The sequence below is a fragment of the Hyperolius riggenbachi genome, chromosome 12 (assembly GCF_040937935.1).
Source record: "Hyperolius riggenbachi isolate aHypRig1 chromosome 12, aHypRig1.pri, whole genome shotgun sequence".
Classification (NCBI taxonomy): Eukaryota; Metazoa; Chordata; class Amphibia; order Anura; family Hyperoliidae; genus Hyperolius; species Hyperolius riggenbachi.
This window is the reverse complement of record NC_090657.1, coordinates 195,313,438-195,890,153: the sequence shown is the minus strand read 5'-3', so window position 1 is coordinate 195,890,153 and position 576,716 is coordinate 195,313,438. Positions and strand designations below refer to the sequence as shown.

Below are 576,716 nucleotides of genomic sequence, written 5' to 3'. Positions count from 1 at the left end.
AAACGAATCGCAGTAGTGGAAATAACCTACCGTGATTCCTATGTTATTTAGCAAACCGTAGCGATTTAAAAAAATCACTAGCGGTTTGTGATTTTGCGATTCAGCATCGCAAATGCCGCTAGTGGAAAAGGGCCCTTAGTATTACTCATTCAAGCTAATCATTTGCTTCTCCAAGGGTTCTGGATGGAGATGGATTAAGATCTAAGAGGGCTCTAGGCAAGGTAGTAGAAGAGCCCCCTTAAAGTATTTTTGGTAAGCTGAAACGGAAAGAGGTCAGAGAAGGTGGTGGGTGGGCCCCTTGACACCAACTAAGTCCCTAAGTCCCAGGCAGCTGCCTAGGTTGCCTGGTGGATGATCCTGCCCTGTGGTACACACAAGCAAGAATCCCGGTGGCAGCGCAAGGGAGATGCATAGGAACCTGTCTCTTACAGTCTCTACCATAAAACCACCATGTTTATTTGCAGCTAAACATAAATATTTTCACGTCAATTTCATTGAAAGCTAAGGTACAGAAATAAAGCCGCTCCTGGCTACCTTGGGAGACGAAAGCGTTAATGGAAACGCTCCAACATTGCATTAGCAGCGAGGGAAGGAAATAAAACCTGCCTTGCTCTTTGTTTAAATCTAATTTTATGTTTCCAAAAATAAGAAGTGCTTGCATATGAAGACGCAGTATTACGCCGTGCCAAGGAAGCTCCTTCAATTTGCGATGCTGTGATAATTACAGGCACACAGACTCCTGATGAGAATCCATGAGACACAGCAACCTTCCACAAAGAACTAATAAAAACACAATTAGTGGCTGCCGCATTTCTCGCATTGTGATGTGGGGCGCAGGAAGTGCGTTGGTGGCGGTGTATCTCCGTACGCAGGAGAACATCACAGGCCGGAGCATGTCTACTAAACAGCAGCACAACAAAGAAGCCGTGTGCCGGGGGAAGTCATGTGCGCGAGGGCAAGAAACACTACATAGCGCTGGAAGGCAATACACCCGAATCCTGCAAGACGCTGATGCTGGGGCGGGCCGAGTGGCCTCTGTTATTTCTAGCTATACGATGGAATAGAGACAAACTAGGATCTTACAATAGTGTGTCCAGTTCTGTTGCATGATAATTGTCCCGGCAGATCCTGGGCGATAGGAGTCACAAGGATAATTCATACAATGCTCTATTCATCTCTGTGGAGAACAGACGGAACTGGCAGCTTTGCGGCACTGCTCAGTGGTTAGGCTTGTTGAATGAAATAAAGCTTGCTTAAAGCGGACCTGAACTAAGAAATTCCTCTCTGCTCTAAAAGATAAAGCAACAGCATAACAACCTTTACAGAAAAACATTTCTTTGTTAAAGCTGATTCAAATCCTGCAATAAATCTGCAGTGTATCTACTTCCTGCTTTCATGGAAGCAGACATATTGTCAACATCCTGTGCTTTCCAATTAACCGCTCTGCCGTGGTAGTAAGCTGACACAGCTGGGGGATCAAATTACAACTTGTGATTAGACACAGATGATGGGGAATTTAACAGGCTAAACTCTCTAAATACACTCGCCTAAAGGATTATTAGGAACACCATACCAATACAGTGTTTGACCCCCTTTCACCTTCAGAACTGCCTTAATTCTACGTGGCATTGATTCAACATGGTGCTGAAAGCATTCTGTAGAAATGTTGGCCCTTATTGATAGGATAGCATCTTGCAGTTGATGGAGATTTGTGGGATGCACCTCCAGGGCACGAAGCTCCCGTTCCATCACATCCCAAAGATGCTCTATTGGGTTGAGATCTGGTGACTGTGGGGGTCATTTTAGTACAGTGAACTCATTGTCATGTTCAAGAAACCAATTTGAAATGATTCGAGCTTTGTGACATGGTGTATTATCCTGCTGGAAGTAGCCATCAGAGGATGGGTACATGGTGAAACAATGCTTGCGTAGCCCGTGGCATTTAAACGATGCCCAATTGGCACTAAGAGGCCTAAAGTGTGCTAAGAAATCATCCCCCACAACAAGGCATGATGGATCCATGTTTTCATTCTGTTTATGACAAATTCTGACTCTGTCGAAACATATCAGACCAGGCAACATTTTTCCAGTCTTCAACTGTCCAATTTTGGTGAGCTTGTGCAAATTGTAGCCTCTTTTCCTATTTGTAATGGAGATGAGTGGTACCTGGTGGGGTCTTCTGTTGTTGCAGCCCATCCACCTCAAGGTTGTGCATGTTGCGGCTTCACAAATGCTTTGCTGCATACCTCGGTTGTAACGAGGTAAAAAAAACGTGGTTATTTCAGTCAACGTTGCTCTTCTATCAGCTTGAATCAGTCGGCCCATTCTCCTCTAACCTCTAGCATCAACAAGGCATTTTCACCCACAGGACTGCCGCATACTGGAAGTTTTTCTCTTTTCACATCATTCATTGTAAACCCTAGAAATGGTTGTGCATGAAAATCCCAGTAACTTAGCAGATTGTGAAATACTCAGACCGGCCCGTCTGGTACCAACAACCATGCCACGCTCAAAATTGCTTAACCTGCCTGGCGTTCTATTAAGATCGCCAGGCAGGCTGCGGGAGGGTTTTTTTTTAATAAAAAAAAAACTATTTCATGCAGCCAACTGAAAGTTGGCTGCATGAAAGCCCACTAGAGGGCGCTCCGGAGGCGTTCTTCCGATCGCCTCCGGCGCCCAGAATAAACAAGGAAGGCCGCAATGAGCGGCCTTCCTTGTTTTGCTTACATCGTCGCCATAGCGACGAGCGGAGTGACGTCATCGACGTCAGCCGACGTCCTGACGTCAGCCGCCTCCGATCCAGCCCTTAGCGCTGGCCGGAACTTTTTGTTCCGGCTACGCTGGGCTCAGGCGGCTGGGGGGACCCTCTTTCGCCGCTGCTCGCGGCGGATCGCCGCAGAGCGGCGGCGATCAGGCAGCACACGCGGCTGGCAAAGTGCCGGCTGCGTGTGCTGCTTTTTATTTCAGCCAAATCGGCCCAGCAGGGCCTGAGCGGCAGGCTCCGGCGGTACTGGACGAGCTGAGCTCGTCCAGACCGCCCAGCAGGTTAAAACACCTTTCTTTCCCATTCTGACATTTAGTTTGGAGTTCAGGTTAAGCATTGTTAAGCATTGATAGGGGAGAGTTCTTGTTAGGGATCTATTGGGGGGGGGGGGGTTCTTGTTATGCTGGGCATACATCAATCGAGCCGCTGATGGCTCGATTGATAATATCTGACGTGTCCGATCGCTGCGGGGATCGATTCCGCGCTCGATCCCCGCAGGCGGACAATAGCGGCGAATCAAGCGGGAGATAAGAAGCGCCGGCGGGGACGAGCGGGAATCGATTCGGGTGCACGCGCGGACGAGCAGGGACGCGGCAGGAGTTGATAAGGCGGCTAATCGGCCGCAGGATCGACCCGTGTATGCCCAGCATTAGGCATCTATAGGGGAGGGATCTCGTTAGGCATTGATAGGGAAGGGTTCTTGTTAGGCATCAACTGAGGAAGGTTCATGTGTTAGGGCACAGAGGGGCATAGTAGATTGGTAAAATTACTAATATTCTACTATAGTAATAGAATAGAACTATACTAACGAAATATCAGTAAAATTACCTTTATTTAATTACCACTATGTTGCCTACATTTTTCCTTGGGCCAATTTTTGCATGGACACACATGGGAAGGAATGAGGATCAGTCCCCTGACAGGGAGGGGCTGGTGTTTATCGACAAGCATAGCCCCGTAAAGTGGAATGGACTTTGAGAGCAAAATAAGTGAAGAAATTCATTGGAAATCGCTTCATCGCTGATTTATAAATAGGCAAATTGTGCATTAAATATGTGAAATTACATTTTGCATCCTTATTATTCCTTTAATAAAAAGGCCCTTTAAAGCCAAACTGAAGTGAACAAAAAAAAAACGTATGATATAATGAATTGTATGTGTAGAACAGATAATTAATAGAACATTAGTAGGATTTCTATTTTTAGTTATATGGCTTTTTTACAACACTGCATCATTCTGTCATATTTGCAATTTACTAACCACACTATTTTTATAACATTGCATTTTAAAATATAAAACAAAGCAGAGCTAATGACCCGTTGAACTTTCCTGCAGTAAAACCTTATCTCAAGCTGTCTCTCACTAGTTTCTTAGCTGCTTAACTGCTTCGGAAAATAGGACTGTAAGTTGGGTCAAAAAGCTCAGAGAAGGTCTTTTGCATAGGTAAAAACTGAAGTTTCTTAACTTTTCCCGTACTGGAAACAATATGATGCAGGAGAACAGAGGCGCCAAAAGGATAAAAGGAAGCTAAATGAGCTTACAAAACAAATTCTTGGTAAATAGAGAAGGTAGTGGCGGACAAGTAGACACACAACGACTGTAGTAAAGACAGTCAATATATTTTATTTATGAACTCCAAATATGCAACGCGGAGCAATACCATATGTGGTCAGTAGAAGAGCAGAGGTGCCTGGCTCTTCTAATAACCACATATGCTATTGCTCCGTTGTTATTGCCTGATGAAGCGGGATCAAACCTGCGAAACGCGTTGCATATTTGGAGTTCATAAATAAAATATATTGACTGTCTTTCCTACAGTCGTTGTGTGTCTACTTGGAGGAGGTAAGTCCACCACTACCTCCTCTATTTACCAAGAATTTGGTTTTTAAGCTCATTTAGCGTCCTTTTATCCTTTTGGCGCCTCTGTTCTCCTGCATAATATTGAGTCCTCCCCGGGTGGAGGGTTGAACCCCCTTTTTCTCATCTACAGAGAGCGACTTCTTATTCCTCAGTAGGGTCAGGAAAATCTCCCCACCTGCTTTTACAGTGGTTGCCTAATGGTAACCCTGGTTTGTGAGTATTAATATTTACTCTATCTAGTAACCATTTACCAGTACATATTACACTATTGGGGCTCTTGGTGTTCCTTGTTTTTATCTCGTTGGAAACAATAGGAGACTCTTTTCTTTGCTACTAATGTCCTATTTCTTTAATCTCATAAGATTATTTTCACTTCAGGTTTGCTTTACGTGTCCCTTTTCTAGAATCTACATTTCTTTTGGGCAAAATATTAGTGTCGTCCCCCCCCCCCCCCCCCAATCTTTTATTAACTAAAACTTTTCCGCTTTCTTCAGACAGAAGACAGACACTTGGGTAAAATTCTCTCTAATTAGGAGTTTGGTTGGAGTGCGATAAGTATGCAGATTCCTTCATTATATCTCTTCATTATTTACAGAAATATTTCATAAAACAAAATCAGTGAAATCACTGACAATAGTAATTATGTCAGCCACGCTGACAGGTGAATCGGCAACGCGCGGCTTTAGATCTGTAGAAACATTCAGCTGCTTTTTAAAGAAAATAAAGTCATTTGTGAAAAGAATTGTGCGTAGTGAATGGAGGTATCTCCCTTCCTCCGGCATGCTGGGATTTAAATGAGGAGCGCAGCCAAAATAACTCTGCTGTTAGATGAGGTTTAATCTCGCTTTGTGTCTCCAGAAATCTGCAGTAAAAGCTGCGGATATAAGTCATCTCGTACAGAGATCTGTGCTTAACTGTAGATTTTCTCTTGGAAATAAACCCGAAAATGAATCACTAAATTGAAATCCTCATGTAAAGGAAATTTATGACATTTCTTCCAGAGAAGTGCGATGACTGAGAATCTTATAAGGATAGAGATATGTCACTTAGAACGGGGGAGGAGAGGGGGAGGGGGACGTTTTGGCAAGTTCTTCCAACTATTTTCCCCGGATGGATAATGCTAATTTTCTAACACAGGAGAAGTGGGAGGTGGCAAGCTGGGTGTGGCTTAAAGTGTTAATGTAAGTATACTTAAAGGGAACTTGTATCCAAATACGATTTACAAAGTAAAGCGTATCTGTGAAGGCATAACATGCTTTGCTGCTTTATGATGGCTCTAGGTCTGCCTTCAGTGTTATTTTTCCTTGTTAAGAAATTGCCCTTTTTTTATATTTGTACAGAGTGAGATTTAGGCTGCTTTTACACTTGTGCGGTGCAGTGATCCCATGGCAAGGCAGGCTGCCATAGGATCACCACTCCGCTTCGTAGTTCATACCAGGGCCGGGCCGAGGCATAGGCTGGAGAGGCTCCAGCCTCAGGGCGCAGTGTAGGAGGGGGCGCAGAATTCATTCAACTGTCATTCCTAATTGTGTTTGAAGCAGAAATAAATAAGAAAAGGGGATACATGGCAGTGACTGCAAGCCAGATAACTAGATATTAAGGTGTTGGGGAGGTTGTGGGCCCTGTGGCCCTCTTAGTCTAATAGCAATCAGTGTGTGATGTCTGGGGTGGCAGGGATGGAAAGGCGCCCTTTGGTGTCTCAGCCTTGGGTGCAGGAGGACTTTGTCCCGGCTCTGGTTCATACGACCCTGCAGCAGTGTGTGCTGACAGGGTCATATGCATAGGCCAGCCCCCGTTTAGTGATGTACTTCCTGCTTAACAGGAAGTATGGCACTGGGCTTGCTGTCAGTCCGCACATGCATGCCACATCGCATCGTCGTTTACTCTTACCGCGTTGCTATAGATTAGCATTACTGCATCATCCGTGTGGGGGACATGGATCATGCGTTAACACATGGATGGCATTGAGGCAGGTATGCAACAAATTAACTATTCCGACGCAGCGCGACACATCGCATAAGTATGAAAGTCTCCACAAACTTTCATTGCCCTTGCGACAAGTTGTGGCGGGGGAGAGTACTGCATGGTGATGTAACACGGTATGTGTAAAAGGGGGCTCAGACTCAAGAACTGGGCCCGCCCATCCTCCCTTATTAAGCTGATCTGGTGTGTCACCACCTCTACTCATGTGATGATGGAAATAGGATCAGCAGCCACCAGTTTTCACTAAACCTAGAACTGCTTCGTGAGAGAGAGAGAGAAACATAACGGTATCCCAGTATTTGTGCTTACTGCCCCACTGCAACCAATCATATCTCTTGTTTCATGTGCTTAACCTCTTGCCGACACGGCTTGTGACACGGCTGTCCCCCTGGGACACAGGGAAGCGATCCGCTGTGATAGGCTTAAAAAATAAAAACGTGCATTTTTCCCCCTCCATCAGCCTATCACAGCGATCGGTTGTGATAGGCCGACAGGGGGGGTGCACAATGTTATTGTTTAAAAAAGACGAAAAGTAGAGCCCTGTTGGTGGGTAGAAAAGGGAGGTGGGGGGGGGGATTCACTTGTGTGCCAAGTTGCGCGGCCCTGCAGCAAGGCCTTAAAGCTGCAGTGGTCCATTTAGTAAAAAATGGCCTGGTCACTAGGGGGTTTAACACCGCGGTCCTTAAGTGGTTAATACACCCAGAGGCTTAGCTGAGCCCTTGTTGAAGAGGTCCAGGGAGCCCGGGAGCCAGGGAGCAAGGGGGATGGGGGAAGCCTCTGGATTATCCAGACACTTTCCTCTACTGAGGTGAATATCCGTTTGGGACACTTTTTTCCCTTCAGGTTCACTTTGAGGTATATCTGACCAAAGGCAAAGTTACGCATGCTAAACGCGGAGGTATGTGAATGCTGGAGCCACATTTCCTCATGCTCATCCATTCCTCTCCTTGTTCCCGCTGGTCCAAGGCCATAATCACTCCTTGAAAAATCTGACTTTGGCTAAATTCACATTTTCACACAGCAAGAGAGGTTTGCTGTGATGTTCTCTTCAATCACCCTGTTAAGGGGAGTGAATGGGTCAGAGAAAAGGGAGAAATAGGTGGGTGATAGGAGGTAACATCGCTAAAGTTACCCAGAATCCCACACTACTTTTGTCTCATTGGTTCAGAAATCCACACAAAGGGTCACCATGGTATATCAGCAGCTTTGCCTCCCACAGTACAGTTAAGAAGGGTATGTATTAATCACCCTTCCCTCTGTTGCCTGCTGAGGAAAGAGGGAACGTGGAGAGGAGGCTAAAACTGTTCTGATTCCCTTTCCTGACGTTTCAATGGTGGGTGTGGAACCACACAGGGACGGATCTAGACCAAGTTGCCCCAAGTTGCGCCTGGGGCAAGGTCAGGTTTTGGCGCCTAAACTGCCATTCTCCATCCACATTTTGCCGCCTTTTTAAGAATTCAGCAAACTGCGCCTGGGGCAAGAGACCCGCTTGCTCCCCCCTAGATCCGTCCCTGGAACCACATGGCAAGGAAGCCCCACCACAGTTGAATGTTGCCCAGCATTTTCTATGATGCAGTTTTAGTGTCGGAAGGCGATGCGGCCAGCTTGACACTCATTCTTCTTTCCAATGCTTATTATGGGAGGGAGATGAGGAACAGGGATGATGGAAGAGTGAGGCCCAGTGCACACCAAAACCGCTAGCAGATCCTCTAAACGCTAGCGGTTTTTGAAGCAGATTTCAGAGTGATTCTAGGCATGTTTAGAGACAATTTCTAAACATGCCTAGCGTTTTTGGGAGCGTTCTTGTGTAGCAGATTACAAATATTTATATATACAGCTTTTGTAACAAAAACACCTGAAAACCTCTCTGATCTAGCGTTTTCCAGAGCAGTTTGCTTTTCTCCTATACTTTACATTGAGGCAGAAACGCTTCTGCAAACCGCAAACATGCAGCAGGAGGCACGTTTGCGGTTTGCTAAAAACCTCAAACCGCTGGTATGCACCAGCCCATTGAAATACATTAGCCAAGCGTTTTCACAGGCGGATGCGGTTGGCGGATCGCTGCTAAAACCAATCGGTGTGCACTGGGCCTTAGACAACAAGCAGGCGTGTCATTGGTGAAAAGGCGCTATGCAATCCATTTGGATGAGGAATCAATGTGAACCTCCAATTTGAGAACTTCTTTGAGGATAATAGTTTTTTGGGGAGGAAAGGGGCCTTAAGTGGCTGGATAATGTAATGGTTAAGGGCTTTACCTCTGACTCTGGAGACCTGGGTCCAAATCTCTGCCCTTCCTGTTCAGTAAGCTGCACCTTTTCAGTAAGGAGCTCTTGGGCAAGACTCCCTAGCACTGCTACTGACTTCTGAGTGCGCTCTAGTGGAGATGAGAAAAGCGCTACACAAATATTGGACTAGGTATGAAGGACAAGAGACGTATTGAAAGAAAAACATTCCTGAAATTAAGTTTTAGGTTTACAAATTCAGCCATTGTTTTATTGGATCATTTTGTTGTGCAGTTGCAGTCCTGATATGTGTGGTCAGCATTATAGAATGAACTTGTAACTCTGATCAGCTTCCTGGAAAGACTGTGACACTGTTTGTTCCGTACCACATTCCAAAGTCTTTCTGCTACTCTGTTGCCCTAGATGCTTTATGTTCACATTTTCCACACTAAAAAAAAGGTTCTGTATCAGTGAAGCGCTGTATGAAAGTGTAGTTCAACTGGCTTCAGACCCTGCTAAAAGACGGATCCATCATTTTTTTGTAACCTTATAAAAAAAAAATCAGGAAAATAAACTGAACTGAAAACACAGGATGCAGCAAATCAGCTCTGGATTTCATCCCAGGAAAAACAATTTATTAATTGCCCGGGAGGGGAAATTTACGCAGCAATTCTTGTAAAAGGATTACTTTAACAATTTTTGGCGAACCTGCTCTCTAGTTAGTAACAGGGGGAAAATAAGTTCAGTGAAACTCATCCAGAACTCACAAAAACTGGTTCAAGTTTCATAGTTCTGAATGTTCAACTGGACCTGTCATCTCTAAACTGGTGGCTCACGCTCATGATGATGCAGCCTTTAACTGTGAGATAAGGTCATCGTCACCGGAGCAGGTGGTTTTGGTGCACAGCGCTTACCGCTGAGTGCCGAAAAAAGACGCCCCATGGGAGCAGTGTAATGCTGCGAGGCCGGGGCGCATAAGGGTGATTTGGGGCTCCATCGGTTGTCGTGCCCTGAATTACACCCCCTCCGAGTTGCGACAACTTGGAGGGGGAATAATATTTAACGCTGCTGGAGAGTTTTGCAGCAGCAGGGAGAGCAGTCATTCGGCTCACCCGGCGTTCAACTCACCAGCGACGCGTACGTACGCATTGTCACTGGTCAGCTAGGTAATGAACATTACATGATACCAGAGTACTATGCCAGGGAGATCTAGCACGTGACAACTAAAACTACATACACACGCTGGATTAAAGTCCACCGGGGCATGGTAACAGGAGATTGAGAGGCGCCCAATTATGTATAAAAGAGTTAAAAACAATGGTTAGCGCAGCTTACCTAATAGAAGGGTCTAAGCTTATATGCTTGCAAAGTAAATCTATGCCTAGAGGTCCCTCCTAGCTCCGTTCATTGTTGATCAGGCATGTCATTGACCTGAGGAAGTGGGATAATAGGCCACAAAACGCGTTGTCTTTTTGTGCAATAAATTCTTTCTTCAAGCATATAGGCTTAGTCCCTTCTATTAGGGAAGCTGCTGTTACCATTGTTTTTTTTATCTTTTTTATACATCATTGGGCGCCTTTCAATCTCTTGTACCACATGTCACCCTCCCGAGGAGGGCAGAGACAGCAGTCTCTATTTTTATAGAGGGAACAACCACATCTCAGAGTGACCAGTCTTTAACCTGAGTGAGGGACAGGCATTCCCCACACATGCTGAAGGTGGTTGTTGCACAGCAACCCTGTATTGTGTGTACTCTTTTTGGATTCGTTTTACCTTATTATTTTTCACATACTACAACTATATTGGGCTCCTTCTTTTCTTTTATATATTCAATTTTTATCACGGTGATCCACTTCCTGCATGTGCATGGGAACCTCCTGACGTCACCTAAAGGTCTGGCATGCTGGATCTTTAGCCACACCCCATCTACCCCTCCCCCAGTGCACCTACACATTCCACCTGACAGAGGACGCACTGTCATGCGCCATGAATCGGCCCTCCGCTCTGCTCTATAGTAACAAACACCACCAGGCTAGCGATGCACTTATATAAAATTAAGTCTCAAAATGTTGCCAAAGGGGTCTATCCCTGATCCATGCGGACAACAGTCTGCATACGTTGGGTAGGAGGCTTTAGTGACAAGCCAGTACAAACTCAGGATATCAGAATTCAAAAGGCCAGGCAGGATCAGGAGTCTATGAGACTGATAGACAAATCTTATCTCACTCAGGGGTAGGGTGTCACCCAGTGTGGACACTCCTGGTGTTACACCTCTCTTAGCCCATGAACCTCCAACCTCAGCAGGCTAAACATAGCCAATAATACTCTATGTGTAGTAATAAAGGTACATTACTTACTCCACTGGAGCTTGGTGTCACCCCCTCTGCTGGTGACATCTGGTACAGTCTGCACCTATCGCACCCCACTAGTGACGCCACTGAGTATAGCGTGTGTAAAGTCTTACCACAGAGTGGGTAGAGCGTAATGCAATGGATTATGCCATGCTCATCATGCATAAAACTTGATTCTGCTTACCGGATTTTAATGAACATACCCATAACTATTTTACCTTATCTTCATTTTATTTATTTTTTTGCCTTATGTATACAAATTCTCGGCAGCCGAGTTTCATCTGGGGTGTGTATGGGACTTAAAGTGCACCTGAGGCAACGTGTGACATGCTGAGATAACCATGTATATTAACAGTGCAAAACATTAATAACCAGGCTGTTTTTTTTGTTTCATTTTGCTGCCTGAAAGAATTAATTTTTAGGCATGCAAGTGACAGTTTCTGTCTTGTTGGTTACCTTTTAGGGAATATAGTAAATCCACTGATAAGCAAACTACAACCATAAATGTTTTCCTAGCAGAATACAACCTCTGAGGGCAGGGGAGAGATAGCAAAAAGGTCAATAGTTCATGTATTCTCTGGGACACTTAATAGACTGCCATTGAGCACAGACAATAAAAACAGTCAATCTACTTTGTAAATATTTAAATATAAAATAAATCCATGGGATGTCTACAAAAAATTCTTTTTAGGAGTAGGAGGATAAATACAATTTCACCTTTCAGTTTATTTTCACCTTGGGGTTCACCGAGTTCGGTAAGTATCTCCAATATATGTAGTGGTGTAGCTGTAGCGATGGGCATACATTGGAAGCAATCTGTGACCGTCATTTAACATATGAGAAACATTACATCCATCCATTATTTCATTTATTTAAAAACAGCCCCATCCTCACATCTTTTAACTGCAGGTTTGTGATTTCTATTGTCTGTGGCTCTATGAAATAGGAATATTTTCTGTTAGGAGTGCTCTCTGTACTTCTGGGAGCAGTTCACTTATTGTGATCCTGTTCTAGTATCTCAAGCCTTGGCTAGATGGGGGGACAAATATCTTGTGCGTTGGCAATTTTGCCCCAGGCATGTGAGCACTGGAGGCAGTCAGGGGCTGCCAGAGGAAATCAGATGAATGGGAACAGTCTGACATCCATCACAAAAAGTGTAGATTCTCAGACTGTGAGGCTCGCTGTATGATAGAAAGAACCTGATATCAAAAAGGGTAAAAATGGTGTTAAAGTGAACGTTTTCCCAAATTACTACTACAAAAGAATCATCAGTGATACACATTTACAATGTGGGCAGCTGTGTGTGTCAGTTGCATTAAAGGCTCTGCATCACAGCTATGCCTTAAAGTGCACCTGAACTCCTTCACAGGCCAGAAGGTAAACAGAGAAATGCACTATGTATGTATTTAGAGAGTTTAGCCGGTCTAATCCCCCCTCATCTGTATATTCACAATTGTAATTTGATCTCTCAGCTGTGTCAGCTCCGTTACTTAAGCAGCCTCGGCAGAGCAGCTAATTAGCCAACATGGGATGTTAACCCTATGTCTGCTTCCATGAAAGCAGGAAGTAGACAATGCAGATTTTTTTGTGTGTGAAAGAATACAGTGCTGCCCATAATTATTTATACCCCTGGTAAATTTTGACTTAAAGTTACTTTTATTCAACCAGCAAGTAATTTTTTGATGGGAAATGATATGTGTCTCCCAATAGATAATAAGATTATATACAAGAGGCATTATTGTGCAAACAAAATTTATCAGCTTTTATTTACATTTGAGCAAAAAGTGTCCAGTCCACAATTATTCATACCCTTCTCAATAATTGATAGAAAAGCCTTTATTGGCTATTACAGCTATCAAACGCTTCCTATAATTGCAGACCAGCTTTTTTGCATGTCTCCACAGGTAGTTTTGCCCATTTATCTTTAGCAATGAGCTCTAAATCTTTCAGGTTGTAGGGTCTTTTTGCCATCACCCTGATCTTTAGCTCCCTCCACAGATTTTCAATTGGATTCTTCAAGTCAGGACTCTGGCTGGAGACTCCAAAACGTTAATGTTGTCTGCCAACCATTTGGTCACCACTTTTACTGTGTGTTTGGGGTCATTGTCATACTGAAATGTCCACTGGTGCCCAAGGCCAAGTTTCTCTGCAGACTGCCTGGTGTTGTCATTGAGAATCCTCATGTATTGCTCTTTTTTTCATGGTGCTGCTTACTGTGATTAGGTTCCCTGGTCCACTGGGTGCAAAACACCCCAAAGCATTAGGTTCCCACCACCATATTGGACAATGGGAATGGTGTTGTTTGGGTTGAATGCTTTTTTACGCCAAATGAAGGAAACATCATTGTGACCAAATAATACATTTTTTTGTTTCATCTGACCATAACACAGAAGACCAGAAGTCTTCTTCATTGTGCAGATGAGCATTTGCAAAGGCCAAGCAAGCGTTCGTGCGCCTTATCTGGAGAAGTAGCGCCCTCCTTGTTCTGCATGCGTGGAACCCAGCAGTGTGCAGTTTGCAGTTGCGTTGTATTGTCTGCCTTGAGACATTGACACCAGCAGAGCTCAGATTCACCAGGATGGCCTTGGTGGTGATCCTTGGATTATTTTTCACCTCTCACTATCCTCCTGGCCAGCACAGGTGTCACTTTTGGCTTCCGACCACGTCCTATGACATTTTCCACAATGTGGAACATCTTGTATTTTTTTAATAATACTTTGCACTGTAGCCACTGGAACTTGAAAACATTTAGAAATGGCCTTTTAGCCCTTTCCTGACTTGTGATCAGCCACAATGTACAGCCGCAGGTCCTCACTGAGCTTCTTTGTCTTAGCCATGACTTTCCAAAAATCAACTGCAGAGAGCTGCTGTTTTTTACCTGATGAATTGATTAAAACAGCTCTTCCCAATTAATCAGGGTAATTAGGATGCTTTAGAACAGCTTAGACTATTTGGAATGGTATAGAACTTTGCATTTTCCCACAGACTGTGACAGTTTGTGAAGGGTATGAATAATTTTAGACTGGACACTTTTTGTACAAATGTAAATAAAAGCTGAGATTTGCCTCTTGTACGTCGTCTTATTATCGGTTAGAAGACACCTGTGTCATTTCCTGTCAAAAAATGAGTTGCTGGTTGAATAAAAATAACTTTTAAGTCAAAATTTGCCAGGGGTATGAATAATTATGGGCAAAACTGTATGTTGTGGTTTCTGGGGGTTAATTTTCAATTGCGCTTATATAATATAACAAACCCAAGAAGGGAATGTTCAAAAAAAATTTAAAAAGATTTGTGGTAAATGAGATACACGTTTGGAAGAATCTCTGAAAATGTTGGAAGGCGTGACGTTTGCTCCTTCTGCGTCCCATGTGTAGCTGCCATTCCATTTACCTGCTGGTGCTGTCCGTAACCCAACAGATGTAATTGCCGGCTGGGGTCCAATTTTCACTCTTTTTCTATTTATAACTCCTCTTCTCTCTTTTTGTCTTCAGAATCTTCCCCCTCTCACCCTTTTTCCCCTCTCTCTCTACTAAGGGCCCATAGTGCTGGAGGTTCCTTCAGTAAGTGCTTCATATTACTTCCTGTGTAAACAGGGAGTAGCATGAAGCTCTTAGAGATCGGAAACCTCCGGCGCGATGGAGCTATGTGCTCAGCCTGCCACCACCCGCCCACTGCCACTAATGATTGCAGGAGGGGAGCGCAGAGAGGAGAGCCCGAGGTGAGGAGGGGGGGGGGAAATGTCCCCCTCCCCACCAATGTGCGGCCCCGCTCTCCTCTTATGTTGCCACCCCTCCTGCATTTTTTTTTGCAGGGGGGCCCGGAGATTTCTAGTTATGCCCCTGCTAGAAGCTACATATCACTGGAGGATTGCATAGTCATTTCTCTTGGGCATATTTGCAGGTATAGTAGGAGCTTTAGAACTGTTTATGTTCCCGTATGGTTTGAGTTATAGCTCTTTCCATTATTGTACCTCATCTGTGTTGTAATATTGCATAGTGTTACTCTGTTTTCTAGCAATGTTTGTAGAAGTATAAAAGGTAGAAAACCGAGAGCCCAATATAGAGTAGCTTGTATTGGAGGAGTGTGAATGATAATGATGAAATGTAAGTATTGTACTCACAAACCAGGGTTACCTCCAAGGCAACCACTGAAAAGGCAGGTGGGGAGACCAAGCCTGTCCCCACTCAGGATTAAGACGTCGCTCTCTGTGGATAGAGGAAAAAAGGGAGGGTGTACCACCCTTCCACCAAGGGTGGATTCTTGATGTGTAGAGCTGTACAGAGGCGCCAGTAGGATAAAAGTCACTAAAACGTTTAAAACGTTCGGGATGCGGTGGTGGACCAGCCAACCCAAAAAACTTAAATCGACAGTACCTGTGTCTGTTTTGGGTTGGCTGGTCCACCACCGCATCCCGAACGTTTTAAACGTTTTAGTGACTTTTATCCTACTGGCGCCTCTGTACAGCTCTACACTGTTTTCTAGCAAGACCTTTCCTTAACCACTTGAGAACCACAGGCTTACACCCCCCTAGTGACCAGGCCATTTTTAACAATTCAGAACACTGCAGCTTTAACGCCTTATTGCACGGCCATATAACTTAGCAGCCATATGAATGTTACCTTCTTTTCTGCCCACCAACAGAGCTTTTTGTTAGTGTGATCTTATTGCTGCTGTGATTTGTATTTTTTTTTGTTATTATTAATTTTTTTTTTTATTTATTAAAAACGTCTATTTTGTTTTTAATTTATTTCGCCCCCCCCCCTTCCCTCCCTAGCCCGAGATCGAATCCCTGTGATCACATCTCGTAGGCATCAGCCTACGAGAGGGATCGCTTTGTGAGCCACTCTAGAGGACAGCCAAGTGACAGAGCTGTCCCCTGTACAGCACTGCAGTAGATTGCAGTGCTGTTCAAGTATTTGTGGCCATTTTCTGTTTTTATTTACAGCCTGCCAGCTCCGATCACGGCTGGCAGGCTGTTTATGGAGTGGAGCTCCATAACTCAGTGGGGATGCGTGTGCGGTCCCCGCTAATCTCCGCCTACATGACCTGATGCCAATCGGCGTTAGGCTGTCCTGTAGGTGCCTCCCTCCCACCGCCAATGGCTGTTTGGCAGTCGGGAGGGAATTAACCAAGCCTTTCTAGATGTTTGTTCTTGATTCATTGTATATGCAAAAGTTGCATTTCTTTTTTGTAAATTCCCCCCAAAAATCTGTTAATAAAACAACGTTGTGTATGAGGCCTTAGGCCCCTTTCACACTGGAGCATTTTCTTTTCATTGCCAGTTTTTACCACAGGGTAACACTAAAGCAATGAATGTCTATGGGACATTTCATACCTGATGCGGTGTGAGGCGAGGCGCCGGAAGTATCGCATTTGACGCTAATGCATCAGCACGTTATGAGCCAACATCCATGGCGCCATTTGTTGACCAGGAATCATGTAAGTCAATGGCGCCTCAGATATTTTAACATTTTTTGTGTTTCGGTGCATATATGTAGTTGCAAGTTTTGTCAATACATATGTGTGTAATGTGTATTTGGGCCATAGGAAGTGAGCGCTAGACTTAAAGTGGACCCACATTAAAAATACAAGATTTCAGAAATAAAATCTATTTTCTAAATTATAATAATAAATAGCAGCCTTTATTCCGCTGCATGATGACAAATATAAAATATTTTACATTTATTGGAAGAACCCCTCCCTTCCTTTCATATTGCCAGGACAGAATCCGGCACACTGGCGAAGTAGATGGTGTCCGGCAAAGGAGGAATTGCAAATGGCTGCCACCTGTATAACCCTAGTTATGAAAAGAGAAGGGTGAAAAGTATGCACTGAAATGCTCATAGGCTTGAAGGAGTGTTTATTTATCGTTGTATGAGTCAGAGTGGTGCAACTAAATATTTTGAATTAAAAAAAATGTTCGGTTTGGGTCCGCTTTAAGATTTGATTCGCTGCCAAGAATTACATAAAGGCTAATTAGTGCAGGTATCTACAACGCCTGTTTTTAGCGTTGCGGTGCAATGAGAACATCATCCGATCGCACCGCAATCAAACCACTGGTTACTAGTGCGAAACCGGCCTCAGGCTTTATTTGCTCATTTGCACTGTACGCGTATATATACATATATATAGTGTGTATATTGTCTTGTAGCTCACCGGTAATTGTCCCTCAGAGGGGCACACAATCTAATCCCTATTATAGTCATATGTCCATTGTAATCTAGGGCCAATTTAGGGGGAAGCTAATTAACTTATCTGTATATTTTTAGAATGTGGAAGGAAAGCAGAGTGCCAGAGGAAACACACAAACAGACACATGGAGAACATAGAAACTCTGTGCAGATCGTACCCTGGCTGGGATTCAAACCGGGGACCCAACACTGCATGCCAGATTGATAGCAACTACACAACACTAATCCTAAATGCTTATTTTGGCACCCCCAACATTTGCTAAGGACCCCTATTTCCCTTCCCCCAAAATAAATAAAACTGCACACATGTGGGTTCTGCTCACCCAGGGCTCCCATCTAACAACAGGCTAAGTAGCAGCTCTTACTGCCAAACAGCAGTGCTAGATCTTGAAACAGATATATAAAAAGGCATGCAAGGTTTTCTAGTATTACCTTTGCATAGGGCCACATCTCAAATATGTTCCAGTTCCTGGCTTTCTGCTATAAGAAGAGAACAGGGGAGATTTATGGAGAGCAAAGCAAAGGCAGGCAAATGACTTAATAAAAGGAACGGGAGGTCTCAGTTGTGATGAAAGGTTAGGAAAGCTGGCCTATTTAGTTTAGCAAAGTCAACCTAGACTTGATTTAATTAAGTATGTGTAAATACTGTATACCCAAAGTCAAAATAAAGAGATCAGAAATTACTTTTTTCCCAAGAGCTTTTCAGAGAACAAGGGGACTATTTGTGTGCAGAAGAAAGACGTTTTTGTCATTGGTGAAGGAAGGGTTTCTTTACAAAAAATGTACTTAAAAAGTGGAGATTCACAACTGCAATTTTTAGCTAGCGCCGCCTCTGTTTTTCTGCCAACATCTGGTTGCGGTTTTCTAATCTGAGCCGACATTCAAGTGAATGGAGAGTAGAATCACCATCTACAATAGATGACCTAGGCCCTGGTTGCTGTCATCCTTTTATTAAAGTGGACCCAAATTAAAAATACAAGATTTCAGAAATAAAATCTATTTTCTAAATTATAATAATAAATAGCAGCCTTTTTTTTTCAGCTGCATGACAAATATAAAATATTGGAGGAACCCCTCAATCTTTCATATTGCCGGAACAGAAACCGGCAAACTGGTGGAGTAGAAGGTGTCCGGCAAAGGAGGAATTGCTAATGGCTGCCACCTGTAAAATCCTAGTTATTAAAAGAGAAGGGTTAAAAGCATGCACTGAAATGCTCATAGGCTTGAAGGAATGTTTATTTAACTTTGTATGAGTCAGAGTGGTGCAACTAAATATTTTGAATTAAAAAAAAGTTTGGTTTCGGTCCGCTTTGAAGATTTTCATTGGAGACAAGATACGGTCCCCTACTTACAATGTTTGTAAGTTGAATTTGTTTGCAAGTCGAGTCATGGCCAGGGCTGTGGGGTCGGAGTCGAGGAGTATGAGTCAGTGGAATCATAAAGTGAGGAGTTGAAGTCAGAGGATATTTGTACCGACTCCACAGCCCTGGTCATGGGTTGTACAAAGGGAAATGCAGATAAATGATTTGCTTTTGGACAACTCTCAATTTAGGTCTCTTTTCCACAAGCAGCTGAAGGTGGTGAATTCACTGCCTGTCAGCTGCTCCCATTTATAAGCCAGGTGCTTGCTAGCGCTTAGCATAGGGAGTGGACTCCATGGAATTGTATCTGAGCTTGGCCATCCTCAGACGCGATACGAGATAGTTTTTCAACGCCGGCTAATGGTACTGCATGTTAAATATGGCGCACGCTGTTACCATTGCCATTAAATTACATTTAATTGCAGCCAAAAGGCGCTTGTGGCTGGCAGCTGGGAGGCTGTACTGCTCAACATATGAGGCGTTCAGCTAGTGTTGGGCGAACAGTGTTCGCCACTGTTCGGGTTCTGCAGAACATCACCCTGTTCGAGTTCGGCCGAACACCTGACGGTGCTCGGCCAAACCGTTCGGCCACATGGCCGAACTAAGAGCGCATGGCCGAACGTTCCCCGAACGTTCGGCTAGCGCTGTGATTGGCCGAACGGGTCACGTGGTTCGGGCCCGAACGCGCTCTGATTGGCCGAACGGTCACGTGGTTCGGGTAAATAAATACCCGAACCACGTCATATCTCCGCCATTTGTCTGTGGGTTTAGCTTTGGGTAGGCAGGCAGGGTAGTTCGCTCTCCAGCCACGCTAGCCAGGGTCCCCCCCAGTCATTGTGTGTCGCTGCTGGGAACAGTAGTACACCGCTCGCTCAGCCACACTATATATAGCATTGTTTACTGCCACTGTGTACCTCGCTCAGCCACGCTATATATATAGCATTGTGTTTTCTGACACTCTGTGTACACGGCTTAGCCTGACTAATATAGCATTGTGTGTACTGCCACTGTGCACCTCGCTCAGCCACGCTATATATAGCATTGTGTGTACTGCCACTGTGCACCTCGCTCAGCCACGCTATATATAGCATTGTGTGTACTGCCACTGTGCACCTCGCTCAGCCACGCTATATATATAGCATTGTGTTTTCTGACACTCTGTGTACACGGCTTAGCCTGACTAATATAGCATTGTGTGTACTGCCACTGTGCACCTCGCTCAGCCACGCTATATATAGCATTGTGTGTACTGCCACTGTGCACCTCGCTCAGCCACGCTATATATAGCATTGTGTGTACTGCCACTGTGCACCTCGCTCAGCCACGCTATATATAGCATTGTGTGTACTGCCACTGTGCACCTCGCTCAGCCACGCTATATATATAGCATTGTGTTTTCTGACACTCTGTGTACACGGCTTAGCCTGACTAATATAGCATTGTGTGTACTGCCACTGTAAACCTCGCTCAGCCACGCTATATATAGCATTGTGTGTACTGCCACTGTGCACCTCGCTCAGCCACGCTATATATAGCATTGTGTGTACTGCCACTGTGCACCTCGCTCAGCCATGCTATATATATATAGCATTGTGTTTTCTGACACTCTGTGTACACGGCTTAGCCTGACTAATATAGCATTGTGTGTACTGCCACTGTGCACCTCGCTCAGCCACGCTATATATAGCATTGTGTGTACTGCCACTGTGCACCTCGCTCAGCCACGCTATATATAGCATTGTGTGTACTGCCACTGTGCACCTCGCTCAGCCACGCTATATATAGCATTGTGTGTACTGCCACTGTGCACCTCGCTCAGCCACGCTATATATAGCATTGTGTTTTCTGACACTCTGTGTACACGGCTTAGCCTGACTAATATAGCATTGTGTGTACTGCCACTGTGCACCTCGCTCAGCCACGCTATATATAGCATTGTGTTTTCTGACACTCTGTGTACACGGCTTAGCCTGGCTCTATAGCATTGTGTGTACTGCCACTGTGCACCTCGCTCAGCCACGCTATATATAGCATTGTGTTTACTGCCACTCTGTGTACACCGCTCAGCCAGACTATATACCGTTGTTTACTGACACTCTGTGTACACCGCTCAGCCAGACTATATACCATTGTTTACTGACACTCTGTGTACACGGCTCAGCCTGACTATAAAGCATTGTGTGTACTGCCACTGTGCACCTCGCTCAGCCACGCTATATATAGCATTGTGTTTTCTGACACTCTGTGTACACGGCTTAGCCTGGCTATATAGCATTGTGTGTACTGCCACTGTGCACCTCGCTCAGCCACGCTATATATAGCATTGTGTTTACTGCCACTCTGTGTACACCGCTCAGCCAGACTATATACCGTTGTTTACTGACACTCTGTGTACACCGCTCAGCCAGACTATATACCATTGTTTACTGACACTCTGTGTACACGGCTCAGCCTGACTATAAAGCATTGTGTGTACTGCCACTGTGCACCTCGCTCAGCCACGCTATATATAGCATTGTGTTTTCTGACACTCTGTGTACACGGCTTAGCCTGACTATATAGCATTGTGTGTACTGCCACTGTGCACCTCGCTCAGCCACGCTATATATAGCATTGTGCTTTCTGACACTCTGTGTACACGGCTTAGCCTGACTAATATAGCATTGTGTGTACTGCCACTGTGCACCTCGCTCAGCCACGCTATATATAGCAATGTGTTTTCTGACACTCTGTGTACACGGCTTAGCCAGACTATATAGCATTGTGTGTACTGCCACTCTGTGTACACCGCTCAGCCAGACTATATAGCATTGTGTTTACTTCCACTCTGTGTCTGCTGGGCCTGGGAACAGTAGTACACCGCTCACCCGCCACTGTATAGCATTGTGCTCTGTGTCGCTGCTGGGAATAGTGGTACTGTATAGCATTTCTGTACTGCCACTGTACTGCTGCCAGTCAGCGTGTACTGTAAGGATAAGTGAAATGAGGAAGAAATCCGGTGAAAGAGGAAGGGGCAAGGGAAGAGGTGTTTCCCCTGACGGTTCACGTACAGGCCACAGGGGAGCACCCAAGAAAACCCACTCAATACCGCCCATGTTGTCCAGGACAACAACCCTCACAAATCCAAAAGAACAGGACCAGATAATTACTTGGATGACCTCTCAAGCGTCCAGCAGTGGGTTAAGCAGCACCAGCACATCACGCACGAGGTCCGAGTCCTCAGCCAGTTACAAGGAGCCAGTGGGCACAAAGCTGACACAACCGGCAGCGACACCACGCACACAACTGCCAGATAACCAGTCCTATGAATTACCTCAGGACACAATGGGGTATTCGCAGGAGCTATTCCCAGCCCAACAAACTTCCACCTATGAAAGGTCAATGGAGGAACAGCCAGAAATGTTGTGCCCGGATTCACAACCATTAACTGTGGGAAATGCACCGCGCACTGAAATACAAGGCGAGTCCGAGGAGGACTCGGAAACCCAAATCCCAGAGCAAGTTGGGCAGGAGGGGTTGCAATTGCAGGAGGTCGGCCGACAAGATCTGGAAGACGACGTTGGAGTGAGCTGCGCAGAGGTTGTTCTGGGGAGCTCTACTCCACGGCGGCGGCCCCCCACAATGACATATGACGAGTTTGAGGAGATGGAAGAGGAGGGTATGGACAATGTGGACAGAGACACAGATTTTATTTGTGAACGAGAACATCGCCGTCGTAGCAGCAGCACAGATGAGTCTGTTGAAGAACCCACTGCTGCACGAGTTCGCCTTGTGCCACAAGGTAGGCGGCGCGCAATTTCAGGCACCACAAGCGTGGAAGTTAGAGTGAGAGGCAAAAGAGGAGGAAACAGAAATCGCCAGCAAGGAGGCAGGTGCTCCAAAGTCTGGGCTTTCTTTGAAGACTGCACTGAGGATGTTACCATGGCGATTTGCAAGGTGTGCAAGACTCGCCTGAGCAGGGGGAAAAGTATTAACAACCTCTCCACCACCAGCATGAGCCGCCACATGCTATCCAAACATCCCACTCTGTGGGCAAACGCGGCAGGACAGGGTACCAGCAACACTGCCTCCCTTGGGTTCACCAGACTCACCACCAGACCCGCCTCAGCAGCAGCAGTAGCCCAGCCATTGCGTGGTTCACAACATTCACAAACATCAGACGACGCTGACACTGTCACTTTCCGGAGTAGTGCTCTTGAGGTCTCCCAGTGTTCATCAAACACAACAACCAACAGCCCTTCCGTGTGCAGCGCTACGGTTCAGTTGTCTGTGTCGGAGATGTTTGAGCGCAAGAGGAAATTGCCAGCAAATGACCCCCGGGCCGTGGCAGTAACAGCCAGCATAGCCAAGCTTCTGGCCTGCGAAATGCTGCCATATCGAGTGGTGGAGACAAACAGCTTCAAGGGCATGATGTCAGTGGCCATCCCACGTTACGTGGTTCCCAGCCGCTACCACTTTGCGCGCTCTGCAGTGCCTGAGTTGCATGAGCACATGGTCAGCAAAATAACCCGAAGCTTAAAGAATGCCGTTGCCTGCAAGGTTCACCTCACCACTGACACTTGGACGAGTGCGTTCGGCCAGGGTCGATACATCTCCCTTACCGCGCACTGGGTGAACCTTGTGGAGCCTGGCAGCGATTCCTCACCTGCTACGGCGCGGGTGTTGCCCACGCCGCAAACAGCTGCACCGCCGTCCCTCCCACTGGATAACAACAGCAGCACCTACCTCTCTGACTCCTTCTCCTCCAACGCATCTCAAAGCTGTACCTCATCCGGAAACGCTAACCCAGCAGCAGTAGGATCGTGGAAGCAGTGCAGCACAGCTGTTGGCATGCGTCAGCAAGCGTTGCTGAAGCTGATCTGCCTTGGGGATAAGCAGCACACAGGGGAGGAAATTTGGAAGGGAATAAAGGAACAGACGGATTTGTGGCTGGCACCGCTGGACTTGAAACCGGGCATGGTTGTGTGTGATAATGGGAGTAATCTCATTCGCGCTTTGAGGTTGGCTAAGCTGACACACATCCCTTGCCTGGCGCACGTGATGAACCTAGTAGTTCAGCGGTTCCTGAGGACATACCCAGGCGTGGCCGATCTTCTGTTGAAGGTGCGTCGAGTGGCCAAACATTGTAGAAATTCCAGTACTGCTTCGGGGGCACTCGCCAAGATGCAGGAGCGCTTCAATCTCCCCCACCATCGCTTGCTGTGTGATGTCCCTACGCGCTGGAATTCTACGCTGCACATGCTAGCACGCTTTTGTGAGCAGAAGAGTGCAGTGGTCCAGTACATGACGGCGCAGTACCGAGGCGCATCCGGACAGCTGCCAAGCTTCTGTGGATCCGATTGGGCCAACATGTTGGACCTCTGCCAAGTCCTCCAAAATTTTGAGCAATCCACGTTGCTTGTGAGCAGTGACAACTCTTCAGTCAGCATTACCATACCACTGCTGTGTTTACTGAAGAGGTCAATGTTGAAAATCAAGGAAACAGCTGTCATGATGCAACTGGGGGAATCTGAAGGAGAAAACGATCAGCGTGATGGTACCAACATCAGGCCATCCGCCTCAGGGAACGCTGGCCCCAGCAGCTATGACGAAGAAGAGGAGGAGGAACAGCTGGAGTTGGAGCAGGAATTTCATGCCACCACTGACGAGGGCCAGAGCGGTGCACGTTGGACTTCCACAATTCAGCGCGAATGGTCAGCAGAAGCAGACCAGGAGGAAGGTGACGACTATGATGCATCACAACAACTATCACAACGCTCACAAGAGGATGATGAGGATTCTGGTAGGACTCTTGCACACATGGCTCAATTCATGCTAGACTGCATTGAACGCGACTCATGCATTGTGCGCATTCTGGACAACACCAATTACTGGGTTTATACCCTTCTGGATCCACGGTACAAACACAATGTTCCAAAACTGCTTGAAGAAAGAGTCAGACAGGTCAAAATGGAAAAATACCAGCAGGCCCTTGTGGAGACTTTAGAGAGGAGATTGACATCCTCCCCCTCCTCTAGCCAGTTGTACGCCGACAGACTGACTTCCGCAAACCCAGGACGACCAGGAGGGCAGCAAACAACGCAAGCCGCAGCTAGTGCCCAAAAGGGAATGGTATCGGCAGTGTCCTTGGAGTGGGAAAATTTTCTGACACCCATGCAGCAGCAGCCCACTGAACAGGAAGCGTGCAGATCCACCTCCAACACCGATCGCCTGGAGAAGATGGTCAAGGACTACATGTCAGATGACGTAGCTGTGTCGAACAATCCATCTGCACCCTTCAACTATTGGGTATCGAAGCTAGACACCTGGCACGAACTGGCAATGTACGCAATAGAGGTGCTGGCTTGCCCGGCAGCCAGCGTTATGTCGGAACGCTGTTTCAGTGCTGCCGGAGGCATCGTCACAGATCGGCGTATCCGCCTCTCCACAGAAAATGCAGACCGTCTGACTCAAATTAAAATGAATCAATCCTGGATTGGAAACGACTACGCAACACTCCAGGACCCCAACCAAGTAACATGACCAATGAACATCTGGGATGGTGTAGCGTTACCGGTCCCTGTTTATTGAACCTCTTATCTGTATTACATTTATGACTGCATGGCGGCAAAAAGCATTGCTGCTATATCCGCACGCTTTTTGTCCTCATGCAAGGCCTGGGTTGTTGTGTCTCAAAAAGCATGGCCTTCTCCTCCTGCGCCTGCTCCTGTTCCATCACGTGTGCTGCTGCTGGGTTAGCGTTGCCGGTCCCTGTTTATTGAACCACTTATCTTTATTACATTTATGACTGCATGGCGGTACAAAGCATGCTATCCGCACGCTTCTTGTCCTCATGCAAGGCCTGGGTTGTTGTGTCTCACAAAGCGTGGCCTTCTCCTCCTGCGCCTCCTCCTGTTCCATCACGTCTGCTGCTGCTGGGTTAGCGTTGCCGCGTGGTCCCTGTTTATTGAACCACTTATCTTTATTACATTTATGACTGCATGGCGGTACAAAGCATGCTATCCGCACGCTTCTTGTCCTCATGCAAGGCCTGGGTTGTTGTGTCTCACAAAGCGTGGCCTTCTCCTCCTGCGCCTCCTCCTGTTCCATCACGTCTGCTGCTGCTGGGTTAGCGTTGCCGCGTGGTCCCTGTTTATTGAACCACTTATCTTTATTACATTTATGACTGCATGGCGGTACAAAGCATGCTATCCGCACCCTTCTTGTCCTCATGCAAGGCCTGGGTTGTTGTGTCTCACAAAGCGTGGCCTTCTCCTCCTGCGCCTCCTCCTGTTCCATCACGTCTGCTGCTGCTGGGTTAGCGTTGCCGCGTGGTCCCTGTTTATTGAACCACTTATCTTTATTACATTTATGACTGCATGGCGGTACCTCATGCAAGGCCTGGGTTGTTGTGTCTCACAAAGCGTGGCCTTCTCCTCCTGCGCCTCCTCCTGTTCCATCACGTCTGCTGCTGCTGGGTTAGCGTTGCCGCGTGGTCCCTGTTTATTGAACCACTTATCTTTATTACATTTATGACTGCATGGCGGTACCTCATGCAAGGCCTGGGTTGTTGTGTCTCACAAAGCGTGGCCTTCTCCTCCTGCGCCTGCTCCTGTTCCATCACGTGTGCTGCTGCTGCTGCTGGGTTAGCGTTGCCGGTCCCTGTTTATGGAACCTCTTATCTTTATTACATTTATGACTGCATGGCGGTACAAAGCATGCTATCCGCACGCTTCTTGTCCTCATGCAAGGCCTGGGTTGTTGTGTCTCACAAAGCGTGGCCTTCTCCTCCTGCGCCTCCTCCTGTTCCATCACGTCTGCTGCTGCTGGGTTAGCGTTGCCGCGTGGTCCCTGTTTATTGAACCACTTATCTTTATTACATTTATGACTGCATGGCGGTACAAAGCATGCTATCCGCACGCTTCTTGTCCTCATGCAAGGCCTGGGTTGTTGTGTCTCACAAAGCGTGGCCTTCTCCTCCTGCGCCACCCTCCTCCTGTTCCATCACGTGTGCTGCTGCTGGGTTAGCGTTACCGGTCCTTTTTCCTGGAACCTCTTATATGTATTACATTTATGACTGCATGCCGACAAAAAGCATGTTACCTGTGCAAAGAAAACAGACATTTCCCGCATTTAAAAGACAGTTTTCCCTTTGAAACTTTAAAATCGATTTTCTTCAAAAACTATAACCTCTTTTTGCTAAAAATTTTTTTCCTCTTGTACCCACTCCCAAGGTGCACATACCCTGTAAATTTGGGGTATGTAGCATGTAAGGAGGCTTTACAAAGCACAAAAGTTCGGGTCCCCATTGACTTCCATTATGTTCGGAGTTCGGGTCGAACACCCGAACATCGCGGCCATGTTTGGCCTGTTCGGCCCGAACCCGAACATCTAGATGTTCGCCCAACACTACGTTCAGCCACCCATGGAATGAAGGCCTTAGACATAGTATAGATGTGTTTTTTGGTGGGGTTTTCAATGTACTTTTGATTTGTTTTAAACTACTTACAACAGTTTATAAAATACTGTAACATGTAACAAATAATAACAAGCAGTACACTGCAATGTGTACATGAAGACAATTTTGTTTGAGGCTAGGTTTACAGTGGTCAGTTATATTACTCACGTGTTATAATGACTGTGAACTGCAGTGGAGACTGGACATAGGCTTTAATAGAAAGCCTGCATGCAGCAAGTTAGAATAACACAATCTGTTACTGTGAACAGCCCCATAGAACTGTATGGGCAGTTAGTTGACATGTAGAATTTTTCTGCAACGCAACTGACCACTGTGAACAGGGCCTGAAGCCCAGTAAACATACTAGTCTGACATTCAAACAAGTGAATAAAAGACTGAAGCTTTACATGAAACATACCAGGGGCGTAACTAGAAATCATTGGGCCCCCCCCTGCGAAACTTTGGAAGGGGTCCCCTCCCCCCCCCCCCCCCCCGCTTTCTGCACAGGTAAACTGATAACCAATGTTATTCATTTAGCTAATGCAGACTTGAATGTGTTCCCCCATGCAGATAAAAACAACAGTGAAGCACTGCATGCATTTCCTCTGTCAATTACAGATCCATGCCAGTGTTTAGGATGGACTGAGAAAGAGAGTAATGTGTTGTACCTGATGGACCACACCTTTCCTGATTCAGACTCGTCAATTATTTTGAGCTGTGTCAAAAATGTGTGAGGATCTCGGCCCTCGAAGGACCAGTTTGTCATCCCTGAAACGAACTAGGATCTTCACGCCTATACAACAACATTTTTGTACAGTTTTGTCAGTTTCTATCAAGTGTTACTTCAACATCGTCCCTTCACAAATATGGCAATGTTAAAGGGGTGACCTGACTGTTAACAGATAAGAGATCTGAAGTTAAGGCTCTTTTCCACTAGTAATTGCAAACGCATATTGCAAACGCAAATGATTGCGATTTTTCATACATTTTGTTATGCGTTTGCAATTTTTCATTCGCATTGCATTTTTTGCTTTCGCTCCAGAAAGCGATTGTGATTTGCAATTTGCAATTTACAATTTACATCGATATAGTGGAAAATACTTTTCATGATTCCTATGTTAAAGTAGCAACACTAGCGATTTAAAAATCGCTGGCGATTTGCAATTGTGAAAAGGGCCCTTAGATAGACACTTTTACAAATGGCCCCCTTTGTGCTAAAATTGCCTCCTGGGGTTAAAATGATGCTTTAGAATTTGGCCAGATCACCTAGATCAGTCTGGCTTTATCTATAAAAGTAATTCTTATCTGCAATTGTGTACCATGAAGAATGAGCAGCAGTCAGTGTATGGGGCTACGGCCAGTGAAGAGGAGACAGGCCTGCCGCCCAGTGAGAAGTGACAGGCCATTACCGTACAGCATCGTTGATGTAAAGGGTTACTGAGCCTCCTTTTTGTCCAGAAAGGAATTTTTCTATTGTTTACAGCTGGGGAAATTCTGATGATGTGTGAAGAAGTCAGGATAAATCTTGCTTTGCCATAAGCGCACTCCAGGGTGGAAAGAGAAAACCGAGTCAGGTTTGGCAGCGGGGAATGGCGCAGGGCGATGTGGATGATGTTATGTGATGACTTTAGCAGATGGACGTTTTGTGTGTTTGGAGCTGGGAATATCCATCAGTTATTGCCGTTCACTGACCCAAGGGTCCGAAATCTGAATACTCCTATTACACCTTTCTTCCAAATTATATACTCTGTGGCAGTGACAGGCCAGATTAACTGCCTTTTGCTGTTATGGAGACAGTCGTGTAGCAATATTTAGTGGATGCAGCTGCCAGGGCAGGCGAGAAAAAGTTCTGTAATGCGACAGATGATAGGAGATGCAGAGGGCAGGAGTTTATCCTCCGCAACAGAAAGTTATCGTAAACTTTTATTCTTTCAGTATTATGTTGCCTGTCTTCTGAAATCATCCTCCATCTAAATAACATCTTGCCTTCAGTTATTGCTGCTATATATTCACATCAGCCTATTCCATGCTCCCTGCCTTATTCTGTGTATAGCCTGGTGTGATGGACCACGGTCAATGACTCACATGCGACGTTCACACTTAAAGGAACTTTAAAATTAAATCAATACATTGCAAAGTGAGAAGTTAAAAATAGAAGAGAGATCAAGAAAATATTGATATGTGCCATGTAATTTATTCATTTTGTTTGATCCACAATCAGCCTGCATAAGTCATCTTTACTACTGGCAGACATGGAAAAACAGACAGCACCAACTGCCATGATCTATAACCACATCCCCTAACAATGCGATAGGAAAGGTTGGGTTTTGGGGTTTTTTGTATTTTTTTTTAATAGATATACGTATACACAGAGGGAGATACTGGTTGCTTGGCAGTTGGAAACAGACATTATTTCCCACAATGCAACAAGGCCCCTACACTGTGATGTCAGGACCTATAGGAGGATATCACCTCCTCCGCGTCACTTACTAGCCACCGGTGACCTTGGGTAATTCGCTGCAGCTAATGTGTCACTGTTTATATTAGATTATAGAAGCGCTGATCTTGCTGTATTACGTTTTAACCACTTAAGGACCATAGGCTTACACCCCCCTAGTGACCAGGCACATTTTTTTACAATTCAGTGCTCTGCAGCTTTAATAGCTTGCTGCAGAGACATACAACTAAGCACACAAATTAATCTCCACCCCCTTTTATTTCCACCAACAGAGCTTTCTGTTGGTGGCATCGGATTGCTGCTGCAACCTTTTTTTTTAAATACATTTTATTCTTATTATTTTTTATTAAAATGTGCTTATTTTCTTTTCATTTTCCTTCCCACACTTCCTCCCTCCCCCTGAGAGCCAATCGGCATGCCCGGCTCTCTTAGGCATTAGCCAATGAGAGGTGGTCATCATCAGAGCCACTCGAGGGAACAGCTCAGTGACAGAGTGCAGGAGATCGCAGCGCTGTACATGTAAATAACAGCTGTTCTCAACTGTTAGGCCCGGTTCACATTAGCGGTCTGTGCCAAAAGGATCCGGTGAGCGGATCCGGATGGCTCAGTCCGTGGCCCGGTTCACATAGTGAAAACGGATCTGATCAATAATTGATCGGATCCATTTTCACTCAGCAAATACATACTGAATTTTCAGTAGTAGCTGGCGGTAGAGGCTTCCTCTTCTTTCACTGTGACTACACAGCGCGTCATGTGAATAGTCACATGACGCGTCCTGTAGTCCCTTGACGCGGAAGACTACTGAAGCCTCTACCGCCGGCTACTACTGAAAATTAGGGATGTATAAAACCTCCCTCGGCCACCCCCCCCCCCGGCTGCTGCCCCCTCCCCTCACCCTCCCGTCGCTAGATTTGCGTCGGCACATGTCCCCATCCCCCGTGGAACGGTCCATTTCTTCACTAGTGTGAAGAAACGTTCCGTTTCCCATTGCCCCAATGCTGCAGTATTTTTTGACCGGATCTGTTCCACTGGGCAGAACGGTCCGGAAAATTAGGGCCTGCAGCATTGTTTACATCCGTGGACCGGAACATACGGAACGTATCCGTACCAACGGTCGCATGTAAATGGATCCATAGGTTAACATTGGACACATTCACATCCGTTTCGTTTGTACAGTATACGTTCCAGTACCAATCCGCAAAAAAACGCTAATGTGAACCGGGCCTTACACAGCCTGTCGATTGCGGCTAGCAGGCTGAACACGGAGCTCCCCTCCATGTCCCGGCAGAGAACGATCGCATTCCCTGCAAATCCCCGCCCACCACTCTTGATGCCTTTCAGCGTTAGGCGGTCCTGGGGCTGCCTCCTTCCTGACTTAGGCAGTCGGGAAGGGGTTAAATTGACTTTGGACTGAACACCATTAGATTTGTTCTGGCAGCTTCCATTTTACTCCTGTTTTTTTTGTTTTGCATAATTTATCTCAGTACATTTCTGTTGAGCACATCATTGTTTGTATTTTATGGCGAATATTTAATTACGTTGGCTTCCTATAATTTGGCTGTCCCTATCCTCCATCCTAACACCTATTGCTCAGCCTAAGTGCTCCCGCTCCATTCCTCCAGGCAGCGCCGGCTCCGAACGCTCATCCTTGGCACCAAACTGTTAAAACTCATACACAATAATTAGTGAATCATTCAAGAACCTGTTGCCTGTGTAGGCCCGGCATATGCGCTGACCTTTCCAGCGTGAAAGAGTTGTTACAGTGAAGAGGATCATAATAAGTATGTTTGTTACTCATGCGGAGGAACGGAACACAGCGCTAACACAATCCGTCCTCCTAAAAACAGTCTGTGTTCCTTTGTTGGGTTCCTGTGTAGCCCAATAATTAGTGCCAGATAGAAAGTGGTTTCCAAGCTGAAGACGAAAATAAAACAGAGTCACTGAACCCTGCTTGAGGACTGCTGGAAAACCATCTGCACTCGCTTCGTACTTCTGCAATTATATAAGTTGCTAAATGATTTAATATAAAAAAAAAAGATACTGCTGTCTGTGAACCCTATATTTAGCCTGGAAGAGTAAAACTGTTCTCAGTGCCACTTCCAAATATTCTGAAGATTAATTAAACTAACCCGCGGTAATAAGTTTACTTTTACGAGATTCTCTCTTTGTTAGCCAGTTACTTGGGGTGCAGAGAGGAAGAGTTTCTTAATTAATTACACTAAAGTGGTGTAAACCTGTACAAAGACCGTCTGTTCCAGTATCACAGTCAGTCTGGCTTTTACATTTTGTGGATACGATCCCAAATTAGGTTGTTTTTTTTTTCAAAGCAAAATCATGGAGGGTCTCACTCAGCTTCTGCCTTAAAGTGAACCCGGGGTGAGAGAGATATGGAGGCTGCCATATCTATTTGTTTTTAAACAATACCAGTTGCCTGGCAGCTCTGCTGGTCTATTTGGCTGCAGTAATATCTGAATCACACCAGAAACAAGCATGCAGCTAATTTTGTCAGATCTGACAATGTCAGAAACACCTGAGCTGCTGCATGCTTGTTCAGGGTCTATGGCTGAAAGTATTAGGGTACGTTTCCACTAACGCGAATTCGCATGCGTTCGTCGCATGCAAATTCGCATAACCAATAAAAGTGAAGGAGCCTGTGTCCACTTGTCAGGAAAACGTTGCGTTTTCTTGTGCAGGAAAAATCTGCACAACAGAGTTATCCGAATTCGCACGCCGCACACCCGCACGCGAATCGTCGGTAATGTAACTAAATAGGAAAACCGCAAGCTCTTTAGTCTTGCGGTTTTCCCGGCGTTTCCGCGTGCGATTTCGTCTAAAAACCCATATCAATGCTTGCTGGCATTGACATGGTTAAAATCGCGTCGTTAAAACCGCGGGCGATTCCGCGTGAAAATCCGCATTGAAACGTCAACGAATCCGCAACTGCATGCAGATTTGTTGACGCTGTTTCCGAGAGCAAATCGCGCCGCTCAAGTGGAAACGTACCCTCAGAGGCAGAGGATCAGTAGGTCAGCCAGGCAACTGGTATTGCTTAAAAGGAAATTAATATGGCAGCCTCCATATCAATCTCACCTTGGGTTCACTTTAAAGCAACTCCTGAAAGTGTAGACCCATAATTTGTGACTTCTCATATTAGCTGTTCTTTCTCTGTCATTAAACAAGATGAAAGCATTGATGGAGTGCATTTTATTTATCCCATTAGCCCTTCATTTTGCACACAAAGAAACAGATGGCTGTAGAGCCGTCACCACAAATGATGGACACGAGTTTCAGGATACCCTAAACTTTCAAGCCCCTCAGCTACCCCTGTGAGGTCAAGTCCTGACTCTAGCACTAAACCCAGGATAGCTCCAGTCTACAATAACCCCAACTGCAATACTCATCTCTACACTACAATGACCCTGATGAGAATATAAACCCTTTCAATAAATCATTCTGAACGCTTTACCAGCTCCAGGTTCCACTCATATCTCCTTAGGGGGCTCTTTCACACTAGAGCCCTTTTCCTGCATTTTAATGCAAAGTCCAAACTTTGCATTAACCAAAATTAAAGTCCATAGACTTTAATTTTACCTTTCACATCCGACGCTGCGTTTCAGTGCAATGCAGTTCAACGCACCTGGGAGCGTTGAACCGCCGGGAGCTGGCGTTTTCCCATCGAGTTCAATTAATAGCTACCGCCGCTAATTGCGTCGCACCGCAGCATCAACAACAACAACAACAAATAACATTTGTAAAGCGCCTTTCTCCCGTGGGACTCAAAGCGCATAAGCATGGCTCCGACCATCGTGGTACAGAGGAAGAATTTTATAAATCTGGAAATGCCAGGCTAAACAGGTGGCTTTTCAGTCTGGATTTGAATAGCTCCAGGGATGGTGCTGTCTTTACTGGGTGTGGTAGGGAGTTCCAAAGAGTAGGGGCAGCATGACAGAAGGCTCTGTCTCCAGATTTTTTGAGGTGCACTCTGGGAGTGACCAAGTTTATAGAACTTGCTGATCTGAGGTTGTGAGAGGTGTGGTGCAGCTTCAGCAAGTCCTTCATGTATCCAGGGCCCAGATTGTGCAGGGATTTGAATGTCAGCAGTCCAATCTTGAAGAGTATTCTCCATTCTACTGGTAGCCAGTGCAGTGAGCGAAGGATCGGTGTAATGTGACAGTGGCGAGGCTGGTTTGTTAGCAATCTGGCAGCAGCATTCTGCACTAATTGCAGGCGACGCAGGTCCTTTTTGGGGAGGCCAGCATAAAGGGCATTGCAGTAGTCCAGCCGTGATGTGATGAAGGCGTGGACTAGGGTTTGAAGATCCTCTGGGGGAATCAGATGTTTAATCTTTGCAATGTTCTTCAGATGAAAGAAGGAAGATTTAACTACAGATGAAATTTGGTTTCTGAAACTCAATTCCCCATCGATTAGTACGCCAAGGCTGCGCACAAGGTTGGAGCTGTTTATGTCTGAATTCCCAATCCTGATTGGTGTTGCTTTAGGATAGAGCTGTTTTGATGGCGGGCACTGGCTTTGGACAAACAGGACCTCAGTTTTGTCAGCATTCAGTTTCAACCAGTTATTCATCCATGCCTGAAGCTCAGCTAAGCAAGAGTTTATTTTTGGGGTAGGGTCTGTTCCACCAGGTTTGAAGGACAGGTATAGCTGTGTGTCATCGGCGTAGCAGTGGTACGTCAGGCCATGTCGTTGGATAAGTGTACCGATTGGCAACATGTAGATTGCAAACAGCAGAGGGGATAGGATTGATCCTTGTGGCACTCCGAATTGTAGAGGTGCAGGTTTGGACATTATAGGTCCTAGGGATACTCTCTGTGTTCTGTCAGTCAGGAATGATCTGAACCACTGGAGGACTGATCCACTGATGCCACAGTACTCCTGCGGTCTGTTAAGCAGGATTTTATGGTGAACTGTATCAAAAGCAGCTGAGAGATCCAACAGGATTAGGATGGAGCATTCCCCTCTGTCCCTTGCCATGAGCAGATCGTTGCAGACTTGGATGAGGGCTGTTTCACAGCTGTGGTGTTTCTTAAAGCCATATTGTAGAGGGTCCAGGATGTTGTTTACTGACAGCCTGGTTTCAAGTTGCAGATAGACAGCCTTTTCAATAACTTTACCTAAGAAGGGGAGGTTGGAGACAGGTCTGTAGCTGCTCATAGCATCTGGATCCATGGAAGGTTTTTTAAGAAGGGGCTTGATGATTCCTTCTTTTAGAGAGGTAGGAAACCTCCCTGCTTGCAGAGAGCAATTTACTATTTTGTGAAATGATGGACCAAGCAGGTCAGGGCATTTCAGCATATGTTTAGTTGGTCCAGGGTCCAGGTCGCAGGTTGTCTGGCGGAGACGACAGAGGATGTCTGAGATCTCTTCCTCACTAATACTTTTGAAGTCAGTCCAGGGTGTTAGGTTGTTTTGCAGCTATTTCCATTAGTTGCATGAGTCTTGGGTGCTGTGGACTGAATGAGAGACCGAATAGAAGATACTTTGTCAGCAAAGTAGCAAGCAAATTTCTCACATAGCTCCTTTGAGGGAGTTATAGTGGGTTTTAGACAGGATGGATTACATAGTCTATCAACTGTGCGGAATAGTTGGGCTGGTCTGTTGGCGGCCTTTGCGATCTCCTGTGATAGGTAGGAGGATTTTTTCTTGGTGATCGCATTTTGGTAGCTTTCCAGGTGAGAGACAAGGGTGTGTTTATCTTTTGAATTCTGAGATTTCCGCTACTTCCTTTCTAGTCTGCGCACTTCTTTCTTTATGTCCTTTAGTGAGCTGTCAAACCACCGTGCATGGTGAAGTGGTGTAGATCGTTTGATGCGAACTGGAGCGAGGGCGTCATAGGCAGATGACAGCATCAATCAACCAATCAACGCGTGCAGGAGAACGGCTCCTGCACGCGTTGTCTAATGTGAAAGAGCCCTAAGCACCCTGGGATGCACTCACACTATACATCTCCTTATTACTTCTGGTAACAATCCAGGCCATATTCATACTTTATACAGCATCTAATATGCACTCCAGCCAGCCCTCCACTGCATGCCCTATGCTCACCTCTCAACCTCAAGCCCACTCATACTATACATTGTTATTATTATTATTATTTAGCACTTCTATAATACTGACAACTTCAGCAGCACTGTAGAGTGTATATGGTCTTGTCACTAAACCTAAATACTCACCTGAGGATGCAGAAAGATGGATCTCAGTGGCGTCCCCCAATGATAAGTGTTCCCCAATCCATCTACTTACCGGGAGGTACACGCGACTGCACACAACGGGCTCAAACAGGAAGTCACGTGATCATGGTGCTTTGTGTGGAGTCATTGGGGATCTTAAAGGTCTAATCCGCAATGACAGTCATTATCACGAATCTCCATAAATCAGACCAAAAATCTTGATTTTTGATCAAATCAAATTTCTTCATTAACACAAGGCAAAGTACGTCACATTAAAGAGGAACTGTAGTGGAAATAACATAATGAATAAAATTGCGTCAGTATTTGCCCAACCAAGATTAACATTCTAAAATTCATCACAGGTGTGAACTTTTCTGGTCCTGGCAGGTGCAGCGCTATGAAATGTTTGTGTACTGAGAGTTCTAGTAGAAAATATACCCGGTCTTCCAGAATGCACTGGGAGGAGAAAGAAACATAGATAAAATGCCTAGGGTAAACATCACAGGGAGGGCAGGGTTACAAACCAATATATTGCTATAGGAAGTGTTTCTGATGCTAAAACCAGGAAAATCACTGAGAAAGTGGGCATCTGGAAGAACTTACAGCATTCTGCTGCATGTCACTACAGTGCCTCTTTAAGCACAGCATAGTATGGATACAGAGGAGCCAGAAGGATAAAAGTATTAAAAAGTTTAAAACATGAGGAGGCAGTGGTGGTCTGTCAGAGGTGCCTGACCACATATACTATTACTCCGTTGTTATTACCTGATGAAGCAGGATCAAACCTGAAAAACGCGTTGCATTGTCCCCTGGAGTATGTAAATAAACTTGTTCTATTTGACAAACATATTGGCAATTTTTAAGTCTGCTTGGAGGAGGCGAGTCCACCACTGCCTCCTCATGTATTAAACTTTTTGTAAACATTTATCCTTTTGGCACCTCTGTATTACCGCCTTTTTTCCTCATCTATGGAGAGCGACTTCTTAATTCTGAGTGGGGTCAGGTCTAATCTCCCCACCTGCCCATACAGTGGTTGCCTTTGAGGTAACGCTGTTTTGTGAGTACAGATAATTACTCTATCATACTATCAGTTCACACTACACTATATTTGGCTCTTGGTGTACCTACTCTGTGTTCTTTAACCTGTCGCCAACCACGTTACGCCAAAGGGCTTGCACGTGGCGGCAGCTCCAGGGCAGCCTAACGCCGATCGGCGTAAGGTCCTTGGGGCGAGGATTGCAGGAGATTGCGCATGCTGATGAGCATGCATCTCCGCATGAATGACGGAGCTCTGCTCCGCCATCAGTCTCCCAGCGGCGATCACCGCTCAGAGACTGTTAAACGCCGTCTAATAACCCTGTACAGCGCTGCGATCTGAGGCAGCGCTGTACTGGGGACAGCCGTGTGACAGAGGCTCAGGGGTCATCCGCTGTCATAGGCTGAAGCCTATGACAGCTGATCACAGTGATAGGCTGGCGGGGAGAGGGAGGGAGGGGCCACTGCAAAAAAAATACACAATTTTATTTAAAAGTAAAACAAATAAATATTAAAAAAACAAACCACAAAAAAAAAACGTTGGGGGAGCGATCAGATCCCTTCAACAGAGAGCTCCGTTGGTGGGGAAAAAATAGGAAGGAAATCACTTGTGAGGCCTTAAAGCTGCAGTGGCCCTTTTTGTGAAAAATGGCCTGGTCTTTAGGAGGGTTTAACACTGTGGTCCTCAAGTGGTTAAGCACAGCAGCCATAAGCAAACGCTCAGCAACCATTTATATTTGCTCCGGCTGCTCTCGGCATTGTACAGTTGGAGATATTGGTTGCTATGGGTTACTCCATTAGCGAACCACAGATCTCATCCCATTCCATTAATGGATGCATTCAACCAGAACTAATTTCTCTGTGACATCTTTATTAGAACGTTGTCATCAACTGATCTATTATTATTAAAGAAAAATGTAATGGATTGTGTCCCAAAGCCTACTCCCTACCAGACCTCAGATAAACCTAATAAAATCAGAATATGGTCTAATTGAGAGATGCTAGCTCTAGTGCTGAGGACTAAAAAACATTGAATATTTGCAGTGGGCAGCTGCTCAGCAGAGCCGCATGTTATAATAAAGCAGAGGGCAAGACCTTGTGACGGGTTCATGTCTCCTCCATCACTTAGGCAGCTTCATTAGCAGAGGGAATGGTGGATGTGTCCTGCGTTTACCCCTGATTTGCTGTACATGACTCCATGCTGAGCATAGACAGAGTATAACACAGAGTGCTCTGCACGCAAAGGAAGGCATACACTAAACATGCCCATTAATGATGCGTTTTTTAGTGAACAATTGTATTTCCGAGACGTTCATTTAGTTCATATTGAAAGAAAATTCCTTTTCATGAATAAATCATCAGGGATATCTGTATGGCTGATATTGTGGTACAACCCCTCCCACAGTGTAATGTCATGACCATGGCCCTGACAGTTTTCTGTCTGTAAACCTTATTGCATTGTGGGAAATAACATTTTTCCAACTGCCAAGTAACTTGTATCTCCCTCTGTGCATAGAACTCTCAGTAACGAACATTCCATACAGATCACCTGGCAGAACTAAAGACAGAGCCGGGACAAGGTCCTCCAGTCCCCCAAGGCTGTGACACCAAAGTGTGCCCCCCCATCCCAATCCAGCCGTCACACAATGATTGCTATTAGACTAAGAGGCGCCGCAGGGCCCCCGACACCTTAATCTCTAGTTATCTGGCTTGCAGTCTCTGCCATGTATCCCCTTTTCTTATTTCTCTGCTTCAAACACAATAGTGGAATGAAAGCTGAGTGAATTGTGCACCCCCTCCTACATTGCGCCCTGAGGCTGGAGCCTCTCTCGCCTCTACCTCGGCCCGGCCCTGTAAATGGGGGAGTATTAAGTATACATGGGGGAGTATTTAGTATAAATGGGGGAATATTAAGTATAAACGGGGAATATTTAGTACAAGGGGGAGTATTTAGTATAAATGGGTTAGTATTTAGTATAAATGGGGGAGTATTTAGTATAAGAGGAGTATTTAGTATAAGAGGAGTATTTAGTATAAATGGGGGAGTATTTAGTATAAATGGGGGAGTATTTAATATAAATGGGGGAGTATTTAGTATAAATGGGGGAGTATTTAGTATAAATGGGGGGGTATTTAGTATAAATGAGGGAGTATTTAGTATAAATGGGGGTGTATTAAGTATAAATGGGGGTGTATTTAGTATAAGAGGAGTATTTAGTATAAATGGGGGAGGATTTAGTATAAATGGGGGAGTATTATGTATAAATGGGGGAGGATTAAGTATACATGGGGAGGATTAAGCATAAATGGGGAGTATTTAGTATAAATGGGGGAGTATTTAGTATAAATGGGGAAGTATTTAGTATAAATGGGGGAATATTAAGTATAAATGGGGGTGTATTTAGTATAAGAGGAGTATTTAGTATAAATGGGGAGTATTTAATATAAATGGCAGAGTATTTAGTATAAATGGGCAGAGTATTTAGTATAGATGGGGGAGCATTAAGTATACATGGGGGAGTATTAAGTATAAATGGGTGTGTATTTAGTATAAGAGGAGTATTTAGTATAAATGGGGGAGGATTTAGTATACATGGGGGAGGATTAAGTATACATGGGGGAGGATTAAGTATACATGGGGGAGGATTAAGTATACATGGGGGAGTATTAAGTATAAATGGGTGAGTAAAGTATAAATGGGGGAGTATTAAGTATAAATGGCAGAGTATTTAGTATAAATGGGCAGAGTATTTAGTATAAATGGGGGAATATTTAGTATAAATGGGGGAATATTTAGTATAAATGGGGGAGTATTTAGTATAAATGGGGGAGTATTTAGTATAGATGGGGGAGTATTTAGTATAGATGGGGGAGTATTTAGTATAGATGGGGGAGTATTTAGTATGAATGGGGGAGAATTTAGTATAAATGGGGGAGAATTTAGTATAAATGAGGGAGTATTTAGTATAAATGGGGGTGTATTAAGTATAAATGGGGGTGTATTTAGTATAAGAGGAGTATTTAGTATAAATGGGGGAATATTTAGTATAAATGGGGGAGTATTAAGTATAAATGGGGGAGTATTTAGTATAGATGGGGGAGTATTTAGTTTAAATGGGGGAGGATTAAGTATACATGGGGGAGGATTAAGTATACATGGGGGAGGATTAAGTATAAATGGGGGAGGATTAAGTATAAATGGGGGAGTATTAAGTGTAAATGGCGGAGTATTTAGTATAAATGGGGGAGTATTTAGTATAAATGGGGGAGTATTTAGTATAAATGGGGGAGGATTAAGTATACATGGGGGAGGATTAAGTATAAATGGGGGAGGATTAAGTATAAATGGGGGAGTAAAGTATAAATGGGGGAGTATTAAGTATAAATGGCAGAGTATTTAGTATAAATGGGCAGAGTATTTAGTATAAATGGGGGAATATTTTGTATAGATGGGGGAGTATTAAGTATAAATGGGGGAGTATTAAGTATAAATGGGGGGAGTATTTAGTATGAATGGGTAGAACCGGGACAAAGTGCGCCCCCCCCCCATCCCTCCCACTCCAGCCGTCACACACTGATTGCTTTTAGGCTAAGAGGCGCCACAGAGCCCCCAACACCTTAATCTCTAGTTATCTGGCTTTCAGTCTCTGCCATGTATCTCTTTTTCTTATTTCTCTGCTTCAAACACAATAGTGGAATGAAAGCTGAGTGAATTGTGCGCCCCCTCCTACACTGCGCCCTGAGGCTGGAGCCTCTCTCGCCTCTACCTCGGCCCGGCCCTGACTAAAGATGTCACCATCAGTGATAAATGTCAGAATGTAGATCAGGGAGAGGAAATAATTACAATGGGCAACTGACTAAATAATCTATAAATAAATATTGTAAAAAAAATAAGCAATTTTATTCATTATGTTATTTTCACAACAGTCCCTCTTAAGGTATCCAACTTAAAGGAATACCAAGCTGAATTGAAAAAGTATGTTTTTACTTACCTGGGTCTCATTCCAGCCCCCTTTAGTCTTGAAGGTCTTTGTCCTCCTGAGCCCCTCCGTTAATCTCCTGTTGGCACTGGCAAAGTCCACTGTTTGGCTGGGTTACACACTACTGCGCATGCACTGACCAGGCAGTGTGCCTCCTGAAACGCGCTCCTGTTACCGGGAGTGTTCTACACATGCATAGTGGTAAGCCTTGGTGAACTGAGCAAGAGTAGAGTGCTCCTGCCCGCAAGAATGCATTTAAGGAGGCATCAGCACATGACCCAGCCAGCTAAAAAGTAGAGGTGGCTTGAACCTCCGATTTTCGGTTCGCAAACCTCGAATGCGAACTTCCGTAAAAAGTTCAGTTAGCGCAAACTTTTCGTACTGCAATAGACTTCAATGGGTAGGCGAACGTTAAAAACTACAAACATTTATGCTGATGTTTCAAAGGGTCTAACACCTGAGTTTTTTTGCATGGCGGAGTGGGATAGACGTCAAAAATCCCAAGGAAAAAATCTGGATTTGACGCACAGCAGCGTTTTAAGGGCAGAAATCACATTGCATGCTAAATTGGAGGCCTAAAGTGCTTTAAAACATCTTGCATGTGTATACATCAATCAGGGAGTGTAATTGGTGTACTGCTTCACACTGACAGACCAAACTCACTGTGTAATGCACCGCAAACAGCTGTTTGTGTAGCGACGGCCGTGCTGGACTGGTGCGCATCATGGCCAGAGTGCAGGCAATGGCAGGTTTCAAGCCCATATGGTCGTCGGGCTGAGGTAGCTCAATGACAGAACAACAGTGACTGTCCAGCTGATCGAATTTGGTCTGTCCACAATGAAGCAACAACCTTATTATCTTTGGTGTGCCACCCCCCGAGACACTCATATAGCCGGCGGTCATTGCTTCATTGTGATACGCAAGCCCCATCACCGCGGCAAGGTAATGATCACGAAGGGAAATTGACACATGTACATGCCTTTTGTTTTGTTGTTGCAGCTGCAGTGCAGTGCAGCTGGAAAATTAGGCAGGCATGTACACGCACTAGAAAAATTAGTCTAGCGGCGGCCTTAAAAATTCATTTATCCGTCTGGAGTCCTGGACCCTGTTGGTGATGGCGGAGAAGGCAGTCAAGCGGCCTGCAAGCAGAGATGTTGTGTGGGGCCCGACTTAGTCTTGGGGCAGGCAGAGATGCTGTGTGTCCATACCTCATTCATTTTGCTAAAGGGGAGGTACTGAACACTTTTGTGACCTAGGCGACTTCTCTTCTCAGTGACAATGCCTCCAGCTGCTCTGAAGGTCCTTTCTGACAGGACGTTTGAGGCAGGGCAACACAGAAGTTGGATGGCAAATTGTGACAGCTCTGGCCACAGGTCAAGCCTGCGCACCCAGTAGTCTAGGGGTTCACAGTATCTACATCCACACTTAAGGCCAGGTAGTGGGCTACCTGCTGGTCGAGGCGTTGGTGGAGGGTGGATCCTGAAGGGCTAAGGCAAGGCGTTGGACTAAAGAACGTCCGCATGTCCGACATCACCATGAGATCGCTAGAGCATCCTGTCCTTGTCTGCGTGAACATGGGAGAAGGATTACTGGCAGTGGTACCTTTATTCCATTGTGCTGTGACATCACCCTTAAACGCACTGTAAAGCATAGTTGCCAGCGTGTTCTGCAAGTGCTGCATCCTTTCTGCCTTCTGGTGATTTGGGAACATCTCCGCCACTTTGTGCTTATACTGAGGTCTAGTAGTGTTGCCACCCAGTACAGCTCATTTCCCTTGAGTTTTTTTATACGGGGTCTCTCAACAGGCTGGACAGCATGAAAGACACCATCTGCACAAATTTTGATGCAGACATACTATCCATCTCCTCTTGCTCTTCCTCAGTGATGCCAGGTAAGTTCTCCTCCTCCCCCCAACCGCGAACAATACCACGGAAAAGGTGAGCAGCACAAGCCCCCTGTGACGCCTGCTGCGGTTGTTCTTCCGCCTCCTCCTCCAATAAAACACCTTCCTCATCATCTGACTCCTCTTCCCCACACATCTCTCCCTTCTCCTGATCCTCCCCCCTCCTCTGTGCTGCTGCAGGTGTTGAGGAAACATCTGGTTCTGAGAATTGATCCCACAACTCTTCCTCCTGTTCCTGTAACTGTTCCTGTGCACGCTCCTTCACAGCTTGATCCACCACTCTACGCACGGTACACTCCAGGAAGAAAGCATATGGGATCAAGTCACTGATGGTGCCTTCACTGTGACTCACCTGGTTTGTCACCTCCTCAAACGGCCACATGAGCCTGCAGGCATTTTGCATAAGTGTCCAGTACTTCAGCCAGAACATCCCCATCTCCCCAGAGTGTGTCCTTCTACTGTAGTTGTAGAGATACTGGTTGATGGCTTTCGCCGGTTAAACATAAGGAGGGTTGAATTCCAGCGAGTCGAGCTATCGCAAATCAAGCGTCTCACCGGCAAGTTCTTTCTCCACTGAGTATCAGCCAAGCGTGCCATGGTCGTGTAAGACCGCATGAAATGCCCACACAACTTCCTGGACTGCTTCAGGACGTCCTGTAAGCCTGGGTACTTACACACAAATCTCTGAATTATTAGATTCAGCACATGTGCCATGCAAGGTACATGTGTCGACTTTCCCAAATTCAAAGCCGAAATGAGATTGCTGTCGTTGTCACACACCACGTTGCCGATCTCCAGTTGGTGCAGGGTCAGCCACTGATCCACCAGTTTGTTAAGAGCAGCCAGGAGAGCTGCTCCAGTGTGACTCTCCGCTTTGAGGCAAGACATGTCTAAGATGGAGTGACACCGGCATACGTGGCATGCAGCATAGGCCCTGGGGAGCTGGGGCTGTGTAGCTGAAGAGGAGATCGCAGCACCAGTAGAGTTGTACTGCCACTCAGCCAAGGAGGAGGAGGACGACAGCGAAGAGGATGTAGCAGGAGGAGAAGGAGAGGAGGTGGCAGGAGGCCTGCCTGCAAGCCGTGGAGGTGTCACAACTAGGTCCGCTGCACAGCCACGTACTCCCTGCTTGCCAGCGGTCACCAGGTTGACCCAATGGGCTGTGTAAGTAATGTACCTGCCCTGACCGTGCTTGGCAGACCAGGCATCCGTGGTCAGATGGACCTCTGACCCAACGCTGTGTGCCAGAGATGACACCACATGCCTTTCAACTTCACGGTACAGTTTGGGTATCAACTTTGAGAAATAATTGCGGCCTGGTATCTTCCACTGCGGTTTCCCAATGGCTACAACTTTTCGGAAGGCCTCAGAGTCCACCAGCTGGTATGGTAACAGTTCTACTAAGTCAGCTGTCAGACGCCGGGCAAGGGGGTGACAGGCAGACATTGGCTTCTTCCGCTCAAAGATTTACCTCACGGACACCTGGCTGCTGCTGTGGGCAGAGGAGCAGGAACCGCTCAAGGTGAGAGGCGGAGTGGAGGAGGGTGGCTGTGATTGTGAAGGTGCAAGGGAGACAGTGGTTGGAGATGATGGACCTGAAGGAGGAAGAGGAGAAGGCAGGTGGCTTTGCTTTTGTGTGCTGTTTGTCCTCAGGTGGTCTTGCCATTGCATTTTTTGCCTTTTCTCTATGTGCCTTCACAAGGCAGTTGTCCCTACGTGGGTGTTGGCCTTTCCACGGCTCAATGTTTGGCAGCAGAGAGAACAGATGGCATTGCTCTGATCTAAGGCAGACACACAAAAAAATGTCCACACTGCTGAGCCCAGGGGTAATGGCACTATAGTGGAGTCAGCAGTTGATATTGAAGGGTATGTTGCCTGGCTGTCCATAGGTGGCGATACATGGCGCCGGACACTGCCACCAGCGGTTTCTGACGAAAAGCTCCCCCTGCTTCTTTCAGGAACTCGTCTCCTCCTACTCCTCTCTGACTCCACCTCTGAACGGTCCCCCCGTTCGTCTCCTCTATTGGGAACCCACGTGAGATCCGTATCATCACAATCATCCTCTTCAGTTTCGCTTGCATCAGACACCTCCAAAACTGCACCAACAGCAGGTACTTCATTATCCTCCTCCTCACACCTTACGTCCATAGTGTCGCCTAACTCAGACATATGAGGTGGTGTAACTTGCTTAGTGCCTTAATCTTGTTGTAACAATAGTGGCTGTGAATCAGTTAATTTCCCACCAAATAACTCCTGCGAAGTGTCAAATGCAGTGGATGTGGTACCTTGTAGAAGCACTGGTGGCTGCGGAAGATGAGGTGTTCTGTGTTAAATAGTCAACCACGTACTGACAATCTTGGGAGTTGATGGGACGTGCCTTCTTCTGAGCACTATACTTTGGTCCAGGGCCACACGAAATCACATCAGCACGACCTCGAACAGACCTGCCGGGTGGCCTGCCTCTGGGTCTGCGTCTGCCTGTTTTGTCCATATTGGGGGGATGAAGTGAAAAGTATGCACTGACTTGACTAATACAATGTGCAGTCACACAGGTGCAGTGAAAGGTATGCAGTGACTAGTACTACAATACAATGTGCAGCTGTCACACAGGTGCAGTTAACAGGTATGCACGGACTGGTATATTGAACAGCGTGCGGTCACACAGGTACTGTGAACAATTATGCAATGACTAGTATTACAAATGTGCAGCTGTCACACACACAGGTCCCGTGAACAGGTGCAGTGAGTGGTATATAATATAACACTGCGTGCGGTCACGTAGGTAGGTGCACTGAGCAGGTATGCAGTGATTGGTATTACAAATGTGCAGCTGTCACACAAACTGGTACCATGAACAGGTGTGTAAGAATCTATACGTTAGTTGCTATTGGCAACAGCACAACACACCTTTTACTCCGGCACCAGCAACTCATTAGAGCTGCAATCCACAGTGACAGCATACAGGAGATAGAGCGGAGGCAGCCACCTTCACCTTTAAGGGGTTTATTCAGCAATCAGGCATCTTTTGTTACATGTTGATTTCTTCAGAGTATAAACAGTCTTTCCTATGTTCTATGTGCATCGCATATATTTACAGCATACAGACATGAAGCTAATATTCTAACTAGGAAGCATAGAGAGCAGGATAGCATGCAGAAGACGAAGTAAAATCTCTGCCATCCCGTCTATACTTTTATATTAACATCAAAGAGTTAAATTCTGACATCACCCGAGCCATACCCCCAAGCCTACAATTGGCGGGCATGGCCATGTGACCCACATCATCATCTAATAGACCAGTGCTTTATGACCTAGATGCAAAGAATGCAATGTTTTCCAAATATCGACTTTGTTTACCGTTTCGTCTCCTAACAGTCGGTACTAGGGATGCTCGCTGGATTCCGCGGAATTCTTAATTCTGCGATTCCGGGCGGAATTAGGTCAATTCCGATTCCGGCGGTCGGAACGGAATTGCTAAACCTGTAAAACGGAATTCCGCTAAAAAAGTTTGGTTTCCCTGGAATTTTCCGGAATTGAAAAAAATCTCCTCCTCCTCCTTCTCCTGAGGCTGCCTGCCTTTTATAAAAGGGAGGGGGGCTCCAGGAGGGAGCGTAGCCCGATTGGCTACCATGTGTCTGCTGACTGTGATGTAGAGGGTCAAAGTTGACCCTAATAATGTAGTATAGGGGGCGGGTCGAACTCGCATATAGTTTGCGGTTCACCGCGAACCAGCGATGTTCGCGTGAATCGGTTCGCCGGTGAACCATTCGGGCCATCTCTACTAAAAAGACCTTACTGGGGCTGGATCAACAGAGGGACCTTCAAGGCTACAGTGGACTTGGAGAAGAACCGGGTAAGTAAAAGCATAATTTTCCCACTCACCTCTGTATTCCTTTAAAGCAGTAAGATTAGCCATACTATGCCAGGGAAAAAAACACATATATAAGTAGATAAATACTTGATCTACTTACATAACATGTATTGTACTGTCCATATTTTGATTTCAGTGAATTTTATATAGTAAATAAAGAGAATTCTGTTCCGTCCTGGTGGGAACCATGTCTTTTGCCCACAGTTTGAGGCTAAATCTTGATGTAATTTCTGCCCTTAAAGAAAACCTGAACTGAAAATTAAAAGTCAAAATAACCATACACAGGTCATACTTACCTCCCGTGTAGTCTACTCCTCAATCTCTTTCTCCTCTCCTGCGTCCTGTTTGTCCACTGTGATCAAGGGAATTCTCCGTCCTCCATTTAGAAAATGGCCCTTACCCCATAACAACTTTCTGGTCAGCACACTTTTAACCATTTGCTGGCAAACTAACGTATTAAAACGTCATGCTTTTGCCTGTTAATGGCAACATGACGTTTTAATACGTCGCGCATTCCCGCCGCCGCGCCGCACGTGTTCGCGCCGCTACCGCCGCCATTTCCGTCGGGTTCCCGTGCTGGGTGATTGGGGAAGAGGACCGAGCTACCCAATCACACTGCCTGGAGTGAATGGACGCGACCGCGAACAGCGGCCGCATCCATTCACAAAAACAGGAAACTAGCAATTTAATAAAGTGTAAAAAAAAAAAAAGTGATCACTTCCTATACGGGAGAGTGTTCACTAGCGCCATCTTGTGGCCAAAAAGTATATCACAGGTACAAAGTACATACATACACAATTACATACACACTATTAATAAAATTGATGAAATTACACTTCCAACCTCCCCCCCCCCCACACACACACACAAAAAATCAGCTTCAAATAAATAAATAGTTGCCTTTTTTTAATCTATGTTTTATGGGGGGAATTTCATTTTAATTTATTATATAGGGGCTTGTAATTATGGCAAGAAGAAAAAAAAAAACAGAACAGAAAAATAACACCCATATTTCAAAATAATATATTGTCGCCATACATTGTGATAGGGACATAATTTAAACGGCTTAATAATCGGGACAACTGGGCAAATAACATATTTGTTTTATCCACAGGAGAATGTTTAATTGTAAAAGTATAATGGCTGAAAACTGAGAAATAATGATTTTTTTCTCTTTTTTTTGTTTTTTCCCATTAAAACGCATTTATAATAAAAAAAATTCTCAGCAAAATGTACTACCCACAGAAAGCCTAATTGGTGGTGAAAAAAACAAGGTATAAATCATTTTCTTGTGATAAGTAGTAATAAAGTTATTAGGGAATAAACGGGAGGAGCACTGACAAGTGAAAATTGCTCTGGTCCGTTAGAGTTAAAACTCTTGGGGGTGAACTGGTTAAACTGTAACATCGCCCACTTGAGCCATAGGGAAACATGGAAATTACCTGGCACATGAGTTGTCCTCTTTGCTATAACTGACAGCAACTGATATATAACTGACAGGAACTGATATATTTCAGTTCTGACAAAACGTTGTCAGAACTGAAAAGGATAATTGTCAGAAGAAAATGGTGAGTTTCTGAGAGAAACTGATGGCAAGGTAACTATGTAATGTTCATTTGAAGTTACCTCATGCGTTTGTATTTAAAATAATTTTACTCAGTTCAGGTTCCGTTTAAGTTTTTTCCTTTTATCCTCCAATCGCTGATTCAACTCAGCCTTGCTTGTAATCACAAGTGAGCAGAGGATCGTGTTTCAGATAGGCAGCTAGGCAGGGAAATAAGTGGAAGAGGAGGAATATATTATAGATGAAAAGAACCCCCAGCATGCAGCTGTTTGGCACTAACTATTAAAGGGCCAGTGCTCTGAAGGTATGTGATAACTCCAAACCATAACAGCAGGAAAAGTTTTGAAAGTTTTAAATGCAGGGTTAGCATCCTTATCACTTAATACACTCAGACCAGTTGCTGTTGAAATTTGATTTTTATGGTGACAATCCCGCTTTATGCTGCCCATTAACAGTACTATCTCCTGTACTATCTACTGCACAATCGATTGGATCAGGTTCCATTAAGGTAGCCATTAATGATACAATCCTGCAGCCAAACCATTGTTTTCAATCGCTGTAATCAATCGGAAATGATCGGTCATGCCCATTAACGGCCAAAGTCCTGCTAACCAGCTCAATCAGATTGATGGGAATGAACCGGATCAGTGTCATTAATCTTAACGAACTGACTAGTGGGAATTCTGTCATTAATAGGCACAACCAATCATTTCAAATCGATAACCATGGCGATCGGCCGTGGGATTGTACTGTTAATGACCACCTTTAATGGTGCCAATCAATAAACAACAATCATTCTGCCAATCAAAATTTTGGATTGATTCTGTTAGTCTGATCACATTGCTTATTTTCCCCTCCGTTGTTGGTCCCGAACAATCTTTAATGATCGTTCATAATGTTCAGATGGTTGATAGTTCTGGAAAATTGGATCGTCAATGGGCACCTTTACAATCAAACTATGTTCCCATTCATTGATCTTCCAGCTAACAGGTGGTGGCACAGGAGCGCGCGGGCGCATGCAGCTGCAACCTTTTGGATTTAATAGCAACATTCAAAAGGCTAAAGTAGTTAAGCAGACTATGCAGAGAGGTGTGATGTATTACCCTTCTCAGCCTCCTGTCACACTGAACTGCCCGCAGCCAATTAGTCAGGAGCAGGCATGTGGGTGGGGAGATAACAAAATTCCCTCTCCCTGGCAATGTACCTAAAAAGAGCCAGGCTGACAGAGATAAGATTAATTACCGTAGAAACAGTTATGATTATACTAGAATGCTTGCAATACAGACTTCATGTACACTTGGCTGTAATCTCAAGCTAGGGTCGGGGTGGAAAACCTCAGCTAAGAACGCTGATCCCGACCTCTGCTCAGGGTGGCCGCCGGAGGCTGTATGCAGAGCAATGCACGCAGCGGGAGCGTTTCTACATACCTCCCGAGGATCCCGACGTCAGCTGGCATTCTTCCTCTCCTCCGGGGCTCTGCTTCCTGCTGGTGAGATCGCCGGCTGTCGTCACGACGACAGCCTTCAATTTCACTTTAGAGTTGCAGTGCCACCCGGAGGATGGAGGCATAACTGCAGCGCTGGAGCCAGGGAGGTGAGTGGTTGTTAAACTGCTGCAGATCTCCACAGCAGCATGATTTTTTCCAGGTTTTAGGGTCTGAAAGGGTGCAAAAAAATTGCACCAGTTTTAGACCCTAAAATCCAGAAAGAATCAGAACGCCAAGAGGGTTAATAAACACAGAGCAGTGGGTAAATAGAATGTAATTTTGTACTCGACAATTCCACTTTAACCTAATTTGGTTCCTGGACGTAGAAACTACGCCCAGGAACCATGCGCGCTCCCGCAGCCGACCGTGGATTCGGTAGCCAGGGAATCAATGTATCGGGCTATGGTGCCCGATCACTGATTCCTCTCCCCCGCTGAAAAAGCGACAGCTTCTCTCGGAAGCTGCGCCTTTTCTGGCCGTTCCCTCCCCTCTGCGTCACTCTAAGCGTGTGTTACGCTTAGAGTGACTTCATGTAAACACACTCATGGCCGCCATCTTGTGGCCAAAAAGTAATACTACAACTGAAAGTAAAAATAAATTAAAATGAACACACATTTACATTATAAATCTATTGTTTACCTCCCACCCTCCCAAAACTACCCAAAAAAAAATGTTTACTATAAAAAAAAAAACATTACAATAAAAAAACAAACAAACATGTAAATATTTACCTAAGGGTCTAAACTTTTTAAATATCAATGTAAAGATGAAATATTTCTATATTTTTTTTATTTTAAAGTTGTTAATAGTGATAGATGCAAAATGGAAAAAATGCACCTTTATTTCCAAATAAAATATTGTCGCCATACATTGTGATAGGGACAAAATTTTAACGGTGTAATAACCGGGACATATGGGCAAATACAATACGTGAGTTTTAATTATGGAGGCATGTATTATTTTAAAACTATAATGGCTGAAAACTGAGAATTAATGAATTTTTCAATTTTTTTCTTATTCTTCCTGTTAAAATGCGTTTACAGTAAAGTGGCTCTTAGCAAAATGTACCCCCCAAAGAAAGCCTAATTGGTGGCGGAAAAAACAAGATATAGATGTAAGGCTTGGTGGTGTATTCTCCACAGTCAGCATGCAACGCATGAGCTGACGTGGAGGAGGTACACACACTAGCACAAGGAAACAGGCTATCCCCAGTATAGTGGAGGGGAGGACTGACTCCAAAAGGAGATTGTGGCGCACAGAGCCGGTGCAGATCCGACAGCCACAAACAATGCTTTCGCTATAACGTCTCAGCGCAAAGTAGCGCTGAGCGCATAAACCAGAACTGAGGAGATCAGGACAGGTAGACAGAATGAACGCTTGCTAGCTAGCCGCTACTTAGTGACAGCAAGCGTCCACAACAAGACAGACTGGAATGAGGCAGCCAATGCGTTGCAGCGATGGCGTGCCTCACAAAGACAGGACAGGATAGTCAGGAAATAGCAGGATCAAGATAGATGAACGTAACACAGACAAATATACAATAAGTATGTTTTCCTAGCGTATTACAATTACAGCTATCAATGAAACTATTTGTAACGTCTGACTAACATATGTATATATCGGCACTGAACCGATATATAACATAAGCAGGAACGCTGACTAGGACTGGAGTAATACAGGGAACAGGACTCAGAAGGATTCGCTATCTCTTCGCAGAGATGAACGCAATCCACAAACGGTAACAGGACAGGATTCAGAAGGATTCGTTATCTCTCCGCAGAGATGAACGCAATCCACAAACGGTAACAGGACAGGATTCAGAAGGATTCGTTATCTCCTAGCAGAGATGAACACAATCCACATACAGGACCAGGAACAGGATAACTAGCTCAGCACGGGTGATCAACGTGCTAGAACTGACTAACTAAACACAGGATATAAACAGTTCGTGTACGTATATATCAGCGTCACTGATGTATCAACGTAACACGAATACAAGGAAAATAATAAACGTGCTGGTATGCATATATATGGGCAATGAACCAATATATGATGCAAAACCAGCAAAGTATCTTTAGAACAAGAAACACGATCGGGGGCTGAAGCGACAGCAAGACAGGCTTAAACTGAAGCTATGAAAACCCGAGGAGTCCTGCAGGAAGCAGATCTTTATACTGAGGTCATCCAATGGGAGCAGACATGCAGATTCCCACACAGGTGAATGATAATCAGTCACAAGCTGACAGCAGGGAAAGGCAGACAAAGCTATGTATGCATGGAAAGAGATCAGAACTACCTGAGCTGCAGCACCACTACTTCCAGCAATGCCTGCTGCAGCAGCGATCATGACAATAGATCAGTTCATTGTGATAAGTAGTGATAAAGTTATAGGCTAATGAATGGAAGGTGAACATTTCTCACGTGAAAACCACGGAACCTGAATGAGTTAAGGATTGATATGTGATGATGACCAGAGTCCATTCTCCCTTCTTGCATCAAATTGACTCTAATAGCATATAGACACTCTTTCAGTCTTTTTCTCCATTCCTCGCCTCCTTACAAGGCCCAAAGCATATTTTAGATTCAAAAAAATAAAATCATATGTTCTGTCTGTAAAGCCCCTTTAGGATTGATCTGGGCAAAGTTCAGCGTCTGGGAATGTCCAATCCTCCACGTTCCCCTCCTTCCCGTCCCCACTGATTATTTGTTTACAAATTCTATTCACAGTTTAATTATAAGTGAGCAGACTCTGAGGATCTGTCGCTCTCAGGTGATGAGGAGTAAAGAGAATTGTGCAGACAAGAGACAAAACACAGAGGCGCATTAGCAGTTGAAGTCAGAAGTTTACACAAACTTAGGGGGAATTCTGTAAAATCCTCATTGTAACCCTTGCACAGATTTTATACCATCAAAATCTACAGTAAGTTTGGCATGTTGTTTAACCTCCCTGGCGTTCTATTAAAATCGCCAGGGAGGCTGCGGGAGGGTTTTTTTTAAATTAAAAAAAAACTATTTCATGCAGCCAACTGAAAGTTGGCTGCATGAAAGCCCACTAGAGGGCGCTCCGGAAGCGTACTTTCGATCGCCTCCGGCAATCGAAAGTAACAAGATAGGCCGCAATGAGCGGCCTATCTTGTTTCGCTTTCCTCGTCGCCATGGCGACGAGCGGAGTGACGTCATGGACGTCAGTCGACGTCCTGACGTCAGAGCCGCCCGATCCAGCCCCTAGCGCCGGCCGGAACTGTTTGTTCCGGCTGCACTGGGCTCGGGCGGCTGGGGGGACCCTCTTTCGCCGCTGCACGCGATCGGGCAGCACACGCGGCTGGCAAAGTGCCGGCTGCGTGTGCTGCTTTTTTCAGATTGAAAATCGGCCCAGCAGGGCCTGAGCGGCGACCTCCGGCGGCATACCCCGAGCTCAGCTCGGGATTACCGCCAAGGGGGTTAAGACACCTACGGTACTTTGTGCTGAAGGTATTTAGTTCCAACAAGGCTTCAATGTTTCACAAGTTTAAATACATTTTGTTAATGTTAACTTTAGCCAAATTATTTGGGTAGCCTTTCACAAGCTTTTTGGCTCCCACACACAGTTTTTGCCCCGCCCACAACTTTTCAGTCAGATTGCGGTTAGGGATTTGGAGGTACGCTTGGGGTCAATGTTCATTTGGAAGACCCATTTGTGATTAAGTTTCAGCTTCCTTGCTGAGCTTTTGAAATGCTGTTCCTTCCTTATGATGCCTCATGCTGTTCCTTCCTTATGATGCCTCATGCAATCTGTTTTGCTTAGTGCACCAGTCCTTCAAGGCACCTACACACAATAATGCTTGCACCCCGTGCAAGGCCGGCTTTATGCTTTTTGTGCCCCTAGCCAGGTATGCTGTGGCTCCCCTTTCTTGTGCAGCAGCGCCCCTCCCGCTCCACGTGCAGCCCCCTCTTCCATGTGTATCATCCATGTACAGCAGCCCCTTTCTTTTTATGAACAGCTCCCTTAGGCATCAGTTTCCCATTTTCCTGCATTGCTGCCCATTTTCTGCCTCCTCTTTCATATGTAGCATCCAGTCTTTCATGTCCAGGTGCCTGCTTGGACTGCAGGCGCCGAAGGCTTGGGCCTTTGTGGCCTTTCCAGAAATCCGTCCCTGCCCCCATGCTTGATGGCTGGGACTGTTTTCGCTTTTTTGGGCTTGCGAGCCTCAACCCGTTTCTTTAGACAGAACTATGAGCATTAAACCCAAACATGTTCATACTGCATTCATCACACCAGAGGACATTTCTCCAGAGAGCTGGGATGAGCAGAAACTACGCCAATGCGAATTTACGCATCGTAGTTTGCATCTATGCATCGTAGTTCGTAGGTGAAGTTTCAAAACTACGCTTACAAATTTACGCGTAGCGGACTACCACTACGCGTAGCTTACACCCACTATGCGTAGTTAACATGTGTATTGCGTAGTGAACTACAAATGCATTACTCGCATCTAATTTTCCATGTGCGATTGAATGCTTACAAATTTACACACTGGAAAGGGGAATGTACGCATAGAGTTCCCGGTACAAGCATTTACAGAGGAATTAATGCGTAAAATTTTCTGCATGCAGGCATAAGCATCCGCATACACTATGCCTCGCTCTATGCGTAATTGCGTATTTTTATGTGTAGTCTATGAAATGCATACAAAGCAAATATTTGATTTTGAAGCCGTGGTTTGGCAAAGCGTATTTCCAGCGTAGCAAAGTTGGCTGACTACGACCATTCCTGCCAGAGAGTTTCCATTTGTTTCCAATGGCCCTTGCAACCTGGCTTTTTATGGCAGATCTGAAGCAGAGGCATCGTCCTCTGTATATGGCCTTTCAGGTTATGGTGATATAGGAGTCATTTTACTGTGGACCTAAAAAATGGGCTACCTGTTTCCTCCAGCCTCTTTAGAAGTTCCTTTGTTGTTACTCTAGGATTGATTCACAATTTTTATGTCAAAATAGGTTCTTTGCTTGGAGACAGACTATGTCTCCGTCCCAAATGGTTCAATGGCTGTGTGCTCCCATGAGGCTTTTTCTTGCATATTATTGTTGATTCGGATGAACATGGAAGTTTGAGACATTTGGAATTGTTCCCATGGATGAACCATATTTTTGGAGATCCACAATTTCTTTCCAATGTCTTTGCTGATGGTGGGGCATGGTTCTGGTAGATGCAAATGTTATGGGGTACGGTATATGCTTGTGATGGCTGCACTAGTAATACAAGATGTGTATTAGTTGCACACATTGGGCCTGATTCAATATGCTTTTTCTCCTAGGAGATAATTTTTTCATATTCTGCTTAAAATAACCTTTGCGCTTGGAAATTACATCAGCAGATCCTTCAGGCAGGGAACACGCTTATCTTTCAGTTTTCTGCGTACGTTTTCTGCACGTTTTCTGAGTTTCTAAGCAGAAAAACGTGTGCGTTTTTTCACAGCACTGAGTATAATTGATAGAGATAACTGACAAAATGTGCAGAATCAAGATGCAGAATGTCAGTTCTTTTTCTGCGCACGAAAAAAGCATTAAAGAGGAACTGTAACATAAAAAGATCCCCTGGGGGGTACTCACCTCGGGTGGGGGAAGCCTCCGGATCCTAATGAGGCTTCCCACGCCGTCCTCCATCCGTCAGGGGTCTCGCTGCAGCCCTCCGTGGAGTCCGGGCAGCGGTGACGTCATTATTTACCTTCCTGGCTCCTGCGCAGGCGCTCTGACGGCTGTCGGCTCCGAACTACACGGAAATACCCGATCGCCGTCGGGTCCGCTCTACTGCGCAGGCGCAAGTTTCCTGCGCCTGTGCAGTAGAGCGGACCCGAATGAGATCGGGTATTTCCGTGTAGTTCGGAATGGAAAGCCGCCACAGCGCCCCCGCTGGAGCCAGCAAAGGTAAATATTGAAATGACAGTCGGCACAGTCGCCGGCTGTTCGGAGGGCTGCGGAGAGACCCCCGTGGGACAGAGGACGGCGTGGGAAGCCTCATTAGGATCCGGAGGCTTCCCCCACCCGAGGTGAGTACCCCCCAGGGGATCTTTTGAATGTTACAGAGTCTCTTTAAGTGTGAACTTGCCCAGTGATTAACATCAGTTCTCAATTTTTCTGTGCAGAAAACGCATATGAAAACAGTCAAGTGTGTCCCCTGCCTCAATGAAAGTGAATGAACGCTTTGCTTACTTCGGTGCAAACCTACTGTGGCTAAGACAGGAAGTGGGGTACCACTGGTTCATGGGTATTTTTTTTTTCTTTTTAAATAAAATGTTTTAACTTATTCGATCAGCCTTTCCCATTGTCCCTCATCTCATTGTATAAAGTGGATGAGGTGCTATTCATTAATTGTGCCATTTTCCAAGCCATTTTTTTTTCCTGCTACCAGCAGTCTAGCTAAATCAATTTCTTGTAACTATACGGCTGCTTACAACAGCATGTTAAGTACACCTAGTGAAAAATCTCATTTAGTTCATATTAGAGAAAAAAAATATTATTGTAACTCAGCTATGTCCATTAAATTATATTGATCTGCCAAGCATGTAGATATTGCAGGTTTTTTTTTCTATTTTATACTGTACATTACCCTTGTTGCTGGCAATATAGCGATTCAACAATTTATAGTTAAGAGAAAACAACAAATCAATGCAGTAAAATCAGCAGTCGGTCTCAGATGTCCTTCCCGGGAGTGCGGAGTGTTACTGTACAGACTTGTAGAATACAATGACTGCTCACCACGTCGTGCTCGGGCTGTAAAGTCATTCTTTTCCCCACTCAGGCAGTGCAGATAAAACTGGAGTATATTTTATTGTAGTCTTTTTACCCTTTATAAACTAGCACTACATCTCTCGCTCTTCCTAAAAGTTTCTCTGCAGCTGCAGTGGAAAAGGCTCAGTAAAGATCGGTACCCACGACATGTTTTTTTTTCAGTTATTTTTCCTGCGATGAACGACTTTTTCGGCGTCAAGCAATCATTTCCACAATTTTTGCAGCATGGTTACGTTGATGATGAACTTGTGAGGCGGGGCAACCACGACCGCCACGGCAGATTAAATCTTTAAGAACCCCCGATGACTCCCAAAGTACCACGATCAATTAAACTATTGTTTGTGCCCATCGCCGCTTGCTGTAGCGTGTTCCTGCGATAGAGGATGGATGGGGAATGCTGGTTCCTCTGGTTATGTTGCCATCTACAAGCCATTTGCTGGTGGGTATTCACCTTAAGTTACAGAGAGAGTCTACATTATTATGTATGGAGATATTATCAAGGATTCTGGCTAATAAGTGAAATACAACCTGTCCATTCTGATATATAAATCCTCATCTGATGCCCAAATATCCTACCATCCAACCTATGACACCCTAGCACATTTTAAAGTGTACCTGTAAGGAAAAAAAATGCCCTAAATTGGTACTTGCCTCAATAGGATAATCCAGAGGCCCCCTCCTCTCCCCCTCGCTGTTCTTGCACTGGGACCCCTCAAACAACTTCAACAAGGGCTTGTTGTAGAGGTGCGCAATGCCGCTCGCCTGTACATGTAAGAGCATGGCTGCACTGCGCAGGATGGCTCATACCTGTGCAACAGCACAAAGCTACTCTGGCTTGGCTCTTTCTGCTGAACACAGCACAGCAGCGCTACGCTCGTTCACATCAGGGCACAGTGTAGGAGGGGACACACAACTCACTCAGCTATCATTCCCCTATGGTGTTTGAAGCAGAGAGAAATAAGAAAAAGGTATACATGGCAGTGACTGTAAGCCAGAGGAGAGATGAAGGTGTTGGGGGGGGGGGGGGGGGGGTTAGGGGGCGCCAGGGTGCTTCTTAGTCTGATAGCAATCAGTGTGTGATAGCTGGGGTGGGAGGGATGGAGGGGAGGGGCACACTTTAGTGCGTCAGCCTTGGGTGCTGGAGGATCTTGTTGCTTTGGGGTAAAAGCTGCTCTTCAAGCCTAGCAGGGCAGGCAAGCAGGGATCTAAGACGCCTGTGAGAGGGAAGAGGAGTGAAAAGGTTGTGGCCAAGTTGGATCACCACAGATAATTTTTTCCCAGTTGCTACAATGGGCCATAAAGATGTCAACTAAGTACCAGTGATTCTTCAGCCGTTCTGCTGATACTCTCGAGGGTCTTCTTGTTCTCAGAACAGCCAGGGTACCACGCTGTAATGCAGTATATGATAACAGATTCTATGGTACACCTGTAAAAGTTGACCAGAAGTTATTTTGGAAGTTGTGCTTTCTTCAGACTCCTCAGAAAATGCAGCCTCTGAAGGCCTTTTTTGGCCACTAAAAGGTCTCCAGAGGCTTCCCTCTACAGAGGTGTTTATCTGATTGTTCTCGGTTTTATAATCTTTGCTCAAGATCAGTCTATTAAGTGTCCCCGAGTTAAACTATATTAACTTCTGACCATTTTCTATCTCTCCCCTGCCCTCAAAAGCTGTAATCTGGCAGGCAAACTTTTATGGCTGTAATTTGCTAATCAGTGAGGTCTACTATATTCCAGACAAGATACCAACAAGACAGAAGATGTCACTTCCATGCCTGAAAATTAAATCTTTCAGGCAGCAAAATAAAAAAAAGAGAAACAGCCTGGTTATTAATATGTTTTGCACTGTACATGCACATGTTCATCTCATCATGTCACATGTCACTTTGGGTACACTTTAAGGCCTCTTTCACACCAAGACGTTGCGTTTTAGGGGACGTTAAGGACGCATAACGTGCCCCAACGCAATGAACTTGGACGTCAGATTGAGCTGCGTTATGAGGCTCTTGGTGCTATCCTGGGAAATCAGGATCTTTTCAGTGATTCGGATGATTCGAATCGGATCATTGAAAAGATCCGGATCTTTGAACCAAATCTTTGAATAATTTTACTAGGGAAGCAGGAGTGCCGCAGAGTGAGAGGTGCAGGAGAATGAGGGCACATTGAGGGTGCTAATGGGGAAGGGAGAGATGCAGCAGGAAGATTGTGTTTGTGCACAGAAGCTGCAGTTCCTGTTTCTTCCAGACATCCACTGTGAACCGAATCTTTCATTGTGATGATCCGGATGATTCGACTCACAAAAAATATCCGGATCAAAGATCCGAATTGTTCTTGATCTGGACAACACTACAGTGCAGTGAATATTAATTAGCCATGTGGCTAGGAACAATAGCGGATTCTCCCCTTACTGAGCATGTGCAAACAGTCTAACGCAGCTAAAACCACCTATAACTCACAGCATGCTGCACTTTCTTTGAACGTCCAGCGTTACACTATAACGCAACGTGGGCATTGATTTTTCATTACTGTGAGGTGGGCTGTGTTACAGGCTGCTCTAATATGCGCCTGTAACGTCCCACTGTGAAAGCAGCCTAAGGCCTCATTTCCACTTCTGGTTTGCATTTTACATGTGAGAATTTGCATGCAAAATTTCACATGGAAGAAAATAAATATAAACAAATTTTATGCACAAATTTATAGGTGGCTAACATCTATGACTATTACCTCCTAATTTGTTCCCTTTGTAAAACCTATGCGTATTTTCACATTTCACTTGTGGAGCCATTGAGAATCATTATGTGTGATTTGGATGCAAACTAGTGCATCATGTGAAAAATGCAGTAGACTGTCTTTTTTTTCTGTAGCAAAACACTATTGAAAATTTGCAGTTAACGTTTCACTTACCTGGGGCTTCTGCCCTGTACCCATGCTGTTACCATACGAACCTTCCCCCCCCCCGCGGCACACTTTCACTTCATGCAGTGGAAGCAGACTTCTAAGTTGACGTTCACTGCGCCTGCGCAGCCCTAGGCATGAGTATCTTCATATTCCTCTCCCATTTTTTAAAAGCCAACACAAAACCATTTGGTAAGATTAATTTGTATGCAATCAATCTGGTCATATCGTGCGAGTGCATGTATGATTGTGGTAGACACTTTAGCAGCTATAGATGTGAAGTGTTCTAAGTACGGTAATCTGTAACCCACAATATCTATTTGATTCCTTGCTCTCATGTAAACCACACATTCACTCACTAACCACTCCCTGTCATCTTGCATCTATACTTTCCTCATGTATGACATCACTTACATTCTAGCACATGGTCTTATTGTTTCCTGCTTCAAGTGTTGTAATGCCCTCTTATGTGTACTACTGGCAACGCTCCAATTCATCCTAAACTCTGCTGCTCAACTCTTCCCCATCCTCAACTCTCCTTCCTGTCTGCCACGCCCTCCACTGGCTGCTAATTAACTAGAGGGAACAATAAAAATAGTAGATGGAGGCCAGGGGACCAACCTTTGTTGATTTTGTTAATTCTTGGTAAGGCCACAGCAAAAGCAGGAGTGCATTACAGGATGCCCAGGGAAGCGGCTGCTGGGGATAACTCCAAACAGCTTAGGGGATGCCCACCAGAGACTAATCCCCCCTAACTCCTGCCTAGACACAGAGGCATAACTAGAGGCGGCCTGGGGGGGGGGGGGGGAGTGGGGCCCCATACCTGAATAGGGGCCCCGCAGTCATGCCCACTGTGCTTGCACTGAGAGCCCAGTTCTTCCTGGTCGGCTCATGCTCAGGTGCTGACCCTGTAGCGCACACGTCCTTGATTGCATGCCCACGGATGAGAGCGCGCTGCGCATTGACATCATGATTTACATCATGTGCATAGCACTCCCGGCCATGGGCACGCAAATTACCACTGACCCAGCGCTGACCACTGTGAGTCTGTGACAATCAACCTCTCACAGGACTCAGTAGCATCATATTTTGGATCTTGCTAAAGACTCTACAATACCACCAACATAATCAGAGTCAGCCAGAAAAGTCAGGCCAGCAGACACAACACTTATCACCCTGTCCCCTGGTGGTGGTGCAGAAAAGGCATGAGGAGCTCCCCAGCTCTCCATTCAGCCTAGCACCCATACCCAGCCAGTCTGGTACACACCCCTAGCTCCGCAGCCAGCCTGTATCTATCCCAAGCTCCCCAGACAGCCTTTACCTATCCTTAGCTCCCCAGCCAGCCTAGTACACATCCCTAGCTCCCCAGCCAGCCTTTACCCATCCTTAGCTCCCCAGCCAGCTTAGTACCCATCTCCAGTTTATTGGTTAACTTAGTGGACTTTATCAAACTTAATTGTTTCTAAACAATAACAAGGCGTATTGCATTAGAAGTGGACAAGCCTGTGAGCATGGTGGTATGGTAGATGGCCTACACTGCCCCGCATACGACACTCGCCCCAGGCCTCATGTACTCTAAGGCCGCCTCTGAGCTTAACTATAAAGGAGCAGCTGTGGAGGGCCTGAACTAATAACCTTCCCTTCCTTCGATTATTTTCCCATGGCTGTGATGAATGGAGTGGTAGTGGAGCTAAGGCAGAGCCAAGAGAGTCATCAGCTTTGGGTGTAATTGTGCGCAGAGGTTAAGAGGTGTATTTGAATCACTGCAGCCACCGTAGAGACAAGTGCCACCTGCACTGTCTCTCAGCTCCTGCCAGGACTGACAGGCAACATAAAAAGGGCTGGTGGTGAGTGTGCTGACATGTAATCCTGTGTATAGATAATTGAGGTGTGTGTGTGTTTTGGGGTGTTAAATGGGGACAGTTATTAACCACTTTATCCACCACTGCAGTATATCTACGTCCTCTGTGACTTCATCCAAGCCACGAGTCAGTAGATATAAGTCTTGTTGCAAAAGCAGTGCTGTGCAGGATTGGGCTTGCTCCTGTGCACATTTCTGGCACTATCTGATGCAGCATAATTGGTGAACGGGAATATATGTTTCCTGAGCTAATGAGATTTTTACCATTAAAAATACTTTTATTTTCTTAGCTCATAGTGAAAAATACACTCTGTAGCGTTATTTCAGAATCAAATATCTTCACCATAAATCAGTGGTTCCCAACCCATGTGCCGCGACACATACATGTGTCGCGGCAGCTTCGGGTATGTGTCGCGGCTCTCTGAGGGGAGCAGCGCAGCGGAGGTAAAGCTGTGGGCAGCGGCGGAGAAGGGGGCCATCTCTCCCCCTTCTCTCACCTTAGGGTGCTTTGCCTTCCTCGCTCTTCCCTCCGATCTGTGTGTGCGGCGGCGTTTGGCAGCGGGCGGGACTTACCTTCCGTGTCGCTCCATGCGCCGGCCGGAAGTTCTGGTGTCGCAGCCGCTGCTCTGGTCTGGATCAGGCCAGAGTAGTGGCAAATCATCCCGCGCCGGCGACGAGACCAGACGGAGGACATGGAAGGTAAGTTCCGCCCCTCTGCCAGCCACCGCACTTCATTCCGGAGGAGAGAGCGAGGGAGGGAGAGCACCCTGAGGTGCCGCTCTCCTTCCCTCGCTCTCTCCTCCTGGGGGGGGGGGGGGGGGGCCCTGGCTACAATATACTGGGCACATATACCTCTGGCTACATATACCGGGGACATATACCCCTGACTACATATACCGGGGACATATACACCTGCCTACATATACTGGGGACATATACCCCTGACTACATATACTGGGGACATATACCCCCTGGCTACATACACCGGGGACATATACACCTGCCTACATATACTGGGGACATATACCCCTGCCTACATATACTGGGGACATATACCCCTGCCTACATATACTGGGGACATATACCCCTGCCTACATATACTGGGGACATATACACCTGCCTACATATACTGGGGACATATACCCCTGGCTACATATACTGGGCACATATACCCCTGCCTACATATACTGGGGACATATACCCCTGCCTACATATACTGGGGACATATACCCCTGGCTACATATACTGGGCACATATATCCGTGGCTACATATACTGGGGACATATACCCCCTGACTACATATACCGGGGACTTATACACCTGCCTACATATACTGGGGACATATTTATACACCTGCCTACATATACTGGGGACATATACCCCTGACTACATATACTGGGGACATATACTCCTGACTACATATACTGGGGACATATACCCCCTGGCTACATATACCGGGGACATATACACCTGCCTACATATACCGGGGACATATACCCCTGCCTACATATACTGGGGACATATACCCCTGCCTACATATACTGGGGACATATACCCCTGCCTACATATACTGGGGACATATACACCCTGGCTACATATACGGGGGACATATACCCCTGGCTACATATACTGGGCACATATATCCGTGGCTACATATACTGGGCACATATACCTCTGGCTACATATACTGGGCACATATACCTCTGGCTACATATACTGGGCACATATACCTCTGGCTACATATACTGGGCACATATACCTCTGGCTACATATACTGGGGACATATACCCCTGGCTACATATACTGGGCATATATACCTCTGGCTACATATACTGGGCACATATACACCTGCCTACATAAACTGGGCACATATACCCCTGGCTACATATACTGGGCACATATACCCCTGGCTACATATACTGGGCACATATACCCCTGGCTACATATACTGGGCACATATATCCCTGGCTACATATACTGGGGACAACTGGCTTTTTGTCATTATGTGCATTTACTGGTGAAAAGCTGTCTCTTATTATGTGCATTTACTGGTGAAAAGCTGTCTCTTATTATGTGCATTTACTGGTGAAAAGCTGTCTCTTATTATGTGCATTTACTGGGGAAACGCTGTCTCTCATTACGTGCATTTACTGGTGAAAGGCTGTCTGTCATTACCTGCATTTACTGGTGAAACGCTGTCTCTTATGTGCATTTAGTGGGGAAACGCTGTCTCTCATTACATGCATTTAGTCTACGTGTCACGGAGATCTGAACGTTTGGATTGATGTGTCACGACTCCAAAAAGGTTGGGAACCACTGACCTAACACTAACCTCCTACTCCAAGGTCCCGCTCAGGGGGTAGGGGCAGGGGGACCAATTAATTTGTTTCCCCTACTTTTCTCCAGCAATCCCTGTTTATTGGTTGAAAGGGTGTTCAACACCTTTATTTCCAAATTAATTATTGTCACCATACATTGTACTAGGAAAATATTTTAAACGTTGTATTAACTGGGACAAATAAAATGTGTGGGTTTTATCCACAGTAGAATATTTTATTTTGAGACTATAATGGCCGAAAACGGAGAAATATCAAATTTTTCCATTTTCTTCGTATTATTCCCATTCAAATGCCGTTAGAATAAAATAATTCTTAGCAAAATGTACCAACCAAGGAAAGCCTAATTGGTGGCAAAAAAACCCCAAACCAAACAAAAAAAACAAGATATAGATAATTTTGATGCGATGTGTAGTGATAAAGTTATTGGCAAATGAATGAAAGGAGCATTGAAAGTTGAAAATTTCTCTGGTCCATAAGGGGAAAAACCCCTCAGTGGTGAACTGGTTAATATGCCCCTGGGCACATAAATCTAGAAGCCTTGGCCACCTAGATATTAGGATTAAGTAGCCATGTGCCTCAAAATTAAATAGTCACATGCTTAGAGCTAAAAGAATAAAAGTCACATGATTCCAGATTTTAAAATCTAATATTTCCATGCCTTGATGTGTCACGACTCCAAAAAGGTTGGGAACCACTGCCATAAATTGTGACAGGAACATAATCTAAGTTTTGTGATAAGCTGTAAGAATAGCCAAAAAGAATTTGTGTTTTTATCTACAGTAGCACTTTTTTATTTTTAAACTGGAATTGGTAAAACAGAGAAATAATGTGTTTTTTCTATTTTTTTCCTTGTTTTCCCATTACAGTTCATCGAAAACAAGATTGTTAGGGGGAAAAAACGGCATACAATGAAAGCCTAGTTTGTCTTGAAAAAAAACGATATATATTTCATTTCTGTGTCATAAGTAGGGATAACGTTATTTCTGATTAAATAAAGGACATAGCTAAACTGTCAAAACTGCTCTGGTCCATAAGTGGGAAACAAGGTCTGGATGCAAAGTGGTTTTTAAGGGCGGGAATAGCAGCCTCGACGAGCAATCAATGCCTGATGAGTGGGGGCACCTAAGCATCTCGGCCTTGAGCCCTAAGCGCCTGAGCCCACTGACACAGTTGTGTCCGCTTTTTAGTTACACCTCAATGTTAGAGATGCTGAAAAGTGGACAGAAGCGGATATAACTGTGTTATTACGCTCAGGCCCTACAGACCAGGCCCTGGCCATGCATGCCAGTGTCACCTGGTCAAATCATCAGAGCTGAGAACTAGTTGAGAACTTTCACTATGAGAAACTGCTAATATTTCAAATGGAATGTCAGACTTCTGCAATTTATGATTGATATAATTTGATGATGATATGTATTTTAAGGTTCGCCATTGTAGGTCTAGGTTTTCATATCAATAAACCTGTGAATTATTTTGCCATATGCATTATGTCATTCCTACATTTTTCTTAGCATTCATTGATTTTTTTGGGTTGTACAGCATGCTGTCAGTTGTTTATTTATATTTCAGCAGATCTTCTTAGTTTATTGCCTTTTTGGGAGAGTGACTGTATCAGCAGGTAATGGTAAATTTGTTTATTTATTTTTAGTATTTATATAGCGCCGACAAATTATGCAGCGCTGTACAGAGTATATTGCTTTGTCACTAACTGTCCCTCAGAGGGGCACACATTCTAGTCCCTACCATAGCCATATTTCTATGTATGTATCGTGTAGCGCATGTACCGTAGTCTAGGGCCAATTTAGGGGGAAGCCAATTAACTTATCTGTATGTTTTTAGGGATATGGGAGGAAACCAGAGTGCATGGAGGAAACCCACGCAGACACAGGGAGAACATACAAACTCCTTTGCAGATGTTGACCTAGCTGGGATTCGAATGGTAAATGTAATATTCCCTCTCAGCGATCAATTCATGCAGGGAAGGAAAAAATAAAATCATATTCAGTAACAGTGTATTCTTAGTTCTGCTTTTAGACACAGGATATGAATGCTGTGCTCCTGTCCGGTGTCTCCTGTGTCACTTGACATGAGTGGATGCTGGTGATGTCCCAATAAGCCGAAGGATGCTTGCGGGCGGACTGGACATGCCAGGCAGGCTCGGTAATAATAAGCAGATTTGTGTTGAGGAATGTTTATCTGCAGTGTGGGCCGCTGCTGGCACTTCTTCTCTCCCTGGCATTCAGTGGAGCCCAGGCACTTGCCCATTTTCCCGTTTTTGTGAGCTGTGTAGGGGTAGAGAAGGCTGTTTTGTTGCCTTCTTCCTTCCACGTGGGAGCCGAGTACATTGCATGGAACAGTGGAATACATTTCCAGCATTTGTTTCCCTTGTTTTAGCAGCGCTACCTCTGACGTCAGCTCCATGCTGCCAATCTTGTTAAAGGACAACTATTTCGAAAAATTTTAAAACAAAAAATACATTTTTCGGACTATAAGACGCTCCGGACTTTAAGACACACCTAGGTTTAGAGGGCAAAAATCAGGGAAAAAACACCTAAACCTAGGTGTCTATGGTGCAGGGGCATCTTATGGAGCTTCCCCCCCCCCTCCCAATTATTATGCTCCCCTTATGCATTCCTTATACTTCTTATGCCCCTCTGTGTTCCTTCTATGTCCCTCTGTCCACCTTGTGTCCTCTGCCTCCCTGTGTCCTCTGGTGTCTCCATGTCCTCTTTCCCCCTTCCTCTGTCTCCATGTCCTCTGTCCACCTGAGTCCTCTGTCCTAGTGGCCGATGTCCTGTGCTCTGTACCCCTTCCTCAGTCCCTTGTTTCCTCCATGTCCAGGGACTTATCCCCATTGTCCCAGTGCCTATAATCCCTGTGTCCCAAGGTCTGCGTGTCTGCCAATCCCCTATGTCCCAGTGTCTGTGTGTCCCCTGTGTCTGCCTGTCTCCAGGCACTCTGTGACCCAGGTCTACATGTCCCAGTGTCTTAATCACATACATGCAGCTCCCGGTGTCTGCCTGTCCTTGGTGTCCGTGTGCCCAGTGTCATAATCACCTACATGCAGCTCCCGGTGTCTGCCTGTCCCCGGTGTCCATGTGCACAGTGTCATAATCACCTACATGCAGCTGCCACTTATTAATCAGGCGTCCCCCATGTCTCAAATACATACGGCTCTTGCAGCTTTGATCATCGCGCTGCCCGACACTGGGCACACGGACACCGGGGACAGGCAGACCGGGAGCTGCATGTATGCGATTATGTCACTGGGCACATAAACACCAGGGACAGGCAGACCGGGAGCTGCATGTAGGTGATTATGACACTGGGCACACGGACACCGGGGACAGGCAGACACCGGGAGCTGCATGTAGGCGATTATGACACTGTGCACATGGACACCGGGGACAGGCAGACACCGGGAGCTGCATGTAGGCGATTATGACACTGGGCACACGGACACCGGGGACAGGCAGACACCGGGAGCTGCATGTAGGTGAATATGACACTGTGCACATGGACACCGGGGACAGGCAGACCGGGAGCTGCATCAGAATCAGAATCAGAATCAGCTTTATTCGCCAAGTGCGACAGGTGCCGCACCCGGAATTATTTGTGGACACATGGCAGACATGGATGGTAGTGCGTGTTAACAGCATCAGTAGTAGCTACATAGGAATGCAACAGTATTGCAAAAACAGTATAGGAATACAACATAGTAATACAACAGTTAACAGCGACAATATAACAACAACATTGATAGTAACAGTAACAAAGCATAGTGTGGCTGAACAGCCCCATTGTGCCAGAGTAGCGTGATACGATTGTAACACGTGGAACAGTGGGACAGTGTGGACTACAAGCATGCACGCATGCTCTCATTCGTTGAGTATGAGAACTGCCTGGGGGAAGAAGGTGTTCCTGTGCCTCGTGGTTTTGGTGGGGATGGTCCTGTAGCGGCGGCCTGAGGGCAGGGGGTCGAAGAAGTCACTGCCAGGGTGGGATTGGTCGTCGGTAATCCTGTTGGCCCTGGACCTCATTCTGGATGTGTGGAGGAGGTCCAGGGGAGGCAGAGGTGACCCGATGATCTTCTCAGCGGTGCTGATTACCCTCTGAAGTTTGTGCTTGTCCTTTGTATTTGCCCCCGAGTACCAGACAATGATGGAGGAGCAGAGGACAGACTCAATGGTGGCCGTGTAGAAACTAGTCATTAGCTCCCGCGACATTCCAAACTTCCTCAGCTGCCTTAAGAAGAACAGTCTCTGCTGGGCTTTTTTTTGAGTTACGGAGGTGTTCACATCCCACCTTAAGTTCTCAGTGATGGTGGTGCCAAGGAACCGTGCGCTGCGTACTCTGGAGACCTCAGTGCCATCAATGTAGACTGGATGGGGAGATGGGGCATTCCTTCTGAAGTCCACAATCAGTTCCACTGTTTTTGCTGCGTTTAGTACCAGTCTGTTGTCCGTGCACCACCTGAGGATCCGCTCAATCTCGCTACGATATACAAACTCCCCTTCTTCTCCAATGAGACCTAGGATGGTGGTATCATCCGCAAACTTGATGACCTTGACAGAGTCAGTGGATGATGTGCAGCTGTTTGTGTACAGGGAAAAAAGAATTGGGGACAGCACACACCCTTGCGGGGCCCCCGTGTTGGTAGATCTGACTCCAGAGGAGCAGCCGCCGATTCTCACTAGTTGTGTCCTGTTGGTGAGGAAGTCCTTGATCCAGGTGCAGAGAGAGAGGTCCACACCAAGTCGTGCCAGGTTGTCATGCAGAATGTTTGGACAGATGGTGTTAAAAGCGGAACTGAAGTCCAGGAGCAGGATTCTGGCATAGGTGTTGGATTTGTCCAGATGAGCCATGATGTGTGCTAGACTGATATTAATGGCATCCTCCACGGACCGGTTGGCCCTGTAAGCGAATTGCAGGGGATCCATTAAGGTGGCTGTGTGTCCCTTCAGATAGGTGAGAACCAGTCTTTCAAAGGTCTTCATGATGATTGAAGTTAGAGCAACAGGTCTGTAGTTATTTAGATCAGTGGCTCCTGGTTTCTTGGGGACTGGGATGATGTCTGATTTTTTGAAGCAGGAGGGGACCTTGCCTAGCGTCAGGGATTTGCTGAAGATGGAGGTGAGGATCGGGGCTAGCTGGCTTGCACATGTCTTCAGGCAAGTTGGAGATATGCCGTCCGGGCCTGAAGCTTTCCTGGTGTTGAGCTTCTGGAGGTGTCGTAAGACATCCGCCTCCTGGACTATCCTCAGTGCCAGGGGGGCACTAGCAGCGTGGGGAGATGAAGTGGGAGGAGACTCCCTTGGAGAAGAGGTGAGTGCTAGGTCCACCGGATGGGTGGGTTGTTTCTCAAACCTGCAATAGAATTTGTTGAGCTCTTCAGCTAGCGCAAAGCTAGGAAGTATGTGTTGAGGAGGGGGCTTGAAGTTAGTGGCTGCTCTGAGGCCTTTCCAGACGTCCCGTGGGTTGTTGGACTGAAGGTTCAGACTCAGCTTATTAGAGTAGTCTCTCTTTGCCACCTTCAGCTCACGGTTTAAGGTGTTCCTGGCCACCCTGAACTCCTCTGGGGATCCGGATTTGTGTGCTTCCTCCTTGATTCTCCGGAGTCTCCGCAGCCTGCCGTTGAACCAGGGTTTATCGTTTGGGAAGATTTTGACGGTCTTCGTTGGGATGCATGTCTCCTCACAGAAGCTGATATAAGCGGTGATGTTCTCTGTCCATTCGTCTAGGCAGGGAGCCTCCAGGGCTGACCAGTCCGTGCTGTCGAAGCAGGCTTGAAGTTGTTCCTTGGCCTCCTCTGTCCACTTCTTAACAGACCTGACGATTGGCTTTGAGGTTTCAAGGTGCCTCCTGTAAGTGGGGATCAGGTGGATTAGGCAGTGGTCAGAGTTACCAAGTGCAGCTCGGCGATTAGCCTTGTACGCGTCTTTGAGGACTGTGTAACAGTGGTCCAGGGTGTTTTGGTTCCTGGTGGGGCAGGTGATGTGTTGTTTGTATCGAGGAAGTTCCTGGCGAAGGTTTGCTCTGTTGAAATCACCTAGGATGATGAAGAGGGAGTCCGGGAGAGTTGTCTCCCACAGCGAGATGGTGTCACTGAGTGTGCGCAGGGCGTTTCTGACGTCCGCATCTGGGGGGATGTAGACACCTGCGAGGACATATGAGGTGAACTCCCTGGGTGAGTACTGAGGCCTGCAGTTGATAAGTAGAAGCTCGACATCTGGGGAGCAGCATTTGTGCAGGATGGTTGTGTTGGAGCACCACGTGGCGTTAATGTAAAAACAGTATGTGATTATGACACTGAGCACACGGACACCGGGGACAGGCAGACCGGGAGCTGCATGTAGGCGATTATGACACTGGGGACACGGACACCGGGGACAGGCAGACCGGGAGCTGCATGTAGGTGATTATGACACTGGGCACACGGACACCGGGGACAGGCAGACCGAGAGTTGCATGTAGGTGATTATGACACTGGGGACACGGACACTGGGGACAGGCAGACCGGGAGCTGCATGTATGTGATTATGACACTGTGCACACAGACACCGGGGACAGGCAGACACCGGGAGCTGCATGTAGGTGAATATGACACTGTGCACATGGACACCGGGGACAGGCAGACCGGGAGCTGCATGTATGTGATTATGACACTGGGCACACGGACACTGGGGACAGGCAGACCGGGAACTGCATGTAGGCGATTATGACACTGGGGACACGGACACCGGGGACAGGCAGACCGGGAGCTGCATGTAGGTGATTATGACACTGGGCACACGGACACCGGGGACAGGCAGACCGAGAGCTGCATGTAGGTGATTATGACACTGGGGACACGGACACTGGGGACAGGCAGACACAGGGGACAGGCAGAACGGGAGCTGCATGTAGGTGATTATGACACTGGGCACACGGACACCGGGGACAGGCAGACCGAGAGCTGCATGTAGGTGATTATGACACTGGGGACACGGACATTGGGGACAGGCAGACACAGGGGACAGGCAGAACGGGAGCTGCATGTAGGTGATTATGACACTGGGGACACGGACACTGGGGACAGGCAGACACCGGGGACAGGCAGAACGGGAGCTGCATGTAGGTGATTATGACACTGGGCACACGGACACCAGGGACAGGCAGACCGGGAGCTGCATGTAGGTGATTATGACACTGGGCACACGGACACCAGGGACAGGCAGACCGGGAGCTGCATGTAGGTGATTATGACACTGGGCACACGGACACCAGGGACAGGCAGACCGGGAGCTGCATGTAGGTGATTATGACACTGGGCACACGGACACCAGGGACAGGCAGACCGGGAGCTGCATGTATGTGATTATGACACTGGGCACACGGACACTGGGGACAGGAAGACCGGAAGCTGCATGTATGTGATTATGACACTGGGCACACAGACACCGGGGACAGGCAGACACCGGGTGCTGCATGTAGGCGATTATGACACTGGGCACACGGTCACTGGGGACAGGCAGGCACCGGGAGCTGCATGTAGGTGATTAAGACACTGGGACATGCAGAGCCGGGTCACAGAGTGCCTGGAGACAGGCAGTGCAGATACTGTGAAATAGAGGGACACGGGAGCATGCAGACATAGACACGGGGAGGAAGGCGCAGGTCCAAATATGTAGTATTCGGAGTATAAGACGCACTGACTTTTTTCCACCTTTTTTTTGGTGAGAAAAGGTGCGTCTTATAGTACAAAAAATATGTACACATAAAATGTACATTTTTTTCAAAGCAAAATGTGCTATAAATTTTTTCTTTCCTATCATGTCACTGACACTTACCTTAACCTCCCTGGCGGTATGATTATTTCCGGATTTTAGGGTCGACGGAATAGCCATGGTTTGAACAACAATGAATTGGGCGGCTTCCACAAAACTCGCATAACTTTAGGGACATTTTTGTGTACTGCATCTTGGAGTTCTATTTTTACACCAATCCACAGAGGGTGGAAGAAGGGAAATTACTCAGGCTCATTTCAGTTCAGAGGCCCAGCGTACATTTAAGTGGGATTATACTCCCAAAACTACAATTTTAGTAACTACTCTTAGGTACATAAAAGAACATTTGAAAACATTCACAAGCATTCCTTGTGAGTAAAAACATGTATTTTCTCTACAGAGATCAGCACAGGCATTGTTATCTCTGGTTAATCGTCAAATATAATCATTGCCAGACAGGAGACATTATCTGCCTGTGTCTTGATTCTGCTCCCTCCTCCTGCTGAACAGTCACACTGCAGAAAAGGAGGAGTCACTTTAGCAGAAAAGGAGGAGGGCAGAGTGAAGACACAGGCAGAGAGTGCCTCCTGGCTGGCAATGATAACATTTGCTAATTAGCCAGAGATAAGCAAGTTCTCTGTGGTGTAAGGTTCTCTGCAGTAAAAATAAATGTTTTTTACACACAGGGAATGCTTGTGAATGCTTTCAAATGCTCTTCTATGCACCTAAAGGTGCCCATACACTCGTCAGATTGGCAGCAGATAGATAAGAAATGCATCTGATGATCTATCTGATGCGTTTTTAGAACATTTTTTACCAGGATAGAATTCCAATAGATTTCAGTTTGAAATCTATTGAAATTCGATCTGATGGCATTTTTTTGTCATCAGATTTCCATTAAGGCCAATGCAAACTGATAAGCAATCTCATCAGATCGACCTAAATTTTCCACCCTGCCAGTTCGATGGAAATCCATCGAAATAGTTCGAAATCGGCCATCGATCGGTCGATTGGCCAACCGATTTGCAATCGATCGCTCAAATCGGCTGAGTGTATAAAAATCGGCTGAGTGTATGGGCCCCTTAAGAGTAGTTACTAAAATTTTAATTTTAGAGTATAATCCACATCATGCCTGGCTAGCCGGAAACCTCATACTGCACTCCAGATATTCTTCAATGCCTTCAGTGCTATTAACGGTCTCTATAGAGGGACAAGAAAATGGTGTCATCAGATGATGACTGAATGTCTGTTATCCTCATAAGACTCCCAGTGTGCCACGGTGCAGCAGCAACAAAAGAAGGGGGATGATGTGATGTATAGAGAATAATCTCAGTAACAGGTGCCCATTCCTCATAATCCTACGCTGCATTATGCGCTCCCTCCGGCAAAGAAGCACCTTCATCCATATTACTCTATAAACCGCATAATAAAGCTCAAAAAGACAATATTGTGCCCGAAATGTCAGGACGACATATCAGGAACTTCAAATGCGGAAAAAGGGAAACTACGGAAGCCTTAAAATCCAGCGGACGGAGCAGAGAGGAGAGGTCGTATATAACTTCCCCCCGCCATGCACAGAGAAGCTCTCATAAATGATATTTTGTCATGATGTATGGATGGCGGAGTATACATTCATTTCGGAATGATGAAGTGCCAACATGTCTTAGCTTGTGAGAAAGCAGAAGAGTCTGGCTAATGTACGATTTCTGATTTGCTAAGCACTTTCTATACACATTGGAAAAACATGTCATTTCTCATTAGCTTCAGTGACTGCATTACATCTGCTTTAACATACATCAAGCCAGATGATATTTCAGACGGGAAGCTAATGTGATGTGTTCAGGAGGGGCTTCGGCCTACTGTCACCTTATGAGCTCCATCATTTCCACCGCAGATACTGCGACCGGACTTGCAATTAAATCCCTATTACATGCAAATCGTCGTGCCACACACAGATGTCTAAACAGAAGTGACATGTACACATTACATGTAACAAGCCCCTGCCCTGCCAACTGTTCAGAACTGTTTGCATTCTTCTCTTTGTAAGCGGCAGGTGCCTTTGCTTTGCATGGATGTAGACCAGTGCTTTCTTCTTCCCACTATGGGTACTTACCTACCTGAATGCAGCCTAGTGGAGACAAGGATGTCCCTTGCCTGCTTCTGATGTCACTCTGGCACCAGTTTTTATAAGACTTCCCTGCACACCTCATCAGTTCCTGAGCAAAGTGGTACCCAACACATTCTCCTGGTAAGTCTATTTTCTGCTTGGTCTCCTGTTTCCACATTCATTGTTTCAGATGTCTGCTGATAAATTTCCAGATATCATGTTCCAAAGGCAGCATTTTAGATACATTGCCCCAGATGTTGTCCCTGCTGTCAGTTGTTCCCACCTTATGTACTGGTGCATACCAGTCAAGATCTTGGTCAGAGGGATAACTATAGGGGAGGAGCCCATGTGATCGCAGAGGCTCCCAGGGCTGTTTTGAAGCCCCAACTTCTAACCTTCCCTTCCTTCGATAAAGGGGACTATACTTTAGATCAGGTGTTTTTGTGGCTACACTTGTTATGGGTGTGAAGATTATGATGGCCACACTTGTTTTATGACCCTTGTGAGATAGTTCCCAAGGCCATAAAGGGTTCCAACTACTGCACCATATTCCATATTCATCTGTAGGAGCGTAAAAACCACCCCACCCTAGGGCCCCCAAGAAAAATGATCATGAGTTCCCATTTCACCCAATCTGTCCCCGGGCAGTCCCCAGTCACATGCACAGCTTGCCCCCATACAGAGTAAGCGCAGGGAACCGTGTATATTTACCTGCTCTTTCTCGTTCTGGCAGCGAGTCTCTCTATGCTGCATAGTGCATGTCACACGATCAGGAGTCGGTGATATGTAACCTTGCGGAGACCGACACAGTGCTGAAGCTCCATTGTAGAAATTAACTAGAAGAACCGTGTACTTTTAAGTCTCTGATTGACTGGAACTGAATTGTGATCCCCAATGCCAGATTTAAATGTTTTACGCCCCTAGGCCAAGTGTGTTGTGACTCCCTTTCCATGCAGCATCCACCCTCCTATTCCATGTGCAACATCTATATACTGCAGTACATCGCTTTAATGAGGATCTTGAAGGCCAAATTCTGGGGTTCCAGGACATCTGTGCCTATAGGCTCCTGTGATGCAAATCTGGGCCTGCACCAGACACTTACAAGCTAATCACATGATCAAACTGAGCACTTATTTCTACAAAAGAAAGGGATAACCCCTAGTGGTAAACGTCTAGGCAATCAAACTCTGAATGCCTAGCACTTACAGTTAGCCACTTGCCATAACAAGTGCTCATTATTACTATTATTAACTGACTCCAAGGCTTTTTCAAGGATTGTGAGCAGTATAGCCTAAAAAATATCTCAAATCATACTTCAGGTATTCTCCACTCCTTAACAACTTAGGCTAGTTTCACATTTTGTGCATTGCAATTATCCTGCAGCGGGACAATTACACAGCACCATTCCCCCCCTGCATATTACCCTGCGGCAGAGTGTGTCTACAGGGTAATATGCTTAGCTCCCCACCTCCAACCAGTGACGTGCTCCCGGCTGGACAGGAATTACGTCACTGACGTTTCGTCGCTCGGCGCCCCACAACCACGATCGCGCATTTTACACTTACCGAGATGCCATAGACTTGCATTGCTGTATAACCCATGCAGTAGGCACGGATCCTGCAGCAACGCACTGCAGAGTTTACCATGGCCAGGGCCGGCTCTTTCATGAGGCAATGTGAAACATTTGCATCAGGAGCAGATATTACAGGGAGGGCATGTTTGTACTGTGTGTTTACACTAACAGCATGCAGTCAGTCGGAGGAGAAGCGAGACCCACAGCCAGCCAGTGTGCTATTGTGTGGAGCTGCAGCATGTCATACACATTAAATAAAGCAGAGTAAATTGTCGGGTGCTGTGCAATCATTCTAAATCAGGGGGGGTGGGGGGGGGGTGCATCCTTACAAGATTGCGTCAGGCAGCAAAAAGTCTAGAACCGGCCCCGACGATGACTTTCGTTGATTTCGCTACTTCTGTTGCATATAGTGTGTAAGTCCCCATAGACTTACTGTATTTTTTGGACTATAAGACTCACTTTTTCTCCCCCAAAAGTGGGGAATAAAAGTGCAGGGAATGCCTGACTTGTGAACTTCTGCCAATACGAACCTCCAACACACTGCAATGTCAGGAACTCCCTGTACTGTGCCTATCCAGAGGAAGACACGGGGAGACAAACAGAGGACATAAAGGGGTATAGAGGAGGACACAAGGGGAACACAAAGGGTCATACAGGACGACACAAGGAGGACAGGCGGACACATGGGGACACGAGGACTGAAGGGGGTCAGAGTAGGACACAGGAAATTTCGCGTTACTATAATTACACATGCAAAATTTGCTATTACGATGCGAAATTATGGTAGCGTAATTGCCATTAAAATCGTAATTGAAAATACCGTAAGCGTAATTTTCAACGCGTAATTTCGTGTTTCGTTCATAACGTAATTTCACGTTAAACCATAACGTAATTTCGCGTTAAACCATAACGTAATTTCGCATTTCTTCATAATTTCGCGAATTTCGTAATTACTTGTTAGCAGGGTTGCTCGCGAATTTTCGCCAAAGGCATTTTCGTCTGCATGGCGAATTTTGATGCGAAATATCACTACATGGTGAATTTGATATGCGAAATAGCATTCCGTAATGCGAAAAACGACGCGAAAATTAACGCTTACAGTAATATGAACTATCGCGAAATTATGTTATGTAACTACGCTTACAAACGGTTGCATGCAAGGCAAACGTAATTTCGCGATACCCACTGTAATGCGAAAATTACGCTTACGCGGAATTTCGCGAAATCCTTCTTCATTACGATTATGTACTTACGGCCATAATCGTAATTACACTAATTACGCGAAATTTCGCGAAATCGTAATTAAGTCATTACGCTCATCTCTAGAGGGGGCATAATCCACAAGATGCCCCTTCACCATGGATGCACCAGGCTTAGTATATATTTCTTCCCCTGGTTTTTGTCCTCTAAACCTGGGTGTGTCTTATGATCAGGAGCATCTTATAGTCTGAAGAATACGGTACATTGCCCTAGCGACGAGCTACAGCGGAGGAGAATACTGTAAAGCAATGTGACTCAATAAGTGTGAAAGTAGCCTTAATATTGCTTTCTGAGGATTAACGGGCAGTGTGTTATAGAGAAGTCTGCATGTGTTTGTGTTTTAGTCTAATCCTTCATTTTATTAATAGCATCCACAAGCATGATGTAAATGAGTAAAAGCACAGGGCCTCACAATGTCTAATTCATTATTGGCACTCGGGGGTTAACCTCTGTGTGCCCTGTACAATTCCCGTTGATGATGCGCAGGACGCCCTGGCGGGTGAGATCAGTCTTCGGCTGCCGCTGATAGATAGGGAGATTGGCCACTGTGCCCTAGACATCAGAATTACCTTGTAAAATCAATACACCAGGATATTGTTGCACATTAGTGTTCCAGACCATGTAAATCACGCCAGGAAAAACTGTCCTATCAGTATTTTACGTTCTGCGGATGGCAGTATATTACAGCTTCTGGTTGGTGTGCTGGATGTGAAAAACACTGGAGATGCATCTGGATCCATCAGCATGCCTGACAGGGAGATGGTGCTGTAGTGCTGGTACAATTATTGGTTTCACCAAGGCATCATAGTCAGGAGCCGCAATGTACACAGGCTGTCTTAGCATTTCTGAGTTTAACAGTCTAAGGCCCAATACTTGTAAGCATTTCAGGCAATCGATCCAAGTACAATGCATACAGGTTGCAGCACACCGGATGGTCAGAGACCACACTGTGGATGTCAGGTGCAGAGACGCATTAAGGTGAAATGGGACTCTAGGTAAGCAACAACTTTGGGCCCACCTTTGATGGTTTTGTTTTTTTGGGGGTAAGATTTGGTGGGGACTAGAATCTACCTGGCCACTAGTCTCTCTCTAGGCCCTAAGCAACTGCCTAAGTTGCCTTGTGGGTGATCTGTCTCTGGTCAGGTGCCTAAAATGACTATGCCAATTTTCAGGCAATGGAAGTTGGCAAGTTTTGGTAATTCATATCAACTCTTTTTCTTTAGAGTACTTAAAGGGGGAGCCATATAAAATAAGCACTGGGCCGCATAGCTCCTTTACTACACCACTGCTAGCAGTTTAGCAATAGCCCCTTTGACCCCCAGCATTGCAAAGGGGCAGTGGCTGGGGGGCGCAGCCCCATTGGAGCATTATACATGACCTCCTTCCTTGGGCGGTACAAGCGCCATACAGCCAACCACCATGCGGCTTCCATCGCATGTGATTGGCTGTACCTTGCCTAATAGAGTATATTTGCCACCCAAAACAATCTTTCCATGATCTCACCAAAGATCAATGCTTCTCAGCTAATCTGGGAGTGCCCTGAGCTTTATCCAGTTCATCTTCCCTTTCCCAATACTAAACATGCCCATATATTAGCAGATGAGGCAGTTGACTTGATGATGAGAAATATTCATCTCTGATCAAATCTAATCAGAGAGATAATGTTGTCACACATCTGCACAGAGATTTTCAATAGATTTCAGCTTGGTTCGCCTTTTCCACCTGTTCTTGTCCCTCACACACACACCCCATTGGAATAGTCGCTCCCCCCCCCCCCCTCTATAGTTCTCCCCATCTTGCCCTGTATACACACATTCTCCTATATATATTCCCCCATCCACTCACATTTATTATTTTTATCTTTTATTTTTATGTTTATTATTATTATTTTTATTTTTAGTATACACATCAGTATATCCCCATTCTACTCTGGGCTTTTCCTGCCCTCTCACTTGTATAAACACCCACTTCCCCATTACAGCATAATAGCTAACATTGAGTGTTACAAGCATTATTGCAATTTTTGTATAGTTTGTGTATATGTGTGTCTATCACTTCCTACTTGTTTAATTTACATATGCATATGTCCGAGATCATATACCAATTGTGCCTCTTGTCCCCAGTTGTATGTACTCCGTTTATTATTGCCTGAGGAAGCGGGTTTTACCTGCGAAACGCGTTGCGAATACCCCCCGGAGTGTACCAATAAATATATTTATTTCTGAATACACAGCTTGTTGTGTCTGCTTGTGGGAGGTAAGTCCACCACTGCCTCCTAAGCAATTCTTTTAAAACTTTTAATTACTGTTTTTACTCTTTTGGTGCCTCTGTTCTTGTTACTCTATACTTAATATCCACCCTTGGTGGAGGGGGATACCCCTATTTTTTTCCTGTCTACAGAGAGCGACTTCTTATTCCTGAGTGAGGACAGGCTAAATTCCTCACCTGCCCATACAGTGGTTGCCTGGAGGTAACCCTGGTTTGTGAGTATATCACTGTACTCTTCTACATTTACCCATTGTCTTAACCTACTACACTATATTTGGCTCTCGGTTCTTATTTTTACATACAACTTCAACTTTGATTGGCCAATCGCTGACCAATTTTACCACCTCCATGTAGTATGAGAGTATACCTAACCAATCTGCTCATAGTATTCAATATCTGTTAACCCTTATACTAAATGGAAGTGGAAAAATTATGTCAGTGATTGGCCAATCATGAACGAAAGTGTGTACCAGGCTTTACAGGCGAACAAATATTGGTGATAAACAGAAGCAGGTTATAAAGAGAATTGTTTAGACGGGAGAACACTCAGAAGAGAGTCTACATAGCCAATTATGTGACTCCATCACAGAATAGGAGGTTATAGAAGCATGAGCAGGATGAGGAGTATGTACAGTACTTAGGTTTACAGTACAGATACAAACATTTGTGTTTCATGATAACATTATAAATAATAAAAACTCTTTGTGCCCAGCACTTCTTGTACAGCAAATTCTTATCATCATGAGACTCTGCTGAGCTGCAGTGCAGACTAAAAAAATTGATATTCAGCAGAGTGAAGAAGTGGGCTGGGTCAGGTGATCTGCGCCAACAGGAAAAGACTGGCCAATGCCCCCACCCAGCTTCTCCTTGACTACCTCATGTGTGTGGCGGCAGAACAGGGAAAGAATCTGGGCAGCTTTATGCCCAGTAAAATTCCACTGTCATCTCAAAGGGACGACAGGACAAAGCCAGCCAGGTAATTTCAGTATATTTATGGCACAAACTACAGACATGCAAAGCACAAAACATTGTGCACTGCTAATTAATGCAAATTGACTATCATATGAAATGTAAAAAATGTGGGCTGAACTAGGGCTTTAACAATAGGTTTGATTGACTACCCTGACTCTCCGTACCCACTTAGATTGTGTTGACCGTGTTTTGTGCGCGGTTTGCATGGGATTACGACCGCAGTGTTTTATTGGCTACAGGAGCGGGGAAGAAAGAGCTATCTCGCCTCTCTTTGTAAGCTTTTCTCTGATACAATATACTTATTCATGAGGGTGTGTTGCGAATGGAGCCTTATGATTACTATCCGAACCGTCTTTTATCCCCGCACAGGCGGCCGACACCGGCTTCTTCCTGAACATCGCGTTCAGCTATTTTCCGCCTCTTTGTTGTAAATATCTCAGGTTTTTTTTTTCTCATCCCAGTCAGTTGTGACTGCATCAGTCTCACGTCTGTGCTTTTTATTGCTGTCAATACATTTAAAGAGCGCACTGTTAATTCTGCTAATTAACAAGCTGATGGTTCTACCTCGCCTGCGCCCCCCATTTGTCTGGTTCGCTTGGTGAAATATTATTGCAGTAAATCTATATGAAGAACGCAGTAATTGAGTTCCCCTTTATAGAAAACAATATTTTTACTTCGGTTGTTTAAATTAAATGTCTGCAGGGGTAGAAAATAAAAATAAAAGTAGTGATTGTGGAGGAAATTAAAAGTGTAAAATTTAATTGGTATTCCTAAAACAACCTTGAAATGAGCTTTATAGGAAAGCACATTCATTTTATGGCATTTAGATTTAAAGGTACAGCACACTTTGTACCGTGGCTGATGGTTTAGGTATACCAGGGACCTGATTACATTGCGACGATTGCAAGGATTAAAGGGAACCTGAACTGAGTAAAATTATTTCAAATAAACACATGAGGTAACTTCAAATGAACATTACATAGTTACCTTGCCATCAGTTCCTCTCAGAAGCTCACCATTTTCTTCTGACAATGATCCCTTCCAGTTCTGACAACATTTTGTCAGAACTGAAATACATCAGTTGCTCTCAGTTATATATCAGTTGCTCTCAGTTATATTTCAGTTGCTGTCAGTTATAGCTGAGTGGACAACTGATGTGCCCGGTAATGTCCATGTTTCCCTATGGCTCAAGTGGGTAATGTTACAGTTTAACTGTGTGCTGACCAGAAAGCTGTTATGGGGTAATGGCCATTTTCAAAATGGATGATGGAGAATTCCCTTGATCACAGTGGACATACAGGATGTAGGAGAGGAGAAAGAGACCGATGAGTAGACTACACGGGAGGGAAGTATGACGTGTGTATGTTTATTTTGACTTTTAATTTTCAGTTCAGGTTTTCTTTAAGGGCCAGTAATAGACTAACACCTAGGTTCTCAACGTGTGGTACGCGTACCCCAGGGGGTACTTCTAATGGTTCCAGGGGGTACTCGGGCTTGATATACTTAGCCAAGAACAACAAATTTAGAGTTTTAGAAAATGATCAATCTTATTTTAAACAACCCCAAATTAGTATTTTAGCTAATTAAAAGCAATAGTAAATGCTTGGAAATGGTTTAGAACCAATTATCATGTACTATGATTAAATATATATTTGTCACGGGATACTTGTGATAATGTTTACTATGCCAGGGGGTACTTGGTGAGTACAGGGTTTTAAAAGGGGTACACACCGATAAAATGTTGAGAAACACTGGACTAACACATATGAATAGATAGTCACATGACTCGCTTAATAATAAATGCCATACAAAAGTTACCTGGCGACAACAAACTTGCTTCTGAGAAATGGACGTCTTTTTTACTTACTCACCCATCAATGTGTTTAAAAATTGCACAAGCTAAATTTGCGAGCCGCATTTGTGAGTGAGCCGCATGTGTTTGTGCTGCCACAACAAGCATTACATTTTCTGAATCAGGTGGGAAAGGTGTGTGTGATGCAGGCTCATAGCTTTACTCGAGTTTCTTCTTTTGGGACTGAACTCTAAGGCATATTTCTACTGCATGCATTTCTGCACGTATTTTGTGCATGTGAGTTCACATTAGAATCAGTGGTGTAACAGTAGCCTCCACCGGGGGGGTTAGGGTTTGCCAGCTGGGGGGGCACAGGTGGTCTTGGAACTATTATTATAATGCAGAAAGTGCAGCAGAAATCAGAAGTCTTATACATTACCTGTAAAACAAAAGTTTGCTTTCTTAAAACAGAAAGTATTTGCGATAATTCAGGTTGGAGTGAGCTCCGAGATGTCTCCCAGTGCATCACTGCTGAATATATGCAAACTCGCATCTCCTCCACTTCCTGGTTAGTTATCAAGTGTATTGCAGCCAGCCAATCAGCATGTGGCTCCAGTCCCCACATGGTGTTTGGCTGGCTGCATTGCCAACTAACCAGGAAGTGAAGGAGATGTAATTGCCGGAGCAGAGGTATGTATAAGCCTTCTGGCTTCCGTTGCACTTTCTGCATTATTACATAGGGCACAAATGGGGGATAAATACCTCGTTCTGCTGCGGCAAATCAGCTTGGATTTTTATGCTTAACATAACTTGGCAATAAAAAGAGGTCATTTATATGGCTTCAGACTGTCTTTAAGGAGGGTCCCGAAGAGTGGCAACAGTAATGAGGATCTAGAGGCCATCCTCTTTTTGGGTAAATCTGTTTCTTCTCACCCCCTTTTCGCCTGGGCTTCTCATGAAGCACCAGAGTTTATGATGCTCCTCCTCCTCCTCCTCCTCCTCATTTTTAGAAATACTGCAACCTATTTCCGCCTCCAAAGCACCCTTGTTTCGGGTTTTAAGAGACAAAAATACTTCACAGTAACCAAGCAGCTCGGGGTAAAGAGAATTAGCATATTCAGTAGCGGTGCATTGTGGGTAACCACAGATGCTCACTTTAAGCTGAAGTATCGCAAATTCCTTCTGTTTTAAGAAGGCAAACATCACAAAAAATTCTTCCTCGCCTCTGCAGCTCCTAAAAAAGAGGTGGGTAAAAAAGGGCTATTTTACCGTCAGTATGGTCTCGAAGTATAAACAATTATTTATTGCCATTCCCTCTTATAACAGAATCCCAGACTTGTACTCCCATCCTAGCACACTGCTGTCACATGACCTATACCCCCTGCAGAGATGGATTAAGATGTATCGGGGACCCAGACAAGATAGTAGATTTGTGTCCTTTTGTTGTCCTTTGGTAAGCTGAAGTGGAGAGAGGTCAGAGAAGGTGGCTGGTGGACCCCTTGACACCCACTGGGCCTCAAGCACCTGCCTAGGTTGCCTGGTGGATGATCCTGCTCTACCCTTGTGATACCCCGTAACTTACTCTACAGAAGCTAAACCCGTTTACCTTTTCCAGACCAAATGCAGCCGTGTGCCTTTAGCCGTTGTAGTCATCACTCATCTCCCTCCCTGCTAGAGAATAAGCCCCATAAAATGATTCTGCGCATTTTTCAAGATCTACATTGCCATGAGGCTGAACACGACATTGTTATTATCCTGTTTATGTGTTTAGATTGACTTGTATTGCGCTATTCCAGCTAATTCAGGAGCCGCTCTCACTTTATAAATAGTAAAATAAGAAGAACACAGGGGAAATTGTGAACTGCATTGCTCGTAATAAAAGAAAAAAAAATATTCCTCAAAATAATAGTCCGCATTTCACATATGATGAGTGAGTTGCCGAGGAAAATGAAATTCAAATAATCAGTTGATTTTATTGGCTAAGTGTGCCTTACTGGGAGAAATACAGTCGCTGAATCTAATTCTTATAATGTAAGAGCTCCGTGGGGAAATTTACTCCCTACCTGTCTCCGGAGGACGGGGGAATCCGGTGCGCGCTGCACACTCCAACGTCTCTCTCTCCGACCGCTATCGCAGCAATCATTTTATAATGAAATGAATAAAATTCACCAGCATTAAGTGTCGGTAAGTGATGGGCTCCCGGGGAAACAATACTTCAATCAATAAATCAATAGACTTTTTGTTTTCTTTAGCAGAAGTAAAATGGCTCATATAAAATCATTTAAACTCTTGCACTGCTGGAGACCTACTGATCTGACATAATGTCACACATTACCATGTATATATATATATATATATATATATATATATATATATATATATATATATATTGTATATATATATATATATATATATATATATATATATATATATATATATACACACACACACACACACACAGGTAGTCCTCGGTTAAAAGAGAAAGGGATTGTAGCTTCGTTCTTAACCTGAATCTGTCTATGGGTGGAAGCACCATGTGATCTCTGTACCCTGTATTTCCTCTATGCCTCCCTGTGCCTCCAGTGTCTCCCCTTGTATCACCTCTGTCCCCCTGTGCCTTTCAGTGCCCTCCTCTGTGCCACCTCTGCCACCCCCCTCTCCCGTGTCACCTCTGTCCCCCTGTTCCCTTCTGTGCCACCTCTGCCTCCCCACTGTGTCACTTCCAGGGCTGAATATACCATAAGGCACTGTAGGCACGTGCCTACAGGCGCTTGATGATGGAAAGGCGGCTCGCTCCCTTCCCCTAGTGCCTCCCTCCCTCCCTATGCAAAGTCCTGAGCAGAGTGTAAATGAGAGGTTACTCACCCAGCTCTCAGCAATCCACTGACAAGATCTCTCTTCAGTCAGGGCACCACTAGCTACTTAACAACACTAAGGGTACTTCTGGCTGCCTAATGCTAAGGGACACCTGTATCTATGACGGCCAAGGGAAGTAAGGGAGAAGTAACAGCTGGGGCAGCCAACACACTAGCGGTGCAGTTTAGAGGGGGTTTGTAGGTTCATGGAGGGTGAAGTCTAGGGTGCCAGGACATCTGTGCCTATAGGCTCCTGTGATGTAAATTCAGGCCTGGTCACCTCTGTCTCCCTGTTCCCCCTTTGCCCCCATCTGTGTCACCTCTGCCACCGTTCCCTCAGTGTGCCCTTCTGTGCCACCTTTCTCCACTGTTCCCTCAGTGTCCCCTTCTGTGCCACCTCTGCTTCCCCACTGTGTCACCTCTGTCTCCGTTCCCCCTTTGCCCCCCACTATGTGACCGCTGTCTCCCTGTTCCCTCAGTGTCCCCTTCTGTGCCTCCTCTGCCTCCCCTCTGTGTCAGCTCTGTCCCTCTGTTCCCTCAGTGTCCCCTTTTGTGCCACCTCTGCTTCCCCACTGTGTCACCTCTGTCTCCGTTCCCCCTTTGCCCCCCACTATGTGACCGCTGTCTCCCTGTTCCCTCAGTGTCCCCTTCTGTGCCTCCTCTGCCTCCCCACTGTGTCAACTCTGTCCCTCTGTTCCCTCAGTGTACCGCAGCAAAATGTAATTGTCAGGCTTGCCTGGTAACCTGCTATGAGTCAGACTGTATGCCCATATGACTGACATATAACCCAGCCCTAACACCTATGAAAGCTCCTGCCTAATACAATCTACAACACCCTGCAGGCAGATGTAGCATCGGGCTGGCAGACCACCAAACACAGTAATGCAATGTATCCAATATACTGAATAGTCACCTGAGACCTGAAGGTTGGAGCAATCCAGATGAAGACAAGGTAACAGGGAATGGCTGAAGTAATCACTAGACAGATGCAAGGTCAATCAGGCCAGGGTCAATGCAGGCAGCGTTCATGCGAATCCTTTAACAAGCTGGGTCGGTAACGAGATATCCAGTACAGAAGCGTGGTCAGGAATAAGCCGGGTCAGTAACGGGTATCCAATCTAGAAGAAGCTTAGTCAAGAGACAAGACAAGCACTTGGTGTGAGCGCAATCTCAGCAACAAGCCCAATATTGGCTATCATGGGCACAGACTAGAGCGCTCACCAGATTCAAATACCAGCCCTGACCAATAGGAGCTCGGCGTGTCAGCTAGTCAGCTGATACGCAGGGAGACACGTGGATACTGTTACGTAGGCGGAGCGCGCACGGCGACATGTCCTCCGTCCGCCGCCCTGCACGCATATGAGTCAGCGGCAGGGTCGGCAACAGAGTCAGCGGCGGCCTGCGGACTCCTTACATTCCTTTTTAACTTTTTTAACCACTTCAGCCTTAAGTGTTGTTTCACCTTATGTGTCCAAGCAACTTCTTTCACCTCCCATTCATTTTCCAATAACTTGATCACTGCTTATCACAACAAAATGATCTAGATCAATCAGGCTTTCTTTGGGTGGTACATTATACTGAGAATTATTTTATTCTAAATTCATTTTAACAGTAAAATTAAGAAAATAAATTGAAAAAACTCATTTATTCTCAGATTTCAGTCACTTTAGTTTTAAAATGATACATGCTAACATAATTAAAACCCACTTATTGTATTTGCCCAATTGGCCCGGTATATTACATCTTTTAAATAATGTTCCTATCACAATATATGGCGCCAATGTTTTATTTGGAAATAAAGGTGCATTTTTGCATCCGTCACGATTTACAAGCCCATAATTTAAAAAGTAACAGTAATATACCTTCTTGATATACATATTAAAAAGTTCAGTCCCCAAGGTAACTATTTATGTATTTTTTTATTGTGTATGTTTTATTTTTTTTACAAAAATGTTTTGGGGGTTACTATTGGGGAGTGTAGGGGGTATGGGGTTCATTTGAAATGTAAAAAAAAATAAAATTTTAAAATGTTTTTACATGTAATTTTACTATTTGGCCACAATATGTCACATATCAGATATCTTCTGTATGCGTAGTATTACTAAGCAAAACTGAAAAAAATGTGTGGAATCGCTAGTATGGACACAGCCGTCTCGTAGACGGCGTTGGTCTTTCATATGGGGACATAGACTAATGAATGGGAACTGTGTTCCCATTCATTACTCTCCAAGCTAATGGGCGGTGGCGGGAGCGCGCGCGATTGGCCGCAGGGATGAGGGGCAGCATTTTGGACGTAGCAGCAACGTCCAAAATGCAAAAATAATTAAAAACTATTTTTCTTTGAACTTTTTAAAATCCATTTTCTCAAAAACTACAGGATTTTAAAAATGTTTTCACCACAGAATCGAGTTTTTCATTTTCCGCCGTTCATATCGGCAGGTCGTTTGTAAGTCAGGTGTTTGTAACTCTACCTGTATACATTACATAAAATATATATACACATTATCTCACATAAGTGAGAAAGCAATAAAGATATGACACTGGGTGTATGTAATAAGCTGTAGTAGTAAGCAGAATTACATGCGTAAAGTTTTTCATACGATGAGTAGAGCGTAATGCATGGCATGTCATGTATTGCGTTCTGCTCTACTGACCGTGCGGTAAGACCTTATGCAAGTAATTCTGCTCAGGGCAGTTTACTGCTTACACCCACTTGATACAATGTAAAGTAGCCAGTATACAGCTTGTATACCAGTGTAAATGTGCTGTCCCATCAAAATAACAACACACAGCCATTAATGTCTAAACTGCTGTCAACAAAAGTGAGTACACCCCATAAGTGAAGAATGTCAAAAATGTGTCAATTATGATTTGTTAGGGAAAAAAAAGTGTCAATTATTTTCCAGCACTGCCTTAACTCTGTTGGGGATGGAGCTCACTAGAGCTTCACAGGTTGCCAGTGGAATTTCTTCCACTCTGGTGAACGTTAGAGACCTCGCGCTCCTCCCCCCTCTGTTTGAGGATGCCCCACAGATGCTCAATAGGGTTTAGGTCTAGAGACATGCTAGGCCAGTGTCAGCATCAGACACTTATTGCAGCAGGCCCCATCCACGCACACCTGCACAGGTCAACAACAACAACAACAAATAATATTTGTAGAGCGCTTTTCTCCCATAGGACTCAAAGCGCATAAGCATGGCTCAGACCATCGTGGTACAGAGGAAGAATTTTATAAGTCCGGAAATGCCAGGCTAAACAGGTGGCTTTTCAGTCTGGATTTGAATAGCTCCAGGGATGGTGCTGTCTTTACAGGGTGTCACAGGGAGTTCCAAAGAGTAGGGGCAGCATGACAGAAGGCTCTATCTCCAGATTTTTTGAGGTGCACTCTGGGAGTGACCAAGTTTATAGAACTTGCTGATCTGAGGTTGTGAGAGGTGTGGTGCAGCTTCAGCAAGTCCTTCATGTATCCAGGGCCCAGATTGTGCAGGGATTTGATTGTCAGCAGTCCAATCTTGAAGAGTATTCTCCATTCTACTGGTAGCCAGTGCAGTGAGCGAAGGATTGGTGTAATGTGACAGTGGCGAGGCTGGTTTGTTAGCAATCTGGCAGCAGCATTCTGCACTAATTGCAGGCGACGCAGGTCCTTTTTGGGGAGGCCAGCATAAAGGGCATTGCAGTAGTCCAGCCGTGATGTGATGAAGGCGTGAACTAGGGTTGGAAGATACTCTGGGGGAATCAGATGTTTAATCTTCAGATGAAAGTAGGAAGATTTAACTACATATGAAATTTGGTTTCTGAAACTCAAATCCCCATCGATTAGTACGCCAAGGCTGCGCACAAGGTTGGAGCTGTTTATGTCTGGTGTTGCTTTAGGATAGAGCTGTTTTGATGGCGAGCACTGGCTTTGGACAAAGAGGACCTCAGTTTTGTCAGAGGCCCTCTGTCACCGGATCCTCGCACCCAGACTGCCGGGAGCAAGGACGCAGTGGCAGAGGGCTTCCGACCTGCACAGGCGCACGTGCGGCCATGCGAACTGCACAGGCAAGGCAGGAAATGTGGACTTCTGCTTCAAGGTTAAGGTTGCTGATCATGGATAGGGTCTGGGCCTGGTCTGGACACTTTTGCAAGCTCTTAGAGATAAACAGGAAAAAAAGGAGGACCCAGACCGCATCCCAGGAGGTTTACGCATCCAGACAGTTACCGGAATTACTTTTTTTTTTCAAAAATCTTTTTTTTTTCAAGGAGAGCATACATACAAAGGAAATGCATTAAGTTCCTGCATGTGATACAGAGCAAATCAGCAACAAACAAGGCAAGAGATCGAATGTACAGTAGGTCTACAAATGTATCATGCTCTTCGAAAGCAGGGAACATTTCACAACCATAACGCTGGGGAGAGGGGTGGGGTGCGAAGGAGGGTAAGTTACTGGCTAATGGGGTAAAAGAAAACAGGGGAAGGGGGGAAAAGGCCTCGCCAGAGAACATGCGTAGAAGGGGAGGGACGCCTATGATCAAACTACACAATTACTTTTTTTTCTAAAGGCAGTTTAAAACACGGTACAATTCTTGTTTCAATACAGCAGAGCCACAACAATGATAAAAAATTAGGTGTTTTGCTTTTTGTAAGGATATTTTATTTAAGCCAAAGAAATAAATTCTACTTTCTATTGATCTACCTGTAGTAAATGTGTCCCATCATGTACACGGACAAAGAAAAAGCAATACAACTGTAAACTGGAATAAAAAAATAAATAAAACACAAAATGCATGTTTAATATCTCTGTCATTAGGGGAAAAATCAATGGAACTTTAATTAGAGGCTGGAAGTGTGTAATGAAAACCATCTCTGTAAATGATGTGTTGCTTGTGTTATGGTGTTGCTGTTGCATGTTCAGTGTCTGGGGAAATATGCTTGAGGGCGGTTCTTTTGCCAAAAAGTGGCATTTATAACGGCCAAGGGATTCCTCTGTTTTATAAACAATAATTTCTATCACTGGCAGCAGAAGTGGCCTAAAGGTGCCCATTTAATAGCACAACTTTTTCATCAGACGCAACGCACTTTTTACGATCGGAAGTAATCTGAGGGTAATTATCGATTGTTTCAATAAATGGTTCAATTAGGGCATTTTCTGTCTTCAGATACGATTGTAAAATCCAACTTACGGATCAATTACATTTCCTGTTCCAATCAACCAAAGAAACCTTTTACATCGATTTTCAGCCCAAACTGTTTTATTCTTTTATTTTGCTGGGCAGGAAGTATGTCACTGGGATTCCCGCTGGTCTGCGCATGTGCACCGCGTTGCACAGCGCTCCCACCGTGCACACTTGCTGCTTGACCCATTGTCTTGCATTGCTGCATAATCCATGCGATAGGCATGGATCATGAGGTAATGCACTGCAGACTTTGTGTCAGGAATGCAGTGACTTTCATACATGCGGCACATCACATTGCGTAAACTGTGCAAGTCTCCAGAGACTTGCATGGCGCTTGCAGCGGGGAAGTATAACGCGTGGCAACGCAGCAGGCAAGTGCAAGGCCTATTTCACACTGGAAACCAGCATCGTAGCAGCATTGCAATGCGAGGATCGTATCTCACCTCAAAAAAACAGCCATCGGGGATTACCGCGGTAATGCATGGTAATCTCCCTTCTGGCTGCAGGAAGTGAGGCGCCCTAGCGCTCACTTCCTGTGGCTGAAATTTGAAGAGCAGGAAGTGTATTGAAAAAATACACAGCGTATTAAAAAAAGCAAAAGGTTTTGAGTATAATACCAATTTAAGTAATTGAGGAAAGTAGCAGTTACAAAGAACAGTTTCATTTGTTTTGTCTTCCACTTTGTTGAATCTGTCACACCTAAGTATGTCTTGTGAGGTTTATTTTGGTGTGAACCTATTCTCTGCAATTGGCGACCAGTTTTAGGTCTCTTGCACACTGCAAGCAATTCCGATTCAGATTCCGCTTTTTAATCAGTTTTTACATTCGATTCAGATTCCGATTTGCAGTGTGCAGGGAGCACACTGCAAATCGGAATCGGCTGTAAAAACTGATTAAAAAGCGGAATCTGAATCGGAATCACTTGCAGTGTGCAAGAGGCCTTAAGCCGGCGATAAAGTTTGCTTCATGTCCTGCATGCCACCCTCTCCATTTTTGTTTTCTGCACACCGCCACTTCCTTGTCACCACAGAAGTAGCCTGTGTTTGTCCAGTGTGTCTATTAATTATGATGTCACTTTTAACTCAAACAGAGAAACATAATTAACTGATATGCATGAACTGCGCTGCAGAAAAATGATGTAGTTCATTTAAGAGCGATTAGGGGAGGCTAATTAATGTGATGAGTTAATATCACTTGTGACCAGCTGTGTGCAGGAAGGTTGGGGACAGGGCCTGGTTTCTATGAGAAGGATGCATTGTGGGATAAAAGTACCTGTCAAGGGATATCCACAGGATTGGATGTCTGGTATTACCAACATGGGACCAACATTAAATGCCAGGCCCCCAATGCTCCTTTCTCCAGCAGGCAGTAGTACAAACACCACAGCAGTTTATTCCTTCACACAAGTCCACAGGTTTCCTCGTAGGAAAAGGTATCAACATTCTATTGCAGCACGATAAGGGCTATGAGCCACTAAAGCGATTTGGGGTCGCGGATGAACACTGGCGATCCCAAAAAGCATTAGGCTGATGAAAGTCAACACAGGCGAATTCACAGGAGCGATTTTGATGACGCCAAATCGCAATTGTGGATGCTGCAGAATTTGTGCTTGAATACAAAGGATAGAAACGCTACAAAATCGCTTTTCAATTGCTGCACAAAAGCGATTTCCCAGTGATTTTAGTACCCGAACCAAAAAAGAAAAAGAAATCACAATTTCTAATCACAATCACTCTACAAATAACTAGCACTAAAATAAAATTGCTTTTAAAAAAAATGTGAATCTCTCCGGAAATGGCCATACAAAATGCTAACAAAATCGCTAAGTGGTTTTGATACCGATTACCAATCTGTAGTAAGCACCTGGCCTAACTTATCCAGTTTGAAGCAAGTCGGAAATGGATTAAGATGAAATAGGGCCCTAGACAAGATAGCATTTTTTTCCTACTGCTAATGGTTACCTGGCAATTTTTCTAGTAACATTTGGTAGGGGCTAGCATCCACCAGGCCCCTAGACTATCTCCAGGCCCTAGGCAAGTGCCTAGGATTGCCTTGTGGATGATCCGGCTCTGGTCAGTGTACATTGTGCGCTGTGTTTTATTTCCTTGTATCTATGGCTTACCCAGAATTCCCAGACTCTAGTGAAAAAATAACGTTACCAGCTTTTAGAGGGGGCCGTATAAAACCGTTATGTCCATTCAGCAGCCTGGGAAATGCTCTGTGTGCCTTGTGGTTTTTGATATAAAACTAATTTTTCTATCATTAAATCATTTTCAGTGCCAGCCATCACTCACCAGTTACTGCCCAGGTGAATGCAAGGGTGCTAATAACCACCAGTGCGCTGCCGCCGACACAGTAACATCCATAACTTATTACCCTACATTAATGCTGCATTAGTAAACAGTGCCACCATTCCAGCTGCTATAAAGGACTTTCTTTTTTCCCTTTTACGATCCCAAAACAAGACTAAACTAATTCCAGGCTGTCAGACTATAATGACTAAGAAATCCTAATCAGGTGGATATTAAATATTACATATTAATGATTCATATCCACCTAGTGAAGTCTGCAGATTACCCTATTCAAGCAAGAGCTAGAAGATTATTTTCTGTAATTACTAGATATTGTTTTAAAGGGAAGGTTCAGGGAGGGTGGGGAAAAAATAAAAATCAATTTCCACTTACCTGGGGCTTCCTCCAGCCCGTGGCAGGCAGGAGGTGCCCTCGCCGCCGCTCCGCAGGCTCCCGGTGGTCTCCGGTGGCCGACCCGACCTGGCCAGGCCGGCTGCCAGGTCGGGCTCTTCTGCGCTCTAAGTCCTTGTACTTCTGCGTCCCACGCCGGCGCTCTGACGTCATCGGACGTCCGCCGGGCTGTACTGCGCATGCGCAGTAGTTCTGCGCATGCGCAGTACAGCCCGGCGGACGTCCGATGACGTCAGAGCGCCGGCGTGGGACGCAGAAGTACAAGGACTTGGAGCGCAGAAGAGCCCGACCTGGCAGCCGGCCTGGCCAGGTCGGGTCGGCCACCGGAGACCACCGGGAGCCTGCGGAGCGGCGGCGAGGGCACCTCCTGCCTGCCACGGGCTGGAGGAAGCCCCAGGTAAGTGGAAATTGATTTTTATTTTTTCCCCACCCTCCCTGAACCTTCCCTTTAAAAGGAACCCGAGGTGTGAGTCCTATGGAAGCTGCAATTTAAACAATACCAATTGCCTGGCAGTTCTGCTGATCTTTCTGGTCAGTGGGGTGTAAATCACACGCCTGAAACAAGCATGCAGCTAATCTTGTCAGATTTGTCATAGACCTCTGATTGGCATGCTTGTTGAGGGAATATGGCTTAAAGTATTGGAGGCAGAGGATCAGCAGGATAAGGGGAAAAAAAAGGGAGGAGCCCTGCGTAGAACACTGGCCAGCAACAGTGGGGTCCAGATGGATAGGTGACCCAGGTAACAAATGCCGAAATGCGTTGTGATGTCACCGGCATGCAATAGTTCCATGAAGGGCACCTTGGGTCACCTATCCATCTGGACCCCACTGCTGCTGGTCACTTCAGTTTTGAGGTTGCTCCCCGGGTGAACAATGTCTCCATGGCTTTATGCTGCTTTCATGCTTGGATTTTATCATCTTTCTAGTAAGTGCATTTTGTATTGAACACTCTTCATTTGATTTAAAGTGATCCTACTACAGAGCGCTCCTCCCTTTTTTGTCTTTTCCTCTTCCAGTGCACCCTGTCAGCTGAGCGCTGAAAAGCCGCCAGAGTGCGATTTCCAATTGTCTCATTGCTTGCTCCCCTGTCCTGAGCGACACAAGATTTCCCATCTTTTTTCCTATCTGCAGGATAGCTAGGAAATGAGCATTATTTATAAGGAAATAAGCATGTCAGCCTCCATATCCCTCTCACCTCAGGTTCCCTTTAAAGGACACCTAAAGAGATAGAGATGTGGATGCTGCCATATTTGTTTCCTTTTAAACCCGTGCATGAAAAAAGGGCACCGTGAAAAAAGGGCCCGGCTGGATAACAAAATGGCGCCGGTGGATAACGTAGTCTGAAAACAATAAACATCAGCCCTCAGCGTCAATTGCCAGTAATGACAGATATATGAGGATCAGGCAGTGAGGGATCCAGGCAAATCCACATGCAATGTTATTCAACAGGCAGTGAATGTTTCAGGCAAGGAGAGAGTTCATGCGAGGATCACATGCAAGGTTATTCAATATGCAAGGATTAGTTCAAGCTTACTTATAGTGTCCAGTAACTTAGCAATGGTCAGTCCAGGCAGCAGGCAAGGGTTATCCAGGAAACAAGGCAGAGGTCGGTCCAGGCAGCAGGCAAGGGTTATCCAAGAAACAAGGCAGAGGTCAGTCCAGGCAGCAGGCAAGGGTTATTCCAAGAAACAAGGCAGAGGTCGGTCCAGGCAGCAGGCAAGAGTTATCCAAGAAACAAGGCAGAGGTCGGTCCAGGCAGCAGGCAAGGGTTATCCAAGGAATAATGAATAGGTCTTTCCAGGCAGCAGGCAAGGGTTATCCAAGAAACAAGGCAGAGGTCGGTCCAGGCAGCAGGCAAGGGTTATCCAAATAACAAGGCAGAGGTCAGTCCAGGCAGCAGGCAAGGGTTATCCAAGAAACAAGGCAGCGGTCGGTCCAGGCAGCAGGCAAGGGTTATCCAAATAAGGCAGAGGTCGGTCCAGGCAGCAGGCAAGGGTTATCCAAATAAGGCAGAGGTCGGTCCAGGCAGCAGGCAAGGGTTATCCAGGAAACAAGGCAAGGGTTATTCACAGCAGATAGGAATCATCAATACAAGCCAAAGGTCAAGATCCAGTAATATCAACAAGTGAGCACCCAGCAACTAGCCAAAGCTATGCTTATCACGGGCGATGACTGGGAGCACTCTGCAGGTTTAAATACAACTTTCAACCAATCAGTGGCCAGCCACACTCCGCACATCCAATCACACAGTGTTCAGCCTACCTAGGTGTCAGTTGTAACGTCAGCTGACACCGTGCTGTCAGCTGACCGGAGTCAGCTGACTATTGCTTACATTTGCAGAGGGCGTATTGCAAACGCATCCTCCGCCTATCAGCATGTGCCGTTTGTGTCTCAGCAGTGACCTCATCAGCGGGGAACAAGCGACGAGACCAGGAAGCGACGGACTCCGCCCGGGTCTCGGAGGAAACTTCACCAAGAACAAAAAAATATTAATGTTATAAATCGTTACAGAATTCAACAATACAGCTTAAACCAACCCTACTTTCACACAGAACCCTCCCCTGATGGTGCCTAAAACGAAACACTCCCATAGTGGCACCTAACCCTAACCAAACCCGGGGGGTGTCTAACCCTAACCCCCCCAATGGTGCCTAACCCTAACCCCCCTTGGAGTTGCCTAACCCTAAACACCCTCCAGTGGTGCTGAACCCTAACCACCTCTGCTGGTGTTGCCTAAAACTAACTGTAGCCCGGGTGGTGCCTAATCCTAACGACTCCCCCTAGTGGTGCCTAACCCTAACCACTCCCTCTGCAGAAACACCCTTTTATGCCAGCGGCTCGATGCCGGCGCATCCCCGCGGATCGATTGCCACTCGTCCCCGCTGGCGCTTCCTTATCACCGCTCGATTCCCTGCCATTGTCCGCCGGCGGGGATCGAGCGGGCGAGGGTCGAGCGGCATGATCGGGCCAGCTGAATATTATGGCATAGCTGGCCGGATCCGCTGGTCGATACACGGTACAGAAACGTACCGTGTATCCCCAGCATTACACATAAAAATGATAATACCTTTGATAACATAAAATCTGTACAGACACACAAAATAATATGATAAAACTATAAAGTTGCAAGCTTCTAAAACGATAACATACTTTAAAAACTTTAATGTTCTAATGTTGTTAAGGATATTTATCGCGGCATACTTTTTTCTGCTTTTTTTGCCGTATTAACGATATTTGCATTAGAGTCTATGGCGGCACCCTTTTGGTCCACCCTCAGCCATCACCCCTTTTTCCTGCTACCTTTTAAATAATACCAGTTGCCTTTCCTTCAGGTATCAGCAGTGTCTGAATCACAAAACAAGCATGTGGCAAATCTGACCAGATTTCAGACAAAAACATCTGATCTACATGCTTGTTGAGGGGCTATGGCTATACGGATTAGAGGCAGGTGATCAGCAGGAGAGCCAAGCAATGTGCATTGTTTAGAAGGAAATAAATATACCAGCCTCCTTTTGCCTTTCACTTCAGGTGTCCTTTAAGACCAAATCATTGAGACACTGCAGACTGACTCACATAAAGAGGATCCCATCCAGTTTACTGGGTAGTACCCTGTAGTGTGCTTCTAGGCATAGCGGGATTGCTGGGCTTTCTTATTAGGAACCCTGGCTTGCTTTGCAAATTAAGGGCATGTTCATACAAGGGGCGTGCTTTGCATTTTCCAGTAATAAACAGCCACTGTTCTCTGATAAAATCTCAAATAAAACTATACTTTGGGAACTTTTAATTTCTAAATGAATAATAATACTTATGCACAAAAGCAAATATGATAACTGTATGGGATATAAAAAGTAGGAAAACACATTTTATTGAATATTATGTCAGAGTTTAATACCATTTTAAGTATATAGAGAGGATTATATCAGGGTTGATTTTTCTAAGGGAAAGTGGGGTTATATTTTAACTGCTTTCTGATTAGACTTTCCCAGCATTTAGCAAAAATACTAATTTTACCTTTGGGCAAACATCTCACTTCACTGGAAATAAATACAAAGTATGATCTATTCCAAATGTGTATGTTTATGTCTGAGAATAATTGACAAAGTAAAAATCAGGAGATTACAGCAAAACTATCCTTACTTTGTGTTGTAATTTCACTGCTATAGTGCCTTAAAGAGAAACTCCAACCAAGAATTGAACTTTATCCCAATCAGTAGCTGATACCCCCTTTTACATGAGAAATAGAATGATTTTCACAAACAGACCATCAAGGGGCGCTGTGTGACTAATTTTGTGCTGAAACCCCTCCCACAAGAGGCTCTGAATACCGCAGTACTCTGGGCAAACTGCCACAATGTAACAATGTTCACAGACAGGAAATGGCTGTTTACAGCTGTCTGTAACAGTCAGAACAGCTAGGAGCAGCTACATAACCTGCCCACAGTAACAATGTCACCATGTAATAAATGGCAGAATGTGAATCTGGGAGAGGAAAGATTTTACAATGAGCAAACACTGACTAAATCATTTATACATAATTATTGTAAAAATGAAGCTGTTTTTTTTATTAAATTATTTTCACTGGAGTTCCTCTTTAAACCCAGAGCTTAACTGATGTTATACGGATGTCAAACTGTAGTCAAAGGTCTATGACATAGACTCTATGTGCACTAGCCCAAAGGCAGTTGCAGTCACTTGAATCAAATGAATGCTTTTTGATTCTTTACTAAATCCTGGACGGGGGAGGCTGTGTACACAAATACTGCGCAAATATCACTAAAATTGCACTGCCTGTTGACAGTGCTAATGGCAGTTTCATGATGCAAGGTGAGACAGTTTCACTCAAGCTAACATCTATAGTATGTACTGTAGCTCTACTCAGAACTTAGCTCAAGGGAGACTATGGCCTGAATTCACTAAGCTTATCTCCTGTCTTTAATAACATTTCTATAGTTATCAACATGGTGATAAGGCATGTAGTATTCAGGAAACATTTTACCTCAGGCAAACCTAAAGTTAAATCTTCTGTCCAGGGGTGCAGCTAAGGTTTTTGTGGCCCCAAGCGGACTGTAGGAAGTGGCGAAAAATGGGTGTGGCTATCCAGCATAAGTGGGCATGACCATGGCATGTGAGTGGAGCTGGAGGGCGGATTGGGGCGGGGCTGTTTGCGGGGAAAATGGATGTGGGGGTGATTGAGGCACGCGCAGCGCCGAAAGATGGATTTGGCCATGACATTGTATGGGCGGAGCTTAACCGTAGCACAGCAAATATAGCCAACTATGACCATTAAATAATAATTACCCCAGACACCAGAAAATAAAAACGCAATTTGTGCAACATTTCAGCAGAAAACAAACGCAATTTGTGCAACATTTCAACAGAAAAGAAACAGAATTTGGGCCACATTTCAGCAGAAATCAAACGCAATTTGGGCCACATTTCAGCAGAAATCAAACGCAATTTGGGCCACATTTCAGCAGAAATCAAACGCAATTTGGGCACATTTTCAGCAGAAATCAAACGCAATTAGGGCCACATTTCATCAGAAATCAAACGCAATTTGGGCACATTTTCAGCAGAAATCAAACACAATTAGGGCACATTTTCAGCAGAAATCAAACGCAATTAGGGCCACATTTCATCAGAAATCAAACGCAATTTGGGCACATTTTCAGCAGAAATCAAACGCAATTTGGGCACATTTTCAGCAGAAATCAAACGCAATTAGGGCACATTTTCAGCAGAAATCAAACGCAATTAGGGCACATTTTCAGCAGAAATCAAACACAATTAGGGCACATTTTCAGCAGATATCAAACGCAATTAGGGCACATTTTCAGCAGAAATCAAACACAATTAGGGAACAGTTCAGCAGAAATCAAATGCAATTAGGGCACAGTTCAGCAGAAATCAAACACAATTAGGGCACAGTTCAGCAGAAATCAAACACAATTAGGGCACAGTTCAGCAGAAATCAAACACAATTAGGGCACAGTTCAGCAGATATCAAACGCAATTAGGGCACATTTTCAGAGCTGCAAAAAGAAAAGAATTTACTCACCTGGCACTGGAGTCTTCTCTCCCCGTCTCCCGGCCGGCTCCTCAGGCACGCAGTTCCCACGGAGCTCCCTCCCTCCTCCAATCTCCCGCGCTGATTGAATCAGGGCTACGGGAAGAGGGCCACCCGAAGCCCTGTACTGGAGGCATAAATAGTCTCCAGAGCAGGGCTTCGGCGGCGGCCATCTTCCCGTAGCCCTGCCCTGCTCTACTCTGCCAGCCCCGCGGGGCTGCGGAAAACAGTGACGTCACGCCAACGTCACTGAGCCGCCGAGGCCCCTACGATCTTGAGGCTCCAAGCGGCCGCTTGGTTCGCTTTATGCCTCGCGGCGCCCCTGCTTCTGTCTGTAAGTTAACTCTTTAATCCGTAAAATAACTCCAGAGTTAAAGACAGGTTGTTAATTAACTGCATGTGAAAATAACTACAGAGGAGGTAACTTAACTACAGAGGAGGTAAATTAACTACAGAGGAGGTAACTTAACCACTTAAGGACCGGCTGATTATTTTGGGATCTGTGCTGCGTGGGCTCTTCAGCCCGCAGCACAGATCAGGTTTTAGGCAGGATGATCAGACTTCCCCCCCTTTTTTTCCCAATAGGGGATGTCCTGCTGGGGGGGTCTGATCGCCGCCGCTGCCTTGTGCCTAGTGGGGGGGGTCCTCCTCAAAGCCCCCTCCGCAGCGCTATTCCGCCCTCCCTCTCCTTCCCTCCCCTTCCCTCCTCACTATGGGCGGTACAGGACAGCGATCCATCCTGTACCGCCTCAGATAGGCTTCAGCCTATCAGACGTTGGCGATTGGACGGGGATCACGATCTCCTTTACGGCGCTGCTGTGACAGCAGCGCTGTAGGATGTAAACACCGGGGATTTCTTCCCCAGGTGTTTACATTTAGCCTGCGAGCCGCGATCGGAGGCTTGCAGGCTGTTCATGGAGCCCCCCGATGTGAACTGACAGGAAATGGTTTCCATGGAAATCCACATGCGACCAGCCGCCGCCTATCGGCGTTGGCTGGTCGTTAAGTGGTTAAGGAATGAAGAGATAAGATAACTCTCTCACTGTGTGGAGGTAAGTTTTCTCTTGCCTTATTATCTCCAGCATGATCTTAGTGAATTGAGGCCATTGTATCCACGCCTCCCTGCTTCATTAAAAAGGAACTTCACTGAATGATACAATTGCTTATTTATTACCATATTACTTTACTGAAAAAATCCTTCTTCTCCCTTAAATTTAGCATAGGTGGAGATATCTTTATTGCCGACAAGGTGCATTGCTGCGGAATGTTTGTTGTGTGTTCAGAAGAGAGCTGAAACAACACCTGGTCCAGAGCGCAATGGGAGAAGAAGGCTTCGTGACATCATAGCCTAAGCTAAATATCACTGGGAGGTCGGGATACCTACCAATATGCAGCAATATATACATTTAGGAAGTGTTTTTGATGCTGAAAATAGAAAAGTTAATGTAAAATTGGGTATTCAGAATAAAGTAGTACATCCTTTATGTCATTGCGTCCCCAAGTAGTTCTGAGGACAAGTGTATCGCTATTGGGCATGCACATGTCCAGCGATATTATTGTTTAGTATTTATATAACGCCGTCATCTTCAGCAGCACTGTACACAGTATATTGTCATATCACTTAAAGAGAAACCATGACCAAGAATTGAACTTTATCCCAATCAGTAACTGATAACCCCCTTTTCCGCAAGAAATCTTTTCCTTTTCTCAAACAAATCATCAGGGGGATCTGTATGGATGATATTGTGGTGAAACCCCTCCCACAGTATGATGTCAGGACCATGACCCTGACAGTTTCCTGTCTGTGAACCTCATTGCATTGTGGGAAATAACAGCTGTTTACAGCTGTTTCCAACTGCCAAAAAAAGCAAGCAGCATCTCCTTCCACTGACATCACTTGCCAGCAGTAAAAATGTCACCATGTGATAAATGTCAGAATGTAAATCAGGGAGAGGAAAGATTTTTCATTGTGCAAACACTAACTAAATCATTTATACATAATTAACGTAAAAATGAAGCACTTTTTTTAATTACATTATTTTCACTGTAGTTCCTCTTCAACGGTTCCTCAGAGGGGCTTACAATCTAATGCCTACCATAGTCATATGTCTATATCGTAGTCTAGGGCCAATGTATATATTGTGTAGTGTATGTATCATTGCCTAGGGCCAATTTAGGGGGGAAGACAATTAAGCATGGTGGCGTAGTGGTTAGCGCTTTCACCTTGCAGCGCTGGGTCCTGGGTTCAAATCCCAGCCAGGTCAACATCTGCTGTGAGCTCTTTTGAGGGACAGTTAGTGACAAGACTATTATATATATATATATATATATATATATACATATATATATACATATATACTCTGTACAGCGCTGCAGAAGATGTCAGCGCTATATAAACATTAATAATAATAACTTACCTGTATGTTTTTGCGATGTGGAGGAAACTGGAGTGCCTGGAGGAAACCCACACAGACACTGGGAGAACATACAAACTCTTTGCTGGTATTGCCCTGGCTGGGACTCGAACCAAAGACGCAGCACTGCAAGGCAAGAATACGATCCACTACACCACCATGCTGCCTAAAGGTGCTCAGCACAGAAATGAACTGTTTAGAGTTAGAGGAAAAGGGCCAGCTAATGCCAGATATTGCAGAAAGGATGTTGGTAGCCCCCAGGATACAAAAACAATACATCCTGAAGCTCTGGTCAGCAAGGTGAAATGCCAATGTGCACTAGAGAAACAATGTTATATAAAGCACCAGACACAGATGTAAGAAGAGCGTCTAATATAACTCTGTTATGGTGAAACTGACTCTAATGAATGCTTATGGGCCTGTTTCCATTAAACACGATTTTTTTCTGATGCAAAAAAATTATGGGTGGCATGTTGCACTTTTCTGCATCCGATTCTGTCTCCTATGAATGCCTTATAACCACATCAGGAAATCTGGATCCTGGAAAACTGATGCAGAACTAGTGGAAATAGGCCCGAAGCTCAGCTGTTACATCTGGCCCGAAGCTCAGCTGTTACATCTGGCCCGAAGCTCAGCCGTTACATCTTTATATAAAATGAGTTTCTAAAAGCCAAAAATCCTGTCTTGAAATTTTTCTTGCTTAACTGGAGTTCAACAATTTTCAGGTTTTGAGGGTTGTACCTGCTATTGGTGCCTTGACTAAACATATCCACTGCAGGCTGCAAGGGGGACGGCACAGGCTGTATTTCACTGAGAAGACTGTGGCCTATAGCACAATGGTCTATTGTGAAGTAGTTGACCAGTGCATGGGCTCCAAGCCAGATACTTTACATCAACTTAACAAGGAGCTTAACCACTTGAGGACCCACCCTTTACCCCCCCTTAAGGACCAGCGCTGTTTTAGGTGATCTGTGCTGGGTGGGCTCTGCAGCCCCCAGCACAGATCAAAGGGCACTCAGAGCGATCAGATCGCCCCCCTTTTTTCCCCACTAGGGGGATGATGTGCAGGGGGGGTCTGATCGCTCCTCCTGGCTGGCATTTTGCGGGGGGGGGGGCACCTCAAAGCCCCCCTCCGCGGCGAAATCCTCCCCCTCCCTCTCCTACCTACCACCCCCGGGAGATCTGGGCTGCACAGGACGCTATCCGTCCTGTGCAGCCAGTGACAGGACGTCCCCTGTCACATGGAGGCGATTCCCGGCCGCTGATTGGCCGGGGATCGCCGATCTGCCTTACGGCGCTGCTGCGCAGCAGCGCCGTACAAATGTAAACAAAGCGGATTATTTCCGCTTGTGTTTACATTTAGCCTGCGAGCCGCCATCGGCGGCCCGCAGGCTATTCACGGAGCCCCCCGCCGTGAATTGACAGGAAGCAGCCGCTCGTACGAGCGGCTGCTTCCTGATTAATTAGGCTGCAGCTGGCGACGCAGATGTGCATCGCTGGTCCTGCAGCTGCCACTTTGCCGACGCACGTTATGAGTGTGTGGTCGGCAAGTGGTTAAAGGGACTCCGAGCTCTGAAAAAAAAGGAAAGTTGTACTCACCAGGGGCTTTTTCTAGCCCAGTGCTGGTCGGGAGGTCCCACGCCGGCGTCCTGGCTCCTCTCCTTCTCCCCACTCCGGAATGGCTGGCAGGCCGCAGCCCGGGCGACACTCTCCCGAGTGTCGGGCTGCTTCTTCCGCATATGACGCGGATTACGTCACACGCCGGCCGCCTCGCGTCATCACGGCGGCCGGCGTGAAAGTACTGCGCATGCGCGAACAAAGCGCGCATGCGCAGTACTTTCACGCCGGCCACCGTGATGACGCGAGGCGGCCAGCGTGTGACGTAATCCGCGTCATATGCGGAAGAAGCAGCCCGACACTCGGGAGAGTGTCGCCCGGGCTGCGGCCTGCCAGCCATTCCGGAGCGGGGAGAAGGAGAGGAGCCAGGACGCCGGCGTGGGACCTCCCGAACAGCACTGGGCTGGAAAAAGCCCCTGGTGAGTACAACTTTCCTTTTTTTTCAGAGCTCGGAGTCCCTTTAAGGCTCATACACACATCAGACTATAGTCTTTGGAAAATGAAAGATCACAGACCAATCTTACCACCCTTCATGTAGTATGAGAGCCATACTCTACACAGTCTTTTCTATGGAGCTGAACTCTCCATCAGAAAAAAATCTTTGCAAGATGCTGCACACACAGATGCTGTACAGACACAAAAGATCTGTTCCTGCCAAAGATCCGTTCCTGCAAATTGCAATGATAGTCTATGAGATCTGCAGATCATCATACACACATGATTTAACTGACATTCATCTGCAGATCAAGCAATCATCCGCAGATCTGAAAATCCATCCTGGTGGATCTGATCTGCAGATGAATGTCAGTTAAATCATGTGTGTATGATGATCTGCAGATCTCATAGACTATCATTGCAATTTGCAGGAATGGATTTTTGGCAGGAACAGATCTTTTGCAGATACTGATCTTTTGTGTCTGTACAGCATCTTTGTGTGCAGCATCTTGCAAAGATTTTTTTCTGATGGGGAGTTCAGCTCCATAGAATAGACTGTGTAGAGTATGGCTCTCATACTACATGAAGGGTGGTAAGATTGGTCTGTGATCTTTCATTTTCCAAAGACTATAGTCTGATGTGTGTATGTGGCCTTAGACAGATAAAAACGAACTCTGCAAGAGAGTGGCACAGATCTAGGAACACCTTTGTTCCCAAAATGGGGGTTTAGAACAAGACAAAAATGAAATCAAGTGAAAAAGTTTTTCTCAAGTCCAAGATGAGTCGCAGAATTTTTTATACATTTGTTAGAAACATTTTTAAATTGATTATGCACTAAAAAAATGCTGTAGTTTTTGCAAAATAAAAAATAAAATACCATTTCTAGACTGACCGCAGCCTGCTCACTCCCTGAAACAGCAGGAATTGGAAATCAGAGATTTCCCACAAAGGTTCTTTCCCGTTTTATTTTACAAAAACTGCAATGTTTTCCCCAGACTGTTTGTGTACAGTTTACATAAAGCAATCTTCTATGAAATGGATAGAAAAACCTGCGAGTGAATTGGGGTTAAGCACTTCCTAATGCAGGCTTGGGTAAGTGAAGAGACAAAACGCGGCCATGTGTTTTTAAGTGATCTGAATGATAGAGGAACTCAGAATAATTCTCCATGTAATGTTCTTCTAGAGCGGCTCACTGCTGCCCTCTATGTTACTCTTCACTATACACTGCAGTATCTAATGCTGCTTTCCCTTTGCTGGCAGCCAGATTCATATGATGTAAGCCTTTGGTATACATGGTGGAACAACCTATGAAAAACAAGCACTAATAAATAAAACCTGCATCACTGGCACCATTATAAACGCCTTGGCCAATTTCCCCCAAGGAGTTTTTATATTGTTCCTATACTTCAAATTTAACCTTCCTGGCGGTAAGCCCGAGCTGAACTCGGGCTATGCCGCCGGAAGGCACCGCTCAGGCCCCGCTGGGCCGATTTGCATAATTTTTTTTTCCTACACGCAGCTAGCACTTTGATACCCGCTGGGCCGATTTGCATAATTTGTTTTTGCTACATGCAGCTAGCACTTTGCTAACTGCGTGTGCAATCCGATCGCCGCCGCTACCCGCCGATCCGCCGCTATCCGTCACGCCGCAGCCGCCACCCCCCCAGACCCCGTGCGCTGCCTAGCCAATCAGTGCCAGGCAGCGCTGAGGGGTGGATCGGAGACCCCTTTGACGTCATGGCGACGGGGGTAGCCCTCCAGGAGATCCCGTTCTTTGAACGGGATCTCCTGATCTCCGATCGCCGGGGCGGCTATCATGTAGTGAGACCTTGTCTCGCTACATGAAAAATAAAAAAAAAATAAAAAAACGGCTGTCCTGCCCCCTGGCGGATTTTAATAAACCGCCAGGAGGGTTAAAGGATACCTGAAGTGACATGTGACATGATGAGATAGACATGTGTATGTACATTGCCTAAAGGTAGCCATACACTAGTCGATTTGCCATCAGATTCGACCAACAGATAGATCCCTCTCTGATCGAATCTAATCAGAGAGGGATCGTATGGCTGCCTTTCCTGCAAACAGATTGTAAATCGATTTCAGCATGAAACCGTTCACAATCTGTGGTGATGGTGGTGGTGCTGCCGTCGCTCCCCCCCCCCCCGCATATATTACCTGCCCCCGCCAGCGCGACTCCCCAGGTCTCCGCTGTCTTCTTCTCCGCTCTGGTCTGGTCTCCGGGTCCGGCATGCTTCACTTCTTCCTGTCTGGGGGAAGTTTAAACAGTAGAACGCCCTCTACTGTTTAAACTTCCTGCCGGGACAGGAAGAAGTGAAGCATGCCGGACCCGGAGACCAGCCTAGAGTGGAGAAGAGAGCGGAGACCTGGGGAGTCGCGCCGGCGGAGCAGGTAATGTATTGCAGCTGAATTGCGTCGGTCGTCGGGCACTCGAACGCCGCTAGCGACGCGCTCCCTACCCGCGGGCGATCGACGGTAATTTCCCGCACGGAGCGATCGACGGGATCTATCTATTTCGGGACGAAATAGATCGAAATTTAGCATGTAGCGTGAACGATGTGACAGCAGATTCGATCACCGGGATCGATCCGCGGGAATCGGCCTAGTGTATGGCCAGCTTAACACACAAATAACTATGCTGTGTTCCTTTTTTTTCTTTCTCTGCCTGAAAGGATTAAAAATCAGGTATGTAAGTGGCTGACTCAGCCATGACTCAGACAGGAAGTGACTACAGTGTGACCCTCACTGATAAGAAATCCCAACTATGAAACACTATTCTAGACAATGGCTTCTGACAGCAAGAAAGAGGTAAAAAAAATGGAATTTCTTATCAGTGAGGGTCACACTGTAGTCACTTCCTGTCTGAGTCAGGACTGAGTCAGCCCCTTACATACCTGATATTTAATTCTTTCAGGCAGAGAAACACAGCATAGTTATTAGTGTGCTAGGCACTGTACATACACATGTCTATCTCATCATGTCACATGCCACTTTGGGTATCCTTTAAAGTACACCTGACTTGAGAGGGCTGTGGAGGCTGACATATGTATTACCTTTTAATCAATGCAGATTGCCTGCCTGTCCTGCTGCATCTCTGGTTCTAACACCCATAGCCATAGACCCTGAACTAGCATGCAGATCAGGTGTTTCTGACTGAAGTCTGACTGGATTAGCCGCATGCTTGTTTCAGGTATGGGATTCGGAGACTACTGTAGCTAAAGAGATCAGCAGATCTGCCAGGCAACTGGTATTGTTTAAAAATAATAAATATGGCAGCCTGCCTATCACTGATATTGTATTTGGGAGATCCAAAAAACACAATTGTTGCCTGTTGGTGAACCACACGCACCATTTAGACCACTATTAGATAGTCAGGGATATATCAAGTGAAAAACAAGAAAAAAAAACAGGAAACCCAAAAAAATTGAAAAATGAACTTTTTCTTTTAATATTCCAAAAAGTGCAGAGAATAGTATACAAACTCTTTAATCCATATAACTATCCATCAGAAAGAACAAGTGGTACAGTGTGTATTTTTAATTTATGGTAGAAAGGTAACAACATCGATTTTTTTCGGGTCGAAAACCCTTCTTCAGGGATTTATATACACAATGAATATCTGCACAGGACAAGTAGACAAGAATTCCTTATCCGGACATATATTAAAGGAATACTGTAGGGGGGGTCAAGGGGAAATGAGTTGAACTTACCCGGGGCTTCTAATGGTCCCCCGCAGACATCCTGTACCCGCGCAGCCACTCACCGATGCTCCGGCCCCGCCTCTGGTTCACTTCTGGAATTTCAGACTTGAAAGTCTAAAAACCACTGCGCCTGCATTGCTGTGTCCTCGCTCCCGCTGATGTCACCAGGAGCGTACTGCTCAGGTACAGACCATACTGTTCCTGCGCAGTACGCTCCTGGTGACAACAGCGGGAGCGAGGACACGGCAATGAAGGCGCAGTGGTTTTCAGACTTTAAAGTCTGAAATTCCAGAAGTGAACTGGAGGCGGTGCCGGAGGCCGGAGCATCAGTGAGGAGCACAGGATGTCTGTGGGGGACCGTTAGAAGCCCCGGGATTTCCACTTACCTGGGGCTTCCTCCAGCCCGTGGCAGGCAGGAGGTGCCCTCGCCGCCGCTCCGCAGGCTCCCGGTGGTCTCCGGTGGCCGACCCGACCTGGCCAGGCCGGCTGCCAGGTCGGGCTCTTCTGCGCTCCAAGTCCTGGTACTTCTGCGTCCCACGCCGGCGCTCTGACGTCATCGGACGTCCGCCGGGCTGTACTGCGCATGCGCAGAACTACTGCGCATGCGCAGTACAGCCCGGCGGACGTCCGAATTCTTATCCACTTATCCTATGCAGATATTCATGACTTTTTTTTATCGGTTTCCTTCAATTAGAATTGTCTCTCTGCCATGCAAGAGTTTTATAGCCTGTAATTAGTTATTGAGATAATGGAGAGAAACTGTAATTCAGGGCCCTGTTATTTTAACCCTTAGGGCTGGAACCCACAAGCAGCGCTGCGATACGCTAGCGTTTTGCCAAAACGCTCAGCTGATGTTAATGGATGGGGCAACTTCCACAGGAGCGTTTGCGTTTCCCAGAAACGCAAACGCAGGACCTGCAGCATTTTGGGAGCGTTAGCGCTTCAATGTAAAGTATTGAAACGCTAGCAGAAACGCTCAGCAAAACTTAAACTGAGCGGTTTTGCTAGCGTTTTGCGGTTCAGCACACTGTAACAAAATTAAAAATAATTCACAGGACCAATCAGGATAAAAACGCGAAACGCAAAACGCTACACAACCGCTGAGCAAAAAAATACACTGTTGCAAAACGCGACCGAAAACTCGCATGAATCCGCTTGCAAACCGCTCAGGCAAAACGCTAGCGGTTGCGTTTTGCGTTTGCGGATTTCAGTGGGTTCCAGGCCTTAAAGAGGGGTAAAGATAAAAAGGAGACTACCAACACCTCGTTAAGTGTTTGCAAATGTTCTGATACCTATGTATGACCTCTTTTTCTCCCCATTTTTTCGCTTTGGTATTCCTCTAAAGAGGAACTGAACTCTTTCACTCGACAGAAGAAAAATGTAGAGAAATGCGACCTGTATGTATTTAGAGAGTTTGTCTAATTCCCCCTCATTTGTGTCTAATCAAAAGTTGTAATTTGATCTCTTCCCTGTGTCACCTGACTGCCACAGCAGAGATGGCAGATAAGCTCATGTGAAAGCACAGGCAGTTAACAATATGTCTGCTTCCATGAATCAGGAAGTAGACACACTGCAGATGTATTGCTGGATTTGTATGAGCTGTAACAAAGAAATGTTTTGTCTGAAGGTTATTATGCTGTTGTGTATCTTTTAGAGCAGAGAGGACGTTCTGAGTTCAGGTCCGCTTTAACCTGGCGTTCTGATTCCCACGGCTCTGTGGCCGCGGGAACGTTTGTTGCACATTTTTTTTATTTTTTTATTTTACCATGTAGCTAGCCTAGCGCTAGCTACATGATTCGCCCCTCCCTGCGGCGTCCCTCCCTGCCCCCCGATCGCCGCCAGCGCAAAGACCTGTCCGGAAATCCCGTTCTGAACGGCATTTTCTGGAGGGCTTCCCCCATCGCCATGGCGACGAACGTCGTGACGTCACAGGGAGTCCCGATCCACCCCTCAGCGCTGCCTGCCACTGATTGGCCAGGCAGCGCGCACAGGGTCTCGGAGGGGCCTGTATCGCGGCGGGTAGCGGTGGATCGGCGGTGATCAGGTAGGACTTTGCTTGCTGAGTGTTTAAAAAAAAAATTATTCAAATCGGCTCAGCGGGGCCTGAGCAGTGACCTCCGGCGTCTCTGGACGAGCCGTCCAGAACGCCAGGAAGGTTAAGGAGTCCGGTATGTAGAGCCTATTGGCCCTTGGGATCTGAATCTGGACCTGATCCTCTTAAAAGCTGGAAATGTGCAGACAAGGGGTATGCATGGAATTGTGTTGGTCGGGGTAAAATAGCTTTAATTTACAAGTGGTTCTTAGTGGCTATAGAATTTTCTGGTGGCTGTACTTCCAACCACCAAGGTTCTGTAATGAGAGAGCAGGAGCCCAATGGTGCAGTATTGTTAGGTAATTTGGTAAGAGTAGAGCAGGGATGCCCAACTCCAGTCCTCGAGGGCCATATCCATGCCAGTGTTCAGGATGGACAGAGAAATAGCATGTGTTTTACTTAAGGATCCACACCTTTCCTGATTCAGTCCCATCCATAAAACTGAGCTGTGCCAAAAATGTGTGAGGATCTCCGGCCCTTGAGGACTGGAGTCCAGCATCCCTGGAGTAGAGTAATAGAATATACTCACAAGGGTGGGTTGCACTCCTGCAACCACCGACAAAGCCTATGGGAAATTACCCATTCCCGTTAAAAGAGGCGCCCACATTTGCTACAGCTACTGACTTTTTATGGACCAGAGGAAGCGGGCCAGTACCCGTGAAACACGTTGTCTTTTTTGTGCATCATTAAAATTATTTCTACCCATGTGGTTTGTTCATTGATAGAGATAAGATGTAATCACTCATATACCTCATGACTTAAGTGCCACAGAACTACTGCGCCTGCGCAGTAGAGTTGGGCCGAACGGTTCGCCTGCGAACGGTTCCATGCGAACTTCCGTGGTTCGCGTTCGCGTCCCGCAGGCGAACCTTTGCGGAAGTTCGGTTCGCCCCATAATGCACATGGAGGGTCAACTTTGACCCTCTACATCACAGTCAGCAGGCCCAGTGTAGCCAATTAGGCTACACTAGCCCCTGGAGCCCCACCCCCCCTTATATAAGGCAGGCAGCGGCGGCCATTACGGTCACTCGTGTGCTGCCTGCGTTAGTGAGAGTAGGGCGAGCTGCTGCAGACTGTCTCTCAGGGAAAGATTAGTTAGGCTTAACTTGTTCCTGTCTGGCTGCATACCTGTGCTGTGAACCCACCACTGCATACCTGTGCTGTGAACCCACCACTGCATACCTGTGCTGTGAACCCACCACTGCATACCTGTGCTGTGAACCCACCACTGCATACCTGTGCTGTGAACCCACCACTGCATACCTGTTCTGTTCAGTGGACCCGCCACTGTATACCTGTTCATTGAACCCACCACTGCATACCTGTGCTGTGAACCCACCACTGCATACCTGTTCTGTGAACCCACCACTGCATACCTGTTCAGTGAACCCGCCACTGCATACCTGTTCTGTTCAGTGAACCCGCCACTGCATACCTGTTCTGTTCAGTGGACCCGCCACTGTATACCTGTGCTGTGAACCCACCACTGCATACCTGTTCTGTTCAGTGGACCCGCCACTGTATACCTGTTCATTGAACCCACCACTGCATACCTGTGCTGTGAACCCACCACTGCATACCTGTTCTGTGAACCCACCACTGCATACTTGTTCTGTTTAGTGAACCCGCCACTGCATACCTGTTGTGTTCAGTGGACCCGCCACTGCATACCTGTTCTGTGAACCCGCCACTGTATACCTGTTCTGTTTAGTGAACCCGCCACTGCATACCTGTTCTGTTCAGTGGACCCGCCACTGTATACCTGTTCAGTGAACCCGCCACTGCATACCTGTTGTGTTCAGTGAACCTGCCACTGCATACCTGTTCTGTTCAGTGGACCCGCCACTGCATACCTGTTCTGTGAACCCGCCACTGTATACCTGTTCTGTTTAGTGAACCCGCCACTGCATACCTGTTCTGTTCAGTGGACCCGCCACTGCATACCTGTTCTGTGAACCCGCCACTGTATACCTGTTCTGTTTAGTGAACCCACCACTGCATACCTGTGCTGTGAACCCACCACTGCATACCTGTTCTGTTCAGTGGACCCGCCACTGTATACCTGTTCAGTGAACCCGCCACTGCATACCTGTTGTGTTCAGTGAACCTGCCACTGCATACCTGTTCTGTTCAGTGGACCCGCCACTGTATACCTGTGCTGTGAACCCACCACTGCATACCTGTTCTGTTCAGTGGACCCGCCACTGTATACCTGTTCAGTGAACCCGCCACTGCATACCTGTTGTGTTCAGTGAACCTGCCACTGCATACCTGTTCTGTTCAGTGGACCCGCCACTGTATACCTGTGCTGTGAACCCGCCACTGTATACCTGTTCTGTTTAGTGAACCCGCCACTGCATACCTGTTCTGTTCAGTGGACCTGCCACTGCATACCTGTTCTGTGAACCCGCCACTGTATACCTGTTCTGTTTAGTGAACCCACCACTGCATACCTGTGCTGTGAACCCACCACTGCATACCTGTTCTGTTCAGTGGACCCGCCACTGTATACCTGTTCAGTGAACCCGCCACTGCATACCTGTTGTGTTCAGTGAACCTGCCACTGCATACCTGTTCTGTTCAGTGGACCCGCCACTGCATACCTGTTCTGTGAACCCGCCACTGTATACCTGTTCTGTTTAGTGAACCCGCCACTGCATACCTGTTCTGTTCAGTGGACCCGCCACTGTATACCTGTTCAGTGAACCCGCCACTGCATACCTGTTGTGTTCAGTGAACCTGCCACTGCATACCTGTTCTGTTCAGTGGACCCGCCACTGCATACCTGTTCAGTGAACCCACCGCATCAGTGCGCATACCTGTGCAGTTAAGTGAACCCACCTACCTACGTGAGTGCACACAGTGTGATATACCACTCCGTGCATACCCGATATGGACAAAACAGGTAGAGGAAGAGGTAGTGCCAGAGCCAGAGGAAGGCCACCCGGCAGGTCTGCGCGAGGTCGTGTAAATGTAATTTCGTGTGGACCTGACCCACAGTACAGTGCTCGGAAGAAGGCACGTCCCATCACCTCCCAAGATTGTCAGGACGTGGTTGAGTATTTAGCGACACAGAACACCTCATCTTGCTCAGCCACCAGCGCTACTACTAGCACCACTTCCGCTGCATTTGACACTTCGCAAGAATTATTTAGTGGTGAAATCACTGATGCACAGCCATTGTTGTTACAGCCAGATGAATTTTCACCAGCTCATTTGTCTGAGTTACGCGGCAACATTATAGATGTAACGTGTAAGGAGGATGAAGGACCTACTGATGGTGCATGTTTGGATTTGTCTGAGGCAAGCGAAGCTGGGCAGGATGATTACGATGATGACGATAATAAGGATCCTCTGTATGTTCCCAGAGGAGATGAAGAGGGGGACAGTTCAGAGGTGGAGTCAGAGAGTAGTAGCAGGAGAGAAGTTGCTGAAAGAAGCTGGGGCAGCTCTTCGTCAGAAACAGCTGGTGGCAGTGTCCGGCACCATGTATCGCCACCTATGTACAGCCAGCCGACTTGCCCTTCAGCATCAGCTGCTGAGGTCCCCATAGTGCCCACATCCCAGGGTGGCTCAGCGGTGTGGAAATGTTTTAATGTGTGTGCCTCAGATCGGACCAAAGCCATCTGTTCGCTCTGCCAACAAAAATTGAGCCGTGGAAAGGCCAACACTCACGTAGGGACAAGTGCCTTACGAAGGCACCTGGAGAAAAGGCACAAACAGCAATGGGATGGCCACCTGAGCAAAAGCAGCAGCAGCACACAAAAGCAAAGCCACCCTCCTTCTCCTCTTCCTCCTCCATCAGGTGCATTATCTGCTTCTGCCGCTTTCTCCCTTGCACCTTCACAGGCACCCTCCTCCACTCCGCCTCTGCCCTTGAGCGGTTCCTGCTCCTCTGCCCACAGCAGCAGTCAGGTGTCCGTGAAGGAAATGTTTGAGTGGAAGAAGCCAATTTCGGCTAGTCACCCCCTTGCCCGGCGTCTGACAGCTGGCGTGGCGGAACTGTTAGCTCGGCAGCTGTTACCATACCGGCTGGTGGACTCTGAGGCCTTCCGTAAATTTGTGGCCATCGGAACACCGCAGTGGAAGATGCCAGGCCGCACTTATTTTTCGAGAAAGGCCATACCCCAACTGCACCGTGAAGTTGAAAGGCAAGTGGTGTCATCTCTTGCGAAGAGCGTTGGGTCAAGGGTACACCTGACCACGGATGCCTGGTCTGCCAAGCACGGGCAGGGCCGCTACATTACCTACACAGCCCATTGGGTGAACCTGGTGGTGAACGATGGCAAGCAGGGCGCAGCGGACCAAATTGTGACACCTCCACGGCTTGCAGGCAGGCCTCCTGCCACCTCCTCTCCTCCTGCTACATGCTCTTCGCTGTCCTCCTCCTCCTTGGCTGAGTGGCAGTTCTCCTCTCCAGCTACACAGCCCCAGCTCCGCAGGGCCTATGCTGCATGCCAGGTACGACGCTGTCACGCCATCTTAGACATGTCTTGTCTCAAAGCGGAGAGTCACACTGGAGCAGCTCTCCTGGCTGCTCTTAAGAAACAGGTGGATGAGTGGCTGACCCCGCACCACCTGGAGATAGGCAACGTGGTGTGCGACAACGGCAGCAATCTGCTTGCCGCTTTGCATATGGGGAAGCTGACACACATACCCTGCATGGCACATGTCATGAATCTAGTGGTTCAAAGATTTGTGGCAAAGTACCCTGGCTTAGCGAATGTCCTGAAGCAGGCCAGGAAGTTCTGTGGGCATTTGAGGCGGTCTTACACAGCCATGGCACGCTTTGCGGAAATTCAGCGCAAAAACAACATGCCGGTGAGACGCCTCATTTGCGATAGCCCGACTCGCTGGAACTCGACCCTGCTCATGTTCTCCCGCCTGCTAGAACAGAAGAAAGCCGTGACCCACTACCTCTACAACTACAGTAGAATGAAACAGTCTGGGAAGATGGGGATGTTCTGGCCCGACAACTGGACACTGATGGAAAATGCATGCAGGCTCATGCGGCCGTTTGAGGAGGTGACCAACCTGGTGAGCCGCAGTGAGGGCACCATCAGCGACTTAATTCCCTAAGCTTACTTCTTGGAGCGTGCTGTGCGTAGAGTGGCGGATGAAGCTGTGAATGAGCGTGACCAGGAACCGTTACGGCAGGAACAGGCATGGGACCAATTTTCATCAGACCCAGCTGTTTCCTCAACACCTGCGGCAGCACAGAGGGGGGAGGAGGAGGAAGAAGAGAAGTCGTGTGCAGAAGATGAGTCAGACTCAGAGGATGATGAGCAAGGTGTTTCTTTGGGGGAGGAGGAGGAGGAGGAGGAGGGGACAGCGGCAGGAGAACAACCTCAGCAGGTATCGCAAGGGGCTTGTGCTGCTCAACCTTCCCGTGGTATTCTTCGCGGCTGGGGGGAGGAGGTTGACTTACCTGACGTCACTGAGGAAGAGCAAGAGGAGATGGAGGGTACTGGATCCGACTTTGTGCAGATGTCGTCTTTTATGCTGTCCTGCCTGTTGAGGGACCCCCGTATAAAAAACCTCAAGGGGAATGAGCTGTACTGGGTGGCCACACTACTAGACCCTCGGTACAGGCACAAAGTGGCGGACCTGTTACCAACTCACCGGAAGGTGGAAAGGATGCAGCACATGCAGAACCAGCTGTCAACTATGCTTTACAATGCCTTAAAGGGTGATGTGACGGCACAACGCCAGCAAGGTACCACTGCCACTAATCCTCCTCCCGTGTCCACGCAGTCAAAGACAGGACGCTCCAGCGATCTCATGGTGATGTCGGACATGCGGACGTTCTTTAGTCCAACGCCTCGCCGTAGCCCTTCCGGATCCACCCTCCACCAACGCCTGGAACGGCAGGTAGCCGACTACCTGGCCTTAAGTGTGGATGTAGACACTGCTGTGAACAGCGATGAGGAACCCTTGAACTACTGGGTGCGCAGGCTTGACCTGTGGCCAGAGCTGTCCCAATTTGCCATCCAACTTCTCTCCTGCCCTGCCGCAAGCGTCCTGTCAGAAAGGACCTTCAGCGCAGCTGGAGGCATTGTCACAGAGAAGAGAAGTCGCCTAAGTCACAAAAGTGTTAAGTACCTCACCTTTATCAAAATGAATGAGGCATGGATCCCGGAGGGCTGCTGCCCGCCCCAAGACTAAGTCAGTCCCCGCACACACAGCATCTCTGCCTGCACACCGTGTGACTGGCTGCCTGGCCTGCCCCAAGAAGACTAAGTCGCTCCCAGTCCCTCCACACAGCATGTCTGCCTGCAGGCCGCTTGACTACCTTCTCCGCCACCACCAACAGGGTCCGGGACTCCAGGCGGATTGCTGAATTTTTTAGGCCGCTGCTAGCAGCGGCCGCTGTAATAATTTTTCTGGTGCGTGTACATGACTGCCTAATTTTTCTGGCTGCACTGCGGGCAGCTCCAACAACAAAAGAAAAGGCATGTACATGCGCCCATTCCCCTTCGTGATCATTACCTTGCCGTGGTGAAGGGGCTTGCGTATCACAATGAAGTGTGCCTAGATGAGTGTCTCGGGGGGCACACCCACGATAATAAGGTCGTTGCCTCATTGTGGTCAGACCAAATTTGATCAGCTGGACAGTTACTGTTCTGTCATTCAGCTACATCAGCCAGGCGACCATATGGGCTGTAAAGCCACCAAAACCTGCACTCTCGCCATGGTGCGCACCAGTCCAGCACGGCCGTCACTACACAAACAGCTGTTTGCGGTGCGTTACACGGTAAGTTTGGTGTGTCAGTGTGAAGCAGTACCTTAATTACACTACCTGATTGATGTATACACATGCAAGATGTTTGAAAGCACTTTAGGCCTGTCATTTAGCATTCAATGTGATTTCTGCCCTTAAAACGCTGCTTTGCGTCAAATCCAGATTTTTCCCGGGGACTTTTGGCATGTATCCCACTCCGCCATGCCCCCCTCCAGGTGTTAGACCCCTTGAAACATCTTTTCCATCACTTTTGTGGCCAGCATAATTATTTTTTTTTTTTCAAAGTTCGCATCCCCATTGAAGTCTATTGCGGTTCGCGAACTTTAACGCGAACCGAACCTTCCGCGGAAGTTCGCGAACCAGGTTCGCGAACCTAAAATCGGAGGTTCGGTCCAACTCTACTGCGCAGTACAGTCTGGAGAACATCAGTGTGACTCCATGAGCTGCATACTGGAGCGCAGCAGGCATTTTGTACCGGAGGGGACCCAAGGCCACTGGCGGGGAGCGGAGCTGCAGCGAGGGCACAAGACGGCTGCAAGGGGCTGGAGGTAGCCCGAGGTAATTAGATTTTTGATTTTTATTCACCTCTGACCTTCACTTTAACATATACTTTGGGTGCCTCTTACAAGTTGTCTTAGTGGCGAGATACACTGCTATATATTTACAAGGATTTATTTACAAAAGAGTACATTTTTTTTGTCTATGACATACATGTCGAACTCTGGCTTGGAGAGCCATCAAATTTGGCCACGCTAAACCACCATGGAGATAATACTGGAGGTGAAGTCCTAGATCTCTAGGGAAGCCATATGGGTCTGGGAAGGGGGAAGTACTAGACACCAGGGAACGGTATAGGGGAAGGGGGCATTAGACATCCATAAACAGTGTAGGAGAGGGGAGGGGGCACTAGGCACCAGAAAACTAATGGGGAAGGACCACTAGACACAAGGGAAATATATAGGGGAGAGAGGTGGGCCACTAGACGCCAGGAAACTGTATGGGGGAGGGAGGGGGCTGCTGGACACCAGTTAACTGTATGGGGAGGAGGGGCACATTACACACCAGGGAACTTTATAAGGGTAGGAGGTGGTCACTAGACATTGAGGTTTGCCTGTGACTTGGTTCCAATGTTCAATTTTGACCCACTTTGACTTTGAGTATGACACCCCTGGCAGTGTTGCCAACTCATCCCTTTAATTACTGACACATATGAATTATACAGATTTCGTGGCTAGGTAGATGCAGTTAAGGCACTGATTATGTGTAAGTAGCCCCAGAACCTGTATAACTTAGATGTGTCAGTAATTAAAGGGATGAGTTGCCAACACTGACCCCTGGTCTAGGACTATCATTGCTTTGCCAATCATTTACCATCATAAAATTCCCTCTAGTTGTATGTTCACTGGAAACATCCACCCCAATTGAAATAATTTAACAACCATTGGATTTAGGATTAATTCCTCCTGGTAATGCTAGTTTCATGTTATCACTGTATTTTTAAAAAAAAAACGTAGTTTTCATCTGATTTGCACAGTAAAATGTTACCATTCAGGCACATTGGAAGAGCCTCCTTTACGATAATTCCCTACGGAGACCTTTTCACTTTTTTTAAGTCCTAATTGGCCGCATCTACACCCTGTTAGCCTCATCTCCATCTGTCGGTAGTCACTCTGAGTAATATCCTCTGGCTGGTTTTATACATGCCGGCAAATGTACAAAAAAAATTGAAAAAATAATCTGCCTGAACTCATCCCGGCTTTACGAAGAGAAGAATGACATCTTCCCCTTTAAACTTCCTTCAAAAATCGCAATGTCTCGGCGTCGCCCCAGATCATTTCTGATGTTCTAGAATTTCCTGAGCGAGCTGTGGACAGTTCATCAACATCCTGCTATTTACAAGTAATTATTACCTCCAGAATCATGATTTCAACAAAAAAAAATAAAAGAATCTATTCTGAGTGCTGCATTTATGATTGCAATCCATCATTTGGGTTTTAGAGAAAGCTTTTCAAATTAATAGTCTGTCTGTCTTTGACGTAATAAAAGAGCAGACGGAGCTTTTTCTACATATTAGTAGCATTACAGTGATATAGGTGCCTGTTAAAAGCTTCCTCAGTTTCATCATTCAGACAGGCTGATTCCAGTAAATCTTTTCCGATAATCAGGGGAAGCAGGGAAGGAGAAGTTTTCAAACAACAGGGTAGACAAAGTTTCACTTCCCGTCCACGGAGAAGGTCGGGTGTCAGGGGAGTAATTAGAGACGGCGCGAGGCAGTCGCAATAGGACATTTGTCTGGAGAGCCAAAGGACAATCATTTGTAATAATTGATCAGTGATATGAGAGTCCTCGAAACCGGTTTGGTGTCTATCACGAGTGACAGATTATCCTGCTGGCTTATATTTGTCAGCAGTAATGGGAGTGGGGGCCCGTGCTTCCACAAACGGAGATGGCGCTGTGCCGAATTTGGCATCGGAGTTAGAACAAAGGGGGCCTGTCAATGGTATGCAACATTTGTAAATGTAAGTGCTGGTACCAGAAGTTACTTTGTCATGTTCCTAATCCTTTTCTGAGCACTACAGGAGCTCCACAATTATAGCACTAGATCAGCCTCTCATTTTGTTAATGCAATACCTTCCACAGCCTGAGATCACAGAGGATCTAAAAGCGTGTCCACTTCTAACTCAAAAGTTCTGGAGCCAGAGCCTTCTGTCATGCTGCCCCTACCTTTTGGAACACCTTCCCAATATAGACAACTCCAACTCTGGAGGTGTTTCATTCAAAACTGAGAAGCCACCTGTGGCATTTGTGATACGTGTAACTTTTTCCCCTGTAACGTTACAAACCGCAACTATGTACTGATCTCAGACAAGCTTATGCGCTTTGGGTCTTATGGGAGAACAGCATTTTACAAATGTATGTTGTTGTTACTAGATGGCCTCCAGTGGCCACTTGGCAGTGGGGCCCATGGCTCTATAGATATGCAACTGGTCAGTAACCTTAGATACAAACTCCAGGTTACCTTACAAAACATGTTCAGCTTCTACAAAACACCCAGAAAAAGTTTTCTGGGAGTGTTATTTGCAATAGTACCCTGTTTTTTAAAACTCCTGGTTCACACTCCCTGTTTTTTTAGAGTTAGTAAAGGTAAATGGGGACAATGCCAGAGTTTACACAGTTAGCAGTTAGTTCTAGAAAAGCCATATTTAGTAGAAGCCATTCATTTGACTCGGAGATCCTTGTAGAAATAGCAGTTTGGGTGTTCCCAGCTAGTAAAACAGCTCAATCACCATTTCTTCCCTATGCTATTGAGAGATATTTGTTTCAAGCACTACAGTTCAGCAAATTGTTAGCATTAGGAGACTACTGTAGGTGCAGTGCTGTCCAAAAAGAGTTCATCTCTCATCACAGGTAGGTGGGTGAAGGCAGGTGATCTATACACATAGGGGGAGGAGGCTGACTGCTGCTCCCTTACAAATCCCCTTTGATTACCTCATGATGTTGGTGAGGAAAAGATAGGGAGAGGAGTTTGGACAGCTGCCTGGTCAGCAAAACTGAACTAATAAACAGGAAGCGCAGCTGCAGGAGCAAGACAACCGATTTCCACACCTCTCTCGGCCCCCAGCATCACTCTCCTGTGCAGTCAAGGCAGAACAGGGCTACAGGAAAATGGCTTCTGGCGACACAAATAGACTACAGTGCTCCTAGGCAAAAGAAGGGGGGCATTACAGCTGCCCAGAATCCTCCCTCAGACCAGGGCGGTGCAGTGTCTGGTGAGAGGCAGAAGCTGAGACATCAGAATATCTGCAGGTATCCTGCAGCTCACAGCACCGCCCCCTTTCTTTCCCTGCTACAGTTGACTTTGGATGGAGCAGCAGCATGTGTACAAAGCATGGAACAGCAGTGTGTGTACAGAGCATGGAGCAGCTCTGGAGAACATAACAGCGTCAGATATGAGCACAGCCCTGTGCCCTGCTGTGTGAATGCTTCACTTTCCCCTTCATTAACATGTCAGCTGTCCTCATTATTATCTGTATCCAAACTGCTCCTGATCAATCCCATTGTCGGTTGGACAGGAAATTCCATGATGTCCTACCATATTATTATACTATATTGTGCGTGGCTGAGGGAGACCTTTCAGGAATCCCCCCCCACCCCCTCACCCCCTTGAAAATCCTGGGTTTGCCCCTTGTGCTGGGCTCCGGATTTTTTTCCCATAGCCCTAATACAGAACCTCAGAGGTTGGAGTAGATTTGCTGTGGACAGTAAACTGGCACATCAGTTCACCTCCTCAGGGGGCACACAATCCAGCCCTGCATTAGCGAGCCAGATGAAATGGCCATGCGGGCAGTACCCAGTCTTCGGGCTGTAGTTTGCCCACCCGTGATCTATACTATCCAGAGCCTTCCCTCTTCCTAGGTAAATATCAAACCTAAAAAGTGAGTTCTCTCACTTCAGATTTGCTTTAAAGAGACTCTGTAAAAAAAATGTTCAGCCTTATTTCTTCTATCCTACAAGTTCCTATACCTGTTCTAATGTGCTCTGTCTTACTGCAGCCTTTCCTAGTTGCACAGTGGCTGTATTATCTCTGTTATATAATCTAATCTTCTTTCCTTTGCCAGCTCAGGCAGGAATGCGCTGGTCTGCTGTGATAGGTAGAAGTTATACACACCCTCTCCACGCCCCCTCAAGGCTCTGTATGAGTCACAGACTGAGCTTCTCTCAGCCTATCACATGCTGGTTAGCAGCCATGTTTTTTGTTTGTAAACACTGCCTAAAACTGGCTATTACAAGCCAGGATTGCAGCAGGGAGTGGCAGAAACTGCAAAGAGGAGCCCAGGAGAACATAATGATTAGAATGGTATGCTTTTTATTGTAAGAATTTTAGAGTACAGATTCTCTTTAATTGGTCAATTTTCAATCAATTACAGATGATGATATCTTTGCTGCTGGCAAGGTTAATCACTGTGAAATGAAAGTGAGCAAAAACACCTATTCTCCCAGAGTGCATTGTGGCAGAATGCTGTGACATCATAGCCTAGGCTAAACATCACAGGGAGGGTGGGGCTACATACCAATATGCCTATATATAGATATAGGAAGTCTTTCTGATGCTGAAAACCGGAAAATTATCTTTAAATTGGGTATCCTGAATCATTTACTACATGTTACTATATGCCGGTTACGGTTCCTCTTCTAAGTAAATTTTTTTTACAAAAGTGGAATTTAATTTTAAAGAGGAATTGTAATGAAAATAACATAATAAAATTACTTCTTTTTTTTACAATATTCATTTATAGATTATCTATTTAGAGTTTATCCATTGTAAAATAGTTTCTCAGCCTGATTTACATTATGAAATGTAGCACATCTTTAATCCTACAGTTTAAGGCCTGTACCCACCTCATGATTTTGTCCGTGATTCTGCCGCCTCTGTGAGCAACTGTAACCCCCCTCCCCCCCCCCCCCCCCCCCCAAAGCGGGGTTCCAGAATACTAAAGCATTCCTATGTTTGTGGCACCTTTAAAACTAAGTATCAAGCAGCTAGAGCTAAAATGGCGCATGAGAAGGGAAAGTAAGCGCTAGAAAGGACGCATAACCAGTTGGTAAGTGACCGCAGTATGCAAACTAGGGAATTTGCTGGGACTTTCCAGAGCCCCGCACGGCCGGTCAGAGAGAAAGTGCAGGCGCAGTGGGCAGGGTCTAGAAGGGTGTAACCGGAGGGAACTAGTGTGAGCCAGAGGAGAGCCGGAGAGAGCGTGGAGGAGAGAGGACTTGGAGCAGGAGCGATCGATGCGAAGCAAGGTGGGAGGCCAGACCAGCGCAGAGAAAAGCCATAGCAGTCATCCGGAAGTTAGGGGGACCCGGTGGCCACCCAGTGAAAGACACAGTCGAGCAGTAAGGACAACGGCAGTGGGCCGGAGACTACCCGGAGGCGGCAGACCTGGACCAACCCTGACCTAAAGACATTCGCAGTCAGATGAATATAGGCCTGAGAGCCAAATCTAAGCCATAAAGTGTGTACAGTTAGTAGCCAGTGTCCAGCGTAAGCTTGCTGATGATAGCGACCTATCTAGAACCTGGAGAGGCCCAAATTCTGTCCCTGAGTGCTATTGCTAAAGACTGCCTATGTGAGAGCGCTGTACAGTCACAGAGACATTGTGCTGAGAATACAGTTGTTTATGCAGAAGAAAGCTGCTGATATAAAGTGAGACAAGTTGCTATTGATTATAAAAAGTCCAGGCCCTGCTGTCACTGAGAGACATTCATAGCCTCCATAGAGTACCCTGCTGAGCTGACACAGCCCCCGCTTGCATATGGTCCTGTTACATGGAGACATTATTCCTGTCAAGTCCGTTTCAAGTCAAGAGTTAAACTTCATATGTTGATGTGCTCTGCATAATTACAAAAAGTGTGATATCTAAAGAGAACCTGTCAGTATTACAAAGCTAAGTGGAAGAGGAGGCGTTTTATTGCGTCTTGTGATATTAAAGCATACTGCAGGAGAAACCAGGTGATACCTGATCAAGATACAGAGTCAACTAAGTTGGAATACAATTGTTGCAACGTTGCAAAGTTCAGAGCTTATTCAGCCTTAAAGTCAAAGTGCACTTAAAGAGAGTTTTATTGTAGGAGGGTGGCGATGATGGTATAGAGGGATGTATCGGTCACTTTATATTTTATTTCATTTATCTTTATTTTGCTTTAACCCTTTTTGGTTATTTGATTTATTTTTTATTTTGTTTGTTGTTTTGGGAGGCCCAATCCAGAGGGGAGGTATTAAGGGTAAAGTGTATTGAGTGCTACAAATACAACCTAAAGAGTCTAAAAGATCTTGGAGCAAGGTGGTTGTCCTGATTGGACCAACCAATGAACTGTCATCTGGTCAGTACCATATTGCGAACTGTCACGAGTTCCCCCAAGGTTTTGCTAAGAAATATAGCTTGGACTTGGCTGCAAGGGACTGAGAACTGATTAGGTATTGGACCAGCCCTTTCCCCAGCCCACGCCCAACAACGGTACTGTGATCTGTATATGCTATAAAGTGGTTGATTGTTGTACAAGAAAACCTATTGTAGCTCACTATAATTTGTATGTAACTAACCATTTCTTTCCGCAGGTTTTACCAATGCACCGGCTGTGAAGACTATACATTGTGTATTATTGACCTTTGATGTGCAAGGGAGGTGTGTTGTGACATTGAAGTGTTGTAGGTTGATTGCAACTACCATGACCACTGTTCGGTTGCGAATAAATCTTTGATAATCTCATCTGAGTCAGTGTCTGGTGGATTCCACTCAGCCAGAGCATGGTACTTATGGTTCATACGGGTTACACAACGAGCAATCGTTTCCACAATCTCGCAAGGCGATAACAACCGCCATGATGGATCTGATCTTAAAGATCACCGACAACTCCTGAGCCACAATCGTTTGAACTCTCGCTCATGCCAGTCACAAGACGTTGCATGTTCCTGCGGACAGGAAGTGGGATCAGGGAACCTCGTTCGTCGGGAAGCGTAGCTGTGAGGTTCCCCGATCCATTATCAGGTTAGTATTCAGCTTTACAGATAGCATCGGAGCATTATTACACAGGTCTGATGACTGAAACATCATGCTATCTGTAAGCTTTGGTATTTAAAAAGCATTAAAATCCAGTCTCAGGTCTACTTTGCTGTTGGATTGCGTTGCCTCCAACGGTCGGGGGCTCCTAGTTTGACTCCTTGGTAAGAGGAACATACATCCAGAGGTTGAGTGGAGTGGGACTTGCATTACATGGACACAGTCCTGTCAAGTGATCTCTGCGGAATTTTGTTTATTGAGAGGCCTAAAGCCAGTACAAAATACATGGTCTCCCAGAATGCTCGGGGGGGGGGGGGGGGGAGGGAGGGGGATTAGGCATAGCTAATCAGCCTAGACTAAGCTTCACAGGGAGGGTGGAGCTACATACCAAAATACAACAATATATAGATATAGGAAGGGATTCCCAGGAACATTACCATAAAAGTGGGCTGAATAAGGTACTACATTGTACTATAGGTCACCACAGCACCTCTTTAATATAAAGAAAATAAAAAGCACATCCAGGCATACCTGAAACGTGTGCTTTAATGTACAGCTGCTGCAGCAGGCCCTGGGAGTAATCCTGGCACTATAGGCCACAGCTGCTGCTCCTGGGAGTTTAAAACTGCCTCCACTACAGACATCCCATCCAATTAGTGATGCTGATTTGACGGTGTGCAAGGCGTTCCACTCGGAGTCATTAAGTCCATGTGAATGGGAGGCAGTTCCTCTCCAACAGTTACTGCTGCTGACAGGACTGCGGGGAAGGGACTGCGCCACAGGAGTACGACTTCAACACTTTGTGTCAGGCACAAAATTAAAATAATCAATGAAAGTAGTTTGTAGGTTACTAAGTGTCACCAATGTTAATTTACTCGCTTCCCCGGGGGACATTATTAGAGATTTTTTTGCCGCTTGTTGCCTTGAATAAAAGGCATCATGTGACTCAGACGCTGTGCCTGTACCAAATATCTGCCTTTTTAAGATTTCAGTGGTGTAAATAAGAGCTGATTAGTCCCGCTGTGATTGATTGAATGGCGGTGTGGCTGTCCTGGCCTAAGCTGAAGCACGCCAGGCTTCCTGCACAATATAGGACCACTGCTTGATTGCAAAGCAGCACAGGCCTGATCATCATCAGCACAGCAGTGTGATATCTGTGATAGCAGAAGTGGAATTTTTTTCCTAGCAGAGGAATCCCCTTCTGGAATCAAAGGAGGCAGAGAGCAAGAGTAAATAAGTCATTTCTACCTCCTGGACCTAGAGCAGGGGGGTCAAACTCAAATACAAAGAGGGCCGAAATTGTACACTGGGATCTGGTCACAGGCCAACCTCTATGTCTACTGGCCACCTTCCGCCATTATAAAGTTCCCTGGTGTCTAATGGCCCCCTCCAACTCCTATACAGTTTCCTGGTGTCTAGAGGCCCCCCACCCTCCTCTATACATTTCCCTAGTATTTAGTGCTTTCCCCCACCTACCTCATATGGCTTCCCTGGTGTTTTAGGGCTTCACCTCCAATATAGCTTTCCTGGGGGTCTAGAGTGGGACAAACATAATGCTAAGTGGGGAAACTATTCGAGGGGCAAATGTAATGGCTCTGAGGGCCAGATTTGGCCACCAGGCCGGAGTTTGACTTGTATGACCTAGTGCAACATGACTGCTTTTTTATTGCTTAAAGGGGAACTTCAGCCTAAAAAAACATACTGTCATTAAGTTACATTACTTATGTTATTTAAAATAGATAGGTAATATAATCTCTTACCCACCCTGTTTTAAAAGAACAGGCAAATGTTTGATTTCATAATGGCAGCCATCTTTTTGGTTGTTATGAGGTGACTGGGAGTATGAGACACAGTTCCAACTGTCCTGTGTGCTGATCACCCCTCCCAGTTGCTAGGCAATGTGAATAACAACATAGCAAATCCTACATCATACTCTGCACAGCATCAGGGAAAAAAGCCTGGGCTTTTTTTCTTTGATGGGTGGAGCTTAGATAAAAATACAGCAAAAATTTATGCTTTGGTAAGAAAAACAAAGTTCTGATGCTGTGAAACTGTTAATGAAATATTAAGCATTTTCAGTTTTGCTGAGTAGATTTTTAGTCTGGAGGTTCACTTTAAAGGAAACCTAAAGTCGTTAAAAAAAAAGCCAGTTTAACTTACCTGGGGCTTCTACCAGCACTCTGCAGCCGCCCTGTGATCACTTAACACTAGAGGTGTACCGAACGGTTCGCCGGCGAACGGTTCCAGGCGAACATTGGGGGTTCGCGTTCGCCTTCGCCAGGCGAACTTTTCCGGAAGTTCGATTCGCCCCATAATGCACTATGAGGGTCAACTTTGACCCTCTGCATCACAGTCAGCAGGCACATTGTAGCCATTCAGGCTACAGTAAGCCCTGGAGCCCCACCCCCCCTTATATAAGGCAGCCTCCGGCGGCCATTACAGTCACTCGTGTGCCTGCTAGAGAGAGGAAAGGGACAGCTGCTGCAGACTTTTTCTCTTAGGGACAGATTAGTTAGGTTCTAGGCTGCTTTGCTTGTTCCTGACTGATTAATATTGCTTTTAAAGCACCCAGCAACAGCTCTTTTCAGAGCTCAACCTGTACATTTTTTTTTTCTGACACTTTTGTTGCATGCACAGCCTTGCTAATTGATAGTGTGTGTGCCACTGCCAGCAGCCCAGCACATTCAGTGACTGACTGCCTGTGTGTGTGACAGGGAGCTGCACATTGTACTACCCAGTACTGCATATACCCCAGTACCTGTTGTGTTTACTTAACCCACCTCATCACTGCATATACCTAGCTTTGTGTTGAGTGAACCCAGCTCACTGCATCTAACTACCCAGTACCTGTTGTGTTTACTTAACCCACCTCATCACTGCATATACCTAGCATTGTGTTGAGTGAACCCAGCTCACTGCATCTAAGTCTAACTACCTGTTGTGTTGAGTGAGAACCCACCTCACTGCATCTTAAGTACCTTTACTGTATACTGTTCAGTGAACCCAGATCACTGCATCTAACTACCTGTTGTGTTGAGTGTGAACCCACCTGGCCACCTCACTGCATCTAACTACCTGTTGTGTTGAGTGAGAACCCACCTCACTGCATCTTAAGTACCTTTACTGTTGAGTGAACCCAGCTCACTGCATCTAACTACCTGTTGTGTTGAGTGAGAACCCACCTCACTGCATATAGCTAGCATACCCCCGAGATGGACAAAATGGACAAACCAGGTAGAGGAAGAGGTAGAGGCAGACCCAGAGGAAGGCCACCAGGCACCGGCAGGTCTGTGGCTGTGCAAGGTGGTGTTGCTGTGATTTCATGCGGACCTGCCCCAAAATACAGTGCTCAGAAGAAGGCACGTGCCATCACTTCCCAAAATCGTGAGGAGGTGATTGAGTATTTAACACAGAACACCTCATCTCCCGCAGCCACCAGCGCTACAACAAGCACCACATCCGCTGCATTTGACACTTCGCAGGAGTTATTTGGTGGTGGTGGTGAAATCACTGATTCCCAGCCACTACTGCAACAACAACAAGAAGGCGCAGGTACACCACCTCATACGTCTGAGTTAGGTGGCGATAGTATGGACGTAACGTGTGTGGATGGGGATGATGGTGGACCACCTGAAGTTGGTGCACTTGAGGAGGTGTCTGAGGAAAGCGCAGCTGGCCAGGAGGATTATGATGACGATTATACGGATAGCACATATGTTCCCGGTAGAGGAGATGACCAGGGGGACAGTTCAGAGGAGGAGTCAGAGAGGAGTAGGAGGAGACGACTCCATGATAGAAGCAGAGGGAGCTCGTCCTCAGAAACAGCTGGGGGCAGTGTCCGGTGCCATGTATCGCCAGCTATGGCCAGGGAGCACACATGCCCTTCAACGTCAGCTGCTGCTGATGCCACCGTAGCGCCATCACCCCAGGGGGCCTCAGCGGTTTGGAAATTTTTTCACGTGTGTGTCTCAGATCGGAGCAAAGCCATCTGTTGTCTCTGCCAGCAAAAATTGAGCCGTGGAAAGGCCAACTGTCACGTAGGGACAAGTGCTTTACGAAGGCACCTGGAGAGAAGGCACAAACAGCTATGGCAAGAACACCTGAGGAAAAGAAGCACCCCTCAAAAGACAAGCAGCGGAGAACAACCGTGGCAACAGGGGGCTTCTGCTGCTCCACGTTCCCATGGTATTGTTCGTGGCTGGGGGGGAGGAAGAATAGATACACTTTTAAACAATTTAAAAATACAACCATCTAAACTTTCAAACAATTTAAAAATACAACCATCTAAACTTTCAAACAATTTAAAAATACAACCATCTATCATTTTCAAAAAATTTAAAAAAAGGGCAAAAAAACTTGCCCTCCGTAAAACATTCTTGGCAAATGCTTTCGACTTGGTTTGTCTTCCGCTGGCTCAAGGGTCCATCTGACCACAGATGCCTGGTCTGCAAAGCACGGTCAGGGCAGCTACAGCATGGGTCTCAGCAGGCTCCCACTTCGGGCCGCAATCCAATCTTCATTCCCCGCGGTGACAATGGCAGACTTGCCCTCCATAACGGATTCCCGTTAAAGGATTTAAAATTAATTCATTTCAAATACACAGCAGGGCCTCGAAAGTCCGCCTCCTGTATTGTTATTTTTGATCACTACCTCGGGGCGGGCGTGCATGCCTACCTGCTGCCCTCCTTGGATGTGTAGTGGTAGCCGTTTCTCAGGCTCCACACCGGATTCCATCTCTCATTTCCCGGCCATTACCCGGGGTCACAAATGACAGACTTGCCCGCCTCCATATGATTCTCGTGAAAGGAATGTGGTGTCATCTTTGCCCGCCATAACTGGTTCTCGTTAAAGGATTTAAAGTACATTCATTTCAAATACACAGCAGGGCCTCGAAAGTCCTCCTCCTGTATTGTTATTTTTGGTCACTACCTCGGGGCGGGCGGGCGTGCATGCCTGCCCGCTGCCCTCCTTGGATGTGTAGTGGTAGCCGTTGCTCAGGCTCCACACCGGATTCAAACCTCTCATTCCCCGGCCATTACCCGGGGTCACAATGGCAGACTTGCCCGCCTCCACAGGATTCTCATTGTAGCGGTACTGAACAAGTACACAGCAAGTAGAAAATGTAAATTAAAAACAAAACGTAAGCTTTTTAACAATGCCATGGAAAGTTGAGAAGGAAGTCACACATTACCTGACATCACTGAGTGAGGAAGTGCAATCACGCCATGTTGCGCAGTAGTCCAGCATGGCCGTCACTACACAAACAGCTGTTTGCGGTGCGTTACACAGTGAGTTTGGTGTGTCAGTGTGAAGCAGTACTCTAATTACACTCCCTGTTTGATGTATACACATGCAAGATGTTGTAAAGCACTTTATGCCTCCAATTTAGCATTCAATGTGATTTCTGCCCTTAAAACGCTGCTTTGCGTCACATCCAGATTTTTCACCAGGACTTTTGTCATGTATCCCACTCCGCCATGCCCCCCTCCAGGTGTTAGACCCCTTGAAACATCTTTTCCATCACTTTTGTGGCCAGCATAATTTTTTCTATTTTTCAAAGTTCGCCTCCCCATTGAAGTCTATTGCGGTTCGCAAATTTTTCCGCGAACCGAACCTTCTGCGGAAGTTCGCGAACCCGGTTCGCGAACCGAAAATCGGAGGTTCGCGACATCTCTACTTAACACGAGGAAACAGTATAAAAGAGGAAGGGGGCCAAAAGACACAGGAGAACTGTATAGGAGAGGAAGGGGGCTGCTAGACACCAGGGAACTATATAGATGAGGGAGGACCAACTAGACATCAGGAAACTGTATAGAGGAGGGAGGAGGCATTAAACACAAGGGAAACTTTATAAGGGAAGGAGGTGGCCAGTGTCATTGAGGTTGGATCGCGACTTGGTCACAGTTTTCAATTTCACCCCACTTTGTGTTTGAGTTTGGCACCCCTACACAATGTGCAGCTTTTCTATCCCACTTGCAGTCATTCCCCTCTTCCATTTGCAGTCTTCCCCTAATAAAATATACCCCTAGACCACTGCCTATATGGTACTTGCAGAAATACTGGGGATATGCTTTATAGTTGTACATTCTTATGAGCGGTCCCTCCTATTTCGCTGAGATAAGGACTGTATGGATGAAAACAAGACTTCCTTTGTCTTTTTAATACATAAAACCTGTTTTTTTATGATCTCCTCCAAGCCAGAATTATCTCATTTGTTTGATTTTGTGATGTCCCATCTCATGAGGTATCCTCACTTCCTGTCTTATGATTCAGTCTCAGTTGGCAGTAGTTGCTGTGCTGCCGCCACCCCCTTCCTCCCTCCTGTGTAAACAATGTTATCTCAGAGATGCTTAGAGGCAGAAATTAATTGTTTAGAAAAAGTCAAAGTGTGAGAAGAAGGTAATGTCACTCAGAATTTGCAGAGAGCAAAATGGAAGACCCTATGAGACAACTTCCACCGCTCTGGCCATTTAGCTTAGATGACTCAATGCACTGGTCAGTGTTATCTAGGCAAGAAGAATATGGCTGGTATGGAGCAGGTAATTGGGTATGAGACTTGCAGGACAGAAATTGGGCTCTGCCATGGGCACCAATGTTAACTTTTATAATTTACAGCTACAACAGATAATTTTAGAGCTGGGGGCACCAGGATGCGGCTAAAGCATAGCTAAACTCTGACTAGCGGCGGTAGCACTGGAGATCTGCTTCTATGTAACTGACTAGGTAGCGGTGTTGACCGAGTTGGTAGCGGTGGTGGAGTTAGGCTACTGTGTAGCCAAACTCTGGGCAGCAATGGAGAAACCTGTTGGCTATGCTGGATAGTGTCAATGTTAGTGTTAGGTTAGTGTTAGGTGTAGGTAAGTGTTATTTTAGTGTTAAACATAGGTAGGGGTTAGATTAGTGTTAGGTGTCAGTAGGGGTTAGGTGAGTGTTATGTGTATGTAGGTGTTAGGTTAGTGTTAGGTGTACGTAGGGGATAGGTTAGTGTTAGGCATAGGTAGGGGTTAGGTTAGTGTTATGTGTAGTTAGAGGTTAGATTAATGTTCGGTGTATGTAGGGGCTAGGTTAGTGTTAGGTGTATGTAGTGGTTAGGTTAGTGTTATGTGTATGTAGGCGTTAGGTTAATTTTAGGTTAGGTTATTGTTAGGTGTAGGTAGGGGTTTAGATTAGTGTTAGGCATAGATGGAGAAAGTAAGTTAGTGTGAGGATAGGATAAGATAGGCCAAAAAAAGAATATTGTTAACACTACCAATATTTCACTGTTGATAACAGTTGATGATAGAATATATGTAACTATTTCAATATCTGCAACATCTCACACCAGAAATAACATGCCACACTTTTAAATGTACACTGGCTGGGATGAGATCAAGAGAAGCTAAATTTAGTTCAGGTTTGCTCAAATAATTTTGCTGCAAGCATTTCAGATGCACAAAGGAACCCTTCTTTAATAATTCACAGCAACAGCAGCAAATGATTATTGCTGTGGTTGTGAATCCATGACAAAGTTAGTCTACATTGATCCAAAATACTAGCATAAAGGCCCGTACCCACCACAATGATTTTTACGGCGGCTGGCAATTTTTTGAGCGAGGAGAGGTCGTTTCCGCAATCTCCCAACGTGAGAACAGGCATTAGATCACGTGTTTAGCGTTGCGCACCAATAATGTCCGTCATGATCAGACGTTTAAGATTTCCAATTACAACGCGCAAAGTACCGCAATCGCTGACTTCTCATTTGTGCCCATTGTTCGCCATCGTGAGCAGGAAGTGGAATCACTGAAAGCTCGTCATCAGGGGAATGTCGCTGGACACGTCGGGTGGGGAGTACTCAGTTTTATGTTTGCAGAGATAGTATCTGAGAAGCAGATAGTGTTGACGCGGCAGCACTAATTGCTACTTGGCATCTCCAGAGCCCACTATGCTACAGCGTAGGAAGGGAGGGAAGCTGATTGTTAGGATAAACTATAATAAAGCCGACCGCTGAGGGATAGCATTAGGCAATAAGATAGTGGACATGGAGGTTAGTGTTAGGCGTGGAGAGGGAGGTTAGCGTTACAAGTTAGATATGTAGTGGGAAGTTAGTGTTTCCCTCAGTAGAGGAAAGCCTCTGGATATTCCAGAGGAGTCTCCCATCCTTCTCCACCTCACTGCGACCTCCCGAACCTCCTTGACATGGCCTTGTTGAAGAGTATGCGCCGTTGAGCTCTTATTCGTGAATGAGTGCAGCTATGCAGGGTGCCTCAGGCCTGTGCAGTAGCACTGAGCCGCTCAGGCTTTTTCCGCTACTGCACAGATGAGAGGCGTCCTCCGCAGTGTGGTCACACTCATTCACAGACGGGAGCTGGCTGCAAACTTTCAGAGGGTCCCAGCACTGGATCAGTGGTCTTGATGAGGACATGGGAGGACATACCTCAACAGAGGTAAGTATCTGACTTTTTTACAGACTCACAGGTTAACTTAGCTATTGGTAATATCTTGTGCCCAACTTTACCTGCACTAATCCCAAACATACCCAGAGTCTGATCTATCTCTAAAACATGTTAAAGAGAAAGTAACCTTACTGAGTGAAAACCATGACCAAACACCATGGATAAAGTTTCAAAAATAGTACAAAATTTATTAAAAATTTAAATTAATTACATTTTTGTGGTGTAGAATCACACACCTCACTTTTTGTTACACACAATTTCATACACACGTCTTGCCAACCAGAGTGATTTTTTCTTATGCTTCATGTAATCATTTATATCATATATACTTGCCTTTCTACCTCCCGGTACAGTTCGGGTATCACCTTTTTTGAGAAATAATTGCAGCCTGGTATCTTCCACTGCGGTGTCCAATGGCCACAAATTTTCGGAAGGCCTCAGAGTCCACCAGCTGATATGGTAACAGCTAGCGGGATAACAGTTCCGCCATGCCAGCTGTCAGACACCGAGCAAGGGGGTGACTGGTAGACATTGGCTTCTTCCGCTCAAAGATTTCCCTCACGGACTCCTGGCTGCTGCTGTGGGCAGAGGAGCAGGAGCCACTCAAGGTGAGAGGCGGAGTGGAGGAGGTTGGCTGTGATTGTGAAGGTGCAAGGGAGAAAGCGGCTGAATAAGATGATGCACCTGAAGGAGGAAGAGGAGAAGGAGGGTGGCTTTGCTTTTGTGTGCTGCTTTTCCTCAGGTGGTCTTCCCATTGCAGTTTGTGCCTTTTCTGCATGTGCCTTTGTAAGGCAGTTGTCCCTACGTGGGTGTTGGCCTTTCCACTGCCTGAATTTTTGGTGGCAGAGAGTACAGATGGCATTGCTCTGATCTTTGGCATACACACTAAAAAATGTCCACACCACTGAGCCACCCTGGGGTGTGGGCACTATGGTGGCGTCAGCAGCTGACGTTGAAGGGTATGTTGGCTGGCTGTCCATAGGTGGCGATACATGGCGCCGGATACTGCCACCAGCTGTTTCTGACGATGAGCTCCCCCTGCTTCTTTCAGCAACTCATCTCCTCCTACTCCTCTCTGACTCCCCCTCTGAACTGTCCCCCTGTTCATCTCCTCTATTGGGAACCCACGTGGCATCCGTATCATCATAATCATCCTCCCCAGCTTCGCTTGTATCAAACACCTCCAAAACTGCACCAACACAGGTACCTCATCATGCTTCTCCTCACACCTTACGTCCATAGTGTCGCCTCACTCAGACATATGAGGTGGTGTAACTTGCTTAGCGCCTTCATCTTGTTGTAACAATAATGGCTGTGAATCAGTGATTTCCCCACCAAATAACTCCTGCGAAGTGTCAAATGTAGTGGATGTGGTACTTGTAGTATCGCTGGTGGCTGCGGAAGATGAGGTGTTCTGTGTTAAATAGTCAACCACGTCCTGAAAATCTTGGGAGTTGATGGGACGTGCCTTCTTCTGAGCACTGTACTTTGGGCCAGGGCCGCACGAAATCACGCCAGCACGACCTCGAACAGACCTGCCGGGTAGCCTGCCTCTGGCTCTGCCTCTGCCTGTTTTGTCCATATCGGGGGGAATGAAGTGATAGGTATGCACTGACTTGACTAATACAATGTGCAGTCACACAGGTGCAGTGAAAGGTATGCAGTGACTGGTATTACAATACTTTGGGCTCAATTCTGGTAGTTATGTGAGGTAAATATTTTTTTGTAGGTAAAACACCTCATGAGGTATTTTTCTCTTCTTTTATCAATTCTGAAAGATCTTTTTCCATTTCCGAACATGAGGTAAAACATGAGGTAAAACATGAGGTAAATGCATAGAGTGAGGTAAAACATGAGGTATTTCAGTGGTAAGCCTGCAGCAAATAAGTAATAGTCTTTAATTATCTTCCATAAGTTAGGATAGTCTTTGGAAGATGGCTTTTTTTTTTTTTGAGGAGGGACGGTGTATCTGATTATGTAGCAACCTATGAAAAGTAAATTTATAGGCACCCATTATATAAAAAAAAATCCAGCTCATTTACCTTTAGAGGCTGAAGGGAGGGGGGGGGGGGGGTGGTAGGAGCACTTTTAGAGGCTGGGGGAGGGGTCAGCACTTTTATAGACTGGGGGTGTAAGTACTTTTACTTTTAGAGGCTGGGGGTCTGGAGGGGGGTTACAGCACTTTTACGTTTAGAGGCTGCTGGGGGGGAGGGGGGCTCGGAGCACTTTTAACCAGAGGAGGAGGGAGGGGGAAATCTGTGTTTGCTGCAGTTTTACTTAATTTTTTTAAAAAATAGAGGCTGTGGGTTGGAGCATTTTTACTTTTTTTCCAACCAGAGGTTGGGGAATGGCAATGTTGAGGGGGGGTGCGGCAGATGAAGGATTGTACAGAGTTTGGAGCACTTTTTATTTTTTAAAACAAAATGGCAGCTGGGGGGGGGGGGGGGAGGATTCGTTGGTCAGATCACTTTTTACTTATTTCAGCAAAATATGGGGGTCCTGAACACAGAACAAGCTGAGAAGGCTTCATGTTATGTGACAGATATCACAATTCTGTCACAGCACTACATTTATCATGTGGTAGAGGTAGGTCTAATTATGTGAGGTAAAAGACATGCAAACACGCCCCTTATTTCTCTTCAGAATTCAAGTGTGAGGTATTTCACTTCTAAATACCACACATTTTTAGTCGAAAATTACCACATGAATTACCTCATGTAATTACATGGGGTAAAACTTTACTTAAACTACCAGAATTCAAAAGTTGATTTCCCTCATGAGGTAAACCCAATTCCATGAGGTAATTATTTACTAAACGCTACCAGAATTGAGCCCAATGTGCAGCTGTCACACAGGTGCAGTTAACAAGTATGCATGGACTGATATACTAAACAGTGTGCGGTCACACAGGTGCAGTGAACAGGTATGCAGGGATTGGTATTACAAATGTGCAGCTGTCACACACAGGTACCGTGACTGGTGGTATATTACAGTGCTTGCACTCACGTTGGTGCACTGAACAGGTTACAGGTATGCACTGCAGTGATTGGTATTATAAATGTGCAGCTGCCTGTCACACACACACACACACAGGTACCGTGAACAGGTGCAATGACTGGTGGTATTAACAATGCGTGCGCTCACGTAGGTAGGTAGGTAGGTAGGTAGGTGCACTGAACAGTGAACAGGTGCAGTGATTGGGATTACAAATGTGCAGCTGCCTATCACACACACAGGTAGTCACTGAATGTGCTGGGCCTGGCAGTGGCACAGTAGGAATTACCACCAAGGGGCCAAAGGCCAGCTGCGACTGACTGACAGGGCTGTATATTATGCAAGTTGGCCGCACACACACACACACACACACACACACACACACACACACACACACACACACACACACACAAAAAAAATAGATCACAAGAACAAGATTAGCTTTCAAAAGAGCTGTTGAGAGGTGCTTTTTTAGCAATAAGAATCAGCAAGGAGCAAGCTAACAAGCCTACAAGAGCCTAACTAAGCTTTCCCTATAGCTCTCTCTCCAGCAGCTCTCCCTTCTCTAATTACTGCAGCCCCACGAGTGAGTGAAAAGGCTGACGCTGCCTGTCTTTTATAAGGGGGGTGGGGTTCCAGGAGGGAGTGTAGCCTGATTGGCTACAATGTGCCTGCTGACTGTGATGTAGAGGGTCAAAGTTGACCCTAATGATGCACTATGGGGGCGAATCGAACTTCCGGTAAAGTTCGCGGTTCTCCACGATCGCGAACCCCAGAAGTTCGCCGGTTACCGTTCGCCGGCAAACCGTTCGAGGCATCTCTAATGTTTAGGAAGTAAAGAGTTCAGAAATGCACTGAAAGTAGAGCAACGAGTTATTCCAGCATCTGGTCTGCAGGATCAAATAAAAAAAGTAGCAGGGGTGACCGTGACAAGGCCAAGGACAGTCAGCACCTTGAAAGCAGTGGCCATTTTAACTATAAAATACAATCTTCTCTCCACTTGGTTTGGCTTAGGCTATTATAATCTCAGCAATTGTAGATCATCTTGCAGGGAAATTGCTCACTAGTTCTTACCTAGAAGGTAAAATTTGCTTTACTCCTCAACTAATCATGGAGTATAATCAGATCAGCCATTTTCTCCGGTCAAAGAACCTATACCAACTCCATTTTACTCCCCCTTTGAACGTTTGTGCAACTATTAAGGCCACCAAAAGGGTTTAATATCTCAGATTTACTCTCTATTACTTACTAAGTCGGGATCCTGGATACCAGGCCATCCATATATGACAAAATGGGCATCCTCACTTTCAATGCCTATTTCCATGGGCGACTGTGAAGAAATATGGAACAACGCTAAACATTCTTCTATGTGTATCCAAATACAGGAAAATATATACAAAATTCTCTTTAGATGGTACCTTACTCCTGACAGACTAGCTAAAATTTACCCAATAATACAGGTAACTTAGAACATATTTTTTGGTCTTGTCCTCTTGTTGTGCTTTTATGGTCTGGGATTCAAGGTCTTATATCCTCTACCATTGGCGTCACGATACCACTGACCCTCTCCACATGCTACTGGGTAAACCCTTACCAGACGTAAATAGACATACCAACCGCCTTATTACTCATATCCTCACAGTCACCTGACTGGCCATAGCCTCTTCGTGGAAGCACATCAGCCCCCCGGATAGCTCCGAGTTTATTCTTAAAATTAATTGGATCAGATCTATGGAGCAACTCACTGCCTCATTATGGGGCACAGAAATTAACTTCCATAAAGTTTGGGAAACATGGCCTTATTCGTCTCCTACCGATCAACCTCCCTGACTCTCCACTTCTCTCATCCAATCAGCATATGCGGGATTCGAAGAGAGCCCTGAGATATCAAATAATGCTTCATACTTGTCTAATTATTATCCGGCCCTAGACTATTATACTTACCTTATCTTCAACTGATATATATTGTTGTATCCTCTTCCCTATATAGAATTCCCAAGGTATACTTAAAATTGACAACCTACCTACCAATACTAGTTGACCCTTGGTGTGATCCCCTTACCTCTTTCTCTCTCTGTTTCCTTCTCTTTTCTACTGTGATCTGTTCTATGGATATGGCCTATACCTAGGACCTGGTTAAATTGCTTTTAAGCCATAGGTTTTTTTCTTTTTTTCCACTTTATCCTCCTCTCTTTTATCTCCACTTTGTTAAATATCCTTGAGGTAACAACAATCAGGCTCTATTATGCTCATTGTATTTGATCTCCACTTCCTCTCGCCTAATTTATGGAGCTGCCTCTAAAGTTGGATTTTTGAAATCACATTCTAGGTTTTATGGTTACTAGAACATTACTGTATGTTACCATTAGTGAAAGTTCTAGGAGGAGTGTTTACGATTCTTCATAGTACTTTTACTGTTAGTTTATCTTACTGTCTGTACTCACTTTTATACGCTGTACTGCAAAAGAAAACTTAAAAACCAATAAAAATGAGTAAAAAAAAAAAAAATACAATCTTCTCCAAGTAAAAATACATCTCTTTCTGATGACAAAAATTATCCCATGTAGTTCTATAGCAACTGAATACACATAATACAATGCAGGTATTTCCATAGGGATGTTCCTGTGCAATATCAGATCTACTGTCACATCAGTTCATAAGTCTATGTTTGTAGAGATGTTCATACAAATCATGATCACAGCAGACAATGCTGGGGGTGGGAGAGCATGTGACCACTATGTGCTCTCTGTCTCTCTGTTTGCTTTGGCAAGCGTCTGGAAGTTGTGACTGATCTTATGACAATGACTGAAACCAGGTGAGACTATGGCTAAATACCAGAGAATTAAAGGGATATCTCCTATCAGATGAATCAGTCATATTTACAGTATCAGCATTTCAGGAATACTGTATATACTTGCATATAAGCCGACCCCCATATAAGCCGAGGTTACCACATTTCCCTCAGAAACGAGGAACAAGTGATTGACTTGCATATAAGCCTCCTCCCCAGTATAGCCCCCTCCACAGTAGCTAGATGTGCCCCAGTACAAGTCATTCCTTCTCCCCATAGCCAGATGTGCCCCAAGGATGATACAGCTGTTTCTCAAATCGCCACTAGATGGCGTCATAGATATGAGACACAGCAATTGCCACACAGGAAGAACACCTGATCACTGCACCGCTGACACGTTGCTGGCACGCTCTTCTCCACAAGTCAGGGGACACAGGTAGTCTTGAGCAGCGCACTCTGCACACCATGTTGCAGGGGATGGGGGGCACGGACACAGAAAGAAGCCAGCTGACAAGAGCAGGATCACTAGTGCAAAATCCTTAAGTTTCTCTGCCAGAAACAAAACCTGCCCCACCATCCATTCTGCCCCACTGACTCGCATATAAGCCGAGGGGGGTTACTTTTCAGCACATTTTTGTGCTACAAAATTAGGCTTATTCGCAAGTATATACAGTAAATAAAAAATAAAAGTTAAAAGCTAGTCAGCTGGTGCACCTGTACGGGCACACCAGCCATCAGAGTAGATGAGACCTGACCACCAGTAGCTTTTCAGCCCCATTGATTATTGTATTGAGTGTGCGCTCCCTTCGTTTTTTTCTTTAAGCTCTTGGTCCTCACAGTCCACTTTGAGCGGCACCTCATCTGACCTTCCAACAGCTCACTGCAACACTTACCACAGGTCCGAGGTGCCCATTACATATTGGGGGAGACCGGCTGGGGGCCGTCGAGTCCATCTGGAAATTGAATGCCGCTACCACTGTGCATTCGAACGGGCCCTTTCGAGTGAGATTTTTCAAGCATGCCAGATCAATCGTTCCCATCAATTTTGGCTGGAAATCGATCCAGATGACAATTAAGTGGTCACGTTGCAGCATCGATCTCTGTCAGATGCGATCATTAAGATTTAATCTGCAGGATATTGATGCCCAATTAGAGTAATATATGGGCACGTTAAAGAGGAACTACATTGCAAAGTTAGGAGTTAAAAAACAGAAGAGAGATCAAGAAATGATTGAAATTTGCCATGTAATTTGTTCATATTGTTTGGTCTACAATCAGCCTGCACATGAATGATCATCTTTACTACTGGCAGACGTTAAAAAAACAGCACCATCTGAAATTATTTATAACCACACCCCCTATGCGATAGGCTAAAAAGTATGTGTATATATATATATATATATATATATATATATATATATATATATATATATATATATATATACATATATACATATATATACATATATATACATATACACACACACACACATACATACATGCATACATACATACATACATACACATACATATATGTATAACCAGAGTTGCTTGGCAGTTGGAAACAGCAGTTATTTCCCACAATGCAACAAGGCTCCCGCAGTGTGAAGTCAGGACCTGGTTTATTTATTTATTCAAGTATTTATATAGCGCCGACATATTACGCAGCGCTGTACAGAGTATATATTGTCTTGTCACTAACTGTCCCTCAGAGGGGCTCACAGTCTAGTCCCTACCATAGTCATAGGTCTATGTATGTATTCGTGTTTTAGGGGAAGCCAATTAACTTATCTGCATATTTTTGGGATGTGGGAGGAAACTGGAGAGAAAACCCACACAGACACGGGGAGAACATACAAACTCCTTGCAGATGTTGATCCGGCTGGGATTCGAACCTGGACCCAGCGTTGCAAGGTGAGAGTGCTAATCACTATGCCACCATGCTGCCCAGCACTGTGGGAGGGGTTTCACCACCATATCAGCCATACAGTCCCCCCTGATGATCCGTTAGAGAAAAGGTAAAGATTTCTCATGAGAAAGGGGGCATCAGCTACTGACTGAGATGAAGTTTCAATCCTTGGTTACAGTTCCTCTTTAAGGACAACAGCATTTGTACCCACATGCCTTCATGTGACAAAAGATAATAAAAACAGGCTGAACATGGTCTGAACAAAGTGATTACAGTCAGTTGGTTTGTGACACAGATTTGTTGGTAGCCAGATGAAATTGTAAAAGGGAAAAAAAATGGTCTTTGTTTTAGGAGGCATCAGTCACACAGCAGGGCAGTGCCATGTTACCCAGCAACAGACACTGGGCCGACAGACTAGGTAGGACTGGCAGTCCTCTGCAATGACCCCTCGCATTTCGGGATACCTGGCACGGCTCACTTGTCATGATCTGTCTTTTTTTATATACTCAGGAAACCTTGACTCTGGGAGACTCGGGGCTAATGGTTTATAGTGTTCCAGCACACTTTATGGCAGTCATTTGTGACAAAAGCAGAATGACATAAGCTGCCATAAAGCAAAGCAATGCAATCACACAAATGACCATAAATCACAACGAGAACCACAAAGAGAAAAGTCCATAAAAGTCAAGACAAAAAAATGTGTGAGAATCAGCAGAATAGAGGATAGCAAGCACAGAGGACCTTTTCTGCCCCAATTACAGGGGAATCATAAGAGGCAATAGAACAAAATATAGCAGCTTACCACATTTCCAATAGAAATACAATACATTTGTTTTATTTTTAGTCCCATGTCAAATCCCTTCCCCACCTATTAGGGCCACACTGTACACGGGTGTTTTGTCCTGAACAGGAAAAAAGGGAGCAGGAAACTTACAGAAGAAAGGGTGCCGCCATAGGTGCCTATTAAAAAAGCCCTGATTTACGTCAAAGAAAAGAAATTTGGGCTCACAGCATAGGCATGCCTTGTTGCCCGCTATCGGGCACCCACATTTATGTTCTTTGCCGCAAAGCAATAAATGTTAGGCACAGGGGGGTTAAGTGTTAGGCATAGGTAGAGGGAGGTCTTAGGGTTAGGCATCTGTAGAGTGAGGTCTTATGGCCCACACTCACAGGCAACTGTTTTGGCCTGTCGCCAGCACACGTGAGCGTGTGCGCGACAGGCCGGCGACAGCTCGTCGCCAGGTCCCTCCGCATACACACGGCGGAGGGACCTGGCAACTGATGCGGCGGAAGCTGTCGCTGTTGCTCCTCCCCCCGCCGGAAGCCCAATGTTTTCCTATCTTGTTGCTGTCGCTAGTCCGCGTACTCACACGGACTAGCGACAGTTGCGGCGGAGTTGCGGCGGTGACTGTCGCCAGGCGATTGAGCGGTTCAATCGCCTGCCGCCATCAGCGACGAGCGACAGTTCGGGGTGCACGCCCGTGCAATGCCGTATACTCACGGGCGACCTGTCGCCGCAACACGCACGCACCGCGTGTTGCGGCGACAATTGTAGCCCGTGAGTATGGGCCATAAGGGTTAGGCATCTGTAGAGGGAGGTCTTAGGATTAGGCATTGGCAAAGGGAGGTCTTAGGGTTAGGCATCGGCAGAGGGATGTCTTGGGGTTAGGCATTGGTAGAGAGAGGTTTTAGAGTTAGGCATCGGTAGAGAGAGGTTTTAGGGTTAGGCATTGGTAGAGAGAGGTTTTGGGGTTAGGCATCGGTAGAGAGAGGTCTTAGGGTTGGGCATCGGTAGAGAGAGGTCTTAGGGTTAGATATAGGTAGAGAGAGGTCTTGCGGTTAGACATAGGTAGAGAGGTCTTAGGGTTAGACATAGGTAGAGAGAGGTATTAGGATTAGGCATTGGTAGAGGGAGGTCTTAGGGTTAGATATCGGTAGAGGGAGGATTCTGTGTGAGTGTGGGGTTCAGTTAAGATATAGCAAAATATCGGCAAAGATTACCGATACTTTATTATTGTAGTTAAGTAGTAGAATATCGGTAATTCTACAAGCAGCAATCCCCCATGCCATTTTTTCCAGGTGACTTTTTTACAAGTACACATATGGTCTGGCTCTCGATCATCCAATAGACAACTGCTTTTTCTTGTTTGCTTTTGTATTTGGTATAAGTAAATGGACATATGTCTTTTTTCAACCAAATTAACTATGTAAATAAAACGGTAAGAAAGGCAAGAGGAAAATGGGGGACACGTGTGAGAGCAAGTTAGACAATACACATTAAAAATTCCTGGCCCAACAGATTTAGAGACTGGACTACCAGAGATACGCCTCAACTTATGAAACTTAGGGCATTTGTTGCGAAATGTGTAAAATGTAAAATATGTACATTTACCGTATATGTACAATATTTCCAGAGTAAAATGCACAGTAAATTACTTTTTTCCTATATTGCTGTCATTCACAGATTTAAAGACTGGACTACCAGAAATACTGATCTCAACTGTAAGGTTTTATGAAACTTAGGACAACTGTAGCAAAAAATGTGTAAAATTTAAAATACACACATTAAATTAAATGTACATTGCTCCTAGAGTAAAACGCACAGTAAATTACTTTGTTCTTATGTTGCATGTCCTTCACAGGTAGTACAAATCTGACAGGTAGACTTGGAGTAGTCCATCTCTTCATTGGGGATTCTCAGTTATTTCTTTATTTACAAAACCACTTACAGAATTGCAGCTGCTCAGTCCAACTGCCAAAATAGTGTGCAAACAAGTAGGGAAGATGGCTGACATCTTTGTATAGGTGCTTTTCAGGGACTGCTTTTGTAAAAAAATAAAAGGATGCGGAGAATCCCCCCATGAAGAAGTGGACTAGTCCAAAATCTGTCAGAGAGGTCACATGGCTGATGGTGTAATGGTTAAGGGCTCTGCCTCTGACACAGGAGACCAGGGTTCGAATCTCGGCTCTGTTCAGTAAGCCAGCACTAATTCATTAGGAGACCTTTGGCAAGTCTCCCTTACACTGCTACTGCCAATAGAGTGCACCCTAGTGGCTGCTGCTCTGCTCTGGCGCTTTGAGTCCGCAAGGAGAAAAGCGCAATATAAATGTTATTTGTCTTGTCTTGTCTTGTCATTATCACTATCTGCTGTAAGTGATAGCAACACGGGAGGAAGGTAATTTATAGTGTATTGTACACTGGAAGAGATGCACATTTTATGTGTATGCATTGTAAGTTTTACAGTTTTTCACGATAGTTGTCCATTAATAAGGTCTGCCGGGAACAGGTAGCTGCCATACCGGGAGTCTCCAGGACAAAGGTGAGGATACTGAACTAACACAAGAAAACCAGGATGTCAGAGAGCTAAGCTCCAACAACAAGGAGTGGCATTATCAGATTACGAGAAGCCTGGGCTGCAAGTATTTATGAGAAGATGTCGGTGTGAAACAAAAGAGGCAGAGTCATTATTATTATGTAGTATTTATATAGCGCCAACATCTTCTGCAGCGCTGCACAGGGCTCACAATCTAGTCCCTACCATAGTCATATGTCTCTGTGTGTATCGTGTAGTCAAGTCCCTTTAGATTGCAAGCCTCTGGCAGGGTCCTCCACTCCTTAGTGTAATCTACAGGATCATGTGCTCCTGTCCTATGACAGCCTGTACTTGTATTACTGGGCCTACCTAACCAGCCCATATTGCATGATCATGTATTTTGTACAATTTGCATGTATAACTTTGTTCTACAGTATGTTGTATAACCCTGTCATCCTTGTATCATTGTATATATTTATTGTCTAGCGCTGCGTAATATGTTGGCGCTTTATAAATACAATAAATAATAATAATAATAATAAGTGTATGTATCATAGTCTAGGGTCAATTTTTAGGGGGAAGCCAAGTAACTTTTCTGTATGTTTTTGGGATGTGGGAGCAAACCAGAGTGCCCAAAGGAAACCCACACAGACTTGGGAAGAACATACAAACTTTGAGCCGATGTTGCCCTGGCAGGGATTCGAACCGTGAATCCAGTGCTGCAAGCGAGAGCACTAACCACTATGCAATTATGCTCCTTTAAAGAATAGTAAAGCATCTTTCAGCCCCAAAAGCTTGTAGGTCCCACACTGTCCTCCTCCCTGCTCAGCTGTGCGGCCTGCTACAGTAGCTGAGTCAACCGAGTCAACCGAGTCGCGCTGTACAGCGCAAGTGCTGGCCCGGCGGTGCATGTTCTTGATGACCGTGAAGATCACCTTGGTCTTAATCACTGTAAGCTTTTGATAAGAAATAATCCAAGAACTGGGATTCTATGAAATGCTACTGAGTTCTCAATATAAATAGGTCCTAGCGAACCTCAACACTCGGCACTGAAAAAGTCTCTCCCTTAATTAACGAGGTGGCTGACGCTAGTAGAGTCAGCAGTCAGAGCAGAGTCACAGCAACTAATCTGCATGCTCAGGGCCAGATTTTCCATAAGGCGCTGTGTAGGCACGTGCCTATAGGCACCTGATAATAGGAAGGTGGCTCACGACCCTCCCAGAGCGCTTCCTTCCCTATGCAGAGTCCTGGTGAGAGTGTAAATGAGAGGTTATTCACCCTGCTCTCAGCATTCCACTGATGAGTTCTCCCTTAGTCAGGGGAACCACTAGCGACTTAATACTGAGGTCCCTCTAGCTATTGAATACCTGGGGGCATCTCTAGCTACTTATTATTGAGGGTACTTCTGGCTTCCTATATATATTCCTGTAGCTACCTATGACAGGCAAGGTAAGTAAGGGAGAAGTGACAGCTGGGCCAGCCAGCACACTTGCAGTTCAGTTCAGCATGTGTTTGTAGACTCATGGAGGGCAAAATCTAAGGTGCCAGGATATATCTGTGCCTTTAGGCTCCTGTGAGGTAAATCTGGGCCTGTACATGCTCATTCTGGGCCAATGACTTATAGTACTAGAGGCGGAGCATTAGCACAAGGGAAAGAGGATGCCAGTCTCTTTATTCCTCTCACTTCTCTCCTTTAACCATAAGAAAATCAGCACAGATAAACAGCTTTGGAAGGTTTTCTCCAAATGTTTGGGGTCACCTTGGGTATTTATAAAGAAGCATAACACCAGCAGCATCCCTGCACCAAGGTAAAATAACTTAAAATGAGGTGTGAAAATGTTTTCAGCTTCTGTGTTTTTCTTATACCTCACTCCAGGCACTGCAGTGCCTACACCTACATGCTGCATGAAACTCAAACAATTATCACCTCAATCAATGAGTTTCATGGCAACATGGCAAGAATATTACAGAACTCGAGTGCTGAGAACACACATACTCCCCACAGCTATTTTATTCTTTGTTTGTTTAAAACAAACATATATATTTTATTTTATTTTTTGCTGAAGATTAAAACACACAAAAATAACTGGTACTGCTTACATAACTAAACATCCACCTCCAACTATGTACACTGACGCCTCGTCTGCCTCCGATTCAATGTAAGCAGTTTGGTTTCGGTGGGAAAGTTATTGAATTGGCCATGAAAACAAACGCTGGGGCACCTTCTGCATGTTATGTTTCAAGGCAACCGAAAAAGCCACTTGGGTTAGTAGTGAAATGTCTTCTAGAATATGCGTACCTATGAATCCCAGTGGATTTGACTTGATTACGCAAAATGTACTGAAAGGAGACAATGACATAAATCAAATAATTTATAAGGCCTTGTTCACACTATACGCATTGCCGTGCGCATTTCGGCAACGGGTATGGTGTGTGACATGCAGGAACATCAGACAGTACATAGACTGCACTGATGTTCAGACGACATGCGCTGCACAGCAGTGCAATGCGCTGTCGCACTGCTGCATGTATTTTTAAGCAAAGCACAGCGCTGACTCATTACTGGCAAAGAGATTGGGGGGGTTGCATTCAAATCGCGTTTTGCGCTTTGAAGTGTGAATCAGGCCTAAGACAGATTGCACTTAAGGACCCCCCCCCCCCCCCCCCCATGAGGAGATAGTTTGAAACCTGTCGGTTCTGTCAGATTTATACTCCCTACTGTAAGTGACAGCAACATGGGAGATAAGTCATTTATAGCTCATTTTACTCTGGAAGAAACTTACTTCTTATTTGTTTGTGTTTATATGTATTTAAGATTTTACAATTTTTACGATAGTGGTCCTTTAAAGTGAACCCGAGCTGAGGCGAAAATAAACTGATTAAACTGATTATGTAAACAATTGTATTTGTCCTCCTACTCCTAAAAATGACTTCTATATTTAAACATTTACAGATTTGAAAGTATTCAGGGAAGGTGTAGAAATCAGCATCAATCGCTTCATGTTCAAGCAAAATAAAATATTACTATATGTAAAAGAGCCAAAAGAAAGCGAGAGGAAGAAATTATTATAGATAATAGATATTTCTTGAAAAATGTAAAATTTCGAGCACAAATTAATTCATTCAGTTGGTCTGCTTTTGGTCATGTGACCACTTTTTTTGAACATCTCGTCTGATAATACTGTGTGGACTACCAACAAACAGACTGGCACCGCCTCAATCTGTACTGAACTCGGCTGCTCGTCTCATTCATCTCGCCTGTCGTTCCTCCTCTGCTGCTCCTGTCTGTCAACCTCTTCATTGGCTACCGAAAACCAAAGGATCCAGTTCAAACTCTTAACTCTAACTTACAAAGCTCTCCACAATCTCTCTCTCCTGTACATCTCCTCACTAGTTTCCAGATATCAATCCAATTGTAATCTCAGATCTGCCCATGACCTTCTTTTGTCCTCCTCTAGAATCACCTTTTCACATATACAAGATTTTGCACGTGCTTCACCCCTCCTCTGGAATTCTGTGCCACAACACATGCCTCACTCTCCAACCTCTGATATGTTTAAACCTGCACTGAAAACTCACTTTTTCTGTCAAGCATACGCTCTACGTTAGGCCACCTCCTCTTTGACCTCTGGCCAAATTGTACTCCTATTGGATAACCTAAAACACACTGCCTCTAGGTATGAATATTACCCCACCTCTTGTTCCCCCCATTCCATTAGATTGTACGCTCACAAGGGCATGTTATTTTTGTCACTGTAATTACCAATTCTGTATTTTGTACCAATTCAGTATTTCGTATATTAGCGTATATCATGGTCTGAATTATTTTGTACCCCATGTTTGTTTCTTACTTTGTACAGTCCAATGGAATATGTTGGCATTTCATAACTCGATCATACTAATACAATAATAACTGTGTTGTATTTTAAAGTGTATTTGCCAGAATTTACTCAACCAAACCTAAAGATGGCTATGGATGAAAAAAGCTCCCCAAAACACACTTAAAGGGAACTAACCACCCTTTTCTCCCTGGAATTTCTCCTGTTTTGTAATAGCTATAGGAGCTGCCATGTTCCACCCTCCCCTTCTAGCTGCCCAATATTTATCCAGAGGTAAGTTGTGAAGATAGCATCTGTGACTTCTGCAAACACTTTGAAGCAGTTCTGCTAATTACCAACCCCTATCTGTTAATGAAAGCTATTGCTTACTCTTTGCTACTGTGTGCAATAAAAAAAATTACATTAGTCCTTAGCTGCCTGAAATTTCTGCGGGGTCGGGCAGGCCCCCAAAGTAGGCTAATAAAACCTCTGCTAAACTTTTAAATGTAAAAAAAAGGTAAAATGGAAGCCATTTTAACCACTTGCCGACCAGGGGAATTTTCACTGATCGGTGCTGCGTGGGCTCTACAGCCCGCAGCACCGATCAGCAGTGCAGCAGGGCGATCAGACTACCCCCTTTTTTCCCCACTAGGGGGATGTCCTGCTGGGGGGGTCTGATCGCAGCCGGCCATTAGTGGGTAGTGGGGGTGGGGGCTCCTCAAAGCCCCCCTCCGCAGCGTTTTGTGCGCTCCCTCCCTCCCCTTACCTCCCTCTCCCTTCCTGGGCTGCGCAGGACGGATATCCGTCCTGCGCATTGTGGGATAGGCTTCAGCCTATCATATGCCGGCGATCCCCGGCCAATCAGAGGCCGGGGATCGCCGATCTGCCTTTACGGCGCTGCTGCGTAGCAGCGCCGTATCATGTAAACAGCGGGGATTTCTTCCCCGCCTGTTTACATTTTGCCGGCGAGCCGCTATCGGCGGCTCTCCGGCTGTTCGAGCGGCCGTTTCCATGGTAACCCGCAGACGACCAGTTTACGCCAATCGGCGTTAGCTGGTCGTCAAGAGGTTAAAAAACGAGACACATTGTTGGCATGCATTTTTAATGTGCTATTGAGATGTCCTGGGTGCTAAAAGCGGTTCTCGGTTCAATTTAAAATACACATACCAATACAAATCCTTTTAATCAGGGAAGTGTGTAAGGCCCATAAAGCATAGCGCCAATGTAAAAGAGCTGGCTATAATGAAAACTAAAAAAGATGTTTAAATTCAGACTGCTTTTAGAGAAGTTTTGCATTTGTGATGGGAGTTGCGTTAAACTTTCAGATGTCAGAGTCAGAGAGGAACATCTGGGAATAGGGTAAAAATAAACAGAGAAAACTTTGTGCAGCAGGTACATTTCAGGAAAAGGGCAAAGCGAGGCGGCGATCACTCACGGCCAGGCAGCTGACGGCGCCTGTCAGCACAGGTATAATGTATTGATGGCTTCTCACCACATCCCGGACCCTCTCGCCATAATCCTCCAATTAATCTAAGCTTCATTAATTGTACACATCTGAAATCATTAAAACCTGATTGAGCGCGCAGAGCGTCCGACCCGGAGAAGCTGCTGAGTGCTTAGCCAGCAAATGGCTTCAACGCTCAGGAATGTCAGTGTTTATAACTCGTGTGCAACCTAAACTGGGCTATACACTGACATCTCCCGCCATTTGTATACAACACTTCAGACATCTATCAGTTGGGGCGAGTATGATTTATCCCCTGCTATATCCTGCAGCTGACAAGCCAAAGATTACAGCTTAACCTACATGAAAGCAGAGGCGCTATGTAACCGTAGAATAAATATTTATAAGAGCCCAGGCCTGGGTAATATTAATGCTGATGGGAGCCAGTTGACTGCGTGCCGCCGCGGCCTATAGGTGCCGGAGCAATGTTTTTAAATTAGATTAGGAAAGTTTTTTTTTCCCCCCTCGTTCCGCCTGTATGTATTACGGTGACATTTTTTACAGCCGAGCGCTACATTTCTTCCAGATGAACAGCAAAAGCTGCCGTTAAAGAGAAGCTGTCATTGGGGTACAAATTGTGCAGAGCCGTATTTGACGAACAGGCCGGCGTTTGTCTAACAACAGAAGAGAGAGAGGGAAGGAGAGACTGTGAAATCCTAAACTGCGCTATGAGCAGCCGGAAACGCCGGAGGAATGAATGTGCTTTAATGCCTACATTGTGCCAGAAGTGAGAAGATGTAACGTGCTTCTACGTCTTTCATTACAGGAGAATTATTTCCAGGGTCACAGGAAAACATGACCGCGATCTCCCAACTGACCATATTTTTCAGGGGTGCTCATGATCTGCGGATTCAGAGAAGAGTGGGGCCAAGGAGGGTTAATTGTTGGCCAGACATGGCTCTTAAAGCTTCAGGTTTGGTACAGTTTTCTTTAATAAACATTCTAAATGAGGCATAAAAAGGTTTGGTTTCAGTCAGCTTTGCTTTATTCTCCTCAAGCAGGGTTGCTCGTAAACTACGCCAGCGCGAATCTACGCATCGTAGTACGCAACTACGCATCGTAGTTCGTAGGCGAAGTTTAAGAACTACACGTACGCATTTCCGCGTAGTCGTAGTCCCGTTATGCGTAGCTTCGCCCACTACGCGTAGTTGACGTATGTATTGCTTAGTCAACTACGCGTGCGGTAACTGCATTTATATGGGTCATTGCGCATGCGCAGAAATGTTATTGTCCTTTATACGCATACAATTCCGCATTGGATGTTGGAATGTATGCTTATATTAGTTTGTGTATGCGCATAGTTAGATTATTGCGGAAATTATTCCGCATAAGGGCATAAGCGGTTGCATCAACTACGCTACGCAATACGTGAAGCTTGCGTATTTTAATGCGTAGTCTACGGTATGCTAACGTAGCGAAGTGGCTGATTTCGGAGCCGTAGATTGCGAAGCGTATTTGCGTAAAAATACGCGTAGTTCCAGCGTAGCGAAGTTGGCTGACTACGACCATCCCGATCCTCAAGGTCTTTCTCGTGGGCCTCGATTTCCTCCAGTTCACCAGTGCTGGATGTTAGATCCCTAATTTCTGATCTTGCTGGCAAGTTTGTTAGCCACCACATCCAGTTCCCTGTGCAGGAGGGCTTTACATTTCTCCAGCATTAGAGAGTAGGGATGGCCCAGCCTTGGAGAACTCATGGAGAAGCACATGATCAGTTTAATCAGCTGATAGATTTGTAAGGCTCTGATTTACGGATCATGATCATGTGTTAAACCAGGAAGTCATCACAGCAAATCAAAGGCTTACAAATCTATCAGCTGATCAAACTGATCATGTGCTTCTCCATGAATTCTCCAAGGCTGGGCAGTCTCTATTAGAGAGTCCTTAGGAGTCCACTGCAGGACGCCTCCTCCTCCGGATGGACAGAGAAAAAAAGGAATGTGTTCTACCTGATGGACCACACCTTTCCTGATTCAGACCCATCAATTTAGTTAAGCTGTATCAAAAATGTGTGACGATCTCGGCCCTCGTAGGACCGGTTTGACATACCTGGTCTAGTGGGTAAGAAAGATACCTACTACACACTGAGGCCTGGGTTCAAATCCCAGCTATGGCATGTGAGCTGGCTTTTAAAAAAGTACAAATCCTTAATCATGCTACTTTTTCTATTGAATTGATGGTAATGGTACATGCTAGGCCAGCTTTAGCATGTAGTGTGGTTGATGGTCTAGTGGGTAAGACAGATACCTACTACACACTGAGGTCTGGGTTCAAATCCCAGCTATGGTATGTAAGCTGTTTTGAAAAACTGCAATTCCCTACAGGATGATATAAGAGGATGGATGGAGGAGGAGGAGGAGGAGGAGGAGGAGGAGGAGGAGGAGGAGGAGGAGGAGGAGGAGGAGGAGGAGGAGGAGGAGGAGGAGGAGGAGGAGGAGGAGGAGAAGGAAGAGGAGGAGGAGGGAGAGAGAGAATTTTTTTCGACAGAATTAGGAATACCGCGGAATTCCGCAGAACAGCTCCGTAATACCGCCGGAATGAAACGGAAGCGGAATTTCGGATCGGCGGGATGCGGAATTACCACGGAACGGGAAATTGCAATTCTGAGCATGCCTAGTGTTCAGGTTTGCGGACGTGAGGCAACTGTGGCATCAGAGTGTGGGGAGGCCGAGGACATCATGCTTGTTGGGCCGCGGCACCACCAGACCATTAAAGCAGGATTGGAGGGCGATCTGTGCCCTGAGGTTTTCGAGTTTCATCCCACAGGGGCACAAGTGCAGAGCGATGCTGTTGCGGGGTAAGAGGGGCAAAAGAGTCGCTCGGGTAGCTAAAATTCTAAGTTAAGGCAGTCGTTTATGCTGAGCGATATTAAAGAGCGGCCTTCTCCTTAGCTCGCCAGCCACGCCCCCCGCATAAAAAGGTTTGTTTACAAAAAAAAAAGTTATGCAAAATAAAGGAAATTACAAAAGAGTAAAAAAGAAGCTATGGAACTTCATTCAGCCAGTCCTATTTCAGAATGGGTTTGGCCTTTACACTGTCCTTGGTGCTTCCCTTGTATCTACTGATATGCGCAAGGGCAAAATCTTTGTTTATATAGTAAGTATGCTGTGTAGACACCATCTTGATTTGCAGAGTTGAAGATCTTTTTTTTTTTTAAAAGCAAATACTTGCTACACCAATACATAGATCCTTATGTCCTTGTAAATCCCTACTGGAAACAGGCCACCATGATAGACTATCTTTTAGCAGGGAGGCGTGCCTTTTCATTCAGGAAATGCTTTTGAAAACAAAGAAAACCCTAAAAATCCCCCATGAATAGATAAACTAGTCCAAAACCTGTCGATTCTGCTTACTTTTTTTTTCGCTGTAGTTGTCCTTTAACCACCGTACTACAAAGCCCATTCAGTTATAGTTATGTCCCTGCAGTTTGTCCATTTACCCAGCATGCATCAGATCTTTGCCATTTCCAGCTATGGCCCTGTCTTAATCCCACTTATCCTGTTTGGCATGGGGCTGGTTTCAGTTACCTGGCATGCTTGACAATAGCTGGAAAACTGTCAGTCCTTGCCACTCTTCCTTCCCCAGTTTCAGGCTCCAAATGTGCTCTGCGAGTTTCCCGTTAACACCAGGCGATAAATAATCTTCTGCAGGAGTGCAGCCAGCTGTGGAGCCCGCCATTCACTCTCACATTGCACGAGCGGGATGGATCCCTATATGAAATTACAAGACACTTTAATTGTAGATGTATCTGAGAGCCGTGCGAGTTAAGTTTCACATGAATGATGCCATTTGGTATGCATGTCACTGCAATCATCATGAAATGCCCTGATAATGAAGAAGAAAAGGGCAGCCGCTCCCCCAACGCCCTCAGGCAGGGGAAATTCAAGGAGACACTAGAGAAAGTGTCAGAAAATGTCCCTGATTTGTTTTACTGGCACTGACAAATTACAATAGGATGGAGCGAGGCTTGCGTCGGCTTGTCAAAGCCTCCGTGCGTTCTCGCGGTGAAGAGCAAAGCCGGTCTCGGCTTCTTCCTAGCATCGACTGCGGCAGCAATACGTCTCCTGTTTCGTCAGCCTAATCGTGCGTGATGTGCGGCCGCTGCGATGGCGCGGTGTGGCGTTTTCAAACGCTCTGCATCTTGAAGAATGGCAATGTGCCCCGGAGGACTGCATTAGATGTTATGGTTAATTAACTAATTTATTCAATCAAGTTTAACAGTGTTTTTACTTTAATGGGCCCATTACATTTTAATATGAACGTAACAGCCGCAGCTTCCAGCAGTCACAACAATGGCCTTGTCACTTCCCTTCTCTGTGCTTCACAAACTTCTCATAATATGGGAAGTTGTGGGGCAGATCCGTTTTATTGCCACTCTGAGGAGCGCACTGGTCACATGATCCAGACTAGCTGAAAGGCTAAATCCACACGGTGACAAGATGATACACAACAGCACTGAGAAGGCTTTTAGTTTATCTTTGCTCCGTGTGAAAGTCGTCTTAAAGGCCAAGTTCAGGCGAAAGACAAGACAAAGTATGAAACGGTCATCTGCTGTTGTCAACATTGCTGAGTGTCTTCTGCGGGTGATAAAGTTCGAAACAAGCAGAATGCAAACACTAGTAGCTGAGAGCTGCTAAGGTTTCCACAGTGGGGTCAGACTTGCTGTTGTCACTGAAAAGCATGATAGGAGCTGAGTATCTGGAGGGCCCTCCTCCTGCTAGATGGCATCATTTACAGAACATGAGAATTGTAATTATGCAATCAGATGAGTAATTGATCAGTATAGGTCTATGGCTAATAACGATTAACGACCACTTCTGCTGAGAAAACAGCATTTGTACGGAAGCCTCTGATGCCCCCGACTGCTCAGCCAGCAATGCACCTGATGGATCGCCTCGGCCAAGAGACAGGCACAAGAGCGTCATAGCATGCAAGTTGGGTTAAGTGGGGGACACTTACCCCGCCACCACGCAATGTCTCTCCCGTGCTTCTATGACCCCCCCCCCCTTTATAGATCAGAATCAGAAATCTTTATTTCGCCAAGCATGACTGAGTCATGCCCGGAATTGTTTTTGGCATAATAGATCTAGCTCAGAAAAAGAAGAAGACATAGATAGAGACATAGATAGATAGCAGCGAGCCGTGGAGGCATCAGTTAGCGTGAGTTAGCATTACATAACATTGCATACCGCTACACATTGCATTGCACTATGCCTTTTATTGCATTGCCCTATACATCCCCAAAAATCACAGTCCCCAGTGTGACACCGAGATGTCTGACAGTTAGTCTAGTGGGCTGGTTGGTGCGGTTGACTGATCCGCGATGGCACAGACCGCCCGCAGCTCGTCGGGGCTTGCATTGTTGGTAGTATGTGAAGGGAATTTAGGAGGCTGACAGCCGAGGGGAAGAAAGAGTTCCTGTGTCTCGTGGTCTTTGGGGAGATGGCCCGAAGCCTCCGACCCAATGGCAGCAGGCTGAAGTAGCGGTGGCCTGGGTGTGAGGGATCATTGGCAATCCTCAGAGCCCTGGATTTCAGTCTATTGTTGTGTAGCAGGTCAAGTTAGGGGAGGGGGCACGCAACGATCCTCTCCGCTGACCTAATCCGACCCCATCACTTTTTAGCAATGTGTCTACACAACCTTGGCCCTGAAATATTACCCGAGGGATCACCTTCTGATCTCCTTTGAGTGATATTAGTTAAATGTGTATATGTGCCTTTGGCATTAAAATATGAACCAGTAGTGAGGTGAGCTGACGCAGAAAACCTAAGGGGGTCTAATCACACTAAAGACTCTGTACTCCACTGCTGCTCCTAGCAAGTATGGTCTGCACCACTCGGAACCGTTGCTACGTAGAACAGGGCCTTACACTCTGCTATAGTCTGTTGGGGAATGCAGAAGTATCTATTTACGCATTTAACTGCCTAAATCTGCTTTTGAATATCATAATACGAAAGAAATAAATGTAGCTCCAATTTCTTACCTGACCTGCTGGTCATAGTATCCTTATCTTATTCAAAATAGGAAGCTTTCTGTTATTTGCACGCTGAGGTAAGCTTGTTACTGTAGCTAAAAAAAATCCTGCTGCCACTGCACAGTCCCTGCAGTTAGGTAAAATCACCCAGACCAAGTAATAAGAAATACTTTTTTTTTTTGTAAGAAAAAACGGAGTTTAACGTATATTTTTGGGATGCTACTTTTTGTAATTTTTTTTATTTTTGGATGTTACAACCCCCTTTATTGAAAATGTCCCATGAAACAGGCCCAGCAAAGTCACTACAGTGCAGATTTCCACCAACTAAAATGTGACGTGTCAGCTATTTAGGCACTCAAGGGCTAAAGTACAATAACTTCAACAAAGTGAACACGAAGATGAATTACGTTTGATTGGAGGTGAACCGCGTCCCACTGAATCAAAGCCCACCTGTCGTAGATTCGCTCCATGTGCACTTTACTCGGGTAATGTTGTCATCAATTTTCATTTTTTCATGTTAAATGTATTTGGCTTTTGGACAAGATAGGTCATAATTCACGCCTTTGATGAATATTCTGCTTGGTCCCGATTTACAGAATGTGCACTTAATTAATTGCACAACCTTTAATTGGACAGTCTATTTTTAATGTCAGGCCGCTCTCCCCCGTTCTCACCGCCGGGTTTCGCGTGGCGATTGTTTTCTTGTCACTTCTGAGAAAAGCTGCAATTATTAAATTCTGTAAATAATTTGTCAAAGCCCTGGCATGAAATCATTAGCGAGATGGAAATGGGACGATTAAAACAATATCTTTGGAGTAAAAAGTGAAAAATTCAATGTGATTTCAAGGGTTTATTCATTACTGTTGTGTAAAATAATCTCATTGCCGGTGGAGATTACAGAGCCACATCTTTATTCTTCTTGAATATTTTATTGATTATAAAAAGTACGTCTCTTCTAGATAAATCAGGGTGAATTTCACTTAGATGTACATCCAAGATACATTTTGTGATGCTGCGTGTGAAGGAACCATCATTTCATACATTTCCGTAGGTGACAAAGCATGCAGCGCGTTCAGGAAGCAGCCTATGGGAGATCTCAAAGCATCGCCATACCATGAGCAACCCAGGAAAACAGGACTGGATTATTTACTCTTCGTCTACTACAAGATGGTTAGTGTTGCCTTCCTCATCTGAGTCTTGGCAGTTTATGGAGTTGAGGATTGGGTGCCTGCATGAATCTCCAATCACTCAACTAATAATTGACCAATCTTTCAGCTACTCTTCCTATGTTTCGGTGTGACCCAGAGGAAGAGCTGCTGTCGTTTACCATCTAATGCCAGAGATCAATAATATTATAATAACAGATACAGAAAAGGCTGATTTCAAAACAAACTTCAAAAATTTAACTTAAAAATAAAATGTAAATAACTAACATCATTTTAGCGTGCTAAAATTTAAATCGATGAATATAAATTGATATTTTAGTGATTTATATGCAAATCTTAAAGGGAAGGTAAAGGGAAATTTTTAATAAAAATATCTACTTACCCGGGGTTTCCTCCTGGCCCTTGCAGCTGTCCTGTGCCCTCGCAGCAGCTCCGGTGGCTCCCGGTCCCCTCCAGTGCAGATGCAGACCTCGCCAGGTCGGCATCATCCTGCGCTCCAGCGTGTGGCTCACTGAGTCACACTGACGTCATCCGGGCTGTACAGACCGAATTATGTCAGTGCGACTCAGAGCCGCTCGCGCAGACGCAGTGTGCATCTTGCACTGTATCGGAACCAGGGCCACCGGCGGAGAGCTGCGGTGAGGGCACAGGACGACTGCAAGGGGCTGGAGGAAGCCCCAGGTAAGTAGATGTTTTATTTTTTTCCACAAGCTTGGATGTTTCCTTTAAAGGGCAACTAAAGTGAGAGGGATATGGAGGCTGTCATAGTTACAGTATTTCCTTACCAATACCAGTTGCCTAGTTATCCTGTTGATCCTCTGCCTCTAATACTTTTAGCCATAGACCCTGAACAAGCATACAGCAGATCAGGCGTTTCTGACATTATTGTCAGATCTGACAAGATTAGATGCATGCTTGTTTCTAGCGGGATTCAGACACTACTGTAGCTGAAAAGATCAGCAGCACTGCCAGGCAACTGGTACTGTTTAAAAGGAAATAAATATGGCGGCCACCATATAACTTTCATTTCAGTTGTCCTTTAAAGCATCTTGCCAGCCAAAATGATTGTGTCTGCCCTGAATAACACATAAACGTAAGTGCCATTTGTTTGAAAAGGCCTCAATACCTTAATCTTGGTCTTCAGCTGCTCAGTCATGTGACTTGCACTGCTGCTGGCTGATGTACCTCTTTTCCTTGGACAGAGGTGCATTGCCTTCTGGGAGAGGGGTGTGGCTGAGCCGTGAAAGGGTAGCTCACTGCCGGAGATTCCTAGAAATATAAAAGGACAAGTGGTGACTCCATCTATGTACACCAAATGGAGAGTGAATCCAGGGTACATATGATATTCATGTACAATAATTTTTTTTTACATGCATTTCATGAAAGACCATTATAAACTATTATTACTATTATAATTTATATAGTGTCAACATCTTCCAAAGCACTTTACAAAGTACATAGTCATGTCACTTAACAGTCCCTCAGAAGAGCTCACAATCTAATCCCTATCCAGTGGCGTAGCTAAGGAGCTATGGGCACAGCTGCACGTTTTACACTGGGGCCCCCCATGCACTCTATACATAACAATTAATATGGCCCACAAAACCCGTTAAGGACAATCAGTGTCAGAGGTGAAACAACCGTTTTTTAATGATTACGGTCATTCAAAGCATTTATAGAAGTGATTATTATGAGCACAGGACCAATAAAGAGCTAATACTGTAGTTGAGGTAGGGTCCTACTGGGCCCCTCTGGCCCAAGGGCCCCGATGCGGTTGCAACCTCTGCAACCCCTATTGCTACGCCACTGTCCCAATCATAGTCATTTGTCAATCATAGTCTAGGGACAGACAGACTGGGACTGGGCGAACATACAAACTCCTTGCAGATGGTGCTCTGGCTAGGATGAGTGCTATCCATTATGCCACTGTGCTGATCTATGAGTAAATTGTTTTGTAAAATAGAGTTGTTTTTTGGACAGCAAAAAAAAAAGTAAAAGTAAAACATCTGCTGCACTAATTCATAAATCCTTGTCTCCTCCTCCTTCTCAACAACTACCTACTGTCTGCATACTCTCTGCCCTTACAATTAGTTTGAAGCCACAATTCCCTGCTAGAGACTGAGAGCCTTGATGGGCTATCAGTCGGCAAGAAGGCATAACTTCAACACACAGCACAACTACTTTGCATCAAGGCTGTTTCTGGGCACAGGCCATCCAAGCAAAGGTCTAGGGTGCCCTCTAGTGTACAGCATGTGATACTGCAACCTCTGTCTTCATGAAAAAAAAAAGAACCAAGATATAGATAATTTCGCTGCGATGTGTAGTGATAAAGTTATTGGCGAATGAATGAAAGGAGCACTGAAAGTTGAAAATTTCTCTGGTCCATAAGGGGAAAAACCCCTCAGTGGTGAACTGGTTAATATGCCCCTGGACACATAAATCTAGAAGCCTTGGCCACCTAGATATTAGGATTAAGTGGCCATGTGCCTCAAAATTAAATAAATAGTCACATGCTTAGAGATAAAAGAATAAAAGTCACATGATTCCAGATAAAAAAAAAAAATTAAATATTTCCATGCCTCCAGATCAAAGAATCAAGTAGTCACGTGCCTCCAGATAATTCATCAACTTTTCACATGCCCCCCCCCAATAAAAATATTATGAAGTTGTCACATGATTCCTGATAAAAGAATCAAATATTTGTATGCATCCAGATAAAATAATTAATCAGCCAGGTGCCTCATTATAATAAACCAATATCCAGGTGTGTCAATATAAAATAAATAAATAGCCCTATATACATTCATTAAGAAGCCATGTTCCCCAGATAACAGCATTCATCTGATCTGAGTAACGGGGAGGCATGGGGCAGGCATGGGGTGCAGCGCAGGCATGACGGGCCAGCACAGGAGCAGGCGTGGCATCCATGGCACAAGCCATGCCTGCACCTCTCTAGATACGCCACTGTGACCTGTCCCCGTGTGTGTGTCCGTGCGTTTGTGCTACTGTGCATGTCCTGCATGGACAGCCTTTGGGACAGGAGCAGGACGGGCCAGGGAGTTGGTGGGGCGGCCGTGTGCGCGCGTGGCGAGCGTGCGTGCGGAGATGACAGACCTAGAGCCCGATTTTAACCACTTGCTGACCGCCCACTACAAATAGGCGGCGGCAGCGGCAAGGTGGCACCCCCAGGACCGCGTAACGCCGATCGGCAGCGGCACCTGGGGGACTGATTGGCCGGGGATCGCGCGCATCCACCGGCATTAGGCTCCGCCCACCCACGACGTCAATCCGCCGGGCAATTACCAGCGCCGGCGGGTTGTTAACCCCCGATCTGCCGCATACAAAGTGTATAATACACTTTGTTAAGCTGACAAAGTGTAATATACTGGCTGCCTCCTCCCCTGGTGGTCCCAGTGATCGAGCGGCCTACAGGGGAGGAGGCAGCCATTGTAGTAAGCACATAAGCACACGGATCCTGCCCCCCTGCCCCCTGATCGCCCACAGCACCCCTCAGACCCCTGTTTGCACCCAATCACCCCCCTAATCACCCATCAATGACTCCCTGTCACTATCTCTTAACACTATATTTTAGATTAGGTCCTAAACTGCCCCCTGGGGGCTCCTGATCATCCCCCCACACCCTCAGATCCTCCCCAGACCCCCCCCCCCCCTGTGTACTGTATACATCTATTCTCCCTTGTAATCACCCACTGATCACCAGTCAATCACCCATCAATCACCCCCTGTCACTGCCACCCATCAGATCAGACCCTAACCTGCCCCTTGCGGGCACCTGATCACCCGCCCACACCCTCAGATAGCCCACAGACCCGCCCTCAGATCACCTCCCAAGTGCATTGTTTACATCTGTTCTCCCCTTTAATCACCCACTGATCACCCATCAATCACCCCGTCACTGCTACCCATCAGATCAGACCATAATCTGCCCCTTGCGGGCACCCAATTACTCGCCCACACCCTCAAATCTCCCTCAGACCCCCTCCCCATCACCCCACCAGTGCATTGCTTGCATCTATTCTCCCCTCTAATCATACCCTGATCACCTATCAATCAACCCGTCACCCCCTGTCACTGCTATCCATCAGATCAGACCCTAATCTGCTCCTTGCGGGCACCCAAACACCCGTCCACACCCTCAGATCACCCTCAGACACCCCCCCTGATCACCTCCCCAGTGCATTATTTACATCTGTTCTCCCCTCAATCACCCCCGTCACCCCCTAGCACACCTACCCATCAGATCAGGCCCTAATTTGCCCCGTGTGGGCTCCTGATCACTTGGCCAAACCCTCAGATCCCCCTCACTGATCACCTCCCAGTGCATTGATTGCATCTATTCTCCCCTCTAATCACCCCCTGAGACACCCAACAATCACCTCCTGTCACCACCTGTCACCCCCTAGCACGCCTATCCAACAGATCAGGCCCTAATCTGCCCCCTGCAGGCTTTTGATCACCCGGCCAAACCCTCACCCGCCCCACCGCAGTGACAGAATTTTTTTATTTCTGATCACTGCTGGTCTCTACGACTTAATTGTCGCTGAGACCAACCGTTTTGCCACACAATACGCAACCGCCAATCCAAGAAGCTACCATGCCCAGCCTTTTCGGTGGAAGCCACTCCAAGTTTCCAAACGTAACATTTTTTGGGGCCTTCTCCTTAACATGGGTCTAGTCAAAAAGAATGTATTGCAGTCTTATTGGCCTATGCACCCAATACATGCCCATGTTCTCTGCTGCCATGTCCAGGTCACGATTTGAGAACATCCTTCGCTTCCTGCACTTCAGTGCCAATACAACCTGTCATCTAAAAGGCCACCCTGCTTATGACCGGTTCCACAAAATTCAGCCCCTCATAGACCACCTGTCATCAAAATTTGCAGATGCTTATACCCCTGAACAGTCATTTTGAGGCATTTGGTTTCCAGACTACTCCTCACGGTTTTGGGCCCCTAAAATGCCAGGGTAGTATAGGAACCCCACAAGTGACCCCATTTTAGAAAGAAGACACCCAAAGGTATTCCGTTAGGTGTATGATGAGTTCATAGAAGATTTTATTTTTTGGTCACAAGTTAGTGGAAAATGACACTTTGTGAAAAAAAAAACAATAAAAATCAATTTCCGCTAACTGGTGACAAAAACATAAAATCTTCTATGAACTCGCCATACTCCTAACGGAATACCTTGGGGTGTCTTCTTTCTAAAATGGGGTAATTTGTGGGGTTCCTATACTGCCCTGGCATTTAAGGGGCCCTAAACCATAAGGAGTGGTCTGGAAATCAAATGCCTCGAAATGAAGGTACTCATAGGACTTTGGGCCCCTTAGCGCACCTAGGCTGCAAAAAAAAGTGTCACACATGTGGTATCGCCACACATACCCATGCTGGGTGGGAGAAATATCTCTGTAAATGGACAATTGTGTGTAAAACAAATAAAAAAATTCTCATTTACACAGATATTTCTCCCACCCAGCATAGGTATGTGTAAAAATACACCCGAAAACACATTATACTATTTCTCCTGAGTACGGCGATACCACATATGTGACACTTTTTTGCAGCCTAGGTGCGCTAAGGGGCCCAAAGTCCTATGAGCACCTTTAGGCTTTACAGGGGTGCTTAGAATTTAGCACCCCCCAAAATGCCAGGACACCCCAGAAATGACCCCATTTTGGAAAGTAGACACCTCAAAGTTTTCAGAGAGCGGCATGGTGAGTCCGTGGCAGATTTCATTTTATTTTTGTCACAAGTTAGCAGAAATGGAAACTTTTTTTTTGTTTTTTTTTAGTCATAAAGTGTCATTTTTAGCTAACTTGTGACAAAAAATAAAATCTTCTATGAACTCACCATGCCTCTTAGTGAATACTTCGGGATGTCTTCTTTTCAAAATGGGGTAATTTGGGGGGTATTTATTCTATCCTGGAATTCTAGCACCTCATGAAACATGAAAGTCAGAGATGGTTCAAACTGGGGAAATTCACTTTTTGCACCATAGTTTGTAAACACTATAACTTTTACCCAAACAAAAAAAAAATCCAATAAGTGTATTTATTGATCAAAGAAAGACATGTAGCACAATAAATTTAGACAACATTTTATACAGAAATTTTACTTTATTTGAAAAATGTCAGCGCAGAAAGTAAAAAAAAATAATAATTTTTTTGACAAAATTCATGTCTTTTTTGATGAATATAATAAAAACTAAAAATCACAGCAGCAATCAAATATCACCAAAAGAAAGCTGTATTAGTGACAAGAAAAGGAGGTAAAATTAATTTAGATAGTAGGTTTTATGACCGAGCAATAAACCGTGAAAGCTGCAGTGGTCTGAATGAAAAAAAAAAAAGTGTCTGGCCCTTAAGGGGCTTTAAGACTGCAGTCCTTAAGTGGTTAACGGGCTAAGGTCACTAGTACTTAATATTCTAGTAAATGTTTATAAAAATCTGTCTGGTTTGTGGCTAATACCAATCACCGACAGAGCCAGCAATAAAGCAGTATTTTTTGCTTTTTGTGGGTTTTTTTTTTTTTTTTTTTTTAAGTACAAAGCCCCAGCATATTGTTTTCTTGCTCTGATTTCTTCTACAAATCTGATCAGTATCAATTGGGTAGTGTGTTTACATTGATCAGCTTAACCTACTTAGAATATCAATGGGGAAATATTGGCAATAACAGCATAGGGCATTTAAAGCCGAATCTACACGCGTAGATGCGGCCGCGATGTGGCTTATCAATCGAGCCGCTGATGCGGCTCGATTGATAAGATCTGACAGGACGGATCTTGCTTCCGCCGATTCCCTGCTCGCTCCCCGCAAGGGGACAATGGCAGGGAATCGAGCGGAAGATAAGCGGCGCCGGCAGGGACGAGCGGGGAATCGAATCCAGCGCACGCGCGGCGAGCGGGCACGTGCGGGGACGCGGAAGAGGCGATCCGGCGGCTAATCGAGCCGCCGGATCGCCGCCGCATCTACGCGTGTAGATGCGGCTTAAAGGAGGTACTGAAGTGACAGAGTACAATGCAGAAAGTATTCAAGATACCTACTTTTACGGTAATTTTCCTGGTTTCAGCATCAGAAACACTATCTATATATTGCTGTATATTGGTATAAAATCCCGCCCCTCCCAGTAATGTTTAGCGTAGGCGGTTTAGCTATGCGGAATTCTCCTCCCAGAGCATTCTTGGAGACCAGGTATATTTTCTACTGGTTCAGAATTCTCAGTAAACAAGCATTCTGCAAAGATGCACCTGACGGAACTAAAATTGCCACCACCCGTGATAAATTGCAGAATATAAATCAGGGAGAAGAGAGGAAAGATTTTACAATGTGCAAACACTGACTAAGTAATGTATCCTCTATAATAAAACCCTAATTGTCGCTGCGTCCAGGAGCTGTCCCTGTGTCCCAGGTTTTTTGTTACTGCACATGAGCACAGTAGCGGACAGCTGGACGGGACCAGGGAGCAAGGCGGACGAGTGAGGTGGGCGGGTGCGGGCGCGTGCGGCAGTTGCGTGCGAGGCAGGCACGCGCATGCGCACTGGCGGCGGCGGCGGCAAGAAGACCTAGAGCCCGTTTTAAAACGGGCTTGGGTCTACTAGTAAATTAATATTATAAAAAGATAAGCAATTTTATGTTATTTTCACTACAGTTCCCTTTTAATATTTTCTTAGCACTAGACTGTAGAAAGTAGGACAGGAAATACAACTTTATTTTACAAAGTCTTAATTGAGAAAAGTTGCTTAATACGGAGGCGGAGTTTTACTTCCAAATTATCTGAGGGGGTATGAGATTAGTGGTTTTGAGGTTATTTCAGAGGAATGACTGAAAGGGCTGGAGATCCAGAATCTGTTTTTCTACAGTTCCCACAAAAACACATAACAAAAGGAGAGTGCTGTCTAATGGCACAGGAAACCATATGCCAAAAAACATCGGAAGAATCCATTTCCTTTCACCGGCATAAGCTTCATTGATACAGGTGCTTTTATTTGTGAAATCAGAACATTGATGCCTTGCGGATCGCCCAGACAAGGCCACCTCCGCCATTCACACTGCAAAGTGCCTGGAATGCAGCCCATCAGAGCTGTCAGTCACAGCACAAAGCTGTTCAATGCCTAGTAACTGGCAGACAGGAGGGAGTAGGCAAAGGTCAGTCCCTGTCAAATCTTTGCAAATGTAATTGTACTGGCAGCTCGCGAGGAAATCACTTGTTCCCTAGCAACTTTGTGTATGTAGGGAAGAGTAATTTACTGTCCTATTATTTGCAGCGTTTCAATTCCTTTTAGGAGCGGAGTTTCCAATGAAGTTGGACTGGAGGATGACTTACTCGTGCAGAGACCAGCGGGCAGTGCCAGCTTTTTATAGCCCCTAATGTCTCACACTGCCCTGGCATAAAGAGGTCTTAAAGAGAAACTTAAATGAAAGAAAGCAGTAGCGAGAGAAAAAAAATAAATCAAGACATTGCAAAGTGAAAAATGACAAAAATAGAATACAGATCAAGAGTTGATTGATACTTCCCAGTAATGCATTGTGGTTGTTTGATCACCGTGAGCCTGCAGATCATAATCTTTACTTGTAGCAGTTATAAAGAAAAAAGCTGACAGCATCAACTGCCCTTATCTATAATTATACCCACTAACAAGGAGATAGACAAAAAGGTTATAAATGTGTGTGTGAATATATACAAAGAGGGAGATGATGCTTGCTTGGCAGTTGGCAACTGGGATTGTTATCTCCCACAATGCAATGAGGTTTACAGACAAGAAACTGTCATGGCCATGACATCACACCTTGGGAGGGGTTTCACCACAATATCAGCCTCATGCTGCCACATTGCGTTGCATTTTAAAACCACATAAGTGGGAATGTCAGACGGGGAGGTCCACCGACCAACTCCTAATATCAGCATCACCCCCAGATCAAATCCCAAATCCTCTTTGTTCCAAATAGCCATAACATACCAGCAAAAATAGTGGTTTAAAAAATACATAATGAATGGAAAGCTTCTGAGATGCCTACATCAAAAAAGGGCGCAACTGTAATTTGGGCCACAGGAAAAGCCACCAGCAAAATATCGGTAAAATCACCAATACTCTACAATTGGGCAATGGGTAAAAATTGCCAATATTTTACTATGGCTAAACCTAACCTTATTCTCACTTGAACCCTCTCTCTGGTAATGCCTAACCTTTACCATCCCCAAGCTTCCCCCCCATACTGCAATCTCCAACGATACTAGTGCTGCTTTCATCACCAATTTCAACCACAGATGATATTTGCACCAGTTAATTACAATATTCAATATACAATATCCAGTGCAGCAGGTAATCAAATTATCCACCGATGCTGCTATAGCTGCAACTAACATTGGGGTCTATGCATTGCCCATTTTACCGAAACCGTCATTAGGATGCTATTTTGAGCTATTGCTCTTTAGCCAAACAGAAAGCACAAAAAATGACAAAAAAAGACAAAAAAAGAAGACTGCTTGGAAATCGAAATTCCGTGCAATCAGTTATCGGCATTGGCGGAAATCAGAATTTCCACGGAATCGGAAATTGGGATTTCCAACCACCCCTACCAATAACCCTTTGGAACCTTATGTCTTCTGTTCCAACGTCAGTCATAACATAAAGACTCCCACTGAGAACTTGCGCAGCTAGAAATGACCAGTGTTTTAGAGGCCGCTTTTAGAAGTCCTAATTTCACTAGGCTTCGTTTTTTTGGCATGGCAAACTCATTTTTTCAGGATGACATCTGTGTCAGTATTAATATTAGAATGATCATCCTGTCTGGCTGTTAGGCTGCTTGGTGAAAGAGTAAGGAAATGAAGTTGTATTGCCGGCATGTGGTTGGGGAAAGTTACAGTTTGATTTACGAAGCTTTGAGTGAAACCGGAGCATTTTTCAATTGGGCTAATCTGGGTGCAGAAGACAGTAATTTCCTGCAATGTTACCTCGAGCGCAGGGACATAGATAGCGATGCCAGGATGATGCAAATGCCTTAGAAGTGGCACATGGCGAGAGGTGCTTGTCTCCATCTCCTGCCTGTCCGTGGACTGATTATCAGCCTTCCGACCAAGGGTGAGATGTCTGGGCTTCACATTAAAGTGCCATTCCACTTTTGTGGGATAAATAATAGTAATTTGCCCAGGATCGCTATAAGCATTGTAGATATTTCAACAGATGTTTCTAAACATTACCAACTTTTCCTTTACTCTCACCTGCAATAGGTGGGGATGCACATTAACTGTGAGCAGACATTTGGCACAATGAACTCTGCAGCTGTAAGCTCGCTGACCTACTGTACATACAGTGGGATACGAAAGTTTGGGCAAACTTGTTAATCGTCATGATTTTCCTGTATAAATTGTTGGTTGTTACGATAAAAAATGTAAGTTAAATATATCATATAAGAGACAGTGATATTTGAGAAGTAAAATGAAGTTTATGGGATTTACAGAAAGTGCACAATAATTGTTTAAATAAAATTAGGCAGGTGCACAAATTTGGGTACCACAAAAAAGAAATGAAATCAATATTTAGTAGATCCTCCTTTTGCAAAAATTACAGCCTCTAAGTGCATCCCGTAGGTTCCAATGAGAGTCTGGATTCTGGTTGAAGGTATTTTGGACCATTCCGCTTTACAAAACATCTCTAGTTCATTCAGGTTTGATAGCTTCCGAGCATGGACAGCTCTCTTTAACTCACACCACAGATTTTCAATTATATTCAGGTCTGGGGACTGAGATGGCATTCCAGAATGTTATACTTGTTGCTCTGCATGAATACCTTAATGGATTTTAAGCAGTGTTTAGGGTTGTTGTTAGGGATGGTCGCTGGATTCCGCGGAATTAAGAATTCCGTGATTCCGGCCGTAATTTGAGGATTCCGTTCCGTTATGACGGAACTGAATTGCTTTATCACTATGGCAGAATTTCCGCGGAAAAATATGAAATTCCGCAGAATTTTACGGAATGCACATTTTTTTCCCCACCGAAATGATTTCTGCCTAATAAGAAGAATTTCTGCTCGACAGACTTCCATATTTCCTCCCTTCCTACCTCCTCCTCCTCCAGAGGGTGGTCTTGTCTTCCAGGGAATTGTAGGATTTCAAAAGCCAGCTTACATAGCTTGGCCGGGAATCAAACCTAGGTCTAGTGCTTGGTAGGCAGCTCTCCTCACCACTATACCACCACCAACACTACATGCTGAAGCCAGCCTAGCATGTACCATTATGATATATCCAAGAGAAAAATGAGCTTGCTTAGGGATTTGTAGGATGTCAGAAGCCAACTCACATACATTGGCCAGGAATCGAACCCAGGCCTACCGCTTGGTAGGCTGCTATCCTAACCATTATACCACCAACACAACACACTACAATGCTTCATGCTGAAGCCAGACTTGCATGTACCATTATGATATATCCAAGAGAAAAATGAGCTTGCTTAGGGATTTGTAGGATGTCAAAAGCCAACTCACATACATTGGCCAGGAATCGAACCCAGGTCTACCGCTCTGTAGGCTGCTATCCTAACCATTATACCACCAACTCAACACACTGCAATGCTACATGCTGAAGCCAGCCTAGCATGTACCATTGTGATATATCCAAGAAAAAAATGAGCTTGCTTAGGGATTTGTAGGATGTCAAAAGCCAACTCACATACATTGGCCAGGAATCGAACCCAGGCCTACCACTTGGTAGGCAGCTATCCACACCATTATACCACCAACACTACAAGCTGAAACTTCTTGGAGCAGACTTACTTCCTGCCTCCAAAAGACACACATACATCCCCATAAAATCATTCAACAGCAACTGCGTGCATAGTCTTTGTGGTACACAGTCTCTGTGGAACATTTGTTTAGCGCGTTTGGCTGTTAACTGAAAGGTTGGTGGTTCAAGCCCACCCAGGCATGGCCTTGCCTTTTGTGTTCAACAGTTGTCCCAAGAGAACCCCAGATAGCCATGTAGATTCATCTCTCTCTCTCTCTCTAGTAGGGATGGTCACCGCTTTCCGCGGAATTGTATTTTCTGCAATTTTGGGCGGAAATTGGTCATTCCGTTCCGTTTGGACGGAACGGAATTGCTTTATCAATCCGTCGGAATTCCCTAAATTGCCTGTGAAATTCTGCCGGTATCCGTTGATGGTTTTAAGCTGAAAATTCAGTTCAATGGCATCAAGTCCTAGAGAGAGAGAGAGAGCTCATTTTTCTCTTGGGTATATCATAATGGTACATGCTAGGCTGGCTTCAGCATGCAGCATTGTAGTGTGTTGTGTTGGTGGTATAATGGTTAGGATAGCAGCCTACAGAGCGGTAGGTCTGGGTTAGATTCCTGGCCAATGTATGTGAGTTGGCTTTTGACATCCTACAAATCCCTAAGCAAGCTCATTTTTCTCTTGTATATATCACAATGGTACATGCTAGGCTGGCTTCAGCATGTAGCATTGTAGTGTGTTGTGTTGGTGGTATAATGGTTAGGATAACAGCCTACAGAGCGGTAGGCCTGGGTTCGATTCCTGGCCAATGTATGTGAGTTGGCTTCTGACATCCTACAAATCCCTAAGCAAGCTCATTTTTCTCTTGGATATATCATAATGGTACATGCTAGGCTGGCTTCAGCATGTAGTGTTGGTGGTGGTATAGTGGTGAGGAGAGCTGCCTACCAAGCACTAGACCTGGGTTTGATTCCCGGCCAAGGTATGTAAGCTGGCTTTTGAAATCCTATAATTCCCTGGAAGACGACCCTCCAAGGGAGGGAGGGAGGGAGGAAGGGAGAAAAAGGACTAAGGGAACAGTCAATAGGTTCTATGGGCTACCATTAAGTATAAACAAGGTTCCATTTGCGATTACTTTATTTTTCCGTCGGAATCCGGAATTCTGCGCTGGCGTAATCCACGAATTCCGGCGGAACGGAATTTGCTCTTTCCAATCATCCCTAGTTGTTGTCTTGTTAAAAGATCCAGCCCCGGCGCAGCTTCAGCTTTGTCACTGATTCCTGGACATTGGGCTCTAGAATCTGCTGATACTGAGTGGAATCCATGCATCCCTCAAATTTGACAAGATTCCCAGTCCCTGCACTGGCCACACAGCCCCATGATGGAACCACCACCATATTTTACTGTAAGTAGCAGGTGTTTTTCTTGGAATGCTGTGTTTTTCCTCCATTCATAACGCCCTTTGTTATGCCCAAATAACTCAATTTTAGTTTTGTCTGGCCTGTCCAAATGTGCTTTAGCATACCTCAAGCGGCTCTGTTTGTGCTGTAGGCAGAGAAAAGGCTTCCTCTGCATCACTCTTGCATGCAGCATTTCCTAGTGTAAAGTGTGCCCAATGGTTGAACGATGCACAGTCACTCTATTTACAGCAAGATGATGTTGTAGGTCTTTGGTGTTGGTCTGTGTGTTGACTCTGGCTGTTCTCACCATTCGTTGCTTCTGTTTATCCGGGATTTTTCTTGGTCTGCCACTTCGAGCTTTAACTTGAACTGAGCCTGTGGTCTTCCATTTCCTCAATATATTCCTAACTGTGGAAACAGACAGCTGAAATCTCAGAGAGCTTTCTGTCTCCTTACCCCCCTACACCATGATGGTGAACAATGTTTGTCTTCAGGTCATTTGAGAGTTGTTTTGAGAACCCCATGTTGCTACTCTTCAGAAAAAAAAGAAAAAAAAAGGAGGGAAACATACAATTGACCCCCTTAAATACTCATTCTCATAATTGGATTCACCTGTGTATGTAGGCCAGGGGTCAGTGAGCTTAACAAGCCAATTTGAGTTCCAATAATTAGTTCTAAAGGTTTTAGAATCAATAAAATGAGAACAGTGTCCACATTTATGCACCTGCCTTATTTTAGTTAAACAATTATTGCACACTTTATGTAAATCCAATAAACTTCTTTTCACTTCTCAAGTATCACTGTGTGTGTCTCCTATATGCAGCCTCGGACTGACCCACCGAACTGCCGATGATCCAATCGGTGGGCCCCGCCTCCTGGGGGCCCCAGAGCCGGCACAGCGCAGGAAGGGGGGAAATTGGGCACACAGAGCGGCGGGGAGGGGGGAAGCTTCCCCTCCCTCCCTCACCTAGGGGCCCCCCCTTCCGCGCTCCCCCTTCCGCACTCCCCCTCCCTTCAAAATGTCAGCCAGCGGCAGCGAGCAGGGAATAGCTTTACCGGCAAAAAGACATCAGTCTTCAGAGGGGATCCATCGCTCTGCGTGCTGCTGGCTGGTCTCCGTCTCTCCTGCAATGCACTGACCAATCACGTTCTTACAGGAAGTACTGCAAGAGCGTGATTGGTCAGTGCATTGCAGGAGAGACGGAGACATGCAAGCGGCACGCAGAGCGATGGATCTCCTCTGATGACTGATGCCTTCATGCCGGTAAGCTTATTCTCCGCTCGCTGGCTGACATTTTGGAGGGAGGGGGAGTGTGGAAGGGGGAGCGCGGAAGGGGGAGGGGCCCTAGGTGAGGGAGGGGGGGAAGCTTACCCCCTCCCCGCCGCTCTGTGTGCTCACTGCCCCCCTTCCTGCGCTGTGGGACACCTGTGACCTGCGGCCTGCCTACCTAAACTGGGGGGGGCTCCAGGTGAGGGAGGGGGGGAAGCTTCCACCCTCCCCACCGCTATTAGACCTACCTAAATTGGGGGGGGCTCCAGGTGAGGGAGGGGGGAGCTCCAGGTGGGGGGGTGGGAAGCTTCCCCCCCTCCCTGCCGCTCTGTGCCCACTGCACCCCCTTCCAGCATGGGGGCCCCCACTAACAGGGGACCTGACTTTGTGGGGATATCTGCCGCCAATTTGATTGCATTTTGTGGGGATATCTGCCGCCAATCTGTTTGCATTCTGTGGGGATATCTGCCGCCAAATTGATTGCATTTTGTGGGGATATCTGCCGCCAATCTATTTGCATTCTGTGGGGATATCTGCCGCCAATTTGATTGCATTTTGTGGGGATATCTGCTGCCAATCTGTTTGCATTCTGTGGGGATATCTGCCGCCAATTTGATTGCATTTTGTGGGGATGTCTGCCGCCAATCTATTTGCATTCTGTGGGGATATCTGCCGCCAATTTGATTGCATTTTGTGGGGATATCTGCCGCCAATCTATTTGCATTCTGTGGGGATATCTGCCGCCAATCTGATTGCATTTTGTCGGAAAATCTGCTGCCATTTGACTATTTGATGAATTATCATGAGGCATGTAACTACTTGATGATTTTATCTAAAATGTATCTGGTCGGACCTAATCTCTGTGAATACAACCGCTACTTATTTTGTGTGTTTTTTTTTTTTTTAAAGTCTGCCCATGACCCATCATGACCACGCCCATGTTCCAGTGCGTGGCGACACTCATTAATTTTTGCTGCGGCGCGCTGCATGTGGACATATCCCTATTGGACACTGTCCTCAGAAGTGTTTATAATCTATTCCCTACCATAAAATTATGCAAAATTTCTAGAGTACATGTATATGTGAGCCCAAAATGGGATGGGGGGATGGGAGAGGGGGGGGGGGGGCGGGCCCCAGCGGGCCCCAGGCTGAAACTTGCTCGGTGGGCCCTTAGTGTCCCAGTCCGACCCTGCCTATATGATATATTTAACACACATTTTTTTATTGTAACAACCAACAATTTATACAGGAAAATCATGCCGATTAACACGGTTTCCCAAACTTTCGCATCCCACTGTATGTAAATATCATGTCAATGACTGTCTTCATGTCACTGTCTTCAGAGTAGCTCACAATCTAATCCTATCATAGTCATAGTGTAATGTCACTAACATATTATTATTAATTTCTTTGCTTGATAAGATGCACTCTGCCCCCCCCCCCCCCCCCAAAAAAAAGAAAAAAGTGATGTGCATCTTATAGACTGAATAATACATATTAAGACTGGTGTCAGGTGGGAGCCACTAAAGCTACAGTAAACATCATTATCTATGCGGCGACCATATTCCCAGCCGGCTGCCAGGGCCCAAATTATCTGTGTTGCACGTAAAATGTGTGTAGCTTAATATATCCTGACAATGTTCTTTGAAGACAATGGGCCTGATGCATGAACCACTGGTAATATTGCTGTGCACAGGCAGTACACTGCAGTATTACCGGTACTAACGACAGCAGGGTACGTGGTCTGCGCAATTACCACAATCTGTGGTACATTAGTAATGTGAGCATTGCTATAGTATACTTGCTTAAAAGGAACCGAGCACCATTTTTTTTAGCACCAAGGGCATATCAATAGCACATCAAAAATGCATGCTAACAAAGTGGATCATTGATAAAAAAAACTTTTATTTTACCTCTTTTTACATTTCAAAGTTTAGCAGAGGCTTGTATTGTACTTCTATGGACCGCCCTGCTGAACAGCAGAAATTTCAGGCAGATGAGGACTGATCTAATTATTGTATTGCACACATGATCAGAAAGCAAAAAAAAAGCTTTCATCAGCAGGGGGTTGGGGAGATAGTACACTGTGTTTGAAAGAGTTTAGAGAAGTCACAGATGCTTCACACCTTACCCTGGATAAACAAGGGTAGCTAGAAGGGGAGGGGGGGACATAGCAGCTCCTATAGCTGTGAGAAACCAGGAAAAACTGCAGGTAAAAATTGTGCTTGGCTCACTTTAACTCGTATTACCACAGCAAAGTTCATTTTACCCATGTATTGCGGGTCGCAATAATTGCACAACGCACAGTACACCCCTGCTGATGTTAGTACAGGTAACACTGCTGTGCAATGTCTGCACACACCAACATTACCTGCGGTTAAAGCATCAGGCCCCATATGTGTAAATCCAAATTGTGGCTTGATATCCATGATAAGCTGTTCACGATACTGTGTAGGGAGATGGATGTACTGGGGGAGATTTCTGATAAGGTATACAGAGAGGGAGACAAAATAATGTGGATACAGGTTGTGATGCCATTTCATGCACAGTGTATTATTGTACTCCCCACTGCAGTCCCTAACAGAGATGTGTAACAGATGAATGTTATGATCAGCCAGCCCTGGGAACATCCTGGAACGTGACAGGGCCACCATGGCAGAGGGAGATACACACATCAGCCAGCTGTATATCACTAGTGTGAATATACAGTCTTATTGACTGGAATGTGTTTATTTCTGGTTCATCCAGAGTGCAGCGGCCAATCAAATCAGGAGAAACAAGACATTGATCTGCATCAGTCTCTCCCGCATCACTGCTGGCCCATCCCTCACCGTGATAAATGATCTAAGCAGCCCAGCAATCATTCCTCCACATCTGCCGCCAGTAGCACACAAACACCACGCACATTACAGAGGGGCTCATGAAACTGTTAAAAACCATCCAAGGATCGAAATATACTATTCTGAGCTCAATGAGAATTTAATGATAACGGTTTTCATAGAAGATTTTTTTTTCTTTGGTTCCGCAATACGTAACAGATATAACAGAAGCTGTGATTGCAACAGCATTGTTCTCCAATCTGCCTTCTGGGGTTTGACAACTGAAAAATCACCACCTCATTATAAGGCACAAATAGTAAAATAGGGATTTACAAACCTCTGATTGACCACATGAGATTTAATCTAAGGTGATGATTGGTCAAAGTTTAATAGCCAATCAGAGCACAGCCTGAGCTCACCGATGGCTGCTACAGCTGCAATCCATACTGTACATTTTTGGCACAATTTTCACAGCAGGATATTGGGTTTCACATTTTAACTGCAAGATCCGAAAAACTCCCACCCCATCAACAACTGCCATTCTTGACCCACACCTCACAGCATCACTCACCATTTGCCCCTTGGCTTTTACCCAGACAAACACAAGAGACGGCACACCACTGGCTGCAAACAATTTTGCTGTATTGGATCAAGTACACTACATGTTACGGATCTTTACATCCTTCCTCAGGTGTCAAACAGCAAATGAAACATACACCATTATATATCATCAGGTGAGCAACCACACCCATCATGGCTAACTCCACCCTCCCCCATAATCACCAATGTCCATCCCTCACAGAAATCTTTGCGGTCATTTGGCACTCCCACAGGCTACCACTGATACATAGAACAAACCGACCGTCATTCAGGCACTTCCAACGATGGACTGCCACTACTCCACCTAAAAAATGACATGCAATAAAAAGATAACATGTATAGACTGGCAACATTATATCAGCATCTTAGAATTATGCAATGTACAAACATCTTATGTAAAAAACATCTTTTATAAAAAACATTTGAGAGGTAACCTCTCATTCATACCTCTCGGGGCTACTACATCCAACATGTGTATCCATCTGGATTCTTTTTGTTTTAGTAATTTCTCTAGATCACCCCCTCTATTCGATGGATTTAATGCCTCCAGAACACACCATCTCAGCTGTGCTGCGCTGTGTCCCATAGCAGCAAAGTGTCTTGCCACCGATGTGTCATAACTTTTTCGCTCACCTTCAGCATATTTGCTGATAGCCCTCTTATGCTCCTGTATCCTGGTCCTCACTGCTCTCGTGGTCTCACCCACATACATTAGCCCGCATGGACATTTAAGCCCATAGATAGCCCAAGGTGTAGAACAATAATGTCTACCTTTGATGGTTATTTTGCGCCCAGTGTGTGGGTGACACACCGCCTCCCCCTTAATGATGCCACTGCATACATTACAATTGAGACACGGATGTGTCCCTGCTTTACCTGTGCTCAACTCTTCTCTCCTGGGGGCGGTGTCCGTATGTCTAACGCTGTCCTGAATGGTCCTACCCCTCCTAATCGAAAATAAGGGCTCCTCTTTAAATAGTGTCCCAATCTCTTTGTCAGTACTTAACAGGGGCCAAAATCTACGTATGGACTCTTTAATTAATCTGGTATTTTTCCCCAAATTGGTGACTAATGGTATCCCCTTGGAACTGCTCTCTCTGGGGGATCTATGTAATAAGGTAGACCTATCAATGGCTCGCACCCCCTGTCTGATCCTTTCGATTTTAGAGACCTCATACCCTTTCTGTTTGAACTTAGTGCAAATGGACTGGCTAGCCCGATCATAGTCATCAATATTAGTGCAGATACGTCTGGCCCTAAGGAACTGCCCCCTCGGTATAGCCTTGACTACATGGCAATTATGATGGCTATCATGTCGCAACAGATTGTTGCGATCTGTGGGCTTACAATACAATTTGGTAACAATTTGGCTTTTCCCTGAAACAAACCTCCTCTCTCCTCTTTCTAGGAATAACCTTACAGGAACACAATCGATTAACATGTATTTTTTCAATTGAAATAGGAAATGTTTGGGAAGTGCTGCTAAGTACTGGTGTATACATTTGAATATGTATCTCTTTGTTTACTGTTATCTAATTCCTTTCACACTTTTCTATCGGCAAATCTGACGGCAGAGTGAGCCAAGAGGGGAGGGGGAATTTCCTCACACTTCATCTGTTAACCCTGTGTGTGAGAGAGAAAGCTCTGCCTGTCTCTGACTGATTTCTCTGCAGAAAGCAGAGGAAATGTATCTTGTGCAACATAAACATCTGTCATTGTGTGTGTGAAACCTGACAGGCTTTTCATATAACTCTGCTTCAATATTACACTGTTCTTAGCATGTAAGACTGCAGAGATTAATACCTTTGCAAATGAGACATTCCAAACACAGCTAAAATCTACACACAATGAATTAAAGCTTTTGCCTCTGATATTTTACATTAACCACTTAAGCCCAACTGGACGAGAATTCTCGTCCAGTTGGGCTGCGCGCACTCCCGCGGGTCGCGCGCCCGCGGGCCCCCCCGTGCGCGCCCCCGCTGCTGGCCGCTAGCCCACCGATCAGTGAAAGGGATTATAAATCCCTTTCGCTGATCGGACCCCCCCGGAGAAAAGCCGACAGCGTCTCTTCAGACGCTGCGGCTTTTCTGAGCTCTGGTCTCCTTTCTTCTGCCTGGGAGCGAGATCGATCGCCCCCAGGACTTTTTGATTCTGGCCATCTTGTGGCCAAATAGCAAATTACACCTAATAAAAAAAAGTTTTAAGAATAAACCTATAAATATATTAAAAAAAAACCTGTTTACCTCCCACACCAAAAAATACCCACATACAAGTTTAAATTAAAAAAAAAAAATTACAATAATAAAATAAAAAAAAAAAACATAAATAGTTACCTAAGGGTCTGAACTTTTTAAATATTCATGTCAAAGGAGTATATCAATATGATTTAATAAATTATGGGCTTCTAAACAGTGATGGACGCAAAACGGAAAAAATGCACCTTTATAACCAAATAAAATATTGTCGCCATACATTGTGATAGGGACATAATTTTAACGGTGAAATACCCGGGGCATATGGGCAAATACAATACGTGAGTTTTAATTATGGAGGCATGTATTATTTTAAAACTATAATGGCTGAAAACTGAGAAATAATGAATTTTTTCCATTTTTTTCTCATTCTTCCTGTTAAAATGCATTTACAGTAAAGTGGCTCTTAGCAAAATATACCACCCACAGAAAGCCTAATTGGTGGCGGAAAAAACAAGATATAGATCAATTAATTGTGATGAGTAGTGATAAAGTTATTGGCAAATGAATGGGGGGTGAAAGTTGCTCGGATGTAAAAAAATTTCAACCCTTCGGGCTTAAGTGGTTAAAAGTAGGAAAATGTTTACACAGCTACTTACTGTAGACATTATTTGTACATTGTCATTTTAGAACACTTGGAGTGATATTGTTCCTTTAATGTTTTTCAAACTGCAAACCTATTATAATAGGTCATATACCATGCCTTAACTCCATTCAATTCACCTTTTCTCCTAAGTTTTCTTCTAGGAGATAATTTTCCATCTTCTCTTTTAAATCACTTTTTAGTACTGTACAACTAAAAAAAAAAGTGCCAAAAATTAAGTGAAAAATTACTTGATGCCGAGTTGTGACAACCAATGTTCACTTCGTCATGATTATTAATTGTACTTTTTTGCCTGTCTGTTGTGGATTGGAACTATTATACATCCTGTACTATTTACAATGGAACTGAAAATAACGTAATTAATAAAATGTATTTTTTTACTATAAGATTTATAAATGGTTTTTGCCCATTGTAAAATCTTTCTCTCCCTGATTTACATTCTGAAATTTGGCAACTACGACTAAGGGCATATTGTAAGCACGACACGCGTCAGCTGATCCTATAGATGATGATGTCTTCTGTGTCGATTTATATTTAATATAGACTACCTGCTTTTAGTACTCAGCAGAGCATGCAGGTTCTTTTCTTTAGCCAGCTAACCAGATCCTGCACCAGCGAGTAGTATTTGTGGGGGGTTTAGAGTAATTGGACTTCCTTTGGTCATTCCAAAATGTATCATGGGTAGTGACATATTTAGTCCTGCCAGGTGATCTCTGTGGAATGTATATTTACTGAGAGTTCTGTGCACAGAGGGGGATACTGCTTGCTTGGCAGCTGGAAACAGTCATTATTTCCCACAATGCAACCAGGTTCACAGTTAGCAAACTGTTAGGGCCATGGCCCTGACATCACAATGCAGGAGGGGTTTCATCACAATATCAACCATACATATGTCACTGATGATCTATTTGAGAAAAGGTAAAGGTTTATTATGGAAAGGGGGTATCGACTACTGATTGGGATGAAGTTCAATCTTGGGATAAAGTTCCTCTTCAAAGGCCCGTACACACGCTCGACTAAAGTCGGCTGAGACAGCCAATAATGATCACCTCAGCCAATAATCAGGCGTGTGTACAGTGGCTCGTGACCCCCAACCTGCAAGCGACTCGCCCGGTGGATCGACTAACCCCCCTACAACAATGAATCCCATTTTCCATGCAGCTCCGCCCCCCGATGCGTGATGTCACGTACGCGCCTCTCCATCCATCCCTCTGCCTCCCCCCATAGCAACACAGTGCATAGTCGGGTGCCGATCCCGAACAGCACCTTAAAGAGGAATTTTAAAGAAAAGGGGGAAAAATAAATCAATAGATTGAAAAGTGATAAGTTAAAAAATAGAAGAGCAATCAAGAATTGATATGTGCTATGTAATTTGTTCATGTTGTTTGATCCACAATCAGCCTGCATGTCATCAGCTTTACTACTTGCAGACATGGAAAAAAAACAGACAGCACCAACTGCCATTACCTCTTCTCGGGTGTTATTTTCCACAATGCAAGAAGGTTCACATACGGGAAATGGTTAGTGGTGGTGGAGACGCCCAAAAATAGGTAATGTAATGAAACAAAAATATGGTGGAGGGAGGGTGTTCTTTACCATTCAAGTGGAAGAACCCAAACCACAGGGCAAATGTAAAAAGATTAAATAATTTATTCAGCACGATTAAAAGGACAACGCGTTTCACGGGTCTCAGACCGCTTCTTCATGTCAATACAAGTGCCTTTAAAATGTGGTCACAAGCATGGACGCCAGAAATAAAATCTGAAATGCGTTGTCCTTTTAATCATGCTGAATAAATTATTTAATCTTTTTACATTAATCCTGTGGTTTGGGTTCTTTCATTTTCAGTGGTAAAGACACCCTCCCTCCACCATATTTTTGTTTCATTACATTATCTTTATTTGAGCGCCTCCATCCCCAGTACTATACAATATATCTCCTTTGGAGGTGTTCACCTTCCGGGTGTGGTGTTTTCTACAACCAAGAAGGACCAACCAGGAGTGCGAGCATCCAGTACCAGTAGGACATGGAATACCGATCGAGGATGGTTATTTCCCCATTGGCGATATACGGTGGTTGCAGGGACTGCAACCCACTTTTGTGAGTATAAATACTCTTATACTACAATCTAACATCTAATACCCCATAATACTGCACCTTGGCTCCTGGTCTCTCCTTGTCATACAGGTGACCATGGTATCCCCACAGTGACCACCTTTTCTACAGGAAATGGTTAGGACCACGGTCATGACATCACATAGTGGGAGGAGTTTCACCACAATATCAGCCATACAAACATCCCCGATTCTCTGTTTGAGAAAAGGTAAAGATTTATTATGGGAAAAGGGGCATCAGCTAATTATTCGAATGAAATTCAATCCAGTTCCACTAAGTGTATAACCAAGGAGAACGTTGTGAGAAGCTTAAAATTCACCTTTGAATTCACCATTTTCTCAACACTTTTACATATGTTAAGTGTAAAAGCTATAAAAGCCTTCTGTCATTGAAGACTCAACCATCATACATCTTTTAAAGCAGACCAGAGCTGCAGACTGTTGAAAACAGTGTAATCTATCAGCACAGATCTGGTGATGAGCGGCGAGCGGTGACCTAGCAGTGATATGGTTAATATTTTCTTAGTGTGTCTGCGACAATGCTTTGTTATTGCTTTATACAGCATATCTGATCCCGTCCCGAGCACAAACTGGAAAATCCATCCAGTTGTCAGTGGCTGTACAGCGCTATCTATCATGCCGGAGCCTGGCACCCCAAACACTAGAGACAGGGAGCCAGTGCTTCGGTCAAGGACTTTCATAGAGACACACAGGGAGGAAACTTGTCCCCATTATTTATGGCTGGTTGTGGCTGCATAATAGGACACATAAAAGTGCTGTTTCCTCGTCTCACGCAGCCACGTACCCCCGGCCCCCTCCTTGTCATAAGCTGGTCCCCGGCAATCCTGCCTTACACATACAATTTCCTTAACAATGGGCAACATTGCCGAGGTGACAGTGACAAATTCTGCAGCTGGAGGCTGTTATGCTGCAGCTTGTTCTCGCCAGAAGTACGGTGTCAATATTCGCATAATACAATCTGACTGTCAAAAAGGAGTCTCCGTCTCAAATGTTTTTGATGGTGATTCCTTATTTTATTGCTGTCTTATAGTTTATGGTAAGTGAAACCTCCTTAAGGGCTGGTTCACACGGACGGCAGGCAGCGTTCAGGTGGCCGGAAGCCGCGTCGTCCTGTGATGTCTCTTCAGAGGGCGGCGTTACAGCAATGATCGGCTTCCCGTCGCGATCGGCCATTTTATGTCCCCGCAAGGGGACATGATGCTGCGGAGGCTAAGCGACCCTGGATGCCAAATGCGACTTCTAGGGTCGCCTGAAACAACGGGGAAAATTGGGATCGAAATGCTGCGTTTGCACAATCGACAGTAATCGACGGTAACCGCACAATGCTAAATGCTCCCATTCTTTTGAATGGGAGCTTATGTCGACGAGCCCCGAATGCTTGGCGGTAAACGCCGCCAAGCGTCCGGGTGAACCAGCCCTAAAACAAGGTCTGTGTGCTGATTCTGAGACATACTAAAGCTCTACTGCATCAGGTAGATGACACATTCTCATCTGCCCAGGTCATTCCCTAGATTGCTCTGACTATGTACTCAAGGCTATAGGATACCTGACCCAAGGAAAAGCTAAGCACACTATGAACCTATGCATCTCACAGAATGACTCTGTCAAGGTGATGACGTTTGCAGATGATACCACTATCATAGGTCCTGGACAAGAGCGGTGAACATGCCTACGGTCAGGAGATTGAGAGGATCTGCAACTAGGGCAAGAACAATAAGCTTGCCCTCAAATCAGCAAAAACCGTTGAACTGACCATCGACTTCAGGAGGATGGGCCCATACCCACGGTGCAATATTTGTGGCGTTGTTACCTGACATTGGGCAACATCCTTTAACAAAACCATGTTAAATGAAACTATGTTGCCCCTGCTGCTATTACACATCGTTATGCAACGGACATGGCGGATTGGATCTTTAACCTCCCTGGCGGTATGAATTGTGCGGCTGCGCGGCCGCGGGAGGGTTTTTTCCACTTTCTTTTTTTTTTTTTAGCATGTAGCTAGCCTAGCGCTAGCTACATGCTACCCCCCTCCCTGCGGCGTCCCCTCGTAATGCCCGATCGCCGCCGGCGCCGCTTGCCCATAAGGAAATCCCGTTCTGAACGGGATTTCCTTGGGGCTTCCCCCGTCGCCATGGCGACGAACGGAGTGACGTCATCGACGTCATGGACTTCGTGACATCACAGGGAATCCCGATCCACCCCATAGTGCAGCCTGGCGGCGATTGGCCAGGCTGCGCAAGGGGTATGGGGGGGGGGGGGGCGCCTGTATAGCGGCGGGTAGCGGCGCATTGGCGGCGGCGATCAGACCAAACAGCTAGCAAAGTGCTAGCTGCGTGTTTGAAAAAAAAATGATGCAAATCGGCCCAGCAGGGCCTGAGCGGCACCCTCCGGCGTCTTACCGCGTGTCCAGCACGGGGTTACCGCTAAGGAGGTTAAGATCCCCACAACTCCACGCAAAGTACCATGATCACTTACTACCCATTTGTGCCCGCTGTGTAATGCCGCTTGACGTCACTAGCAGGAAGAGGCTTCACTTGTCTCCTGGGTGACACAATCAGTGTTGCCAACCGCCCGTAAATTTACGAGCAGCCCGTAAATTTTGATACAAATTAAGCGGCCCGTGAATTCCGTATGGAATTCAGCAGCGTCCGTAAGGGCGGCCAATCGGCCGCCCGCTCTGTTGCAGGAGGACCGCAGCGCAGTGGAGGGAGAGCTGTGAGCAGCGGTGGAGAAGGGGGGCAATCCCCCCCCCCTTTCCTCACTTTAGTGCTCTCCCTCCCTCGCTGTCCCCTCCTGAACTAGTGCTGACTGAGTGGCGTTTGGCAGCGGGCGGGACTTACCTTCCGTCTCGCTCCAAGCGCCGGAAGTTCTGCTGCTCTGGTCTGGACCAGACCAGAGTAGCGGCAAATCATCCAGCGCCTGCGACGAGACACAGGTAAGTTCCGCTCGCTGCCGCCTGCCAGCCACTCAGCACTAGTTCAGGAGGGGATAGCGAGGGAGGGAGAGCACTAAGGTGTGGGAAGGGGGGGGGGGGAGATTGCCCCCCTTCTCCACCGCTGATGCGACAGCTGTCCCTCCACTTCGCTGCTGTCCTCTTGCTGGGGGGGGGGGGGGGTCACCTGGCTACCTATTGTGGGCACATATACCTCTGGCTACATATACTGGACACATATAACCCTGACTTCATATATTGGGCACATATAACCCTGACTACATATACTGGGGACATATACCCGACTACATATACTGGGGACATATACACCTGCCTACATATACTTGGCACATATACCACTGGAACACCCATCCACGACCCATTTTCAGTTTCCTGGCAGAGGGAAGGAGGTTGTCGTTCAGGATTTCACGATACATGGCTCCGTCCATTTTCCCGTTAATGCGATTAAGTTGTCCTGTGCCCTTAGCAGAAAAACACCCCCAAAGCAAAATGTTTCCACCCCCATGCTTGACGGTGGGGACGGTGTTTTGGGGGTCATAGGCAGCATTTTTCTTCCTCCAAACACAGCGAGTTGAGTTAATGCCAAAGAGCTCTATTTTGGTCTCATCAGACCACAGCACCTTCTCCCAGTCACTCACAGAATCATTCAGGTGTTCATTGGCGAACTTCAGACGGGCCTGCACATGTGCCTTCTTGAGCAGGGGGACCTTGCGAGCCCTGCAGGATTTTAATCCATTGCGGTGTAATGTGCTTCCAATGGTTTTCTTGGTGACTGTGGTCCCTGCTAATTTGAGGTCATTCACTAACTCCTCCCGTGTAGTTCTAGGATGCTTTTTCACCTTTCTCAGAACCATTGACACCCCACGAGGTGAGATCTTGCGTGGAGCCCCAGATCGAGGTCGATTGATGGTCATTTTGTGCTCCTTCTATTTTCGAACAATCGCACCAACAGTTGTCACCTACTCTCCCAGCTTCTTGCTAATGGTTTTGTAGCCCATTCCAGCCTTGTGCAGGTCTACAATTTTGTCTCTGACATCTTTGGACAGCTCTTTGGTCTTTCCCATGTTGGAGAGTTTGGAGTCTGCTTGATTGATTGATTCTGTGGACAGGTGTCTTTTATACAGGTGACTAGTTAAGACAGGTGTCCTTAATGAGGGTGACTAATTGAGTAGAAGTGTCTAACCACTCTGTGGGAGCCAGAACTCTTAATGGTTGGTAGGGGTTCAAACACTTATTTCACTCAATGAAATGCAAATCAGTTGCTATCTTTTATTTAAGGCTATTTTTTCGATTTTCCTTTTGATGTGCTATCTGCCACTGTTAAAATAAACCTACCATTGAAATGAAACTGTTCTGAGACTTTTCATTTCTTTGTCATTGGACAAACTTACAAAATCATTGAGGGGTCAAATAATTATTTCCTCCACTGTATATCCCTGCCTACATATACTGGGGACATATACCTCTGGCTACATATACCCCGCCTACATATACTGGGGACATATACCTCTGGCTACATATACTGGGGACATATACCTCTGGCTACATATACTGGGCACATATATCTGCTGGCTACATATACTGAGGACACTGGCTGGTTGCCATTATGTGCAATTACTGGTGAAAAGCTGTCTCTTATGTGAATTTATTGGTGAAAAGCTGTCTCTTATGTGCATTTACTGGTAAAAAGCGGTCTCTTATTATGTGCATTTACTGCTGAAAGGCTGTCTGTCATTACGTGCATTTACTGGTGAAAGGCTGTCTGTCATTACGTGCATTTACTGGTAAAAAGCTGTCTCTCATGTGCATTTAGTGGGGACACGCTGTCTCTCATTATGTGCATTTACTTGCCATTCCCACTGTCGTCGCCAAATTTCCACGAACATGTTGCCCCCTCCCCATTTGACTGCCCCCTCATATGTGCCAGTCTAGAACTGGCCCTGTACCCCTGCCTACATATACCCCTGGCTACCTGTTCTGGGGACATCTCTCCCCCTGGCTACCTGTTCTGGGGACATCTATACCCCTGGCCACCTATTCTGGGGACACCTATAGACCTGGGGCTACCTATTTTTGGGGAACCACTGCTGTCAGATGAAATGTATTTTGGGGAACTGCTGCCAAATTATGTGTATGTTGGGGGAATTGCCGCTGCCAGGTTACATCTATTTTTTGGGAACCACTGCCATATTATCTGTATTTTGGAAGAACCTCTGCCAGATTATGTGGATTTTTGGTGAAGTGCTGATTACATGTATTTTGGGGGAAGGGGGGGGGGACACTATGGCAGAGCTCAAATTTCCCTGGCAGACCTTTTACTGCAAAACTAAAATCACGTATATTTGGCCCCACCCATGACCACGCCCACATCCTGTTGCGTGGCCATGCCCATTTTTCGGCACGCGGCGCAGGGGATTTTGTCATTAACAAAAATCTTTTGGCAGTAAATTTTTAGGTATTTGTCAGTAAAAAAATAACGTGAAGGATTGGCAACACTGGACACCATCTCCAGCGACCTAACGTGGGAAGAAAACTCCACCAAAACGCAGGAAAAGGCCCAACAAAGGTAGTTCTTCCTGCACCAGCTGAAAAAGTTTGGCATGTCCCGCACTCTCGTGGCTCACTTCTAGTCCACAACAGTCAATTTTCTGCTCCTCCATCATTGTTTGGTATGCGAGCGCCTCGGCTAAAGACATGTCAAGCTACAGAGAGTCATCAATTCTGCAGAAAAGATCATCAGAACCCCCCCCTTCCAACTAAAGACTCCTGTACTCCTCCATAAGGTGGGGTGAGGTGGGTTCCTCAGGCGACAAAGTCGGGGGGAAGAGGGAGGGGGGAGACACCCGCCTGGCCATGGGTGGGGGGGCAACGAGCTGGAGGGGGAAGCAGGCAGGAAGGGGGTATTGGGCACAGTGGCGGGGAAGGGGGTGGACCCCCTCTCCCTTATCTGGGTCCCCCGATCTGCACTCCCCCTCCAGTTATTAAGCACAGTAGCAGCGTAGTTATATCAGACAGCGGGCAGGGAAGACTCTCACCTCTTCTGCATTCCAGCATGCGTTCCACTCTCGTTACTTTCTGCAGTGCTGACCACTGTGCTGTAAGTGGATGGCATTGCAGGAAGTGATGAGAGTGGATTGCACGCTGGGGGAGCAGAGATCAGGGGACCCAGGTAAGGGAAGGGGGTCCGGCCCCCTCCCTGCCACTGTGCCCAATACCCCTTTCCAGCCTCCTACCCCCTCCAAGCTACCATCTGTTATGTGGGGATTATCATACTGGGGGGGCGGCGGCATCTCACAAGTTTGCCTCAGGCGGCAAAAAGTCTAGAACCGGTCCTGCCTCCAGCCTGCAATTCTGGGCTGCAAGGATTGCAAACGACCCCTCCCACCCCGGTAGCTGAGATTTTAGAAAGAAGACACCACAAGGTATTCCGTTAGGAGTATGGTGAGTTCATAGAATTTTTTTTTTTTTTGTCACAAGTTAGCGGAAATTGATTTTAATTTTTTTTTTCACAAAGTGTCATTTTCCGCTAACTTGTGACAAAAAATAAAATCTTCTATGAACTCACCATACTCCTAACGGAATACCTTGGGGTGTCTTCTTTCTAAAATGGGGTCATTTGTGGGGTTCCTATACTGCCCTGGCATTTTAGGGGCCCTAAACCGTGAGGAGTAGTCTTGAAACCAAATGTCGCAAAATGACCTGTGAAATCCTAAAGGTACTCATTGGACTTTGGGCCCCTTAGCGCAGTTAGGGTGCAAAAAACAAAAAAGTGCCACAAATGTGGTATCGCCGTACTCAGGAGAAGTAGTATAATGTGTTTTGGGGTGTATTTTTACACATACAGATGCTGGGTGGGAGAAATATCTCTGTAAATGACAATTATTTGATTTTTTTTTACACACAATTGTCCATTTACAGAGAGATTTCTCCCACCCAGCATGGGTATGTATAAAAATACACCCCAAAACACATTAAACTACTTCTTCTGAGTACGGCGATACCACGTGTGACACTTTTTTGCAACCTAGGTGCGCTAAGGGGCCTCACGTCCTATTCACAGGTCATTTTGAGGCATTTAGATTCTAGACTACTCCTCACGGTTTAGGGCCCCTAAAATGCCAGGGCAGTATAGGAACCCCACAAGTGACCCCATTTTAGAAAGAAGACACCCCAAGGTATTCTGTTAGGAGTATGGTGAGTTCATAGAAGTTTTTTTTTTTGTCACAAGTTGGCGGAAAATGACACTTTGTGAAAAAAAAAACAATACATATCAATTTCCGCTAACTTGTGACAAAAAATAAAATCTTCTATGAACTCATCATACACCTAACAGAATACCTTGCAATGTCTTCTTTCTAAAATGGGGTTACTTGTGGGGTTCCTATACTGCCCTGGCATTTTAGGGGCCCTAAACCGTGAGGAGTAGTCTTGAACCCAAATGTCTCAAAATGACCTGTGAAATCCTAAAGGTACTCATTGGACTTTGGGCCCCTTAGCACAGTTAGGCTGCAAAAAAGTGTCACACATGTGGTATCGCCGTACTCAGAAGAAGTAGTATAATGTGTTTTGTGGTGTATTTTTACATATAACCATGCTGGGTGGGAGAAATATCTCTGTAAATGACACATTTTTGATTTTTTTTTACACACAATTGTCCATTTACAGAGAGATTTCTCCCACCCAGCATGGGTATGTGTAAAAATACACCACAAAACACATTATACTACTTCTCCTGAGTATGGCGATACCACATGTGTGACACTTTTTTGCAGCCTAGGTGGACTAAGGGGCCCAACGTCCTATTCACAGGTCATTTTGAGGCATTTGTTTTCTAGACTACTCCTCACGGTTTAGGGCCCCTAAAATGCCAGGGTAGTATTGGAACCCTACAAGTGACCCCATTTTAGAAAGAAGACACCCCAAGGTATTTCATTAGGGGAATGGTGAGTTCATAGAAGATTTTATTTTTTGTCACAAGTTAGTAAAAAATGACACTTTGTGAAAAAAACAATAAAAATCCAATTTCCGCTAACTTTTGACAAAAAATAAAATCTTCTATGAACTCATCATACACCTAGCAGAATACCTTGGGGTGTCTTCTTTCTAAAATGGGGTCACTTGTGGGTTTCCTATACTGCCCTGGCATTTTACGGGCCCAAAACTGTGAGTAGTCTGGAAACCAAATTTCTCAAAATGACTGTTCAGGGGTATAAGCATCTGCAAATTTTGATGACAGGTGGTCTATGAGGGGGCAAATTTTGTGGAACCGGTCATAAGCAGGGTGGCCTCTTAGATGACAGGATGTATTGGGCCTGATCTGATGGATAGGGGTGCTAGGGGGGTGACAGGAGGTGATTGATGGGTGTCTCAGGGGGCGGTTAGAGGGGAAAATAGATGCAATCAATGCACTGGGGAGGTGATCGGAAGGGGGTCTGAGGGGGATCTGAGGGTTTGGCCGAGTGATCAGGAGCCCACCCGGGGCAAATTAGGGCCTGATCTGATGGGTAGGTGTGCTAGGGGGTGACAGGAGGTGATTGATGGGTGTCTCAAGGTGTGATTAGAGGGGGGAAATAGATGCAAGCAATGCACTGGCGAGGTAATCAGGGCTGGGGTCTGAGGGTGTTCTGAAGTGTGGGCGGGTGATTGGGTGCCCTAGGGGCAGATTAGGGTCTAATCTGATGGGTAACAGTGACAGGTGGTGATAGGGGGTGATTGATGGGTGATTGATGGGTAATTAGTGGGTGTTTAGAGGAGAGAAAAGATGTAAACACTGCACTTGGGAGGTGATCTGATGTTGGACCTGCGGGCGATCTATTGGTGTGGGTGGGTGATCAGATTGCCCGCAAGGGGCAGGTTAGGGGCTGATTGATGGGTGGCAGTGACAAGGGGTGATTGATGGGTGGCAGTGACAGGGGGTGATTGATGGGTGGCAGTGACGGGGTGATTGATGGGTGATTGACAGGTGATCAGCGGGTTATTACAGGGAATAACAGATGTAAATATTGCACTGGCGAATTGATAAGGGGGGGTCTGAGGGCAATCTGAGCGTGTGGGCGGGTGATTAGGTGCCCGCAAGGGGCAGATTAGGGTCTAATCTGATGGGTAACAGTGACAGGTGGTGATAGGGGGTGATTGATGGGTGATTGATGGGTAATTAGTGGGTGTTTAGAGGAGAGAAGAGATGTAAACACTGCACTTGGGAGGTGATCTGATGTCTGATCTGCGGGCGATCTATTGGTGTGGGTGGGTGATCAGATTGCCCGCAAGGGGCAGGTTAGGGGCTGATTGATGGGTGGCAGTGACAGGAGGTGATTGACGGGTGATTGACAGGCGATTGACAGGTGATCAGGGGGGATAGATGCATACAGTACACGGGGGGGGGGGGGGGTCTGGGGAGAATCTGAGGGGTGGGGGGGTGATCAGGAGGGGGCAGATTAGGGACTAAAAAAAAAAATAGCGTTGACAGATAGTGACAGGGAGTGATTGATGGGTGATTAGGGGGGTGACTGGGTGCAAACAGTGGTCTGGGGGGTGGGCAGGGGGGGTCTGAGGGGTGCTGTGGGCGATCTGGGGCAGGGGGGGGGAAATCAGTGTGCTTGGGTGCAGACTAGGGTGGCTGCAGCCTGCCCTGGTGGTCCCTCGGACACTGGGACCACCAGGGCAGGAGGCAGCCAGTATAATAGGCTTTGTATACATTACAAAGCCTATTATACATTGTTTCAGCGGTTATCCGGGTGCTAGTTACAGCGAACGGGGGGCGGAGCCAGTCCTCGGCGGCTGATCGCGTCACGAATGACGCGATCGCCGCATAGCCACTCCCGCAGCCGCCCCCGCCGATGAGCCTACTGCGGTCGTTTGGGCCCGGACTTTGCCGCCGCCCATCGGCTGGGGGCGGTCCTTAAGTGGTTAAAGTCAAAATGTATACTAGGCCCTTGCTTGACGCATTTTGGTAAGTTATAGGAAAAAAGATTATGAAAATTAACAGGATCATTTTTTGCACAGAAATCCAGCAGAAACGCCAGGGAGGTTAAAGGACAAATGAAATGAGAGGGATATGGAGGCTGCCAATTTTTTTTCCTTTTATGCAATACCTGTTGCCTGGCAGCCCTCTTGATTCAGTTATCCTAAGCAATGCCATGAACTTTCCGTACACACATATCTCAACTAATCCCATAGTTTAAGTGGATCTGAACTCATGCACAGGACACAAGGAAAACACAGATTAATCCACCCTGTATGTATTTAGGGAGTTTAGCCTGTCCAATTCCCTGTCCACTTCTGTGACTAATAACAATTGTAATTTGATCTCTCAGCTGTGTCAGCAAAAGAATCTCAGCAGAGCAGCTAATTTGAAAATACAGCATGTTAACCCTATGTCTGCTTCCATGAAAGCAGGAAGGTGACACACTGCAGATTTATTGCAGGAGTTCTCTGGGCTGCAACAAATAAATGGCTTTCTGTAAAGGTTATTACGCTGTTGCTTGTCTTTTAGAGCAAAGAGGAAGTTCTGAGTTCAGGTCCGCTTTAAAAATAAAAGCCAGCACCGAGGATGACATACTCGGCATTTTGATTGATTCATCTTGAACATCTGCAGATATCTGTTGCTGCTAAATGCAGAACTCTCACATACATGTCTGTGACGGTAAGAAAGTGCTGTCTCATGAGATTGCAGTGCGTATTCCCAGTATTATGATCCTCTGAGCCTTCTTGGCAGCAGCTGAGTTAAACCTATTCAGAAGCGTACAAAAAAAGATATTTCTTGTTCGCTGAATGCTTACTTAATTATACCCCCATCTAAATAAAACGTTCAACGAATCTGCATGCAAATCTCTCTTTAAGAAGTGAAATCTGATCGCCGTCAGAAAGGAAGACGTAGCCAATGGCAGTGCAACTGTTCACACAAGAAAAGAAGTGGAGAAAAAAAAAATAGAAAGGAGGGAAGAAAGCGCCTTTAGATGTATTTTAATTTTTATGCAAATGAGAGCTATCCATTTCTCGTTGGTTTGTCATCATTAGCTGTTGCTCAGATTGGAGAAATGCTGATGTAGGGCATCATCTAATACTGGAATTGTGCACTGAAGCAGAGTGGAGATGAGAGGGAGACGAGCCAGCGCTCCCCGCAGCCTTTCACAAGACATTTGGTGGAAGACAATAACTGTTCTTAGACATTTGGCTGAGCATCTGCTTCCCATGCTGTGTGATTCTCAAACACAAGAGGGTGGGGGGGATAGGCGTCACACAGAGAATCCCAACAGCTACATGCACTAGAGGGGGCACAGGTAGGAAAACGTTGGCCTACGGTGCTGGGGACATTGTGTGTTTATTTACAAAACAGGGTGACAGAGTATGCACGACGCTGTACACACATGACACCAGCTTCTGGTGTATATTGCTACATGGGGGAAGGTGGAGGAAGATGAGCGTGTGCGATGGTGCGGCTTCCGGTGAGTGTCGAAAACAAAGGTGTTGTGCGGTGCATGGGCGTCGGGCATCTGTACCCAGTGGTCTTTGTGCCAGAGTAGTCTGACCGGACGATTCTCAGACCAGTGTGGGTATGGGCCTTTATCACATGAAGGGTGTGGGTTAGTTAGAGACTAATTCAAAGGAGGGAACCCTTGTCACTGATAAACTGGCCTAATGCAAACTATCATTGATTGCTAATATCCTCTATTTTAAGAACTCTCGTTTTTACACCGTCTCCAATACAGGTTGTTGTGTGCGCATGATTTTTGAGTGCAAAGGGTTAATATTCAATTGCTCACTAAAGTACTACTTATTTACCAATGAAGTACAAAGTCCCACCTCCTAAATGCATGATTTCTACAGTAATCCAGGGATTATTATTATGAAAACACACAGGAGACTGGGCACCTTCCAAGGCATGCAGTATTCTCCAATAGGCTGCTAGTCCTTTCTTATTACTATTTTATCTTACCTGATAAAACTGCAGGTGCCTACGTTCACCTGCGTTGGTGCATGCCACCACTTTATTGTACTGGTCCAGGGCGTGCCGGCGCATGGTGCCGTGGGTGTGCGCACAGTGCCATAAAAGTTTATTAAAGCCTAGCGCCTATTTATAAAACAGACCTAATGCCTAGTCTATTCATAAAGCCCCAACATATTAGGTAGCACTGCACAAAAAATAGGGATAGAGACAATGCTAAATAGGGGTGACAGGCAACACTAGGTCATGCAAGAACAACACTAAGTCATGCAAGAATACAAGGTGCAAGATCACAATCATGGTTTTAGAGACCAAGTAGTTCTAATCAGTCGGTGGGAAGTGTGCACGATGATGAGGGTACATGATCAAGAGGGGGAGTAGGGACACACTGTGTAGGTGACCGGTGGATGGGCAATCAGCAGAGAGTATTAGGGCGTTGGTGAGGGAGGGTAGGCCTGGAGTCGCATGGAGTAAGTGGGTAATATGCGAGGCAGTCAGGTGCAGGTCATGGAGGATCGGAGGGGGCGGTCGGGTGTGTATCTGTGGATGAGTTAAAAAAGTTAAGGTTGGGCAAGTCTTGTGAATGGATTTGTAGGCCAGACACAGGATCTTGAAGCTAATTCTGAAGCAGATAGGAAGCAAGGAGAGGGATTTATATAGAGGGGTGGTGGAGTCAGCGTGGTGGGAAGAATGAATGTTGGTGGAAACGGCATACGGTTCAGAGGAAGGTCTGAGAGAAGGGCGTTGCAGTAGTCAAGGCAGGAAATGAGGGCATGAATGAAGGATGCTGGGAAATGTATTGTTGTACCTGCTCTGGGCGTTACATGGTTACACCTGATTGACCCTCACCATGCAAATGAATCTAGAGAGGAAAGAAAGCAAGCTGTGATGAAGCACCAATCACACGCCTATAAAAGAGGTATTCCGCTCAGCCCTTTCTATACACTGTATACATTCATATTTTGGATTCAGTTGAGCTGTCGGTGAACTGAAAACAAATGAAGGAATAATCAAATTCAAAACAAAAAAAGCAAAAAATAAACATATATATAAAACAAAATATGCAGTGCTTACTAACAGCTCCAGAATGTATGTGAATACAACTACAGCGTGTTTAGAAGAAAAAGAAAAACGAAAAGAGCTTTTCACTAAATGAAATTGCCCGACTTTTTATAAATGTCCCAGGTTGTCTTGCCCCTTAAGTGCTTAACATAAACGAGAATTACAGGCAGTCACTCCATCTCTGTGCCTTGCTGTTGTGTTTGTTTCTTTGTGTTTGGCTTTCTTCGCCTGATTATATGGAAGACTCTTTGTTGGAGTCTTTTGTGTAGCAACAAATCAGTCAGCCCTACAAGAGGCAGCATGTTATAATTTAATAAGAATTCTTCACACAGCGTTAAATTACATGCTCTTAGCTAAGATATCACGGCAGTCGCTGGAGCGCTCTTATTCAAAAGGCCTCAGAAAAAGTAAAAAAAAAAAAAAATCGCTCAGGTTCAGCGTATTTACTGAACTGCGGGAAAGAGTAGGCCTAAGTCCTACGGCAGCCAGGAGATGCCTTGTTCCTAAAAGCTTCAGCAGGGAGGTGTGCGGTCCTCTCCCCGAGCTTTGTGCATGCCCATTGTAGAATTACGGCAGCGGTAGGCCGGGAGCATTAGGGTGAGCTATTGTGCCAAGAGGGCATGGCTTAGTGCAAAATGATTTCAAATTACGGGGGAGACATAATGCATTTTCTCTTACTGCCCTGACTGACAACGTCTTACATTTTACAGCTGTTTCCAAGGTATCAATCATTTCTCAATAAGTGATTTAAGTCTGAGCTGTGCTGAATGGCTGCAGAGTGGGCGGTTTTGTTAAGTCTGGTCTATTGTGAATCCCCTGTCTGGCTTTATCCATTTTTTTTTTTCTTCTTCCATCCAGTGACCTCCACGCAGGTGTTTACAAGTTTTGTGTTAAGTGTGGTGGACACTGCAACTCTATCTTCACCAACGTCAGGCTTTTTATATAACCTAATCCAGTCATTCCTTAAATGTTCTATGTAAGTGTGCTTCACATAACATGAAGAGGAACTTTACCATATATATAGTGTCTTATATTTTTATTTTCAGATATATACGGTATTTTTTTTTTTAAATAACATTGCATCATTCTGCCATATTTTCAGTTTCGAATCCACACTTTTAACCAGCTGAGCGGTTTGGACGAGCTCAGCTCGTCCAACACCGCCAGCGGCTGCCGCTCAGGCCCTGCTGGGCCGATTTTAATGAAATAAAAAGCAGCACACGCAGCCGGCACTTTGCCAGCCGCGTGTGCTGCCTGATCGCAGCCGCTCTGCGGCGATTCGCCGCGAGCAGCGGCGAAAGAGGGTCCCCCCAGCCGCCTGAGCCCAGCGTAGCCGGAACAAAAAGTTCCGGCCAGCGCTAAGGGCTGGATCGGAGGCGGCTGACGTCAGGACGTCGGCTGACGTCGATGACGTCACTCCGCTCGTCGCTATGGCGACGATATAAGCAAAACAAGGAAGGCCGCTCATTGCGGCCTTCCTTGTTTATTCTGGGCGCCGGAGGCGATCGGAAGATCGCCTCCGGAGCGCCCTCTAGTGGGCTTTCATGCAGCCAACTTTCAGTTGGCTGCATGAAATAGTTTTTTTTTTATTTAAAAAAAACCCTCCCGCAGCCACCCTGGCGATTTAATCAGAACGCCAGGGTGGTTAAGCTATAAAACAGAGCAGCGCTAATGACCCTTTGAACTTTCTTGCAGTAAAACCTTATGTCAAGCTGTCTCACCGTTTCTGGCTGTTCAAGTGCTTCAGAAAACACGACTGCATTTGACCCAGTGGGTGGAATAGCTCAGAGAAGCTCTTTGGCATAGATAACAACTGAAGTTTCTTTACTCTTCCTGTACTAGAAACAATATAAGATTCTGTTATTTGCTAGTAATGTTCTATTTCTTAGCTGTACTACTCATACAATTAATGATCTCATAAGTTTATTTTTGCTTCCGACTTGCTTTGAAACTACTGTGTTTTTAGAATTGATTTTGTGAGGGGGCGCCTCCTCCTCTTCACTACAGTTCACCCCCTTTAGGATATTGTATCATCTTAGGTTGAGTTGGCCACATAACCTTCACAGGGAGACAGTGGTGGACCGAGGGCACGGAGAGAAGACCAGGAAAGCTCTATAAGGCCTAGTGCACACCAGAGCGGTTCGGCTGCGTTTTGCGATCCAATTGCGGCTGCGGATACGCTTGGGTAATGTATTTCAATGGGCTGGTGCACACCAGAGCGGGAGGAGTTTTGCAGAAACGCATACTCACGGGCTGCTGCAGATTTTGGATTGCGGAGGCGTTTCTGCCTCCAACGTAAAGTATAGGAAAAGCGCAAACCGCTCTGAAAAACGACAGTTCAGAGTGGTTTTGCAGGCGTTTTTTGTTACAGTAGCTGTTTAGTAACAGCTTTACTGTAACAATATATGAAATCTACTACACCAAAAACGCTTCACAAAACCGCAAAATGCTAGGTGAAACGCTACAGAAGAAGAAGAAAAAGCGTTTTAAAATCTGCTAGCATTTTGCGGATCTGCTAGTGGTTTTTGGTGTGCACTAGGCCTAAGATCCAGTGCCTTCCCTGTACATAGGTGAGTATCTTTTCAGGTTAGTTGCAGTAAAAAAGAAAAACAATAGTCTTCTTAAAAATGGTGAAATCATGTTAGTGGAATGAAAGAAAGAAACAAGTCGCTGATCCAAGCGAATTTATGCAGCGATGATCGTACTCAGCTAATTTTGATTACGCTAAATTATGCGTAAATTTTCGCAATTACAACTACACACAATTACGCAAGAATTTACGCGTAATGTCGTGCAGACTTTGGCGGTGAACAGCAAAGCCTTCATACTGGTTATTGCTCCCAAAATTGCTACAATGGTTTTCAAACTCTGAAATATGATAATTTAAAAAACATTTTTCTTTGTATATTTAAAATCGATTTTCTCAAAAATTCTAAGGTATTTTTGAACAATTCTTTTTTTAACTTGTACCCACTATTCTTAAAGTATGTAGCAATTTGGTAGCAATAGCATGTATGGTGGATTTGTTATTCACTGCCAAAGTCGGCATGAAATTACACGTAAATTACGTGGAAATTCATGCGTAATTACCAATACTTACAATTAACTAGGAAATTAACTACGCTTTCCCCGAAATTTCACATTATGATATGTAAATGCGAATTCAGAGGCGTATCTAGTGGGGTGCAGGCATGGATTGTGCCATGGGCGCCACAGCACCATGCCTGCTCTTTTGCTACGCCCCAGGCCTGCGCCCCCAGGCCAGATGAATTCTGGGAAACATGGCTATTAACTTATGTATGGAGGGTGCACTTGGCTTAGTGTTAGAAAATAGGACAGAAAGAGAATAAGAGGAGATATTTCCATAAAAGTAACTTCAGCAATATCCTGAGCCAAAAAGCACATGCAACCATAACACATTTACACGAGAAAGGATGCTGCTTTTAGAGGGGAAGGGGTCTATGACCGGAGGAAAGGGGGAGCGCAATTTCAGTGTTTGCCATAGGCTCTATATTACCCAGGTACGCCCCTGTGTGAATTACGTTAGGATCCAGAGGCTTTTCCCTCCCGATGTTAGTATCACCCAGAGCGTGTTTTTTCCCTTACAGATTCTCTTTAAAAGAAAAAGAGTAAGCTGTCGGGTAATAAGCCTTCCTCAGACTGCTTATGTACATTTGAACTATAAAAGTTAAGATGGCTCTGCCCTTCCCCCAGCTGTTTCCCCCTCTGCATTCTACTATCCTCACTAAAGTCTGGATTTTACACTTATTCAGCTGCAGACTCCTTTTCCCTTATGCACTTCACACCAGTATTAGAGATTTACAAGAATACCTTCCCTGTCTTTACTTTATGGAAAGAGATGAGACCCAGGCTTCCCCGGTGAAAAAATACTCAGTTTACAAAAGTGTTCCTAATTTCAGGTACACTTTAGGCCCAATGTTGGACAGACGTAGCTGGGAATATGCGAGATATTATTAACAGCGACATTCATCATGATTACGGGTGAAATGCTCTGGACTATAGAAAGAACCTTTTTAACATAAAAATTGCACTTCTGTGAAAAGATTCTGCTGTGGACAAATTTTGCACTTATATAGAATAACAAAAAGTTGTACTATAAAGAGGAAAGAATGCATGGATGATTTGTACATATTTTGGGATTATTATTATTTATATAGCACCAACATTCTCCGCAGTGCAGTACAGAGTTTATTGTCTTGTCACTTAACTTTCCTTTAGAGGGGCTCACTATCTAATCCCTAACATAGTCATGTCTATGTATGTATCATGTAGTGTATGTATTGTAGTCTAGGGGCAGTTTAGGGGGGAGCCAATTAACTTATCTTTATGTTTATTCAACGTGCGAGGAAACCGGAGTGCCCAGGGGAGAACAGACCAACTTCATGCAGATAGTGCCCTGGCTGCGATTCAAACCAGGGACCCAGTGCTGCAAGGGGAGAGTGCGGATCACTACACAACCGTGTTGCCTTAAAGAGGAACTGTAGTGAAAAATATTTGCTTAATTTTTAAGATAATTATTTATAAATGATTTAGTCAGTGGTTGACCATTGTAAATGTTTTTCTCTCCCTAATTTACATTCTGAAATGTATCACATGGCGACATCTTTACTGCTGCCAGGTGATGTCTGTGGAAGGAGATGCTGCTTTTTTTGACAGTTATAAACAGCTGTTATTTCCCATAATGCAAAAGGCTACCACAGTGTGATGTCAGTACCTAGGTGCTGACATCACACTGTGAGAAGGATTTCACCGCAATATCAGCTATACAGACCCCCCCGATGATCTAATCGGGAAAAGGTAAAGATTTCTGGTGAGAAAGGAGGTATCAGCTACTGATTGGGATGACGTTATATCCTTGGTTACATTTCCTCTTTACACACAATTAACACACAATTAATCTGCCTTGTGCTACTTGTAGTGTCACCATTGTCTTTATTGATTGCACTTTGTGTCTGCTACGCTTTGTGGGTGCAAATGCAAAGCTTTACGCAATTTTAAATCTGCAACAAATTACAGGTGCTGTAAATCTATATGACAAATGAGACATTATTAAAGATCTGAAATACAAGGAGTAAAATCTAGAATAAAAACATTGCCGAGTTGCAAGACTTTTTTCCCCCCTTGTCTTAACAGTAAAAAATGCTGAATATGCACAGATTGTGCACATTAATAATAATAGCAGGCTGGATAGATACACCTCAGCACAATTCTAATTTAATGAGAAACAATAAAATTGTTTTTCCGAGGGGGCCTATTTAGAGCTACAGAATGTAGATATTAAAGTTTGGAGATTTATATTCTTTCCATTAAGGTATGCTGATGTGCATTTTCAGGACTTAAGCAGCCCATACACTCAGCCGATTTTCTGGCCGACCGATCGATCGCGATCGATCGATCGATCGATCGATCGCAAATCGGTTGGCCAATCGACCGATCGACGGCCGATTTCGATCGATTTCGATGGATTTCCATCGAACTAGCAGGGTGGAAAATTTAGGTCGATCTGATGAGATTGCTTATCAGTTTGCATTGGCCTTAATGGAAATCTGATGGCAAAAAAATGCCATCAGATCGAATTTCAACAGATTTCAAACTGAAATCTATTGGAATTCTATCCTGGTAAAAAATGTTCTAAAAACGCATCAGATAGATCATCAGATGCATTTCTTATCTGTCTGCTGCCAATCTGACGAGTGTATGGGCACCTTTAAGCTGTATGCTGTACAACTAACTATTCCACTATCACAGGAGCAGAGAGGACTCTGGGTAAACCTGATTACATTACAAAGACTTCAGTTAACATGAATCAGAGGGGATAATACAGGTGCAATGTGCAGCTGTCATTTAATAATGGACAGAAATGTATAAGTAGAACCAAAAGCAAATATCGCCACAATAGCCTGGTACAGAAGCTGAGGATATAGGGACTAGGAGAAAATTTGTGCATGAGGATAGAGAACTGGTTAAGGGATAGAAGTCAAGGTGTGGTAAATGGAACATACTGTACTCAAAATGAGAACTGTTAGCAGTGGGATACCGCAGGGGTCAGTACTTGGTCCAATTCTTTTCAATGTATTTATTAATGATTTAGTAAAAGGAATAGAGTAATGTAGCGATCTTCGCAGATGAAATTATTCAGAATTATTAACACTAAGATGGATAGTGACATATTAAAACATATTCTTGACAACATGGCCATATGGGCAGGCACATGACATTAAATGTTGATAAATGTGAAGTCATGCATCTTGATCATACCCAATGGTAGATCACCATATAAATATATAAAATAAATGGCATACAGTTGGGAACATCAGACTTGGAGAAGGACTCAGGAATACTTTTTGATAACAAGTTAGGTAATCGTATACAATGCCAAGCGGTGGTAGCTAAAGCAAATAAAATTCTTGGATGTATAAAATAAAAAATAATATCTTGAGATGCTAGTATACTACTCCCTCTGAGACCACATCTGGAGTATGGGACACAGTTTTGGGCACCACATTATAGAAAGGACATTGACCTTCTAGAACAGATACAAAGATGGGGAACTAAATTAATCAGAAGGATGAAAGATCTCACTTACCAAGAAAGGTTGGATAAACTGGGTTATTTAGCCTCGAAAAAAGGCGACTGAGAGGTGACCCGATTAACATGTATACATTCATCAGAGGGCAAAACAAAAGTTTGTACAACGGACAAGGGGACATGATCTGCATATGGAAGAAAACAGTTTTTTCCATCTACCTTAGGAAAAGCTCTCCTGCTGCAGGACAATCGCACTGCACCATGTGTAAAATGAACCGTAGTGTTCCATCTTGATGGATCACAAAGCAACATCAAAGGACTTCTGTAACGATGACCGATTTTAACCCAAGATCACAAAGGACCCTTTTTAATGATGTGCCTTTGGTGAGTGGCAAATTCTTTCTCAGGCCACGTTCACATCATCAAATGCGGATGGCCGTGTGATCGGAACGCAATGTGTACGAATGCACGCCATCTGCGTTTGTATGTGTTGCATGGCTGATCCCATTCACTGAAAGTGAATGGGTTAGCCACGCGTTTTGTTAAAAAATGCGTGCAGCGTACTGTCGTGCAACGCACTGGTACACAACGCATGCAGTGTGAACATCAGACAGTGCAGTCTATGCACTTTCTGATGTTGTGCATGTTGGCCTCCTGCCCGCGTTGCTGAAATCCGGACGACAACACGTGCAGTGTGAATGGGGTCTAACATGCTTTCTAAGACCATGACTAGGGTGAGGGTATTTATAATTGCTTTATCATTAGAAGTCCCTCTGATGTACTATAAGTTACATAATCTGTTCCATGCACTCTGACCACTGTGAAACTGCCACCACTGCTATCACTATGTATATCACCAGAACATGAGACAGTGGATAATAAAGAGAAGCAGAGAAGGGAACCCTGAAGGGATGGAAAGTCCAGCACAATCCGCATCTGCTAGACTAGCTTTCTCAAGGCTAAAATATTTGTCAACAGGTCACTAGTAACAGGCAATGTTAATGACTAACTGTCAGTAACTGTCTGCTCTAAGAACTCACCAAGGAATCATGGAAGCATGCAAGCTGCAATAAAGACCATCTCACTTCTTGGCTGTAACCTATGCAATGTGCTGTAAACCGTTACTTGGCTGACAATGACTGGGTTTGTAGTTTAATATTTTTCTCCAGACATGTTACTTTTTAGGTAACTTAACAATGGCTTTCTGACTGGATTGATACAGTTCTAGTGAGAGGCTAACAGTGAAGAGGGTCCAGCACTGACTGTGGAAAGCTAACTGTCAAGATCCCTCTGAATTCTCCTGCCAAGCATACACCAGGCAGGGAGGTAGCTACAGGCGCTCCAAGCTAATTCACTCTTACTTTGAGACACTGCACCTGAGGAAGTGGGTGGATGCCCACAAAACGCGTTTTCCAGTTTTTGGATAAATTCTTTCTGTATCATATCAGTCCTAGTCTTGGGATACATCTTCCTTACCTTTTTTCACATCCTTTGGGGCATCTCCCTCCCAGTGTTACACCTTTAGTTTGGGCAATTGTTTAACATTTTCCTATCTATTATCCCTATTTTTGGAGCGTGACCTAATCACACCAAAGCAAGTCAACCCTTGCTGGTTGATGACCAACTTCAAGTGAAAATCCACAGTCTCCATTCTGCCACCCGGTTCTGTTTCCTTTCTGCATTATTTTATATACTACACCATAAGGGGCTCCCAGTTTTGTTTTTTTATCTCCACCTTGGAAGAACAGCAGGTACTTCATCAACAGACAGGGAGCTACGTCCACCCCTGAGGAACATTTTTGATACTTGATATTTGTGGTGGAAAGGATACAAACCATAAGAATCTATTAAAGAAAACTGTGACAGACAGAGGCACAGGGCTCTTAATTAGACACCTGCTTTAGTTATTGCTCCAATTACTGCCTGATGATGCAAGATTGAACCTGCAAAACATGTTGCATTGTGGAGTTTTTTGAATACTGTTTGTTGACCATAAATCAACAAAATGTGTGTCTACTGATTGAGGAGATAAGTAGACCACTACCTCCTCTTTTTGAACAATTTTAAACGCATTTTATCATGGTACTGGGGCCTCTGTTCCAATCTTCAGTTTACTGTATAGTCCACCGTTGGTGGAGGGGTTACCCCCTTTCTTTCCGATCTACAGAGAGCGAATTCTTAACTTGAGTGGGGTCGGGTCTAATCTTCCCACCTGCCTATACAGTGGTTACCTTTGTGGTAACTTTTTTTTGTGAGTATATATCTACTGTGATTTATATACATCTATAGACAAACAAATCCTTGCGCTCCCACCACTACAGTCACACTTTTCCAGAAGTCTGTAAGATCCACAGTTTACACACGGCGCTGCTCCAATATTGGGGATAAGTGCACGGATCTAGAGGAGGAGTGTGTTAACTAAAAAACAGCTTTGTTCGCAAGTTTAAAAACATACTCACAAGATGTGAAAAGATAAAACGCTCATCAGCGGATATGTTCGTCCACTTATCACCCAGGCGGCTCACATATGTGTGCACTCGTGCTGTGGCCAGCAGCGTGGTCTCCAGTGGATCGGGAACGTGTCTCGCAAGGTGATGGGCGGGGCCTACTCCAGACGTGCCTGTCGCGTCATGACATGTTCTGCGCCTTCGTCAGAAGGATCTGATGAAGGCGCAGATCCCAGAAACACATCATGATGCAACAGGCATGTCTGGAGTAGACCCCGCCCATTCCCTTGCGAGACACGTTCCCGATCCACTGGAAACCGCGCTGCAGGCCCAAGCACGAGTGTGTGAGCCGCATGGGTAATAAGCGGACAAGCCTCTCCGATGATGAACGTTTTATCTTTTCGCATCTTGTGAGTATGTTTTTAAACTTGTGAATAAAGCTGCTTTTTAGTTAATACACTATGGAGCGCTCCTTCTCTGTTCAGATTTTTATACTGAACATCTACCTTGCATCTTCACATACTGAACTGTTGTGGGCTGTCCGTGTCCACTTTTTTGTTTTTGTTAATCTTTTAAAGTAATTCTCTTCCACCACTTTATTGACCTAATAAAGTGGGCTGATGCCTGTGAAATGTGTTGTCCAGTGTTTTTGGATACATTATTTTTGTATCTTATGTCAGTCCTAGTCTTGAGATACATTTTTCTTGCCTTTTGAATTGTCTTTAATCATTTTACACATCCTTTGGGATGCCTTCCTCCCAGTGTTACATTTCACAACCCCATGGAGCTATGTCCACCCCCAAGGAACACTTTTGCTACCTAAAAACCGTAAGAAACTTTTAAACAGGGATGGTCGTAGTCAGCCAACTTCGCTACGCTAGAACTACGCGTAGTTTTACGCAATTACGCTTTGCCAAACTACGGCTTCGAAATCAAATATTCGCTTTGTATGCATCTCGTAGACTACACGTTAAAATACACAATTATGCATAGTGTGAAGTGAAGTGTATGCGGATGCTTATGCCCGTATGCAGAAAATTTTACGCATTTATTTCTCTTTTAAATGGTTATACCGGGAACTCTTCTATGCGTACATTCCCCTTTCCAATGCGTAAATTTGTAAGCATACAATCGCACACGGAAAATTAGACGCGAGTAACGCATTCGTAGTTCACTATGCAATACACATGTTAACTACGCATAGTGGTCGTAAGGTACTTCGCTATGCATAAATTCATAAGTGTAGTTTTGAAACTTCACCTACGAACTATGATGCGTAGATGCGAACTACGATGCGTAAATTCGCACTGGCGTAGTTTCAGCTCATCCCTGCTTTTAAAGTCCTTCCCTCCATTTTGCAAATCTTGCCTGATTTCAGGACCTCAATGCCACTACAGTCTGATCGAAGGGCAGGAAACGGCTCAATTATCCTGCAGACCCTTTAAGGGCCGTAAACTAGACGCAATCTGGCTTTCCCTGAACACAATACAGATTTTGATATCTTTGTAACCAAGAATGAGTTTATTAAATGCGCCCGCTGATCGGCGAATGAATATTTATACGAACAAATGAACGCGACGTCCTCCATATTACCCTTAATTACCAACCGCTTAAATTCCTATTTGCCGAAGCGTAATAAGATATATTTCTGCTATTCACATTTGCAAACATCTTATCAAAGTGTGTCGGAGATGAAATGCGATAATGATGCTCTTGTTCACTAATATGATAATTTAGTCAGAACAATGGAAAAAAATATGAATTTCAAATCAGACTGGCAAACAGTGAGGTGGCTCGCGTAACAGGATCCAGCCTCATTTGTGAATCCTTCAATGATGCTGCTGTCTGCAGTTCCCAAGCATCTCGCTTTCATGATGAGACTCGGCATCTAGTTTTTAATTCCAGTCGTGGGGGCGGCCTGAGATTCCTCTGTGAAGTTCCTATTGTCATTTGTACGACTGGCTCAGGAATAGGTGTGTTTGATCAATTTGTAATAGTTTATCTCTCTCCTGACAGGGTAAATCTTACGAGTCTTATTTAAATAATTTCTTGGGAATAAATCTTTCAGAAACCCGTTCGCCAACAATTCATACAACTTTTCACATTAATATGCACTTATTTACTGTTATTATTATCCAGTGTCGGATAAAAAAACTGGATAAAAGTGGAAGGGTTTGTTTAATGCCTTGCTGTACTTTTGCACATAAATACAGTTATCTACTAGCTTCGCATGTATCAAAAAGCTAAGCTACAACCACTGCCTAGGTGTGAGGATCCGCGTGGCTGCCTGAGCAGGCAGGCAGCCTTTTTACCACTGTTCAGGTCTGCATTCTGCAGGTCTCTGGAAGAGAGACCTTTTGTCAGTTGTGCAGCTTGCTGCTGAGGAATTTGCATATGTTTGTCATGCAGATTGCCTAGCCACATCCTTTGTGGGCTTGCTCTATAAAGAGCTATGTTTCGAACAGTAAGTGGCTGGTCATAAGAGTTAGTCCTGTGTAACACTCGCCTGGAGTGTCAGCCTTGCTCTGTGTTTAAAAGATTAGCCTAGAGTAATTCCTGGGACTGCACTAGGCAGGTTTCCCTAGTGCAGTTAGGATTGCTTATCTGTTTTGTTTGTCTGTTGCGATTGTCCTGTCCCTGCGGTGGTCGACAGGAAATCGTTCTGTGTGTCTGAGTGCTAACCGGAACAGCGGTTGTTACTGGTAGCCCCTTCTGTTCTGTCTTCCTGGATCGCACTAGCCACTTGCGCTAGTGCTGTGGATCCTTCTGTTCTGCTACTCTGTACTTGGATCGCACTAGCATCTTGCGCTAGCGCTGTGGATCCTTCTGTTCTGTCTTCCTGGATCGCACTAGCCACTTGCGCTAGTGCTGTGGATCCTTCTGGTCTGCTACTCTGTACTTGGATCGCACTAGCATCTTGCGCTAGCGCTGTGGATCCTTCTGTTCTGTCTTCCTGGATTTCGCTAGCCACTTTCGCTAGTGCTGTGGATCCTATCGTTCGCTTATTCATGTTTTCGTGTGTCTGTCTTGTCTGTTACGAACGCTTGCTGGAGGCTCGGTGAGGTAACCGTTAAGCAAGCGATGCGTCCTCTGTTTCATGTTTGTCTGTCGGTGGTTAGTTAGGCGTGTTTGTCTCTATTGTGCTTATCATGTGGAGACCGTGCATAAACGCGTACACTGTTGCGAATGAGTGCGGTGTTCGCGTTTAGCTAGCGTTTGTTATTTTCCGTGTCTCCTCATTGTATGATTTGCTGTGCCTTTGCTACTCTCGTGCTCTGCCTTGCTATAGCCTTGTGTCACCTCTGGCAATCGCCTCTCCCGCGATTGCGTTCCTGCTTCCTATCTGCTGTTGTGTATGCACCGTCGCGGGTTGGCGACTAGTTTGGTGCACACATATACAATCTGTCGCTTTGCTCTCTCTCCTTCAGGGCTATCTTGCCCTGCATTCCGTCCCTTCGTGCAATTCCTGTCTGGCGTGTGTGGCAGGGCAGAGGAGCTGTTCCTCTGCACTCCACAGCTCCATCTGTCGACAGGAATTTCCCTCTACAGGTGCATTGCACCTTTTGCTGGGTTTCCTGCAAATTATACGCTTGTGGAGGATTTCCGCAGTGTCAGCGCACGTCTTGTGCGCTGATCACGGAGAGAATCCCACAATCGTTACACTAGGATATCCAGATTCAGAGTTCTGGAGGGCCCAATGCCCTCCAAACCATGGTGTTATATGCAACAATGATGTCATTTTCTGTCTATAAGCTAGGAGGTAGGCATGAGTTAGGGCAGAAAGCAGTGGGTGGAGTAATGGGTATGATGCTCGAATCCATTCCCTAGCTAAAGGATTCCCTGACCACCAGACGTTACCTGCCTAGGACCTAGTTTCAGGTGGCAAAGTAGGCTAAAGACAACCTCACTATTGTCTTCCAATAGCAGTGTAGATTGGAGGGACACTAGGCAACAGTGGTCAGATTTCTGTATCCAGATACCCTTAACAGGGGTTCAGTTTTTGTTTTTTAAGCACTTTACAAACAAAAGCTAAATTCATACGTGCACAAGGCTCTTCTTACCAAACAGGTGGCAATATAGTCAGGTAAGGTGACCTTCACCAGGGGGACACTTGATGACCCTCAGTTTTTATAACAGGATTCCCTGTTGCCAAGTAATAATCTTTGCATGGTGTGATGCTCAGATTTGCTGCCTTTCTCGCTTTGACTGTTCAAAACAAAGCTGAAGATCACTCAGAATTACTACTTCTCTTAAATGAGCAGCTAGATGTGCAATGGATCCATGGTACTGTGCACACTGAATGGCAAGCTGAAAAATACATATGGTTGAAGCCCAATTTCAGGCTATGATTTCTGCATGCAGCCAGTATTGAAGATTTGTATATTTTTAGCTATAAAAAATAAAATAAAAAAAGAAAGAAAAATCAATCTTTTTCGCAAACTTGCAATTGGTGCGTTGATAGTTTTGATGAGAAGCTGTAGAATCAGGGAGTTGCAGTGATAAGTTGCATTACTGTGTAAAATGGGTGTATGTATAATACACTTTACATGCAATATAGACTAGTAGTGGAATGCTCTGAGTCTCTCTCCGCAAATAATGGTGCTGAGGTGCTAGAATTGGCATTATCCGGGGAAACCCAAATTCAGACAGACAGACAAATAACATTTATATCTCGCTTTTCTCCTGGCGGACTCAAAGCGCCAGAGCTGCAGCCACTAGGACGCGCTCTATAGGCAGAGCAGTGTTAGGGAGACTTGCCAAAGGTCTCCTACTGAATAGGTGCTGGCTTACTGAACAGGCAGACAGCAACACTACAGTAGACAGTACACAAGACAGTGGACTATTTGAAATGTAATACCACTTTAACCACCCTGGCATTCTATTAAGATCGCCAGGGTGGCTGCGCAGCAGTATTTTTTGATATTTTTTGTAGCTAGGCTAGCTACATGATTCCCCATCCCTGCTGAATCCCTTCCACCCTTCCGATCACCGCCAGCGATCAAACCCATCAGGAAATCCCATCAGGGTTTCCTTTAAGGCTTCCACATTCGCCATGGCGACGAACGGAATGACGTCATCGACGTTGTGACATCAGAAGGAGTCCCGATCCACCCCATAGTGCAGCCTGGCGGTGATTGGCCAGGCTGTGCAAGGGGTCTGCGGGGGGGGGGGCCTCTTTAGCGGTGGGTAGCGGTGCATCGGCGGCGATCACATAAGACACGCAGCTAGCAAAGTGCTAGCTGCGTGTATAAAAAAAATGTGTCAAAATCGGCCCAACAGGGCCTGAGCAGTCCACCGCAGTGGTCATGGATGAGCTGAGCTCATCATTACCGCCAAGGTGGTTAAACATGAGTTACTGATGTGGAATCATTGATTTTACTGGCTATGCCATAGCATCTTTATTTTCATGCTGTATATTGAATGTAATGCATTGCAGATAAGTATATGCTTGAGAATGAGATTGCATAATTACTCCTATATTCACCCATTCTCTATTGCCATTGGCTTTCACTGTCATGGAGGCTGTCTCCGCTATATTTACATTTCCTGTGTTCCAGTGTGATTTCTTTCTGACGCTGGAGGCAGAGTGCACATCCACCTCTCAGGGTCTTATTTAAATGCCGCTTTGTCGGCGCTGCAGCACGGTCTCTCCTCTCCTTTGAAAAAGTGGGGTGACCCCCGCAAAACTAGTGGGGTTGTAAGAGGGGATCTTCCGTCCTTCCTCACCGCTCTGTTGCCAAAGCACCTTATTTATTTATTATTTATTTATTGAATTTATAAAGCGCCAACATATTACGCAGCGCTGGACATTAGTTTAAGTTACAGACAATATTTTGGGGTGACACACAGCAATATGACAATACAGGAATACAAGAAAAACCAGCTCACACAGCACAGTATGAGTACAAGGTAATGCTTAGTCAGTCACTGGATGGAGATTAGACAAGTTAGGTTCACTCAGATGCATAGCATGGGTTCACAGTAATGGAGGTGCATGATCAGGTAGGACACAAAAGGAGGAGGACCCTGCCCAAAGGCTTACAATCTAGAGGGAGAGGTAGGGACACGAAAGGTAGGGGACCAGAGTTCAGCTGCGGGTTTGGAGCACTTGTGAGGGGTAGTAGGCCAGAGTGAAAAGGTGAGTTTTGAGGGCCTTCTTGAAGATGTTGAAGGAGGGGGCTGCCCTAATGGGTGGAGGTAGGGAGTTCCATAGTGTTGGGGCAGCTCTTGAGTAGTCCTGGAGGCTTGCAGGGGGGCGGTCAGGCGAAGTTCATTGGAAGAGCGGAGTGAGCGGCTAGGTGTGTACCTCCGAGTAAGATCGTAAATGTAGATTGGACAGGTTTTGTGGACAGATTTGTAGGTCAGACACAGTATCTTGAATCTGATTCTGGACTGGATAGGAAACCAGTGCTGGGATTCACAGAGGGGAGGAGTGGATAATTCTGGCTGCCGCATTCATGATGGACTGCAATGGGGCTATTCAGGTCATAGGGAGACCAGACAGAAGGGCATTGCAGTAGTCAAGGCGGGAAATTATGAGGGCATGGATGAGGAGTTTGGTGGTGGCAGAGGTCAGGAAAGGGCTGATCTTACAGATGTTACGAAGATGGAAGTTGCAAGACTTTGTGAGGTTTTGTATGTGGGGAGTGAAGGAGAGTGCGGAGTCCAGGGTGACACCCAGACAGCGGGCTTGAGAGGTAGGGCGAATGGTAGTGTGGTTAACAGTGACATGCACATCTGGGAGGTTCATGGATGGCCAGGGTGGGAAGATCATAAATTCCGTTTTGTCTAGATTTAGTTTCAGAAACCTAGGAGGAGATGGCCGATGGGCAGGAGTAGACCTTGTTCATGGTAGTGGTGGATATGTCAGGGGTGTGGAGGTAGATCTAGGTGCATACAGATGATAGTTAAAACCCATGGAGGCGATAACCTTGTCAATGGAGGATGTGTATAGGGAGAACAGTAGGGGGCCAAGGACCGAGCCTTGGGGGACTCCCACCAAGAGTTGGTTGGGGGTGGACGAGGACTCCTTGAAGGAGGTCGTGAAGGAGCGGTTGGAGAGGTAGGATGAAAGCCAGGTCAGGGCGAGATCGTGCATGCCCATGGATTGGAGGGACTAGAGGAGTAGGGGATTATCTACTGTGTCAAAAGCTGCTGAAAGGTCGAGGAGGAGGTGAATTGAGTATTTACCTTCAGCTTTAGCTAAGGCAAGGTAATTGACCACTTTGGTGAGCGCAGTTTTGGTTGAGTGGGCAAGCCGCAATCCAGATTGCAGTGGGTCTAGCAGTGAGTTGGCATTGAAGTACTGGGTCAGGCGTTTGTGAACCAGACGCTCAAAGAGTTTTGAGGCAAAGGGGAGGAGGGAGATAGGGCGGTGGTTGAAGGGTAGCGGGGGGTCGAGGGAGGGTTTCTTGAGCAGGGGTAGTACAGTGGCCTGCTTGTAATCTGAGGGGAAGGTGCCTGTGGATAGGGAGAGGTTAAACAGGGTAGTGAGGACTGGGGCCAATTCCGTGAAGTGAGGCTGGAGTAAATCAGAAGGGATAGGGTCAAGGGGGGAAATAGTGGTATGGGAAGTCTGCAGTAGGTGGTTGACTTCCTCAGTGGTAGTAGGAGTGAAAGAGGTGAGGGGAGGATAGGGAGGTGGAGGAGCTGGTTGGGAGGAAGTGGGAGGTGAAAATTGAAGATTGGATATTTCCTGATGGATGGAGACAATTTTGTTGGTGAAGTGGGTGGCTAAATCTGTGGCAGAGAGGGAGGAAACGGGGGGTGGGGGCGTTTAAGCAGGGAGTTGAAAGTGGCAAAAAGACGCCAGGGGTTGGAAGCTTGTGCTCCGATGAGCTTGGTAAAGTATTCCTGCTTTGCATGAGCAAGGGCAGTGAGGAACTGCAGCAGGTTAGTCTTGTACTTTATGAAATCCTGGTTAAGTTGAGTTTTCCTCCATTTCCGTTCAGTGGCGCATGTTTCCCTCTGGAGGTTGCGAGTATGGGTAGTGCGCCAGGGCTGGGGGTTAGGGGGGCGGTTGCGGCAATGTGAAGATATCTATTCATAAACAATCTGAATACAAAGAAGGTCGTGCAGCAAGTAATCAATCATAAAAACACACAAGTTGTTACATCAAATCATGGTTATAGAAAGATAAAGTGAATGTTCTGGAATGGCTAAGTCAAAGTCCAGACCTTCATCCAATTGAAATGTTGTGGAAAGACTTACAGGAAATGGTTCATGTGCATAAAACATACCAGCATCTAAGAGCTGAAGATGTTCTGTATGAAGGAATGGGCTAAAATTCCTGCAAGTGTGCATGGCTGATCCAAAGGTAAGAAAAATGTTTAGTTTCAGTAAATACTGCAGAAGAGGGTCACACCAAATGCTGAGTACATGATTCACTTACTTTTGCCACAGATGTACAACAACATGTTTGTTTAACTAGGTTTTCTTCACCTACTTTAGAACGTCTTTGAAAATTAGATGGTTGTGTAGGTCACATACATATAAACATATAACAATTTTGTGCATGCACGCACACACACACACACACTGCTTATCCAAAAAAGTCACATACTCTAATATGTCATTGGACCGCCTTTAGCTTTGGTAACAAAACGCATTCACTGTGACATCATTTTGATAATATTCTGCAATGTCACAACATATATTCCTGTTCAGAGTTGATATATTTTCTCACCAAGATGAGGGCTGATGGGAAAGTCAGCCTTCAGCACAAATTCTTAACCAGCACAACCCAAAGATTCTTAATGGGGTTAAGGTCTGGACTCTGTGGTAGGCATTCCATGTGTAATGCTGCCTCATGTCACTCATTAGGGAAGAAGAAATCTGGTCATTCAGTATAATCAGGTTGTCAGCTGCCCTCATTCATTGGGCACATAACGCAATCATCCATGCAGTAATAATCAAAGGTTCTTACATGTTTGTTTTGTTAAATCTAGGTAGTGATATTTATTTTGGACAGGCAATATCTACCTATCGATCCATCCATCCACATTATATATATATATATATATATATATATATATATATATATATATATATATATATATATATATATATATATATATATATACATACATACATACAGTGGTGTGAAAAACTATTTGCCCCCTTCCTGATTTCTTATTCATTTGCATGTTTGTCACACTTAAATGTTTCTGCTCATCAAAGATAACATAATTGAACACAAAATGCAGTTTTAACTGATGGTTTTTATTATTTAGTGAGAAAAAAACCTCAAAACCTACATGGCCCTGTGTGAAAAAGAAATTGCCCCCTGAACCTAATAACTGGTTGGGCCACCCTTAGCAGCAATAACTGCAATCAAACGTTTGCGATAACTTGCAACGAGTCTTTTACAGCGCTCTGGATAAATTTTGGCCCACTCATCTTTGCAGAATTGTTGTAATTCAGCTTTATTTGAGGGTTTTCTAGCATGAGCCGCCTTTTTAAGGTCATGGCACAACATCTCAATAGGATTCAGGTCAGGACTTTGACTAGGCCACTCCAAAGTCTTCATTTTGTTTTTCTTCAGCCATTCAGAGGTGGATTTGCTGGTGTGTTTTGGGTCATTGTCCTGCTACAGCACCCAAGATCGCTTCAGCTTGAGTTGACGAACAGATGGCCGGACATTCTCCTTCAGGATTTTTTGGTAGACAGTAGAATTCATGGTTCCATCTATCACAGCAAGCCTTCCAGGTCCTGAAGCAGCAAAACAACCCCAGACCATCACACTACCACCACCATAGTTTACTGTTGGTATGATGTTCTTTTGCTGAAATGCTGTGTTACTTCTATGCCAGATGTAACGGGCCACGCATCTTCCAAAAAGTTCAACTTTTGTCTCGTCGGTCCACAAGGTATTTTCCCAAAAGTCTTGGCAATCATTGAGATGTTTTTTAGCAAAATTGAGACGAGCCTTAATGTTCTTTTTGCTTAAAAGTGGTTTGCGCCTTATATATCTGCCATGCAGGCTGTTTTTGCCCAGTCTCTTTCTTATGGTGGAGTCGTGAACACTGACCTTAATTGAGGCAAGTGAGGCCCGCCTTTCTTTAGATGTTGTCCTGGGGTCTTTTGTGGCCTCTCGGATGAGTTTTCTCTGCGCTCTTGGGGTAATTTTGGTTGGCCGGCCTCTCCTGGGAAGGTTCATCACTGTTCCATGTTTTTGCCAATTGTGGATAATGGCTCTCACTGTGGTTCGCTGGAGTCCCAAAGCTTTATAACCTTTACCAGACTGATAGATCTCAATTACAGTACTTTTGTTCTCATTTGTTCCTGAATTTCTTTGGATCTTGGCATGATGTCTAGCTTTTGAGGTGCTTTTGGTCCACTTCTCTGTGTCAGATAGCTCCTATTTAAGTGATTTCTTGATTGAAACAGGTGTGGCAGTAATCAGGCCTGGGGGTGACTACAGAAATTGAACTCAGGTGTGATAAACCATAGTTAAGTTATTTTTTAACAAGGGGGCAATCACTTTTTCACACAGGGCCATGTAGATTTGGAGTTTTTTTCTCACTAAATAATGAAAACCATCATTTAAAACTGCATTTTGTGTTCAATTATGTTATCTTTGACTAATAGTTAACGGTTTTTGATGAGCAGAAACATTTAAGTGTGACAAACATGCAAAAGAATAAGAAATCAGGAAGGGGGCAAATAGTTTTTCACACCACTGTATATATATATATATATATATATATATATATATATATATATATATATATATATATATATATATATATATATATATGTATATATACACACACATTATATATATATTTATATATATATATATATATATAAAACATTCTCTCTGCCGCTTCTCCTCCCCCTCCGCAATGAACTGCTATACACCCCAAAAAATACCTTATACTCACTTCTTATTAATTTATCAGGTTTTTAATTACTGACTGTCTCTTTCTGCCCCTTGTATGGTTAGAGTGTGTGGTGGTGTCATAATTTCTTCAACACGTTCTGAAAAGTCCCTCTTCAAATGCACTGCATCATGGTACCCTCGAGTCTACACTTTTCCGAGGCAGAAAAGATACGTTTTTACATTGTAAACACAAGAACCTTCTAAACAAGCTTTGACATCTACCTACAATGTTTTAATCTATGAACCTGAAGTTCCACTTGAATATGTGTAATTTTTTCTGTCTCAAATTGTGATTTAATTGTTCTAATTCCAGCAAGTTCATCTTTCGGGTTTGCATCTTATTGAAACGTATTCGCTTTCTTCTCCACACAAGCAAATTCAGAGTTTGTCATTCTCTGAACACTCCACTTCCTTGTTATTGGTGATGGGTGGGGAGGGGGGGGCACACATTTCCATCACAAATATGATCATTAGCATAACTGTTCTGCTTTGCTCGTGCTGAAACTGTCTAGAGAAGTTTCAGCAAGTTGCAATCAGCTTTCGTGACATTTTTTTCCTTCTGTGTTTCACGCACAATGGTGTTGTTATTAGTCGTCAAGCCATCTTGAACCGCTTGGGATTCGGTATTTAAACTTTGAAATCCAGTTGAGGCAATTAGGATCCTGTGTTTCTAATTATGCGATCTCGGAGACTAAACTAGACTGGGTCTGGGCAGCAGCCGAGATGAAACACATAAGTTGCAGATTTAAACTGGCTAAATGAGGCAGCTTTGGCCAATTAAGAGAACCCCAAGCAATGTCTTCAATTTGGCTTCATCTAGAAAGATAGAGGCTTCCTCGCTCTCTTTCTCGGGTTTGCTTGAAGGCAAAATGACAGCACTCACAGAGTAATTTTATTAAAAGAAAAATATGATTTGATAGAAAATAAGAAACATTTGGCCCACCCACTGTCTGTTTTGCATTTAATTTATGTAGTCGGACAACGTAATGGATTTGACCTACATTTACATCTTAAGATAACCGTCTGGTAGAAAATCTTACTGCTCCTGAACTAACTGTTGTAGTGTCCCAACTTCTTTTATTTCAATTTACTCATTTTCCTGTGTCCATGCGAAAATGGTCTTGACAGGCCATAATGCCCTCCTCATCATTGTGTAAACTGTTTTAGTGTTAGATTTATTTCAGCCTTCAAATTCTTCCTACATTGCTACTAAACAGAAGTGCTTTTTGAGGAGAGGGTCTGTCCAATTGGTCAACTGAGAACATGCATGGGTAATAAAAACTGTGTCCGCAGCACTGCAGTAAAGACAGGTTAAGAGGGTTCCTCGTGGGGTATGTATGGATTTGGTGCCATCTTGTTTGCCCCAAGACCCTGAGAAACCGGCTATCGGCAATGTGATTACTCTTAATGTTGTTCATGTTGGTGCTTTTGCACATCTACCTCTGTCAACTGCCTATCCTAAAGATGAACTTAATCAATACATTGCAAATTGAGAAGGTAAATGAATAGGAGATAGATTAAGAAATTATTGATATTCGACATGTAATCTGTTCATATTGTTTGATTCACAATCAGCCTGCACGTAATCATCGTTACTACTGGAAGTCATGAAAAAATTAAGCACTAACTACCATTGCCTAGAACCACACCCTCTAATAATGTGATAGGCTAAACTTTTATATATATATATATATATATATATATATATATATATATATATATATATATAGATAGATAGATAGATAGATAGATAGATAGATAGATAGATAGATAGATATACAGTGGGATGCAAAAGTCTGGACAACCTTGCTAATCATCATGATTTTCATGTATACAGTGGCTTGCAAAAGTATTCGGCCCCCTTGAAGTTATCCACATTTTGTCACATTACTGCCACAAACATGAATCAATTTTATTGGAATTCCACGTGAAAGACCAATACAGAGTGGTGTACACATGAGAAGTGGAACGAAAATCATACAGGATTCCAAACATTTTTTAAAAATCAATAAGTGCAAAGTGGGGTGTGCGTAATTATTCAGCCCCCTTTGGTCTGAGTGCAATCAGTTGCCCATAGACATTGCCTGATGAGTGATAATGACTAAATAGAGTGCACCTGTGTGTAATCTAATGTCAGTACAAATACAGCTGCTCTGCGAAGGCCTCAGAGGTTGTCTAAGAGAATATTGGGAGCAACAACACCATGAAGTCCAAAGAACACACAAGACAGGTCAGGGATCAAGTTATTGAGAAATTTAAAGCAGGCTTAGGCTACAAAAAGATGTATGATTTTCATTCCACTTCTCACGTGTACACCACTTTGTATTGGCCTTTCACATGGAATTCCAATAAAATTGATTCATGTTTGTGGCAGTAATGTGACAAAATGTGGAAAACTTAAAGGGGGCCGAATACCTTTGCAAGCCAATGTAAATTGTTGGATGTTACGATAAAAAATGTCAGTTAAATTAATCATATAGAAGACACACACAGTGATATTTGAGAAGTGAAATGAAGTTTATTGGATTTACAGAAAGTGTGCAATAATGGTTTAAATAAAATTAGGCAGGTGCATACATTTGGGCACCACAAAAAAAAAATGAAATCAATATTTCGTAGATCCTCCTTTTGCAGAAAATACAGCCTCTGAACACTTCCTGTAGGTTCCAATGAAAGTCTGGATTCTGGTTGAAGGTATTTTGGACCATTCCTCTTTACAAAACATCTCTAGTTCATTCAGATTTGATAGCTTCTGAGCATGCACAGCTCTCTAACTCACACCACAGATTTTCAATTATATTCAGGTCTGGGGACTGAGATGGCCATTCCAGAACGTTGTACTTGTTCCTCTGCATTAATGTCTTAGCAGATTTTGAGCAGTGTTTAGGGTCGTTGTCTTGTTGAAAGATCCAGCCCTGGCACAGCTTCAGCTTCGTCACCGATTCCTGGACATTGGTCTCCAGAATCTGCTGATACCGAGTGGAATCCATGCGTCCCTCAACTTTGACAAGATTCCCAGTCCCACACCCCCATATTTTACTGTAGGTAGCAGGTGTTTTTCTTGGAATGCTGTGTTCTTTTTCCTCTATGCATAACGCCCCTTGTTATGCCCAAATAACACAATTTTAGTTTTATCAGTCCACAGCACCTTATTCCAAAATGAAGTTGGCTTGTCAAAATATGCTATAGCATACCTCAAGCAGCTCTGTTTGTGCTGTGAGCGGAGAAAAGACTTTCTCTGCATCACTCTCGCATACAGCATCTCCTTGTGTAAAGTGCACCGAATGGTTGTACAATGCACAATGACCCCATCCATCAGCAAGATGATGTTGTAGGTCTTTGGTACTGGTCTGTGGGTTGACTGACTGTTCTCAACATTCGTTGCTTCTGTTTATACAAGATTTTTCTTGGTTTGCCACTTCGAGCCTTAACTTGAACTGAGCCTGTGGTCTTCCATTTCCTCAATATGTTCCTAATTGTGGAAACAGACAGCTGAAATCTCTGAGACAGCTTTCTGTATCCTTCCCCTAAACCATGATGGTGAACAATCTGTCTTCAGGTCATTTGAGAGTTGCTTTGAGACCCCTATGTTGCTACTCTTCAGAGAAAATTAAAAGAGGAGGGAAACTTACAATTGACCCCCTTAAATACTCATAATTGGATTCACCTGTGTATGTAGGTCAGGGGTCACTGAGCTTACCAAGCCAATTCGAGTTCCACTAATTAGTTCTAAAGGTTTTGGAATCAATAAAATGACAGTGCCCAAATTTATGCACCTGCCTAATTTTATTTAAATGATTGCACACTGTAAATCCAATAAAATTAATTTCTCTACTCAAATATCACTGTGTGTGTCTCATATATGATATATTTAACTGACATTTTTTATCGTAACAACCAACGATTTATACAGGAAAATCATGACAAGTAACAAAGGTGCCCAAACTTTCACATCCCACCGTATGCATGTCATGATGGTATATTAATGTTACTTTGCAAGTAAAGGCTTGTAATTTGTGACGGACTTAATAACTGAAAAAAAATTAAATATTGTCACCATACATTGTACTAGGGAGATAATTTAAACGTTGTACTAACTGGGAGAAATTGGCAAATAAAATGTGTGGCTTTTATGCACAGTAGCATGTTTTATTTTAAAGCTACAGTATAATGGCCAAAAACTGATAAATAATTTCTTTTTTTGTTTTTCCTTATTATTCCCATTAGAATGTATTTAGAACTTAATAATTATTAACAAAATGTACCACCCAAAGAAAGACTAATCAGTGGTGAAAAAAGACAGGATACAAATCAGTTCGTTGTGATAAGTAGTGATAAAGTCATTGGCGAATGAATGGGAGGAGCACTAACAGGTGAAAATTGCTGTGGTTCATAACTTGCAATACCTCTAAGTTGTATTTATGACAATAGGTGTGAGTGACCTGAGTAGAGTATTGCCATCTAATGAGTGCATGCGTGTGAGGGTAGGGCGGGGAGGGGCTGGCCATTTTTAGGCTTGTTGTCCAACTCACAAATTAATTTGGCGTAAGTCGCCAATTCTACTCAGTTGCTCTACTGAGTATAATGCTATTGTTAATAATGTTATTGTTCCCGTTTTGTGTGTTACCTTACATTTACATTTTGCACCCATCAATCGGTTGTGTAGCACTTGAACAATCTACCCACCACCCCAACCCCCGCCTTTGAAACCTTCTTTCATTTGTTGAACTAAGTTTGCCTCCAAAAACATGTGAAACGTTGAAAAAAACTCCCAGTTTAAAGTACTCCTGACCCAAGGGAAAGCTACCCAAGGTAAGCAGAGAGGTACATTAATACCATATTCACATTCCTTTGGATGTTATACATTCCACCCCTCACACCTCCTGGCCTTTGGTCTACCTCTCTGCATAGCCTTCGGTAGCTTTGCCTTGTGCCAGGTATACTTTAATATTTAGTGAACTGTCTTAACCAGGTACTCAACTTTTCTGAAGGACCCTTGGTGGAGTAGTAAGAACTATACACAGGGCTCTAGCATTGGAAGGCCACAATGCCAACATGTAAGCCAGCACCCATCCCTATCCCTGATAACAATTGATATTTCCACAGAAGCAAAGCTTGGCTCCTCCGGAAGGATGCCCTCTTGAGAAAGGCAGCAAGCTTTGCTACTTGGACAGGCAGATGCTAAACAATTTTGCCTGAGGAAGTAGGAAGTCTTAAGAAACATGTCACTGTGGAGTTTTTTTCCTAAATTTTTAGGATTATGAACAATAATGCAATGTTTATTTGAAATCTGAACATCTTGTGTCCTTCTACCTGGAGGGATGCATCCCCTATTTTTTCCTACTATAGAGAGTGACTTCTTAACCTGAGTGAGGATAGGTGTCTTTCCCCATCTGCCTATATAGTGGTTTCCTTGGTGGTCACCCACATTTGTGAGTATCACTCCTAATCATATACAGTAATTTGCTCATTGCCTTAACATACTTCACCATATTGTGCTCTCAGTTCTTTCCTTTGATTTTGTCTTACAATTGCTACAAGTGTGGCTGGGGACAGAAAATAAGATACAATTCAAACTAATAGGGACATAGAGTAAGAGAAAGAAGAGAACTAACCCATTCTCAATCTATCAAAGCTCTAATAAAATAAAAAAAAAGTCTTGGGTGATGTTTGGCATTAATGACTTTGTTGCACAAGGTCCACCAAAGCTTGAAAATGTCCCAGCACAGCAGCAGTAGCTCTATCCGCAAATGCAGTAGCTGGAGAGGTACTAGCAAGAGATCAAGTTAATTTCAGGCGTATTTCACACCCCCTTTATCTTCTTAGCATTTTCTTCTACGATGTGAGTCATTTACACGTATTCCTCCAGGAAGAGGCTGAACAAAACCCCAACGGAAAGGAAATAAAGCCGGAGGAAAAGGTCTATAAAGATTTTCTCGCATTGCTAATCCCTTCCTTCTAATGTTTTTGTAAATTTGTCACATGGGAACGAAATTGCCTCATAACTCTCCAAATGTGAAGAGCATTGCTGCACAAAATTACGGACTTGTCAAAGCAATGGGGAATTTATGTTATTGTTTGCGAGATGTGATTTTATTCAGCTTATTTTCCAAGCGCCCGTTATAAAGGATACAGAGGGAGAGCGAGTGGCGGGAGATCGGAGGGATGTAGCCGGTCGGGAAACTCGTAGCTGGCTTGTCAATCGCAGACTTTTTTTTAAATTCATTATACCCTTTGTTATCTTTTTTATCTATTGCTTTGTACAGTCTGCCTGCTGCTCGTGGCTTATAAAACACACGTGTGATGTGGAACTTTGGTGTTGTGCCACGCTGTGCGTTCCTTTTTTTCACTTCCCCCAGGATAGAATGCAACGAGAACTGGTTAAAAGACAATGTTTAAAGAATGCATGCCTATTTTAATGAGCATTATTTTTACATAAGTACTGAAAAATACATAATATAGGTAAGAAATCTGGATGAATGAAACTGAATGCTTTGCTTATTTCAAAGAGAGACACTCAGCGCCGACTTCAGACATGAATAGGATGTTACACTGTAACGATATTATTATACTAAAGTCTTATTATGTAATGTTTCTTTGTTCTCCCATTTATTCACTTATATTATTAACCTGCGGCTGGCTCTCTTTTTGTGAGTTGGACTTCTTAAACCTGACAAGTCACTGCTCTGTCGCTGGCCTGATGTCATCGCGTTAACACACTGTCTCCTGGCAACTGTGTGAATAATAACTTTGCAATGCGAAGCCATAGAAATGCTAAAATAAGTGGTAACAAGTTTAATTTAAGGACAACTGGCAGTTGAATCATATGACCTATTGCATTCCATCCGTCATGAAATCCTCTTGCGGCAGGAAATTGGCAGCTGACAGTTGGAGTACACATGGATTTCACAAGATTGCACTTCCAAAGTTGTAACACTCGTTCAGCCCATTTTGAGGCATTAAAAAATGTATTTATCACTTCGTATGTTTGTAAAGAATGAAGCTTTAAGTGAACCTGAAAGGTTTAAACTATTTAATATACACACATGATGTAACTGGAAATGAATATTACATATTTACCTCGCCGTCAGTTCATCTCAAAAGCTCACATTACCTTCTAACAACAATTCCTTCCAGTTCTGACTAAATCTAGTCAGGCTTGTCTCTCTGGAAGCTAAAAGCCTTAGGGCCCTTTTTCACTATATCAATTGCTATCAGTTATAACTGAAAGGACAACTGATGTGCAAGGTAACACCCAGGTTTCCATATGGCTCAAGCATATGGAAGGGGGGGGGGGGGTTGCAATCTTACTGGTTAATGGAGTACTGACCTGGAAGCTGTTTAAAGGTCCCTCACCATTTTAAAAATGGAGGACAGAAACCGCCATCGATCACAGTGGACAAACAGGACAGAAGAGGAGAAAGAGATTGATAAGCAGACAGATAAGTGTGGGAGGTAAGTAAGTATGACATATGCATGTTTATTTTTTACTTTTATTTTTCAGTTCAGGTTTGCTGTAAGCCACTACACTGCTGTTTTCTCTCATTAAAATGTAACCTGGAGTGATATCTATCAAACGTCCAGAAACTGTGTTTATAAAACTATCAACATTTAATAGCAGTAGATGACAGGTTATGAGTAGAGATGTAGCAAACTGTTCCAGGCGAACTTTGGGGGTTCGCGTTCGCCTGCACCAGGCGAACTTTTGCGGAAGTTTGATTCACCCCATAATGCTCTATTGAGCAAAACTTTGACCCTCTACATCACAGTCAGCAATCACATTATTGCCAAACACACTGCTCTCACTGCTGGAGGCCCGCCCCCCTCCCTCCCTCCCTCCTCCAAGCAAGGTCATTATGCCATTTCACTCACTTGTCTGCCTACACTAATTAGTTAAGGGACAGCTGCTTCCCTCCACCTCCCTCCTCCCATTCTACCTATTCCCTCCTACCGGAGGGAGGATGGTCTCATCTGCCAGGGAATTATACTATTTCAAAAACCAGTTTACATACCATAGCTGGGAATCGAACCCAGGTCTAACTGTGTGGTGGGCAAGCACCCTAACCGCTGTACCACAACAGTACTAACTGAAGCTGGCCTAGCATTTACTATTTATGCTCAATGCAATAGAAACATTAGGTTGCTTAAAGGGAACCTTAACAGAGTGATATGGATGTTTCCTGTAAACAATACCAGTTGCCTGGCAGTCCAGCTGATCTCTGTGACTGCAATAGTGGCTGAATCACACCCTGAAACAAGCATGCAGCTAATCCAGTCTGACTTCAGTCAGAGCACCTGATCTGCATGCTTATTCAGGGGCTGTGGCTAAAAGTATTAGAGACACAGGATCAGCAGGCGATTCAGGCAACTGGTATTATTTTAAAAGGAAAAATCCATATCCTTCACCGTTTAGGTTTCCTTTAAGGATTTGTAGCATAAAAGCCAACTCACATTGGCTGGGATTTGAACCCGGGTCTCACTGTGTGGTGGGCAAGCACCCTAACCGCTGTACCACAACAGTACTAACTGAAGCTGCCCTAGCATTTACCATTTATGCTCAATACAAGAGAAAAAGTAGACAAGACAAATAACATTTATATCACGCTTTTCTCCTGGCGGACTCAAAGCACCAGAGCTGCAGCCACTAGGGCATGCTCTATAGGCAGTAGCAGTGTTAGGAAGACTTGCCTAAAGTCTCCTACTGAATAGGTGCTGGCTTACTGTCTACTTTTTCTCTTGTATTGAGCATAAATAGTAAATGCTAGGCCAGATTCAGTTAGTACTGTTGTGGTACAGCGGTTAGGGTGCTTGCCCACCACACAGTAAGACCCGGGTTCAAATCCCAGCCAATGTGAGTTGGCTTTTATGCTACAAATCCTTAAAGGGAACCTAAACGGAGAAGGATATGGATTTTTCCTTTTAAAATAATACCAGTTGCCTGAATCGCCTGCTGATCCTATGCCTCTAATACTTTTAGCCACAGCCCCTGAACAAGCATGCAGATCAGCTGCTCTGACTGAAGTCAGACTGGATTAGCTGCATGCTTGTTTCAGGGTGTGATTCAGCCACTATTGCAGTCACAGAGATCAGCTGGACTGCCAGGCAACTGGTATTGTTTACAGGAAACATCCATATCACTCTGTTAAGGTTCCCTTTAAGCAACCTAATGTTTCTGTTGCATTGAGCATAAATAGTAAATGCTAGGCTAGCTTCAGTTAGTACTGTTGTGGTACAGCGGTTAGGGTGCTTGCCCACCACACAGTTAGACCTGGGTTTGATTCCCTGCTATGGTATGTAAACTGGTTTTTGAAATAGTATAATTCCCTGGCAGATGAGACCATCCTCCCTCCGGTAGGAGGGTGGAGGGAGGAGGGAGGAGGGAGGAGGGAGGAGGGAGGAGGGAGGACCTCCAGGTATTAGAGCCCTTGAAACATGTTTTCTATCATTTTTCCAGCCAATAGAATTTTTTCAAATTTTCAAAGTTTGCCTCCCCATTGAAGTCTATTGCGGTTCGCGAACCGAAATTCAGAGGTTCGCGACATCTCTAGTTATGAGTACAGTACTTATTTTACTTAAGTTGAATACCAGTTACTTAATATTATTTTACCTATCAGATCCTTTCACTGTACTGTCAAAAAGAACGATCTTACAGTCATTCATATTTTGCAGGCTGAAACAATCATTTGTAAATTGTAATAGATTTGAAAGAACCAGGTACCAGTTCATGCACAACTCTGCTTGGTAGCATGTACTGTCCGGTGGATATATGGTGGGAAGCAGAAACAGCAGACTCTCCACAGCACCCAGGGACACAACTAACTGCCGCAGAAGTAGAGTTGGGCCGAACCTCCGATTTTAGGTTCGCGAACCTGGTTCGCGAACTTCCGCGGAAGGTTCGGTTCGCGTTAAAGTTCGCGAACCGCAATAGACTTCAATGGGGATGCGAACTTTGAAAAAAAAAATAATTATGCTGGCCACAAAAGTGATGGAAAAGATGTTTCAAGGGGTCTAACACCTGGAGGGGGGCATGGCGGAGTGGGATACATGCCAAAAGTCCCGGGGAAAAATCTGGATTTGACGCAAAGCAGCGTTTTAAGGGCAGAAATCACATTGAATGCTAAATGACAGGCCTAAAGTGCTTTCAAACATCTTGCATGTGTATACATCAATCAGGTAGTGTAATTAAGGTACTGCTTCACACTGACACACCAAACTCACCGTGTAACGCACCGCAAACAGCTGTTTGTGTAGTGACGGCCGTGCTGGACTGGTGCGCACCATGGCGAGAGTGCAGGTTTTGGTGGCTTTACAGCCCATATGGTCGCCTGGCTGATGTAGCTGAATGACAGAACAGTGACTGTCCAGCTGATCAAATTTGGTCTGACCACAATGAGGCAACGACCTTATTATCGTGGGTGTGCCCCCCGAGACACTCATCTAGGCGCCGGTCATTGCTTCATTGTGATACGCAAGCCCCTTCACCACGGCAAGGTAATGATCACGAAGGGGAATGGGCGCATGTACATGCCTTTTCTTTTGTTGTTGCAGCTGCCCGCAGTGCAGCCAGAAAAATTAGGCAGTCATGTACACGCACCAGAAAAATTATTACAGCGGCCGCTGCTAGCAGCGGCCTAAAAAATTCAGCAATCCGCCTGGAGTCCCGGACCCTGTTGGTGGTGGCGGAGAAGGTAGTCAAGCGGCCTGCAGGCAGACATGCTGTGTGGAGGGACTGGGAGCGACTTAGTCTTCTTGGGGCAGGCCAGGCAGCCAGTCACACGGCGTGCAGGCAGAGATGCTGTGTGTGCGGGGACTGACTTAGTCTTGGGGCGGGCAGCAGCCCTCCGGGATCCATGCCTCATTCATTTTGATAAAGGTGAGGTACTTAACACTTTTGTGATTTAGGCGACTTCTCTTCTCTGTGACAATGCCTCCAGCTGCGCTGAAGGTCCTTTCTGACAGGACGCTTGCGGCAGGGCAGGAGAGAAGTTGGATGGCAAATTGGGACAGCTCTGGCCACAGGTCAAGCCTGCGCACCCAGTAGTTCAAGGGTTCCTCATCGCTGTTCACAGCAGTGTCTACATCCACACTTAAGGCCAGGTAGTCGGCTACCTGCCGTTCCAGGCGTTGGTGGAGGGTGGATCTGGAAGGGCTACGGCGAGGCGTTGGACTAAAGAACGTCCGCATGTCCGACATCACCATGAGATCGCTGGAGCGTCCTGTCTTTGACTGCGTGGACACAGGAGGAGGATTAGTGGCAGTGGTACCTTGCTGGCGTTGTGCCGTCACATCACCAATAAAGGCATTGTAAAGCATAGTTGACAGCTGGTTCTGCATGTGCTGCATCCTTTCCACCTTCCGGTGAGTTGGTAACAGGTCCGCCACTTTGTGCCTGTACCGAGGGTCTAGTAGTGTGGCCACCCAGTACAGGTCATTCCCCTTGAGGTTTTTTATACGGGGGTCCCTCAACAGGCAGGACAGCATAAAAGACGACATCTGCACAAAGTCGGATCCAGTACCCTCCATCTCCTCTTTCTCTTCCTCAGTGACGTCAGGTAAGTCAACCTCCTCCCCCCAGCCTCGAACAATACCACGGGAAGGTTGAGCAGCACAAGCCCCTTGCGATGCCTGCTGAGGTTGTTCTCCTGCCGCTGTCCTCTCCTCCTCCTCCCCCAAAGAAACACCTTGCTCATCATCCTCTGAGTCTGACTCGTCTTCTGCACACGACTTCTCTTCTTCCTGCTCCTCCCCCCTCTGTGCTGCCGCAGGTGTTGAGGAAACAGCTGGGTCTGATGAAAATTGGTCCCATGCCTGTTCCTGCCGTAACGGTTCCTGGTCACGCTCATTCACAGCTTCATCCGCCACTCTACGCACAGCACGCTCCAAGAAGTAAGCGTAGGGAATTAAGTCGCTGATGGTGCCCTCACTGCGGCTCACCAGGTTGGTCACCTCCTCAAACGGCCGCATGAGCCTGCATGCATTTTCCATCAGTGTCCAGTTGTCGGGCCAGAACATCCCCATCTTCCCAGACTGTTTCATTCTACTGTAGTTGTAGAGGTAGTGGGTCACGGCTTTCTTCTGTTCTAGCAGGCGGGAGAACATGAGCAGGGTCGAGTTCCAGCGAGTCGGGCTATCGCAAATGAGGTGTCTCACCGGCATGTTGTTTTTGCGCTGAATTTCCGCAAAGCGTGCCATGGCTGTGTAAGACCGCCTCAAATGCCCACAGAACTTCCTGGCCTGCTTCAGGACATTCGCTAAGCCAGGGTACTTTGCCACAAATCTTTGAACCACTAGATTCATGACATGTGCCATGCAGGGTATGTGTGTCAGCTTCCCCATATGCAAAGCGGCAAGCAGATTGCTGCCGTTGTCGCACACCACGTTGCCTATCTCCAGGTGGTGCGGGGTCAGCCACTCATCCACCTGTTTCTTAAGAGCAGCCAGGAGAGCTGCTCCAGTGTGACTCTCCGCTTTGAGACAAGACATGTCTAAGATGGCGTGACACCGTCTTACCTGGCATGCAGCATAGGCCCTGCGGAGCTGGGGCTGTGTAGCTGGAGAGGAGAGCTGCCACTCAGCCAAGGAGGAGGAGGACAGCGAAGAGCATGTAGCAGGAGGAGAGGAGGTGGCAGGAGGCCTGCCTGCAAGCCGTGGAGGTGTCACAATTTGGTCCGCTGCGCCCTGCTTGCCATCGTTCACCACCAGGTTCACCCAATGGGCTGTGTAGGTAATGTAGCGGCCCTGCCCGTGCTTGGCAGACCAGGCATCCGTGGTCAGGTGTACCCTTGACCCAACGCTCTTCGCAAGAGATGACACCACTTGCCTCTCAACTTCACGGTGCAGTTGGGGTATGGCCTTTCTCGAAAAATAAGTGCGGCCTGGCATCTTCCACTGCGGTGTTCCGATGGCCACAAATTTACGGAAGGCCTCAGAGTCCACCAGCCGGTATGGTAACAGCTGCCGAGCTAACAGTTCCGCCACGCCAGCTGTCAGACGCCGGGCAAGGGGGTGACTGGCCGAAATTGGCTTCTTCCGCTCAAACATTTTCTTCACGGACACCTGACTGCTGCTGTGGGCAGAGGAGCAGGAACCGCTCAAGGGCAGAGGCGGAGTGGAGGAGGGTGCCTGTGAAGGTGGAAGGGAGAAAGCGGCAGAAGCAGATAATGCACCTGATGGAGGAGGAAGAGGAGAAGGAGGGTGGCTTTGCTTTTGTGTGCTGCTGCTGCTTTTGCTCAGGTGGCCATCCCATTGCTGTTTGTGCCTTTTCTCCAGGTGCCTTCGTAAGGCACTTGTCCCTACGTGAGTGTTGGCCTTTCCACGGCTCAATTTTTGTTGGCAGAGCGAACAGATGGCTTTGGTCCGATCTGAGGCACACACATTAAAAAATGTCCACACCGCTGAGCCACCCTGGGATGTGGGCACTATGGGGACCTCAGCAGCTGATGCTGAAGGGCAAGTTGGCTGGCTGTACATAGGTGGCGATACATGGTGCCGGACTCTGCCACCAGCTGTTTCTGACGAAGAGCTGCCCCAGCTTCTTTCAGCAACTTCTCTCCTCCTACTTCTCTCTGACTCCCCCTCTGAACTGTCCCCCTCTTCATCTCCTCTATTGGGAACATACAGAGGATCCCTATTACCGTCATCATCGTAGTCATCCTGCCCAGCTTCGCTTGCCTCAGACAAATCCAAACTTGCACCATCAGTAGGTCCTTCATCCTCCTGACACGTTACATCCATAGTGTTGCCGCGTAACTCAGACATATGAGCTGGTGAAAATTCATCTGGCTGTAACAACAATGGCTGTGCATGAGTGATTTCAACACTAAATAATTCTTGTGAAGTGTCAAATGCAGCGGAAGTGGTGCTAGTAGTAGCGCTGGTGGCTGAGCAAGATGAGGTGTTCTGTGCCGCTAAATACTCAACCACGTCCTGACAATCTTGGGAGGTGATGGGACGTGCCTTCTTCCGAGCACTGTACTGTGGGCCAGGTCCACACGAAATTACATTTACACGACCTCGCGCAGACCTGCCGGGTGGCCTTCTTCTGGCTCTGGCACTACCTCTTCCTCTACCTGTTTTGTCCATATCGGGTATGCACGGAGTGGTATATCACACTGCGTGCACTCACGTAGGTAGGTGGGTTCACTTAACTGCACAGGTATGCGCACTGATGCGGTGGGTTCACTGAACAGAACAGGTATACAGTGGCGGGTTCACAGAACAGGTATGCAGTGGCAGGTTCACTGAACACAACAGGTATGCAGTGGCGGGTTCACTGAACAGGTATACAGTGGCGGGTTCACTGAACAGAACAGGTATGCAGTGGCGGGTTCACTAAACAGAACAGGTATACAGTGGCGGGTTCACTAAACAGAACAGGTATACAGTGGTGGGTTCACAGAACAGGTATGCAGCCAGACAGGAACAAGTTAAGCCTAACTAATCTTTCCCTGAGAGACAGTCTGCAGCAGCTCGCCCTACTCTCACTAACGCAGGCAGCACACGAGTGACCGTAATGGCCGCCGCTGCCTGCCTTATATAAGGGGGTGGGGCTCCAGGGGCTAGTGTAGCCTAATTGGCTACACTGGGCCTGCTGACTGTGATGTAGAGGGTCAAAGTTGACCCTCCATGTGCATTATGGGGCGAACCGAACTTCCGCAAAGGTTCGCCTGCGGGACGCGAACGCGAACCACTGGAGTTCGCATGGAACCGTTTGCAGGCGAACCGTTCGGCCCAACTCTACGCAGAAGATTGAGAGCCGCTCGTGTTTTGGCAGATTCAAAGGATAGTCACACTACAGAGACACCAAGCTGTAAGCCAACACATTTGCCGTGGCCATCAAAAGTTTAGCGTCACATTCATTTTTTTGGACTACAACTATGACTAAACAGAAATTGAAAGAAACCTTCAGATGACTTCAAAGAATATGATGTTTAAGGTGTGAGGGAAGTATAAGGGAGAAAAGGGTATTCTAGAGTTATGCTTTAAATACACAAAGCAGGGTCGACCCTTACATAGCAGGGTTGATCTGCAGAAAGACTGCCACTTGAGAGAACTGGCAGACCAATGTTCATTATGTCTTGTATTTTTGCTTAAAACACTGGCTTGTACTGTGGCCACAAACTGCTGTTTCTTAAAGGAATACTGTAGGGGGGGTCAGGGGAAAATAAGTTGAAGTTACCCGTGGCTTCTAATGGTCCCCCGCAGACATCCTGTGCCCGCGCAGCCACTCACCGATGCTCTGGCCCCGCCTCCGGTTCACTTCTGGAATTTCAGACTTTAAAGTCTGAAAACCACTGCACCTGCGTTTGCCGTGTCCTCGCTTCCCCTGACATCACCAGTAGTGCACGGCGCAGGCACAGACCATACTGGGCCTTCGCAGTATGCTCCTGGTGCCATCAGCGGGAGCAAGGACACAGTAACGCAGGCACAGTGGTTTTCAGACTTTAAAGTCTGAAATTCCAGAAGTGAACCGGAGGCGGGGCCGGAGCATCGGTGAGTGGCTGCGCGGGCACAGAATGTCTGTGGGGGACCATTAGAAGCCCAGGGTAACTTCAACTCATTTTCCCCTGACCCCCCTATAGTGTCCCTTTGAAGTGTTCCCAAAGCGGCAAAAAAAATAAATTAAATGTTATGTATATCTGCGTATTCTTCATGTCTTCACACACTTGGTGGCCCCTTTTTGTGGCTGTCCTACCCTCCACACTGCCACTGTAGCCCTCAGTCAGAGAGGGGAGTATGCGTTGTCCACAGCCATGGCGATAGCGTCCTGGGCATGTACAGGTCTGAACCATTAGTAACTGGGCATTCCCATTACACTCCTGGCACTGACTGCTACAGCATGCACAAGGAGGGCAGCATAGAGTGGACAGAATAAGGACTATAGTGGCAGCCTGGAGGGGAGGCGGGCCACAAGAACGGGTCACCAAGTGTCTGATAACAAAGAATGTGCAGGTATATATACATAACGTTTGTTATTTTATCTCAGGTATACTCTAAAGTGCGATCAGTGGCAAACGGGGTGTTTGAGAAAAACACCCCTATAATTCACTCTGGCCTACAACAGCCTACTTTTTGTGAAAAGCGTAAAAATTTGGTTATCTATAAAGTGTTAAATCCTGATGATCATATATTTAAAAACATGTTAATAAGCATGCAGAATTACATAAGAGCATCATCATATAAAATCTACAATCCTTAAGGTGAAACATAAGTAAGCTTTGTGAATCCACTCCCTTGTGCCCCAACATTGGGACAACAGTACTGTACTAGGAGCAAGAAGCTCTCCAATACTGAAAATCATATGGCCTGGTACAGTACAAGAATAGGGTGCTACAAACTGGCTGACCTCTCTTTCCTAGCCACTCAGAGTGCATGAGTGGATAAACATGTAGGTGAAATACTAAGGACTGGTTCACACTACAAGAGCTTTTCTGAGCGCTTTGTGATTTTAAATGCTCCTGCTAAAGTTATCCTAGTAGTGTGTTCACACTGGAGTGATGTGATTTTGTAAAAATCTCCCATAGCATTGCATTAGCAAGAGCTTTTCAAAATCACTAGCGGTTAAAAAGCTAGATGAACGAGTGGGTACACCGCTACACTGCAGTTCAGTAGAGACAGTGCTGGACCCTGGGTTGCTCAGTCCAAGTGAAGTAAACAGTAAAAATGAAGGGGTCCGCAACAGTGTCTCTTTTTACCGGTTAAAAAGCTCTTGTAGTATGAACAAGCCCTTAGATTTTTTTTTTAAATCACAGCTATGACTTGTTTCTTGGAAAGAGATCTTTACTGACGTGGTACACCTGATTATATTTGCACCAAATTTAAAATACCAGATATACGGTTCTAGTTTTTCAGAACTGTATATTGGATATTCAGGCATAATTTACTGTTTTTATGGCCAACAGCCTGTCTAGTATTGCAAGGCAAAGGTGCTAACTAACTACCATACTGACCTTATAAACCGTTTTATTAGGTTCTTCTCTGACTGCACCTACAGTATATAGAAATCTGTAAAAGAGACTCTGTAAAGTATAGATATTGCTAAGAATCTGAATCATCAATCTTAAAATGTGTTACTGAAGCATGGTGTAATGCTGGGTCTAACATACACACAGAAAATACAATAAATCAAGGTCAGGTCAAAGCTCGGGCCATACACGAAAAGTCAGAAATGCGCGGTACAGAAGGACTAATGTAGAGCTAGGTCAAAAACGGGCTAAGATCGTTACACAGGTAATCAGATGACTACAGTACAAGGGATAGAGACAGGTGCTAGGTCAATATTCAGGCAGACGTCATACACATAGGATCAGATATACGAGGCACAGACAAGGATGAGACAGAGACAAAGTCGTTAAGCTAGCCGAGGTCTATAACGGGTATCAGATGACTGAGGCACAAAGGGATGAGACTTTAATCAGAGTGGTGGACTTGCCGGATCATACACAGAGATACAATAATTACTATATATATATATATATATATATATATATATATATATATATATATATATACATATACATATACACACATTTATATTACACAGTTCTAAACTGACTGGAGTACATATATATCAGGCTGATACCCGATATATGTAGCTCTCAAACAACTATCTCACTAGGATAAGGACCAAGAACCAGCGTACTGATTAGTACCAAGGCCAACGAGCAAGTGAATACTCTGGCCTTAAATATCCAAGAGGCAGAGTAAAAGCCCAGCCCCCAGATTGACAGCACCTCCTGCAATAAGGTGTCAGCTGATGACATCACAGCTGACACCCCATCAGACACTCCTCCTAAGCCTATAAAGGCAGAAACAACACACCGACCCACATCTACAGGGGAGCCGGGGATGAGAACATACTGATTCACGTCTACATGGGAGCCGGGGATGCCATTGACCAAAGAGGAAGAGGAAGCTTCCTCCAGCTGCTCCACACTATCAGAACAGCCTCCAGAGACCACACCAGATAAGTTTGTTACATTAACCCCCCCCCCCCCCCCCCCTCGAGGGGTGGACTCCGGACAGGAACCCAACTCCTCTCCTCTGGACCATAACCCTTCCAATCCACTAAGTATTGTAAGGAATTACGGATCTTCCGAGAGTCAAGAATTCTCTCCACTTCATATTCAGGCTCTCCATCCACCTCGACAGGAGATGGAGGAGCTGAAGATGAAATTATGTTAGCAGCAGGTTTCAAGAGAGAAACATGAAATTAATTGACTTCTTTGATGGACTGAGGTAATGTCACCCGATATACTACATCGTTAATTTTTTCCCGAATAGGATAGGGACCAATAAACCAAGGGTCCAATTTCACAGAAGGTTGACGTAAGGGAATGTTATGGGTGGAAACCCACACAAGGGGCTCGATTCACAAAGCGGTGCTAACCCAGTTAGAGACTTTAGGCGTGATAACCTTTGCACCACGCTGGTGAAAAGCCAGTTTAGGCGTGATAAGTTTAGGCGTGATAAGTTTAGAACGCGCGCAAAGTCCCACACGCAAAGCAGCGCCATTAAACTCTATGCGAAGTGCACCAGACTTTGCTAGCGCAAAACTTTTGATTAGCTGTGCACTGCGGTGCTAACCCAGTTGGTGCTATAGTTATCACACCTAAACTTATCACACCTAAATTTATCACACCTAAACTTATCACGCCTAAACTGAGTTTAGGCATGATAAAGGGCTTTTCACCAGCATGCTAACTGTTAGCACCGCTTTGTGAATCAAGCCCAAGGTCTCCAGGAGAAAACAAACTCATGTGAGCGTCGGGCATCAGCGTAGAACTTTTGATGGAAAATAGCATTCTGTGAGTTTTGCTGAGCTTGAGGCCAAATTTGCTGGATGGGAGTACTCCATTCCTCCAAAGCTGGAAAAGAGGAAGGCGAGGATGAAAAAAAGGTGAATTTGGGATTCTGACCAGTGACGATCCAGAAAGGAGACAGCTTAGTAGAAGAACTAGGGAGATTGTTGAAGCCAAATTCAGCAAAAGGCAAGAAGTCTAACCATGACTCTTGACAATCTGATACAAAACAACGGAGGTACTGCTCCAATGATTGATTAGTCCTTTCTGTTTGCCCATTGGTCTCAGGATGGAATTCTGAAGAAAAGGACAAGGTAATACCCATGTCACGGTCAGTTACCTGTCCAGACGAGGCGGCTTGTACATACGGATGCTGGCAGTCGTCCTGGTGGGTCTCGGCGGTCTTCCCTGCGTGGTGGGTTGTCGGTGCTTGCCCATGCGCGTTGCGTAGTGCGGCGAAGACTTTGGCGTTATAAGATGCTGGCGTTGGATGCTGTGCACGCGCGCGTGTGAGGGATGTTCTGTTTATGCATGTTGTTATTGCGCGCGTGTGCGCATGCGTGTGCGCGCGTCTTTGCGTGCGTGCGCATGCGCGCATCTGCGCGTGTGCGTGCGCATGCGCGTGTATGTTGCGCGCGTGTGCGCATGCGCGGGCGTGTGACGCGTTGCGCTGTGCGCGCCAAAACGGCATATAAAAGTCTGGAGAGTGCAACACTCGGGTGCTGTAGTATTGCAGCTTTTGTGTGTGTTGCACTCCCGTGAATGAGCCTTGCTCTGCCCGTTTCTGATTCCTGGATGTTGACCTTGGCCTGCCTGACTACCCGCTTCCCTGCCGATCTTTGCTTTGTCCGACTGCCCGATTTGTTGCCGACCACTGCTTGCCTGAGGACCCGATTTGTTGCCAAACCCCGGATTGTACGAGTACCCGATTTGTTGCTGACTCCTGCCTGTTCCAAGTTTCACGTCTTCTCCTGCCTGGCACCTGTTACTGGACTTTCTCGGCTGCTGAGTCATTGCAGTGCCGGACTCAGCCTGCGGGAGTGCTGTGTTTCCAAACCTGCTCTACCACTGGTTTCACAAGCGCTCCTGCCCCTTGCTTACTGGGCTCCCCTGTTTCACTTCCAGGGGCCCCAGTCGGTGAGCCACAAGGGTTGCTGCCCTCAGCTAACTGGTCTCCTGTACTCCAGGTACATCATCACAACCCAAGAGGGTACTGAAAGCATGCCAAAAGCGAGAAACAAATTTGGCGCCCCGGTCTGACACTATATTCTCTGGAATCCCATGTAACCGTAACACCTGGATCACAAACAATTTGGCCAGTTCTTGAGCTGAGGGCAGATTAGAGAGGGGTACAAAGTGTGCCATTTTACTGAAACGGTCAATAACAACCCAAATACCTCTTTTTTGCCAGAGGAAGGTAGATCCAACACAAAATCCATAGACATATGAGACCATGGTCTAGATGGAATAGGTAAAGGCATAAGGTGTCCTCGGGGAGCGACCCATGATACCTTGTTTCTGGCACAAGTAGCACAGGCTGCCAAAAATGCTTTGCAGTCTCTCTTTATAGAGGGCCACCATACATGACGGGACAGAAGTTCCAAGGTCTTGGACTCCCCAGGATGCCCTGCCAGTTTAGACTCATGAAACAATTGAAGTATCTGAAGACGCAGTTGTAAAGGAACATAGTCTACATTGGGTGTTTTTTCCAGGAGGACTGTCTTGTTGAAAAGACTGTAAAGAACCATACAAATCAGGAAATTCTGTAGTATGAACTGCAGCAAGAACTCGATTCAAGGGCAACATTTTCTCAGGAATAGTAGGTGAAGTGATTTCAGTTTCAAAGCTTCTAGACAAGGCGCAATTATAAAATTAAATAGAGCAAAAAACATTGCCCAACGTGCCTGTCTAGGATTAAGCCTTCTATCCCCTCCTATATATTCTAGATTCTTGTGATCGGTGTAAACTGTAACTGGATGAACTGCCCCCTCCAACCAATGCCTCTACTCCTCGAAAGCCATCTTTACAGCCAAAAGTTATCTGTTTCCTATGTCATAGTTACGTTCGGCTGATGAAATTTTTTTAGAAAAAAATGCACAGGGATGCATAGGTTCGGGATGACCGGAAAATTGAGAGAGAACTGCTCCCACTCCGACCTCAGAGGCATCAACCTCAACAAAGAACGGCAAAGTAACATCTGAATGGGTAAGGATAGGGGCTGTACAAAAAGCGGACTTCAGCTCAGAAAAAGCCTTCTGAGCCTGTGCGGGCCAATTGACTGGGTCTGCATCTTTTTTCGTTAGGTCGGTCATAGGAGCGGCCAACGTATAGAGAAATTCCTGATGAATTTGCGATAGTAGTTGGCAAACCCTAAGAAGCGCTGAATAGGTTTGAGTCCCTTAGGCTGTGGCCAATCTAAAACTGCTGAGAGTTTTTTCTGATCCATTGCAAGTCCTGTGTCAGAAATTATGTATCCAAGAAAAGGCACATGAGTAACCTCAAAAAGACATTTTTCCAATTTAGCGAACAAAGAATTTTACTCAATTTCTGCAAGACCACACTTACATGACCCCGATGTTCTGTCAGTGAGCTAGAATAAATAAGGATATCATCCAAGTAAATCACCACAAATTTTCCTAACACATCTCTGAAAAGATCATTCACAAAGTTCTGGAAGACAACAGGGGCATTACAAAGACCAAAGGGCATCACAATGCCCATCTTGGGTATTAACAGCTGTCTTCCATTCGTCCCCTTGGCGTTTTCTTATCAGATTGTATGCACCTCGTAAATCCAGTTTGGAAACATTCTTAGCTCCTGAAACCTGGGCAAAAAAGTCATCAAAGGTAGAGGGTACCGATTTTTTACAGTAATTTTGTTAAGCCCCCTATAGTCAATGCAAGAACGTAATCCTCCATCCTTTTCTACAAAAAAAACCCCGCTCCGGCTGGAGAGGAAGAAGGTCGAATAAACCCTTGTCTAAATTCTCCCTACTGTACTCTTTCATGGCCAACTTTTCAGGACCTGTTAGGTTATAAAGATGACCCGAGGAGGCATGGTGCCAGGCAATAAATCAATTGGACAATCATATGGTGTATGTGGAGGTAATTTATCAGCAGATTGTGCGGAGAAAACATCACAGAAGTCTTCATAAGGTGGTGGAATATCATTAGAACTCACCCCTGAACTAGAAAGGGAGATATTTTTTAAACACAACCCCTAACAATGATGTGACCAACTGGTGAGTTGTCCGGAACACCAATCGATGCAGGGGTTGTGAATCTGTAACCACGGCAACCCAAGAACCAGAGGACTGGCGGGCATTCTAAGAATGTAAAACTGGATTTTTTCCAAATGCATAGCCCCAACCTGCAGAGAGACTTCAGGAGTAATGGTAATGGGTGTATTGGTCTGCAGAGGGCTGTCGTCTATAGCCGTGACAAAAAGCTTGTTCTGTAAAGGCACAGCAGGAATACCCAACTTAGCAGCAAGGACAGAATCAATGAAATTACCGTCTGCCCCGTAATCAATGAAAGCCTGAGAATGCAAGGACTTATTGTCCCAGAAAATAGTAACTGGCAACAATTTTTTTTATTTTATTTTAAGGGGAGAATGCTGCTCACCCAAGTGAAGTGCCCTTACTTCACTTAGGTATTGGAGTTTTCCGGGGCCTTTTTAGAGCAAGACTGAGCAAAATTACCCTTTCCCCCACAATACATACAAAGACCTTCTTGTCTGCTCCTAAGCTTCTCCGCGGGAGAGAGCTTAGAGTGTCCTAACTGCATTGGTTCTTCAGCAGTTATGGAAGGAGCGCTGCTCTGTCTAGCAGAATTACTTATAGAGGAATATGTTTTCCCCTGTCAACGGTATCTGATCCACCTGTCTACCCGTATAGCTAAGGAAATAGCCATCCAGAACCCAAAACCTTAGAGGATGCTAACTAGCATATCATTTACTGAATCAGACAAATCAAAAAGAAATTGATCCAAGAGTGCTGCCTCACCCCATTTAACAGAAAGGGACCACTTCCTGAACTCGGCAGCGTACTCCTCCGCAGTATGTCGACATTGACGGATGTCTCTTAACTTGCGGGTAGCAGTAGCTGTAATGTCAGGATCAGCATAAACTGTGGCCATGGCTTTAAAGAATATCTCCACCGAAGTGAGAGCTTCATCATCTGGGTTTAAGCCATAGGCCTAAGTTTGAGAGTCACTCTGGAGTAAAGTTTTAATCAGGGTAATCTTCTGTGATTCCGTTCCAGAAGATCTAGCCCTAACTTCAAAATACGATAAACAACGATTCTGGAAATTACTGAAATCAGACAGTGACCCTGAGAATTTCTCAGGTAAAGGCATTTTAGGCTCTGTGATAGGTAAATTTGGTGTACTAGGGAAAGGCAGCTGGTTATTAGCACTAGCGGAAACATTTAATTCACTTCACTTTCCTGTTCTAGTGCTGGAACCTCAGAAAGCAGCTTGTTGACGCAGTAGCACAGCCCTGCTCAGGCTCTGATGGGGAAAAAAACAAGCCCGATTTGGTTTGGCTTTTTCCGCAGGAGCACATGTGGGTCCATGCTACTGCACAGGTGCAGTGTGGCTGTGCTTCAGGGGTCTCTGCTCGCAAACGGCTTGCTGGAGGAAGATGGGGGAAGCCTCTTGAGGGTCCAGAGGCTTCCCCCTCCCAAGGTAACTATTTTTATCCAAATTTAACTGAAGGGTTTACTTTAAATTTCACACAAAACAAATACAGAAAAATAATGCAGTTGTAAAACAGGAGCACTGTAATAACATCGCAGGAGATTTGGGCGCAGCCGGCGCCTCCATAGACCGTAATAGGAATTACGGCTTTAGCAGCACACAGTGAGTAGCTTCGGCGCCGTGAGAAGACGGAGCTGAAGTTATTTTTTAAAACACTAATTCTGCCTCCAACATTTGCCAGAAGCCGAATTATATCATTCTACACTATCCACGTGGACCTAGAGGGGGAATAGTATTCAACACCGCCAGGAACTTGTGCAGCAGCAGGAAAAGCCTTATACCGGCTGTATCCTGCGCCCAAGTCTCCCGGAGGCGAGATCACACGGACGCGTAAAACAAGGCAGGTGACCGTGGTGCGGAGACATTTTGATGCAGATGCCAGTGCAGCGTCTAATTGAGGTTAGAGCACCTGAATTAGAGGCCTCCAAAGGCCAGAGACACTTGGATGAATAACCTTGGACTCCCCATGCCTCCCACATCTTAGCAAGAGGTCACTACAGTGCTTTCTTGAGTTCATTTTAACACCCAAGGATTTTGCTTAGCATTACTTGCGGAGTTTTGCCTTCGATGAGCATTAACAGAATTTTGGTTGATTTGCTTTCTTCCGGTGGGAGTGGCTTAGCGATTGGCACCAGGTAATGGTGAAGGTTTGGCACCATCCAGTGGGTGTTTGCAGTTAGACAACATAGATGGGTGAGCATGTTTTCACTCCTCTCCTGGCACTGTGGGGGAGTAAACTTGAATTGCTGGCTTTCAGTTTGTGCACTGCTCAATGCCGACAGCTCCAGAGTTAATGTACACAAAGCTGAGCTGTCAATAGTGTTCATAACATACATACCAATTATGCTTGCATCCTGATAATAGTGAATGGGGGAAGGAGCACTGTGAGATACATTGACTTGCTTCAAGCATAGCAGTTTGGTCAATATTCCAGCCACAACCTTTTCTGCCTGCTGCAAGCTGAAATCTGATTCATATAACCAATACTGCACTTTTAGCAAGTAAGATAAAGTCTGCTTCACTTAGGGCATCTTAAGGTGCCCATACACTTATTGATTGCCCGACTTCATTCTTTGCATGATCCTGTCCATGTGTCGGGAGTCGATTCTCTAAAATGTCAAATTGATTAAATTTTGATCGAGCTTGAGCAAAAATCGAAAGTATCAGACAGGATGGAAAATGTAGGTTGATCGGAGGGCGGGGCAAGAGCATTGGTAGATCGATGGCTCTTAGTGTTTCCCTGCATCAAAGAATGCAACACTGCGGTTCTATCAATTTTCAATAAATTCCCAGCTGGAATCTATGGGAAATTGATGTGAAGCGTGTGGTAGGAATCAATTCTTTTCACAAAGGAATAGATGGTTTTGAAACACTGGTTAGAAATGTGTATGTGTATGGCCAGCAAATGTGGGGAAATGTTTAGGTGGATCTTTAACCCTTACAAGCAGGATTAGTACTATATAAAAAAGGCACGACTCCTCCTCAACACCCAAACCTCTCGACATAGAAGCATGACATTTGGGATGTGTATTCCATTCATGATGTAAGCACCCACCAGAGCCGGGAAAAGGTCCTCCAGCACCCAAGGCTGAGACACCAAAGTGCGCCCCTCCATCCCTCCTACCCCAGCCGTCACACACTGATTGCTATTAGACTAAGAGGAACCCCAGGGCCCCCAACACCTTAATCTCTAGTTATCTGGCTTGTAGTCACTTCCATGTATCTCCTTTTCTTATTTCTTTCTGCTTCTAACACAATTAGGAATGACAGCTGAATGAATTGTGCACCCCCTCCTACACTGTGCCCTGAGGCTGGAGCCTCTCCAGCTTATGCCTCGGCCCGGCCCTGGCACCTACTAAAAAGGGATTTTGGAAATTCAACTTTTAAAGAGGAGAAAATGGCTCTGTACTGATTAGACACCAGGAGGCAGCAGGGAGCATGGCTGCATGGCTTACAGTGTGAGAAAGACACAAGAGTTAGGAGGAGGGGCATGAGAAGTGGAGCTGTAGCAGAAGCAGTGACAGTGTGAGAGAAACACAAGAGTGAGGAGGAGGAGGGGCATGAGAAGTGGAGCTGGAGCAGAAGCAGTGACAGTGTGAGAGAAACACAAGAGTGAGGAGGAGGAGGGGCATGAGAAGTGGAGCTGAACAGGGGCGTAACTAGAAATCTGCGCTAAGGCGCTAAGGAGGTATGTGTCCAGTCTGCCGCCACCCGCCCGCCCGTTGCCCCTATTGATTGCAGGAGGGGGCGCGCTGAGAGGAGTGCCCGAGGTGAGGGAGGGGGGAATGTCCCCCCTCCCCACCGATCTGTGGCCACACTCTCCTCTTATGTTGCGGCCCCTCCTGCCCCCCAAAAAGTCCCTGAGCGGGCCCTAGGGTGACCCCGGGCCCCCCGCAGTGGCAGGGGTCACATCCCGTATAGTTACGCCGGTGGAGCTGGAGCAGAAGCAGTGGCAGACAGTGTAAGAGACACACAAGAGTGAGAAGGGGTGGGAGGGGCATAAGAAGAGGAGGTCGAGCTGAAGCAGTTACAGTGTAAGAGAGACACAAGTGTGAGGAGGAGGGGACATGAGGGGTAGAGCTCAAGCAGAATCAGTTACAGTGTTGTGAGGAGAGATAAAATAAAGGTTTAATTATCTGCTATACTCAAACTAAGTCATTTGCTGCACTTCTGATTTCTAAAGCCCAAACCTTTTATACTTTAAAATACTTCTCAAATGATATATTCTATTTTTGCTCATTTTCTAACACAATGTAACAAAGCATGGGTGTTCAGCAAGTATGTGGTGCTGTAGGAAGTCAGGGATAGGCCAAAAAATCCCAGGGCAAATTCAGGACCTGGGCCTCCCTATGCATATCCCAACCACACACAACACAGTTGTATATACAAACACAACAGGCACACAATATCAAACACCAAAAACAATGTCCATGTTTAGAGTGTGTGAATAAAATACCACCACAACCAAACACACTGTGTACTGTCCCTGGCAGTCCCATTGAGTGCTATGACACCTCCAGGAAATCCTTAAGTTGTGCAATGGCAGCTTTCAGGTATTTTCACAGGCTGTAACTGTATTTTTGAAAAGCATATCTTTTCTAATTTCTCAAGTTAACAGATTCCAGTATGTGGATTGTACTACCCATCACCCTCAGGCTGAGAATTGCCGAATATTACAGAGGAAAACAGTGGGCGTCTATCTCCTCTAAGATTTCAAAAAACTTTCTAAAAAGTTACAAAGTGTCTCCTTTCTATAGAGCAGAGAGAACATTTTGGCCCTAAAGAGGTGGAGACATGCAGAAGATGATTTTAAACAAGAAGTGACTTAGGTCCCTTCCCCACTTGCGTGTTGATGATTTGTTTTCAGCAACATACAGCGATTCGATACACAGGGATATCAGAAGTGCATAGAGTGCACTGATGTTTCCACCCATGCGTTGCGATTCACTGAGGAATTTCAAAGCTCATTTGCCGACAAAAATACGCAAGCGCATTTCAACTTCCACTCACTAAAATTAATCGAAATTTCAACCGCAGCGGGAGAATCACATAGCAACGGAAGTGGCAGTCATTGCATCGGCCACCTGTGTTGCTTGCAGCGCGAATGTGGGGAAGGGGCCTTATAGAAACTCCTCAGAGGGTGTGAGTGTATGCTGGGACTTCAAATTACATATAGTGCTAATTTAGTTTATGTTTTTTGTGAAAGGTTTTTGAAAATGTGAATTGTTTTTTTTCTTTGATTTTGGAGGATGGGCTGTGTCTGGCCCAAAACTTGTCAGCCAGTAACGGATGCCTGGTCCCAAGCAATAAAGCAGCTCAGAATACTCAGACAGCTGTATAGGGTCAGCACCAGTGAACCCAACAGACCTCTAGGGGATCAGGTGGGAAGGACTGTGCTTCCAGAAAGGTAGCCATCAATAAGTCATTGGAAGTGGAAAGAATCTGGGCACAAGACCAAAGGTTCCAAAACCAACGTTCACCTTTATTACAGCCTCAGATAACCAACAGACAGCATAAGGAGTGTAGCCTAACAGCCGTTTCACAGGTTATACTTGCTTCATCAGACGCAGAAAACTCTGACGAAGTAGGTGTAACTGGTGAAACAGCTGTTAGGCTACACTCCTTATGCTGTCATGGTTATCTGAGGACTTCGTAATAATGACACTGGTTTTGGAACCTTAGGTCTGGTGCCTGCAATCTTTCCACTTCCAATGCCTTAAAGCACCTTCATGTGTGATTTGTTGCGAGGCCAGAAAGTCTGGTTGTTGGCCTGCACTCTCTCTCTCTTTAAACAGGATTCATTGGCTAAGCGGTACATCCCTTTATTTATCTACATTATTGGACCCTGTACCCAAAAAGATTTGGGTGAATGTTAAAGCATTTTTAAAAATCATATACAGATTGTGGCAACTCCTCCTCTTCAGTATGTCAAGCTCTGAAAAAATACACTTTCAAGATGTATTTCAAGTGAAACTACTTTTCAAAGTTTAGTTGATAAAGTGGAGAGATCTCTGACAAAAGGTAAATATAACAGCCCAAATATAGGATGGATGAGAAACAAAGTATCCAGGCACTGATCCTGCACTCTCTTTATCTAAAATAGATCAAAGAGACGCCTCATCCATATGAATATGGAAGGTATACGCTATATGTCACTGAGCTGAGAGTTTATTCTACAAAGGCTCCGACATTTCTCATTCTGGATGTTTCCATCTGAAGCCAGCGACCCCTTTGCTGCCATCGATTTGCTTTTAGCTCATTGAATACACAAGATGTCTGAGTATTGTTCCTGGTGTATTAACACCATGAGCCTTTCTCTTAAAGGGAATCTATATTTTCTAAGTGATTTTATTATGTTCAGCATTAAAAGTAGAATTATTTTTAAAAGATGAGGTAAATAGTAAATATTTCCTATGAATAGATGTACCTAGACCTATAGATTGAAACACAGGAGAAACAATGTTTAAAGCCAAAAAACAGGCAGAAATAAAACCTAAAATATGACATGTACACATGTTAACATTGTTAAAGGACCACCATCAGAGAAAAAAATATATATTTACAATGTACAAGAAGAACATTTCTCCCAGATTAAAGTACTGTACATTATAAATTACTTTTCTCCTCTGCTCCTGCCACTTACAGTAAGCAGTAAATATTTGACAGATCTGACAGGTTCTGGTCTAATCCATCTCCTCATGAGGGATTCTCAGAGTTCTAATTTTCAAAAACACTTCTTGAACGGTAGTTGCTCAGGCTAACTGCCAAAATAGTGAGCAAATGAGTATAGAGGCTGACCAACATCTTTGTACAGATCCTTTCCAGGGATTGCTTTTGTATGGAATAAATAAGATTTTTATTTTTAATTTATAAAGCGCCAACATATTCCGTGGATCCTCAGAGATACTGAGAATCCTCCAAAAGGAGGTGAACTAGTAAAAAAAAACCTGTCAGATCTGGCAGCTTTTACTGCCTACTGTAAGTGACAGTAAAATATCAGAATCATTTATACTGCATTTTATTCTGTGAAAAATACTTTTCTCATACGTATATCTAGCTATGTACTTTATAATTTAAATTTTTTTCATGATAGTGGTCCTTTAACTAGGTATTGTCAATATATCTATGCCCCGAAGGACTTCATCTAAAGTCCCAGGGGCGTAGATACATGTACCTTGCCGAGATCACCTGCCGCAAGAGCACATGCGTGCCCCTGCACATGTTCTAAGTGCCTGTGATCAATGATCACCAAAAAAGTGAAAGTAAAGCATACATGCATTACTTCCTGTAAAGCATGTATGCAGTAAACAGTACACAGAAGTAATAAAGTGGGGGATATCTAGTGGCCAAATAGTAAGAGTATACCAAAATATGTTCCAATAAATACAAATACATAAAATACACCATTACCTAACCAATTCCCTCCCCTCCAATATTAAAAAAAACTTTTATATAAAAAAAAGTGACATTTAAAAAAATCCATAAATAGTTACCTTAGGGACTCAATTTTTTTTTAAATATCTATTGTATGTCATGGGGGTATGTTACTGTTATTTTTGCAAAGAAGGGCTTGTAATTAGTAACGGACCCAAAACTGAAAAAAATACACCTTTATTTCCAAATAAAATATTGTCACCATACATGGTGATAAAAAGTGTGCTTAAGCTGACAAGGATCCTGTTGTCCTCCAGCATCAAAAATGTGAGTGCTTGCAGCTTGAGAAAGAAGTTTGACACTTTAAAACAGTGGGCTGTAGCTGGACACAAGCCCATCTCGCACATGTAATTTTTACATGTTCTTTCAATAAAGAGCTACTTCTCTTCAGCTGTGCTGCTTACTTTGCCTTCTCATACATTGTGATAGGGACATAATTTAAATGGTGTAATAACCGGGACAAATTGACAAATAAAATACATGGGTTTTAATTACCGTAGCATGTATTATTTTACAACTATAATGGCTGAAAACTGAGAAGTAATTAATTTTCTCATTTTTTTTTCTTATTTTTTTCCATTAAAATGCTTTTAAAGAGAACCCGAGGTGTGTTTAAAGAATGTTATCTGCATACAGAGGCTGGATCTGCCTATACAGCCCAGCCTCTGTTGCTATCCCAAACCCCACTAAGGTCCTCCTGAACTCTGCAATCCCTCATAAATCACAGCCATGCTGTGAGGCTGTGTTTACATCTGTAGTGTCAGTCTCAGCTGCTCCCCCGCCTCCTGCATAGCTCCGGTCCCTGCCCCCGTCCCTTCCCTCCAATCAGCAGGGAGGGAAGGGATGCAGGCGGGGACTGGAGTTCTACAGGAGGCGGGGAGAGCAGCAGACTGACACTACAGAGATAAACACAGCCAGCTCTGACAAGCTGCTTGTCAGCAGCGTGGCTGTGATTTATGAGGGATTGCAGAGTGCAGGGGGACCTTAGGGGAGTTTGGGATAGCAACAGAGGCTGGGCTGTATAGGCAGATCCAGCCTCTGTATGCAGATAATATTCTTAAAACCCACCTCGGGTTCTCTTTAAAACAAAATAATTATTAGCAAACTGTACCACCCTAAGAGATTGGAGGTGGAAAAAAAAAAAAAGATATAGATCATTTTGTTGTGATAAGTATTGATAAAGTTATTGGTGAATAAAAGGGAGGAGCGAAAATTGCTCTGGTACTTAAGGGGAAAAGCCCCTTAGTGGTGAACTAATTAAGTACTCTTTTGGATTATAAAGTTCTAAATAATAATTTAATCAAAGTTTCCCCAATGTCTCTACTTTTATCTGGTGACACCTGTATATTAATAGCTGGCACCTGCATATTAATAGCTATTGGTTTACAAACAAGATAGGGAGTGTAGGTTTGTTCTTAACCTGAATTAATTCCACCTATGTGCCGACCCCCCCCCCCCCCCCCCTGCCTCCAGTGTCCCCTTCAGTGCCTCTTTATCCCCTTCTATGCCTGTCTCCTTCAGTGCCTCTTTCTCCCCTTCAGTGCCTCTTTATCCCCTTCTATGCCTGTCCCCTTCAGTGCCTCTTTATCCCCGTTCTATGCCTGTCCCCTTCAGAGCCTCTTTGTCCCCTTCTGTGCCTCTCAATCCCCCGCTATGCCTGTTTGTTGAACATGTGATAATAGATTAGGGATGGTGAATGAGTTGGTAAAAGTCCCAAGTTTATGCAGATTTTATTCTAGTTTCATGCAAATGTATTCATCTTGTAAATGCACTTCCTGTATTTGATTAGTCCAATCTGCATACTTTAATTAAAGATTTGCATCCATTTTTAGCATGTTATTGAACATCAAGTTACATAAGAATGTTTTTCTTACTTCCCTGGACTTATCCATTACAGCCCTATCTTTTAAAATGTTTTTTTTTAAATGTATATATCAAACTATAAATATATGAATTTGGCTGTGTTGATGTTAGATTATTGTAACGATCGGTGTAACACAGAGAGTGTCTGATTACCGGTGAACTGCAGTATCACCGAGAATACAGAATATACCCGATTATTGGTGATCTGCAGTATCACCGATAATCAGATATATCTACTAACCTCTGGACACCTGAGATAACAAGTGAGTGTTAGGTGCAACAATAATACCTAGGGTACTGCACCTCAGGAGAGTACTGCACAGAAGTAGGTTCCTTCCAATGGCCTAGACTCTCCCGGGGGAGGAGCCAGGCTGAGTGAAGGAAGGACAGAGCTAAAGTGACACCAAGGAGGGGGTGTCACTATCAGGTCTGGGAACTGCCTCTAACAGTAAGGCCAGTTCTCGAGGTCGGGCAAGCCAGGTCGTAAACACACAGATAGATAAGGTACAGATGCAGGAGACAGATACGTAATCCAAAAGACGGGCAGGGCTCGGCAACGGGGTATCAGAGTAACGAGGTACAGAGTCAGGAGGCAGATACAGAGTTCAGGAACAAGCAGAGTTTGGCAACAGGATATCAGAAATAGCAAGGTACAGAATCAGAGTTCAGAGGAATAGACAGGCAGGCAAAAGGTCATAACAAATAATACAGATCAATAATTCCTAACGCTAAGGTGTGAGGTCCTTGATCGTCAACACCTTTGGAAACTATGCTAGAACATAGATACAAACAAGGTCTGAGTGCTACCACGTTGTGTTCGCAACGCCAGACGCTGGAAGAATGACCAGCATCCAGTATATATACATCAGCGCTCTCCATCGCCTCCCCTAAGTGTTGACCCTTTTCTGGCTGCCATATAAGCTCTGCCTCTCCGCGCACACGCGTGTCATTCTGTATCTAGGTGGACTACTGGCTCCAGCCACACCTGCCAAGTCTCACAATGTCTCTGCAGAGCCGTGCGCGGGGTTGGCCGCACCGCTACCAGCACAAGCGGCGGCGGTCTCCCCGCGCTGGGACAAACTGTCAGTGCCAGATTCATGCGTGCTAACCGCCGCGTCAGACGCAGCGGTTTTTCCGCATTCCGCCGTGCCATCTGCGGAAACAGCCGCCTTGCCCTGAGCAGAAGCGGCGGCTTTTCCGCGTTTCTTTACAATTATATTATTTTATGTAATGTTGTTATTTGAGATAAATTATACTGTGGTTTTTGAGTATATACTCTCTACAATTTGTATCCAGCTATTCTGTGAAGTCAGTCGAGGAGTCTGAGTCAGAGCAATTTTTGGGTATCTCGATTTGGAGTTGAAGGTGTCATAAACTGAGGAGTCAGATTATTTTTGTACCCACTCCATAGCCATGCAAGGTCTGTGGAGTTGGAGCAATTTTGGATACCTGAAGTAGGAGGTTTGATAAAAGTCGGAGTTAGAGCCTGATGATTTTTGTACCAACTCCACAGCACTGGTTCTATCATGCTACGCAATTGACTCTCTGTCTTTCTCTATTTGTCAAGGCTCTCCACTGTCTGGATTAAAAAAAAAAATCAGTATTGCATACCTGGGGTAGATTATTAAGGTAGGGAAGGGTTGATTTCCTGGGGATTTTACCTTACTTAAAAGGTGGAGGAATAGTGACTGAAACCCTGTGTCCAAAAAAGTGATGGTGTTAAAATGTAAATGAAAACCGAATGATTTGTAAAACCTGTAAGCTCCATATTGAACCAAAAGTAGGACAACATGGCAAATGTTGAAACTGAGAAAATTGATTGTGTTTTTTAAATATACTAATTTTGAATTTGTAAGCATTTCATAACTGATGAAACAAATCGCTTTAATAAATTAGGATTAATAAGGATTGATTGGCACTACGGCATGTTTAGTGGATCTGGTCCTCTTGTTCAGTCAGGTAACATGAATATTAGGCTGTTCCTCACTAGGATATGAGCACCTAATTTCAAATAAGGTCCTTAAATCTTTAGCCAGAAAGAACATGGCATCCATGCTTTCCAAACAGAAATTGAAATATATTGATTAGCCAAACCACAGGACAGTTTTCAACTTTGCCTTAGTCCACGTTGAATGAGCTAGAGCCTAGATAAGGTGGTGGTGGTGTTTTATGTTTCTATAGGTTTTTCTGCTTGCACGATGGAGTTTTGACTTACATTTGTGGATGCAGAGGTGAACGGTGCTCACTGGCAATGGCTTTCTGAGGTGTTCCTAAGCCCATGTAGTTATTTCCATTACAAAATCATGTCTATTTTAATGTAGTGGCACCTGAGGTCCCGGAGATTATGGCCATCCAGTATTGGCTTCTGGCTTCATCCTTTGTGTACAGATATTTGTCCATCCACAAAACATTCTTCCTGCATACTTCTATTTAGCCTACATGATCTTTAGCAAACTGTAGATTCTTGGCAATATTTTTAAGCGAGAGAAGTGGTTTTCTCCTTGCCACTCTGCCATATACAAAGTTGCTATTCAGTTTTCTCCTGACTACTTCTGAAGATCAACCACTGCCAATGTGAGACAAGCCTTCATAGTTACATAGTTACATAGTTATTTTGGTTGAAAAAAGACATACGTCCATCGAGTTCAACCAGTATAAAGTACAACACCAGCCTGCTCCCTCACATATCCCTGTTGATCCAGAGGAAGGCGAAAAAACCCTTACAAGCTGCTTAGAAGTAACCCATGGTTACTTTGTAACCTCTTATACAATTATATACCTCACAGTTGGAGTTCTCCTTGTTGGTCGATAGGACTAAATTCCTTCCACTTGTGCAGAAGTTAATTGTTGGAGTCCAAACTCTTAACAGATGGTCTTGTAACATTTTCCAGCGTTATAGACATCTTATGGGCCTTCTTTTTGGGGTCTTCAGACACCACTTTTTGTATGATAAGGTTTTGCTGTATCCTCATTCTTTAAATAAAATATGGTTTCTCACTCATACCTGATTTCCGTCTCATTGACTGAAAACGCCAGATTCTGTTTCCACCTTCAAATTATATGGTAGTCCTGAGAGTTACTTACTTTGCCAAACAAATATATGTTACTGGATCATATTTTGGATCATATTTTAATAAATACATGACCAAATATAATTTTTGTTTCATTTTTTCTTTAGTTTTTCTTCATCTACTTTTAGGCAGTATATGGTTTAATCTGCATTCATTTAAAAATATATAAATAGTGAAAGGGTTTGCAAACTTTTTAACCCTTGAAAATCTTCAGAAAAGTCAGGGGTCGTCTTATATGTAGGGTGTCATTGATGCTGGGTGATACATGATGCTGAGACGTGATGCGTGTACGCGACATGCTGTTGTTTACGCGATGCTGATACGTGATGCGCATACACCACATGTTGATAGCTAATTACCGGGTGCTGGAGATTCGGCGGTCGCAGCATATGCTGGGGGGGGGGGGGGGGTATGGGGGTACTCAATGCTCACGCTGCAAGGTCTGGGATGCCTAGGGTATGGAAGCAAGAAATTGTGCTGTGCCCATAAAACACACCTCTTCCCCTGTATGGCCCGCCCTATCCTGTTACTCAGATCTCGCTGCTGAGGACTGTAGTAAAGTGGCGCAGGTGCACATGTGCAAAGATCTAATAAGGCAGAGAAGGAGGTAAATAGGCTACAAGGGCGGAACAGATGAGTGAAAGAGGCGTGTTTTAAGGTGCACAGCACAATCTATTCTTTCAGATCGCTCTGATAAACAGAGAGAGCTGAAAGCAAAGCGTACCTGCCGGCCACAGAGGAGTCTTTGTGTTACACGGGGAGTCCAATGCGGTCAGAGGCCCATCACACCTCACATATAGTCCAAACAATCAGCAACGATCCACAAGGACTCGACCCTCCAAAGTGAATTACAGCGAAATATTTATTTTTATATAGCGGTGTTACAGCACACTAAAAAGCACAACGTTTCGGGCAGAGGCCCTTTCTCAAGTGCTCAAGTCATCTGGCAACACAATGTGTTGCCAGATGACTTGAGCACTTGAGAAAGGGCCTCTGCCCGAAATGTTGTGCTTTTTAGTGTGCTGTAACACCGCTATATAAAAATAAATATTTCGCTGTAATTCACTTTGGAGGGTCGAGTCCTTGTGGATCGTTGCTGATTGTTTAAACAGAGAGAGCTGACCAATCCGCTTGGAGACAGTTAGAGCTGCCCAATTCGCTTAGGGAGAGGGAGAGTTGACCAATCCAACCAGTCAATTACCTGTATACTGTTATATACTGGGTACCACATGCAGTACAGCACCAGTATCTGTTCATACATAGCACCAGTATAGGATGGGTTTTTTTTTAATTTGGTGTGCATTAGAAGAGAGGTAGTCTTATGCGGCGAGTATATCTCAAAATCTATATTTTAAATTGAAAAGTTGGGGGGGGGGGGCGTATATGCCCAGTTGTCTTATATGCCAGAAAATATGATAACACTGGAGATTGCATACCATGAACATTCATTTTTTTGGAAATAGGGTTGTCACTAGAGATGGCCCGAACGGTTCGCCGGCGAACAGTTCCAGGCGAACTTTGGGTGCTTTCCCGGAAGTTCGATACACCCCCATAATGCTCCATTAAGGTCAACTTTGACCCTCTCCATCACAGTCAGCAGGCACATTGTCTCCAGACTACACTCACTCCTGGAGCCTCTCCCCCCCCCCCCCCCCCTCTTATAAAAGGCAAGGTTCTCCAGCCGTTTTAATCACTCGTCTGCCTACAGTAATTAGTTAAGGGACAGCTGCTGACAGACTCTGCTAGGCAGAGCTTAGTTAGGCTCTTATAGGCTTGTTAGCTTGCTCCTGGCTGATTGTTATTCCTTAAATTACACCCCACAACAGCTCCCTCCTCCCTCCCTCCCTCCTCCTCTGGAGGAGGGTCTTGTCTTCCAGGGAATTGTAGGATTTCAAAAGCCAGCTCACATACATTGGCCGTGAATCGAACCCAGATCTAGTACTTGATAGGCAGCTCTCCTCACCACTATACCACCACCAACACTACATGCTGAAGCCAGCCTAGCATGTACCATTATGATATATCCAAGAGAAAAATGGAGCTTGCTTAGGGATTTGTAGGATGTCAAAAGCCAACTCGCATACATTGGCCAGGAATCGAACGCAGGCCTACCACTTGGTAGGCTGCTATCCTAACCATTATACCACTAACACTACAGGCTGAAGTCAGCCTAGCTGGCCTGGGAAGGATGAAAAGCTAGGTGGCCATGCAACCATTCCTGCTAACCTAAAGCTTACTTGTGTCTTTTACAACACATTGGCTTAAGAATTTACCAAATCCAATGCTCCAATATGGGGAAGCTTCTCTGTTTGCTGTTTTGTTTTTGTTTTGTCAGTTTTGCAGCTTGCTGCTGCTGAGGAATTTGCATACGTTTGTCATGCAAATTGCCTAGCCACATCCTTTGTAGGCTGGCTCTATATATACTATGTGAATCCACAGTACTTGGCTGGTCATAAGGGTTTGTTCTGTGAAACACTCCTGGAGTGTCAGCCTTGCTTATTGTTTGAAGATTAGCTTAGAGTAATTCCTGGGACTGCACTAGGCATCCTTGCTAGAGTAGTCAGGATTGTATTATTTGTATTGTCTGTTCTGTCTGTCTGTGGGGTACTAACCAGAGCAGCGGTTGTTACTGGTAGGCCCTTCTGTTCATCTGTCGATCGTGCTTGGATCGCACTAGCCTCTAGCGGTAGCGGCTGTGGATCCTTCTGCTCTCCAACTCTCTTGCTGTACTTGGATCGCACCTGCTCTGGCGGAAAGAGCAGTGGATCCAGCTCGCTCAGTTTCTAAACTTGGATCGCACACGCTCTGGCGGAAAGAGCAGTGGATCATATCTCTCACTTATTCCTGTTTTCGTGTATCTGTCTTGTCTGATACGAACGCTTGCTGGAGGCTCGGTGAGGTAACCGTTAAGCAAGCGCTCGCGTTCTTTGTTTTGTGTTTGTCTGTCGGTGGTTAGTTAGGCGTGCTTGTCTCTGTTGTGCTTAACACGCGGAGACCGCGCGGTAAACGCATTCGCTGTTGCGAATGAGTGCGGTGTTCGCGTTTAGTTAGCGTTTGTTATTTTCCTTATCTTCTCATTGTATGATTTGCTGTGCCTTTGCTACTCTCGTCCCGTCTTGCTTAAACCTTGTGTCAACTCTGGCAATCGCGATTGCGTTCCTACTTTGTTTCTGCTGTTGTGTGTGCACCGTCGCGGGTTGGCAACTAGATTGGTGCACATACATACATTCTGTCCCTGTGCTCATTCTCTTTCGCAATCGCTTCTCTTGCGATTGCGTTCTCACTTGGTTTCCTCTGTTGTGTGTCCACCGTCGCAGATTGGCGGCTAGATTGGTGGACATACATACATTCCTCATCTGTACCTATTCAGTCTTGTGTCGCTGTTCGCAATCGCCATCTCTTGCGATTGCCTTATCACCTGATCTTCATGGTTGTGTGTTCATCGTCGCAGGGTGGCGACTAGATTGGTGGACACACATACCTTCTGTCGCTTTGATCTCTCTCTTTCAGGGTTATCTTGCCCTGCGTTTCTTCCCTTCGTACAACTCCTGTCTGGCGTCTGTGGCAGGGCAGAGGAGCCGTTCCTCTGCACTCCACAGCTCCACCTGCCGACAGGAACTTCCCTCTACAGGTGCGTTGCACCGTTTGCTGGGTTCCCAAAAATTTATACGCTTGTGGAGGATTTCCGGAGTGTCAGCGCACGTCCTGTGCGCTGATCACGGAGAGAATTCCACAATCGTTACACAGGGCTATGGAAACAGTTTTGCCCATGCGATAAAGCGAGGTGCAAAAATGAAATCATGCCTAGCAGAGGTTGGCTTTGATCCATCAACCTCTGGGTTATGGGCCCAGCACACTTCTGCTGCTCCACTCTGCAGTCTGCTTACATTTGTATACAATCTTCAAGTTTAAGAAGGGTACATTAGTTGAAATAGTTACACTTCAATCTATGTTACAGCAAGACCCTAATGACACTTTCTATTATGGAGGAGAAGGAGCTTTTTGCCACCGAATTATAATTATTATTATTTAGTATTTATATAGTGCCGACATATTACGCAGCGCTGTACAGTGTATATATATATATATATATATATACACACATATATATATATATATATATATATATATATATATATATATATATTTTTTTTTTAATTATTTATTGTCACTAACTAGTAGTAATCGGATATCTGGGAAATCCGGAACGGGGTAAAACTATCCGCAGATAGCTTTCCGGATTTTAAAAAAATCAGAAATCCGAGTCGGATAGCTGAAAAAAGTTTGGATATCCGAGTCTACCCGGATATTCAGAATCCTGTTGAGCAGCACTGTTAGTGACAAGAAAAGGAGGTAAAATTCATTTAGATAGTAGGTTGAATGACCGAGCAATAAACCATTAAAGCTGCAGTGGTCTGAATGGAAAAAAGTGTCTGGTCCTTAAGGGGATTTAAGGCTGCAGTCCTTAAGTGATTAAAGTGAATCTGTAGGGACCCAAGAAATCAAAGTTTGATACTTACCTTCAGGCATGGAATTAAATCACAGGAGCCTATAGGCACAAATGTCCTGACACCCTAAACTCCACCCTCCAGGAACCCACAAACCCCAGCTGAACCGCACCGCAAGTGTGCTGGCTGACCCAGCTGTCACTTTTCCCTTAAGGTGGCCACACACGATACAATAAAATGATCCAATTTTACGGCAATTCGATCAAAACGATCAGATCTCCCGAAAAAAATGAAAGCTTTTTATTCATTCGACTGAAAAATCAGATCGGATTTACAGTTTTCTTCAATTTTTATCGATCCGAAATGCCAGATATTTTTCTTCAATCTTTCTACAGATTGTATGGTGTGTGTTAGATTGTCAATTTTGTCAGAGTTTCCAATAATTTTATCATAATTAAGGGAAAAATTGAACATAGGTGTGTGGTACATTGTTCAGATTTTTGAAATGTTACAATCGGTCAGAAAAATTGATTGCAATTCTTAAATCGAACAGATATTTAAAAAATTGTATGGTGTGTGGCCACCTTTACCCGTCATAGGTAGCTATAGGTGTCCCTTAGCATTAGGTAGTCAGAAGTACGCTCAGTATTAAGTAGCTAGTGGTGCCCCGACTAAACGGGGATTTTGTCAGCGGAAGGCCCGAGAGCCATGTGACTAAACTCTCTTCCTTCTACTCAGCTTACCTTAGTAGAAGGAAGTCCAGAAAGTTGCAAAAACCCTCCTCGCTCCCACTGTTTCTGAACATATCCAACAAGGCTTGCATGTAGAGTATAGCTGTGCTCGTACACAGAAAGAAACACAGCCATGAAGAGGATCCTGGCAAGTGGTGGGGCCGAGGAGGAAATGGGAAGCCTCTGGACTATACTCTTATTGAGGTATCAAGCTTTTATCTTTTCGGTCCCTACAGGTTTGCTTTAACCAATGTTACCAAAAAGAACATTTTAAACATATGGTAATATCTCCATTACTCCATGAGTAGTTCACGTCTTTTTGACCTTTGCAAAAACCTAAAAATAAAAAGCTTATTTCCTCAGCTTGATATTGTCTCTGTAGAATCTAAGATGGCAAAATTACTTTCTATTCCATCTACTAAGGCCATTAATAAAGTAAAGAGAACTTGAGCTAGAACTAACCCTGTAATATCCTGTAACATCAAAGTCTGTGCTGTCCTGCCAAAGTTTCTCTGACAGAGGCATAGTTAGAGACTATGGGGCCCCATAGCAAGATTCTTATGTGACGTTCAGATTTAGGCATAGCTCCCAACTGTCCCTCTTTTGGAGGGACAGTCCCTTTTTGGGAACCCTGTCCCTCTTTCTTTCTCATTTGTTCCTATTTCAGGACTTGCGTACAGATCTATGTAAATACATGTATTTTTCTCTTGGTATATCTGTCTAACTGACTTTAAACGTTATTCCCATCAATTAAATTAATATATTTTCTATTTCTATATGTTAAAATGAAGAAAAACGAATGATGATACAAAGAAACAGTGTAGTTTGAATGATGAAAGTATGTCTTTTGATTCTGAATTCTTTGTGATATGCATGGTGAGGGCTGTGGCAGGAGGCATGTCTTAAAGGATACCCGAGGTGACATGTGACAGGATGAGATAGACATGTGTATGTACATTGCTTAGCACACAAATAACTATGCTGTGTTCCTTTTTTTCTTTCTCTACCTGAAAGAGTTAAATATCAGGTATGTAAGTGGCTGACTCAGTCCTGACTCAGACAGGAAGTGACTGCAGTGTGACCCTCACCGATAAGAAATTCCCCTTTTTATCTTTCTTGCTCTCAGAAGCCATTTTCTGCTAGGGAAGGGTTTTATAGTTGGAATTTCTCATCAGTGGGGGTCACACTGTAGTCACTTCCTGTCAGGACTGAGTCAGCCAATTACATACCTGATATTTAACTCTTTCAGGCAGAGAAAGAAAATAAGGAACACAGTCTAGTTATTTGTGTGCTAGGCACTGTACAAACACGTCTATCTCATCATGTCACGTCACTTCGGGTATCCTTTAAAGTGTTCCTATTTCTTATCTCAAAAAGTTGGGAGGACTAGATGTAGGTACTCTTGAGCAATACCATCTGCCCCTGTCTTATGGATAGGAGTTGACTGGGCAATTTATATTTCCATGCAATATACACTGTATATAGTCCATGAGCACAGAGAAAAAAGTCAGAGGATGGAGAAACAAAATGAACACATCAAGTACCACCTGGGCCCCCACCTCTAGTCTCCAAGGCCCCATAGCAGATGCCATGACTGCTATAACTATTGCCAAGCCCCTGATCCCTCATAAATCTTAGTCCCAAATTGTTGCAGGGAGTTCATATTAAGAAAGAAAGAAAGAAAGAAAGAAAGAAAGAAAGAAAGAAAGAAAGAAAGAAAGAAAGAAAGAAAGAAAGAACGAGCAGACTAGCCTGGCGGTCTCACTGTCAGTGGCACGCCGCTATTTTGTATCCTCCGGCTGTGCAGTGTCTGCTCTGTGATTTATACATCGTTCTTGCCCTCTTAATGGTCAGGGGGGAAACAGATTTAAGTCCTGAGTTTTGTGGTATTTTGACAGGCTGAAAGGTATCATTTTTTCTCTCCATTCACCTGCATTTAGCAGGCCCATAAAGGAAGGCAATCTCAGAAACTAACAAGATAGCTGGGCCTCTGCAAGGTGATAATTCTGTAACATTTTCTCTATAAATACCTGACAGGCCCGGGGTGCTGAATCAGCTGCCTGCCAGAGTGGCCGGCGTGCCCTCTTATCTGCGAGTGCGCCAGTCGAGCGGCAATTGGACTCTGAGCCCCTGCAGTGAAAATCTATGCTATCGATTGGGCCATTTCTCTGCTGTAATTCTTTTGTAAGGAAATCCCCCATGACAGATTCTATGTGCGCGGCTCTTTGATCGCTGGGCTGATGTAAACGATCTCTCAGGGCAGACTTAAGCACTCCAGTCGTTCCACGTTATCAGGCAGCGGCTTTATTTACTGACACTACGGCAGGGAGACGAGAGAGAAAACTGCAGGAGTGGGGAGGAGGTGCACTCTCGTATTTTACCTGCTGACCGGGATACTTTAGCTGGTGACTTGTTTTACAATCACTCGTACAAAAAAAATGAGTTTTTTTCTTGTTCTGTTGCTGCAGTGTGAATTTAAAGGGTACCTGTTGGGAATGCAATTTTTTCTAAACAGTGTAGCCGATGAGTAGGAAAACTCACACAGAAGCAAGTGGTCAGTTTGATCAGCTGATTTCTAAAGACTTCGATTTGTTGTGATAATAACATCCCGCTTTAGCACATAACCATGACCAGCAAATCAAAGCCTTATCAAACTGATCACATACTTTCCAAAAAACATCTGGTACACCTATAGTGCTATTTGGAAACTACTGCTTAAAGTGGGATTGTCAACCATAAAATTAAAATCTATTTAACCACTGCTGTAAGTTTATTATGAAGTCTACAACCTGGCCCTGCATTGCAAGCACTCCAATCTAATCATAAATGTTTCCGCTGTATTAAATCTCATCTCAGTAAGCCTGGTTCTATTTGGTACATTGCCGGGGAGAAGAAAGCTTGTTCTATCCCCTTCCACATCCCTGCTCCTAACTGATTGGCTGAGAGCCATTCAGTGTGATACAAGGCTCAGAAGGGAAATACAGCTCACCCCTCTGCAGAAGCTGCTGAAATAAGATGTATGCTGTGCTCACGTGTTTTTACAAAGCAAGCTAGATATGACAGTGCAATTTCTAGGAGAAAAAAAGTAGTAAGGGAGGTAGTAAAGATGGAAAATGCCTGGAACAGTTTTCTCTTTATTTACTGTATTTAATTCACTGCAATCAAAATGTGGACAGTACAATACATATGTTATGTAAGTAGAGCAAGCATTTATCTACATATATGTGTTTTTTTTATTTCCTGGGATACTATGGCTGTCCCTGCTGCTTTAAAGTAGAAACTTTTCTTACTGTTTTTAACCATTTGTGTCATGTAGGAAGAGATTTGTCCCGCTCTGAGTTTTAAATGTTCAGAAATATGTATTAATATTATTATTCAGTATTTATATAGCGCCCACATCTTACGCAGCGCTGTACAGTGTATATATTGTCTTGTCACTAACTGTCCCTTAGTGGGGCGCACAATCTAGTCCCTACCATAGTCATATGTCTATGTATGTATCGTGTAGTTTATGTATCATAGTCTAGGGCCAATTTTTATGGGGAAGCCAATTAACTTATCTGTATGTTTTTGGAATGAGGGAGGAACCCAGAGTGCCCGGAGGAAACCCACACAGACACGGGGAGAACATACAAACTCGTCAGAGACCTATGCAAATGATAAATCTCAACAGGACAGAAAGCAGATAAAAATCATCCCAACAGTTACACGAGTACATTTTCCTTATCAAGAAATTCTGCCCGTTTTTTGTTGCTGTCTGTACCTTGGAGGGACCATTTTCTCACCTCATATTCCAGTCTCTAAGCATTAGAGATGCAGACATGGTCTCAAGGCACTGTAATGGCACTGGGTTCCCACGAATCTATAAGAATCTACAATTTTTCCTCTTTCCCTACCTAACAATACTCCTCAAAACTCCTTAAAGGACAACTGAAGCGAGAGGCATATGGAGGCTGCCATATTTATTTCCTTTTAAGCAATACCAGTTGCCTGGCTACCCTGCTGAATTCTGCAGAATTGTTGGAATATGAATAAATGTTATATTTTATGATACATTACTGGTGTGTCTTCTCTGGGGAGGGAAGTCCACCAATACCCCCCCATTTTAAAGGGAAGGTTTAAGAAAAATAAAAAAATGAGTTTCACTTACCTGGGGCTTCTACCAGCCCCATGCAGCCATCCTGTGCCCTCGTAGTCACTCACTGCTGCTCCAGTCCCCCGCTGGCAGCTTGCCGACCGGGACGCATTGCGTACATTTTTACGCATTCCCGCTAGTGCAGAAACATTAACACATACATTTTTACGCGTTACTGGTTCAATGCGTAAAATTTTACGCATTGAACCAGCAATGCGTAAAAATGTATGTGTTGATGTTCCTGCACTAGCGGGAATGCATAAAAATGTACGCAATGCGTCCCGCCGACCTCCGAGGTCGGCAAGGTGCCAGCGGGGGACTGGAGCAGCAGTGAGTGACTACGAGGGCACAGGATGACTGCTTCGGGCTGGTAGAAGCCCCAGGTAAGCGAAACTCATTTTTTTATTTTGCTTGGACATTCCCTTTAAGCTGTTCTTAATGATATTTTACCCTGTTTTGACGCTTCTGTATTTCTTAAAAAAAAATAAAACATCTGTAAATAGCATATTGCCAGTTAAAGTAGCCTTCCACATACAGAACTAGTGACTATTCTGGCAATATTGTTTCCTAATTTTTGTGTATAGTACTCTTGTAAATATTTTCTGCACTTTCCACCCTTTTTTCAATCTTACATATCCCTTAAAGTGGTCTGAAAGTCAGCATTGCTACTTTGCTCTAAAAAGATTCCTCACAGCTTGAAAGCGACTATCCCAGAAAAAGAATGCCAGCAGAACATCACTGAAATGGTTAAACAAAGCACTTTCTCCTGCTATTCAGCTTCAAATCCGCATCCAAACTGGAGATAACAGTATCTTTTTTACTTGTAAAAACACAAATGAATCAACACTGGAATGTAAGCACTCTCTGAAAAATTGTCTCTGCTTCAGGAACACACAGTGTTCAGAATAGTTCATTAGAAGATTTTAATATATAATAAAAAGCAGTTATAATAGAAAAAGAATAAAACGCATTGCCAGCATTCAGGGCAAGAAAAACTACACTTTGGAAACTTGTAAATTGTAAACAGACAATATAACTTGTGCACAAAAGCAAATATGATAACTGTATGAGTAATAAAAAGTAGGAAAACACATTTTTATTGAATGTTATGTCAGAGTTTCAGACCACTTTAATAGTGTACAAGGCAAGGAATATGCATTTCCTAGAGAGACTGTGGTGCTACCTAGTGTATGGTATTACCATCAGGGTCGGAGTTAGCACTAGGCACTGTAGGCTTGAGCCTACAGGCACCATAGTACACAGAGGCAGCAATGCAGTCAATCATGATTTCCCTCTGTACAAGATTGTATCGTGTGCTGTGACCTCACCTTCCCTGTGACTGCACTTCCCAACAGTTACACTGAGCAGCAAACATAATATAAGAAGGGGCTTTGGTCAAATCTTCCAGAGCCACCATTCTTTTACACAATCCATAAGCAATTTTTTTCTGGTGTGTGAATTTTTGTAAGTACCAGCGCACATAAAGTCTTAGCGCTTAAAAATTAAAATCCGATAATGATGCATGAAAAAAGGCAAGTGAGCAGATAATATACACGCAACTATAAACATTGTACCAGTTATCTCCTAGTTCACCAATTATTTTATGCATTATATTTTATTTATTTATTTATTTAAGTATTTATATAGTGCCGACATATTACGCAGTGCTGTACAGAGTACATTGTCTTGTCTCTAATTGTCCCTCAGAGGGGCTCACAAACTAGTCCCTACATTATATAACAGACATTAAAGGAAACATGATGTGAAAATATACTGATGAGATAAACTATACATATTCTCCTTCTCCTAAAATGACTTTTTTTTTTTAGATGTCCTACAGCTCTATTTTATTTTATATCCCACAAAGAAAAAGCAAGAGATCTGGCACCGATATGCAGAAATCCAAGTGTTTTCCTTTTACTCCAGCAGATACAGGCAATACATTAGGAGTACAAAGTGGTCGGCCTAACAGCCGTTTCGCAGGTTCCCCTGCTTCTTCAGAGGCACTGAAGAAACAGGGGAACCTGTGACACGGCTGTTAGGCCGACCACTTTGTACTCATAATGCATTGCCTGTATCTGCTGGAGTAAAAGGAAAACACTTGGATTTCTGCATATCGGTGCCAGATCTCTTGCTTTTTCTTTGTGGGATATACTGAAGTGTATTTGATCTAGAGCACGTTTGACTACAAACCAAGGTCCAGCTGCTGTTTCCAGTCCTTTTGAGTGCCATTCCCACTACTGTTTCTCTTTACTGAACTATTTTATTTTATATTTTAAGTTGTTACTGTTTCATTGTCTCTACTGCATTGAAGTATGCTAGAACAAAAATCCATGAACTATTGACCCTTTCTATCTCTTTCTTGCTCGCAAAAGTCATTTTCGGCCAAGAAAGTGTTTAATGGCTGTAATTCCTTATCAGTGAGGGTTACACCAAAGTCCGACCCAGTCACGACCCTGACAGATATGGTCACTTGATTTTTAACGCTTTCAGGCAGAGGAAAAAAAAAAGAACACCACAGTTATTTGTGTGTGTATGTACACATGTCTATCTCATTGTGTCACGTCACCTCCTGTATCCTTTAAGTATTAAGCCTCTATGTACATAAACAGTTGTGTAAAATAACAAACCTAAATTTCCATACACATGGCAAATAAAACTCAAGCTAGACGGCCAATAATCCAGCATGTGTACGGAAGACTCAACCCTTCTCGGCCAGTGATCCGCCCTAGAAGATCACTTAGGCCGACCGATAGCAGGAAGCGTCGCACTCCCCTCTTACCCCGCCTGTCACATGTCACCATGTCCGAATATGTGTAGACATTTCAGCTTTAAAAATATATGCATACAAAAGTTGTCATTAGATTTATATGACATAACATCGAAGGATAGATGTAAATTTTGTTTCAATGATGTAATCCCATTATATGTTCAAAGCAGACACCAATATCCAGAAACTTTGGCTAAAACAAACTACTGAATGGATAACATGAATTAGAATGTCCATTCACTTTACCTCTCTCCTGACGGGTCACATGATGATATCAACAATGGTGCAACTATTGCCATCCTTAGTGGAAACACAATACTACATTGGTGTCATAATTCAATCTGGGCTTAACCACTTGAGGACCACGTGCCTAAACCCCCCTAAAGACCAGGCCATTTTTCATTAAATAGGCCACTGCAGCTTTAACCCCTCGCTGCAGGGCCGTCCAACTCAACACACAAGCGATTCCCCCTCCCTTTTCTCCCCACCAACAGAGCTCTATGTTAATGGGGTCTGATCGCCCCCCAATGTTTATTTTTTGTATAAATATTTATTTCTTTGTTTTATAAATATTTTTTTTCTATTTTTTTTCCCTAGCTCTCCCTCCCCCCAATAGATAATCACTATGATCAGCTTTCATAGGCTTCAGCCTATGACAGCCAATCACTGCAGTGTCTACCAGTGCCACACGGCTGTCCCCAGTACAGCGCTGCTGCAGATCACAGCGCTGTACACAGTTATTAGACGGCAGTTTCGCCGTCTACCAGTCTCCTAGCGGCGATCGCCGCTGGGAGGCTGATGACGGAGCGTAGCTCTGTCATTCAAGCGGGGATGCGCGTGCGATCCTCTGCAAACTCCGCCCCCAGGACTGCACGTCGATCAATTGGCGTGGATCGGTCTTTAGGTAATAATAAAAAAAAAGGCACAGATAACAACTGTTTTAGTGTTAGTGTTTGAACTCAGGATAATGCAATTTGGGACCATACATTCATAAACCCAAATTATGCCAAAACCCCCACTTCAGCACCCAAGCCAGCGGACAGGGGTAGTGTTCCACATCATGCTCCACGTGACTTCAATGCTTCCTCCTACCAAGCTAGATATATACATAGTGATTTGATCCCCTGCTGATTTTGCTTGTTTGTCCTTTTATTGTAGCTGTGAGAAACAGAATAACAACAAAAGGTCCCACAAAAAGCCAGTGCCCCAAAGTCAGAGCTGGATCTGCATTGTAACGAGTGAAGTTGTGGGCGGATTCCTGACCATTCTCATGGTCACCCACACCCTTGAGGCACGATCCTGCAGCCGAAGGCAAATGATGGCCATTTTATATTTCTTTCATTTCTGAATAGTTGTACCAACAATTACCACCTTCTAACCAAGCTTCTTGATAATGGACTTGAAGCCCAATCCAGCATTGTGCAGGTCTACAATCGAGTACCTTATGTCCTTCAGCAGCCCTTTGTTCTTGCCTATGATCATGGACAGGTTAATGGAGGGAACTACTCTGTAGACAGGTGTGCTTAATGCACATAATGATTTGAGGTCAGGAGTATCTGCAATCGATTGTAATCTGTGTGTCACACAGCACATAGCCAATCTGTGGGAGCTGGAATTCTGTCTGGGTTGTAGGGGATCAAATACTTATTTCACCATGCAAAACAATGTATGACTTATTTAATGTGAAGTTTGTGGATTTTTGGTTGATTTCCAGTCTATTTTCAGTACAAAAAAATGACAAGCTGTTCATTACTATCTGCACAGAGTTTGTATGCTCTCCCCGTATCTGTGTGGGTTACCTCCAGACACTCTGGTTTCCTCCCACATCCCAAAAACATACAAATAACTGGAATCCTCCTAAATTGGCCCTAGACTATACATAGGCTACACGATACATACATAGAGATAGGGCTATGAATTAAAGTGCCCAACATGTTTTGACCATGTAGGGTCTTAATAGTGTCTCAAACAGAGAAAAAAAGGTGTTACCCCTTATCCCATACAAGATGCTAATCTTTTTTTGGACAATCGGGACTTTACAGGGGAGACAATTTTAATAATATGTTCAGAAATTGCAAAAATGTAATGGAGTCAGATCATCTAATAAACATTAAAAAAGTATACACAACTACAACACATTCTATAAACATTATCTGCATGTACAAAAGACAGTTGCTTGTAAAACCATTAACGTATCAATATATTTTTTCATATATATCATAATCCTCATAGGAATACTCTCAGTCGATCCCCTATATGGGAAACAATGATGTGGAATATTTTCTGAAAGTGTGGTTATCCACTATAAGGAAGTAAAGTAGGATCATACTTGGACAATTGTATCTGCATTATTTTAGAAGTATGAGTAAATGTAGGTCGAGATAGAACTTGATTCTCAATGCGTTTCGCGAACACGAAATATAATACGGTTCACTTCTTCAGGAGTGGCATATTTCCTAGCTTGATAAAGATTACTGTTGGCGGTTATCCATTCGATTCATAAAATAGCATATAACTCTAATTCATCATTTCTGGGCTCCCAAAAATCAAAAACATCTAAGATAAGATGAAACAGGTGAATATCTATAGAGTTTGCATAGATCACTTGTGTACTGATGTGTACTTAGGAGACCAGGCAGTGCTGCCCGATTGATCTGTCCAGCAGACCAGCGTGGAGAGTAAGGACCCATTCACACTTAGAATCTCGAAATGCTTTGCGCTAGAGATTTTACCGCCATTAGCGCGGTAAAAAAAAATAATCTCTGGACGCTTTATAAGCACTGTACCGCAATCACTCCAGAATCACTTCACAACAGCTGCAGGTAATGGCGCTAATCGCGAGACGCCTGCAATTGGTGCCAATTGCAGCAGTGAGAACACTGCCATAGGGTAACAAAGCACTAGCACTTTAAACAGCACTAGCGCTTCAGCGATTAGCAGGAATCGCCCGCTAATCACTTAGGTGTGAATGGGCCCTAATGGAGGCTCAGCGTGCGTCTCATAGCATACGACTATGGTAGGGATTAGATTGTGAGCCCCTCAGTTCAGTGACAAGACGATATACTATATGTTGGCGCTCTATATAAATACTAAATAATGATAATAAAATCTTTGTAAATGGGCAAACCTACAAATTTAGCAGGTGATCAAATACTTTTTTATCCTACTGTGTGTCTGTGTGCATATATATATATATAAAATCATGTATTCTCCATTTTCTTAAGCCCTGAAGAACCACAATAAATCAGGCCCAGAAAATATTACAGTCAGAGGATTAACCTAGGTAGCAGCCAAAAAGTAAATCGGAGATTCCTGCTGCCTTACGACAGGTTTGCCTTAATGTGTTCTTCTGCATCTCGCTAGCCCTTATGACCCCATTACTTCCTAGTACTTGTAGTGCTCTGAACGGCTGCTAGCGGATGCCGCCTGTTCTATTGTCTTCTTGCAGGCGCCTCCACATCTGACAAGCAGCATTAAGAGCTGACACAGGCAGAAAAAATGGAGCAGAGCGCCAATAAAATGGTTATCTGTGTTTGTGATCAATTTGGGTGCCCTCCGCTCTGGCGGTGATATATTTCTATATTTCTGCTTGTGAAGAAGCAAACATTATTGGAAAGTTAATTTTTTTTCACGGGGTGCAAGGGTGGCTGGCGCAGACAGAAGCTGTAATAGAACGGCACATCTCTGCTTTATGGAGGCTGTAATTCTCTCCAGCAAAGTTACCTTGCCTATATCTATGAATTATTCCGGCATTCTTGTGAGAGATACGCGCTGAGCTATTTATGGCGCTCTCACTTCTGCTGCCGATGATTTATGGGGCTCAGGCTTGAGCTGCACATGATAAAGTTCACCCCCATGCCAGAGTAACGGCCCAATTCCCAGGTAGACAAGCTTTCCCCGCCCCGCCGGCCTCCATCAGACGGCCAGCGATAAACTGAGGGCATGTTATTCTCCGGCGGCGAGGTGCGTGCTGATGTACAGGAATCAATCACAACACAGGAAGATTATTGCCGCGTCTCAAAGGTCAAACACTCCCGGCACCTGCGCCCCCCGCACCTGATTTACCGGCTACTTCACAAAGTACGGTGGTGTCAGAATTACCGAGACATGACAGATCTCCGAAGGTGAACTACTACGCCGTCAGCCCCTTCACTGACGTGGCGTGATGGATGGAAGATCAGATCGCCGAACGATCGCTCTGATTATCCATAAACATGCAATGAAAAACGCTCCCCAGAAACACCATTCAAGTGGGTATCTACCCAAATGCCCAGAGTGCCACTTTTAAGTGGAACTCTACAAAGGATTTAGGACCCGTTTCCGCTACATGTGAATTCGCATTGTGGTAATTCGCATGAGAAATATGTACAATGTCATATTATGGGTCTGGTTCCATTCACTAGTTTTTCCTGCGTTCGGGGAAAAAAAACAGAGCATGCCGCAGTTTTTTGCACCACGCATTGCTCAGCATGCGATGCACATGTAATAAAAGTCAATGGTCCCGGATGCAAATGCAAATGTTACATGCAACTAACATGCTTCTTCCGGTTTCCTGTGTAGTCACTGTGATGTTATATTGCTATGGATATTAAAAAATGTAATGTGAAAATTTACATTCAAAATGCACATAAAAACGCATGCATTTTAACAAATGCTCATTAAAAATGCATGTTCACAACCATACGCAAACTGCATGCGAGAGTGTAAACGGGCCCTAAATATACTCATCTCACGAGTTAATATATTGGCAGTTATTTTTGAAACACCTTTCACCATAGTTTGTCATGTGCTTTGAAACTTGACTAAAGTTGGCCTGTTTGGATCTTGCAAGTTACTACTTCAAAACTTTACAGATGCTTATATCTGGCAATTCAATGTGAAGAGATACCCCCAGGGGGAGTTACTCCGGTCTGCACAGTATGCTTCAGCTGTCAATTGTCACCATTTTGTAACTTATGTACTTAGACAAGGTGTCCAAATGGAGATAAAATGCTCAAAAACTGTTTAAAAGGCAAGTATGACATACCTCAATGAGAGACAGATGCCAACAGGTGAAAAAATAATACAAAGGTTTATTAATACCTTGACGACGCATTTTTCGAGTGTTGCCTGCTTCTTCAAGCCAATAAAAAGTAGGGATGATCAGAAATGCAGATTTCCAATTTACATTTTTTCCGATTTCTGATAATTTTTTTTGTCATTTTTTTGCATTCTCTGCTTGGCCAAAATAATGGAAACACCTTGAAAATCAACAAAATATATTTTAATATGGTTTAGGTCCACCTTTTGTGGTAATTACAGCCTCAATTCTCCGAGGTATTGATTCATACAAATTGTGAATGGTTTCCAAAGGAATTTTAGCCCATTCTTCAGTTAAAACACCCTCCAGCAGTGAAGTGGCTAAGAGGATATGGGCCCCAGTGCAAGCTTTACATTGGGCCCCCCAAGCACTCTATAAATAACAATTGAGATGGTGCACGAAAACCAATTAAGGACATCCACAGTGTCAGAGGTGGAACAAGGTGATAGGAAACAGTTTATTAATAATTACTACTATTCAAAGCATCTATAGAAGTGGTTATTACCAGCACAGGACCAATAAAGAGCTAATACTGTGGTTGAGGGTGGGCCCCTCGGGGGCCCCTCTAGCCCAAGGGCCCGATGCGATTGCAACCTCTGCACACCCTATTGCTACGCCACTGCCCTCCAGTTCTTTTAGAGACGATGGCGGCAGAAATCGACTTCTTACTTGAATCTCTAATAACGACCATAAATGCTCAATAATGTTGAAGTCTGGGGATTGTGGTGGCCAGATGAGATGCTCAACTTCATTAGAATGTTCCTCATGCCATTCTTTAACAATTCTAGCTGTATGGATTGGGGCATTATCATCTTGAAAGATGACATTTCCCTCCGGAAACAGTTCTTGAACCATAGGATGAACTTGGTCGCCCAAAATTCCTAAATAGTCCCGGCTGTTAATTCTTCCATGAAGGGAAATCATTGGCCCGGCGGATTTCCAAGAAACAGCACCCCAGATCATCACAGAACCCCCGCCATGTTTTACGGTCTGGATGAAATGCTTCTTTCAACTGTCTCCAAACGTACACTCGGCCGGAGGTCGGAAATAAGGTAAACGATGATTCGTCAGAGAAAATCAAATTTTTCCACTGCTCGAGGGACCATTTCTGGTGGTTTCTACACCACTCTAAGCGCTTTGAAACATTTGTCTTTGAGAGCAGAGGTTTTCTAATTGCAGCAGTTCCATGGAATCCAGATTTATGCAGCTCCCGACAAACAGTTTTTGTGGAAACTGGGTTCTGTAGGTGTTCATTCAGCTCTGCAGTGATTTTAGGAGCTGTGGTCTTGCAAGCTTTTCTAACAATTCAATTTAGAGTCTGACGACAACTTCGACTTTCGGCCACAACTGTGCTTTGCTGAGGACGTTTTTCCTTCTCTTTCAAAGGCAGTCATTACTTTTGAGACAGTACCTCTTGAAATGCCAAGCACTCGGGCAGTTTCTGTTACAGTAGCGCCTGCCATACGAGCACCAACCATTAGGCCTCTTTGCAAGTCTGAGAGATCTGCCATCTTTATAAATTATAACCAACTTTTGTTTTAAATATCCGCAAAAACAATTATTTTAAACATATCAAATAACAAAAATAAACAAAAAAAATGTACATATGTCAAGTTTTGATTGCTTACAACATGTTCAAAGATTATGATGCCAACATTTTAGGTGTTTCCATTATTTTGTCCAACCCCTGTACTTCTGCGTTGACTCGAAAGTATTGGCCCAATTAGAGAATGCAGAAATTTAGTGTGGTAATTGGAATACCAAAGAAATTTTGGCCCAATCACAAGACTTGGGAATACCGGTAGTATCAGAGTCTTGTGACTGGTAAAAAATTACCGCAGTACTCCAACTTTTGTGGAAAGATTGTGCATTCTCCGATTGGTCCAATGCTTCCGAATTTTGTGATTGGGCTAAAATCACAGAGGAGCGGTAAATCGAATTTCCATTTTCCAATCCAAATGAGCATCCCTAACAGTGTTGCCAACCTCGGAAATACATTTTTACTGACAAAGCACAAAAAATTTATTGACAGAACACTTTTTTTACTGACATCTAATATTATTGAAATTCAATGAAAGATATAACACATGTGCCCCACGTGCAATACATCAGTAACTACGTGGAGCATGAATGAGGAAGAAGAATAGAGTAGCGGACACCGGACAGGTGAAGTATTAATGCACGGCATCTGGAGGGGGGGGGGGACTTTGATACATTTACATTTGGGGGATGCAACCAGGGGGTTTCCTTCACATTTTTTCCTTCACATTTTCACAGCCCTTACCGCTGCACACCTAATCGAGCATGCCAACCTGAGATTTTCCAGCATGTCCGATTGTTACATACGATCGATACATGCAACCCATTTCGGCCCGAAATTGGTTTGATTGTCAACTAAGCATGCTCTTGATGGCACCGATTTTTATAATATCAATAATAATTGTCTTATCTGATGGTTGATCAGCCGCCAAGTCTACGGATGTATGGCCACCTTTAGTTCGAGCAGTGTACATTCCAAAGTGTTACGTGAACTGATAAGCGGTAAGTGCTGTGATCTTTTAAGAAAGAGAGAGGTTTTTTACTGACACCACAAATCTTTTCATGCACTTTACTGACAGCCCAGATTTGTTGACTTTTTTACTAACTGTCAGTAAATTTACTGACGGTTGGCAACACTGATCCCTAATAAAAAATGTTGAGGTAAATAGAAAATGGCTAGAAATGACTATGGGTCCACAGGCGCACCTAGCCATTTGGTTACCCACAAGATTTTTTTTGATTTTTTTTAGAATGTGAGGTGAGCTATTATTGGATTGCCACATTCCAGTTTGGCAGCACACTAACAACTAAAGTGCTTCACCATAGCTACTGCACCCAACCCAGGTGTGTAAGTCCACAATGCTTCAATTCACTAAGCTTTATCAAACACTTTATCAAATGTTTGATAATTTACCTCATGATTAAAATCTAATTTTGAATTCACTAAGGTGTTATAGATTTATTGAATGTTTTATCAATAAAACATTTGATAAATACATAACACCTTAGGGAATTCAAAATTAGATTTTACCCATGAGGTAAATTATCAAACATTTGATAAAGTGTTTGATAAAGCTTAGTGAATTGAGGCCAATATAACTTGTTTCATTGATCCATTTGTCTGACTTTACACCATAAGGGGATTCTAGTCTCCTCTTCTTTCATTTTTCTGGAACACCCACGTACCTCAAGCCTTCACCAGGCATTTTGCAGCTTGACTATATGGAGCTTCCTTCCACCACAAGGTTGTATCACAGCTAACTTTCAGTGCAATGCATACAGGTGTACAGAGGTGCCAAGCATCATTCAGACCAGACGCTGTGTTGTTGCTCCTGTCCTTTATTGCCTGAAGAAGCGGGTTTTTGCCCGTGAAACGCGTTGCGACTGTTTATTGGGAGCAATCGAATAAATTGTGTATATTTATTTTTGAAAATCAACAGCCTTGTTGTCCGTTTATGGTTAGCTGGTCCACCACCGCAACCAAAACATTTTAAACTTTTTAGCTATTTTTATACTTCCGGCGCCTCTGTACACCTGTATGCATTCAGAAGTCCACCCTTGGTGGAAGGGTGACCCACCCTACAATTTCTTCTATCCGCAGAGAGCGACGTTTTACTCCTGAGTGGGGACAGGCTTGTTCTCCCCACCTGCCTTTACAGTGGTTGCTTCAGAGGCAACCCTGGTTTGTGAGTATATTACTTACATGTCATTTAATTTCCATCCCCTACTAATACATACTACACTATATTGGGCTCTCGGTCTTCTATCATTTCAACTTTCAGTGCAATTTGCCTTCTTAAAGGAAGTGGCAGCTAATGCCGAGTACTACTACTGGGGCAAGGATGGCAACCCATGGGAGGGTCGAGGCCCAGGTGGTGGGGGGGGGGGGGGTGGAAGGAAGACGCAGTGCACATCCCAAGACGCAGTGCAGTGCCCAACAACTTTATGTAGCTACATAGGTATTTTTATTGAGCATTCTTGCCTCAGATATGCTTAACCTCCTGGGCGTTACACACGCTGGAGGGTTTGCAGCCGACAGTCCCCCATTAAAAATTTTAAGCGATTGGATAGCTGTAACAGCTTCAGCTAGCACTATGCTAGCTAGCAGTGGTAGCCGGCATCCCCTGATTACTTTTGATCCCCCCCGATCGCAGCTGAGTACATTACCCAGCCTGGATCCAGCGATCGGCGCAGCCTCCCTAGACAGCTCCGCTCTTCTCTATGGGGTGGGGAGGATCGCACATGACGTCATGCGCAGACCCGATCCTCCCCATAGAGAGGACTGGAGATGTGCAGGGAGGCTGCACCGATCGCTGGATCCAGAGGGGGTAATGTATTTAGCGGCGATTGGGGGGATCAAAAGTAAGTGCCAGCCACCACTACTAGCTAGCCTAGTGCTAGCTGAAGCATTTACAGCTATCCGATGGCTTAAAATTATAATGGGGGACTCCTGGGGACAGCCGGCGGTATGCCCGACACAACGAGGTTAAAACAGAAGGTATTTGCAATAATTTAGCTTTTAGTAAACAACTGTGGTTACCTACAAATAATGCATAACTACTGAATATGCAAACTCTCTCTTTATATTCCTAAAACCAAGCTTTATATCCAGAGCTGCTGGTATATAGCAAGCCTATAGCTTATACATTTTACACAGCCACATCAACCGAACATGCAGACAGCACGTTTCTGACTTTTGGTCCTCATCAGTGTATGGCAGGGATTGATATGGTTCCTTGTACATGAAGAAGAAAGCAGTTCACTGTGTGGCACATCCCTTGTATAAGACACTGTGAGCTAGGGCTGTGTTCACACTGGCAGCGATACTGTATGACCTGTATTATGACAACACCTGCACAAACTGTCAAAGGATGTGTGCTCCGCAAAAGTAATGAAACAATAATTCAGCAAGCAACAACTACAAAAAACTCCAGGGCGTGCACCTTCCGTCCAGAGGTTTATTCCTAAAACAAAAATGACAGTGCTGTAGTGCAGTTCGGTGTAAGAGTACAAATAGTTAGCCATACATGGTAAGTCCGTGTCCAGAGCTTACGTGTCCAGTAGACAGGTGGTCATCAGTTCAGGAGGTGGGTGGTGGGCACAAAGGTGGCGAGCGACAGCCGTTTCGCGTCCAACTGACGCTTGGTCACGCTGCGTAACAATCTCATTGATATGGTTCCATGGGATAGGGCTTTGACCTGTACAACAGAATACCCAAGCAACCAAAACCACTAGGAAAGTACAGGGGACTAAAAGAGACCAAAAAGCCCTCTAACTAAAAAGCAATGCTTAGTGTAATTTGTCCTTCCTAAAAAGTGAAGGTATTTGCGATAATTCAGCTTTAAGTGAGCAACTGTGGTTACCCAGAATGCATCACTACTGAATGCATCAATACTAGCTAACTTTGAAACGCTTGACACTAAAGTGTGTCTGGCTGTCTTTACCCTACCACTCCAGTGGTGAATGCCACAGTTGGTAAATGGTCATGGCAGAGCCTTCAAGGAGACCCTTATAGCTACCACCATTCCTGAACTGGGTCTTAAAAGCTAGTTATTAGCGCAAAAAAAAAAAAAAAAATAACGGGAACCTGAAGTGCCATCTTCATTCCCTTATAAACAATGCTAGTTGCCTGGCTTCTGTGCAGCTTCTCTGCCTCTAATACTGTAAATCACTGGCACAGAACAAGCATGCAGATCAGATGCTTTCACTCTGGTCTGACTCCACCGGTTGCATGCTTGTTATAAGTTTGCAATTCTAAAACAACTAAAGTCTAAAGCTCAGCATGACAGCCAGGCAACTGGAATTGTTTATAAAGGAATATATCAGACTCCATACCCCTCTTACTTCAGGTTCCATTTAAAGCATGATAGCCAAGTCCATTCCTAACTTCTTATTCTATATAACAACCTAGGCATCATGCCAGTGTGTAAAACTAATTTTGAATTAGTACTGCTAAATGCTAAATGTTCTTAATGATTATATATAGAGCCTTTCCCTACCACAAGCTATACAAAATATGGAGACCAGCAACAGCGTAAGAGATGGAAAACAGTTTAGCTTCCCAGGCAGGAGATCTGTTGAATCTCATGTGTTGGTCAGTTTCAGGCTTCATCAAGAAAAGGGACAACTAGGGATCAATAAGATGCAAATAAGACCGGTTCACACGGATGTATGAGGAGCCTGTCATTTCTGTTCTTTCAAACACTGACCACTGACCGCTTTCAAACGCCATGTTGTTTAGTCAAGTTTGTTCATTTGTAAGCAGTTACCAGCATTTAGCGTTCATGTTTGAGAGCTTTTTATGGCGATTTAATGGCCCAGAGTATTATGGTCCATTTCCTGTCCTCTCTGCCTTGAGAATTGTGGTCCACTTTCTGTCATCCACATACTTCCAGGACGTCTTGAAGAGACAACCAGCGTCTTTGTTGGCTTTGGAATGCCAGAGGTTACTATTGTCAGTTGGTGAACGCTGATGACTCCAATGGCCTCTATTCATAAAGCATTCCCGCATGTGGTAATGCTCAAAACAGCTGACTTTACCGACCATTTAGCAAAGTGTCCATTCATAAAAGCTGTTTCCGCATGAAAAGTTACAATTCCTGAGCAGTGCTGGAAATTGCCGCCTTGTGTGGTGATTATCACAACACATCACTGAAGGTTAATTCATAAAGATTACAACAGTCGGAATGTGAGAGGAGAAACCCGGCTGTTTAGATAATGCGATAAGCCAGCGGATAACAGCAAAGCTAATGGAGAGACAGACCTCCCAGGCAGCTGCAGCGAGAGCAGAACAAAAACTGCATCCCAGAATACCCAGGCTGTGTTTTTTAACCCCTTGGGTACCTGTTTTCAGATAAAATTCACATCAGAAAGCCTGCATGTGTAACATTTCTTGAAGTTCTTCTAAGCTGTGGCAATTAAATAGATTGTTTAGAAAGACTAATAGACAGATTCCGCGCAGATTCAGGGCAAGGAGAGGCAGTTAAAAAAAATGCACATGTAAAGGGATGCTGGGGCTGCCTCCTTTATAGTTTCTCGTCTCTGCACAGAGAAAATGTATCAACTCCGCCAGCACCACTAGTTTAGTGCGGGAATTCCCCGACCTTTTATCGCAAGTGTAAACTTTTTTATGAATTAGCACACAAAAGTCTAAAATACCGATTCGGGAAAATATTCCCTCCAAGATTTTTTTTTACCCCACATGTTTTATGAATAGAGCCAATGTGTCTTCTGACAGAAGTCAAACAACTGCAACGCTTTTGAAAATGATTGTCAACGCTGTCAAACACAAGCACAAAAACTCTCTCATTGCAACCTATTGCAACCTATTGGAAGTGGTACAAACAACGCAAATAAACAACAATAAAAAACACTGACAGTCGTCCGTGTGAACTGGCCCTAAGAGGGTAGCTAGCTGATACGTTTCCTTGGTCAATTTTCTGGCTGCATACATTTTTATATAATTACCATAAAATGTGCTTTAGACCATATTTTTGGAACAAATTATTGTTTTTCACAAGAAAATAAGTTGTTATAGCTACAGGGCACCACACAGACCGTCCCCAATGGACACATGGATTTCCTCCATTCTACCCTAGATAACCCCGCCTGCACACAGGATCTAGGTAAGTATAAAAGCCTGGCTGTGATGTCAGAGGCAGCTGATCATCATCAGCCTGGTGTGATGAGAGAGATCTGATACCTTGCTTTTTATTCCTCACATTCTGATGCATGTATGGACTGTGTGTATATTTAGTAAGTGCCATTTTTACCAGGCTGTTTTGCTTATTAAATTCGTTTCACACACAGAAGCACTGCCGGTGCTATTTTCTAGATCATTACTATAAGCCTGTGTCCAAGCTACTCATTATGTTACTGCTTATGTGTTATAAGAGAAGGAATCTCTCGGAATTTAACACTGAGGTTCTAAGACTGGATTTGGGACCGTTATTGGACTTGGTTCAGTGGTGCTTTCCAGGGGTGCCGCTAAGATCTTTCTGGGCCATACAATATGTGGCTCCTCCCCCCCCCCCCCAGTCAGGGTCTTAGTCCAGTCTCCAGTCTTAATAATATGTAACCAAAGGTATGCCCCCCACCGCCCAAATAAAAGAGAAAATAGGTAGCCCTAGAGCAGGCTTTCTCAACCAGGGTTCCCTGGAACCCCAGGGTTCCTTGAGGACTCTGCAGGGGTTCCTTGGCATTTTCCCCCATCGTGGGGGAAGTATAATAGAGCACACTATAATAAGTAGTACTTTAACAAGAAGCACTAAATTGGGGCATCAGGAGATGGTATAATGAGTGGCAGTGTAATGGGGGTAGTTAAATAAACAGCCACACATACTTTTAAAGACCATGCCTCCTGCAAAATAAATGCAGGGGTTCCTCGAGACCAAAAAATTGTTTGCAGGGGTTCCTTGAGATCCAAAAGTTATTTGCAGGGTTCCTCCAGGGTAGAAAGGTTGAGAAAGGCTGCCCTAGAGTATATGTAGATAGCCAGAGTGCACTACCCCCCCCCCCCAGTACAGGTAGCCAAGGTACCCCCCAGTATAGGTAGCCAAGGTTTCCTCCTTGTACAGGGTGTATTGTTGTTAGTGGGTGTATGTAGCTTCCTGCTGCCTCCTCACTCACAGACTTACAGATCAGCTGCAACCCAAAGAGAGGAGAGCAACTCACAGTAACTGTACAACACACTGCAAATGCAGAATGACCTCACTTCTGAATCTGCAGTGTACTCTGTGGTCTCTGCACCGCTCTCACCCTTTGTTCAGATTGCCACTGATCTGAGGTCTGTCTGTGTGTGAGTGACGGGGAGGCAGCGGAGGTCATATAAGTCACAGACAGGAAGGCCCTGGAAGCATGGGAGGGCCCTGCTGTGAGTGAGGCCTCAAGCAGCCACTTGGTTTGCCTGAGCCAAGCTGCACCCCTGGTGTTTTCCCTGGTTGGGATAGATTTTCATTTCAACCCCAGTATTAGCTCTTTATTGGTCCTGTGCTGGTAATGATCACTTCTATAAATGCTTTGAATGATAATAACCATTAACAAGTTGTTCCCCATCCCCTCCTTGCACCTCTGACACTGTGGTTGTCTTTGGTAGGTCTTGGTGCGCCACATCAATTGTTCTGTATAGAAAGCTTGGGGGGGAGGGGGAAGAAAGTGAAACTCACACCAGGGCCCATAGCTCCTTAGCTATACTTCTGATTCTGGTGTTGTTGTATCTATTCTCTTAACAGATGGTACTGTACATAGTTGCTTAGAATAAACCCTTCTTTATTATTTGTATCTCACCTCTGTGTGTTGCCAGCAAGTCTGCTATTATTTTGACCTTGTATCCTTCTTGCAGCCACAAATGGTTTTTGGAGACCCTCTGTACTACACCTCTCCCATGCACTGACAGCATAATTCCTCCTCCGTGCCTATTTATTATGTGTCCGTACCTTCTAGCTGCTGAGTCTCACTGCTCCCGCCACATTATCTTTAATGTGCAATTCCACTGCTGACTGTGAGGGGGTCATAATGATGGGGACTTAGCTGCAGAGAGCTCACCACCAGAAGCTGCAGGAAATGTGAGAGCCCGGAAGGGTAGTTCAAACTCAAAGCATAACCTGTGGTGGGAATATCTGTTCCTGTAAAGGCCAGATTTATAATTTTTGTGCCCCTAGGCCAAGTATGTTGTGGTTCCCCTTGCGCATTGCCCCTCCCATTCCATGTTCAGCCCCTCTTCCATGTGTAACATTCATGTACATTAGTCCTTTTCTTTTATGAACAGCTCCCTTATGCATCAGTTTCCCTTTTTGTGTTCCTCCACAGTTACAGCCTCCTCTTCCATATGTAATATACCCTTTTTCAAGTCCAGGTGCCACCTTGGACTGCTCCCCTTGGACTGCAGCCGCCCAAGGCCCGGGCCTTAATAGCCTTTACAGAAAACCTACCCTGAGTCCTGGGGAATGATTTTATTTCTCCTATAGATTTTGCAAGCCAGCACAACCACACCTCCCCCCCTCCCAATAGCAGATTCTGCAACTCTAATGACGCTTCCTTGAAATTTTCTATAAACGATCAGACGCTGTGCCTGGCAAAATTCATTTACCCCGAGACGTGTGTATTACAAGAGTAATCAACAGAAAAATCACTGCGCCGTGCATGATGCCATCTGTGAAAAACAGCCAGGGACTTATGGGCACATTTAAACATAAATAGGCTGAACAAGGTCTTCAATTCACCGGTGCCAAAAGGAAGGCGCCCTATCGATTCCGCGTAAAGTGTAAATAGGAGGGAAACATGGCAGTAAGACATCACAGGAAGCAATATAGGCTAATCTGCATACTTATGAACTGGAGCTGATGTGAAAGACAAAATATTTTCTTAAATCTTCCTGAGCTAGACATGGCCCAATTTATTATTTATAAGCTCGTTTTAAGCACTGCTTAATTTCCTGTATTTTCCTTCCCGCAAACTCAATGCACTTAATTTCTTATCCTGAGCTCACTAACATGGTTTCCATAAAAATGAGCTTGCATGATCAAAGAGCAGCTCTGTATCATAAACAAATTACAACAACTGGGCGAGCTTTGAAATATCATAATCTAATTAAGCCCGAACACTTTTGGCAGAAGCCTGAAATATTTAGAGCGGTGTTCAGGCTCATCCGAGCTGTGAGGACTTTCAGGGAAAACTGTAAACAGACAAACACGGGCAGGAGATAGAAAACTCTTTCTTTGTTTTTTATTGGATTTCTATAGTATAGTGAAACATGTTTTATTTTTTTTGGTTTCTTTTACTAGAATTTTGAATTTATTACTCCGTCCTTAAGTCATTTTTAGCACTGAACTCTAGGATAGTTTATAGTTCTGTAATAATTTGAGATAAACAAATGAGAAAATGGGGCAGACAAATTTTCCGACAGTGGGGTAAAACAATACACTTCCGTGTTGGCCATTTAAAGCGGACCTGAACTCAGAACTTCCCGTCTGCTTTAAAAGATACGTAACAGCATAATAACCTTTAGGCCCACTTCACACTGAAAACCAGCGGTGCGCCCGCAACACCGCCAAAAACGGTCCTTCCTAGAATATCGCGTTACTAAGCGGTATTCCCCAGCTTGCGGTCACTTCCTGCTTCGGGATATGCAGAACAGCATGGGAGCATATTGTAAAAATACGCTTCCGCGCATGCACGGCGTGCCGGAATTATTTTTTAAATCTCCGCGACGCCGTAGATTCACATGACTTCCAGGCCGACGCAGATCGCCGCACGTCGCTGCAAGTCGCTGTGTGGTAACGTAGTTCTGGACCAGCATTAGATCAATGACTTCCGGCAGACCACTCTGCACCGTGATTTACCCCATAGGTTTGCACTGGAGTGCCGTAGCAGTGCGTCAATTTAACCCACCGCACCGCCCCAGTGGGAAAGGCCCCTTAAAGAAAAACATTTTTCGTTACAGATGAATCTAATCAAATCCTGCAATAAATTTGCACTGTTTCTACTTCCTGATTCATGGCAGTAGACATATTGTTACCCTCCTGTGCTTTCAACTGAGCTTATCTGCCATGGCAGTCAAATGAAACAGGGGAGAGATCAAATTACAGCTTGTGATTAGACACAAATGAGGGGGAATTAGACAGGCTAAACTCTCTGAATACATACAGGGTGCATTACTCTCGGTTTTCCTTCTGTCCTGTGCAAGAATTCAGGTCAACTTTAAGATTCCTAAACGGGTCCATAAATAGTCCTTATTAACGCCGGAAGGAAATCTCCATTTTTGTTCCTGGTCCTGACAGATTAATAAGGCTGCTACTGCTTCATTACATTCAATATCAAATATAAGGTATGTAAGTGGCTGACTCAGTCCTGACTGAGACAGGAAGTGACTACAGTCTGACCCTCACTGATAAGAAATTCCAACTATAAAACACTTTCCTAGCAGACAATGGCTTCTAAGAGCAAGAAAGAGGTAAAAAAGAGGAATATCTTATCAGTGTGGGTCACACTGTAGTCACTTCCTGTCTGAGTCAGGACTGAGTCAGCCACTTACATACCTGATATTTAACTCTTTCAGGCAGAGAAAGAAAAAAAGAAACACAGCATAGTTATTTGTGTGCTGGGCACTGTACATACACATGTCTATCTCATCATGTCACATGTCACTTCGGGTATTCTTTAATAGGAATTCAGCCCCAGCCGTACCACTCCCCCCACAGTAATCCATATCCCCTTAGCAGTGCTATATTAACAGTACCACATCACAAACAGAGAGAGGAAGGAAGCACTGGCACCAATTCTATATACCACAGCAGTCTTCTCTTCCCATCTGCCTCAATCTCCCGCTCATCACGCCCACGCATATTTAACCCCATGTTGGTCCAGTGTTGATGTAACGTCACAGGAGTGCTGGAATAGCATTGGAACAGTTAGCTAACAAACTTAATGGAAAAAGAGGCGACAACAACAACAACAACATTCACATGAGGCGGGGTGAGGCAGCTTCCTCAGGCGGCAGAAGTGTAGGGGCTCTGCCCACCTGGCCATGGGTGGGTGGGGGCGACGAGCTGGAGGGGGTAGCAGGCAGGAAGGGGGTGCGGAAAGCAATGACTCACCTGCTTGTGTTCCACCGCTCGCGTCACTTCCGTAGTACAGTGGACGGCAATGCAGGAAGTGACAGGAGTGGTAGAATGCAGCGCCTGGAACGGAAGCAGGTGAGTCATTGCTTTCCCTGCTCATGGCCTGACACAAATAAAAATGTTGCGCAATTAGCTGGAGAGGGAGCGTGTACGGGGGAGCCCCAGGTGAGGGAGGGGGGTCCAACTCCCCTTCCCCACCTCTATGCCCGCTGACCCCCTTCCTGGCTGCTACCCCCTCCAGGCTACCTATACTGGGGGCAATGATACCACGTATACGGGGGGGGGCAGTGTCCTACCAAGCTTCCCTCAGGCGGCAAAAAGTCTACAACCGTCCCTGACAGTATTTGTACAGTGCTGTTTTCCCAAAGGACTCAAAGCGCATGGTAGGGGAGTTCCAAAGGTTTGGGGCAGCAGGACAGAAAAATCAGACAGGAGCATAAAACTGCTGCACACTTTGAGAGGTAAATATGGAATTGGTGCCAGAATGTACCTGTTCATTTTGCTTCTTTGGGAACACCACTCATTCCCTGCCTTTGTTGGTACAGAAGGGGGCCCTTACATGTAAAAGCCACAACCCACTCCATACCATTTAGATGACTATTGAGGAGTGTGGCTATGATGTGGCAAATATGATAGATTTGGGTTGGGGATGATGATTAGGATAAGCAGATAGCACCTCCACTACCCATCATAATTCTCTTATTGATTTGATGATGAAACAAAAGTGAGAGAAAAAGCTGGAAGTCTGCAAGGCACCTAGAATTAGGCCTGGGCTAAGCAGAGCTTTTCTAAGCGCTTGTGATTTGAAAAGCTCTTCCTAATGTAATGGCGTACGTTAAAAAAGGGCGTCGGGAAAAAAGGGTGCAGGGTTTTAAACGATAAGCATGAATAATGTTTAAAAAAAAAATGTGCTATATTTCGTTTAAAAATAATGTTTTATAAAGTTATACCTCATTAAATAATGTGTATGAAATCGGCAATTGTAAAAACGTTAATCTTCCCTGTTTAAAAAGTGAAATGTATAATAACATTTTTATAAAAGGTTAATAAGAAATTTTACTAAAACTATACCTAACCCTACTCTCACACAGAACCCTCCCTGTACCTACCCCTAACCCCTAGACCCCCCTGGTGGTGCCTAAACCTAAGACCCCCCTGGTGGTACCTAAACCTAAGACCCCCCTGGTGGTGCCTAAACCTAAGACCCCCCTGGTGGTGCCTAAACCTAAGACGCCCCTGGTGGTGCCTAAACCTAAGACCCCCCTGTGGTAAGCATTAATAACGTTTTAAAAAAATATTGTGCTGTTTTTCGTTTAAAAATAATGTTTAAAAAATTATAAATCATTAAATAATGTGTAATCATGAGAAGCAGTTATAAAACATTAAAAGTCTCCAGGCGCCGCTTGTAAAACGTTATTTTTCTCCGGCGCCCTTTTTTCCTGTTAAACGCCTATTAAACGATTATTATGGGAGTGAATGGCAGCGCCCTTTTTGTCCACCTGCCTCATGCGCCCAAATTTCCTGCCTCCAATGTAATTCTATGTGTGTGATGCCACACAGGGATGTGATTTTATTTTAAATCACCCATAGCATTACATTAGCAAGAGCTTTACAAGTGAGAGGGAGGGATCAAGTGAGAATGGGTGTTGGGTTAGTGCCTAGTAAAATATCTGTAATATAAATTACCAATATTTCTTACTAGCAGCACCTCCTAATGCCCAACTCATGCGACAGCGCCGCAACACACACTCGCTCCCTAAATGTCCAGTAAAGAAGGTTAAGTATATCAGAAACTTGCAAGCACCTTGCAGTACCCCCACTTCAAAGCGGACCTAAACTCAGAAATTCCCCTTTGCTCCAAAAGATAAGCAACAGCATAACGTTAAAAAAAACATTGATTTGTAACAGCTGATACAAATCCTGCAATAAATCTGCAGTGTGTCTTCTTCCTGCTTTCATGGAGGCAGACATAGGGTAAACATCCTGTGTTGACAAATAAGCTGATCTACCAAGGCAGCCAGCGGACACAGTTTAGAGATCAAATTACAGTTGTAATAGTCACAGATGAGGGGGAATTAGACAGGCTAAACTATTTAAATACATACAGGATACATTACTCTGTTTTCCTTCTATCATGTGCAAGATCTCAGGTCCACTTTAAAAGCTGTATTAGTTCATGAACATTGTAAATCCCAAAAGCCTTATTTTACATCTTAAATCCGATCAGCCCCACGACTACTTTATAGTAGCGGCAGGTTAGATGACTACAGAGATCTACACGGCCACACCTGGAAGTAAAGAAAATGGGAGCAGTTCTCTGTAGCAACACGATGAAGATACATATTTGAAGATCTTTGACTTCTTTCATCTCAGCGGAAAAGTTGACCAAAGATTACAAATAGTTGTAGTGATGGGCACAAATATTCCCCTTATACTTTAATTAGCAACAAATCGGAAAACGCTATGACTGACAAGTTAAAGCTACAGGCAGCTTATCCATACAACCAGCTCCGTGGTAACACTGCTCAATGATTTGCTGGCCGCAACTTTCACCTTCATAATTACCATGTTAGGAGAAATTTTTTTTACTCATCTTTATTGATGACCACAGAATGGTGAGACTAGCTAGCAATAGCATAGAGAGACACCTGTATTAATCTGTGTCTTTGTGTATTCAAGTACTGTAAATGGTCCATTTTTTTTAAAACATTTTATTTATGTTTTTGATTATCAACTATTTGTATACAATCAACATGTGCAAATTGCCAAGCTTATAACAAGTAAACAGAGCCCATCCCTCCCTAAACCCCTCCCCGTCCCCCATGCCCCTCCCTCGCCACCCCAGTCAGCGCTCTACTTTACGCCACAATGTTTCACTGAAATTCTACTGTTCAATTTAGTTAGTTGAATGCTCATGTTCCATCTTGTTATATGATTTTTACCATCTTTTAGTCAAAATTCTCAGAAAAGAATGTTTAAGTTCCCTACAGAGGTTTTGAAATCTTCTGCTTGAGCCGGGTACCATTTATAACTCCCTGGACTTGCTTTCTACATGACATTCTGCTACCAGTGCCCCCTTCCACTTATATCCTCCCAGCTCCTCCCTCATTCCACTTTATAAGTATTCATTGGACTAGCCAATGACTTGATTGCACACAACAGTGTTGTACTATTGTGCTACAGCCTACACTAGCTAGGCTGTTCTGAAAAGTGTAGTCATATTCCAATAAACATTAAAGAATATAAAGTAGGTGGAGTAATGGCAATCTTCAGAGAAGGTGAATGATGATTTTTAGATGTTAAATATATAAATAATGAAAAAAGGGATTCATTTATAATATTTTAACAAAGGTCATCTTGTTTTCTACAGGCGCTCCTGTCTTTAAAGACACTGATGACTAGACCAGAGAAGTGGGCAGGGACCCACGAAAGACATTGTCTTTTTAAAGTGTCCAATAAACCCACTATTTATTCTTTTAAAGCTATATTTTTGTTTATTAGCTACCCATAGAACTTTTACAAAATGTCTTTAAAACAAACACCATTGTCATTGGGGCACCTCCTCCACCCTAATATTTTCCCCAACGCCCTATTCCTTGGAAGGGGACAAGTATTGAGTTCTTCTGGAGTTCTCAACTGTTTTTTCTTGAAGAGTGACCCACCACCTAAGGAAGAATCAAAGATTTTGGTTTTCCTCACTTGCCTGATACTGTGGTTGCTGGTCTTGCAACCCACACTTGTGAGTACCTCTTCACTACACCTATCTATATACATCTGGTGCACTTAAATACTACAATATACAGGGCTCCTGTGCTCTTTGTGTATTTTTGTTTGCTTTTCCCTGGAAGGGCCTTTGGACTCCAGACCACATCCTTGATTATTATTATTGATTTATGAAGGGCCCACAAATTAGGTGGTGCTGTACAAAAGTAAGAAACAAACATGGGGCACAAACTAATACAAAATACAGAGTTGGTACAAAATACAGAATTGGTAGTTACAGTGACAAAATTAATATGAATACATTTCACACTTGAAATTCCAAAACACAAAAGGGTGAGAGCCCTGTCATTGGGAGCTTACAATCTAAGGACTAGGGCGGGGGGGGGGGACAAGAGGTGGAGTAGTATACAATATTCATAATTAAAGGCAGTGTGTTTAGGTTGTTTGGGAGGTGTACAACTTGGCTAGAAATTAAAGGGGGAATGGTAGAGCATATGTTTGATGGAAAAAGTGAGTTTTGTGGACACGTTTAAAGATACCAAAGGTTGGAGAGTGACGGAGGTGATTCTAGAGGAAGATTAAAGACGGTCATGTGCAGATCTGAGATTGCGGTTAGATTGGTATCTGGAAACTAGTGAGGAGATGTACAAAGGAGAGAGATTGTGGAGAGCTTTGTAAATTAAAGAGTTGGAACTGGATCCTCTGGTTTATTGGCAGCCAATGAAGAGCTTGACAGAGAGAAGCAGCAGAGGAAGATGAATGAGACGAGCAGCAGAGTTCAAGCAGGTTGAATATCGGTGCCATTCTGTTAGTTGGTAGTTGGTAAGTTGATTAAAAATAAAGTATGTGGAGCAATGGCATGTTTCTTCAGAGAAGGAGAATGATGATTTTTAGATGTTAAGCATAAATATAAAACGTCATGTGTAAAAGTGATTAATTTATAATAATTTAGCAAAGGCTGTCTAAAGTCAACCCCTCAGTGCCCCGATAACCCCGGGCTCAGGCTGTACACGATGTGTTGCCTGGATTACATAATCCACCAAAATACACGGTTTCTTTCAGACCTCTTCAAGCTCTGATCTCTCCTGCATTCCTCCCTCCGCTAAGCAAAGGGGCCGCACTTTCCACATAAGACACGGCTGTTTTTTCTTGTCAGTCCTTGGGATGACCTTGGTTTAATTACCTGCATCTCAATGAGAGAATCTACATAGAAAGTGAAGGTTAATTAATGAAGGATCGTTTCTTATTCTAAAGCCATCAGCCGGTGGCTGACAGCGAGTGTGCGCCATGCAGTATTATCCCATATCTCATTAGAAATGGTCAGATTGATGGGCTGGCTTTGGTCTAATGCGAGAGAAAGAGGACAAGTTATTAATGATGAGCAGAGTATACCTCGGCACACATTCTGATACATACACTGAAAGCCTCTCCACTACATTTATTTGTCGTGTTGTGACAGTGACATCGGTCTGTACTTGATGCTGCCCACCCGCAAAGTACACTTACTAAAAATGTGGGGTGATTTATTGGGGGGGGGGGGGGAGAGGGGTTGAAGTGGGGGGGTGTACTATCATCTTCATACATGTTCAAAAATACCCCACAGATTTAATAATGCAACAGATTTTTACAGCTCAACTTCCAAACTATTTTTTAAATGCACTAGACCTTTTTTTCATGTTTGCCTGTAGTCCTTCTAGAGAACCCATAAGGCATACATGCTTACAGGAGAGTCATCAGCAAAACAAGTTAAGCAAGACCAGGAAACATGGCCGGGTTGAAGAGAAAGGTCCACCTGACTGGGGTCTGGGTTCTTAAAGTAAACCTTAAACGAAAATTATACTTATCTCCCGAGCAGTCTGCTCATCTAATCCTTTTCTCTTCTCCAGAGTCCTGTTTGTCCACTGTGATCAATGGAATTCTCCATCCTCCATTTTGAAAATGGCCATTACCCCTTAACAGCCTGGTCAACACACTGTTAAACTGTAATACCGCCCACTTGAGCCATGGGAAACACGAGCATTACCTTGCCCATCATATGTCCTTTCAGATGTAACCGACAGCAACTGATATATAACTGAAAGCAACTGATACATTTCAGTTGTGACAAAATTTTGTTAGCACTGGAATGAATGGTTGTAAGAAGAAAATGGTGAGTGTCTGAGAGGAACTGATGGTGAGGTAAGTATGTAATATTTATTTGCACGTACAGGTTCACTTTACACAGGTAAAACTGGGGGAATGAAATGTATGCCATGACTGATAGATGTCATGCAGATATTATCCAACTTGGGCTTATATGCAATTATCTTTTTCTCCCTAGATTTCTGCTAGGTGGTGATTTTCAACATCTTTTTAAAATAACTTTTCAGCACTTAGCAATTGAAAAAGTACCAAAAATCTAATGAAAATGTAAAGTACTATTAAAATTATTTAGAGCATTTTCTCGCTTGCTTAACCACTTCAGCCTTCAGTATATTTTCGATAACGAAATTATCTAAATATTTTTTCCTCCACCAACTAGGCTTTCTTTGGGTGGTGCATTTTGCTAAGAATTATTTTTTTTTTTCGAAATGCATTTTAACGGGGGTATTAGGAAAAGAATGGAAAAAATTGATTATCAGTTTTTGGCCTATATAGTTTTAAAATAATACATGCCCCCATAATTAAAACCCACGTATTTTATTTACCCATTTGTCCCGGTTATTGCACCATTTAAATTATGTCCCTATCACAATGTATGGCGCCAATATTTCATTTGGAAATAAAAGTGCATTTTTCAGTTTCGCGTCCATCACTATTTACAAGCCCATAATTTAAAAAAAATTACAGTAATATACCCTCTTGACATGCATATAAAAAAAAAGTTCAGTCCTTAAAGGAGTTATCAGCCTTTTATAAGTAAAAGAAGGGCTACTTACCCGGGGCTTCATCCAGCCCCAAGCTCCCAGCATGTCCCTCGCCGCAGCTCTGCACGCAGCCGTTCGCCGCCTCTGCTTCCCGGTCCGCGGTGATGACTTCAGGCCGACCTGGAGGTCAGCCTGTACTGTGCCTGCACGAGCGGCGCTGTCAATCACCGCCACGTGGAACGGAGCGTACTGTCTGAGGGACAGTTTAGTGACAAGACAATATACTCTGTACAGCGCTGTGGAAGAGGTCAGGGCTACATAAATACTAATACAGTAATAACTGTTTGTATAATGTGGCTACCATATTTATTTTCTTTTAAGTAATACCAGGTGCCCGGCAGTCCTGCTGGTCTTTCATGCATCAGTGGTGTCAGTCAAACATTCGATTTGCATGCTTGTTCAGGGTTTATGGCAACATGTATTCGGGGCACAGAATCAGCAGGATAGCCAGGCAATTTGCATGGTTTAAAAGGAAATAAATATGGCGGCCTCCATATCCCGCACTTCAGTTGTCCTTTAACCCCAAAATGCTTGCGTTCAGAAACATGTAAGGAAACACATGCAGCCAGTCATACAGCGGGATTAAGATCTTTATGTGGTCTAGAAATTCAGAGACTTGATCTGTTCCTCTCCTTTGCCAGGACCACATTAGCCATGTTCCTACAGCTGCACATTAGCTGCACACTCGTCTCCCTGTGTATCAACCTGCTCTTTTGATGTATATTTGGGTCCCCGGCCCTGTGAAGCTTCTATTCCTCATGCTAATTTATCATAAGTTTCTATGGTCGGTTCCCCTGTTTGATTAGAAGAACACAGAAATTCACAATCCCCCGGAGCTTTGTTAGTAAAACCCGATGAGGATCTTAACCTTGTCTAATTTATGCTTTCATTTCTCCCGCTCACATGTGAAGTCTTCTTTAATGTTTTGTTTTTTGCATATGAATGATTTCCTTTTTATTCCTTCGCTAGGTTTTCTGTGTGGGCAAAGCTATTATTGTGAGCTCTTTTTTTCATTCCTTTTTATTTTTTATCAGCAGCTAAAGCAGCAGATTTCCAAGGTTTTGAAATGTAATTTTTGTTATTTTTTTAATTTAATCGGACCATTTCTGCTGTTTCCATTACCCCGGCCGGTTGACCCCTGAGGTCGGCGGGTCGCGTCAACAATTAGGAAATTAGATAAAAGGGGCGATAAGAGTGCGGCCGGTGTGATTAAAGGATCATTTGGAGACAGCATGCTCACCTTTCCTAATGTCACTTCTATTATGAGTGGCGTTAAAGACATTAAGTGGTGGGGGGGAAAATAGCAGAAATTTGTTTTTCTGAAATAAAATTACTGTTAAAAGCAAATGAGTTACCGGTCGCAGGTAGGTAGGCTAATGTCAAGGAAATGCAAACACTTAAAGGGAATTTAGAGTCGAGATGGATGAAACATACTGAGATTTTAAATAAATAACCTTTTCGCTTGGAGTTCAAATGTTGTTATAATAAAACCTTGCTTTGCCTGTTAACCTCTTGATGACGGCGGCGTTTTTTATTTCCCATTTCCAAATGTGCCTTTGTACTTTTTTTTCCGCTAGTTTATGTACAACTAGAGCAAACTTTATTCTGGGTTTCCGAATAATATCCTAGTAGTCAGATAATAGAAGTATTAGAAGCTCTGTTTGAAACAGCCTCTACATCAGGGTAGATATATCATATCCTGTATCGCTATGTTAGGGAAGTTGTACCTCTTTTCCGAAACAGCCCCTGCATTGGGGCAGTATTCTGTTTTTTCTAAAAAGTCCTACACTGAGGTAGTACTATGCTATGCTCTGTCTGATACAACCTCTACACAGCAGTGGCATTATCTCATCTCTTAAGCAGCCATTACAGCAGTATCTTCCGAAGGATTACAATGGGTTATCTCCTCTCTGAAATAACCTCTACATTGGGGTAGCAGTATCTCCTCTCCCAATGGCTATAACATTGGGGTAGCAGTATCTCCTCTCTGAAGCAACATCTACATTGTTATAACAGTATCTCCTTTCAGAAGCAGCTCTTAAATTGGGGTAACAGTATCCCTTCTCTGAAGCAGCGCCTACATTGGGGTAGCAGTATATCCTCTCTGAAGCAGCTCTTAAAGGAGAACTGTAGTGAGAAGCATATGGAGGCTGCCCTATTGATTTCCTTTTAAGCAATACCAGTTGTCTGGCAGCCTTCCTGAGCTATCTGCCTGCAGAATAACACCAGAAACAAGCATGCAGCTAATCTTGTCAGATCTGACAAAAATGTCAGAAACACCTGATCTGCTGCATGCTTGTTCAGGGGCTATGGCTTATAGTATTAGAGGCAGATGATCAGCAGGATAGCCAGGCAACTGGTATGGCTTGAAAGGAAATAAATATGGCAGCCTCCATATCCCTCTCACTACAGTTCTCCTTTAAATTGGTGTAACTGTATGCCTTCTCTAAAGCAGCTCCTACATTAGGGTAGCAGTAACTTCTCTATGAAGCAACATCTACATTGTGGTAACAGTATCTCCTTTCTGGAGCAACTCTTAAATTGGGATAACAGTATCCCTTCTCTGACGAAGCTCCTATGTTGGGGTAGCAGTATATCCTCTCTAAAGCAGCTCCTACGTTGGGGTAGCAGTATATCCTCTCTGAAGCAGCTCCTACATTGGGGTAGCAGTATGTCCTCTCTGAAGCAGCTCCTACATTTGGCTAGCAGTATATCCTCTCTGAAGCAGCTCCTACATTTGGGTAGCAGTATATCCTCTCTGAGGCAGCTCCTACATTGGGGTAGCAATATATCCTCTCTGAAGCAGCTCCTACATTTGGGTAGCAGTATTTCTTCTCTGAAGCAGCTCCTACATTGGGGTAGCAGTATATCCTCTCTGAAGCAGCTCCTACATTGGGGTAGCAGTATATCCTCTCTGAAGCAGCTTTTACATTGGGGTAACAGTATCCCTTCTCTGGAACAGCTCTTGGGGTAACTACGTCTCCTCTCTGAAACTGCTCCCACATTAGGGTAATAGTATCTCCTCTCTGAACCATCTCTTACATTGGGGTAACTGTGTCTCCTTTCTGAAATAGCTCCTACATTAGGGTAGCAGTACATTTGGCTAATCATAGGCCAATCAAGATAGGATGTGCGTATGCACCCTCATTTGTGGCACTACTCCAATGGCACGATGAATTCAGTAGAACGTTCCAGATGTATGCATTAGTGCTGTATCTGAGACAGGAAATAAAACTCTGCTGGATTTGAGGAAGACAGCTTTAATGCGAGTATCTAAGTTTATCTGCCATTTGTAATCCATAATGCCACCTTAAGTCCGTACACTCGCCCAACAATGACCAACATCGCAGAAACAACTTTACTTGTGAGGTCTTTGAACAGACTTGTGGTTTTTGCACACCAATATTGCAAATTACCAACTCATTTAAATACTGCACGCATAAGTGGAAACAACATTATGCATGACAGCAGAACAGTGTCCTTCAAATGACACTGTACACATGTGGCCAACTGCATGATATCTGCCTAGTAGTCAGCTGAGTTGCTCCTCTGGATGAATCCAAGAGGGAATAAGAGGCACCCACAGATGATGATAAAACTTCATTAAAAACTGTTAAAATAGTAAAGGTGAGGTGGCTTACCTCAATGACGACAAGGGTCAGATAATGGCAACGAACTTTAATATACACTTGGCCACACATGTCGCACACCCTCCTTCAGGAGGGGGTAGGGCCTTCTTACCCTACAACCATCTAGAGCTATTTTGTACCAAGAGAGTGACCACGTCCAGTCCAACTGGAAACCCCAGGGGAATCGGGTTTGTGCACTTCCACCCACCTACAGTGGTTGGTTGTCCACCTGCAACCTCCCTTTGTGAGTACCCATTCTTCTCAACCACTTGCTTCAATTGTTTGACATACTACACTATTGGGGCTCCTGGTGTCTCTATGGTTTTTGTTTTCACTCCAAGGTGCTTGCAGATAACCCTACTTACCCATACTCTGGATAGACCAGGCAAAATGCCAGACGTTGGTCACTCCTCGTTGTCGTATGGCTACATTTTTGCACACAATTGTCATCCAACACGGGGGAAACTGTTGTTTATTGGACATTTTAAATGACTTTAGTTTGGTGTGTGTACAAGGCTTTACTCAGTTATTAAACTTTAGAGTTCGGTTCCAATTTAATTTGCTCCAACATGTAAAGAACAAACTGGCAGGCACTCCAAACTTAAACGTTTCTCACCAATTTATTGGACTTTGCATATAGTGCATAAAATGCATCTGAGCCAATCTGGCAACATGTGTCAACTTCTGAATGCAATCCCATGAAAGCAGTCATATGCACAACAATAGAGCAAAGCATGAAAGCAAGTGAGGAGCCATAGAGTAAGCAGTGCAGGATACTTGCATGACCACTTAGTGTAGGTTATTGTGGACTGGATGGATGCTCTGGGTGCCGGGGTTAATCCAGATTGGCTGCCCTTACAGCCGTTTCGCCCTTGACATTTGCGGGCCTCATCAGAGGGGCCTTGCTGGTCCCCTGTGTACTGTTGGCCGCCGGGTCACTCACATCCCGCGGCGTGCGCCACACTCCTTGGCTTCTAGTGTGTGTGTGTGTGTGTGTGTGTGTGTGTGTGTGTGTGTGTGTGTGTGTGTGTGTGTAGGGGGGGGGGGGGGGCGGCGTTTTCCGCTTTTTCAAGCGTCTCGCCGTTCCCTCACATCTGGTCTTCTTCTGCTGACGTCACCACGTCCCAGCATGCGCATCTTCGGTTGCATGGCAAGCACTAAAGACGCATGCCGAGGACACGCATTGCGCGCTGTGGCCATCTTGTGGCCAAAATTTAAAAGGCACACCCTGAATTAAAAATCAGCATCCTTCCACTCCTGCAGGCTTAAATAAGAAAAAAGACTTCGTCCCAAGACTTTGAAGCAGGTGAAATTATATTATATATATATATATATATATATATATATATATATATATATATATATATATATATATATATATACATATACACATATACACACACACACACACATACATTTCAATAAAGTTGCTACCATATCTAATAGCTAACTATTTGGTAAACATACTATACAGTACGGATAAATTCATTAATTCTATTGCTAACAACTTTTAATAAATAGCAGCACCTCCTCTATATCAGATCCGGTCTATGGAAAAAGCCTGTAGGTGGGGGCCTTAACTGTATAGGGTTGGGGAGAGGGAGTAGGGAGGAGAGAAGAGGAAGTGAAAGGGGGGGGGGAGAAAAGGGGAGGGGGAAGGGGGGAAAAAGAAGGGGAGGGGGGTGAAATGGAAGGGAAAAGAGAGAGAAGGGTAGGAAAGGAAGAGGGAAAGGGGGGGGAAATAACAACCACTTCACAAAAAGCATGTAAGATCATTGCGCTCATTGAGCCCTAATGGGCCCAGTGCTTCAGTAATACTGATCAACCAAGCCTCCTTTTGTAATAAACTTTTTTCCCTATCACCTCCACGATTTGGACTGATTTAATTAGCTGATAACTCTTACAAGCCACCAAACATTCCCGCTGAGTCATTAGCAACATGTATTACAATTAGGTGTGGCATATAATAAGGGTATATCTTCCCTCCAGAAAAATCCAGAATTTTAGCAAGGATGCCGCAAGTCACTTGTCCAGGTTTCTCCACCCATTGATGAGCTTGAACCAGGTCATTTCAGAATCGGCAGCTTCTCTTGTCTCAGTAATATTAGTATTCTATCAGGGGTATAAGCCCTATGTGGTCATTGCAGGAGGCCACACTGCTGAAGCCATCTTCCTTCTACAGTTATGATGTCGGAGAAATCTTTCACAGTCAGCCAGCTGTCTCTTATGTTACACCCAGGAATTCTGTAATGTCTGATAAAATGAAACGCTCTCCACCTTCCCGGTATCTAGCAGATAATAATTCTTCCACTGCCGGCCTCTCACGTTCTGCAGCTGATTTCTCAAACTCGCTCCAGTGACTTTTTTTTTTTTTTTTTTTTTTTTTTACTGCTGGTGAATAAAGTTGTAACCTAAATTTTCATGGCTTATAAATTGATTTTTAGTTTTCTTTTTTGACCTTATGAATTTCAATCAGGTGTGCACCTCCCGCTGCCCATGAAGCCGAGTGATTTACGGTCACCGAGACGCTAACGCCGAACAATGGTATTATCGCAAGTACCCAACGGATTTACAGAAGACCATAACCGAGCCGCCTCTTTATTATTTAAACCGGATTCTTTAGATAAATTGTTATGCAGGCTCAGTGCAATCTGTAATCATAATGAACGGTGATTAACATTATGTTAATAATTAAATTAAGCCTTTCCAAAATCCACAAGGGATTATTCATCAATTCATAAAAATGGATGGAAGGACATAAACCTTTATGTAGCTCTATTTAAAGAGAACAAGTCATTTCAAGAAGTGCTAGCTTTTTGAAATATCCTGCATGTGAAAATGCGTAGTCCTCCTACCATCCTTTAACTGCCAAAAATTACTTTTCAATGTCCCACTGTTTTATGTTATACTTAAAAACTTTAAAGAGACTCCGTAACAAAAATTGCATCCTGTTTTTTATCATCCTACAAGTTCCAAAAGCTATTCTAATGTGTCCTGGCTTACTGCAGCACTTTCTGCTATCACTATCTCTGTAATAAATCAATGTATCTTTCCCCCTGTCAGACTTGTCAGCAGGGCCGGCTTTAGGGGGGGGGCGAGAGGGGGCAGAGCCCCCTCAAACAGACTCGTTGCCCCCTCAAATCAGAGCGGCTCTCGCTCTGCCGCTGCGGCTGCTTCCTGGTCCTGCGTGGAGCGCAGAGCGGTCATGTGATCAGTCACATGACCGCTTCTTCCTCCGACGGCTCTCCGAGACGAGTCTCGGCTGTGACGCAGGCAGTGTGGCGACATTAAGAGCCGCCCCGCATAGAGGAGGAGTCGACTCTCTCAGAGAAAGAGGAATTCTCCTCCTCTGAGAGAGTCGACTCCTCCTCTATGCAGGGCGGCCTCTTAAGGTCCCGCTCCCGCCACTGTGCCTGCGTCAGAGCTAGCTGAGACTCCTCTCGGAGAGCAGCACTCGGCAAACTTTTTCAGCCAGCATATTTGTCCGCCCGCCTTCTGCTACCCGCCGCCATCTGACTGCCACCCGCCTCTCCAGACACTGGCTGTGGCAGTGTGGCTGCGCAGTGTGCTGTGCCAATTGCATTGGCATTTGGCAAAATCGATCAGAGTGCTGCAGGTCTGGTGTGCTGTGCCAGTTCAGTTGCCAGTGACCAGTCCAATAGTCAGCCTGGCTGGCAAATCCGATAATTGCCTCATTTAAGGTCAATCAGTGTCACTGCCAGAGTGCACTGCAGCCTTTCTGGCAAATCAATAGTTCAGAGTGCCTCATTTATTTTGTGTGCGTTCTTTGCCATCTGCTGCCACCTCAGGCCCTCTGCACAGCACTGTAATTGTGCTAAAAATAAAAAACACGCAGCATATTAGCATTTGAAGAAAATTATTTCTGACTGTGTTACACCTGAGAACATTTTTTTCAATAATCTGCAGTGCGTGGCAGAACTGTATTTGTGGTTAAAAAAACACGCAATATCAGTATATTAGCATTTGACGAAAAATATTTCTGTGTTTACACCTGAGAACATTTTTTTGATAACCTGCAGTGCGCAGAACTGTATTTGTGGTAAAAAACACCACGCAATATCAGTATATTAGCATTTGACGAAAAATATTTCTGTGTTTACACCTGAGAACATTTTTTTGATAATCTGCAGTGCGCAGAACTGTATTTGTGGTAAAAAACACCACGCAATACCAGTATATTAGCATTTGACGAAAAATATTTCTGTGTTTACACCTGAGAACATTTTTTTGATAATCTGCAGTGCGCAGAACTGTATTTGTGGTAAAAAAAACACCACGCAATATCAGTATATTAGCATTTGACGAAAAATATTTCTGTGTTACACCTGAGAACATTTTTTTGATAATCTGCAGTGCGCAGAACTGTATTTGTGGTAAAAAACACCACGCAATATCAGTATATTAGCATTTGACGAAAAATATTTCTGTGTTTACACCTGAGAACATTTTTTTGATAACCTGCAGTGCGCAGAACTGTATTTGTGGTAAAAAACACCACGCAATATCAGTATATTAGCATTTGACGAAAAATATTTCTGTGTTTACACCTGAGAACATTTTTTTGATAATCTGCAGTGCGCAGAACTGTATTTGTGGTAAAAAACACCACGCAATACCAGTATATTAGCATTTGACGAAAAATATTTCTGTGTTTACACCTGAGAACATTTTTTTGATAATCTGCAGTGCGCAGAACTGTATTTGTGGTAAAAAAAACACCACGCAATATCAGTATATTAGCATTTGACGAAAAATATTTCTGTGTTACACCTGAGAACATTTTTTTGATAATCTGCAGTGCGCAGAACTGTATTTGTGGTAAAAAACACCACGCAATACCAGTATATTAGCATTTGACGAAAAATATTTAATGACAGTCATTGAAGGTTTGTCCAAACTTTTGGTCTGTGCTGTAAATTTTTGGGGGATACACTACAGCAGAGCTCAAACTTCCCCGGCAGACCTTTAACACCACTGTAAGGTCATGACATGTATATTTGGCCCCACCCATGACCACGCCCACGGTCTGTTGCATGACCACGCCCATTTTTCGGCGCGCCGCGCTACGCGCGGCGCAGGGTTTCTTCGTGCCCCCTGCAAATTTCTGTCTGCCCCCTCATATGTGCCTGTCTAGAGCCGGCCCTGCTTGTCAGCCTGTGTCTGGAAGGCTGCCAAGTTCTTCAGTGTTGTGGTTCTGCTATGAACTCCCCCTTCCAGGCCCCTCTATGCACACTGCCTGTGTGTTATTTAGGATTAGAGCAGCTTCTCTCTTCTCTCTTATCTTTTACAAGCTGGATAAATCGTCCTCTGAGCTGGCTGGGCTTTCACATACTGAAGAATTACAGACAAGGGCAAAGCTGTTTGCAGGAAGAAACAAGCAGCCTGAAACTTCAGTGCATGAGAACAGGGGGAAAGAAACACACAAATGATCTCTTGAGATTCAAAAGGAAGGCTGTATACAGCCTGATTGTGTATGGATGTATTTTCTATGTGTGAACATACTGTACATCAACCTACTTCCTGTTTTGGTGGCCATTTTGTTTGTTTATAAACAAACTTTTCAAAACTGTTTTTAACCACTTTTAATGCAGCGAGGAGCGGCGAAATTGTGTCAGAGGGTAATAGGAGATGTCCCCTAACGCACTGGTATGTTTACTTTTGTGCAATTTTAACAATACAGATTCTCTTTAAAGTGGATCCGAGATGAACTTTTACTTATTGCACAATTGTGTTCCTTTCCTATTGTTTATAGGGCATTCCTCAAGCCAAAATACTTTTTTTGTTTTTGTCTTAATACTCTAATTCCCTATAAACTAAAGAAGCCCCGCCCACAGGTTTTCAGAGAGCCAAGGCACTTTCAGACAGTAGCAAGAGCTCATGGGAACAAAGTCTGGGCAGGAGGAGGGGGAGGTATTACTAGCAAGAGATTTCAGAGGCAGAGGGGAGGAGGGAGGAGGAGGGGGATTAGGTTTTTTTGCTCAAGATGCAGATAAGCCTGCTTCTGTGTAATGTTTACAAACAACATGGCTGCTGTCATTGTATCACAGGAATAATCAATCATATTCTATTAAAGCTGTTTGCAGCTAGATTTCCTGTGTAAACTGTCTAAACTTTAGATAAGCTATATAGACAAGTTACTTGCTATAGTTAGTTTTTCATCTCGGATCCGCTTTAAAAATAGATTTGTTGTTTTGTCTTAGCTCAATGATACAGTTTGTACCATGTCTCAGTGTGTTAAAATATATATACTATTGACCTTTTTTATCTATCCCCTGCTCTCAGAAGCCCAGTTCTCTGCCAGTGTCAGTAAGGGAAATTTGATTGGATTTATTGATCGAAAACAAAGAAAAGCTCTTGATTTTTCGGGACAACTGATCAAAATTATCAGCTTGGTGAAAAATTGGATCTTTTAATTGTATGGTGTGTGGCCACCTTAACAGTAAGGTTTTATTTGGTAGATTTACCTGCTGGTTATACAGCAATATGTATCAATGTTGTCTCAGTTTATTATTTGCAACTTAGATAGAAATGCATCTTCTCAGTGATAATGACAATAACTGGAAGAGTGATCTGAAACAAAATGGGTCCAGTTTGAACTGAAAATTCAAGTGGACTGCCAGTCTATCTTGAAGTGTCAATGTGAGGCAAGCGGCATGGTCCATTTGGAGGGGGTTTCCATGACATCCACAGTTAAGTGGATTTTGGGTTGATGAGTGGCCTTTCTGTTGGTGAGTGGGGGCAGGGTAAAAAAAGACAACATGAAAAGGGGATTTGTCAGAATGGTTTAACAGAAGGCAATTATTACACTTCCACATGAGTACCTATGAACAAGTGTTCCAATAGACTTGTAAAGTAATAGTATATGAAGAAAGTTTAATATAAAGGGAGGAATTTATATCATGATCAGATTTCAGGCTTAAAGATTCCCAAACACCACTAGGGGGAAACTCTCCAGGGAGTGCTATTGAAAATAATAAAGGAAATGCTGAGAATCCCCCCTGAGGAGATGGACTAACCCAAAACAAACCAGTCAGACTTTGCTGACTTTTACTACCTACTGTAAGTGACAGTTATAGTGAAAAATGTGTAAATCTGTGATTTGTAGTGCATTTTACTCTGGATAAAATGTTCATCTTATACAGTATGTACACATACACGCATTTTACATTTTTCGCATTAGCGGACCTTTAAGTAGGCTTCTCTTGGTTGTGTATTTTGGCAGAGATAATCTTTTTTAAAGGGGCACTACAGCGAAAAACTGTAAAATTTAAAATATGTGCAAACATACAAATAAGAAGTGCATTTTTTTCCAGAGTAAAATGAGCCATAAATTACTTTTCTCCTATAATGCTGTCACTTACAGTAGGCAGTAGAAATCTGACAGAAGTGACAGGTTTTAGACTAGCCCATCTCTTCATAGGGGATTCTCAGCAAGGCTTTTATTCTTTATAAAAATATTCCCGGAAAAGGATTACTGGGATGCTCATCCGGATTCCGGATATCCAAACTTTTTTACGCATTCTGGATCGGATTTCGATTCCGGATCTTTTTAAAAATCCAGATAGCTATCTGCGGATATTTGGACGCATGACACGGATATCCGCGGATATTGCAGATATCTGGATCCGAAACGGATTACACAGATAAAAACCCTCCTTCCTCCTCCTTCTTGTTCATGGATCTAGTCTTCCAGGGATTTGTAGGATGTCAAAAGCAAGCTCACATTGGCCAGGAATTGAACCCAGGTCAACTGCTTGGAAGGCAGCTATGCTCACCACTATACTGCCACACAGTGAATGTTTCGCTGTAGGAAAAAGTGGTGTTAAACTTCTTGGAGCAGACTTCCTTCCTCCCTCCAAAACACACACATACATCCCCATAAAATCATTTAGCAGCAACTGAGTGCACAGTCTCTGTGGCACAATTGGTTAGTGCATTTGGCTGAACCAATTGCACCACATAGACTGTGCATGCAGTTGCTGCTAAATGGCTATCTGGGGTTCTCTTCCGAAAACTGTTGAACACAAAAGGCAAGGCCGTCCCTGGGTGGGCTTAAACCACCAACCCTTCGGTTAACAGCCAAATGCGCTAACCAACTGCCCCACAGAGACTGTGCATGCAGTTGCTGCTAAATGATTTTATGTGGATGTATGTGTGTCTTTTGGAGGAAGTAAGTCTGCTCCAAGAAGTTTAACAACACTTTTTCCTACAGCGAAGCATTCACTGTGTGGCAGTATAGTGGTGAGCATAGCTGCCTTCCAAGCAGTTGACCTGGGTTTCGATTCCAGGCCAATGTATGTGAGATTGCTTTTGACATCCTACAAATCCCTGGAAGACAAAATCCATGAACAAAGAGGAGGAGGAGGTGTTTTTCACCTCCTAAAACATTTTGGAAGCATTTTAAAGGGCACTTCCGGATTTCTATCCAGATATCTGAATAGGTCGGATATCCGCGGATAATGTGTCCGGATATCCACGTTCACGGATGAACTGGAAGTACTAAGTTGGCTACAAGTGACTAAACATGCACTATCACTGCTAAAGGAAAGGGAAGGGGGTGTTTGTTGAGGAGGAACCTTCAGCACCAAAGTACTGTATTGCCACTTGACTGGGAAAAATCCATCAAAGGATCTTTAATTCACGAGACAGGGGTGGCCTAAGATCTCAATGTAATTTACGTTCTTAAAACAAGAGGTGTTTGCGATAATTCAGCTTAAAGTGAGCAACTGTGGTTTCCCATGATGCATCACTGCTGAATATGTAAATTACCTCTTTATGCCCCTGAAGCCAGGCTAGCATCCAGAACTGCTGGTGTATAGCAAGCCTATAGGTTTATATTTTACAGAGCCACATCAACCCCACATGCAGACATCCTGTTTCAAACTGCTGGTCCTCATCAGTGCATGGCAGGGATTGATAAGGCTCTATGGGATAGGGCCTGGTACAACAGAGCTGCTTGGGTATTCTGTTGCCTAAGATGTCAGTTAGACATCCACTCATAGCTGAATCTGTGGCTGAATGCTTGAATCAGACACTTTTCTCATTATTTCTTATTACACACGTTTGTTGCTGCACTTCACAGAGGATGTTGGACAGTTAACATCTCTAGCTGTCCCTCTGTGTGGCTGCCAGTGTACATGAATAAAGGGCACCCGGAAATTTGGGTGCCCAGAAAAGCAGATAGAGGAATATCTGTAAATTTACCGATATTCTACTCTTAGAGTGCAAATGACAACAGTAATATAATAAATAGATATTTTGCTACAGATAAACATAACCCTATTCTCACACTGAACCCTCCCTCTACCGATGCTTAACCTTAACCACCCCAACCCGACGGCTAACCTTAACCAAACCCCCAGAACTAACCTTAACCCTCCTCCATGGCTAACTTTAACCACACCACCTCCATGACAAACTGTAACCTCCCACAACTAACCTTAACCACCCCTCCCACAGCTAACCATAACCACCTTACCCCATGACTAACCCTAACTGCCCCCCCCCCCCCCCCCCGCCTATTTGTAGCGGTGTTTTGCCAACATTAGACACTGCAGGGGCCCAAATTTCCCCCAATGCCGATATTTCTATGGGCACCTATGGTGGTGGCACACAAATTTCCTGGCTTGCTTCCTGGATAGCAATCGACTTACAAACTAGGGTCTATTTTGGATGACGGTAATAAGTATGCTTTATAGGAGACAACGTTTATGCCTGGAGAAAAGGCTTGAGGACACAGAGAGACTATACAAACTTCATGCAACCTGGAGTTCTAGCGCCGCAAGGCGAGAGCGCAAAGCACTCAGTTACCGCGTCACACTGCCACCGCTTGTGCATAGCATTAAGCTCACAAATAGTTAAAGGCAAAATGCAATCAGGTTCCTTTCCATTAAGCAGTCTCGGAAAGAAATTCACTAATGCAATTTTATGTGGACAATGGCTTTTAAATGCTTACAGATTTCTCGAGAAAAAAAAAAATCTGAAGACAATGAAATGAAAATGTTAATTTTACTTGCTTGTAAAAGATCCTATTGTCATTCCTCAGCACACTGTCTGCGTACAAGTGATGAAGGCACCCGTCTCTCTTCCCCTTGCTGTACTAATTTAATTTAATTGGCTATCTGCTTTGGTTTACTGAACAACTGGGTGTTAATGATCGTGCTACACTAATAGGAAGACTGGAGGAAATTAAAACATCCTCTTCTGATAATAGTATGTTCATTTCCCAAATGCCAAAAACACCCTGATTCTTTTATTTATCTGGGTAATGATCGGATTCACATATATTTTTATTTTTCAGCCAGAGTTGCCCTTTCTTGAACCAAACAATAAATATGGTGGTTTCAGCGCTCAGTGCTTCCAAGTCTGCCTGCATCAATGGTAAAACAAGGATGCTGCTAACTATCTACTCACCAAATTGTAAAAAAAAAATGTTTTGGTAAAACTATAATAGTGACTTCATCAGCAAGCTTACAGCGGCCTTGTACTGTAGTAAGTTTAAAAGCTCATTAAACACTGTTATAAGCCTGTAATAGTGTGCAAGTAATAATTTTCTAATGTAATACCAATAGGATATTAATTTATTTTATCCCACTTTAAAAAAACAAAACAAAAAGGAGAGTCTCATATTGTTTTCCAGTACAGGAAGAATTTAAAAAAATCTTCAGTTATCTATGCAAAAGGGCTTCTCTGAGCACTTCGACCCATTGGATCGATCACAGTCCTGTTTTCTGAAGCACTTATAAATCAAATAAACAGTGAGAGACAGCTTGAGATAATGTTTTACTGCATGGAAGTTCAAAGGGTCATTATTTCTGCTTTGTTTTATAGTTTAAAAGACAGAGTTTGCTTTTTCAAACTGCAAATTTGATAGAATGATGCAATGTTATTAAAAAAGCTATATAAAGAAAATAAAAATGGGACTTTTTTTGCTACTAATGCTTTATTCTTTATCCATACTACTGATACAATTCATTATATCATAAGTGTTTTTTTCGCTCCAGGTTTGCTTTAACACCACCAGCAAAGAATTTACCAAAACTGGCCCTAAAAGATTCGGTACCTATTCTGTACAACGATATATTTATCAAGTTTGACTGTTGTCCTCTCAACTTCAACCTGCACAAAGATTTTTCAGAACGCTAGACATTAAATGCTGGCCATTTGAGAGGAGACATTAGTGGGCAGAGTTAACTGAACCACTAACCCTCAAAGACGTAGGAAACCCAATAAATATCATACGTAAAAAAAAGTAATCTACACACCAAAAAAAAAAAAAAAAAAAAAAAAAAAAAGTATTTTTCAAAATGTCAGGACCCGTTTCCACTATAGCGTTGCGGAATCGCCGGCGAATCACCGCAGGCAAATCGCATGCGGGTGCGATTCCGCATGCGTTTTTTGCCGCGATTTCGCATAGGTAAGGCTGTATGCGAATTTAACCATGTCACTGCCTGTGTAAATTAACATTAGTACCTATGCGAAATCGCATGCGAATTCGCGGCAAAAACCGCATGGGGAAAACGCATGCGATTTCCCTATTAAATACATTGCGTGCGATTCGCCTGCATTCCACACGCAGGCGAATTCTAGGGGCCCTACCATGCAGATTTTTTCTGCACAGAAAACCGTGCGGGGAAACGCACAAGTGGAAACAGTCCCATCCACTTGTACTGACTGTGCGAATCCGCATGCGGGCAACGCATGCGGATTCGCGATAGTGGAAACGGGCCCTCAAGCATGTCCATTGCCGTTAGTTGATTGATCTGCCAGCTCTGTTTTTTCCTAAGCGGAGTAGGAGGAAATAGATTTTACAGTGACTGCAATTTTAATGCGATTTTGGTGCAACTGAGATTTTGGAGCTCAAGATGGTTGCTTACCCAGGGTGACTATAAAGCACCTAAAAAGTATTTACCATGGTGGAAGGCTTCGGGCAGAGGAAAAGGTCTAGAGGCACAGTACATTTATTGTGAGGATGTCAAATCATGTATTTTCTTAAATTATCATATGTATATATTTATATATAGTTCATTGGCCAATCAAAATGAGGTGTGTGTGTGTGTGTGTGTGTGTGTGTGTGTGTGTGTGTGTGTGTGTGTGTGTGTGTGTGTGTGTGTGTGTGTGTGTGTGTGTGTGTGTGTGTGTGTGTGTGTGTGTGTGTGTGTGTGTGTGTGTGTGCGCATCCTCAAACTTAATATCGACAAGTAAGCAAGCCCGGAAGAGTCTAACCGGTTTTCCTGATTTATTTTTTTCCAAGGGAAAAATAAATGAAGAAATCACATAACATTCAATTTCTAGATCTTCTACATCCTCCCAAATGCTGTAAAGTATCAGTTGATTCTGTACACTCTTGCCACGTGTTTACTGAAGCTTAGAAGTACGTCCTTTCATTAGCTTAGCAAAGCTCAGGACTTGCAGTCAGTGAAGTGAGCAGTCAACTAAATCTAGCAATTTGTCATTGATGCACAGAGCCCTAATGATGCAATATTTATAAATCGGGGGATGATTTATTACATTTTGCAAAAAACAATTAAAAGTTGTCATCACAACCAATCGGAATTCTTTCTTATTTTACTGCAACATGCGGGGCGAGACCAGGTTGCTAGCTGGTTGTTATGGCTTTTTTACAAGTTACTTCACTTGGGCATAAAACTAAGGTCTGGTGCACACCAAAAACCGTTTTTTGAAACGCTTTTTCTTATTTTTCTGTTGCGTTTCACCTAGCGTTTTGCGTTTTTGGGTAGCTTTTTTTGGTGTAGTGGATTTCATATATTGTTACAGTAAAGCTGTTACTGAACAGCTTCTGTAACAAAAACGCCTGCAAAACCGCTCTGAACTTGGGTTTTTTAGAGCAGTTGGCGTTTTTCCTATACTTTACATTGGAGGCAGAAACGCCTCCGCAATCCAAAATCTGCAGACTGGGAGTATGCGTTTCTGCAAAACGCCTCCCGCTCTGGTGTGCACCACCCCATTGAGATACATTACCCTAGCGTATCCACAGCCGCAATCGGCTGTAAAAACGCAACAAAACCCGCTCGGTGTGCACCAGCCCTTAAAGGGAACCTTAACCTTAACTAAGAGGGATATGGATGCTTCCCTTTTAAACAATACCAGTTGCTTGGCAGTCCTGCTGATCTCTTTGGCTGCAGTAGTGGCTGAGTCACACACCTGAAACAAGCATGAGCTAATCCAGTGTGACTTCAATCAGAGCGCCTGATCTGCATGCTTGTTCAGGGGCTGTGGCTAAATTATTAGAGACACAGGATCAGCAGGATAGTCAGGCAACTGGTATTATTTTAAAAGGAAAAATCCACATCCTTCTCAGTTTAGGTTCCCTTTAAAAAGGAAAAAATAAGCACAATTGATGAGTAGCTGGTACAGCAGCCTGTGAGCCACCATTCCAATATCATTATTAGTTCCATCAAAACACGAAACAAGAATTGTGATAGGTTGCTATGGGCAACCTCTTTGCAACTGTGGTCCACCACAGGTTTCAATGTATCACTGTTAAGGGATACCCAAAGTGACATGTGACATGATGAGATAGACATGTGTATTTACAGTGACTAGCACACAAATCACTAGGCTGTGTTCCTTTTTTCTTTCTCTTCCTCAAAGAGTTAAATATCAGGTATGTAAGTGGCTGACTCAGTCCTGATTCAAACAGGAAGTGACTACAGTGTGACCCTCCCTGATACGAAATTCCAAATATAGAACACTTTCCTAGCAGAAAATGGCTTCTGAGAGCAAGAAAGCGATAAAAAGGGGAATTTATCAGCAAGGGTCACACTGTAGACACTTCCTGTCTGAGTCAGGACTGAGTCAGCCACTTACATACCTGATATTTAACTTTTTCAGGCAGAGAAAGAAAAAAAGAAACACAGCATAGTTACTTGTGTGCTAGGCACTGTACATACCCATGTCTATCTCATCTTGTCACATGTCACTTCGGGTATCCTTTAAGCCTGGTACACACCATACAATTTCCCATCAGATAGATGGGTCGAATAGATTATTTCCGACAGGTCCGATCTGATTTACGATCGTTGTTCTGATCGATTTGCATAGAAGTGATCAGAAAATCTATCAGAAAACGATTGGAAATCCTATCGGATCTGTCGGAAATTATCTATTGATCCCATCTTTCTGACGGGAAATTGCATGGTGTGTACCAGGCATTGGTATTCTGTATTTACATTGCCCCTTAAACGAGCTCACAATCTAATGCCCATATGGGGGTAGGAACAATTAAAAAGGAACTGTAGTCAAAATAACACAAATAATAAAATTGCTTTTTTTTTTTTTTTTTCTTAACAATATTAATTTATAAATTGTGGTATTTAGTCAGTGTTTGCCCGATGTAAAATGTTTCCTCATCCTGATATACTTTCAGGGTGCACGACAGATGGCAATATCTTAAATACTGGCAGGTGATCTCTGTGGAACATCCGTTCCACAGAGATCACCTGCCAGTATTAAAGAGACTCTAACTTCAAAAAGATCCCCTGGGGGGTACTCACCTCGGGTGGGGGAACCCCCGGATCCTAATGAGGCTTCCCACGCCGTCCTCCGTCCCACGGGGGTCTCGCTGCAGCCCTCTGAACAGCCGGCGACAGGCCCGACTGTAATTTCAATATTTACCTTAGCTGGCTCCAGCGGGGGCGCTGTGGCTGCTTTCGGCTCGGAAATAGAAGGAAATACCCGATCTCCGTCGGGTCCGCTCTACTGCGCAGGCGCCGAAGACTTGCGCCTGCGCAGTACAGCGGACCCGACGGCGATCGGGTATTTCCGCCTACTTCGGAGCCGACAGCCGTCAGAGCGCCTGCGCAGGAGCCAGGAAGGTAAATATTACGTCACGGCTGTACGGAGGGCTGCAGCGAGACCCCCGTGGGACAGAGGACGGCGTGGGAAGCCTCATTAGGATCCGGAGGCTTCCCCCACCCGAGGTGAGTACCCCCCAGGGGACGTTTTGCCGTTACAGTTCCTCTTTAAAGATATTCTGGATTCAGTTATACTAAAGATATATAAAGATATACTGGATTTAGTTTAGATGAGAAATCTAAACTTAATCCAGTAGAACGGATCTCTGGCCTCCCAGAATGCTCTGGGGGGCAGAATTTCACATACTAAACAGCCTAGGCTAAACATTTGTGGGAGGGTGGGGCTACATACCAATATACAGCAATAGGAAACATTTCTGATGCTGAAACCAAAATATTCAACGTAAAAGTTAGTATCCTGAATAATTCGCTGCATTACACTTTATGTTGTTATGGTTCCTCTTTAAAGGGAACCTGAACTGAGTAAATGTATTTAAAATAAACACCTGATGTATCTAGAGATGAATATTACATACTTACCTTACTGTCAGTTCCTCTCACAAGCTCACCATTTTCTTCTAATAATGATCCTTTCCAGTTCTGACCATGCTTTGTCAGAACTGAAATATATCTGTTGCTGTCAGTTATATATCAGTTGCTGTCAGTTATAACTGAGAGGACAACTGATGTGCAAGGAAATGTCCATGTTTCCCTTTGGCTCAATTGGGCAATATGACAGTGTGCTGGGCCGGAAGCTGCTACAGGGTCATTGCCATTATTAAAATAGGGGACTTAGAATTCCATTAATCACAGTGAACAAATAGGACGCAGAAACGTAGAAATAGATTGATGAGTAGACACTGCAGGAGGCAAGTACGACTTGTGAATGTTTATTTTGGCTTTTATTTTTCACTTTAGAATTGCTTTAAATTACCAGTAGGCTTTTGAGATGTGGTGGATGTGCAGAGAGAAACCCCATACAAACATGGGTAGAGTGTACAAACTTCACATTGATAGTGTCCATAAAACGTGATGCAAGGAGAGAGTGCTAACCACTATGCCATTGTACTTCAATGTGCTATAAATCAGTTATTGATCCGCAGCAGCAAAGCGCTATGGGAAACTGTCAGCGTAGATCCGCGTGATGAATCATGAGGGTACATGGAGAAGTCATTGGCTGGAAATCTATCTGATAAGAAGCTCTGTTATTACCAACAATGATGTCAAATTGTCAAGCAGGGTCTACCCCCACCCAAAAAAACTGTTGGGAACGGTGGAGTTTTTGTCTGTGGATCTCCATCCGTCCTCTTCATACTTAGTTTTATTTCTAGTCAGCTTCTATTAGTCATAACAGCAACATAATGGTAACTGTCAATATAGATTTAATCAACTCTGTTTATCCTGCAGTGTCTTGTCAAAGTAAATAATCCCAGCTAGGCATTAATGCTCCAAACTGTAATTGTGAAGGGGGGAGATGAGTCACTCATGCTAAGGTAACGGCACAGTCACTGGATCCGATGGCATTGATGTCTGCTTAGTGTATTAGAGAGCTGAGAAGAGCCAGCGCATCCAGGATGAAATGCTTGATTCTCCATAATGGAGACAAAGTGATCGGTGTCTGCCCAGCGCTGAGCATTCCTGCGAACTCTGGGAAATGCAGTAACTCCTGGAAAATTAAACACTTCTCTTTACTACATGTTTACATTAAAGACTAACCTAGGCCGTGGCCTACGTGGCCCTTGCAGAAATCTGACCCTGAAAGTACATTCTTTAATATGGAGGATTACACAGAAGAGAGGTGCCCTCACCTCACTGGCATTCCTACAAGTCCAGCTCTTCCGGGAGCCAGCTTCCTCTGCAGCCTGGCATGGCATTCCCAGATACGTGCACAAATACATGGGCCCATCATAGTCCCATCAGTGGAAGCATTAGCCACTGGAGGGGAGTGTTGCTGTTAAGTATTAGAGCGACCAATTGATCACTCTGTTGCTAAAGCAGCCAATGGCTGATGGGACAGTCTCACCTGATTGGTCCCTTCCCCAATAGATGTCGGTCCTGGTCAGTGTTCTGCTGCTCCTGGTAGTGGTTAGTAGCTAGTATGAAGATGCTGGGTAAGCTCTTGTGCACTCTAGATTCCTTCCTTATACCAAAAACAAACTTCAAAAGAAATGCAACCAAAGCCATATTGAATAGTTATAAATGAATAAAGTTACTATTAGTGTTGGGCGAACACCTAGATGTTCGGGTTCGCGAACGTTCGCCGAACATCGCCGCGATGTTCGGGTGTTCGCGCCGCACTCCGAACATAATGGAAGTCAATGGGGACCCGAACTTTCGTGCTTTGTAAAGCTTCCTTACATGCTACATACCCCAAATTTGCAGGGTATGTGCACCTTGGGAGTGGGTACAAGAGGAAAAAAAATATTTGAAAAAGAGCTTATAGTTTTTGAGAAAATTGATTGTAATTTTTCAAAGGAAAAACTGTCTTTTAAATGTGGAAAATGTCATGTTTCTTTGCACAGGTAACATGCTTTTTGTCGCCATGCAGTCATAAATGTAATACAGAGAAGAGGTTCCAGGAAAAGGGACCGGTAACGCTAACCCAGCACCAGCAGCAGCACACGTGATGGAACAGGAGGAGGAGGCGCAGGAGGAGAAGGCCACGCTTTTTGAGACACAACAACCCAGGCCTTGCATGAGGACAAGAAGCGTGCGGATAGCATGCTTTGTACCGCCATGCAGTCATAAATGTAATAAAGAGGAGAGGTTCCATAAACAGGGACCGGCAACGCTAACCCAGCAGCAGCAGCAGCACACGTGATGGAACAGGAGGAGGGGCAGGAGGAGAAGGCCACGCTTTGAGACACAACAACCCAGGCCTTGCATGAGGACAAGAAGCGTGCGGATAGCATGCTTTGTACCGCCATGCAGTCATAAATGTAATAAAGATAAGAGGTTCAATAAACAGGGACCGGGCGGCAACGCTAACCCAGCAGCAGCAGACGTGATGGAACAGGAGGAGGCGCAGGAGGAGAAGGCCACGCTTTCAGGCACAACTCAGGCCTTGCATGAGGACAAAAAAATGCGTGCGCAAAGCAATGCAATGAGTAGTTTTCAGGACACAATGGGCTATTCGGAGGAGCTATTCCCACCCCCACAATCTTCTACCTGTGAAAGGTCAATGGAACAGCCACAAATGTTGTGCCCGGATTCACAACCTTTTTCTGTGGAAAATGCACCTCGCACTGAAATGCAAGGCGAGGCCGAGGATGAACATGACGTCAACAACTCAACATGACGCAAAATGGGGGCGGAACAGAAAGCTGCTTTCAATGTTTTGAAGGCCTTAATTGCCTCCGGTGGCCAGTTAGATGCATCATTCATCACACCCAAATCCCAGAGCAATGTGTGCAGGAATTTGAATCGCAGGAGGTGTACCGAGATCATCTGGACAAGTGACCAAGTGACAAGTGACCAAGTGACAAAGTGAAAAGTGACAAAATGACCAGTGACAAAGTGACAAAGTGACTGACAAAGTGACAAAATGACAAAGTGACCAGTGACAAAGTGACAAGTGAGAGGTTGTTCTGGGGAGCTCTACTCCACTGCACACAGTCACATATGAGGAGAGGTCTCGTCGGGACTGCTGATCCTCCTCAGCTTGCTCAAAGCCTTGAGGGTTCCTGAAGATCCTCTGCTTGGAGTTCGCCGGGGTTCAGCTTGGTGTCGGGGTCGGCGGCGTCCTACTCACTCCAACGTGGCAGATCTTCTGTTGAAGGAAAAAAAAAACATTTTTTAAAGTCCAGTACCGCTTCTGAAGGACTCACCAAGAGATGCAGGAGCGCTTCAATCTAGCGCACCATCGCTCGCTGGGTGATGTCCCTCCCTACGCACTGGAATTCTACGCTGCACATGCTAGCACGCTTTTGCGCAGTGCCGAGGTGCATTCCAGCAGCTAGCCACCAAGCTTCTGTGGATCTGATTGGGCCACCATGTTGGATCTCTGCCAAGTCCTCCAAAATTTTGAGCAATCCACGTTGCTTGTGACTGAGCAGTGACAACTCTACAGTCAGCATTACAATACCACTGCTGTGTTTACTGAAGAAATCAATGTTGAAGATGGAAACCGCTGGCATGATGCAAGTGGGGGAATCTGAAGATGAAAATGATCAGCGTGATGATACCAACATCAGGCAACCTGCCTCAGGAAACGCTGGTCCCAGCTATGACAAAGAACAGGACGAGGAACAGCTGGAGTTGGAGCAGGAATTGGATGCCCCCACTGCCGAGGGACAGAGTGGTGCACGTTGGACTTCCACAATTTAGCGGGAATGGACAGCAGAAGAGGAAGAAAGTGATGCTGGTGACGAATATGGTGCATCACAACAATCACAACGCTCACAAGAACATGAAGACAGAGGAGTCTGGCAGGATTCTCTGGCACACATGGCTCAATTCATGCTAGACTGCATTGAACGCGGCCCGCGCATTATTCACTATTCATTATTATTCATTATTCTGGACAACACCAATTACTGGGTTTATACCCAGTTTATACAAACACAATGTTAAAAAACTGCTTGAAGAAAGTGTCAGACAGGTCAAAAATGGAACGATTCCAGCAGGCCCTTGAGGATGGAGACTTTAGAGAGGAGATTGACATCCTCCTCCTTCTCTAGCCAGTTGTACGCCGACAGACTGGCTTCAGCAAACCCAGGAGGACCAGGAGGGCAGCAAAGAACACAAGCTGCTGCTAGTGCCCAAAAGGGAATGGTGTTGGCAGTGTCCTTGGAGTGGGAACATTTTCTGACACCCATGCAGCAGCCCACAGAACAGCAATCGGGCAGTTCCACGTCCTCCAACACCAATCGCCTGGAGAAGATGGTCAAGGACTACATGTCAGATGGCGTAGCTGTGTTGAACAATCCATCTGCAGACAGACGGTGAGTGTGACAGCACAGAAGGACCATGGCAACTCACTCATAGTACCACAGTTTGATAGTGCTGCCCAAAAAATTATATGGATCCGTGGACCCGGGCAGTACTGGGAAGTGGGAACGCAGATTTTAGTACCTAAACACACGATACAACATGTTTTCCGGGGTCGGACTCTGAGGCACATACAGATGGTCCCGATCATCATCCTCATCATACAACTCTTCTCCTGAGTCTGACCCACCCACCACCTCTGCCACCCCAACATCCCCAGACACAGACCCCTCATCGTCCTCAACATTAACTTGGGATGCTGGCCTGAGCCCGACCTCCTCCTCCACATCAGGCCCCATCATCTCCTCTATGGCAGCCCTCAATAATCGCTCTGGCGCCGGACCGATGGACACAACGTTCTCCTCCGGGGAGGGCTGCTGCTGACCACTGGCTGCTGGGGTGGATGTTATAGCTTGCGTGGGGCGTTGGCTGTTGCTGTTGTTGGGAGTGCTGCTCACAGCGGAGGTCTCTGAGGAACTCATGGTGAGCTCATATAGTGGTTGACGTTGAGTGGAGTATTACTGATCCCAGCAATATACACACTGACTGGCAGAGTACGCAATGCTATATAGTGGTTGACGGTGAGTGAAGTACTACAGATCCCAGCAATATACACAGTGACTGGCAGTACAATGGTATGGGTGGGTGAACAGAGTACTACAGATCCCAGCAATGCTATATAGTAATGGGGTGACTGAGTGAGCGTCAGTGTACTACTGTTCCCAGCAGACACAGAGTGGCAGTAAACAGAATGCTATATAGTGTGGCTGAGCGAGCGGTGTAGTACTGTCCCCAGCAGACACAGAGTGGCAGTAAACACAATGCTATATAGTGTGGCTGAGCGAGGTACACAGAGTGGCAGTAAACACAATGCTATATAGTGTGGCTGAGCGAGCGGTGTACTACTGTTCCCAGCAGCGACACAATGACTGGGGGGACCCTGGCTAGCGTGGCTGGAGCGCGAACTACCCTGCCTGCCTACCCAAAGCTAAACCCACAGACAAATGGCGGAGATATGACGTGGTTCGGGTATTTATTTACCCGAACCACGTGACAGTTCGGCCAATCAGAGCGCGTTCGGGTCCGAACCACGTGACCCGTTCGGCCAATCACAGCGCTAGCCGAACGTTCGGGGAACGTTTGGTCATGCGCTCTTAGTTCGGCCATGTGGCCGAACGGTTTGGCCGAACACCATCAGGTGTTCGGCCGAACTCGAACATCACCCGAACAGGGTGATGTTCTGCAGAACCCGAACAGTGGCGAACACTGTTCGCCCAACACTAGTTACTATGTCGTGCTGTAGTCATTTTTAGGACTATGCTCCTATATGTCTGTGCCCATCTTTTTTCCCACATCCCATTGACTGGCGACACATATCAAGTAGCATTAAGCTGAGCATTTTTCTAGCTCAGACCTATTCAGCTATGTCATGCAGAGGAGAGGGAGTGACTGAAAATAGTCATTCCTTGGAGATCTAGACATAGAACTTCACTGCTTGACTTTCATAGCTGTTTTCGGGCCTGGAATTTTAATGAAATGAGTGTCAGAGTGATTTATTCGGAAGATAGCGCAGTGTCAATGATTGATGGAGCCGTCCAGCATCTCAGACTGTTATGAAAGAGGAGTATCGGTGTAATTAAGATGCTGACCTATTAAGTGTACGACCCTTCCCATGAACTCATTGTCATCGAACGTAATCATGAATACGAGGAGGAAACTCTGCATTATTTCTCCTTGATAGGTAGTTTATCTGAAGACAATATTATGGGCATGGTAAGAGGCAGCACAGTATTGCAGCATAATAAAACTGGGATGGAATGGAGAAAAAAAGGGGTTACAGAGTGAGGACTTCAGTACAGCAAAGGATGACCCTAGTGATACCCACAGTCAAGTTGCTCTTTATCACCGGCGTGTTCAATCCAAGGAGAACACATATAGTCCAATACACTTTGCTGGACATTCAACCTCATCTTCTCTAAATTTTTGACCTCACCCACTTTGGCAACTCAGCATTTCCCACCTCTAATGACACCCTTCTTTATCTTTACCTTTTCTACATCTTGCCATCCATCAGGTCAAAAGCAGAGAAACCCTCTGTTACCAAAACTAAACCCTGTTCTCAATCTCCTTTGCTTCATTATCTCTTGCTCTTTCCAATTTCATTTCCAATATAACTCTGCTGTCGGTGCTGAATAAAGTCCGCCACCTTTGGCTTCCACCGCCCAAGTACTTTAACCATAGCACAACAATCACACAGGAGGTTTGCAATAAGTTGCTTGCTAAGTCCAACTTTTTCTCATAGAGTATAGAGGAAAGAGGTGCCCAGGAGTAATAAAATACTTTAAAAACAAATAAAACGAAAAAAAAAGGTGAGGTGGCTTACCTCAAGGAAGACAAACTCACTTAATAGAAGAGTTTTTATTGCACTGGCAACGTGTTTTGTGGGTACTTGCCCTCTTCCTCAGGCCAAATAGCAGCGCCAAGCAGTACTTGTTGCTGCAGATAAGGTGCCTCTCAGAGGATGTGCCTTTAATACAGACATTGTGGCTATTATCAGGTCCACAACTTATACAAAGCTCAATTACACGTAGGACATTAGCATAGGGTGCCCAAGGGGGTACTTAGATTGGTTTTAAGAAGTACCTGAACTTGTCAAAGGTAATCTATCCTAATAAGATAAAATAAAAATGTACTAGGATTGAGTGAGAAACTAATGTTTTAGTTAAATATGATTATTTTTGGTGTCAACCGCTTACTTGCCCGTAATCAACTTCTCCTCCGTTTTCTCCTAGGTGATATTTTCACAACGTGTCAACAAAGTGCCTTTGAAGCCACCAGCAATCAAGAAAATACTCCAAATAATTCTCACAGTCCTTTTTCACCTACTTTTTGGTACGCTTTCAATTGCAGAATGCTGAAAAGTTATTTTAAACAGAACATGAAAAATGATCTTCTTGGAGAAAACTTCATAGAAAGTTTATTAAATAAGGGCTACTGTCTTCTTATATCACTTTAAAAACCCAAAGCTTGGAGGATCTTGACAACACCACCAGTGGCACCATGAAATACCTTTCCCCCCAGTTTTTACCTCCAGCAGTAACTTCAGACTATAGAAAAATCCCATGCTGTCCATTTTACACCATTACTGAAGGCTTTTACCTTTGTTGTGATAAACTCGGTGCCACTGCCATTACTTCCTGTGGCATCAGTGCCTAAGGATCAAAATAACTTTAATGAGGACTGTTTGTTTTAAGGGGGGGGGGGGGGGGCACATCATCAGCAGTGGAAGGGAGAAGTAGATAAAAGCTGACCAGAAAACCACTCCACTGACAAGAAAGTGTTGTCACCTTCAATCATGGCTGTGCAGAGATGCATAGGTGATGTCAGCATACTGATGGAGGAAGTGATGTTGATTTCCTGCCAGGGACACTGGAAGGTCAGTCATGAGACTAGGAAATGGAATGATGAGTACAGAGGCACATAGAGAAAAAGTGGATCAATATTCAGCTACATTCTGTAAGGTATTCATGCGTAATGGTGAGCAGAGAGGAATGGACTGTACAGTTCATACTGCCTCTGCTATATCTGTTGTTATTGGAAGATTGTTTGGACATTGTTTATCCTTATGCACTATTACCATTGTTCTTAGAATATCACGAATTTCAATCAACTTGTGGTATACATTATTTACTTTTGTATTCACACTGTTGATTTCTCCTTTAGGCCTAGTTCAAATGGAATATTTTGATGGGTTTGATAAGCAATAAACAGTGGACATTTTTTCTGCATTCACAACAATAAAGAATGCAAACTTCTTCGAAACCGTTCAACCCTTTCACACATACGTGTTCAGTGGGCACCGCAGTAAAGGGTATTAAGAAAACCACTGTGTGCTGGGGAGAACTGTAGCTGCAGTGCTGGATACAAAGAGATTCTGTTTATTTGCACAGGGGGCAAATGGGTGGGGTCAGGTGTAAAAGGAACTCCCACCCTGCTGACTACAAGTAGCTACAAGACCAAGGTAGGACCCAATCAATCTGGTATTTTAAGCACTGCAAAAACTACAGATGTATAACACTAATGAATGCAAATGTATGCATTAAACAAAGGGAGGCTGATCTAGAGTTTTAAGGTCACTTCTGTCATACTCTTGTGGTTTGAAACCTCAGGTCTGTGTACCATATACATGAAAAATATAAAACAAAAGTAAGTGCTGGTTTTGGCTTATATCCCAAAGACGTCCCAAGAATAAGAAGGTGACCAAAAATAAAAATGGCCAAAATCTGCTTCTGTGTTATAAATTATCTGCCAAAAGAGTCACAATGGGCTAATTAGCCAAATGAGTATGCTACACTCAGGACTACATGTTTCGTAAGCTATTCTGCCAACTTTATCATATCAAAAAGCACCAAAATGTTGACCAACATATTTGTAAGTACGTCATATAGAAGCCCTTACACCTACAGTGGCTTTACTCACTAACACCATATTATACAGTATTCTGCCTCCATTCCTGCATGGTTGGCTTATGCAACAAATCCAATTAAATCGTTCAATCGGTCTCCAGCCCTATAAATTGGACATCATTGCTGTGGCCAGTCTAACATCCAATAGCCTACGTACACATACTAGATGTACATTGCCCAAAATATCCATTCTTCACCATTGCGGATGAAAATCAGGTAAACTTCTTTTCAATGATTCGCTGAGTTTGAACCTACTTGGCTGCTGTAGTTTCTGCTGAAAGCTGCAGTGTGACGACTCCTGTCCATTCTCCCCATTCCTTTCTCTACAGGACAGGCTGCTTGGTAGAGATCCCAACAGCTCATCAGTACACTGGATGAAAATAACCTAAACCTCCTTTTTCTCGGCATTAGTTTAAATGACCCGCCAGAAAGGGTTTCTGTGTCACTGTGTGCCCTGCTCTGCTAAAAGATAAATAGGTTGTCCCAAGCAGAGTCTATGGTTCCTCAAGGTGACTCTGCTCCCCTTGGATATGTCATGTAAGCTCAGGAAGACGAAACACCAAAAAAAAAAAAAAAAAAAAAAAAAAAGACCAAGAGCCAATATAATGTTATTCTTCTGGAAATTGACAGAATTAAGTAAATCCATCAAGTTCTGGTTCAACTTGATGAACATGTATTTTTTTCAACTTAAAGGTAACCTTAAGTCATGGGAAAAAAATTAGTTTAACTCACCTGGGGCTTCCCTCAGCCCCCTGCAGCTGATCGGTGCCCTCGCAGCCTTGCTCCGATGCTCCTGGACCCGCCGGCGGCGACTTTTGGTTTTGCCGTCGCTGGCTGACAGGCTGGGAACGCGAGTGATTCTTCGCGTTCCCAGCCACAATAGCACCCCCTATACTGCTATTGCGGCAAGGAAGGCCGCAATAACAGTATAGGGGGTGCTATTGTGGCTGGGAACGAGAAGATTCACTCGCGAAACCGGAAGTCGCCGCCGGCGGGTCCAGGAGCATCGGAGCGGGGCTGCGAGGGGATCGATCAGCTGCAAGGGGCTGAGGGAAGCCCCAGGTGAGTTAAACTCATTTTTTTCCCCTGACTTAAGGTTACCTTTAAATAACTATGTAACACTCACAAAATAAGGTTACCACCAGGGTAACCACATAGGATGCAGGCGGGCAAAATAAACAGACTCTGCTCGGGTTCAAAATCGCTCTCTGAATAGTTGGGCAGGCGACACAATCCTTCACCAAGGGTGAGCAAATATTTAGTCAACAGGCCACAGACACCAGGAGACAACAACAAAAAAATAATAAGTTAAAAAGGTAAAAAAGGTGGGACTTACCTCTTCAAGGAGACCACAATATTTAAATCAATTATTTCATTGAAAAAAATAGTAGTGATGCTCAGTAGAACTGCAACGCATTTCTCTGTTTTTTTTTTCCCTTTCAGTCAAATAGAGTATTTTCTTAGCAGTGGTACAATGGAACTCAGAGCCTCTGTCATGTAAGCTATGTGTCTCTCTAATTAACTCTCCCACTCGTGTCCAGCATTAGTCGGAATGGGAGTCTGAACATGATATTTTGATGCTGAAAACATTTGAAGGACACACAATGGCCTAGATTCATAAACAGCAGTGCGATAAAAAATCTTGTCGGGAAAATACCGCACTCGGTCTGTGTGCTAATTCATAAAGATTTCCCCAGCTGCCCTTGCAGGTCGGTAAATTACCGCAGCCCATTAAGCGGTAGAGTAGAGCAGTGTCTTGATTCTCTTTGCCCTGCAGAAATGACTCACACAGACGGCTCTCTGGCTCTCTCCACTGATGACTCAGACAGATGAGTCACACAGTCTTTCCCTGCCTGCTCAAATGACTCACACAGAAGGCTCTCTGGCTCTCTCCACTGATGACTAAAACAGACTTCGGCTCTCTGCACTTTGCATTCATCAGAGCTGTCAGAGCTGTCGGTAACTTGTTAACGCCTCACTAGAGGTGTCGGTAACTACCACCAGGCTTACCGCTTGTTGAAGGCTTTATGAATTGACATTTGCTGACAATTTACTGACATGTGTTAGCGGTAACTACAGCCAAGTCTGTAATTTATCTCCCTGGTCGGTAATGTCAGCTTTTCATACGGTAACAGCCTTTATGAATTGACACTTTGCTAAGTGGTCGGGAAAGTCTGCTGTTTTCAGCATTACCGCAGGACGTAATGCTTTATGAATTGAGGCCAATAAGAGAAAAAAAAAATTGGTATAAATTTAAAATCTTATTTCTACATAATACACACAACAATAGCATTTTGTAGAAGACTTCTTTAAGCATTACATTTGTCGTGCTGGTGGGAATGTTCCTAACCCAAAGAACCAGTCCTTGCGGAAAGGCAAGTCTCCATAGATTCACCTGATCGACATAAACTACACCTAAAGTTTCCTTGGAAGTGACTTTTTAATACTAGCAACTAGGTATTCGCAAAAGTGGATGCTCCGATGAGCTTGGCGGCTTTAGAAACCTGTTGTAAATCAAGTCAGCCTGCATTACATCTTGGCACTAACACTTCTATAATATTCCCATGGGCAGGTGAGACTTGTATGTGTGTCAACCTTTTGCACCGAGACTAAGGACAGAAAGTGTGAGCCAAGTGATCCCGCGTAGAATCTGACAATGAGCAGCATGTCCAGGGTACAAAATGTCCTCATATATTTTCATATCCTGCCACTCTGACAAAAGCTGTAACTCACCGCATGCTTAATATCTGTGTATTAGCCAGAGATGGATCAGTAATATCCCAGTGCGGCCTCATTGGAATCAATCATTGTGTTATCGGAGAGCTGAGATCTTTCCCGATAGAGCGTGTACCTGTGTAACGGAGCATGGGGGTCTGTCCTCCGGTGACAGGGGGCTAACACTTTATTTATGAAGGAATATTCCTCTTTCTCAGCTGATTATCACAGCAATGGAAAGAAGATCTGCAGAAAAATTATTGCTAATATTATGGCTGTAAGATACACGGCCTCACTCTAGAAAAACAAGATATTCAGTGGATTTATAACTAGCGAAAAATAAATCGCTTCAAGTGCCGAATACAGAGCCCCCATCCAAGACACGGCTTCATTTATTATAAACACATGATGTAGTGGTGCTCATTAAAGTCCTTCTCCAGATATAAAGGATTTTATACGACTCATTGCCCAGCTGTTGACAGGTAGGAGTCACAGGTTGAAAAAAATCCAACAATGCTAGGGGCTACTTGAAAGGGGAAATGGAAGAAGCGATTTCATATAGCTAATGCCATTTTTGTTGGGGGAATACATGAGGGCAGTTGGGTTGTCTACGACTGTGCACTGATTAACTGTGAGGTTCAAAACCACAGCATTTAATGACTGGTGGTCAGTGACTGACCACTTAATGTTAGTAAATTTGGGCGTACCATCACCTCAAGCTGCACATTAACATCCACGCGCATGGGAGAGAATGACAGGAAGTAAATCCACCACTGAGTCAGCGGGATAGCATAATGGTAAGGCTGTTACCTTAGATGAAGAATTTGAGCCTTTGACAAGGATTCGAATCCTGGCTCAAGCCAGAAAGTAGAACAGTAAGGAGTCTTTGGGCAAATCTCTCAAATTATCCTGGTCACCCGTGGAATTTGCCCTTTATGGCTGCAGCCCTGAAGAGCTTTGAGTCAGGTAGGAGAACAATGTGATATAAATGTTCTGTGTTTTGTCTTGTTAGTGTGAACTTGGCCAAAGGTTTTCACCCACCTAAATCCACACTGGGATGTATCAGCTGCATGGGTGCTGAAGTCAATCTCTGTCAACATGGACGTTGTTTCACATGGTAGTGTGGATGCTCCCATTGTCTTCTATGTAGAACTGAATTGGATTCCGCACCCATAGTTCAATGGAGGGAATTATTGTGAACTGATGTGCTCTGACCTATAGCCCACTGCAGCCAAGGGCAACCATCCAGTAATTTGCCAAGAGCTCAGCACCATTCATTAAAAGCTCTTTATTGAAATTCCCTTAAAAGTTCATGATACAGCTCATCAGCAATAGTCCGCTGTTTCAAGCCATGCACCATTTTTTCAATCCAAGCAGAAAGTATAATCAAGATGGTATCATTGAGGGAGCTGACCTCTTGACAAATCACCCATTGGGCTCGATTCACAAAGCGGTGATAACCCAGTTAAAGACTTTAGGCGTGATAACCATTTTTATCATGCCTAAACTCAGTTTAGGCATGATAAGTTTAGGCATGATCAGTTTAGGCATGATAAGTTTAGGCATGATAAGTTAAGGCATGATACGTTTAGATAAGTTTAGATCGCGCGCAAAGTCCCGCACGCAAAGCAGCGCCATTAAACTCTATGCAAAGTGCTCCAGACTAGCGCAAAACTTTTGATCAGCTGTGCACTGTGGTGCTAACCCAGTTGGTGCTTAAACTTATCACGCCTAAACTTATCACACCTAAACTTATCACACCTAAACTTATCATGCCTAAACAGAGTTTAGGCGTGATAAAGGGCTTTTCACTAGCGTGCTAACTGTTAGCACCGCTTTGTGAATCAGGCCCTTTGTCTTCTATGGGCTCATCAAGGCAGTGAACAGTCTTGCACAGTGCACAAAGAAGCAGATCTCCAGACTGCCACAACTAGTATTTTCCTTGCATATTTATAGCTGAATATTAACAGTCACCGTGTGCATCTGCGACACTTGCCACATTATCAGACGCCAGTTAGACAAAAATGCAAAATCACAGAGGAAAAAAAAAATCCAAGGACAAACTAAAAAAAAAACCGCAAAATTGGCCATGTGGAAAAAAAACCACGGAACATTGCATGTGGAATTCACATGGATAAGTGTTTACACTGGTATCAATGATCAAAAGAACAGAGGTTCCAACAAAGCATAATATGCAATAAAATCAGATGAATAGGGAGGTAATAGTGGACTTGCATCCAGGTAGTCAGACTCAACAGGTCTGTTTTCTAACACAGGTCTTATTTTCCCATTCAAAAAACTCCAATTGTAGGAAAATCCGCTTCCTCAGTACAGTTAAAGGACACCTGATGTGAGTGGTATATGGAGACTGGAATATTTATTTTCTTTTAAACAAGGAAAACAATTTGACATGTCTGTTGCTATGCGGGCGGCAGAGGGTGGAGGGGGAGCGAAAGACGGAGCAGCTTTCTCTGGGCAGGGAAGTGGGGAGAACAATGCGCTCGACATCAAGGATTTCACTGACGTTGTGAAGCAGCTGTATGAATGCTATTCTTGGCCAGAGATGGTCTTTATATGTCACCACAGCCAAGTTCCATCCAGCAAGTGTCCGTTGCTTTACGCTCTGCTTTTCTTGAACCAAGCGTATGGCTCAACAGCAATTCTTCAGCGGAGACCATGATAACGCTCTTTGACAAATAGATAATATCAGCATGAAACTAATTTCTAGTAAATTAATATGTTTCGTCAGAGAAAATATGCTATGTACAAAATCAGAAAACAAACCAATTCTATTACAGTCACCAGTTAAAGTGCTGAACTTTCATACTTTGGAGGAGACACGAGGGGTCAGATTTTGTGGTCTTCCGTGATGCCTTTGTATACAGTATTTGAAGGCGGGCAGATATATAATACATGACTAAGCCTATATTCATACGGTCACTGTAATTCCTATCTAAATAAACACTGGTAACTGCTGTACATGTGACCGGGTCACCCAGATGATGGGAGCCGCCATGTGTCCCGTCGGGTTAGAGAAAAGCCATAACTCATCTGTTTGTGTGTATAGTTTCAAAGCTTTATGATGAGTGTTATTTATATGTGTGTTATATCTGTTATTACATACGACAAATATTTATTTTTACTTTAGACACGTTAAAGCATTCTTTTTCATGTCATGATAAAGGAAATATATAGATGGTAATGCAAAAGAAGACATAATGTGCTATGAGCCTGCACAGAACAACATGAAAAAATAGATAAATAAAAATATAAAGCTATTAATCAGTGCAAACATGGGAACATTAATCATTAAAGTCTATAGAAAGTGTCTGATCCTTTCTGCAGGTGAATGGCCTATTGGATTGGGTGCTGCGTGACATGTAAGAGCAGAGTTTCTCCTTCTGAGAACAACAAAAACCAATGGTTAATTTGCACATATTCAGCAGTGATGCACTGGGAGACATCTCGGAGCTCACTCCAACCTGAATTAACGCAAATTCTTTCTGTTCTGGCACCGCCTCTGGTTCACTTCTGGGATTTCAGACTTTAAAGTCTCAAAACCACTGTGCCTGTGTTGCCGTGTCCCGAGTCCCGCTGATGTCACCAGGAGCATACTGCACAAGCCCAGTATGGTCTGTGCCTGCGCAGTACGATCCTGGTGACATCAGCGGGAGCGAGGACACGGCAACGCAGGCACAGTGGTTTTCAGACTTTAAAGTCTGAAATTCCAGAAGTGAACCGGAGGCGGGGCCAGAGCATCGGTGAGTGGCCGAGCGGGCACAGGATCTCTGCGGCGGAACGTTAGAAGCCCCGGGTAAGTTCAACTCATTTTCCCCCCGACCCCCCTACAGTATTCCTTTAAGAAAGCTAACTTTTGTTTTCCATAGCATTTTAGTAAGAGGGCTTTTAGGACTATTGTAGCCCCTTATACACTTCAATGAGTTCTGGTTCACCATGAGCTTGCTGGTTAGTCTGTACCTCCTCTGCTGAGAAGCTAACAGATAAATACGATTCTTGCAACATTCTTTCCAAAGACCAATTCACTGAGGCCAAGTATTCCTTGAAAGCAGCTTTAACCTGCTGAGCGGTCTGGACGAGCTCAGCTCGTCCAACACCGCCAGAGGCTGCCGCTCAGGCCCTGCTGGGCCGATTTCAACCAAATAAAAAGCAGCACACGCAGCCGGCACTTTGCCAGCCGCGTGTGCTGCCTGATCGCCGCTGCAGCGCGGCGATCCGCCGCGTGCAGCGGCGAAAGAGGGTCCCCCCAGCCGCCCGAGCCCAGCGTAGCCGGAACAAACAGTTCCGGCCAGCGCTAAGGGCTGGATCGGAGGCGGCTGACGTCAGGACGTCGGCTGACGTCCATGACGTCACTCCGCTCGTCGCCATGGCGACGAGGGAAGCGAAACACGGAGGGCCGCTCATTGCGGCCTTCCGTGTTATCTCTTGCCGCCGGAGGCGATCGGAAGATCGCCTCCGGAGCGCCCTCTAGTGGGCTTTCATGCAGCCAACTTTCAGTTGGCTGCATGAAATAGTTTTTTTTTTATTTAAAAAAACCCTCCCGCAGCCACCCTGGCGATTTAATCAGAACGCCAGGGTGGTTAAAGCACACCTGAAGTGAGAGGGATGTGGAGGCTGCCATATATATATTTCCTTTTACACGATACACCTTACCTGGCTGTCCAACTTATCCTCTGCCTTTAATACTCATAACCATAGACCCTGAACAAGCATGCAGATCAGGTGTGCTGACTGAGGTCTTATTGGATTAGCCACATCCTTCTCTTAAGTGTGTGATTCATTCAAATAATAGATCATCAGGATTGTCAGACAACTGTTACTGTTTAAAAGGAAATAAATATGGCAGGCTCTAGGGGCAGAACTACAGGGGAGCAGCCCTTGTGATGGCAGAGGGGCCCGATCTAGTCATTGCTATGTACTGCAATCTTCTCAGGGAGGTTCGGTCTGTGTCTTGCCCTCTGCAGATTGAACAGTGGTATGATGCAATCTCAGTTACAGCAGCCGCCCCACTCACAGAGCCGTAAATTGACTTACTGTATTTCCTTCCTTCTGGCCATGTGATCAAGACCTATTTTAGCTGAAGATGCCTCAATTCAAGCAAACAAATATAACATTTGACCACTCCGATTGCTAATCTCTTAGATGGTGTATATGTTACGGCCAGAACCCGAAGTTTGGCCACTTCTAGTTCTGGCCGGCCACTTCGGGTTCTGGCCGGCCAATGTTGTGAAGTGGCCGCTGCGCTGCGGCCAATGTTAGAAATGGATTGATTCCTGTGACATGAATGTATCTTCTGGCCGCAGCACAGCGGGCAAACGTATAACCACTTAGTTAATTTATTGCAATTAAGCCGGCGGCAATCTAACAATTCAAGCCGCTGGCTTTTTATCTGCCTCTCTCTCTCTCTCTCTCCTCTTATGGGCAGCCGGCGGGGGACACGCGTGTCCCTGAGAGTCGTTCGTCGCACCACGAAAGCAGAGCGGAGAGGCTGCAGACATCGCTTCTGCCAGCACCCGCTCTGCAAGAACGGCAGGATTCCCTGCCGCGACGAACAACTCCGGGGGGGACACTTGTGTCCCCGCCGGCTGCCCATAGGAGAGCGAGAGAGGCAGGGGGAAGGAGGAGAGAGAGGCGGGGAGGGAGGAGAGAGAGGCAGAGAAAAAGCCGGCGGCTTGAATTGTTACATTGCCGCCAGTTTAATTGCATTAAATTAACTAAGTGGTTATAGGTTTGGCCGCTGCGCTGCGGCCAGAAGATACATTGTCACAGGAATCAATCCATTTCTAACATTGGCCGCAGCGCAGCGGCCACTTCGCACATTGGCCGGCCAGAACACGAAGTGGCCGGCCAGAACTAGAAGTGGCCAAACTTCGGGTTCTGGCCGTAACATATATATATATTGTCTTGTCACTAACTGTCCCTCAAAGGAGCTCACAATCTAATCCCTACAATTGCCATATGTCTATATTATGTAGTGTAAGTACTGTAGTCTAAGGCCAATTTTAGGGGGAGCCAATTAACTTATCCGTATGTTTTTGGAATGTGGGAGGAAACCGGAGTGCCCGGAGGAAACCCATGCTATTCACTTGACAAAGAACGGTGTTCCCGTTCGAAACGGCGTCCGTTGTGTGGGCGGACCTGGCTGCAATGGGGGCTTCTTCTACTGCCATGTAGGACCCTTCCCATTTGCATGCATCTAAGAGCTTTCTACATTGGAGCTATAAGTACATCTTGAATATCTTTGGATGTCTGGAGCTATGTTTATTCATACTTGGAGTGAATAAAATCCCGCTTTCTTAAAGAAACAGCCGGTGCTGGTCATCTTCCATTTGGCCGTAACATATATAAATCTGTGCCTAGAAATAGGCTTCAAAGCAAACGTGTGAGGCTTGCAATTAAGTTTTTTCGATACTTACTTTGGGAGAAGGAAGCCTCTGGATCCTAAAGAGCAGTGGCGTAGCTAAGGAGCTGTGGGCCCTGATGCAAGTTTTACAATGGGGCCCCCAAGCACTCTATACATAACAATTGATACGGCGCACCAAAACCTGCCAATGGCAAGTACAGTGTCAGAGGTGCAAGAAGGGGATTAAGAACAGTTTGTTAATGATTGCCACTATTCAAAGCCTATATAGAAGTGATTATTATGAGCACAGGACCAATAGAGAGCTAATACTGTAGTTGAGGGAGGGCCCTTCGGGGCCCCTCTGGCCCAAGGGCCCCGACACGGTCGCAACCTCTGCAACCCCTATTGCTACGCCCCTGCTAAAGAGGCCTTTCTTGTTCTCTTCAGCCAGGCCGATCCAGCGATGAGACCCACGAAGCACAGCCGCACTGCGCCTGCACAGTAGCATGGATCTGCTTAGGTTCCGGTGGTAAAATTCAAGCCCGAGGAGATCTGTGCTACTGTGCATGGGTGAGCTGCTTGAGGAGTAGCATGGATCCAAATGGGCTCAGGTGGAAGTAGCCGAGCCCAATCAGGTCCATGATACTGCACAAGCAGCTCACCCATGCGCAGTAGCACGGACCTCATCGGGCTCGGCTTTTTCCACTGGAACCCAAGCAGGTCCGTGCTACTGGGCATACACAAGCTGGGGTCTCAGCACTGGAATGGGCCTGCGGGAGAGGACGAGGGAAGCCTTATTAAGATCCAGAGGCTTCCGCCCTTCTGAGGGGAGTAGGGGCACATGTTTCCCTTCTGGTACACTTAAAGCAATATCAATTTTGCATTTACCTTTTGGTTTAAAACGCCCAATTAAGCACACTTCTATACTCCATGAACCTGACAAGCCAAATGGAATGCCCCAAATAATCTAGCTGATGCCCATGGTAAATGCTGCCTCAGGCCGCTCACCTCGTAACCCTGCCATGCTAAGTCCTCAGCATAGAAGAATTCATCAGCCAGATGCTACGTTGAGGCATTTGCATTTTCCCTTATACAGATGTAAATTTGACTGATGACATCTCAGGATCTGCCTGTCTCGCTAATAAATGCTCGGTCCTGTTGCGGGGCAGCATTCCGCAGCATTCTGATGATACGAGGCATTTGGATGACAAATGGCCTCCTAGACACCATTACTTAAAATATTGTCAAGATCTTATGCAAACAATATGTAACCGTTGCACGGCACCGGGACTGGGAGGACGAGCAGCAGTAAATATCCGGGCCCTGAGTAACACATACTGGCCTCAACTCACTCACATGCGCGAATCTGGGGAAGCAAAACATTCATGACTTATCTGACGGCGCCTTTACTGTATTTAGGCTGGGTTCACACATAAAAAGGTGCCCAGTTCTGTCCTGTCCGTTTTTGACAGATGGCAACAGTTTTGTATGTGTTTCTATGGGTGTGTTCACACACAAATCTATACATTCCCGTTCCAGTCCTGTCCTGTTAGTTTTGTATCAGTTTTTATGGCTGTGTTCACACATAAAAGGTGTACATTTCCAGTCTCGTCAGGTAAAACTGATAGAAAACAGATGCAAAACTTAACAGGGCTGGACCAGAAATGTGTAGCTTTATATGTGAACCAGGTCTTAATGCAGAGCTTAGGTTAAATAGGAGAAATGTAAGTAACTTTTCAATGGTCAACATGTACAATAAAGAACTTTGACTGAAGAAAGATGAATTAGGACTTCCAAGGAATACCTGCACCATCCGGTCACTTTGGTTCCCGATTCCCAAAGCACAACACCCACTTTTGCCCCCACCCCCTGCCTCACACTATTAGCCACATCCTAAACGACAGGTTTCTTTTCCCTCTCCCCTTAAAAACCAGAGCGATTTTCACATCACATTCCTCCCATACATTCTCCAATAACTTTATCATTACTTATCACATCGAAATGATATATTGTTTTATTTGCCACAATAACCCAGGTAGAGTCATTCAAGTTTCTTGGGTCCATGATCTCAAACGACTTAAAATGGGACAACAACACTGCCACTATTGTCAAGAAAGCGCAACAGAGAATGTACCATCTACGGCAGCTGAAAAAGTTTGGCCTACCTCAAAATCTAATGGTGCAGTTCTACACTGCAATCATCGAATCCACCATAACATCATCTATGACTGTATGGTTCGGCTCCTGCTCAGCATTAGAAAGGGGAGGCTGCAGCGCATCATCCGAACAGCGGAAAGGATAATTGGCTGTAGCTTACCTTCCCTGCAGGATCTTTACGCTAGCAGGTGCAGAAAAAGAGCAACCAAAATTGCCTCTGACCCCTCTCACCCAGCTCACTCCATCTTCCAGCGCATGCCTTCAGGAGTAAGATTCCGGTCAATCGCTACCAAAACCTCCAGACACAGGAACAGCTTTTTTCCTCAAGCGGTAGCCATACTTAATGCTGAACCACGTTAGAGCTGCTAGGACTTGATAGTAATCAGCACAGAACCAACTGTAAATGAACAATTCTCACATTGCTTACTGCCAGTACTTATAATGTCCTTAACTTGTAATATTCACACTGTCTGTCCTTGTATTGTTTTTGTTTGTGTTTGTTAAGCAACTGCCAAGACAAATTCCTTGTAGGTGCAAACTTACTTGGCGAAAATAAATTGATTCTGATTCTGATTCTGATTGATTCTGATTAGGCTCTCTTTGGGTGGTACTTTTTGCTAAGAATTATTTTATTTTACATGCATTTTAAAGGGAGTAATAATAACAAAAAAAAGGAATTATTTCTCAGTTTTCAGCCACTATAGTTTTAAAATAAAATGTGCTTCGATAGATAAAACTCCACGTTTCATTTGCACATTGGTCCCGGTTATTACAACCTTTAACCAGTTACTGTATCTTGTACAGTATATATGTTACGGCAATAACCTGAAGTTTGGCCACTTCGCGTTGTGGCTGGCCACTTCGGGTTCTGGCCGGTCAATGTGCGATGTGGCCGCGGCGCTGCAGCCAATGTCCGAAATGAACCAAATCCTGGCGGCTCCGATCATTTTCCCCGGCGCTGGCTCTTCCTCCTTGCCATTGGCTTTCAGTCAGCTGGGGACACACGAGTCCCCCCCTCCCCCGAGTAGTTCGTGGCTGCAGGAAAGCAGAGCGGGGAGCGCTGCAGACATTGCTTCTGTCAGCACCCGCTCTGCAGGGACGAACAAAACTTCGGGTTCTGGCCGTAACACATATAAGCTCCCGGAGACTTCATCTCAGCACCAGGGGCGTAGACATATGTATCTCCGCCACGACTGCTGCTGCGCTCGCTCCCACTCAGCCCTGTGTGTAGAGTTGGGCCGAACCTCCGATTTTAGGTTCGCGAACCGGGTTCGCGAACTTTCGCGGAAGGTTCGGTTCGCGTTAAAGTTCGCGAACCGCAATAGACTTCAATGGGGATGCGAACTTTGAAAAAAAAAAAAAATTATGCTGGCCACAAAAGTGATGGAAAAGATGTTTCAAGGGGTCTAACACCTGGAGGGGGGCATGGCGGAGTGGGATACACGCCAAAAGTCACCGGGAAAAATCTGGATTTGACGCAAAGCAGCGTTTTAAGGGCAGAAATCACATTGAATGCTAAATGACAGGCCTAAAGTGCTTTAAAACATCTTGCATGTGTATACATCAATCAGGGAGTGTAATTAAGGTACTGCTTCACACTGACACACCAAACTCCACTGAACAGAACAGGTATGCAGTGGCGGGTTCACTGAACAGAACAGGTATGCAGTGGCGGGTCCACTGAACAGGTATACAGTGGCGGGTCCACTGAACAGAACAGGTATGCAGTGGCGGGTTCACTAAACAGGTATACAGTGGCGGGTCCACTGAACAGAACAGGTATGCAGTGGTGGGTTCACAGAACAGGTATGCAGTGGCAGGATCAATGAACAGGTATGCAGTGGCAGGATCACTGAACAGGTATGCAGTGGCAGGATCAATGAACAGGTATGCAGTGGCAGGATCAATGAACAGGTATGCAGTGGCAGGATCAATGAACAGGTATGCAGTGGCAGGATCAATGAACAGGTATGCAGTGGCAGGATCAATGAACAGGTATGCAGTGGCAGGATTAATGAACAGGTATGCAGTGGCAGGATCACTGAACAGGTATGCAGTGGCAGGATCAATGAACAGGTATGCAGTGGCAGGATCAATGAACAGGTATGCAGTGGCAGGATCAATGAACAGGTATGCAGTGGCAGGATCAATGAACAGGTATGCAGCCAGGGACAAGCTAAGGCTAACTAATCTTTCCCTATGAGAGACTGCAGTAGCTCGCCCTACTCTAACTAATGCAGGCACACGAGTGGCCACGGCCGCCGCTGCCTGCCTATATAAGGGGGGGTGGGGCTCCAGGGGCTAGTGTAGCCTAATTGGCTACACTGGGCCTGCTGACTGTGATGTAGAGGGTCAAAGTTGACCCTCAGTGCATTATGGGGCGAACCGCAATGGGGCGAACTTTTCCGCAATAAAGTTCGCGTGCGGTACCCGCACGCGAACCACCTAGGTTCGCGCGAACCAGGTTCGCCGGCGAACCGTTCGGCCCAACTCTACCTGTGTGTGCTGCTGTGCGTTAATACTGAGATCAATGAATGGGAACACAGTAAAAATAAAGTGGGGGACATCTAGTGGCCAAATAGTAAAATTACACCTACATACACATTCCATACACACCCCATTAAATAAATTATCCATTAATTAACCCCCTACCTCGCCTCCCATAGTTAGCCCAAAAAAACTTTAATAAAAAAGGGGTTAAAATTAAGAAAAATGTATGTATTTAAATGTTCTTTTGATTGTAAGCTTGCAAGGGCACGGCTCTCTCCCCCTTTTGTGCCTTGGAATGCATTATACATTTTATTCGTCATGTTACTTTTGTCATTGTTAATTCAGAATTTTTTATTAATTCTGTATTTTGTCACTAATTCTGTATTTTTATATTGGTGTATTCCATTTGTCTGTATTATTATGTATCTTAGGTTTGTTTCTTACTTTGTATAGCAGCATAGAATATGTTGGCGCTTTTTAAATAAATAATAATGTATTGTATGTGTGAGGCCTGGCGGATCTCCTGTCTTTCTTCAGTCACTATAACCCAATCTATTGCCGTGACTCTGAGTCTGACCCATGGTCTTCACCTATAGCCAAGCCCCGCTGGAACAGGAGACTAAACACGTCTACCTGACTTTGGTTGCCCCCAGGACTTAAGCATACAAAGTATAGTGACCAAGGCTGGAAGGACCGAGGTACAGCCAGTACCATAACAAGACAGTTCAATCAGAAGGCTAACTCACGGTTGGGTACAGTTCCAGGTCATACACAAAGATCAGATTGGTGCAGTACAGAGTATGAGGCAAAATCAGTGTCAAATACAATCCAAGGTCAGTTGCAGTCGGCAATCAATAGAGAGGTCAGTCCAGGCAAAAGGTCAATCCAGGCAGCGGTCAAAGGGAATATCCAGGTCACAGGCAAAGGTCAGAATCCTGGCAATCAATCACAGAAGTAAGCACTTTCCAGTACACAGCCCAAAGCAAACACTATCACAGGCAATAAACAAATGACAGCAGGGGTTTAAATACCAACATCAACCAATCAGTGGCCGGCCACACCAATCACACAGCGCTTTCTACCTAAGTGTCAGCTGATAGAGGATGGTCAGCTGACATTATCGTTTTTGCCGTCTAAACCTAGAGGACGGCCGAACATGCATACGCCCTTGAGAGATTGCAGCTCGTCTCTGCACTGAGGAGACGTCCACTGACCTAATGATGTTGGGTGTGCGGCGATGTGGATCCGCCCGCTCTGTCCGCAACCCGGAAGTATCGCGCTGGAAGCCACGGAAGCTAAGTCCCTTACAGTATGTAGTGTAATGTGGGGGGGGGGTGCATTTTTACTTTTTGGCCACAAGATGGTGCTACACTTAACTTCAGTGTACTATAAATAGTAAACGGACATACTGTCTACATTTGGGTTTTGTGAATGAAATGCCGGCACCTCACTGACGCCGGCTCTCATTCATTACAGGCACTGTAACAAGCTGTTCTCATTCCCCGATCATGGAACGTCAGAATCGACCATCTGTGACACAGTGATCGGGAACAGCAAGGTAAACAAACAAGTACATGCATCTACGCCCCTGGTTGTTATGTGAAGTTTCCAGGGGTGTAGATACACATACCAGCGGTGGGGAACTGGTTAAAACACTGCACTAACAAGGACCAGTAAGACTGAAACAGGCTGTATGCATGCTTGATTGATTGATGTAGCTATGTAAAATATATTAGCTATAGGGTTGCTATACACCAGCGGTTGTGAATGTGTGCCTAGCCTTCAGGGGCATAAAGAGATGATCTGCATACTCAGGAGGAATGCATCACGTGAAACCACATTTCAGAGGCATAACTATAGGGAAGCAGACCATGTGACTAAAGGGGGGCCCAGAGCTGTGGAGGGCCCCTGCTACTAACCTTCTCTTCCTCCGATACAAGGGCCAGTCCTCCAGATCAGGTGTCTTTGTGACTACACTTGTTCTAGTGGTCTCACTTATTTTATGACCTTGTAAGATGGGCCCCCAGCCTGTGAAGTACACCAAGGGGAGGCAAGTCTAGAGGTGTGAACATGGAGTGATTGCCCCAATAAATGTCTTTCTGGGGGGGCCCTATGAGTTGTAGCTATGCTACTGCCACAGTTGCTCACTTACAGCTGAATTATCGCAAATACCTTTTGTTTTAAGAAAAATTGGGGGAAAGAGGCGCCCCGGTTGGATAAAAGTATCTAAAAACAGTTGTTTTTAGATGCTTTTATCCAACCAGGGCGCCTCTTTTCCCCAATTGTGCTTAGTATACCCCCGTATTTTTCTTGTCCGAGGGGTGGTGACAGACTACCAGTGGTTTCCACCAGGGTGGAGACCTGTCCCCTTTTTCTTAAGAGAGCGACCACATCCAGGTCCTGGTCAGGACCACCCTGAGTGGAGTCGGGTTTATTGTTTCCAACTGCCTCCTGTAGTCGGTTGCACCATGCAAACCTCCTTTGTGAGTAGTATTTCTATTTTAATATCTCATTTTGTGAATCATCTACATATTTCACTACTGGACTCCCATTCTTGTGTCTCCTGTGTCTTTTCTACAGGGTGCTGAGCCACCCCGACCACAGTTCCTGTTAGTTTTAAGAAGGCAATATTACATTTAACATTGCAATAATGCACATTATCTATTCCAAGGATTCAAGCAAAGGTTGGGTCTGTCTTTCTTAAATTCTCTCTAGTTTTCTGATCTGCACTGTAAGTGTGAAATGGGGACTATAGTTTGTTGCTATGGAAAAGAGTTTTCTTTCAGAAACTGCAACAAGAAAAAACGCATATTTAGGAAAAGGAAAGTTACAACAATCTCGGCTGTAAAAAACAACAAATGATAGTTTTTCTTTACGGAATTTAGTCCTGAGACTCTCTATTAGACAATCAATAAGAACTAATGTAAAGCAAATGATTTTCATTGGTACCTTAATAGCGTTTGCCACCCCACTGTTATGTTAAAGTGGACCCAAACTAAAAATACAAGATTTCAGAAATAAAATCTATTTTCTAAATTAGAATAATAAATAGCAGCCTTTTTTCAGCTGCACGATGACAAATATAAAATATTTTAGATTTATTGGAGGAACCCCTCCCTTCCTTTCATATTGCCGGGACAGAATCCGGAAGACTGGTGGAGTAGATGGTGTCCAGCAAAGGAGGAATTGCTAATGGCTGCCACCTGTATAACCCTAGTTATGAAAAGAGAAGGGTGAAAAGCATGCACTGAAATGCTCATAGGCTTGAAGGAGTGTTTACTAAATATTTTTGAATTGAATTATGCAACTAAATATTTTTAAATTAAAAAAATGTTTGGTTTGGGTCCAATTGAATCAGATAACCATTGTTAAACTAATCTAGGATGCCTACCTGAAATTACTAGGTGTTAATGCACACTCAGTGCCCTTTAACTCCTATACTTACAACCCGGACCCATATGCAATTAACTTTTTCACCTGAGATACCTCCTAGGAGATTGTTTTCATCTTTCTAAAATAACTTTTCAGCATTTATATTTGAAAAAGTACCAAAAAGTTGGTGAAAAGTACTGTTAAATTTATTTTAGAATGTTCTTGCTTGCTGGTGGTTTATTATGCATTTTTTTATTATTATTTATTATTATGCACAAAATATCACCTAGGAGAAAACTCAGGAGAAAAAGTGATTTGCACATGGACCCCAGTTTTGTTCAATACACTCCATCACGTTACCAACAACTGTGTCTAAAACTTACTTAAAGGACCTCTGTCGCGAAAATCTTAAAATTTAAAATACATGTAAAAATACACAAATAAGAAGAAAGTTTCTTCCAGAGAAAAAATGAGCCATACATTACTTTTCTCCTATGTTGCTTACAGTAAGTAGTAGAAATCTGACATTACCGATAGATTTTGGCCTAACCCATCTTCTGAGGGTTTTCTTTATTTTTAAAAGCACTTAGTGAATGGCAGTTGCTCCATCCAACTGCCAAAAAAGTGCGCAGCAAGCAGGGAGACTGGCCAGCATCTTTGTATATTTTTCAGAGAATGTCTTTATAAAGAATAAAGGCCATGCTGAGAATCCCCTATGAAGAGATGGACTAACCCAAAACCTGTTGGTAATGTCAAATGTCTACTACATACAGAGAACAGCATCTTAGCATAAAATAACAGATGCGCCAATTCAGGATAAAATATTTAAAACCGGTTTAAAAGGAGAAAGAGGTGGTGGACTTACCTTCCCATACATAGACATCACTGCAAAAGATTCTTTATTCAAAAAACAATCCACTAATTAACGTTATACGTATTGCAGGTGTCGCCCCATTTCCACAGGCAACAATTGGAGCTTTCTGCAGTATGCATTAGCCAAAGCACCTCCTGTACCTATGTACCTTGGACCTACTGTATGCTTAAAAACATCCCTGCTGTCTGTTGATCTACATAGCCAGCCCTTGTGCCAATCAAAGTCCCTCATGATATGGACCGCATGCACAGAAGAGTGAAAAGAGTGTCATTATTTTAACAATTTCCCTACCACAGTGTAACGATTGGTGTCAGCAACACAGATTTTTCTGATTATTGGTGATCTGCAGTATCACCAATAATACAGATGCTATACCTGATTATGTGGAGATCTGCAGAATCACCAATAATACTAGTATAGCTAGACACAGGACACCTAATGTGGTATTGTGTTTGGTGCAACAGTAATTGGAGAAGTTATCTCCCGAGGAGCGGGAGATACGGACAATACTGCAGCCAAGGATCCCCTGAGGGGCAGGGGATTCAGACTGCACTGCAGCCAGTGGACACCTGAGGAGCAGGGACCACTGACGGTGTTTGAGAGTATGATCACCTGAAGAGCAGGTGATCAAGACTAGGCGATAGCCTAGGATCCCCTGATGAGCAGGGAATTCAGATTGTACTGCAGCCAGTGGACACCTGAGGAGCAGGGACCACTGACTGGGCTGCAAGCGTGGTCACAGGTGGAATGAGTGATTATGACTGTACTACAGCCAAGGGTTCCCTGAGGAGCAGGGAATCGGACTGTACTGCAGCCAGTGGACCACGGAGGAGCAGGGACCACTGACTGTGCTGCAAGATGATCTGAGGAGCAGGTGATCAACAGACTCTGCTTGCAGCTAACCGGCACCTGAGGAGCAAGTGTCACAGACAGTACAGCAAGGCTGATAACCTAAGGGTTAGGTGACAGCTCTTAAGAATTCCCTCACTAGTGGCAAGACCCACTAGGGAGGGCAGACAGGTAAGACAAGCAAGGTCAGCAACGAACGGACAGATATAGTACAGAGGTGGAAGACTGATTCGGTATCCAGGTACAGGCAGTGTCGGCAACAGTTATCAGATAGGCAGAAGTACCGAATCAGTAAGCAAGAAAGTAGTCAGGAAGGCGAGAGATCATAACAGATAAACCGTAGTAATATAGCAATATCCTAGTCTAGGTGTGAAGTCCTTGGTTTCAACACCTGGGAACTAGACTAAAGAATGGTACACAAGTCTTACAATACAATAGTACTTAAAGCTATTAACGGAATCTGACTAAGTGTGAATTCCCAGCTCCGGCTGGTTCTAACACACTGTAAGATCTGACTAGGGTCTGAGTGCTCACACGTAAGCATTCGCAACAGCAGACAACTTGTAACTGACAGGCAAGTCCTATAAATACCCAGAGCGCTCCACAGCGCCGCCCCAGTCACTCAGCTAATCCGGAGCATAGCTGGAGTCAGATGACCGGCTTGATCAGCTGACTCCCCTTTTACTCGCATAAAGGTCCTGTCGCCTGGCGCGCGCGTAGCTCTTAATCTGTGTGCACTTGAAGGACCAGGCGAACCAGCAGCATAAGCCGCCGGCTGGAACGCGGAGATGGCCGCCATGCCGTTTGCCCATGCGGCGGCATCTCCGCTATTCTTTACACACAGGTTATTTCCCCTTAAATGCCACAGCAATTTTTACATATCATGGTCCTTCCATTCATTTGCCCATAATGTTATCGCTACTTATCACACATCTACATATATTTTTTTTCACCACAAATTAGGCTTTCTTTGGGTGATACTATTTGCTAAGAATTATTTTATTTTACATGCATTTTAACCACTTAATGACAAGCGGACTTATAAAAATGTCCTGGTAGAGCCTCTTAATGGCTCCAGGGCATTTTTATAAGTCAGACAGTGCTGCTGCCGCTGTGTTCGTGCGCGCTCCCGCGCGTGCATGTGCATTCCCGTGCACGTGAAAATAGTGGGGAAAAAAAACAAAGAAAAAATACACCTATTTCCAAATACTATATTGTCACCATTCTTTGTACTAGGGACATACCGTATATACCCGCATATAAGCCGACCCGCATATAAGCCGACCCCACAACTTTTCCCTGAAAATCCAGGGAAAAATGATTGACCCCCATATAAGCCGGGGGTAGGAAATGCTGGATTGGTGCAGCCCCCCAGTGTGTCCCAGTATAGCTAGTATAGTGCCCAGTATAGGTAGGTAGTGTCCAGTATAGCTAGTATAGTGCCCAGTATAGCCAGTATAGTGCCCAGTATAGCGCCCAGTATGGGTAGGTAGTGCCTCAGTATAACTAGTATAGTGCCCAGTTAAGCTAGTATAGTGCCCCAGCATGGCTAGTATAGTGCCCCAGTATGGCTAGTAAAGTGCCCAGTTTAGCCAGTAAAGCGCCCAGTATGGGTAGGTAGTGCCTCAGTATAGCTAGTATAGTGCCCAGTTTAGCTAGTATAGTGCCCAGTTTAGCTAGTATAGTGCCCCAGTATGGCTAGTAAAGTGCCCAGTTTAGCCAGTATAGCGCCCAGTATGGGTAGGTAGTGCCTCAGTATAGCTAGTATAGTGCCCAGTTTAGCTAGTATAGTGCCCAGTTTAGCTAGTATAGTGCCCCAGTATGGCTAGTATAGTGCCCCAGTATGGCTAGTAAAGTGCCCAGTTTAGCCAGTATAGTGCCCAGTTTAGCTAGTATAGTGCCCCAGTATGGGTAGTATAGTGCCCAAGTATGGCTAGTAAAGTGCCCAGTTCAGCCAGTATAGTGCCCAGTTTAGCCAGTATAGTGCCCAGCATAGGTAGGTAGTGCTCCCCCCGCTCCCCCCGCGGCCGCAGCTGCTATTACCTGCTTAGGCAGCGGCCGCTTCCTAATCCGCGTTCCCCTCTGAAGTTTCAGCGTGTATCACAGCAGCGTGCCCGGCGCTGCTGCTGTGATGATGCAGAGTGCAGGAAAGAGCGCGGCTCCCTATAGCGGCGATCTGTATCGCCGTTACCAGGGGAACCGCTTTTTCCTGCCCCCTGCATCGTCACAGCAGCAGCGCCGGGCGCGCTGCTGTGATACACGCTGAAACTTCAGAGGGGAACGCGGATTAGGAAGCGGCCGCTGCCTAAGCAGGTAATAGCAGCGGCGGCCGCGGGGGGAGCGGGGAGGGGGGGGAGCGGGGCGCGGACCACCCACCACCCACCCACCACTAGACCACCGGGGAAGATTCGCATACAAGCCGACCCCCCAACTTTTGACCCACTTTTTGGGGGTCAAAAATTCGGCTTGTATGCGAGTATATACGGTAATTAAAATCTTATGATAACCAGAACAAATAGGCAGATAAAATGTGTGGGTTTTATGCACAGTAGCAGTGTTTATATTAAAACTATAGGGGATGAAATTGGAGAAATAGTGTTCCCTTGTTTTTCCCTTTAAAATGCATAGAAAATTACTGAAAACAAATATCAACCCCCAAAAGCCCAATTGGTGGTGAAAAAAACAATATATAGATCATTTCATTGTGATTAGTAGTGATTAAGCTATTGGCAAATGAAAGGGATGAATGCTGAAAGGTGAAAATCGCTTTTGTCCGTTATGGTAAAAAACGCTTTGGGGTAAAGTGGTTAAACAAACAAGTGGTCTTATCTATTTATAATAAATTAGCTAGCATACCTGTGAGACCGTCCGAATGTTGCAATTAAGGCATCTAATGACATATATTTATGTTTCTCCTTCGAATGCCCAGTGTGTATAAGCTGTGTGTTCTAACATCTTGTCAGTATAGAGGAAGTCTGAAGAAGGCTTAATAATTGAAAGCTTACTCTTCTTTCTTTTAAGTTATTTAACCATTTAAACTTTTTGGACGTAGCTACGTCCAAAAGGCTGCTGTGCGCTCCCGTGGCCAATTGTGCACACTCCCGCGCCGCCGCCTGTTAGCCCAGAGATCAATGAATGGGAATGCAGTTCCCATTCACTGATCTAAGTCCCTGTTAGAATGATCGCTGGCTTCTATGAGAAGCTGCAATTGTTCTATTTCCACATCCGCTGTTCAGTTCCTGTAAGCGTACATAGTATGCTTACAGTATGCCTAAAAAAAAATAAAAATAAAAATAGATGACCGAGACCATCTTGTGGCCAAATAGTAAAACTACATCTGCATACATTTTTTTTTTAATGAACAGACCCACACTTACATTTAAAATTAACTGTTTACCTCCCACACGCTCCCCAAAATACCCAAATAAAATAAAAACAATTACAATAAAACAAAACAAAACAAATAGTTACCTAAGGGTCTGAACTTTTTTAATATGCATGTGAAGAGGGTATATTACTATTATTTTTTTAAATTATAAACTTGTAAATAGTGATGGATGCTAAACTGAAAAAAATGCACCTTTATTTCCAAATCAAATATTAGCACCATACATTGTGAGAGGGACACAATTTAAATGGTGCAATAACCGGGACAAATGGGCATATAAAATACATAGGTTTTAATTGTGGTAGCATATATTATTTTAAAGCTATAATGGCCGAAAACTGAGAAATAATTATGTTTTTTCAATTTTTTCTTAATATTCCCGTTAAAATGCATTTAGAAAAAAATTATTCTTAGCAAAATGTACCACCCAACGAAAGCTTAATTGGTGGCAGAAAAAACAAGATATAGATCATTTCATTGAGATAAGTAGTGATAAAGTTATTAGCGAATGAATGGGAGGTGAAAATTGCTCGGATGCATAAGATGAAAAAACGCTGAAGTGGTTAACCCTCCTGGCAGTCAATTAAAACCGCCATGGGGCAGAGCAGCACTATTTTTTTAATTTATTTTTTTTTAAATCATGTACAGTAGCTACCCTAGCGCTAGCTACATGACAGCCGCTGTGCAGCGGCATCCCCAACCCTCTTTGATCACCTCCGGCGATCAAGCCCGTCCGGAAATCCTGTTCTGAACGGGATTTCCATTAGGCCTTCCCCCATCACCATGGCGATGGGCGGGATGAAGTCACCGACATCATAGACGTCGTGACAACAAAGGGAGTCCCGATCCACCCCTCAGCGCTGCCTGGTACTGATTGGCCAGGCAGCACATGGGGTCTGGGGGGGTCTAGCTGCGTGTACCAAAAAAAATATGCAAATCGGCCCAGCAGGGCCTGAGAAATCCTCCTGCGTGGCATAGCCCGAGCTCAGCTCGGGCTTACCGCCAAGAAGGTTAATGAATGATCCTGATTCAAATCATCTTGTTTTTACTGATGGCTAACAGGGTACAACACTCTACTGCTTCTTTATTGCTTGGGCTTACGCTTGTGGTGGACATAAGAGTCTACGCTGCTCTTTGCCAGAGAATGGTATAAGCGGCTCATGGTTCTCAATGCTGCCGCTATGTAAGATTAAAAATAAGTTTTATTCGGTGGGATCTTGAGGCTGCGGCTCCCATTTCCTGTGATTCAGCCTTTTCTTCCTATAAATGCCTGTGTAGCGATGAGATCACATATCAGACCGGCAGTGGCCCCTCCTGTGACCCCGAGGTCAGTGTTTGGCTGTTGAGTCCCTGCAGCGGATGTTCCTGTAGGCAGTAACACTGTCTGACCTGCTGTTTCATGAAGACATTCCAAGTTTTAAAAAAAAGTGCTTTGCCTTACAAAGTACAGCGAGTTTCTGTGATTTACCATCTGGTCAAACAACATGAATTAATGGAGCCCATTAATCATAGCATGCAATAAAAAAAGTTTGTTGCATTTCTGGTATTTTAGCTGAAATATGCTTTATGCTGTGAAGGAAAATCAGTACAGGATGTGTGTTATTTACTGTCCTGATGGCCGGGATTGAAAATCTGCATTGATTTGTGTACAGCACAATGGGCGCCATAGATGCTGTCTGTGTATGAGCTTTGTACTCGCTCTTCAGGGCAGGATAACTCAATTGTGATATTTAACAGCATCCACACAGAACTGATGCTTCAGTTAAAGAGGGACTGTAACCAAGGATTCCACCTCATCATAATCAGTGTCTGGTACCTTTTTCCCATGAGAGGACCTATTCTCAAATATATCATAGGGGGGGGGGGGAGGGGGTCTGTATGGCTGCTAATATGGTGAACCCCTCCCACAGTGTGATGTCAGGACCATGGTCCTGACAGTTTCCTGTTAGTGAGCCGTGTTGCATTGTGGGAAATAACGGCTGTTTCCAACTGCCACGCAAACAATATCTCCCTCTGTGCATATGTATATCTATTAAAAAAAACTTTTCAGCCTATCGCATTATTAGAGGGTGTAAGTATAGATAATGGCAGTTGGTGCTGTCTGTTTTTTTCATGTCTGTCAGCAGTAAAGATGATGATGTGCAGGCTGACCGTGGATCAAACAATATGAACAATTACATGGTGAATATCAATCATTTTATTTCATCAATCATTTCATTAAATCTATTTTTTAACTTCTCACTTCGCAATGTATTGATTTATTTTTTTTCCCTTTATGCAAAGGTTGCTTTGTAAGGGAGGAGGCCGGTGGGTAGAATAGTTTACTGGTAAATAGCCTCAACACAGAACTGTGGGAGGAGGCTGGTGGGAGTGGCGTAGCAAGAGAAGATGCAGTGGCTGCGACCGCACCTTGGCCCTTGGGCTAGAGAGGCTTACAATGGGTTGCTCAGTCAACCAAAGGATTAGCTCTTCAATGGTGCTTTGCTGGTAATGATAACTTTTATATACAGAATTCTTTGAACAGTGGTAATCATAATCTACTTACACATCTCATACTGTGGATGTCCTTGGTAGGTTTTGTTGGGCCATTTGAATTGTTATGTACAGAATGCTTGGGGGGCCCAATGTAAAACTTGCACTGGGGCCCAAAATTCCTCAGTTACGCCAATGGCTGGTGGGTAGAATCACTTCGGGCCCGTTTCCGTTAGTGAATGGAAGCCGAAGGGATGAGATGCGGCTACGCATTACTTCTGCTGCCATTCGCGTCACTCCTGATGCAGAAGTGTATAGGAAGAGATGGGACGCGGATGTGGCCGTGCGAGAATGTGTAGCATGCTACAGATTATTTGATCGCTCTGCATAACCAGCACATAATGGAAACTGTTCCATTGCTGTGCATTAGTTACAGTACAGCCACAGTGCCATGCGTCTATGTAGCCGCATCACACCGCGTATAATGTAAACAGGCCCTTACTGGTGTCTTATAATCACAAAATAACCTGCTGTGTGATCTTTTCTAATAGCCTTGATGAGCTAAAGTTTACAGGTATCTGCAACTCATATTTGATAACGCGCTGACAATTTTAGTCAGTAAAGTAAATGTATATGTAAAACATGCACAGGATCTTGTTTAACTCCCAAAACATTTGCAAAGGTAAACAATATGCATATTTTTTTGAGGTTCACGCACTATTACTGTGCCACAGGTGAGAAGGATACCTATCGTTCTTTAACCAATGTCAATTACCCCTTCCTGCTTACTTTATGGACTACCTGTGATTTCCAATAAAGCTGGTTTACAAATTGCTATTAAGGTATTCAACTAATTTCATAAAAGAGTGGGGTGTAGGTGCCCAAAATATATGGGTGTTAGAACAACTTTAAATCATAATGTGTAAATGAGAGGTAATCACTTACCGGTACCTCTCCAGAAGATATAGATACCAGTTCAACTGGAAAAATATTTATTCAAAAAAATTGACAACGCGTTTCGCGAGGCATGGCCAGCTTCTTCAGGTTAATAAAAAAATGCCTAAAACAACAAATAGGTATACATTTACATACATGTGCACATATTCATATTTAATATATAATGTGTTACATTCAAAATCTAAAGGCAAGGAATTCGTTCCAACCACCATTAAAATAATTTAAAATTATGAGTGCATTTAAAATCCTGAGACTGAAACATGGTCCCAGCCACCATCAGAGTAACATAAAGGTAAAATGTAACTATCGGTACCAGCATATATCTCTAACCATCCCTACTTAAATGTGTATAAAAACTATATTAGCATAATGATGATATATTTGTCTCCAGCAAGTCATTGTTGTGTCACACAATGACAATAAAGTGCTTGAATCTTTTACATAATCGATATTTACTGACCATGGCTAATAAAACCTTATCTAAAATCATACCTATAGAACCATGCATTTAACATACACAAAAATTAACTGTTGAAAGTGTGTGACTTAAAATGGTTAAGATAGATCCAGAAAGAACAGATGTGCAATATAAATAGTAAAAAATACAGAGCGCAGGGATTTGCAAAAGTTTGCAACCAGTATAAACTGTTATGCAATATACATCGCAGAGTGCCAAGTGCACTAATTTCAGTATAACTCATCCATGGAGACACTCTGTATGGTGGTTAGCCCCACCCCCTTGCAGCTGAGCGCCATGGCACTCTCTCTACTCACTTGGCTGCAAGGGGGAGGGGCTAACAGCCAGAAGTGGCTGCACAGAGGGTCTCCGAGAATGAGTTATACTGACAGGACCACTGAAACCAGTATAACCTTTTACAAGGACAGCATGCACACCATTAGTATTTTATACTTCATAGTCTCTTTAAAGTGAACCTTAAGCCATAAAAAAAATGAATTTTACTCACCTGGGGCTTCTACCAGCCCCCTGCAGCAGTCCTGTGCCCTCGCAGCCACTCACTAATCCTATGGTCCCCCGCTGCCAGCTAGTTTCGTTTTTGCCGACAGGCCCGTCAGGACTGGCCATGCGTAGCTTTTTCCGCATTTCAGACTGCAATTAGCGCTATTGTGAGCAGCAACACGTACAAAAATTCAGTAGCTTACCAACAATTGAGCATTGGCTCGCTCAGGGCTGGAGCTACCATAGGAAAAAATGGGCAATTGCCCCAGGGCCCCAGAGCTTGTAGGGGCCCCCAAGGTGTCCCTCCCCCATCTTAACTGTTGCTCCCCAGGGACTCTGCAGAGTATTTGGCAGAGTAGCGTCTCATCTGTGCTGGCGGGCAGGTGAGACACAACACTGAAATAGATACTGCAGAGGTCCTAGGGAGCACAGTTAAGTTGGGAGGTGATTGGGGGAAGGTCAGCAGCCAGCTCAGGGGCCCAGGAGGGAAATTTGGCTGCAACAAAGGGCCCTTAATTATGCTTTTTTGGCTGGGGGGGGGGGGGGGGTCGCTGTTGGTGGGCCTCCAGGCTAATTTTGCCCTAGGGCCCAATTGTTACTTGTACAGGCCCTGGGCTCGCTGATCAGTGTCAAAAGTACTCGGTTCATTTGAGAGAGTCAGGACACTTTGTGCAGAGGAGGCCTTTGGGGATCCCCCCCAGACTAGTATTTCACAGTGGGGTGTAGCTTTTCAACCTGGACAGGCCTATGACAATGTGTAACCCCTTAAAAAAAGAGTAGATATGAGTGGAGGATAAACGTCGCCAAGATCCTGACGGACTGGGCTAGAGACTGTTATCCAGTCGCAGGATGCCTCTATGTGGGCCGGTTTCTGCAGCCAATTATATTCCTCTGTATGTGTCATTATAAACATCATCTTGCTTGAATGTTATCCGATTGGTCGGGCTTTGGGCAGGAGAGCTGAGTGCTGCCCATGTACAAGTGTGTGATCAGCACATTTGGCCTACAAGGACTGTTCCTCACTAATCCTCAGCCTGTGCATGAGATGACTGACTTCCTCCAGGCCCCCCTCTCTTCCTTTTGACAAATGGCAGCCGGTCCCTTCCCTGCTCAGCCATCAGTGGGTAAATGAGCAGCGGCTGATTGCTATTAATTTACAAATCTGTTTCTCGCCTCGTTCCTGGAGATGCACAAATAGCGGGAAGGTATCAATCATGAAGCATGGAGGATGTGCTGCCTTCTGACTTGATTCAATCACGTTAGTGCACATTTAACCAGCGTCTGCATGCATGCATTATTCACAATGAAGAGAGATGCACGGGGGTTTATTGTTTTTCATCTCCGCTGTCACACAGAGCCAGGACCCTCCCTCTGCGGAAAACATGTCGTTCCCATTCACAGGAGATCAGTGTCATGTTTCTTCCTTAGCCTTATGTGGTGGGTCACACTGAGCAGATTCAGATCACTTTTTATAGGTGACATCTATCCTCTGTTTGCTGAAAATATTTTGCCAAGAACTGAATGAGGAATTGTGCTCCCGTGCGTCTGACGTGGACAGAGGCGGGACAAGGTCCTCCAGCACCCAAGGCTGAGACACCAAAGTGCGCCCCTCTATCCCTGCCACCCCAGCCGTCACACACTGATTGCTATTAGACTAAGAGGCGCCACAGGGCCCACAACCTCCCCAACACCTTAATATCACCTTAATATCTAGTTATCTGGCTTGCAGTCACTGCTATGTATCCCCTTTTCTTATTTCTTTCTGCTTCAAACACAATTAGGAATGACAGCTGAATGAATTCTGCGCCCCCTCCTACACTGCGCCCTGAGGCTGGAGCCTCTCCAGCCTATGCCTCAGCCCGGCCCTGGCTACCTACACACGTTAAAATGTATTTGGCTGGAATGATCATTTTGTTATTGTTTTGGCTACAAATAATTGTTTCATCATTATTATTAATAAATCGATATAGCACCAACATCTTTTGCGGCATTGCACAGAGTACAAAACGGGTAATAATGGGGACAATATAAATGTAAATGGCTTAAACACACTACAGTTGGAACATCACAGTATAAAACATGCATAATTCATGTGTGGTAGAAAAACATCTAGCAATACCGGTAAATGTTCACATGAGAAAATAGGTTTTACAGAAATGAGACGCATTAGGGGGTAGCAACTTGCCCTCTAAGCATACAATTTAGATAGTAGCAAGGTGGAGACACTAGGGCCATTTTCAATTCACTTCGTCTCCTGTTTTCCCTAGGAGATCATATGTCATCTTCTGTTTAAAATAACTTTTCAGCACTCTCCAATTGAAAAAGTACCAAAAAGTAGGTGAAGAGGTATTGTCAAAAACATTCTGAGTATTTTTTTTGCTTGCTGGTGGCTTTAGCGTTATTATTCCTCAGTAACAGGGAGAGTTATGAGAGCTTACATTTTATAGTGTTAAAGCTAAAACGGCCAACATTTTCTGAGGTAAACCTGTATGTACAGCCCCAATTCTTAACCCTAACCGTGAGGATGCAAAAAACAGGTCTAAGAGTTTAGGGCACTAAATGATAGTTCTCTACAGAACTTTGAGGCTAGATTCACAGTAGGACGTTGCATTTTTATGCAATGTTAAAGTTGCAACGCAAAATTACAGCGCAACGCACCAAAAAAATTGCAACGCACCTTAAAGCTGCATTACCGCCACATACAGTAGAGCAGGGGTCTCAAACTCAATTTACCCGGGGGCCGCAGGAGGCAAAGTCAGGATGAGGCTGGGCCGCATAAGGGATTTCACATGTCCCCGCCGCAAAACGGCTGTATAGCGATCCCTGGCCAAAGCGCTGCGGCTGCGTATGGACCCCCTGGAAACCCTGTCAGGAAATGTATTGCTCTTTCTTTTGATACATGTAAAATTACACTACCGTTAGGCTTGCTACTAAAAGTGACATTTACCGCATTTAAAAGTATACTATTTTCCTTCGAAACTTTAAAATCGATTTTCTCAAAAACTATAAGGTCTTTTTGAAAAATTGTTTTTTCCTCTTATTCCTAATGATCTCCTTAACATACCCTGCAAATTTAGGGTTTATAGCATTTAAGGTGGATTTGCTATTAATCATTAAAGTCGGCGGGTTTTTAAATGTGTATTTTTTTCCTGTGCAACTTTAAAATCGATTTTCTCAAAAACTATAAGGCCGATTTGAAAAATTTTTTTTTCCTCTTGTAGCCACTGGGGGCCCCTACAAGCTCTGGGGCCCTGGGGCCACAAAATATTGTATCGAGGGCCGCAAATGGCCCGCGGGCCGCGAGTTTGAGACGCCTGCAGTAGAGTATAAAGCAATGAAAAGTTTGCTTCTCTGTTTCAGTTAACGTCTGTGTTTAGAGGTAACGCACTGCAGCAGTGCATCACAATAAATGCAACATTTACAACGCGATTTTAACGTCACACTGTGTGCACACCAAAAACCTCTAGCAGATCCGCAAAACGCTAGAGGTTTTTGAAGCAGATTTCAGAGCGATTCTAGGCATGTTTAGAGAGGTTTTCTAAACATGCCTAGCATTTTTTGGAGCGTTTTTGTGTAGCAGATGTCATATATTGTTACAGTAAAGCTGTTACTGAACAGCTTCTGTAACAAACGCCTGGAAAACCGCTCTGATCTAGCGTTTTTCAGAACTGTTTTCCACTTTCCTATACTTTTACATTGAGGCAGAAACGCCTCAGAAATGTAAAAAATGCTGCAGCCCCCGAGTTTGCGTTTGTGGAAAAAACGAACCACTCTGGTGTGCACCAGCCCTCTTTTATTAGCCAAGCGGTTTTCCCCCTGCAAGCGTTTTAAAAACCGCTTCAGTACCGCTCTGGTGTGCACCACCCCATAGAGTTAACATTGCAGTGCGGTAACCTGCGTTATGCGACCTTAACGCAGGACAATAACGTCCCACTCTGAAGCTAGCCTGACTGCTGCTTAATGCCTAGACAATCTTTGGCCATGGTGGTAATTTGTGCTGTCTGGGAACAAGAATTTAGCATTATTGGGAATGCTGTAGATGTGATATACTTGGACTTTGCAAAGGTCTTCGACACTGTTCCACACAAGTCTGATGCAAAAGTTGAGGATGCAAGGACTGGGGAAGAGTCTGTGTGCATGGATAGGGAACTGGCTAATGGACAGAAAAAAAAGAGTTGTGGTCAATGGATCATATTCAAAATGGGTGCCTGTTAGCAGTGGGGTCCCACGGGGTCAGTAATGGGTCCAGTGCTCTTCAATTTATTTATTAATGATCTAGTAGATGCAGTAGAAAGCAATGTTGCTATTTTTGCAGATGATACAAAATTGTGCAGAATCATCAACTCTCAGGAAGATAGGGACATATTGCAACAGGATCTGGATAGGATGGCTATATGGGCACATAAATGGCAGATGAAATTCAATGCTGAAAAATGTAAAGTCATGCATTTTGGTCGTACTAATGGTCTAGCACCATACAAAATAAACGGGATACAGATGGGGACATCAAACTTGGAGAAGGACTTGGGAGTACTCATCGACAACAAGTTAAATAATTGTATTCAATGCCAAGCCGCTGCAGTTAAAGCTAATAAAATTTTGGGATGCATTAAAAGGGAAATAAAAACTCAAGATGCTAGCATAATATTGCCCGTTTAACTCTCTAGTAAGGCCACATCTGGAGTATGGAATTCAGTTCTGGGCACTACATTACAAGAAAGATATTGCAGTTTTAGAGCAGGTGCAGAGACGGGCAACTAAATTGATACGTGGGATGGAAGGTCTCAATTACCAGGAAAAGTTATATAAACTGGGTTTATTTAGTGTAGAGAAAAGATGCCTTAGAGGGGATTGTTATAATTTAAGTAGGCCTTAGTGATTTGGACTGAGTTAGTCAAAAAGGCTTGGGGTGCAGACTTGCCCTTTAAGGGGATTTTCCCTTAGTATGTCCTAGTTCTGCTGACAGAACTGTAGATTTTCTCTCTAAGAAGCTGTTCTATGGACAAGGCCACGGGTCTCACTGACCTCAACATGTACACCACAAGAACAGTAAACACAGCCATGTTTAATCAATATCAAATTCCTTACAACTAGGCCACGGGGATCATAGAATATTAATTGAGTAGGTGTGTATCAGGACATCACAAGGGATCTGAACCAATCATAGATGGTTAAGATGATGACACAGTTAACTCTTTCCTGGTCAGTATTAAGGGTCATGAGTTGCCAACGGAGGGCACTCTTGCTTTCTATCTGCTGACTGGAACCCTGATTATTTTCCTTTATTTATGTAATCTGATATAATGTATGCTGTACATAGGTAGTCTAGATGTAACGTAGTATAGACATAAGGAGGACCTGATTACCTTCAGCAGGAAGGTAATCACAAAGCTGTAACGCAACGTAAGAATCTGTTTTGCTAAGATGTAATGAACTGTGTCTGTATATCTGTTTACTGAATTAACAACTTGGAAGCCTAAAGAAGTTCTATCTCCTATAATGCTTGCTGTGAGGAGAGTCGAGTCAGCTCACATTCTGTGAGGTGCACCTCTAAGAGGGTGCTGGTGCCGGAGTAAAGGTGATTTCTAACAGGGATCTAATTAACATGTATAAATACATCAGAGGGCAGTAGAAAAGCTTGGTGGATGAGCGTTTTGTCCCTAGGCCTTCTCAAAGGACTAGAGGACATGATCTGCGCATGGAGGAAAAACGTTTTAGCCATTTATTTAGAAAAGGGTTCTTTACAGTAAGAGTGATTAAGATGTGGAATGTATTGCCACAAGAAGTAGTTATGGCAAATTCTATATCTGCATTTAACCTTCTGCCGCCCGCGTCACGCCAGTAGGCGTGGCCGCGGCGGCAGCCCCAGGACCGCCTAACGCCAATTGGCGTAAAGTCCTGGGGCTCTGTTTTGCATGCTCGGAGGGCGGAGCTCCGCCCCGCCTTCAGTCTCCGAGCGGCTATTGCCGTCTATTTACTAGGTGCAGCGCTGCGATGCAGTGCAGCGCTGCACTGGGGACAGCCGTGTGACACGGCTGTCCCCATGGGGGACAAGAGAGCGATCGGCTCTCATAGGCAGAAGCCTATGACAGCCGATTGCCATAATTGGCCGGCTGTGGGGAGGGAGGGAGGGGAGGGAATAAACTTAAAGAAACAGGGGTTTTTAAAAAACAAAACAAAACAATAATATTTATTTAAAAAAAAATAAACATGGGGGGAGCGATCAGACCCCACCAACAGAGAGCTCTGTTGGTGGGGAGAAAAGGGGGGGGGGGATCACTTGTGTGCTGAGTTGTGCGGCCCTGCAGCTTGGCCTTAAAGCTGCAGTGACCAATTTAGCTAAAAATTGCCTGGTCACTAGGGGGGTTTAGCCCTGCAGTCCTCAAGTGGTTAAAGGAGGCTTAGATGCTCTCCTTGCGATGAAAGATATCCCTGGCTATAATTACTAGGTAATGCCTGGTGGTGTTGATCCAGGGATTTTATCTGATCTCCATCTGGAGTTTGGAAGGAATTTTTCTCCCTTTTGGGGATAATTGGATTCAGCCTTCCTCTGGATCAACAGAGATATGGGAGGGAGCAGGCTGGTGCTGTACTTTGTTTTCTGGTTGAACTCGATGGACGTATGTCTTTTTTCAACCCAAATAACTGTGTACATCAATTACCCCCCCCCCCCCGCCCCCCAAAAAAGTGCTGTTTATTCTTATACTTATTCTTATACACCCTGTCTGCCTACTTATGGGCTGCCCCATCGGTTTACATTGAGAAAATTCATCCGCAAATTTGGGGCGCCAGGTGAACCTGCTAGGAGAGTATTGGTGAAATTACCAATATTCATCTATTGGGTTGTACTAATAGTAGAATATTGGTAAAATTACTGATATTCTACTATCACTTTACCTAACTTTCTTCTCACACTAACCAACCCTCTACCTAGTCCTAACACTAACCTATCTCCCCAATTATATCTGCACTGCAATCTCTGCTACTAGTAGTTGCTTCACCTGCACCTGCAATACTTCATTCAAAGCCTGCGTTCCCAGAGCCCAAATTAAACACTGTGTACTGTTATAGCCGCAATTAACATTGTGGTCTACGTGGTGCCCAAACTGCTAAGTGCACGGAGGTTCCCAAAATCTTCCCCTCTATATACTTAAAGAGAAACCAAGGACTGAACTTCATTCCAATTAGTAGCTGATACCCCTTTTCCCACAAGATATCTTTACCTATTCTCAAATAGATAATTGGGGGTGGTTGGGGGGGGGGGGGGGGGTCTGTGTGGATGATATTATGGTGAAAACTCTCCCACAGTTTCATGTCATGACCACGGTCCTTAGGGCCCGTTCACACTGCACGCGTTTCCAGCCGCGTTTTGGAAACGTGTGCAGGAGGCAGAAATGCAATGCATCAGACAGTGCATAGAGTGCACTGTCAGATGTTCACACTGCATGCGTTTCGGACCAGTGCGGTCCGGGAACACATGCTGCACGCGGTTTTTGCAAAAACGCGCGGCTGTCCCATTCACTTTTCAATGATGGGATCAGCCACGCAACGCATACAAATGCGGATGGCGTGCGCGTTTGTAATGTGAACGGCCCCTTACAGTTTGCTGTCTGTGAACCTCGTTGCATTGTGGGAAATGTTTTTTTTTTCCAACTGCCAAGCAACCGATATCTCCCTCTGTGCATAGAACTTTCAGTAACGAACATTCCGTGCAGGACTAAAATGTCACCACCTGAAAGATCTCAGAATGTTTATCAGGGAAAGGAAAGATTTTTCAATGGGCAAACATTGACAAAAAAAACCTTTAAATTTGGTGCAAAAATAAACATTTTTATCCAGTACATTATTCATAACTGATTTTAAGACAAAGCTTTAAAGTGACACTGAAGCGAAAAAATACCTTATGATATGAATTGCATGTGTTGTACGGATAAGGAATAAAACATTAGTAGGAAAGAAAGGAGTCTCATATATATATATATATATATATATATATATATATATATATATATATATATATATATATATATATATATATATATATATATATATATATATATATACATATATATATATATATATATAATATATATATATTTTTTTTTTATTTTTTTTTATCGCATTGCATCATATTGTCATTTGCAGTTTGCTCTGTTTTATAGTTTATAATGCAGAGTGTGATTTGCAGAGTTAATGACCCTTTGAACATCTCTGAAGTAAAAGCCTTACTGAAGCTGTCTGTCACTGTTTCTTTGATGTATAGTGCTCCAGAAAACAAAGGCCCAATTTTGGTCCTGGAGCTCAGAGAAGCTCTTTTGCATAGATAACTGAAGTTTAACGCTTCCTGTACTGGAAACAATATGACTCTTCTCTTTGCTATTAATGTTCTATTTCTTAGCTGTACTTCATATACAATTCATTATCTCATAATGCTGGCCACTAATGATCCAATATTTTTCATCCAATCTTAGCATTTCTATCTAATATAAAGGAACTGCCTATAGTAACCAATTAATATATTCCATCAGTTTACTCTTCTGCTACATATATTTGGTAAGATTGGATGAAAAAGATTGGATCATTAGTGGCCACCAGTTTATTTTCACTTCAGATTCATTTTTAACCTAGATCTTTCGCTTTTGAAACCAAAATAAGACAATTAGATTTCTGGAAAGATCTATTTAGGATTAGAGACATGGACACAATTGTTTCTCATCAGTTTATTTTGCCTTATTCTACTTTTGGCTTAGATCATACTTTCTGCAGTCCTGTTTTACCTTTGGGAGATTAAAAATTAAACTGAGGCTTGGCCAACTTTTCAGGTGACATTCTCAAGACCTTTCCCCCTATATTATAAAAGTGTCAAAAGCCATAAAAATGTACTGTGGCAGCTAGTTCTCACCTCTTTTAGTAAAATTCCACATATTATTTGTATTTGCTGGTCTGAGACTTGCTTGTGTGTTTTGAGTCCTCAGGGAATAAAGTGCTTTACAAATGTTGTTATTAAACATTAAAATTCTGTTTTCACTAGAAAAATGGATTACAAAATTGTTACTTTTTTCAGCTTTCTGAAGGTTTTAAAAAGCTGTCTAAAAAAAAAAATTGGAAAGCAAATTAAGTAATGCCTTGTAAGCTGTGAAAACATAAGAACTGTGATGTGATCAATAATAAACACTTACTTTCCCCAAATTTGTTGAGGAAAAAGGGAGGGAGGGAGGTTGGGAATGGGACTGCTAATGGGAAACGAATGTGGGTTTTTGGTATAATTTTATACCTTTTTTGAGTAGGAATGGGATTGGATAAAGAATTTATAAGGCAGAGATCACACTTTTCATTGCACTTTTTGTGGAGTTGTTCAGTTTTTTGGTGTACTGCGATCACACTTTTACATGCATTGAAATTAAAAAGGCGAAAAATGGGCGATAACAACCCAAAACAGATGGTTGTCTGATTTTTAAACTTGGAAAAAATGAGCAAACTGAATGCATATGTAAAAATCGGACATATGCAAAAAAACAAAAACAGAAAAAAGTGTGCTCCATTCCTCAAAAGGATGTCCTGCTTACATGACCGCCCTTTGACCTGAGAGACCGGAGCGGTCGCTCAGGGCGTCGGCTTCCAGGGGGGCGCACGTGCATTTATCTACTCTGGACTGGCCCTGGCCGCATTTCTACCTGGCTGCGGGCTCCGAGTCCGTCTGTGGCTGCTGCGAGTGACTCTGCCTCTGCACCTCCGGTCCCGCTAAGGGTGATGTGGGGGGAAGACTCCAGGAGCCTGCTGCTGCCTCTTGCGAAGAGTGTATGGCTGAAAGAACTGACAGACTCCGGCACTCCTCATAGAATCTTCTTTTATTGAAGCCACAAAGCACAGGTACAAACGAAAGCCCCTATGTCTACAGCTGTTTCACGTGTAACCACGCCTCTTCAGGACACGTGGGGCCACTCTTGCGAAGAGTGTGTGAGCCATGTGTGCCAGTAGTGCCGCCCCTCGCTCACAGGCGATGTATGGCTCAGCCTGCTTCAGTGGGGGATGCAGGCTGCTCAGGAGCTGCGCTGCCTCAAATCGGAGACTTGTCACTCCTGAGTCCTGGCAATCTTTTGTCCCCAGCTACACGGTGGACAAGTCAAGAAGAAAAGTAAGGTTCCCCAACTGCCTGCCGGTTGGGGAAGGGGGGGCAGTGAGGGGTGCATATATATATATATATATATATATATATATATATATATATATATATATATATATATATATATATATATATATACACTAAAGGGGATCTGCCTATATACACTATTTATCTGCCTAGCCTAGCGGTGGCGAACCTATGGCACGCGTGCCGGGACCAGCACGCGTAGCCTAATCTGCTGGCACGCCACCGCTGCTTATGAACTGGCCGCAGCGTCTACTAGACGCCCCCGCAGTCTCCCGGGAAGCAGACCAGGGCTACGGCAAGATGGCTGCCAAAGCCCTGTACAGGAGACTATTTGTGTCTCCAGTACAGGGCTTCGGGCGCCATCTTCCCGTAGCCCTGCACTCTGCTTGTCAGCGGCAACGCGGGAGACTGTCACTGCAGTAGGAACGTCCGGGGGAGATGCGTGCCAGAGCCCAGCCGAAAGAGAAGCCTTCTATCAGGTGAGTACATTACTTGTTTTTGCAGGTGAAATGCGGACCACTGTGTTATTTTCTGCTAAAATGTTTTGTCACATGTTTATGTCCTGTGAAATGCTTCCCACTGTGTTTGTTTTCTGGTGATACTGCGTTTGTTTTCTGGTGAAATGTGGCCCGCTGCGTTTGTTTTCTGGTGAAATGTGGCCCACTGCGTTTGTTTTCTGATGAAATGTGGCCCACTGCGTTTGTTTTCTGATGAAATGTGGCCCACTGCGTTTGTTTCCTGATGAAATGTGGCGCACTGCGTTTGTTTTCTGGTGAAATGTCGCCCACTGTGTTTGTTTCTGGTGAAATGTGGCCCGCTGCGTTTGTTTTCTGGTGAAATGTGGCCCACTGCGTTTGTTTTCTGATGAAATGTGGCCCACTGCGTTTGTTTCCTGATGAAATGTGGCGCACTGCGTTTGTTTTCTGGTGAAATGTCGCCCACTGTGTTTGTTTTCTGGTGAAATGTGGCCCGCTGCGTTTGTTTTCTGGTGAAATGTGGCCCACTGCGTTTGTTTTCTGATGAAATGTGTGCCACTGCGTTTGTTTTCTGATGAAATGTGGCGCACTGCGTTTGTTTTCTGGTGAAATGTGGCCCACTGCGTTTGTTTTCTGGTGAAATGTGGCCCACTGTGTTTGTTTTCTGGTGAAATGTGGCCCACATTGCATGATTTTCTCCTGAAATGTTGCACACATTGCGTTTATTTTCTGGTGTCTGGGGTAACTGTTGCTGCATTTATTATTAAGGGCTCATTCACACTAAAGAACGTATGCACGAATGCGATTTCATGCATGCGCTGCCAACGCACAGTGATCACACTGAATGCACGTTGTGGTGTGCTAAATTTGGACGTCGGCAGCTGTACCCATCGGGGAAACGTATGCGTTGTGCGTTAAAATGTTCCCAGATGCGTTACACGCATGGGAACGCACACCTGTAGTGTGAATGTTAACATGGAAGTCTATTGACTTTCATGTTACCATATGAATCATATGTGCATTGCGTCAAAACTGACAGCGCAGCACATAGTGTGAATGAGCCCTTAATGGTCATAGTTGGCTATATTTGCTGCTTTGGGGTTATGGCGGGTATAAATAGCATCATAGTTTCTGCACACCCATGATGCGAATCCTCGTTTCACCACATCATGGCGGAAACACTGCTTTCTTATGCCTCGCTGTTACATCATTACGTTAGCTCCGCCCATCCAATATCATGGCCACGCCCCCATTTTTCAGCGCAACCCCCCCATTGGCACTCGGAGATAAATAAGTCGATGTTAGGTCGCAATTTGGGCACTCGGCCTCTGAAAGGTTAGCCATCACTGGCCTAGCCTATATACACTAGACAAGACAAGACAAATAACATTTATATCGCGCTTTTCTCCTGGCGGACTCAAAGCGCCAGAGCTGCAGCCACTAGGACGCGCTCTATAGGTGCTGGCTTACTGAACAGGCAGAGCCGAGATTTGAACCCAGGTCTCCTGTGTCAGAAGCAGAGCCCTTAACCATTACACTATCCAGCCACCAGGTGGATCTACCTATATACACTAAAGGATGGGGGGGGGAGGGGGTCTGCCTATATACATTTAAGGGGGGGGGGGATATCTGCCTTTATACACTAAAATGGGGATCTGATTATATACACTAAAGAGGAGGATCTTAATAGTACTTTTTCACCAACTCTGAGGTACCGTACTTTTTCATTTGTAAAATGTTGAAAAGTTATTTTAAAGGGAACCTTACTGAGAGTGATATGGATGTTTCCTGTTAAACAATACCAGTTGCCTGGCAGTCCAGCTGATCTCTGTGACTGCAGTAGTGGCTGAATCACACCCTGAAACAAGCATGTAGGTAATCCAGTCTGACTTCAGTCAGAGCACCTGATCTGCATGCTTGTTCAGGGGCTGTGGCTAAAAGTATTAGAGACACAGGATCAGCAGGCGATTCAGGCAACTGGTATTATTTTAAAAGGAAAAATCCATATCCTTCTCAGTTTAGGTTCCCTTTAAAGCGAAGATGAAAATTATCCTAGGAGATAACTCAGGAGAAAAGGTGAATTGTGTGTGTGAGTGTGTGTGTATGTTTGTCTGTGTGTGTGTGTGTGTGTGTGTGTGTGTGTGTGTGTGTGTGTGTGTGTGTGTGTGTGTGTGTGTGTGTGTGTGTGTGTGTGTGTGTGTGTGTGTGTGTGTGTGTGTGTAACGGATGAATGGGGGGCACCAAAATCTGATTTCGCTCAAGGCACTGTGAAACCTAAGGCCGGCCCTGCCTGCTTATATTACTTTTTAGTAGAAAGCTAATTATACAAAACAATAACACTCCCCCGCAGACTCGCTCCTTTCTTCAACACTTTCAAGCAAGCCCTCAAAACACATTTCTTTAAAATGGCCTACCCCACATCTACCACACTCTAACTCTCTGTCAACCACCTTTTTCACAGTCCTACCTTATGTATCCCCCCCCCCCCCCCCTTTAGATTGTAAGCCTTGGCAGGGCCTCCGTCTCCCTTAGACAGGGGACAGGCTGCAGGCAGGCAGGCAGCAGAGGCCGATCCCTGATAGCTTGCATGCTGAATTTTATCAGGAATTGGTCTGCGGTTTATGGGCAGGCAACAGATCTCTCTCAGATCAGATTCGAGAGAGATCTGCCTCATAGTTGATCTGCTCATACAACGCCTGATGCATCAAAGAGAGATCTGTCCCTTCGTCGATCTTCCCATACATTACCTGATGTATGGGCACCTATACTCTGGTTATTGGAAGTTAAATAGAAGGCTAAAGGCTATTATCTGTTGGGGGAAATGCAGGTAATAAACTTACAGTACAGGAACATTCAAAGGAATATTCAACGGGTCGTTACTATTATTGTTAGTTTTGCAACAAAATGAAGCAGTTTTTGCGACACATTGTCATGGCTGCTGCTAGAACCCAATCTTAAAAATGGAGCCATTAAACTGAAAATAAAAATATGACACTCAGTTCTATGGTACTAATGTTCTATTTATCATTACTACTACACCTAGAATTAATTATCCCGCATTTAAAAAAAAAAAAAATTCACGTCAGGTTTGCTTTAAGGGGATGCATTCCACTTTTAGAACATAGCTTTTGTTAAAAACCCCAATACTTCACAAATCATTTCTGTTTAATGATATTATAAACTAACTTTATAATATCACTAGCGGTGATTTCGGCCGATTCCGCAACGCTATAGTGGAAACGGGCCCTTAATCTGCCAAAAGGTTATTTTTATCAAAGAGGCAATAAATAAGTAATTTATGAGAAGTTTTGTGAATAGAGCCCCTTGTCTAAATCATGGGCCAAATGGTTTATTTAAGCGTAATGCTGGGTACACACAGTACGATTTTCCATGCGATTTTCCGACCCGATCGTTTTTTCCGCTCGAGTCTGCACTCAATTTTCTTATCTTCACTCCTTTTTCTTATATTTTTTCATTCACTTCTATGAGAAATCGAGCGCAGAATCGATCGGGAGTAATATCGGACATGAGGGATTTTATCAATTGGATGCATCTATCGCACGGAAAATCGTACCGTGTGTACCAGCATAAAGCCTAATACACAGCATGCAATTTCCCATCAGATAGATGGGTCGAATAGATCATTTCCGACAGGTCCGATCTGATTTCCGATCGTTTTTCTGATCGATTTTCATAGAAGTGATCGGAAATCAGATCAGACCTCTCGGAAATTATCTATTCGACCCATCTATCTTATGGGAAATTGCATGGTGTGTACCAGGCTTTAGATTTAACATGTATTGAACAGTCTCAAATAAAGTGGCATAACTAAAGTGTCCTTGGGGGGCCTCGCGCCTCCTCCTCCTTCTGAGTAGCATAGTGCAGCAGTTTAATATTTACCTGCTAGTCTTTTCTAGTCTTCCTGACAGACACATTGCTCCACCCTGCATACCTATGGCTCTGAATGCATGTCACGTGATAGGGAGCTGGAGGTATGGAAGTGTAGAGCTGGCGGAAAGAACGGAAGAAACACAATGCATCTCTGCAGCTGCTAAATGTTACACTGCTTCCTTGCAGCACCATGTGGGAAGATGTTGCCGTGTGTGTGTGTGTGTGTGTGTTGGGGGGGGGGGGTGTTGGGGTAAAGCCACATAGGGGGCTCCATACTAATTTCATGAAGGATAATGCTCTTTTCATGGAGGACTCCCGTGCGGTGTTGCTGCATCCTGGCTCAAACTGATGAGGTTTCAACCAGAAACGATGCCCTCCTCTGGTTGTAGAGGCGGTGTACTGGTGTTTTTACTGCTTACAACATAGCTCCCAACTGACCCTTTTTTGGAGGGACAGTCCCTCTTTGGGAGCCCTGTATCTCTATCCCTCTTTCCTCCTCATTTGTCCCTCTTTCAGGACTTTGTCCCTCTTTCTATATAAATATATATATTTCTCTACTAAAACGTGTGTTTGAGTGACTCTAAACTTTATTCCCATCCTTTAAATTGATATTTTACTGATTTTAAAATGTTAAAATGAGGGAAAATGAACCAGGATAGAAAGGACCAGTGAGGTTTGAATTATAAAACAATATATTTTTCTCATTAAATTTTTATCGTCTGTGTGACAGGGCGTGATCAGGGGTGTGGCATGGGTGTGGCCTAAGTGTCCCTCTTTCTCATCTCAAAAAGTTGGGAGGTATGCTTACAATGTAGAACATTTGAAAGTCTGGGAGGCCACATAAAATGGTAAGGAGGTCCGCATTCGGCCCACGGTCCCTGTGTTTGACACCTGTGGTGTAATGCATTGCATGTAATGTATTGTATTCTGCTCTACTCATCATGCGGTAACACTTTACACACATAATTCAGCTTTACACAGTTTATGGAATACACCCCAATCTGTGCTGTTTAGACAGCTATTCTTAAAGTAAACCCGAGGTGATAGGGATATGGAGGCTGCCATATTTATTTCCTTTTAAACAATACCAGTGGCCTGGCAGCCCTGCTAGTGGCTTATCTTGTCACTTCTGACAATTTTGTCAGAAACACCTGATCGGCTGCATGCTTGTTCAGGGGCTATGGCTGAGCATTAGCAGGACAGCCAGGCAAATGGCTTTGCTTAAAAAAGGAAGTAAATATGGCAGCCTCCATATTACTCTCACCTCGGGTTCACTTCAAGAAATACTGATCCAGATTTTCTGTGTACAAGGGTAAGCGATCTGTTATCTTGCTCTAATTACACTCTGCAGGCCCAGCTTCCTCTCGTTCCTCGCAGGTCATGTCCACGTCCAGGGCCGGGCCGAGGCATAGGCTGGAGAGGCTCCAGCCTCAGGGCGCAGTGTAGTAGGGGGCGCAGAATTCATTCAGCTGTCATTCCTAATTGTGTTTGAAGCAGAAAGAAATAAGAAAAGGGGATACATGGCAGTGACTGAAAGCCAGATAACTACATATTAAGGTGTTGGGGAGGTTGTGGGCCCTGTGGTGCCTCTTAGTCTAAGAGCAATCAGTGTGGCAGCTGGGGTGGGAGGGATGGAGGGGCGCACGTTGGTGTCTCAGCCTTGGGTGCTGGAGGACCTTGTCCCTGCTCTGGCCCTCTCCACGACTTTGAAAGTCGTAGAGCTTAATTGCTTTTTTGCATAGAGATAACAACTAGAGTTTCTTAACTCTTCCTGTACTGGAAACAATTAGACTGATGTATCTGATCTTAATGTTTTATTTCTTAGCTGTACTACACATACAAATCATAATATCATAATTTTTTTTTCGCTTCAGTGTCTCTTTAACCACTTGAGGGACCCAGCCTTTACCCCCCCCTTAAGGACCAGCGTGGTTTTGTATGATCTGTGCTGGGTGGGCTCTACAGCCCCCAGCACAGATCAGGTTGCAGGCAGAGCAATCAGATCACCCCCCTTTTTTCCCCCTATGGGGATGATGTGCAGGGGGGTCTGATCACTCCTGCCTGCCTGAGTGTTGCGAGGGGGCACCTCAAAGCCCCCCTCCGCGGGGAAATTCCCCCCCTCCCTCTCCTACCTCTCCCCCCTGGTGATTGGGGCTGCACAGGACGCTATCCGTCATGTACAGCCTGTGGCAGGCTGTCCTCTGTCACATATAGAGTTGGGCCGAACCTCCGATTTTAGGTTCGCGAACCGGGTTCGCGAACTTCCGCGGAAGGTTCGGTTCGCGTTAAAGTTCGCGAACCGCAATAGACTTCAATGGGGATGCGAACTTTGAAAGAAAAAAAAAAATTATGCTGGCCACAAAAGTGATGGAAAAGATGTTTCAAGGGGTCTAACACCTGGAGGGGGGCATGGCGGAGTGGGATACACGCCAAAAGTCCCCGGGAAAAATCTGGATTTGACGCAAAGCAGCGTTTTAAGGGCAGAAATCATATTGAATGCTAAATGACAGGCCTAAAGTGCTTTAAAACATCTTGCATGTGTATACATCAATCAGGTAGTGTAATTAAGGTACTGCTTCACACTGACACACCAAACTGTTCACTGAACAGAACAGGTATGCAGTGGCGGGTTCACTGAACAGAACAGGTATACAGTGGCGGGTTCACTGAACAGAACAGGTATGCAGTGCCGGGTTCACTGAACAGAACAGGTATGCAGTGGCGGGTTCACTGAACAGAACAGGTATACAGTGGCGGGTTCACTGAACAGTACAGGTATGCAGTGGTGGGTTCACAGTACAGGTATGCAGTGGTGGGTTCACAGAACAGGTATGCAGTGGTGGGTTCACAGAACAGGTATGCAGTGGTGGGTTCACAGAACAGGTATGCAGTGGTGGGTTCACAGTACAGGTATGCAGTGGTGGGTTCACAGAACAGGTATGCAGTGGTGGGTTCACAGTACAGGTATGCAGTGGTGGGTTCACAGAACAGGTATGCAGTGGTGGGTTCACAGAACAGGTATGCAGTGGTGGGTTCACAGAACAGGTATGCAGTGGCGGGTTCACTGAACAGGTATGCAGTGGTGGGTTCACAGAACAGGTATGCAGTGGTGGGTTCACAGAACAGGTATGCAGTGGTGGGTTCACAGAACAGGTATGCAGCCAGGGACAAGCTAAGCCTAACTAATCTTTCCCTATGAGAGAGAGTGTGCAGCAGCTCGCCCTACTCTCACTAATGCAGGCACACGAGTGACCGTAATGGTCGCCGCTGCCTGCCTTTTAGTAGGGGGGGAGTGGCTCCAGGGGCTAGTGTAGCCTAATTGGCTACACTGTGCCTGCTGACTGTGATGTAGAGGGTCAAAGTTGACCCTCCATGGTGCATTATGGGGCGAACCGAACTTCCGCAAAGGTTCGCCTGCGGGACGCGAACGCGAACCACGGAAGTTCGCATGGAACCGTTCGCAGGCTAACCGTTCGGCCCAACTCTAGTCACATAGCGGCGATCCCCGGCCGCTGATTGGCCGGGGATCGCCGATCTGCCTTACGGCGCTGCTGTAGCAGCAGCGCTGTTCAATGTGCGTTTACATTTAGTCTGCGAGCCGCGATCAGCGGCTCGCAGGCTATTCACAGAGACCCGCTCCGTGATCTAACAGGAAACGGCCGCTCGCGCGAGCGGCCTTTCCTGATTAATTAGGGAGGCACCTGGCGACGCAGATGTGCGTCGCTGGTCCTCCAGCTACCACTTTGCCGCCGCACGGTATGAGTGTGCGGTCGGCAAGTGGTTAAGTATGCTTCTTAAAGAGGAACTTAACCGGAAAATAGTAGTAGGGGAAAAAACATTTCTACATTGAAGAAGTAGTAGGGGGAAAAATTAATACATAAAAGAAGCTGAAAAATAGAAGCTAGATCATGAAATAACTGACACTCGTGGTGTAATTTCTTGATGTTATTTAAGCCTGTGGATGATCATCTTTACTACTGGCAGACATGAAAAAGCACCACTTGCTATCATGTTCTAGGCTAAAATGTTGTGTATAAATGCACAGAGGCAGATACAGCTTGCTTGGTAGTCAGAAACAGCTGTTATTTCCCACAAAGCAACGAAGTTCACAGACAGGATACTGTCAGGGCTATGGCCCTGACATCACGCTGTGGGAGGGGTTCCACCACGATATCAGCCATACAGCCGTCCCTCGTGATCTGTTCGAGAAAAGGTAAATATTTCTCATGGGAAAGGGGGTATCAGCTACTGATAAGGATGAAGTTCCATCCTGGGTTAAATTTCCTCTTTAAATGGGTATTTCAATGAATGTAGCTTAATATATTTATTATAGAATATTTATTTTGAAGTTATTTAGTCATTGTTTGCCCATTGTAAAATCTTTCCTCTCCCCAATTTACATTCTTAGATTTATCCCAGGCGTCAGCATTTTTACTTCTGGCAAGGAGCATCACTTCGGAATGTTTGTTGTTTGTTCCGAAGTGAGCAGAATCAACACTTGGTCTCCCAGAGTGCACTGGCTCCATAACTTAATAGCCTGGGTTAGGCATCACTGGGAGGGTGTGGTTACATACCAATTTATACATACATGAAGTGCTTCTGATGCAGAAAACAGGATAATTAATGTAAAACTGGGTATCCTGAATAATGTATTTCATTCTACTATATGTCTTTGTGGTGCCTCTTAACCAATTTTGGTTCCTGGACGTAGAAACTACGTCCAGGAACCATGCGCGCTACCGCGCGCTCCCGCAGCCGATCGCGTGCACGCGCACTCCCGGCCGTGGATTCGGTAGCCATGGAATCAGTGTATCGGGCTATGGTGCCCAATCACTGATTCCTCTCCCCCGCTGAAAAAGCGACAGCTTCTCTCGGAAGCTGTGCTTTTTCTGGCTGTTCCCTCCCCGATGCGTCACTCTAAGCGTGTGTTACGCTTAGAGTGACGTCATGTAAACAAACTCATGGCCGCCATTTTGTGGCCAAAAAGTAATACTACAACTGAAAGTAAAAAAAAATAAAAATTAACACACATTTACATTATAAATCTATTGTTTACCTCCCACCCTCCCAAAACTACCCAAATGAAATGTTTACTGTAAAAAAAAAAACCCATTACAATAAAAAAAACAAAAACATGTAAATATTTACCTAAGGGTCTAAACTTTTTAAATATCAATGTAAACATGAAATATTTCTATATTTTTTTTAATTTTAAACTTGTAAATAGTGATAGATGCAAAATGGAAAAAATGCACCTTTATTTCCAAATAAAATATTGTCGCCATACATTGTGATAGGGACATAATTTTAACGGTGTAATAACCGGGACATATGGGCAAATACAATACGTGAGTTTTAATTATGGAGGCATGTATTATTTTAAAACTATAATGGCTGAAAACTGAGAAATAATGAATTTTTCCATTTTTTTTTTCTTATTCTTCCTGTTAAAAATGCATTTACCGCTAAGGTGGTTAAGTAGCTAGAGGCGCCCCCGATTGAAGGGAGATCTGGTCAGTGGAATGCTGAGAGCATGATGAGTAACCTCTCATTTACACTCTCATCAGGACTCTGCATAGGGAAGGCAGGAGGGAGGCACTAGGGGAGGGGAGTGAGCCGCCTTTCCATCATTAGGCGGCTGCAGGCACGTACCTACAGTGCCTTATGGTAAATCCAGCCCTGCAACAAGATGACGGCCAGCTGAGTATGGTACTTGTCATTTAATGCAGAGCTGGCACCTCAAAGTGGGCCCTTTCGCCCGGATTACATCAGCATCCTTGTGCAAGTGAATGGGGACCCAGGCCACCGCAGCTGTTGGCTGTTCTCCAAAGTGGAGCTTCTACTGTGGCACGCAGTGCATTATGTGGCATTTTCTACACTAAAGCATTAGTAAGATGTGCGGTAGTAGGCATCATCTGTGAGGGTATATCCTGGCAGCCATCTTGTTGCCGGGGACGAGCTGGGCTCTGGAGCCCATCTCCAGGCACAGATCTAAAAAGGTAATTTTAATAGCTTGAAAAGACAAAAAGAAAACACACAGGGAGCCAAATGCTGCGTAGCATTAGGATACATTAAAGCGGTTTAACACCCAGCATTACAACTTTGCTTTAAAAGATTGCTTACAGCTTAGAAATTATTATGCCAGATTTTTTTTTTAAGCAGAAATTCACTGAATGGGTTAATCATGACATTTTAGTGTTGGATTTAACTAGGAATCCGCAACTGTTCTTATCTTTAGTTACAAATGTATCTTTGTTTGGAATGCAGTTAGACCTCTGAAAAGCCTGCCAGGGAAGCCCTCTTTGTTCTCTCAGAGCAGTGTTTGTTTATTACTTTGTAAATAGATACATTTGTAACTAAACCTAAGCACGGAGGAGGATTTCTAGCTAAATGTAGCACTAAGGCCCGGTTCACATTAGCGGTTGTTTGCCAAACGGACCGGATGACCTGACCGGATCCGGACCGGATCCGGATCGGAACCGTACGGTTCTGATCCGGATCCGATCCGGATCCGGTCAGGTTGCATCAGGTGGTAATCAGGATGCGATCCGGATCCGTTTGGCAAAGTTAACGTAAAAAAAAAAAAAATGTTGGGGTCTGGGAGGTCAGCAGAAGGGGGACCTGTGGAATCAGGCCCTCTGCTGTTTAGCACTCACCTCCACCTCCGACATGCTGCCAACATCCTGCCAACACCTCCAGCTCGTGCTGCTCCACTCCAAAATGCTTGCCCATGTGTCCCCAGCCAATATCGCCGCAAAAATCCGCATAGGAAGTGGGGTAGAACATCCGGATTTCTCAGCCAGTGTGTTGTGCGGCCTCCGGTTCCCATTTGTTTGTATTGGCCGGATGGTGCAGTCCGGCTCCGCCCCGGATACGGCTGCCGGAGGGGCCGGATGAAAAAATAGCGCATGTTGGAACGGAGGCCGGAGTCCGGATCCGGCCCGGATCCGGTCCGGCTCCGGTTCTGCAGAACGGACCCATGTGAACGGACGCATAGGCTTTAATTGCTATGCCGTGCGTCCGTTCCGTCCGTTCTGCAGGCGGTGCGGCTCCGGCACGGCGATTCCGGAGGGCCACCGCAAGTGTGAACCGGGCCTAAAATGTCATGTTTAATCCATTCAGTGAATTTCTGCTAAAAAAAAATCTGGCATAATCGTTTCTAAGCTGTAAGCAATCTTTTAAAGCAAAGTTGAAATGCTGGGTGTTAGACCACTTTAAGCAGTGACAAATCTGTCTTCTGATTAGTCACTTGTTTAGGTTTGCCAGGATTCACCTTGTGCACTTGTTGGGAAGTCAGGACCAGCCCCCATTCAGTCAAGGCCATGCATTTCCCTCTGCTCACTGCAGACATTCCCATGGTACACATAGGTTCCCATCCAGGGTTGCCAACCGTCCGTCTAAGGACGGGCAGTCCGTAATTAAGACATGAAATTTCCCCTGTCCGTACTGCCCGTCCTTTTGGGACAGGCGTCCGTTAAAATAACTCTCTGACACTGCTACTATAGGCAGCCTGGTCCCCTGCGGCTGCCCTGATAGAAACTTTTTCCTTTTCCCAGAAGCTTCTATTTTCCCCTTCCCTCCCGCCCACCAATCAGGAGCTTCTATTTTCCCCTTCCCTCCCGCCCACCAATCAGGAGCTTCTATTTTCCCCTTCCCTCCCGCCCACCAATCAGGAGCTTCTATTTTTCCCTTACCTCCCGCCCACCAATCAGGAGCCTTCTTTTTTTATGCTGGTGCCTTCTTCCAGCCAATGAGAGAGGCAGCCAGCCGACAGAGCTCGCCCTCCACAAACTCCGTTTACTGTAGCAGAGACAGTAGCACAACAGGTCAGGAGAAAGAACTGTTTACCATTCACAGCCGTGTTCTTTAGATCTCAGCCAACCAGGTATAAATTAGTGTAATTCCTGTGAGACTGTGTCGTCTGCTCCTGGGGTATATGACCTCTGCAGCCAGGAGCAGATGACACAGAATTCCTCTGCTTATGGTGTGTGTGACACGATGCAGAGCCCTGACAAGCAAGGCAGGGCTGCATGTCTCACACAATGCTAATAATGGATGAAAATCTGCCCTAAAGTAATGCTGTGCAACTTAGTGTACTATTGCTGTCTAGTATTGCATACAAAACTTTTGTTTTATTGTGAGGTGCATGCATTTTCTATTATAGTTACATAAAGGAGATCCATAAATTATATCAGCCATTTCTCAGTGAATTATATAATAGGAAATAAATGCACCTTACAATAAAACTTCACTGCACCACCAAGGCAAGATTTGGACATATGAAAAATGCCATAATAATCTACCCCTCTGAGGTAGATGGCTGACCAGGGTTGCCAAGCATCCATATTTAGATGGACTGTCTATCCAAATGCTCCCCACAATCACTTGTCTGTTCTTACCTGTATTGTGTGCTCCTGCTGTCCCATGCACTTACAGACAGCTATCCTATGCGCATGCGCTTGGAATACGTGCTTCGCTGTCCTAGGTTGTTGTTTGTGGGTGGTGGAACATTGTCTAATTTCTTTTAGGGTCACTTTACCTGTGTTTTAGGAGAGAACTTGCGTCCACTGTATTTGTGTTACTCTGTTACATAACAGTTAGCTCAGCCCACATCCTGTCATGGCCACACCAATTTTTTGCCACGGCGCCGCACTCCTATTCTGGTCCAACCCCCCAGTCAAACGTGAAAAACCCAATGTGGCCCTTGAGTCTAAAGTTGGCCCACCCCTGGATTAGAGTAGACTGTGGGCTCCTCTGAGGACATTCAGTGGCATGATAATTTACTCTGTGAATTGCTGCCGCAGATTTAAGTGCTATTTAAATACCTAATAATATGGTAGGACATTAGACTATGACCGGATTAAATTGTGAGCTCCTCTGAGGATTGAGTGACATGACTATGTACCCTGTAAAGTGCTGCAGAAGATGTCATTGCTTTATACAGGGCTGTGGAGTTGGTACAAAAGTCATCCAACTCCGATGCCTTTTATGAAACCACTGACTCCAGGTACCCAAATATTGCTCTGACTCCTCGACTCCGACTCCACAGCCCTGGCTATATAAATATTTAAAATAATAATAATGGCCAGAGCTTAGAGCCACCCACAACTCTACTTAAAAGTGCGCTTTTAACTCCACCCCCAACTCCGCCCCCTGTCCGTCCAAAATTTTGAGTGTCCTGCTTTTTGAGGCCTTTTGTCCGTCAAAAATTAGAAAATAGGTTGGCAACCCTGTTCCCATCTCCCCTTCAAGGCTGTGCTAATAATGAAAAATAGAAGTGCCCAAATAGTATAAAAATATAAAAAAATGGTTAAAGGGCTTACTAATTCAATAAAAAATAGGGCTTAGATTTGTGTATCTCTGGCAAAAGCCTCACTTACCATGATTTTGACCGCGTTTTTGGGGATGTGACGTGATCCACAGGGACATCATCCGTCTGTACTGTCTGATGGGACGCATGGTTGCCGAAGAATTCCTGCAAATGCATTGATTTCCATTTTTTGCGAGAAATGGAAATTGCAACCACATTGGGAAGAATCGTATTCAAAACGCAAGTGCTGTGCGTTGCGACAACACTTGCGTTCTCCAATGTGCTTAAGTTATAGTTCAAGATACTCAAATGTAAACCGTGTGTTATGTAGGGTTAGCCCCACTTTGTGAGGATTAAAGTGTATTTTCAGTCGGTCAGGTCACTGTTACAGTAGGAGCGCTTGGGGAGCCTAGTCTTGTCAAAGTCACACACCTCCACCACCCCTCATGCCACTCCTCCTCCATACATTATGCCTTGCAGGGGCGTAGCAATAGGGGTTGCAGAGGTTGCGACCACTTCGGGGCTCTTGGGCCAGAGGGGCCCTCTCTCAGCTACAGTATTAGCTCTCTATTGGTCCTGTGCTCATACCAATCATTTCTATAGATGATTTGAATAGTGGTAATCATTAACACACTGTTCCCTATTCTCTTCTTACACCTCTGACACTGTAGTTGCCATTGGCAGGTTTTGGTGCGCCGTATCAATTATGTATAGAGTGCCTGGGGAGCCCCATTGTAAAACTTGCATCAAGGCCCACAGTTGCTTAGCTACCCCACGGATGCCTTGCCGCCACATCCCTCATGCCACGCCGCCATACCCCTTATGCCATGCCTCCACTATCTCTCATGCCACACCTTCATCACAAATACAGTCAGACACACCATGGAACATTCATGATCCAAGGAGGCTGTCACTTTTCAGTTCACGCAAATCCTTTTGCTAGGTTCAGACTGAAAACAGCATCACAATGGAGGGAAAAAATTGCATTATGCTTTACAAGCGCGATGCACCAATAGAGTGCTTAACCGCAACTGTAAATGTGCGCGTTGTCCGGTACTGCACAGCATTCCTCGTGCCAACAAATTACAATGCACTGCATTGCTAATGCACCAACATATGACAATATAATTGCATCACTTTAACAATGCGGTCATATTATCTGATGCGATGCACCTCATTGCCTCACTGAGATCATTACATCTTTCTTCCATCTCTAATTCTCCTTTAGGACTTGTTCAGACTGTGAAATGCAAATACGGCCAACACAATACAAAGCGCAATGCATTTTTTTCAAGACTTGAAAATGTGTTCTCACGCATGTTTGCCTCGCTTGTGCATTTTGTCTGTGTGTGCATTTGCATTTTACAGTACCATTCAGGGACATTTTTTTTTTTTTTTTTTTTTTTTTTTTTTTACAAATTGACTACTAATTGCACATAAGTGCAGAAATGCCGCACATGTTCTCCTACAGAACTGGAACGTATGAGTGGGAATGGGAATATGGACTTTCTGTATAAAAAGTGGATTACACTGCAAACATCAAAATCCACCAAAATAGATATAGTAAGTAAAAGGCCTGATATTAGCATTTGAAGATATGCAAAGCCGTTCTTTAAAGACATACATCTGTACACACTGTAAGCATTTTTCTTATTCTTATACATTTATTTATATAGCATCAGGCTCAAAAGAAGGACAGTAAAAGATGAAAGGAAATGGGGATGGGGTATTGGTTTCCAAAGGAGAGATAGCTGTGTTTAGATGTATAAGAACCCCGAAGTCTGGCCACTTTAGGTTCTGGCCAGTCAAAACTAGAAGTGGCCGTCAAACTGCGGAAACGGTCGGATTCAATCCTGCCGGCTCCTTCTCTCCCCAGCTCTGGCTCCTCTCTCCGCCCCCTACTATTGAGTTCTGACAGCTGGAGACACATGCTGTCAGAACTCAAGTCAGGACACACGCCCCCCTGAGTCGCGGCAGGGAATTGCTTCTGTCAGCCTCCCTGCTTTCCTGCTGCGACGAACGACTCTAGGGTGGGGGAGATGCGTGTCCCCGGCTGACACAAGCCCAGAGCTCAATAGGAGGGGGAGGAGCCAGAGACGGGTTGAGAAGGAGCCGTCAGGATTCAATCCATTTCGCACATTGGCGGCAGTGAGACAGCCACTTCTTGTTTTGACCACTCAGAACCTGAAGTGGCCAGACTTCGGGTTCTGGCCGTAACTTATACACAATGCCTTAGCTACTGGCATGCTTATCAGTTTATTGTATGAAGCAGAGCTGGATCATGCACAAGGCAAACCTAGGCAGCCTCCTAGGGCCTGAAACGTCTAGGGGCCTGGTGGATGATATCTAACACCAAATCTTACTTTGAAAAAAAATCCAGGTGACCATCAGCAGTGAGCAAAAACTGCTATCTTGCCTAGGGCCCCATTTCATCTTAATGTTTTTTCTGATATGAGGTGGAGAGATTTGTAATATGCTGAATCTGTAACAACTAGTAACTGCAGTCAGATCAGTAGAACATGAATTCTGAGCGTTAAGCATTTTTATGTTGCCTTTTGAACTCGCTGGTATTTTAGATTTGCCATGGAGAGTTTAAATATTTTATGAAGTATAGTTGAATGGTTTAGGCTGTAAACAAACTGATTGACTCTAGAGGGCAGTAGGAGTATGCTGCAATTTGTTGACAATGCAGGTGAGAGTTACAGCAGATTATCTGAGACTGAGACTGTGCAGCAAGTGTGAATTGCACAGGATGCAGAAGTCATCGAGCTGGGAGGAATCAGTTGTCATCTGTTCATGTCCGATTCTTATAAGCTTGTTCCAAATGTAAGTTCCATAAGTACATGTATTGAATTTTAAATTTGATAGGAGGCAGAAGCATCCTTCCCATAGTTCCATTACTATGATCTAAATTGAATTATTCTTACTTTAAAATCTGGAATAAAATTGGGGTCACAGGAAATAGACAAGACACAGAACGTTTATATTGCGCTTTTCTCCTGGTGAGCTCAAAGCGCCACAGCTGCAGCCACTAGAGCGCACTTAGTAGGCAGTAGCAGTGTTAGGGAGTCTAGCCTAAGGACTCCTCACTGAATAGGTACCGGATTACTAAACTGGAAGAGCCAATGTCCGTGGCAGAGCTCTTAACCATTACACTATCCAGCCGGGCTCACTGTATGCGGTCACTGTTTCTTGGCCTGTGTTCAGGGCCGGTTTAAGCAACAATGGGGCCCCAGGGCAAAATAAACCTGGGGGGCCCCCCCAACATATACCCGGAACAAAAATCGGCATTAGGGGACCTTTTTTGCAGCTGGTATAACAGGGTGTGAAGTCCCAATCGGTCGGAGCTCCACATTCTGGCTATCCCAGCCTGCATGGGGGACAAGGGGTTAAAAAGTTTCAGGAGGGGGGACCCCACATAATTTTTTTTTTTTTTTAAATTCCCACACTCTAAACATAAAAAAAAAATTGGGAAAATAGAAAAAAATGCCAGGGATCTTCATACAGCCATATTGCGGCTGTATAGCGATCCCTGGCCAAAGCGCTGCGGTTGCGTATAGACCCCCTGAAAACCCCGTCAGGAAATGTATTGCGCTTTCGTTTTATGCATGTAAAATTACACTACCGTTAGGTTTGCTACTAAAAGTGACATTTACCGCATTTAAAAGTATACTTTTTTCCTTCAAAACTTTAAAATCAATTTTCTCAAAAACTATAAGGTCTTTTTGGAAAATTGTTTTTTCCTCTTATTCCTAATGATCTCCTTAACATATCCTGCAAATTTAGAGTTTCTAGCATTTAAGGTGGATTAGCTATTAACCATTAAAGTTGGCAGGTTTTTAAATGTGTATTTTTATTTTTTTTACCTTTGAAACTTTAAAATCGACTTTCTCAAAAACTATAAGGCCGATTTGAAAAAAAATGTTTTCCTCTTGTAGCCACTGGGGACCCCTACAAGCTCTGGGGCCCTGGGGCAGCTGCCTCCTTTGCCTTAATGGTAGCGCCGGCCCTGCCTGTGTTCACCGTTCTTAACTAAAGCTACTAGCAGTATTCACAGAGAAGCAAACACTATATACCTGAAAATAAAAATATGAGAATATTTTCTTTGCTGCTAAACTTCTAGTAATTATCCTTAGTACACAACCAATTCATTAAATCATATTTTTTTTTCGCTTCAGTGTCTCTTTAAAGGGGGGAGGGGAGGAGAGGGGATTGTTGCGATTGCTGAATGTATGTATATAAAAAGTTTTTTATTATTATGGTTAGTCTAGAATTTGCGCTTTTACAAATGGACTTCTAGGGATGTTCAGATTCTCAGCATGCGGTTGTCACAAGATCTGGCTCGTCACCCATGTTAGCTGTAAGCGTGGACGAGATGTCACCTTTAGTACAGTGAGACAGTCTTGAGATTCTCAGGCACAGAATAAAAACTTGAGCCAGAGCTGCTAACTCTCTGTAGTACAAGCATTGTGTTCCCAGTGACATGGTTCCCCTGCGTTCATCTTGTGTAGCTACATCAATGTTATCTCTGCTCATTTGCTTTTCGCCTTGTCCTACATATGTCTAATAATTCTGCCGACTCAGATGATCTGCCCCAAAATAATTCTGTGGTGTCATCACTTAGAAACACAATATATTCTGGATGTTGTAGGCCTGCCCTTGCGATCACCCGTATAAGATAGAAGAGGACACGCTGTACAGACCACCGTTCCATGCTGATGCCGATAACCAGCAGGCCGGCCTCCTCCCCCCGAGCTCAGCACTGATTCATGTGTTACATTTCTTACACCAAGCCTCACATTGCTTCTTCCTGACCCAGCTTACGGCCAGTAACACATCAGCAGCGCTATCGTATATCGTACCACGGTGAGTTTAGGCATTGGGGCTGCACACAGAAGGATTGGGCAAGTTCATCTTTGTGCAAGAAATGAAGAGACATGAGGTTGTGATGACTAAGTCATGTGGGTGGTGCACCAAGACTCCAGTCAGCTGACCACCAAGCCTGGATGTAGTCACTCATGATACATGGAAGCAGCCATGTCCCTACAAGGTTAAACCCAAGCCGTCAAATGGAATAGTAGCTGTTTTAATGGGTAACAGATTGAGAAATGGAGAAATGTTCCACTTTGCTCTGTAAGAGAAAAAAGTGTCGCCAGGGCTCCAGGAGAGCCATGCACTGACACAGTAGTGGTTTTCCTTTGGGCTCAGGTGAAACTAGCCGAGCCCAATCAGATCCGCTCTACAACGCAGGCACGCGGATCCGATCGGGCTCGGCTTGTTGGCGGCTGACAGTGCTGGAACGGAGGGACGGGAGGAGGATAGGGGAAGCCTCATTAGGATCCAGGGGGGGCTTCCCTCTCCAAAGGTAAGTACCCCATAAGGGCACTTTTTTTCTTACAGATCCAGGACAACTGTAGTGAGAGGGATATGAAGGCTGCCATATTTATTTCCTTTTAAACAATGCAAATTGCCTGGTTGTCCTGTTGCTCTTCTGCCTCTAATACTATTAGCCATGGATGCTGACCAAGTATGATCAGGTGTTTGACTGAAGTGTGACTGGATTTGCCAAATGCTTGTTTCCGGTGTGTGATCCAGACATGACTGATGCTTAAAAGATCAACAAAACTGCCTAGCAACTGATATTGTTTAATAAAAAATAACTATGGCAGCCTCCAAATCCCACTCACTTAAAATCTGCAACCAAGAACTGAACTTTGTCCCAATCAATAGCCGATACCCACTTCCCCATGACAAATATTTTCCTTTTCTCAAACGGATCATCAGGGGGCTCTGCATGGCTGATATTGTGGTGAAACCCCTCAGTGTGATGTCAGCGCCTCACAGCTCTGAGGTCCTCACACTGTGGGAGTCTTGTTGCATTGTGGGAAATAACAGCTGTTGCCAACTGCCAAAAAAAGCAAGCAGCATCTTCTTCCAGTGACATCACCTGCCAGCAGTAAAAGTGTCACCATGTGATAAATGTCTGAATGTAAATCAGGGAGAGGAAAGATTTTACAATGAGCAAACACTGACTAAATCATTTATACATAATTATTGTAAAAATTAAGCACTTTTTTATTACATTATTTTCACTGGAGTTCCTCTTTAAGGTTCTCTTTGATTTGTCCTTTACCAGAAGCAGTCACCACCTGTGGCTAGGCAGGTCCCAAGCGTCACTCTTGCATGTATTGGAAATGTCTTTCATTAACCACTTTATCCACCTCTACAGTATATCTACGTCCTCTGTCACTTCATCTAAGCCACGAGGATGTAAATATACATCTTGTAGCTGAAGCAGTGCTGTGCAGGAATGGGCTTGTTCCGGTGCACACCTCTGGCAATATCTGCTGCAGCACTAATTGGTGAAAGGGAATATATGTTCCCTGAACCAATAGGATTGATTTTCACCATTAAAAAATATTTTTATTTCCTCAGTTCATAGTGAAAAATACACACTGTAGCATTATTTCATTTTAAATTGTGACAGGAACATAATGTAAGTTTTGTGCTAAAAGATAGAAATAGCCAAATAAAATTTGTTTTTATTTATGGGCAGCACGGTGGCGTAGTGGTTAGCGCTCTCGCCTTGCAGCGATGGGACCCCGGTTCGAATCCCAGCCAGGGCACCATCTGCAAGGAGTTTGTATGTTCTCCCCGTGTCTGCGTGGGTTTCCTCCGGGTACTCCGGTTTCCTCCCACATCCCAAAAACATACAGATAAGTTAATTGGCTCATCCCTAAATTGGCCCTAGACTACAGTACTTACACTACATAATACAAACATAGACATATTATAATAGTAGGGATTAGATTGTGAGCTCCTTTGAGGGACAGTTAGTGACAAGACAATATATATATACTGTACAGCGCTGCGTAATATGTCAGCGCTATATAAATACTAAATAATAATAATAATAATAAAATAATAATAATAAATAATTATCTACAGTAGTGCTTTTTATTTTTAAACTGGAATTGGTAAAGCTGAGCAATAATGTGTTTTTTCTATTTCTTTCTTCTTTTTTCCAATTAAAACGCATAGAAAACAGAATTAATTGAGGGGAAAAAATGCCATACAATGAAGTCTAGTTTGTCCTGAAAAAAAAAAAAATATATTTTTCATTTAGGTGTCATAAGTATGGATGAAGTTATTGCTGATTAAATAGGGGCATAGCTAAAATGTAAAAACTGCTCTCGTCCATAAGTGGGAAACAAGGTTTGGATGCGAAGTGGTTAAAGACATTTGAAATGCTGACAGTACAATTGTAGCCAGCGTTTTGCCCCCCTGTATCCTTCTATAGTTAAAGGGAATGTCCAAGCAAAATATAAAAATGAGTTTCACTTACCTGGGGCTTCTACCAGCCCCATGCAGCCATCCTGTGCCCTCGTAGTCACTCACTGCTGCTCCAGTCCCCCGCTGGCAGGACGCATTGTGTACATTTTTACGCATTCCCGCTAGTGCAGGAACATTAACACATACATTTTTACGCATTACTGGTTCAATGCGTAAATTACTGGTTCAATGCATTAACACATACATTTTTATGCATTACTGGTTCAATGCGTAAATTACTGGTTCAATGCATTAACACATACATTTTTATGCATTACTGGTTCAATGCGTAAATTTTTATGCATTGAACCAGTAATGCGTAAAAATGTATGCGTTAATGTTCCTGCACTAGCGGGAATGCGTAAAAATTTACGCAATGCGTCCCTCCGACCTCCGAGGTCGGCAAGCTGCCAGCGGGGGACTGGAGCAGCAGTGAGTGACTACGAGGGCACAGGATGGCTGCATGGGGCTGGTAGAAGACCCAGGTAAGTGAAACTCATTTTTTTTATTTTTCTTGAACCTTCCCTTTAAGAAGGTCTTATGCTGGGTACACGGTAAGATTTTCTTTAAGATTTTCCGACCTGACCGTTTTTTCTGCATGATTCTGCACTCAATTATCTTATCTTCATTCGTTTTTCTTATCTTTTTCCATTCACTGCTATGAGAAATCGAGCGTGGAAACGATCGGGAGCAATATCAGACGTGACGGATTTTATCAATCGAATCCAGCTACCGCACGGAGAATCGTACCGTGTGTATTAGGCAAGATGTGGTGTGAAGGCAGCTCATTGGTAGATTGCTTGCAATCTAATGACAGCGAATGGTACGGTAGTTGGAAGGGCCACTGCAAGGTGGCTGGAACCTGCCCTGCACATGGGCCTCACATTCAGTCACCTCCATGTTACTGTATACTCTGCAGTGTAGGTTTTCTAGGATATGAGGCCTTGTAGCAGCCGAGACCTGCTTAAAAATACAAAACTGAACGGGACAAACTCAGGAAGAAGATTTTGTCTTGATTTACTAAGGTTCTTCAGAACAGGAAATCATTGGAGAACATAAGTTGTCTTGGAAACCTGGAATTCTTTGTAGACTGCAGGATCCCTTCCTACTGTAACCCTCCTCCCGCTACTCACTGACACGTGCAAGAGTCTCATATGACTGGAAAAAAGTGAGAGAAGGGAAGTTACAACGGAGATGTATGTTCAGCCCAGCAAAAGAGATGCCATGGCAGTGGCCCACACATGTAGGTGTTTAGTCAGTGTCTATGTCTGTTACTGTCACAGTGTCATATCACACAGTCAGTGACAAAGCTTGGGGGCAGGGGAAGGGCTGGAAAACTATGATATAATAAAAGAGTGCTGAAAAGTGGTACATACTATGGAGGGGAGGGGGGGGGGGGACTAGAAAGGTGGATACACTATGGGGCTACCAAAAAGATGAGACACTTTTTCAGGAACACACCACAGTTGTGGCACAGTACTAGAAAGCAGTGATGCAGTGTTGTGGTCAATGGAAATTTGTCAAATTATCTGCTCAATGCAGTCTGGGAAAAATGAAGCATTTCAGACCAGGCATCAACCTTGGACAGGCTTGATCTAGGATGAAGCACAGCATGCCATAATAAAGAGTAAAGAGGGAAGAGAAAGCAGGAGACTGGAGGGTTGGGTGGCAGTGGCGGAACAATGTCACTGTTTAGCTGAAGAAAAGCCGCATGTCATAAATCGAGGTTGGGGAGCGAGGTGAAGTCAGTGGTCTGAAGCTATGTATCATTTTCAGATATGTGCAATGGTTGCAGGGAAATTGAATGTATCTTGTGCTCCTCCTCCTATACTGATCTGTACAGAGCGCCTCTCGGCATGTGTGACGGATCACAGAGCCGGTAGCCCCGGTGTTTGGATTACTCACACTGCCTGGGATGATGGTCTCGTGCTGGGGTATGGGCAGCGTGATCCGGAGAGGCCTATCACTTCATTTTACGAGCCATTGTTCTGTCACATCAGCTGCACAGCACAGGGGAAATGAAGATGCTCGGGATGAGATCAAGTAAATATTGATCAAGCCCGATGAAAAAACACAAGAGCTGTGTGATATATTGCCAGCCGTCCGGCGTTAGTCAGAATTGAGGCTTGGAGCGGAATTTACTGGAAGATGACTTCACTCCGAAGGGCCGAAATCTTAAAGGGACACTTCAGGCAGCCAGATAATGGCAGAGCAGCTCCGTCCTTGAATCAAGATCTAAATATAAACAGCTAACAAAGCAATCTCAGAGCGCGGCGTAACGAGCGACCAGCCGGGAGATCTCATCTCGTGTATTTCATTCTGGGCCCTGATATTTACCTAATTACCTTATTCCGCTGTATCTTGACATAAGCACTTGTAATTGGGCAGGCTCTGGCCTGTTGTCTCATTTATTGTCAGGACTGTATCTCAGAGGGGACGGCATTCATGCTTCCACGCTGTAATTAGCCTGACTGTATGGAACTATAGGATTCTAATCATGTCAACAGAGACGCGTAGAATGAAATCATAAGTTGGGTGAGACAGACAGGAAGTGGCATTACAGAGGCTTCTAAATTGCCTGCAAATTCATTATTGGCAACTGGCCTTGATTTCAAGGAACGGCACCAAATTTTTAAGACTATTCCCTGGAAACTTCTGTCCTTGGATAAGTTCCAGAATGAGTTACATTTTATTAAAGCCTAAGTTCAAGCGCAGTTGTTTTTTTAATAATAATCATTTTTAAGAGGTTATATTAAATTAGCATTATAACTTTATTTTAAATGAAAACATTATTTTAAGTGAGCACTCAAACTGTATTGAACATTAATTATGCATTTAAGCATAAAAACAAAACAAACAAAAAAGTTGTTTTTGGAAAATAAAAGGGAAGTTGCCTGATGCCCCAGTTTATAGATCAATAGCAGCTAACCGCAACCTGCTCACTCTCAGTCATTCCCTGAACACAACCCCATCTGACCACGCCTACTTTGGTCATATGAGCATGCAGAGGGAAATTATTATTCTATGAGCTGATGCAGTGCCTCTCTAATGATCTATAGCCCGTATCTGTCATGAAGATATATATCTGTTACTGCTATCTGTGTCACAGTTGGGAAGACTTATATTCTCGCTCAATCCCTGAAACGGAACCAAGAAATTGGGGCGCCCGTGGCTACAATGGGAAATTTGGCTCCCTGATAAATAGCGAGCATTGGGACCGCCCGCAATGCAAAATACAGAATCCGCTTGTCAGACTTGTCTGGTCAATAACCACAGGTCAGACTGTATGCTCATATGATTGACCCAGAACCCAGCCCGTAACACCTGCGCAAACTCCTGCCTAACACAATACTACAATACACCCTGCAGGTAGATGTAGCATACAGTCTGACAGATAGCTAATAACCAAACAACCTGAACATTGTTGGCAATGCAATACTGAAATAAACAAATGGAGACCGAGAGCCCAATATAGTGTAGTATGTTTTGGAAATTGGAGTAATAGTGTAACGTAAGTAATATACTTAAGTAATATGCAATACTGGGCACAGTAGATATGAATACACAATATAGTCACCTGAGGCCTAGTGGATGAGGCTATCCAGACGAGTGAGCCAAGAAGCAGAAGTGCCAGGAGTTCCTGGTGACAGTGAGGGAGTCCAGATAGACACTTTCCAGAGATAGTGTAGTCAAGGCAGGCCAAAGTCAGTCCAGGCCGAGTTCATGCAAATCCGTATCCAAGCAAAGGTCAATTTAGGCGGCAAGACAAGCATAGTTGAGGTACAAGGCAAGGTTGGCAACAGGAATCACTCAGAGGTTAATCGTGGTCAGGATACAAGGCAATAGTCGGCAACAGGAATCAATCAGACAGTGAGCGCTACCCAGCAACTAGCCAAAGCTAATGCTATCTCGGGCAATGACTGGGGGACGCTCACTGAGTTTAAATACTAGGACTAACCAATCAACAGAAAGCAGAATTTAAAACAAACCAATAGTATTCCAGCGTGTCCGCTATCAGCTGATACGCAAGCAGGGAAGTCTGTGTTACTGTTTACATCGGCAGAGCGCGTGCTGAGAGCACATCCTCCGCCTATCCAATGAGATCTGAGAAGCCTCCTGCGCTCCAGTGACGTTAGCGGCTCACCGAGACCCGGAAGTCAGATCTGCAGCCCGAGTCTCGGTATTCTGCCACTGACGTGATCCGGCAGACCTTACACCGCTTCTGTTTTCTTGGTGGATTGGTGGCAGGGGGAAGGGGCAATTTGGTTAAAGTTAGGTGTGCGGGGGGGGGGGGGGTAAGGTAAGACCTTTTATTGGGGGGGGGGGGTTAGCCAAGGGGACGGTTTAGGTTAGGCATAGAATGGTGGTAGAGGTGGTTAAGGTTAGCAGTGAGGGGGCAGTTAAGGTTATGGTTAGGCCTCCGGGTAGGGGTGTTAAAGGACAACTGAAGCGAGAGGGATATGGATGCTGCCATATTTATTTCCTTTTAAGCAATATCAGTTGTCTGGCAGTCCTGCTGATCCTCTGCCTTAAATGCTTTTAGCCATAGACCCTGAACAAGCCAATGAAGATCAGGTGTTTCTGACATTATTGTCAGATCTGATAAGATTAGCTGCATGCTTGTTTCTGCCGTGATTCAGACACTACTGCCGCCAAATAGACCAGCAGGGCTGCCTGGCAACTGGTATTGTTTAAAGAGAACCCGAGGTGGGTTTGAAGAATATTATCTGCATACAGAGGCTGGATCTGCCTATACAGCCCAGCCTCTGTTGCTATCCCAAACCCCCCTAAGGTCTCCCTGCACTCTGCAATCCCTCACAAATCACAGCCACGCTGCTGACAAACAGCTTGTCAGAGCTGGCTGTGTTTATCTCTATAGTGTCAGTCTGCTGCTCTCCCCGCCTCCTGCAGAACTCCAGTCCCCGCCTGCATCACTTCCCTCCCTGCTGATTGGAGGGAAGGGACGGGGGCAGGGACCGGAGCTATGCAGTAGGCGGGGGAGCAGCTGAGACTGACAGTACAGATGTAAACACAGCCTCACAGCATGGCTGTGATTTATGAGGGATTGCAGAGTGCAGGGGGACCTTAGGGGGGTTTGGGATAGCAACAGAGGCTGGGCTGTATAGGCAGATCCAGCCTCTGTATGCAGATAACATTCTTTAAACACACCTCGGGTTCTCTTTAAAAGGAAAGAACTATGGCAGCTTCCAAATTCTTCTCACTTCAGTTGTCCTTTACAGTTAGGTATCATGGGGGAGGGTTCTGTGTGAGAACAGGGTTAGGGTTTGCTGTAGTAAAATATTGGTAACATTTATTGATCTTTGACTAACAACAAATACCACTATAAAACAGTAGAATATCGGTTTATTCTACAATCCCCTATTTCCAGGTGCCCAAATTCCCCCATGCCTCTATTTCATGCACTCAAATTTACACCTGTGCACTACCCAGGAATTGAGGGGAAAGTCCACCAAGAAAAGACCGCTGCTATGCAGGTATCTTACAACATGGCGAAGATCAACAACAGACATATATATGTGAGAAGGGGGGACAGAAATAGAGCGAGACTGGCAAAGAGGGACGAAAGTTGTAGTTCCCCCGAACAAAGCGGACTACAACAAAAGAAAGAACTTACAGTATCACGGTCATCCAATCAGATCAATTTTCATTTCATCAGATCTATAGGGATGAAAAAAAAAGGGGGGAAAAGAGGAAAAAAATGTACACGTTCCCATGCATAGCGGCTCCGCTGCGCTCCCTGTCAGCATTCGGGTACCCAGCTGCATTTCAAACACAGCTTTAAAGTGCCGTCACTCAGGATCAGCCTTCAAGATTCTGATGAATGTGCCGACAGATAAGGGCTAATTGGCAGACTGGCTGAGCCTGTTTTTGATGACACAGAGGAAACAATGAGAGACAGGAGGCACCAAAGAAAGTTTAGAGAGAATAATAAAGGCAATACAAAGACATTTTAGGCCATGAGACAGCCGATGCGGAGAATGAGCCGTTTTACAGACAAGCCGAGAGAAGAGAGAGGAGAACTGAGGGGGCCGCAGAATCAAATGCAATTAAAGTGCAGACTATATACGGGAACGTGTCATCGCTGGGTACAACAACATATTAATATGGGCTAACAAGTGCAGCACTGCGGCATGTGACAATTAGACAGTCTGATGGGTAATGTACACATACAGTGCACGTGTCTCTGCCGTACAAGCTGACATGTTCCTCTTGAGGAAGTGGATATTGCAAAAATGGATCTCAGTCGCAAAGAGCTTTTTTTTTTTTCTTCATTTAATGAAGCGCATTGAGCCACATCACCAAACACGATTATTTTAACCCTAAACTGCCTGTCAGTTATCAGAAGTGGAGCAAACAAAGAGGCTAACTGATCCTTGTTTTCTGTCCATTGATGAGTATTATAGAATTATAAATTCATCTTCCATAGACAGCATGGTGGCATAGTGGTTAGTGGCCTCACCTTACAGCGCTGCGACCCCCAGTATGGAGTTTGTATGTTGTCCCTGTGTGGGTTTCCTCCGGGCACCCCAGTTTCCTCCCACATCCATAAAACAGATAAGTGAATTGGCTTCCCCCTAAAATTGGCCCTAGACTTTGATACATTCACTACACAATATAGATATAGGACCATGGTAGGGATTAGATTGTGAGCCCCTTTGAGGGCCAGTTAAAAAGGATTTTTTAACTGCTGGTAGGTGATGTCAGTAGAAGTAGCTGCTGCTTGCTTTTTTGGCAGTTGGAAACAGCTGTTATTTCCCACAATGCAACAAGGCTCCCACAGTGTGATGTCAGCACCATGGTCCTGACATCACACTGTGGGAGGTGTTTCACCACAATATCAGTCATACAGAGCCCACTGATGATCTTTCTGTGAAAAGGAAAAGATTTCTCATGGGAAAGGGGGTATCAGCTACTTATTGGGATGATGTTCAATCCTTGGTCACGGTTTCTCTTTAAGTAACAAGACAATATACCCTATAGAGCGCTGTGGAAGATGTCGGCGCTATATAAATATTAATTAATAATAAATAGTCCACCCGTCACCTGCAGCACCCTTAACGTCTCACCAGGTAGTCCTTTGGAAGCACAGCCATGTTTTCAGGTTAAAAGAAAGGAGCCTTTGTTTTATTTTTTCTTTGTAATCCTTTACAGTTACACATCTCTATAAAGTTATCATATTCAGTGTGACTAAATGTCTAGGCCACGCTAAAGGGGTTCATTAAACAAAAAGCACAGTTCCCGTAACAGGGGGTGAATATAATCCTGCCCAAAAGAAAAAATAAAAGCATAGCAGAGGCCTTGCAACATAAATCCTCCCTTCTGGAATTCCCTGTCAGTATAATCTTAAAATGCTCCATCAGAGTAACAAAACTTTATAGTTGTGTCATGCCTGTGGCTAGTACAGCTGAATCTATGAATATTGTCAGCCATTAGACTGCAAATAATGTCTGCGGACAGCTCGCTTATCCTCTTTATTACGCCTGTTATTTAATTCTATATTTCAGATCAGGGTGAGTGACAAGGCTGGAATGTCTTCTCAGCACTACGGCATAGATCAGCTCCAGGTGAAAGCCAATTCAGGAGGAAGGACTTGTTTTACAGGGGAAAGTGGGGATTGCACAGGCAAAAACTTTTCTTCATCACTGAGGATGCTCATTCGAATTCCGCCAAAATGACATTTTCACATTTTCCGCATTTCGGGAAGACAGAAATCAGAATTCTGCGTATTTACCACAACTCGGTAATTGGAGCACAATCGCAGAACTTGGAAGCATTGGACCAATCAGAGAATGAAGAATTGTTCTGCAAAAATAGGATTTCATTTTTTTCTTTTTCATTTTTTGCATTCTCTGATGCAAAAAAATGACTAATAAAATACTCCTCGAAAATCGGAAAAACAGAAATTGACATTGGCGAATTAAAATTTCCGCAAAACAGGAAATGGCCATTTCCGACCGTCCCGATTCATCATTCTCAATTACTAATCCACTAACCTTCTGCCACCTACCACCAATTCATAATTATAGTGCACATTTGCTGGACCACTCATTCCTCAGGGCCAGTTCAGACAGATGGCTGAAGCTTGTAGCTTTTAGCGTCAGTTGCCTTTGAGGTTTTGTATCCCCTTTAAGGGCTCAAAACGTGACCATGGATCGACGGTAACCGATGCCAAGGCTTTTCTGCTTGGTAACCATTTGTGTCAACTAGCTGTAAATGTTATACAGCAAATGTAAGGCCACCATGTCTGCCTCCAAGGGCCGGTTCAGAGAGACACCTGCAGAGTTTGAACATTTTCAGACGCTGGTAAGAATTTGCTAGAAATCGCTATCCATTTATTTGTGAAGCATTTTAAAGCTTTTGCAATGTGTTTTAGAGCTTTTTGTTTGTGAAAAGGCTTACACTGATTGACAGGGCCAGTAGCCAATGAAAGCTGCTCCTGACCGGCGCACAGCTGCCATCATAGAGATGGCAGAGAGAGAAACCTGCGGCGATGGGCGAGCGGTCTAACTGGCGAGAACAGCAGGACTGCGCAGAGATTCATCGGTAAGCTCCGTTTTGCGCCGCTTTGCTGTACCTAGCAGTCTCTGGTCCTTAAAGGGGCACTATGGCGAAAAATTGTAAAATTTTAAATATGAGAAAACATAGACAAATAAAAAGTACATTTTTTCCAGAGTAAAATGAGCCATAAATTACTTTTCTCCTATGTTGCTGTCACTTACAGTAGGTAGTAAAAATCTGACAGAAGCAACAGGTTTTGGACTAGTCCATCTCTTCATAGGGGATTGTCGGCAAGGCTTTTATTCTTTATAAAGATATTCCCTAAAAAGGATTTACATTTGGAGAGGGAAGGCTTTGGGGTCCTATAGAGCCTTCCTGTTCCTCTCATGGTCCCCTCATTCCAGCACGGTCATCCCCGTTAGCAGAATATGATCATTGGGTTGAATACTGCTCTATGCCACCACTGAAGGCTTCGAGAGTTCGAGTGCTCCCAAAGACCGGTGGCTCCGTACTGTGCATGCGCAGGCACGCACAAGTGCACACTCGCACAGTATGGAGCCAACCATCTTCAGAAGCACTCGGGCTCCCAAAGCCTTCTGAAGCTTCCTGTGGCAGCAGATTGAAATGGGGGTGACAGCGCTGGAACAAGCGGACCATGAGAGGAATGGGAAGGCTCTATAGGACCCAGAGCCTTCTCGGTGAGTATATTTTTTTCATTTTAGACTTTAAAACGTCAACAGAGTGGTTAACTACCAGCGATTGCCAGCTGTTGCAAGCATTTCTCCTCATCCCTGGAAAACGCAAAGTACTCAGACTCTGCATGCCGAGTCTGGGGACAAGATGAGGGATTTACCTCAGCGATTGCACAAATGTTGTCAAATGCTGTAAAGTTTGTCAAAAGTTTGTTAAAACTAAACTTATCGTGTCTGAAAACTTCTTCAGGGATTCATTCATGTTGAGTTTGTATCCCTTTAGTTGATTTTTTTTTAAATGATGTATTGTTCAATACTGAAGCGCTTTAAAGCAAATTTTGGGTTTATAAAATCAGTGTTATATTCCTGCATTAAATTAATAGTTATAAACTCACTTAAAGGTTGATACTTCCCTAAGTAGAGGGAAGGCTCTGGATAGCATAGAGCCTTCCAGAACCATCGGTCCAGCCCGTCATTACTGCGTCGTCCTTGGTTGTAGCTATTCCACCGAATAGCTCTTCAGAACTCTTGAGGCAATCGGCTCAAACAGCAGTCCTTGGAGCTATGTTGGGGACGTGAGTAGATCTGAAGATTGCCCGAGAAGTACTGAAAAATTATTCAGCTGAGCAATTCCAATGCCTATGCTCGGGGACATCGCTGAAGTGATGGGCTGCACAGAGGAAAGGGAAACCTCTATTCATTCCAGACCCTTTCTTCAACTTAGATGAGTATCAAACCTGAAGGGAGTTTCCTTTAAAATAGGGGTGTCCAAACTTTTTAAGCCAAATGACCATACCCCCTTTCTTGAGAGTGCTAGGGGGCTGAACAAGCAAAATAAAAATAAAAATTTTGCCATTAGGTACACTATGCCTGTGACATTTTGTCAAATATAACATTTTCACATGAAATAACCCATATACTGTACCTTGTGCAGTTAGCATAGTGGCAGCTGCTAATCAGTGGCTGTTACTGGTGCTCGCATAGTGGTGGCTGCTACTGCTACAGTGGTGGCTGATAACCCACAGGGGAACAAAGGGGGTGGTAGAGCAGCGACACAAGGTAGCCCCTGCATGTGGCACTGCAGCTACAGCCTGCAGGCTGCATGGAATTGCAAAGCGCTTTGGGGGTGATCAGAAAAGGCTCGGCCGGATTTTGGACACGCCTGCTGTAAAGGATAACTGGCTTGAGGCAAAGCTGCCTAAGGCAAGCACATAGATATGCTCTTGTTGGATCCACATTCCTCTGTGCATTGTCCGTTACTCTTTCCATTCCACCCCACCCCCATACCCAGCCACTCGGTTCCCATACTCCTCAAAAAATGTGCCCTTCAGGTAATGTCAAATAATTAGACAGGACGAGGCAGGCTTACCGTGATGTGCTGTACTGAACTCTGCTGCTCGACTCATTCATCTCTCCTCTCGCTCTTCCTCTGCTGACCCTCTCTGTCAAGCTCTTCACTGGCTACCAATTAATGAAAGGATTCAGTTCAAACTCTTAACCCTAACCTACAAAGCTCTCCACAATCTCTCTCCCCTGTACATCTCCTCACTAGTCTCCAGATACCAACCCAACCGCAATCTCAGATCTGCACATGAGCTTCTTCTATCCTCTTCTACAATTACCTCCTCACATTCACGTGTACAAGACTTCTCACGTGCCTCACTCCTCCTCTGGAATGCCCTTCCACAACACATCCGCCACTCTCCCACCTTTGAAATCTTTAAACGCTCCCTCAAAACCCACCTTTTCCGACAAGCATATTCTCTAGCTTAGGCCATGCACCCACTAAATAACCTAATTACGCACTGCCTGTACATATACTGTATACATCCCCACCTCTTGTTTCCACCCCATTCCTTTAGATTGTAAGCTCGCAAGGGCAGGGCTCTCACCTTTTTGTGTCATGGACTGTTATTAATTTAATTGCTTGCACACTGTTAGACATTTATACATTTTAGTCATCATGTTAAATCAAATTGTAATCAGCAGTGCTGTATCTTGTATCAGTGTTTATATTTGATGTATATCATTGTCTGTATCATTATGTATCCCTTGTTTGTTTTCTTACATTGTACAGCGCCACGGAATATGTTGGCGCTTTATAAATAAATAATAATAATAATAGTAATAATAATAATAATGTGCCCTCCTATAAAACCTCCCTTAAAGGGAGCGAATAGATGAAGGAAGAGGAGGGACAGGGAGGGTGATAGGAGGGAACATCACATCAAGTTCTCCTCTTCCTGACTGAAATTTGACTTCATCAAAAAATCTAATTTGTCAAGAAGTGATTAGAGGATACTTTAGGTATCTTTGCCTCAAGTCAGGTATCCTTTAACTGTGTACATTTGTATGTATGAGGCAGCCCACATTTCTCTGCTATTCTACTCTTTTGACAGGGCACATGCAAAATATTACCAGCGTCTTTTCAAACCAATATTTGTACTGTAGGGCTATGACAGGCCTGGGGGTGCCCTACTTAAGAGCAAAGTCACGTGTAAGCATGTACATTAGCCTTTGTTATCAGTTCAATGTGTGCTGTGGGTATGTGTGTGTGTCCCTCGCACTAAGCCTACACACACAGCATGGGGGCTTCCATCAGATCTTGTGCATACTATCTGTCATAATAAGCCTGTGACTGGGCCCCTGCAGACTTTCAATATCTCACCATGAGAGCCTTTTAATTTTTTTCTTCCCTTCCAGTATTTTTTCCCCCTCTTTCATTTCTGGCACGGGCTCTGTGCTAGCACCACTGATGCACAGTCAATCTCACTATTAGCATGATTTATAGAACTTGAACTGGCATTAATTGAGCATTATCAGACAAAGCCTGCGAGGCTGAATTATTATTTTTAAGGCGGAACAAGGGCCTTGCCGACCCTCAGTCTGCCTCTGCCAGACCCGCTCTCTCTCCGAGTTTATATTTTATGTCAGCAATAAATGCTTGTCTGAAAGCCTGGAACCCACAAAAAAGTCATTTGAAGTCTATTAATTATGATATTAGCAGTTGAGGGGGGAAAAAAACACAGAGAAGAAGAGAGAAAGCTGCGAGCGTCTATTTTGGTGACATCACACTTTGATTTCTTGCCGCCTTAAATTATCCCTTTGTTCACGGCTAAGATTAACAGTCTTACTTTTGTCATTTAATATAAGGACATCTTGTGCAAGGATCCATTGCATCCTTAATTGATATTACTTTGAGTTGGCAGATACTGACCCGATTCATAATTTAAGGACACGTCATTATATATGCCTTTTTCTCCTCTGCCATGGAAAAAAAAAAGGCTAGGCTACACATCTTCTGCTCTGCATGTAACATCAAGGAAATATATATATATCTATGGCTGATTTTTACATGGAAGAGACCTAATTGAAAAGTGCTCCTTGGGTTTTGGTGTGATGGAAAAAAAGACCTGTTTTATGCCACAATTGTCCATTAGGCTGGTTAATTGAAGTCTCTGCTTCACAGCTGAATTAATATTGTTCTCCGGGAACTTACAGGTTTCTCGAAATCTTCCATGAAAGGAAGATTGTAAAGGAGAGATAAAAGCAAGGCCTGACGAAAGGGCGGCTGGAAAGACGTGGAAAAGTGTGCTGTGTGTGTGTGCGTGGTAATACTAACGGTATGGACATAAGGCCTGCTAATTGCCACATCTGTGGAACAGCTGTCAGATGGAAGCCATATGCTGACATGGATATTGCTGGGGAGTGTGATGCAGTCCGCTGTGCTGTGCTCAGGTGATGGCTGTGGTCCTCACTGATTACATCTTGCTCCGGGTTGCTCAGAGCGTAGGATACGTAATACATTGTCTTTTCATTAGGCACAAGATACATTATGGAACGGTGAGTAGGCTGAGCCGTGTTTTACACCTTTAGAAGGATACTTTGATGTATTTTTTTCAACAGGAACCCCCTGGAATGATCAATGGTGTACTCAACGTCCATGCTAAAGAAAAATGTAGCATATTTTCTTTGATGACACAGTTTGAATGATTGGTTTAACAACTGGAAGTAAGTTTTGACACAACTTGTTTTACTCACGCTCAGCAAAATCTTGCTTTTGATGTGTTTTTTTTTGTATTATTTTTACTGGAGGGCTTGTAGGTTTCCCTGTTTTATGGTAAGGTTTATAAGGTTCCCCTACTGGCTCAGGAAAGTGGATCAAGGAAGGGCTACTTGGTGTCCTGCTGATCAGAATCTACTTTATTGGACAATCAGAATCAACTTTAAAAATGATGAGATATCACTTAGTTACCCTGAGACTTAGACTAAGTTCACAGTGGTCAATTGTATAACTCACACGTTATAATGAGTGTGAACTGCAATGGAGACTGAACATAGACTTTAATACAAAGCCTGCATGCAGTGAGTTAGAAAAACGCGATCTGTTACTGTGAACAGGCCCATAGAACTGTATGAGCAGTGAGTTAACATGCAGAATTATTCTACAACGCAAGTGACCACTGTGAACAGGGCCTGAGAGTCTATTATTTTCAGTCAGTGTGACCAGGGGCTTAGCTAGAACTTACTGGGACACATAGCAAAATTTTGGCCAAAAACCCCCCAAAAACCCAACATCATCAATAGCAGTATATGTGCCTACACCATCCCCCCAAATAGTAGTAGGCCTTTGTGCCCCTCACCACTTCCCTAAATTAAATTGGGTAGATTTAGGGCCTACCTCATCAACCCTTCCTCTGACCGTAGTATTCGATAGACCTTGTACCCCCTCGTTCCCTCCCTCCCTCTCCCAGATGGTAGAATTAAGTAGCCTTTAGGTCCTTTTTCAATCCCCCCCCCCCCCCACACACACACACACACACACGGCAGATAGTCGTTTTGGGGCACCCTCATCATCCCCCACCTGGTTAGCAGTATCAGGCAGTCAACTGTGCCCCTAGATATAAGTATTAGGTAGCCAAAGTGTCCTTAAATAGTATTAGAGAAGTCAGAGGAGCCCCCAATATTAGGTAACCAGAGAGAAGCTACCGGTATTAGGTATCCAGAGAGGTCCCCCCAGTATGAGGTAATCTGGAGGTGCCTCCCAGTATTTGGTAGCCAGAGTGGACAACCGGGATCTGCTAACCAGAAGAAGCCCCCACCTCCCAAGTATAGATAGGCTTCCATGTCTAAGCCGGTGGTGGTCCCCACGCATTAAGTATCCAGTGATGCCGACAGTATTTGGTAGCCAGAGGGGCCCCACAAAATAAGGTAGCCCCTCAGTTTAGATAGCAACACAGACCTGTGTATTGGTAAGCATTCACCCTTAAATTTTTTTAACAGACTAATCGATATAGGTAAAACAAACATTGAAGCAGATGAAAATCATGCTTTATTTATCTTTGATTGGTGTAACGATTGAACACTGATCAAGAATATCTGTTCTTTTCTCAGCTGAACCCCACAGGAGTATGAGCGGTGGGCAATAGATGGTGGCATAGATTTGTACTACACTGACAAGTACCAACCCTGTGATGACAGCGTTTCCATTAAAGAGAATCTGTATTGTTAAAATCGCACAAAAGTAAACATACCAGTGTGTTAGGGGACATCTCCTATTACCCTCTGTCACAATTTCGCAGCTCCTCGCCGCATTAAAAGTGGTTAAAAACAGTTTTAAAAAGTTTGTTTATAAACAAACAAAATGGCCACCAAAACAGGAAGTAGGTTGATGTACAGTATGTCCACACATAGAAAATACATCCATACACAAGCAGGCTGTATACAGCATTCCTTTTGAATCTCAAGAGATCATTTGTGTGTTTCTTTCCCCCCTTAGGGGGGAGTGCATAGCAGAACCACACCACTGAAGAACTTGGCAGCCTTCCAGACACAGGCTGACAAGTCTGACAAGGGAAAGATACATTGATTTATTACAGAGACTGTGATAGTACAAAGTGCTGCAGTAAGCCAGAACACATTACAATAGCTTTTGGAACTTGTAGGATGATAAAAAACAGGATGCAATTTTTGTTACGGAGTCTCTTTAATAGTATCCAGATTTCTTCTGAAATGTTATTGAGCATCTAGTGGTTTAGGCCAGGTAAATATTGGACACTTAAATTGTTTACCTCATCAAGCAAAAATCTACTAGTGGCTGAACAGCTTGAGGCTGGGCGCCCATTTGTGTTTGCACAATCACTCTAAAAAAGCTGAGAGTGATTTTGCTACTAAACCATTTCAGGAAGAGAGCAATTTTCACATATCAGCTCTGATTCCATTGGTTCACCAATAACTTTATGACTACTTTACACCTAAATGATCTATATATTGTTTTTTTCAGGACAAATTAGGCATTTAGCGTGTAATAATTTTGTTTAGTAATTACCTTATTTTATATGCATTTTAAAAAGGGAAAAAAATAGAAAAAAACAAAACAAAAACACACCATTTCTCCATTTACATCCAGTATAACTTTACAATAAACAGCGCTAACTAGAAGTTAAACCCACAAATGTATTTGCTTATCCATCCTGGTTATTACAACATTTAGATGATGTTCCTAGTACAATGTATGGCGACATTATTGTATTTGGAAATAAAGTTATCTTTTTTCTGTTTCTTGTATTTTGCTTTCTTATTGTACACTATTGATGATTACAAGACCTTATTTGCAAAAATAATAGCAATATACCCTTATGGCATACATATTTAAAAAGCCAAGTTCCTAAGGTAAAATATATGTTTTTTTCTTTTATATTCTGTAATTTTGTTTTCATTTTACAAGTATTTTGTTTTGGTACAGAATATGCAAATATTGAATAGCTGTTTATTCAGTTTGTGACTAAAAGAATACACAAGACAAGGGCCTCAACCCTAAAACTCTCTAAACTCTATTCTACTACCTATCACAGTTAAAATGTTACCACATATGTCTCTTTTCTTACAACTTTCGCAAGTGTGATCATAATTTTGAAATTGACTTTTTATGTTTTGATTAAGTTTGTTCCTACCTATTTTTTAATGCGACAGGGATCCAAGCTTTAAGACACTCCAAAATGTATTCTACAACTTGTCACAGTTAAAATGATACCACATATGCCACATTTAGTAAACTGGTGGTGCACTTTCCACAACTACATATGACGTATTTATACGTCGTATTGTCACGAACTGGTTAAAAAGCGATTTAGAGGTAAGCAATTGTGGACCACCACTTTCCTCTATTAAAATTGCACAGAAAATCGTGCAGGAACCGCAATTGAAATGTCGCAAATCACAATTACTCCTTATGCTACGTACACACTTGTGATAACTATCGTTTGCAAGGAACGATAGTTACCAGACGAACGATATTGGAAAGATTGGAATGCAACGATGGGATGCAGCGATCATCATACACATTTTAACGATCGTTCTCGCAGAAAAGAACGATCAGAAGGATATGTTGCGTACATATTTATTTACAATACAATAAAAACCACTGACATGGAGTTACAATAGATACAAATGATTGTATGATTGTTAACTTGAAAACAAAGTTTAATTGAAATGAGCAATGTAACAATCTTTACGGCCGCGCTACAAAGGAAGTACTGAAGCTGGGCAGAATTCAACGCAGGCGCATTGGCCCTTGTAACGATCGTTCTCGGCCGATGCCTGTACACACTATAGTTTTGCAACGATTGCCGGTAGATATGATCCGTCAGGTTGGATATTTCCATCTTCCTGATGTCGTTCGTGTTAATGATCGTTGGGTAAAGTTCTTTCCCCAATTGTCGGCGGAACGATCGTTAATTAGCTGTTTCAAACGACCATAGTCGCCAGTGTGTACGCAGCATTAGGCTCTGCTCCAATCACTTTAATTAGCATAGCACTTCTGGAATCACCAGCAATTGCCAGCAATTCCAAAGCACCACTAAAAGTGCTGAAGTGGACCATAGCCCTAAGACAAGATATTGAAATGAATTCAGTACCCTTCAGCCAACCAACTTTCACATATCAGTGCTTCTTTCATTCATTCTTCAATAACTTTATTACTACATATCCCACCCAAATTATCTATATATTGTTTTTTTTCAGGATAAATTAGGCTTTTAGTATGAGATATTTTTGTTTAGTAATTACCTTATTTTCTATGCATTTTAAAGGGAAAATAAGGGGGGGGGGACACAATTTCTCCATTTACATCCATTATAGCTTTACAATAAACATTGCTAACTATAAGTTAAAGCCACAGAATGTATTTTTTTTTATCCATCCTGGTTATGACAACGTTTAGATTATGTTCCTAGTACAATGTATGGTGACAATATTGTACTTGGAAATAAAGGTGTCTTTTTTTCTGTTTTTTGATTTCTCATTGTACACTATCCATGATAAGACCTTAAAAACAAGGAACACCAAGAGCCCCAATAGTGTAATATGTACTGGTAAATGGTTACTAGATAGAGTAAATATTAATACTCACAAACCAGGGTTACCATTAGGCAACCACTGTAAAGGCAGGTGGGGAGATTTTCCTGACCCCACTCAGGAATAAGAAGTAGCTCTCTGTAGATGAGAAAAAAGGGGGTTCAACCCTCAACCCAGGGTGGACTCAATATTATGCAGGAGAACAGAGGTGCCAAAAGGATAAAAGGAAGCTAAATGAGCTTAAAAACCAAATTCTTGGTAAATAGGAGGTAGTGGTGGACTTACCTCCTCCAAGTAGACACACAACGACTGTAGTAAAGACAGTCAATATATTTTATTTATGAGCTCCAAATATGCAATGCGTTTCACAGGTTTGATCCCACTTCATCAGGCAATAACAACGGAGCAATAGCATATGTGGTCAGTAGAAGAGCCAGGCACCTCTGTGTTATGATAAGACCTTATTTGCAAAAACAACAGTATTATACTCTCATGGCATACATATTTAAAAAGCTTAGTTCCTAAGGTAACAATATCACAATATAAGTATTTTCTTTTGTATTGTGTGACTGTTTTAATCTTACAAGTCTTTTCTATTGTTACAGAATATACTAAAATGGTATTGCTTTTGATTCAGCTCATCACTAAAAAGAATACACAAGACTTGAGCCTCAACCCTAAAATCTATTCTATAACTTATCACAGTTAAAATGTTACCACATATGTCTAGTGCAGTTTTGCTAAAACTTATCCAAGTTAAATAAGAATTTTGAAAATGACTTTCTATGTTGGATTGAGGCTATCCCTATTTATTTTTTATGTGATGTGGGTCCAAGCTTTAAAACTGCATTCTACAACTTGACGTGGTTAAAATGATACCACATGTGCTTTATTTAGTAACAAACTAGTGGTGCACCCGCCACAATTACACTGGACGTAAATATATGTCCAGTTTGAGTTAAGTGGTTTTAATCTAAATGACATAACTAAAACTTAAAGTGAATATTTACCAGATTAAAAAAGAAAAAGTCAGATACTCACCTAAGGAGAGGGAAGGCTCGGTCCTAATGAGCCTTTTCTCCTCTCCCGGTGCCCGGTCCCGCGCAGGATCCCCCGTGGCAGTATTCGACCAGTTCGGTCAAATACTGCCACTTCTGCATGCCTTCGGGAGCTTTCGGAAGCCTTCGGGAGCACTCGGGCTCCCGATGACGTGGCCGCTCCATACTACGCATGCACGAGCGCCCTCTATGACGCACTCGCGAGTACGTAGTATGGAGCGGCCCGTCTTCGGAAGCCCGAGTGCTCCCGAAGACCTCCGAAGTCCCTGCGGCGGCGGACGCGAACGGGGAAGCCAGCGCAGCACCGAGGGCACCAGGAGAGGAGAGGGAAGGCTCATTAGGACCGAGCCTTCCCTCTCCTTAGGTGAGTATCTGACTTTTTTATTTTTTAAATAGGTACCCATTGGCTTTAACTCCTACACTAATCCTAACTTAAAGAGAATCTGTATTGTTAAAATCGCACAAAAGTAAACATACCAGTGCGTTAGGGGACATCTCCTATTACCCTCTGTCACAATTTCGCCGCTCCTTGCCGCATTAAAAGTGGTTAAAAACAGTTTTAAAAAGTTTGTTTATAAACAAACAAAATGGCCACCAAAACAGGAAGTAGGTTGATGTACAGTATGTCCACACATAGAAAATACATTCATACACAAGCAGGCTGTATACACCTTTCCTTTTGAATCTCAAGAGATCATTTGTGTGTTTCTTTCCCCCTGCAGCTATCTTCCACTGAAGTGTCAGGCTGTTTCTTCCTGCAGAGTGCAGACAGCTCTGACTGTATGTAATTCCTCAGTATGTGAAAGCCCAGCCAGCTCAGAGGAGGATTTATCCAGCTTATAAAAGATAAGAGAGAAGAGAGAAGCTGCTCTAATCTAAATAATACACAGGCAGTGTGCAGAGAGGGGCTTGGAGGAGGGAGATGCATCACAGAACCACAACACTGAAGAACTTGGCAGCCTTCCAGACACAGGCTGACAAGTCTGACAAGAGAGAGATAAGTTGATTTATTACAGAGATGGTGATAGTAGAATGTGCTGCAGTAAGCCAGAACACCTTAGAATAGCTTTTGGAACTTGTAGGATGATAAAAAACAGGATGCAATTTTTGTTACGGAGTCTCTTTAACACTGACATTTACCTCACAGTCTTGTAAACAGGAAACATATATTGTTGCTAGTGAGGGCAGAAGAATAAACACGGTTTCCAGTACGAACAGGGAACTATGCAGAGTTACCAATAGAGGCAAGGGGTTACAACACTGTGATCCATAGGGGCTGGGAACTAACCGCTGTTGACAATAGGAATATATTGCCAGTAAGAGACTGAAAACATACACTGTTGCAAGTAGGGGCAGGGTAATATATACACTGATGCCAGTATGGATATGAGAATATACACTGTTGCTAGAAGGGGCATGTGAATATACATTGTTGGTAGAAGGGGCAGGAGAATATATAATGTTGCCAGTAGGGATATGAGAATATGCACCACATACGTCTCCAGTAGAGGCAGGGGAATATACACATTTGCTAGCAGGGTCAGAGGAATATACAGTACACTGGTGTCAGCATGGGCACCGTGAAGTTGCATAGGCAGCGTCACCCAAGAGGATGCTTAGGACAAAGCTGTGGGCAATTAGCACTATAGAGACATGGCACTCAGCTAAATTCGATCAACCAGTGTTGTTTCTTTGTAGAGCGGAGGGGGGGGGGGGGGGGGGGAGAGTAGAGTGGCGCATGAGTGGTGCAGGGTAAGCACAAGAAAAAAGCACTAGATTGTCCATGTGATTTAGAGATTTGGAATTCTAGATTTCTAAGCAATATTGCAGAATGCCTGTACACATGCTTGATTCTAGGCCTTGTTGCCTCTAGCGCATACATGTCACACTCTCACCCACAGTGCCATCACATTTGGCCCCTGAGTGGTTTCTCCACTTTACATTATGTTCACCAGCACCTGAATGCTAAGCCTATATTGTTAAGAGCTAAAACAATGAAGACAGAGGGAGGGGCTGCACAAGCCAATAAGAAGTGCCGAGGGAGGGGCAGACATGTCACACATGCCAATGTGACTATACCGCTTGCCAGTGCTCAGCATGAAGGTGTATAGAGCAGCACATATCCCTCACCTGGTGACATCACATGTGTGGCCACAAACAGGAGTACTGCTGAAGTAGCGCAGCCATTTCTGATCACCACCATTTACTACCTCTAGAGAAGCGGTTATTGGGGTACCATAAAATGCGTGAATATGGGGGGGGGGGGGGGCATGGAGCGGCAGCCTCATTCGGTACACTGTGCCACTCTGAGCCAAGGGTGAGGACTAGGTGGTTTTTACTATATTTGAATTGTAGAGGCCTCCTTACATGTATGTGATACCCTTTGATGATTTATGTGAGGTCACTAGACCACCAGGGATGCTATATTTGGGAAAGGAAGCACTGGAAGGAGACGGGCCACTAGGCATCAGGGAAAAGACAGTGGCGTAGCTAAGGAGCTATGGGCCCTGGTGCAAGTTTTACATTGGATCCCCCCCCCAAGCACTCTATACATAACAATTGATACAGCGTACCAAAACCTGCCAAGTTAACGATTACTACTACTTAAAACATCTGTAGAAGTTATGATTACCAGCAAAGGACCATGATTTGGGCATATCCTATCACTTCCCCTCATATTAAAGTACCCATACCACAAAACCCCCTTTTCTCTTTCATACCAATAACATACTCGGACTGCTATTGACAATGGAGAAATATATAGGCCAATGCAGCCCAACTTTATTAACACTTACAAATATTTTAATATAAAACATATAAACTCTTAAACCGTAAGAAAACCAATACAGTGTTCAGGGCAAGGAAATCCGAAGGTTTAGTTAAATAGACCAAAAACCATGGGTATGCAGCCTTGAACCAGCCCCCAGACGCAAACACTGTCTCGGGGACAGCTGCATGCCCCTTTTACTTAACAATTTAACTGAAGCCGACCTTTCTTTCACGAGGAATTCACCCGCGTGAATTCCTCTGCACCCCCTATTGCTCTCCACTGGGAACAGTATCAGGGAGAGAGGGGAGCCACTAGAGACCTGTATAGCTACTAGAAATTAAAGAGGTATCGCCACTAGACATCAAGTTTGGCCGCAACTTGGTCCTAGTTTTCAATCTTGTCCCTCTGCGTATTTGAGTTTAAACACCGCTGCTCTAGCTTGTGCATAAAGCATTACTTTAATCCTAGACCTGTTTTGATCGTAATTTTAAAGACAATGTAAAGAGAAACCTAATCAGACTCTGTTTTGCTACACTCAATTAAAAAAAAAACAAAAAAATCCTATAAGCTCAGAGACCGTTACCATCGTATATATTGTCTTGATTTCTTCCAGCATAGCAGTGTTAGTAATCACAAAGGATAGTAAAATAGAGTGACAGAGATATTGTCTTGCTTCAGTCATCATGCTGCAAGGCGCAGCACCACCATCTACTGGTCTGAAAGGTGTATGGCAGCTAGATGGATTTTAACATTAACCTGTCACAATTGGAGTGTTATACTCTGCCATTTATGGCTACTCTTTAAAAAGATATTTGTATGTGAAATGCTGATCTTCCCTTTATAATACTTTCCAAATCGCTACCCTGAAACAAGTATTATAATAATCATTGTATAATAAGAATAGCTTAGCTCACCTATGATCTGTACATTTGTTACAGGTAAGCGAATTCATCAAATACTTAAAGGACAACTAAAGTGAAGTGGGATATCGTGGGTGCCATATTTATTTCCTATTAAACAATACCAGTTGCCTGGCTGTCCTGATCTTACTTGCATCAGTAGTGTCCGAGTCACACACCTGAAACAAGCATGAAGCTAATCTAGTCCGACTTTAGTCAGAAAGCTCCGATTTGTATGCTTGTTCAGGGTCTATGGCTAAAAGTATTAGGAGGTACAGGCTCAGCATGTCCTGCTGAGACTGTACCTCCTAATACTTTTAGCCAGGCAATCAGCATTGTTTAAAAGGAAGTAAATATGTCAGCCTCCATATCCTTCTCAGCTTAGGTGTCCTTTGAGCTGGAGGATTTCTGCTTGGCAGATAACTGGCATTATCAAAAGGTTGTCAAATACTGCTTCCAAAACGACATCATGACAGGTTTTCCTATATAGAATCCCCAGTTATAGCCAGAGATGTGTATAAAGCCCCAATTCAGGCTCATGTTTGTCATGACTACGGTGTGGAATATATACATTTTTGAAGTGTAACGTTTTGTATATGACATAGAGCACATGTACAATAACTCCCCCAAAATGTGTTGGGTCTGTAAATCAAGAAATTTACAGTCTGAAAAAAAAAAAAATTAGAATTTCCCACTACTCCCCATCCATATATATATATATACATATATACATATATATACACACACACACAGTACATTTAAGAAAAAAAATACGACATTTCTTGCTCCCCCAAAAAAGAAACAGATAAAATGCTTTAAACAGGTGTTTACATCTAGGATGTAGCCTCATGGTAATCGTAAACATAGCCATTAGCGGTGCAAAATCTTTTCAGACATTGATCGTGCGGGCCCAGCCCATAAATGGGGATTGCATGACATATTTCCCATCCATGGTATGGACAAGGGCTCTGGGGAAGAGAGAGAGGTTTTGATGCCCCTCTTCCAGAACACAAACACATCTTGCACCATGCCGGCTGGTATAGCTCAGGCTCCGTATTCTGGCTACCAGCCCGCGTGGGTGACAAGGGGTTAAAGAGGCTTCAGAGGGGAACCTCATCATTTTTTTCTATTTTTAATAGCGTAAACAATAGGTATATTTGCCAGGGTTCCTTATACAGCAGTATTAACCTCCTTAGCGGTAACCCCATGCTGGACATGGGGTAAGCCACCGGAGGGTGCCGCTCAGGCCCTGCTGGGCCGATCTTCATAATTTTTTTTTTGCTGGACGCAGCTAGCACTTTGCTAGCTGCGCCAGCACTCTGATCGCCGCCGGCCCCCGCCCGATCGCCGCTATCTGATCGCCGCGCCCCCCCCCAGACCCCGTGCGCTGCCTGGCCAATCAGTGCCAGGCAGCGCCGAGGGGTTCTTCGGGACTCCCAATGACGTCCCGACATCGGTGACGTCATCCCGCCCCGTCGCCATGGCGACAGGGGAAGCCCTCCAGGAAATCCCGTTCTTTGAACGGGATTTCCTGATCGCCTATCGCCGGAGGCGATCGGCGGGGCTGGGGGGATGCCGCTGAGCAGCGGCTATCATGTAGCGAGCCCTGGGCTCGCTACATGATTTAAAAAAAAAAAAACTGCTGCGCTGCCCCCTGGCGGAATTTTTCATACCGCCAGGGGGGTTAATGGGCACCTTTGTGGTCCTTTTATGCTATATTAGTTGCTGTCAATTGTAGCTGAAAGGACAACTGATGTGCAGTCCAGTGTCCATGTTTTCCTATGGACCCTTTCCCACCATACGCTGAAGGACTGAAGCTTTTTCATAGTACACTGCTATGGAGGGAAAACAAAAAGCAAAGAAATGCAATAAATGAAATAGCATCAAGTGTAAAAGGTAAGAGTAATCAAAAATCTGGAAGACTTTTCTGTGTAAAAATCATCACATCGCACTGCAAAACACTACATTGGAATGACCCTGCAGCAGAGTACTTTTATCGCACCCCACCGTCGTGCAATGAAAGTCTATGGAGACTTTCGTACTGCAATATTACGGTGCGGCGGAAGTGACGTTTTTGCCGCATCGCCGACGCAGGTTGAGAACTACATTACTGCGCGGGTTCTGAGTTGAGTTACGGCCCGGAAGTCATGTTGGTCTATGCCAATGCCGCGATATTTCAAAAAATGGCAGATGCGACGTCGTGCAAGCGTATTTTTGCCATAACCTCCCGTGCACTTCCGTATACCCCAAAGCAGGAAGTGACGGCAAGCGCACATCACTTCCTGCTTGGCCCAATGCCAGATGAGGAATTCCGCGTAGTAAGGCCTGTTTCTGGCAATGCAGTGCGGCGGAAGCGACAGTTTATATTGTGAAACCCGGCTGTGCTAGGCCCCATAGGACTTTTATTGCTGTCGCATTACTCTGTGCACAGAAACACAACACAACACAAAAAAAGTGTATAAACTTAAAAAGAGCCCTCATGGATTTAATTCAAAACCGAGCAGAACCAGCAGTGCAGCCATAGTTGGTGAAGAGAACCCGCCTAGGTCCCAGATTGATAGTAAATTAGGAAGAGGGACAGTATCAGACGGCAGATATCTCAGGTCTAGAAATAACGGCATGGTAGCGGCGAGCAGTGCAGAGAAGTGGGTGCTGGCGTTTTGGAAGGTGAGCGCGCTTGTCTGAGAGGTGTGGATTTATGAAAACCTTACTGGGAAGCCTCTGTATAATGTGCTGCTGCAGACAACATTACCTCAGCTATAAATCCCCGTACACAGGCCACTTCCAAGCAGCTAACAAGATGATAGTACATTAGCTGCCAGGAAATCGCCAATTAATGCAATAGCAACAGAAATGCTTAGCATTTCCATATTAGCTGCTACATGTATGTCAGGAATAGAACCTGTTCCCTTTCTCTTCATCATGATGCGGGTACAGCTATCCGTACAGAGCCGATGTGTGCAGCCGCAGCACAGGCAACAAAGCTGTGATCTATACAGAAGGATCCGCAGGACATAAAAGCCTCCGCTCTCTTCATCAATGTATTCATGCCAAACAACACCACCCAAAGTTATTTTACAGGAACGCTTCATTAAACATCTAAGTTTGCATACTGTAAATGAATGAAACGTACCACACTGTAACCTGATGCCATTAAAAACTTCCTCTCCATTTCAGTCTACAGACACCTGTCATTTTCTGTAAACAGCACCAAAAAAGGGCCATTAAACACAAATTATACTCTATTGGATGATGTATTTGGCTAGCTTGTTCAGAACAACTTGTTCTATCATTAGCGGAGTTTATAACTATACCTCGTTCGGGAATAAATCCCTTATCCCCCTTCCCTCTTCTAATGTCCATCTTTTTAGCCCAATGTACAGACCAGTATTATTAAGTAAAAAAAAAGTAGTTAGCACGTGCTGAATTAAACCTTCAGTCTTTAAGCCGCATCTACACGAGTAGATGCGGCCGCGATGCTCCTTATCAATCGAGCCGCTGATGCGGCTCGATTGATAAGATCCGACAGGACGGATCTCCGCACCGCCGATTCCCTGCTCGCTCCCCGCGAGGGGACAATGGCAGGGAATCGTGTGGGAGATAAGCGGCGCCGGCAGGGACGAGCGGGGAATCGAATGCGGCGCACACGCGGCGAGCGGGGACGCGGCGGGCACGCGGAAGAGGCGATCCGGCGGCTAATCGAGCCGCCGGATCGCTTTAATGTCCCATGGTGTAGATGGGGCTTTAAAGGGAACCTGAGGTGAGCGATATCTGGAGGCTGCCATATTTATTTCCTCTTGACCGAAGCCAGTTGCCTGGCTATCCTGCTGATCCACTGCCTCTAATACTTTTAGCCATAGACTCAAAAAAAGCATGCACATCAGATGTTTCTGATTTTTTTTTTCATTGTTTATTTTTTTATTTAAGTATTTATATAGCGCTGACATATTACGCAGCGCTGTACAGAGTATGTTGTCTTGTCACTAACTGTCCCTCAGAGGGGGCTCACAATCTAGTCCCTACCAAAGTCATGTCTATGGGCCAATTTTTAGGGGGAAGCCAGTTAACTTAGCTGTATGTTTTGGGATATAGAAGGAAACCCACGCAAACACAGGGAGAACATAAAAACTCCTTGCAGATGTTGACCTAGCTGGGATTCCAACCGGGGACCCATCGCTGCAAGGTGAGAGCGCTAACCACTAGGTCACCGTGCTGCCCATAAGATGAGCTGCATGCTTGTTTCAGGCATGTGATCCAGACACTATTAATACCATAATGTTCAGCAGGACTGCCAGGCAACTGGTATTGTTTAAAAGGAAATATATATGGCAGCCTCAAATCTCTCACCTCCGGTTCAACCTTACAATTTGATGTTTGGTGCTCTTGGTGATGCCAAACATCGGAGGAAAACAGAAGTTGCACCGGTGGACAGGTGGGACTTTAAAACACGGAGCATGGACACAGAGGGCCTTTAAAAAATGGGAAATCGTTGTGCAGTTTGTGGCAAAGCAATTGCTACAGGGATCTGATCAGATTCAAGCATAGAGGGGCCTATCTGACGGTCGAGTGATGTATGACCAGCTTAAATGGATGCCTTGGTTAATAGAAGGGCTTTATCTACTATATGCAAGATGGTTGGAGGCGCTGCAATTGTGATACAATATGTAGTGAGTGGAGATAAGTTATAGTTTAAGAACTTACCTCGTGATAAGAGGTTTTTGTTGTTAGACATCATTAAAAAGAACAACATGTTTCTCTGGGCCTGCCAGCTTCCTCAGGTCAATACGAAACAGTGTCTGAGGGCCTCACATGCAAATACATCACACAGACACTGTCTTGTATTGACCTGAGGAAGCAGGCAGGTCCCGTGAAATGGTGTCTAATTATAAAAATATTAGTCTTTTCACAAGGTTCACTCACTACATATATCACATTTGGGGTGCATCCTCCCATCTTCAATTGCTTTGTACCCTGTCCCAGGGGTTACCTCTGTGACTACATCCAGTGGTCCTTTGTTTTTTCTGGAGCCCAACCCATGTTGAAGCAACCAAGTCATCATAAACACATGGAGACGGTCCTTCTCCACATGCCTGAAACTGTGGCTGTCTACAGCAACCCACGTTTGTGAGTAGTTGATTTCTTTATATTTTCCAATTCCCAGAAATACTACACTATTGGCGGTCCTGATGTACTTTGTCTACTTTTGTTACGGCTTCCTGGGTTTCCAAACCTGAAGTTCATCTACCTATTCTCCCAGAATGATCTACTATATGCATTTCAATGTGTTTTGCTATTCATATGGTCATCTGTTATTTCATAGAAAGTCAGTATTGCTTCACTACCTAATATGCTCCAATTCATTGTGTGAACAAAAACATGCTGCATTTCTGCCAGTTTTGTGGTTTTTGGGGTTTTTTTTGTGTGTTTTTGTGTTATGGTGACACATTCAAAATTGCACAAACGTAGCTACCCGGAAATTCTAAAATACCTCTGAAAATGCAACACATGAGACAAGATAAAACAAAGTACAATGCGCAAAATGGCAAACGGCCTTAGAAAAAAAGCTTTACAAAACCATAAACAATTGCACTGAAACGCATTGCGTTTTGGTGGCTGCATTTCCAGTTCATAGTGGGAAAGAGTCCTAAAGATGAAGAAGAAACTATCTTGTAAGAATTGTTGTACAGACACCACTTGGCAGTTTGTTATGTTCTATGGAAAGGAAAAGTGTGTTCTGTTCCAGAGACTACAATATATGAATAATAGTGGTTAGTTGTAGTGACCCAATACAACGGATTATTAGCAATATCATCAGTGGTGTTGGGTAGATCTCCTGCCAACAGAAATCTGATATATGTACTTTAAGAGGAACTATGACAAAAATAGTAAAATTTAAAATAAATGTGTACACATAAGTATTAGATATACATTTGTTCTAGATGCACTGCCAATTACATCATTTTTATGTCGTTGATATTTACAGTTTGATGGATCTTACCTGCTGCTTACACGTTTTGGACTAGTCCTTCTCCTCATGGGGAAATCTAAAGCTTTCCTTTATGCTTTTAAATGCGCTCCCTGGCAAGGATCTCCACAAATATGCTGGATGGACAGCCTTCTTGCTTGCACACTATTCTGGCAGTTGAACTGAGCAACTGCCATCCAGTAAGTGCTTTTGAAAATAAACAAAACCCTCAGAATCCTCCATGACTAGATGGACTAGTCATAAACCTGTCAGTAAAACGTCAGAAGCATCACAGCAATAGCAAGGATGCCAGGGCATAAGCCAGGGTGAGGCGTTTGCGCTAGCGCGATCCATTTCTCTTTGGAAAACGCATTGCTTGTTGCATTTTTCAAGCAATGTTGTTCAGCCCCATTTAAGGAAACTTTGGAATCGCACCAAAAATCATGTTGTGATTTTTGATTGTGCGCTGCACGTTTCACAGTGTGAAAGGGCCATAAGGAACCAGGGGAAGTTTATTAACCGTTTCAGGCACTTTTTTCAAATACGATTTTTATTTTTTTTTATTTTTTTTGCCGTTTTATTATCGTGGCAAATTTATTGAGGCATTGAGGAAGAACTGACTTTAATTCACTTTTAAATCCAGTACTGTTTGGTATTTAGTCATTTAACAAACTCAAATGAACAAGGTGGATGTAGGAGGCCTCTGCTTTCCCTGGTGACAGTGCGGTCCTCCAGCTGCAGCATGTAGAGGTACTACAATTCCCAGGAGAAAAACAAAGTGATATTGACTGGTGCGTTGGGAATAAAATAATGCGAATCTGACACTTCCCGAAACACAGATGACACAACAAGTGCCCCGACTGGAATGTTGCAGCATTTATCAGCAGCGCTAGAATTGGAAATGAGCGAGCAGGAATATGATCTCCCGGTGGGGTCACAGGTTAATGGACAAGTGTAAAGCATATTGTAATGTGGGCTAAGTGCTAATACCGCAGTTGGTACCTGCATCATAGAAGTGGCATTAATCATGCTGCCCGTGTCACTCTCTTGGCACAGCAGGTATCTTCTGTGCAACTGTCCAAGTGAAAGTAAGACACTGCTCCTAAATCACCGACAGGTCTAAACGTTTTGTATACGGGACTGTGGCCCCATTTCACTCTACTCTGTGCCATACACTTCTGCAAGGCTGGAATTATACTTTTTGTGCCCCTGGGCCAAGTATGTTGGGGCTCCCCTTTCATGTCAAGCAGCCCCCCTCCCATTCCATGTGCAGCCCCCTTTTCCATAGGTATCATCTATGTACAGCAGCCCCCTCCCATTCCATGTGCAGCCCCCTTTTCCATAGGTATCATCCATGTACAGCAGACCCCTCCCATTCCATGTGCAGCCCCCTATTCCATGTGTAACATCCATGTACAGCAGTCTCCCTCCATTCCATGTGCAGCCCCCTCTTCCATGTGTATCATTCATGTACTGCAGTGCCCTCCCATTCCATGTGCAGCCCCCTCTTCCATGTGTATCACCCATGTACAGCAGCCCCCTCCCATTCCATGTGCAGCCCCCTCTTCCATGTGTATCACCCATGTACAGCAGCCCCCTCCCATTCCATGTGCAGCCCCCTCTTCCATGTGTATCACCCATGTACAGCAGCCCCCTCCCATTCCATGTGCAGCCCCCTCTTCCATGTGTATCATCCATGTACAGCAGTCACCTCCCTTTCCATGTGCAGCCCCTTCTTCCATGTGTATCATCCATGCAAGGCAGTCTCCTCCTATTCAAATGTAATCCATGTACAGCAGCCTCCTCCCATTCTATGTGCAGCCCCCTCTTCCATATGTATCATCCATGCACAGCAGCCCCTCCCATTACTTGTGCATCTCCCTCCTTCATATGTATCATCCATGTGCAGCAGCCCCCTCTTCCATGTGTATCATCCATGTACAGCAGCCTCCTCCCATTCCATGTGCAGCCCCCTCTTCCATGTGTATCATCCATGTACAGCAGCCTCCTCCCATTCCATGTGCAGCCCCCTCTTCTATGTGTAACATCCATGTACAGCAGCCTCCTCCCATTTTATGTGCAGCCCCCTCTTCCATATGCATCATCCATGCACGGCAGTCTCCTCCTATTCAATGTGCAGCCCCCTCTTCCATGTGTAACATCCATGTACTGCAGCCCCTCCCATTCCATGTGCAGCCCTCTCTTCCATGTGTAACATCCATGTACAGCAGCCTCCTCCCATTCCATGTGCAGCCCCCTCTTCCATGTGTATCATCCATGTACAGCTGCCCTTCTCTTTCATGAACAACTCCCTTAATCATCAGTTTCCCTTCATGTGTTCCCTGTTTTCAGCCTCCTGTTTTATATGTAGCAACTCTTCTTTAATACTTTAATATCCAGGTGCCCCGCTTAGGCTGCAGCCACCCAAGGCCTGGGCCTTTATGGCCTTTCCAGAAATCTGGTCCTGCAGCAGCTCCGAACTCATGTGCATCCTCCCGCCCCCCAGATCTTTTGATTAAACATAAAATACCATCATAAAAACATTAAGTAAAGTGCCACTTACCTGTGTGTGCTCCATGTTTCTGAAAGAACCGGTGATGCCAGTTTGGAATAACTAATCATGGTCCATAAAGATGTGGCTGTGACGCAGGAAATGAAGCCGTGGGTGATACTCCGGCTCTTTAGATTCTAGGAATCCTAGCAGCCACTAATAATAATGCACTTTGAATCAGTGCTCCATCCTCCCTCATCCATGTCTTCTGATGCATGTCTTCTGATGCAGTCACTCTCTCAGGTTGTAAACATGTTTATAGCTTCAACCAGGAAAATACAGTTGTAGTTCACCGGCTGAAAAAGAAACACCAGGATCAGAATAGAATCAGATTCAGAACCAAACTTTATTTGCCAAGTACTCTGTATGCACCAGAAACAACAACAAAAACAAGCATTCCAATGGTACAGACAGACATTCATTTACAAATCAAAGGTGTGCATTTAAAGCAGGCAGTTGTCAAGCTGTAATATGAAGGGTTGTGCTGTGCACGTGGTGCGTGGTGGACCGGTGAGAGTCTAAGGTATGAGAGTGCCAAAGGACAATAGTGCTGGCAAAGGGGGGCTGGAGTTTAGCAGGTGGACAGCCTTTTGGAAGAAAGTGCCCCTGCGTCTGGTAGTTCTGGAGGAGATGGACCTATATCGGAAGCAGCTCGAAGAAGCAGCTGCACGGGTGGGAGGGGGTCCCGCAAGATCTCAGTAGCTCTCATCTTCATTCTCGCAGTGTGGAGAAAATCAAGAGGTGGCAGGGCTGAACCAATGATCTTTTCCGCCACACTAATCACTCTTTGGAGTTTATACTTGTCGCTGGGGGTTGCACCTGTATGCGTAAAAGCTGGTCAGCAGCTCACGTGGCTTAATAGACGTTTTCATCACCAAGGCACATAATGAAAATTTGCGTGATTAATGTAACATGTACTACTTATGCGTAGTAGGTAGCAGTGAAATGCCACCCACGCACAGCAATCTTACCAATGTTTAGTGATTTTGGCTGATTGACTAAAACTTTATTCCCACTCTTTGAGGCCTCTTTCACAGTAGGATGTTGCGTTTTGATGTGACGTTAAAGTCGCAACGCATCTTACAACGCAACTTAATGCCCTGTTATGGTCGCATACAGTAGCGCATACAGGCAATGAAAAGTATGCTTCCAAGTCATTACTGAGCATGTGCAAACAGTCTAATGCAGCTAATAATGTGTATAACACACTGCATGCAGTACTTTCACTTAACGTGCAACGATAGACACCAACACAACGTGTGCACTGTGAACGGGGCATTGATTTTTCATTGCAGTGCAATATTCTGCGTTAAATGTTGATTTTACCGTCGCACTATGAAAGAGGCCTAAATCTATATTTTTTATCTTCAAATAATAATATGTAGGTCTTTTGCTTTGTGGTATGCATTGACTAGGGGTTTGGTGGGGCGTGGCTAAAGGTGTGGCAGGTGCATGTCTTAAAGAGATTATCAAGCAAAAAATCCTCCCCTCTGCTCTGCTCACCTCCTCCAGCCCCTTGCAGCCGACATGTCTCACACTGACAGCTCCGCTCCCAGCCGCCGGCCCTGGGTCCCTGCAGGTACAGAGGCCGGCCTTCTCTACTGTGCCTGCGCGAGCGTCGCTGTCAATCAACTCCAAGTTGTGCGTAGTGTACTGTGCACCACACTGCAGAAAACGTGGACTTGATTGACGGCGGTGCTCGAGCAGGCACAGTAGAGGACGACCTGAACCGGCGGAAACCCCGGGTCGGCGGCTGGAGGAAACCCTGGGTAAGTAAAGCAGGGTGAGGGTTTTCTGCTTGGTCACTTCTTTAAAGGTGTCCCTCGTTATCTCAGAAAGCTGTAAAGCCTTCCCAGAGGCCCTCTTCATCATCCTGGGAGACTTTAATAGCGCAAACCTGCGTCAGGAGATGCCCCGCTTCAAGCAACACGTATCCTGCCCCACCAGGAACCGCAACACCCTGGATCATTGTTACACGACCCTTAAGAATGCGTACAAGGCCACTCAAGGTGCTGCACTGGGGAACTCGGATCACAGCCTAATCCACCTGATCCCCACCTACAGAAAGCACCTGGATACCACAAAGCCCGCCATAAAGACCGTAAAAAAGTGGACAGCTGAGGCTAAGGCGGAGCTACAGGCCTGCTTCGAATGCACTGACTGGGCGGTCCTAGAGGCACCCTCCCTGGAGGAATAGGCAGAGGACATCACCTCCTACATCAGTTTCTGCGAGGAGAGGTGTGTCCCTTCGAAGACCTTCAAGATCTTCCCAAATAGCAAGCCGTGGTTCAACAGCAAGCTGCGTCACCTCCGGAAAGTCAAGGAGGAGGCGCACAAGCACGGAACTCCAGACGAGTTCAGGAATGCAAGGAATGTTCTGAATCATGAATTGCGTGTTGCAAAGAGGGCCTACTCTGACAAGCTGGGCCACTTCCTCCAGTCAAACAACCCACGCGAGGTGTGGAAAGGCCTCAGAGCAGCCACAAACTTCAAACCACCCCCCGAGCATGCGACCCCCAGCACCTCACTGGCCGAGGAACTTAACAAGTTTTACTGTCGGTTTGAACACCATCCCAAGCAGCTGGCTAACCCGGCACCCTCGACAAAGCCCTCCCCGAAGCTCCAGGCTGACCCAGTGCAAATAGAGGTGCAGGAAACAGATGTTCTCCATCACCTCCGTAGACTCAATGCCAGGAAAGCAGCCGGCGTGTCACCAACTTGCCTGAGAACCTGTGCGGACCAGCTGGCTCCCACGCTCACCTCCCTTTTTAATAGGTCCCTGGTGGAAGGCAGTGTCCCCTCCTGTCTCAAAAGGGCCACAATAATACCGGTCCCAAAAAAGCCAGGCAACACAGAGCTCAACAACTTCAGACCGGTGGCCCTCACCCCCATAGTCATGAAGATCCTCGAACGCCTGGTCCTTGCCCAGCTGAAGCGCCTCGCCAGCCCCTTCCTCGATCCACATCAGTTTGCATACAGGGCCAACAGGTCAGTGGATGATGCCATCAACATCAGTCTGGCGTACATCACGGAACACCTTGAAAGACCAAACTCCTACGTTAGGATCCTGTTTTTGGACTTCAGCTCTGCTTTCAATACAATCTGCCCAGGGTGGGCCCGCCCCCGCCCATGAGGCGGGGTGAGGCGGGTTCCTCAGGCGGCAGGAAGTGGAGGGGCGGCACCAGATGACGTGGCTGTGATAGCGGAGGGGGAGCCAGAGCCGCGGTGAGGGCAGCACGACCTCTCCCTCCCTCTCCCCGGGCCGCTCTCCATGCTCCCCCCTCGGACTGTAGGGAGCAGTGTTAGCGCGCAGGGAAGCGCTGCTGTACACAGCTGTTACTCACCTCCCTGGATCCGATCGCTGCTCCCGCCCTGCTGGTCTCCTCTCTGCCAAGCCGGCTGATACACACGCGGCTGCTTCCTGTGTAAACAGGAAGCAGCGTGTGTATCAGCAGCGGCTACATTGCAGAGAGGAGACCAGCAGGGCGGGAGCGGCGATCGGATCCAGGGAGGTGAGTAACAGCTGTGTACAGCAGCGCTTCCCTGCGCGCTAACTCTGCTGCCTACAGTCCGAGGGGGGAGCATGGAGAGCGGCCCGGGGAGAGGGAGGGAGAGGTCGGGCTGCCCTCACCGCGGCTCCGGCTCCCCCCTCCGCCATTATGAGGGGGCACCTACCTACTTAACCTATACTGGGCAAGCTACCTATCTATCCTATACTGGGGGGCACCTACCTAATCTAACCTATACTGGGGGAAGCTACCTAACTATCCTATACTGGGGGGCACCTACCTAATCTAACCTGTACTGGGGGCAGCTACCTATCTATCCTATACTGGGGGGCACCTACCTAATCTAACCTGTACTGGGGGCAGCTACCTATCTATCCTATACTGGGGGGCAGCTACCTATCTAACCTATACTGGGGGGCAGCTACCTATCTAACCTATACTGGGGGGCAGCTACCTATCTAACCTATGCTGGGGGGCAGCTACCTATCTAACCTATGCTGGGGGGCAGCTACCTATCTAACCTATACTGGGGGGCAGCTACCTATCTAACCTATGCTGGGGGGCAGCTACCTATCTAACCTATGCTGGGGGGCAGCTACTTATCTATCCTATACTGGGGGGCACCTACCTAATCTAACCTGTACTGGGGGCAGCTACCTATCTATCCTATACTGGGGGGCACCTACCTAATCTAACCTGCACTGGGGGCAGCTACCTATCTAACCTATACTGGGGGGCAGCTACCTATCTAACCTATACTGGGGGGCAGCTACCTATCTAACCTATGCTGGGGGGGCAGCTACCTGTCTAACCTATGCTGGGGGCAGCTACCTATCTAATCTATACTGGGGGCACCTACCTAATCTAACCTGTACTGGGGGCACCTACCTAATCTAACCTATACTGAAGGGCAGCAACCTAATCTAACCTATACTGGGGGGAAGCTACCTATCTAACCTATACTGGGGGCACTTATCTAACCTGTATTGGGGCACCTACCTACCTAGCTAGCCTATACAGGTGGCAACTATACTGGCTACCTATACTGGGGGCACCTACCTAACTAACCTATACTGGGGGTACCTACCTATCTAACCTATGCTGGGGGCAACTATACTGGCTACCTATATTGGAGGCACCTACCTAGCTAACCTGTACTGGGGGCACCTACTTATCTAACTTATACCGGGGCGGGGGGGGGGGGGGGTGCCTGCCTATCTAACATATACTGGGGGCAACTATACTGGCTACCTATACTGGAGGCAACTACCTGGCTAACCTATACTGGGGGCAACTTTACTGGCTCACCCATGCCTGGCCACCTATACTCGGGGGGGACCTATAGCTGGCTACCTATACCGGGGGGGGGGGCGCAATTTTTACACCCTCGCCCTGGGTGCATTTTAGCCTAGAAACTGCACTGTTGCCGCCGGCCTCTGAGTCCGACGACTCCGAGCTCTGCAGCCTCTCCTGTCTCCTCCAAGGCTGCACGCTGGTGACGCTGCCTAGTGCCTAAGCCTGCTGATTTGATGGCGGCGTCTGCCGCCCGCTCTGCTGCCCTGGCTGCGGCTGATTGTCATGGTCAGTCACTGAGCAGCGAGCGCCGCCGACGTGACCATGACGATGATGATGATGAGGCTGGCTGGCTGCCGCCGGCCGCCGCTCACTGGCCCAGCGCGAGATCCCTCAGATCCGAGATGGAGCATGCCCGCCGCAGACCGCAGCCGTCTGTCCCCTGCCAGTGCAGGATGCATGCTGGATGCGGATGCCCGCCCTTCGCCGCCGCCAGACCCGGAGGGAGACCCAATCCCTGGTGAGTCAGTCACAGACTTTGCTGCGTCACTCAGGCTTTCCTTCACGGACACGGTCGGTTGTGTGGGGGATGTAATGTTATGTAGAAATATTGGGGGGGGGGGGGGGCCTTTACGATCTTTGCCTCAGGCAGCAGAAAGTCCAGGACCGGCCCTGAATCTGCCCAAATATATTGATCGACAACCTGGCACATCTTGGAGCTGGCACCACACTCTGCGCGTGGGTAAAGGACTTCCTCTCAAATAGGACATAACTGGTGAAGCTCGGCAACTGCTTCTCCAGTGTGAGTATGACCAACACAGGTGCTCCACAGGGGTGTGTCCTGTCACCTCTCCTGTTCTCATTGTACACCAACAACTGTACCTCCTCCGCCGACTCCGTAAAGGTCATTAAATTTGCAGACAATACCACTATCATTGGGCTCATAGGTGAGGCAGGGGAACACGATTATCGCAGCGAGACCGAGAGAATCTGCAGATGGTGCGAGGACAACAAACTCGTCCTTAATGCAGCCAAAACAGTGGAACTGATCTTGGACTTCAGGAGACACCCCCCCCCCCCCCCCCACACACACACACACACACACAACAACCAATCTTTATCAATGAGATTGAAGTGTTCAGGGTCCCTAGCGTCAGGTTCCTGGGAACAACCCTAACGAGCGACCTAAGGTGGGCGCAGAACACCACCAAAATCCAGAAGAAGGCTCAACAAAGACTATTCTTCCTGCGCCAATTGAAAAAATTTGGTATGCCTCAGGAGCTGCTGTCCAGCTTCTACACTGCCACTATTGAGGCTACCCTTTGCTCTGCCATTATCGTGGGGTATGCAAGAGCAACCGCCAGTGACAAGTATAAGCTTCAAAGAGTTGTCAGTTCAGCGGAAAAGACCATTGGCTCTCCTCTGCCACCTCTAGACCTCCTCTACACTACCAGAATGAAAACAAGGGCCAACAGGATCTCCCAGGACCCATCCCACCCAGGTTGCAGCTTCTTTAAGCTCCTCCCATCAGGCCGACGCTACAGGACCACCCGCCCGAGGACTAACAGGTGTAGAGACACCTTTTTTCCCCAAGCAGCCCTCCTGTTGAACTCCTGCCTCTCGTCGGTACGCTAGCCGCATTCAGGTCAAATTAGCCAATTAGCCTGGACAAGGCACACTGGAACCCGGGCCAGTAAATAACCCAGCTAGTAACCTGGTGCTCTTCTTGGCAGAGCTCTACTCGAGGTGCTGAATCTTTCAATGAACTTACTTCATCCCTGAGCAGCACAATATCCAAACCCGGAGGATTTCTGTTCATGAGCCGACCGCATATTGTACTGCATAGACCATTAAAAATGTATAGGTACTGCCTGTCTTGATGTATTATTGCCTGTGTTAGGAATATGGTCATACCACTTCTTGCCTGCTGGTGGCAGCATCGTGTTGAACCCTGAACTTCCTTTATTCCACCAGCAGGTGGCTCTAGAGACTTTGCAGGACCTGAACTTTCCTTGTTCCACCACTGGGTGGCTCTATGCTGGCTGGAAACCGCTCTGCCACTGCAAGGGTTGCTCTCTATGGACTTTGCTTGTCGATCATGCTGCAGGTGTGTCCTCCTTATTTAAGAGCCCTGCAAGGAGCAACCTTTGCCAGAACTTTGTGCTCGCTAGCTGGAGTATCTGGACAACCCTGGTTCTCTGGTATTCTGTATTCTGTATCTGTTATCCTGTTACTGAACCTTGATTCTGTCTGACCTCGTTTACTGCCTGCTCCTTGTGTACCGTGATTGCTCGATTGTTGCCGACCTATGCTTTGTCCTGACTGTGATTTTGTGCCTGCCTTCTTGTACTGCGATTGGTGTATATATTGTATATCTTTGTCCGGTGTATCTGTGTGTGTATATATCCTGTATATATTTAGGTAGATAGATAGATAGGGTTTGGGGGTTTTGCATCTTGCCTTGATTGTATGGTGTGTATGTATGTGGTGGTTGCGTTCTTGTGTATATAATTGCCACCATATTCTCTGACTACTGTACATGGTGTTATGTGTGCTGCTGCATTGATATTGCATAATCCTGTATGCACGATTGTAAATAAACCTTCCTGCATAGTTTATTCCTGTCTCAGTGTCTGTGTTGCTGCAAACTGCAATCAATCCCAGTTTCTCCGTTCAGGCTCATAACAGCCTGTCTTGCTTGTATTATTGCTATTGTCTATGACTGTCTCGCTTGTTATGTTATTGTCTATTGCCTGTTGCCACTGCCATGTGAACCACAACCAATTCCGGGTTTGACCTCGGTCGCACTTGGCGAAATAAAAGTTTCTGATTCTGAAGTATGATTTAATATCCATTTGATACCTGGGAAGTGCCTATAATGTGCAGCATTCACTTTATAGAAACTTTGCTAAAACTGAAAACCGAACTGACATCATCCGGACTGTACTGCGCAGGCGCAGTAGTTCTGAGCCTGCGCAATACAACCCGGATGACATCAGTGGAACTTCGTGAGCCACGTACTGGAGCGCAGGAGAAGCAGACCTGGCGGCATCTTCACCGGAGGGGACCGGGAGCCACGGGAGCTGTGGCGAAAGCACAAGACAGCTGCCAGGACCTGGAGGAAGCCCGAGGTAAGTGGATTTTCTTATTTTTAGTTTGCTTGGACCTTCCCTTTAATGCGGGCAGCGTTTCACCAGAAATCACACTGCTGAGAGACAGTTATAACTTGTTTGATATGCTATTTGAAGCATAGAGGAAATGCATCTACACTATCTAAATGTGTAGTATTAATCCTGACTAGGAGCCTTGGTGTCCTGAGGAGGCGTGACTACATGCGAAACAGCTGTTGACACAGGCGGCTTGTAACTCATTGCTTTTTGTATACCATGCTTAACTAAACTACCTCTGCATTGGAGTGCCGGGGTGTGCTCTCTTCATTATTCAATGCATTAATCCTGACTAATACTCATGATCATTTTTCAGTTAAACTCTAATGTAGTTCCTTTTCAATCACGCAGGGAAAGATGATAACCATCCCTGAGGCTTCCTATCCCAAATGACGCCTCTGAATCGTTGAGAAATCCCGTTGAGAGAAACAGACAGCAGTAACACTTCCACAGATGTCCAACAGTAACCATACTTGGAGTTTGGATTTTTTTTTTTTTTTTATTAAACCACATTTGGACAAACTACAGTGGGAATATAATAAATAATAAAAAAAAAAATCTACAGTTATCCTGCAAGTGTTCGTTAACCTGGTTGTGTGAGCCATCTAGTGGCCAAGCTATGTAAGTACATGTTGTAGAGTGGTGAAAAGAGTACAGGCTCAGTAACAATTATTATTATTATTATTATTTTTTATTTATATAGCGCCAACATATTCCGCAGCGCTTTACAAAGCACAATAAGACGACAAGGGGAACATAAATACAAATAACAAATGTACAGCAGAGTTGCAAGCAGCACAAATATTGTTACAAAGCAGTAAACATTAGGAGGATGACCCTGCCCTTGCGAGCTTACACTCTTATACAGTCTACAGTATATAATTAATTATCCTTCAACTTCAACTGAAAAAGGGGTGAAATACCAGAGAGTTTATAAGGTATGCATGTGTGTAATTTAGCAAGATTGGCCAATACTGTGGCTGGCTGGTGTAATGGTTAAGGGCTCTGCCTCTGACAAAGGAGACCAGGGTTCGAATCTCGGCTCTGCCTGATCAGTAAGCCAGCACCTATTCAGTAGGCAAATCTCCCTAACACTGCTACTGCCTTTAGAGCACGTCCTAATGGCTGCAGCTCTGGCGCTTTGAGTCCGCCAGGAGAAAAGTGCGATATGTTATTTGTCTTGTACTGTGTGTGTTATTTGGGCTGTCCAAGAATAGTACACAAACACCAAACACACTCCTAGGCTAAGTTCTCATTTGCCAGAGTTACTGATGTGGACGTCACAGCAGATCTGATGAACGATCTGCTGTATTCGTCCACATCCGTTGCGGTCTGTAAACCCTGGTACACACTTTCAGTTATGATTAGCCAATCACTGACAAATTTTACCACTTATGCCATGTCCGGTTTCTGCAAATAAAGACAATTTGCACTTCACAGGTGGGTCTAGCGGTCTCTCTTTGGATCAAGTGAGTGCTCATTAGTGATCCCCTATGTATTTTGACATATACAGGTGAAACTCAAAATGTTAGAATATCTTGCAAAAGTCCATTTATTTCAGTAATTTAACTTAAAAGGTGAAACTAATATAGGAAATAGGAACCCTTTGCAGGTATCATGTCACAATATTTTAATGGTCTGAGATTTTGATTTAGGGGTTTACATAGCTGGATAGTGGCAGTGGCTGGATAGTGTAATGGTTAAGGGGCTCTGCCTCTGACACAGGAGACCTGGGTTCAAATCTCAGCTCTGCCTGTTCAGTAAGCCAGCACTAATTCAGTAAGGAGTTTCTTGGGTAAGTCTCCTTAACACTGCTACTGCCTACTGAGTGCGCTCTAGTGGCTGCCTCGCAAGTGCTTTGAGTCCGACAGGAGAAAGGCGCTATACAAATACTGCAATTATTATTAATTATTACATAATCTGTAAGCCATAATCACCAAAATTATAACCAAAAATATAAAAAGGTTTGACATATCTCGCTTTGTATGTAATAAGTCTTTTTCATATATTAGTTTGCTATTTTAAGTTGAATTACTGAAATAAATGGGCTTATGCATGATATTCTAATTTCTCGAGTTTAACCTGTAGTATAAACTATGTTTATGTGTGTTTTCAATGTGTTTTAAACTATGTATACAATACTGTAACATTTAACAACAAAGATATGTAATAAACTACTGAACAGTATACAGTTTTGTATATGGTTTCAGCTCTGGGACCCCCACAAAATTTATCGACAAAGGCTTGTTGACAGAGCATGGCCACACTGCGCAGGCACAGAAGGGTAATGCCTGTGCAGTAGCACGGAGCCAATTGTGCTCTGTTTTTTCTGCCGAACCCCATCAGCTCTGTGCTTGTTCAAGTATTTTCAGAGGGTCCCAGCAAGAAGCAGGGTTCTGCAGAAAGGCGTTGGAAGCCTTTGGAGGATCCAGAGGCTTCCTTTTACAAGGTAATTTATGCCTTCATTAAACCTACAGGTTTGCCTTAATGCTTTACGGAATATGTGTTAGTACTACGCTATAGAAAGCAACATATTTTTCTGATGTCGACCACCAAGGAACATCAGCTGACCTTCAGAGACCTTCTCGTGACTGAACTGATACAGGCACTTGTTACTAACCTGAGGAAGAGGGCTGAGCCTGAGACCAGGCAAACACGTTGTCTTTAATGCATCAATAAATATACCTTTCCATTATCTATGGTTTGTTTTCTTCTGAGAAGGTAAGACAGTGCATCTCTCATTTACATCAAGCACCACCAACTCAGGGACCCTAGTTGTCCTCAGTACCTCTTCCAGGAGTGTGACCAATCAGCATCTGCATCAACAGACCTGGGATACTAAGCAGGCACGGCGATTTTCCTGCAAGCTCCGATGGTGGTTGCAAGTTCGCAACCCACCTTTGTAAATATCTTTCTTAAATACATGCGCTTATAAGCTCCTTGTCTAAAGCCTCATACACACATCAGACTATAGTCTTTGGAAAATGAAAGATCACAGACCAATCCTACCACCCTTCATGTAGTACGTGAGCCATACCTACACAGTCTATTCTATGGAGCTGAACTCCACATCAGAAAAAAATCTTTGCAAGATGCTGAACACACAGATGCTGTACAGACACAAAAGATCAGTATCTGCAAAAGATCTGTTCCTACCAAAGATCTGTTCCTGCAAATTGCATTCATAGTCTATGAGATCTGCCGATCATCACACACACCTTGTTTAATTGACATTCATCTGCAGATCAGACAATCATCTGCAGATCTGAAAATCCATCCTGGTGGAACTGATCTGCAGATGAATGTCAGTTAAACAAGGTGTGTATGATGATCTGCAGATATCATAGACTATGAATGCATTTTGCAGGAACGGATCTTTTGCAGGAACAGATCTTTTGCAGATACTGATCTTTTGTGTCTGTACAGCATCTGTGTGTGCAGCATCTTGCAAAGATTTTTTTCTGATGGGGAGTGCAGCTCCATAGAATAGACTGTGTAGGTATGGCTCTCATACTACATGGAAGGGGGTAAAATTGGTCTGTGATCTTTCATTTTCCAAAGACTATGGTCTGATGTGTGTATGTGGCCTACCAGTGTTCCAACATTTTAGCATACATTGACTAAATAGCATACATTTAAAGTGATATTCCCCCTTGTAGTAGAATAAGTGTCCCCTTGCCCGCTCGCTTTACTCGCTGGGCTGCAGGCTCGGTCCTCGCTTCGCTCAGACAACTTTTTATTCTAACTCTATTTTCACTTGGATAGTGGACATTGCACACCAGGACCCAGGCAGCTAACTCGGTTTGCAAGGTTAGTGCTGCTGATGGGCATTATAGGGTTAATTTATGACCTGCTTGACTTTGCACATGCTCAGTAGCATTTGTATGCTATGCTGTCGGGTATGCTGAAATGTTGGAACAACGGCACTGCACCATCGGCTCCTGGTCTATCTCATTCTATAGATACTTGGAGGTTACACGTAACCATCAAGGATCAAGAACTTCTCCACTTTCGGAGACACAAGGGAGTTCTTCCTTTTGGCTCCTTGGGATAAAGGTCTAAAATTACTGAATGGGGCACGGGATGTAAAAATGAAAAAGGAATCCGATTGGTGCATGGATAAGTAGAACAGTCTCCCAGGATTCTCTGTGCAGAAAAAGCTCCCCTAGCATTTTTGTCTGAGGCCCACCTGTTATTCTGAACACCAGATGCCTCCAACATCTCTGCTCAATCCCAAATGTGATGTGCTTTGGCAAAAAAATAAAAAGTCCTCTCTTAATACTACAAGTTTTTGCTATCATTTGTCATGAAGGAGTGAGGGCCTGTGAGCTTGCAGCCCCTGTCATTCTCTCTTGAAACACACACCGCCAGGCTTTGAACTTCAGTTTTCCAATTCAAATCCAGCCTGCTCGTGAATTATAAATTGTCCTCCTCCTCACCTGGCTTCCAGGGAAGATGTAAATTGGGCTGATGGAGGGACTGGCGGCTGACAGCGAGTTTTGGCTTTCCTTTCTGTCACGCTGGGCGTAATGCTCGTACCACTACAGAAACTCCGGAATGCTTGGGAGGTAATAGAATCCTACAGGGAACGCTGGCTTCTATTTTTCAGCTGTGACATTTTTGCAGCAACAGAAAAAATGAAAGATTCAGAACTCCTGGCTCTGTTTCAGCTTCCTAAAGACTTCTTGTGTTTGCAGAAATCCCCTGAGCCTCATAAATGCTGCTGTGTTCGTAGTTCCTATTGTAGCTGCTCACTTATGACAGTTTATCAAACTAACGAGTCATTGAGTGATGCTTTCTGGGTTTACATCCACAAGGAGGAGAGTTTGGAGAATGAAACAGAGGTTTAGTGACAGCAATTTTCCTCTCTCAGCCTTGCGATCTATAATTTATTAATGCGAGCGCGCTATAATGCTCAGGCTCTGCCGCTTGGTTTCTGAGTTTGTAGCATAAACAGGTTACATGATCCGGACATAGGGACATTTAACGCTCGTTCCTTGATGGGCTTGTTTCCGAACATTAGGCACAGCGAGCAGACGTTTCATTTATTCAAAAGTAGAATGAGAAATGACAGGATAGCCTAAGCTGCCGGTGAGATAAAGGGAAATGCCAGACAAATATAAAATACTTATTCATGTAAAGTGGATATTTTGCTGTCTGGATGAAAATAAAACACTTTGTAAAGTTTAGGCTTCTACCAGGGAATGGAACCTACTCCCAACGATGTACTTTGTTGGTTGGCTCCAACTGTCATTTACAGGCCAGAGAGTGTGGTGGTCTATCAGAGGCCTATGCAGGGCTTATACTATAGGGGTTCAGAGGCTGTGGAAAAGGAAAGCCCACTGTATGCATTTTCTAGTCTACTTCGACAACTGTAGATATCAAAGTCCTCAGAACAGCACCAATCACCCATCTTAAAGCGGACCGTAACTCAGAACTTTCTCTCCGCTCTAAAATATACGCAAGAAGTTTTAAATCAGGATGATACCATTTATTGGCTAACTACAAATGAATAAGAATAAACAAGCTTTCGGCCTTGCAGCCTTCGTCAGGTTTACATCCTGTTAGTTTGCAAGCTGGTGGTACAGACAGCTTATATACATGCAACATCAAAAGGGAAAACAGATATTTTTTTCAAGCATAAATACGTCATTAAGATGCCTTAATACAAACAGACCAATTTAAATGGGGTAAGATAAGGATCCTTGTTTACTCCATTGCTCACAGACCTGGTATTAGGATTGACCAAGAGGTATCGTACATTCTTAGTTCACAAGTTCAGCTAGAGTGGCTGAGACAGTTCATATATCATCAATCTCATACCAATATAGAAAGTTGTTGTCCTTATTCAAACCCTTCTGCACAGCTTTGAACCAATTTATAAATTTTGTTTCTGCTATTAATCGGTCATTCGACGTTTTGAAGCCGCCCTTCAGGGCAGTGACACGAAGATCAAATTCATTCTCACTCATAATTATTTCACTTTTGGACAGGACCTCTATTTACAGCAGATGGGCGTGGCAATGGGTTCGCGATTCGCTCCACAGTATGCAAATCTATTCATGGCCAAAATCGAAGAGGAATACCTCAATGCATGTGGCATAAAACCCTTGGCCTACTTCCGCTTCATTGATGATATTTTAATCATCTGGTCCGCAAGAGAGGATGATCTTCTCCAGTTCCACAGGAACTTCAATGCCTTCCATCCTACAATCAAATTGAAACTTACCTACTCTCACACAGAGATTAACTTTCTGGACACCACCATATACATCAGGGGTAACAACATACAAACCTCTGTGTATCGCAAACCTACAGACCGTCCCACATACCTAAGATATGACAGTTTTCATCCCAAGCACATTAAGAACTCTATAATTTACAGCCAAGCTATAAGGTACAACCGGATTTGTTCTGACAGGATGGACAGAGACAAGCACCTGGATCACCTTAAGAACACTTTCATTAAACAAGGTTACAGTCCTCCCATGGCTGAGGCCCAAATCAGGAAAGCCAGCAACATCCCCAGGACTGAACTCCTGAAATATAAGCAAAACCAGAAAGAGGAACGTGTCCCTTTGGCTGTCACCTACAACCCACACCTGGAAATCTTAAGGAGGATTGCTAAGGAACTTCATCCCATTTTACACAAGGATCACAGACTGAGAACGATATTCCCTAAACCTCCACTCTTGTCATATCGGCAACCACACAATCTAAAACAGATGATTGTCAGGAGCTCTTTGAATAGGCCTCAACAAAACGGATCATCACCCTGCCGTCAAAAAAATATGTGGGACCTGCAGACACATTTACTCCACTGACAGGGTAACGATACCAGGTTCACAACAGGAGTACAGAGTACAAGGTAAATTTTCCTGTGGGTCCACCAATCTGGTATATCTGATCATGTGTGCTAAATGCCCCAATGTTATGTACGTGGGAGAAACTGGACAAACACTGCGCAAACGTATGAATGGACACAGGCACACTATTAATGATACCAAATCTGGACTCCCAGTTGCTACACACTTTTGGTCCAACGGACACAGCATGGATGATCTTCGTGTCACTGCCCTGAAGGGCGGCTTCAAAACGTCGAATGACCGATTAATAGCAGAAACAAAATTTATAAATTGGTTCAAAGTTGTGCAGAAGGGTTTGAATAAGGACAACAACTTTCTATATTGGTATGAGATTGACGATATATGAACTGTCTCAGCCACTCTAGCTGAACTTGTGAACTAAGAATTTACGATACCTCTGGGTCAATCCTAATACCAGGTCTGTGAGCAATGGAGTAAACAAGGATCCTTATCTTACACCATTTAGATGGTCTGTTTGTATTAAGGCATCTTAATGACGTATTTATGCTTGAAAAAAATATCTGTTTTCCCTTTTGATGTTGCATGTATATAAGCTGTCTGTACCACCAGCTTGCAAACTAACAGGATGTAAACCTGACGAAGGCTGCAAGGCCGAAAGCTTGTTTATTCTTATTCATTTGTAGTTAGCCAATAAATGGTATCATCCTGATTTAAAACTTCTTGCTTTTACTGATGGCTAACACGGTACAATACCCTACTGCTACTAAAATATACACAACAGCATAATAACCTTTAAAGAAAAATATTTCTTTGTTGCAGCTGATAGAAATCCTGCAATAAATCTGCAGTTTCTACTTCCTGTTTTCATGGAAGTAGACATATTTCTAACATCCTGTGCTTTCAAATGAGCTTATCTGTGGTATCTGCTGTGGCAGTCACAGGGGAGAGATCAAATTACAACTTGTAATCAGACACAGATGAGGGGGAATTAGGCTAAACTCTCTAAATACATACAGGGTGCATTTCTCTGTTTTCCTTCTGTCCTGTGCAAGAGTTCAGGTGCACTTTAAAGTGAACCAGAGACAAAGAACCCTCATGTATTTTACCATAATATATCAGTAGGAACATTAGAGAAAACTCCTACTCTGCTGTCTGTTTCATTCAGCCTGCTTCTAATCAGCCCTGATAAAATCCCTGACTGAGCCCACACAAAAACGGGGAGAACATACAAACTCTGTGCAGATAGTGCTCTGGCTGACTTATGAGATAATGAATTGTATGTGTAGTAAAGCTAAGAAATAGAACACTAGTAGCAAAGAAAAAGTCTCATACTGTTTTCTAGTACAGGAAGAGTTAAAGACTACCTGAGATGAGAAAAAAAATATTTACATAACTAGTGCTTCCTCTAGTCCCCCCTCCAGGCTGATCGCTCCCTCGTCGTCCTTCTCCACCACCGGGATCATCCGCAATTGGCCCTACAGTCCAGCCATGCGCACTACCCCATCACTAGGAGCAGAACGCGCCTATGCAGTAGTACTGGACAGGTGCAGAACACTCCCGGCGTCGGGGGGCGCAGCCGGGCCACACATGCGCAGAAATCCCAAGACCGGGGGACTTTCCGGGGACAATGGCAAAAAGAGCTTCTCTGAGCTATTCCACCCAACTTGGGCCGAACACAGTCCTGTTTTCTGAAGCACTTAAACAGTCAAACAGTAAGAGACACCTTGAGATAAGGTTTTACTTAAAGGACAACTGAAGTGAGAGGGATATGGAGGCTGCCATATTTATTTCCTTTTAAGCAATACCAGTTGCCTGGCAGCCCTGCTGATTCTCTGCCTCTAATACTTTTAGCCCTAGACCCTGAACAAGCATGCAGCAGATCAGGTGTTTCTGACATTATTGTCACATCCTACAAGATTAGCTGCATGCTTGTTTCTGGTGTGATTCAGACACTACTGAGCTAAATGGATCAGCAGGGCTGCCAGGCAACTGGTATTGTTTAACCTTCCTGGCGGTTTGCTAGGCCGATTTGCTAGCTGCGTGTGCAATCTGATCGCCGCCGCCACCCGCCGATATCCGTCGTGCCGACGGGGGAAGCCCTCCAGGAGATCCCGTTCTTTGAACGGGATCTCCTGATCGCGGGGGATGCCGCTGAGCAAGGTCTCGCTACATGAAAGAAAAAAAAATTAAAAAAATGGCTTTGCTGCCCCCCTGGCGGATTTTGACAAACCGCCAGGAGGGTTAAAAGGAAGTAAATATGGCAGCCTCCATGTTCTTGCCTCCATGTTGCCTTCATGTTCCATGCCTCCATGTCCTTGAAGGAAAATTTAAAATTTAGCTTAAAAACACAGAGTGTGGTTTGTAAACTGCAAATATGACAGAATGATGCAATGTTATAAAAACAAACAAAACTATAAAACTGAAAATAAACACACTGTATGGGCTGGTGCACACCGAGCGGCTTTTTGGGCGTTTTCAGATCCGCTTGCGGCTGCGGATCTGCTTGGTCAATGTATCTCAATGGGGTGGTGCACACCAGAGCGGCAGGCGTTTTGCAGAAACGAAAAATGCCTGGGTAAGGCATTTTTTGGATTGCGGATGCGTTTCTGCCTCAATGTTAAGTATAGGAAAAACGCAAACCGCTCTGAAAAACGGCACTTCAGAGCGGTTTTGCAGGCGTTTTTGTTACAGAAGCTGTTCAGTAACAGCTTTACTGTAACAATATATGAAATCTACTATACTGAAAACCGCAGCAGCAATCCGCAAAACGCTAGCAAAACGCCTCATAAAAATAAAAAAAAGCGTTTAAAAATCTGCTAGCGTTTTGCGGATCTGCTAGCGGGTTTTGGTGTGCACCAGCCCTATGAGACTCCTTTCTACTAATGTTCTATTAATTATCCATACTACACATATAATTCATTAAATCACACTTTGGGGGGGTGGGGGTTCAGAACTACCGCACACTGCAAGGTCGAAGGGGACCCCAGGCCACCAGCGGGAAGCGGAGCTGCGGCGAGGGCACATGATGGCTGACAGGTGCTGGAGGAGGCCCTAAGTAGATTTTTTTTTTAATGTCTTCCTCAGACATTCCCTTTAAAGGGGAACTGAAGTAAGAGGTATACGGAGGCTGCCATATTTATTTCCTTTTAATCAATACCAGTTGCCTGGCAGCCCTGCTGGTCTATTTCTCTGCAGTAGTATCTGAATAACACCAGAAACAAGCATGCAGCTAGTCTTGTCAGATCTGACTTTAAAGTCTGAAACACCTGATCTGCTGCATGCTTGTTCAGGGGCTATGGCTAATAGTATTAGAGGCAGAGGATCAGCAGGGCTGCCAGGCAACTGGTATTGATTAAAAGGCAATAAATATGGCAGCCTCCGTATACCTCTTACGTCAGTTCCCCTTTAAGCATACTGCCGCACATCAGTTCTGCTGCAACAAGGAATTTTAATGGTATCAGAAAAAGCTGCTGCAGGAAAAAAGTTTGGTGAAAGGTTATATACGATCAACCAGCCTTCGGCCTCTTTTCCACGGACTGTTGAGCTGTGTGCTCAGCAAGCAGTTACCAGACAGCAATGAGCAGTTGTGAAAGTTTGAGAGGCATTTCACTGCCTATCAACAGTCTGTAGAAGGTTGAACTGTATGCTCAGCAAGCAGTTGGCAGGCAGCAGTAAGAGCCCCTTCACACTAGAAGCACCTGGTTTTAAAAATCGCTCCCATTCACTTTAATTAAAATCGCTGTAAAAATTGTGTGTGTGGGGGGGGGGGAAGGGAGCGATTTTATAAAAATGCTAATCACTCGCAAAATGCTCAGAAAAGCGCTTCTAGTGTGAACGGGCCCTAAGGAGTTATCAAGCAGCAGCAAGCAGTTATGAGTCTAATAGGCATTTCACTGCCCATCAACTGTCCGTGAAAGAGGCCTAAGGGCCGTAGGCCTTAGGTCGGGAGGTCCCCCGGCGTCCTCTCCCGGCCCCACGTAGCGTCACCATTAAGGAAGTGTCAGCCCGACATCGACCCGGGTGTCACCGGTCATCAATTCTGCAGCACGACCGGGAGAGGAGCCAGGAGGACGCCAGGGGACCTCCCGACTTACGACAGGCTGGAGGAAGCCCCAGGTAAGTCCCGACTTCGTGGCGCTTGAAAAACAGGCCGAAAACGCCTTTAGTGTGAACGAGCCCTAAGGGAGGAAATTACATCAGGATTGGCTTCAAAATAGTCACAATTAAAATGGGAAATGCAAAGAAGGATTTTCTCTTTTTTAGAAAAATCACTAAAATCAAACCGTGGGCAGTGCAATACATATGTTATGTAAGTAGAGCAAGCATTTATCTACTTATATATGTGTGGGTTTGTTTTTTTTCTGAGATAGTATGGCTGCCAGCTCCTCTTTAAAGAGAACCTGTACTGAGCAAAAATATTTAAAATAAACACATGAGGTAACTTCAAATGAACATTACATAGTTACCTTGCCATCAGTTCCTCTCAGAAGCTCACCATTTTCTTCTGACAATAATCCCTTCCAGTTCTGACAATATTTTGTCAGATCTGAAATATATCATTTGCTGTCAGTAAAATATCAGTTGCTGTCAGTTATAGCTGAGAGGAAAACTGATGTACCAGGTAATGTCAATGTTTCCCTATGGCTCAAGTGGACAATGTTACAGTTTAACTGTGTGCTGACCAGAAAGCTGTTATGGGTAATGGCCATTTTCAAAATGGAGGACAGAAAATTCCCTTGATCACAGTGAACAAACAGGACGCGGGACAGGAGAAATACACTGAGGAGTAGACTACATGGAAGGTAAGTATGACTTGTGTATGCTTATTTTGACTTTTAATTTTCAGTTCAGGTTTTCTTTAAGTTAAATTTTCAGACAGGAAGAGGCAGGCTTGCTGAGAGGTTTCCTCCCATCACCCTCCCATTCAGAAGACATATCATCCAAGGAAAGAGTCACCAGTAAGTGCTCTGGCCCATCAGGGTTTTTTTAGGCTGAACTTACCTGGGGCTTCTAATGGTTCCCAGCTGCTGTCCTGTCCCCGCCTTCACTTCTGGAATTTTAGACTTTATAGTCTAAAAACCAATGCGCCTGCATTGCTGTGTCCTCACTACAGGCGCAGACTGTACTGGGCCTGCTCAATACACTCCTGGTGACATCAGCGCGAAAGATGGCGTGGCCGCGCAGGCGCCATGGTTTTCCGACTTTAAAGTTGGAAATTCCAGAAGTGAACTGGAGGAGGGGACCACAGCATCGGTGAGTGGCTGCGCGGGCACAGGACGTCTGCTGGGAACCATTAGAAGCCGCAGGTGAGTTCAACTCTTTTTTTCCCCCTACAGCAGTCCTTTAACACAATGTTACGTGGTGCGCTGTAAGTATCCCAACGCAAAGGCTGCAGTGTGTTGCCGCATCATTCGTGCCTACTACATGGATTATGCAGCAATGATAACCAATGGGTGACGCAGAAAGTGTAAACAGCAGGAGCACGGTGCAATGTGGCACACGTGCGTGGACTGATAGGAATCCCAGTGATGTACTTCCTGGCCAGCAGTGGGTACGTCATTGAGCGGGGGGGGGGGGGGGGGGCAGTGCTATGCATATGACCCTGTCGCTGCACTGTGACGTATGGTCAGAATAATACCGATTTCTCTGGTGCAGTGGCTGCTGCCGTGTGACCACCACACCGTTTAGGTTTGAAAAGGGGGCTTAGTTTAAGCACACTTCCGGAGTGCTTTAAGCCTGTCAGCCTCTACACAGCATTTCCCGCTGACCTGTCACTATACTAACCTTGTACCATGTATGTTGTGCATCATACCGTAAGTAAACCTTAAGGCCTTGTTCACATTACAAATCGCCAGCGCTATCGCAAGTACTGAGCGATTTGGTTAGGGATTTAAAAAAAAAATCGCTTTTCCCTGTGCTTTAACGCTTTTCTAAGCACTTTTGTGGAGCGGTTATTTTTTACACTTCCTGACATCAGTCAGGAAGTGAACTCTTTGACCCGGAAATGAATAAATACAATGTATTTATTCATAAAAGCGCTCAGGAAATCACTATTCAAAGTGCTTTTACACAAACTTAGACACAAAATAAAGGCCTGTTTCTACTAGCCACAGTGGGATGAGCGCATTGCATCGCACCCAAACAGAACCAATGCAAGTCAGAGCACTTCCCATTGCTTGCAAATTTTGCGATTCGATGCGACCGGGGAAAACACTCAGATATATGCTGCAGATTCTCGCAGCATGCATCTGACTCTCGTAGGCGATTAAAGACGGCCGCGCATCCGCACTTCCAGAAGACAACCAGAAGTACCTGCAGCACGATTGTATCGCATCCTCTCGATACAGGAAATGGGGCCTAAGGGGAAGTATCAGGCTTCCCTGATCTTTGTATGCCCCTCCTGTACTGAAACCTTCTAAACAATCTTCAACTTTAATGCCCAATATTGCTTGTGGTCGCGCTCCCCTCTGTGTACAAGCGTGGCAGTGCAGGCGCAAAACACAGATTGTCACAGATTCAAGTTCCCTGCATTTCAAGAGTTCAAGCGGACTTTCAGTATACATTTCATATTCAACGTGTCCTCTTCTCCTATAACGTTATAATTACCTGGCGGGTCTTCTTGTTGTGACTCCCTCCCAAAGCTCCATGGCCACCGGCTTCCGGCGTGTAGCTGTGTGAGCTGTCAGTGCTTGCTGTAGTGTATAACAATAGCATTTGGGCAGTGTTTTCCAGCCTGGCTGATGCCTAATGTAGTGTTTCTCAAACCTGTCCTTGTGACTCCCCAGCGGTGCATGTTCTGCAGGAAACCTCCCCTCTGCACAGGTGGGGTAATCAGGTACATGGAATCCACCAAGCTGAGACACTAATTACCCCACCTGTGCAGAGGGAAAGTTGTCTGCAAAACATACACCAATGGGGAGTCACGAGGACAGGTTTGAGAAACAATGGCCTGAGGGCTTTTTCACATCTTATGTGCGTTTTTGACGAGACGGCCATAGGCTATCATTCATAAAGCATTACCGCATGTGGTAATGCAGAAAACAGCTGACTTTACTGAGCATTTAGGAAAATGTCAATTCATAAAAGCAGTTACCGCATGGAAAGCTGAAATTCCCCCGAGCAGTCAGGTAAGTTACCGCCTTGCGGTGATTAACTTAACACGTCAGTAAATGTTAATTCATACAGATTACAGCAGGCAATAATGCCACGGAACATACCACCTGCTTTAAAGAGGCAGTGATAACAGCAAAGTTAATGGCGACAGATCTCCCAGGCAGCAGCAGAGCGACCTGAACAAACAAGGCTTCCCATAAATACCCCAGGCTGTGTTTTTGGGTACCTGTTTTCAGATGTATTTCACATCAGAAAGCCTGCAGGTGTAAAGTTGCTTGAAGTTCTTCTAAGCTGTGGCAATTAGATAGATTGTTTAGAAAGACTAATAGCCAGATTCAGAGCAGATTCAGGGTAAGGAGAGGAGTACATTTGAAATCGGCGCCGGTAGACTTGGGCACAGGATACAGCGGTATATGGCTGATCCTGCTTCTGCACAAGTCCGGGTCGTTTTAATTACTATTCCCCTTCCAGGCCGCCATGGATAGTGGGGGAATGAAATAATTCGGCTTCCAGCGATTGCTGGAGGCCGAATTATTGTGTTATTAAGCAATCTCGGCTCCGTCTTCTGACGGCGCCAACGTTACTCACTGAGCGCTGCAATAGGAGTGATTCCTATTATAGTCTATGGAGGCGCCGGCTGCTCCCAAATCTAGCAGCGCTGAAAAGCACTGCTCCGAAGGAGAGGCAGTATAACAAAAAATGCACATCTAAAGGGAGGTTGGGGATGCCTCTTTTATTGTATAGCTGTCTCTGCATGGAGATAAGGAATGTAACAATGTTGTAACAATGTTACCGACAGCTGGGCTTCAGGAAAACACTGCATTTCTATCACAGCTGTGCAAATGTTTATGAATTAGCACAAAGGGCTCTATTCATAAAACCTTACCGCAAGTTTTCCGCTCAAAACAGTGGACTTTCCCGACCATTTACCAAAGTGGGCATTCATAAAAGCTGTTCCCGCATGAAAATCTACAATCTCCCGGCAGAGCGAGAAAATTTCGCCTTCTGCTGTGTTTTTCTAGATTTATCTTGAAAAAAGTAACAAAATGGCCATTCATAAAGCTTAGAGGAAGCAGTATGTGGACGGGAAATACCGCTTCCTCGAAACCTGCGGATTACATACAAGTGAATGAGACAGACCTCCCAGAGAGAGCAGTGCACGGAGGGACTCTGCCGGCGTAAGTGTTTCCGCATGCCTTCCAACAGTTTACCACCAGCCTTCAGCGGGAGATCTCCGCACTTGCATCGCAGCTGCCAACATTTTTTTGAATGACCACCCAGAAGTCTAAAATACCGCTGCGGTATTTTCCCTCCAGGAGTTTTTTCGCCAAAACTTTTTTATGAATAGAGCCCTTAGAAGTCTAAAATACTGAATGCGATATTTTCCCGCCCAGATTTTTTTACCGTACATGCTTTTATGAATGATAGCCATTGGGGTCAATTCATAAAGCATTCCCGCATGCGGTAATGCTCAAAACAGCTAACTTTACCAACCATTTAGCAAAGTGTCCATTCATAAAAACTGTTTCCGCATGAAAAGCTGACATTCTTGAGCAGTGCGGGAAATTACCACCTTATGCGGTGATTATCTCAGCACGTCACTACATGTCAATTCATAAAGATAAGAGAAAGCGGAATTGGGACGGAGAATATCGGCTGTTTAGATGGCGCAATAAGCCAGCGGATAACAGCCAAGATAATGGAGACAGACCTCCCAGGCAGCAGCAGTGAGAGCAGAGCATCCCAGAATACCAAGGTTGTGTTTTTTTTAACCCCTTGGGTACCTGTTTTCAGAAAAATTTCACATGAGAAAGCCTGCATGTGGAACATTTCTGGAAGTTCTTCTAAGCTGCCGCAATTAAATAGATTGTTTAGAAAGACTATTAGGCCTGGTGCACACCAAAAACCGCTAGCAGATCCGCAAAATGCTAGCAGATTTTGAAACGCTTTTTCTTATTTTTCTGCAGCGTTTCAGCTAGCGTTTTGCGGTTTTGTGTAGCGTTTTTGGTGTAGTAGATTTCATGTATTGTTACAGTAAAGCTGTTACTGAACAGCTACTGTAACAAAAAACGCCTGGCAAACCGCTCTGAAGTGCCGTTTTTCAGAGCGGTTTGCGGTTTTCCTATACTTAACATTGAGGCAGAAACGCATCCGCAATCCAAAATCTGCAGCAGCCCGGGAGTATGCGTTTCTGCAAAACGCCACCCGCTCTGGTGTGCACCAGCCCATTGAAATACATTACCCTAGCGGATCCGCACCCGCAAGCAGATCGCAAACCGCAGCGGAAACGCTCCGGTGTGCACTAGGCCTTAGACAGAATCAGAGAAGATTTAGGGCATACAGAGGCAGTTTAAAAAAAAAATGCACATGTAAAGGGATGCTGGGGCTGCCTCCTTTATAGTAACTTTGTCTCTGCACAGAGAAAATGTATCGACTCAGCCAGCACCGCTAGTTTAGTGCGGGAATTCCCTGACCTTTTATCGCAAGTGTAAACTTTTTTCCTGGACCAAACATGGCGGCATACATATGGGTTATGGCTCCGCCCCCTGAACCCGATAGGACAGACTACCTATAAAATCCTTTGACCTGTCCCCTCCAGCCATTCTTTTTTCTGTCCTCGCATGGACAGGTTACCTATTTTGTTTGTGCTTTCTTTTTTTGTATACTTACTTTTCTTTCCTTATTTTTTTCAGTTTCTTTTTTCCCCCCTGTGTAGGACGGGTTCAGCCTCTCCCGTCCTCTGTGGGCGTCCTGTACCCTTAAATAGGGTTTAATGGCGTCCACGTGTGTGTGTGCAGCGGCTTGGCTTCTGTTAGCTGGCTGCCCTTTGGTGCAATGGCGCCGCCTGACCCCTCCGGGAAATGACGTAGCGGCAAGGAGCGCGGAAGTCTCGCGAGAGGCATGATTTCGCTCTGGGAGCGCTGATTGGACGGCTCCTGGTTTTAGGGGCGTCCAGGAAGCTGTTCTGCGTCTCTGCACGCTGGCTTGGCGTCTCCGCAGCTGATAGTGAGCGCTGCATGGAGACTGAGCTGCGGCCTGGCATTCGGATTAAGGCAGTTATTGGCAAATATCTTCTGGGCTTTTGTCTGCTGGAGCAGGTATGTTTGTACATTCTACTTGCTAATGTACTAGGCTACTATTCTGTGCCATGTTTTGTTAACCACTGATTGCTCATTACCTTTATGCTATGCAATGGTATTGTGCGTTATGTTACTAGTTCTTATGGCTCTTATCTTTCTCTTAAATAGAGAAATGGATCATCTTGAGCATGCGGAGGAGGTGGTCACCATCAGGTAACAGGCTGCTAAATGTAGCCTTTTTCTGATTATGCACACGGGGTGTCTCTCAATTTCCCTTGCACAAGTCTCCCAGTGGTAAAAGAGTGCTTGTTCCCTTCTATGTTCTATTGAATATCGGATTCTTGTGGAAACATATATATGTGTTCTATGTTTCCACAGTCCGGGGGAAGGAGGAAGTGGTCAAGCGCCGAAAGATCGCAAATCTGCATCTAAGAGGCGGCAGTCTCGATCACGTTCAAGAGACAGGAGCCATCGTTCCCGTAACAAGTCTCCAGTAAAGAGAAGATCCTCCAGAGATCGCAGAGTAGAAGCCGGAGAAGTAGGAGGAATTATAGAGAATCCTCCAGGAGACGGGATTAACGTTCCAGATCAAGATCACATAGACGTTCCAGAGACAGGAGGAGGCGGTCCCCAGATCGCTATTCTTCTGATAGACGTAGAGGACGTTATCAGGACAGGTCCCCTAGGAGAGGCAGGGGAGAGTGGAACATGTCTCCAGAGTCAGACCCCTTTGAGCCTTTTCAGAGGCCTGTTCAGAATCAGTACTGGTCATGCTCTAGGCTGGCAATGCCTGACAAGAGTTTGCAAGGCCTGTTTTTCTGAGCTTGGAAGGGACAGGGATACTGACAACCAACAGGTGTTAGCATTCATCCAACAAGCAGTCCAAGAGACCTTCCAGAACATGGCGCCACCTCAGCCTGTAGCGGCTGCGGTTCCTCAGGCTCTTCCAGAAGACCACCTTGCTCAGGAAGACTTATCCCCAGTGGGGTTTAATTTTGCCTTAGTTCCCGCTTTCCTAACAGCTATAAAGGTGGCTATTGAATGGCAGGATGAGGAAGGTGCTGTGCAAGAACCGGATAAATATTACCCTCACTTAGAGCAGCAGCCAAAGGTGTTTCCTTTTATGAAAGTTATAAAAGATGTGATGCTGAAGGAGTGGAGTAAAGTGGAACAGAAACCATCTCTTAACAATAAGCTTTCCAAACTTTACCCGTTAAGACAGGAAGATGCAAAACTATTGGACTCTGCACCAGTAGTAGACGCTTCAGTTGCCAGATTGGCTAAACATGTGACTCGGCCTATGGAGAATGTTGTAGCTTTTAACCACCTTAGCGGTATGGACGAGCTCAGCTCGTCCATTACCGCCAGAGGGTGCCGCTCAGGCCCTGCTGGGCCGATTTTAATGAAATAAAGTGCAGCACACGCAGCCGGCACTTTGCCAGCCGCGTGTGCTGCCTGATCGCCGCCGCTCTGCGGCGATCCGCCGCGAGCAGCGGCGAAAGAGGGTCCCCCCAGCTGCCTGAGCCCTGCGCAGCCAGAACAAATAGTTCCGGCCAGCGCTAAGGGCTGGATCGGAGGCGGCTGACGTCAGGACGTCGGCTGACGTCCATGACGTCACTCCGCTCGTCGCCATGGCGACGAAGTAAGCAAAACACGGAAGGCCGCTCATTGCGGCCTTGCGTGTTACTTTTGGCCGCCGGAGGCGATCAGAAGAACGCCTCCGGAGCGCCCTCTAGTGGGCTTTCATGCAGCCCACTTTCAGTGGGCTGCATGAAATAGTTTTTATTTTATTTAAAAAAAACCCTCCCGCAGCCACCCTGGCTTAATAGAACGCCAGGGTGGTTAAGGAGCCTTTAGACAGAAAAATTGATACTGACGTCAAGAAGGCTTTCTTGGCTGTTGGTGCGGCTTGCAGGCCAGCAGTTGCTTTAACCTCCCTGGCGAAGGCTACTCGTGTGTGGGTAGATAATGTGGAATCGGCTATCAATGCAGTTGCAGACAAGCAGGAGATTATAAGGGCTCTGGATGAGTTGAAGTTAACAGGTGACTTCATGGGAGAAGCGGCCATTGACATCATTAGTGTCAGGAACCGGCTCGCGGCACGCCTGCGTATACGGTTCCCGACTGCGGGTTTGACGAGATTAAGCGGGGAACAGCCTTATTTAAGCTACAAACAAGGCTGGAACCCCTCAAACACTTCTCACTGCCACCACTAGCGTTGCTAGACACGTCCCCTTTAGCTGTCCGAGGACTAAACACGGAATCTGCGTTTTCGTATTTGGGTGAGCTTTGCGCTTAGACCGAATACGAGAACTCCCCACACACACAGTACAGTTGTACAGTAACACAGCACAATCAGACAATGATTTGTAATGCAAGTTACACTGTCGTGCAGCAAAACCACTAACAGTCGTTCCGAACGATACTGTTAGACTTCCCACTCGGCTGTCGAGCGCAGAAGTGCCCCATACAGACAATGCAATTACAATTTCATATGGTAGTGTTGCTCAAGCGTACAATTAGGCATGAAACTTATACACGGTTACACTTCAGTCTCTTCTAGGCTATGAGTGTTAGTTTAGCACAGCAGAAGTCAAGCTTATTAAATAATAATTTAATATTTCAGAAAAACATGGACCAATGCAGAACAGAATATATACAGAAGATGTACAAAAAACAAAGTAAAAAAGTTACAAGATAAAAGTTACAAACATACACACACGGATATTTGCGTAAAAATAAAAATGGGGATTAAAACGTTACCAACTTGGTCTAAACGTTGTCGGCAGGAGCATGCCGCTTGTTCGACCAGAAGTCGAGATCATCTCTAGCTATGCGCTATCTCCAAGAGAAGATACTTACTAGGTATCTGCCTCTGCTTTTCATACTCTGAAATGTCCCCTGGGGCATTTAATGTCCAGCCCCCAGGAACTAATGCAGTTTCCCCGTTTGTGACATCACCAAACGCTTGCCCTAATCTTCCCTGTGATATGCAAGCTTCAAAGGGTTCCTGTCTTAGCTTCTTGAAGGTTTCAGAATTCAATAGGTAAGATTGTATCCTACCAGACATCAAAAGGCTTCCTCCACATTATTTCCTTGGTTAAAGTGTATTGTAGCACATACATGAAAAGATGGCATTCTGGTTACAGGTAGCAGTTTGCCTGTAATTGCCGGTAGGCAGACGCAGACAATCACACCTGGGGCAGCAGATCAAAGTGACTGCTAGTGACCTAATGAGCCGCTTCCTTGCCTATTGAAGGTGACTGGGCCATTCACTGAAGACAATGGCAGCTGTCTACATTAATACAAAAGATCACAGCGTACAGTTCCTCTGGACAGCCAGAAACAGGTAATGAGGTTCCCTTTTGTCTGTCTATTGACACCCACACACAATCACATTACAGTCCATGAAGCTAGCTGCCAATATCTTCAAGCCATACTGGCTGACATCCACCTCTGAAAGATATACAGCAGACATAAAAATGATAGAATATGTTTCTGTACTCCCTAATATCATCAGCACCTCAATATATCTCCACAATTAGGTTGGCAGCAAGATCCATGTTGTGCAGTGTCACCGCTAGAAGAGCCCTATGGTTAAAGCCCTGGTCAGCTGATCAGGCATCAAAGTCAAACTGGTGCAAGATTCCCTTTGATGGTTCCATTTGTTTGGCGCTCAGATGGACAGTGCCGTTTCGAAGGTGACAGGAGGTAAATCGGGCCCGAATCCTGCAGGATAAGAAGCAGAGGCCCTTCAGGCAACAGACCTCAAGAAGAGCTACTAATAGCAGATTTCAGCAGGCAAGAACCTACAGGCCAGGCGGACAGTTTAATAGAAACTGGAGGGGAACACAGTCCACCTTCATTAAAGGTGTAAAGGCAAAGGCTTCTTCCGACTCTCTACAGAATAGGAAGCGTTTTTGATGGGGCGCTCACTCAAGATTGTCCAGTAGGGGCCAGATTAGGCCTCTACTGGAAGTCTTGGGTAGGGATAGTCAGAGATCCCTGGGTACTAAATACTCTGAAGTCAGGTCATTCTTGGAAATTCAAGATGAAGCTTCCACATTTCAAGTTCATGCCCACGAAGCTACCACAAGACAAGGAAAGATCTCAGGCCCTAAGGAACTTTGTCGAGACCTTATTAAGGGAAGAAGCAATTGTTCCACTATCAAGGAAGGAGTGTCAGTCAGGAATCTTTTCTCCTCTATTCTTGGTAAGGAAGTCATCAGGAAATTGGAGACCGATTCTCGATCTGAAGTTTGTGAACAGACACATAAAGGTCAATCATTTCAAGATGGAATCCCTTCAGTCCATCATTTCCATGATAACCGTGGGGGACTGGATGTCTACGGTGGATTTGTCGGGCGCCTATCTCCACATTCCCATAAAGACAGAGTTCCAGAAGTTCCTCAGATTCTCAGTAGACGGCAGGGCCTATCAATTCCGATGTCTGCCATTCGGCCTTTCCACAGCCCCAAGAACTTTCACCAAGGTTTTGCTGCCGGTAGTTGCATACCTGAGGCTTCAGGGGTTGAGGATTTTCCATTACCTGGACGATATCCTATTACTTCATCAGGATTGTCAGGAACTGTTGCAACATGAGAGAATCCTGCTCAATCTGCTTCAACGCCTGGGCTGGTTAGTGAATACCAAGAAGAGTCAGCTCTCTCCTTCTCAGGATCTGATCTTCTTAGGGGCCAGAATCAGGGGAACAGTAAAAAAGGGCGCAGGAGGCTAGTGGACAAATCGGGCGCCGCCATTCACTCCCATAATAAATATCGTTTAATGGGCGCCCGATAGGAAAAAAGGGCGCCGGAGAAAAATAACGTTTTAAAAGCGGCGCCCGGAGACTTAATGTTTTATTACTGCTTCTCATGATTACACATTATTTAATGATTTATACATTTTTTAATATTATTTTTAAACGAAAAACAGTACAATATTTTTTTCAAACATTATTTTTAAACGAAAAACAGTACAATTTTTTTTTTTTTACATTATTTTTAAACGAAAAAACCGCACAATATGTTTTTGAAACGTTATTAATGCTTATCACAGGGGGGTCTTAGGTTTAGGCACCAATAGGGGGGTCTTAGGTTTAGGCACCAACAGGGGGGTCTTAGGTTTAGGCACCAACAGGGGAGTCTTAGGTTTAGGCACCAACAGGGGGGTCTTAGGTTTAGGCACCAACAGGGGGGTCTTAGGTTTAGGCACCACCAGGGGGGTCTTAGGTTTAGGCACCAACAGGGGGTCTTAGGTTTAGGCACCAACAGGGGGGTCTTAGGTTTAGGCACCAACAGGGGGTCTTAGGTTTAGGCACCGACAGGGGGGTCTTAGGTTTAGGCACCAACAGGGGGTCTTAGGTTTAGGCACCAACAGGGGGGTCTTAGGTTTAGGCACCAACAGGGGGGTCTTAGGTTTAGGCACTAACAGGGGGGTTAGGGGTAGGTACAGGGAGGGTTACTTAGGCACCAACAGGGGGGGGTCTTAGGTTTAGGCATCAACAGGGGGGTCTAGGGGTTAGGGGTAGGTACAGGGAGGGTTACTTAGTAATTTTTTTTTTAAACGTTATTATACGTTTCACTATTTAAACGAAAGATTAACGTTTTTACAATTGCCGATTTAATGCACATTATTTAATGATTTATAACTTTATAAAACATTAATTTTAAACGAAATACAGTACAATACATTTTTAAACGTTATCCATGCTTATCGTTTAAAACCCCGCGCCCTTTTTTCCCAGCGCCCCTTTTTAACGTACGCCAGATTCAGTCTGCTTTCCAGATCAAATGGTGGTGACAATCCGAGCGAAGGTACAGAGGGCCCTACAAGATCCCTTTCTGACCACCAGAGATTGTTTGAGTCTCCTAGGAACTCTATCATCATCCATTCCGATGGTAAAGTGGGCACACTGGTTCCTCAGGGGGCTTCAGACTTTCTTTTTGCACCAATGGAACAGAGTAAGTCTAATACAGAGATTCTATCTTCCTCTCGAGGTGAGGAGCTCCCTCATATGGTGGACCAAGGAGCAGAATCTTAGGAGTTGTCACCAGATTCAGCCAGAAGTGCCGGTAGTCATTACCACAGATGCCAGTATAAGAGGCTGGGGAGCCCATTGCAATGGTGTCCAAGTGCAAGACAGATGGAGAACTGTACAGGAAGGGGTGCCCTCGAATCTTCTAGAACTGAGAGCAGCCTTCTTGGCTTTGAAGGCCTTCCAACACCTGACATATGGGAAATCGGTACTATTGAAGATAGACAATGTGACTGCAGTAGCATATATCAGGAGACAAGGAGGCACCAGAAGTCGGTCGCTCCTTCAGGAGACTGCTCATCTAATGAGTTGGGCAATGAGAAATCTGTCAGATCTCACAGCAACTTATCTGCCAGGAGAGAGGAATATATTAGCGGATCACCTAAGCAGGGATTTTGCAAGCTCTCACGAGTGGTCTCTGGACAGGAAGATCTTCCAGAAGATTGCCAGGAAGTGGGGAAATCCTCAGATAGATCTGTGGGCCTCTCCTCAGAACAACAAGGTGCACAGGTTCTTTTCCCAGTTTCATCACCCCTCAGCAGCTGGAGTGGATTGCCTGGTTCAGAAGTGGGACTTCTCCCTGGGATATGCCTTTACTCCGTTTCCTCTGATTCCCAGGTTTCTGCAAAGGCTTTGCGGGGAGCAATGCACGATCATAGCTATCTTTCCCTTCTGGCCCAGGAGGCCTTGGTTTGCGTTGGCGATGTTCCTGAGTTTAGAGGATCCGATCAGGTTGCGACTGAATCACGATCTGCTATCTCAGAGGAGTCTTCTTCATCCAGGAATCAGCGGACTGAATTTAGCGGCCTGGAAATTGAGAGGAAGAGGTATACAGACTTCGGGTGCTCCTCCTAGGTGGTAGAAACACTATTAAAAGCAAGGAAGCCTTCCACAAATTCCACCTATTATCGTATCTGGGAGAAGTTTGTATCCTATGCTTTGGAGAACGGCTTTGACAGTCTGTGTCCAGAGATCCAGAATATCCTGAATTTTCTTCAGTCAGGAGTCGACAAAGGCCTCAGTGTGGCGGCTATAAAGGTGCAGGTCTCGGCCCTTTCAGCCTTAACAAATCATTGATGGGCCACTCATCCTCTAGTAATTCAGTTTGTGCAGGCGATTTTTAAAATGCGCCCGCCCAGAAAGCCCTTTTTCCCAAAGTGGGACCTCACTATGGTCTTGGAGGTTCTATCTTCTCCTCCGTTTTTCCCTCTTCAATCAATCTCCTTGGAGAATTTAGTTCTCAGGACTGTCTTCCTAACAGCCATGGCATCTGGAAAGAGAGTCTCGGATCTGCAGGCACTAGGCTGCTCAAGCAACCTGTTGGAGTTTTTCCCAGATAGGCTAGTCGTTAGGCCAGTGTTATGCTGCATACACACTTGAGATAAAAGTCTCTGGAAAAGGCAAGATCACAGACCAATTATACCCCATTCCATGTAGTATGAGAGCCATACCTTCACAGTCTATTCTATGGAGCTGCACTCCCCATCAGATAAAATCTTTGCAAGATGCTGCACACAAAGATGCCCGTACACATTCAAAAGATCATTATCTGCAAAAGATCTCTTCCTGCAATAGATCCATTCCTTCAAAATGCAGTCATAGTCTATGAGATCTGCAGATCATCATACACACCTTGTTTAGCAGGCAATCATCTGCAGATCATCTGCAGATCAGATCCACCAGGATGGATTTTCAGATCTGCAGATGATTGCCAGATATGCAGATGAAGTCTGTTAAACAAGGTGTGTATGAGGATCTGCAGATCTCATAGACTATGAATGCATTTTGCAGGAATGGATCTATTGCAGGAAGAGATCTTTTGCAGATAATGATCTTTTGAATGTGTAAGGGCATCTTTGTGTGCAGCATCTTGCAAAGATTTTATCTGATGGGGAGTGCAGCTCCATAGAATAGACTGTGTAGTGTATGGCACTCATACTACATGGAATGGGGTAAAATTGGTCTGTGATCTTGCCTTTTCCAGAGACTTTTATCTCAAGTGTGTATGCAGCATTACACTTCATTCCAAAGGTTGCTTCTGAGTTTCATCTGAACCAAGAGCTTTCTCTGCCTACATTCCTCTCAGAAGGGGAATATCATCCTCTAGATGTGGGGCAGTCAATCACATCATATCTTGAAGCTACGAGTTCTTTCAGATCATCCGATCATTTATTTGTTAATTTCAGAGGTCCTAGGAAAGGCATGCCAGTTACAGCCAGGACCATTGCTTCATGGCTAGTAAAGACTATTCAGAAGTGCTACAGTATTAAGGGCTTACCTGTTCCAAGAGAAATCAATGCTCATTCTACCAGGGGCATGGCTGATTCCTGGGCTTGTTTTTCTAAAGTTTCTGTAGAATCTGTATGTAGAGCAGCAGGATGGTCTTCTGTTAACACCTTTTTAAGACATTATCATGTTGATCCTGCAGTCCTGTCTTCTGTGGATTTAGGAAGAGCTGTATTATCGGTGTAAATAAATTTTACTTTTGCAGCATTCCCTCCCTCAAGTGTGATTTGTTACATCCCATATGTATGCCGCCATGTTTTGTCCAGGAAATCGGAAAATTGTATACTCACCTTTTGTAATTTTCCTTTCCTGGATCAAACAATGGCGGCATACGAATCCCTCCCTCTTGTCCATTCGATTACTGATTTTCACCAAGAATGGCTGGAGGGGGCAGGTCAAAGGATTTTATAGGTAGTCTGTCATATCGGGTTCAGGGGGCGGAGCCATAACCCATATGTATGCTGCCATCGTTTGATCCAGGAAAGGAAAATTACGGAAGGTTAGTATACAATTTTCCGATTTATGAATTAGCACACAAAAGTCTAAAATACCGATGCAGTGTTTTCCCGCCAAGATTTTTTTTTCCACAAATGTTTTATGAATAGAGCCCTAAATGTCAATTCATGAAGATTAGAGCAGGCGGTATTGGGATGAAGAATACCGTCTGTTTAGAAAAGGTGATAAGAGAGCGGATAACAGCAAAGTTAATGGGGACACATCTCCCAGGCAGCAGCAACAAAGAGCAGGACGAAAAAGACATCCCACACATACCACAGGCTGTGTTTTTTAACCTCTTGAATACCAGTTTTCAGATATATTTCACATCAGAAAGCCTGCATGTGTAACATTTCAAGTTCTTCTAAGCTGTGGCAATTAAACAGATTGTTTAGAAAGACTAATAGACAGATTCAGCGCAAACAGAGGCAGTTTGAACAAAAAATTTCACATCTAAAGGGAAGTTGGGGATGCCTCTTTTATTGTAACGCTGTCTCTGCAGGAGAAAATGTATCATCTCAGCCAGCACTGCCAGTTTAGTTCGGGAAATCCCCAAACTTCTATCGCAACTGTATTCTTAAGAATTAGCACACAGAAGTCTAAAATACCGAATGCGGTATTTTCCTGACAAGATTTTATCCCCGCACAGCCTTATATGAATAGAGCCCATAAAAATATATTGTGTGCATTTTCCAAGGTAAAAAGTCCATAGTCTTTAATTTTACCTTCCACATCTAACGCTGCGTTTTGACGCTCCCCGGAGCTTTTAATCGCCCAATGCTTGCGTTATGCGTCACAATGTAAATCAATGTAAAACACAAGCTCCAAGAAGAACATGCATTTTTAAAACATTTCAAAGCACAAAGTTTCAGTTGAAAATCAAAAAATTATAATATCACCTGCGTTTTCCTATGTGCGGAAACGGATTGAAAACGTATTAAAACCGCGTACTCACTGTGGTAACATGCAATGCACCAAAACACATACATAAAAACATATGTGTTGACCTTTCACCAATGCCATCTCAGATGTGAAAGAGCCATAATGAAGTCACCAAACAACAGGAGACACCTGAACACACTTTGAAAATGTGCCTGAGGCCTAGAACTCACTACAAAACGCTATCGCTAATCGCTAGCGTTTTGTATGAGCAGTTTTCAAGCGATTTCATGAGCGTTTTAGGGAGCGATTTTAAAAAAATGTATCCAATTTGCCAACAGTTATGTACCAATTAGCGATTTTAAATCTGATTGGTCCTTTCAATCAATTTTAATTTTGTTACAGTGTGCAGTAACTTCAAAACTTCAGTAACTTCAAAACGCTAGCAAAATCGCTCTGTGCAGGTTTTGATAAGCGTTTATGCCAGCGATGATATACTTTACATTGCAGAAACGATAGTGTGAACAATGCACTGGTATGTGTTTTTTCTCCATAGCAGTGCATTATGAAAAAGATTTCAGTTAAATCGCTTTTAGGGCTGGTTCAGACGGACGTTTGGAGGCGTCGCGTTCGTTGGCGTTGCGTTTGTGATGCGTTCAGGCTTTCAGCAGCGTTCGCATTGCGTTCGGATGCGGTCGCGTTTTTTCTTCCCCTAGGAGGACATTACCCGTCGCGGTTAACCGCCCCTGGAAGCAACATGTAGCTTTCAGGGGCTCCTTGAACGCCAGTGAAAATCGGGACCCAAACGCCGCGTTTGTGCAAACGCTCGTAAAAGCTTGGTACAAACGCTCCCATTCACTTGAATGGGAGCGTTTAACGCCAAGCCCCGAACGCTGGCAGTAAAAGCTCTGCAAACGTCCGTCTGAACCAGCCCTTAGAGGGAACTGAGCCTAAACTGACATCCCAGGGACCAAGACAGTAAACTGGCACCCCAGGGTGCTCTGAAAGTAAATTGACATCCAAGAAAATAAACTGACATCCCAGGGTGCTCGGACAATAAACAGACATCCCAGAGAGCCCAGAAAGTAAACTGACATGTAATGTACCTGTATTGCTGGATGTATTCACACCATGCTCAAATTACGTGTGTATTTTTAGTACTTGTTCTGCTAAGGCCCTGTTTACACTTAGGCCTTGATTCATAAAAACAGTGCGATAAAAAAAATCTGGGAGGGAAAATACCACACTCTGTATTTTACCGGTCTGTGTGCTAATTCATAAAGATAAATTACCGCAGCCCATTGAGCGGTAGAGCAGTGTGGCGATATCTCTTTTGCCCTGCACAGATGACTCACACAGACGGCTCTCCGCACAGATGACTCACACAGACGGCTCTCGGCACAGATGACTCACACAGACGGTTCTCTGCACAGGTGACTGACACAGACTTTGGCTCCCTGCTCAGACTTTCAGCTCCCTGCACTGTGCATTGTTAACACCTCACCAGAGGTGTCGGTAACTATTGTCAGGCTTACCGCTTGTTGAAGGCTTTATGAATTGACATTTGTTGACAATTTACTGACATGTGTTGGAGGTAACTACAGCCAAGACGGTAATTTTCCTCACTGCTCGGTAATTTGTTTTTCATGCGGTAACAGCCTTTATGAATTGACACATTGCTAAGTGCTCGGGAAAGTCTGCTGTATTCAGCATCACTGCATGCGGTAATGCTTTATGAATTGAGGCCTTAATCAGTTGGTACACATTTTTTTTTTCTTCTCCATAGCAGTGCATTGTGAAAAAGATTTCAGGCTAGAATCACAGTGGGACGTTGCGTTTTGATGCAACTTAAAAGTCGCAACGCAAACTTACAACGGAACGTGCCCAAAAAGTCGCAATGCAGCGTACAACAGATACAGTAGAAAATACAGGATGCTGTACTTTCACTTAACGTGCAGTGTTAGACACCAACGCAATGTATGCACTGTGAACGGGGCATTGATTTTTCATTTCAGTGCGTTATTCTGCGTTAAATGTTGTTTTAACATGCGACTTTAACGTCCCACTGTGAACTTAGCCTGAGTTAAAACACATTAAAGGGAAGGTTCAGGGACAGTTAAAAAAAAAAAAATCCAAATCCACTTACCTGGGCCTTCCTCCAGAGCCTGCGCAGTACAGCCCGGAGGACGTCCGATGACGTCAGCGCGCCGGCGTGGAACGCACAATGGAGGGCAGAAGAGGCCCGACCTGGCCACCGGCCTGGCCAGGTCGGCCACCAGGAGCCTGCAGAGCGACGCCGAGGGCACCTCCTGCCTGCCACGGGCTGGAGGAAGCCCCAGGTAAGTGGATTTGGATTTTTATTTTTTTTTAACTGTCCCTGAACCTTCCCTTTAAGTGTGAACTGTGCCATAGGAAAACATGGGCATTACTTTGAAAATATGTTGTCCTTTCAGTTACAACGGAGAGCAAAAACGGGGCCTAAGGGTAAACGGGGCCTAAGGGTCCTTTTAATTTACACTTTATCAGTTGGTCTCAGTTATAACTGAAAGGAAACAGATTTTCAAAGTAATGCCCATGTTTTCCTATGGCTCATTTCCCACTATACGCATTTTAGCTGAAAGCTTTTTCACAATGCACTGCTATGGAGGAAAAAAATGCATACCAACGCATTAACTGTAAAAGAGCCCAAAGGCTGTTCAGATCTTAGATGCAGCACAATTGTCCCTTTGGATCAGCGGTCTAAAAATGATGGAACCACCACCATATTTTACTGTAGGTAGCAGGTGTTTTTCTTGGAATGCTGTGTTCTTTTTCCTCCATGCATAACGCCCCTTGTTATGCCCAGATAACTCAATTTTCGTTTTATCAGTCCACAGCAACTTATTCCAAAATGAAGCTGGCTTCTCCAAATGTGCTTTAGCATACCTCAAGCGGCTCTGTGCTTTGGGCAGAGAAGGCTTCCTATGCATATTCCTCTCGCATACAGCATCTTTTTGGGTAAAGTGCGCCGAATGGTTGAACGATGCACAGTGACTCCATCTGCAGCAAGATGATGTTGTAGGTCTTTGGTGGTTGTGGATTGACTCTGACTGTTCTCACCATTCGTCGCTTCTGTTTATCCGAGATTTTTCTTGGTCTGCCACATTAAGCCTTAATTTGAACTGAGCCTGTGGTCTTCCATTTCCTGAATATGTTCCTAACTGTGGAAACAGACAGCTGAAATTTCTGAGACAGCTTTCTGTATCCTTCCTCTAAACCATAATGGTGAACAATCTTTGTCTTCAGGTCATTTGAGAGTTGTTTTGAGACCCCCATGTTGCTACACTTCAGAGAAAATTAAGAGGAGGGAAACTTACAATTGACCCCCTTAAATACTCTCTCATAATTGGCTTCACCTGTGTATGTAGGTCAGGGGTCACTGAGCTTACCAAGCTAATTTGAGTTCCAATAATTAGTTCTAAAGGTTTTGGAATCAATAAAATGACAACAGTGCCCAAATGTATACACCTGACTAATTTTATTTAAAAAAATTATTGCACACTTTCTGTAAATCCAATAGACTTCATTTCAATTCTCAAATATCACTGTGTGTGTCTCCTACAGTTGTTTTCAAAATTATTCAACCCCCACTGAAATTGAGTGTTTTGGCCAGTTTGACATTGATTTTGATCATTTCAGTCATCTTGTTTACAATTGAATCAAAGAGGCACTTGTAGGTCAGACAAATATAACATAACATTTATAATGAAATATTCACAAATATCTTTTCTGTGCTCACATCATGATCAGTTTTATTCAACCCCCAAGTGACACTCATTCTTAGTACAACATCCTTTTCCAGTTATAACAGCTTTTAAACATGAAGCATAGCTTGACACAAGTGTCTTGCAGCGATCTACGGGTATCTTAGCCCATTCTTCATGGACACAAGCCTCCAGTTCTGTCACATTCTTAGGCTTGTGCGTGGCAGCTGCTTTTTTTAGGGCCCACCAGAGGTTCTCAATCGGATTTAAGTCTGGTGACTGCGATGGCCACTCCAAAATGTTCCAGCCTTTAATCTGCAACCATGCTCTATGCTCTAGTGCACTTGGAGGTATGCTTGAGATCATTGTCCTGTTGAGAGGTCCAACGTCTCCCAAGCCTCAGGTTTGTGATGGACTGCATCACATTTTCATCCAATATCTCCTGTTACTGAAGAGAATTCATGGTCCCTTGCACACGCTGAAGCTTCCCTGTCCCTGCAGAAGCAAAACAGCCCCAAAGCATAATTGACAACCCCCCCCCCCCCCCCCTCCCTGCCATACTTCACAGTAGGCAAGGTGTTTTTTTCTTCATAGGCCTTGTTCTTCCTCCTCCAAACATAGTGTTGATCCATGGGCCCAAACAGTTCTAAACTGTTTGGGCCCATGGATCAATGGATGAAAATGTGATGCAGTCCGTCACAAACCTGAGGCTTGGGAGACGTTGGACCTTTCAACAGGACAATGATCCCAAGCATACCTCCAAGTCCACTAGAGCGTGGTTGCAGAATAAAGGCTGGAACATTTTGGAGTGTCCATCGCAGTCCCCAGACTTAAATCCGATTGAGAACCTCTGGTGGGACTTAAAGAAAGCAGTTACAGCGCGCAAGCCTAAGAATGTGACTGAACTGGAGGCTTTTGCCCATGAAGAATGGGCTAAGATACCCGTAGATCGATGCAAGACACTTGTGTCAAGCTATGCTTTACATTTAAAAGCTGTTATAACTGGAAAAGGATGTTGTACTAAAAATGAATGTCACTTGGGGGTTGAATAAAACTGATAATGATGTGAGCACAGAAAAGACATTTGTGGTTATTTCACTATAAATGTTATGTTATATTTGTCTGACTTACAAGTGCCTCTTTGATTTAATTGTAAACAAGATGACTGAAATGATCAAAATCAATGTCAAACTGGTCAAAACACTCTATTTCAGTGGGGGTTGAATAATTTTGAACACAACTGTACATTATATATTTAAATGACATTTTTTATCGTAACAACCAACAATTTATACAGGAAAATCATGACTGTCACAGGAGCACTAGTGGCTGACCGCACTTAGCCTTCTAAACGGTGCCAGCGCACGGATCGTGCGAACTCTGGTCGCAGTCAATGCGCAGGAACCGTTAAGAATTAGCCGCAGACAACTCAGAAGGGAGCCTGTGAGACACGGGTAATTACAACGTACACACGATTCCACGCTATCTGCCACCACCACTGGTATGGGCCAGTGGACCCGATTTACTGACTGACTAGTCCTGCGACTAAAACGGTTAAACACACGGTATTCTGTCTAGCCAACAACAAACAAACAGTAGCGTATCTTCAGAGACCCGGGATCAGTTCTGTGTGTGCTGATAAGCAGGGTAGCGGAACAGTGAATGACTTGGAGGAAGTCTTTTATTCACAGCAATATAAATAATTAATATATACAGACAATTATTAAAATCAACAATTATTAAAACAGTAATAGCCAGTATAAAAAATAAAAGAAGGGAGAAAAATACTTAGTTCCTGGAAAGATGTCCTTTTTGTGGGAAAAATCAGAGTTCTGGGTTTCAATCAAAGTTCAGAGTTCAGACCAGGTGGATGCCAGCATATCCTCAAGCTGGCACCGATGAGTTCAAGATGTTTTCAGGGTGGAGGACACTGAGTTTGGGTCCTCTGCCATTCTTATGCCCCTGATTCAGTAGGAGGGAGTGAGGGCGGGGAGCCACACACCCCCTTAGAAGATGAGCCCTCCCCTTGTCCTGGGGACTAGAAATCATATCTACCCATATATGGGCTCTATCTCACAGAACCGTACATGTCAGGGCAGATTTATTAACATTTTCAGGTCTGTCTCGATTTACCCAGCGCCCTGATACCAGACATGAGGGGTGGGTCCCCTGTGGTATCATCGGGGCACTTTCAAACTGCCTAACTGGCAGTCCTTACCTCAGAATGTTCTGAAACTTCCTCAGAACCAGCACCGGGGCTCATGCTACACTTCCCCCACGTTTGGCGAAGCTGCCATCTCAGGAACCCCAGAAATATGACAGATCTGGGAAGTTATGGATTATGCTATGAGACTCAGGTTATTCAGGATGTGTTCTAGCTGCTAACAGCTGACTTCCCTTTGATCTTTACCAGTGAGCAAGGTGTCAAGACCTCCTGAGGATTCGTAGCCTGCCTGGCTGCACCTAGGCATCCTGATCACCCTTTGGTTAATTAACATCTACATGAGATCAGCTAGGTGTCACCTGGTTCCCAGAACAGAAAGGGGAATTGTGCCTTCCACAGGAATATGTCCAAGCTAATTAACACCTCCCCCCAGGCTTTCACTCAGCTAAGACAGATCCCCCAGCTGTTCCTAGGCAGAGGGATACTACACATCAAATCTTGGTTCTATTGATCTGAAGCGCAATCGGTGCAGGGAATCGAGTGCGATCGTTCTTTTCTTCACGGGCGGTTCCAGGACGCGCCTGCGGCCCCGCAACCGTCCGTGACAATGACAATTAGGCCAGCCAGATCCTACTTTGGGTTCTGGCGGTAACATACATTATAATTTATACACGAGTAGTCAATAAACGGGCAAACTGAAATACATGCTTTATACAGTGCAGAATGGCATGGTACTTTAAGGCAGCTTTCACAGTAAGACGTTACAAGCGCACGTTAGTGCAGCCTGTAATGCAGCCCAACTCACAGTAATGTAAAATCAATGGGCTGTTCACAGTGCCTACGTTGCGTTACATTTTAACGCTACACTTTCAAATAAAGTACAGCATGCTATGCGTTCTACGTGGTTTTAGCCGCGTTAGACTGTGTGCACATGCTCAGTTATGTTTTTGTTTGTTTTTTTGGGCCGGAGAGGAGGCGGGGAGAGTCCACTATTGTAGCCAGCCACATGGCTACTTAATATGCACTGCACTGCAGTGTTTACTTCCTGGAGCGGCCGCTGATTGGCTGGCGGAACCATGTGATGCGGAGTGCCCTGATCACATGGTCTCCACAGCGCATAGGACAGAAAAGGCGCACCAAGAGCTGCATAACGCAGCTCTGGGTACCGTCCTCCTCCAACACCACCAGGCGTTGTGTTAGGGGCACGTTATGCGACCTATAACATCACCTAAAACGCAACGTCCTGGTGGGAAAGAGGCCTTAAAGGGAAGGTTCAAGCAAAATAAAAAAATGAGTTTCACTTACCTGGGGCTTCTACCAGCCCCATGCAGCCACCCTGTGCCCTCATAGTCACTCACTGCTGCTCCAGTCCCCCGCTGGCAGCTTGGCGACGTCGGAGGTCGGCAGGACGCATTGCGTACATTTTTATGCATTCCCGCTAGTGCAGAAACATTAACACATACATTTTTACGTATTACTGGTTCAATGCGTAAAAATGTACGCATTGAACCAGTAACGCGTAAAAAATGTATGTGTTAATGTTCCTGCACTAGCGGGAATGCGTAAAATTGGACTCAATGCGTCCCGCCAACCTCCGAGGTCGGCAAGCTGCCAACGGGGGACTGGAGCAGCAGTGAGTGACTACGAGGGCACAGGATGGCTGCATGGGGCTGGTAGAAGCCCCAGGTAAGTGAAACTCATTTTTTTATTTTGCTTGGACATTCCCTTTAAAGTATAAAGGTGGCCATACATCTAGCGATTTGGCTGTACAATCGACCATCCGATTCAATCAATTTAAAGAATCGAAAGAAAATTGACTGTATTCCAGTATGCCTGATAAATGAAACGTAACCAAATTTTTTGTCAAATCGACCAGCTTAATGGATTGCTGCCTCTGAAGAAGCAGGTTATCCTGCGAAACAGTTGTCAGGTTTATGCATATATGTCTTGAAGGTGTTGGGAGCTTAGAATAAAGGTGACTTCGTTATGCACACTGGTGCCCGGAAGTTTCTTCTCTTCTCCTTAATCTGAGCTTAATGGATTGAGCAGGATGCAAAATATCGGTCAATCGTACAGCAATCCGCTGCTGTACACATATCATTCCTTTGATTTTTGCATTCAAAGCATGGAGGCACATTATCAGTCAGATCGCTTAGTGAGGGTGAATCTCATAGGACATCGCTTGTAGTGTGTGGGCCTCTAGTCGATCGATTTTCAATCAACCATACTGAAGTTGATTGCTTTGTCAATTGAATCGGTTAGATGTATGGCTACCTTTAGGGGCAGAGGATCAGCAGGACAGGCACTCAATGTTTATTCTATAAATGGAAACACACATGTCAGCCTCCATATCTCTGTCATCTCGGGTTCCCTTAAAGGGAATGTCCAAGCAAAATAAAAAAATGAGTTTCACTTACCTGGGGCTTCTACCAGCCCCATGCAGCCATCCTGTGCCCTCGTAGTCACTCACTGCTGCTCCAGTCCCCCGTTGGCAGCTTGCCGACCTCGGAGGTTGGCGGGACGCATTGAGTCCAATTTTACGCATTCCCGCTAGTGCAGGAACATTAACACATACATTTTTTACGCGTTACTGGTTCAATGCGTACATTTTTACGCATTGAACCAGTAATGCGTAAAAATGTATGTGTTAATGTTTCTGCACTAGCGGGAATGCATAAAAATGTACGCAATGCGTCCTGCCGACCTCCGACGTCGCCAAGCTGCCAGCGGGGGACTGGAGCAGCAGTGAGTGACTATGAGGGCACAGGATGGCTGCATGGGGCTGGTAGAAGCCCCAGGTAAGTGAAACTCATTTTTTTATTTTGCTTGAACCTTCCCTTTAAAGAAAACCAGAGAGGATAACCGCAAAGCTATTATACATACCTGGGGCTTCCTCCAGCCCCATACGCACGGATCGCTCCCACGCCGCCGTCCTCCGCTGCCTGGATCCACCGGTACCGGGTCCCGTCATTACCGCCAGTCGCCCGGCGGACGCAGCCAATCCTCCGCATCACAGGGGCTCCCTCCATACACTTACGCTTGCGGATGCCTACTGCGCAGCCACATGCGTAAGGGTATGGAGGGAGCCCCTGTGATGCGAACAATTGGCCGCGTCCGCTGGAAGTGACGGGTCCCGGTAGCGGCGATAGAGGAAGCGGAGGATGGCGGCGTGGGAGCGATCCAGGCTTATGGGGCTGGAAGAAGCCCCAGGTATGTATAAAAGCTTGTTCTATTTTCACGCTCCATTCCTCTCTGGTTCCCTTTAAAGAGAATCTGTACTCTAAAATTCTTACAATAAAAACCATACCATTCTATTCATTATGTTCTCCTGGGCCCCTCTGTGCTGTTTCTGCCACTCCCTGCTGCAATCCTGGCTTGTAATTGCCAGTTTTATGCAGTGTTTACAAACAAAAGACCAAGCAAATAATACGCTGAGAGTAGCTGGAGAGGGTGTGTATAGCTTTCATTCAATCACAAGCAGCACAGCACATTCCAGCCTGAATGCCTCCGCCCAACAGAGGAGAGAAGATTAGATCATATACCAGAGATAATACAGCCACTGTGCAACTAGAAAAGTCTGCAGGAAGATACACCACATTAGAACAGGTATAGGAACTTATAGAAGAAATAAGGATGACAATTTTGTTACAGAGTCTCTTTAAGCCAGAGACCTTGAACAAGCATGCAGATCAGAAGTCTATGACAAATCTGGCAGGATTAGCTGCATGCTTTGTTTCAGGTGTGTGATTTAAGGTAGCCATACATCTAGTGATTCTGATTCAATCGACAAAGCGATTGACTTCAGTATGGTTGATTGAAAGTCGATCGACTAGGGGCCATCACCTTCACTAATCGATCTGACCAATATTGTGTATCCATGCTGGATGCAAAAATCGATTCAGAGTCAATCGAATGACATGAAAAGCAGCCGATTCCTGTGTAATCGATAGAGATGTAGCGACCGGTTCGCCGGTGAACGGTTCCAGGCGAACTTAGGGGGTTCGCGTTCGCCTGCACCAGGCAAACTTTTGCGGAAATTCAATTCGCCCCATAATGCACTATGAGGGTCAACTTTGACCCTCTGCATCACAGTCAGCAGGCACATTGTAGCCATTCAGGCTACACTAAGCCCTGGAGCCCCCCCCCCCCCCCCCCTTATATAAGGCAGGGTCCGGCGGCCATTACACTCACTCGTGTGCCTGCTAGAGACAGACTAGGGACAGCTGCTGCAGACTTTTTCTCCTAGGGACAGATTAGTAAGGTTCTAGGCTGCTTTGCTTGCTCCTGACTGATTATTATTGCTTTTAAAGCACCCATCAACAGCAACAGCTCTTTTCAGAGCTCATCCTGTACATATTTTTTTTTTGTGTGTGTGTCAAACTGACACTTTTGTTGCATGCACAGCCTTGCTAATTGATAGTGTGTGTGCCACTGCCAGCAGCCCAGCACATTCAGTGACTACCTGTGTGTGTGACAGGGAGCTGCACATTGTACTACCCAGTACTGCATATACCTCAGTACCTGTTGTGTTTACTTAACCCACCTCACCACTGCATATACCTAGCTTTGTGTTGAGTGAACCCAGCTCACTAGATCTAATTACCTGTTGTGTTGAGTGAACCCACCTGGCCACCTCACTGCATCTAACTACCTGTTGTGTTGAGTGAGAACCCACCTCACTGCATCTTAAGTACCTTTACTTTTCAGTGAACCTAGCTCACTGCATCTTACTACCTGTTGTGTTGAGTGAGAACCCACCTCACTCTTGTAAAGAAAAACAAAAAAAAGACACAAGGAGACCGGGAGCCCGATCTGGTGTATTATCAAAGGGACACCAGGATATGTGTGTAAGACAGTGACATACTGACAAAATTAGGTTGCTTTAGAAAGCAACCACTCTTCTCGCATGTGAGGAAGTACCGTCCTCACTCGGCCTTGCTTCCGATATCAAGTTTGGTCGCAACTCCAGGTAAAAAGTTGGCCACTTGGATAGCCTCCAAGTGTGCACTCCCCTATACAGGGGTAACAGAGATTACCTTTTATCGATATATGTCTGTGGGCGCCTCCTACCTTCCGCCAACCCACCTCACTGCATCTTAAGTACCTTTAGTGTTGAGTGAACCCAGCTCACTGCATCTAACTACCTGTTGTGTTGAGTGAGAACCCACCTCACTGCATCTTAAGTACCTTTACTGTTCAGTGAACCCAGCTCACTGCATATACCTAGCATCCCCCCGAGATGGACAAAATGGACAAACCAGGTAGAGGCAGACCCAGAGGAAGGCCACCAGGCACCGGCAGGTCTGTGTGAGGTGGTGTTGCTGTGATTTCGTGCGGACCTAGCCCAAAATACAGTGCTCAGGAGAAGGCACGTGCCATCACTTCCCAAAATCGTGAGGAGGTGCTTGAGTATTTAACACAGAACACCTCATCTCCCGCAGCCACCAGCGCTACAACAAGCACCACATCCGCTGCATTTGACACTTCGCAGGAGTTATTTGGTGGTGAAATCACTGATTTCCAGCCACTACTGCAACAACAACAAGAAGGTGCAGGTACACCACCTCATACGTCTGAGTTAGGTGGTGATAGTATGGAGGGGGATGATGAACCACCTGAAGTTGGTGCAGTTGAGGAGGTGTCTGAGGAAAGCGCAGCTGGCCAGGAGGATTATGATGACGATTATAAGGATACCACATATGTTCCCGGTAGAGGAGATGACCAGGGGGACAGTTCAGAGGAGGAGTCAGGGAGGAGTAGGAGGAGAAGACTCCATGATAGAAGCAGAGGGAGCTCGTCCTCAGAAACAGCTGGGGGCAGTGTCCGGCGCCATTTATCGCCAGCTATGGCCAGCCAGCCAACATGCCCTTCAACGTCAGCTGCTGATGCCACCATATCGCTCCATCACCCCAGGGGGGCTCAGCGGTTTGGAAATTTTTTCACGTGTGTGTCTCAGATCAGAGCAAAGCCATCTGTTGTCTCTGCCAGCAAAAATTGAGCCGTGGAAAGGCCAACTCTCACGTAGGGACAAGTGCCTTACGAAGGCACCTGGAGAGAAGGCACAAACAGCTATGGCAAGAACACCTGAGGAAAAGCAGCACCCCTCAAAAGACAAGCCACCCTCCTTCTTCTCTTCCTCCTTCAGGTGTATCGTCTTCATCCACTTTCTCCCTTGCACCTTCACAGCCACCCTCCTCCACACCGCCTCTTCCCTTGAGCGGTTCCTTCTCCTCTGCCCACAGCAGTACCCAGCTGTCCGTGAAGGAAGTATTTGAGCGTAAGAAGCAAATGTCTGCCAGTCACCCTCTTGCCCGGCGTCTGACAGCTGGCGTGGCGGAACTATTAGCTCACCAGCTATTAACATACAAGCTGGTGGAGTCGGAGGCTTTCCGTAAGTTTGTGGCCATTGGTACACCGCAGTGGAAGATACCAGGCCGCAATTATTTTTCACAAAAGGCCATACCCAAACTGTACCGTGCAATTGAGAGGCAAGTGGTGTCATCTCTGGCACACAGCGTTGGGTCAAGGGTCCACCTGACCATGGATGCCTGGTCTGCCAAGCACGGGCAGGGCCACTACATTACATACACAGCCCATTGGGTCAACCTGGTGACCGATGGCAGCAAGCAGGGAGTACGTGGCTGCGAAGCGGACCGACTTGTCAAACCTCCACGGCTTGCAGGCAGGCCTCCAGCCACCTCCTCTCCACCTGCTACCACCGCTTCGCTGTCGTCATCCTCCTCCTCCTCCTTGGCTGGTGCCGCGATCTCCTCTCCAGCTACACAGCCCCAGCACCCCAGAGCCTAAGCTGCATGCCAGGTACGACGGTGTCACAAAGTGTTAGACATGTATTGCCTGAAAGCGGAGAGTCACACTGGAGCAGCTCTCCTGGCTGCTCTTAACAAACAGGTGGAGCAATGGCTGACCCCGCACAAGCTTGAGATCGGCAACGTGGTGTGTGACAACGGCAGCAATCTCATTGCTGCGTTGAATTTGGGAAAGCTGACACACATACCCTGCATGGCACATGTGCTGAATCTGGTCGTGCAAAGATTTGTGTCCAAGTACCCGGGCTTAGAGGACGTCCTGAAGCAGGCCAGGAAGTTTTGTGGGCATTTCAGGCGCTCTTACAAGGCCATGGCACGCTTTGCGGACATTCAGCGTAGAAACAACTTGCCGGTGAGACACCTCATTTGCGATAGCCTGACTCGCTGGAATTCCACCCTGCTGATGTTCTCTCGCCTGCTAGATCAGGAGAAAGCCGTCACCCAGTACCTGTATCATTACAGTACAAGGACACAATCTGGGAGGATGGGGATGTTGTGGCCCAACAACTGGACACTGATGCGAAATGCATGCAGGGTCATGGAGCCCTTTGAGGAGGTGACCAAACTGGTGAGACGCGATGAGGGCACCATCAGCGACTTGATCCCCTACGCCTACTTCCTGGAGCGTGCCGTGCGTAAAGTGGTGGATACAGCTGTGGAGGAGTGTGAACGAGAAGAGTTACGGCAGCAGGAGTCGTGGGAGCCATTTACACCCGAACCCGATGTTCCCACAACACCTGTGGCAGCACAGAGGGGGGAGGAGGAAGAAGAGGAGTCGTGTGGGGAAGGAGAGGAGTCAGACTCTGATGATGGTGATAATGAGGAAGATGTTTCTGTGGAGGAGGAAGAGGCGGGGGAAGAACAACCGCAGCAGCCGTCACAAGGGGCTTCTGCTGCTCCACGTTCCCGTGGTATTGTTCGTGGCTGGGGGGAGGAAGAGGAGTTGCATCCCGTCACTGAGGAAGAGCAAGAGGAGATGGAGAGTACGTCTGCATCCAGCTTTGTGCAGATGTCCTCTTTCATGTTGTCCAGCCTGTTGAGGGACCCCCGTATTAAAAAACTCAAGTCGAATGACCTGTACTGGGTGGCCACGCTACTAGACCCTCGGTACAGGCACAAAGTGGCGGACCTGTTACCAACTCAACACAAGGCGGAAAGGATGCAGCAGTTGCAGAACAAGCAGTTGATGATGCTTTACAATGCGTTTAAGGGTGATGTGGCTGCACAACGCAATCAAGGTACCACTGGCAGTAACCCTCCTCCTCCCAAGTCCACGCAGGCAAGGACAGGACGCTCCAGCGATCTCAGGGTGATGTCAGACATGCGGACGTTCTTTAGTACAACTCCTCGCCATAGTCCTTCCGGATTCACCCTCCACCAACGCCTGGACCGGCAGGTAGCCGACTCCCTGGCCTTGAGTGTGGATGTAGACACTGCGAAAAGCGACTATGAACCCTTGGACTACTGGTTGCGCAGGCTTGACCTGTGGCCAGAGCTGTCCCAATTTGCCATACAACTTCTCTCTTTCCCTTCCGCAAGCGTCCTGTCAGAAAGGACCTTCTGTGCAGCTCGAGGCATAGTTACTGAGAAGAGTAGTCGCCTAAGTCACGACAGTGTTCAATACCTGACCTTTATCAAAATGAATGAGGAATGGATCCCGGAGGGCTACTGCACGACCGAAGACTAAGTCAGTTCCCACACACAGCATCTCTGCCTGCAGGCCGCTTGCCTTCTTCGCCACCACCAACAGGGTCCAGGACTCTAGGCGGATTCCTGAATTTTTAAGGCCGTTGCTAGCAGCGGCCGCTACACTAATTTTTCTGGTGCGTGTACATGCCTGCCTAATTCTTCTGGCTGCACTGCGGGCGGCTGCAACAAAAAAACAAAAGGCATGTACATGTGCCCATCCTTCTTCGTGATCATTACCTTGCCGCGGTGAAGGGGCTTGCGTTATCACAATGAAGCGATGACCGCCGGCTATTTGAGTGTCTCGGGTGGGGGTGGCACACAAAAGATAATAAGGTCGTTGCTTCATTGTGGTCAGACCAAATTTGATCAGCTGGACACAGTCACTGTTGTTCTATCATTGAGCTACCACAGCCCGGCGACCATATGGGCTTGAAAAACGCCACGGCCTACACTCTGGCCACGGTGCGCACCAGTCCAGCATGGCCGTCACTACGCAAACAGCTGTTTGCGGTGCGTTACACAGTGAGTTTGGTGTGTCAGTGTGAAGCAGAACTCTAATTACACTCCCTGATTGATGTATACCCATGCAAGATGTTTGAAAGCACGTTAGGCCTGCAATTTAGCATTCAATGTGATTTCTGCCCTTAAAACGCTGCTTTGCGTCAAATCCAAATTTTTCCTCGGGACTTTGGGCATGTATCCCACTCCGCCATGCCCCCCTCCAGGTGTTAGACCCCTTGAAACATCTTTTCCATCACTTTTGTGGCCAGCGTAATTTTTTATATTTTTCAAAGTTCGCCTCCCCATTGAAGTCTATTGCGGTTCGCGAACCGAACCTTCCGCAAAGGTTCGCAAACCGAAAATCGGAGGTTCGCAACATCTCTAGTAATCGACTGACATCTTCCATCTTGTTCAATGAACTAAGATGGCCATTTGGACATGATAGGAACCACTTTTCATCGATTGGGCATACTGAAACACACGATTCTCTCTCTCGATTCTATAAAATGATTGAATAGATGCATGGTCACCTTTAGACCCTACTGACCAGAAAGATCAGCAGGGCTGCCAGGTAACTGGTATTGTTTAAAAGTTAATAAATATGGCAGCTTCCATAGGTCTCTCACCTCATCTCCCTTGTAAAGTGATTCTACTTGTACTGTACATTATAGTTTATACACAAGTGGTCAAATGAAACTACAACACATGCCTTCCACAGAATGACAAGGTACCAGGAGCTGTAGAGCAATGCATTGTATGTATGGTATATTTATAAAGCAGTGAGTCACACAGAGGCAGTCACTGCTAGCTGCTGCTTATAAATACATAGTGAGCTGCTTATAAGGCATACATAGTGCAGAATACACACAACAGACATTGGCAGAAGCCTGCATATATCTAGTGCCAGCACTGCAGGGATCCCTGCATCTTCAGCGGGGAAGCTGAGCAGATGGTTATGAAATATGCATAGCGCAGGTGATGCATGTCATATGAGCAGGAGGAGTCTGTATTGTGTTCAGCCACACACACAGGGCGCCCTCTAGTCAGCGGAAGTCCTTCTAGTCATACATCCGCCTAGGCACAGCCGCGATCCGTAGCCTGTCTGTTCCCCGATCGGGGCCCCCCACCATGGCCATGAACCCCAGCGCAGCTGCCGAGGGATTCCCCGCTGTACAATGTGAGTAAACGGCCGCTGCTGGTTCCGGGGTTCCCGGCGCTCGGAGAACCCCGAAACCTGCAGAGCGGTAGGAACCACGGAACGTGTGATACATAATGCGAGGAGGGGGAGGGCTTTCTTTCAGGCAGCACAGCGGCCAGCATGGCAGCCGGGAGAGAGCGGGGGATAGATTATCTGTGTATAGACCTCGGGCCGGGGGTGGCTGCTGGTCTTACAGGGGGGGCTCGCTTCAGGATCACCTGACGTTAACACGTGCTGCGCCGCTGCTAAATAGAGAGGAATGCTGCTGTGCGCCGAGGATTCCCGGGCAGCCGCGGCGCACAATGATGAGGGGGGAGGTGCTGCTCTGCTGGGGGATTACCCGCATGTGATGCATGTGGAGGACTTATGAACTGCATGCAGATATAGTGCCCTGGCTGAGATATTAACCTGGAATTCAAGGCAAAAAAGATGCTTACTTGTGACTGATAACATGTGCTGATGTATGAAAGGGGGCATGGAGCAGAGCTCCCTACAATGTACAGTGCATTTAAAGACAAAAGATCTCTTGTGCGGAGGTAGAAATAAACAAAACAGGCCAGATTTTGTTTACAAAGAATGCAAGCTGAAGTTCTGGGTCAGAAACGCATGTACATGGGGCAAAAAAATTTATTTACTTGGGGCTTCCTCCAGCCTCATTGCAGCCGCTTTGTCACTCACCGACTTCCTGGGCCGCTCTGGTCCCCTGCGGGATGGCTTGGAGTTGAACTTACAAGGGGCTTCTACCAGCTGCCTGCTGATATCCTGCCTGGGCTGGGACAAACCGATCCACTGCAGCGAGCTAGTTTCGTTTCTGGCCAGTAAGTGGGCACTGTGTCTGTGTTGCCGCCGCCTGGCCAGTCGCCAGGAAATAAAATTGCTCTCTGCGGGAAATCGGTTTGTCCCTGCATGGGCAGGATGTCTGCAGGTGGCCGGTAAAAGCCGTAGGTAAGTTTATCTTTTTTTTTTTTTTATCAGCTAAGGTTCCAGAGCCTAAAGGGACACTTAAAGAGAACATGAGGTGGGTTCTAAGAACGCTAATTGCACACAGAGGCTGGGTCTGCATATACTGCACAACCTCTGTTGCTATACCAATATCCCCCCATGCCCCTCTGCGCTCTGCTTGACCCCCAAAAATCATACGCCAAGCTATCGACACACAGCGTGTCGCAGCCGGCTGTTTACCTCTGCATCTGTCACTCTCGGCGCTCCTCCATAGCGCCGGTCACCGCCCACGTCCCTTCCCTCACTGCTGATTTGAGGAAAGAGATGCGGGCGGGGACCGGCGCTATGGAGGAGGCGGGGGAGCGCCGAGACTTGACAGATGCAGAGATAAACAGCCGGCTGCGACACGCTGTGTGTCGATAGCTCGGCGTATGATTTATGGGGGTCAAGCAGAGTGCAGGGGGGCCTGTGGAATGATCAGTATAGCAACAGAGGCTGGGCAGTATATGCAGACCCAGCCTCTGTGTGCAATTAGCATTCTTAGAACCCACCTCGGGTTCTCTTTAAAGAGAACCAGAGACGAAGCACCCTCATGTATTTTATTACATTTATCAGCGGGAACATGACAGTAAACACCTATCATGCTTTTAGTTTTATTCTTCTCAGTCTAATCTATCTGTTATCAACTGTGATAAGAATCCACCGACTGATTCAGTCTAGGTTTGACCTGGAATCATTATAGCTCAGTCACTCTTCTGTGGAGTCTTTTCAAGCCCAAGCCTGCCACCTCCTAGCTCAGATTTCCTACTCGGAGCTGTTGACATGGGAGGGGCTGCTGCTGCCGAGAAAGAAGCTCTGAAACAGACAAGTGTATCTGTGTGCAGTGTGCAGCCAGTCATTATCTACTGCAGGGGTAGGGAACCTTTTTGGCCGAGAGAGCCATAAACACGACATATTTTAAAATGAAATTCTGTGAGAGCCATACAATATGTTTAAAACTAAATACAAGGTAATGTGTACATTTTATGCAAAACAAACACTTTTTAAAGTACAATAAGTGTCTGCATTCTTTAATAACGTTGTTATGCAGTTGCTAATGGTTAGGATTAGGTTGTGAACTCCTGGGCAGGAGGAGATGGCTAGGGGTGGTGGGTTGGGAAGGCCGGTCAGGGGACAGGGGCGAAACTAGAAATCACTGGGCCCCCCCTGCGAAAATGTGGATGGGGCTCCCCCATAGGTGCCAAATAATCATAATGGGGCAGCGGTTCGCCATAAAGTAATTCTAATGCAGCAATGTTTCACCAGAAATTAATCGTAAAGTGGGGAGCATTTCACCATAAAATAATCGTACACTGGCCAGCATTCACCAGTAAATAATGGGAGCGGCAGGTCAGGGTGTGGAGAGGTAGGTCAAGGTGCTGGGTGGGCAGGTGATATTGCTTGGTGGGTGGACAGATGAGGTGCACAATAGTCCACATGGTGGAGGGCCGGCTGGCCACAAAATGCAATCTCATTGGCAGACGATTTCCCCACAAATGCAATCTCATTGGCAGACAATTTCCCCACAAATGCAATCTCATTGGCAGACAATTTCCCCACAAGTGCAATCTCATTGGCAGACTATTTCCCCACAAGTGCAATCTCATTGGCAGACGTTTTCCCCACAAGTGCAATCTCATTGGCAGACGTTTTCCCCACAAGTGCAATCTCATTGGCAGACGTTTTCCCCACAAGTGCAATCTCATTGGCAGACAATTTCCCCACAAATGCAATCTCATTGGCAGACAATTTCCCCACAAGTGCAATCTCATTGGCAGACTATTTCCCCACAAGTGCAATCTCATTGGCAGACGTTTTCCCCACAAGTGCAATCTCATTGGCAGACGATTTCCCCACAAGTGCAATCTCATTGGCAGACGATTTCCCCACAAATGCAATCTCATTGGCAGACAATTTCCCCACAAGTGCAATCTCATTGGCAGATGATTTCCCCACAAGTGCAATCTCATTGACAGACAATTTCCCCACAAATGCAATCTCATTGGCAAACTATTTCCCCACAAATGCAATTTCATTGGCAGATGCAATCTCATTGGCAGACGATTTCCCCACAAATGCAATCTCATTGGCAGACAATTTCCCCACAAGTGCAATCTCATTGGCAGACGATTTCCCCACAAGTACAATCTCATTAGCAGACAATTTCCCCACAAGTGCAATCTCATTGGCAGACGATTTCCCCACAAATGCAATCTCATTGGCAGACGCTTTCCCCACAAATGCAATCTCAATTGGCAGACTATTTCCCCACAAATGCAATCTCATTGGCAGACAATTTCCCTACAAATGCAATCTCATTGGCAGACGATTTCCCCACAAATGCCTATCCTATCTCATTGGCAGACGATTTCCCCACAAATGAATTTACCAGACTGGAGTGACCTCCTGGACCTGTCCTGGAGTGACTGCGGCGGCTCCTGCGGCGGCGGCGACGGCTGCTGCTGGCTTGTGCGCTCCGGAGCAGTACCTATGGGTGCGGCTGCCTCCGGGTCGCACGTCGTGGGGTCGGCTCCTCCCCCCGCCAAGCTGCCTCAGTTCCCGCCGGCTGCGCCGATGTGTCACACGTAACGTGTGACATCACACAGGCAGCGCCAGCATCAGCGCAATTACAAACACCCGGCATGGAGGAGGGGGGCGGGGCGGCGGCGCAGATTACCGGCATGGAGGAGGGGGGCGGGGCGGCGGCGCAGATTACAGCGGGGCAGATTACTAAACACAGGCTCTCTGGCCGCTCTGTCACCCGTCTTTTAGCGAGCCAGAGAGCCATACGCAGGCATGAAAAGAGCCATATATGGCTCGCGAGCCATAGGTTCCCGACCCCTGATCTACTGTATGCAGTTTCATTTCTATGAGAGACACTTCCTACAGGCAGCCACACAGCATACCAGAATAATAGTTGAAAGCAGACAGATGAAAGGCTGCAGCAGCCCTGCTTGTCTATAGTCACATAGAGGCTAGACAGCTCACCCAGAACAGCTTATAACCTCCAGCAATAGCTGGAAGCCGAATTACATCATTCCCTACCATCCACCTTGACCTGGAGGGGGAATAGTAATTAAAGCCGCCGGGACTTGTACAGCAGCAGCAGGATAAGCCATATATCGGCTATATCCTGCGCCCAAGTCTCCCGGCGGCAATAGGGAAGCCTCATTAGGATCCAGAGGCTTCCATGTCCTTTGGTAAGTATGTAATTTCTGTGCCCAACTCAGGGACGATTTACAGCACACTTAAACTGAGAGGGATATGGAAGCTGCATATTTATTTTCTTTTAAACCATGCAGAGTGCCTGACTGTACTGCTGATGCTCTTCCTCTAATACTTTGAGCCATAGACCCTGAACAGGCTTTTTACATCAGATGTTTATGGCTGAAGTCTGACTGGATTTGCTACATTCTAGTTTCAGGTGTGTGACTCAGACACAACGAATGCCAAACAGATCAGCAGGACTGCTAGGCAACAGGCATTGCTTAAAGGGAAATAAATATAGCAGCCTCCATATCCCTCCGTTCAGCGGTATTTAGAGCTCTTCCTGGCTACAACTAAATAAAAAACAAATGAAAATTGCAAGCATAGATTACTAAAGCTGTGCACACATGTACAACGGTCTTTTCACAGATCTAGCATGTCTACATCCAGCCCATTTCAATATACTTGCATAGTGTGTGCCATGCGATTACATTGTCTGATGCACCACAACGTCTCACTGTTAAAGAGACACTGCAGCGAGACTAAATCTCGCTTCAGCTCTCATATATAGCAGGGGCACGTGTGCCCCTGCTAAAACACCGCTATCCCGCGGCTGCACGAGGGTCCCTTCACCCCCAACCCACCCCCCACAAAAGTTGGTTGCAAAGTTGGTCGTAGAATTTGTCTTCCTGGAGGCAGGGCTAACGGCTGCAGCCCTGCCTCCAGTCGCGTCTATCAGACGCGCATCGCCGCCTCTCCCCCGCCCCTCTCATTGAAGGAAGACTGAGAGGGGCGGGGAAGAGGCGGAGATACGCGCTGACAGACGCGCGTGGGGCAGGGCTGCGGCGGTTAGCCCTGCCCCAACCAGGAAGCGCTCCCCCGCATTACGGAGGGGATTTGGGGGGACAGGGACCCCCGTTAAGCCGCGGGATAGCGGCGTTTTAGCAGGGGCACAAGTGCCCCTGCTATATATGAGGTCTGAAGCGAGATCTATTCTCGCTTCAGACTCTCTTTAAGGTAGCCATACATCTAGCAATTCTGATTCAATCAGCAAAGGATCAACTTTATTATGGAATCGACTTCAGTATGGTTGATCGAAAGACAATTGACAAAAATTAATCAAAATGTTTAGCTTTGGTAGGATACTTTATCCTTTGCAGAGTTTACCTGTTTTGCTTAAAGGGAACCAGAGACTAAGAGAATTGAAAAAATGAAAAAGCTTTTATACATACCTGGGGTTTTCACCAGCCCCATAAGCCTGGATCGCTCCCACGCCGCCGTCCTCCGCTTCCTCTATCGCCGCTACCGTGTCCAGTCACTTTCGGCGGACGCTGACAATTTTCCGCATGAACAGGGGCTCCCTCCATATCCTTACGCATGTGTCTGCGTAGTATGGAGACGCATGCGTAAGGGTATGGAGGGAAGCCCCTGTTCATGCGGAAAATTGGCCGCGTCCGCCGGAAGTGACGCACTGCGCTTGCGTCGACTGGCAGAAAGTACGGGACCCGGTACCGGCGGATAGAGGCAGCGGAGGACAGTGGCGTGGGAGCGATCCAGGCTTATGGGGCTGGAGGAAGCCCCAGGTATGTATAAAATCTTTTTACAAACGTCTCTGGTTCTCTAAGCACAAAGATATGCAATTATTAGAATCAGCATTTATAAGTTTCCGATGGAAATCTAAGAAACTGAAATTAGCATTATCTAAACTGAAAGCTACTATTCCATAGTTAAACCTTAATTTTCCAGATCTCACTGTGAGAAAACGCGGATAAGCCGCCGCGTGTGCTCAGAATAAGGCGGCTGATTCCGCGTCCAACGCGGCGGTTTGCAAGTGTGGGCCTACATCTGATAGTGTGGCTAGACGCGGAGAAACCGCCGCATGCTTTGATAGCGGTGCGACTGGTTCCGCGTCCAGCGCGGCGGGTGGTTCACAACACGTCTGGTGTGGCTGGGACTGATAGTCCACACAGGTTCAGAAGGACGCGTGCGCGCTGAGAGGCAGAACTTTTATGACAGCCAGAAGCGTGTCAGCTGACCAAGCCGGTCAGCTGACATTGCAACCAGTTCTCATTGGTCCAGCACTTAGGGGAGGCGCTGGATAGCGCTGTACTATATATACTGGGTGCTGGTCATTCACTGGTTGTCTGCCGTTGCGATCACTACGTGGTAGCACTCAGACCTTTTGTCAGAATCTGTATTACCATTCTGTTATACTTCAGACTAGTTCCAGGGTGTTGATGATCAAGGACCTCACACCCAAGCCTAGGAATCTGTATTACCATTCTGTTATATATATATATATATATTAGACTTGTTCCAGGGTGTTGATTATCACGGAGCTTACACCCAAGACTAGGCATTGTATATTATCTGTTATGACTTTCTGCTTTCCTGACCACTCTTCTGATCACTGATTTGGTACCTCGCTATATCTGATACTCTGTTGCCAAACCTTGCGTGCCTTAGGATTACCGAATCAGTCTCCTGTCTTTGTACTTTGTCTGTCCGTATGTTGCCGACCTGGCTAGTCCGACCTCGAGAACTATCTTCTCACTTAGGAGATAGTTCACAGATCAGTCAGTGACATCCTGCCATTGGTGTCACGCACGCTCTGGCCCTTCATACCCCTAGCCTGGCTCCTCCCTGCGGGAGAGTCCCAGGTTGATGGAAGGTACTTGTTCTCCAGGACAGTATTGCCTGCTGCCCTGATATCTGTTCCCCAGGTATTCTCCTCAAAGTATTACTGTTGCACCAAACACTCATATCACTCAGGGATCCAGAGGTTAGTGATATATCTGGTTATCGGTGATATTGCAGATCATCAATAATCAGATTCTCTCTGTGTTACACCGATTGTTACACTCAGGAGTTACAACTTAACAGCAATCTTTCAACATGTCAGGGACTGGGTCGGTGAGACTAGCTATTACACTTCGATCAATGTTGAAAAAGCCGTGGTAGCTCCTTTTTCACTTAACCTCCCTGGCGGTAAGCCCGTTCTGAGCACGGGCTATGCCGCCGGGAGGCACCGCTCAGGCCCCGCTGGGCCGATTTGCATAATTTTTTTTTGCTGCACGCAGCTAGCACTTTGCTAGCTGCGTGCAGTGCCCGATCGTCGCCTCTACCCGCCGATCTGCCGCTATACGCGTCGCCGCAGCCGCCCCCCCCCCCCCCCCTTAGACCCCGTGCGCTGCCTGACCAATCAGTGCCAGGCAGCGCCGTGGGGTGGATCGGAGTCCCCTTTGACGTCACGACGTCGGTGACGTCATCCCGCCCCGTCGCCATGGCGACGGGGGAAGCCCTCCAGGAGATCCCGTTCTTTGAACGGGATCTCTTTGAACGGGGGCTGGGGGGATGCCACTCAGCAGCGGCTATCATGTAGCGAGACCTCGTCTCGCTACATGAAAATTTATTTTTTTTTTTTTTTAAAAACGTATTTGCTGCCCCCTGGCGGATTTTGACAAACCGCCAGGAGGGTTAAAGGCATCCTACATACTCCTCTTAGGAAATTGCCCCATTATATAAAAAAAATTTAAAAAAAATCTTGAGACACCCTAATAACTTGGAAAGAGGTAAGAAAAAAATACGGTCTACTGGGTCACTTGGCTATGACGCCTCTAGTGGGAAATCCAGGATTCATCCCGGGAGACCTGCATGGTGCCTACGCTAACTGGGTAGTGCAGGGTGTAAGACAAGTAGGTGATCTTTTGGACTCGGAAGGTAAATTATTATCTTTCAAGAATGATAAGATTACGTATAACATCCCCTCTTTTCACGCCTTCTATTATAACCAGCTACAGAGCTATATTTCAGAGACTTTGAGAAAAGAAGGCAGAATAGCACAGAACTTGCGTTTCAATAATCTGAATGATCCCAAAAGAAAGCAATCTTTATCCTGGCTTTACTCGTTTTTGAGGGAAAACTCAAAACCCCCCTAGGGGGTTCTCTGAACATTTCCAGAAATGGGCAGAATTGGCAAAGCTATCTAAAGATGAGATTACTGATCTCATTAAAGAGGGATGGATAGCGGTTAGACAAGCAATTGTGGGAGAGGACTGGAGAGAGATGTATTTGAAAATCGTTCATAGGGTGTATATTCCCATCACAGGTCCTTTATAAGCACGCGAATAATACATTTATGATTGGTTGCCCAAAATGTCATAATCCTACCCCAGATAGAAATCATATTCTGTGGACTTGTAGTTCGATACAAAAATTTTGTGAGGATGTTTTTATCTTTTATTGAATTAATAACGGGACATCATAGACAAATGGACTTGTTATATTGTCTTTTTCATAACTTTAGGAACTGTGAAAATGAAACTACATCGACTACAGTCCTGGCCAAAAGTTTTGAGACTGTCAAAAATATGAGTTTTCACAATGTTTGCTGCTAAACTGCTTTTAGATCTTTGTTTCAGTTGTTTATGTGATGTACTGAAATATAATTCTAAGCACTTCATATGTTTCAAAGGCTTTTATTGAAAATTACATGAGATTTATGCAGAGAGTCAGTATTTGCAGTGCTGGCCCTTCTTTTTCAGGACCTCTGCAATTCGACTGGGCATGCTCTTAAAGGGGAACTGAAGCGAGAGGTATATGGAGGCTGCCATGTTTATTTCCTTTTAAGCAATAACAGTTGCCTGGCAGCCCTGCTGATCCTCTGCCACTAATACTATTAGCCATAGCCCCTGAACAAGCATGCAGCAGATCAGGTGTTTCAGACTTTAAAGTCAGATCTGACAAAATTAGCTGCATGCTTGTTTCTGGTGTTATTCAGATACTACTGCAGAGGAATAGACCAGCAGGGCTGCCAGGCAACTGGTATTGATTAAAAGGAAATAAATATGGCAGCCTCCATATACCTCTTACTTCAGTTCCCCTTTAATCAACTTCTGGGCCAAATCCTGACTGGCCCAGAATCACTTCTTTGAGTTTCTCAGAATTAGTTGGTTTTTGTTTGTCCACCCGCCTCTTGAGGAATGACCACAAGTTCTCAATGGGATTAAGATCTGGGGAGTTTCCAGGCCATGGACCCAAAATGTAAACGTTTTGGTCCCTGAGCCACTTAGTTATCACTTTTGCCTTATGACACGGTGCTCCATCGTGCTGGAAAATGCATTGTTTTTCACCAAACTATTGTTGAAAGAAGTTGCTGTTGTAGGGTGTTTTTGCTACCATTCTTTATTCATGGCTGTGTTATTTGGCAAAATTGTGAGTGAGCACACTCCCTTGGATGAGAAGCAACCCCACACATGAATGGTCTCAAGATGCTTTACTGTTGGCATGACATAGGACTGATTGTAGCGCTCACCTTTTCTTCTCCTGACAAGCCTTTTTCCAGATGTCCCAAACAATCGGAAAGGGACTTCATCGGAGAATATGACTTTGCTCCAGTCCTCAGCAGTCCATTCACCATACTTTCTGCAAAAGATCAATATGTCCCTGGTGTTTTTGGGGGAGAGAAGTGGCTTCTTTGCTGCCCTTCCTGACACCAGGCCATCTTCCAAAAGTCTTTGCCTCACTGTGCGTGCAGATGCGCTCACACCAGCCTGCTGCCATTCCTGAGCAACCTCTGCACTGGTTGCACTCCGATCCCACAGCTGAATCCTCTTTAGGAGACGATCCTGGTGCTTGCTGGACTTTCTTGGACACCCTGAAACCTTCTTAACAAGAATTGATCCTCTTTCCTTAAAGTTCTTGATGATCCTATATTTGTATTTATATTTATAATTGTTGATTTAGGTGCAATCTTAGCAGCCACAATATTCTTGCCTGTGAAGCAATTTTTTTATGCAACGCAATGATGGCTGCATGCGTTTCTTTGCTGGTCACCATGGTTAACAATGAAAGATCAATGATGTCTAGCATCACCCTCCTTTTAACATGTCAAGTCTACCATTCTAAAGCTACGTACACACATGCGACAACGATCGTTCGTTGTCCACGACGACCGAACTTTTAATTGATGAAAGAACGACCTAAGTAAAGTTAGTTTTAAAAGGTGTGTAACGATCAGATCGTTAGAACGAACGTTGCATCACGTAAAAGTAACTATTGCGCTTGTGCATAAAAATGAAAAGTTCCATGGAGAAATAGTGAAACGCGCATGTCAAGCCTAGTACGAACGATCATTTCCAACGATGTACTACTTTTGCAAACGAACGTCGTTGGGAAAAATCCGTCAAGCTAGATCATTCGTTTTGAATGATCTAGCTCGTCCGTCGTTAGACTTCATGGCCGTTGGCTGCTTTTTTTTTCAAACGATCGTCGTTTGAAAGGATCGGGGAACGATCGTTTCAAACGACTATAGTCGCATGTGTGTACGCACCTTAACCCAATCAGCCTGACATAATGATCTCCAGCCTTGTGCTCGTCAACATTCTCACCTGAGTCAACAAGACGATTAGTGAAATGATCTCAGCAGGCCCTTTAACCACTTGAGGACCTAGGGCTTTCTACCCCTTAAGGACCGGCCACTTTTTTTCCATTCAGACCACTGCAGCTTTCACGGTTTATTGCTCGCTCATACAACCTACCACCTAAATGAATTTTGGCTCCTTTTCTTGTCACTAATTAAGCTTTCTTTTGGTGCTATTTGATTGCTCCTGCGATTTTTTACTTTTTATTATATTCATCAAAAAAGACATGAATTTTGGCAAAAAAATGATTTTTTTAACTTTCTGTGCTGACATTTTTCAAATAAAGTAAAATTTCTGTATACATGCAGCGCGAAAAATGTGGACAAACATGTTTTTGATAAAAAAAAAACCCATTCAGTGTATATTTATTGGTTTGGGTAAAAGTTATAGCGTTTACAAACTATGGTGCAAAAAGTGAATTTTCTCATTTTCAAGCATCTATGACTTTTCTGACCCCCTGTCATGTTTCATGAGGGGCTAGAATTCCAGGATAGTATAAATACCCCCCAAATTACCCCATTTTGGAAAGAAGACATCCCAAAGTATTCACTGAGAGGCATAGTGAGTTCATAGAAGATATTATTTTTTGTCACAAGTAAGCGGAAAATGACACTTTGTGAGAAAAAAAAAAAAAAAAAGTTTCCATTTCTTCTAACTTGCGACAAAAAAAAAAATGAAATCTGCCACGGACTCACCATGCCCCTCTCTGAATACCTTGAAGGGTCTACTTTCCAAAATGGGGTCATTTGTGGGGTGTGTTTACTGTCCTGACATTTTGGGGGGTGCTAAATTGTAAGCACCCCTGTAAAGCCTAAAGGTGCTCATTGGACTTTGGACCCCTTAGCGCAGTTAGGCTGCAACAAAGTGCCACACATGTGGTATTGCCGTACTCAGGAGAAGTAGTATAATGTGTTTTGGGGTGTATTTTTACACATACCCATGCTGGGTGGGAGAAATATCTCTGTAAATGACAATTTGTTAATTTTTTTTTACACACAATTGTCCATTTACAGAGATCTTTCTCCCACTCAGCATGGGTATGTGTAAAAATACACCCCAAAACACATTATACTACTTCTCCTGAGTACGGCGATACCACATGTGTGGCACTTTTTTGCACCCTAACTGCGCTAAAGGGCCCAAAGTCCAATGAGTACCTTTAGGATTTCACAGGTCATTTTGAGAAATTTCGTTTCAAGACTACTCCTCACGGTTTAGGGCCCCTAAAATGCCAGGGCAGTATAGGAACCCCACAAATGACCCCATTTTAGAAAGAAGACACCCCAAGGTATTCCGTTAGGAGTATGGTGAGTTCATAGAAGATTTTATTTTTTGTCAAAAGTTAGCGGAAAATGACACTTTGTGAAAAAACACAATTAAAATCAATTTCCGCTAACTTGTGACAAAAAATAAAATCTTCTATGAACTCGCCATACTACTAACGGAATACCTTGGGGTGTCTTCTTTCTAAAATGGGGTCATTTGTGGGGTTCCTATACTGCCCTGGCATTTTAGGGGCCCTAAACCGTGAGGAGTAGTCTTGAAACCAAATGTCGCAAAATGACCTGCGAAATCCTAAAGGTACTCATTGGACTTTGGGCCCTTTAGCGCAGTTAGGGTGCAAAAAAGTGCCACACATGTGGTATCGCCATACTCGGGAGAAGTAGTACAATGTGTTTTGGGGTGTATTTTTACACATACCCATGCTGGGGGGGGAGAAATACCTCTGTAAATGGACAATTGTGTGTAAAAAAATCAAAAGATTGTCATTTACAGAAGTATTTCTCCCACCCAGCATGGGTATGTGTAAAAATACACCCCAAAACACATTATACTACTTCTCCCGAGTACGGCGATACCACATGTGTGGCACTTTTTTGCACCCTAACTGCACTAAGGGGCCCAAAGTCCAATGAGTACCTTTAGGATTTCACAGGTCACATTTTTGTTTCAAGACTACTCCTCACGGTTTAGGGCCCCTAAAATGCCAGGGCAGTATAGGAACCCCACTAATGACCCCATTTTAGAAAGAAGACACCCCAAGGTATTCCGTTAGGAGTATGGTGAGTTCATAGAAGTTTTTATTTTTTTGTCACAAGTTAGCGGAAATTGATTTTAATTGTTTTTTTTTTCACAAAGTGTCATTTTCCGCTAACTTGTGACAAAAAATAAAATCTTCTATGAACTCACCATACTCCGTACGGAATACCTTTGGGTGTCTTCTTTCTAGAATGGGGTCATTTGTGGGGTTCCTATACTGCCCTGGCATTTTAGGGGCCCTAAACCGTGAGGAGTAGTCTTGAAACCAAATGTCGCACAATGACCTGCGAAATCCTAAAGGTACTCATTGGACTTTGGGCCCCTTAGCGTACTTAGGGTGTAAAAAAAGTGCCACACGTGGTACCGCCGTACTCAGAAGTAGTATAATGCGTTTTGGGGTGTATTTTTACACATACCCATGCTAAGTGGGAGAAATATCTCTGTAAATGACAATTGTTTGATTTTTTTTACACACAATTGTCCATTTACATAGAAATTTCTCCCACCCAGCATGGGTATGTGTAAAAATACACCCCAAAACACATTATACTACTTTTCCTGAGTACGGCGGTACCACATGTGTGACACTTTTTTGCAGCCTAGGTGCGCTAAGGGGCCCAACGTCCTATTCACAGGTCATTTTGAGGCATTTGTTTTCTAGACTACTCCTCGCGGTTTAGGGCCCCTAAAATGCAAGGGCAGTATAGGAACCCCACAAGTGACCCCATTTTAGAAAGAAGACACCCCAAGGTATTCCGTTAGGTGTATGGCGAGTTCATAGAAGATTTTATTTTTTGTCACAAGTTAGTGAAAAATGACACTTTGTGAAAAAAAAACAATAAAAATCAATTTCCGCTAACTTTTGACAAAAAATAAAATCTTCTATGAACTCGTCATACACCTAACAGAATACCTTGGGGTGTCTTTTTTTTCTAAAATGGGGTCACTTGTGGGGTTCCTATACCGCCCTGGCATTTTACAGGCCCAAAACCGTGAGTAGTCTGGAAACCAAATGTCTCAAAATGACTGTTCAGGGGTATAAGCATCTGCAAATTTTGATGACAGGTGGTCTATGAGGGGGCGAATTTTGTGGAACCGGTCATAAGCAGGGTGGCCTTTTAGATGACAGGTTGTATTGGGCCTGATCTGATGGATAGGAGTGCTAGGGGGGTGACAGGAGGTGATTGATGGTTGTCTCAGGGGGTGGTTAGAGGGGAAAATAGATGCAATCAATGCACTGGGGAGGTGATCGGAAGGGGGTCTGAGGGGGATCTGAGGGTTTGGCCGAGTGATCAGGAGCCCACACGGGGCAAATTGGGGCCTAATCTGATGGGTAGGTGTGCTAGGGGGTGACAGGAGGTGATTGATGGGTGTCTCAAGGTGTGATTAGAGGGGGGAATAGATGCAAGCAATGCACTGGCGAGGTGATCAGGGCTGGGGTCTGAGGGCATTCTGAGGGTGTGGGCGGGTGATTGAGTGCCCTAGGGGCAGATAGGGGTCTAATCTGATAGGTAGCAGTGACAGGGGGTTATTGATGGGTAATTAGTGGGTGTTTAGGGTAGAGAACAGATGTAAACACTGCACTTGGGAGGTGATCGGACGTCGGATCTGCGGGCGATCTATTGGTGTGGGTGGGTGATCAGATTGCCCGCAAGGGGCAGGTTAGGGGCTGATTGATGGGTGGCAGTGACAGCGGGTGATTGATGGGCGGCAGTGACAGGGGGTGATCGATGGGTGGCAGTGACGGGGTGATTGATGGGTGATTGATAGGTGATTGACAGGTAATCAGTGGGTTATTACAGGGGAGAACAGATGTAAATATTTCACTGGCGAATTGATAAGGGGGGGTCTGAGGGCAATCTGAGCGTGTAGGCGGGCGATTGGGTGCCCGCAAGGGGCAGATTAGGGTCTGATCTGATGGGTAACAGTGACAGGTGGTGATAGGGGGTGATTGATGGGTGATTAGTGGGTGTTTAGAGGAGAGAATAGATGGAAACACCGCGCTTGGGTGGTGATCTGATGTCGGATCTGCGGGCTATCTATTGGTGTGGGTGGGTGATCAGTTTGCCCGCAAGGGGCAGGTTAGGGGCTGATTGTTGGGTGGCAGTGACAGGGGGTGATTGATGGGTGATAGATGATTGGCAGGTGATTGACAGGTGATCAGTGGGTTATTACAGGGAAGGCCAGATGTAATTAATGCACTGGCGAATTTATAAGGGGGGGGGGGGTCTGAGGGCAATCTGAGCGTGTGGGCGGGTGATTGGGTGCCCGCAAGGGGCAGATTAGGGTCTGATCTGATAGGTAACAGTGACGGTTGGTGATAGGGGGTGATTGATGGGTGATTGATGGGTAATTAGTGGGTGTTTAGAGAAGATAACAGATGTAAAGAATACATTTGGGAGGTAATCTGACGGCGGGTTTGCGGGCGATCTAATGGTGTGGGTGGGTGATCAGATTGCCCGCAAGGGGCAGGTTAGGGGCTGATTGATGGATGGCAGTGACAGGGGGTGATTGATGGGTGATAGGTGATTGGCAGGTGATTGACAGGTGATCAGTGGGTTATTACAGGGAAGAACAGATGTAATTAATGCACTGGTGAATTGATAAGGGGGGGTCAGAGGGCAATCTGAGCGTGTGGGCGGGTGATTGGGTGCCCGCAAGGGGCAGATTAGGGTCTGATCTGATAGGTAAAAGAGACAGGTGGTGATAGGGGGTGATTGATGGGTAATTAGTGGGTGTTTAGAGGAGAGAATAGATGTAAACAATGGATTTGGGAGGTGATCTGATGTCGGATCTGCGGGCGATCTATTGGTGTGGGGGGGTGATCAGATTGCCCGCAAGGGGCAGGTTAGGGGCTGATTGATGGGTGGCAGTGACAGGGGGTGATTGACGGGTGATTGACGGGTGATGGACAGGTGATTGACAGGTGATCAGGGGGGATAGATGCATACAGTACATGGGGGGGGGGGGGTCTGGGGAGAATCTGAGGGGTGGGGGGGTGATCAGGAGGGAGCGGGGGGCAGGGGGGGATAAAAAAAAAATAGCGTTGACAGATAGTGACAGGGAGTGATTGATGGGTGATTAGGGGGGTGATTGGGTGCAAACAGGGGTCTGGGGGGTGGGCAGGGGGGGGTCTGATGGGTGCTGTGGGTGATCTGGGGCAGGGGGGGGGGAAAAAAATCAGTGTGCTTGGTGCAGACTAGGGTGGCTGCAGCCTGCCCTGGTGGTCCCTCGGACATTGGGACCACCAGGGCAGGAGGCAGCCTGTATAATACACTTTGTAAACATTACAAAGTGTATTATACACTTTGTATGCGGCGATCGTCGGGTTAACATCCCGCCGGCGCTTCCGTATGGCCGGCGGGATGTTGCGGCGGGTGAGCGGCGCCAGGCGGAGGCGGAGGATCGCGTCACGGATGACGTGATCGCTCGGCCCATGCCCATACAAGGACCGCCGCCAATTGTCAATACGGCGGTCCTTGCGGCGTCCACTTCCCGGCCGCCAATTGTATATACGGCGGTCGGGAAGTGGTTAATGACCACAATGAAAAGCAGTGGACAGGTTTTTTGGGGATTCAGTTAATTTTCATGGCAAAGAAGGACTATGCAATTCATCTGAACACTCTTCATAACATTCTGGAGTATATGCAAATTGCTATTATAAAAAGTTAAGCACCAACTTTTCTAATTTCCAGTATTTTTGACAGTCTCAAAACTTTTGGCCAAGCAGGGACGGATCTAGGGGGGGGGGGGAAGTGGGTATCTTGCCCCAGGCGCAGTTTGTTGAACTCTTAAAAAGGCGGCAAAATGAATGGCAGTTTAGGCGCCAGAACCTGACCTTTAGGCGCCAAAACCTGACCTTGCCCCAGGCGCAACTTGGTCTTGATCCGTCCCTGTGGCCAGGACTGTATAAGTGAATTTGAACATATGGTGTTGATAGCAGCCAAAAAAGTTGGCATGAAAAGGTGGTTAGATAACTGTTACTCCCCACCCACAACTGGTGACCTAAATGACTTGTTGAAACATCTCCTCCACCTAGAGTGTTTACATTTGGAAAGGCAAAAATCCAAAACTGTGGGGAAATTATTTTTAACTTGGCAAGCCTTTTATAGAAAAAAAAAACGTATAATAGGGATCAGATTATTCACTTGATGAGATTTTTTTGAAAACACTACATGGTACCTGAAGGGCAAAATTGAGGGATATCTAGGTAAATTGGAGATCTGATACTGAGGTGAATCGGACATGAAAGGTAGGCTAACGAAACGAGGTGAAAGGGGATGACTACGAGGAATTAGGGGTGTGTACGGGGTGCAAGGTATTTACTAATTTTAGTTATAACCTTTAGTCTGAGATTTTTATCTTTGATGTAGAATTACAAAAAAAAGAAAAAATATAGAATTGATGTGATTCACCGGAAGACAGAATTATGTTGGTAGAGAAGAGAAATGAGGATAAGTCTATGTTTATTAGGAGACAGGGGATTAGTAGTTTGGAGAAAATTCAAATCAATCCTGGGCATAGATCCCTTATCACCTTTGGTCTATGGAACCTATTAGAGATATATAATATGTAAGAAAAATGGATATGGCATATGATTTGTACTATAATCTCTCTTTCTTTTGAGGTGTTTATACACTATTGATATGCTATGTCATCAATTAAGATAATTAAAAAAAAAATTTGACTAGTGACCCACACACTACAAACAGTAGCCTATGCGATTTACCTTCACATTCGATCTGATCGATGTTGCGTCTACATGCTCTGAATGCAAAAATTGATTCAGTCAATCGAATGACATGTGAACAGTAGCCGATTCCTGTGCTATTGACTAGGCTGGTCGATTCGACATAAAATCAGCCACTTTATATCGATTGGGAATTCTGGAACATACTCCATTCCCTCTCAATTCTATAAAATGATCGAATTGAATAGTTGATCATACAGCCAAATCGCTAGGTGTATGGCTACCTTAAACGTTGCCTAAAGATAGTCTTTTAGACAACGAGTTTGTAACCCTTGCTTGGGCAAAGCCTCTACCTTCTAATATATTGTGTTCTGGTGTGATTTCAGTCACTTGTATACACTTAGGGCTCGTTTCCACTATCGCGAATCCGCATGCGTCCAACACATGCGGATTCGCACATGTAATGCAAGTGGATGGGCCTGTTTCCACTGTAGCGTTGGTGAGGTGCGTTTTTTTTTCAGTGGTGAAAAAACGAACAAAAGAGCCGCAGAATTCGCCTGCGAGTGGAATGCATGCGAATCGCATGCAATGTATTTAATAGTGAATTCGCATGCGGTTTCCCCATGCGGTTTTTGCCGCAGGTACCAATGTAAATTCACACAGGCAGTGACATGGTTAAAATCGCATATACCCTCACCTATGCGAATTCGCATGCGAATTTGCGGCAAAAACCGCATGGGGAATCTCATCCGCATGCGATTTCATCAGCGGTGGAATCCAGGCGATTCCGCACCGCAATAGTGGAAACGAGCCCTTACACTGAGACGCTTCCAGCTAAATACCCACCACAAAGGCCACATATCTTTCACAATGATGTACCATGGGAACAAACAACGGGTGCAAACATGACATTGAACGATCGCGGTAATCAGCACGGCGGTCGATGTCAATTGGAATGACCGTCCATGATTGGATCCGTCATGACGGTCATTCAATGCAAACAATTATTGCGTGTAATCAGCAGGGATGCTCTCATGAGTAATAACTAAATGAGCTCCAAATAACTTGCATGCGTCCTATTGGTCACACCATGCCAAACTGCCATCTCCACCTCACTAATACAGTGATATGAAAAACCATTTGCCCCCTTCCTGATTTCTTATTCTTTTGCATGTTTGTCACCCTTAAATGTTTCTGCTCATCAAAAACCGTTAACTATTAGTCAAAGATAACATAATTGAACACAAAATGCAGTTTTAAATGATGGTTTTTATTATTTAGTGAGAAAAAAAACTCAAAACCTACATGGCCCTGTGTGAAAAAGAAATTGCCCCCTGAACCTAATAACTGGTTGGGCCACCCTTAGCAGCAATAACTGCAAACAAGCGTTTGCGATAACTTGCAACGAGTCTTTTACAGAGCTCTGGAGGAATTTTGGCCCACTCATCTTTGCAGAATTGTTGTAATTCAGCTTTATTTGAGGGTTTTCTAGCTTGAACCTCCTTTTTAAAGAGGAACTGTAACTTCAAAACGTCCCCTGGGGGGTACTTACCTCGGGTGGGGGAAGCCTCCGGATCCTAATGAGGCTTCCCACGCCGTCCTCCTTCCCTCAGGGGTCTCGCTGCAGCCCTCCGTGCAGCGGTGACGTCAATATTTACCTTCCTGGCTCCTGCGCAGGCGCTCTGACGGCTGTCGGCTCCGAAGTAGGCGGAAATACCCGATCGCCGTTGGTTCTGCTCCACTGCGCAGGCGCAAGTTTCCGGCGCCTGCGCAGTAGAGCGGACCCGACTGAGATCGAGTATTTCCGAGCCGAAAGCAGCCACAGCGCCCCCGCTGGAGCCAGCAAAGGTAAATATTGAATCTACAGTCGGGTCTGTCGCCGGCTGTTCGGGGGGCTGCAGCAAGACCCCCGTGGGACAGAGGACGGCGTGGGAAGCCTCATTAGGACCTGGAGGCTTCCCCCACCCGAGGTGAGTACCCCCCAGGGGAGGTTTTTGATGTTACAGAGTCTCTTTAAGGTCATGCCACAACATCTCAATAGGATTCAGGTCAGGACTTTGACTAGGCCACTCCAAAGTCTTCCTTTTGTTTTTCTTCAGCCATTCAGAGGTGGATTTGCTGGTGTGTTTTGGGTCATTGTCCTGCTGCAGCACCCAAGATCGCTTCAGCTTGAGTTGACGAACAGATGGCCGGACATTCTCCTTAAGGATTTTTTGGTAGACAGTAGAATTCATGGTTCCATTCATCACAGCAAGCCTTCCAGGTCCTGAAGCAGCAAAACAACCCAGACCATCACACTACCACCACCATATTTTACTGTTGGTATAATGCTCTTTTGCTGCAATGCTGTGTTACTTCTACGCCAGATGTAACGGGACACGCACCTTCCAAAAAGTTCAACTTTTGTCTCGTCGGTCCACAAGGTATTTTCTTTAAAGTCTTGGCAATCATTGAGATGTTTTTTTAGCAAAATTGAGACAAGCCTTAGGCTAGTTACACACCAGGACGTTGCGTTTAGGGGACGTTAAAGGGCACATAACGTGCCCCTAACGCAACACCTGGTGCTCTCTGGTGTGGACGTCGGAGTGAGCCGCGTTGTGCAGCTCACTCTGGCGTCCGTGATGCGTACTCTTGGACACATGCGGCATCACGTTGTACCGCCGGGCCAATCGCCGCACAGATCGGCCGCTCAAGGAAGTAAACACTGCACGTCACTGAGTGCAGTGAATATTATTTAGCCATGTGCCCAGCCGATCTCCCCTCCTCCCCAACGTGACTGAGCATGTGCAAACAGTGTACAGCATGCAGCACTTTGCTGCGTTACAATGTAACGCAACGTGGGCAGTGTGAACAGCCCACTTGTGTTACATTGCTGTGCGTTGGGGGAGCGTTACAGGATGCACTAACGTGCTACTGTAACGTCCCTGTGTGCAAGAAGCCTTAATGTTCTTTTTGCTTAAAAATGGTTTGCGCCTTGGATATCTGCCATGCAGGCCATTTTTGCCCAGTCCCTTTCTTATGCTGGAGTCGTGAACACTGACCTTAATTGAGGCAAGTGAGGCCTGCAGTTCTTTAGATGTTGTCCTGGGGTCTTTTGTGGCCTCTCGGATGAGTTTTCTCTGAGCTCTTGGGGTAATATTGGTCGGCCGGCTACTCTTGGGAAGGTTCATCACTGTTCCATGTTTTTGCCATTTGTGGATAATGGCTCTCACTGTGGTTCGCTGGAGTCCCAAAGCTTTAGAAATGGCTTTATAACCTTTTCCAGACTGATAGATCTCAATTACAGTACTTTTGTTCTGATTTGTTCCTGAATTTCTTTGGATCTTGGCATGATGTCTAGCTTTTGAGGTGCTTTTGGTCTACTTCTCTGTGTCAGATAGCTCCTATTTAAGTGATTTCATGATTGAAACAGGTGTGGCAGTAATCAGGCCTGGGGTGACTACAGAAATTGAACTCAGGTGTGATAAACCACCGTTAAGTTATTTTTTAACAAGGGGGGCAATCACTTTTTCACACAGGGCCATGTAGATTTGGAGTTTTTTTTCTCACTTAATAATAAAAACCATCATTTAAAACTGCATTTTGTGTTCAATTATGTTATCTTTGACTAATAGTTAACGGTTTTTGATGAGCAGAAACATTTAAGTGTGACAAACATGCAAAAGAATAAGAAATCAGGAAGGGGCAAATAGTTTTTCGCATCACTTGGTAGATCACAGTGGAAGGAGGGTGCAAAGTACATTTGTTCCATTCCAATAATGAATGCAGACCAGCTCAGAGTAATGGCAGCACCATGAGCCAGGTAACTACACTATTCAAGTAACCCTGAAATCTACACCCTGGCAGACATAAGCAGGGCATAGACTTCAACTATGGCCGTCTGTAAGAGGTTAATTCCAAAAATATAGAGTAGGGAGTAGACATCAACCCACATATGTTGTTAATTAAAATTGTGCATAAAATGTTCTGTTGTATTTAGAGCCTATACGGTATATTGGTTATATGACAGCTATTGCTGTATATATCCGGTATACTTCTTTTGACTGTGTCAAAACCAAGGATTTAACTTCATTCCAATCAGTAGCTGATAACCCCTTTCCCACAAGAAATCGTTGCCTTTTCCTGAATAGAACATCATGGGGGGGGGAGTTTCTGTGTGGCTGGTATTGTGGTGAAACCCCTCCCACAGTGTGATGTCATGACCAATGTCCTGACAGTTTGCTGTCTGTGAACCTCGTTGCATTGTGGGAAATAACGGCTTTTCCCAACTGCCAAGCAAGCCGTATCTCCCTCTGTGCATAGAAGTCTCGGTAAATAAACATTATGTACAGATTACCTAGCAAAACTAAAGATATCACCAGCAGTGATAGATTTCAGAATGTAAATCAGAGAGAGGAAAGATTTTACAGTGGGCGAACACTGACTAAATCTCTAAATATAATATGCAGGTGTCCCTGCATCCTGCTTTGTCCGTGTGTCAGTGCTTTTTTTGCACTGCGCATGTGCAGGGGCGCAGAGACACTAAAGGCTTGCAGGGGAGGATGGGGCCAGACGCCACGGGTGTGTGCGGGCGCGCTTGCGCAATGAGAGGCCTAGCCTGTTTTTAAATGGGCTAAGGTAACTAGTAATCAATAAATATATAAGCAATTGTATTCATTATGTTATTTTCACAACAGTTTCTTTTTAATTGTGCCTTTTTCCCAAGGGGCTTTCAGGCTAGTTCATGTACCTATTAAATGAACACATGCATTTAATGGAATGTAGACAGTATATGTCTTTGTTGAAAATCTAGTGCAGATGCATGCCGTTCATTGGATGCATGGCAATGACAAGACAAGACAAATAACATTTATATTGCGCTTTTCTCCTTGCGGACAAAAAGCGCCAGAGCAGCAGCCACTAGGGCGCGCTCTATTGGCAGTAGCAGTGTAAGGGAGACTTGCCAAAGGTCTCCTACTGAATTAGTGCTGGCTTACTGAACAGGCAGAGCCGAGATTCGAACCCTGGTCTCCTGTGTCAGAGGCAGAGCCCTTAACCATTACACCATCAGCCATGCACCTACTGCCTGGACAAATGCAGATAGTAACTCAAAGGGTATATGAAAGGGTTAATAAGAAAGCACGAAAGTGTCAACCACATAAAAATGCAATGCATCAGATACAGTTCGAAAGGGTTCTAAGTATCTTACTAGTCGTCAGTTTTATTTCATAAATCTAAGTTTGTAATGTGTCTGGTTCCCTAAACACCTTGTATATGACGGTGCCATTTTGTCTCTGTTCAGTTTCAGGTGCTGCTACAGTGCTGGTAGAGATCTCAGCAGATATCCACATCTGTGGCCTCTGTAAGACTCAGTTCAACAATTTGGATGCTTTTGTGGCCCATAAGCAGACTGGCTGCCAGCTCACTAATACTGCAGCAACAGGAGCGACAAGTACGGTTCAGTTTGTTTCTGGGGAAGTGGAAACTCCATCTCAGAATGTGGCCCAGCCTATCGCTTCCGAGACTCAAACCATCACAGGTGCGTATGGTTTATTTCTATATTGATGACAGTCACAAAGGATATTTCACTTGCATCCACTTGTGAAATTCTGCCAGTCAGTCTCTTAAAGGGAACCTTAACTCTAAAAAAATAAGAGTTTCACTTACCTGGGGCATCTACCAACCCCCTGCAACCATCCTGTGCCCTCGCAGTCACTCACGGAGCCTTCAGTCCCTCGCCGCCAGCTCGTTTCATTTTTGTCAATTTTGAGTCGCTGGGCTGCCACGTGTATCTTTGCAGGGGTTCCCGCTGGTGCAGGAAGCTATTGTGGACATTAACACGTACATTTTAACGCGTTGCAACTGCCAACACGTATATTTTTACGCGTTGCACCTGCAGTGCTTAAAAACATGTTAACATCCGCAATAGCTTCCTGCACCAGTAGGAACAAGTGCAAAGGTACGCGTGGCAGCCCAGCGACTCCAGGTCGGAAAAAACTAAACTAGCTGGCGGCGGGGGACCGGAGGATCCATGAGTGACTGTGAGGGCACAAGATGGCTGCAGGGGGCTGGTAGATGCCCCAAGTAAGTGAAACTCATTTTTTATATATACCGTATATGCTATATACCGTACCCACAGCCAAATGGATCGGGGATCTCCAACGACGCTCGATCATTCCCCAATCCATCTGGCCGAATCTTCAAGCATTGTTGGCGCCTACAGAAACGAATGGTCATGTAAATAATCATTCACACGATCATGACAAATTACTGCGAAAGTCAATGGGGATCAGAACGATCTTGTGTGATCTGATCCAACATGGTGTGCGTTTAAAAACGAACGATCACAGCGGGTGGCCTGTGTCATGAACCTTTGTGTAACAAATTTTTGTTAAACGATGTTATGTGATATCACAAAAAAAATATTGTTTTCCGCAAAAACAGTTGTTTGAAAAATCGCAACAAACATGCGACAAGCCAAGTCCAAGTCATGCTATTATATCCGAGGTCAGGTTTGTGTGTTACATTTGTGCAGTCATAGTTACCATAACATATTCTGGTTCTTTTTCCTCCCCAGTCTCTGCTCCGGAATTTGTCTTTGAACACGGATATCAGACCTTCCTCCCCAGTGACACCCCAGCCCCGCAGACTGGTGGCAGGGCCAATGTCACAGCAAAATGTCGCTCCAAAAAACTTGCAGCAGCCACCAGCCAGAAGAAACAGAGCTGTCAATTTCCAGGTGAGACAAAGTGAAGCTTACACATGACCCTGCTGGAGGCTGTCGTATTTATTTCCAACAATACCAATTGTCCTGTTGATATTCTGGCATCAGCAGCATCTGAGTCACAACACAACTCTGGTTCAGGGTCTGTGGCATTATAGACACAGAATCGAGGGGACAGCCAGGTAACTTAAATTGTTAAAAAGGAAATTAATATGGCAGCCTCCATTATCACTCTCACCCTGAGCTCCCTTTAATATTCGAAGAATTGCTTTGTTTTAAGATGATTTCTTTGTTTTTAGGTTGTCAGTTCAAGACTGCGTATGGCATGAAAGACATGGAACGTCACATGAGGACGCACACTGGTAACGTGCTCATTAATAACTGTGCATACCATGTCAGCTAAACACGGTATTACAGTGAACCTATACTGTATTAGGCTAACTTAAAAACTGCATTTGTTAAACGAAAAGAAAATCAAGATTTTTATATCAAATACTAAACGAAATATTAGGTGGGGACGTATTCTACTGTTTAAAAGTTCCAAACTACCATTTAAAACCTCTTTTTTTAAAAGATATTGTATAACTAATTGAATCCTTTAATCTGATATATTACAGTTTTACGCATTCACAAAAGTTGATAAATGAACCGATCACACAGTATTTCTAACGGTACCCATACATTTTCTGCCCAGTGTGTCAAACAGATCAATCCCGATCTGCATCTGATCAGAGAGGGATCGAACACCCAAGACACCCGAGACAGGCAAAAAGGGCGCCGGACATTTGGGCGCTGCAATAAACTGTAATGTGAATTGCAACTGTAGCGCCGCTCAGAGGGTAAATTACGGAAAGACAGTGCAATTCAGCCACCATCTTTAGCGGGCAGCCAAACTGCATCTTACCCCTGAGTTCATTGCGGCCTGAAGGGCAGGCCCGGATTTACATCACAGGAGCCTATAGGCACAGATGTCCTGCACCCTAGACTTCACCCTCCATGAACCTACAAACACCTGCCAAACTGCACTGCAAATGTGCTAGCTGGCCCAGCTGTCTTTTTTTCCCTTACTTTCCTTTCCCATCATGGGTAGCTACAGGCCTCCCTTAATACTGAGGGTACTTCTGGTGGCTGGATAGCGTAATGGTTATGGGCTCTTGACACAGGCGACCTGGGTTTGAATCTCGTCTCTGTTCAGTATTCAGTCCTTGTCTAAGAGTCCTTGGGCTAGACTCCCTAACACTGCTACTGCCTATAAAGTGTGTTCTAGTGGCTGCAGCTTTGGCACTTTGAATCCACCAGAAAGCACGATATAAATGTTCTGTGTCTGTAAGTAGCTCGAAATGACCCCGACTGAAAGGAGATCTCGTCGGTGAGAAACCTCTCATTTACACTCTGCATAGGGTAGGAGGGAGAGAGGCACTAGGGGAGGGGAGTGAGCTGCCTTTCCTTCATCAGGTGCCTGTAGGCACGTGCCTTATGGTAAATCCGGCCCTGCTGAAGGGGGAATAGTAATCAATGCCGTCGGGAAATTTGCAATAGCAGGGCGAGCCATGTTTTGGCTTCACCCTATGACCATATTCCAGTGCCCTTTTTACATGTATGCACAAACACCTCCACACACTGCACATTGATTTTCAGTAGATTTCACCAGGAAATCGATTGAAAATCTATCAAACTGCAGTGCTATGCTATGGGCAGTCGATCTACCGCTGATTACAATCAACCCAAATTTTCAGTCCAATCGTAATTTTGGCGGGGTTTTTTTTCCCCCACTTATACTTCGATACTATGATTTATAGCATATTGTGCTATAGATTTCCAGCAGATTTGGAATATATAGTGTGTGTGCGCTTAAAGTGAACCAGAGATGAAGCAACCTCATGTATTTTACCATATATATCCGTGGGAACATTAGAGAAAACACCTATGCTGCTCTCTGTTTCATTCTTCACTGTTCAGCTTGCTTCTTATCAGCCCTGATAAAATCCCTGACTGAGCATTCAGTCTGGCTTTACTATAATGACTTAGCTATAATGATTCCTGAGCAGAGCCAGACTGGATGCTCAGTCAGGGATTTTATCAGGGCTGATTGGAAGCAGGCTGAGCAGTGAAGAATGAAACAGAGAGAAAGGTAGGTGTTTTCTCTAATGTCCGCAATGATCTATATGGTAAAATACATGAGGGTGCTTCCTCTCTGGTTCACTTTAACCACTTCAGGACCACAGTCTTTTCGCCCCTTAAGGACCAGAGCCTTTTTCTCCATTCAGACCACTGCAGCTTTCACGGTTTATTGCTCGGTCATACAACCTACCACCTAAATGAATTTTACCTCCTTTTCTTGTCACTAATACAGCTTTCTTTTGCTGCTATTTGATTGCTGCTGCGAGTTTTAGTTTTTATTATATTCATCAAAAAAGACATGAATTTTGGCAAAAAAATGACTTTTTTAACTTGCTGTGCTGACATTTTTCAAATAAAGTAAAATTTCCTATACATTTGAGCGCGAAAGTTATTCTGCTACATGTCTTTGATAAAAAAAAAAACCATTCAGTGTATATTTATTGGATTGGGTAAAAGTTATAGCGTTTACAAACTATGGTGCCAAAAGTGAATTTTCCCATTTTCAAGCATCTCTGACTTTTCTGCGCACCTGTCAGGTTTCATGAGGGGCTAAAATTCCAGGATAGTACAAATACCCCCCAAATGACCCCATTTTGGAAAGAAGACATCCCAAAGTATTCAGTGAGAGGCATGGTGAGTTCATAGAAGATTTTATTTTTTGTCACAAGTTAGCGGAAAATGACACTTTCTGACAAAAAAAAGGAAAAAAAAAAGTTTCCATTTCTTCTAACTTGCGACAAAAAAAAATGAAATCTGCCACGGACTCACTATGCTCCTCTCTGAATACCTTGAAGTGTCTACTTTCCAAAATGGGGTCATTTGTGGGGTGTGTTCACTGTCCTGGCATTTTGGAGGGTGCCTAATTGTAAGCACCCCTGTAAAGCCTAAAGATGCTCATTGGACTTTTGGCCCCTTAGCGCAGTTAGGCTGCAAAAAAGTGCCACACATGTGGTATTGCCGTACTCAGGAGAAGTAGTATAATGTGTTTTGGGGTGTATTTTTACACATACCCATGCTGGGTGGGAGAAATATCTCCGTAAATGACAATTGTTTTATTTTTTTTACACACAATTGTCTATTTATAGAGATATTTCTCCCACTCAGCATGGGTATGTGGAAAAATACACCCGTAAACACATTATACTACTTCTCCTGAGTACGGCGATACCACATGTGTGGCACTTTTTTGCACCCTAACTGCGCTAAGGGGCCCAAAGTTCAATGAGTACCTTTAGGATTTCACAGGTCATTTTGAGAAATTTCGTTTCAAGACTACTCCTCACGGTTTAGGGCCCCTAAAATGCCAGGGCAGTATAGGAACCCCACAAGTTACCCCATTTTAGAAAGAAGACACCCCAAGGTATTCCGTTAGGAGGATGGTGAGTTCATAGAAGATTTTTTTTTTTTTTTGTCACAAGTTAGCGGAAATTGATTTTAATTGTTTTTTTTCACAAAGTGTCATTTTCCGCTAACTTGTGACAAAAAAATAAAATCTTCTATGAACTCACCATCCTCCTAACGGAATACCTTGGGGTGTCTTCTTTTTAAAATGGGGTCATTTGTGGGGTTCCTATACTGCCCTGGCATTTTAGGGGCCCTAAACCGTGAGGAGTAGTCTTGAAACCAAATGTCGCAAAATGACCTGTGAAATCCTAAAGGTACTCATTGGACTTTGGGCCTCTTAGCGCACTTAGGGTGCAAAAAAGTGCCACACATGTGGTACCGCCGTACTCAGGAGAAGTAGTATAATGTGTTTTGGGGTGTATTTTTACACATACCTATGCTGGGTGGGAGAAATATCTCTGTAAATGACAATTGTTTGATTTTTTTTACACACAATTGTCCTTTTACAGAGATATTTCTCCCACCCAGTATGAGTATGTGTAAAAATACACCCCAAAACACAATATACTACTTCTTCTGAGTACGGCGATACCACATGTGTGACACTTTTTTGCAGCCTAGGTGCGCTAAGGGGCCTAACGTCCTATTCACAGGTCATTTTGAGGCATTTGGATTCTAGACTACTGCTCACGGTTTAGGGCCCCTAAAATGCCAGGGCAGTATAGGAACCCCACAAGTGACCCCATTTTAGAAAGAAGACACCCCAAGGTATTCTGTTAGGAGTATGGTGAGTTCATAGAAGATTTTTTTTTTGTCACAAGTTAGCGGAAAATGACACTTTGTGAAAAAAAAAAACAATACATATCAATTTCCGCTAACTTGTGACAAAAAATAAAATCTTCTATGAACTCATCATACACCTAACAGAATACCTTGGGGTGTCTTCTTTCTAAAATGGGGTCACTTGTGGGGTTCCTATACTGCCCTGGCATTTTAGGGGCCCTAAACCGTGAGGAGTAGTCTTGAACCCAAATGTCTCAAAATGACCTGTGAAATCCTAAAGGTACTCATTGGACTTTGGGCCCCTTAGCACAGTTAGGCTGCAAAAAAGTGTCACACATGTGGTATCGCCGTACTCAGAAGAAGTAGTATAATGTGTTTTGTGGTGTATTTTTACATATAACCATGCTGGGTGGGAGAAATATCTCTGTAAATGACACATTTTTGATTTTTTTTTACACACAATTGTCCATTTACAGAGAGATTTCTCCCACCCAGCATGGGTATGTGTAAAAATACACCACAAAACACATTATACTACTTCTCCTGAGTATGGCGATACCACATGTGTGACACTTTTTTGCAGCCTAGGTGCGCTAAGGGGCCCAACGTCCTATTCACAGGTCATTTTGAGGCATTTGTTTTCTAGACTACTCCTCACGGTTTAGGGCCCGTAAAATGCCAGGGCAGTATAGGAACCCCACAAGTGACCCCATTTTAGAAAGAAGACACCCCAAGGTATTCCGTTAGCGGTATGGTGAGTTCATAGAAGATTTTATTTTTTGTCACAAGTTAGTGAAAAATGACACTTTGTGAAAAAAACAATAAAAATCCAATTTCCACTAACTTTTGACAAAAAATAAAATCTTTTATGAACTCATCATACACCTAACAGAATACCTTGGGGTGTCTTCTTTCTAAAATGGGGTCACTTGTGGGGTTCCTATACTGCCCTGGCATTTTACGGGCCCAAAACTGTGAGTAGTCTGGAAACCAAATTTCTCAAAATGACTGATCAGGGGTATAAGCATCTGCAAATTTTGATGACAGGTGGTCTATGAGGGGGCAAATTTTGTGGAACCGGTCATAAGCAGGGTGGCCTCTTAGATGACAGGATGTTTTGGGCCTGATCTGATGGATAGGAGTGCTAGGGGGGTGACAGGAGGTGATTGATGGGTGTCTCAGGGGGCGGTTAGAGGGGAAAATAGATGCAATCAATGCACTGGGGAGGTGATCGGAAGGGGGTCTGAGGGGGATCTGAGGGTTTGGCCGAGTGATCAGGAGCCCACACGGGGCAAATTAGGGCCTGATCTGATGGGTAGGTGTGCTAGGGGGTGACAGGAGGTGATTGATGGGTGTCTCAAGGTGTGATTAGAGGGGGAAAATAGATGCAAGCAATGCACTAGCGAGGTGATCAGGGCTGGGGTCTGAGGACGTTCTGAGGTGTGGGCGGGTGATTGGGTGCCCGCAAGGGGCAGATTAGGGTCTAATCTGATGGGTAACCGTGACAGGTGGTGATAGGGGGTGATTGATGGGTAATTAGTGGGTGTTTAGAGGAGAGAAGAGATGTAAACACTGCACTTGGGAGGTGATCTGATGTCGGATCTGCGGGCGATCTATTGGTGTGGGTGGGTGATCAGATTGCCCGCAAGGGGCAGGTTAGGGGCTGATTGATGGGTGGCAGTGACAGGGGGTGATTGATGGGTGGCAGTGACAGGGGGTGATTGATAGGTGATTGACAGATGATCAGTGGGTTATTACAGGGAATAACAGATGTAAATATTGCACTGGCGAATTGATAAGGGGGGGTCTGAGGGCAATCTGAGTGTGTGGGCGGGTGATTGGGTGCCCGCAAGGGGCAGATTAGGGTCTAATCTGATGGATAACAGTGACAGGTGGTGATAGGGGGTGATTGATGGGTAATTAGTGGGTGTTTAGAGGAGAGAAGAGATGTAAACACTGCACTTGGGAGGTGATCTGATGTTGGATCTGCGGGCGATCTATTGGTGTGGGTGGGTGATCAGATTGCCCGCAAGGGGCAGGTTAGGGGCTGATTGATGGGTGGCAGTGACAGGGGGTGATTGATGGGTGGCAGTGACAGGGGGTGATTGACAGGTGATTGACAGGTGATCAGTGGGTTATTACAGGGAATAACAGATGTAAATATTGCACTGGCGAATTGATAAAGGGGGGTCTGAGGGCAATCTGAGCGTGTGGGCGGGTGATTGGGTGCCCGCAAGGGGCAGATTAGGGTCTAATCTGATGGGTAACAGTGACAGGTGGTGATAGGGGGTGATTGATGGGTAATTAGTGGGTGTTTAGAGGAGAGAATAGATGTAAACGATGGATTTGGGAGGTGATCTGATGTCGGATCTGCGGGCGATCTATTGGTGTGGGTGGGTGATCAGATTGCCCACAAGGGGCAGGTTAGGGGCTGATTGATGGGTGGCAGTGACAGGGGGTGATTGATGGGTGGCAGTGACAGGGGGTGATTGATAGGTGATTGACAGGTGATCAGTGGGTTATTACAGGGAATAACAGATGTAAATATTGCACTGGCGAATTGATAAAGGGGGGTCTGAGGGCAATCTGAGCGTGTGGGCGGGTGATTGGGTGCCCGCAAGGGGTAGATTAGGGTCTAATCTGATGGGTAACAGTGACAGGTGGTGATAGGGGGTGATTGATGGGTAATTAGTGGGTGTTTAGAGGAGATAAGAGATGTAAACACTGCACTTGGGAGGTGATCTGATGTCGGATCTGCGGGCGATCTATTGGTGTGGGTGGGTGATCAGATTGCCCGCAAGGGGCAGGTTAGGGGCTGATTGATGGGTAGCAGTGACAGGGGGTGATTGACGGGTGATTGACAGGTGATTGACAGGTGATCAGGGGGGATAGATGCATACAGTACACGGGGTGGGGGGGGTCTGGGGAGAATCTGAGGGGTGGGGGTGATCAGGAGGGGGCAGTGGGCAGGGGGGGGGGGATAAAAAAAAAATAGCGTTGACAGATAGTGACAGGGAGTGATTGATGGGTGATTAGGGGGGTGACTGGGTGCAAACAGTGGTCTGGGGGGTGGGCAGGGGGGGGGTCTGAGGGGTGCTGTGGGCGATCAGGGGGCAGGGGGGGGGAAATCAGTGTGCTTTGGTGCAGACTAGGGTGGCTGCAGCCTGCCCTGGTGGTCCCTCGGACACTGGGACCACCAGGGCAAGAGGCAGCCAGTATAATAGGCTTTGTATACATTACAAAGCCTATTATACTATGTACATGCGGCGATCCGGGTGCTAGTAACCCGCCGGCGCTTCCGAACGGCCGGCGGGTTACTACGAGCGGTGGGCGGAGCCAGTCCCCAGCGGCTGATCGCGTCACGAATGACGCGATCGCCGCATAGCCACTCCCGCAGCCGCCCCCGCCGATGGGCGTATTGCGGTCGTTTGGGCCCAGTCTTTGCCGCCGCCCATCGGCTGGGGGCGGTCCTCAAGTGGTTAAATGTTGTCAAAATCATTTATTTCATATTGGACCCGGAATTGGTTTTGGCTCATACAGGTTATGAAAAGGGAAGGGGGTGTTGGATTTTTCCACTTGATAAAACAATTAGAAAAGTATAAGTAATATATCATTGATTGAACCCCCCCCAACAAAAAAAATACGAGCAACAGGATTGCAAAAACAAACTAACATGTTTGTCTTTTCTATCTGCTTTTTCTTACACAGCTGATCGGATACTTATCAAAAATTCGATTGTGTGAAAAAATTGATAACAAGAAAAATCTCCACCTTAAGAATAAGAAACTGAAGCTGTGTTTATAATTACTGCAGAGATGCTATACTGCTAAAGGCATTAAAAGCTAAGGACTGATCTCATTCCATTGGTTAATATCCCCTCTGTTTGTCTTCTCTCTTCTCAGGCGACAAGCCGCACAAGTGTGACCACTGTGGAAAGTGCTTCAGCCGGAAAGACAAGCTGAAGACGCACGTCCGCTCGCATACCGGAGAGAAGCCATACAAGTGTAAGGAATGTGACTACTGCGCTGCTGACAGCAGCAGCCTCTGCAAACACATGCGCATTCACACGGACGAGCGGCCCTTCAAATGTCAGATCTGCCCATATGCCAGCCGCAACTCGAGCCAGCTGACTGTGCATCTGCGATCCCACACAGGTGAGCTAACTTTCCATATCATGACAACCTGCTCCTGCCTACACTAAAATGGTTTGCGTTTACAGTTATGTGTAATATTTATCTCTGGTTAGCTTAAAACGGAAGCTCTAAGCACTAATATTAAAGGGAACCTGAACTGAGTAAAATTATTTAAAATAAATGATGTACCTGCAAATGAATATTAAATACTTACCTCACTGTCAGTTCCTCCCAGAAGCTTACCATTTTCTTCTTACAGTGATCCCTTCCAATTCTGACAATATTTTGTCAGAACTGAAATATACCAGTTGCTGTCAGTTATCTATCAGCTGCTGTCAGTTACAACTGAATGTGCAAGGTAATGTCCATGTTGCCCTATGGCTCAAGTGGCTGATATTACAGTTTAACAGTGTGCTGACCAGGAAGCTGTTATGTGGTAATGGCCATTTTCAATATGGAGGACAGAGAATTCCATCAATCGCAGTGGACAAATGGGACGCAGGAGAGGAGAAAGGGATTGATAAGGGGAATACACTGGAGGTAAGTATAACGTGTGTATGTTTATTTTGACTTTTAATTTTAAGTTCAGGTTCTCTTTAAAGAGGAGCTGTTAGGTATAAGGTCTCAGAGAAAATAAACACATATATCAGTAGCTAAAGATTGACTGTACTTACATTACATATGCATTTCACTGTCCACGTTTGGATTTCACAGAATTTGTATATAGTATTTGCAGAGATAGATGCTCCTGACAGCTCATGGCAGGCTCGATGTTTTTCTGTCAAATGTGTCGTCATGTCCTGCCTGCTTTCTGATCACAGAAAAGCTCGTACTGAATAACACAGTGTGCAGTGAATATTAATGAGCCATGTGGCTAGGAACAATAGCTGATTCCTGCAGTGTACTCTGCCCGGAGATTTATCAGTGCTATGCGCTAGACTGATTACAAGCTGCTGTAACGTCTCATTAGCAGCCGAGGGGAGGGCCCCAGAATGCTTTGCAGTATAGTATGCAGCTTGTGTCCTCTTGGGTCTAACAGCTTTGCTGATAAGCACACATCAAAGGTAACTGAGATTTTTATCTTCACTAATGCCTTTTTGGCTTCCTTCTAAACTGTTTAACACAGGAGAATAGAGGTTTAAATTAGCTTCTGCAGCCTGACAGTTACTCTTTAATCAGTAGCTGATACCCCCTTTCCCATGAAAAAAAACTTCACATTTTCTCAAATAGATCATCAGGGGGGGGGGGGGGTCTGTATGGCTGATAATGTGGTGAAACCCCTCCCACAGTGTGATGTCATGACCATGGCCCTGACAGTTTCCTGTCTGTGAACCTTGTTGCATTGTGGGAAATAACAGATTTTTCCCAAATGCCTGTATCTTCTTCTTCTGTGCATAGAACTCTCAGTAAGTGAACATTCCATGCAGAACTAAACATGTCACCACCAGTGATACATTTCAGAATGTAAATCTGTGTTAGGAGAGATTTTACAACTGGCAAACATTGACTAAATAAATGAATATTGTTAAAAAATATATGTTCAGAAGCCCTTATTCTAGTAGCTTACTGCAAAGAGGTTTGCATTCCTTTCTAAACACAAATAACTTTTCAGACATGGTGGCTGAAATCTGTTATCCAGGTAATTTGAGCTTAACCAGTTCAGCCTTCACTCATTTTTTACCTTATGCATTAGAGCAATTTTCACCTCCCATTCATTCGCTAATAACTTTGTCACTACTTATCACAATTAATTGATCTATATCTTGTTTTTTCCGCCACTAATTAGGCTTTCTATGGGTTGTACATTTTGCTAAGAATTCTTTTTTTCTAAATGCATTTTAACACGAATATTAAGAAAGTGGGGAAAAATGCATTATTTTTCAGTTTTCGGCCAGTATAGTTTTAAAATAATACATGCTACCATAACTAAAACCCACATTTTTTTTGCCAATTTGTCCCAGTTATTGCACCATTTAAATTATGTCCCTATCACAATGTATGGCGCCAATATTTTATTTGGAAATAAAGGTGCAATTTTTTCAGTTTTGCGTCCATCACTATTTACAAGCTAATAATTAAAACATTTTTAATATTATACCCTCTTGACATGCAAAAAAGTTCAGACCCTTAGGTAACTATTTGTTTTTTATTGTAAATTTTTTTTTATTAAACATTTTATTTGGGTATTTTTTGGGAGTGTGGGAGGTAAAGAGTTAATTTTAAATGTAATTATTTGTGAATTTATTTTAAAAAATGTACCGGTATGTAGATTCATTGATCTCCAGGCAAACGGGCGTCGTCGCAGGAGCACACAACTTACCCAGGGCTTCTAATGGTCCCCCGCAGACATCCTGTGCCCGTGCAGCCACTTACCGATACACCGGCCCCGCGTCCATTTCACTTCTGGAATTTCAAAAGTCTGAAATTCCAGAAGTGAACCGGAGGCGGGGCCGGAGCATCGGTGAGTGGCTGCACGGGCACAGGATGTCTGCGGGGGACCATTAGAAGCATCGGGTAAGTTCAACTCATTTTCCACTGACCCCCCCCCCCCCCCCCCCCCCCCCCTACAATATTCATTTAAAGGACAACTGAAGTAAAAAGAGATATGGATGCTACCATATTTATTTCCTTTTAAACAATACCAGTTGCCTGGCAGCCCTGTTGACCTATTTGGCTGCAGAAGTGTCTGAATCACACCAGAAACCAGTTGCCTGGCTGTCCTGCTGATCCTCTGCCTCTAATACATTTAGCTATAGACCCTGAACAAGCATGCAGCAGATCAGATGTTTCTGACATTATCATCAGATCTGACAAGATTGGCTGCAAGTTTGTGTATGGTGTGATTCAGACCATACTGCAGCCAAATAGACCAGCAGGGCTGCCAGGCAACTGGTATTGTTTTAAAAGGAAATAAATATGGCATCCTCTATTCTTCTCAATACAGTTGTCCTTTTAAACTACCCCTGAAGTGGGATAAAATCTATTAAATGAAGCCCACGATGGGATTGATTACCTTTTGTAGACGTGGCTGGGCACTGTTTGTTGTCTTGGGGGTCTTCATGATCCACGTAGCTCCCGCTGAGCTTTTCTGAAGTGCGCAGGTGCACATTTTAGCACTGCGCCTGTGCAGTGAAAGTGTGAATGAGTGCTTGCTTTCTCTGTGCTCTCGCGGTTTGGAACTTGCACCTGCGTAGTTACGACTCGCGTGCCGTCGCTAAGGGGAGCTTCCTGGTCTTCATATTTGACAAGAGCATTCAGTCTAATATGAAGACGGGGGGGAAGGGGGGGGGTGCAGAAGCGGCAGCAGACTTCTACAAAGGTAATAGCCCACCATGTACTTTACGTCGGCCGTATGCTGTACACACATTAGAAAGGTGAACGATCTTCGGCCGAATTATCTGCCGTTTTTCTTTTTTTTTTATAGACTGTGCCTTTTAGATTATGAAAAAGCCCATGAGTTTTGTACTGACTGTTTTTCTATGCTTTTCAATAAACCAGTAAACAGTTAAGTAATTTCAAGAAAGTAATTCTGCAGAAAATTGTAATCCAACTTGCTTTTTGTTTAGTGAAAAAAAACTTCTTAAAGCATATATTGATCTCATCCTCCTGAAGAGGATAATAATCTAAATGCATAGTAATGTGCTTTTCTGATCTGCATAATAAAGCTTTTAGTGCAATTAAGTGTGAAATTTAGCTGAACATCCCAAATATCGCTTGGTTGTTTACAGAGCTGAGATATTCTCTGTTATGAGAAGAATAAATTTGGAGTAAAAACCTGTTTTTTACTACAAATCGGCCTCCCACTGATATTTTAATTAAAGCACACTTGTAATGTATACAGAACAAAGTGCGGTCTGATAGCCGGCACCAGTTGTGCCGCTGTAGAGAGTGCGGAGAGGTGAAGAGTTTATCCCGCAGAAGATGAGCAATAGCCTGGACAAAATTAGCTTCGGCAAAGTGATACGCAGATTCGGCGTTTGCTGCAATTTTCTCATTTACATAAAGTGTTCCCTAATTTGTCCTCATGGATTGAATGGCTTTAATCATAATGGACAAATGGTATAGCAAGCTCTTCGGAACTGAATGCGGAAGGAACTCCTCAATTATAACACCAGATGATAGTGACACATTACACCTGTGTTAGAGTAAAACCCATCTATACTTTGTTTTTGGGGGGGGGGGGGGGTGCTGTTCTGACCCTGCCTTGCTCTCCAGCCCCAACCACAAATAAGGTGGGTATCTCTCTCCTTTCTGATCACACAGAGCAACAGAAGGCAGTAAAAGTACGCATTGCAATGCCGCTGTATGAGTTAGGCATCGGATGGTGTCGTTACTAATAAAAAATTGGTCATTTTAATTACTGATTATGCTTGCACTACCCGACACCCATTCTCATTTAAACCCTTCCCTCCTAGTGCTTAACCACCCACTCAGCTTTTATTTATTTTTAAGCAAAAAGTGTCCGGTCCAAAATTATTCATATCCTTTTCAATAATCAATAGAAAAGGCTTTATTGGCTATTACTGCAAGGTATGTAGTGCATATTTGCCTAGACATGTGACCTGCAGTTAGCATTGTTAAACCCATGCATAGAAGTGTTCTAGACGTGTCTTTCAGACTGTAAGACACACCTTTTCTTCAGACTGCTATTGTGTGATATAACTTACTCCACTGGCTGTTCTGTCATCAAGTCTGACTGGATTAGCTGCATGCCTGTTTCAGGTGTGTGATTCACACACTACTGATGCATGTAAGATCAGCAGGAAAGCCAGGAAACTGGTATTGTTTATAAAGAAATAAATATGGTAGCCTCCATATCCTTCTCACTTCAGTGACCTTTAAGACCCCATCATGGCCCACAAGTCAAAAGTTTTGCCCACCGCTGAGCTAGTGCAATAATAAAGATAGTTTTTCATCCTCCCTTGGCTGGCGCTTTATTACTTTTTGTCTTGTGGCAGAGTTGTGTTGATGCCAATGTGCTGGTGTGAACTTATTAGAAGTTAACAACTTCAGCACTTTTTCTTAATTTTATTACCATGTTTGCAAACCATGAGCATAGGTGGTTATATATTTATCCTCTGGGTAGGAACACACTAGGCAGAAGCGCATATGTGGTTTCCACTGTGTTATGGAAAATGCATATGCGATTCTGCCTAGTGTGTTCCTACCCTCTGTGAAGTATGAATTATAGTGTGATGTGATGAAGACCACAAAAGGATTTATACTTACTGGGGCTTCCTCCATCCCCCTGTAGTGCGTGAGCTCCCTCGCTGTCTCCCCTGTCCCATCCGTTCAGCCCCAGTAAAGCCCCCGACTGAACCAGCTGGGGACTACTGCCTCCTTGGTTGTACTCCCATTGCAGTGAGCATTTAGCACCTGTGCAGTTAAAAGCCTTAAAGGAGTACTATCGATTGAAACGACTTTTTTTTTAATACTCTATATTAGTGTACACATTACCACTAGTGCTAGGGGCACTTTATTTATTCACTTAGGTCTCTCTCTCACTATCCCTGCTTAAAAATTCACTTCTCACACAGCTCATAGTAGTTTGGGTCACCCTGAGCTGCTTGGTTACTCTGTCACACAGCTCACAAAAATATTTCACTGTGTCACTCACAGCATGCAGCAGACATGAGGAGAAATAGGCTGATCTGAGGTGGTAACAGGTAACTAAATGAGCTGTAATATTGCTGGAATATAACTAGCTATTGTGTTTACACTCAGACTGCTTGCCTGGCTGTCTGCTTGAGGTGATACACTCCAGGCTGCATCCACTTTACAAGCTGCTGAGAGGGGCAGATCACTGTTTACAATTAGCATTATTAGTATCTTTATCAGTCAAGAGAAGCAAAGATAATAAACACACATTGCTAGAATCTTTAACCCCTTACCACCATATCAACAAGATTCTTTCAGCAAGGTGATAATTAAACTATAAACTGAGGAGTTGATAGCAACTCCCCTGTGCAGACATGGTCTAGCCCTCTGAGAGCAGTCAGTATTAGATACATTTTGTATCCAACACTGACGCCAAAACTGACGGAGGATTTTACAGCTGAGAGGAACAGCTGTGTGAGGAATCAAATTGCTCCTAGTACTTGCCCTAATGTGTGCTACAACATACAGCATTTAAAAATAAATGCATACATCGATAGTATTCCTTTAAGTAACTGCAGAGGCTGAGAATGCTTCCAGGCACAGGAGCGTGACCAAGGAGATGCAGGGCCAAGGCTATGCTTACTCAGTAGTCCTTTCCTCCATATGAAAATCTTGTCCTTTGTCCTAGGGCAGTCATTCCCAACCTGTGTGCTGTGACACATTCATGTGTCGCGGCAGCTTCGGGTATTTGTTGCCACCCCGCTCTCTCTTCTTGCGTCTACTGTCCTCCGCTTTTTCTGTAGTTAGAGCAGGGCTACAAGAAAATGGCCGCCAGTGTCCACAAATGTGGACAACGGCGGCCATATTTTTGAAGCCCTGTTCTAACTACACACGGAGCGAGAAGCGTGATGTCAGCGCTGGAACTTGCTGAGTGAGTGAGCCGCCGCCAGCAAATACCACTGGAGGCACCTATAGCTGACTACCTATACCGGAGGCACCTACGCCTGGCTACTTATACGGGGTGCACCTACACTTACTATACTGGAGGCACCTACACCTGACTACCTTTACTGAATCTGAGGGTGGTTGTTTTTTTTTTTTGGGGGGGGGGGGAGGAGGAGCGATTGTTCAACAGTCCTGAAGGTATTTTTCTATTATACATATGTGATGTGTCATGGAGATCTGAGTGTTTGGCGTGATGTGTCCCTAATTCAAAAAGATGGGGAACCGCTGTCCTAGGGAGAAAAACCTTGTCTGCCAAGCATTTGAATTACCCTCTGTATTTACACATGTTTAACAGGTCACCTCTGTCGTATTTTTTCCAAGCTAAATAAGCCCAGTTTCTCCATCCTTTCTTTGTAATTGATACCTTCCATCCTTCTGATCAACGTAGTTGCCCATATTTTGTATTTGTAGAGCATGTGCGTAATGCAGGAGCGCCAAACCGCCGCTAATTACCTGTGAGATAACCCCAAGCCAGTGCTCCCGATGGCCGCCGCAGCCACCCCACGGTGGGGTCTTAGACAAATGTCGCCGTCGAAATGTCGGCTTCCTCATAGACCTGTGACCCAAAGCTATGTATTGACCAGCTTTGGGTCACAGGTCTATGTTTGGCACTATCTTACAGGATTTGGTAGTCTCTCATATATATTTATGATTCTGCATTGGCACTTTGTATTATGTAATTGTGAATTCCAGTTATACTGGTCTTGGCTTGCATGCACAACTGTCTTTATCATTTGAGTACAGGTCTCTCCACTGCCCATTTTACACCTATTATATTTTGTCCCCACTGTTTTGCCAGTCTGTGTATTTTACACATTATATTACTCCTGCAGCCAGCCTACCCTTATTATAGGGTGATTTTACCTTCTATCGTGATGTTTCCCTCACCTAGTGTTTGTTATTGTGTGATGTACCGGTAAGGTAAATGTACTTTTATTGTATTCAATACCTTTTCTATGGAGATAAAATAAAGACTATTTACATTTTGCTGACAATTTGGTGCGTTGTGAGATCTTGTTCTTATTGGCTTTACTGGAGAGAAACTCATTAGCATAGCTGAATCTTAATTCTTACAGGCAGAAAAATAAGAAAAGGGACACAGCACTATAAATACACATAGTAGAACTTGTTCTTATTGGCTTTACTATATTGTTGATCCAGATACGCACATATTGTCCTGATATCTATGACTATAGCAGTGCTCTCTGGTATTCCCCCTTTTTCCGGATTCTTTCTAATGAGTTTCTCTCCAGTCGGACTATAGAGTCCCTCACTGATATGGAATTACAGCCCTTGAAATACATTCCTGGTAGAGAACTGGGAACTGGTGATAGATTATTTATCCCTCTGAGACAAAGGATGGACTGCGTCATTGAGCTGAAATAAAACAATCTACTTTTTTTTTTTAAAATGAAATCGCACAAAGTTAGGATATCTAAATGTCCTTTTTAGGAGTAGGAGGGTAGATAAAATGTATCTCATCAGTTTATTTTCACTTAGGGTTCCCTTTGAAAATGTATGCTCAAAATTGCACTTCCTGCTGAGTTGGATTGGTCCATTTCAAGCTCCATACAACTCGCATGCAAGCCAGAATTTTTAGGATCTTATTAATCTCCAAAGAGCAATTAGTGTAGCTGTTGTATCTAATGGTGACATTACTGTATATGTTTCACATGTGTTTGGCTCTTGCATCGGCCTCACTCTTATTTTTTTTTTTTTTTCAATTCTAGGAGATGCCCCTTTTCAGTGCACACTCTGCAGTTCCAAGTTCAAGATAAAGTCTGATCTAAAGAGACACATGCGTGTTCATACTGGAGAGAAACCCTATCATTGTGACTTTTGTGATTTCTTCTGCGCCATGAAGGGAAATTTAAAGTCCCATATACGAATGAAGCACAACGCAGCCAGCACGTTCAAGTGCGCAGAGTGCGACTTTCAGTGTGGCAGCAGAGCTGATTTGCGTCATCATTTGCGCTCCCACTTGCCTGAGCAGCCGGTGAAGTGCAGCGATTGCAACTACTCCTGCGCCAACAGGACTGCGCTCAGAGTTCACGAGCGGATTCACTCCCAGGACCGTCCATTCAAGTGCCACCTTTGCCGCTTTGACACCAAGCAACGCAGCAACCTGACCACGCACATCAAAAAAGTTCATAGCGAAGAGTCAGTCTGCTATCCTGAAGGACAGAGACCAGAATATTTCCCAAAGCAGTACGGGTCTCGGAAAGGTAACAAGGTGGAAGCGAGAAAAACTTTTCAGTGCGATCTCTGTGATGCTTCTTTCGTCAGGGAAGATTCTTTACGGAGTCATAAGAACCAACACAATGAAATCATGCTGCAGAAAGCTCAAGAACTAACTATGTTGCATCCAAATGACTGTGATGAAACAGAGGATCAAAAACTAGACAAAAATGAAATTGCAGCCTTTATTGTAGGAAAGATTAAAGTAGACGTTGATGAAGAAGAAGACCATTTAGGGGCTGCCATGGATTCTTCTAGTGATGAAAGAAATGGCCAAGAAATGGGCGGCGACCAGCACCACATGTTAAGTCATGTCAACTTAATGGCCTCCCCTCACCCTTTAGGGTCACAAGTCGTTGTATGTGACACGGGTAGCCCTGGTTCACCAGCACAAGCTAGTGAAGACTCCATACAGGAGGTGCTTATAGAAAATGGTGAAGAAAGTGACTCAGATTCTCCGGAAAACACAACTTTCATCTCGGAGTCAGGTATGAGCTGCTCAGACTTTGAAGGCCTCAATTCCTTAATCCAAGAGCAGGCCACAGTAGTGATTGTGGGTAGTGATGGTGTAGAAAATCCTACGGCTTCCTCTCCTATGTATCACTCATCACCAGACTCTGAGTCTCCAAAACAAAGTTATGTTATGGACCATGCTGATGACAGCTCTGAACTCCTTTGCCCTGCAGATTCTATTCATGACTGACTTGCCTTATCCTCGTTGTAGATGTCATCCTTTGTCTCTCCTTTTATGACCGTGTTCAGGAAACTGCCTCCTATGTGACAACAAGGGAATCTGTCCCTCTTCCGGATACATTTTTATTTTTGGCCCATGAAATTCAAATCCGTACCCTTCACATATGGTTTGTTACCACAGTTTTGCATTGGATAACTGTTACTTTTCTCCCGTAAAATGTTCAAAAACCGGTGAAGGGATTTTTAATCTGTAAACAAAATTTTAATAGTAAAAAGAGGATAATTTGATTACATTCACTTCCGTTTGTTTTACTTTAAACTAAGTGATCCATATACATAACAAATGTAAAGTACAGGCAAGCGGTATAATATGAAGTTGAGCTGCAGTAATTTTTTTCGTCTTTTAAAGTTACTGATTAGCACCAACATAGCAGTGTTTCTACAGGAAGCGGCAGCTGAGAATTTGCTGCCAGTTGTTGGATAACTGCAGGCTCCAGGCCTCTACAGCTAATTTATGTAGGTGGAGGAGGTTCTCCAATCAAGATAAAATGCTTAAAAACAGTTTAAAAGGTAAGTATAACTTACCTCAATGATGGACAAATGGCAGTAGGTTGAAAAAATACAAACATTTAGTAATAAAGTGCCGACATGGTTTGCAGGTGTCGTCCTGCATTTTTAGGTCATTAAAAAGTGCCTTTAAAGCGGACTAAAATTTAGAACTTCCTCTTTACTCTAAAAGATAAGCAACAGCATAATAACCTTTAAAGAAGAACATTTGCTTGTTACAGCTTAAAGAATTCCTAATGAGATTCTGCAGCATGGTTATTTCCGCCGGGCGGATCATTCAAAATAAGTCTTATCACCCGAACGACAGTCTGTACACACGCCCGATTTGGCGTGCGGACGACTGAACGACGGGACGTTCAAACGACCCGTCGTTCAGAAAAATCCGACGTGTGTATGGGCCTTTAAGCTCCTGTGTTTACATAATAGTTTAGAACTCATCAGAGAGCTGACAGCTCAAATTACACTAGCTCGTTGCTTGCAGATGAGGGAGAATTAGACAGGCGGTTCTTTATATACACATGCAGGGTGGACACAGGGTTGATTTCTCTGTGTTCTTATTGTCTTCTGTGCAAAAGTTTAGGCCCGCTTTTAAAGGGACCCTGAGCAACACAAAAAAAGGAAATCTGGACTTACCTGGGGCTTCCTCCAGCCCCCATAGCCCGTGAGGTCTGTGTCGCCCTGGTGGCTCCTTTAAACCGGCGACTTTATCCGAAGTTGTGCATGTGTGGCCCGTCCAGGCATCTGGCGTGTCATTGCGCCGGTTGCTGTAAGTATCCTGCACATGTGTGGTTCTCAAAAGACTGAACCTCGCAGGACGCTTATGGCAACAAGCACATGATTGCGGAGGGTGCATAGACTGCCCACCCATGCACGACTTCAGCCAAAGTTGCTGGAGTTAATGGAGCGGAATCATGGAAGGGACCCAGATGATGCCAAAAGACCTCGTAGGCTATGGGGGGCTGGAGGAAGCCCCAGATGAGTCCCAGATTTTTTATTTTTTTAATACTGTTCAGGGTCCTTTTTAAAGTGAATGGGAAACGCATGTAAAAAAATTAGATAGATACTTACCCAAGGAGAGGGAAGGCTCTGGGTCTTACAGAGCCTTCTTGCTCTTCTCTAATGGTCCCCTCGTTCCAGTGCTGGCTTGCCCGGTAGCAGTATTTGACTAAATTATTCAAATACTGCTTTACCCAGCCGAAGGAGGCTTCAGAAGTCTTCAGGGAGCCCGAGTGCTCCTGAAGAAGGTCGGCCCTGTACTGCGCCTGCGCAAGCTCTCGCCTGTGCAGTATGGAGCTGCACGTCTTCGGGAGGACACGGCTCCCGAAGACTTCCAAATACCCTTTCGGTGGGGGATTGAAACGGGGGGAGCCAGAACAGGATAGAGGGCACCGAGAGAGGAGACGGAAGGCTCTATACAACCCAGAGCCTTCCCTCTCCTTAAGTAAGCATTTGCTTCATTTTTTTTTTTTTAAATGTGGCTTCCCATTCACTTTAAGTAAATAGAAACGGCTTGGTGTGCAGGTAATTACCCTAACGTGAAGGATGGAGTGTGTAGCCATTGTGCACCTTAAGAGCACTGTTGCCAACGAGCAATTTGAGCTTACTGTAAGTTATGGAAAATCTTAGCTGGCTACAAACTGGATAATTAAAGTGAACCCCAAAGTCAGGAAAGTCAGTTCAGGTTTGATACTTTATAAACATCAAAGAGAAAAAGCTGATCTGGCACTGTAGCTTTAATGAAATAGAGCAGGTGTACAAATATGGAGGTGAATGTACGACATCAAAATGGTACACATAGAAACACAAGGTACTTATCGTGCTGAGGTGAGGGAGATGGCTGCGGGCGCTAGTGGGTGCACGGCTCACCCCATTGCGATACGGTCGTAAGGCCGTGCACCTACTGGCGCCATTAAAGCTACAGTGCCAGATCAGCTTTTTCTCTTTGATGTTTATCTACTAACACTGGTCCACCACGGTCTATAGCACGTAGCACCTGCTGAGGGTGAACACTACAGCTGCTGATGCACCAATCAGCACCCACGTGTTTCTACTGAGTGCCTGCCTACCCACCTTTGCTTTTGATAGGTTTGATACTTCAATGCAAGTGGGCACTTACCTGTATGTGTTAATGTTCCTGCACTAGCGGGAATGCGTAAAAATGTACGCAATGCGGCCCAAGCTGCCAGCGGGGGACTGGAGCAGCAGTGAGTGACTACGAGGGCACAGGATGGCTGCATGGGGCTGGTAGAAGCCCCAGGTAAGTGAAACTCTTTTTTATTTTGTTGGACATTCCCTTTAAGTAAGCAGCAAACATGAAGTGAGTTTCTTCACTTCAGGTTTTCTTTAATAATAATGATACTAAAATCCAAAAATATTTGTGCTTCAACTCTGTTATATGTTCATATCAATTTGTTAACAAAGGGTAAAATACCTTTTAAATGGTATCTATCTACTCTATTCATGTGACCAGTTTCAAGGTTATAAAACCCATAATCAACATTTCCACCGTCTCTGAAGATGTGTAACCTACTACCCTTGGGACATATGCCTCATAATGTTACATTCGAGGACAGTGCTGGGGGTGTGATAAATTACTCTAGGGAAAGTAGAGATTCAATAATATGAGCAGAGTGATGAAAATTCTAGGCAGTCTGTATATAGTGTACTGAGTCATAGGGAACCACAGTTGGAATACATTATGGAGTTTTCAACTGACTGCAGCCTGAAAAGAAATCTGCATCTGAGACTCTAGTTCAGGTGAATGTTCTAAACATCCAGTGCAATACAGGAAGTGGAGGTAAAGCACTTCACATGGATCAACTTGAGAGATTGGGACCAGATGATCCGTACCGGTAAACGCCAAGAAACTGGAACACAAAGAAAGGAGGACCAGAAGCAAATAATTTAGTAAGGAAATAAACCTGGTCAAGGATAAGGGGAGTGTACTTACAAAATTGGTTGCAAGTGACTACAACAATCAATAAGGCTAAAGGTCCATACACACATCAGACCATAGTCTTTGGAAAATGAAAGATCACAGACCAATTTTACCACCTTCCATGTAGTATGAGAGCCATACTCTACACAGTAGAGTAGCTGAACTCCCCATCAGAAAAAAATCTTTGCAAGATGCTGCACACACAGATGCTGTACAGACACAAAAGATCAGTATCTGCAAAAGATCTGTTCCTGCCAAAGATCCATTCCTGAAAATTGCATTCATAGTCTATGAGATCTGCAGATCATCATACACCTTGTTTAACTGCCATTCATCTGCAGATCAGACAATCCATCCTGGTGGATCTGATCTTCAGATGATTGCCTGTTAAACAAGGTGTGTATGATGATCTGCAGATATCATAGAAAATGAATGTATTTTGCAGGAACGGATCTTTTGCAGGAACAGATCGTTTGCAGATACTGATCTTTTGAATGTCTACAGCATCTTTGTGTGCAGTATCTTGCAAAGATTTCTGTCTCATGAGGAGTTCAGCTCCATAGAAAAGACTGTGAAGGTATGGCTCTCATACTACATGGAAGGGGGTAAAATTGGTCTGTGATCTTTCATTTTCCAAAGACTATGGTCTGATGTGTGTATGAGCCTTTATGGAGAGAATCTAGTCTCTGCCCTGTCCCGGGAACTGAGTGGTCACACTCTTGGTATTCAAATGAAGCGTGAAAACTGCCTAGCTCACCAGCCAGTAGTAGATTTACTGGTCTTCTTATGAAATGAGGCATTTAACTCCCTGAATCCCATTTTGAAAATAGTGATCACGTGATCTGTACTATCCATTCATTGTAATCTTCTCCAGATTAGTGTTGCTTACGTGTAGCAGAACCTTATGCTATTTGTTTAATTAATTGCAAGAGTTGTAGTGTTCTATCAGCTGAACACACCAATATGCTTTTTATGAGTTCTGGTCTACATGAGCAACACCACTCCCCATGTGGCAGGTTCCTTAGCCCTCTGACTTTACCTACCTAGTTCAAACATCTATGTATGTTGTACATCTGAATACGTGTAAGATGTAGACCAAGCAAAGTTTGCTTACATTAAGGCAGCAGGCCAAGAAAGGGGAAGAGCCAATGCCCATTCCGGTGTGATGGAGATGGTCAATAAGTAGGGATGAACAATGCGATGCAAATATGTCTGAGTTGATACAAGTTGATGCAAATGTATGTATATTGAAAATGGACCGATCAAATTCCATCTTGGCAGGATTTGATTGTTGCAGTTTTCAAGTTGCATAAATGTGCATACATCATTTGCATAATTCTGCATCAGCGTAGAATTATTTGCATCTCGTTGACCACCCAAATAAGTGCACATTTTGAAAACACACAAGGTGGTTGACACACATATTTGCACCAGAAGAGATTTAATTGAGTTACCTACATTTCATTATTGCAGACAAATTCACGTTACACTCCAGTTTCATACCACTTCATCAGTCTGCACTAGGGTCTATGCACAAAGTCAGTACTGCATACCATTTGCTAACACCCCTACAAAGCCACTGTAATTTTAAAGTAGGTAACCTCCTATGTATTTATATAGAGCTATCTTCCACAGCTCTTTACAGAGAATACAGCCATGCCATTAACAGTACTAGTTTTATGTCCCTATCCATCATTAAGGGCAATTAACTTATCTACCGGGTATATGTTTTAGGATGTAGAAGAAATCCAGTCTCTAGAGGGAACCACAAAAACCTGTGGAGAACATATACTATCTATGTACAAAGTGTTCTGACCCAGATTTGAACTAAGGACCATAGTACTGCAAAACAAGAGTTTTAACCAATACAGCATGATGCTGTCCATAATCATTACTACTTCTGTGTGAATGGACCGTTACCGTGAATGGAATGATGTCTAGAATTAGAGTGTCCAGTGTAATATTAGCATAGATGAGTGTCAGTAATGTGAGATAGGAGTACTGAGTGAGTTGCCAACATGAGGAATTCCAAATGGGATGTGGTTACTCATAGTCTTTCACTTTGCCAGGTGAGATTGATTTTGTGCCTCTGTCATGCATACAAAATGATCATTCCTTATTCCACCTGACAGACATGAAGTCAAGCAACATCATGCTGACTTCAAGGAAAACCTCTGCAGAGAGGCTGCAACCAAACAGAAGAAATAGGCATAGGGAAATTTGGGCACAGCGCACCATGTGCTGCCATAGGCTGTAATATGAATTATGGCTATAATGGCGCTTGGAAGGTCATTCGGATGCCGACAAAAGGCAGAGCCCAAATTACTTTAAAAACAGCAATAGCTGGCAGCCTAATTACATCTTTCCTCGGTGTCCATGAGGGAGAATAGTAAGGTCTTTTACAGGAACAGCGTGAGCTGTTTTTTGGCTCACCTTGCGCCCAAATTTCACGACACCATTTTTACATCTATGCGGGTTCAATGCTTTCCCTGAGTAGGAGCAACAGCAGGACTAGGAGCAGCCTGGCCAGTTGAAGGTACTGTAGAAGACCAGTTACTGTAACTATCTTTTACATAAGGATTTCAATCAGGATTATGGTAGTTAAGAACTGGTTACATGGACTTGCTGGCCTGTTTTTAAGAATAAGCAAATTAGGCAGTTGCTTAGAACCATGCCAATGTACACAATTCTTTATGGAATTTTTATACAATCAATAATAATAATACACAGCTGTTAATTATGTGATGAGGGTTAAAGAAGTGGACTGCCAAATACCGAAGGCACAGGGAGTGGTGGGTTCAGAAATACTTGAATTTGTTGATGTCAAACTATTACGATGAGTTTGGGCATTAAACAAAAACTAATTTGTAGATAAATAAGCCAAAAAGTTTTTTTTTAAAGTTAATTAAAAGCATAAGTGTAAACCATTTATACACAAATAATTGATAGTGTGTCAAGGAGTACTTGGGATGATGTTATCCTCAACACGGGTACCCAGCAAACGCCATATATTATAGTAGAGTAGCAGAAGAAGAATCACACACTGTGTCTGAGGTGCAGGACCAAATCAGCTAAACATATAATCCAAGGGATTCACACACTCCATCATAAACATGGTGATTATGAAATTGCTCCAAGTCCTCGACTCCTTAGTATCATTTTTACAAAGGCTATGGATTTGGTTCAAAAATCATCTGACTCCGACTAGTCAGTTTATTGAAACCACCAAGTCTAGGTACCCAAAATAGCTCTGACTCCGACTCCACAGCCCTGAATTAATCAATCATGACAGAGATCCATATGTAACACCAACAAATTGTTTTGTCCTGTGGGGACCCCTTTGTCAAGGTAAGAATACAGACTGTATTGTGACCCCGCAAGGCCCCAAAACAATTTGTTGGTGTTACAAATGGATCTCTGTCACAATATATTGTAAAGGGGTAATTGCAGTAATAATGTTGAGAAAGATTGTGCTATAACACCTACCTTACCTATATCTATATTGCAATAATTTGTCACACGAGTTGTAAGGTATACAATATTTCTTGCTTTTCCACTTAACCAAATTTTTTGCATTTTTATGTATTGCCTTAAAGCTAATGTGACCCCATATTTAAATAAAAAAAAGTCATATACCTAAGGAGAGGGAAGGCTCTGTCCTAATGAGCCTTCCCTATCCCGGTGCCCCCGGTGCTGCGCTGGCTCCCCTGTTCGAATTCGCTGCCACGGGGACTTCGGAAGTCTTTGGGAGCCGAGTCCTCCCGAAGACAGGCAGCGCACACGCGAGTGCGTCTTAGAGGGCGCTCGCGCGTGCGCAGTGTAGAGCGGCCCGTCTTCGGGAGCACTCAGGCTCCAGAAGCCTCCCTTCGGCGGGGGTACAGCAGTATTTGACTGAAACGGTTGAATACCGCTACGGGGGAGCCAGCGCAACGACGAGGACCGGGAGAGGAGAGGGAAAGCTCTATGGGACCCAGAGCCTCCCTCTCCTTAGGTGAGTATCTGACTTTTATATTTAAATAGGAGTTCCCATTAGCTTTAAGAAATTCAAACAATTAAGGTATGAATTTACACACCTACCACACCATTTTCACACTGATCAGGATACTATTGGTATGCTAATAATTAGGGCTGCTAACATGGGTGTTTAGCAGCCCTGATTATTAGCCTACCAATAGTATCCTGATCAGTGTGAAAATGGTGTGGAAGGTGTGTAAATTCATACCTTAATTGTTTGAATTTCTTAAGACAACACATAAAAATGCTAAAAATTTGGTTAAGTGGAAAAGCAAGAATTATTGTAAACCTTACAACTCGTGTGATAAATTATTGCAATATAGATGTACATTGGCCAAGTAACAGTAAAGGTGGCCACTGGCCACGCACAATACAATAAAATGATCCAATTTTACAGCAATTCAATAAAAAAGATTGTATCTCCCGAAAAAATCGAAAGCTTTTTTTTTCATTCAACTGAAAAATCCGATCGGATTTCCATTTTTTTTCCGATTTATATTGATCCGGAATGCCAGATATTACTCTTCAATTTTTTTAAAGATTGTATGGTGCGTGTTAGATTGTCAATTTATTAATATACACACCCTAGCAATTTTCTCAGTTTCCAATCAGTTTTATCATGATTGGGGGAAAATTGAACATAAGTGTGTGGTACATTGGTCATATATTTGAAATGTTACAGAAAAATGTATTGCAATTCTTAAATTGAACAGATATTTAAAAAATGGTATGGTGTGAAGGTGGCCACGCACGATACAATAAAATGATCCGATTTTATGGTAATTCGATAAAAACGATCGGATCTCCTAACAAAATCGAAAGCTTTTTTTTCATACGACTGAAAAATCGGATCGGATTTCCCATTTTCTTTGATTTTAATCGATCTGGAATGCCAGATATTTTTCTTTAATCTTTGTAAAGCTTTGTAAAGATTGTATGGTGTGTGTTATATTGTCAATTTATTAATATACACACTGTAGCAATTGTGTCAGTTTCCAATCATTTTTATCATAATTGGGGTAAAAAATTTAACATACGTGTGTGGTACATTGGTCATATTTTTGAAATGTTACAATCAGCCCTGTACCTAAGCAGTATGTGATTTGTTTGTATGTTGAGATCAGTTTCTCCCCTAGAGAACTTAAAGGGATACTGTAGGGGGGTCGGGGGAAAATGAGCTGAACTTACCCGGGGCTTCTAATGGTCCCCCGCAGTCATCCTGTGCCCGCGCAGCCGCTCACCGATGCTCCGGCCCCGCCTCCGGTTCACTTCTGGAATTTCTGACTTTAAAGGGGAACTGAAGAGAGAGGTATATGGAGGCTGTCATGTTTATTTCCTTTTAATCAATACCAGTTGCCTGGCAGCCCTGCTGGTCTATTTCTCTGCAGTAGTATCTGATTAAAACCAGAAACAAGCATGCAGCTAGTCTTGTCAGATCTGACTTATAAGTCTGATCCACTGAAACATCTGATCTGCTGCATGCTTGTTCAGGGGCTATGGCTAATAGTATTAGAGGCAGAGGATTAGCAGGGCTGCCAGGCAACTAGTATTGCTTAAAAGGAAATAAACATGACAGCCTCCATATACCTCTCTCTTCAGTTCCCCTTTAAAGTCAGAAAACCACTGCGCCTGCGTTGCCGTGTCCTCGATCCCGCTGATGTCATCAAGAGCGCACAGCGCAGGCCCAGTATGGTCTGTGTCTGCGCAGTACACTCCTGGTGACATCAGTGGGAGCGAGGACACGGCAACGCAGGCGAAGTGGTTTTCTGACTTTGAAGTCAGAAATTCCAGAAGTGAACCGGAGGCGGGGCCGGAGCATTGGTGAGTGGCTGCACCAACACAGGATGTCTGCGGGGGACCATTAGAAGCCCCGGGTAAGTTCAGCTCATTTTCCCCCCCGACCCCCCCTACAGTATCCCTTTAAGTTATTTTTATTAATGGTGTTCATTTTTGCTCTAGGTGTGCATACTCTCTTTCCTTTTGACAGGTTTTAATTATGACCAGGTGTTTAAAGAGGAACTCCAGTGAAAATAACATAATGAACAAAAGTGCTTAATTTTTACAATAATTATGTATAAATGATTTAGTCAGTGTTTGCCCATTGTAAAATCTTTCCTCTCCCTGATTTACATTCTGACATTTATCACATGGTGACATTTTTACTGCTGTCAGGTGATGTGAGTGGAAGGAGATGCTGCTTGCTTTTTTGGCAGTTGGACCCAGCTGTAAACAGCTGTTATTTCCCACAATGCAATGAGGTTCACAGACCGGAAACTGTCAGGACCATGGTCCTGACATCACACTGTGGGAGGGGTTTCACCACAATATCAGCCACACAGAGCCCCTTGATGATCCATTTGTGAAAAGGAAAAGATTTCTCATGGGAAAGGGGGTATCAGCTACTGATTGGGATGAAGTTTAATTCTTGGTTATGGTTTCTCTTTAAGTCCTTGAGAGGTAAACAACCATGGAGTTTAACGAAGTTCCGTAATTGTTAGCATATTTCTGGTGGACTCGCCCTTTAAAAAATAATATTACCATGATTGGGCATCGTCTCAGAAGAAAAAGTTTTTAATTGACTGCATTTGTCAGTTATAATTACTGCTCCTCGCTACACGCTGTTGAGGAGATTACATTAAAGTGCTCGTTTTAGACCCATCAGCATTTTCTGCTGCTGTAGAGAGGTGGCGCAAGAGACTAATGTATGGATTCATCTATTCCACTGTTGTTAACATAGCAGTGGCTATATTTCGTTCAAGCTACATAATTCTTCCATCTAAACATACATCCAGGATGTTTGGCTTATTTCAAAGGATTCCTCCCTATAATTGATTTCACTACCTTTACCTAAAAGTAATTTTTAGTGAATGCAATACTTACATGTATTCACAGTCTGGGAGAGTTACACATATTAAATATATTTATAAACAATGTATTAGGGTTTTATTTTTCATGAAGTGGGACAATTCTACCAAAACTAAAATTTCAGTAACTACTCTTGGTTACATAAATAAACATTTGAAAGCATTCCCAAGTATTCCCTTTGTGTAAAATTGTTTTATTTTGTCTGCGGAGAGCAGTAGAAGCTTGCTTATCTTTGGCAGGGATGATCTCCAACCTTAATCATGAGTGATTACTCGCGATTCAAATGAGGATTAATTACAGGAGCTGAGCAGCGGGCATTGGATGGGTTAATTACCCATAAATCCGCGTCCTCCGCGCGCTGCATATAGGTCCATGCGTCCTAATAGTAGCATTCCAAGCCTCGCTGCCATCACTTCAGCCTTCCAAGTAGGGGGAAGCATGTCAGCCACCGAGCAAGTGGGAGGGGACCAGGGGTTCCTGTGTGTTACTCAGGTGCAGGTGGATTATATTGGCCGTAGGCCATACTTTATATGGAAGGGGGGCTGAACTGTGGAAACATATGTGGGGGTAGGGAACCACTAAAACACCAGGGAATACTGGTGAAAGGGATGGGTGGTGCACTGGGGATCATCAGGGAATGCAGTGAGGGGGATGAGGGGCCACTATAGTACTGAGGAATATTGTGAGTGGTATTGGAGGAGGATTAGATGCCAGGAAATACTGCAAGAGAAAAATGTGAAAATGGAGGGAGGAGGTGACGACTAAGGAATACCGAGAGTGGGAAAGGGGCCTACTAGACCACCAGAGAAAGCAATATGGGGACCAGTGCACCCTCTTACCCCTCAGACAGAAGTTTGAAGTATCCACATGAGCACTCCCCGATAGTATTATTGCTTAGCCATGTGGGTACAAGGTAGCCCCGACCCCTTGATAATATTACTAGGTGGCCATTGTCTCTCAACACCCCTATATAGAAGTTTCAGGTGCTCTTTGCCCCCCCCCCCCCCCCTCTCCAATATATAGCAGAATTAGGTTGACTTTGTGCCCCCTCCATATAGAGCTATTAGCAGAAGTAGTAGAGAGCCAGGTCAGCACACCAGTTGAGTTTCTAAAGGTTACACATTTATTGCATCAGCAGTCCACAAAGATACAGCTTAGCTCGGCTGTATCTTTGTGGAAAGCTGATACTATAAATGTGAACGGTTGACGCTTTTGAAACTCAACTGGTGTGCTGACCTGGCTCTCTACTACTTCTGCATATGTTATGGTGGTTCTGGCTAGCCACCCAGGTCTTAGCACCCAAAAACCTGAGGAAAGGTGTGCTACTTTGGGACTTACCATAACTTGCTGGCATATATAGCGCTATTAGATGGATTTTGTCCAGCCAGATATCGGTATTAGGCTAGCCTTTGGTTCTCCCCGCTCCCAAGCAATGCAGATTGCACAGTGGAGCATTCTATCTTACCTGCCCTGCACCATGTTCCCTCTTCCTTCTTTAGCATCTTGTATCTCACAAATATAATATGATTATTATTATTTATTTATATAGGACTGATCAGCATATTCTGCAGAACTTTACAGAGTACATACTCCTGTCACTGACTCAGAGGAGCTTACAATCCAATCCCTACCATAGTCATAGTCTAATGTCCTACCATATTATTATTATGTATTTATTGAACAAAACAATAGATAAGGGTGTGCACCACTAGAAAATAGGTTAAATGGCTATCTACAGTGTGCTAGGTAATAATGATATTTATTTAACACTGACATATTCTGCAACACTTTACAGAGTACATATTCATGTCACTGACTGACCTCAGAGGAGCTCACGTTCTAATCCCTACCATAGTCATAGTCTAATGTCCTACCATATTAGTATAATTATGTATTTATACAGCACTGACATATTCTGCAGCACTTTACAGAGTACATACAGTAGTCATGTCACTGACTGTCCTCAGAGGAGCTCACAATCTAATCCCTACCATAGCCAAAGTCTAATGTCGTACCATAGTATTATTATGTATGTATAAAGCGCTGAAATCCTCTGCAGCACTTTACAGAGTACATAGTCCTGTCACTGACTGTTCTTAGAGGTTCTCGCTATCTAATTCCACCAAAATCATAGTGAAGTGTTTTCACTTTAGGCTTGTTTAGGTGGAAGCCAGTTAGCTTATTGATGTGTAATTCATTTATTCTGAGATGGAGGTTGCACATGCTATGTGAGGGACATACTGGATGTCTTACTTGATATCTGGGACATAATACCTAAAAGTGTTCTGTGGGGGGCACGATGTTGGAACTTGCTTTGAGGAAGACATGTTGTCTGCCATTTATTTGAAGAACACAGTGGCAGCATGAATTATATGGCGCATAGTATATATCACATGGGATGTACCGTATATTATAGTGAGTGTATGTGTAATATGTATGGGGGATTGACACAGGTGTTTTTGCCCGGGGTGACAGGAAAGACTAAAAACAGCTTTGAATCTCTCCCTGATATTCCGGGCCGGTAGGTTAGCTTGACCGTTATCACATAGTAGGTCTGGTTGCTGAAATGCTGGTGTCTTCTTGTCATAACTCTATACCCTGGACAGCAGATTGTATTGTCACCCCAAACATACATACACAGTGGGTTAAGGTCTCGGCAGACCTGTGTTACTGAGCTAATGCCGGTGAGAGGTTTAACGGATTAGAGGAAAGATTAGCTAATTTGTGCAGAAATGGCTTATGAACGATTCTGTAGGCAGACGCTGAGGCTTACATGGTTTGCCCTGTTTATTATCTAATCTAGCATGTCAGAGGCTGTGTAATAACCTGACATCAGCCATATTCAACCACGTGCACTGATACTACCACCACCTGACGGCAAATCATTTTTAAGTACATAGCTCTATGTTGCTAGACTAGGGTCCTTCTAGTATCCCAAGTAAAATTTTAGTAAATTAGGCCCATAAAGTTTGTTTTCATACTTAAAGAATAAGGTGGACTGGACAATCCTTGCCATACAAATGCATGCTAGTTGTATACATGTCCATACCTCTCAACATGAGATACTGTAGGCAAAGCAAAATGTACTTGTGCTTGAAGAAAATGCCAGTACCAGAAGATACTTTCCACTTCTTAATTTATTTTTAAAGCATTATCCCCCCACAAAATGTATATAAATCAATATCCCTTACAAAATAATTATGCAGCATGTTTTCCAAAACATACTATAGTATATACTACTAATTGCAGTGGTTGGATAGTGTTCTGGTAAAAGGGAGTCTGAAGCCAATATAAAAACAGATACTCACCTAAGGAGAGGGAAAGCTCTGGGTCCTATAGTGCCTTCCCATTCCGCTTCTGGTCCTGTTGTTTCAGCGCTGGCTCCCCCGTTAGTAGTCTCTGACCGATCGGTCAGAGACTGCTCTCTGCCACTGCCCGAGGCTTCGGGAAGTCCCTACTCCTTAGATAAAGTATTCCCTGGTATTTCCTTCCCTAACCTATATAGTGTTCCCTGTTGTCTAGTGGTCCCCTTTCCCTTCACCATTTAAATTTCTCTGATGTCCAGTGATCCTCTCTCCCTAGTTCCCTGGTGTCTAGTTGTATCCCCTTCCTCTCCCATATAGTAGTCTCTCCTCCCTGGTGTCTAGTGATCTCCCCTCCCCATATAGTGCACCCTTGTGTGTAGTGGTTCCTCCTCCCTCCCTCCACACAGGAAGTGACTAGGTAAGTAACTTTTCTCTCTCGTTCCTGCACTGTCCTAATCAGCCGGACACCAAGCTGCCTGTATTGTCATGTGGCTCAATTGCCTAGTGGTTTTGCCTCCCTCCCCGATATAGCGTTCCCTGGTGACTAGTGGTCCCCTCTCTCTCTCTCCCCATTGAGAGTTCACTGGTGTCTAGTGGTCTCCCCAACCTAGCTCATATAGTGTTCCCTAGTGTCTAGTGGACTCCCTCCCCCATATAGTGTTCCCTGGTGTCTAGTGGTCCCCTCTCCCTCTCTCCCCATTTAGAGTTCACTGGTGTCTAGTGGTCTCCCCTACCTAGCCCATATAGTGTTCCCTAATGTCTAGTGGACTCCCTCCCGCATATAGTGTTCCTTGGAGTCTAGTGGTCCCCCTCTCTCTCTCTCTCCCCATTTAGAGTTCACTGGTGTCTAGTGGTCTCCCCTACCTAGTCCATATAGTGTTCCCTAGTGTCTAGTGGACTCCCTCCCGCATATAGTGTTCCTTGGTGTCTAGTGGTCCCCGCTCTCTTTCTCTCTCTCTCCCCATTTAGAGTTCATTGGAGTCTAGTGGTCTCCCCTACCTAGCCCATATATAAAAATGTTTGGATTATTATTAGTGTTCCCTGGTGTCTAGAACACTCCTCTCCCTCCCGCATATAGTGTACTGTGGTGTCTACTAGTCTCCCCTCCTCTATAAAGTGTTCCCTGATGTCTAGTGGTCCCCTCTACCTTCCCTATTTAGAGTTCCCTGTTGTCCAGTGGTCCCCTCTCCCTAGTTCCCTGGTGTCTAGTGGTCTTCCCTCTGTCCCCCATTTTGAGTCCCGTTGTGTGTAGTGGTTCACCCTCCTCCCTCCCTTCATCCATACAGGGATTGATTAGGTAAGTAACCTACCTCTCTTTCATTCCAGCGCCATCAAATCAGCTGCACGCTAAATTGGCTGAAATTACATCCAGGGTCATATAGCTCCAGAGCAGGTCAAGCCACATCACTCTGCTTCTAGTTACAGCCGACTCGGCGTGCAGCCCTCTATTTATCACTCCAATGTTCTCTGCTTTGTGACATCGCGGGACATGAGGGGGGAGCAGCAGGACATGGGACCATGCCTCCCGACCTGGGACATTCTTGACTTATCTGGGATGGTTAGGAGGCATGCACGTTTACAAGACTTAGCACGCGCTTCACCCCTCCTCTGGAATGCCCTCCCACAACACATCCGTCACTCGCCAACCTTTGTTACCTTTAAACGCTCTCTAAAAACACACTTGTTCCAACAAGCATATGCGCTACCCTAGGCCACTTCCCTTTGTCCTAAGACCAAATTGCACTCCTACTAGGTATCCTAAAACACAAAGGCCTCAATTCACTAAGCTTAATTCCTGTCTTTAATAACTCTTCTGAGCTGTTTTACAGTTATCACAATTATATCACCATGGTGATAACTGTAAAACAGCTCAGAAGAGTTATTAAAGACAGGAGTTAAGCTTAGTGAATTGAGGCCATAGCCTCTATATATTTGCTGCATACTACCCCTCCTCCTGTTTCCCCCCCCCCCCCCCCATTCCCTTTAGATTGTAAGCTCGCAAGGGCGGGGCTCTCTCCCCTTTTGTGTCTTGGTGACCATTATACATTTTATTCATCATGTTAATTTTATCACTGTCATTACCAATTCGATAATTTGTATTTTGTATCATTCTTTGTATTTTGTCACTAATTTGTAATTATTATGTACCCCATGTTTGTTTCTTACTTTGTACAGCGCCACGGAATAAGTTGGCGCTTTATAAATCAATAATAATAATGCAAGTCCACTTTCATGTTTCATTCTGCAGCAGCTGCACTAACTAGAACAGGAAGAGACATGGTCATGTAATGCTCAACTGACACTTGATCTGAGAATAAGTGGCTAAGGCCCCTTCCCCACTTGTGCATTCTGAGAAAAGACTCTTCAAAAAGTTATAATGGATTTTTTTTAATGATCCACAAATTTGCACAGCACATTTTAAATTATTTGAATCACCTAGATTGACTTCCAGTAACATTCTCTTATACAGTACTAGTAAGCATAGGAAACAAAGTCCCGCAATGAGATACTCAGTTTGCAAAGCATGCTGGGAATTTGTAATATCTAGGTCAGCATTGGCAATGTGTCTGACTGTAAATAAGAGCAAGAAGTTTTGGATCAGGATGATACCACTTATTAACTTAGATATAGTTCTATAGTCAATAAATGGTATCATCCTGATTCAAAACTTCTTGCTTTTACTGATGCCTAACATTGTATATTACTGTACTGCTTCTATTATGCAAATAAGAGGAAACAGGTAATAATTCCCTCTTAACCTAAGTACTTACCTAAAGATGGATCAGGGATTCTCGGCGATGGCCATGTGATAAACGACCAGATCCCCAATCCATCTACCACAATCGCATACCGCGGGAACAAGAGACGAGCTCGAACGAGACTTCAAGCAATCGCAGTAATTAGTACGAGGGTCTATGGAGATCAGAACAATAATCTGCGTTGGGATACGCCGCGATCGCCACATATTGCTTAAAGTGAACCTCCAGACTAGAAATCTACTCAAGTAAAAAGACAGCACACCACTGGCTGCAAATCAATTGCTGTGTATTGAGGAACAAGTACTTGTTGTACTTGTTCCTCAATACACAGCAACTGATTTGCAGCCAGCGGTGTGTCGTCTCTTTACTTGCGTGGACGTTTTCAGGGCCATGTGCGCAATCCGGCCTGAGACTTGGCCCCCGGCTGGTAGTCAGGTTATACATACCTAAGGAGTTGTTGTCCTTGCACTACATTGGTGTGGATAAAAATCTACTCATTAGCACTGAGAAGGCCTGGTGCTTCTTTAACAGTTTCACAGCATCAGAACTTTGTTTTTCTTACCCAAGCCTCATTCTTAGCTCAACAGAAGAAAACTGCCCAGGCATTTTAACCCCTGATGCTGTGCAAAGCATGATGGTTTTTCTGACGTTGCTGTTCTTGTTCTGCTGTTTTTGGCACAAATTTTTATTTTTTTTTTATTTTGAACTTGAGATTTGAAGCCTAGCGTGCGCAGCTGGGAGGGGTGATCAGGACAGTTGGAACTGTGTCTCATGCTTTCAACCAAAAAGATGGCTGCTCCCATGAAATCACAAACATATGCTTGTTCTTTTAAAACAGGGTGGGTAAGAAATTATATTACCTATCTATTTTAATTAACATAACTAATGTAACTTAATGACCGTATATTTGTTTAGGCTGGAGTTCCTCTTTAACGTCGCCGGTAGTTGCCACAAGAATCAGTGTGTGTGATACACAAAACATCAGAAGTGCATGGACTGCACTAACTGATGTTCCCAACCATGCATTGCAGATCAGCACAGTAACGCAACACATGGTTGTATGCAATTGTGCACAAATACGGGTTCCTTCCCATTCATTACTAATTAATGGGATCTGCTCTGCATGGTAGAGAATCGGAAAGCAACACAAGTGCCATACGGATCTATAGCCGCCTTTGATGCAAGAAGTGGGCAAAGTGCCTTATAGTGATGTAGCTAAGGAGCTCGGGCCCCAGTGTGAGTTTTAAATGGGGCCCAAAGCACTGTATTTATGTGGAGACACAAAACCTACTAGGGACAGCTGCAATGTCAGGGAGTTGTAGTCAAGAAACATTAAGGACTACCCCTATTCAACAAACATATAAAGGTGTCCATTACCAGTGTAACACCAATTAAAAGCTAAGAAGATAGATGGAGGGGCCCTAGTGGGCCCCTATGGTCCAGGGCCCAGGTGCTGTCACAACCTCTCCATCCTCTATCGCTACACCACTGGTGCCTTACCTAATTCTCTTTGCTCTTTTAAGCGAACCTGTGTCCAACAGTTTATATAGGGAGACTGAGACCTGAGTTACTAATTGTGTCCTCCCCTCCCTCACACCCTCCCTCACTAAAGTGCACCCATTTGCCAGCTGTAATTTCTAGTCATGTTATTTTGGTGACAAGATTAGTGGGCCAATAGAAGCAGCTTAGTGAGGGACAGAGGAAGGGGAGGGCACAATTTAAAACTCAGACCTTGGAAATTAGACGCAAGTTTACTTTAAAGAACTCAGGGCCTTTCTTCTACCTTAATTATGGACTACATATAACGTGGTCCAGCTAAATAAAATAGAATACATTCTGCCTTCCCTAAATCCTCTCAGTTACCTACAGTCTTGCTCTTGAGCCTAGCTCTGCAGTCTTTTCCCATCCTCGCTGATATTTTGCTTTTGAGACGCTAACATTGCCCTCTGGAACTAGGTCACCCTGACCCGAGTCATCCTGGAGAGCTCGCATCCTGAACATTCTCATTAATAACCGGGGCCTTCTGTAATGAACTGATATTACATAACTTGCTTTTACCATATAAGATAGTGTCTGAGCCCAGGGTTATTTAATAAAATGGCCAATGTGGGGTTCACAGTCACACAACAGATCACCCAGATGAAACGGGTCTTATTGATGTATTTGTTCAGGTTTCATTTCATTAATTTGCTGAGATAAATGAAGTGAAAATCACAAATGACAAAATCCCACTAACAATGATGACAATAAGAATGATGACAAAAAGCAAATACTGTGAATCGGATACAATGTAGAAAAAGGAACAGCAGGAGATCTTGGCTTCCTGTACAGATTACCTAGTGCTGATCAGAGGGTTTCTACAAAGGATATTTCCTGAAGAAAGAGTCTAATTACTAATGGAATCAATTTTTTTCTTTTTAAAGAGAAACTCCAACCAAGAATTGAACTTTTTCCCAATCAGTAGCTGATACCCCATTTTACATGAGAAAGACAATGATTTTCACAAACAGACCATCAGGGGGCGCTGTGTGACTGATTTTGTGCTGAAACCCCTCCCACAAGAGGCTCTGAATACCGCGGTACTGCTGGCAAACTGCGAGACAGGAAATAGCTGTTATTAGCTATCTGTAACAGACAGAGCAGCTAGAAACAGCTAAATAACCTGCCCACAGTAACAATGTCACCATGTAATAAATGTCAGAATGTGAATCTGGGAGAGGAAAGATTTTACAATGAGCAAACACTGACTAAATCATTTATACATAATTATGGTAAAAAATGAAGCACTTTTTTTACTACATTATTTTCACTGGAGTTCCTCTTTAAGTTTGAGCAAAATATTTGGGACCAAGTTACTTTTTTTCTCCCTCAGGCCAAACAGTGGCCAATTGTATTGTCCACCCATTTATGTTCCTTCTCCCCATGCAGTAGGTGATTTCTTCCATGAACTGCAAACATCCTCATGTGCAAAAGTCCTCCCCACTTTTTGTGCAGCCCTCCTCTATATGCGAGGGCAAGAGCCCCCTATGCCATTACTCCTCAGCAATGCAAGAAGTCCAGATTTACACAGCTAACCACAGACATTTATGAAATGTTCTCCCTTGAGCACTTGCACCACATATGCCACTGCCTTGGCAACACACCACAGGGAGGGAATGCCTACATGCCATTTGTCAGCCAAAGTATATTAAAGTAGTCTCTCTGCCCTCCTCCACAGTAGCAGAATGTGTAGCTAGACCAGGCATAGGCAAACTTGGCCCTCCAGCTTTTAAGAAACTACAAATCCCACAATGCATTTGCCTTTATGAGTCATGACTGTGGCTGTCAGACTCCTGCAATGCATTGTGGGACTTGTAGTTCCTCAACAGCTGGAGGGCCAAGTTTGCCCATGCCTGAGCTAGACAGTCCCAATACCTGCAGACCACAATTGACTGTGTGTACTTAGCAGCAGCATTTTAGCCCCCTGGGCATCTCAATAGCACATTCAAAATGCATGCTAACAATGTGGCTCATTACAAAAAAAAAATCCATTCAACGTCCTCTTTTACATTTAAATGTTTGTTAGAGGCTTTTATTACCTTAATCCGGCGGCCTGCCTTCCGCAGAAAGAGCAGGCAGACAAGGAAGGACTGCTGTGAGCAATAAGCAAACAAAAGCTTTCGTCAGCAGGTGGGGTGGGGAGATAGGACACTGTGCTTCAAACAGTTTAGAGAAGTCACACTTTATTACATTCACACTTTTCCCTGGATAAATAAGGGGGTAAATTGCAGCTCCTACAGCTACAGTATGAGAAACCAAGACAAACTGCAGAAAAAAAGCTGCCTGGATCCCTTTAAAGAGATCCTGAAAGTAAGAGTTAAATGGAGGGTGCCATATTTATGACCTTTCAGACAACCTCTTTGGATGTAGTAGTGTTTGAATCACACACCGGAAGCAAGCACGCAGCTAATCTAGTCAGATTTTTGTAAGAAACATCTGATCTGCATGCTTGTTCAGGGTCTATGAAAAAAAGTATTAAAGACTGAGGAACAGGAGGTCTGCCAGGCACCTGGTATTTTATAAAAGGAAAAAAAAAGCTTCTATATCCCTACCCCCCCTACCCCTTAGCTCCATTGTGTGCAAATCGTCGTCCCTCCAGCTCCCTTCATAGCTACAGAATGCATCGGTATTGGAATTAAAGCACACCTAAACTGATCATTGGCCTGTTCTACATATTAATATAACACAGGTACAATGCCATCTAACCTAGTTGGCCAAAGATTTGCAGTGTTTGGCCACGCTCTTTACCACTCACTGAACTGGAGAGGATGGTAAGGCTGCATCAGTGGCGGCTCCAGGAATTTTTTTTAGGGGGTGCTATGCAGGTGCTGGACCAATTTCTGGGGGAACTGATGACCTGCGGCGGCGAAAAATGGGCGTGGCCATGACCGGATGAGGACGGGGCTAACTGTAATTTAAAGTGAACCCAGGGTGAGAGTGATATGGTGGCTGCCATATTTATTTCCTTTTAAACAATTCTAGTTGCCTGGCAGCCCTGCTGATCTATTTGGCTGCAGTAGTGAACTGAATTACACCAGAAACAAGCATGCAGCTAATCTTGTCAGTTCTGACAATATTGTCAGAAACCCCTGACCTGCTGCATGCTTGTTCAGGGTCTATGGTTGAAAGAATTAGAGGCAGGGGACCAACACGGCAGCCAGGCAGCTGGTATTGCTTAAAAGGAGATAAATATGGCAGCCTCAATATTATTCTCACCTCGGGTTCCCTTTAAAAGTGCAACGCAAAGACAGAGGGCCCAAGTTTTGGTGACCCTTTCCCCAGAAAATTCACATAATTGTGCAGGTTTTCTCAAGAAAATACACGTAATGTGAGCAGATTTGAACAAAAAACAATAACCCCAATATGCACAACCGTTATTAGATATGACCCCAATATGAACAATCGTTATCAGATATGACCCCAATATGAACAATCGTTATCAGATATGACCCCAATATGCACAACCGTTATCAGACATGACCCCAATATGCACAACCGTTATCAGATATGACCCCAATATGCACAATCGTTATCAGATTTGACCCCAATATGCACAATCGTTATCAGATTTGACCCCAATATGCACAATTCTTATCAGATATGACCCCAATATGTACAATCCTCAGCAGATCTGACCACAATATGCACAATGCACAGCAGATCTGACCCCAATATGCACAATGCTCAGCAGTTCTGACCCCAATATGCACCATGCTCAGCAGTTCTGACCACAATATGCATAATGCTTAGCAGATCTGACCCCAATATGCACAATGCTCAGCAGTTCTGACCACAATCAGCAGCACCACCTGAAAAAGAAAAGAAAAACCCATTTAATCACCTAGTCAGAAGACCTCCTGTACTGACCTCCTCCTCTCCCGACCTCCTTGTGGTACGCTGCTCCCACGATCCTCTTCCTTCACGTGACTTCCTGCCTGCAGCCTGCATTACCCGGCGAGCAGGGCTACGGGAAAATGGCCGCCCGAAGCCCTGCACTGCAGACTCCAAGTCTGCAGAGCAGGGCTTCGGGCGGCCATCTTACCGTAGCCCTGCTCTGCTGCTTCGGGCTGCCGCTGTGAACTAACTCTTAGACTCCTGAAGTCAGTTCACGCCAGGGGGTGCTTGGACAAATTTAGGGGGTGCTTGAGCACCCCCTTGGTGCCGCCACTGGGCTGCATAGAACATTACCTTACTCTCAGTGGGCACTACCTCAAGCCTCACCCAAGTTTGGTTTAAAGGACAACCATAACGAGAGGAATATGGAGGCTACCAGGCTAGCAGCACCCATTGTGCTATCCTGTTTTGCATGGTAAGTATTTAGTTTAGTTTTGCATATGTTTTGCATCTGTCTGATTGCTGAGTGTGTATTTGAGCTATTTAAGCGGTGCATATGAGGTGGTGAGTCATTCAGATGCGGCCCATATTGGTGAGCGCTTGCTTTGTTTTCTGCTGTCTGTATTGAATGTAAGTTACACATTTTAGCGTAGCTGCTGCCAGGGTAAAGACATTTACTTTTAACTTAGGTCAGTTTAGTGTTAGGACATCTGCTCTGGAGATTTACCTCAACGTTGGTGCAGATGTCCAGTATATCTATATTTTTGCATGCAAAACTATGATGGAAGCTAAAATGTCTCCATAGACCAGTATTGCATTGTTTGGATGCGGGCGTACATTTTAGTCCAGGGGGGGCGGTGTGCGCCACAGCGATTAACCATTCAATTGTACAGTATTGGGTCAGGGATGCGCAGCCTTTTACCTATATTTTGTATCCACAGTTCTGTAACTACCAGGCTAGCAGCACCCATTGTGCTATCCTGTTTTGCATGGTAAGTATTTAGTTTAGTTTTGCATATGTTTTGCATCTGTCTGATTGCTGAGTGTGTATTTGAGCTATTTAAGCGGTGCATATGAGGTGGTGAGTCATTCAGATGCGGCCCATATTGGTGAGCGCTTGCTTTGTTTTCTGCGGAATATGGAGGCTGCCATATTTATTTCCTCTCGTAAAGTAGTAGTGTTGCACTCTTCCTCTGCTTCCGTTTGGATGTGCCTCGGTCTATCCGCCAGCACCGCAGATAAATCAAACTGTAATAGAAAGATGACCGGCACCATCCATAGATATTAATGCTCTTTTATTTCATAGTCAAATCTTGTCCCGCCTGTAACAGCGACGTTTCGGAGGTGACCTCCTTTATCAAGCAAGGCAGGGTACAAAATAACATATCACACATTTCTATTTATACACATGATCTAGCAAAGCAGCCAATTGAAAACAGTTTTATATCAAACCAATCATATTGGTCCGTATTAAGAACGGACCTGATGGGGAACTGACCTGCTGCTTTGTCAAATGACGCTGGACCCATCTCTCCAACCACTCCCCACGTGATTATGCGGAAGGGGGACCCTGCCGTCCACACCCGCGCATGGCTAGACTCACGCAGTCATCCCCCGCTCCACCTACGGCGGACCTGACGGGGAACTGCAGCGAGTGATGTGAGGGGTGGGCAGTACCTAGTACGCCCACCCCTCCGCAAGCCATGCGTCCAATGGGACGCATGCCGGACACGTAGCGCCGCCCATCGAGGCCGCGCCACGCATTCAGCCGCTCCCACCTGATAGTAACTATGGTGACGGACACCACCTATCTGGAGTGCCTCCAACTGTAAACCTCCCTCAATATATGCGTGCATATAGACCTCTTCGTCATGTAACTGCGGAGTGGTGAGATCTATTTAACAATATGAAAGATCTGTTGTGCGTATCGGCTTCCCTGTTGTCCGTCACCATAGTTACTATCAGGTGGGAGCGGCTGGATGCGTGGCGCGGCCTCAATGGGCGTCGCTACGCGTCTGGCATGTGTCCCATTGGACGCATGGCTTGCGGAGGGGTGGGCGTACTAGGTACTGCCCACCCCTCACGTCACTCGCTGCAGTTCCCCGTCAGGTCCGCCGTAGGTGGAGCGAGGGATGACTGCGTGAGTCTAGCCATGCGCAGGTGTGGACGACAGGGTCCCCCTTCCGCATAATCACGTGGGGAGTGGGTGGAGAGATGGGTCCAGCGTCATTTGACAAAGCAGCAGGTCAGTTCCTCATCAGGTCTGTTCTTAATACAGACCAATATGATTGGTTTAATATAAAACTGTTTTCAATTGGCTGCTTTGCTAGATCATGTGTATAAATAGAAATGTGTGATATGTTATTTTGTACCCTGCCTTGCTTGATAAAGGAGGTCACCTCCGAAACGTCGCTGTTACAGGCGGGACAAGATTTGACTATGAAATAAAAGAGCATTAATATCTATGGATGGTGCCGGTCATCTTTCTATTACATATTTATTTCCTCTAAAACAACACCAGTTGCCTGGCAGCCCTGCTGATTCTCTGCCTCTAATGTTTTTAGCCATGGACACTGAACAAGCATGCAACAGATCAAATGTTTCTTACATTATTGTCAGATCTGACAAGATTAGCTGCAAGTTTGTTTATGGTGTGATTCAGACTGTACTGCAGACAAATAGACCAGCAGGGCTGCCAGGCAACTGGTATTGTTTTAAAAGGAAATAAATATGGCAGCCTCCATATTCTTCTCATTTCAGTTGTCTTTTAAGCTCAAACTACCTGGGTAAAAGATTTCAGCCACCATGTCTGAGAAGTTATTTGTGTTTAGAAAGCAATGCAAACCTCTTTGTAGTAAGCCACTAGTATAAGAGCTTCTAAACATATTTAAAGAGGAACTGTAGTAGTGCAAATAACAGAATGAATAAATTTGCTTTTTTTTAACAATATTCAGTTATAGATTATTTAGTCAGTTTTTGCTCATTGTAAAATCTTTCCACTCCTCGATTTACATTCTGAAATGTATCACTGGCGGTGGCATCTTTAGTTCTGACAGGTGACCTGTATGTATTCACTTACTGAGAGTTCTATGCACAGAGAAAGATATTGGCAGTTGGAAAAAGTTGTTTCCCACAATGCAACAAGGTTCACAGACAGCAAACTGTCAGGACCATGGTCATGACATCACACTGTGGGAGGAGTTTCACTAGCCACACAGACCCCCAATGATCTATTTAAAGAAAAAGGTGAAGATTTCTCATGGGAAAGGGGGTTTCAGCTACTGATTAGAATGAAGTTCAATCCTTGGTTAAAGTATCTCTTTAACCATTTATGCCACGCGGACGTGAGCTTGACATCCGTAGCGGCAGGAGCTAGAGCTAGAGCCGCAGGGACGTGCTAGTCAAATAAACACAATTGCGCTGTTACCGGGAGCAGGGGGAGATAGGCTGCAAGGGACAAAAGTCCCCTGTGCCAATCCTTACATTACTGCTGAGAATAAACACTGTTTTTGTTTAAAAACAGTGTTTATACTAACATAGAGCCGCCGCGCTAACGCCCGCCATGATTTCCACCGGTTTCCACCGCCCGATCGTTAAATGTATGAATGGGAACACTGTTCTCATTCATAATCTCCTCGCCGGCACTGTGATCACAGGTTTCCAATGGAAGCCTTAAGGTGCGTACACACGCACTACAGTAGCCAATGACGGGTCCGTCGGCACCTCCCGCTGGGCAGGTTTTCAGCAGACTGTAGTGCGTGTGTACGCACTGTCGGCGGACTGATAAGGCTGTTCCTGAACGATCGTTGGCTACTGTAGTACGTGTGTACGCACCTTTAGTCACTTCCCTAGTTACAATGTAGCAATACATTTTATCCTATGTAGCGTACTTGTACATAGAATTTTGCTTAGCGCGGATATCTTGTGGCCAAGTTGTAAAATACACCTACTGAATTTAGGGGAAAAAAATAATAATATCTATGTCAAAAGGGCATATAATTATTAAATAATGAGCTAAAAATTAGTGATGGATGTAAAACTGAAAAAAAATTCACCTTTATTTCCAAATAAAATATTGTCACCATACATTATACTAGGGATATAATTTTAACGTTGCAATAACCGGGACAAATGGCCAAATAAAATGTGTTGATTTTAATTATGGCAGCATGAATTATTTTAAAACTATAATGGCTGAAAACTGAAAAATAATGATTTTTTTTTCCATTTTTTTCTTATTATTCCCATTATAATGCATTTAGAATAAAATAATTCTTAACATAATGTACCACCCAAAGAAAGCCTAATTGGTGACGGGAAAAACAAGGTATAGATCATTTCATTGTGCTAAGTAGTGATAAAGTTATTGGGGAATGAATGGGAGGAGCGCTGAAATGTGAAAATTCCTCTTGTCAATAAGGTGAAAAATACCCGTGGGCTGAAATGCTTAATATCAGTGCTGAGAAACCTTTAATTTAAGTTAAAAAGATATATATTTCACATAACTGTAAAATGCAAACCATTTTAGTGTAGGCAGGAGCAGGTTGTCACAATAGATATGGCAGTCTCCATATATCTCTCACTTCAGGTTCCCTTTAAAACATCCCAAAACATCTTCAGGGCAAATATCTGGCACAGCTGGACTGGATTCAGTACAAATTAATCTGCTAAACATGAGGTAAGCAAGTGACAGTTTCTCTCCAGTTGGGGTCGGACTATAGCACAGCCCTCACTGATAAGATATTACACCCATAAAACTGGCAGAAAACAATTTCTGAGTACAAAGGGATAGATAAAAAAGGTCAACAGCTCATATATTTTAGCTTCTGGGACACTGAAAGACTGTATCAGGCATATGAGACTATACAACATTAAACATACTTTTTTATAGCTAATACAAAGAAAATAAAACGGTTAGATTCTAAAAAGGTAATTTATAGACGTAGGAGGATACATGCAATTGTTTATCTCATCAGTTTATTTTCACCTCGGGTTTCCTCTAGGTGGTTAGGATCTGCCACCCCCACTTGAATTATTTCAAAAGATAATAGAAGTGCTGAGAGGTTTGTGAATTCATTCCTGTGTGATTGCAGTTGTATACAGCCTAGGTTCTCAACGTGTGGTACGCGTATCCTTCTGATGGTTCCAAGGGGTTCTCGTGCTTGTTATATACTTAACCAAGAATAACAAATTTAAAGTTTTAGAAACGGATAAATCTTAGGGCTGGTTCAGACGGACGTTTGTGCAGCGTTTACCGCCAGCGTTCGGGGCTTGGCGTTAAACGCTCCCATTCAAGTGAATGGGAGCGCTTGTACCAAGCTTTTACGTGCGTTTACACGAACGCGGCGTTCGGGTCCCGATTTTCACTGGCGTTCAAGGAGCCCCTAGAAGCTACATGTTGCTTCCAGGGGCGGTTAACCGCGACGGGTAATGTTCCCCTAGGGGAAGAAAAAACGCGACCGCATCCGAACGCAATGCGAACGCTGCTGAAAGCCCGAACGCATTGCCGCCGCGACGCCAATGAACGCAACGCCTCCAAACGTCCGTCTGAACCAGCCCTTATTTAAACAACACTGAATTAGTGTTTTAGCTATAGTACATGCTTGGAAATTGTTTAGAACCAATTATCATGTACTACGATTAAATATAATATAAATTTGTCAAGGGGTACCTGTGATAATGTTTACTATGCTGGGGGGTACTTGTTCAGTACAGGGTTTTAAAAGGGGTACATACCAATAAAATGTTGAGAAACACTGGTATACAGCATCCACAAAAAGAATAGTAATTTTTTGGGGGGTAAATCCTGGACCACTTGTGTTCATTAATACAAGGATGAGTGCAGTGGCGTAACTACAAGTGGCATAACTACAATTAATGTCCTCCCTCCCCAGCAAAACTTTGATGGGGCCCCCAAATGTTCACAACCCTCCCCTTGCTGCCCTTCATGGCCTTGGTGCCCATCTCACAAGGCTCATAAAACAAATGTGGCCATCATTATCTTCACACCCATAACAAGTGTAGCCACAAATACACCGGATAAGAACTACCTGTATCGGAGGAAGGGAATGTTAGTACACAGCTCTGGGCCCCCCTGCGATCACAGGTGCTGCTCCCCTCTAGTTCCGCACCTGGATGGGTGCCTTAGTCTATCAAGCCAAAATTCTAATCTATAAGCAGTGATAAGCACATTATTTGACAAACATGTGGACCCCATTCCTACCAGTCCTGAAATCTGTGGTGGGTAAATGGGAACTTAGCACAAAGGTCATCACATTCAGTAATTGAAAGAAGTTAATCGGCTCCACAAATTCTGGATACATTATTTGCCCAATAATACCTACAACATGGTTACCCTCTGTACAGAGACCAAGAATATGACAAGTTATAAGACAGATGAGGAAAAGAAAAACAGAGAATGTACAGCCAACATTCACTCTCAGGCAGGGTCACACTTGCCAAAATCATGTGCGTTTGCACTATACAGAACTCAATGGTTCTCTACAGAGAATCGCATTGTTTGCTGTAATCAGGGGCATAACGATAGACCCTGCAAGGGATGCAGCCGCAGGGGGGCCCAGAGGCCACAAAAAGTTTATTTTCCCTGAGTGACTGACAACTAAGGGCACAGAGAGCTGACCATGCTCAGAGAGCTGTCCATATTCGGAAGCCATCAAACCTGAATGAACTAGAGATGTTTTGTAAAGAGGAATGGTCCAAAATACCTTCAACCAGAATCCAGACTCTCACTGGAACCTACAGGAAGCGTTTAGAGGCTGTAATTTCTGCAAAAGGAGGATCTACTAAATATTGATTTCATTCTGTCATTCTGTGGTGCCCAAATGTATGCACCTGCCTAATTTTGTTTAACCTGCTGAGCGGTCTGGACGAGCTCAGCTCGTCCAACACCGCCAGAGGCTGCCGCTCAGGCCCTGCTGGGCCGATTTGCACCAAATAAAAAGCAGCACACGCAGCCGGCACTTTGCCAGCCGCGTGTGCTGCCTGATCGCCGCTGCAGCGCGGCGATCCGCCGCGTGCAGCGGCGAAAGAGGGTTCCCCCAGCCGCCCGAGCCCAGCGTAGCCGGAACAAACAGTTCCTGCCAGCGCTAAGGGCTGGATCGGAGGCGGCTGACGTCAAGACGTCGGCTGACGTCCATGACGTCACTCCGCTCGTCGCCATGGCGACGAGGGAAGCGAAACACGGAGGGCCGCTCATTGCGGCCTTCCGTGTTATCTCTTGCCGCCGGAGGCGATCGGAAGATCGCCTCCGGAGCGCCCTCTAGTGGGCTTTCATGCAGCCAACTTTCAGTTGGCTGCATGAAATAGTTTTTTTTTTTATTTAAAAAAAACCCTCCCGCAGCCACCCTGGCGATTTAATCAGAACGCCAGGGTGGTTAAACAATTATTGTACACTTTCTGTAAATCCAATAAACTTCATTTCACTTCTCAAATATCACTGTGTGTGTCTCCTATATGATATATTTAACTGACATTTTTTTATCGTTGTTACGACTTATACAGGAAAATCATGACGATTAACAAGGTTGCCCAAACTTTCGCATCCCACTAACTATTTATGTTTTTTTGTTACTTCATTTGTTACAGTGACCACAGGCATCTCATTGATGCCAGCGATCACTGACACGGAAACTTAGACTAGTGAATGGGAACTGTGTTCCCATACACTGATCTGTGTACTACCGGGCGGCAGCAAGAACGCACAGGGGCGCGCGTGCGGGAGCGCGCACAGTGACAAGTTACTTTTGTATTATATTTAGTGCCATCATTTGAGGTAAGCCACCTTTACGGTTATTTATTTGATTTGATTTTAACCTAGTTTTATACATGTTTGGGCACCACTTTGTTATTGACTGTCTATGTTCCTTTATGGAATAGGTTGTGGCTTTGTGACACACAAGAAGATACTGTACTAACCCATAGGAATAATTAGTATTTAGTTCACACGTCTCCGGTGTGTGTATAGACTGGAAATTCTGTTTCTTCTCCTCGTTTAGATGGAAAAGCCAGTATGTCTCTCTATTGTATCAAAACCAGAAATGCTAATTACTGGATAAAGAGTCCCTGACACACTAGCACCATAGCACCAATAATTATCTTAGCATTTTTTTTAAAGAGGCACCATAACAACATATAATAGAATACAGTAAATTATTGAAAGAGGAACTCCAGTGAAAATAATGTAAACAAAAAGTGTTTCATTTTTAAAATAATTGTGTATAAATGATTTAGTCAGTGTTTGCCCACTGTAAAATCTTTTAAATCCCTGATTTATATTCTGACATTTATCACATGGTGACATTTTTACTGCTGGCAAGTGATGTAGCTGCTGCTTGCTGTTTTGGCAGTTGGAAACAGCAGTAAACAGCTATTTCCCACAATGCAACAGGGTTCGCAGACAGGAAACTGCCAAGAGTACGTACTCAGAATTTCACCACAATATCAGCCATACAGCGCCCCCTGATGGTCTGTTTTTGAAAAGGAATAGATTTCTCATGTAAAAGGGGGTATCAGCTACTGATTGGGATAAAGTTCAATTCTTGGTCGGAGTTTCTCTTTAGGATACCCACTTTAACATTAATTATCCTGGTTTCAGCATTAGTAACTTTTCCGATATCTATACAGTGCAGTATATTGTACATAACCCCACCCTCCAGTGATGTTTAGCCTAGGCTAGCTATGCAGAATTCTCACCCCTAGAGCAGGTAGATTATATACTGGCTTCAGGACGCTCAGTAAACAAACATTACTGAGATCTCTGATGTACTAAAGATGCTTCCATCTGTGATAGTTTCAGAGTATAAATCAGGAAAAGGAAAGATTGATCAATGGTAAAACACTGACTTAGGTCTTGTTCACACCTGGAGCGTTTTCGCTATTTTTTTCAGCACCAGTGATTTTGAAAATTGCCTTAAAAGCGCTTGTGCAATGATTCCTTATGGGACTGTTCATATCTGTGTGTTTCCTCAGCTTTCCGCTGACCAAAGCGCTGCCTGCACCATTTTTTGGGCGATTTTTTGCTACAATGGACGGTATAAGAAAACGCAAAACGCTCACAAAATAGCTTTTGCGGCGACTTGCGTCACCGCAAAAGAAATTGCTCTGCAAAAGCGCTTTGAAACGCGCTTTACACAAAATCGTACCGCGCAGGTAAGCGCCGGGAGGGGAAAAAAATCACTCTCAAAATCACAAAACGCGTCTGTCTGCCATTTCCATTTTAGATGTGAACAAAGCCTTAGGCTACTTTCACAGTGAGACGATATTGTCCTGCGTTGTAAAGTCATTATAACGCAGGTTACCGAACTGCAATGTTAACCCTATGCAACGTTCACAGTCCGACGTTAAAGTGGCTTTGTAAATGTTGCGTTATAGTAATGCACTGCCGCAGTGCGTTACCTCTAAACGCAGATGTTAACAGATACAGGAAAGCATACTTTTCATTGCTCTACTGTATCTACTGTATGTTATGGTAACGCAGCATTAATGTGCGTTACCACCTTTTTTTGCATTGTGTTGTAATGAGTCGCATCACAACGCAACGTCTCAATGTGAGCCTAGCCTAAATAAAGTAATATTGAAAAAAAAAACATAAGCAATTTTATTTATTTTCACTTCCTCTTTAAAAAAACGCATATAATTATAGTCTATTGGCCGCACAAAAAATGTATTAGTATGCATTTTTCAATGTGTTCTTAGATGCGTTTTTTAAAATGCTCAGCAAGTTCATTCCTCCTGCATACTGTATGCAGAACGCATGTGTTCTGCATGCAATGGCTTCTCTATGGTGCAAAAAAATAAACTGCATGCATTTTTATGCGTCTTTGCCCAAGTAAGGTAAAAACTAATTTGAAAATGATTTTTTTTAACTTGGAAAATATGAATATTCATACAAAAATGGAAACGCATGAAAAACGCATAAAAACGCACATGAAAAAATAGAAGCGCCGGAAAAAAATTGTCAGTCAGAGCACCTGATCTATATGCTTGTTGAGGGGCTGTGGTATTAGAGACACAGGATCAGCGGGAGAGTCAGGCAATTGGTATTATTTTAAAAGGAAAAATCCACATCCTTCTCAGTTTAGGTTCCATTTAAGCTTTTTATGTTGTATTTCAGATGCAGAAATTAGGCTGGGTTCACACATAAAAGGTGTCCAGTCCTTTCAGTTTTGGACAGTTGGCATCAGTTTTGTATGACTTGTTCTCTATCGCTTTGTTCACATATAAAAGGTGTACATTTCTAGTCCAGTCATGTCTGTTTTGCACCAGGTTTGTATGGCTTGGTTCACACATAAAATGCATTTCCTGTCCAGTACAGTCCTGACGAGTTAGTTATATATGGATGTGTTAACACATAAAAGGTGAACAGTTCTAATTCTGTCAGGTAAAACTGATAGAAAACTGATGCAAAACTGACAGGACAGGACTGGACATGAAATGTACAGATTTATGTGTGAACCAAGCCATGTAGTCACAACCATGACTTTACCCGTGTTTCCTACATCACATCTGTCTTTGTCTGAATGTTTAAATAAAAAGCTCCACCGTACCTGCACTGCGACGCTCCTAATCAGGTCTGCGGCGCTGAGAAACCACATGTATTTATTTGATATCAGACAGAAGTCAACACAAACCACAATACAAGACAAGTTTGAAGTTTTCCTCCTGCTTTTAGAGGGGGTGGAAGCTGAACTCAGCCAACTGACAGTCGTTTCAGATTCTCTTATCTTAATTTTCATCATCTTTTTAAAGCAAAGAATTGTTTACTCGAAGGTAGGAAACCGGTAGATTTTTGTCGTGAAGAACGCTGCCGCTCTGCAGTGGTCCATGGTTTATATTTCAGATAAACAGGAAAGATAAAGTTCATGGGTTAGCTCAATTTTTTTAAAATAAAAGAACAAGAAAAAAAAAATCTTTCGCATTGTGATGAGATGAGGCAGGTTTTTATTTTCTTAAAAAATTAAAAAATAGTCTTTTCTTTCCTCCAGCAAATGAAATTATTTTTCAGCGGTTCCAGTCCTGTCTGGAGATGTCATCCCCGGTGACGGGCGGCTCAAGCAGAGCTAATTATAGCTATAAAGGGGTTATTGTCAGGCTCTTCCCAGCTAAGATGGGTCAGCTGGGATGTTGGTTCATCCTGGTAATGAGGAACACCAGGAGCTATTTTTAAGCTGGAATTCATTCTCTGTCAGGTAGTGACTATTTACCACCAATTATTAGCTCACCCAATTATTGCCCTTTTATTGAAAATTAAAGGAAAAAAAAAATCAGTCTTTCTGCAGATGACACACACAGAGACAAAAGCTAGCAATAATGCGTATCATTACAGGCATACATCAAGAGGGGAAAACAATGCATGGCTTTTGTGCTTGTAGTTCATGTGGGATGATGATTAGTGGGAAGAAAGGCCATGGAGAACCTCCCTAACGGGCACAACAAGTGATTCTGACAATGAGAAGAGCTTTGCTATCATGCACAGTGTGAGCACAATTGTAGCCATATTGCTAGCAACAATTCTGTGTGGAAATGTCCAACCGGTTCATTTTCCTTACAGCGCATCCATATTTTGTTTTCCGTTCACATTATGATTGCTAATAAAGTTTATTTTTACCGTTGTCAGTTTGCTGAACTAAACTTTTTTCTCGGATTATTAAATAACACACACAGATTATACCTGTTTTGCATCCTTAGAACCTTCTGTTTAAAGAAGGCAAAATTATGTTCAGCATTGCTTTTCAGTAAGAGGGCTTTCTGGTCTCTTTTAGCCTCTTACTCTTTCCTTCGGGTTTCGGGTGACCATGAGCTATCAGGGTATTCTATCAATTTTACCTGTTGTGACCCATGATGACATTTCCTGCACAGACTTGGACAAAGTCAGTGTATAAGGTCCCAGGCAATCACCAGCTTCCCTTCAGACCGTGTACCCCAGTCTCCACCATGCTCTTCACCTATGGCCAAGCCCTCGCTTGAGCGGGAGACTCCATACATATACCTGACTTCGGTTTTCACCAAGACTTAACATTCAAGGTATAGGAACTGAAGCCAAGGAAGCTAATGAAGAACCTTAAAACCAAACACAGTCCAGGAGCTATGCCGAAGTCTAAGCCAAGAGATCAAAAAAAGGGGGACGGTGTAGTGAAAATTTTTGCTACCTATCATATTTTGCAACTTGCCATAGAGGACAGTGTATGACTGTGTAGGCGTGGCTCCTCTCTGTTAACACGCCTGTAATTTTTTGCAACCACAGATCCCATTGAGCTAGAAGGGGGATTGTTCCCTCCAGGGGGGGTTATTAGTTGAGCAAGAGGGGGGATTGTTTCCTCGGGGGGTGGGGGGTTATTAGTTGAGGAAGAGGGGGGATTGTTCCCTCCAGGGGGGGTTATTAGTTGAGCAACAGGGGCAATTGTTCCCTCCAGGGGGGGTTATTAGTTGAGCAACAGGGGGGATTGTTCCCTCCAGGGGGGGTTATTAGTTGAGCAAGAGGGGGGATTGTTCCCTCCAGGGGGGTTATTAGTTTAGCAAGAGGGGGGATTGTTCCCTCCAGGGGGGGGATTATTAGTTGAGCAAGAGGGGAGGGTTCTGTGTGAGAATAGGGTTTGGTTGGGTTGCATTTTCTGATACAGATAGGTTAAAGTCAATGGCTAGGTTGCACTTTCTGATAGCTATACCTATAAATAAGTGCAACCGGTTGCAAAATCTGATAAAGTTGCAAAAAATTTCACCACAACAGACGAGCACCATCAACCAATATGAGTACATAGGCTAATTAATATTCAAATATGTACCTTAAATGCGTGCAGAAAGGCCAATGAATCACTATATAGCACTACGAGAAAAAAAAAGGAATGGCCCTACAAAAACCGCACCACAATTAATATAGAAAAGTACAAATTAGCCTTTATTGAACCATACAATTAATAAAGCCATAAAAACAAGAGCACAATATGAATGAAAATGCCCTCAATGAACAATGATGTCAATCAAAAACATGTATGTATACATGAATATATATAAACTGTACAACAGGACACACCGGTAACCTACAAATGAAGGGGTGAAGGGAATGCTGGAGGAGAAAATGGAGTGCAGCTGGACACCCTGTAAGGGATGAACAGGGTGAAAACGGGTAGTATAAAGAGGGGATGACAAAGTCAGTCCCCTGTGCCAAATCAGTCTAACAATTGGTGGGAACAGCGAGATACCAGTGCCCACAGTGTAAAGGTACCGAGTGGGGTGTATGGACAATTATAAAGCGCTTACCCAGGAAGCAAGGAGGGGAAAAAAACGTGTGTGCAGGAGCCAGGCCTGACTCCCAAAGTGCGGGGAAAGGAGTGTAAAGGGTTATAAGCCCAACATCACGGAGATCCGTGTGGTGTGAGAACAGGGAGATGAGAAGCTTACAGGTGGAGCTGGACAGGAGGGCGTGCGTGCAGGAACCGTCGCGATTCGCCGCAACGAGCGGCTTCTTCCGGGCAAGTCCGGGAAGTCTAAGCCAAGGTCAGATGACTGTCAATCTATGGATCAGGGAAACTCGAGGTCAAAAACACGCACAAAACAGGGGCAATATTATGGTTGGATCTCAAGTTTTTATTTCCTTTTCTCATTGCATCCCAAAATTCTGTTTGCCTTAGCTGCAGCTGCTTGGCATTAAATGCAATTATTTAACGTGTTGTCTACCAGTACTCCTAAGTCCCTTTACAAGTGAGATGTCCCCATCTGTATCCTGTTTATTTTGTATGGTTCTAGACTATTGGTACAACTGAGATGCATGACTTTCCATTTTTCAACATTGAATTTCATCTGCCATTTACTTGTTCATATAGCCATCCTACCCAGATCCTGTTGCAGTATATCACTATCTTCCTGAGAGTTGATGATTCTGCACAATTTTGTACCATCTGCAAAAATATCAACATTATTTTCTACTTCATCTACTAGGTCATAAATAATTGAACTAAAGAGTACTGGACCCAGTACCGAGCCCTGTGGGACCCCACTGCCAACAGTCACCCATTTAAAATATAATCCATTGACCACAACTCTTTGCTTTCTGTCCATTAGCCAATTCCTTATCCAGGGCCGGCCTTTGACCTGAGCGACCTGTGCGATCGCTCAGGGCGCCGGCTTCCAGGGGGCGCTCCTGCCGCCTGGCCGCATGTGTTTTAATTTGGAAGCTGGCTGTGTCCGTCTCGCTCCGCCCTCCCCCCCCCCCCCCGTGCGGCCACCGTGATGGAGGGGGGAGCCGCGGGGAGAGCAGCCCGTCCTCTCCCTCCCTCCTCTCCCGGCGCTCTCCGTGCTCCCCCCTGCAGAGTGCAGACTGCAGCAGTGAGAACAACTCACCTCCCTGGTTCCGATCGCCGGCGCCTCTCACTTGCCACTGGTCTCCTCTTGTACATTGTCACTGATGCACAATAAACTTCCTGCTTAACAGGAAGTTTACTGTGTATCAGTGTCAATGTACAAGAGGAGACCAGCGGCAAGTGAGACACCGTGAGAGGCGCCGGCGATCGGAACCAGGGAGGTGAGTTGTTCTCTCTGGCTCTGCTGCAGTCTGCATTGGAGGGGGGAGCACGGAGGGTGGCCCGGAGAGGAAGGGAGGGAGAGGATGGGCTGCCCTCCCCGCGGCTCCCCCTCCAGTATGAGGGGAGGGGAGCACCTACCTACCTACCTAATCTATACTGGGGGCACCTACCTATCTAGCCTGTACTGGGGGGGCAGCTACCTATCTAATCTATACTGGGGGGCAGCTACCTATCTAATCTATACTGGGGGGCAGCTACCTATCTAATCTATACTGGGGGGCAGCTACCTATCTAATCTATACTGGGGGCACCTACCTATCTAACCTATACTGGGGGGGGGGCAGCTACCTATCTAATCTATACTGGGGGCACCTACCTATCTAACCTATACTGGGGGGGGGGCAGCTACCTATCTAATCTATACTGGGGGCACCTACCTATCTAACCTATACTGGGGGCACCTACCTATCTAACCTATACTGGGGGGGGGGCACCTACCTATCTAATCTATACTGGGGGCACCTACCTATCTAACCTATACTGGGGGGGGGCAGCTACCTATCTAACTTATACTGGGGGCAGCTACCTATCTAACCTATACTGGGGGCACCTACCTATCTAATCTATACTGGGGGCAGCTACCTATCTAACCTATACTGGGGGCAGCTACCTATCTAACCTATGCTGGGGGCAGCTACTTATCTAATCTATACTGGGGGCAGCTACCTATCTAACCTATACTGGGGGCAGCTACCTATCTAACCTATACTGGGGGCAGCTACCTATCTAACCTATACTGGGGGCAGCTACCTATCTATACTATACTGAGGGAACCTACCTATCTAACCTATACTGGGGGGGCAGCTACCTATCTAACCTATACTGGGGGGGGCAGCTACCTATCTAATCTATACTGGGGGGGGGGGGGCAGCTACCTATCTAATCTATACTGGGGGCAGCAGCTACCTATCTAATCTATACTGGGGGCAGCAGCTACCTATCTAATCTATACTGGGGGCAGCAGCTACCTATCTAATCTATACTGGGGGGCAGCTACCTATCTAATCTATACTGGGGGCACCTACCTATCTAACCTATACTGGGGGGGGGGCAGCTACCTATCTAATCTATACTGGGGGCACCTACCTATCTAACCTATACTGGGCTGGGGGCAGCTACCTATCTAATCTATACTGGGGGCACCTACCTATCTAACCTATACTGGGGGCACCTACCTATCTAACCTATACTGGAGGGGCAGCTACCTATCTAACTTATACTGGGGGCAGCTACCTATCTAACCTATACTGGGGGCACCTACCTATCTAACCTATACTGGGGGCAGCTACCTATCTAACCTATACTGGGGGCAGCTACCTATCTAACCTATACTGGGGGCAGCTACCTATCTAACCTATACTGGGGGCAGCTACCTATCTATACTATACTGAGGGAACCTACCTATCTAACCTATACTGGGGGGGGCAGCTACCTATCTAACCTATACTGGGGGGGGGGGGGGCAGCTACCTATCTAATCTATACTGGGGGGGAGGCAGCTACCTATCTAATCTATACTGGGGGCAGCAGCTACCTATCTAATCTATACTGGGGGCAGCAGCTACCTATCTAATCTATACTGGGGGCAGCAGCTACCTATCTAATCTATACTGGGGGCAGCTACCTATCTAATCTATACTGGGGGCAGCTACCTATCTAACCTATACTGGGGGGGGGGCAGCTACCTATCTAATCTATACTGGGGGCAGCTACCTATCTAACCTATACTGGGGGTGGGCAGCTACCTATCTAATCTATACTGGGGGCAGCTACCTATCTAATCTATACTGGGGGCAGCTACCTATCTAAACTATACTGGGGGCAGCTACCTATCTAACCTATACTGGGGGCAGCTACCTATCTAATCTATACTGGGGGCAGCTACCTATCTAACCTTTACTGTAGGCAGATCCCCCCTTTAGTGTATATAGGCTTAGGCTACTAGTCTTACAGTCGCAGATCCCCTTTTAGTGTATTTAGGCAGCAGATCCCCCCCCCCCCATTAGTGTATGTGTGTGGTGCGCTCACACGCGAAGAGGATGAATTTGGGGGGGGGGGGGGCACCAAAATCTGGTTCTGCTCAGGGCGCTGTGAAACCTAAGGCCGGCCCTGTCCTTATCCATGCACACAGATTCTTCCCTAGTCTTTGCATCTTTAGCTTCTGCAACAGACAGTTGTGGGGAACAGTACAGAAGGCCTTTGCAAAGTCCAAATATATCACCAAGTACAAAAAAAAATAAAAGTACTATGCTAGTAATGCAGCATTACAATACATTACTATTAATATTACTATGTTCATGACCCTACAGAATACAGAATTGCAGCGGTCACATCACTAATGCTAGGCATACTCTGTACAATTCCAGTTCCAGAACAGTTTACCTGATCTACTACTTTGACCCCAAAAATATTACATAAGATTGCATGCAAAAATCTTGTCCGATATTGGCTGTACCACTCTAGTTCCTAGCTTTGTACTACCCAATGTTGTAAAAACTATGCAAACATTGCTTGTGTGTGCCCCCCACCCACTCTACTATATGTCACTACAGTGCCTCCTTAAAGGGACTCCAAGCACCCCTCATGGGCATGCCTTTAAGACTATGACCAGTACTGCAAAGTACTTAAAGATGCATATCTTTCTGTAGCTTGTGCTCTCCTCTTTTATTTGCTGCCTGAATCGCCGTTCTACACCGAATAGTTTTCGTTTGATTTCAATTTAAAAATTGTGGCTGCCATCTTGGCTATGTTATAACTTCTGGGTCACCCCTGTGTTCTCTGTTAGAGGAGTGCATCACTGAATGAAGCAGGAAGAGGAAGTGACACGCATAGCCATTGCAAGAGTCTCCTCCAGAGGGGTCATAGCACGACTTTGTTTGAAGTTGTCTGTCTTAAAGGCATGCCCATGAGAGGTGCTCGTAGTCCCTTTAAACTAGAGCAGTACACTAAGATCAGCATATTACTTACGGAACACACAGCATGTTTGAAAGCTCGCACGCTGGTTTATCAAGTGGAAGAAATTCTCCCCACCAGGGTCACAGAAATTAATAAAACTTCAAAGAGGTTGTAGCTCTTCCTCATTCTATCCAACAACTACCCAAAAAGTTTTTGCCCGAGCTTTCATTTTACTCTATTTTCCAAATTGACTCGATCCGACGCTTTAATTAGCTGAAACAATATCAAATGCTGTCCAGTAAATCATCAGGATCAGGAAATGTTATTGCTCCAATTGCTACTTTGGTGTCAAGGGAAAACTGCTAACAAAACTATTCTGCAGCGAAGAGAGTCTGCAAAGTGCTCTCTGTGGAAGGCGGCCATTGATTAGCTTTCAGCGATAATGACTTCAAGAGCTATTCTCAGGACTGTCCAGTTTTACACCCCAATGTAAATCCTCTGAGCCTGACACAGCATCCACCAGGATGACAATCTGTCTGCACTTCTCTATCCACAGCCCAGGCAAATCACTAGAAGACTGCAGCGCTACAGTGGTCTTACCACAGACTTTAACATACCTGCAGAGTGTCTAAATGGTGTTCTGATAAACAGAAAACTGACCGTCAGACATGTAAGTATGTCTATTATCTCACCCCCCCCCCCCTCCAGAACTGTGCCTTGTAGGGAAAGACTTTGGGTGGTAGCAGAGATGGATTAAGATGTAAGGGTTCCCTAGGCAAGGTAGTACATTTGGGGCCCCTTTTGTGGTCTTTTCGGTAAGGTTAAGTGGGGAAAGAGCAGACAAGGTGGCTGATGGGCCCCTTGACACCCACTAGGCCCCAAGCACCTGCCTAGGTTGCCTGGTGGATGATCCTGCACAGGGTGATAGTAAGAAGCAGCGAGTAAATTTGGTTGCTACCATAGGCACCCATGTACAGTAAATGTACTCAATAAAAAAAATTACAATGTACTGCGCTGATATCCGTACAACGTGTACAATTTACTGGTGGTGTACTCCTTTAATTATCAAAGTCACACAACACCTTTAGTGTGCAATGATTCAAAGGAGTCCTTTAAGAACTAAACACAAGTCCATACAAAGCGTAGCGATTCGTTGCAGATACCTTGGCAGGTGCAATTCGATGACAGTTTGGTGAGACAATCCACCTCCACCAAAGCAGGTGATCCCACCACTGCCACCAATGTGACAATAACCCACCAATCCCATCGTATTATGCCACAGTTGCCATTCAGGTCTCATCCACTAGAGACTTCTGGAGGCAAATCCACCGTGAGCACAATAAATGTTTAAGACTGGTAGGTGTGTCCATACATAATACAATCTCTATTATCTGTACAATCAGTAAGGTAAAATTATGCTTGGTGTGATATGCCTTCTTAAAACAGAAGGTACTTGCGATAATTCAGCTGCGGTTACCCACAATGCACTGCTACTGAATATGCAAATGATCTCTTTATGGCCCGGAAGCCAGGCTTGCATCCAGAACCGCTGGTGTATAGCAAGCCTATAACTTTAAATTTTACAGAGCCACATCAACCCCTCAGGTAGACAGCCTGTTTTGGACATGTAAAATTATTGATTTCGCACTGTAAATCAAGGTAATTTGCTGCCACCCCTCTTTGCTTTGAAAATGAGGTGAAGAGACCTCAGAACTAGCTTCCTAAGGAAAACAGTTAATTGCGACCTAACTAACCAAATCGACAAATTAAAAAAATAAGACAATGCGGTAGTGTGTCTCAGTATTGAGGACATGGAGTTCTTAGCATAGATCAGAATAATCAGATGTCAAGGGCAAAACTAGAACAAAGAAATCATTAGGTTATTATAACGCTGTACCCAATAAATATATACATTGGTGCTGGCAGACAGGGATGCTCTCATGAGTAATCACGAGTGTGTAAACACTGGAATTCGTGATCCACATGAGCATTAATGAGCTCAGGTGTGCGGCGGGGACATAAGGGGTTAGGCCTCGTTCAGACTATACGCGCTGCCGTCCGCATTTTGGCAGCGCGTATAGTGTGCGACACGCAAGAACGGTAGAAGGGCATAGACAGCCCTTCTACCGTTCCCATCATATGCGCTGCGTGGCAGCGCGATTGCGCTATCGCGTGCTGCACGCATTTTTGGTAATCGCAGCGCAGACCCCATTCATTGTAATGAATGGGATCTGCAGCGCAGCGCATAGGAGCGCAGATGGCGTGCGATCGGACGCGTTGCGTTCCAATCGCACAGCCATCTGCGCTAAATGATGTGAACGAGGCCTTAGTTACCCATTCCGCGTCCTCCCTGCGCTCCAAATAGCTTGCATGCGTCCTATTGGACGCGATGCAAGCCTCATCATCACCCACTTCCTCCTTCCGGCTTGAAGGAGGAAGTGCCCACAGTGAGGCTTGCAACAAGTCCAATAGGATGCATGCAAGCGCAGTGTTCTCCCCAGAAATATTTTCCAGCCGGGTGGCATGAAAAAGTAGCCGGGTGGGGAAGTAAGGTTACGCAGGGTGCTGCTGGGTCAGAAAGTAAGGAAACGCTGAAAGGAGAGTGAGGGTCATACTGGCTGGGGAATCACACTGGCTGGGGAGAGGTCAGCATCACACTGAGTGCTACTGGGTGGGACGATAACTTGTTCAAGAAACAAAAATCGCATTGCGAATACTCACAAAATGCTGTATGCAGTGCATTTCTGATTTTCATACAAATCGCAACTGCAGTGTGAATGCCACCATAGGGCAGCTTTGTCATAGCGATTCTCTGTTCGCTGGCGTTCAGCAAAGCTCTAAGGATTCCCTGAAAAGCACCTGTGTGAATGGGGCCTTAGTGCCATAGCCCCATCATCACATATATGACCTGACACCATTCACCATCCCTGCATGCAATGTATGTTACTCCTGCTGCTGCACACACTAGTTGCAGAGGAGTGCTGACTTAAAGCTGATCACACGGGCAGGCGACATGAGTGGTGAGAACTCCAGCGAAGACTTTGCAAAAGCCATGCTAGTTTAAAGGGGAACTGAAGTGAGAAGAATATGGAGGCTGCTATATTTATTTCCTTTTAAACAATACACATTGCATGGCAGCCCTGCTGATCTACTTGGCTGCAGTAGTGTCTCAATCAGACAAGAAACAGGCATGCAGCTAATCTTGTCAGATCTGACAACAATGTCAGAAACACCTGATCTGCTGCATGCTTGTTCAGGGGCTATGGCTAAAAGTATTATAGGCAAAGGCTCAGCGAGGCTGTCGGGTAAATAAAGATGGCAGTCTCCTTATACCTCTCACTACAGTTGTTCTGTACAGCACAGTGATTTGTGAACATACAAGTAGTCTGTCTGAACTCAATGGATGTATGTCTTTCTCAACCTAAATAACTAACTGCTGAGACAAAAAAAAGGCTAAACTTGATGTAAAATGCTGAACTAAACTTTTTGCCATTGCCCATACTGAAAGCTAGATATCACAGTGATGGAACTGAACAATTTGGGGTTAATAGCTAGCAAACCAAGTGTCAGCTTGTGATAAAGTGCAGAGACACAGGAGGCAGAATGAAAGCTGCCTTTTACAGCCTTTGTAAACCACTTATCTCTCTCACCGAATGCTCCAGAATAAAGAAACATGTTGATATGTTAATGTGCCACACTTCTTTGAGGTCTCTGACATTCTTGTGACCTGAAGGACCTGGGGAAGGGGGCATTGTACATGCTGCTCTGACGGAGAGGAAGAGAAGAGCGTCTGTCCACTGTAGTAGCCAGCGGGAGTGACTCACCAAAAGATAACAAATCAAAACGCACATTCTTTTCAGTGCGGACTCCAGCTGAAAGTTCCCGCGGTCTGCCTGTTCCTCTCTCTGCTACGAGATTTCCCCGCCCTTCCACGCTGCTGATAGGAAGGAAGGAGCTGAGGAGGAGGGCGGAGATGGTGTCTCTGCTTGCGTTCCAAGCTGTCATGTCTATCGTGCGGAGGAAAGAATTAATGATGCAGAAAGCGGCCAATCACAGCAGCCGGGCGGGGACAGAGATCTGGTGGGCGCTCCGCCCGGGTAATAGGCTCTGGGGAGAACACTGAAGCTATTTGGAGCGCAGGGAGGACGGGGAATTATTGGTAACTAACCCCTTATGTCCCCGCCACAAACCTGAGCTCATTAATGCTCATTAGAATCACAAATTCGATGGTTTACACACTCGTGATTACTTGTGAGAGGATCCCTGCTGGCAGATAGATGTATCTGGCAAATGAACAGATTGGTTGGAGAGAATAAGTAAAGGTAGCCATATATCTAGCGATGTATGGGCAGAGTCGACCAAAAGACAAATCTCTCTTAAGGGGCCCATACACCTAATGATTTTCCGGCCGATATACAGTAGATTTGATCACTGTGATCGAATCTGCTGTGAAATCATTGCGTCGACAGCGGTGTTCGAATGCCCGACAACCGACGCAATACAGCGGCAATACATTTGCTGCTCCGCCGGCGCGAGTTCCCGCTCTCTCCGCTGTCCTCTTCTCCGCGCTGGGCTTCGAGTCCAGCAGGCTTCACTGAACTTCCTGTCCCGGCAAAAACATACGGATAAGTTAATTGGCTCCCCCTAAAAAAATTGGCCCTAGACTACAGGACTTACACTACATAATATAGACATATGGCAATGGTAGGGATTAGATTGTGAGCTCCTTTGAGGGACAGTTAGTGACAAGATATATATATATACACTGTACAGCGCTGCGTAATATGTCGGCGCTATATAAATACTAAATAATAATAATAATAACAGTAGAGCACCCTCTACTGTTTAAACTTCCACCGGACAGGAAGTTCAGTGAAGCCTGCCGGACTCGGAGCCCAGTGCGGAGAAGAAGACAGCGGAGACCGGGGGAGTCGCGCTGGCCAGATCAGGTAATGTATGCAGGGGGGAGGGGGCATGGCGGCAGCGACAGCTTCACAGATTGTGATCGGTTCCATGCTAAAACCGATTCACAATCTGTTTGCAGTATAGGCAGCCATACGATTCCTCTCTGATCAGATTCGATCAGAGAGCGCTCTATCTGTTGGTCAATCTGATGGCAAATCGACCAGTGTATGGCTACCTTTATCCTATCTGATAAGGGAGAGATCTGTCAGGTACCCATACACCACAGGCCGATTCCCGATCAATTTCAGCATGAAATCTCTCAGGAATTGGCCGTGTGTGCCACATACGTCTGCATCGCCTCCCCGATGCTGTACCTCCCTAATGTAAATGTCCCCGTACAAAGTATATACTTTACCTCTTCGCGGCCTCCACTTGTCCCCTGTTGGCTTCTGGGATTCCATCTCTGCATACACACGGTCCCCACTTGGCTTTTTAGTAAGGGAATATATATAATAATATACCCGAGAATACTTTATAACTGGTGTAAGAAAGTTTTCTTTCCCTGTTATTTTATGAAGGAACTTTTTTTTGTATGGTTTCACACTGTTATTATAGGTTTAAAGAGGCGCTGCCATCCGTACTATCTCAGGGAAAAAAACACTTATATTAGTAGATAAATTCTTGCTCTACTTACAAAACATATGTATTGCACTGTCCACATTTTGATTTTAGTGATTTTTCTATAGTAAAAAAAGAGAAAATCCTTTTTAGGATTCTCCATTTTAACTGTGTCTATCTTGAAACCAATCCTGATGTCATTTCCTCCCTTACTCTCCTCTACCTGATTGTGTATGCATTGCCCGTCATTCTTCCAGTCTTCAGGCACTCCAATCAATAGAAAGTGCATTGTCTCTGCATGAGAAATATTGGCCAATCAGAGGAAAACAAAAGTGTGCCAGGGGAAAGAGGATTCAGCCAATCAGGCTGCATTAGTTAAGTCTGAGAGGAAAGTAAAGAAGCAAAAAAAAAGACAACCCAGCATGCCCTGCAACTTCCTTTGTGCGGCAATGTACCAAATAAGAGTCAGGTAAATTGGGGAATGATCATTTATCAACAAGAAACGTAATAGTGATTTTTAACTTTTGGATTGCCTGCCTAGCATCCTTATTACTTGTTTACCAGATACAAAATAAACAATTGATTTTTTATTTTATGCCCGACAGTTACATTTTAATGGGATTTTTACAAACTTTTTCACTTGCCTCCCGCTGGGGACCATCCCTGGTACTTTTTGCTTGTTTGTAATACAGCACAATTTGTACTGATTTAATTTATTTGTTCGCACATGTTTGACATGTTTTCTTTATTTGAAAATCAATAAAAATTATTGACAACAAAAACTATCCTGCTGGCCAGTCGCTGATTTTAACAACAGATGATAAACAATGGACCCTGAGGTTTGAGTGTATCACAGTTTTAAAGACCTTGTCCTGAACGGAGGGGTTGATGTAAGAGCTGATGCCCTACCCGAAGCAGGGAAAGTTCCAACCCTCTTATAAAAAAGTGGCAGAACATGATTGTCCAATCAGCAGAAGGACTGTGTGCCAGAATTCAGTGAGGCGCCCTGAGTCAGCTGATATGAGACATGACCACAGAACCCCAAAGGATGCCTAAGAACCCCTATCTCCCAGGGCAGGAAGCACCCTTATTGTGCAACGTGTCAGAATAACCTTAGTGTTTATTTAGCATTTCCCTAACCCCTGAAATATGAAAGAAATATGGGAAAAATATGAACTTCAGGATTACAGTCGGCTCAGACATGATGTCTGTACAGGAAAAAGTTATATGAGGTATTGTCAACCTTATGCTAGGTGCACACGATGAGATTTTATGATCGATTTTCCATTCACTTCTATAAAAAAAAATTGATCAGAAAATCGATCGGAAATCAGATCGGACATATTGGAAATAATCGATTTGACAGTAATTCTGCTGGAAAATCTAATTGTGTGTACCCTGCATTAATCTGAGTGAAGCTGAGATTCATGACCTTTTAAACTGGCAGGAGTTACTGAGAAAGGCCCTTTGATGTACAATAAGGAGAAGAGGCACCTGGGAATATATAAAATTAGGTTCAAAACACTAAAATTGAGAAAGGGGGAGGTGGCTTACCCCAATAATGACAGTCACATATGTCAACAAAAATGTATTAGCACAGGCAACGCGTTTTGTGGGTCTAAGCCCACTTCCTTAGGCCAGTGGCAAAGGGGTTTGTAGCCAGTGAATTGAGCGCCTCTTGAGCCATTCCAATACAGCAATATACAGTGGGATGCGAAGGTTTGGGCAACGTTGTTAATTATTATGATTTTCCTGTATAAATTGTTGGTTGTTACGATAAAAAAGGTCAGTTACATATATCATTTAGGAGACACACACAGTGATATTTGAGGAGTGAAATTAAGTTTATTGCATTTACAAAAAGTGCGCAATAATTGTTTAAATAAAATTAGGCAGGTGCATAAATTTGGGCACTGTTGCCATTTTATTGATTCCAAAACCTTTAGAACTGATTATTGGAAATCAAATTGGCTTGGTAAGCTCAGTGACCCCTGACCTACATACACAGGTGAATCCAATTATAAGAAAGAGTATTTAAAGAGACTACGTAACAAAAATTGCATCCTGTTTTTTATCATTCCTGTTTTTTATAGTTCCAAAAGCTATTCTAATGTGTTCTGGCTTACTGCAGCACGTTCTACTATCACCATCTCTGTAATAAATCAACTTATCTCTCTCTTGTCAGACTTGTCAGCCTGTGTCTGGAAGGCTGCCAAGTTCTTCAGTGTTGTGGTTCTGTGATGCATCTCCCCCTCCAGGCCCCTCTCTGCACACTGCCTGTGTGTTATTTATATTAGTGCAGCTTTTCTCTGCTCTATTATCTTTTACAAGCTGGATAAATCCTCCTCTGAGCTGGCTGGGCTTTCACATACTGAGGAATTACATACAGGCACAGCTGTCTGCACTCTGCAGGAATAAACAGCCTGACACTTCAGTGGAAGATAGCTGCAGGGGAAAAGAAACACACAAATGATCTCTTGAGATTCAAAAGGAAGGGTGTATACAGCCTGCTTGTGTATGAATGTATTTTCTATGTGTGGACATACTGTACATCAACCTATGTTGACCTACCTCCTGTTTTGGTGGCCATTTTGTTTGTTTATAAACAAACTTTTAAAAACTGTTTTTAACCACTTTTAATGCGGCGAGGAGCGGCAAAATTGTGTCAGAGGGTAATAGGAGATGTCCCCTAACGCACTGGTATGTTTACTTTTGTGCGATTTTAACAATACAGATTCTCTTTAAGGGAGTAATTTGTACGTTTCCCTCCTCTTTTAAATTTCTCTGAAGAGTAGCAACATGGGGGTCTCAAAACAACTCTCAAATGACCCGAAGACAAAGATTGTTCACCATCATGGTTTAGGGGAAGGATACAGAAAGCTGTCTCAGAGATTTCATCTGTCTGTTTCCACAGCTAGGAACATATGGAGGAAATGGAAGACCACAGGCTCAGTTCAAGTTAAGGCTCGAAGTGGCAGACCAAGAAAAATCTCAGATAAACAGAAGTAATGAATGGTGAGAACAGTCACGGTCAAACTACAGACCAGCACCAAAGACCTACAACATCATCTTGCTGCAGATGGAGTCATTGCACATCATTCAACCATTCGGTGCACTTTACACAATGAGATGCTGTATGCATAGGAAGCCTTTTCTCCACCCACAGCACAAACAGAGCAGCTTGAGGTATGCTAAAGCACATTTGGACAAGCCAGCTTCATTTTGGAATAAGGTGCTGTGGACTGCTAAAACTAAAATGTAGTTATTTGGGCATAACAAGGGGCGTTATGCATGAAGAAAAAACAACACAGCATTTCAAGAAAAACACCTGCTACCTACAGTAAAATATGGTGGTGGTCCCATCATGCTGTGGGGCTATGTAGCCTGTGCTGGGACTGGGAATCTTGTCAAAGTTGAGGGACGCATGGATTCCATTCAGTATCAGCAGATTATAGAGACCAATGTCCAGGAATCAATGACAAAGCTGAAGCTGCTCCAAGGCTGGATCTTTCAACAAGACAACGACCCTAAACACTGCTCAAAATCCACTAAGGCACTCATGCAGAGGAACAAGTACAACGTTCTGGAATGGCCATCTCAGTCCCCAGACCTGAATATAATTGAAAATCTGTGGTGTGAGTAAAGTCCATGCTCGGAAGCCATTAAACCTGAATGAACTACAGGTGTTTTGTATAGAGGAATAGTCCAATGGTCCTTCAACCAGAATCCAGGCTCTCATTGGAACCTACAGGAAGCGTTTAGAGTCTGTAATTTCTGCAAAACGAGGCTCTACAAAATATTGATTTCATTTAAATTTATGCACCTACCAAATTTTGTTTAAACAAAATACCTAATTTTATTTAAACAATTATTGCACACTTTCTGTAAGTCCAATAAACTTCATTTCACTTCGCAAATATCACTGTGTGTGTCTTCTATATGATATATTTAACTGACATTTTTTATCAAAGCAACCAACAATTTATACAGGAAAATCATGACGATTAACAATGTTGCCCAAACTTTCGCATCCCACTGTATGTACACATCACATACAATATAATGTGTAAACACAGGTTTTGTGAGGATTATAATATGCAGGCTTATTATGTACGCATAGATCTTTGATTGTTTTAAGTTACTGTAAAATTGTTCATTAAAATAATAAAATAAAACATTGGTTTCACCCCCATACACATCTTTTCACACGGATGTCATAATTGATGCTCTGAGTGGTAAAACAATGCAAAGACTTGAGAAGTGCAGCTAAGAATACACATTCCTGAGATTTTATGACCCACCTCCTGGCAGATCAATGTTCCTCTCTGGCCTTTCTTCCTCCATCAGACATGACACTGGCTTTCCTCACTCCAGACTCCTGTGAACATAAAGTCAATTATATTACACCCATCCTTTACTGACAGTTATTGTTTACTTACTTATAAAGTTAAAGCTTATTAAAGTGAAACAAAAGAAAAGTTTAATGTTTTATTTATTTCCTTCTTCTGTTGAGCCAGGTTGAGTATTTGAAGTGAAAACAAAGTGAAATGTGCTCTCTTTATGGGATCTGGTGAAAAGTGTAGGATATTTGCAAAGGCCACAAATAAAGCTATGTATAGGCATCAGTCTGCTGTCTTTTGAAATTATCATTCGTGATTGCTTTGGTTGATCATTTAGGAATGATTGTTGAACAGATATGCTTCTTATATATCGGTCAAGAAACCGGTTCTGTTCAAACTGGTTGGTCCTGGTTTCTGTTTTGCATTGCATTTTAGTAAGGGCCCATTCACACTAGAGCGTTTTGCCGCGATTTCGGCAAAAAGCTAGTTTAATAAAACCCTATGGGCCCGTTCTTACTTGGAACAGTCTGTATGCATGGTGGATTATTGTGGCTCTGTACAATTAAAGTGAACCTCCGGACTAAAAATCTACTCAGCGGAACTGAAAAGGCTTGGTGTTTCTTTAACAGTTTCACAGAACCAGAACTTTGTTTTTCTTACCAAAGCATAATTTTTAGCTGCATTTTTAGCTAAGCTCCACCCATCAAAGAAAACTGCCCGGGCTTTTTTTCCTTGATGCTGTGCAAAGCATGATGGGATTTCCTATGTTGTTATTTACGTTGCCTAGCAACTGGGAGGGGTGATCAGCACACAGGACAGTTGGAACTGTGTCTCATACTCCCTGTCACCTCCTTTCAACCAAAAAGATGGCTGCCCTCATGAAATCAAACATTTGCCTGTTCTTTTAAACAGGGTGGGTAAGAGATTATATTACCCATCTATTTTAATTAACACAACTAATGTAACTTAATGACAGTATGTTTGTTTAGGCTGAAGTTCCTCTTTAAGGCCTCGTTCCCTGCATGTATAGTGTTCGGCAGTGCGTATAGTGTGCGACACGCAAGAACAGTAGAAGGGCACAGACAGTCCTTATACCGCTTCCATCATATGCACTGCGCATCAGAGCGAAGCGCTATCGCAATGCTGCCTGCATTTTTCAGAAATCGCAGCTTTGACCCATTCACTGTAATGAATGGGATCAGCAGCGCAGCACGTAGCAGCGCATGCGTTTGTATGCGTTGTGTTTCAATCACACAGCCATGTGTGCTTATTGATCTGAATGAGGCCTAACAAGCTGGCACATCATTGCATTCCAATGGTTCTGGATGTGTGTATAGCTATCAGGGACAACAAAGAATGATTTGTGTATTCAGCAGTGATGCATCATGGGAGATATCATATGCTCACTCCAATCTGAATAATCACAAATACCTTCTGTTTTAAGAAGGCAAATTTCTGTTTTGCAAAACTACATATGGAGCAGCTGACAGCACATGCTGACATTACGTCAGCCAGTAGATGGCGCTCACACACCTTCCCAATCTACGGTAGCGGATTTCCATGGTACCCATTCACAAATTGAGTTGAAAGATGTGTTTACAGTGATATTATGGTAATACAGCCTAATCTTCGGCATCCCTCTAGGAAGCTGAGAAGAGGAGTAATGGAGATCTGAGGCCACAAATACCTTCTAACTCTTGGGCCCAAGGGAAGCTTCAGAAGAGGACAGAAGTCGAGGGAACACCAGGTGATTATACAAGTGTGCTCACACCTCACAATACTGTCTATGTCAACCTAATGCTGGGTACACACAATACGGTTTTCCGCTCGATTTTCCACCCGATCGGTTTTTCCGCTCGATTCTGTGCTCGATTCTGCGCTCGATTTTCTTCCGCTCGTTTTTCTTTTCTTTTCCATTCACTTCTATGAGAAATCGAGCCAAAAACGATCAGATGGAATATCGGACATGTTGGAAATTATCTATCGAACCCATCTATCGAGGGTTAAAAAACGCATGGTGTATTCCCAGCATAAGAAGTAACACCTTTAAAAGTAAAACACCTTTTCAGCACCTTACAAGCGCAAAGTACTAAAAGGTAGGCATGAGAAGTAATAAAAAGCAATAATAGATTTTAGTCAGTATGGGACAACTTATTGTGACTTTTCTGCTTGCTGGAGGCTGAAAGGGGAATTTATTGATTAAAGGACAGCTGAAGCGAGAGGGATATGCAGGCTGTCATATTTATTTCCTTAAAGGATACCACAACTGACATGTTGCATAATGAGATAGACATGGGTATGTACAGTGCCTAGCACACAGATAACTATGCTGTGTTCCTTTTTTTCTTTCTCTGCCTGAAAGAGGTAAATATCAGGTATGTAAGTAGAAAACAAAGCAAGCGCTCACCAATATGGGCCGCATCTGAATGACTCACCACCTCATATGCACCGCTTAAATAGCTCAAATACACACTCAGCAATCAGACAGATGCAAAACACAGCGATTAACCATTCAATTGTATAGTATTGGGTCAGGGATGCGCAGCCTTTTACCTATATTTTGTATCAGGTATGTAAGTGGCTGACTCAGTCCTGACTCAGACAGGAAGTGACTACAGTGTGACCTTCACTGATAAGAAATTACAACTATAAAACACTTTCCTAGAAGAAAATGGCTTCTGAGAGCAAGAAAGAGATAAAAAAAGGGGGAAATTCTTATCAGTGAGAGTCACACTGTAGTCACTTCCTGTCTGAGTCAGGACTGAGTCAGCCACTTACATACCTGATATTTACCTCTTTCAGGCAGAGAAAGAAAAAAAGGAACACAGCATAGTTATTTGTGTGCTAGGCACTGTACATACCCATGTCTATCTCATTATGCCACATGTCAGGTGTGGTATCCTTTAAACAATACCAGTTTTGTTGCAGCCCTGCTGGTCTATTTGGCTGCAGTAGTGTCTGAATCACACCAGAAACAAGCATGCAGCTAATCTTGTCAGATCTAACAATGTCAGAAACACCTGATCTGCTGCATGCTTGTTCAGGGTCTAAAGGTGCGTACACACATGCGACTATAGTCGTTTGTAACGATCGTTCCCCGATCTTTACCAACGACGATCGTTACAAAAAACGAACCAACGACTATTAAGGCGAACGACAAACGAGGCAAATCGCTACAAAACAAAGTTCTGTCTTGGCGGATTTTTACCACCGACGATCGTTAGCAAAAGTGGTACATCGTTGGAAACGATCGTTCGTACCAGGCTGGACATGCGTATTTCACTTTTTCTCCAAGGAACTTTACAATTTTATGCGCAGGCGCATTAAGTGCTTTTACGTGGTGTAACGTTCGTTCTAACGATGTGATCGTTACACACTTTTTACAACTAACTTTACTTCGGTCGTTCTTTCGTCAATTAAAAGTTCGTTCGTCGTCCTCAACGAACGATCGTTGTCGCATGTGTGTACGTAGCATAAGGCTAAAAGTATTAGAGGTAGAGGATCAGCAGGACTGCCAGGCAACTGGTATTAATTAAACAAATATATCAATATGGCAGCTTCCATATCCCTCTCACTTCAGGTGTCCCTTAAGGTTCCCATTTCCTGGGAGAAAACTAGGGAGACAAGTTTGTATCTGGACAGTATCATTTAATTTCTAACAGCAAGAGACAAAAAAGAATTCTGTGTTATCTTTAAAACTAGTCCAAAAACTGTTTCCATGGTTTCCAGGACGCTTCCAAAAAAGTTCTAGTAGCTGCACACTGAAGATGAAAGATAATATTTAACCTGAACTGTGATGGATAAGGAAGCAGCCAGAGCCAGCTAGAGATCCTTTGTCAACTATTTTGGGGTAAGAAATGGTGTTTAGACTTTAAACATTTTAGCAATCATACACAATTTTGCAGAGATAGAGGAGATCATATATGCGTATAGTTTTTATTCCAACCATACAGTTAAAAAAGCTATAAAACTTTCTGCTATATCTTCCCTATATGCTGTAAGGATACTTTCTAAGCAGCAGTTACCATTTGCATTGGAAAGCTGGCTACAGGTCCCTTGATTACAATTTTTGGGCAAGAAAGGCAGTTTAACGTGATTAATTTCGGTAACAATAAACTATTGACTTCATGGAGGTGTAGTTCTGTAAATTGACTAATTGAAATGTTCCCTAATGATGTAGCATCAGCAGCAGTACAGCAGAGAAATCACAGGCACAGTTCCTTTTATTCCTGGCAGATGACATCAGCGGAGGAGGCCCTCAATGGAAGCCCCTCCCCCCACACACACTGACCATACTTCCCAACTTTTTGAGAGAAGAAAGAGGAAATTCAGAAGAAGAAGAAGAAGCAGTTTTAGAACTCAGACCACACTGCTCCTCTCTATCTTCATTAATTATCCTTAATTTTAACAGTCTATTAAACATTTCTCAGTAGAAAAATAGAAATATTTACATAGATCTTTACATGAGTCCTGAAAGAGGAACAAATCAGGAAGACAGAGGGACAGGGTCCCCAAAAAGGGACTATCCCTCCAAAAAAGGGACAGTTGGGAGATACTGTCCTATACTTGTCTCTGCTGTACACTGAGGTATGAGCTGCTTCACTAATTAATACTGCAGCAGTCACTCAGTCACATGGCGTTACAGTGATAAAGAGCCAGAGATGATTTCCAGGAAGTTATTTATAGGTTATGTTTACCATTAAGCAACGTCAGTCAACGTGCAGTAGTGGGCTTTGCCATCATCTGTTTCACAATAGGCCGTATTGCATACTTTAATGTTAAGAGATGTGTCTGGTTAGTTATTCATCATGCAATGTGGCAAGCCTGTAACAGAGGAATAGAATCCTCTCGCTGTACTGTACAGCTACAGTCTACACACCCTGCATCCTCTGTGCATCTGCTTCCACAGCAATCTAATTTAACACTGAGCGCCAGGCAAACAAAAGAAACACAACATAATCTGATTAACAACATATTCCACAAGTTATTTTACATCCCCCCCCCCCCCCCCCCCCCCTGGCCCTAAACCATCAAACATCTCATAAATGGTGAAGCCTATTAATAAAAAGTTTAGTAAACACCTTTAATTTTGTTGTTAAATTTGCAGTCATATGACTGCAGGCTAATTATATATGATCGGCGCAGAGTCCAAAAACAAAAGACGAGTCTTCAACAAAGAATAAGAGCAGGTAAATCTCCACCACAAAAAGTATGGGGGTCACAGCACAGCTCTGCAATCACGGATACCCGTAAAAAAAGGAAAGAGGCTTACCAGCTGGTGACAACCCACATTATAAGGTTGTATCAACGATTTGGTAGGACATCAGGAAGCAACAGTCTGTCCAGGATCCACCAATTCAGCAGTGATTCATCTCACGAATGTATATCAGTAAACATTGTAAAAAACAAATCAGGGGATGACGCTAGTTTGCAAAACCGGTCGGGAAGGAGAAAGGCCGGGAAACCGGTCGGGAAGGAGACACCTTTATACTGTCCTTTACTGCTGACCCATACACGCGTGCAACTTTCTCAGGGTTCCCATTGCATGGGCCCCGTATGTAAGTTTTGTTTTTATGCTATTTTTAAGCTGTTTTTACTATAAAAACTCTATATTAAACGGTTTACACTTAGAGATGCCGTTTGGTTGTTTTTTATGATGTTTACTGATATCCATTCGTGAGATGAATCATTGCTGAATTGGTGGATCCTAGACAGACTGTTGCTTCCTGATGTCCTACCAAATCGTTGATACAACCTTATAATGTGGGTTGTCACCAGCTGGTAAGCCTCTTTCCTTTTTTTGGGTATCCATGATTGCAGAGCTGTGCCGTGACCCCCATACTTATTGTGGTGGAGATTTACCTGCTCTTATTCTTTGTTGAAGATTCGTCTTTTGTTTTTGGACTCTGCGCTGATCATATATAATTTACCTGTTTGTGAACTCTGGACATTGTTCTTCTTTCAGCAGCGGCCACTTTGTTTTCTTGGCGCTGATACACATATGCAAATATTACCGCAGGCTGGCCTCTTCCTTTACAGTTAACTGGATTCAGTGTCTGGATAGTGTAATGGTTAAAGCGGATCCGAGATGATAAACTAACTATAACAAGTAACTTGTCTATATATTTTATCTAAAGTTTAGATTGTTTACACAGCAAATCTAGATGCAAACAGCTTCAATAGAATATGATTATTTCTTCCTGTGATACAATGACAGCAGCCATGTTGTTTGTAAACATTACACACAGGCAAGCTTATCTGTATCTTCAGCACAGCCTGTGTGAAAAACCTAAACCCTCCTCCTACTCCCTCCTCCCCTCTGCCTCTGAAATCTCTGGCTAGTAATACCTCCCCCTCCTCCTGCCCAGACTGAGCTCCCATGAGCCCTTGCTACTGTCTGAAAATGCCATGGCTCTCTGAAAAGCTGTGTGAGAGGCTTGTTTAGTTTATGGGGAATAAGTATTCAAACAAAAATAAAAAAGTATTTGTCTTGAGGAATGCCCTATAAACAATATGAAAGGAACACAATTATGCAATGAGTAAAAGTTTATCTCGGATACACTTTAAGGGCTCTGCCTCTAACACAAGAGACCAGGGTTCAAATCTTGGCTCTTCCTGTTCAGTAAGACAGCACCTATTCAGTGGGAAGTCCTTGGGTTCCCAAAGAGGGACTCCCGAACACAGTGGCTGCAGCTCTGGCGCTTTGAGTCTGCCAGGATGAAAAGCGCTATGTAAGATCTTGTCTTGACTAATGCACGTGAATACAATTACCTTTTTGCCACACACTCTTGATGGATTAATATGAAATGAGGCCCTAGGCAAGGTAGTAGTTTTGGCTCATCCTGATGGTCCTTGGGCTATCTGAGACAGGACAGAGAAAGTGGGAGTTGGGCACCCTGACACCCACTAGGCTTCAGGCCCCTGCCTAGGCTGCCTTGTGGATGATCTTACTCTGATCAGAAGCCTACCAGCACCTCTCCCTTTCCATAGGACTGTGGATGCAACTTCAGCATCTATGTCTGTGTCCAGATTGGTGGGCAGACATTAAAGGGGAACTTCATTCTCCTAAAATATCCCCAATACACATTCCTGACTTTTGAGTATGTTAATGTTTACATTTTTTTAAGAGGAAACCTTTATAGACAATTAAGATGTTTTTACTTTCAAGATGACATCATCAGTCTACTTCCTCTGCATAGCAGCAGGGCTCCTGCACCAAATGCTGTGTAATGCTGGGTACACACGATTCAATGTCCTGTCCAATTGATCGGTAATCTGGTGGGAAGTTGTATCGTGTGTACATGTCCAAACTACTCCCGATTGATAAATGGATCAATTTCCCTATAACTTCACAAAAATTGATCCCGTTATTGTTACTAGAGCAGATCGGACATTTCGGAAATAATCGTCCGATCCCATCAATCAGACAGGAAATTACATTGTGTGTACTTAGTATTAGTCACACTTCCCATAATCCTCAGCAATAGGGGTTTGCCGTTAGAAGGCTAGTGAACCTCCTGAGACATTGTAGGAAGTTCACCGTAACGAAAGCTATGTTTCCTAAAATAATTACTTGTGATCATTTTAGGTGAAAATCTGGTGGGAGCACAGGTATCAACCCATCTTTCCAGCAATCTGCCAAGGTAGATCTAAAGCTTTGTATACACGTTCAATTAAGGAGCCGACCCCTCAGGCAACATTGCAGGGCCGAGGTTGTGCAGACACATTGCTCACTTTGCAAGCAAGTGACGTGTTCAGCTCTATGCGGGAGGGGGGCACAGAGCGGAACAGGAGTGACGTCATGCGGGGTTAGTGGGGAAGATCAAAGTTATCTCTTGGCCGAGGTAATCCGCCAGGCGAATCGCTGGCCAAGCTGTCAGGGGGCATTGGGGGCTGCCGTGCACATGCTGGATCCTCGGAAGAGGCGGTCATTAATTGCTGCCTCATCCGGGTTCCATCTGGTGTGTGTACAGGCCTTTCCTGGCCACTATTCTAGATTGCACTGAGTTATGTAACAGGACACCTCTCACTCATCTTCCCTATTTCCAGTGGCGTAGCTAAGGAGCTGTGGACCCCGATGCAAGTTTTACATGGGGCCCCCCAAGCACTCTATACATAACAATTGATACGGCACACCAAAACCTGCCAAGGACAACCACAGTGTCAGAGATGCAAGAAGGGGATGGGGAACAGTTTGTTAATGATTACCAACATTCAAAGTATTTATAGAAGTGATTATTATGAGCACAGGACCAATAAAGAGGTAATACTGTAGTTGAGTAAAGGCCCTTCGGGGCCCCTCTGGCCCAAGGGCCCCGATGCGGTCGCTACCTCTGCACCCCCTATTGCTACGCCCCTGCCTATTTCCTTTCTGTACAACAGAATGGGCTGCCCAGCAGTGTCCAGCAGCTCATCTGCACATCGATTAGAGAAGAAGTAGATCAAGCACCAGTTCCTATTTTAATAAGCCAAAACAGGAAGCACAGGAAGTATGACCATATTAATGTTTCAGCAACTTCTGCAGGAAGTATATAAGAGATGACTGAAGAGCGCAAGTACAACAATATCTTCACTTAACTTAACACATGTACAGGAGCAGCTCACCTCTTTTTTTTTAAGCCGCAGATTTATGAATATCATGCCTGGTACACATGATGCAATCTTCCCGTCAGAACGATGTGAAATTTCACATTGCTTGGTACTTTCTAACATTGTCCAATGCACATACCGATCTCCACATTGGTCCCTTTCTCTATTGGAAACAGATCGGACATGCTGGAAATGATTGAATGACAGGAAATGTCCCGATGAACTGAGGGACAGAGAGACTTAAATTGTAGGCTGAACTCAGGCCTGGTCTGCCATGATGCCAAGTGAGGCGACATCCTCAGGCGGCAGAAGTCTGAGGACAGAAACAGGAAGTGAAGAGAGTGCCTGGCCAACCTATACTGGGGGCAACTGTAACTGGCTAACCTATACTGGGGGCAACTGTACCTAGCTACCAATACTGGGGGCACCTATAACTGGTTACCTACCTATACTGAGGGTATATTTTGGGGGCTCACCACAGCTTTAACGTGCAGTGCAAATTGTCAGCTGCAGTGCGATCATTCCAATTCAGGAAGGGAGAGGGGGGGGAAACTACATATAAAACGGCAGATAAAACGGGGATGCCCCCTGCGCATCCTCACAAGTTTGTCTCGGGCAGCAAAAAGACTAGAACCGTCCCTGGCCTAACTCTCTGCAGAATTGTGGAAAGTGAGACAGTGCTCTATAACTTCCTAATAATAATAATGTTACAATCATACCCTGCATGTTTGACCTTTATCTTATGTCAGTAGATTATTTGAAGTGTCAAATGCACCTGGTATTTCAGACAAGAGACGTTGTATAGATCGCCATAACACTGATTAGTATTATCTTTTAGTATACAGTGTTAACACATTATAAAGCAGGGTATAATAAATCAATGTATTGCCAATCATTGCATTTTCTTCTAAGCAAATGAAACAAGGCTTTTATTTTCTGCTGCCTGGTTTGGTCACTGAAGATTGTGGTGAGGGGTATAACTAGAGGGGAGCAGCCCGACTGCAGGGGGGCCCAAAGCTGTAAAGGGGCCCCAGCTACTACTGCACTCCCTCTGATATTGGGGTCTGTCCTTCAGATCAGGTGTTTTTGTGGCTACACTTGTTATAGGTGTGAGGACCGCCTTTGACATGGGAGACCAGAGTTCGAATCCTGGCTAGGGTCAGTGCCTAATTAGTAAGGAGTTGAAGGCAAGACTCCCTAACACTGCAGGGTGGCCTCTTGAGCGCATCCCAGTGGCTGCAGCTCTCCAGCGCTTTGAGTCCGACAGGAGAAAAGTGCTATACAAACATTCGGATTATAAGATGGGTCCCCAGGCTGTGAGGGCCACCAGGGGTAGGCGAGGCAAAGGGTTTTAACATTGGGCAGCCCCCTCACAGTTTAGCTTGGGGGCCACATAATTTGTAGTTACACCCCTGATTGTGGCAATTCAATTCTCTCACTGTGGCCCAAATTCAAATCACCTTTTCTCCTAAGTTTTCTCCCAGGAGATACATTTTATCTTCTGTTTAAAATAACTCTGCAATTGAAAAAGTACCAAAAAGTAGCTGAAAAAGTATTGTAAAAATAATTTCGAGTATGTTCTTGCTTGCTGGTGGCTTAAAGGGCATTTTATTACTGTAATAAGGTGAGAAAATATCACCTAGGAGAAAAGGTGAATTGAATAAGTGCCTGTGTGTGGCCAGCACCATGAAATAATTGCTGTATAATATTAGTAGCTATAAATGGTCCAGTTCCCCTGCCATGCTATTGGCTGTACTGTTTTATACAGGAAGAATAGTGCAATCATATTGCCTTGCCCTCTGAGCAGTGCACATGACTGTAGGGTTTTGTTATACAGTGATAGGGTGACCTCACAGATAACTTCAGGATATCATTGTGTAGGTGCTCAGCTGTGCTGCCTGGGGCACTGAACAAAGACATCAGTCTGCATGTGGGGAATACAAGTCACAATGTTCCCATTGTCATACTAAACAAGCTTTAAATCATTGCTCTTCCTGTAATCTGGCAAATACCTTTCTTAATAAAAGGAAACACTGCCGCTCTTAATAGGTTTGATGCAAACTTTGGAAAGCAGCCTGCAAGCAGGATATTGGCTTTCATACATATGCAAAATATTGTCATCAGCAATATGCAAGGATCAAGCAGTGAAATGCGGCATCTGCTGTCACATTGTCACAGACACACGCGGGGTGGATCTTTCATGCTGATCGCTAATGAAGGCACTTTATGTTTTAGGGATCTGAGTGCTTATGCCTTGAGCCAGACAACAGATAAACTGCCCCACACAGAGCTGGCTTACAGCAGAACAGGGACATTCTAAAGGTGCTCATTACAGGTACAATGTCTTCATCAGATGCGATCTTTCAAAGCACTTTTTACAATCAAATGTAATCGGAAGGTAATTATTGATTGTTCCATAAACAGGTCAATGAGGGCATTTTCTCTGTTCAGATACGATCAAAATATCCAACTTTCGTCAATGGAATTTTCAGTTCCAATCAAACAAAGAATCGTTTCACATCGATTTTCACCAAACACTGCACTGTTTTCTGAACAATTCGATCATAAATATAGCGCTGAAAGATCGAACATGATGAAAATATTGTACCGTTAATGGGCACATTAACAAGGATATATTTATCATGGGAAGGAAATCATGAAAGTGGGACTTCACCCTGTAGAGGAGATATGCCAACAACCATAGAACTAAATATGTGAACATACGTGTATTTTATTGTACAGGTGCTGACATAACACATAACTGCCTTTCATGGCATTCCTGCACTGACAAATACATCCGTGTTGGGATGTTCTCGTTTTTGGGTGCTAGATAACACCCCTCCCCCTTCTTTTTAGTTATTCGTTGTTGTAAACTTTTGCCAGTTACACACTAGGAATATTTTTCACTTGAAATTATTGCTAGGGATCCTTTTGGGGGGAGTTAAGAGACAAGCAATGCACTGCACTATGGGGAAGGGGAAAGGGGACCTCCTTATCAATATGGAATCAGCCTATCTTTGGGGGGACAGCAACCATGAACCAAACCCAGATAGACCCTTGTACCTGAGTGAGGACATGCTGAGTTCCTCCTCTAATGGTGGTTTATGGCAATCTTGGTTTGTGAGGCATGAGATAGAAGTTACAAATAAATTATTATTATTATTATTATTATTATTATCATTATTATTTTATAAAGCATTATTATTATTATTTAGTATTTATATAGCGCCGACATATTACGCAGCGCTGTACAGTGTATATATATATATTTTCTTGTCACTAACTGTCCCTCAAAGGAGCTCACAATCTAATCCCTACCATTGCCATATGTCTATATTATGTAGTGTAAATACTGTAGTCTAGGGCCAATTTTTAGGGGGAGCCAATTAACTTATCTGTATGTTTTTGTAATGTGGGAGGAAACCAGAGTGCCCGGAGGAAACCCACACAGACACGGAGAGAACATACAAACTCTTTGCAGATAGTGCCCTGGCTGGGATTCAAACCGGGGACCCAGCGCTGCAAGGCAAGAGAGCTAACCACTATGCCACCGTGCTGCCCAAGCATCAACATATTTTGTTAAGAGATATTCATTTATTGGACACTATCATTAAAAATGATAACTTGAAGCTAACAAAGAAAAAGTTTGCTGTTTTTTGTGCATTTTAATGAATATACATAAGATTCCATGTCATGAATTTGTGTGTATTTACTGTAAATACATTGAAATAAATAGATTTCAAGTAGCCATAAAACAGGATCATTTTACATTTTTATTTTTACTCACATATTGCTCTTGGATAAGACTATACAAAACTTATTTTTTTCTGCTTACACTCTGCCTCACCAAATTATTTGAAACCTGGCCTTAAATGTCTTGGAGTGACAATTATTTTAGCTAAGTGTATCTATAATGAGAGTTATGCTATTTCCGTAACACGCGTTACATAGGTTGCGCAACAGTGGCTTCAACTTTTTGTGCGCTGCCTGTGAGCACACTGAGGTTTAGTGAATACACCCCAAAATCACTAAAAAAAATTATAAATGTGCATTATTCACAACACGGCAGACACCTGATTATATTGCCCTCGGTGCCGTTAGTTGTAGCTGAACTAATTTTACATAATTTAAATTTTTCTTATTTTAATGTTTTACTTAAAAAAAAAAACTCTTCATTGTACTTTTTCAAAATATTTAATCTTTGCGTATATGTTTAATACCTTTAATGTTATGGCCTTGATGTATAAAAGTAAGCAGTGATTTCCTGAGATGCTACAAAAATGTGATTTCCAATATTAACAGTAAATAGGTGCATATAAGCACATCTTACATTATAAATACGCCACCATTTTGCTAGCCATGGCTATTATTATAATTATTTAGTATTTATATAGTGCCATCTTCTGACCACAGCACCGCTGTACAGAGTATATTGTCCTGTCACTTAAAGCAGGAGGATTAGCCATACTATGCCAGGGGAAAAAAACACATATATAAGTAGATAAATACTTGATCTACTTATATAACACATGTATTGTACTGTCCACATCTTGATTTCAGTGAATTTTAAATACTAAATGAAGAGAATCCTGTTCCTGGTGGGAACCATGTCTTTTGCCCACAGTTTGAGGCTAAATACTGATGTCATTTCATCCGTTAACTTTTTTTTTTCTTTTCTCCTCCAACTGCTGAGTCACCTCAGCCTTGCTTGTAAACACAAGTGAGCAGAGGATCGTGTTTCAGCTAGGCAGCAAAATAAAGGGAAGAGGAGGAATATATTACAGATAAAAAGAACCCCCAGCATGCAACTGTTTGGCAATGGCTATTAAAGGCCCAGTGCTCCTAAGGTATTTGATAACTCCAAACCATAACAGCAGAAAAAGTTTTGAAAGTTTTGAATGCAGGATTAGCATCTTTATCACTTAATACGCTCAGAGCAGTTGCTGTTGAAATTAGATTTTTATGGTGACAATCCCACTTTAACTGTCCCTTAAACCTCATACACATGAGGCACAAATGTCTGCAGTTGCAAGCAGACAAGAGACAAAGCAGCGACAGTTCGTCGCCAGGTTCCTCTGTGCGACGGCTGTACACACGTAGCACAGAGGGACAGAGATGTGGCGGAAGCTGTCTGCAGAGGGCTCGTCCCTCCGCCGGATGTTCCCTTCACTGCCTGTTGTCTCTAGTCCCTAGTCCGCATACACACGTCGGTACACGCGGCGGACTAAGGACGGTTCTTAAGGCAGAAGTTGCCGGCGATTGAACCGTTCAACCGCCGAGCGACAGAGGGACCTGGCGACAGTTCGTGGCGAGCGCCTCGTGTAACAAGCTACAGTTGTGCCCCCGTGTGTATGGGCCTTAAGGCTCATACACACGGGGTACGGCCGTCGCCGCAACCACGTGGCACGCGCGTGTTGCGGCGACGGTTCGCCTGTGTGTATGACGCGCGCGCCCCGAACCGTCGCCCGTCGGAGCTGTCGCCAGGCGATTGACATGTTCAATCGCCGGCTACAGCCGTCGCCGCAACCTCGCCGGAACTGTCGCTAGTCCCGCATGTGTATGCGGGCTAGCGACAGCTACCCACACACGGCACACGGAGCTTCCGGCGGGGGGGAGGAACCTCGGCGACAGCTTCCGCCGCATCGCTAATCCCTCTGCTGCCGTGTGGATGCAGAGGGACTTGGCGACGAGGTGTCGCCGAACTGTCGACGAACTGTCGCGCACACGCTCCCGTGTGCAGCGACAGCTACAATTGTCCCCCCGTGAGTACTTAGCTTTAGGAGAAGCTCACAATCTAATCCCTACCAAAGCCATAGGTCCATTGTAGTCTTGGGCTAATTTAGGGGGAAGTCAATTAACTTATCTGTATGTTTTGAGGATGTGGGAGGAAATCGGAGTGCCCGGAGGGCAATGTCCTGACATGGCTGGGGCGAAAGTTTGAGTGATCACCAGTAAATTGCAAGATATTCTGCTTTATAACCATATATTTAATATTATTATTGTTGGTTGTAATTATTAAGCATTTATGTACATACTTAGAAAGTTGCATGGTGGAACATCACTACTGTAACTTTGTAACTTTTCAATGGAAAAACCCTCCCTCCTTCCAGTTAGTAATGTCTTTTCATTACAATGAGTAGCACAGCTGGGAATAGGCCTCACCCAGATAGGGCTAATAGCCAATAACAACAAGGATTTACAATGAGAGAGTGCTAGTATTCTCTTGCCCTCTCAATGGCCTACCAGCACCGTGTGATGTTAAGTGACTGACAGTCTTGCCTGGAGAAGTGCCGGAGGGACAATCAAAGCTGCAAACTGCTTATAAGTGAACTAGCGGATGATAACTTTAAACAGCTGCTAGTTAGCTAATCAGCAGATCACAGGTACGATTTCCCTGCAACCACTTCTGTTTCCTGCTTGGTGGAGATCTGCATATTCAGTGAACATTCTTGTTAAAGCCAGCTGCTAATAAAGCAGACGATCTTCCGCTGTGTGAACAGACCACACAACAGCTGACAAGAAATCTTCTCTGAACATCACAAGGATGAACAACAACAAACACGTGCACAGGCTTGATCAATTAATGGCAATATTACACTTTAAATTCTATTGGTTTGCTGCCTCTTTAAATCTTAAAGGACACCCGAGGCGAAAATAAACTAACGAAATAAACAGTTGTATCTGTCTTCCTTCTCCTAAAAATGACTTTTTTTGTTAAAGATATTCCCCGGTTTTATTTTGTTTAAAACTACTTTTTAAGTTTTAACTGTTTTATTATTTTTTCTCAATGACACATTCATTGAAATATGCCAGAGCTAAAATCTATGAACTATTTGCCCTGTTTATCTCTTTCCTGCTCTCAGAAGCCATTTTCTGCTAGGAAAGTGTTTTATAGTTGGAATTTCTTATTAGGGAGGGTCACACTGTAGTCACTTCCTGTCAGGACTGAGTCAGCCACTTACATACGGAATATTTAACTCTTTCAGGCAGAGAAAGAAAAAAAAGGAACACAGCACAGTTATTTGTGTGCTAGGCACGGTACATACCCATGTCTATGTCATCATGTCACATGTCACCTTTGGGTATCCTTTAAGGCCCGTACACACAAATGATTTAAGTCGGCTGAGACGGCCGATAATGACAGCCTCAGATGATAGTCAGGCATGTATATGGCTGCCGCCAACCCCCAAGCAATCTACTCAACCCCAGTGCTGTCGATCCCCTGCAGCTCTCCGTAGTCCCCCCTCCCCAACCTGCATAGCACACAGCCCGTCGTCAGCTATGGTTTATCATGGTTAACTGTCAAGTGACTAAAATAGTGGTGTAGGAATTGAAAAAGAAACTGTGAGGCTCCTTTCACTGTGGGACGTTTTTATTGCATCACGTTACCCGTTTTTACTGCAGGGTAACGCTAAAGCAATGAAAGTGATGTGGTGCGGTGTGACAGAAGTATCGCATCTGACGTCATCAGCGCGTTATGGGTCAACATCTACTTTGACGGGCATTGACCGGAAGTCATGTACATTCCTGTTGAGGTGGGCATGCGCAAAAGTGTATTTTTTCAATACACTTCCTTGCGATTCGTATTTCAGCCACAGGAAGTGAGTGCTAGAGAGCCTCACTTATAGTTTGGTGTCCTGCCAAACATTACATTACTGCAAATCAACACAGGTGTAGATGTTACGGCCAGAACCCGAAGTCTGGCCACTTCGGGTTCTGGTCGGTCAAAACTAGAAGTGGCCGTCTCGCTGCAGCCAATGTGAGAAATGAATTGAATCCTGCCGGTTCAGTGCTCCTCTCCTTGGCTCCTCCTCCTCCTCCTCCCCCCTTCTCCTTGGCTCTGGCTCCTTCCCCTGCCCCCCCTCTCCTTGGCTCTGGCTCCTTCCCCTACCCCCCCCCCCGCCCCATTTACCTGTGGCAGCTGGAGACACAAACATGCACACAGTGAGACATTTGTCGCTGCAGGGAAGCAGGGATTCATGCCGTTAGTTCCTGCAGAGCGGGTGCTGGCAGAAGCAATGTCTGCAGCATTCCTGCTGTGCTCTCCTGCAGCCACGAACGACTCGCTGTGTGCTTGTGTGTGTCCCTGTCTGCCAGAGGTAAATAGGAGGGGGCAGGGGAGGAGCCAGAGCCGAGGAGAGGTGCACAGAGCAGCCAGAATTCAATTCATTTCTGACATTGGCCGCGGTGAGATGGCAACCTCTAGTTTCGACCAACCAGAACGCGAAGTGGCCAGACTTCGGGTTCTGCCCGTAACATATACAAGGCTTCTTTTTAGCATTGCGGTGGAGTGCGAACACCCGATCGCAACTTGAATGCAGGCTGCTAATGTGAAACTGGTATTTAGGTGCCCACTAATGATGCAATCTTCATTGCACGCTCTTACTACTTCTATGTAATATGAGGCACTACCTAAAGTATCCATTAAGAGTATATTCACTTAGTTTACCCTTCTACTGTGCTAATCCTGTTGGATCTCTCAGCTGCTTTTGATACAGTTGACCATGAAATCCTGCTTAACAGACTGCAGGAGTACTGTGGCATCAGTGGATCAGTCCTCCAGTGGTTCAGATCATTCCTGACTGACAGAACACAGAGAGTATCCCTAGGACCTATAATGTCCAAACCTGCACCTCTACAATTCGGAGTGCCACAAGGATCAATCCCTTCCCCTCTGCTGTTTGCAATCTACATGTTGCCACTCGGTACACTTATCCAACGACATGGCCTGACGTACCACTGCTACGCCGATGACACACAGCTATACCTGTCCTTCAAACCTGGTGGAACAGACCCTACCCCAAAAATAAACTCTTGCTTAGCTGAGCTTCAGGCATGGATGAATGATAACTGGTTGAAACTGAATGCTGACAAAACTGAGGTCCTGTTTGTCCAAAGCCAGTGCTCGCCATCAAAACAGCTCTATCCTAAAGCAACACCAATCAGGATTGGGAATTCAGACATAAACAGCTCCAACCTTGTGCGCAGCCTTGGCGTACTAATCGATGGGGAATTGAGTTTCAGAAACCAAATTTCATCTGTAGTTAAATCTTCCTTCTTTCATCTGAAGAACATTGCAAAGATTAAACATCTGATTCCCCCAGAGGATCTTCAAACCCTAGTCCACGCCTTCATCACATCACGGCTGGACTACTGCAATGCCCTTTATGCTGGCCTCCCCAAAAAAGACCTGCGTCGCCTGCAATTAGTGCAGAATGCTGCTGCCAGATTGCTAACAAACCAGCCTCGCTACTGTCACATTACACCGATCCTTCGCTCACTGCACTGGCTACCAGTAGAATGGAGAATACTCTTCAAGATTGGACTGCTGACATTCAAATCCCTGCACAATCTGGGCCCTGGATACATGAAGGACTTGCTGAAGCTGCACCACACCTCTCACAACCTCAGATCAGCAAGTTCTATAAACTTGGTCACTCCCAGAGTGCACCTCAAAAAATCTGGAGACAGAGCCTTCTGTCATGCTGCCCCTACTCTTTGGAACTCCCTACCACACCCAGTAAAGACAGCACCATCCCTGGAGCTATTCAAATCCAGACTGAAAAGCCACCTGTTTAGCCTGGCATTTCCAGATTTATAAAATTCTTCCTCTGTACCACGATGGTCGGAGCCATGCTTATGCGCTTTGAGTCCCACGGGAGAAAAGCGCTTTACAAATGTTATTTGTTGTTGTTGTTGTTGTTCTACTACTACATAGATGTGAGCACCTTAGGAGTAAGATGGATACTGCATAAATTGAAAGAAACTGAATGTAACAAGGTATAGAAGAGCTGGGGTGCACAACTGTATCTAACAAAGTGCTAAAAGGAGTTGGAGAGCATTCCCAAAATTCATGCCTACTGCCTAGGCTTGGGCTTAGTGGTCCAGTAGTGGAAAAATATATAAGAATTGTAAAGTTCTGCAGTATGACTATGCTATAGTCTTCAAAAATCATCCGATTTACATTCAGGTCAGCTTTGAAACTTGAATACCCCCCGAAAAAAAAAACGAGAAAAAAAACCATACAGATAAGTTATTTGGCTTTCCCCTAAATTGGTACTGGACTAAGATGGACATATGACCGCGCACACACTCACAACTTACATCACCCATCCGGGATCAGGACCTTATCCATTTGGGTGACATCATTGGGCTGCACACGTGTGTCAGTTGTGTAGCTGCCAACGCTCTGTGTTGCTATGCAGGAGTGTGACAGAGGGATGACGGGGGGCGCATGCATGACATCACGCGGCAGGCAGGGGAGCGGCGCGAACAATGGGAGCGGCGGGGGGGTTGGCATTGCTGAGGTTGTGTAGATCAGCCAGGTGGATCACTCATCGGTTAGAGTTTAGGGGTCGCCGGCTGCCGTACAAATGCTTGATTGACGGCTGAAGCAGTCGTTATTGGCCGCCTCAGCATACTTATGTCAGGAGTGTGCTTAAGGCTTAAGACTATGGTTGAGATTAGATTGTGAGTTCTGCCGAAGGACAGTTAGTGACGTGACTATTTGATCTGTAAAGCATGTCGGCACTATATAAATACTAAATAATAATACATAATAATGAATAGTTCAAAGAATACAATAAGTTACTTAAGATTATGTGAGACTCCAATCATATTTTTACCGGATTATAGTATTGTATAGTAAATCTGTTTTTCTTATGGGAAACTTTGAGTATGCAGCTAACAAACAAAGTACAAAAGATGGTTTATTAACCACCAAAATCTGTTGAATCAGTTGGTAAAAAACACACAGATATCGTCTGTTCGAGACTGCGGTAATGGCTGTCTTGCAGGTGTATTCAAAAACTTAAAAGAAAAAAATCTGTACACACATATGTGGGGGAAAAGAATTCACTCCGTCAGCAGGAAACCAGCAGCACATATATTTATCAGAACCACCAGCAAGCCAGCAGGAAGCTAGTACCGCATACAAACACTGATGTGTTATTAAGCAGATAGCACTCTCGCTTTGCAGCACTGGGTCTCCGGTTCAAATGCCAGCCAGGGCACCATCTGCAGGAGTATGTATGTTCTCCCCATGTCTGTGTGCGTTTGCTACAGGCTACGGTTTCCTCCCACATTAAAAAACTTTCAGATAAGTTAATTGGCTTACCCCTAAATTGGCCCTAGACTAACAACGACATATACAGTGGCTTGCAAAAGTATTCGGCCCCCTTGAAGTTTTCCACATTTTGTCACATTACTGCCGCAAACATGAATCAATGTTATTGGAATTACATGTGAAAGACCAATACAAAGTGCTGTGGACGTGAAAAGTGGAACGAAAATCATACATGAGTCCAAACATTTTTTACAAATCAATAACTGCAAAGTGGGGTGTGCGTAATTATTCAGCCCCTTAAGTCAATACTTTGTAGAACCACCTTTTGCTGCAAATACAGCTGCCAGTCTTTTAAGGTATGTCTCTACCAGCTTTGCACATCTAGAGACTGAAATCCTTGCTCGTTCTTCTTTGCAAAACAGCTCCAGCAATAGATTATAGATAAAAAGAACCCCCAGCATGCAATTCTTTGGCACGACTACTAAAGGGCCAGTGCTCCTTAAAGAGACACTGAAGCGAAAAAAAAATATATGATATAATGAATTGGTTGTGTACTATGAATAATTACTAGAAGATTAGCAGCAAAGAAAATATTCTCATATTTTTATTTTCAGGTATATAGTGTTTTTTCTAACATTGCATCATTCTATAATATGTGCAGATTACACAACACTCAGCATTCAAAATGAGTCTTTCAGAGCAGTCTGTGAAGTAATGAACTCTCCTCTAGCAGAGAAAAAGTAAACAGTTCAATTACAGTTGAGATAATAAAAGTCAGATAACAGCCCTCTCCACGACTAAGTTAGTCAGAGAGCTTAATAGCTTTTTTGCATAGAGATAACAACTGGAGTTTCTCAACTCTTCCTGTACTGGAAACAATTCCTGATCTTAATGTTTTATTTCTTAGCTGTGCTACACATACAAATCATAATATCATCATTTTTTTTTTCGCTTCAGTGTCTCTTTAATTATGTGATAACTCCAAATCATAACAGCAGAAAAAGTTTTGAAAGTTTTGAATGCAGGCTTAGCATCTCTATCACTTAATACACTCAGACCAGTTGCTGTTGAAATTTGATTTTTATGGTGACGATACCGCTTTAAAGGCATCACGAAATGTTTGAAAAGCAGTCATAGGCACATATGGCGTACTCATTACAAATATGTACATGTCAAGGGATTTTGAGATTTGGGAGTACTTGCCTAACAGTGTAATTAATAAAAGGGGTACATTCTATTATTATTATTTATTGTATTTATAAAGCGCCAACATATTTTGCAGCATTGCATAAAAGATAAATGGGTTTAACATACAAGGTAGGACATACAAGAAGCTCACAACAAATAACGGTATCATACAAATGTCTTCGGTAACAGTAGTTCAACCTCTTCAGTAAACATAGATAGAGTCTGTTCTAGTCTGCGAGAGGGGTATCCCACAGTGAGGTTGCATGGTCAAGCTGGAAACACTAGTGGGGAGGGGCCTGTCAGAAGCTTATGCTGGGAATACACGTTAAGTTTTTCCGCGTTCAATTCTCCGCGCGATCGATTAGCCATTCGATTCTCTGCTCAATTCTCTTATCTTCTGCTCGTTATTCTTATCTTTTTTCCATTCACGTCTATGAGAAATCGAGCAGAACAGAATAGAGCGGAGAATCGGATATGTCGGAATTTTATCATCGAAGGCATCTATTGGAATGATTCTCCGCAAAAAAACATATCGTGTATTCCCAGCATTACAGTTTAAAAACTGTTGAGAACAACTGTACTACACAATATTTTAATTAGCTGTTAGATTCAGTATAATAATCAAATCTAACAAAAATCTATGAACTGTATAGCATTTATAATCAATATTATAATACCCGCTTCTCCCCTTTTCTAAAACTAATAAAAAAAAGTTTTGGATTAGATTTTAAAATACAAAATGACTTGTGCAGCGCTGATATGTGTTTTAATCATATCCTTATCATAATTATTTTAAACCTTCCCAAGGTGAAAATTTACAATTAAAATTACTGTAAATATGGCAACACACAATACAACAAAAATATTTTATTTTACTGCAATTCAATAAAAACTATTGGGTGTATAGAAAAAGCAAAAATAAAAATTCTAGTTGAGTGAGAAATCTGATCGAATCTTCTGTTTTTATTGAAGTCGATCAGGAGTGGTTGATTTTTTTCTGACCATGTTTTATGAAAATTGAATGGTTTAGGACAGATTATCAGTTTTTGGTTTATAGACCCATTTTTGGATAATTGGGGAAACATTTTACATGTGTGTGTGATACATTTGTTACAATCATATACAAAAATTGGTTGTAATTTTTGAAATTAAAATAAATAAATTATAAGAGAGTTAAGAAATTTTTCTTTACCCTTGTCCTTTAACATCAGGGGAAAAAAAGAGATAGACAAAAACAAAACAGATGGTACAAGTAAGGTGATTAAAGGATACCTGTGGTGACATGTGACATGATGAGATAGACATGTGCATGTACAGTGCCAAGCACACAAATAACTATTCTGTGTTCCTTTTTTTCTTTCCTTCCTTTTTTTCTTTCTCTGCCTGAAAGAGTTAAAAATCAGGTATGCAAGTGACAGTTTCTGTCTGGGTCGGGACCGCGGGACCGGGTTGGACTCTAGCGTATCCCTCACTGACAGGGAATTGCAGCCATAAAACACTTCCATGGCAGTAAATGGCTTTTGATAGCAGCAAAGAGATAAACATGATCAATAGTTCATAGATTTAAGCTTTGGCATGCTCCAGTGAATGTGCCATTGAGAAAAGGCCATGAAACATTATAAACTTAAACGTAGATTTAAATTTAAAATAAAACTGTGGGATAACCAAAAAAGTCATTTTTAGAAGAAGGAGGAGAGATACAATTGTTTATCTCATTAGTTTATTTTCACCTTGGATGTCCTTTAACATAGAGATCAAAAATACTAAAATAACTAATGCACACCAGAGTACCTAAATGAACTTTCAAAGTGTTTCCGCCTCCTCCTCTCTAGCAATATAATGTACAAAGTCTTATACAATACAGATTGTGGCAGCTAAATGGTTAAATTCATCCAATGCCTCCTCCCAACTTCAGTTTTCTGGGTGGCGTACAGTGCACCTGCTATAAACGGCTGATCAACCAGACCACCGGTCACATGACCTCTCCCTGATCTTCCGCTTCGTCGTGGCCACCAGTATTACTTTCTACTCAGCTGTAACCAAAATCCCAGGTCACTTATTGAGTCGCATTGTTAGCGGCTAGAAATTAATTGCCAAGACCCCCTTTCTCTTCCAGAGTTTAATGGGGCATACAGAGTTAGGATGTGTGCTTCCTAACCACGTTGGCACTTTATCCCTACACGGAAATATGACACTCGGCGACATGAATCATTCATTCACACAGATTTTTTGAATTCGCTCAGGCGTGCAACTGATTATCTTGCTGCAAACTCCTTCCCACAGATAAAAAAAGAAGCCAAAATGGCAAATGCTATTATGTTAATATGTTTTCATTTTAAATACAAGTCTTTAATTTATTCTCTGAACAATCTCCAGAGCACTTTTAAACAACTGGAGAGAGTACGAAATTGAACAAGCTCCCTGGCTTTGTTGAGCTATAGAAATGGGGTAATTTAAGAGGTCTAGAAGATGAAGAAATACACACATTTTAAGACATTTGCTTTTTTTTCATTTATTTAAAAAAAAAAGCTCTTAATATACTACAGCAATTTCCATCCATTTCCTTTCACTTCTGTCTGTTTAGAAAAAGGTTAAATGTTAGAATAACCCAGCTGTCACCCTTGGTTAGTTGTATTGTAGTCACTTCAACATTTTCCTGGTTTGTAAAACTTTTTCAACAGAGTAACCAAGCAGCTCAGGGTGACCCAAACCACTAGGAATGTATAGGGGGATAAAAGAGACCGAAAAGCCCTTCTACTAATAAGCAATGCTTGGTGAAATTTGCCTTCTTAAAACAGAAGAACATTTGCAATAATTCAGCTATAAGTGAACAACTGTGGTTACCCACCATGCTCCACTACTGAATATGCGAATTATCCATTTTCCCACCTGTAAGCCAGGCAAGCATCCAGAACCGCTGGTGTATAGCAAGCCTATAGCTTTAAATATTACACAGCCACACCAACCCCACATGTAGACAGCCTGTTTCGGGTTTTTGGCCCTCATCAGTGCATGGCAGGGATTGATATGGCTGTATGGGAAAGGGCTTGGACCAAAACAACAGAGTAACCAAGCAGCTCAGGGTGACCCAAACCACTAGGAATGTATAGGGGGATAAAAGAGACCGAAAAGCTCTCCTACTAATAAGCAATGCTTGGTGAAATTTGCTTTCTTAAAACAAAAGGAAATGTGCAATAATTCAGCTATACGTGGAGAATTGTGGTTACCCACAATGCTCCACTACTGAATATGCAAATTATCCCTTTTTAAAACTTTTTCACAAACCGTATTTGAAGAAAATGTTGACCCTCCCAAAACAGATGCCACAGTTTTGTACCATTGGCCTTAAAGTTAACCCGAAGTGAAAATAAACTGATGAGATATATAATTATATTTATCCTCCTACTCCTAAAAATAACTTTTTTAAGTATCCCAGGGTTTTCTTTTATATTTAAACATTTACAAAGTAGGTGTAAGGGATCGCTCTTCTCGGCCGCAATATGGTCTGAGGCGGCGACAGAGGTAGAGTCAGCTGACACTTAGGCTTGGGTTTATGTAATAAATAGTAATATATGATGCTGACCCTGGCTGGGATTGAACCCTGGTTTCTCACATCAGAGGCAGTGCTCTTAACCACTATGCTATAGCTGACACACAGTCAGGATGTTTTACTGGTTACTATTGGTTACTCAGCTGACATGTATTGCCACCCGTGTCAGCTGATCTCTCTCTCAACTGATATTTAAACAAGATTAATGCCTGCGTGTGATTGGCTGTTGTGTGCATGTGGCCGGCCACTGTTCGGATTCTGTCAGTATTTAAACCTTGCCATGACACTTACATCTTGCCCGCGATAGCTTCTAGCTTGCTGGTTGCTGGGTGTGCTGTTACCTGCTGTTTATATTGGATTATCTAGACTTTGAACTCAGCTTTGATTACTGGACCTCCCTTGTCTGTTGCCTGAACTGACCTCTTGCCTGGAATATCGTGACGACCCTTGCTGCCTGGTTTTGATTTCGGAAACGTTCTTTGACTACTCTCTGCCTTGCCCTCCGGTACTGTGATATTTCTGCTTACCCGTGTATGACCCTGGACTGTTGCTGGACTTTGTTATTCTGTTTCCTTGTTTGGCCTGGAAGTTTATTTGCTCACCCTGCATTCAGCTCTAATACCTTGCACACTAAAGGCCTGGGTGTAACCGAAGTCGGGCAGGTGTAGTCTCTTCACCTACCGTTCAAGCGGGGACGGGCCACATAGGGTGAAGTGGGTGGAGTTAAATTGGGGCCTTGGAGCTGATTCGTGAATAGATATCCCTACAGGCCTAACAGTAGGTTGAATGTTTTACTGTTTCTAATCAGTGGCAGCCTATTAAGTGTCCCAAAATAAGAAAAAGGTCAATAGTTCAGGTATTTTATCTCTCTCTGCCCTCAGAAGTTGCCTTCTGCCAGGAAAACTTTTATGGCTGTAATTTGCTTATCAGTGATGTTTACTATATTCCTGACAAGCTACTGACAAGACAGAATCTGTCACTTCCATGCCTAGAAAGTAAAACAGCCTGGTTATTAATGTTTTGCACTGTACATAGACATGTTTATTTCATCATGTCACGTGTCACCTCGGGTACACTTTAAAAGCAATAAAGTTATGCACATCAAAACATTCGCTGGAATTATCCTCAGCACTGTGTCCATGATGCTCTCTAGTTATCCTCTATAGTAACATTTCCCATTCCACCACATTTGTTCCTTTTTCTTCACTTGCAAATCAAAGACAACCATATATGGTATGAACATAAGCACAATAACAAACTGAGGTGAACATCTATGGGAACTAGGTCCAGGTTCATTAAATCTCCACCCCCAGAGCTGAAAATGTTCTACTTTACAAGTCTAAACGGAGTCAACAATATAAATTCATATGATTGGACTTTGGACATGCCTAATTAGAGGCTTCCCAATACTTAGATAAGTATCTGTTGAAACTCCGTTATTGCTGAAAAAAAATCAATTTCTCTATATAAGCCTTAATTCAGCTTGCTTATGTGTAAAACACAATTATTACCACAGGTGTATTCAGAGGCCATGATATGGAAGTGTCCCAATTTGCTGCCAATCACTGGATTAGTTCAGATGTGGAAAGTTAGTAGCAGGGCATCCAACTCTGTGCTGCTCTTTCTAGGCAGTCCACGCTCCACAGAGCTCAGATGCCTATCGTGCAAAGAAGTACAACTTCCAATTAAAGGGTAAGTTCACAGTGGGATGTTGCGTTACCTGTATAAGAGGAGCACAACTCAAGTCGCACCAAGCATTACAGCCACATTGTGTCGCATACAGTAAAGTATAGTGAAGCATACAGCCCAATGGAAAGTATGATTCTCTGTCTTTGGTAACACACGTTTTGCTTGTGTGCGCCGCAGCTCGTTATACCACAACACTGTCACCGCACTGTGAACGTCGCATAGATGGTGCATTGCAGTGCGGTAAGCCGCATTACAAATCGGCCATACACCACACCACAAACGTCCCACTGTGAATCTAGCCTCAAGCTGGTTTCAGACTGAAGATTGGTGTGGTGGTAGTGGAGAGGTGTGGCAAGAGGCCCGCATCACACCGCCAAAAACATGCAACATGATGTTCACTTCCCGAGGCCGAAGCAATCATGTGTGTGGAAGCATATTGCTAAAATATGCTTCCGCGCATGCGCAACGCGAATACATGCGGCGGCATTTTAAAATACATGCGTCGCCATAGACTTACACAACTTCCGGTCCGCTGCACGCTGCCGAAAGTCGTTGCAGAACCACAAGGTGGCGTAGGTTTGCCATAGCGGGTGGGGATGCGGCGAAAACATCACTTCCGTCGAATCACGCCGTACTGCGTCGGTATGAAGGTCCTCATAGACTTTCATTGCCCTGTGGTGTGGTAAAAATACTGCACCGCACCATCCCAAGCAAAGTTTAACTGTATCACTGTTAACAAAAATAACAGTTCAGCTTTTGTGTTTTGCTTCTACCTGGACTTTAGTGTTAATATATAACCAAGGATCCCACAATCTAATTCTGTTCCTGCGTTTGTGGTCAGTTATTACGTCCCTCCAATAAGGACAGAGAGTAAATAAAGCTGCTTCATGTCCCTTATAAACTGTGCTCAATATTTTGTCTTTCGCTTATTCTATTTATTCTGCTAACCGCTCACAAAATCCATGAAAATGTGTCGTCTGCAGGAGGTAAACATGGTGTCTCCAGTGCTACGGGGATCTGAGAAGCATTTATGAAACTATTTCTTGTTCTCTTTGCTCAGTTCAGCTTGTTTAACAGGAATGCCCAATAATTTGTCAATAATCCTTCCTGACAAGTTTTTTAGTAAAGCCTTGATACAGAGACAACCTTTGCAGGCCCCTTGACCCATAGAAGAAAAATGACCTTTCACCTTCACTGGGGAGGGGAGAGGAATGGGGGCTTTTTATGAGTTTCTTTCAATGTGACCAGATGGCTTAAAAGTATGAAAGGTTTTTATGACAAGAAATAGATTTGTGCCGTGTGCTGGGGCATGTGTGTCTCCTATAAAAGATTTCATTACAGTGGATTCATAGCGGTATATGGTGCGCTACAGCATTATTGTGACTACTGAAGCATAATCGCCACTTCAAAACATTATCCACTCTGTTGTGCTCAGCTTTGATCACTTCCTAAAAAGTACTTCCATATCTGAGACGCTCCATTCTATGTAACAGGCATCTTATAAGACTACTGGTAATGTTAAATCCAGTCATTTAGCTGTATCCTTTTCTTGCAGTACGAAAGCAGCTAATCCATAATCCAATGAACATATGTCTGCGCCTGCTTCTCCTGCTAAACACACTTACTGGTACACAGCTTGGGGGGTAGGGGGGGTATCAGAAGAGAAACGCCCCTACTGTGTCATCATGTGAGCTGATTAGCAACCACACACACACTCTCACTCACTTACATATACAGTTACAGTCACAGACACAGTCACAGTCACATGATAGGGCAGCACAGTGGCAAAGTTGTTATTGGCCCTAGACTGTGATGGGCACATGACTATGGTAGCAATAGGGATTCGATTGTGAGCTCCTCTGAGGGACTGTTTAGTGACAAAACTATATACTCATCGCTATACAAATACAAAATAATAACAATAATCCGTCTAAGCCTGGAGTCACCCTCCATAAATCAGAGCAAGCCTGTGTCTTAAAGAGACTCCGTAACAAAAATTGCATCCGGTTTTCTTCCATCCTACACGTTCCAAAAGCTATTCTAATGTGTTTTGGCTTACTGCAGCACGTTCTACTATGACAGTCTCTGTAATAAATCAACTTATCTCTCTCTTGTCAGACTTGTCAGCCTGTGTCTGGAAGGCTGCCAAGTTCTTCAGTGTTGTGGTTCTGTGATGCATCTCTCCCCTCCAGGCCCCTCTCTGCACACTGCCTGTGTGTTATTTAGATTAGTGCAGCTTCTCTCTTATCTTTTACAAGCTGGATAAATCGTCCTCTGAGCTGGCTGGGCTTTCACATACTGAGGAATTACATACAGGCAGAGCTGTCTGCACTCTGCAGGAAGAAACAGCCTGACACTTCAGTGGAAGATAGCTGCAGGGGAAAAGAAACACACAAATGATCTCTTGAGATTAAAAAGGAAGGCTGTATACAGCCTGCTTGTGTATGGATGTATTTTCTATGTGTGGACATACAGTACATCAACCTACTTCCTGTTTTTGGTGGCCATTTTGTTTGTTTATAAACAAACTTTTTAAAACTGTTTTTAACCACTTTTAATGCGGCAGGGAGCGGCGAAATTGTGACAGAGGGTAATAGGAGATGTCCCCTAACGCACTGGTATGTTTACTTTTGTGCGATTTTAACAATACAGATTCTCTTTAAAGAGAACCCGAGGTGTGTTTAAAGAATGTTATCTGCATACAGAGGCTGGATCTGCCTATACAACCCAGCCTCTGTTGCTATCCCAAATCCCACTAAGGTCCCCCTGCACTCTGCAATCCCTCATAAATCACAGCCGTGCTGTGAGGCTGTGTTTACATCTGTAGTGTCAGTCTCAGCTGCTCCCCCGCCTCCTGCATAGCTCCGGTCCCTGCCCCCATCCCTTCCCTCCAATCAGCAGGGAGGGAAGGGATGTAGGCGGGGACTGGAGTTCTGCAGGAGGCGGGGAGAGCAGCAGACTGACACTATAGAGATAAACACAGCTAGCTCTGACAAGCTGTTTGTCAGCAGCGTGGCTGTGATTTATGAGGGATTGCAGAGTGCAGGGGGACCTTAGGGGGGTTTGGGATAGCAACAGAGGCTGGGCTGTATAGGCAGATCCAGCCTCTGTATGCAGATAATATTCTTCAAACCCACCTCGGGTTCTCTTTAATGCAGCTGTGCAAACCAACTTGGAGCACCTCATAGCTGCTGCATTAAGACACTGTATTGGAGACCTGTAGAAGTGGGCAGGTCCCGCAAAACGCGGTGTCAAATTAATTTCTATACCTTCTGTTTTATTGTCCACTCAGAATTTATTGCATGAAACCTTTCGGTACCTCCTCCCAGTTTGTGTACGGTCTTGATTCTGGTCATTTAAACATACAGCCACTTGCAAACATCCAAATACAGACTTTCAGAATAGGCATGTCAAAGCTGTTGCCAATCACTCATTTTCAGCAGGCATGGAAAAAAGGTAACAATGCTTCCTGCTTTGTGCAGCTAATTATGCAGGAACCAGAAAATAAGTGGGACATTAGTAATGCAAAATTAATAAGTAATATTCATTCCAGGTTTAAAAACAACAAGTGCTTAAGCTAATTTGTAGTTTTACATCTGGCTGCAAGTAGAAATGGAAACTATTAATAACATCAAGCTACAGGAAGATTTGTGCAGTTCTGATGCATCTGTGTATTGGATTTTTAGTGAGTGGAAGTCACTTTAAGCCCTCAGGAGTTTATTTAAAAGTAACCTTAAGGCTGCTTCCACAGTGGGACGTTACAGGTGCACGTTAGTGCAGCCTGTAACGCTCCCCCAACGCACAGCAATGTACACAAGTGGGCTGTTCACACTGCCCACGTTGCGTTACATGTAACGCTGCATGTTGTAGTGAAAGTGCAGCATGCTGTGCGTTCTACGCGGCTTAGCCGCGTTAGACTGTTTGCACATGCTCAGTGGGGGGCGGAGAGGAGGCCGGGAGATGCCGCTACAGTTGCCGCCCACATGGCTACTTAATATGCACTGCACTGGCGGCCGCTGATTGGCCGGCGGGACCACGTGATGCGGAGTGTCTCGCTCCGCATCACCTGGTCCCGCAGGCCAATCAGCGCCACTCTGGGAGACCTTATGCGGATAGAGCCGCCTAACGCAGCTCACTCTAACGTCCTCTCCCGCACCACCATGCGTTGCGTTAGGGTCACGTTATGCGACCATAACGTCCCCTAAAACGCAACGTCTTAGTGTGTAAGTAGCCTAAACGTGGCAAAGAAGTTCCGTGTTACATACCTGGGGCTTCTACTAGCACCCTGTACTATTTGAGGTCCCCTTGGTGTCCACCCGATTGGCTTCATTGTGCTGCTGTCACCCAATCCCGGCCATGCATGCATGCCATGCCAAGCGATATCCCGGCCATGCATGCCTCCTTGACCACAATCCCATTGCCGTTAGGGTTTTGCACATGTGTAGTTTGTAAAACTTGTAATTCTGCATGTACAGAAGGCTCCCTTCTACAGGAGCCCGATCGCATCCAGGACTTAGCCAGCCACAAACTTTATTGGGCTGACCGTGGCACAACAGAGGGGACCAGAAGGACATTGGCCTCGATTCATCAAGACTTATCGAATCAATTACCAACAGCTCGGTAAAATACCGAACTCGCTAAGTTGATTTCAGGATTCATCAAAAGTTATCTACAGCTGTTAGCGAGCATTCGGTAACCATTCGGTAATGATGCGATAAAACGGAAGAAAGTGCAATTCGTGAAAATGAAAGTGGGCGTGGTTTAGCGTTACATTTAGGATTAGTTATCTCCTTCACTGCTCTGTCGTTATTCCTGTCAGATCATTGCTAACAGAGAAGATGGAGCCATTTGAAGTGGTTCTGTATCAGCTGAGAGTGATTCAAAGGCGCAGAAGGGCAAGAATAAGGTCTAGAACCATATCAATTTGCAAGAGAATAGATTTATTTGCTATAACAGGACATCTGCATTTCTCTTGAATCATCTTGTAAGAGAACACAGGCAGTGCCAGGGTCAACTAATTTGTTAGCTGCACTATATTTTTTCAGAAAAGGCTCCCATCAAGCTGTAGCTGGCGAAATTGTGGAATTGTCCCAAACCACTTCCAGAATCCTGGTCCAGGTGTTAAGCCCTATTCGGAATGTTGCTACGTAGTGTTCAAACGACTGCCTTTTATGCACAATTCCATAGGAATCTTATGGCCTTGTGTTAAATTACCTCTGTAAAATGGAAATATTGACAAGTTAACGAATGGTTACCGCATTGTTGTCGATATTTTATCGAATTCACACTGAATGCAGAAAAACCTTGATGAATACAACTAGAAATCGATAAACTTTGAATTCGGTAATTTAACGAACTATAAAAGGTTATCGCAAAGACAATGATGAGTCAAGGCCATTGAGTTACTGCAGATTCCTCGGGGGGCTGGAAGAAGCCCCAGGTAAGTACATCTTAACTTTTTCCCCTCACTTAACAGTTCCTTTTGAGTCATTTGAATTTTGATTTTAACATGTTATTCTATTTTTGCTCTAACTTAGGCCAGAAAAGATGACGATTTTCTGAGCGCTTTGCGTTTTGAAAACTCTTGCTAATGTAATGCTATGGGTGTGATCCCATTTGAGTGATGTGATTTTATAAAAAAAACAAAAACTTAACATTGCATTTGCAAGAGCTTTTTCAAATCTCTAGTGATTAGACATCGCTGCTAGTGGGTTTCTGGCCTAAAAGTGGTCTAAAACTTAGCATTTCCTCTTTGTTCTAAAAAATTATTTACAACTTTAAACCTACTACCACAAAAAAATGGTAGCAGAACAGCATTCCACACAGCACTTTGTTTTACAGTGGAAAGCTCCGTCAGCTTGTGATCCGCATCCGAAGAGGTGGTAACATTATTTATTGTTTACATTCATCTGTTGCTACAATTAGTTAGAGCCAGCCATGTGCTGAAACACAACTGTACTGAGCTCACAAGCAAAGCCATATAAGACATTATCACTAGATAGCAGCTGTATTTATATATTAAAATCTATGAATAAAATGCAATGACAGATTTCAGAGCAGATAAACTGTACTGTGGAAAATTGTAGTTTGTAAACAGACAATATTACTTGTGCACAAATGCAAATATGGTAACTGTATGGGTAATAAAAGGTAGGAAAACACATTTTTATTGAATGTTATGTCAGAGTTTTATACCACTTTAAATCCTTCTACTACTAACAAGATCATGACAAGCTGCTATAATGGTTACTCTGAAACAGCAGGTTTTTGATAACAGATACTGTACCGGCTTCATGCTGACGCTGCAATCAGTCCTGGCTGCACACATGTCCCTGGACTGAAGGTCTGGGAAATGATGTCAGTCAGAACACCTAGGTGGCCGATTAGTGTGAACGTGAGTGTGGGGTGCACATTCGGCGTGTGGCAGGGCTGCTGGTTACTATAAACACACATGGAGACCTCTGCTCTCTCATCAAATCTCTCTGTTTACTAGAGTTACAAGATTTAGGTCAAGAAGTCATGTTTGCAATTTTTGTACAGTTTACACAGACAGTCCCTGTGTTATGCTTCTGCCATTTTTCCATAATTAGATAGAAAAGGAAATTCAAAACTATCACTTATAAGCTCCTCTTCCTCTCCATGCTATTGTACATTCTCACAGAGGAGCCTCTGTGCTTTCTATAAGCAAACCCATATTTTTCCCTTCAGGCCTCCTTCACACTGTGTGCATTTTTGCTGTTTTTCTGTATGTTTTTACTGTGGGCACATATTAATCAATGGGCTCATCATTAGGGAAGGTCCATGCGATGCAAATAATTTTCATTCCCAAATGTATGCAGCTTGAAAATAGAATCTTGCTACAGAGGAAATCAATTGGTCAGTTTTCAAGCTGCACAAATTAGCATACAAAGTTTGCATACTCCTGCATGAAATCTGAATTATTTGCATGCCATTTGCATGCCATTGACCATCCCTACGCGGAAAACGTAAACAAATTTGCATCCGGATGTAAATTCTTTCACATTTGTATGCAAATATTAACGCAAAAATGCAAGCATTTTCGTGTATTTTTTAAGTATGCGAATTTAACCACGTCACTGCCTGTGTGCTTTTACATTAATTTTATGTGAAATCGTATGCAAATTCACATGGAAAATTCGCACAGCAAAAACACATGCAATTTTCCTATTATTTACATTACAGGTGAATCGCACACTAGCCTTGCAGTGTGCGAATTTTGATGGCTCTGCTGCACAGATTTTTTATGCACAGTTCACCGCACAGATTTCCTGACGAATGGAAACAGGCCCATTGACTATGGGAAACGCACGCAGATTTGCTCTAGTGGAAACGGGCCCTTACCGAGGTTTTGGAATAGTCCCTGTCCTCATGCGTATTCTCAAAGTTTCTTGTTTAAAAAACATTCCCTGGAAAGGAGCTATATAAAGATCATAACCAACCTGCTCACGTTTGTGCACACTATTCGGGCGGTAGGACTGAATAACTGCCATGCAAGGAGTGCTTTTTAAAAATAAATTAAATTCTGAGAATTCCCCAGGAGGCGATTGACTAGTCCAAAACCTGTCGGTAAGAGGTTCGGAATTGGCTGATTGTAATGCCTACTGTAAGTGACAGATATACAGAGAATGAAAAAAAATGTATAGCATTTATTCTGGGACTAATGCACATCTTGCATAGAGGTGAAAATATGAATTATAAATGTTATAGTTTTTTGCTATAGTGCCCCTTTAAAGGAATACTATCGATACCCAAGTGCTCTAAAATGACAGTGTGCAAATAATGTCTAAGTAGCTGTGTAAACATTTTCCTACTTTTCATGTTAAATATCAGAGGCAAAAGCTGTAATTTATTGAGGGTAGGATTTAGCTATATTGGGACAAATCAATTGCAGAAGGGGTGTCTGCTTCAATGCACAGCCAGAGTTGCATATCAGACTACAGAAAGCAAATATCAAACATATCAAACTCTGAAAGCAAAAACAGTATGAAAAGCTGTGACAATTAGTTACATTTCCTCTGCTCTCTTCAGACAGGTCAGTCAGAAACACAGGACACAGGAGCTGCAGCTGCTCTCTCTGTTACACACACAGCTACACATAGAGGTAACTGATCAAGTGTGAGGGGAATTTCCCCTCTCCTCATGGCTCAGTCAGCCCTCAGTTTTGGCGTCAGTAAAGTTTGAATGTATTTTGATAACAGTAAACAAAGAAGTTGCTACTAAAATGTATACACCAGTACTTAGCAGCACTTCCCAAACAATTCCTGTGTCAATTGAAAAAAATATGTGAATCGATAGTATTCCTTTAACCCATTAGCAGCTTCAATATAGTTATCTTGTTTGAGATAAATGCACTGCTTTTATCTCAGTCGGCAGAACTCGTTGTGCTGTAAATTCTTGAAATGCTTTGATCTCTCTCTACTAACAGAACATATAGAAACTGAAAGGAAGAAGTCCTCTGTTGTTGTCCCACACTGCCCCCTAGTGACAAGTGGCCATACAAACACATTACAGCAGTACTAATTAGAAGCAGGGAAATGTAACAAATAAGAAATAAAAAATGTGCTAAAATAAATTAGCCTGGAGCACTTGCAAGCCTTTAAATAAATTGGCTACTAAAGAGTTAAAAGTCGCAGTGTGCATAGCGTAGTGCTCAAAAGGCATACATTCTCCATTTCAGGTAAGCCTAATGCTATTACATTGTAAAATAAATAATGGGAAAAGCCAAAGAGTCAGTTACATTTCTTTACATTCCACTTTAACACCATTATTTATTTGTTTACAGACTTAGTTAAAATGCCATTGGAAATGTAAATAATTGAAAGCCATCCAGCCGGCAGTAGGTTAAGTCTTCCTCTTGGTTAACATTCCACTCATGTGACTTGTTAATCCATCAGCCATGTTTGTGCCAGCAAGTTTATTAATGACAAATGTTGTAGACACAGCTGAATTATGACTGTAAACTGAAAAGAATATACCGGGCAGGGTGAAAAGGTGATTTCTTTATAACAGCTGTAATTTATCCCAAGCTTTCCCCTGCCCTTTGATTTCAGGGCCTGCCCTGCCTATACTATTCCTGATTGCATTAACACAGCCCTGAGGGGTCAGCGAGAATTCCAGTTCCTGGAACTAGTTACTTGAACTGTTTAAGGTCAATAATAAGTGTAGGACAATTAAATAAAATAAAGTACTTGCTGGGGTCAGATCTAGATATAGAAAAAAGAACAAGGCTCTAGAAGATACTCTGAATATAACAGAGTTGACTGTAAATCTCAGATGGACACTAAGGGCTAGTCCACACTAGGTCCGGAAACGTATCCGTGGCTGCGTTTTTCAGCCCTGATGAAAACGGAGTCCCGGATACTAATGTTAAAAATAGCAGCCGTCCTCACCCAATAAAAAAACTGATCCGTCTGCGTTTGCGGGACCCGTTTTCAAAACCTGAACGGAAGGTCCGGAATTGCTGCATTGTTACGGACCATGGATATGGTCCGCATCTCCATCTCCACAGGCAAAATAGCACCAAAAACTGATGAAAAACGGATAGCTTGAACTTTATTATTGGCCCAAAAAATCCTCCCACTACCTTCCTAATGATAGAGACATTTTCTGTCTGTTTTTTGGGGTAAAAAACTGAACGGAAACTGATGCAAAACTGATGCACTTTTTATTAAAACGTTTGCGGTCTGGTGGTACTTTCCCAGATCTTCCCCTGATCTCGGACTGCAGCGTCCGTCCTGCAACCGTGCCTAGTGTGGACCTAGCCTAACTCCTAGGTTTAACAAGATGGGTTTATGTGGCCTGCCGCTAATGCATATCCACCCATCTCAGAAATAATGCTATACCTATATTAACCCAACCCAATGATAACCAACAAATTAACATTAGCAGACTTTTCTTCTATTTTAAGAAGATGATTGTAGTATTAAGCATTGTGGGAGGTCCAGTAGATGAATTTCAGGTTTGGAAACCCAGGTGGTACCAGTATGAAAAGGAGACAAAAAGAGCACCAGGAGCACCAACAGAGTAGAATTACTGGAAAATGGGAAATGTAAAGAAATAACAACTACTCACAAACGTGGGTTGCTATAGGCAGCAATAATATCGTTCATGTGGAGACAGACTGTCTCCAGGCGGTTATGATGACTCAGTCCACTGGATGTAGTCACAGAAGTAGCCCCTGAGAAATGGGAGGAGACAATGCAAGATGAAAGGAGGCATCTTAATTGTGATAGAATAGGTAGTGAGTGCAGGTCAGTAATGGGAACAGTCTTACCTCGTGATAAGAGGTTTAGATTTTTATTAACACCAATAAAAAGACAACGCGTTTCACAGGACCTTCCCGCCTCTTCGGGTCAATACGAGACAGTGTCTGAGCTATGCATCTCCGTTTCAGAGCACTCTTTTTATTGGTGTCTAACAATAAAATCTTAATCTCTTATCATGAGGTGAGACTGTTCATATTACTTCCTCCACTCATTATCACAATTAGGGCGCCTCCTCCCATCTTGCGTAGTTTTAAAGAGACTCTGTAACAAAATGTTCAGCCTTATTTCTTGTATACTATAAGTTCCTATATCTGTTCAAATGTGGTCTGGCTTACTGCAGCCTTTTCTAGTTGCACAGTGGCTGTGTTATCTCTGTTATATAATCTAATCTTCTCTCTTCTGACGGCATCTGTCGGGCTCAGGCAGGAATGTGCTGTCTGCTGTTATTGGCAGAAGCAATACACACCCTCTCCACAGCCTATCACAAGCTGGTAACAGCCATGTCTTTTGTTTGTAAACACTGTCTAAAACTGGAAATTACAAGCCAGGATTGCAACAGGGAGTGGCAGAAACAGCACAGAGGGGCCCAGGATAACATAATGAATAGAATGGTATGCTTTTTATTGTAAGAATTTTAGAGTACAGATTATCTTTAAAGTGAACCAGAGGTGAGAGTGATATGGAGGCTGCCATATTTATCTCCTTTTAAACAACACCAGTTGCCTGGCAGCCCTGCTGATTTTTTGGGGGGCTACAGTAGTGTCTGAATCACACCAGAAACAAGCATGCAACTTATCTGGTCAGTTCTGACAATATTGTCACAAACCCCTGATCTGCCGCATGCTTGTTCAGGGTCTATGGCTACAAGTATTAGAGACAGAGGGTCAGC

The 576,716-nt window shown here is 44.6% G+C and overlaps 1 protein-coding gene and 2 long non-coding RNA genes across 3 annotated transcripts; 2 read left to right on the top strand and 1 right to left on the bottom strand.

Annotated features, from left to right (window-relative positions):
* Nucleotides 1–155,640: 155,640 nt before the first annotated feature.
* On the bottom strand, nt 155,641–539,498 carry LOC137542394 (uncharacterized). The gene is made up of 4 exons (XR_011025418.1): nt 539,422–539,498; nt 397,532–397,815; nt 334,581–334,695; nt 155,641–155,773 (listed from the first exon to the last, which is right to left on the bottom strand). It is a non-coding gene; the product is annotated as an uncharacterized lncRNA (long non-coding RNA).
* ZFP64 (ZFP64 zinc finger protein) lies at nt 448,184–490,578 on the top strand. Its single transcript, XM_068264035.1, has 6 exons — nt 448,184–448,306; nt 470,949–471,185; nt 472,224–472,385; nt 472,670–472,732; nt 480,521–480,772; nt 489,085–490,578. The coding sequence occupies exons 1-6, from the start codon at nt 448,258–448,260 to the stop codon at nt 490,293–490,295; spliced, it is 1,974 nt and encodes a 657-aa protein (XP_068120136.1). The 5' UTR covers nt 448,184–448,257; the 3' UTR covers nt 490,296–490,578.
* Nucleotides 530,163–543,273, top strand: LOC137542396 (uncharacterized). Its single transcript, XR_011025420.1, has 3 exons — nt 530,163–530,267; nt 541,105–541,207; nt 543,190–543,273. It is a non-coding gene; the product is annotated as an uncharacterized lncRNA (long non-coding RNA).
* The last annotated feature ends 33,443 nt before the right edge of the window (nt 543,274–576,716 follow it).

Coding starts and splice junctions, on each gene's coding strand:
- ZFP64 (XM_068264035.1), top strand. CDS start 448,258: ATGGCCATGAACCCCAGCGCAGCTGCCGAGGGATTCCCCGCTGTACAA. Junction 448,307..470,948: donor GGGATTCCCCGCTGTACAAT/GTGAGTAAACGG, acceptor GTCTCTGTTCAG/TTTCAGGTGCTGCTACAGTG. Junction 480,773..489,084: donor GCATCTGCGATCCCACACAG/GTGAGCTAACTT, acceptor TTTCAATTCTAG/GAGATGCCCCTTTTCAGTGC.